Here is a 548,039-nt window from a genome sequence, read left to right as displayed (position 1 = left end):
ACTTCTCCCCAGACTTGGGAAGTTCTCAGCCATTATTTCTTTAAATAAGCACTCTGCCCCTTTCTCCTTCTCTTCTCCTTCTGGGACTCCAATCACGTGTAAATTGTTTCTTTTAATGGTATCTCATAATTCACATAGACTTTCTTCACTGATTTTCGTTCTTTTTTTTTTTTTGTGATCCTCTGACTGGATAATTTCACATGATGTATCTTCAACTTCACAGATTCTTTCTTTTGCTTGACCAAGTCTTTTGTTGATGTTATCTATTGCATTTTCCATTTTATTTATTATATTCTTCAGCTCAAGAATTTCTTTTTTTATGTTAACTTTCTCATTTTTTGTGTGTATTGTTTTCCTGATGTTGTTGAATTGTCTTTCTGTGTTTTCTTGTAGTTCACCAAGCTTCCTTAAAACAACTATTTTGAATTCTTTATTGGGCAAGTCACAGATCTCCATTTCTTTGGGTTTGCTTCCAGGAAAATTTTGTTCCTTTAGTGGTGTCATCTTTCCTTGATTTTCATGTTCCTTGATGTCTTCTGTTGCTGTCTTCACATTTGAAGCAGTTACCTCCTCCCATCTTTAGTGACTGGCTTCAGGAGACAAGTACCTTCTGTCAGCCCTGCTAGCGATTCTGAGGCTTTCTCAGATCTTTTCTATGGATACACCTGCTCCATACTTCTTGTTCCCTCTTGGGGGCAAGTTCTTAAGACTGTATGCCTTTTCTCAATCCTACAATGTCACGCCAGGTGCTGACAGCCCACCGTTTGCTTTCCCTAGGGCAGTTGTGAATGCTCAAGTCTGTGTGCTTTCTCACAATCCCACGGAGTTGGCTTTCTGCTTGTACTTACTAGCCATTTGCAAAGACTTGCACTTACCACCCTTAGGGGTGCAAACAGGGAGAAGGCAAAAGTGTGGGGTGTGTGTGGATAAGGCACATAGAGCATTGGGGATGTCTGTGGGCCATTTGGGATCCACAGGTGAGGCATCCCCAGCAGCTCATGAACAGGCTTCCTGATGGTGTCTGCGAAGCAGTTAGCAGGATCTGCATCCCTTTGATGGCCTCCAAGAGCCCTGGCTTCTGTTCTCCCAGCCCTTCAATGTCCCCAGTTGTACAGCACATCTCAATATTCTCCGTGGGATGAAAAAGAAGTGGGCAGCATCCCACACAGCTAGGGAAGCCGTGTGCTCATTTACACATTCTCATTTTCCCTTGTGGGAGAAATTGTGTCTTTCTTGACACTGAACTTGCTGCCTTGGGGAGAGGTGGCACAGGCAAAGTGAAACTGCTGCTCTTACCCTCTTCAATGCATCTGGTCTCAGATGTTTTTCGCTCCAACACTGTGCTGGAAACTCTCTGCTTGACTCCCAGACTTCCACAAAGGCATTCTCATCCATGGGTGATTGTCAAAATTGGTGTTCTTTGGGAGGGAAGATGATAGGAAACTACTACCATTTTGATGATGTCACTTCTCCTTGGAAATCTTAAAGGACCATTTGAATGCTACTGAGAGAAGATAAAGCCCAGAGCCTCCCTGAGACTAGAAATCCTAAAGGAGACTCCTACATAAAGCAGGAACCAGGGACTCCAAAAGGCTACATCCTCAGCCTAAAGGTGAAGAAGGAATAAACCTATTACGCAGTAGGGAAGAACAAGGAACTGGCTTGTCTTCATCTTGGTACCCTTTGAAAGGAAAAAATTTTCTCCTGGTATTTATAAGTGCAAACTAGCTATCACATGGTTTGAGACCTGAATTCATTGTCTCTAATATGCTGAGATGAAGTAACAGTCAACCCGGAATTCTATACCCAATGATGCCTACAGGGTAAGATTCCACTGAGAACCACATGCTAGTCAACTCCAAGACTTCCAGAACTTAGACAACCCAGAGAAGAGACAGGCCCAAAATTAACAGATTAAGCTTCTGCTCTCACGGTAGAATAGGAGCTTTGTATAGACATTAGGTTGGGGCTGGCCGAGTGGTGTAGCAGTTAAGGTCGCACACTCTGCTTCGGTAGCCTGGTATTCGCCAATTCGGATCCTGGGTGTGGACCTACACACCATTCATCAAGCCATGCGAGTTGGTGTCCCACATAGAGCAACTAGAAGGATGTACAACTATGACATACAACTATCCACTGAGGCTTTGGGGAAAAAAAGGAAACAACGAGGAAGATTGGCAACAGATGTTAGTTCACGGTTGATCTTCCTCAAAACAAACAAACAAACAAAAAAACCCCTTCCTTTAAAAAAGAGAAATTAGGCTGACTCATTTTAAAAATAGTTATATTTCTTACATGCCTGAGTTGTAGACTCAGATTTATATCTGCTGCTTTATAAAAGAATGCTAAAATTAAGTTAATTAAAAATAAGTTAAGTATGCCCCTGGAGAAAATTGGGGGAAAAAATCTGAAAATAAACATTAAGACAGTAACTGTAGGCAATTAAAAATATAAAAGCTTAAAATAATTAAAAATAAAGAAAACAAAAATAGTAGAAGGGACAATAGAATCAAGATCTCTATTATCTGCATAAATAGAAAACTCCCATAAAGACTGATGGATGAAAAAAGAGTAAAAGCAAATACAAACATATCAACATCAAGAGAGAGAAAAGATATCCTCACAGATACAAATAAGATAACAAAAATTATGAGAAACTGTTACATATAAACAGAAACCTAGAGGAAATGGAAGATTTTATAGGAACATATGAATTAATGAAATTGACTCCAGAAGACATAGAAAACTTAAACAAAAAATTCCCCCCAAATTGGAGGCACCTGATTCAGTTGGTTTTGCAATAATAATTCCAACATTGTTCAAACTATTTCAGTTCTTACAAAAGAAAGCTCCCAATTCATTTTAAAAGGCAAAAATTAGGGCCGGCTCCGTGGCTTAGTGGTTAAGTGCGTGCGCTCCGCTGCTGGCGGCCCGGGTTCGGATCCCGGGCGCGCACTGATGCACCGCTTCTCCGGCCATGCTGAGGCCGCTTCCTGCATACAACAACTAGAAGGATGTGCAACTATGACATACAACTATCTACTGGGGCTTTGGGGGAAAATAAATAAATAAATAAAATTATAAAGAAAAAAAGGCAAAAATTATCTTAATGCCAAAACCTAATAAAAAGAGTAAAAATAAGAAGACTATAATTTAAATTGACTTAAGGATGTAGATACAAAAATTATAAATAAAATATTGGACAAATACAATACTATATTAAACTAATTTAAAAATTATGACCAGGAAAGGTTTATTCAAGAATGCCAAGATTAGGAAATTATCAACATGGAAATTATTTCATCAGCAAATTAGAGGAAAAAAACCATATTAACATATTCTAAAAAGGCACATTATAAAATTCAGTGGCTATTTCAAATAACGACTCTAAGTAAAATAGGAACAGAAGAAAAATATATAAAAGTGATATAGATTACCAAAACCCAAGAGCAAGCATTCTATTAAAGGAGGAAATATGAAAGCCATTATAATTAAAATAAAGAAAGACTTTCTTCACTTTGCCACCAGGAAGAGCTGTCTTTCTACCTTTCTTGTGATGTCATTGGCCTTTCCTTTCCAGTCTTCTTTGCTGGCTCCTTCATTTATCCCTGAGTTTCTTAACATTCAAGTCTCATTTGGGCTCAGCCCTTGACCTCTTTTCTACTCTCCCTGTACATTTATTTGATCTTCACAGCAGTCTCTAGCTTTAAACACCATCAGCATATTCTTTACTTCCACATTTGTATCTCTAGACTAGAACTCACCTCTCAACTCCAAACTCTTGTGTGCAACCTATGGACATTTCTACTTGGATGCCTAATATAGACACATTTCACATGTAACACGTCAAAAACTAGACTCCTGATCTTTTCCTCCTCCCCAACATCTGCTTCCCATGGTCTTTCCCTTTCAGTTAATGGCAACTCCATCTGTCCAGTTGCTCTCGCTAAAAGCCTTAGGGTCATCTTTGACTCCTTCCTTTCTCTCACACCCTTGTAACCAATATTCTGCAAATCCTGTCACCTCTGCCTTCACTTAGAATCTGACCACTTCTGACTACTCCGACTATTGTCACCCTGGTTCCAGTTCAAGCCACCAACATAGTGGGCCTAGATAATTGCAACAACCTCCAAACCGATCTTGCTTCCACTCTTTGCCTCTTATAGCCTAGTATCAACATAGCAGCCAAAGTGACCCATGCCAGATATAAGTCAAAAAACTTCAATGGCTACACATTCCACTCAGAGTAAAAGCCATATTCTTATAGTGGTCTATGCCCTTCTGCACATGGAAGATCTGGTCCTCCACAGACTGAGCCCTCTTACCTCTTTGACTTCATCTCCTATGACCTTCTCCATTGCACACTCTGCTCCAAACCACACTGGCCTTCTTCAGTTCATTAAACACATACCTGCCTCACGGCCTTTGAACTGATTCTTCTTTCTGTCTGAAATGCTCTTCCTCCAGATATCGCCATGGTTCACCCCTCATTTCCTTCAACTCTGCTCACTTTAACAGAAAGGCCAACACCAACTATCCTGTTTAGAATTGCACACCCTCCGTCCAACTCTTGGCATCCCTGCTTTATTATTTTCTATAACTTCCTTTCCTTTTAATATCAAGGGTATATAATTTACTCATTTATTTTAATTATAATCCCCCTCAACCCCTCATTATAAGTTTCATGATGGTAGGACTTTTTTCCTATTTGGTTCACTGATGATCCCTAATACAAAACAATGCATGGCACACCATTGACGCTCTGTAAATATGCCCTGAATTAAAGAATTATGCCTTCTCTCACAACAACAATTAAACATTTTTTGATAGTAATAAGACAAAAAAAAAGAAGAAATAAGTGGCATAATATTTAAAATAAAGATTCAAAATTATTCTCAATCATAGATGATATGATTATTGTGGTGTATATTTTTCATATTGTGCCCATTCAGCATCTTTAGAATACCCATGTTATGTTGAGTCCTGTCTCCTCAAGATAGAAGGTAGAACTTAATTTCTTAGCCTCTGTCTTGACATGAGTGCAGCCATGTTTGGCCGTTCCATTAACCTACAGCCACCAGCACACACAAAAAATATAAAGCTGCTTTCTGTGTGGTGGGAACTGGCCCTTCTCCCACGGAGATAGTTGCAATTTGTAAGAATTTCAAGGTCCTTTGGGTGTCATGGCCTGGGGCAGACTGGCCATCTGCACTGGGCTGTGACGATAACTAGGGAAAACAACGAACATACACAACTGCTGGGCTGGGACAATAGCCAGGAGGCTCAGTGCACGTATGCCACTGATAACCATTTGTTCATGGGAACACTGAATGCTTGCTCTGTGAAAACTCCGTAACTGCTTACTCTGGAAATTATTGATGTCATAAAAAACTGCTGGAGACTGAGGCTCGGTGAGAGTTCCACCTGTGGAAGAGACAGCTTGCCCGGGACGTGTGATTCCCGCCCAGCTGTGTCATTGAAAGCACTCTCCCGGCAGTGGGGCGTGGATGTTGTGAGTAATTGATTTGTTGTGAATAATTGATCTGATGTGTTCTCTTTTCGGTCAACCTGGTGTTTCTCTTTCAGTTGATTTGTGTCATTTCCCTTCAGTTGATGTGGATGTTTTCCCTTTCCAGTCAATCTGATGTTTTTTCCTCTCATTATATGATCTATTCGAATCTGCTGCTATCTCAGTTGATGTGAATGTTTTCCCTTTCCAGTCGAGCTGATGTTTTTCCCTCTTAATATTTGACCTATTCGGATCTGTTTGTGGACTATCGCCTTTACTCTCCTCTATATAATAAAATATACCATCAGTCCATTTGTTTGGAGTGAAAGGTTTCTTTTATGTCTCCAGTCGAATCCCGGAACCTCTCATAACAGCCTCCCTTGCAGCATAATACAGGCATGTGACTCAGATTCTACCTTCAGATGAACCTGTGTGAGACTTCTATTTGAAACAGAGGTATGCAAGGAAGCAGGCATAGCACGGAAGTGCTATCTGGCAAGAGCATCAGACTATGGTGAAATGATATACAGATTTCAGAGGAATAAGTTGCCAAGGTTTTGGTAGCAGCATCCTATGGTCTGCACTGATAGTGTCAGTGTTGAGAGGCTGTGGAGTTGTGCTTATAAACAGTCCAGTACTATTTCTAGCTAAATATCCTCCAAGCCTGAGTCTCTGGCCCACTTGGCAGCTGTGACAGCTATGCAACATGTTTTAATAAATTTCTTTTTTTGCTAGAAAGTGTGAGCTTTGTTGTTTGCAGCTTGAAAACCTGATTGATACAAACATACATCTAGAAAACTCAAGATGTTACCCTAAAACACTATTCAAATTAATATAAGAATTAGGTAAGGTGTAAGAAGAGAAGATAAATATATAAAAACCAATAACTTTCATTTGTACTGCACATGTTGCATTAGAAAGGGAAAGAGAAACATATAGTCCACTAGGTCCATCCTGGAGAAGTTCTCAGGAGCAGTTTGGGAAGGATTTGAGCAGTGAACAAAGTGTGCGATCACAGGGGTTGGCCTTGAATTGTAACTAAAGGAGATAGTCTTGTCTGTGAGCTCAGGAACTTCTAGGATACATCCCCTCTTTGTATTCTCTACTGATATGGTCTTACTTGGTGCAAAAAAGCTAAATGTTTGTGAGTCTCCAATGCCTCCCCTTTCTACCTGTGGTTATCATGGCATGGAAGGAAAGCTCAAGACTGGAGGGTAAAGTCTGCTTCTAGCGTGATTGTTTTCATGAATAGGCTTGAGTTACCAACAACAGCAACAACCAGCTGCCTCGTTCGCTTGTGTAGACCTCAGTGTTACTGAGAGGGTCAAGCTCACTCCAAAGGGTCAGGATACATATGGGGGAGGGGTTCGTCACACATTTCTTTTTTATTTTTGATGTGTCATTTTAAGTAAATTTTCCTGAAACTAAATTACATTTTTTCAAAATGTCTGTTCCTAAATCCTTAGGGTAAAAATTATTATAAAATATAAAAGAAAATTCTAGAATAAAAGAAAAATGTTTGATGAGTAAGGCAAGTTTCACTCCCAAACTAGATATGCAAAATAATAGTCGGGAAGTTCATTTTTTTTGACTCAAATAACTGTGAAAATTTTAAATTTGTAAATTTAATGGAATGTTTGACCAACAAAGTGTTCTGGGGGCTTTTAAAAGAAAAATATACATCTCATACCCATTAGGATGGCTCCTATTTAAAAAAAAGAAGAAGATAACAAATATTGGCAAGTATGTGGAGAAATTGGAAGCCTGGTGCAATGTTGGGAATGTAAAATGGTGCAGCTGCTATGGAAAATGGTATGGTAGTTCCTCAAAAATTTCAAAATAGAATTACTATATGACCCAGCAGCCTACTTCTGGGTATATATCAAAAATAATTGAAAGCAGGGTCTCAAAGAGATATTTTCACGCTCATATTCACAATAGCAAAAAGGTAGAAGCAACCCAAGTGTCCATTGGGGGATAAACGGATAAACAAAATATGGTATATACAGGCAATTAAATATTATTCAGTCTTAAGAAGGAAGGAAATTCTGACAAATGCTACAACATGGATAGACCTTGAGGACATAATGCTGAGTGAAATAAACCAGTCAGAAAAAGATAAATACCATATGATTTCACTTATATGAGGTAGCTAGAGTAGTCAAATTCACAGAGATAAAGAGCAGAATGGTTTTTGTCAGGGGCTGGGGGTAGAGTCGGGGAGCAGGGAGAAGGAGTTGTTGTTTAATGGGTGTAGAGTTTCACTTTTTCAAGACAAAAAAATACTGTGGAGGTTGGTTAAACAGCAATGTGAATAAACTTAACACTACTGAACCATACACTTAAAAATGGTTAAGATGTAAATTTCATGTTACGGGTATTTTATGACAATTTTTTTTAAAGTATTCCTCAGGAAAAAAATTGTAGTGTTCAAAAAAAGAAAGAAAGGAAAATTAACAGTATTTTATTCACTTCATTGACTATAGTGGCCAATTCTAGGGATTGCTAGTTTATCAACTTTGGAGCAACATGTAGCTTTTCAGCTTTATAACCAGTCTCTGAAAAAAAATAAATTAAATAAGTAGCTAATTTTTAAAAGCATTAATATTATTCACAGAAGAGAAACTGGATTAGACAATGAAATTCACAGAATACTAATGTAAATACGTCACTTCTATTTTACGTAATAAATGGACTAGATAGAGATAATTTAGATGTTACATTGAAATTATTTTAATTGGTTTCATTAATTCTTAATTCTAGCAATGGCAAAATCATTGTATGAGTCCAACAAAAACAAACAAAAAGAATACAAACTTCTGGAGTGACGTCATGAAGAAGGCGACATAGGTCATTCCTACTTCACTCCCCTTCACAAAAAAGAACAGCTAACAACTATTCATGGACAAGACACCACTGAGAGAATCCTAGAACTTGGGAGTGAGGCTGAAGCACCCCCCGCACCACAGAGACCAAGATGGATTGCATTAGGAGGGTAAGAGGAGTGGCTACACGCTGACCGCATTGCCCCATGAAGAGGTCTCTCCTGAAACTACTGTTCCTCCAGTGGGAAAAGAGAGCCCAGGGGTGACATTCAGCAACACCCCCAGCATTGTGTGTTGCTTTGTGGGAGCCTCTCCTCTGGTTTTACTCCACAGGGATCACAGGGGAATCTTCAGGGATCAACCACTGGGAATTTGATTGTGACAGAGAAGTAGGGAGGGGCTTCCAACAACCAGCACTCAAATCTTGGCAGACTGAGTTCTTACCTGCAGAGCCCAAGTAGTAGTCCCAACCAGAGGCTTTGCTCATCTGCAGAATCAAGTTGTGGTGGTTTAAAAGCAGCAAAAGAAAATAGAGAAGTTGAATACAAGGGAACCTCCATAAGATTATCAGTGGATTTCTCAACTGAAAATTTTTAGGTCAGAAGAGATGAGATGACATATTCAAAATATTGAAAGAAAAACACTGCCAACCAAGAATACTGTACCTAGAGAAGCTGTCCTTCAGAAACGAAAGAAGGATAAAAACTTTCCCAAACAAACAAAAGCTGAGGGACTTCATCACCACTAGACTTGCCTTACAAGAAATGCTAAAGGGAGTTTTTTGAGTGGAAATAAAAGGACTCTAATTAACATCATAAAAACATAACATGGCAGTGTAAAACTCACTAGTAATGGTAAATATGTAGTCAAAGTTAGATTCTGTAACATGGTAATGGTGGTGCATAATTCAATTACAACTCTAGTTTAAAAGTTAAAAAACAAATGTAGTAAAAATAATCATAACCATAACAATATGTTACTAGTTACACAATATGAAAATATGTATTTTGTAACATCAATAAACTAAAACGTGAGGGGGAGGAGAAGCAAAAGTGTAAAGTGTAGGAATTCTATTGAAATTAAGTTGTTACTAGTTTAAAATAGGGTATTATAATTTTAAGATATTTTATGTAAGTCTCATGGTAACTACAGGAAAAAACCTGTAGTAATTAAACAAAAGAAAATGATAAAGAAGTCAAAGCATACTGATTCCACAAGACAACAAAACACACAGGAAGACAGCGAGTAAGAAACAAAGAACAACGGATCTACAAAACAACCAGAAAACAATTAACAAAATGGCACCAGTAAGTCCCTATTTATAATAATTACTTTAAATGGAAATGGATTAAATTCTTCAATCAAAAGACATAGAATGGCTGGAAGGATAAAGAAAAAATCAAGATCCAATGATATGCTACCTACAGGAGACTCATTTTAGCCTTAAAGATACACATAGACTGAGATTGAAGGGAAGGAAAAAGATATTTCAAGCAAATGGTAACAAAAAAAAAAGCAGAAGTAGCTATATCAGACAAAATAAAATTTAAAACTAAAAATGGTGAAAAGAGGGGCCAGCCCCGTGGTGCAGCAGTTAAGTACACGTGCTCTGCTGCAGCGGCCCAGGGTGCCCAGGTTCAGATCCCGGGCGCGCACCGATGCACTGCTTGTCAGGCCATGCTGTGGCAGCGTCCCATATAAAGTAGAGGAAGATGGGCATGGATGTTAGCCCAGGGCCAATCTTCCTCAGCAAAAAGAGGAAGATTGGCATCGGATGTTAGCTCAGGGCTAATCTTCCTCACTAAATAAATAAATAAATAAATAAATAAATAAATATGCTGAAAAGAGACAAACAAGGTCATTATATAATGATAAAAGGGTCAATACATCAAGAAGATATAAAAATTGTAAATATTTATGCACTCAACATTGGAGCACCTAAATACATGAAGCAAAAACTAAGAGAGCTAAAAAGAGAAATAAAAAGCAACACAATAATGACTTGGAACTGTATTATCCCATTCTCAATAGTGGCTAGATCATCCAGAGACTCAATAAAGAAACAGCAGATTTGAACAACACTATAGACCAAGTGGACCTAAGAAATATACAGGACATTCTATCTGACAACAGCAGAATACACATTCTTCTCAAGTGCCCACAGAATACCTTCTAGGATAGACCATATCTTAGGCCACAAAACAAGTCTTAGCAAATTCAAGGAGATTGAAATCATACCAAGTATCTTCTCTGACCACAATGGTATGAAACTAGAAACCAATAACAAGAAGAAAACTGGAAAATTCATAAATACATGGGAATTAAACAACACTATCCTGGACAACGAATGGTTCAAAAAAGAAATGAAAGAGGAAATAAAAGAGAATCTTGAGGCAAATGAAAATGGAAACACAACACACAAAAACTTATGGGATGCAGCAAAAGCAATGTAAGAGGGAAGTTCATGGTAACAAATGCCCACAATGAGAAGCTAGAAAGATTCCAAACAAACAATCGAACTCTACACCTTAAGGAACTGAAGAAAAGAAGAACAAACTGACCCCAAAGTCAGCAGAAGGAAGGAAATAATAAAGATTAGAGCAGAAATAAATGAAATACAGAATAGGAAAACAATAGAAAAGATAAGCCAAACTAAGAGTTGCTTCTTGGAAAAGATAAACAAAATTGACAAACTTTTAATTAGACTAACCAAGGATAAAAGAGAGAAGACCCAAATCAACAAAATTATGAATGAAAAAGGAGACACTACAAAGGACACCAAAGAAATATACAAGATCAAAAGAGGCTACTATTAACAACTGTATGCCAACAAACTAGACACTCTAGAAGAAATGGAAAAAGTCCTAGGAACATACAAACTGCCAAGACTGAATCAGGAAAAAATAGAAAGTCTATTACTAGTAAGGAGATGGAATCAGTAATCAAAAATCTACCAATGAAGAAAAGCCCAGGACCAGATGGCTTCTGGTGAATTTTACCAAATATTTAAAGAAGAATTAATCCCAATCCTTCTCAAACTCTTCCAAAAAAATCAAAGAGGAGAGAACACTCTCAAACTCATTTTACAAGGCCAGCATCACCATGATACCAAAGCCAGAAAAGGACACTACCAGAGAATAAAACTACAGACCAATACCCCTGATGAATACAGATGCAAAAATTCTCAAAAAAACACTAGCAAACTAAATTCAGCAGCACATTAAAAGTATTATTCACCATGATCAAGTGGAATTTATACCTGGGGTGCAAGGATGGTTCAACATACACAAATCAGTTGATGTGATATATCACATTAACAGAATGAAAGGAAAAAACCATATGATCATCATAATAGACGCAGAAAAAGCACCTGACAAAATTCAACATTCATTCACAATAAAAACTCTTAACAAATTAGATATAGAAGGAATGTACCTCAACATAATAAAGGTCATATATGATAAGACCACCCCTAACATCCTACTCAACAGTGAAAGGTTTGAAAGCTTGTCCTCTATCAACAGAAACAAGACAAGGGTGACCGCTCTCACCACGCCTATTCAACACAGTACTGGAAGTCCTTGTCCGAGCAAGAAAAAGAAATAAAAGGCATCAGAATTGGAAAAGAAGTAAAATTGTCTCTATTTGCAGATGACATAATTTTATGTATGGAAAATCCTAAAGACTCCACCAAAAAACTGTTAGATCTAATCAATGAATTCAGTAAAGTTGAAGGATACAAAATTAACATGCAAGAATGAGTAGCATTTTTATACACTAACAATAAATTATCTAAAAAGGAAATAAAAAGTCCACCTTGGGGGCGTAGTGGTTAAGTTCATGCACTCTGCTTTGGTGGCCCAGAGTTCATGGGTTCAGATCCCAGGCACAGACCTACACACCGCTCATCAAGCCATGTGGTGGCGGCATCCCACATACAAAATAGAGGAAGATTGGCACAGATGTTAGCTCAGGGCCAATCTTCCTCAAGCAAAAAGAGGAAGATTGGCAACAGATGCTAGCTCAGGGCCAGTCTTCCTCACCAAAAAAAAAAAAAGTGTATATATATGTGTATATATATATATATAAAAGAAATAAAGAAATCTATGCCATCTATAATAGCATCAAAAACAATAAAATACTTGGGAATAAATCTAACTAAGGACGTGAAAGATCTCTACTCTGAAAACTACAAGACATTGATGAAAGAAATCAAAGAAGACACATATAAATGGAAAGGTATTCTGTGTTCATGGATTGGAAGAATTAATATGGTTAAAATGTCCATACTACCAGTCATCTATAGATTCAGTGCAATTTCTGTCAAATTCCAATGGCATTTGATACAGAAATAGAAAAAACACTCCTAAAATTTATGTGGAACCACAAAAGACCCCGAGTAGTCAAAGCAATCCTGAGAAAGAAGAACAAAGCAGGAGGCATCACATCTCTTGATTTCAAGCTGTACTATACAGCTATGGTAATCAAAACAGTATAGCACTGGCATAAAAACAGACAACTAGATCAATGAAACAGTGTTGACAGCCCAGAAATAAACCCAAGCATATGCAGTCAACTAATATTTGACAAGGGAGCCAGGAATACTCAACGGATAAAAGACAGTCTCTTCAATAAATCGTGCTCGGGAAAATTGGATATTCACATGTAAAAGAATGAAATTAGACCCCTATCTTACACTACTTGCAAAAATTAACTCAAAATTATTAAAGACTTAAAAATAAGACCTGGAACCATGAAACTCCTAAAAGAAAATATAGGAAAAAAGCTCTTTGACATGAGTCTTGGCAATGATTTTTTGGATATGACACCTAAAGCACAAGAAACAAAATAAAAAATAAACAATTGGGACAACATCAAACTAAAAAGTTTCTGCACAGCAAAAGAAACAATCAAGAAAGTGAAAAGATAATGTATGGAATGGGAGAAAATATTTGCAAATCATATGTCCCATAAGGGGTTAATAGCCAAACTATATAAAGAACTCATATCACTCTATAGCAAAAAAGATAATAAATCCAGTTATAAAATGGGCAAAAGCCCCAAATAGACGTTTCTCCAAAGAAGGTATACAGAAGGCCAACAGGTACATGAAAAGATGCTAAACATCCCTAGTCATAAGGGAAATGCAAATCAAAACCACAATGAGCTATCACCTCACACCTGTTAGAATGGCTATCATCAAAAAGACAAGAGACAACAAATGTTGGTGAGGATGTGGAGAAAAGGGAACTTTTGTGCACTGTTGGTGGGATTATAAGCTGGCAGAGCCACTGTGGAAAACTGTATGGAGGATCCTCAAAAAATTAAAAATAGAACTACCATATGATCCAGCAATTCCACTTCTGGGAATATATCGAAAGGAAATGAAAACGCTAACTCAAAAAGATATCTGCACTGCCATGTTCATAGCAGCACTATCTACAATAGCCAAGACATAGAAACAACCTGTGTCTATCAATGGATGAATGGATAAAGAAGTTGTGGTGTATACATATATATATATACAATGGAATATTATTCAGTCACAAAAAACAAGGAAATACTGCTATTTGCAACAACATGGATGGACCTTGAGGGCATTATGCTAAGTGACATAAGTCAGACAGAGAAAGACAAATACTGTATGATCTCACTTATATGTGGAATCTAAAAGAAACAAAACAAAGAAACCAAACTCAAAAGAAGAGAGATCAGATTTGTGGTTACCAGAAGCGGGGGTTTAGAGGGGAGGGGGAATTGGAGGAATGAGTCAAAAGGCACAAACTTCCGGTTACGAGATAGATAAGTACTAGGGATGTAATGTAAACATGATGACTATAGCTAACACTGCTCTATGATGTATAGGAAAGTTGTTAAGAGAGTAAACCCCAAGAGTTCTCATCACAAGAAAAAAAAAAGAATATGAACTTCTTAGAATTGAATATATTAGTAATATACTTCCTGTTTCCAGGTTACACCATCCAGTAGAAATTAAAGTCCAGATTCCCCTCAACACTTGGCACTTGAAGTCACCCCAACGCTCAGAGTGATTTTTCCATCTAGTCAGGTTGGCCTAGTTGATCCACAGAAGTTGTATTCATTTCTCCTGGCCTGGAAGCCTCTTTCTTGAGGTATTGTAGGCACACCCACCTTAATGCCAAATGTTGCAGTTAAAATAGCTGTCCTACCAGATATTACAATGATTTATAAATTTTAAAAATAGTGATTGCTCACTGATTGCAGCTGAGAACAGAAGAAAAGAAATAATTGAAAAAGTCTTTAGAATATATTATAGTCACTACTTCATCTCTCTTCTCCTTCCCATCCAAACTTTTTTTTATGGAGAAGTTCTTTTTTTTTTTTTTGTGAGGAAGATCAGCCCTGAGCTAACATCCATGCTAATCCTCCTCTTTCTGCTGAGGAAGACTGACTCTGAGCTAACATCTATTGCCAGTCCTCCTCCTTTTTTTCCCCAAAGCCCCAGTAGATAGTTGTATGTCATAGTTGCACATCCTTCTAGTTGCTGTACGTGGGACACGGCCTCAGCATGGCTGGGGAAGTGGTGCGTCGGTGCGCGCCCAGGATCCAAACCCAGGCCGCCAGTAGCAGAGCACGCGCACTTAACCACTAAGCCACAGGGTGGCCCCATCCAAACTTTTTTAATGACTATTCTCTATCCTGTTCCCACTTCTTCATCTTAGAGCCTCTCCTCAGACCACTGAATCCGGCTTCCACCTTATTCACCACTATGTTCCACAAGTATTTTGCTGCTTCCTCTGCACCTACACCAGGGCCTGGCACGTGGTGTGCTTCAAATAAAATATTTATTGAAGAAAGGAATTATTCTCGCCACGGTCATCAGTGACTTTGTGAAATCAAATAGATATGGGGGAGGGTCCTTATTTTAATGGACCCTACGCCACTGTGGACACTACTGATCGCTCTGCTTCTTGAGATCTCTACTCCACCAGCCCCTTCATGGAGAGAATTCCCTGGGTTCTGTGCTCAGCCAACATTTTTTTTACTCTTCGTATGCTCTGTCTTTCTACTATCATATAAATAATAAATCTCCCAAATTGAACTCTGTGCCTTCAGTCCTCACTGCTCACCTGAGCTTCATACTCATATATCCAATTCTCTCTTCAAAGAGGCATCCCCCGTGGCCCCTCAAATCCAATATGTCCAAAACTGAACTCATCATTTTCTCCTACTCAAGCTTTATAGTCTCCTTTATTTTATCAATTTATTCAAAATATTTTTTTGAGAAATTACTAAATGCCAAGTCCTGGGTTAGGGTGCTTGAACACAGTGGTAAAAAGATAGTTCCTGGCCTCGTAGATTGTCAGTCTAGCAGGAAAGATGGGTAATTAAATAAGAGATTACAATATAGTATGATTAAGTGCTATGAAATGAAAATTACGGGATCTGTGCAAGTGCATTGCAAGGTTACTTACGTAGTCTGGTAGAGGTGTCTGACAAGGCTTCTTGGATGAGGTGATATTTAGGCCAAAAATCAGCTTAGATGGGGATTGTTTGTAGCAAGAAACAGAAATTCATCCAAATAATGGCAAGAAAAAAAGAGAGATGATTGGAAGTCCAGAGGAGTATCTTAAGGAAATTATTTTAGATTGGGTTATTCCAAAGGCAGACCCTCAGACCAGGATATGAATATAAATAACTAATCTGGGAGGTGATCACAGGAAGTACTAGGAGGGGGGAAGTGAAAGAGGGAAGGAAACGAAGTTAATAGAAAGTGTGCTATCAAGCAGGTCACTGTTGTGGGAAACGGGGGCTCGTTCCTCCAAACTCGCTTCAGTTAACCCAACAATGGGGCAAGGACTCTTCATACTCCTGTATCCACTAACTCCCATCAGTCATTGGTTCAGGGCTGATCCCTGAACCAACATTTAGGCCTAACCTCATGCAGATCAACTGTGCTCCAGAAGCCAGAGAAGTCCCCCAGACAAACAGTCACAAGTGCTTGCTGTCGAAGCAATTGAGTCACGGAGTATCAGGATGATAAATGCCCAGAAGATATGGATGAAGCACCCACAGTGTCTATTAACAGTGTACCCATTGCACCACTCAGATCCTCTTGTGCCCCACATTAAGTTCACTTTGTTCTGTCATTGATTCTTCAAGGTGGTGGCCAGTCACAATATTTAAATATATAAATAGATTTTCTTCAAAGTACAATAGGAGAGTTAGTGGGGCATGCTACAGACCCTGCCGTTCAGTTGGTGCTAAGGCAATAATTTAAATTCAACTCTTTCTTCTAATACCCTCTCTAGCGTCCTCTCATCCTTGCCAGCAGTTCCTCTAGTCTAGGTGGCTTGTCCAATAAAATAATCCAGACTTTCATCCCTGAGGAGTCTAAAAGCCTCATTACCATGTCTTTGCTATGGTATGGCTGCTGCATTTATCCATTTATTTCTTTATTTAGAGCACAAGACATACAGGGATCAAGATGCAATCAACAAGTGCTTGAGTTTCAAACGTACTTCTTCCTGCACCATTACATAGCAGCCATTCTATCTCCCCACGAAAACCATCGTAAATTACACCTGCTTCTATAGTAATTCCTTTCTTTGCCAGATGGCCTACTGGCATGAGGAATCTGAAATGATTAAGTTTAGGTTATAGTTTAGGTTTACTTCTAAATGTCCCACGTTAGAAGTATCTCACCACCTTTCACCCCTTTTCAGGCTGCAAGGACCCGTAGCCCATCAGAGGTAAAAGTTTTAGGGACAGGATGCACAAATTCCCCAAGCCGGTCAGCCCGACTGATGGCGAGAGGGGCTATGTCTGCTTCCACCTCTTGGGTCTCAGATCCGTGCACTCTAGCTAACTATGAAGAAATAGCACTTTAGAATGGCCTTTGGTTCAAAATATACACCTTATCTAGGAGGACAGCTCCCCAAACCCAAGCTGGTGGCTTAGCTATACCTTTAAGAGGACATCTAACACGCTATCAGGCCAGCAGCTTCTAAGTGGTGAGGTATATAACAGGTCCAGTGTATTCCATAGTCATGTCTACACTGTCACAACTAATTTGCTGTAAAGTGGGTCCCTTGGTCTAAGGCAATGTCAAGTGGGACGTATTATATTAAATCAGACCTCTGTGAGGCCTCAGATAGCGGTGCTGGCCAAGATACTGATCTATTTCTGTTTTGCTCTTGTTTCTAAGGGATCACTCCTTTTCTTAGAGTGTGTAGTCATGCATTGCTTAACAACAGGGATGCATTTTGAGAAATGCATCATTGGGTGATTTCATCATTGTGTGAACATTGTAGAGTGTACTTACACAAACTTAGGTGGTATAGCTTATTACATACCTAGGCTATATGGTACTAATTATACGGGACCACTGTCGTATATACAGTCCGTTGTTGACTGAAATGTTGTTATGCGGCACATGATTGTATTCCTTACTCCAGGAAAGGGAAACTCATAGATGGAAAATGTGTCAAGGACAATAAGGATGAATTAAGAAGGAGAAAATAATCCAATGCAATCACCTACCCTCAAATGACCGACTGGTCCCCTTGAGGGATGAAACTATACTGTGGGCACCGTGGGATCAGCATGTTGAATACGTAACTGGCGTATCAGACTTTTAGCAGCAGTGGTAGCTAGATCAGCCTCGGTGAGAGGGAGTCCATGCTATTGGTCTCATGCATAGCCTTCCTCTCTGCAACAATGGTTCTTACTCTTATGGGTCCAGTGTATAAGCACTGGGATGGCCAAAGACAGATAGTGGCTGACACCCACAGACTGAGTCACCCTAAGCCCTGGTTGTTCAGTTCTTCCTCTGTGATGGATGCTCCCTGCCAGGCATCGACATGAGAAAACAAAGGCTCACGTGGGCTCAGTGCTCAGAAATATTAGAAACAGGAGGACAAGGGTCAGATTTAGAGCTAAATAAAGAGGAATTCAGTTAACTTCTGCATACTGATTGGTTGGAACACCATCCTCCCTGCCAAGATCTGACTCAAAAACTCTAGAAGCCAGGCATTTGTTCCTCAGGCAGGAGATGCTAAGAGGACTCTTCTCTAAAGAAACTAAACATCCCAGAGAAAAAGACTCCAGATATTGATATCTGGGAGAAGGTCTCCCAGTGAAACAGCTGGTTCAGACATAATTACTCTACAATGAAGGCAGAGAGCTTCATCTCTGGACACAGAATTTCCAGAGTTCAGTGCTTATTCTTAAATATGAATGGGAAGCAAGATATTCAAGAAAATCCTCCAACCTGGATGAAAAAGACAAAACAAATTAACCAAAGAAAAGAATCTGGAGAAAAAGACTCAGTGCAGAGAATAAAAAGCATTAAAAAATAAAATCAAACTTAATATCCCCAGAAATAGAGAAAATGCCGTATCCATGAAATAAGAACTGGATGCCATGAGGGAAGGAGGGACAAGGAGCACTCATAGGTGACTCCAATCTTTATGGCAGGGTGAGAAGAAGGAGGAGGGGCTACTTGCTGACAGAGAGCTCACAGAAGGTAGATCTAGCTGTATAGGGAGTGTTGGACTATGAGGAGATCAATTAGAGAGATAATGAGTTTGAGATGTCTGTGGAACATCCAAGTAAAAGGTGAATGTCTAGGATCTGGAGCTTATAAGAGAGGTCCAGGGTAAAAATTTGGATGCCATCACCATATAAATGTAATGGAAGCCATAGGAATGGATGAGGTTGCCCAGGGAAAGGGTGCAGAGTGGGAAGAAAAGATGGTGAGCTAAGGACAAACTCCTGAGGAGCATCAGCATTTAAAATACAGTCAGGGGATCCTGAAAAGGAACAGCTGGGCAGACACGAGATCAAGCAGGAGAGGGTTGTGGTACAGGAGAAAGTATTTCAAGAAGGAGGAGGTGGTCAACAGGATTACACACTGCTGAGAGCTCAATGAGATAAACACTGAAAAAATAATGCCATTGAACTTAACAACAAATCTGTCATTGATGGCCTTGGGAAGAACACGTTCAGACGCCAGAGTGTAGTGGGATGAAGACAGAGCAGGAGGAGGGAAAGTGAAGGCAACTCAAGAAATGTGGCTGTGTAGACCACTTCACGATTGGGCAAAGTGGAGTTAGAGATAGGAGTTTGTTTTTTACGATGGGAGGGGCAGGAGTATGTTCTAAATCTTTCCACTCAACACAATGTACCGTGCTTGTTTCTTTGTTCAATTGCAGATGGCAAGCACCATAAGGTTAGTCTAGACTCACATATTTTTGTATCTGCTACACAGTAGTCTCTCAAGAAGGCTTTTGAACTGAAACTGAACCTAGTCCAAGCTACAAGAGAAGCTCCTATCACTGTCATTCTCCATTTAGTCAGGATAGGCTAGGTACTGCTGTGACAACAAAGAACCCTAATATCTCAGTGGCTTACAACCACAGGGTTTTGTTTCTTGCTTATGCTATGTGCTCATCTTGGGTCAGCTGGGAGCTCTGCACCATGTTATCTCCAGTCAGGTACGCAGGGTGACAGAGCTTCTACCACCTGGAATGTCGTCAGTCACCATGGTGGGCAAAGGGCCCACAGAAAATCAGGTACTTCCACTCATTGGACAGAGCCACATGGCAACACCTACCTTCAAGAGGGCCAGGAAGTATAACCCTCTCTTGTGGCCAGAAGAAGGAGATTCAGAATATTAGTGACAGTTCTAAGGACTTCCATATTCCTATAGTCTTGAAGGTGGTCCAAAGAGTTGCATTTCATGTTTCCTGTAGTCTTGTATGGGGTCCAGGCAAGTGTACTTGCCAACACCTAGCACAAACTCTCACCTTTTTGGTCTCCTCCGTTCCCCAGCTCTCCCCAGTCAGCATACCCATCTTTGTGATGCCACTTGGAAGCTGTCTGTTAGATTTCATTGGATGGATCCTCCATTTTTGCCACAATCCAAATATTCTCCACACAGCAGCAAGACGGATCTTTATAAAGCATGAATCAGACTGTGCCATACCCCCTTTTTTTTTTTCCTGAGGAAAATTCACCCTGTACTAACATCCATTGCCAATCTTCCTCTTTTTTTGCTTGAGGAAGATTAGCCTTGAGCTAACATCTCTGCCAATCTTCCTCTATTTTGTATGTGGAATGCTTCCACAGCATGGCTGATGAGTGATGTAGGTGCATGGCTGATGAGTGATGTAGGTCCACGCCCGAGATCCGAAGCCGTGAACCCGGGCCGCTGAAGCGGAGTTTGTGAAACTTCAACCACTCAGTCATGGAGCCGGCCCCACCATGCCCCCTCTTAAAACTCTTTACTTCTAATCACTGGAAAAATCCAAACTCCTTACCGTGGCTTACAAGTATCTACAAATCTCCCAGTTTTGTCTCATAACCTCATTCACTGGGACCCTGCTACATTTGCCTCCTCTGTGTTCCTCACACACACCAAGCTCTTTCCTACCTGCTCTTCCTCCAGTCTAGAAAGCTTTCCCCTCAAGATTATCTCATGCCTGGCTCTTTCGTATCATTTTCTCAAACCATATGTCATCTTCCTGGAGAGAACTTTCCTGAATATTCTAGTTAAGGTAGCCCCATCCCTGTCCAGTCACTGTTTATCCCATTACCCAGTGTTATATATATTTAGCATTTATCAGTATCTGCAATTATTTTATTCATATATTTTTAATGTATTTATTGTCTGTCTGTCCTTACTGGAATATAAGATCCATACATTTAGGAATTTTTATCTATATTGTTCACTATTGTATCCCCAGAAAGATTCTCAATTTATTAAACAATAAATTATTTAATCAACATCTTTTGGACATGGATAATGCTAGGAAGGAAATTTATTGCCAGACTGAGGCCAGATTTGAGTACCAGGCTTTACTAAGTGTCAGATTGTGAAAGTAGGGCAGGGAAGACGAGCAGCTAGAGGAGTGGGACAGGGCTGCGTCAAAAAGGAGGCCCTGCATGCATTTTGATAGCTCGTGCTTGCTGGAGGCAAGAGTCAGGCTTGTGTCCTCCCACATGTGAGATGGGGTCAGAAAGCTATACCTGGAGACATTCATCCCTAAAGGGCAACACCCTCAGCAGGTAAACTAGAAAACAAAATAAAAAATAATAGGAACGATAACAACAATCTATCATGCAGAGGGAAATGTAAAGTATTTGTCTGGGTAAGCCTTAGCTCTGAGTGGAAGAAGAAAATAAGAAAAAGAAAACAATTCTCTTCTCAGAGTGCCTCCTAACCACAGACAGCTCACACCTGGATCTGGGGCCAGAAGTCACACTACTCTTGGAGGGAAAAGTTAAAATTCAGTATAAAGAAATCTTAGTCGGACGGATGCCTGTCAAACTCTTTGAAGGAAAGCATTTTCAAATCCTCGTCTTTTAGAATTTTCACAAATATACTTCTAAGGAATATGAACTCACAATCATAAATCACAAACACACAAGGAAATAAGCCACCTTGAATGATATCAGCAACAAAATGCAAAATTACAACTTCAAAAACTATAGGCCTCGGAGTAGTAACGGCCACCTGAGACTATAAGCTTCAAAGCATTTCACCAAACCCTGGGGCTTCCCTCCACCCCACTCCAACCTCGATAAATAATCATCTTATTAATCTCTTCTCTAATTATCAAATTTGGGTGTATCATCCGTTTTCTACTGGGACATTGTCCTAGCAGAAAACCAATCCCTGGGTTTGTTCCTAGACACTTGACACATCCTGGCTACTATGTGAGCGACACTCATTCTCACTCTATGCGCCTAGTTTTGTACGGATGGTGTACAGAGTGCTGTTGTTGCACATGGATGTTTACTTGCAATTTTGCTGAACTCTCTTATGAGTTCTATTAATTTGTATGTTGATTCAGCTGGTTTTTCTAGGTAAATGGATAATTATACTATCTTCAAATAGTAACAATTTTCTTTCACAATTTATATTTCCTCTTTTTTTCCCCTTTTACTATTGGCCAGAGCTATACTGGGGATTGTGGACTTTATCTTAAAGGAAATTCTTTCAAAGGTTTTTCATTAAGTATAATGCTTGCTGTAGGTTTTGGACATAACCTTTACCAAGGTAAGGAAGTTCTGCTGTATTCATAAGTTACTGGGGGAAAAAATTGAATTATAAATAGGTATTGACATTTATGAAATAAATTGGACCTATAAATTTTTAAAAATTTAGCTCTACATTAAAAAAAATAAAAAGGCAAACCACAGGCTGAGAGAAAATATACATATACAAAGGACTTATGACCAGGATATTTAAAGAACTCATAAATCAATAATAAAAAGATAACAACCCAAATTTAAAACATGGGAAGAGGACTTGAAATTAACTTCACATAGAAAGACCTATGGATGGCAAAAAAGCACATGAAAAGATACTAAATATCATTTGTCACTAGGGAAATGCAAAGTGTAACCACAATGAGATACCACTTCATATCCACTATAGTGGCTAAAATTTAAAAGACCGGCAACGCCAAATGTTGGTGGTGCTGTGGAACAACAAATCTCTCCTACTTTACTGGGTGAAATAAAATGGTTCCACCACTTTGGAAAACTGATAATGTTGGCAGTTTTTTACAAAGTTAAATAGACACCTACCATGTAACCCAGCAATTCCACTCTTAGGAATTTATCCAAGAGAAATGAAAACATATGTCTAGAAAAAGACTTGGACAAGAATGTTAACAGCAGCTTTATTCATCATCACCAAAATTTGAAAACAATGCAAATGTGCATCCAAAGGCAATTGGATAAAGAAATTGTTTGGAATAGAGCAATAAAAAACAATAAACTACTTACACACACAACAACACGGCTTAATCTTTTTTTTTTGAAGTTTCATTTTATTATGGTTGAAGCAATATTTGAAAAATTCTTTATAGTTAATAAGCATTTCACATTTTAAAAATTTTACTATTATATTGCTTTTTAATTTCAGATATAAATCAAGAACTGGAAAATTCAAACAATACAGAAATATCAATTGCAGACATTGCAAGCTCTCCACGTTCTGCCACCTCCTCACCTGCACCCTCGCCTCATCACTGGTTTGGCACAGATTCTCTCAATTCTTTTCTATATTTTTGGGGGAAGGAGGAGAGAAGAATAAAACAACAGTGATATTAAAAGAAAAATAAAGCTATCATTGGTCAGGCTTTGACTAATTTCTAGGCAATTTCCATATATTAGCACTGATTCTTACAAAACAACACAGCAAGGGAGTTACCAGTATCCATTTTTGCCAATGAGGAAGCAGGCTAAGAGTGAGTAAAAAACTTCCCTAAAGTGACAGTAAAGGAGCAGAGGCAGGATTTGAATTTAGGTCTGCCTGATTCAGAACCGGTGCTCTTTCCACCGTGATAAGAGGAATGCGCACCATTTAATGAACCCCCATTATTTGCCCAGCACTTTAAAAAATTATTTCTATTTTTTACAAAAACTCAGTAAGATAACAATAATCATTCCTCTTTTGAAGAAGAGCTGTGGTTTGCCAAAGCCACGGGGTAAATTAAATAAAGGAGCAAGGATACTTACCCAGGGCTCTTAGACTCCAAAGTCCCTGCTTTTTCTTCTACACTCTTACACTATAATATTTTAATAAAGTAGCATTCTGTATCTCCACACATTACTGTGAATAGCATGTTCTTTAAGAAATCATTTGAATAATTGTTCAATAGATTTTGACTCCTGTGCCAACTCCAATAGATGGTGCTGGCTGCTTGGAGCACGTGGTTGAGAAGGATTCCCAGGCAGCTCCGGCCCAGAGCCGTGGAGTGGTGTGGTGGATCAGCAATGTCTGTCTTGTGTATGGAAGGGGACGACTTGTGGCCTCAGTGCCTAGAATTCACCATCCTTGGCATGATTATTTCATGATAACATAAAATTACTAACTGTTAATTAATTACATTTCTACAATGATCAGTGGTCCACCCCACACAATGATCTACTAAAAAAAAAAACTCGGGGGCCGGCCCAGTGATGTAGTGGTTAAGTTCACGTGCTCTGCTTTGGCGGCCCAGGGTTCGCAGGTTTGGATCCTGGGCATGGATCTACGCACTGCTCATCAAGCCATGCTGTGGTGGCATCCCATATACAGAATAGAGGAAGATGGGCACAGATGTTAGCTCAGAGCTAATCTTCCTCAGCAAAAAGAGGAGGATTGGCAATGAATGTTAGCTCAGAGCCAGTCTTCCTCACACACACAAAAAAAAAACCTCAGGCCAGCCTCAGCAGCCTAGTGGTTAAGTTCAGCTCGCTCCACTTCTGCAGCCTGGGTTTGGTTCCCAGGCACAGACCTACACCACTCATCAGTGGCCATGCTGTGGTGGCAGCTCACATACAAAATAGAGGAAGACTGGCACAGATTTTAGTTCAGGGGGAATCTTCCTCAGCAAAAAAAAACAAAAAAAAAACCCACCCTAGTTATAAAAAATGAAAGAACAATCTACAGGGTGTATACACATTCATATAATAATTCTCAGATTAAAATCTATATATAGATAAGCTATTTTAAATATATACCAAAGGGAAAATGACTCCGTACAATTTGACCAGCAGACTTATTCACACAGCCTACTTTATTTCATGATTGTGTTATGATCTACAGAAAGAGAAAATTATAACCTTCTGCTCTAATAATTTCCTGCCCCTCAGCCTGATTTTATGGTACCAGATTATCTTGACTCTTTGTACATCTTTAATGTAGTCATTAATCTGTAGTTAAAAGACCAACTTTCATCAGTTTTTCAATTGGGTAGAACATCTTATCTTGTTTTAATATGGTACTTCTGCTCTGTGCGTATAGATGGGTCCGGGAAATAGAAGGAAGCTGGCATTAACATAGGAGAGGGGAGTACATGGCTTAATCTTAAAAACATATTGAGTAAAATAAGACAGGCAAAAAGAGTACATGTCTATATGATTCCATTTGAAGAACAGCCAAAAATAACCTATGGTAACAGAAATCAGAATACTGATTGCCCATGAGAAGAGAGAGCGACTGGACCAGGCATGGGGGAGCTCTCAGGGTAATGGACACGTTCCGTCTTGATTGGGATATTGGGTACACAGGAGCATGCACCTGTCAGCACTCTAATCGTACACTTAGATCTGTGCATGTCTGCATTCCATTTTATCATCATCATCATGATGATCATAACAAAATGATGATGCTAACCTCACAAATGGACTGGGCAGTTTCCTTCTTTATTTTTTGGAACAACTTTTATAAGACAGGAAATAAATACTCATTGAAAGTTGGTTGAATTCACCAGTAAAATCAGTTGGGTTTTGTGTGTATGTATCAGTTATTTCTTGCCATGTAACAAACTACCTCGAACTTCGTGACTTAAAACAACACAAAACACAGGGCTCTCTGCAGGCCTCAGAAAGCCGCTTCCCAGCACAACCACATGTCTGTTCACAGGTCACGGGCCCTCGCTGACTGTTGGCCGGAGACATCAGCTCCTTGCCTAGGAGCTACTGCACCCTGACTCTCACAATGTGGGCTCGTGCTGAGAGACACAAGGAGAGGGAGAGAACAAGTGGGAGTCAGACTTTCTGTAACCCAAACACGGAAGTGACATCCATCACTTTGTCATATTCTGTTAGAAGAGACTTACTAAGGCCAGCCCACACTCCTCATGGGTGGAGGGTTACACAGGGCATGAATCCCAGGAGACAGAGAGACCATGGAGAGCCATTTCAGAGGCTGCCACCACAGCGTGTGTGTGTGTGATGTTTTGAGAGGGACGGTTTGTTAATTCCATTTAAAAATCTTGTGTACTTAGTGGTCTATTTAATTTTTAAATTTCTCTTTGTGCCAATTTTTACACATTTTACGTTTTCTAGGAATTTATCTGATTCAGGCAGGATTTCAAATTCATTCATTCAAATTCATTAGTATATATTCATTCATAACAACCTTTAACATTTTTTTAAGTGTCTGTAGTTATTTCCCGTTTTCATTATGTACTTTGTATACCTGCATTTTCTCCCTCTCTCCCTTCATATACCTTTCCTACTAATCTTTTTCACAAACCAGCTGCTGGTGGTGTTGGCCTCTCGGTGTTTCTCCTCTTCTGTCTCAGTAATTTCTATCCTTATTTTTGTTTCCTTTCCTGAAGCTTCTTTGTGTTTGTTCCATTGCTCTTTTCCAAAACTCTTGAGTTGAACAGTTAGCTTGCAATTTTTAATCCTTTCTATTTCCTGTTGAACATATTTAACATTATAATTTCACCTAAAAGTACTTCTTTAGCTGTTCCATGCATTTTAACATGTAGTATTTTCATTATCCTTTAGTTATAAGCATTTATTAATTTTCTTTATTTCCTCTTAAAACCAAGGCTTACTTAGTACTGTGTTACTAAATTTCCAAACATAGAGGAGTTTTGAATAAGATATACCTTTGCTACTAATTTCTAATTCTACTGAATAAACTACAATTTCTACTTGAGTAAATCACAAGTTGCAAGTTCTCAGGGAGATTTGTCCCACCCTGAGCCTCAGCAGAAGCAGCAGCATTTCCTGTTCTCCTCCTGGTGGGTGCTGCCCTCCAGGCCTGGCTCATGGGAGGAGCTCACTCACACCTCTGCACATTGTGGGTCCAGAAGCTTCGTCTCCCGTCTCAGGCCGCCTGTCCCCCACCAGCCCCCCGAGGGCAGCTGTGGCATCAGGCAAAGCCGCCCTGGTTTTCAGCACACCTTTTATTCTTAGCACCTGAGCATTTCCCTTTCTTTTCTGCAAATTCAGCTCTGTGTTGAAAGAGCTGTTTGCTGTTTGCAGTACAACACTGTCAAGTGTTTGAAGCAGGAGGATTTTCAGGTAGTTTAGTCTGTGCTGCTTATAACTGGAACAAACTCAAACAACACAGACAGGTATACAAGAAGGTCCACGTCAGTGATCTCAGCCTCTGCGGCTCACCCGGGTGATTGGTGTGGTCTCTTTCCCACAAGACTTTGTCTAAGCTGATACAGTCCTGTGTGTTTGCAGGTGGGACAGAGGTGGTGTTTGCAGTCGTGACAGAGGGACTAGATTCCTAGGCCCAGCTCTGTCACAAACCACCTGTGTGACTTTGAGAAGAATCATTAACTTCTGTAGATCTGGTTTTCTCCTTTGGGAAATGAAGGGGCCCAGGAGACACTAAGGTGTAGCATTAGTAAGCTTATTTTTGCTCTGACTTCTTACCTAGTCTGTCCTGTTTTGGTTTCTGTATGTTTTTTAGGGAAGTAGACTGTAGTTAGTAATGTATAACTTTTCTGTAATTAAAAGGAAAAAAATAAGAGGATTTGTGCTATGTGTAAGGTCCTTTTAAGCACTAAAAACCCTCTATGCTTATCTATATGAACAGTCCTGATAACCCAAACAGGTGGTCCCAAGCCTGTGGTGCCTCAGAGTCACCTGGGGGCACTGGTTAAAAATGCAGATTCATGTTAAAAAGATAAAAAGAGCCCTGGAGGATGCCAATGAGCAGCAGGGAAGGTGGAGCAGTGTTCTGGCATTGGGAGTTTGGCCTTGCCAGGGCACCAGGGACTGCCAAGGGCATCGCTCAGTCACTAGTAAGACGGTTTTGCACGTGGGCTGTGAAGTCCCCACGCCGACCTTGGGCAGATCCTCCCTCTCCCGGGGCCTCAGCTGCTCCTTCCATGAAACTCAGGTTTGGATTCTCGCCCAGCGTGGACCTTCTGCTCTTCATAACCCAGCTGCAGTGCTCCCCTGTACCAAAACCTGTGTGTCGCCATAATAGGACATCCCTTTACCCAGAGCTGGTCCTCTGCAGAATCCTGAGGTGACACTTGTCTTTCAAATCCTGCGCCCCTGAGGTCTGGTCCAAGGAGCCATCCGGACCCCTTCCTTCTGCCTGAGAGGAAAAGATCTGTTAATCACACTTATTCCGAGGTGGGGTCCGTCCTTCCTAGGGATGTTTATATCTTCAAAGAGGCCCTCAGGCATGGGCAGTGTTTAATCCAAATAAATAAATTATTGGTAAAATGAAATACATGCTTGGCTGATAGACGAATACTGGGAGGTGGGGGTGTTGCCTGTTCACTTTATTTCAGACACACCCCTTAAACGACACGGTATTCCCTGCAGATAAGGAAAACCCTATTTGTCGATTAATCTTGCATCATTAATTCATTCATTCCACTTTGAATGAGTCAGAGAAGGAGCTCGCAGACTGCACTGACTGCGGGAGAGACCTATTTACAACACAAATGGCCGGAAGAGGTGGGACCAGAACGTTGAGGGGAGGCAGGAGGCGCTACTGGAAGCTGACCTTTGACTCCCTCTTGAAGGGTGTGGGGGGGGGGGAGGAAGGGGGAGGGGGAGGAAGGGGGGAGGGGGGGAGGGGGAGCAAGGGGGAGGGGGAGGAAGTGGGGGGAGGGTGGGAACTGGCCCAGTTTCACAAGGTGACCAGTCTCAGTGAGGGGCTGGCTGCTGTTTTAGCAGATGTCAGCTGGAGGTGCCCAGGGAGACTGTCTGCCCCACTGTTCAGGTTCCGTGTCTTCTCAGGGAGTCTTTCTCCTAGTCTCTTCTTTTAATAAGAGTAAACGAAATCATTAATGTCTATATATTACTTTCCATCTACTGTGAACAGATTTAATTATTCCTTTGAGGAGTTTCTGAGTCCCAAACCATTAAATAATTAGTGACCTGAATAAGCACTGTTTTAAGACTCATTTGCCACTTTAGACTATAAAATGAAAGAGGCTCAATTTCTTCACACTTACCGGCCTTGGGGGAAGGACCAAGTTAACCCTGTTAAGGACATCACTATATTGTAACTGTTCACTGAGGAAGGCCAGGACCTCAACAGTGACGTCTCTCCACTCAGCGTGTCCCAGTGCTTTCTTTCAGAGGCGGGGGGGATGCGAAGAGGTCTGGGCCCCTGCATAGCTCAGGTCTGGACTCTGGGTTTGGGGAACTAATCCATCTCTGCAACTTGGCCCATTTTACAGATGAGCAAACTGACTCAGAAAAGTGAAAGCTCACTAGATGTGACCTGTTCTTCCCATTATATCACACTAACTGGAGGGTCAAAAATAATGCAAATGACTCTGTAGCATTGCACTAGACGCTAGGAGTACGCATTGGAATTATCTATGGAACTTAAGAAAACACGGACGCCCAGATCACACCCAGACTTATCCAATCAGAGCATTCAGCTCTGGGATCAGGAATGTTTATTTTGTTTTAAGCTCTAGGGTGATTCTGATGAGTACCTCTGATTAAGAACCACTGCATTATCATACGCCCTTTTTATACTTATTTGCTTTGCTTGATTCGTTTGCTTGTTTCCCCTTTTAGTCAGTCCAGTTTCTGTTAACACAGCATATCTGAAGCCAACCTTCTGGCGCTTCACCAATGCATATTTTGGCTAACTCACCTCTCTTTCTTCAGGACTGCAGTACTTAGGAAGGCTGTGTGCACCGATTTCCCGCGTGGCCTCTACTGACTGCCTTGTCTGTAAATGCTCACATGACGCACTGTTGGACTCCGGGATGAAATCCTGAGCATGCGGCTCTGTCCTTGAACAAACCAGATAGTAAGGGTTCTTTTCTGATTGTAGGACGGGCACCTGGTCCTGGAGCCAGCAGCTTCCAGAGCCTCTGGAAGCCTATAGTGCCGCCTGCTGGAAGAACTTTTTATTTCATGCAACTTTAGTAAGCTGAACGCAGTGAACCCGGAAAAACACAAAAATACAAAAGCCGTCAGCCAGCTCCATTCGTGCCCACATATGCTAGGCAAATAGAGAGCCAGCCTATAAAGAGGGAGTCTGCCAAAAGGAGAGAAGGATGAGAGGAGTGGAGAGAGGCAGGCGGGAAGGAAGAAACATGGATTATTGCACTTAGGTAGGCAGTCACTGTGTTAACTGTCCTACATACGCTACTTCCGAAGCCAGCGTACAGCCAGATGGCTTTACGAGGTGCCTAGGAGCAGCAGTACCAATATTATATGGAAAATATATGCCCGTTAACAAAAACAGCAAAACCAAGGTGTTAGAACCCATGGACCTGCTCCACAATGAATAAATACTACATTTTATGCCAACAAGAGGCACTAAGCCAATTGAAACAGCTCTCTGCTCAATGTCTTCCTTAAAATAACTACAAGGAAATTATACAGCCCTAGAAACCACTCCAGCTAGAAGTAAAAATGATGGGTTCTGACAGGTTTTGAGGAGGGAAAAAGAAAGGCACTCTTTCAGAGGGTGATTGGGCAAGCAATGACACAGCTATTTTACATCCAGGAAAATTTTAATCTTGGGATAAGCCAGAAACCTTAAATAAAACACAAATCAAGATCCTTGGAATTTTAACCTAGGATTTTTCAGTTCTACGAATGAAAGTGGTTGACGCAGCCCCTGGTGTGGGGTGCCATCGTCACCACCATTGTCACCTACTGCAGTGATTTTTGACAGTGATGATGCTGTGTCTGGGTGTGGGTATAGGAGTGTATGACCTAACTTTAAAAAGCGAAAATGTTTTACTTCCTCATTCCACACCTAGTAAAGTCACTCATTCTGTTTATTCTTTTCAGTAGCGTAGATTTCCTAAGTATAACAATAACAAAACCACAACTAAAGACAAGGCCGATAATACTGGTGAGAACAGAGTGGGTGGGGAGGGAAAAATGTTAGAATTTTTCAAAATGAAGGATCTTTGGCTCTCACGTGCTCTTTAGACCAGCCTAGTCTCAAGTCCTTCAGTGGTTATTTAACGTTTCCACAGAGACTGAGATTCCTGTAAAGGCCTTATTGTCTCTGTGGCTTCCCCGGCCTCCCAGACTGGGCCACTTCATTTGTTGAGAAGGATCTGGAACCTCCTCAGGTTCTTCAGCATGACTTATAACTTAGGATGTGTCCTATTGCTGGTGGCCTAGCAATTCTAGCTTTGAAAGAAAAGGCGAAGGCAGGCTACTGGGAGTAACTTGAAAGGTTGAATCAACGTGTAATTGTATTTCTTTTCTTCCTCTGGCGCGCTCAGCCTGAATGGTTCTAAATGTCAGTGTGGGGTAATAAAAAGGACGTGAGCTTTGAGGTCCGGGAGACTTGCTCTGCCATTTGTCAGCTGGGTGACTTAGGCAAATGTAGTTAATCTTTCTAAACATGATCGTTCCTCATATGTAAAATGGGAATAATATGGTGTCTACCTCATGAGGTCTTCCTAACAAGTTGTGGAAACATGCTTAGTCTAGCATCAGGTTCCTAGAAGGAGCCCGAAGAATGAAGATGACAGTGGTCCTGAAGACAAGGGGTTAATGCAGGAAAGGGGAAGAAACTGGCAATGCTCTTCTCCTACTTGTCAGGGCAGATGTGACCAAGGAACCAAGAGAGGTCAAAAGGTCATGCTGGGACAGTGCACCCGAAGCACCCTTCGCTGTGAAAACTGTTCTCAAAGAGGGAGAGCAGGCAGGGAGGCTGTTCTGGCATTCCATTGTCCCTCTCCAGTTCTCCCCCTGAGCCTCCTGGGCGTGCCTCATGGGAGGCAACAGCTCTGCACCTTGCCCAGAAGTCTGGCCCTTACCCTGCATGGGCTTACTGGCCCAATGGCTAAGGAGGTGGAAGGAAAGACCAGGGTTCCAACAGTGAAAGGGTTAAAAGGCTCAGGAGGAGGGTGAAGGGTGGGGCCTTGGCAAGCCGCCCTGGACCACCTGCTTCCTCACCCCCCTTTCAGGCAACTCACACAATGCAGGGACACAGGAGACAGTCAGTGCATGTTCGTAAGATAGATTCTCTGGTCCAGGGCACAGGGGCGAGCAGAGAGAGCCAGGTTCTGGGAAACTCTGATGCTTCCATTTTGTCTGGCCACTCAGGATGGTGACTCAGGGTGGCAACGGCTTCTGAGGCAGACAGTCTATACCCTGGCTCAGCCGCTTACCATCCCTGGGACCCTGGGCAGATTACTTACCCCTCCGGGGCTCAGTTTGCTCATCTGTAAGGTAGGAATAAGGACTTCACAGAGCTGTTGACATGAATAAATTAAGTAATATGGATTTAGTACAGCACAGTGCCTAGCACACAGTGAAAACTAAATAAATGCCAGCATTTTAGTTGTCATCTTCATTATTATAATATTATTGCTATCATTATTATTCTGGCTTCATGCTGAGTATGTTGTTCTACACCAGTGGTTCCCCCATCCCAGGCCACTCCCTGTAAGCATGGTAATCAATCTTGAGGGTAGAAACATTCGAATCACTGTTTAAAGCTTCCTCCATCATCTAATGAGCTGTCCCATTATGGATGCCCTGTGTGCAGCCTGGAAAGGAGAATCCTGTGGTTAGAAAGCGCCCTCTTCAGGTAATGACCCTCCTCCCACAACACTGTGTTTGTTCAAGTTGCTTCTTCCTGTTCTTCCGTCTGTGGTATGTATCTTAGCGGGTCTGGGTCTTTGAGGGGTGCAATTGTGTGCCAGCTACTACCTGTGCAATCAGGGGTGGCTGTGAGGGGCTGGAATTTAAATATACCCTCTGGAAAGAGTTTCCCACACACTGAAATTTTTTATCACGCCTAAAATTCAGTCCTCAGAGAGTCCTGCGTCTTGAGGACATGGTCTTCAATAATGCACTATTACATAGCACTACTCAAATAAATCACACCTTCAGCTATTAGAATAGCAGCAGCATAAAGAGTAGTTAAAGGACCAGCCGCAGTGGCCTAGTCGTTAAGTTCGGCACGCTCCGCTTCAGCGTCCTGGGCACGGGCCTACACCACTCATCCATCAGTGGCCATGTTGTGGCGGCAGCTCACATACAAAAAGAGGGAGATTGGCAGTGGTTGTTAGCTCAGGGTGAATCTTCCTCAGCAAAGAAGAAAAGTAGTTAATATTATTTGTGTTCTTATTTTATGCCATGCTCCGTGTGAGCCCTTCAGGTGCATTATCTCATTTAATCCTAACAACTGTTCAGGTAGGTATTGGTAGCTCATTGTACACATAAGGAAACTGTGCTTCAGGGAGATCAGGAAACTTAACAAAGTCACACAATTAGGAGACGGTGGAACTGGGCACAGGTGTGTACACAGCACGTTTGACACTCATGGGGTCGTTTTTAATACTCTCCTCCTCTATGTGCCAAAATTGGGTTTAGTAATAATTCTGAAATGAAACAAACAATTATGAAAACCAGAAAAGACATACAGACAGTGAAAATTGTCTCTTATTAAACCCCATATACAGGTATGTCAGTAGAACAGTTTTTAAATAAATAAAAAATGAAATAAATATTACAGTACAAAAAAGAAAAAATAGATTAATGCTAATTATATTAATGGATGTTTAAAGTAACAAACATATGATAAATAATAATATTGAAGTTTAATAATGACAAATTAGAAAAAATTACAATTTTTAAAGAGAGGAAAAAATTTTAACTTGAAAGACCTTATTCACCTTCAGTGTACTAGCTTCCTAGGGCTGCCATAACAAAGTACCAGAAATTGGGTGGATTAAAACAATAGAGATTTATTCCCTCGCAGTTCTGGAGGCTAGAAGTCCAAAATCAACGTGTGGGTGAGGCCGTGCTCCCTCTGGAGGCTGTCAGGGAGAGTCCTTCCGTGCCTCTCCCTGGCTTCCGGTGGAGTAGGAAATCCCTGGTGCTCCTTGCCTTGCAATTTCATGGCTCCACTCTCTGCCTCTGTTGTCACGTGGTGTTCTCTTTGTGGGTCTGTGTCTCCACACCACACTCTCCTCCCTGTGTCTCACCCCTTCTTATAAGAACAACTGGCATATGGGGTTAAGGGCCCACCCCTACTCCAGTACAATCTCATCTTAACTAATTACATCTGCAACGACTCTATTTCCAAACTCACATTCTAAAATACTGGGGGTAGGGCTTCAACATATCTTTTTGAGGGACACAATTCAACCTATAACATTGTGTAAAATATTTCATGTGTCATGTGAACTAAAATTTGCACTTACCAAACAAAATATTATACCTTGCAGTTCACATGCTGTTTTACTCCTAAATTTTAAAAAACATATAAAAACTGCAAGTGGTCACATAGAATGACGGAATTGAAGGACTCACATTCTGTTTCTTTGTCTTTACCATTCCTGTGCTCTCTTTGTTTGAAACCTACTGTTTAAATGAAGTATGTGCTTAACTATCAGGACTGGAGACACAAACTGTGCCCCAAGTGAGTTCAAATCCTTCTAAACGATTACGAACTGATTTCTCTGGACAGAGCACGTACCTGTATCCTCATGTACAACTGGTAGGGTTGCCAGACAAAATACAGGACAACCAGTTAAATTTGAATTTCAAGTGAACAGTAATTTTTTTTTTAGTATAAGTCTGTCCCAAACAAGCATGAGACGTAGCTATACTAAAAAATTATTCATTGTTATTTGAAATTCAAATTTAAGTGGCCCCCTGTATTTTATTTAATAAATCTAGCAATTCTAACCAGGAGATCTCTGAATTAACTTTCATATAGAATACAAGGTTTATTAAAGGATGAGAAACAAAAATGTGGTAAGTTGGGGCCAGCCCAGTGGTATAGTGGTTAAGTTCGTGCACTCCACTTCGGCAGCCCAGGGTTCCCAGGTTTGGCTCCCAGGTGTGGACCTATGCACCACTCCTCAAGCCAGCTGTGGCAGCGCCGCACGTACAAAATAGAGGAAGACTGGCACAGATGTTAGCTCAGAGCCACTCTTCCTCAAACAGAGGAGGCTTGGTGACAAATGTTAGCTCAGGGCCAATCCTCCTCACAAAAAAGAAAAAAAATGTGGTAAGTTGAAGCTTTCATATATATTATCAAAATTCAATAGTAACCACAACAATTATTTGTAATTCAGACCTACAAAAGAATTTTTCAGGACAGAGTATTTTACCACTGACATTATTTAGAATTGCCAAACACAGTGATAACAGAAAGCAACCTAACTTTTAGTCAGTTTTATAATTGTTTTTAAATTCTCTACAGACAATGCACCTTTTTCTTTTCTCAAGTATTTTATTGAGGTCATATTGGTTTATAACATTGTGTAATTTGAAGTGTACATTATTATATACCGGTTTCGTAAAGACTGCATCATGCTCACCACCAATAGTCTAGTTTTTATCTGTCACCATACATATGTGCCCCTTTACCCCTTTCCCCCACCCCCGCTTCCCCTTATCTGTTCTCTTTATCCATGTGTTAGTTTATCTTCCACATATGAGTGAAATCATGCAGTGTTTGTCTTTTTCTGTCTGGCTTATTTCACTTAACATCATACCCTCAAAGGTCCATCCATGTTGTTGCAAATGGGACGATTTTCAGACAATGCACCTTCTTAATGTCTCCACACAAGGCTGACCTTAGTATACCACTGACTGGGCATGGTAAAAATCATACATTGATAGGATGCTTTACAGTTTCTAAAGCCCTCTGTCAAATCCATTATTCAATTAGGTCTTTGCAGTGACTCTTTGGATAGGCGAGGTGGTTAGAACAGTTATGGAAACGAGCAAGTGCGTGTGGCTGACTCACCCATAGCCACGCACTACAAGGCAGACTAGGACCTCGCCCTGTCTCTTGACCCCTTATCTCAAGCCCTTTCTCCCTGGACACCTTGGTTCCAGTGCTGGTTTTGCCGCAGACTAAGCTGAGTCTACTCACTTTACTTCTCTTGGGCTTAGTTTTCTCATCTATCCAAAAGGAAAAGGCTGGCCCAGGTGATTTTTGAGATGCCTTTTAGCTCTGAGAGTCTACCACTCAGACTTGGGACGGGGCCACAGGCAGGCATTCATTCACCATGGGCTGGGAGCAAGAGAGAAGAGTCAGAACGCAGCAAAGGGGAAGTAAGGGCAGGTGTGGAAGCATCACAAACATCACCTCTTTTGTCATTTGGCCTGGAGCAGCAAAGTGCCACCCTGCAAACAGAACACAGTTTGCCCCTAAGACTAGAGAATAGTGCTAAGGAAGCATGCTGAGAACTCACCTTCATCAGTTCACACAAACGCACGTGGGCACATGTACATACACACACATACACACACAGCAAGAGGACCAAGATCCTTTTCGGATACTACGTGACACCCTCATCTTGGACACTGCACAGTTCTCACCATCAGACAGTGTGCTGTGAATCTGAAGCTCCCCACCATCTAATTCCAGGTGGGTGTGACCTAATCAACACTCATGATCCATCTACCTGGCCTCTAGCATAGAGCGTTGCCATGCCTGGATGCGATAGGGTCATTGGGTTTTAATTTTGGTGAAGTGTTAGGACACTATGCTGGTGTGCATGCAGAGCAGGTATGGAGGGGGTGCTGGGCAGAAAGAACAGGAGGATAGTAAGGGAGCACACAAAAGGCAAGGAAACAAAAAATGGTGCTTGGTCCAAGGCATTCTCGTATTGCCTGCATCTGATTATTCATTTATGTCCAGGTGGGAGAGCCCCGGCCCCATCAAACGGGCCAAGAGGGACTGTAGCCAGAGGACAGGTGCTTGAGAGCAAACTCCACAAGAATGTGCAGTGCAGATGAGCACACAGTCTCCCTGGGATCTGGCCCTGAGTCTGGGATGGGTAGACATAGGCCAGATGACAGGCAAGGACTTCTGGGGAACACAGAATGCTGCCAAAGTAGAGACTGCTCCAAACTAGAGGTGCCAGTTCCCATAAATGCATATTTCACGGGGTCTCAGGAGCCATGCTGTGCCAGCAAACCAGAAGAGTCAGCACATGAGGCACCGGGGGGCTTGATTACTAGCACGACCCCTGTTCCCAGACAGTTAGCAGGACCATAAGAGGCCTGGCTGTGAGGACCTTTCCATGACCCACATCAGGTGTTCAGTGCAGGGAACACTGGACCCAGAAACACATCCCATTAGGTGGGGGCCACCCTTGTGCAGGTAGGCCTAGAGGTCCAGGATACTGAGGGGAGGTGCATGGGGAGGGAACTGTGCCTGCCCAAGTCGCTGTGACTCAGCATCTAGGCTACCTGTTACCAGTCCCCCAGTCAGGGCCATGTAGGAATAGTCCAGGCCATAGGCGGGGACTTGTGGGGAAAACACCTGGCTACCAGGGTCCACCATTGCTCCAAAGCAGAGTACCTAATGCCCCAGATGCCAGATCTTGTGAGATCTCAGAGCCGGATCTTGGAGGATCTCAGAAGCCACTCAGGGCCTGACCAGGGCTATGTGGAATGGGAGACACCTAGGAATCATGATTGCCAGACAGGCCTCTAGTCCCATAAGAACAGTAGGACCATAGGGGGTCAGACGGTAAACGAACTCATCAGTGGTGTGGTGCAGGAAAGGTTGCCCCAGGAAGATGGCCTGGTAGGCGAGGGCAGACCCTATCCAACAGGCCAAGAGGGCCTGACGCCTGCGTGCAGGTGCGCGGGAGCACGGCCCATGCGCCAGCCACTCTGACAGCATCCAAGGCACCCTGGGACTGGTTTCTGGGTCCCACACTTGTGAGGATGGATCAGGCCCCTGGTAAGGACTTCTGGAGGACTCATAGCAATGCCAAGGTCCACCCTGCTCCAAAACACAGTTGCCTATTCCCCTGAAGCCACATCTCAAGGAAATCCTTAGCCTTGCTGTCCCAGGCACGGCCGGGAAGCCTGTTGAGAGACATCTGGGAGACCTGACTCGCACACAGGCCTTGTGCATCCTCCCAGCACAGGTCCATACACAGTCTGATGCAAACAACCTGCACCTCTCCACATCAGGAGTGCGATGCTGGGAACCCCTATCTCCAGGAGGATGGCCTGCAGGGCTGGGGCCGCCCCTGTACACACAGGCCTAGAAGTCCTGGATGCCTGAGGGCAGGAGGTGCCAGGGGACCAAAGTGCTCATGCACATGCTGCTCTGATCCAGCAGCGAAGGTCCCTGGGTCACAGCAGTTTAGGGATTCTCAGGGCCACAGGTGGAAACTTGTGGAGTACACACAGCTGTCAGGGACTCCTCACCCTCCCCCCATCCCGCTCCAAAAGGATAGCTACTTGCCCTGCTGCCAAATCTCGCGAGATCTCAGAGCCAGCTCTCAGGGGATCTCAGAAGCCGTCCTGGGCCCGACCAGGGCTACCCTGGGATGGGAGACACCTGGGAATCATGATTGCCATAGAGGTTCCCAGTTCCATAAGGACAGCAGGACAGGACCATATGGGCTCTGACGGTAACCCCCATTCAAACGTTTTCATCAATGGAGCATTGCGGTGTAAGCCTTCTCCAAGTAGATGGCCAAGTGGGTGAGGGCAGGTCTTATACAACAGACCAAGAAGGCCTGGTGTCTGGAGGTAGGTGCGTGGGGCACCAACTCCGCATGCGTGGGGCAGTTTGAGTCAGCATCCACGGTGCCTGATATCAGTCTCCGGGCCCTGGTTATAGGGACAGAATGGGACCACTGCAGGGTACTTCTGGGTGACACACAGCACTGCCGGGGTCCAGCCTGTGCCAGAAAATAGATGCCTGTTCTCCTAGAGCTGTATTTCACGGGATTATAACCTTGCCGTCCTGAGCAGTGCTGCGGAGGCAGCTCCTGAGAAGCACTTGGGAGACCTCACTCCCACGGAAAATGCACCTTACAGGCACGGGGGCATAAAGGGTTTGGCTCAAACAACCTTCCTTGCTCCATATCAGCAGTGCAGTGGGGGTTACTGCTGGCCCCAGGACATTGGCCCACTGTGCTGGGACGGCCTCTGTTTCACAGGCCCAGGAGCCCTAGATGCCTGAGTGCAGATGCTGCAAAAGCCAATTTCACATGAGCACGCCACGCTGACCAGGCGTCCAGCTCCCTGGTTTTGGTCATGGGGTCTGGGCACTGTGAAGATATCCGGGGCTGCAGGCAGGAACTTCTGGGGAGTGATCCAGGCTGCCAAGGTCCCTCGGACTCCAACAGAAGTTACTACTTCCAGTGATGCCAGATCTCACAGGATCAGGGAGGCGGATTTCTCAGGATCTCATAAGCAACAGAGAGTTACCAAGTCTCCTGATTCCAGATCTCGTGGGATCGGGGAGGCAGATATCAAGAGATCTCGGAAGCAAAAGAGAGTTACTAATTCCCCTGATGCTGGATCAGGCGGGATCTCGGAGCCGGATCTCATGTGATCTTGGGAGCCATTTTGCTCTGATAGGCCTGCAAGGGATGGGAGATAACTCAGAATCGTGATTGCCAGATAGGCCCCAGGGAAAACGGCCAGCAGGGCACATGGAGTCTGAGGGTAACCACAGTTCAAATGTGGGCAAGTATTCCTTCGGGACACCCTGGGCTGCCAGAGTCCACCAGCTCTAAAAAGACTACTAATTCCCCTGGGGCCAGATCTTGAGGGCTCTCAGAGCCGGATCTCACAGGACCTTAGAATCTATTCCAGGCACGACAAGGGCTCCAAGTGACTGGAGACAGCCAGAAAACATAATTGCTGACAGACTCCAGGGAAAAAAACCCATCAGGACCTTATGGGGTCTGAGGGTGACCACAATTCAAATGCTGGCCATAGATGAGTGCTTTTGTGGGACACTCGGGCTGCCAGGGTTCATCAGGCTCCAAAACAGAGTTACTAATTCCTCTGAAGCCACATCTCACACCATCTCAGAGGCTAGTCCAGGCATGAACAGGCACGTAGGGATGAGACAGCTGGGAATCATGACTGCCAGACGGGTCTCAGGCACAAAGGAGAGCAGGACTCGAGAGGTCTGAAAAGTAACACATTTCAACTGCAGGCTGAAGGCACGTCTTTCTGTGGGATGTCTTGGGCTGCCAGGGTCCATCCAGCTCCACAACACATTACTAATTCCCCTGAAGCCAGGTCTTGCATGATCTTGGAGCCAGTATTCCCATGATCTCAGAAGCCACCTTGGCCTGATAGGACTACGAGGAATTGGAAACAGCTGGGAGTCGTGACTGCCAGACAGGCCCCAGGGACAAAGGACAGCAGGGCCTTGTGTGGTCTGAGGGAACCACAACACAAACGCAAGCCACAAGTCAGTGCTTCTGTGGACACCCTGGGATGTCTGGGCCCATTTGGATCCAAACAATATTACTAATTCCCCTGAAGCCGGATCTCACGCCATATCAGAAGCTGTAACAGGCAGAACCAGCGCTTCAAGGGATGGGAAACAGCTGCGAATCATGATTGCCAGACAGGCCCGGGACAGAGGGCAGCAGAGCCCTGCAGAGTCTGAGGGTAACCACGATTCAAACATGCCAAAGTCGGGTCCTACTGAGGAGAACCCGGGGCTGCCAGGGTCCATCCAGCTCCAAACAGAGGTATCAATTCCCCTGAAACTAGATCTCGAGGAGTCTCAGAACCAGAACTCACCTAATTTCAGAGGCCATTCCAGGCCTGACCAGGGATCCAAAGGATGGGAGCCAGCTGGGAATCATGATTGACAGACAAGCTGCAAAGAAGAAGAACAGCAAGGCTTTACGGGGTCTGAGGGTAACCACAATTCAAACACGAGCTACAGGTGAATGTTTCTATGGGACACCCTGAGCTGTCGGGGTCCCTCCAGCTCCAAAAACAGAGACACAAATTCCCCTAAAATCATATCTTGCAGGAACTCTGTTCCAGATCTCACAGCCATTTTTGGCCTGTAAAACTCAAAGGGTTTGGAAACACCTGGGAAACGTGACTGGCACACAGGCCACAGGGAAAAAGGACAGAAGGACTTTATGGGGTCTGAAGGTAACCATGATTCAAATGTGAGCCACAGTGAATGCTTTTGTAAGACACTCTGACCTGCCAGGTCCACCCTACTCCTAAACAGAGTTACGGCTTCCCCTGAAGCCACATCAGCTGGGATCTCGGAGCCAGATCTTGGGAGGTCTCTGAAGCTATTCTAGGGTTGACCGGGGCTCTGAGGCTTGGGAGACTACTGGGAATCATCATTGCCAGACAGGCCACAGAGGGAAATGACAGAAGGTTCTTATGGGGTCTGACAGTAACCACAATTCAAACGGGGACCACAGGCGAGTGCTTCTGTAGGACACTCTAGACTGCTAGCATCCAGCCTGCTCAAAATCAGAATTACTAATTCCCCTGAAGCCTGATCTCAAAATCTGGGGCCAGATCTCCCCAGATCTAGGAAGCTATTTTGGTTGTTAGGGCTCCAAGAGATTGGAGACACTGGGGAATGATGATATCCAGAGAATCCCCATGGAAAATGATAGCAGGGCTTTATGGGGTCTGAGGGTAAACACATTTCAAATGTGGGCCACAGCGAAAGCTGGAGGACTCCCTGGATTGCCAGGGTCCATCCGACTACAAAACAGAATTGCCAGTTCCTGTGAAGCCTGATGTCCCACAATCTCAGAAGTCATTTTGCTCTGATAGGGCTCTAAGGTATTGGAGATACCTGAGAGTTCTGATTGCCAGACAGGCCCCAGGGAAAAAGGAGAGCGGGGCCTTATGGGGTCTGAGGGACAACGACCAAAACACAGGCCGTGGGCAAGTGCTTCTGTGAAAGTCTCTGGGCTGCCAGGTCCATCTGGCTACAGAACAGAGCTACGAATTCCCCGAAAGCCAGGTTCATGGGTTCTCGGAGCCAAGTCTCCCACGATCTTGGAAGCCTTTTTGGTCCAACAGGTCTCCAAGGGATTGGGGCAGTACTGGGAATCATGATTGCCTGACAAACTCCAGGGAAAAGGCAGCAGGACCTTCAAGTGTCTGAGGGGAACCACAAATCAAACGCTGGCCACAGATGAGGGCTTGGTGGAACACCCTGGGCTGTCAGGGTCCATGTGACTCCAAAACAGTTACAAGATCCCCTGAAGCCATACCTAGCAAAAACTCGAAGCTATTCTTACGTGATCTCGAAAGCCTTTCCAGACCTGATAAGGGCTCCAAGAGATGGGAGACAGCTGGGAATCAAGATTGCCCAACAGGATCCAGGGAAAAAGGACAGCAGGGCCTTATGGTGTGAAGGTGACCACAATTCAAATGCGAGTCCCAAGCAAATGCTTCTGTGGCACACCCTGGCCTGCCAGGGTCCATACAGCTCCAAAACAGGGATACAAGTTCCCCTAAGCCAGATTTCATGGCAGCTCAGAGCCAGATATCCCACAATCTTGGAAGCCATTCCAGACCTGACCAGTGCTCCAAAGAATGAGAGAGCTTGGAATCATGGTTGCCATCCAGGCACCGAAGAAAGAAGACGGCAGGGCCTTAAGGGTTCTGAAGGAAACCATAACCCAAACGCAGTCCACAGGGGAGTACTTCCAAGGGACACCCTAGGCGATCAGGGTCCACCCCCTCCAAGCAGAGTTACAAATACCCATGAAAGGATCTGAGAAACCATTCAGGACTGAGGAGGGATCCAAGACACAGGAGATAGCTTGGAATAAAGATTGCCAGACAGGCCCCGTGAAAAAAGACAACAGGGCCTTATGGGGTCGGAGGGCAACCACAATTCAAATGTGGGCCATAGGTGAGCGCTTCTGTGGGACACCCTCGGCTGCCAGGGTCCATCTGGCCACAAAACAGAGTTGTGAATTCCACAGAAGCCAAATCTCTCAGGATCTCAGAGTCAGATCTCACAGAATCACGGAAACCATTTTGACTTTTTCGGACTTCAAGGGATTGGAGACACCTGGGAATCAGGATTGCCAGACAGGCTCCAGGGAAAAAACACAACAGGGCCTTATGGAGTCTGAGGGTAACCAGTCAAATGCAGCCACAGGCAAGGGCTTCTGTGGGATATTCTGGGCTGCCAGGGTCTATCCTTCTCCAAAACAGAGTTACAAGGTTTTCTGAAGCCAGATTTTTCCAGATCTCGCATCCAGATGTCGTGACCAAGCTCTTCCAGACATGACCACGGCTGCAAGTGATGGGAGAGAGCTAGAAATCATGACTGCCACAAAGCGCCCAGGAAGGGCCCAGGAAAAAAGGACATCAGGGCCTTATGGCATCTGAGGGCAACCACAATTCAAACACGAGCTACAGATGAGTGCTTCTATGGGGCACCCTGGGCTGTCAGGTTCCATCCAGCTCCAAAAACAGAGTTATGAATTCCCCTAAAGCCAGGTCTTGTGGGATCTCAGTGCCAGATGTCTCACGATCTCAGAAGCCATTTTAACCTGATAGGACTCCAAGGGTTTGGAAACACCTGGGAAACAAGACAGGCCCCAGCTAAAAAGGCAGCGAGGCCATATGGGGTCTGATGGTAATCACCATTTAAACGTCTTCACCACTGGTGCAGTGGGGGTAAAGTTTCCTTCAGGGAGATGGCCTGGTGGGTGAAGGCTGTCCCTATTCAACAGGCCAACAGGGCCTTGTGTCTGGAGGCAGGTGTGGGCATGTGAACTGCGCATTGCCAAGCCGCTGTGACTCAGCATCCAGGCCCCAGAGATCTGTCCCAGAGACCAGGACTTATAGGGACAGACAGAGCCCCCGGTACAGATTTCTGGGGGACTCACAGTGATGTAACCACAAGCCCCTTTAGAGCCAGTTCAAACAGACCCCATCTCTTACCAACAGAGCAATTAAGAATTGTCTTTCAGAAAATTTGCAGTCACGTAGCCAGAGCATGTACAGAAGAAGAAATCTTAACCTGAAATGATCACGGAACCAGAGATTCTCCTTCCCACGGAACCAAAGGACTGGGACACATGACTGGAACTTAAAAGCTGGACTCTTATCAGGAGTGAGGGGGACCGGCCCCGTGGCGTAGCGGTTAAGTGTGCACTCTCCGCTGTTGGCAGCCTGGGTTTGGATCCTGGGCACGCACTGAGGCACCACTTGTCAGGCCATGCTGTGGCAGTGTCCCATATAAAGTGGAGGAAGATAGGCACAGATGTTAGCCCAGAGTCAGTCTTCCTCAGCAGAAAGAGGAAGATTGGCATGGATGTTAGCTCAGGGCTAATCTTCTTCACAAAAAAAATAAATAAATAAGTGAGGGGTCTGTCATTCGGGACGATCCGGTGTTAAAATTCCTTCTCCACCTCATCATAAATGTTTAGAACCTTACCAAAAATGTTTAGAACCTTACCAAAAATGCTTGAAGCCTACCAATCAAAACCTATCCTGCCAGCATTTCTGTGTGCCGGCCTGTTCTCCCTAACCTCTTAAATTTCACCCCAAATCCTGAACTGGGGAGACAGATCTGAGGGCATATGCCCCCTGTCTCCCTGTAGATTGATCTCACAGAATAAAGCTGATTTCTTTTCCCCAAAGCTGATGCTGTAATAATTGGGGTTTTTTTATGCACATAGTGCAAGAGAACCCCAGTTTTGTGTGGTAACAGTGATGCCAAGATCTGCCTCACTGCAAAACACACGGCTGGGAAGCCTGGTCATGAAACACACCTGGGCCACCTGACCCGCACAGAGGCCCTGTGCATCCTCCCGGCACAGGTCCATAAGGGTCTGACTCAAACAACCTGCACCTCTCTGCATCAGGAGCACAGTTTGGGGAACACTTAGCCCCAGGAAAATGGCCCACAGGGTTGGGCAGGCCCAGTTCACACAGGCCTAAAGATTCTGGATGTCTGAGGGCAGAAGGTGCTTGGGGAGTGAAGTGCTCCTGCGCCAGCAGCTCTGACCAGGCAGCCAGGCTCTCTGGGACGGGTTCCTGGGTCTGGACTGTGTAGGGATAGTCCAGGCCACAGGCAGGGACTTGTGGGGGACACACAGGGCTGGCCAAGTTCATTCTGCCCCAAAACAGAGTTGCCAATTCTCCTGAAGCCAGATGTATGTAAAATACATATATACCACATATGCATATACATATCAAAATAAGAACTGCACAATAATGAATATAGCAATAGATTTACTTGTTAATTGCAAGACTGAACTTAGCAACAGTTTTTCTTCCCTAGTTAATCTGCAGATCTAATAAATTTCCATAGCTAGCAGGGCACTGTGAATCAGACACCTTCTAGATCAATGGCGGCTTTGTAAAGCTGTACAATCCTTTGGAAAGCAAGTTGGCAAGATATGTAAAGAATCATAAAAATATTAAAGCCCTTTGGCCCATAATTCTACCTCTGGAAATCTATCCTAAGGAAATAATCCAAACTATAAGAAAAACCATATGCTCATAGATGCTCACTGCAGTACTTATAATGATGCAAAATGGAAGCAATTTAAATGCTAACTAATGGGAATGATTATGGTGCATCATAGAAAGAATTTTATGCAGATATTAAAATTACTGCACAGGAAATAACGTTAAGGAACAAAGAACAATACGAGCCTCTATTTTTACAACTAGTAAAAAGCTTAGAAGCAAATGTTTAAAAAATTACATTTTATGAGTTAGGGTAGTAAACGACTTTCTCCTTACTAAATGTTCTACAATTTTTTTGCTATAATAAAAGAAAAGTAAAATCAGAGCATAACTGAGTTAGTAAAGTGTACTTTGTTCTTTGTGATTGAACTAACCAGATCAAAAGGAAAGGCGAGAAGTTGGGCCTGCCAGATATCACTATTTACTTGTTAGTTTTTTCCCTTAATCGCAGACACAGTGCCAAAGAAGAAAAAAATGTTTCTTGAATCTTTTTGGAATGTCTTGGAAGCGAAACTGATTAAATGACAGCAAACATTCTGTCTCAAATTGTCCACTGCATAGAGCAGGCCAGGGCACACACCCACGCCATGGAAGTCAAGCCATGGGGCTTGGATTCAGGGGAGGGCAGGGTTCACGAGGAGACCTGTCTCATGGGATCTGAGGCTTTGTTGTATCACAAGAGGACACTATGTGGGAAGGACCCAAAGAAGAATCACAAATGGGATAAAAACCAGTGTTTTCAATCTTTCACTACAATGTCCCGATCAAAAATATCCTCCTGAACTGTGTGTATTTCTATAAGCCATCTCAAATTCCTACTGGAACAAGATGATTATCTACATAAATAAAACATCTAGATTTAAAAAACAACAACAAAAATTTACTCTATGTCCAAGCACTACCAAAGGCATTCTGGTGGGGGTTGGCTGATAGAACTCTTAAACAAGGTGCCTCGTGAGGTGCCATCACAGGGGCCTAACATCTGGTAGGGGAGACAAGGGGCAACGGGCAGGGTGTATGAAAGTGGGGATGTGAAGGTAAACCAAGAGATGAACAAAGGAAGACCAGCGTTCTGCAGACAAAGGAGAAGAAAATGATCAGAGAAGAGAAGGGACAGGGAAAAAGGACATAGTGGGGAAGACGGGCAGCCTGTGGACCATAGAACACGTGAGACATAATAGTACCACTATAAAATAAATGGAATTTTTGTTTGGCTTCATATTTTTGCTTTCTATTTGAGGTACTAGGAAACCCCATTTTGACTCAAGTGCAAACACATATTGTGGTTTTGATTTATCTGCGAAATCTCAGTCCAGTCTCTTAGCACAGCGCAGTACTCGGGCTGTCGTTGCTGTGACAGGGACAGGTGGCATATGAGCCCAGCTGACTCAGGGTCTTCTGCGAGCCGAGCTATGTGGCTACCCGGCCAGCCTGTGAGCCCACCAATCTTGGCCCTTGGCTGGCACATTCAGCATCTATTGTGAGGTTGCTGAATATGGCCTTAGTCCCTGTCAAAAGATTATTTGAAAGCTTAAACAGACACTGAAATTATTGTTTTTTAATTGCTTGAATGATGAATTAAAATATTATTCCTGAAGGATAAGGCCTGGGTTTTTATTACTATGCAGATAAGCTGAGGTTACTTCACTCTGCTGTCAAATTAAAAAGCTGTGCTATCTTTTCCAAGAGTTCATGTGACTCTGGGATAGGGACATCACTGAATATCTTTGCAGCAACTAAAGACCACACGGGCATTTCTGCATCCATCAGTCAGCGTCCACTAGACATCAACTTGATGCGAGGCAGGATGCTGGACAAGGCAAGTTAAATATATATGTTTACGACAGGAGTCCTGCTTTCAGAGTGCTCAGAATGAGCATCTTAGAGAGACAGGACAGAACACTAAGTAAAAACAGAAGAGTTCAATAGCAATGTGAAAGGACAGTGTGAGCAATGTGAGGCTGCAGAGTAGGAAAGTCGCTAACACAGATGGATTGCACAGCCCACATGACCCTAAACCCAGCTCCCTCCATCGGCTCTGACCTCGTCTCCCCAGTTCTCCCTTCCCCTCCCTTTGCTCCATTCTGGCCACCTCCCTGTTCCCTGAGCATGTCAGGGGCCTCCCAACAAGGGCCTCTGTGCAGGCTCTCTCCACTGTCTGAAATGCTCTACGTGGCTTGCTACTTCACACTCTTGAGGCTTTTACCCACATTTCATGCTCTGAGGAAGGCTTTCCCTGGTCACGATATCTATATTTGCAACCCTCCCTTCTTACATCCCCACCCCCTGCTTTATTTTTGTCCTCAGCGCTTACTACTAACATAATATATGGTTTATTTATCTATATCGCTGATTATCCTTCTCCCCCACTAAAATGTAAGCCCCATGAGGGTAGGACATTTTGTCTGTTTTGTTACTGCTCCATTCCCAGAGCCTAGAATAGTGCCCAATACATGGCAGGCTCCATAAATATGTATCAAAGCGATGAACAAATGGCCTCTTGTGTTCCTTGCTCTGTGCTGGGTGCTTTATGTAAGTCATGTACTGGAACCCTCTCAGCAACTCCATGAGGCAGATATTATTTGTAGGAATTAAAATGTTTGTCCTTAAGCCCATGGCAATGTTTTGGAGTCCTCAATAGGGCAAGGCCAGCTGGACGTTTCCCAAAAGGTATCACAGGGTAATGCTCTTCACCTTGGTAAGTTTACTCTGGTCCAAGGCCTCTGGCTTGGTCAAGTTTTCTGAATATACTGCCAATATATCCATTTACACCAAAAGAGAAAGTGGCTCCATGAACAGGCGTGTGTGGCTGAACAGAGCACCACATGTGGCGGCTATTCTCTCCTCTGTAAACACGGGGAGCCAAACTGACTGCCGGTAGCATCACTACAAGCCTCCAGCATCCATCTCTCCATTGGGATTGCCCCACCTGAAGCTCACGCCACCCTCAGCCCCGTCAAATCTCCCTCTGTCCTGGAGAGCACTTGGAGGGAGGCCTGACCCCTCTCCCTCGCCCCTCTGTTTCCGTTCTCCTCCTTCTCTGTCCTGCTCTGCACCCCAGGAGGCCGCTCTGGGGTTTCAGTTGGATGTTAACAAGACATCTGAAGGGCAGGAAGAGGAAGGGTCAGGGTATTTCCCAAACTGCCCACTGCAGGGCCATCACTTTGGCATTAGGTCCAGCGATGTCATTCCTCCCTCAGGCCTCCCATCACCAGGATGGGAGGTGGTGATAGCTCCCCCCTGTGCAAAGTCTCCAGATGCTTCACCGTCTCTGGTTGGTTTGCTTAGTCCCATTCACACCTTTGTAAATAATCTGTTTATTAAACTCTCTTCAATTAGCCCTTTAAGTGTGCTATCTGTTTTCTCCCAGGACCCAGACGGATGCAACCTCACTGCAAGGTTTGACTAAAGGACTCTCCTTTGGTTGTACTTCAAAGGCTAATCAACTGACCAACTCTTTAATGGGAGCCTTTCTAGATCAGTGCTGTCCAATAGAGCTTCCTATGACAATGGAAATGTCCTTGACCTGCACTGTCCAACAGGACAGCCACATCGGCTATTGAGCACTTGAAGTGTTACTAGTGAGACTGGGGAACTAAACATTTAGTGCTATTTAATTTTAATTAATATAAATTAAATAGCCATATGTGCCCACCATTTTGGACAGCCCAGGTCTAGCCACCTACTCAGTCAAGTACTGCTGGCCTGGTGGTTATTTATTTGTCCTTCAAATGACATATCTGTGTCTCATCTTTTATGGTAGCAGTCTAATTTCCAAGTTTTTGGTGTAAAACTCACCATAGCGCCAGGACGTAGAACAACATTATCCAAAAAGGTTAGACAACTTGCCAAAGTGGACTGTTTAATAGTAATTACGAGAGTGTTAAACAAGGGAACCCTGGACTTTCTGTGGTCAGGGGGAAGTATGATAGTGTCACACAGGAATTGTTTCATGTGGTACCTGTGTCTACCCTGTTTCTACTGGGGAAATGGAACAAAATTTTCCCACTTTATCCAGATAGAAAAGAATTCAGCAAATAATAATAGAACAGTAGCGAGTAAGTTCGTGGAGGAGGAGTGATGTACCGACTGTGAACTGAGGAGAGGAACTGCATACGCACAGGCGGGGCCTTCTCCCCCTCTTAGGAGCCGGCTCCCTGTAGGAGGCACGCACTCTGCTCTCTCCTCCACAGGAAAGCACAGAACTGGAGGTCCTGAGCAGACCCAATGGGTCTGTGTGTCTAATTTTGGAGCTCAGTGTCAGAAAGCCTTTTTCACAGCAGACATAAACTGTGCCCTAGCATCTGTCAGTAAGTAAGGAATCATTTAGGTCTCCCATCTGCCTTCTGTTGTCTTATTTCTTAAATCGTTCAGAACTTGGAAAAGAAAGAGTGCTGTTGTTACTGGGACCGTTCAAGCATCCAGTTTAAGAGTCTTGTTGCAGCGCCATCTGATGTGGCAGGGAGAGCTGGCAAAGGAATGATGGACCCTCAGGAAGGGGCTCTGTGTACAGGAAATGCAGGAGCAAGAAAACAAGGAAGACATATTATGTATCTGAATCAAACATTGTTTTGCTTGTTACTGTATCAATTAGATATGTAGCTCCACGAGGAAGGCACTTTGTTCATGGCTGAATCTTCAGCACTTAGATTCTGCCTAGCACAGAGTAGTTGCTCAATAAATACTTTTTGAATGAATAAATAAAACACACTTGTGAGTGGTAGAATCATAGACTTCTTTTACAGGTGAATCCACTAAGGCCAAGGGAACACGGTTACCCAAAGAGAAAGGGCTAATTCAGGGCAGAACCCAGGCTCCCTGGCTCCCACTCTAATGCTCTTTCCATGACAATGTGCTGCCTTCCTCTCCCCCAGACTACCTCCCATCTCCAGGCTCTTGACGAATTATCTCATCTTTAACCTAATTTACCTTAACACTCTTTAATCTCTGATTTTAATTTTTTAGACTAGTCAAGCAAAGCAGTTCCTCTCCCCAAAACATAACTTGTTTCCTCTTGTCTCTGAGCCTCTGTGCATGCTCTTCTCACTGTCTGAATTAGGCAGTGCCTGCCCAAACCAAGTCCCTTTAAATCCCCATTCAAACCTTCTCCCCTCTAAGAACTCCTTCCTGATCACTGTTCTCAGCTTTAATTATATCATTAAAGCATTTATTTTACCTATATAAATATTCTTGTGTGCTACGCTAGTTTAAGTAGATCTTTAGATGGAACTGAAAGATATCATCATAGGCACCCAGCTCTCATCTGTTTGCCTTTCTCTGGAAATTTCCTCCCTTTACCTCCATTCCCACCCAAGACACAGGGTGGAACCCAGCAGCTGTGTTTGTACTAAGATCCTATCTCCCTGGTCAGAGATGATTAATCCAGGCGTGGACAGCTGACCCAACCTGGGCTAATCACATGTTTCTCCCAGAAATTGGAAATTTTGAGTTGAGAGACCCAGAGCTTTTTTGGGGGGTGGGGTTGTGGTTTGAGGAGAGGGTCCTTGCTGCTGAATCTTGTGCATAGCAACATTCTAGAGAGAAAATTCACAAATCCAGCTGCTAAGCTTCCTGGTCCCTGTTGTGTCCAAGGCCTGGATTTTCAACCCTTCTTTGGATTCTACACACCCTGTCATCTTTCCAGTACATTCTTGCTTTTGCATTAGCCAGCCAGAGTTAGTTTTTATGAATTGCTTTCAAACTAAGACATAGTCCAGTCTCCTCATTTTGAAGAAGACTTGAGGCCCAGAGATAGCTTCCTTTAGGCCTTTTGGGGCACGTCTGTCCTTTTCTCTTCCACTAGCTTGCCATTTGCCTCTTTTCTGTCTCCCTCATCAGCCACGTCCCACCTCCTGTCCCTGTCCCGTGCTGCACACAGGCGAGAGTGCCGTCCTTACCCTCAAGCCTGGAATCTGCCCCATCCCACTCCCCCCACCTGCATGGCCCTGTCTCAAGGGAGGCATTTTATAAAACACGAGGTGCCTTTATGGCCTTTTTGCCCTGTTCTCCCACAGCTATCCATCACTGGTCATCTGTCAAGGCCATTTGCTCACAAGCTTCCAAGCGGAGACCCAGTGATGTGAAAAGCACTCTTTAAGAACAAGACTCCATTGACAATCTGCATGAGTTTTGCCAGCCCCACGAATTAAAACTCAACTTCTGGGTTCCATAACAACAGGTGGTGATAGCTGACGCTTCCAGCTCAAAGATTTAGATTTTATTAGCAGCTCCGCTTCTTTGTAGGACTGTGGACAAGGAACTGCACTGCGTTGAGACAGCTCTCCTTTAAATGTCTCTGTCACTTCTTCCAACTTGACCGAGGTTGAGAAGCGAGGGTGCAACATGGATGGGAATAGAAACTGCCCTCTTTGTAAAAAATAATAAATTAAAATATAAACCCTATTTTATAATTTATTTTAAATTCTGCTGTGAGAAACACTAGTGTATTTGTTTAAGGATTTAATATCTTTCAGAAACTCACATTGTTCTTTGATTTTTTTTAAAGATACCTTTTTATAATAACTACTCCATTATATTCACAAAGATGGGCCATTTAATTCTAACTTGAAAACAGAAATAAAAAAGGAGACTTGCAGTCCCTTTGGGAGTAAAGGAGAATATTTGTTTTTAATTTAATTCTGAAGTTTTGTTTATCATGTAAGCGTTGATTTTTAGTACCTAATGATGATTTCGTACCTGTGTATTTTCTAATCAGTTTTGCAATGATATTTTGTTAGGTATCACACTGACTGTGTCCCCAGCTGTCTTGATATGTCCTTAAGGAGTTAAAAATCTGGATGTCGAGACAAGACTTACACATCTGAAGCGATCAGACAACAACCTACGGCAGAACAGACCTGCATCCCATGGGGGTCAGGAAGCAGGGATGAGCATAGAACCATGTGCACGATTTTCAGACAGTGGTTTCCTTCTCAAAGGCATTAATAAGTACATCTTTAAGTATTTAAATCAAAGAGAATAATGTTCAAGCCATGCTTCCCAACCACTTCAACACCATTATTCAAGGAAGTTAGAAAAGTATATGCCTTAAAGAATTGCTTCCCCGTGTGACTTCAGCTGAAAGGCCCGTTGGACAGCTTCACTTCCAGGCAGGCGCGCTGGCTCGGAAGGAGTAAGCTCCAGCCAGATGCTCACACCTGAGTGACTCAGGGACATGCTGCTGTTTCGTGGCAGGGGAGGCCAGCACTCTAGATAGATTAGCTTCCGTGGATGCCAAGCATACTTTGGGATAGCAACTTGCTTGGTGCAAATTCAAGAGGAATGTGAAATGTGACAAAGAAGACTCTCAATCTATTTCTCACTCCAGGATGGCAGAGTGGGCAGTGGTTAAGGACACAACCTTGGGAGTCCAACTGTTTGAATTGGTATCCTAGCTTTACTACTCTTTAGCTGTGTAATCTTGGGCAAGTAACTTCTCTGCCTCAGTTTCCTCATCTGTAACATGGAGATAACAAAGTATTTACTATGATGGTTAAATGAATTAAAACATGTAAGACACGTGGTGCTTGGCACACAGTCAACACTCAACCAATGTAAGCTATTTTTTCACTTGAAGGCTATTTGAATTGTTTCTGAAAGGATACGCCAGTCCCCACAGGGCAGTGGTCTCTGGACCCTTTTCCTCAGGACCACATCCAGTTGTATAAATCAGCTGGAAAAAAAGAAAGGTGAGGAATGGCAAAGTCCATGTGAATATGTGCTGCATCCACTTGACTATCTTTTCTACCTGCATGTGTACATACATTCTGTTGTGTATCCATGCTAGGTGATCTAGAACCATGCAACTCTCAAGGTAGATGACCTCCAGGAAGGAAGTGATAAACTGCGGTAATTTAGTCAATTTTTTCTGTGTCAAAGTATACTGTAAGCAGGGGACAAAAATAGAGCCAGGTAAAGAGAGAAGAGGGGGGCATAGGAGCCTGAGGGAGATGAGCTTCCTAGAGAGATGAGGAAAGATGTTATCTCATCAGTATTTTAAGTACTTAAATAAATCCTACGACATTTCTGTGGCCAATGGGCCTTTTGGGAAAGTAGGTGGTGATCAGGACATTTAAAGTTTGAGTGATCTCTTTGCCCAAATAATCCTGAGCCTGGTAGAAATCTACTTGAAATCTTTGCTACATCAATCTGAATAATGCTGTCCTTTCCCGGTGGACTGAAAACCTGAGGGCAGAAGCCCTGTCTTTCCTGCTTTTTCACATAGTCCCCTACCTAGTACTGTGCTTAGAACACACTAACACCATATTTTTTGACTGCTGGATCAAATCCTGGAAACACAACTGAGAATAATTCAAATAGTTCAGTTCCACCTGGGTGCCCAGGTATTTGTAACATTCCCTTTGGAAGTGCTGGGGGACCAGCTGGGGAACGTGTAATGGATTTGGAAAGGCTATCCAAGTGTTGGAAACCCATCAATGGTTCTAAACTCATACATCACCAGCCTCTCGCTAGTCACCACTGTACGATGGGACCTGGATCCGACACCATTTGACTTTTGGCAGATGGCAGAGTAGTTACGAAATTTATCTAAATGCATCACCATGAGAAACACCAGAAGGACCTTTATATCTTCCCAGACCCTTGTTCTTAGTGAGGCTTTAGCCCACTGCTATTGCTGATCAATGTTTTTGTGACACGTCAATGCTAAATATAACTGTCCTGCCTTTGGATTTCAGATTGATCTTAAAGAATGAAAAAAAAGAAGTTAAAGGATTGTAGGAACACAATTCTGGCTCTACTGACACAACCAGAATTTCTAGTCTTGAATCATTCCACACTTAAACCTCAAACCATTTGGTGCCTGATTTATGAAAGGAAAAAGAAGTAGATTGACAACTGGATAAATCCTGTCATGGGCTGGAAAAACCAGTCTATTGGCATTTTCAAAATCTTCCCCATTTATTCTTTATTATAGATATGTATAAAATATTTGTTGGAACTTGGAAATTTATTGTATATGCTTTCAATTACATTTAACTCAGATTCTCAGGCTAATTAGTTGTCTACTTCTCAAGATTAATGAAACTGTAGTATTTTAAACTTTTAGACTCTTTTCTTTGTAAATCTTTCATTATGTAGAGGAGGACACTGGGACTAGAGAGAGGAATGACTGAGCCCTGGTCCCCCCATTTGTTCTGTTACAGCCAAGATAAGCCTCCAGTACCCCATTCCTCTTTCCATTCTTCAATTGGTCTTTATTCTGCTCCAAACTGTTATCTCCCATTCAATCATGGGCCATTTCTACAAGAGAATAGTGTTCAGCTTGTAGGGACTCATTTCCAGGAACAGAGGTATTTTAGTTAATGACTAACTTGCTACTTCCAAAAGTGGAATTGCAAAAAGGTGCTTTTGTCCTCTAATGAAATTAGTTCCAACAACCACACCAGATGTGGGAAAACAGAAACCAGTCCCCGTGCTGCCTACTGTCACACTGAGATCCACTTGGGGAAGAAGGGGAGACTCCTAGCAGCGATGAATACAGCTTCCACCATGCCAGGCAGAGGGTAGCACATGGTGACAGTGCAGGAGGGAGGAGACAGTGGCCTCAGGCCAACAGCTGGCATGTCTCCAGGGAGGGGAAGGAAGCAGTTCCATTGGGGGTTCCAACAATTTTAACAGAACAGTAGGAACCAGAGGGTATGTCATTCCCAGGCTGAGAACCAAAGGAATCCTGTAATCATGGGGCTAATGACCACGGCTTTTATTGAGAGTGGCCAGTTAGTCGTGAGCTACACAACTCATAATAAAAATGACCACCAACCCTTTCAAGTTACCTTAGTAAAAGCCAATTATATGCCTGCTATTCAAACATAACATTTGTACCTAAAAAACTTTATATTACTGCATTGTAACACATTTTTGTCATCTTCATTATATGGTAATATTTACAAGCTATAGTCTATAGAAAAGGACAGTCTATGAAGTAAAGATAAAAAGTCTTACATTTTCTAATTTACATTTACATTTCTGACGCACATTTCATGATTATATTTGCTCTGAGAGCATAGATTCCACCAATAGAGGGGTTTCCTTTAGGGACTCATACCAAAATGATTAATAAAAATAGAGAACTCAACATTTTCTTTAATTAAAATAAATAAATAACTTTTAAAATTTCTCTTTCTGGCTATTTGGCCATATCAGGGGTCCAACAGCATTTTGCACAGTGGCAAGTGACATGGTTTTCATCATTCCATTTTCACAGAGAAGGATGGAGCATTTGGGCCCTGTGAATCCTGCTTGTAGACTGGCATACTAGCAACTTATGTAGTGGTCTTTAGCTCTGTTTAGTGATTGCCCTCAAGATGATTTCAAAATAGTCCCCCAACTAAGGCTTGGACCATTTAAGGATTCAGCATGTCAATTGAAGGAACCTAAAAACCTTTGAAAGTCGAGCTATTGTCATTGCATGTGATAAGAACTCCTTTCTTTCTTGAGTGTCTAAAGGAAATGTATTTACCACACTGTACTATGTATTCTGCATCCCTTCCTAATGAGTCGTCTTTCTTGTAGTTGAACAACTGATCTTTTAAACTCTCACCTGCTCTAATTTCAGACCAAAGATTGTAAAACATTGGATATTTGACTTTCCTGTGGCATCGTCCTTCTTATTTTATGTTCCAACCTTGGACATTCTCTAATGATCCAGGGATCCCACCAGTCAGTGTTAGAGTTGCTTTTTAATTTTAGACAAAGGGTAGTCTCTATTTTGCCATGCTTCTGATACTGATGGTGCAACTGTGTAAACTTAGCTTTTAAAGTGCTCTTAGAAATGGGTTTTCATAGCATTGTAAGTCTTAACCATGAGATTGTTAAGCCATTTTTCACATGCTATCATGGTGGTGATAGGGGATGATGAGAGGATTAGCATTTTGGCATCAAAACCTAACTCCAGGGTTTTTTTTTTTTTAAGGTAATCTGTTATTTCATTCATTTCTCAGACATTAATGAAGTATCTACTAGCTGCCAGGATCTTCACCAGGTTCTGAGGTTACAACAAGGAATGAGACCAATTATTCCCTTAAGAAAGTTACAGTCCCATAGGGCAAAAGACCTACTATAACTTGATGTTATCAAATATTAAGTGCTTTGAGGAATACTTAACAGGCATCATGGGAGCACTCAAAAGGGGTACCTAACTCTGCAGGGGAGGAGAAAAGAGGTCAGGAAAGGCTTTGTGGAGGAGCTGGTGCCTGGGCTGAGTATGAAGGAATGAGGAAGAGTTAGTCATTTTGTTTTGTTTCATTTTGGTTTTGGTGGGGGGGTGGCAGTGTAGAGAGGAGAAAGAGAAGAGCATTACAGGCAAAAGAGATGGCACATACAAAGATGGAGAAGCCAAAAAAAGCAATGGATATGCAAGAAACTAGATAAATTATTAGTGTTGTTGAAGCCAAAATTGTGAGACAGATAGTGTAAGGGATGAAGCTGGAGAGGAAGGCAGGAACTTACCTTGGGACAGAGAGCTTTGACTTTACCCTCCCAGTGATGGGTTTTGAGATGTAATAACAGAGTTGGTTTAAAATTTTTAATATATCCTTTTTCTGCGGCTACATAGAAAATGGATTTGGAGAGGATAAGATGGGAAGAAAGCAGACCAGTTAAGAGACCAGACCAGTTAGAAATTCAGAAAGAGATGATGAGCCCCTGGACCAATGCTAGAAGGGCTGTGATGAGTTGAGAAATATTTAGGCATTAGAATTGATGTGGCGAGATTAGAATTAACATGGGATGAGGGATAGTAAAGAAAAAGGAAATGTCAAGAATAACTTGAGGGACTGGTTGATATAACCAAATAAAAGAGATAAGAATAAAGGAGAAAATATTAATTCTGTTTGTGCTAGATTGAGTTGACATTCAGGTGTGATGTTCAACATATCAATTCAGGTGATATGTCCATCAGGCATTTTATTATCCAAGTTTAAAGTTCAGGGAAAAGGTTTGGACTAGAGGTACAGATTCAGGAGGCATCCACATACATGTGGGTTCACAAAACGCAAGTAGATGAAATCACTCAAGCAGAGTTCATTAGAGTTGTCATGGACTTAGAAACCTCAACTTTTACAGGGAAAGTGGAAGATGAACAGCCCATGAAGAAGCAGAGAACTGATTAGAAAGGTAAGGAAGACCAGGAGAGTGGGCATTCACGAAGCTAAAGGAGAAGCAAGTGTCAAGAAGGAAGAGACATCACCAGGGCCAAAGCAGCAGCTAGACGCTGTGAGTTAGGGATTAATCTGTGTTCACTGGATTTGACAAATTGGTGGACATTTGTTTGCCATAATAAGAGCAGTTGCACTGGAGGACAGGGTTGGGGGCATTGAGGAGTGGGCCAGAGCCTGAAAGCTATAGCTCAGGGGTGAATAGTTGATGAAGAAATGGAAATGATTAGTTTAACTTATTTTTTCAAGAAGTTAGCTTGAGAAGCAAAAGAGAGCAAATTGAGGGAGTCTAGGGAGCAATTTTTAGGATGGGGGAAGCTTGAATATATTCATTGACTGAGGATAATTGTCAAAATAGAGAAAGATTCAGAATATAGAAAGAAGAAGATATGATAGAGGACATGGAAGAAGCAGAAAGGGCTGGAGTTAAGAGTAGAAATAAAGAGGATGACCTTCAAAAGTAGAAGGCACTGTGATTGGAAGAAAGAAGACATGTTTTGGCATAGAGGTAGATAAATTTTTAGGTAGGGGGATGAGAAGCTGAAAGAGATAATAGGGGATGTTTATCATGTTTGTAGCTGCCAAGCGCCTTTTGATCATCCTTCCTATATTTGGAGAATTTCCCACATGATGAATCCTGCCTGTGCAAGATAGAAACCAGAGCTCATTGTCCTGGCATCCCTTGCTGATAATGTGCTGGCAATGTGATCTGGCTTCTACCAGTCAGATGCTTCTGCATGAGAAGTTGACCTGGAAGGGAGCAACATGAGGAGGTAGGTACATGCAGACTCCATATTTTGGCAAGTGAGGTGAAGTGTTGATCTCTTCAAATGCAATAGGAACAGCAATTCTGACTTCCAGTTCTGAGCACCATCACTGCGTGGTGCAAGCTAAGGTTTGGATTCCAACCGTGGTGTTGACTACAACAGACCCATTGGCATGGTTGGGGCTGGGTAGCTTCTGAGCTGACTCTCTGGTCCTTCCGGAGACTCTCTGAACTACAAAATAACTTTTAAAGTGGCATTCAACTAGTAGATTTAATTCTGTTGTTTGTAACAAAGAACCCTGACTGATACAGCCATCATGTCTAAAAGCATCAATTTTCTCAAGAGAGAGTGCAATAATGGTTTATAGTAGTTGATGAGAAAACCAAGAGAAGTGATCCAAGACTAGCAGAAGAATTGATGGGAAGGCTGAGGGTCCAGCTAAAGTTAGAGCCATGACTCTTATCTTAGTCGCCCTATCTTGGTGATTGTGTGATTTTTCTTTCTCCAGCAGAATAGGGTAAGGAGTAAGGGAGCTGAAAGTGGTGGTAAGAAACAAACCAAGGGGGCCTATGCTGAAGAGGGACGAAAGAAAGGACAGAGGTGGCTGATAAGCCAGTAAAATTGGAGGAATCAAGGGAATAAAAGTTTCTTTGAGTTAAAAGAGCAGTATAGTGTAAGTGAATTCACAAGAAAATTGGGAGAATAGTAGGTTGTGGCCAGAAGCTGCAGTGTTCAAATACTAGATTTGTGAAAAAATGACATAAGTGGAGCCGTTTTAAAACAGAGCGGGAGCAGCCATTCCAGAGGAACTGCCTTGCTTGTCTTGTTCCTTGAATCTTGAACTGGGCCAAACCTTTGGATTGGGTCCCAATGGCAATTGTTTTGTGAGCAATTTTCTAAGAAATCAGCAGGAGAGTGGACATCCTGACCACAAAGACTGAGGGTTGTGGACTTGCTGAAGACAGAATCAACAGTCAGTCAACGTTTAGCCAAGACTAGCTCTCTGCCTCCAACTCCAATTAAAATTCTCTGAAATACAACCTCCCTTCTTTGCCTTTAAAAGCTCCTGACTTTTCTCCTTAGCAGGACACTATTCAGGGTTCTACCTAAATCTGTGCTCCCTAAATTGCAATTCTTTGATCCTAAATAAATGCTTTGCCTCTTAGACTAGTTTCTGTTTTTGTAGGCTGACAGATTTTAGAGGTAGAGAAGATCCAGGTCATGAACAGATACAAAGGAGTAGAGGATGTCTGGAATTAAAGAGACCCAGGAGTGTGTGAGCTATTCTGTAGGATGGATCACCCATCTACACAGATGGTGAAATTTCCTAGGACGATGGTAGGAATGGCAGTGGAGAGGAAAACTTTGTATCAGGTCTCAAATTCTATGAATGAGGGGCAGTAGTTGGGAGCTGATTAGGGGACAGTGGTGAAGGGATGAAATGGTAAAGCCTAATGTAATAGCCTTAAACTGTGGAATGAGTTTTAATACAAGAAATGTAATAGATTAGAAACAGCAGTTGTGGGTAAAAATATTTAGAAAGGAGACACAGCCAGACCTAAGGATTATGAAATAAATAAGTAGCAATAAATAAGGAAATAGACCGGGAGAGGGTGAAGGTGGTGTGGTGGTAAGGTTCTGGTTGTCCTTCATTTGGTGAATGATGATTACCAGAAGAAGAGATGAGACATCTGGTGAGCAAAAACTGATCTCAAATTTCAAATACCCTAATTTTGTCCAAGGTACTTCTGGTACCAGAACTAACTACCACACCTGAGACCACAGGAGACTCCTTCATATATCTGAAGATGTTCCCACATACCCCTGATGCTTCTTTTGTTCAGGCTAACCATCTCTAATTCCTTTAACTATCCTTCACTCAACTTATTCATTCTTCTCTGGAAAAACTGCACTTGGTTGTGATTGATGTCATCTTAAGATGTGGCACACAAAATCAAACAAAATTTTCAAAAGGCAATCTGACCAAAGGAGAATATGGTGGAACTGTCTAACCTTTCCTTCCTACAGCCTGAGATTGCCTCATTGAGCCAAAAGGAAGACCCTGACACCATTTTCTGTGATGCTCCCCTTCTTCTCTTCATTCCCTTCAAATGTATTTGTGCCAGAACAAAAATTTGCTCATTGATGATAAGTGAGGAGAACAACATGAATAATGATGATGAAGCTCAAAGCCATCCATGGGTGACAGGTGTCTCACAAAATGAGCATTAGCACTCATGAGGTAGGTCACGAAGAGGCTTTGTTTGTTTGTTTAGCCTGAACCTCATACATAAAATAAAGAATATGTGACTTGCTCAGGTACCTGCTATCTTAATACCGAAGTCACTTCCTGGTTTAAATCAGGTACTGCAAGCTGAGAGCATTAATGTGGCTTCCAGAGATGCCTAACTTATCCCCACAAAATGGCTTACATACTGGGAAATTCTGACTCATAAAAAGGCACAACAGAAAGAAGTACTCAACATCCTGCTCCTATTTGGCACTCAATTATTTGTCAAATTATACCCTTAGGCTTAATGGAAAACAAAATCTATAAAAAACGTACATTGAGTACACTTATAGTTACAAGTTGAGGTTTGTTTGATGTGGAATGATCACCTCTTTTCTGAAAAACAACCCAAGTTATCATATATCAGACCATAGTCTCATAGTCAGAATACCAGCTAAGCAAGGTAAATCAAAGTTAATAATAAATAGGGGGAAACATAGTTTGGGGAATGTAAGGTTCAGTGCGGCAAGATCTGGTTTGGGGCCATTCCTCGTTAGTGTCTCTGCTAGTTAATGTTAAACATGGCAGAAATGAAATTAATGAGAAATTATGAAGTAATGAGGGGTCATTCATAGCATTGAAAAGTAAAGGAAATATCAAATAAATTAATTAGAAACATTGAAAATCACAAAAAAGTCAGACAGGAAGTCCTCAAATGTATAGTTTCAAGTAAATGAAACTGGAGACAACATAACCTCAGGGGATGGAGAGGGAGGGAGGATGTTTGTGCAAAGATCATTAGATTGATCTAGTCTTAATGATCCCTAAGTTAGCACTGGCAAGTCACTGCCCCTCTTGGAAGGAAGGAAGGAAGAGAGGGAGGGAGAAAGAGAGAAAGAAAGAAGGAAAGATCCTTGTAGGAAGTACCACAGTGGTTTACTCTAATTTTATGAGTTGTCCAGACACTCCACGTCAGACATCTGCAGAAACAAGCCATCCCGGGACACAGGGGAATAAATTCTTACACAACTCTGAGCTTTCCTGAGCATACTGTTCATATTGTGGAGAGTTCTGTATTGGACTGTGTGGTAGACTATTACACTAATGGTTCCCAGTGAGTCACATCTCCCAGTACCCATGCCATCATGTGGTCCCTCCTACATTGACTCTGGGCTTGGCCACGTGGCTTGCATCAGCCAACAGGACATCACACATGTGCTGCGACACATGGGGACTTGTCCTCTTGGAATGCTGCCACTGCCATGTGAAGAAATCAGTCTAGACTCCTTGAGAGTGAAAGGCCATGAGCAGGGAGAGGCCCAGCTGTTCCAGCCTGTCCCAGCTGACCCACATGAGTGAGCCTAGCAAAGACCAGCAGAATAACCATCCAGCTGACCCACAGACCCATGAGAAATATTAAAGTGTTATTGTTTAAAGTCACTAAGTTTGGGATGTTTGTTATGCAGCAAAAGATAACTGACACAAGCTGGAAAGTTCCAACCACAGGACTAAAAATTTCTAATTAAGAAAATGTTCCTAAAATCCTAGAGCCTTAAAATCCCAGTATGTATTTAGCTTCACTGACAACACCAACTGCCTCTGTGATTGCCCCACGAATTTCCACCATTCCCTTACCAAGAAGCTATAGGAAGAAGGAGGGAATGTAAAATAAATTTTATGATAACCATTGGAGTTTGCCACACACAGGATGCAGATGCCTCCAAATTGATATAAACATCTTCTTCTGAATGCTCATAGCTTTGTTTCTGTGGCCTTTGTAGTATTTATACTTTCTACCCTTTTATTAAAATTATTATAATTGATTTTATTCATGACTTTTCCCTCTTTTAGATATTATGCTCACTGCCATCAGGGACTATTTCTTTTCATTATCCACCCCCCCACCCCCAGCAATAACAGGCATTCACTACGTGATTGACAAACAAGCAGAAGCACTCATTCATTTCCCTTTCACTTGAGCAATGGGAACTACACACCTATACATTGTAAACATGTTATTTGAGCAGGAAGAGAAGAGCCACATGTGGCTTCTCTTTGTTAGCTCAAATGTCCTAGAAGCAGCTCTCTGAATTCTGTCTATATTTTTTGCCCTACCAACAACATTTTCATCACAAAAACATATAACTCTTAGGAAATACTATGAGGAGTTTAATAAAACAGAATTCCATTCCAACTACAGTATCGAAGTTGGATCAAGATGAAAATTCAAAAAACGAATATCCTCTCACGAGCATTTTCAGACCACACTGAGAGGTCCATTGAAAGAATGCTCCGTTCTTTACCTTGATGTATGTACACAGAAATCCATTTTTGTGCAGTCTGTCCTTCATTGGGCATGAGGGGGATATAAAATAAATAAAATTCATGAGTCCATCTGAAGGAATTCATAATCTAGTTGGAGAACCAAGAACAATAAAACTGTTGAATAATAATTCAAGATGGTACATTACTAAAATGGCAAGACCAATCATGTAAATAATAATCCTTCTGGGTCAGAGTTCTAGAAATGCTATGTATTTCAAAACAATAGTTACTCAAACATGTGTCACTCACATGCTAGGGATAAAAGATTTATCTCATTGCATATAATGAATGATAATTTGAAAAATAATAAAACTTCAAAAGAAAATAAAAATAGAGGCATGTGATTCTGTGGCAGGACAATAATATAATCCCCATGAGATTATCCCCTCCTTTCATACAGAACAGCATCTCATCTCAGAATATTCAAGTTACTTGAGCCATTCCTGGGTAAAGATAATTCCACAATACATATTGATAATTTCTTAGGCTACAAAGCTACTTAACCTTAATTTCCAAAGATGAGCTTACCCAGACTATTCAGGGAAGCACTGATCTCCCTGGGCAAGCCTGGATTTAGATTCATGCATTTCCTCAACAAATATGTATTAAGTACCTACTTGATATCACACACTGGGCGAGGCTCTGGGGATACAAATACAATGCCACAAAGTTCCAGCCTTCCTATGAGGGCAGGGGAAACAACAGAGTGCCAGAGGCAGGAGGGTAGAGAGGAAAGGGCCTTGGCCTGGATGTTAGAGTGCTGAGTCCCAGCCCTGGCCCCCCCACTACCCAAGCTACTGTGTAAACAAGGCAAATCATCGACTTGGCCTGTAACTGTGTCCTCATTTGTCAATTGAGATCAGAAGGCCTATCTCACCAAACATGTTGTGAGGACTGAATGAAATAATAGCTTGAAAGTGCTCTGAAATGTTAATCTGTACAGAGTTATGGTATCATCATCATTTATGGCACACGCAGAGGACTAGAAACTATTTCTATCTTATCGTTAAGTGTCACTTCTTTATTGACATATGTTACTTCTTTGGAGTCTAACTAGGAAATATTTTTTTAAAAAACCACAATATTTTAGTCTTTTTTTCCTGGATATTTAATTAGCCTTTTTTTTTTTTCAGCCACTTTAGGAGGGCTGCTCACCCTGTAGCAAAACTAACAATAAAATTCATGCTTTTAAGTCCAGCATTGAGCAGAAATTCCCTTTCTTCCACTAAAGACTCTCAAAATCATTTCTGGATGCCAGGTGCTTTCTTTCTTCCTCTCTGGGTGAACCAGAAAGGAATGTGGGTTTGAGGCTCCACGGAAAGCACCAAAGGAAAGTTAAGCTCACTTAAGAAATCAACTGAGTTTGTCTTCATTTTTAAAAACTGCCTCCATTCTCTTTACTCTTCAGGTGTTGATTCCTCTGTCTCTTCTCGTTTTTCCCTTCCTTTTCCTTGTGCTTCCTCCTTTGGTCAGAACCTTAGGAAACACTCGGAATTGATTGGTTGTTCCACCAATACCTGTTTATTATACATAAGAGGGTCAGAGCCTCAGCTTTGTTTTCTCCAGAAGGGGCTCGACAGCTTAACGTGGTGCCTGCAGATGTTCTTCTGTGAGCCAGTGCTGCGAGTTGAGTCTGGAGTGGAGTCCTGGACACCACACGGCTGCTTCCATCTAGGGCAGCCCCAAAGGTGGCTCCTGTCTGCCTCTTTCTTCAAGAGACAGACAGAGATGCTTTACGTTAGGAGAGAAACACAGGTGATGGTTCTCTTCACTCTTACTGCTGAATTCAGTAAGGTAAATGAGCTAGCTAATTTAGCGCAGTACAATAACTGTGTAAAGATCATGTGTCAGAAACTCTGTTTTAATTCTGGATATGCCACTAACTAGCTCTGTGATGGTTAACCTTGCTTCCCCCCATTTTTTTGGCTGCAAAATGAGGTCCAGATATTGACGCAAATAATCCATGACCAATCTACAAATCAAAATTGGAGTGAGTTTATTATGAGCCATATCTGAGGACTAGCCTGGGGCCTTCCTTCCCCAAGGAATGAAAGGCACCAAAGAAGTGGGGTGTACAGAGTGGTTATATACCATCAAAGAGCATGTATCACGTATGACTGCAATGTCCCTTTTACAATAGTCATGAGATTGCCCTGTCAGATCAGTGATTGGTGGACACGGCAGGTAGCAGCTTTGCTGTCTTGAGTTGGATGGTCACAGGATGAGTGCAGCAATCAAATCTTAGCCTAAGGAGAAATGCTTATCCTTAAGGAAATGCCAATGTGGGGGAAGTTACACCCTTACCTTAAGGGCATTTGTTCTTGTCTTTGGGACATGGTAAAAGCAGATACACAATGCATGTTCAACGGCCATGTCAGGCCCTTTTGGAAAAACAAGGTCAGGCCAAATTAGTTTTACACCAAATGGCTTCCTCATATACTCCAATATGTCCTATTGCTTGCCATTTATTTATCACAGATAATATCCAGATTCCTTCTAGCCCTAAACATTGTATGATTTATTGTCCTTTAATGAGATCATGTAAAGATACAGTGTTCATTCCCAGTGAGGATTGGCAAGTGTGGCTATGTAAATTCTATATGGATATAAACTCCTTTCTCCAAAGGGAGCCCGCCCTCTTTCATATTTCTCTATTTGTATAGCATGATCTGTCATTTATTGGCCATAACCTTCCAGTATACTGCCCTACAAATTTCCTTGTCATTAAAATACTAACATGTTGGGCCGGCCCCGTGGCTTAGCGGTTAAGTGCTTGCGCTCCGCTGCTGGCGGCCCGGGTTCGGATCCCGGGCGCGCACCGATGCACCGCTTCTCCGGCCATGCTGAGGCTGAGTCCCACATACAGCAACTAGAAGGATGTGCAACTATGACGTACAACTATCCACTGGGGCTTTGGGGGAAAAATGAATAAATAAATAAAATTATAAAAAAAAAAAAAATACTAACATGCCAATAAAAACCAACTCCCTGTCTCCAATTTAAACATTGGCACTCACCATTGAGGCCATCAGCTGGCTCTTATTTAAACATACACTTAGAGGAAGAGGCAGTGTCTTTACTTTACCCAAGGGTAGAATGAACTTTAAATTCCAGTTAGAGGAGAGTCTTTAGGCAAACAGACTGAGGAAAATGGTCCAGTGGGGAGGGCAGGAGAGCAAGAGTTCTAGGGGGCATAACTAATCTACCTCCAGGAAAGACAAAGAAGTGACTGAGAACACCTGAAGCCATGGGGTGTGCGTGGGGAGTCTTTGGGCCAGAGAAGGAGGTGCTTTCCTCAACTAAAAGGCCAGAGGGAACATCTGGGTTTCATAACCAGGAAGCAGTGAAAGGAAGGAAAGAAATATTAGAAATGTTGGGCACCACAATGAGCCAGACACTGTCATCTCCTGCACTGCATTTAATTCCCACCCTATTAAATGATAGGCTGGGTTTGGTGGAACATCCATCCCCAGACAAGGTTGTGGGACTTACTTCAAGACCAGAACCAGGAAGATGAACATCTAGCTTCACGTTTATTTTAATAAGCCTGGGCCTGCCATTACTACTCCTTGAAAGTCTCCCATAACCCATTAACTTCGTTTCCCTATATTTTAGTGGTTCTCGACCTTGGCCACACATTAGGATCTCCTGGAATGCTTTGAAAAAATGTTGATGTCTATGCTCCATCTCATTCCAATCAAATAAGAACCCCTTGGTCAAGGGGAAAAAGGGACAAACATTAAATCTCCCTAGGTTATTTTAATATGTGCTTCAGAATTACTTCTGTGCTCACTAGCAGTAAACCCTTATAAAACCAAAATGGATTTGTGTACTTTTTACAAAGATAGCACATAAGAGAGAAGTTAGGAAATCAAAACCTGATTCTGAATCTGGTCCAAGGAAGAGATGAGACTTTGGTTTTATTAGCATTGGGAGCCCTGCTGAAAGCTGCCTGGGAAGATCCGAGGAATGCCAGAATACTAGCAAGGGCTTGACCGTAAAGCTCTGGTTACCACAGCCTCTTCACAGACGTCCCACACCACTTGGGGCAGGGGATGTCCAATTCCACCCACAAGCCTCAAGTCAACAGTTCCTTTGGGCCACAGGCTGCTTCCCGCTGCATTACAGAAACACAGGAAAGGAGGAATGTCTTATCAGCAACCCAGAGCACGGATTTTGAGGAAACAATTCCATAAAGGTAATTCAGGGGAAAACATCAAAAATTATAGTCTAATTAATTCAAAGATTCATGTAAAGACCAATAATTTATCTTGATATTTATGAAGATGAAAAAATGAAAGCCCACATAGAGTCATAAAGGCATGAAAATAGTTCAAAATCAAATCTAACTGTTGGCAGAAAACCAAAACGTAATAGATCTTCAATACATTTTTCTATGATTAATAACTTGACAGAAATTTATTTTGAGATTTGATCAATTTTTAGTAAAGCTGAAATGTTTTAGTCCTTTTCTTTCACATCTACTTCATTCACTATGGAACAAACGTAGAACTTCTTTAAGAATTAAAAAAGTGGTTGGGGTTTCTGATGCTGACTATAAAATATGACAGGAAAAATATTATTGGTGTTTATCCTATTTTCTTTTATAAAGAAAAAGTCTGAAGGTAACTTTCATTTTCTGGAGAATTTAAACACAAATTGACCTTTACTTATGAAAAGTGAAAAGTGGCTTGTTAGACTTTCTGGTAGCAATCAGCTGCTGTGTACATAGCTCCCGGGGGTGCCTTACACTCTGTGATCTCTGCCTGGTGCACCTCCAGTTGTGCAGTGCCATGGCTGCACATGACAGCCCTGGGCAGCACCGTTCTTAAGCAACATTCTAAAAGGAATATCAGCGAACATGTCCCTTAAAATGTAGTCTATTTGTTTTGTGGTGTCCATTACTACAAATAAACGACAAATTTAAAAAATTAGTTAATTTACTAATTTACTATTATTACTGTTAGATATTAATAGTAAATAGCTAGTTAGCTTTTCTCTTGGAACACTGGCCCTGGATGGGCATCAGGGCAGCCCTGAACACATGTTCTGGTGACACCTATTGTACATGTCTCTGACTTGCCAGCGGTAGATGCCCAGCTCCCGTCCCCTGCCAAGGCCTGGTTGCCCAGACCTGACCTTCCATTTGGAGTGTTGCTAGCATATGAAAGCAGCAATCTTCTCCACAATGCATCCTGGATCATGGAGTGGAGAAATGCTTTCTTCTGAAAGCACTGGCCCAAAAGGAGGGAAAGTAATTGAGGGCCTCATAAGTAAGTAACGGAGGCAACTGGTGTTTTTTAGAGCAATATAAAACGTTCTAATTGTCTACTTTTGAAATTAAGGAAAAATATATACTTTTTCTTCCCCAGATTATGCCAACTGAAAGAGGAAATACTGGGAGACAGGAGAGAGGGAACAAAAAAGAAAGGTGGAAGAGGAGAGGAGAGACAAAGTGAAGAGGATGGAGAAAGAACCACAGAAAGAGGAGGAGGAGGAGAGAGAGATTTACATATCCAGGAAAGAGGCACACGACAAGACGACGGACAGGAGACAAGGAGAGAAAAGGGAAGAGATACTGGGCCCCAAGCTGAGGGAATGATTGCACTACTTGGGTACAGGCTGTGTTCATTTGGGCTGTTAACATCCATTCAGCTAACGTGCTCCGCACATGACTAGTCTTGCTGTCAAGACGTTTACAATCGCAAAGAGGCAGAAAATATACACACAGCTACTATACAAGGCAGTGCTGCATAGAAGACGGCAGCAGGGGCCCTGGCTGTCTGCTCTTTGTCACCCGCCCCCCCCGCCCCCCTCTGTCACCACACAGCCTGGCACCTAGCGGGTGTTCATTAGATGGTTCTTGGATGTGTTAAGTGCTAACCTGTGATACAAGTGCTCTGAACATGGAAGAGGCCAGGACTGTTTCCAGCTGGGGGGAGGATAGGCAGGAAAAGGTTCCTAAAGACTGATGCTTGAAGACTAGGTGGGATTTTCATAAGCCAAGTTGTGGGTCAAGACATTTTAGACAGAGGCCAGTGTGGAGCCCCAGAGCCTGTGTAGGTTTAGGGCCTGGAAAATGCCAGATTATCTGAACAGAGGATTGTATTAGGAAGATGATAAAGCTGAGGGAGATTAGTGTTAGATTGTCCTGGTCCTTGAAAGTTGGCAAGAGGTTTAGTCTTACCTTGGACAAAAAGGAGGGGTGAGCATCAAAGATCTTTTAGCAAGTAAATGAAGGATCAGAGTTAACGTTTAAAAAGATGAATTTGACAACTGCATTCAGAAACGTCTGACCTGGAGAGCCTGGAGCAGAGTTGCTGAAAGCACAATCTATAACCCCTCTTGGATCCAATCATTTGGAGTGCTTGTTCAAAAGGAAGATATTCTACTGCTTTGCTCTGAGGTGAGACCCCGGATCCATGTTTAAATAAGCTATCCAATACATGAAATTTCCTGCATATGAAAGCTAGCTAAAACTGGCTTAGAAACAAGACCAGTGTGGAGGTATATCAGTTATCTACAACTGTGTAACAAATTTCCCCAAACAGTGGCTTAATATAACACAAATTTACTCACTTCCAGTTGTGGGTCAGGAATTTGAGAGTGGCTCAGCCAGGTGGCCTCATGAATTTGCAATGATGCTGTAGACCAACGCTGCACCCCTGAGTGGGGCTGGAGGGTCCACTTCCAAGTTCATTCTGTGGCTGTTGGCAGGAGTGCTCAGTTCTGTCCTCGGGGCCTCTCCATAGGGTTGCTCATGACAGAGCCGTTGGCTTCCCTCAGAGGGAATGATCCAAGAGAGGGAGATACACACCTAAGACAAGCTACAAGATCCTTTATAACCTAATCTCAGAAGTGACATAGTAGGAGATGGGGATCATTGAGGCTAACTTGGGAGTCCAGGTACCACAGGAGGCAAAATTCATAGCCTGGGTGTGAGGTGGTAACTTGAAACTACAGTATGTTTTGTGAAATATTATGAGGTAATGTGTTTGAACACTTACCACATCCAGGAGCTGTTCTAAGCACTTTACATGTATTATCTCACTTAACCCCCAGAACAACTTAATCAGGTAGGCACTGCTGTTATCCAGAGGGGGAAACTGAAGGATAGAGAGCTTAGTAGCAAAGTGGGATCGCTGTTATAAAGAAGGACTTGTTAGGACATAGAGATAGGTTGAGTGTGGAGGAAGGTAAGTGGCTGTTACCAGTGTCCTGTGGAATTTTTACTGGCTGATGAAGGACCCTTTATAGTTCTTCAACTGTTCAATCCATCAAGTTTTAGGATTCATTTTGAGCTGGCCACAGCAGCTAACCAGGGGCGAACGACACTCCAGCCAAAAGCACCCCACATGCCATTTATTTAAAAAGCAGTGGGAACCAAAGCTAAGCCAGAAATCCTCCCCTGATAGGATCTCTAGGGTGGTTCCCAAATAGTTAGGTCTCTCAAGGACTGATCTCTGCTCCAAGGCTCTTTCTAACTTTGAGTTTCTTCTGCAGTCTGGAGAGGCTAGGAATGAGAAAGTTTCATTTCCCAACAGAGCAAGTCAGCTCCTGAATTTATCAGGGAGGCTGTAGAGAAGGACAATGAACGCTCACTGTTTATTACTCCTCTCCCCAACACCAGTCTGTGGTTCACTAAAGCAGGCCGTTTTTCTCTACACATTCTGAATGTTCCCCCTCAATGGAAAACGCCCTGCAACCTGTCTACTCCGCTACTGCTGGACTTCCCTCCAGGATTTCCTTTTCCTGTCTTCAGTCAGCTCCTCCCTTCATGCACCCCTCGACCTGTTCCTGCTACAATTCACAAGATTCCTTTACCTTCTTGCCTTTTTCCAGACTTCTTTCATTTTTCTCTCCCTGTCTCTTGTTTTCAGTCTCCATCATTCCAGCCTTTCTCCTCCTTGATCCTGTCCTACAAAGCCACACCTGTACTGACAAGTGCCCCCGAGTTTGAGTTGACTTAATGTCAACAAAAGAAAAAAAAAAGTAAGCTCCAGAGACGCAGGAGCACAACCTGAGAGCTGAGCCGACTTGACCTGCGGGACTCGGTGTAACTGAGACCTGCCCGCCGCCGCAGGCTCCACCTCGCTCGAAACCCCGGCTTCGGAGCGGGAAGGGGCCGGCCGCCGATGTTGATAAGTGACGCAGGACCCGAGATGGCGCGACAGGCCGTCACAGATGCAACTGGGGCCGGTGGCCTTGCCGTCCGGAGCACCGCGTCTGCGGCCTGGCGGGCGACGGGCCCGGGAGCGCCTCCGGCGCGGGCGGGGCCGCGACCCAGTCAGTCCCCGGCACGTGGGCGCGGTGGGGCGGCGCGGGCGGGCGGGGGCTGGGGACGCGTTTGCCCACAGCCCGGCCGAGTGTTTGTGCAGCCGGCCTGGGCCGCCCGCGGGCGCCTCTGCCTTCCCCTCCCCGGCCGCTCCCGGCGGCCCAGCCGGACGTGCGGGGCTCGGCGCCCTGCTAGGCGGGCCGGCGCCGCGCACAGGTAGGTGCCGGGCGGGGACGGGAGGCCGGACGGCGGAGGCGGGGCAGCCCGCGTGTGGGGGGTGTTCTGGGGGGAGAGGCGCGGGGCGGGAAGCCCGGGCGCGGCCGGCACGCACCCCCCACGGCCCCTCCGGCCGCGGGCTCAGGTGTGGGGCTGGGCGGGCGGGCGGCCGGCGTCGGGTGTCGGGTGTCCGGAGCCGGCGCGGGGGAGAGGCGGCGCCGAGGGCCGGGGCTGAGCTCGCGGGGCGGGGGCGGCGGGGGCGGGCGCGGGGCCCTGGGAGGCGCGCCGCGTCCCGGAGGGGGTGTGCCGCGCGCCACGCGGGGCGCCGGGGGCGCGGGGCGGCCGCGGGAGGGTCTGGGCCGGAGTTCCGGCGCCGGGAGGAGCGCGGCCCGCCGTCCCGCGGAGCGCCGGGGAGCTCCTCGCCGCGACCGTGCAGGCGAGTCCCCGCGCCGGTCCGGGGGCGCCGGTCCGGGGGCGCCGGGGCAGGGCCTGCGGCGGGCGGGCGCCGCTGGAGTCAGGGCGCGCCGGGCTCGGCCCTCAGCCCAGGGGCGCCGAAGGCGGTGGGCGCGGAGGCGCAGGGACGAGTCCCCCTCGCAGGTTTTCTCGGGGTCGTCCTTCCCTCCCCGAGGGTCCGAGGGAAGAAGCCAGCGTGGCGCCTCTCTCTTTCTAAACTTAGAGTCTCCTCACCTCCTAAAAGACTTATTTGATTGCCTGTTTACTGGCAATAACGACTTGGATACAATTATTTTTTTAAAGTGAATAAGTGGAAAGCATATGTGGGCAGAGTTGGCATGACTAGAATTTTCTGGATAAATCTGTGGGTACAGTAATTTCCAATTTTTGAGGAATGGTGTACATTTACAAAACTTACCAAGTGTGGTGTCACCTCTAGTAATTCCTTTTTATCCTCAAAAATAGCCCCTTTGCAGAGAGATTAATAAGGTAAAGTCGAATAAGGTAACAAAGTCTGAAAACGGAGCTGGGCTGTTTTAAAAGAATTAGAATTCAAACTATATTCTTAACATTAAAGTTATACTGTCCGTATTACAGTATTTTAATGATTTAGGCTGTATTTCAGGCTTTTTTTTTTAGGTCTCAGAGTCATTAAAAACACAATTATTCTTTCATAGAACAGGGCAGTGGAAATTGTGAGAGTCAGGCCAAATCTATAGGTATCTTGGAAAACAACTGATCCTATGATCCTTTAGAGATTTATTTTTGGAATAACCAGCAGATGTAGGCTTGTTGCTTGTCATTTCTCTCTTTTAAGAAAAGTGCTGTACAAGAAGAAAACCAAGTTAGCCAAGCTTCTCTTTTTTTACTGGATCTTGAAAAACTGGAAGTTTGCTGCACTCAATATGTTACACAGGGCCAAGTCATTGAGTTTGAATCAGCAATGATTGTCCTGCCTGGAGTGAAAGTGGGAAGAATCCTGCTTAGTTAATTTCCTTATGTCCATTTCCTTGATGCTGGCTCCACTTGTCTTTGTAACTTCTGGTTGGATTTTATGGTATAGTCCTCAAATTACAAAGATTCACAGTTCAGGCCCTCCTTCACAGATGAGGAAACTGAGTCCAGAGAAGTGACAGCGTGAAGTTACACAGCTCATGAGAGACAGAACTAGGAGCCCAGGCTGGGGTCCCTGCTGGCTGTCCTGGGAGTGCCCTGGGCTGTGTTTGAGTTTCTGTCTGAAAGCATACGGAGGAAAGAGTTCATTCACACCAGTGGGAATCAGCAGCCTTAGAGTGGCATGCGTATTATTCAGCATCCTGACCACAAGATGGTTGTTAGCTGGGTCCCCAAGTAATCTCTGAGGACACAGGAAAGCCAGTGTCTTTTAAGATCCTCTAGTTAACTTTGACGCTGAAAATCCGTGTTTGCCACAAAGGGCAAAACAAAACAGAATTAAACCCGTGGAGGAGCTTGAGCATCTCCTCACAGGGGCTGTGGAGCTCTTCCCATTGTGAGAGGCTGGGCCGTTGGTGCTGTCCCGGGGGGTCGTGTGTGAGGGGCAGCTGGGGAGATGAGTGCCCAGTGAATCCAGTGGGCAGACAGCGTCCACACCTGGGCCAGCAGGACAGTAAGTTCCCTGCTGTCCTTCCTGAGGTGGGGCCTTTTCAATTTTGGCCTCCCCTAAGCTTATCTGCAATCCCCGGGATGAGGCTTCTACCCCTGGGAGGCTCTCCGTCGGTTCAGCATGTCTGTCGCTGCAAGAATTTGCTGGTTTTCATTCCGAAATTTCACATATGGTACCTCATCCTGATGGTGTTCTGATTCTGGGCTCACAAAGAAACTCCACTGTCCTGGTGGAGTACACTAGAGCCAACTTAGAGCCAGACTGCCCAGCTCTGCCACTTGCCGTCATCTTCATCTGTAAAATGGGGTGATGGGGACTGAACTTGAAGGATTATTGTGAAGGTTAAATGAGTGACTGCACGTCAAGTGCTAGGGTAGTGGCAGCACAGTCACGTCACTCTTGTATCGAGAGTACTCTGGGTGGGGTGAGGGGAGGAATGAGCTTTGGCACTGGCAGGGTTTTGGTTTTTAGGCTCTACCCACAGGGTCACTGTTGCTAGGATTCACCCCATTCAAAATGGGGTGAGAGTGGAAGCCTCAAGCTTCAGTGGGCTGCTGCTTTTCTACCATGTTTATTTCTCTGAAAGTGAACTGCTGGAGTCAAGGAATGTGCCGACATAAGGACATTTACTGGAATGTCGAGGAGCTATTCACTTGGGTTTCTTACCACTTCATCTCAGAGCTTTGGAGTCAAGTGTGCCAAGGAACTCGGTTTTTCCTGTGGTTCCTGTCATCGGCAGATAAGAGCTCAGCCTCTTGAAACCTCTCTTTGGTGTGGATTTAGTTGGCCTCACTGCTGGAGATGCTATTAGAACCCAAAAGTCAAGAAAGCGTTACAGGACATCAGTTCTGTGGCTGTTATAGCCTTTGAGAGTCACCTCAAAGCAAAATACAAAGCTCTCAAGGGAGCCTGGGATGGGTATGCCTGACTGAGTTAGAGTCAGACACTGCTTTTAATTCTTTTTTAATTTTCTCTTAATGTTGGGTTCCATTTGCGTTCCAGCAGTTGAATGCTGCAGATTATAGGATGCAGTCAGCAAGAATAATAGTAGCCTCAGTAAAGGTCCCTGCTACACAATGAACACTTAGTGAATCTGACCACTGTGGGCTGCCCCCGCTGTTGAGCATGCTTGTCTCAAAAGACTGGTGTGAGTCAAGAAACAGCTTGGTGAGGAAGAGGAAGAGGGGGAGCTGAAGGAGACTCTAAGCGGGAGTGGGGAGCGTCGTAACCTGGCTGTGTGAGTGAGAAGGTGAAAGAACGCGGAGGACCGTGGTATCGCTGACGGGTCTGAAGGTTAAGAGCATTTGAACTTAGTGGGGAGAAGCAAGATAGCTGAGAGGGCATGGCTAGATGGTGAGATTATTGAGGCATTGTAAGCACCAAATTATTAATCAATTTCTTAGAACAAAGGTGATTCTGAAAAGTCGCTTTTGGGTAAGCTTTTGTGTATCCTATTTATTAAAGCAAATTAAAAGTCTTTTTTTTCCAGAATGGAAATGTAGACATAATTTCCTTCTTATTACAAAAGTATGAGGGTTTTCTGTTTTTTAAAAAAATCAACCAATAGAAATGTATAAAGTAGAAACCTCAGTAGAATTGCCACGCCACTCTTCCAGCAGAACCACTGTGAAACCACTTGTGCATGCATGAGTCGGTGGTTTCTTTTTCAAGGAGCCCTCTAGTAAACTCTTTCATAAAGCAAGGATCCTTTGTGAGGAACCTAGTCACCTCTTCATTCCTCCAGTTTATCTGGTCTGTAAATTTATTTCATTTTTTTGTGAGGAAGATCAGCCCTAAGCTAACAAATGCCAATCCTCCTCTTTTTTTTTTTTGCCGAGGAAGACTGGCCCTGGGCTAACATCCGTGCCCGTCTTCCTCCACTTTATATGGGACGCCACCACAGCATGGCTTGACAAGCAGTGCATCGGTGCATGCCCGGGATCCGAACCGGTGAACCCCGGGCCGCCGCAGTGGAGTGCACGCACTTAACCACTTGCGCCACCGGGCCGGCCCCAGTCTGGTTTGTAAATTTAGATTTCATTAAATTAGGTTATCTGGAAGAGGTGCACCTAAAACCTGGTGACCTTCTAGAACGTATATGAATGTTCTCTCTTGCACCTGCAGTGTTTTCATGGTTCTGGTAGGTCGTTTGGAAATTGCGTTGTCCTTTTGTGAAGATGAAAGTACATAATTTTGTTTATTTAGTGCTACTTTTAAGGGGAAATGGGAAAATTGCATTGTGGTCTAATTTTTATTTCTTTTTTTTTTTTCCCTGAGCATCGCTCTGGTTTGGTTTGGTTTGGAGTAATTCTGAAATCTCAAAAATGGTATTTTCTTTTGAAATAAGTTGTTTGGAGGGAGCCTTTTCATTTCTTCCTGTGGCTTTTTTTTTCTTTAATTCTTTTCTCAGCCGTACACTTGGTTTGTTAGACCCTGAGGTAATAATATGTTTGTTTAGTTGGGAGAAGACCAAACCTCTGTTAATTTTTTTGTCTCCCTGAGATTGACCTGTAAAAAGTTAGGGTTTGTTTTGCTTTTTGATAAAGTATCTTTGGAAATTATGGGGTGGAGGTTACACAAACTCTTAACAAAGCATGCCTCAGCTTTTCTTCTCTTTTCCTGAAATGAAAGGCGATACTGTATTTCCTCCAAGCTTATAAACCTGTCCTTGCCCAGCGTCTACACATGTAATACTGCCTGCTCTTTGGCTGTTGCTCTTTGCAGGTTCATGAACGACATTTTGAACTGGATGTTTGGTGCCAGGAACCAAGAGCCAGTTTGCTGAATTGCTGTCCCTGTCATTCTGGATTGCTGAGAGTCTCCAGGAAGGTCTGTGGGTGCGTCCCAGGGCCCGCCCAGGTGGAGGCACAGCTGGAAGCCATTTTTGAGAACTTTTGCCACAGGTGTAAAAGGCGCCAGCCCTGCAAAGATGCTGAAACAGATACTGTCGGAGATGTACATAGATCCTGATCTGCTGGCAGAGCTCAGCGAAGAACAGAAACAGATCCTGTTCTTCAAGATGCGGGAGGAACAGATCCGCCGATGGAAAGAAAGAGAAGCAGCAATGGAAAAAAAGGAGTCCTTGCCAGTGAAATCCAGACCAAAGAAAGGTAAACTTAGCTGTGTCTCTGCTGTGAAGGTGTTAGTGGAACGGCTGCTGGCTTGTAACATTTCACACTAGCCAGAATCAAGCCAGATGTGAGTTCCAGTGTGGTAGCTGGACCTTAAACGTTGTTGAGATTCTAATAGTGCAGTTTACCAACTTGCAGTCTACACGCACAGCCATTACCATGGAGTTGTGTAGCCGTGAGCAGATCTCGTACTTGAAACCAGACTGACCTTAAGCTGAAGTGAGAAGTCACCTGTGAAGTTGGATTTCAGAGTATTAAGGAAGGTTTCCACCCCCTTATCGTCCCAGGTGCCTAGTATTGTGCTACAAGCATTTAAAGTCCTTGTATCAGCATCTTGATAACAATTGTGTTTGTATTTCCTTAGACTTTAAGAGACTTTTCTTTGAGTTAGCTTTTTTAGGGAAACTCCCTCTTAAGATGCAAATACTGCTGTAAGGAAAAGGTCATAATACTAATTTTTTAGTGTGAGTTAATTTTTCAGATGTACTTCTTCCTGATCCAAGGAATCCTTTGGATTCCTAATCCCAAGGAGTAGCTTGAGAGGGGCTTTTGAGACCATGGGAGAGGAATTCTTTGTACATCAAGATTTAAAGCATATGCACACACATGGAGAAGCACACATTAACCACCCCTGTCTTCCCCCCACGCACAGGTTCTGTCATAGATGAATACCTGAGTTGTTTAAAAAAAGAAAAAAAAACAGTTTTCAAGGTCACTTACAGAGGCATTCAAGACCAATTTCTCCTTGTTTTTCGTTAAGCCAGGAAAAATAAAATTTGATAAAACCATTCAGGGTTTTAAAGATTAAGAAAATGAATCTCACTTGCAGGCTGGTGGATACACAGTCTCAAAAGGGAAGTCAGAGGGCCTTCCCAGTGGCGTAGTGGGTTAAGTTCGCCCTCTCTGCTTCGTGGCTTAGCATTCACAGGTTTGGATCCTGGGCGTGGACCTACGCACTGCTCCTCAAGCGGTGCTGTGGCGGCATCGCATATACATAATAGAGGAAGATGGGCATGAATGTTAGCTTAGGGCTAATCTTCCTCAGCAAAAAGAGAAGGATTGACAATGAATGTTAGCTCAGAGCCAGTCTTCCTCTAAAAGAAAAAGAAAAGGGGAGTCAGTTTAGTGATCTTTACCTTATGCTGCCTTTTATTAAAACCTTTTTCCAATTAAGCCTTTATAATGATGTCAATAAATATGAATATCTCCTTTATTATTATTATTATTATTATCAATAGCAGCTATTTATTAAATACCTGTTTTGTCAGACTCTATGCAAAGCACTTTTATATACATCATCTCCGTAAAACTTCCATCAAATTGGTATTAATTGTCCTATTTTACAGATGAAGAAACTTAGAATCAGAGAAGTTAAGTAATATATGCAAGGTCACACCACCAGTAGGTGCCCAGATCCATTGGATTTCACAGTATTCTGCACTATCCCATATAGAATTTTTCCTTCAACAAATAACATGTCCAAACTGACACAGGACCCTTTTATCTTTCTGAACTGGTTAATGCATCTCCTTGCGTTCTTTAGTCAGAGTTTATCAGATATAATGGTCCTCTTTGGGCCCCATGTTCATTGTGACATAACATACTGATGTGGTGGGTGACTTTGGGGACTGGTGAGAGCTGAGGGGTTCTTGCCCCTAGAGTCAATGGCCCAGACTCTTTGTAAGACTTTTTGCTTCTTGTTTGCTGAATTGGTCTCTTTGTCATGACTTAAGACAGTAATTTCTGTTTCTTTGCTTAAATTCTTCCTTTGCAGAGTTTTGAATCTAGTTCTCAGAAAACCTATATTACTTTATTAATTAAATGATCATGAAAAAAGTATGTAAATATACACAGTGAAAGTTCTATCAGTGTTTCATGTCAGAACTTTATTACTCCCTTAAATTTAACACTTGGAAAAACATATTTTGCACTAACGTAGTTCCTCTTCTAACTACAGAAAAGGAAAAGGTTTGAGATTCTTTACCTATTTCCCCTAAAAAGACAGCGCTAATCTGTCTTTCACCTAGTTCTGTCTTTGATGATAAAGCCACAGAGAGTACAAAGCAGCGTCATCATGGCTGGTGCTCCCCAGAGGTGTGTCTGGACTGCAGACCTACTAAGCTCCTGGCTACTGTTTGTTGAGACCTCACTGTGTGTTTCTGCTCCTTTCAGGTCTGTGCCCTGCCTCTTCAACTCCTGCCGCCCCTGTCCCCACCACCCCGACCCCCACCCCTACCCGTACCCAGCTTGTACCAGGCTTACTCAAGGGCCGCTTTTTCTTAGCAGTTCTTAGCCAGGCTGCGGCTTTGGAGATTGTCCTTTTCGTGGCTCATTAAATATGTCTGTGCTCATCCCCCATTCCTTTACACCATTCCAGCTCATCACTTAGCAGTTCTTTTGTTGTCGTCTGGTCACCTTTTTCTCTCTACAGTCCACTGTGGTGAGTTTTCAGAGCATCACTAAAATGTTTGTATCTCGTGTATCCCAGGAACCTGTCTACCTTTTAGTAATCTTAAGGCTGAAGTAGGAGGGGCTGAAAAACAATCAGAAGTATGGATTTAACTCAGTAATAGATCAGATAATCATGTCAAAATGTAGCGGGAAAATGTGATTCTCAGAGGGTCAGGGAATTTGGGACGTCCTCTGCCTGCTGGGGTACCTGTAACTAGAGCTCTGGCACTGCGTTGTCCGCGTGGCAGCCACCAGCTCCATGTGGCTGCCGAGCGCGTGAACTGAGGCTGGCCTGCACTGAGGTGTGCTAGAAGTGTAAATTACCCGATTTCAAGGACTCAGTAGAAAGAAAATCATGTAAAATACCACGTTAATAATTTTATATTCATTATATATTAACATGATAATTTGGATAACTTGGGTAAAATAAAATATATTAAAATTAATTTCATCTGCTTCTTTTGATGTTTTATGGGGCTACTAGAACATGTATAAAACAGATGGCACTCACATTTGGACAGCGCTGCTGTAGACAAAAAAGTAGCACCAGCCAGCGTTTATTGAGCTGATGGTGTATCAGACCCTGAGTTCAGGGCTTAAGTATGTTATCTCATTAAGTAATCACAGCCAATCCTGAAGCTGGATTGCTGTTCCCGTTTTGCAGATGAGGAAAGTGAGGCTGAGGGACGTTAACTGACTTGCCCAGGGCAACAGCTAGGAAGTGATGGAGCTGGACTAGACCCTGAGCCCGACTCTCCCACAGCTGGAGCGGTGGACAAATACGCTACCTGTCGGGCTTACGTGGAGCGTGATAACAGTTGCTGTTGTGTGCAGCTGCCTTGCATACATCTAAAACGTATGCTTCCTTCCAGGCTCTGCCGTGGAGCCTTTATTCTGTATGATTTTTTCCGGTAACACAAACAGAGCAGGCCTTCACTAGTAGAGGGTTGCCCAGCTCTTGTTTCACTGGGTTTCTCTCAAGCCGATGGAAACCTCATGCACCAAGTTGGGATCTGGTTGCTCTGGGAGGTGCGGGAGGGGCTCCACAGGTGCCCTTGAAACAGACTTAGACTCGCAAAACCTCATTTGCGGGATTCTCATTGTTAACCAAGTGGGCAGGTTCCTTTATGCAAAGCCTTCCCTTTCATGAAATGATGGTAAAGCAGTTGGTTTGTGCCGCGGTGTCTCCTGCTCCCCTCTCTTCACCCTCGGCCCACTGTGGTGCCTCCGTTGCTGGATTCAGTTCTCGTCTCAGTGAGTTCCTCAGCTGGGTCTCACTCTGTTGAGTTGCCTCCCAGAGTCTCTCTTTTTCTTGGGGTCGTGGGTCTCTTGCTCTCTCCTTGATTGTTTCTTTTTCACGTCTGCCTGAACCCTGAATATCCGTGTCCCCCGGGGCATGCCTCACTCTGCATTGGTGGTTTGTGACCTTGAGATGGGGTTGAGGGGCTCGTGGACTCCTTTGAAAATGCACTGAAAGCTTGGACCTAGGAAAATGCACACAGACGACATTTTGTGTGTAGTTTCACAATGTTCACTGACTCCCAGGTTCATAGATCCTAGGCTGAGGTTAAGGTCTCTGTGTCATCTCCCTGGAGCACCCCTTCTGCCTTTTAGGGTTAAACACCACCTGTGTGCCAGTGACTCTCAAACCCATATTGCCGAGCCAGATCTCTCACATGAGAGTCAGTCTCAGTGTCACTTACCTAATGAGCATCTCTGCTCAGAAGACCCATAAGCCCTGCAAACCGAGTTCATCAGCATCCCCCAATTCTCCCCACCACCCCAGGCCTGATCCTGCCCCTCATTCTCTATCCTGGTCGGTGGCACTGCTCCCTCCCTGTCACCAAAGCCAGAAAACCTGGGAGCCACTCTCGCTACTCCCTGACCTCAACCCTGCAGATTTTACTTCGTCTGCTCCGTTCCATGGAGCTTCCCCTCACCAAGGTACTGGTCTATTAGTATGTGCCAACCATAATAAGCATTGTATTGATGTTATTTCATTTAATCCTCACAAGAATCCAGTGAGGTAAACGTTGTCCCCTTATTCTTACAAATAAGGAAACAAACTTAGAGAAAATAATTTGTATGAGTCACTGGTGGAGTCAGGATTTGAACTCGGTCTATTCCAAACCACTGGTCCTGGCCCCATCTCCTGCCTTAGCATCTGTGTCCCTAACTCAGAGCTTGGTAATTAACTGGGCTTGGTTTCTTCGTGGCGAGTACGCATATGTGAGTAACAGCTGAGCTCCTCTTCCCTTTCGCCTTCTTGAGCCCACGGATTCAGCGGGTCCGCTCTCCTAACTCGAGTTCTCACTTATCTAGACCCCCACGTGCTTCCTCAGACCTTAGCGCCTGCTGCGCGGGTTCTCCAATGTCCTTTCTGTCCTTTCGTCTCTAAAATAAGCGTGAAGATTTACTGAAGTTTTACAAGACGGCTGTCAGTGTTAGTAACTATAGGATTATTACCCAGGTTAACAAATCGAGCAAACAATGGAAAAAGCAACAAAGTAATTTCAGGAAGTCCCGATAGGACTGGTCTTTATTAAAATGCACATGGGGCTGAATCCTGCTTCTCCTGGCCCGTCCTGCTCTGTAGCCGGGAAGGAACACGATGGCAACCCTACACCCAGCTCGCCCAGCAGAGCCCTGCTCTGTGTTCGTTGTCCCGACATCCCTCTGGGTGAGTTCCCTTTGCACTCTTGAAAGTTTCAGTTTGGACAATGCATCATGAGGCTGCCCTAGATGCAGGCTCTGCAGCCACGCAGACTGGTTTTGAATTCTGGTTCCAGTTTCACTAGCTCTGTGATCTTAGGCAAGTTACCCTCTCCGAGCCTCAATTTCCTCATCGTCATCAAATAGGGTTAGTAATAGCCTTGGGTGATACACTAAATATTTAACGGCAAACATGGCACGGGCATCAGTCAGAAGGGACATGGCCAGGGGCTGGCCCCCGTGGCATAGAGGTTGAGTTTGGGGCGCTCTGCTTTGGCTGCCCGGGTTCACAGGTTTAGATCCCAGGCACGGACCTACACCACTCATCAAGTGACACTGTGGCAGTGACCCCCATACAAAATAGAAGAAGATTGGCACAGATGTTAGCTCAGGGCTAGTCTTCCCCAAGCAAAAAAAGAGGAAGATTGGCAACACACGTTAGCTCAGGGTAAATCTTCAGCAAAAAAAAAAAAAAGGGACATGGGCGTAGCACTCCAGCCCTGGATGCCCCGCTGGCCAGGCTCCATCTTTAAGTTTCTGGAGCCGGGAGGAGGGTATCCTAGAGCAGAGGCCAGGGTGGGGGAAGATACTTGGGGTGTTGGGAGTTTAGGGAAATATTTCCATGTTTTAACAACCTGTATTGGTAGGTGCCCTGTGTCCGTCAGCCCTGATGATTCCCCTACTGTATTTACCACGTAACTTTGTTAGGAGGCCCCTGGTTTTGATGCTCTTCTGGCTGCTCACTGGGTCTGTGGTCTTCTCTTTGTGGGATGGAGTATATGATTCATCTCTTGCCCTCACCTGTCTCTGTGATTGTCCTTCTGAGTTAGATGCAGTCGGCTGGAGACCAGGTGCTGACTCTGAAGGCAGGCTGAGCCCCAGGAGAGCCTGGGAGTTGCACTGACCTGGCCCTGAGGAAATGATCCACACTGACTCCTCCAGTGGCTCCCTCCTGCTCCCTGCTGGGCCTGCCCACTGCAGGGGAGAAATCAGACACAGTGACGATATGAGAGCGTCTTGCTCTGATATAAGACTGGAATGAGCCTGGCCGTTTCCTTGCCAAGGACGTGTGTCACCCATTTTTATGAGATATTTTACAACACTGCCAAGTGAAGGTTTCATAAGGGGAGTGAGGTGTGAATATGAGTCTCTGCCAGTGGTTCTGTGTGGTGTGGACCGAGCAGGACTGACCCACTGTTCTAGAAAAGGTGGTTTTAGAAGTTCTTAAGAATCCCGAAGATAGCAAACATGAAGAGCACTGTAGTACATAACCATCATTCAAGGACTGGAGAAGAAAGTTATAATCAAATGGAAGTGCTATAAAAAGGTCCCTCTCTCACAGTCCTCTGATTAAAGAGAGCATATAATTTCCAGGTGAAGTAGACAGAAAATCCAGAATGCATGCGTTGCATTAAATTACCAGGTGTGGTGCCTGCCCCCTTAGGATCCCTCAGGTTTATACCTTTATCTTAAGGATGTACATTAGGGGTGGAAGTAGGGTTCTGTGCATGTCGGTTTTCATCTCTTGCCAGGCTGGAGCTTCTCTCCTGTCCTTGGCAGCACTTTCTTCTTTACTGATTCTCTGCACATCGCGCTATCCATCGTTCCCCTGGCCTAGTCCTTGGCAGCCTTACTCTCTCCCCTTCCAACAACACAAGTGTAAGACCTGTCCATGTTTCCCTTGTTTCAAGACACTTCTCGACCGGTTCTGCTCCTGGGCTGCTCTTCCCTCTCGCAGGCCTGTCTGCGGGGCCTGGGACCCAGCGGCTGCTCCGTCAGGGTCTGCTGAACCAGTGGCTGGCTCCTCGTCTCCCTCGTCACTGAGAAACTTCTCAGAGCCCTCCTTGACAGCCTCCACCAGTTCTTACCATCCTTTCTGTTCTGATTTTGTAGGCTGTCGCCTGCCTGTCACCCTAAAATTACTCTCTCCGAGGTCAGAGATGCTGCCGATCTTTTTCCGTCCCCATCATCCCCTCCCCCCACCCCCCATCTCAGCAGCATGGAGCACCATCGTGCCCCTTTTCCTCTCGTGGCTTCGTGGCAGTGCGTCCTCCCCAGTCTCCTTCATTATTTAGTTATTAGGAATCAGAATTCTCTCTTTTTTTTTTCCTTTCGAATCAGGACTTTTTTCCTTCCCTTTTCTTCTGCATCCTTAATGAAGCCCAGGCTTTTCCAAAGTTCTCTTCTAGGCTTCGTCCTCTTTGTGAATTCATCTGTGCAGAGGCTTCAACGATGACATCTCTGACGTAATCCCGAATTCACATCGTCAATCTCAACCTCACTTCTGAACTCCAATTCCGTGTTTCAGATATCTACTAAACCTTTCCATGTGGATTTCTAGTAAAATTAAAAATAATTGATTCTACATTTCCAAAATAGCTCAATATCTTACTCTTCAAGCAAATTTATTCTCTTGATGTCACTGTTTCCGCTTGTCCCCCACTCTCCTCTCTGTCAGTAAGTGTCAGAATGTTGGCATCATCTTTGAGTCCTTCCTTGACTCGGGGCCTGAACCTGAGTGTCCTGTGTAACCTGGCCTTTCCCTCATTCGGGTCCTGGTTATTTCACTCCTGGTCTTTTCACCCTCGTCTTCCCCAATTCTCTCCCTGGACGCTCACTGAACACCCACCTCATACGACCCTGACCCGCCCTGCTTGCTGACACGCCACAGCGCTTCCTGAGCACGTCTCTGATCCCACACCGCCTGCACAGACACGGTCACGGGCTCTTGGTGGGTTGCTCGATCAAGAACACAGAACTGATACTTTTTGAGCACTTATCACGTGACAAGCCTGTGAGGTCAGACTCACTACCTCTATTTTATCAGAGGGAACTCAGGCTCAGAGAGAGAAAGTGGCGTGTACATGGTCACATGAAGAGTTGGTAGAAAACTGGGATTTTAATGCCCCTCTCGGGCTGTATGCAGTACATGCAGGGCCTGCGTTTGCCTTTAGCCAGGGGGCTGGGACTGTCCATGTGGCCGGCCCCCTGCCCCCTGCGTCCTCCGCCCACGGCCGTGACTGAGACCCTGACTCCCGCACCCCCCGGGATCCCCTCCTCTGGTCTTGGGTCGTGCTGATCTATGTGTCCGGCACCGAGCCCACCCACACTCTAATTCCATACCCGTCCTCTAGAACTCAGTGCAGGGGACTGCTCCTCTTACTTCTCTGTCCTTCCAAAGCAGTCTTTCCATCCTCTGAATCCTCACTGGACTTACAATCTGTTGTGGTTATAATATATGTCCCCCTGGCCCTCCAAACTGGTTAGTGCCTCTTGTTGAGCCTTCCCATAGCACGCTTTAACACCCCCCCAAGTGGTAGTACTTTGATAATTAATTGCTCAGTGTCTGCCTCCTCCAGCTGGAATGTAAGTTCCCTGAGGGCAGAGATGGTCTGTCTGGTTCATGAGTGTTTACACAGGTCTCCCTCAGTACCTGGCACATAGTAGATATGCAATAAAATTCATTACCTGAGGGACCTAATGCCTTGCTCTTTCTCTCACGGGCTCTAGGTGACTTGCAGGAGAATAGCCCCATCCGTTTTATCCCTGTGTCCCCTGCAGCTTCGGGCTCTGCACCGTGCTCAGAGTTAGAAACTCAATAAGTTTTTGTGGAATGAACTAAACAGAGGCCTTGATAGTCTTCCCTAATCTTAGTGTGAAGCTGAGGGTATCAGAGCTAATGCTCATTTTACTAGAATGACTTACGCACACCCCCCGGCCCCCCGGCCTAAGGTATTAGGGAGTTAGTTGTATGCAACCACTTGAAGCCCCTCCAGTCTCTTTGCCTTCAGGCCCCATTTAAGAGCTCCTGAAGGGGCTGGCCCCATGGGCTAGTGGTTAAGTTGTGTGTTCCACTTTGGCGGCCTGGGTTCAGTTCCTGGGTGCGGACCAACACCACTCATCAGCCATGCTGTGGTGGCGTCCCACATGCAAAATAGAGGAAGATTGGCACAGATGTTAGCTCAGGGCTAATCTTCCTCAGCAAAAAAAAAAAAAAAAAGAGGAAGATTGGCCTCAGATGTTAGCTCAGGGCGAATGTTCCTCAGCAAAAAAAAAAAAAAAAAGAGCTCCTGAAGGTGAGAAGCAGTCAGAACCGAGATCATTGGCAGTGCCGCTCTCTCAAGAGTCCGTTTTTTGGCATCTGGCTAAATCTAACATTTTGCATCATAATTCTCTTTCTTCTTGCCCAAAGCCACTATTTCTTTTTCTTCACCATACTCTCACCACCCCGTCCTTTTGAAATTTCTAGACTCTGCTCCTCTCCTTTGGCTCTCTTCTCTACTTTTAGTTTCTAAGCACCCTCCTCTGTTCACAGGCAGTTCTGGGATTTCGCCTCCTCCACCCAAGAGCAGCGCCCTCTCCCCTGAGTTACCGCTGCCAGCCTGCAGCCTGCGGGTCTCTGGAGACGGCGTTTGGGGAAGCGTCTGTCGTGCTGCACTGAACAGAGTGCTGGAACCTCTGGGCTCTTCCTCTGTGCCTCCCCGGCTCTCTGCCACTCTCCTTTCAGGCGTCTCCCTCTGCTGTCAAAAATATTAGTAGAGAGTCACACAGGTGAAGGTTGAGCGATGGATGTGGTAAAAGGTATTGTTAGTTGCCCCGAGAGAGTGTGATAGACGGAGCTGGATGGGGTATGACAACTTTCTAGAGTTACTGAACCATTGGCGTTTCCTCACATGGAGCCGGAGGTGCCAGGCCATCCCCACTGGGGCGCGCTGGGCTTGATCTTCCCTCATGCCTGGCGCTGCTTTCACTGCTTCTCCACTTGTGAAACTGTGAGGTCGGCTTCCTTCCGGGTGATACATCTGACTTCTTTTATAGTGAAGACGATGATTCTGTCTTCTCCCCCAGCCCGGGATCTCTGTTTAGAACCTTATTATACTGCAGGAAGTCTCCATTGCACTGAGAAGAGTGGAAGGTGCCAAAATAACAAGTCTGGCTTTGAGGAGCTTGCTTTTTTAATGTTTCCTGAGGCAACAGTAGGACGTAGGTCAACAATACATTGGACAGAAGACGCTTTAATGGAAACCTTCCCCTATTTAATGTGAGACGACAAGACACGATCCCAGTGTGGATTTCTAACCTGTAAGCACGGCCGAGCTGTGTTCCAGTTAGGTGGCCTGTTTCACATACTCAACACCACTGGCTAGTTTGGGTCCTCAGGGCCCAGGGAGCTTGACTGGAGCCAACTGGGGACCATAATGGCCCTGGGTATGTCTGCTCTGGGGCCTTTAGATTTAGGGTCTGCACCTCTTGGCCTCTCCTGTGTATGTGCCACCTTCTCCAGGTGTCAGGGGGCATGACCTGTGTGGTCGCGTCTCACGAGTACAGAACTAGGATGTAATACAACCCTGGCAACCAGTTGTAAACAACAGTTATTTGAGTAGCTTCACCAAGTATCGCACTGACAGTCACAGGCTGGTGTGAAGCTCTGAGCAGCCACATCAGTAAACAGTAGGAGAGTGATGATAGCAGGGAGCCTCTCAGGGACTCCTGTGACATGGCAGGCACTGAGAAAGGACCTGGCCACCTCGGCAGCCTGCTCCCCCAGCAGTCCTACGCAGCAGATGTCAGTATTCCCATTTTGCAGATGAGGAAATTGAGGCTTAGAGAGATCCAATAATTTGCCCAAGTCACCCAGCTAGTAAGTGGCAGGGTTAGGATTTGAATTCAAACCAGTCTAACTCTAAAATGCATGGTTTTACCCAGCAATGAAGCCTGTAAAGATAGGGGAAGCACCACACCCTGGAGCAGCTGTGTAATTGTGAGTTACAAGGAGATTCTTAGACTTAAGAGGTTCTGGTGTCTGATGCCAGCTCCGTTACCCAAGGGATAATGCAAACAATGCCTGCTCCCCTCCCATCTTGACTTGTTCGTTTATAAAATGGGCACAGGCAAAAGCCATATTCATCATATTTTAAAACAAGCATTACTGCAGCTGCCACCACCCACTGCCACTGCTTCCATTCTCCCTGGGCATGCTGCTTGTTCCTGAGCAGGTTGCAAGTGCTTTGCCTCATCTAATTTTTTTTCCCCAAAGTTCCTAAATAGCTTAATGATGGGAAACATAATAACCCATGACTAAAGATTTTGTTCAATCCGAATTTTGTTTTGCTTGCAGAGAATGGCAAATCTGTTCATTGGAAACTGGGAGCTGATAAGGAAGTCTGGGTCTGGGTGATGGGCGAACACCGTCTAGATAAACCCTACGATGTGCTCTGTAATGAAGTGATCGCTGAGAGGGCCCGGCTGAAAGCGCAGCGGGAAGCAGAAGAGCTCAGGTAGGAGACCTGCAAACCAGCGAGAGGCTGGCCAGACCTTGTAAAGCAATGCAGAGATGCTCCTGCTCACGGCATCTGGGAAAGAGGGGTTGGGGTCTGAGGGTCACAAAATAACTTTAGATCTCTCTGGAAACTTTCTCTGGACTTTTGGCGATTCCCCTCATTCCCACACTGCTATCAGGTCAGCTGTTTCACTTCTCCACTTGTCATTCCAGTTTCGATCTGGATGCAGTTCCCTCGTGGTCATTGGCTTCACTAGAATCACGCCAGAGCAGTGCAGACCTCCACAGCTGAGCATCAGGACTATAACTGAGAAATGCAGCCGCTGTTCAGGCTCAGGCCTTCAGAGGAGATTGCTGAGATCTGGGCGGCGGCACAAGCCGGCCCTGTAGGTGCTTACACTGTGCCAGGCCCTGGGAATTCAACGATGAACAAGGAGCTTCCAGTGTAGGAGGAGAAACAGGCAGATACATGACTAACTGCAGCTGATACAGGCTGTGATATGTGCTATAATTAACTTATGAACAGAGTGTTAACTGAGCCTGTCGTTCTGATCCACAGAAGAGGTGAAATCTGAATTGAACCTTGAAAGATAAGTAGAGTTTTCTAGCTATGGAAGATCAGGAAGGAAATTGCAGGCAGAGGGCATAATCAAGACCCCTAGACTCGAATATGTATGGTTCTGTGGGTAATGAGTTCTTCTGAGTGTTTGGGGTGTATGTGGGCAAGTGGTAGGAGACCTGGACCATGCTCTAAACAGCCTCGAAGGCCAGATTTAGGAGTTTGGACCTTATTCTGTGAGCAGTGAGGAGGTTATGAATAAGGAAGTGACACGATCAACTGGAGATACAGAAAGGTAACTTGTGGGGTAGCAGTGAGGCGGGTGATGGCCCCTCTGCTGGATGCCCAGAGGGGCCTCCTCAAAGCCTGCTGCCCCTTGAGTGCTGACAGCCTAGCTGAGCTGGCAAAGTAGAAACAGACACGTGGACCTCGATTCAGTTCCCGGGGGCTAGTGATGCTGCCCACCAACTCCTGTAACTTTAAAATTGTAAATGGCCACACAGAGATAAAGGAATTATTTGCTGCTGATCATAGGAAGGCAGTGTGTTCTAGAAGTTTAGCCTCTGAACCAGGAGTTGGGCAGACTGGTGTTCAAATCCTGGCAGTGCCGCTATGTGGCCTTGATAAATTATATATAATTATTTTGAGCCTCTTACAACACAGCAAGGATAACAGGGTCTTCCTCATAGGGTTGTTATGGGGATTAAGGTAATGTCTTTAAAATACCCAGCAGATAGGGGCCGGCCTCGTGGTGTAGCAGTTAAGTGGGTACGCTCCACTGCTGGCAGCCCGGGTTTGGATCCCCGGCGCGCACCAATGCACTGCTTGTCCAGCCATGCCGTGGTGGCGTCCCACATAAAGTGGAGGAAGATGGGCACGGATGTTAGCTCAGGGCCAGCTTTCCTCTGCAAAAAGAGGAGGATTGGCATGAATGTTAGCTCAGGGCTGATCTTCCTCACACGCACACACAAAAATACCCAGCAGGGGACTTGGTGTATTATAAGCACGCTGTAAATGGTTTCTGTTACTATTTTTCACATAATTTGAGTGTAAACATCTGCTTTGGAAAAGCTGTCCATGTTAAAGAACGTTTTTGATAATTTCACATTTGTTTCTCTTCAGAAAAACTCAGTCCAAAGAATTCACCAATAGCTTGAAAACAAAGTCACAGCACTGTGATCTGCCAGCACCGGCTAACAGGGAGACGGAGAGCATCTGTGGGAAGGCGGCAGGAGAGGAGGAGGTGGGGCGCGGCTCTGGAGCAGCACCACCCCGCGAAGAAGAGAAAATCCCAGTGAGTCTTCTGTACCTGTGAACGTGCGGGAGTTCATGACTGGGGGAGACAAGGATGCTGGGGCCGCTGAGATGAGTGTAGCTGAGCACCGGGATCTTACACTTGCTTTTCTGGGAAAAATCCCTCCCCCTTTGAAGGCCCTGCTGTTCATTTCATTTGGGGAATTTGGCTCACCTGGTACTTCACAAAAAAGGTAAAGCACCCCTTCTTCGTGGGACTGACAGGGCTAATAAAGAACTCGAGGAATAAAATTTTTCATTTTAAGATATTTTCAGGGTTTATTTTTCCCTGTTTTATGTCTTCTATAACAGAGGTCGGCAGACTTTCTCTGTGAAGGGCTAGGTAAAAACACTTGAGGCTTGGTGGACCGTGTGGTCTCTGTTGCACTGTCCACAAACGAATGGGCATGGCTGCGATCCAGTAAAACTTGGCTGACTGACGCAGGCCCTGGGAATTCAGCGACGACCAAGGAGCTTCCAGTCTGGGAGGAGAAACAGGCCTGTGGGCTGCAGCTGCCGACCCTGTCCTGTGTCACTGGTGCCTGCGTGATCTGGACTGGGTTCTGTGGAGTCTCCCCCTTTTGGTTGAGACTAAACGTCCATGCCTCTCTGGCTTCTGAGGTTCTGCCTGTGATCATGGAGACAGTTACTTCTTCAACACCACAGAATTTTACACTCAGAACTGGTGTGAATTATCTTACGTTTCAGGTGGTTTTAAAAGCTCAAACGTAATTTGCTGCTTGGATTATAGCTTGAAAGAACAGTAACACTGTATTATGAAGTATCTTCTTCCACCAGGAATTTCGCTATGCTAAGAATTAACAGGGGATCTGTGGTTGCTTGACTTCCATTCGGGTCCTGGCTCTATGACGCGAGTGGTGTGTGCTCTTGACTCTGCGAGGCTGTCGGTGGGGCTACAGTTACCTGTCCTGCCTACGTCACGGGCGTGGTGATACTCAAATAACTGACAGGGGTGGAGGGTTACTCTGTGGCAGAGTGCACTGCTAAGGGCCTCATTAATCCTCAGGACAACATTAGGAACTAGGGGCTGTTTGTATTTGTCCATTTTACAGGTGAGGAAACTGAGGTTGGGTATGGTTACTCAGTCTGCCCGAGGTCTTAGAGTTGATAAAAGACTGAACCAGGCTTCAAACCGAGGTCTGCAGGACCCCTAGGTCACTCCTTAACTGTTGTATTTGATCGCCTCATTGGTATGAGGAATGTGAAGAAGTTTTATGAGAGCTACAACTATGAGGCTCAAATATTTAGAGGTATAAAATTGTGAAATTTGGTTTGTGTCCCGGGTCAGCCCCGCATGCTTCCCTCACATCTACCGTGAGGCACCCGCGCTTTCCCAGGCCTGTGCTGCACTCAGCATGTTGAATACCAGACTCCCTGCAAACAGCTCCCTCCCTTCCTCACACCCCTAAGGTGAAGAGCAGCAACCACAATACCTCCTGCAGGAGCATGAAACACGCGTGCTTGTCTTTGTGCTTCAATTACAGTACTTTCCTAGAAAAAAAATCTTTCAAAAGTAGGACGAAAGATTAAAATAGAAATTAAAATAGATACTATGCTTATTATTCTTTTACTATATAATAAATATTATAGGGAGAGTGGCACTCTTCCATTTCTTAGATGTTTGCCAAACTGTCATATGGAAAGAGATTGGGGCGAGGTATAAGGAAACATTTAGGTGCAAGAAATATGGAGAAAATAGGTGAAAGGTTTTTACATTTCTGCTTTTCATCTTACCCTGCGTCAGAGAAAATGCTTTCAGGGTCTTAAATATATGTATGTAGATAATGATGAGAAGATCCCAAGATTGATTGATTTACTCATTCATTTAAAAAGTACCCATTATGTGCTAGGCGTTGAGATTACAACGTTGGAGTAAAAATGGAATCACTACTCTCATGAACTTTATAGTTGAGGAAGCAGAGAGAGACGTCACATAACATATTTAAACGATACTCAGTGCCCCAGGATGGGCTGTGTCTCTCTGCACCCCCATTACAGCAGAGCCTGAGCACTGGAGGGCGTGCAGGATGGCTTTGCAGAGGACGTGGAGCTGGAGGTGATGACAGATGGTTCCAGCGAAGGGATGGTGTGGGAAAGGCTATGTAGCGGAGGGACAGGCTTTGGAGGAATTGAAGAAGGCTGTGTGGCTGGAGTGCAGACAGGAAAGAGGAGAGATGATGGAGTGAGGGGTGGGCAGGACCATACAGGACCGCGTCCTGGGGTCGACTTTTGAAGCTTTTGTCAAGAACAGTTGGAAATTGTCAGTGATTTTTGAGTAAGAGGTTGACCTGATCAGGTTTATATTTTGAAAGGGACTCATCATTCTTGGATCAGGGTGGGTGGGAGTGAGGTTTCTAGGAGTTTCTAAGCTTGGATGCCTGGGAGAATGGAGGTGTCATCAGCGTAAATAGGAACATCTGGAGAAGGAGCTGGTTGTAGAGAAGATGAACCTACTTTAGAAACATCAAGGATTCCTCATGCTACTCCAGGTGGTAGTGGTAGATAGAAGCTGGTTTGATACATAATAATGAAGTATATACAATTTGATTTAAAGTTCAGAAGCTTTTTCTCATATGGTTATTTCACAACCTCCTGTGAAGTAGTGCAGCTATTTCTTTTGTACAGTTGAAGGAACTAATGCTCACAGAGATTAAGTGATTTGCCCCCAAATCACAGAAAGTCCTCATTTTTGTATATCTACTTTAATTCCTACTCGCATCGTAACTTTGACATATTTAAAACAGAATTCATCTTCCCCAGATCTACTGCTTCAGACGAGAACTCTGGTGAGAAACTAAGGCCAGCACTTTGGGAGTCATCCAGTATGTTTCCAAAATGCAATTCAGGTTTGCACAGTCGAGACTTCCGTGTTTCAGCCATTAATTTTAACTATCTAGGAGGATATTGTCATGACTTTAAAATTTCTTTGTCTATACAAAGCCTAAAATTTATTATAAAAAGAGAAATCTTTAAGCACTTTTTATTGAAATTAGTGATCATAATGCTTGTCTGAATAACTGTGGAAGGATTTAAAGAGCAATCAATCTTCTAGAATTATAAATACTGTTCAAGGAAAATCAGCTATAGATGTACTACAGTAAAATGGTCTTGTTAGATTTGTAATAAATTTCCCAGGACAGATTCTCACCAGAAAATGGGCCCCATTTGGAAAGCACCCGTACTGTGTGATCTGAAATCTCTGAAGGGCTGTGGAGAGTTGGTGAAAGTTTAATTCAACCTGAATATGGATGTGCATTCAGCACTGGAGAAGCTCGTGTCTAAGTCAGTTACTTGCAGGAGGCAGTGCCTGGAGTTACTAAAGACGCTTTGTGTCTGCACTGAGGAAGACAAGGAGACTGGATTTCTGCATTTGTGACGGCCAGGGCTTTTTCAGCTCTGCTGTGCTCGTCTTCTGAAAGGATTGAGGCAGATGTAGTGAGGGACCCTTTGGGCCTGTGTGGGACTTGGGGTAAATCTCGCAATTACTTCTTCATCATCCTCCCTCTTTGCCCACTAATATTTTGAATAAGATGAAATCGGGTTAAAAGAATGCCAAAGCCAGCTTAAAGGGAAGAAAACAGTACATCCTCAGAGCATAGCCAGGAGCCTGGGATGTTCTTAGGTTTGCCTGAGTGCTGGTAATTGGAGTGAGAGTGGTTGGGGTGAGGAATTTGACGTTTTACATATGTGTAGCCCTGACCAGAAGCCTGAGATTCATTACGTCTCTTGATCCTCACGACAACCGTAGGAGATGTAAAACAGGTTCTTGCTCTCCAAGTGAAGGAATGAAGGGCAGTGGTTTGTGCAAAGCCAGAGTCAGAGGCGGAGCTGGGGCTGCGACCAGGCCCTCTAGCTCAGGCCGGCGCTCTGGCCGTCTGGTCATCTGCTCCACTCACGTCTGCAGCTCAGTGATCACACTGTTGGGATTCGAGTTTTTGCTTTTTTTCCCCCCTAAAGCAGGAGTGCTTTAGACCCAGACATTGTTGGCTTTAAAATTAAATAGAAGAACTTTTTCTTGAAGAAAACGTGGAGAAAGAGCGAGAGGAGGGGTGGGGAGGTGGTGGAGAAACAGACACGATGAAGTCTGACTGCCTGGAAGCCCGCAACAGTCTGAGTCACGTCGTGGTGCTGCCTGGAGTGCGCAGCTCTGCTGTGCTGCTCTCACTCTTTCTCAGGTTTCCCAAGTGGTGTCTCTGCCCTGCGCTGTGAAAGCACGGAGTCTGGGGGGCAGGGTCATCACGTGGGCTAGCTGGGCAAACCTTTTGGAGCTTCTGTTTTCTCGTCTATAAAAACTGGGAATTAAAAATACCTGCCCTGTTTATCTAATGGTTTTTTGTAAAGATTACCTGAGATAATTTATTTGGAAATGCCTGGAAAACTGCAAGTCCTGGTACAAATCCCAGGGGTTAGTTTAGCTAGAAACACTCAAAGCCTCGTCTCCTGTGTGTGACAGTGAGAGCCTTGCACAGTGGGCTGGTTGGGTTGAATCAGTCCTTCCCTGAGCAAATATTTACCAAGGGTTCAGTACATGTAATGATAGGTATTATGGAGCCACAAGGGAGGCACACAACAAAGTCTTCATCTTTTAGGAGTTAGAAGAAAGAAGAGACGTCCTTAGAAATCATGGGTAAGGCAGGACATGATCAAGTTCCAGGTGGGGTGTGGCCACTTGGCTGGTTTGAGCATGGCAGGGATGGGGGTGAGCATGAGGCCGGGGGGAAGAAGAATCTACAGTCCTGGTGAGGAAAATATGGGTGGTAAGAAAGTGACAAGCATCATGTGTGGGGACACGGGGAGGAGAGCAGCCTGACTGGGATGAACTGCTTTGGCCGGGACTCAGGGCAGGTTCATTTGAGAAGGGGCTGAGAGGCCACGTTATGAAGAGGAATCAGACTTGGCCTGTGTATCCATTTTCTGTTGCTGCCACAGCAAATTACTGTAAACTTAATGGCTTAAAATATACTCATCTGTTGTCTCTCGGCTCCTTAGGTCAGAATTCTGACATGGCTTGGCTAGGTCCTCTATTTAGGGTCTTGCAAGGCAGAAATCACAGTGTCAACTTAGACGGATTCTTATCTGGAAGCTTTGGGAAAGAATCGCTTCCTAGCTTTTTCAGATTATTGGCCAGATGAGCCACGCGAGGGGCCTGTTTCCCTCCTGGCTGTCAGCCTGGGGGCAGTCAGCTCCTGCAGGCTGCCTGCATTGCTTCTCATGTTTCCCACATGCCCCCCTCCAGCAAAAGCCGGTTGAGTGTCTCTCCTGCTTAGAATTTAGACTCCACCTGGAGAAAGTCCTCTACTTTTAAGGGCTTCATGTGATTAGATGGGGCTGACAGGATAGTCTCCCTATTTTAAGGTGCGCAGATTATACAGGACATCTGCAGAGTTCCTTTTGCTGTGTCACGTAACATATTCACAAGTTCCAGGATTAGGCTATGTTCATTTGGGGGGCCGTTCTGCCAAGCTCACTTCTGTAGGCGATGGGCTCAGTTGTACAGGCCTGCTACCTCTTATCCAAAACCTCTGGGCCAGATATGTTTCAGGTTTCAGATTTTATAAAAGAAATGCTGTGCATGTGCTATGTAATATACAATGTTCCCAGCAAGGTTTGGGGCAGGACTCTGTAATCAGTTGCTATAAATACTGTAAATAGCCTCATCTTCATTCAAATCAGGTTTCCCCTCAATATGAGTTATATACGTTCAGAGCTTTTGGATTTCAGAATTGTTGATAAGGGATTGTGGACTTGTGGTGGGTTTTTGAGCTATGGTAGTATAATGAGAGTGAATATGGTAAAATGTAGTCGAAAGAACTGAGTTTTCATTCTGACCCTGTCTCTAGGACTTCATTTTCCTTATCTCTAAAAGGATTAATTGATAAAAGTATCGTTTATATTTTTAAAAGGTTTAGTAGCCACAGAGCACATGCAGATAATTCCCACGCCCGCCCCTGGGGCAGACATCACTAATCAATGACAGCACTCCTTCCTGCTGAGCCAGGGTGTGCCCTCCGCCCTGTGCACAGGTGTCCCCGGCAGCCATTCTCAGTCATGGGAGTTAGCTGTGGAGGTGGAATCTGTTTGCTGAGATGATTCCTTGTAAGTTTCCTTCCAGCTGTAAACACTCATGATCCTAAATAACACGGGCACCTGCACAACCCAAAGTGGAACGTTTCCTCTCTTCCCTATGACTGTTAAGCAGGGTTTCCACATGGTTTCAGCCGAGAAGCCACCCCACAAGGTCTGGACTTTTGCATATTGAAGCGCAAGTAGGCAAGTGTGTGAGGTCCAAGCGCAGTAGCACAGGGTCGAGGTGAAACCCAGACTCATTTCTGGAAATAAAGTACAAATTATGTCTTCCTCAGTCCCCTGGCAATCCTGTCCTGAGCTGTTCACCACAGCCTTCCACCCCCAGACTCAAACTGTATCTCTTGGCCCACCTGGCAAACAGCTAATCTTCTCATACAGAAAATGTAGAGAGCTGTACCCTTCCCTCCATGGAACCAGAACACTGAACAGCCCAATCTGTAGGTCTGCATTTGGATTATTTTATGCCAGCATAACAATGATTATTTTATCTCCTTGTTAGCAGATGGCTTCTTCCAAGGAGATCTCTTCGAGAACAATGAAAGATTTGCTCCAACTCTTAGGGTGAAGAATTCTGCTTCGCCCTTAGAGCCACAAGAAGCAAATCTGGGGGTTTTGAGAAGAATTGTTTGATCCCTGATTCAGGGTTTAGAAAACTTGGGGTCCAGTCTCAAAGCATCTTTCTACACACTCCAGATAATCTTTACAAAAGATTTTTCTAAAGAATATATTTATGTTGATTTAAATTTTCATTTTACCAAATAGATAGCCAAAAGTAAGGCTACCCAATTAAGTACCTGATACCTTGAAACCAGTAGAAGACCTCTAGTCTGGGAATGGAGGTCTCAGTCCTTAGAGGCAGCTCGGTGACTTGGGGCATTATCCTGTAATAAATCAATTCCCTCTATAAAACGGGGATTAAACTAGCAAATTTCCCTTGTTTCTTTACAAGGGAAGCTGAGAAAGCTTATGAACGTGAGGATGCTTGCTCATCATCATCGATGGAAACAGCAAGAATTGTCCCCTAAAGTCCTTTAATTATGAGATGTTCTTCTTATCACGAGCCCAGCCTTGGTCCTTTCCATTTTTCTGATGAAGAGGTGGAGGCGAAGGGAGGCTCAGTGGTTTGTGCAGTCTGAGGAGGAGGCTGAAGTAATGCCTAGACTGGAGCTGAGTGTGTGGTTTTTATTCTGAAAAGCAGTTGCCCTCTGCAGAATACCTGCCCTGTCCTTGTTTTTGGCAGGGGTGGCAGCTTTTGGGAAACTCAGAAGTGATGCTCTGCTTAATATTTAGTGAGAGTGTGGTTCTCAGTGGATCACAGCAGACACTCAGGGTTGCTGGGTGCCTGTCACTGAACTGGAGGTGATGGTAAGTGTATCAGGGTTTAGTTGTCACCCAGCCAGGTCGAGACATGCAGGTCGGGAAGCAAGTGCCATTCCCAGGCCAAGACAAGTCTGATAGGGAGTCAAGAGGAGCCGGAGAAAATGACAGTGATGCGCCGTGTGAGCAGACTCACCCTCCCTGGGGGAGTCTGGCTTAGCATTGCGAGTCCCCCGTGGCTGAGCGGAGATCCTTAGGGACCCCCGTGTGGACAGCCCTCTGGGTGCAGTCACTTGTCCCCCATCTCTTGCAAGAGAACCTGGGAGAGAACAGAACAGTCCTGAGTGTGGTGGGAGAATGCCAGAGTGTGCTAATTCAGAGATAAGCCTCTTTGTGTTTCTCTACTTATATGTAATTTGTAGATTGGGAACTCATTAATCAGTGGACTGACTGTCCTTGCCCCAGAGGGGACTTTGAATAAAACTAGATCTGCTCACTTTTAGATTTTATCTCTGGAGAATTACTAGTTATTTCTACAGAAATGGCCTTAAGAGTGGATCACACTGAAAAACAGGAGATTAAAAAAATTAGAATGCAAACATCTGGATTCAAACTTTCCCCCAAAAAAAGAGGCCTTGAGACTAGCAGATTAAAAAGCCTTAAGCAAGATCTTTCCCCTTCATATCTCCCTTAACCAAATGGAGTTAGAGATGAGACCTCTTGCCTCTCCACCACTACCGTGCATATGTGCGCACACACACACAACTCACACACACATTTTCCACACTGCCTCAAGGCCCTGATACCTGCTTTTAAATCTGTCATTTCACCAAAGCGGCTGATAACAAAAACACGCCACCAAAATGTACATTTTGATTGTAAACTTGACATTGAAACTATGGTGGTTTCCAGTTGTATTTTTCAGTGTTATTCTAACTCATAGCATTGTGTTCCCATTAGTAGATAGCAGTGAAGGAGCAACCTGTAAATGATTTTCAGACATAGTGAAAGACTCCACTTAGGCTTTCCTTTTTCGTATATCCCTTCCAAACCAAAGGTAAGCTTGTGTCTGCTCGGAAATCAGCAGTCCTCTAAAACCAGATTTTGGTTGTTTGCCTCTATAAAGGAGGGATTCAGAAGCAGGATACTAAGGTCAGACCACTTCTTTGAAAGAATAGAAAAGAATACGCTGGATTGTTTTTCTGGACCCTTGTTCATCCAGGTGCTACAGCATAGCAACCAAATTTGGGGGGTTTTGTGGCTTGAGCTTTCTGTAAAGTGTGGAAAGCAGCATTTGAGAAAAGCTCCTTACGTGGTTGAATCAGCAGTGAGTACTGATGCCTTGTGAGCGGGCAGGTGGAGAAGTCTGCACCCCACCCGCGTGGACGCCCTGTGCCAGGCCTGGTGGGACCATCTTGGGGTTGCCTGGCCCTTGTCTGCAGACAGCCATATTGCCAACCCCTGAAAGAGAGCCGGGTTCACCTTGTAATAAGGAGCCCTGCTGTAAACAGAATGGGAAAATGTATTCCTGAAATGCAAGCTAGAATTTTGAGGACTGATATGGGTATGAAGAAAAAAGAGGAATAACCCCATGCCAGTAATTATATCCTTTGATGTATATTCCTTTCTAGTATACATGAAGGAAGCATTTCAATATTATTTTTGTGAGAAATACAGTATTGGGTATACCAGGTAAAAATAGACGAGGAATTAATTGTGCTCATCTTATTAATTCAAGAGTAGAGCCATAATGAGAGAGTTACACAATTACCGAAGTAGTTTCCATGTAACTGTAGTAGAATTTCATGGTACTTTGTAGAATAAAATTTTATATAAGATGGGATCACAGAATTCTAGGGGCCTTAAAAACCATTTAAGCTAAAAACAATGTTATATAAAAAGCTTAATATAAAGTAAATTACAACAGAAACATATTTCTAGTCTCGAGGGTTGTACATTATGCAGTTGGTAACGCAGTTTAATTTTGCATGATGGCAAGTGACGTTTTGCAGTAATTCACTTATCCAACTCACTAGAAGTCGTGTGCTGGGAAGAAAAACACAGACTCGGGAGTCAGGAGACGGGGGTCCTGTCACCACGGAGAGTCAGTCACTTAACCTCTGGGGCTCAGTTTCCTCATCTTAAAAATGAAGGTCACAGTAGCCACATACCACTGGCTGGGATGTGAGAATCAAGCGAAATAATATACATAAAAGTCTTTTGTAAAGTATTATGTATGGTATAAATATGATTTTCTGTCATTATTTATGGTTAGATTCCTGTTTTCTGTTGCATCAGGACTTCCCAAATCAATCGTATTTTTAAGACTCTTTGAATATTTTCTTAATGATCCTTTATTACTTTATACTTGCACTTTATATTTAACAATTACTTGATTTCCCTTGCTTGTCTTTTTCTTTTTCGTGGATCATGTGTCTCCCTGGTGAGAACGTAAGAGCGGACTTGGAAACTCTTTCATGTCTGAAGTGCTTTCCCCTAACAGCCCTTACCAGTGCTGCGTTATTGCACTTTCTGAGGAGGTTACTGCCCAGTTCTGCTGTTTGCACCTCGCTTTGAGGGCTTGTAGAGGGAAGGTGCTATGAAAGTGGACAGATGTTCCCAGTGTGACAGTTCAGTGCTCTAGTATGCTCAAAATAAACTCAGACACTAAAGACAATGTACTATTTAAAGATGTGCCGTAAAATTACACACCCTGTTAGAGTCTGCTGTTCTGTTAAGTCAGGATATCCAGTAGTCTCTGTGCATAGATTTTGCTAGGAACAATGTTAGAGAAATGGGGAAAAGATTCCCTAGGGTCTCCGTTGTCCTAACTCATGTTCCAGGAAAATCACTCCACAGGGACCATGGACCATATTTTCAGCAGTAAAATTGGTTGTCCTGTTTTTCATCTTGTTAGTCTAGTTTGCCTTAGGAAAATATCTCCACTCTCTCTATATTATTATTCTTTGTAACTTTATCAAAGCACCGTTCCATTCTGCCTCTCCTCTTATTTTAGAAAGAAAAGCTAAATCCAAGTATGCTCAAAAGCTTAATGGTATGAAATTCCCTTTTTATTTAAAATGGCTGGGAATAGGATGATCTGATTATTCCAGAGACCTGGTTAGCAAAATGAGTGAGTTACAGGCCATCAATTTACAGAGAATTTGAATCCAGTGTATCCTGATTAGTATTAAAACTAGACTGAACATCTTTTAATGAGTGAGAACGTGAGGACTGGCAAGTGTGTTCATGCATTCTCCAGGTATGTCCTGAGGCCTCATTAGGTGCAGCCACTGTTCTGTGTGCCGAGGCTCCAGTGTCGGTACATAAGCTGGCCTGCTCTTTGCCCTCATGGAGGTTATCGTTCTGACTGCCAGTCTGGTAAGGAATACCATGGACTTAAGTGGTGTGAGAGCTGGATGAGTAAATACTTAACCTAGTAGTTTGTTTTCAAAAGTAAACTCTTGATTTTAGCCCATTAATTCATCATTTTCATCTTCACCATAAAAATTGAGTGTTAGAAATGTTCTGTTTATTGGAGCTTTTATTTTGTTTGTTTATTTTGGTTTATTTGGAGGTTTATTTGGAATTAAATGTGCTTGGCATTTGATTACATAGTCCTACTTTTAAACAGAGTGAATATTAAGTTAGAAGCCAGAATGAACCATTTTTCATAAAAGTGAATATAATTAGAGTAATCCTCATATGACACATAGTCTCTAGGGGAAATATAATTTGAATCATGTAATATCAATATTGCTAGCAGCATCTTTTGGTAACCCAATTGCTTATGTAGATTTGACTTGCCCTACTTCTGAGTTTAACAGTAATCATACATACAGGCATACCTTGTTTTATTGTGCTTCACTTTATTGTGCTTCACAGATACTGTCTTTTTCACAAATTGAAAGTTTGTGGCCACTGTATGTTGAGCAAGTCTGTTGGAGCCATTGTTCCAACAGCATTTGCTTACTTTGTGTCTCTGTGTCACATTTTGGTAGTTCTCACAATGTTTCAAATGTTTTCATTAGTATTATGTTTTTTATGGTGATCTGTGGTCAGTGATCTCTGATGTTACTATTGTAATTGATTTGGGGCACCAAGAACTGCACACCCATAAGATGGCAAACTTAATGGATAAATGTTGCGTGTGTTCTGACTGTTCCACCACCGGCTGTTTCCCCACCTCTCTCCCTCTCCTCAGGCCTCCCTATTCCCGGAGACACAACAATATTGAAATTAGGCCAATTTATAACCCTACAGTGGCCTCTAAGTATTCAAGTGAAAGAATCTCATGTCTCTCACTTTAATCAAAAGCTAGAAATGATTAAGCTTAGTGAGGAAGGTGTGTCGAAAGACAAGAGAGGCCCAAAGCTAGGCCTCCTGTGCCAAACAGGTAGCCAAGCTGTGAATGCAAAGGAAAAGTTCTTGAAGGAAATTAAAAGTGCTACTCCAGGGAACACACGAATGATAAGAAAGTGAAACAGCCTTATTGCTGATGTGGAGAAATGTTTAGTGGTCTGGATAGAAGAACAAATCAGCCACAACATTCCCTTAAGCCAAAGTCTAATCTAGAGCAGGGCCCTAACTCTCCTCAATTCTGTAAAGGCTGAGAAAGGTGAGGAAGCTGCAGAAGAAAAGTTTGAAGCTAGCAGAGGCTGGTTCATGAGGTTTAAGGAAGGAAGCCGTCTCCATAACATAAAAGGGCGAGGTGAAGCAGCAAGTGCTGATGTGGACGCTGCACATGTTATCCAAATCTAACTAAGATAATTAATGAAGGTGGCTACACTAAACAACAGATTTTCAATGTGGGCAAAACAGCCTTCTATTGGAAGAAGATGCCATCTAGGACTTTCGTAGCTAGAGAGAAGTCCATGTCTGGCTTCAAAGCTTCAAAGGACAGGCTGACTCTCTCGTAGGGGCTAATGCAGTTGGTGACTTTAAGTTGAAGCCAGTGCTCATTTACCATTCTGAAGATCCTAGGGCCCTTAAAATTATGCTAAATCTACTCTGCCTGTGCTCTGCAAATGGAATAACAAAGCCTGGGGGACAGCACATCTGTTTATAACATGGTTTACTGAATATTTTAAGCCCGCTGTTGAGACCTACTGCTCAGAAAAAGATTCCTTTCAAAATATTACTGCCCATTGACAATGCACCTGGTCACCTGGAGCTCTGATGCAGATATACAGTGAGATTAATGTTGTTTTCATACCTGCTAAGACAACATCCGAAGAAATCTGGAAAGGATTCTCCATTCTAGATGCTGTTAAGAACATTCGTGATTCGTGGAAAGAAGTCAAAATATCAGCAATAACAGGAGTTTGGAAGAAGTTGATTCCAGCCCTCATGGATGACTTTGAGGGGTTCAGGACTTCCATGGAGGGAGTAACTGCAGGTGTGGTGGAGACAGCGAGAGAACTAGAATTAGACGTGGAGCCTGAAGATGTGACTGAACTGCTGCAATCTCATGATGAATCTTTAACAGATGAGGAATTGCTTCTTATGGATGAGCAAAGGAAGTGGTTTCAGCAAAGAAAGTGGTTTCTTGAGATGGAAGCTGCTCCTGGTGAAGCTGCTGTGAAGACTGTTGAAATGACAACAAAGGATTTAGAATATGACATAACCTTAGTGCATAAAGCAGCGGCAGGGTTTGAGAAGACTGACTCCAGTTTTGAAAGAAGTTCTGTCAGTAAAACGCTACCAGACAGCATCCCATGCTACAGAGAAATCGTTCGTGAAAGGAAGAGTCAGTCGATGAGGCAAACCTCATTGTTGTCTCATTTTAAGCAATTGCCAGGGCCCCCCCCTGCCTTCAGCAGCCACCACCCTGATCAGTCAGCAGCCATCAACATCAAGGCAAGACCCTCCACCAGCAAAAAGATTACAGGTCACTGAAGGCTCAGTGATGGTTAGCATTTTTTTATTATTGACGTATGTACACTGTTTTTTTAGACATAATGCTGTTGCACACTTAATAGACTACAATATAGTATAAACATAATTTTTATATGCTCTGGGAAACCAAAACATTCATGTGACTGGCTTTATTGTTTTGGTCAATAAATATTTCGAGGCAGTTTGTATTTTTAAATAGAGTAAATATGAAGCAGATAAGATTGCTTGTACTCTGCCTGTAACGTTGCAGCAGAAGTCTCTGCAAGGTAGCAGGTGGGAGGTGACTGCATGTCTTCCACGCGTGAGAGCAGACGTGTGTTCTCTCCGGGTCCCCCACAGAAAGAGCAAGCTGTAGAAACAGAGAGCACATGGGTTCCAGTCCCTGCTTTCCTGCCTATTAACAGGTCACTTTACCTCTTTGGTAAACAGATGGTAGCTGCTTTGGCACCCTTATGGGGTTGATAAGAAGGTAAATGATGTGTTGGACTTGAAAGTGCTTTGTAAGCAAAAATTGTGCAGGTAGGTGGGTAGTTTCCCTCCCTTTCTTGTGTCACACTTAGGAATAACTAGAGAGTGTGTTCCCTGGAACACAGCACTGTGTGGGAGCTTCGGAGAGGGCATGGTACCCTCTCCAGGAAGCTCTTCCTCCTCACTCTGGGATGCTCCGAGTGGCAACAGTGTTCCTTAGGTCATCTCCCTCTGGTATTGGAGTCATGAATGATCACTTTTGAGCCACTAATCTGGCTGTGTTTTGATAAAGGAAATCTCTTTGGATCACACTGTTTTCATTCTGTTACCTTGTACATTGTGTATTTCATGCATTTGTAGAATATGTAAGTGTATCTGAATGAGCCTGCTTTATACAAGTCTTAATTAAGCTCTTGTTATTTTAACACTTCGGAATAATGGCAAATCTTGGTTCACCTTGAAAATTAGAATTTTTATAAATGTGGTTCTTAGTATTTGTTAATGGTTTTAGAGTTTACAATATGTTTTAGACATAAGAAGTACTTGAATAGAAGTATTGATCTTTGGGGTGGTTGTTAAACTAATCAATTATTTATGCTAACTCTTCCACTTAAGACCAACTTGTGAGCTTTGCTATACTAAAAACAAAACCTAAAACTTCAAAGAAAGGATGTCAGCTCTGACTGACACCAGTTGATGGTGCTGATGGTCACAGTGGTCCCTTTGGTCCCCGGCCTCATGTCCTTTTCATTGTCTGGTTCACGTGTCAGTGGTTGGTTTTGAGTTATTTCAAGAATATTAATAACCCCATCATATCTGATAAGTGAAAAAGCAGTGAGCATGTTGAAAGTACTAGTAAGAAAAAGCATATGACAATGATAGAAAAAAAATTAAGATAAAAAAAGCAAGTTGTGAGAAAGCAGTGTTGTATGTGTGTATGAGATGAATACTTCAGCTGAAGGAATAATTCTAAGGGACAAAGAATAACTCATGCACTATATTTCAAGTGTTGTACCCATGCAGTTGACAGTAATAGGCAAGTGATGGGGGAAAAACATTTGACAAAGTAGACGACACTTTGGAATCTGTGGGTTGGCAGAGCAGTGTCAGATGCCTATTAATTCAGGTGCTAATGGAGGAGACAACTAACAGTTTGCTCAGGAGCTTAGAGGCTGAGCATGGTGCAGGGGCTGCTGACAAATCCCTCTCAAAGCCCTCTGGCTGCACAGGTCCAGGTCCTGCTGAGACAGGCGGGCGGAGAGGCTGGGAGGGGGTGAGTGTCTCTAGAGCATTATCTGCAGTGCCTGAGGAGGTATCTGGGAGGAGGGTTCCCTGCCTCCTAATTTTCAACATAGAAGAAACTGATCCTTCGTGCAAAATGATGCCCCACAGATCTTCTATCAGTGAGGAAAGGAGAGTGAGCCTGGTTTTAAAGCTCACATTGCTAATAGTGGAAATGTATTCAGAGTCTGCAAGCCTGAGCCCTTCAAAGTCATCTTGGACTTTTGAACAGACAGACGTATGCAAAACCTGTTGGAACAGTTCTAACGTAAATAGAGGACCTGGTTACCATACTATTCTCTTTTAGATTCAGAGCAGCTACATATCCTTTTATATTAAAATTTAAAAAATGAGCAGAGTATGGTAAGTAGCAATTGTGAAACCTACAGTATTCATTACTTTGCCAAGTAATAAGCATAAGAAATCTGTTGACCTACAACTCCTTTCCCTATCGTTACAATGTTGCCGTAGTGGAAACAGCATAAACTTGAGCACAAGCCAGCTGGGTGTAAGCTACACAATGCCTCTGAAATTCACTTTCTTCATCTGAAAATTGGGCATTATGTTGCCTATCTCTCAGAGATGTTGCAAGGAGTAAAAATAATACTCAGTCGCTAACACTGTGCCTGGTCATAATAGGCCTTCAGTGACTAGTAACCATTAGTGGACTTAGCGTTAATAGCACTCCCCATGATTAGTAAAAAATCTTGGCAGAGAGCTTGAAGTGTGGCCAAGTTTTATTAGCTGAGATAGACTAAACTTTTGGAATACAGTCATGCGCTGCATAATGACGTTTCGGTCAATGATGGACTGCAAATACGACGGTGGTCCCATAAGGTTATAATGGAGCTGAAAAATTCTTATTGCCTAGTGCCGTCGTAACCATCATAACATCATAATGCAACACATTACTCACGAGTTTGTAGTGATGCTTGTGTAAACAAACCTACTGCGCTGCTATCATGTAAAAGTATAGCACATACAATTATGTACACTACATGATACTTGCTAATGATGATAAATGACTCTGTTACTGGTTTATGTATTTACTATACTTTTTACTGTTATTTTAGAGTGTACTCTTTCAAAAACTTTCAAAAAAGTCTACTGTAAAACAGTATGCCGTGTCATGCTGGCAGCAGCCTCATACACATCTTGTGTTTATCGCATCTCTTGATTGCATCATTTTCTCTTGTGCTTGATTTAATCTCACGTTGTTTTGTTCATCATGGCCCCTTATTGTACAAAATCCACTGCTAATGTTGCCAGTAAGAGGCCATATCGAGTGATTGATCTGGAAACAAAATTAAAAGTGATTAAGGACTATGAAGGTGGAAATCAGTGTTAGTTATTCCTCACCAGTCAGGCATGTCCCATTCCACCACAGCTATGATCTTGAAGGACAAGAACAAAGCGACAGAAGCTGTTGAAGGATCTGCTTCATTGAAGGCCACAAGACTAACAAGGGCCCATATTAGACATGGAGAAATTTCTAATGACCTGCATTGAAGACCAGACACAGAAGCATATGCCTCTCAGCACCATGGCAATCATAGCCAAAGCAAAAGTTTGTTTGCAATGTTGAAAGAAAAGGCTGGACCCGACTACAATGTTGAATTTACTGCTAGCTCTGGGTAGTTTAAACAGTTCAAGAATTGTTATTCATCCGTTGAAACGGATGCTTGAAAGGACTTTCATCCATAAAGATATCAAGTCAATGCCAGGTTTCAAGGCTTTTAAGGACAGGATAACAGTCCTGCTTGGGGGCAGTGTTGCAGGCTACAAATTGAAACCCTTTGTGATCTGGCACAGTGAGACCCCAGGGCCTTCAAGCATATCAGTAAGCACACACTGCCAGTTACTACAGGAGCAATAAGAAGTCATGGATGACCCAGCTCCTCTTCCAAGACGCCCTCCTGAATTGCTCTGCCAGCAACCTGGAGAAGTACTCTTTGGAGAATAACATACCTTTCAAGATTTTGCTTATTGTTGATAATGCTCCTGGACATCCTTCTTTTATTGGTGATCTTCATCCCAATATCAAAGTGGTGTTTCTCCCTTCAAACACCACTTCTTTGATCCAACCAATGGATCAAAGAGTTATGGCTGCTTTTAAGGCCTACTACCTGAGGAGGACCTTTGCCCAGGCTATTGCTACAACTGAGGAAGACACTGAAGCAATTCTGGAAGGATTACAACATCTATGACTGCATCAAGAACTTTGCTTGGGCTTGGGGTGATGTCACCAAGGAGTGTATGAATGGCATCTGGAAGAAGACACTCAAGAGGTTCACCTATGACTTCAAAGGATTTGCCAAGGATAAGGAGGTGGCAAAAATCAACAAGGCTGTGGTTGAGGTGGTAAACAACTTTACCTGGGTGTGGATGAGGATGACGTTGAGGAGCTCCTAGAGGTGCTTCCTGAGGAATTGACTTACGAGGAGCTGTTGGAACTGGAGCAGGAATGCACAGCTGAAGAAGAGGCAAGAGAGAAGGAAACTGTAGGAGAAGGAAAAGAAGAACCCCCAAGAAAATTCACAGTGAAGGGTTTAGCAGAAGCTTTTGCAGACCTCAACAAGCTCCTTAAAACATTTGAAAACATGGACCCGAACACCAAAAGGTTTTCATTATCTGCTTACAAGCAAATCTGTGATGACAAAAGAAACAGACCAAACAAACTACCATGGACATATTTCTGAAAAGAGTGACACCTCGTCAAGGAGAGCCTCAGGCAGGTCCTTCAGGAGGCGTTCCAGAAGAAGGCCTTGTTATCATAGGAGATGACAGCTCCATACGTGTTATTGCCCCTGAAGACCTTCCAGTGGGATAAGATATGAAGATAGAAGACAGTGATACTGACGATCCTGACCCTGTGTAAGCCTGGGCTAGTGTGTGTGTTTGTGTCTTAGTTTTTAAGGAAAAAGTTTAAAAAGTAAAAACAAAATTAAAAAATTTTAAAATAACTTATAGAATAAAGATATGAAGAAAGAAAAGATTTTTGTACAGCTATACAATGTGTTGGTGTTTTAAGCTAAGTGTTATCACAAGAGTCAAAAAGTTTAAAAAGTGTCTAAAATAAAAAAGTTACAGTAATTAATTTTTTTTTGAGGAAGATCAGCCCTGAGGTAACATCCACCAATCCTCCTCCATTTTTTTTTTTTTTTATTGATGTTTTAATGGTTTCTAACATTGTGAAATTTTGGGTTGTACATTTTTGTTTGTCCATCACCACATATATGACTCCCTTCACCCCTTGTGCCCACCCCCCACCCCCCACCCCCACTGCCCTGGTAACCACAGTCCAGTTTTCTCTGTCCATGTGTTGGTTTATATTCCACATATGAGTGAGATCATACAGTGTTTGTCTTTCTCTTTCTGGCTTATTTCACTTAACATAATACACTCCAGGCCCATCCATGTTGTTGCAAATGGGACGATTTTGTCTTTTTTTATGGCTGAGTAGTATTCCATTGTATATATAACCACATTTTCTTAATCCAATCGTCAGTCAAGGGACACTTAGGTTGCTTCCACTTCTTGGCTATGGTGAATAATGCTGCAATGAACATAGGGGTGCATAAGCCTCTTTGGATTGTTGATTTCAGGTGCGTTGGATAGATTCCCAGTAGTGGGATGGCTGGATCATAGGGCATCTCTATTTTTAAGTCTTTGAGGAATCTCCATACCGTTTTCCATAGAGGCTGCACCAATTTGCATTCCCACCAGCTGTGTATGAGGGTTCCTGTTTCTCCACATCCTCTCCAACATTTGTTGTTTTTTGTCTTGGTGATTATAGCCATTCTAACGGGCGTGAGGTGGTATCTTAGTGTTGTTTTGATTTGCATTTCCCTGATGATTAGTGATGTTGAGCATCTTTTCATGTGCCTATTGGCCATCTGTATATCTTCCTTGGAGAAGTGTCTGTTCATTTCCTCTGCCCATTTTTTGATCGGGTTGTTTGTTTTTTTGTTGTTCAATTGTGTGAGTTCTTTATATATTATGGAGATCAACCCCTTGTCAGATGTATGTTTTCCAAATATTCTCTCCCAGCTGGTTGGTTGTTTGTTCATCTTGATTCTGGTTTCATTTGTCTTATAAAAGCTCTTTAATCTGATAAAGTCCCACTTGTTTATTTTTTCTTTAGTTTCCCTAGTCTGGGTAGGCATGTCATCTGAAAAGATTCCTTTAAAACCAATGTCAAATAGTGTGTTGCCTATATTTTCTTCTATGAGTTTTATAGTTTCAGGTCTCACCTTCAGGTCTTTGATCCATTTTGAGTTAATTTTTGTGAATGGAGATAGCACATGGTCCACTTTCATTCTTTTGCATGTGGCTGTCCAGTTTTCCCAACACCATTTATTGAAGAGACTTTCCTTTCTCCATTGCATGTTCTTAGCACCTTTGTCGAAAATTAGCTGTCCGTATATGTGTGGTTTTATTTCTGGGCTTTCAATTCTGTTCCATTGATCTGTGTGTCTGTTTTTGTACCAGTACCATGCTGTTTTGATTACTATTGCTTTGTAGTATGTTTTGAAGTCAGGAATTGTGATGCCTCCTGCTTTGTTCTTTTTCTTTAGGATTTCTTTAGCTATTCGGGGTCTTTTGTTGCCCCATATAAATTTTAGTATTCTTTTTTCTATTTCTGTGAAGAATGTCATTGGGATTCTGATTGGGATTGCATTGAATATGTAGATTGCTTTAGGTAATATAGACATTTTAACTATGTTTATTCTTGCAATCCACGTGCATGGGATATCTTTCCATTTCTTTATGTCGTCGTGGATTTCTCTCAATAATGTCTTGTAGTTCTCATTGTATAGGTCCTTCACCTCCTTGGTAGGATTTATTCCTAGGTATTTTATTCTTTTTGATGCAATTGTAAATGGTATTATCTTTTTGAGCTCTCTTTCTGTTAGTTCATTATTAGCATATAGAAATGCAACTGATTTTTGTAGGTTGATTTTGTACCCTGCAACTTTGCTGTAGTTGTTGATTGTTTCTAATAGTTTTCCAACAGATTCTTTAGGGTTTTCTATATATACAATCATGTCATCTGCAAATAGTGAGAGTTTCACTTCTTCGTTACCTATTCGGATTCCTTTTATTCCTTTTTCTTGCCTAATTGCTCTGGCCAAAACCTCCAGTACTATGTTGAACAGGAGTGGTGAGAGTGGGCAGCCCTGCCTCGTTCCTGTTCTCAGAGGAATGGCTTTCAGTCTTTCCCCGTTGAGTATGATTTTAGCTGTGGGTTTGTCATATATGGCTTTTATTATGTTGAGGTACTTTCCTTCTATTCCCATTTTATTGAGAGTTTTTATCATAAATGGATGTTGTATCTTGTCAAATGCCTTCTCTGCGTCTATTGAGACGATCATGTGGTTTTTATTCTTTGTTTTGTTGATGTGATGTATCACGTTGATTGATTTGCGGATGTTGAACCATTCCTGCGTCTCTGGTATAAATCCCACTTGATCATGGTGTATGATCTTTTTAATATATTGTTGTATTCGGTTTGCCAATATTTTGTTGAGGATTTTTGCATCAATGTTCATCAGCGATATTGGCCTGTAATTTTCTTTCTTTGTATTGTCTTTGTCTGGTTTTGGTATAAGGGTGATGTTGGCCTCATAGAATGATTCAGGAAGTGTTCCATCTTCCTCTATTTTTTGGAATAGTTTGAGGAGGATGGGTATTAAATCTTCTTTGAATGTTTGGTAAAATTCACTGGAGAAGCCATCTGGTCCTGGACTTTTATTTTTTGGGAGGTTTTTGATTACTATTTCAATCTCTTTACTTGTTATTGGTCTATTCAGATTCTCCATTTCTTCTTGGTTCAATTTTGGGAGGTTGTATAAGTCTAAGAATTTATCCATTTCTTCTAGATTGTCCAATTTATTGGCATATAATTTCTCATAGTATTCTCTTATAGTCCTCTGTATTTCCATGGTATCCGTTGTAATTTCTCCTCTTTCATTTCTAATTTTATTTACTTGAGCCTTTTCTCTTTTTTTCTTAGTAAGCCTGGCTAAGGGTTTGTCGATTTTGTTTATCTTCTCGAAGAACCAACTCTTTGTTTCATTAATCCTTTCTACTGTTTTTTTGGTCTCAATATCATTTATTTCTGCTCTGATTTTTATTATTTCTCTCCTTCTGCTGGCTTTGGGCTTTGTTTGTTCTTCTTTTTCTAGTTCTGTTAGGTGTAATTTAAGGTTGCCTATTAGGGCTTTTTCTTGTTTGTTAAGGTGGGCTTGTATCGCTATGAGTTTCCCTCTCAGGACCGCTTTTGCTGCATCCCATATGGTTTGATATGGCATGTTATCATTTTCGTTTGTTTCCAGATAGTTTTTGATTTCTCCTTTAATTTCATCAATGATCCATTGGTTGTTCAGTAGCATGTTGTTTAATCTCCACATTTTTGTCACTTTCCCAGTTTTTTTTTCCTGGTTCATTTCCAGTTTCATAGCCTTATGGTCTGAAAAGATGCTTGTTATGATTTCAATCTTCTTAAATTTATTGAGGCTTGCTTTGTTTCCCAACATATGGTCTATCCTAGAGAATGTTCCATGCGCGCTTGAGAAGAATGTGTAATCAGCTGTTTTTGGGTGGAGTGCTCTGTATATGTCTACTAGGTCCATCTCGTCCAGTTTTTCATTTAAGTCTAATATTTCTTTATTAACTTTTTGTCTGGATGATCTATCCATTGCTGTAAGTGCGGTGTTAAGATCCCCTACTATTATTGTGTTGTTGTTGATTTCTCCTTTTAGGTTTGTTAATAGTTGCTTTATGTACATTGGTGCTCCTATGTTGGGTGCATATATATTTATAAGTGAAATGTCTTCTTGGTGGAGTGTCCCTTTTATCATTATATATTTCCCTTCTTTGTCTTTCTTAACCTGTTTTATCTTGAAGTCTACTTTGTCTGATATGAGTATGGCAACACTTGCTTTCTTTTGTTTGCCATTAGCTTGGAGTATTGTCTTCCATCCTTTCACTCTGAGCCTGTGCTTGTCTTTAGTGCTAAGATGTGTTTCCTGAAGGCAGCATATTGTTGGGTCTTGCTTTTTAATCCATCCTGCCACTCTGTATCTTTTGATTGGAGAGTTCAATGCATTTACATTTAGGGTAATTATTGAAATATGAGGGTTTAATGTTGCTATTTTGTCACTTATTTTCTGGTTCTTTTGCATTTCCTTTGTTTCTTGTCCCATTTGTTTTGGACTGCCAATTCAGTTTGGTTGTTCTGTCTTATGATTCTTCTAGTTTTCTCTTTGTTTATCATATGTGGTTTTGCTTTGATTATTTGTTTAGTGGTTACCTTGAGGTTTGGGCAAAAAATCTTGTGTATGAGATAGTCCATTATCTGATAGCCTCCTATTTCCTTATACTAAGTCAATTCAGTCACTTTCCTCTTCCCCTTCTAAGTTGCTCTTGTTATACCTTATTCTATCTTGTGTTGTGGCTGTGTGTTTACAGTGATGAGGTTAAATTTATTTTTGGTGAATTTCTTCCTTTGATCTTTGAGTTTAGTATTTAAGTGGTTGCTAACCTATTCCGGTAAAGATCTACTATTTCTCTGATTTTGTCTACCTACTTTTCTCCTTCCTCCAAGCTTTGTGTTCCCTTTCTCTTCTTTTTTTCAGGCCTGAGGGCCTTCTTGAGTATTTCTTGTAGTGGGTGTCTCGTGGCCATGAACTCCCTTAGCTTTTGTTTATCTGGGAGAGTTACTATTTCTCCATCATATTTGAAGGATATTTTTGCTGGATAGAGTATTCTTGGCTGAAAGTTTTTGTCTTTTAGTATTTTGAATATATCATTCCAGTCTCTTCTAGCCTGAAAAGTTTCTGTTGAGAAATCCGCTGAGAGCCTGATGGGAGTTCCTTTGTACGTTATTTTTTGTTTTTGTCTAGCTGCCCTTAATATTGTTTCTTTGTCGTTGACCCTGGCTAGCCTTACCACTAGGTGTCGTGGTGAAGGCCTTTGTCTGTTAATATATATAGGCGTCCTGTTGGCTTCGCTTACTGGTATTTCCTGCTCCTTCCCCAGATTTGGGAAATTTTCAGCTATTATTTCCTTGAATAGGCTCTCTGTTCCTCTTTCCCTCTCCTCTCCCTCAGGAATACCTATAATTCTTATGTTACATTTTCTAATAGAGTCAGATATTTCTCGGAGTCTTTCTTCATTTCTTTTTAGTCTTAGTTCTCTCTCTTCTTCCATCTGGAGTATATCTGTATTCCTATCCTCTAAAGTACTAATTCTTTCCTCCATATTGTCAGCTCTGTTCTTTAAAGATTCCAGATTCTCCTTTATCTCCTCCATTGTGTTCTTCATCTCCATCAGCCCTGATAGGTTTTTCTTTATGATTTCAATCTCTTTTGTGAAGAAACTCCTAATCTCATTGAATTGTTTGTCTGTGTTGTCTCGTATTTCATTGAGTGTTTTTATGATAGCTATTTTGAAATCTCTGTCATTTAGTTTATGGATTTCTGTGTCTTCGGGGTTGATTTCTGGGTGTTTGTCATTTTGTTTCTGGTCTGGTGATTTCATATATTTTTGCATTGTGGTTCCTGTGTTGGTTTTGTTTTTCCTCATTCTGGAAGTCTCTGGTTGCAATCTCCACCTGCCGCCACTGTCTGGTGGTAAAGGGCTGTGTAGTCTAAGCCCCTTGCGCTCTGCCCCGGTTTTTCTGTTGCGATCCGCAGTTTTGTTTTGTTTTGTTTTTTTTCCCCCGCTGCGATCCACGGGTCCAGTCCAGTTTGATCAGGTCTGCCTCAGATCGCTAGATCTGGTCTGGTCGAGCTGCAGGGTCTGGTTTGCAGGGAGGGGGGAGCTCTCTCTTTTGCCCTCTGGGTCCCTGACATGGGAGGCTTCTTGTTTGCCCCTCTTTATCCGCTCTCTGGGGAGCTCAGATGTTGATGGTAGCCCTGTGGCTCCTCTGAGTCCTCTGTGCGGGAGTTTCCCACTGGCTGAGAGAGTCCGAAGAGCCACGGTTTCCCCAACGAGGGCCGCTCCTCCCCCCTCTCTGGGAGCCGCGCGAACCGGGATCGCTGATCTGATGGGGAGGGAGCGGAGTTCTCCTTACCTCTCCCCACTTCCTCCGGGGGCCCAGCACGTTCAGCTCTCAGATGTGCGGCAGTGTGGATCCCTCCGCTCTAGGTTTTCACTGTCTGGGATTCCGTTGTTGGTCTGTGGCTGTTGCTTTTGTTGTATCTTGTGGGGGAAGAATTCACGGGAAAGCTCACTCCACCATGATGCTGACGTCACTCTCTCCTTTTTTTTTTTTTTTTTTTTGCTGAGGAAGACTGGCCCTGGGCTAACATCTGTGCCCATCTTCCTCCACTTTATATAGGACGCTGCCACAGCATGGCTGGACAAGCGGTGCGTCGGTGCGCACCCAGGATCCGAACCCCGGGCTGCTGCAGCGGAGCACGTGCCCTTAATCGCTGCACCACTGGGCCAGCCCCTAGTTAAGGTTAATTTATTATTGAAGAAAAATTTTTTAATAAATTTAGTGTAGCCTCAGTGTCCAGTGATATAAAGTCTACAGTAGTGTACAGTGATGTGCTAGGTCTTCACATCACTCACCACTCACTCACTGACTCACCAGAGCAACTTCCAGTCCTGCGAGCTCCAGTCATGGTGAGTGCCCTATACAGGTGTGCCATTTTTCATCTTTAACACTGTATTTCTACTGCATGTTTTCTATGTTTAGACATGTTTAGATACACAAATACTTACCATTGTGTTACAATTGCCTACAATATTCAGTACAGTAACATGCTATACAGGTTGGAGCCTAGGAGCAATAGGCTATACTATGTAGCGTAGGTGTGTGGTAGGCTACACTATCTAGGTTTGTGTAAGTACACTCTGTGATGTTCACACAAGGACAAAATTGCCTAACGACGCATTCTCAGAATGTATCCCCGTTGTTAAGTGATATGTGACCGTAGACCAAAAAGGCAATGGTCAAAATACAATAGAAGTTCATCTTTCTCCCTTATAACATCCAGGATGGGTGCTCTGGTCCATGCAGTCATTCAGGGACTCGGGCCTTTGGTGGCTCAGCTGTCTTTAGTAGTAGCATGACTGCTGTCACCATTCCAGCCCAAAGGAAGGGAGAAGTGGCCTGGAGGCATGTGTGAAGGAGTTTTTAAGGGCTGGATAGCAATACCGGTTATCACCTGCATTATACTGGAGCTAAAGTATTCACATGGGCACACCTGGGAGATGCAATGTAGCCTGGAGCCACACGCCCAGCTACTGTGAAAAAAAGGGCAAAATTGAGGTAACCATCCTGGTTTATTACATGGCGTAGTACTGACCCTAAAAGTTTTGCTGAAAATTTGCAGCCAATTTCTAAGCCATGCCAAAATTCAGGAATGAGTCCTCAGGCACAAGGCACGTAAGTCATGACAATGTGGGTTGTGGGTGGCTTTTCGGGCCATCCAGGGCACGTGGCGACCCATGCTGGGACTTGGCCCAGACTCTGCACTCAGGCTGGGGACAGGGTGACAGGGACCTGTGTAATGGACCTGGTCTTAAGAGGCGCCTGGTGTGATGTGCCAGCTCAGTCACAGTGCCAGAGGGGTTGGCACGTGGTAGGCAGGAATGACACCATGCATCAGGCAGGAATGACACCATGCATCAGGCAGTGGATCTGGGAACCCCACTGGCAGGAGTTGCCTCCTGGGAAACCCATCTAGAGCAGCAGAAACCTAGATGCTGGGCTGGGTGACAGGGCTGGGGGGACAGGGGGTGTCAGGCAGGGAAAGTGGGCAGGGCTCCCAGGCACCTAACTGTACTCCAGGCCTGCCTCCAGTGCTGGACACGGGGCAAGCAGAACGCAGTTATATGCCAGAAACTAAGTATTCTTCTGGTCTGACCTAAAACAGGGGATGGAAAGAGCAGGCATTAGAGAGGAGGAAGAGAGTTTAAATTATGGAGTAATGTTGATGTCTAGAAGTCACCCCAGGGGCCCAGGGCAAGCTGGGAGCAAGAAAGAGACCTGCTCGTCATGAGCAAACCATGAGCTCCAGGCTCTTGGGCAGGAATTCATTTCTAAGCCCTGCCAAGTGGGAGGCTGAGGCTTCCCGTACCTGCTGCCCCGGTCAGGACTGGCCCAGGAACTCAGGTGCTGGTGGATCCAGTTGTGAGGGTGGGGCAGCATTAGGGAATGTGGAAACAAGGGACACATTTACAGATTATCTTCTGAAATTGCCTTGCAGCTCTAAATGGTATAAAAATGTATTTCATTTAATTTTTAGTCACCCCCCAGTTCCTCAAGAAATATTCAACAAATGTTGGCAGATTCTATCAATCGTATGAAGGCATATGGATTTCACCAGGGAAAAGACTTAATTCTGTCTTCAGGGGGCTAAATGCATAGCCATTTCTACTAATGTTTCACAAATTGGTATATTAGTCTCACGCAGAAATGAAATTAAGCAGCAGAATGTGAAATCTGTTGTTAAAAGCTTGTGAACATAGCCATTCATCTTTACCTGTTTATCTGGAGTTGGAAAAGTCTTGAGTGTCATGGAAGGAACAGACGCCAAGACATATCTGCAACACAACTCACGGAAGATCTGAAACAGAGACAGTATCTGGGGCTGCTGCGGACACGGAGGGAAGACTGTTTTCAGAGTGACAAATGACGCATTAAACTTGGCAGAAATAGTGAATTCAGATAAAGTTCCTTGTGTGTCCATTCTTTCTGTGAGCCTGTCCCTTTACGATGAGCAGCCTCTTGTGCCATCCGTGTCCGCTGTGCAGGAGCTCCTTTGGGCACCCAGATATCCCTCACGTCCATCCAGATGTGAAAGTCTCCCTACAGGCCCAGTCCGCTTCCTCCATCATCTAGACTTACCATACGTTGCTCACGATAAATGAGGCATAGACTGGTGCTTGGAAACTGTAGTAGGATTTGACCCTCAGAAAGTCTGAAAAAGTAGGTGTAAGATACGAGACTGTAAGAAAATGTTTCTGAGTGACCACAGGCCTGAGATCGGGGCTGTGGTAGAGGTCGGCCCCAAGGCCTGCGTTCCTGTGGACTGCGCGAACAGCTCCCTGACTCCTCTATAGGGACTCGCACGAACAGGATAGTTCGCATGTTTGAGACTTAAAAGAAATTGTGGTGAATTTTTGGAGCTGTAGTCCTGGTGTGCGAACTGCTGACATAATACGTACCTCTTTCTAAAATAGCAGCAATGGAGCAGCTAAAGGAAATTTTCAGTAAGACTGCCTGGATTACATTATATCGGTTTTTTTTTTGTTTTGTTTTGTTTTGTTTTTGTGAGGAAGATCAGCCCTGAGCTAACGTCCATGCTAATCCTCTTTTTGCTGAGGAAGACCGGCTCTGAGCTAACATCTATTGCCAATCCTCCTCCTTTTTTTTAACCCCCCAAAGCCTCAGTAATAGTTGTATGTCATAGTTGCACATCCTTCCAGTTGCTGTGTGTGGGACGCGGCCTCAGCATGGCCAGAGGAGCGGTGCGTCAGTGCCCGGGATCCCAACCTGGGCCGCCAGCCGTGGAGCGCGCGCACTTAACCGCTAAGGCACAGGGCCGGCCCCATTATATCGTTTTAAATGAGGACAGATGAGAAAGAGGAAGGATGTGTGTGTTCATTCAGCCAACTTGTATTGTTTCTCCTACGTGCTGAGCACTGTTATGGGCATTGGGGACACAGTGAACAGGACAGACGAAGTCCCTGTCCTCAGGAAGCTTGTGTTCCAGATGGGGAGACAGATGATAACCGTTTTTATGAATTGTTACAAGTGCTATGGAGGAAAATAATGCAGGATAAGGGAGCTGAGGAATGCTGGAGGCTGGAAACTGGCTTCTTGGACAGGTAGTCAGAGAAGGCGATACTGGAGTAGACCCAAAAGAATGCGGGCAGGAGCGTGTGGACGGCTGGGCGAGAGTGTGTTGCAGGCAGAGGGAACAGCAAGTGTAGAGGCACAGAGGCAAGAGCCCACTTGACATGGTCGAGAAGCAGCAGAGCAGTCAGTGAATGAGAAGGCAGATGAGGGCAGAGAAATCCTGTAGACCCAGGTGAGGAATTTGGTATCTAGGTGTGATTTTAAGCCAGGAGATAGATGAGATCATCTGGAGAGTGAGTTTAGAAGGAGAAGAGAGGTGGTCTCCTGTCTCTGAAATGAGAGGTGGACTAGGCAGGTGGTTCTCAAACATTTGTAGAGGTGAGACAGCCAGACTTCTACCATTTTCACTCCCTCTCACGAGAATGCCCGGGGCCGTGTACCATTTCATTCCTTCTCCAACTTAAGAAGTTATATCAGAATTCAGGAGAATGAATGAGAGATCGCTTACCAAGCTTCTCTGTAGAACAATGGTGATAAAACAGAGCTGTCCTGCTCTGGGGGCAGTGGTGACGGGCCTTTGAGGAAACTGGTGGGAAGTGTTTCCATCAACTGGCCTGGACGAGAGGCTTTCTCTAGGAGACGTTTTGACAGCTCGAACTGCCCCTCTCGTCTCCACAGCTCATCCCCTGGGCGTCTGGCCCAGTGTCCAGCTTCAGCCCTGCGGCGCCTTCACTTCTCCCGCTTGGCTCGCAGTCCCCCTCTGAACCTGCATGCTTCCAGCAAACACTTCTAAAGAGGGAATGACAGTTTTCTAAACAAAGATCAACTTGTAAAGAGTTTGCTAAAAGTAAATTTTCTGGAGGAATTCTTAGAGAAACTTCAGGACAAGTTCTAAAATTTTCTAGCTGCTTTGAATAAATACAATGATTAGGGCCAGCTCTCATCTGCTATTATTCTGTGAAACTCATTAATTTTGTCTCCTTTCCCACTGTGCCCATCCATAATTACACTGCAGATTAAAAAGGAATACAATGTACTAAATATAGCACTCTCCCATATTTGAGCATCATCTTAACAAAGTGCCACCTGCATTGTTATTTACTTAATAGTCTCCCTTACACTGACTCACTTTGTAAACTTCTTGCTTTTCCTAAGCAACAACATCCATGATATCGTAGTTTAATGTTACAACTATATTTTTTCCAGTCATTTTAAAATATGCGTGTGGAAGACAAACAAAACTCCACTTTTAAGTTTTTTTCTGTTTAAGGTTAGAAATTACTAGCAGCATTTTCTATGTATTTCAGGCTTGTAAACAGCTTCACTAAGGGGATGGCAAATTTTAACAGTCATCTGAAACTCTGAAAGCTGTTCTTTGGTTTTTATAATATTTGCAAACAAAGGGGCTCAGTTCTAGAATGTGAGAAAAAAAGATGAAAACAGTAAATACACAAAGTTTAGTTGCATCTAAAGTAAAGTACAATTTATGAATTACCACCTTCTTCTACATGAACTGTGATTTATGACTTCCCACGATGATTAAAAACAAGTTTCACAGCAACAAGGTTTATATTTTAGTTGTGGTGATATAATTTAACAGCAAGAAAGTCTATCTTCTATAGGAAAACACAAAAGAGAAAACCTGGCATTTTTGTGATGCAGAGTGAAGCATGCTCAGTCTTTTCTGACGCTCCAGCTTGTTTCATTCCTTAGCCAACCAAGGCCTCTATTTAGTTCACCAAGTGGTAAATTCAGTTTTCTCACGAGCACTCAGAAGGCCATAGCCAAATAAACAAAGAAGTTTTTAGGTCTAAGTGATTTGGTGTCTTGGTTTCGCTGTAGTTAAAAACTAATTCCCTCGAATGTAGTTACTGCCACAGAACTGTACACTTAAAAATGGTTAAGATGGTAAATTTTATCTTATGTGTATTTTACCACACACAAAAAAATGAATTCGTTTTTAAACGATGACTCATGTTTCTTATTTTCTATTTTCCCTTCTCAAAGAGGATGCATTTTAAGCCACTTTTTTGAGCCCCTAAAATCACGTGTAAGAACCGCATTTTCAGACCCGTGGTTCAGGGGCACGTGCAGCTGAGATTGTTCTAGGAACGTGCCGTTATTCTGTAGAACCCGACAGGTACCATGGTGTTTACCCTGGTGTCAGGAACCAGTGTTTACACACTACTTCAGGGGGCTGAGTTGAAGCAGATAAGTGCTATGTCTGAGGAAAATGAATATTTATTGAGTTCTTACTATGTGCTATACACTGTGCTCAGCACTTTTTAAAAATTTTTTAACCCTCATTTATTATTTAACCCCACAAAGTATTTTTAATTTTCTAATTTTCCTTGGAAGGAACCAGCCTGAGAGAGGTTTAGTAACCAGCTGTGGAGTTGTGCACCCAGGTAGTGGTAGAGCCAGCTTCAGGTATTGCTGGCTCCATGCTTTTCCCACAACACCACACTGCCTCCTCAGGGGCCACAGGGAGTTAAAGAGAAATCGGGTGTGCTGAGAGCCCTCCTCCTCACAGAAAACTGCCCGAGTCACTCACTGGGGTTTGTTTCTGTTTTTTCAAACAGAAGAAAGAATCTATGAAGAAAACACAAGATGAGGAAATAAAACAAATAGATGAAGAGAGAACCAAGCAGATTTATAAGAACTGGAAAGAAGATTCGGAGTGGCAGGCGTCCTGTGAGTACCCAGAGGCCTCCATAGCACCTTCGCCTCTCTAAAGCGAGTCGTTCACGTAGTGAAATAATCTAGGAAGCACTTAAAGTCATTGAGAGATGTTTTAACACTAAATTATTACCCAAAGGCTTACGAGCCACTTGTTGAATAGCAGAAAGATTCTCAATTCATCTTTGTACCTTCAAAATTATGATGTATCTGTATGATGGAATGGTATATAGCTATGAAAAAACATGCTTTGGAAGAGTGTTTTATGACTTTGGAATATGTTTTTAGCTTGGAGAAGAAAAAACATTATAAAAGAGTATAACAAATCCCTATTTAAAAGTGTCTATATAAAGGAAAAGAACTGGAAGGTTATTAACACGTTAACATTAGTTTTCTTGGGAAGTGGGATTCGAGATTAGTTATTCGAATTCTTCTTGTTGTTATTCTGTATTTTTCTAAATTTCAAACAGTGAACACATCTTAACTTTGTGATCAGAAGAACACAGGAATAAGAGGCTGGATGTTTCAGCATCCTTCCCATGCTCTGACCCAGCCCTGACGCTTGAGTTATCAGCGCCAGAGATAAACCTCCTGGGAAGGAGGTCAGTGCAGATGAAGGCAGGGCAGAACGTGCCCAAGGATGCCAGGCCAGGCGACTTCAGGGTTGAAATAGGATTAGGGTTTCCATCCGGCTTGGACAAAAATCATCCTTGAGGCAGCTTGAGGAGGAGAATAGGAGTAGCGATGTTTGCAGGATGTTGAGAATCCTAAATTGATCTTTAGTTCCATTACAATGAACACCATTAAAATGAGAGTTTTGTGAAATGAAAATATTTGCAAGATCCAATCACTTCTATGCAGGGAACCCTAGTGTAATGGAGCAATTTTGGCATCTCTTTGAAGTCAAACATGACAGGATTTGACCAATATGCCTGAAGTGTAAATACACCCAATAGAAATTATTCTTACCTCCTGCACTGCAGTTCTTTAACACTGTTGCTAAAACAAAAACAAAACAAAACAATAAACCCTCTGTTTTATGAAGCAATGTTAAAAGGCAGCCTTGGAGTACTTTTATGTGTACTGATATGTTCTATGATTGTCTGTGCTAAGAATCACTATTTTTTTGGCCTGGCAGGCTGATTCACTCTTGGATCAGCTCATGGTGGGCTCTGAGTGTGGCCCATGGCGAGCCTCGCTGCTCCTTCACTGTCCACAGCCACAAGCCACTGAGGGGTTCCTGGCAGCCTAATCTTTGCCAGTGACTCAGGGCACATGACATCCTGAACTCAAGTGTGTGAGGGATGTGACATCACCTCTAGTTATTCAAAGACGCCCTGCCACCTGGAATCCTCTTTCAGGCTGTGACTCATCACTTAGTCTTGCCATCTGCAAGAAATTCTCGAACATGTGGTTCTCCATTTCTATCTGTTCCCTTCCTCCTCCTCTTCATTCCCTCTCAGAAAGTCCCCAAACTCCCTTATGAGAGAGGAATCTGCAGGGAACGCCGGGCAGTGGTGGATGTGCAGGCCCTAACTGTCTGAGGAATGGGCACTGATGGTGACTGTTCATTATTATCAGCAGGTGACAGCATGGGCCGAGAGCCTGCTCTGTCCCCCCTCCACAGTGCTGATTCTTGTAACCATCTCTAGAGACTGACGAGGGCCTTTCCCAAACTCCTTGTTTTTCTAGTGCGAAAATCAAAAGCAGCGGATGAGAAGAGACGCTCCTTGGCTAAACAAGCTCGGGAAGACTACAAGAGGTTATCCTTAGGGGCCCAAAGAGGAAGAGGCAGTGAGGGACCGCAGAGGCCCTCAGGTCTTCCACAGAAACCCAAGAGACCCCCGCTTCCACCCAAGCCTCGGTTCCTAAGCCCAGCAGGATACCCTCAGAAACATCTTAGGTAAGAAGCTGCACAGATGGCTTTTAGCATAAGGGTTGAAATGGGCTGATTAAAGACAAATTGCATGACAGGCTATGGGGAGTGGAGGACCAGCTGGCTGCCTGTGTAATTACAGGCATGCGTCGCTTAACGATGGAGATATGCTCTGAGAATTGTGTCATTGGGCGATTTCGTCGTTGTGTGAACATCATAGAGTGTACTTACACAAACCTAGATGGTATAGCCTACTACACACCTAGGTTATATGGTACTAATCTTATGGGACCACCGCTGTATATGTGGTCCGTCATTGACCGAAATGTCATTATGTGGCACGTGACTGTAAATTCAGCCTCACCTCTAAGCCTGTCTTCCTGCGATCCCTGGTCTGGCATCCCCCTTCTTATCTGTAAAATATCCACAGCTGTTATAATTAATGCACCCACTAGCTCCCTGTGCCACTAGCCCACCCCCACCCCCACCTCGTGCAATGGGCGAGCCAGCGAGGGGGAGAAGAGGAGACAACTGGGCTGTCATTAGCACCCAGTGTCGCTCTCAGTAGTAAGAGAATGTCAGAAAAGGAACCTGAGGGCATGCTGACTTTCCCACTGTCAGTAGGGCTACATTTCCATTGCTCGGGATCAAAGGTTTGATGGTAGTTCTCATTCTGGGATACATAGCCAACTTCTGTGTTGAGAATTTGGAAATGTTCCTTTTATGTATTTATTTGGTTTTTTTTTCCTGAGGAAGATTCACGCTGAGCTAACATCTGTGCCCGTCCTCCTGTATTTTCCATGTGGGTCGCTGCCACAGCATGGCTTGACAAGTGGTGTAGGTCTGCACCCAGGATCCAGACCCGTGAACCTGGGCCACTGAAGTGGAGTGCACAGAACTTTAACCACCTGGCCATGGGGCCGCCCCCAAATGTTCCTTTTTTGAATGAACTCTCTACTTGGTGATGGTGGTACCTTTGCCTCCTAGGTTGTGGGGAAATTAGGCAGAACAGAATTAGAATTGTGGAAAATTCCTAAGGAAAAGTACAGTGATATCACAGCAGAAACCTCCATCCCTTATGTTAACTGGTTATAAAATTATTTTCTGCTGGTTATTGATATTATATAATTTTATCATATTCTAAAATGTAGAAAGATAATATTTAAAATAACCAGGAGAAATCAAATATTGATTGAATGAAACAGCCTTGCCTTCTGAAATAAAAACTAAAAATGCTTCTCTGTTAGAAGTATGGAGAAATGAAAAACAAACAAAAGTCTCCCTTTGCTGGGAGTCAATATTTATCCTCAAGGCTTTTTCCTAACGGAGATGATGACCTCAGAGGAAATGTGAGGTGGACTTTTTCGTCTGCTGTAATTATTTCTACTTACTCAGCTGAAAGGGTCCATTTTGGGACTGGAGACCCACACTAAATGACCGTGTTCTACAAAGTGACAGTGCGGGGAATGATTTTTTTCTTATGGACAACAAAACAAGAAAGGTGATCAGGAAACGAGTGTCCCCTCAGTTTTCTGACCGGGTCACAAAGGTGTGAGTTCCCGCACAGGGCCTCTGCAGGGCTCGTCTGCCCGCATGCTGGCCACAGATCCTGGCAGGGCTGCTGACATAGCTGCTCCTGGTCTCCAGGCTCTTCCGAGGGTGGAACTACGAGCTGTAATAGGTTCTCGCCTGCGTATTTTTAGGCGCAGTGTATGTGACTGACAACAGTGAAGGTGGCCTCTAATAAGGGCGATTCTTGTTAAGCTGTGCTCCATTAGCTCATTTTTGCCAACTTAAGACACTCACATGAAGTGCTTCTTATGAGGCAGCCAGACTGGATGGTTTTAGGGCTGGGATTTTAAACAGTGATGACCAAGGTCAGCTAGGAGCCAGCCTGGAAAAACGCAGAGACTCTCTGTCCTTGGAGATTTTGCTTGATGTCCAAAGAATCCCCAAGGGGAAAAAACCTCCTTTGAAAATTAGTAAGAGAACTTATCACGTGATCTCACACATGTGTATTGTCTGCTCCCCAGGAAAGTCAAGTAGTCTAAGCTGTTTTCTCCAAAATGCTATGTATGTATGTGTATGCACATGTGCATGTGTATATGTACATCTGACATGTATGTCACATGTAACTCGTGGTAGCATATGTTGCCATAGTAAGCATAAGGAGCCATGAGTTAATTTACGCGACAGGACATTCCAGTCGCTCATCCAAACTCCTTGTTGTTTTCACATTGAATTCTGCTCAAAATTAGTGGGCTGTGGTGTGGGACTTGGAAATACATTTATTACATTGAATGTTACTTTTTGTAATGGAAACTGACATCCCAGAGCTTAGGTTGTGCTACTGAATTCATTTCGAAACAGTTCTGCTGCCTGTCTTTTTCTTACCAATCTTCAAACACTCTTCTTTCTTTTACTTTATGTTTCTGAGACTGTCTTTTAGCAGAAGTAAACCTCTTCAAAGTGTGGGAGAGAAGAAAGCAAATCAGGGAGGTTAGTAGAAACAGAAAAAAGAGAAAATCAAATAATGAAAATGTTAGGAAAGAAGTTAATTTTATTGCACTTGATTTCTTTTGTTTACAAGTGCATGCTTTCTAGGAAAATAGTGCTGGGGTGCATTTCACTTTTTAATGCTTATTTTCTCAAATTTTAATTGGGAGTTAATGGAGCATCTAATTCATATTAAAAATGAATTTAAATCTCGGTGTTAACACAGCAGTAGCTCATACCCATGACTAGCCCTGTAGGACGGGAAGGACAAGTGACAGATTTATATTCCTTCCTTCCTCCTTTCTGCCCTTGAGGAGTTGTATGATGGCAGCATGTGGGCACAACCTCCCATTAGCTCAGCCCATGCGGTTAGATCTGCAAATGTATATAATTCTCTCTCTCTCTCACTCTCTGTCTATATGTAAGATTTTGGAAGGCATTATTTTCAAATTAATTAAATCTAACTTGGTGACCTGTTTTATAACTAATAGAAACCAAGGAGTGACGAGGACAGCATCTGGCTCTGCCCTGGAGGACATCATCCGATGGTTTAGAGAAGAGCAGCTCCCACTGCGAGCAGGCTACCAGAAAACCGCAGACACCATAGCTCCCTGGTTCCATGGTGAGTGCAGAGGTGTCCTCAATGGAACCTCATCTGATGGTGGCTGAAGCCGTGCTAATCCACCAGGAAGGCAGAAAGAATAAAGGCTTACTTTTATTTGTGCTGCCCAAGAAGAATCTTTGAAGTTATTTTCACAAAGTAGTTTTTCAAAGGTTTCTCAGTGAGCTGCATTCCCATGACATTTCGAAAGCAGTCAGCGTCATGGTCACTGCGTGTACCATGGATTAGTTATCACCACAAATGAAACCCCAGTGGGTGGGTGGGGAAAGCAGCACCTCCTGTTCACCTACACTAGGGGACTTGATTGTGACTTCCATCAAATGGCAACGCCGTGCATCCACGACCCACCGAGGGAGAGTCAGAGACAGCCACTGGGGGTGGTGGGCCGGGCGTCAGTTTAGCTTAGTCGAAAGGTCAGTTCTCCATTAACTAGTTGAGCGACCTTGAGCAAATCGTCTTTCTCTGTAGTAAATCAGTTTATCTGAGCCTCATTTTCCTCATCTATTAAATGAAGGAGTTGAACTTCGTGATCTTTAACTTAAAAGTTCTGTGGTTTTGATCCTTGTTTCTGGTACGTGATTAAGGTTGCAAGGCAGGTTTGTTGGAGCCTGAGCAGATGTTAGCTAATAAACCATTTCTTTGTTTGACCCTAGAAACTTGATTAATTCAAGCGCTCTGTTGACACAGCTCACATTTCACTGACCTCTCAGTTTCTGGGACTTCAAGAAAAGGAGGTGGCTTCTTGCCTCCGCTGGCTTCCACGGGGTCTGCGGTCGAATTGGACTAATTGGCTCTGTGTACAGTAAAAGTGCCTTAAAACAAAAATGAAGTTCTCTCACAGAGCACGCCTGTCCGAAGCCTCCTTCCTTTCCATTCTGCTCTGAAGACATGGGGAGAAAGAGTGATAAGTCTCAAAAGACGAATAGAAAGAACACGGGGCGATTACACAGTAGTCGTGGCTATCTCCACTGTCTCCTATTGCCTGCTTTTCTTTCATTTTTAAGATAAGCAGTGAGGAAATCAGCCAGTTCATAGTTTCTGTGGCACTGGGCAGAAGATGCTGTCCTCTCTGGTTACAAGGATGGTAGTTTTTATTTTAACAGCAGGAAGTAAGAAATTGAAAATGTTGATTAATGTTATTAAAAATGCTGGTACCTTGACAGTTCTATTTGAAACAGTTGCTAAAAGCTAGGAAGACATAGTTGCACTAAAAATCTAGTTGGAGCTTTGGTTAAAAAATAAGACTTTTGACTTTTACATATAATAACATATTAATTGCATCATTATTGATTTTTTATTTTCATTTATACAAATATTTATCATGGTCATAAGCAAAATAAATAATACAATATGATACAATATAATAATGTAATAATAAATAACTACCCAGCCATTTAGTTAATATAAATCATTATCTTCAGCTTTAAGAAGACAAAATTTCACGTTTCTATGATAAAGAGAAGATGGGTTGCACCTTATCTTTTTGAAATATAATTGTTTATTTATCAGGAACCCTGTTTTGAAATAATGGGATGGTAGTTCCTCTTTATGTATTTACCACCTTCCTTTCATTGTCATACACTCCATAAATTCCCCTTCTTAAGTTCCTCTTTTGGTCACCTAATCTTTCACCCCACAGAAGTTCATACTTTCATCCTTTGCTCTGAATTAGCTTTCGATAAGGATGGGAGTGGGCAGGAGAGGACAAGGGAAGTGAAGACTGTGGATCTCTGGCTTGTGGGCCAGGTGGAAGGTGGCATACTATCCGTTGAAAGAAGGAACATGGGAAGGTGCGGAGATTTAGAGAAGGGGAGGAGAGAAGAAGGGAGACAGTGAGTTTATTTAGGATACGATGAGTTTGAAATGTCCCTGGAGGAGTCGTGAAAATATCCATTTGGCAATCGGATTACTGGGGCAGTGTCGAAATAACAGATTGGGGCCATCAGCACGTAAGTGACAGTGTGGGAGGGGACGAAATTTCCCGGGAGTGAGTTGGGAAGAATGATGAGAGCAGGAGACCAAGGACAAAACCCTGGGAGCACCAGCGTTCAGTGCGCCGGCAGACGAGAGCGGAGACCCCAGATATTTGTCTCAGGTCTCCTTTCCCACTCAGGTCTTGATGAGGCAAAATAATGCACAGCTTTGAAATATGCTGCTGTGGGTGCGTGCTCTGTGGATGCCGGTTCTATAATCAGTGAAATAGGATGTTCCCTCTGAACTCCCTGATATAGGAAGTTGACAGAAAGTCCCGAGTGCAGGAGAGACCCTGCGATGAAGTGCTGAACTCTGCTTCCTGAGCCTCTTCTGATGATCTGAAGCAAATCTAGATATGCACAGTCTCCACACATCTACCCCTCTCTCGGCCAGAATTTAAAGGTTTTTTCAGAGACCATGGGTCTCAACTTTCACTGGACGTTTGGTCCCACTGGTATGTGGGACTGTGGGAGAACCCACTGAAAAGATTCTCAAGTTCTTTTTCACTTTTTGTTAGTTTTCCTTAGAGCCAAAGCACATTGCTAGCTTTCACTTGGATGACTTTGTGTTAGAACCCAGATGGAATGATAAGAGACTTGCTGGCCATTTCTTGGCTGCTTCCTGTATTCCTAGTGGGTTGGAGAACAGAGACCTGATTCCAGGTCATGTGCATTGGCTCCTTCCCAGGACACTTTTCCCCCTGCCCCCTGGGAAGGAACTCCCTGCAAATTTGTAGCCCAGCCTACTATACTGTGCAGCCACAGAATCAGGAAGAATACGTGGAAGCCCCAACAGCTTTGGCAGAGGGCCTTGTGAAGGAATTTTGTAGTTGGTATTTTTCTGATTTTTTAATATTCTGAAAATGTAATTAATGTTAGTTAATGTGGAAATTTTATACTCACAGTTTAAATAGAGGAGGACAGTGGAAAATACTGCAGTGTATGTCATAGAGCACCGTGTCTTGCTGAGACCCTTCAATGGGAAAAAGTTCTGGACTTCATCATCATGTGAAGAACCAGCGTCATTTATGTCAGTCTCTCACCTGGCCTCCTGGATCAGCCTCCTAACTGGTCTCAGTCTTTCCTCTGCTGTCCCCTGTCCTCAACATAATCAAACTGCAGTGAGAGTGAAACCCAGACTCCTCCCTGGGGCCCACAAGAGCCTCTTTGACCTGCCCCTGCCTGTTGCTCCAGACCTGTCTCAGACCACGTTCCTGGTCTCGTTCACTGCTCCCCGCCGCTCATCTCCCTTCTGTCCTGCACACACCACACTTGTCCCTTCCTTATTTCTTTCCCATGACTCTTATGGGTCCACGGTGGAATTGCCTTATTTTCATGTGCTCTGATTTGCAGTGAGGTTGAGCCTTTCATGGTTCCTGGCAAGGTGGGTGTCTTCTATAATTTCTTGTCATCTTTTGACCATTTTCCCAGTGTATTGAGTTTTTAATAATGATTCATAGATTTTATATATTCTGGATACTAGTGCTTTGTCAATTTTATGGGTTGCATATATCTTCTCCTAGTCTGTGATTTGTCTTTTAGCTTTTTGGCACATTTCAAGGCATAGAAGTTTTTCATTTCAATGAGGTTGAGTTTAGCTATTTTTCCTTTATGGTTTTTGCTTGCTGTATGATACACAGTCCACCTGTAGTTTATTTTTGTATACAATATGCATTCCTATATGTTTAGAATAAGTCTTTATATCTAGTAGGGCAAGTTCTCCCTTCTCTTACTTCTTTGAAATTGTCTTAACTCTTCTTGGCCCCTTTATATGCTCACATGGCTTCTAGGGGCAACATGTCAAGTTTTAAAAACCTTTTTTGGATTTTGAATGGAATTGCATTGAATTTGTAGATTAATTTGGAGAGATAATTGCCATCTTTATGTTATTGTATCTTTCCATCCATGAACATGGCAATTCTCTCCTTATATTTCTTTTTAAATCATTAAATAAATTCCCCATACAGGACGTGCACCTTTTAAAAAAAAAAGCAAACTAGATTTAGTCCTATGTACTTATAAATTTTTTGCTTCTATTTTGAAAGGGATTTTTAAAAATTACATAATTGGTTGTTATTGGTCTAGAGAAATTATGTTTTCATGTATTGATCTTGAATCCAGTAACACTGCTGAACTCTCTTATTAATTCTAATTGTTTATCAGAAGATTCTGTTGAGCCTTAATTTTTTGAGGGCCTAATACACGCCAGGCTTTGTATTGAGCACTTTGAAGTGGTAACTTTTATTCCCACTTTCTAGAACAAGAACCGAGCACTAAGACGTTCAGTTCTTTTCCAGGCTTCTCCCACTAGTGGCAGAGTCGATATTCAGACCCAGATCTACTTAACTTCAAAGCCATAGCGTATCTGACCACTGACAGAAGTGGGAACACCACATCATGCTTTTTATTTAACTTGTGGAATTTAAATCAGTGAACACTAATACCACAGAGATTTGTTTTTCCAATCAATGGAGCCCACTAAATCTCAGTCAGTGTGAAGTAGAAGTGTCAGGGAGACTCCACTCAGCATAACTTTTGCCCCATCCCCACCTATGAGAATAAGGAAAAAGCACGTTTTTGTTTGAACGTTGTTCTGCTCACTCCCCAGTAGAATTCCAAGAAGCAGGTATTTAACATTCAAATCTTTAATAAAATGCCCCAAAGCCACAAGGGTTTGGGGTAATAGAAATGCAATCTATATTGTGATTGTGGTAGTGGCTACTCAACTAGATACATTATACCGATCAAATTGCACACTTAAAACTGGTGAATTTTATTGTATGGAAATTATATCTCAAGCTGATTTTTTAAAAATTTAATTCCTGAAAGCAGGGCGGAGTTTCTTAGCTCCTGGCATGGAAAGTGGTATGCAGGCGCAGCATAAGACTCCAGGGCCAGATCACCTGGGTTTGAGTTGGCTTTTCTCCTCTGTGGGATGGGGGTAATAATATCTACACCGTAGAGCCATGTTTTTACACTAAATCAGCTAACGTATGTAAAGTGCTCAGGACGGTGCCTGGCACGTCGTGTTCTGTTACTGTGGCTCACCGGAACCAGAACAGCCTAGGAGTAAGTTCACCCTTCCTGTTCTCTCTGCCTTTCTCTTCCTTATAATCCTAACCCTGCCACCAAATACTGTCTTGAGTAAACAGCATCACATACAAGGAAGAAGCAGCGCTTCAATAAGATAGGTCTTAATTATGGCAAAAACTGTCCTTTGCTATTTCTACATGTATTTATTTAGGGCTCATCCTTAAAAAGCCCAGAACCCACGAGGTCACCCCAGAAGGCAGCAGTGATTTGGAAGGACAAAAGGACAACAGCCCTCCAAACAGGGAATAACGCTGTTTGAAGAGTTTGGCAGGACATTTTCCGTTACAGTTGAGTGTGGGGCTGGGAGGGATGGCGCAGTGAGATGACAGTGGGCCCTGGAATTGCTCAAGTAACGTCTCCTGTTTTCTAGATGTATAGTCTTCTGAAAACCGTCACTGATTGAGTCTCTTTGGTTTTGTTTTCTTCTCTTTGTCACCCTTTATCTCCTCTCATCCTGTTCTCCTGAACTCCGTTTCTTGGTTCAGGACTACCTTCACCCTGGAACACATTCCTTTTATTCGTTTTTTTCTTGCATCTAGTCGCCATATTTCAGCAGTCTTTAAGACAGACCTTATGGTCTAGAATGTTTGCAAAGTTGGTGGTAAGTGTTGGAGAGTCCTCCTGGCTAAGTTTAGCGTCCTGCTAAGCAAAATCATTTTACTTATTCTGGCCCCTGATTATGAGTCTCCAAAGTATGTAGATATGTAATTAACTATACTCACTCACATGCTTTTTTTTTTTTTTTTTTTGGTGAGGAAGATTAGCCCTGAGCTAATGTCTGTTGCCAACCTCCCTCTTTGTGCTGATGAAGATTGGCCCTGGGCTAATGTCCGTGACCGTCTTCCTCTACTCTATGTTTGGGACGTCTGCCATAGCATGGCTTGATAAGTGGTGTGTGGGTCCGCACCCAGGATCCAAACCTGCGAACCGTGGGCCACCGAAGCGGAGTGCGCGAACTTAACCACTATGCCACTCGGCCTGCCCCTCTCACATATTGTTTTTCCCTTCTTGGAGAAAAGGGCCAAAGAATAAATAAAATTGCAGTTTGAAGGTCTGTCCAGAAACCCACAACTCATTTCTTCCTTCTGTCCATCAGCATTTTCCTATTCCTGTTAAATCTACAACAGTGTCAGGAGCTTAGAAATCAGCAGGGACTGGGAGTGGGAAGGTGGGAAAAAGACAGAAATAAACGTATAAACAAATTTCTGATTGAGGAATTTTCTAATTGCTTCTGTTGTCATTAGAGAATTCACATATTTGCTTTATGCATCACTAGTTGATCATTATTCCTCTGAAATGTAATGAGCACGTTTTTATTCAAATAGGATATAATTAGACTGTTGATGAAATATTTCCATTCTGATTTGTTCCTTGTGGATGTCTTGTGCTGTCATGGCATGTGATTGAACCCGCCCTCCAAATGCTTTAGTCCCCTGTTATGAGAGGTTCGGGGATTCGATCGGAGATGTAAAAGAAACTTTGCACTCCAAACAAATGGACTGAAGGTATATTTTATCATATAGAGGATAGTAAAGGCGATAGTCCGCAAACAGATCCGAATAGATCAAATAATAAGAGGGAAAAAACACCAGCTCGACTGGAAAGGGAAAACATCCACATCGGCTGAGATAGCAGCAGATCCGAATAGGTCATATAATGAGAGGGAAAAACATCAGATCGATCGGAAAGGGAAACACCAGATCGACTGAAGGGAAATGACACAAATCAACCGGAAAGAGAAACACCAGGTTGATCGAAAAGAGAACACATCAGATCAATTACTTCCCAATAAATCAATTACTCACAACATCCACGCCCCACTGCCGGGAGAGTCCTGTCAATCGACACGGCTGGGCAAGGATCACACATCCTGGGCAAGGCGTCCCTTCCACAGCTGGAACTCTCACCGGGTCTCAGTCTCCCGCAGTTTATATAAGCAGTTACAGAGTTTACAGAGCAAGCATCCAGTGTTCCCATGCACAAATGGTTATCAGTGGCGTACGTGCACTGAGCCCCCCACCAGCTGTCGTCCCAGCCCAGTAGTTGTGTACGTGCATTGTTTACCTTGCTTATCGTCCCAGCCCAGCACAGATGGCCAGTCTGCCCCAGGTTGTGGTGCCCGAAAGGCCTTGAAATTTTTACACATTGCAACTATCTCCATGGGAGAAGGGCCAGTTCCCACCACGCAGAAAGCAGCTTTTATATTTCTTTTTGTGCTGGTGGCTGTAGGTCAATGGAGTGGCCAAACATGGCTGTACTCATGTCAAGACATCCCCATACTTTATATTTTAAGCTACGTAAGAAGCAAATCCCTTGAACATCTGTGGGATGCCAACATAGTTCATACTGCAGCTGTTTTGATTGCTTCCGTTTTTGACACATCCTTCCAAATTTTCATTCTCCGTGGAGGGTAGATCCTCTCCATTTCTGTGGAGGCCGTTACTCCCTGGAACTTGAGTTCCCTGGAGACGTCTGTCCAGGTGGAGTCCTCTGTCCCTCTCCTCCCCGCAGGGTGCCATCCCACACTCTTCAAGACTGAGCATATGTAACTGGAGAGATTGCATTAAGAAGGTCTCACAGAGGCCGCCCAAGATTTCTTTCAGGCTAAAATTTTAATGAACCTGGGAATTGGCACCCATAAGTGATAATCTGTCCAATTGTTTTGCTGAGAAGTGGAGATTTCTTAATTGTGGGGCCATCAAAATTCTGCCAGCCTCTCACAAAGAGATTTTCAAGCTTCTGTCTTTACTAAGCACAAATTACTGATTTGTGTGACTTCTTCAAGTCACACGAATGTATGCATCTGCCTAATTTACACGTGTGATTCATACGCTTCATGGAGTGGGATAGGCTGTGGCCGGCAGCGAGAAGACGTTACTGCTTGTGTGCGGCAGGAAAGGGCAACTGGAAGTCCCTTCCCTGGCCATCGCTGTCCTGCCCTCAAGAGGGACCAGCAGGGCAAGCCCTGGGAATCCACCTACATTTTAGCAGGAAGGCTGCGTCTACATTAATGGCATCAAAGCACTTTGTTCAAATTAATCTCCGTAATTCTCCCATGTGACCTCCTAGTCTTAGTTCAGACTTCTGACATAACTGAAGATGAAGCATGGAGAGGCTAAAGCTACACATATTCTTCAGATTGGAGAAGAGCTAGCTTTTCTGGGGCAAATACTATGCATGGGTGGTTTTTTTCTGATAGACTCGGACTTTTCTCATCAATTACCCAGTGCAGCAAAACTGCTGCAAAAATGTTGGTGTGTTTTTCCACTGCAGTCCTGAGCCGCATAACGACGTTTCAGTCAACAATGGACCGCATACACGACGATGGTCCTGTAAGATTAGTACCATGTAGCCTAGATGTGTGGTAGGCTCTACTATCTAGGTTTGTATAAGGACACTCGATGATATTTGCACAATGACGGTATCGCCTAACAACGCATTTCTCAGAACATATCCCTGTCGTTAAGCAACACGTGGCTGGAATGTTGAGAATAGTCCATGAAGCTCAAAGCCCTCTCTAACTTGAGTTTTTCAGATGATGCATTTGAGCCCTCCCTTTGATGCGCCAGCCACAGGGCGCCACAGCCTGCTGCGCTGGGAGCCCCACGCTTCCCATTGCAGATGCCCAGGGCTCCGGTCTCGTAGTTTCCCACTGTATTCTTGGAGGGACCCAGAGGGACCTCAGAGGCCAGGGAGAGGTGGAGTGGGGGGGGCGGGGGGCAAAGGAGAGCGACTCTGATTTGGGTGTTCTACTTCTGGCTTTTTATGGAAGGGGAGATTCTACTTTTGAGAGAAGCATTTTTAAATCCATGCTTTGTTTACTGGGTTTCTACTGCCACAGCTGAGGATGTTGGACACAGTTTCTTTATGCCAGGGGAAGGAGGCAGTAGGGTGTGGTGGTTAGGAGCACATCTCTGGGACTACACTACCTGGGTTCAAATACTAGTCCCCCACTACCCAGCTGGGTGGCCTTCTGCAAGTCACTTGACTTCTGTGCTTCTGTCTCTCGGCTGTATAATGCAGATAATGATATTACCTGCCACGCAGGGCTGTTCTGAAGACTCAGTGAGTTAATGTGCGTCAAGTACTTAGAACCCTGCGTGGGACATAATGAGCCCTAGTTGATAAGTGTTAGCCATTAAGGTAATGAAACGAGAACAAATGATGTAATTCTAATCCTTGAATTATTAAGGAAACATTATGAATAATATTTTAAGAACTCTGGCCATTTTTCCTTATCCCTGAGGTACCTGAGACCTCAAGGGTGAGAGCTCGGCATCACGGTGCATCTGCTCCCATGCAGAGGACCCAGGGCAGATCCCAGAGCCTCTCTAAAAATGCTTCCTTCAAATACTGAAGGGATTAAAGAAAGCACACACTAGAAGGGAGCTAACGTGGGGCAATGGCGCTCTCCTCCAAGGTTAAGACTCCCAGTCGGTGACGTGTACACCTTGAGTCTGTTGGGGTGGCTACCTGGACATGAGGCCTTCTAATAGTCCGTTTTTCTTTTGTTCACCCCCTTCTCCAGGCTGGTTGCAGGGTGGGACTTGGAGGTCACCCTAACAGCAGAGATATGTTCCTTCATGAACATTGTCTCAGTGCCCCTCAGCCCCCCACTGTATTCTGGGCAGAGAATAGAGGACCGATGACAAAGGAGTAAGCTGCCTGGCAGGGCTTCTGAAGGGCGGCCCCGCGGCTCTCCAGCAGCTCTGAGGGGCGGCCAGGGACCCCGGAGCCTGACGTGCGCGGGAGCTCCTCAGTCCTCAGCAGCACGGACCCTGAGCTTAGGGGAGGCGCAGAGGTCATGGGTGCCTCCACCCCCGTGACTGCACTAGATAATCACTGATAATCCACGTTCTTTAAGCTGCCCAGGTGAGAAATGAACAGCTCTCTGGACAATAAGTGCTCGTATTTTATTTTCAGCCAATTCCAGAAAAATTTCATGAGCCCTGTGGGTTACTAAACAAAACACTAGGAAAAAAAAAACAAAACACTAGAGTGGGAGACAAGAGAGCTGAAACCATCACTAACTAATCCTATAACCCTGGGCATGTATATTTTCTACCTCAGTTTTCCCATCTGTAAAATGGCAATGATAATGATATCAGTTCTGCTTATTTTAGGGTTGTTTGAGGATTAAATGAATTGGTAAGTGGAAGCCTGTTGAGCAGTGTGATGTGCTGGCACAGGGGCAGGTGTCCTGGTGGAGTGACTGGAAGCCTGGGGTCAGACCACCTGGGTTGAAGCTCAGTGCTGCTCCTGGCTGCCTGAGCGACCCTGGGCACGTTGTGCGCTGTCTGTGACGCAGGTTTTCTGGTCTGCTATTTGAGGGTAGTAACAGCACCTCTTTGTCAGGCCACTTGGAGGATTAAATGAGGTAACGCACACGTTGGGGAGTGTTAGACAGACATTAAGAATTCTAAGTGCTATTATTATTTGGTTATCTTTCATTTGGTTTTTAAACACATATTTTCTAGATACTGGAAGTAGGTCATACAGATGTACACCTATAAACAAAGTGAGGCCTGGTGGTGCTTCAGAGAAACATGAGGTGCATCCTTTGTCCCTATGATAACAAGTCTCAGACTACAGGCGGTGGCTGTGTACAAGTGTCCTGGAGAAGGAAGTTTCTGACTTGATTTTAAGACAAAATTATTTGTTAGACCTTTTCTGGGTGTCTCCTAAGTGGCAGGTGCTGAGGGGGTGAGAATAAATAAGATGCAGTAGTTGTCCTCTGGGAGCCCACAAGGAGGTGGGGCAGGGAGAGACAGGAGAACGTGCTGTGAGCACTCTGACAGAGCGGTGAGTGGTGCATGCCAAGATGGAGGTGGGAGCCAGGTGAGACCTCAGATAGACCAGGTGAGCGCTCAGATGGAGGTGGGAGCCAGGTGAGACCTCGGATAGACCAGGTGAGCGCTCAGATGGAGGTGGGAGCCAGGTGAGACCTCGGATAGACCAGGTGAGCGCTCAGATGGAGGTGGGAGCCAGGTGAGACCTCGGATAGACCAGGTGAGCGCTCAGATGGAGGTGGGAGCCAGGTGAGACCCCGGATAGACCAGGTGAGCGCTCAGATGGAGGTGGGAGCCAGGTGAGACCCCGGATAGACCAGGTGAGCGCTCAGATGGAGGTCAGAACCAGGTGAGACCTCGGCTAGACCAGCTGAGTGCTCAGATGGAGGTGGGAACCAGGTGCTCAGCAGGCCTAGAGGAACCTGAGATGAACTGCTCAGAGAGAAATCAGAAAGCTCCATGCTAAGTGAGCTGAATCTTGGAGAACGAGTAGGCATTTCCAGAAGGAAGCTGTGGAGAAGGAAATCCCATTGACCTCCATCCTTCTTTGTCTAACCAGGGCCCTGCTAGGGTTTCTGAGTTATTCTAGGTCTCTTGGTGTCTGCTTACCCTCTCTTGTGCAAAAAAAGTAGATCTTCTGGGCTGTCTTGGAGCTCTAAACCTACACTCCAGAGGTGTTTAGAGCTGTGCTGTCCAGTATGGTAACCACTAGCCAAATGTGGCCCTTTACATCAAAATTAAATAAAATTAAAAGTCGAGTCCCTCAGTCACACTAGCCACATTTCAGGTGCTCGGTAGCCACCACGGTTAGTGGCTGCCACGTGGCCAGCACCGACGTGTCCATCATCACAGAGAATTCTGTTGAATAGTACTATTGTAGAGGGTACCCGGGAGTCCTGCAGAGAGAAGTAGGGCATTCTTCTCTGTGCCCTCTCAACTCCAGCTGTTCTGAACCTCCAGGCTGGCTGTTCAGGCTCTAGGAGCTGTAGCCCAGCTCTGCCCCAGGCTCTTCAGAACCACGAGCTGTTCAGGAAGACCTCGTGGAGTGACATCGGCTGTCTTCTGCACTGCTGTGGTCCTGCCACAGCCTGCCCGGATTCAGCTCTAACAGAGACACACTGTTGCTGGGTGAAGACCTGGTTCATTTAAGAAACTGATGAAGTAAAAGAAAGCTTTTTTTTTTAGAAGCAAGCATTGCTTTTTTTTTTTTTTTGAGGAAGATTGGCCCTACGCTAACATCTGTTGCCAATCTTCCTCTTTTTCCTCCCCAAAGCCCCAGTACATACTTGTGTATCATAGTTGTAGAATTGTAGCTCTTCTATGTGGGATGCCGCCTCAGCATGGCTTGATAAGCAGTGAGTAGGTCCACGCCCAGGATCTGAACCCGTGAACCCTGGGCCGCCGAAGCCAAACACACGAACGTAAGTGCTGTGCCACGGGGCCGGCCCCAAAAGAAAGCTTTTTATTTATCCTTTACACTAGATTTCACAGAAATCCTCCTGTGACCTCCGTTAGGTTTGGTTCTTGAAATATGTGTGAAGAGAGCTGGCCAGAGGGAGGCGGCCTGCAGGTGTCATGGCCTTTAGAGGGGCCAGAGTCCACTGCTTCAGAATTCTTAGAGTTGTGCACAGGCAAACAGGGGATGATAAATACTGTAAGGAGTTTGTGCGAGTACACAGTGATTAATATCTGACACTGGATTTTGGCTTTGTGTTCAAGAACTCCCTTCGTGGGCAGACAAAGCTCACTTGGCCATGATCACCGGCAGGCCTCCCTGGATGCACCCCTGGCCCGTGACGGGATCATGACAAATTGTACATCAACCTGTGTTGTCAGATGCTCCAGGAGAGCGTCTCTTCGGGAGCGATCATCCTGCTGTAAAGCACGAAGAACAAAGCCTGGGCTCCACAGCACTCACCCCTCAGTGTGCTGTTAGTACCGTTGTGTTCAGGCAGTCTCCGTGATGACCTGGGATTTGCCACAAAACCATTTCATTGTGTCTGGTGTCTCCAGAGATTAGAGGGTGCCAAGATCTTTGTGTGATGGGTAATAATAACCGACTGAGAAGCTCTCAGGCAGTTTGATTTACAGCTATGCATGACCTGACTTTAGGAGGAATTTGAGCTTAACCTAGGTTTGGTTATAATTTTCCAAAACAGCTTTCACTTTAGGAATCCAAATCCATCTGGATAACATCCAGATGTCAAAATTTATAACATGTGCCCCATTTGTGGAAGTAACTTGGAATTTCAGAGTTAGCCTGTCAGTAAGTCTGAGAGAGACCTTTTTCCAGAATGCTGCTTCCCCTCCACTCGTGGTTTCCCAGCGCCCCAGCTCGGAGGGGGTTCTCAGTGTCAGTGAGAAATATCCCTGGCATCATAGACAGTCAGGTACAGAGTCTTCAGATGGTGGGCATGTGCAGTCCCTGTAGGCTGGGTACCTGGTTGTTATCTGTAATTCATCAGTGGGACCAGGTGTGTTCAGAAAGGTGAAACAAGCAGACGGAAGCAGCAGTCCGTCTCTGTTAGAGCTTATAAGGGCATCATTTGAGTACCTGAAGTGGGCAGTGCAGCAGCCGACCCAAGAGGCTGGCTCAGGAGCAGTGGTGCCTGCAGTTTCCGGGGGCATCGTTTCATCAGGGAAAGGGTGGGAAGGCAACTGGGTGGGACAGAGATAACGCACAGGCATCAGTGACCCTGCCGGGCATTAATACAGGAGAGCCAGAGGCCCCAGAAGAGAGCCCAGGATTCTTCCTGCGTGTCAGGGACATTTCCCACCTGTGCATGGGGGACTGCAGGCCTTTCCTCACCCCCGGTTCTTACCCAGCGTCTCACAGGGCTGGAGCCTGAGGCACTGCGACTTTGAGGTGAGGCCCTGGGCCTCCTGAATGGTGCGTGGAGAGAAGGCAGGAGAAGGGTTTGTTGGTTGGTGTTGGCCAGAGGAGAATAGATGATTTTTTTAATTCTCCCTTTATCAAAGTCTTCTTACAAACAAGAAAATAGAAATGGCTTTACTTTATGTTTTACTCTGGATAATTAGGGTTAAATTCTCAATTAACTTTACTAACACCAAGACTAAAGGGCTATGATAATCCACTCCCTTTTCACCAGGAGGTTGTTTTTTCCTAATAAGAAGATACTGAGCTCATGGTGGAACAGGAGAAGGGAGAAGGCAAGAGTTTTGGAAAAGAACACTAGGAGAAGGCCGCCCCTCCCTCCCAGATCAGAGCTTGCTGGATAACTCAGTGACTTCACCGTCTTTCCAAGATGTGTTTGTATATGTTTTAGAACATTATTTCCAAGATGTGTTTGTATATGTTTTAGAACATTATTGACTCATCTGCAGAATTACAATAGAAATAAGAAGGGAAATCTGGAATATGAGTCGAACCTCATGAGTTTGGACTACCTAGAGAAAAGGCTGGTCTGAATTAGTGTGAACTCATGAGGCATCTAACTATATACATATGTATGTATATATATAAAATTTCATATATATATCTGAAGTTTCATTCTTTTGAATATATATGAAGACAAACATGAAGACATAAATATATAAGCATACACATATATATACACATATGTACACATATACTTTTATTCCTTTAAATGCCAGTGAAGCATCATTTATGAGTGGCTACAGCAGAGGGCACTTTGTAGACCTGGGTCCATCCTGGTTCTGTCACTAACTTGCTGACTCCTAGACAAGGATTCTCAGCTTCAGCACTATGGACATGTTGGGGTTGGATAACTCTTTGTAGTATGAGGCTGTCCTGTGCACTGTAGGATGTTTAGCAGCATCCCTGGTCTCCACTCGCTAGATGCCAGTAGCACCCCTGGCCCATGACAACCCAAAATGTCCCTCAGACATTTCCAGACGTTGTCCTGGTTGAGAACCACCATTCAAGACCAAGCGGGATCATTCCCCAGGCCGTGGAGTCCTCCTCAGTAAACTGAGGAGAGCATCTTGGAGTCCCTTCCGGATCTAACACTCCTGGGATGACTGTCAAGTTTCTCCAGACTCAGAAGCCATCTGACAGCTGTGTTGTTATAACTAGGTGTATAAGTGGAAATGTATTCTGAAGGTTAAACATTTAAGCTTTCGTTTATACTGTCCATTTGCTTTTGTAACCTACCCTTGCCCAGTTACCAAACACCAGAAGATGAGTGATATTATACTGTATTCCTAAGAAGCCCAAAATGGACTTAGAGTTGCTCTTATTCTTTACTGAACTTGATCCACACAGCTATATTTAACAGAAGAGAGTTTTGGAAATGATTTGGCTGAAATACCTGCTTTTCTTTCCCTCAGGAATTCTCACACTGAAGAGAGCAAATGAACTCCTGAGCCCGTGTGTGCCAGGCAGTTTTCTGATCCGAGTCAGTGAGAGGATCAAGGGCTACGCCCTGTCCTATCGGTGTGAGGACGGCTGTAAGCATTTCCTCATAGACGCCTCCACGGACTCCTACAGCTTCCTGGGCGTGGACCAGCTGCAGCACGGCACCCTGGCGGAGCTGGTGGAGTACCATAAGGTGCCCCGATGTGCACACTGCATTTGCTCTGTGCATTGTCCTGCAGCCACTCTGACAGTGAATGGCAATGACAGGAAAAAAGACCGAGACAAGTAATGGGGGAGTAGGCTTTGATAATTCCTCCTGATAATCAGGATTCTTAATTGCATTTACTATATCGTTGAACCTAGTTCTTCCTCAAATACTCGGGGGGACCCCACTGGGGCAGAGAATATAGAAGATGCTGAAAAATCTGTGCACACAGTGATCGCATCTGAGAACGCTCTTCAGTTAGAACTAGAGCCTGGGAGGGAAAGAGAGAACATGGCAGTTTGTGAGTGAGAAAAATCTCTTTTAAGATGGTCATAAACCAATAAAGCTTTGTGTGTATCAAAGTAGGCAGGCAGTTACATACTCCAAGGAGGTGGGAAGGGCAGGACATTATTATTTATACTGTCTCAACAGTCTTCCCAGCCTCACTTGTGCCTTCTGATTCACAGGATGAGCCCATAACTTCCCTGGGGAGAGAGCTCCTTCTCTACCCCTGTGGTCAGCAGGACCAGCCGCCCGACTACCTGGAGCTCTTTGAGTGACAGCTCCCGTCACATCACCCTGCAACCTCCGGCTGCTTTCCTCGGGACAAACACTGCTGAAATGTGAGTGTGCAGAATCAGCCTGCAGCAGAGCCAGTACTGGTCACCTCAATATCCATGGAGTGCTAAGGAATCGCTCTGCTGCACAGACGCTGGAGCTTAATGTTAAGAGAAATTACCCCTGAGTCCTCGGCGCTCCACAAGTGAAGGGAGAAGATGCCCAGTTTCAGCAACTTCCTGATATGATGCCTACAACCTTAGTGGTGTATATAGGATAAAATGCACAAAGAAGAAATGGAAACCTTTTAGGAATTAAGGTGTACTTCAGAAACCAGTAGCTTGTGTGAACTGTGTCATGACCTCCACACTCCCTCTTAGCATCACCTCAGACGGTCTCCGAGTCCTGTGTATGTGAGATTCCATGTGGGCTTTGGGGAGCTGGCGGCTGAGACGACTCTCCAAACACACGTCACTTACTGAGCCTGTTGGAGCCAGGATGTAAGAGACATAAAAAGACAGAGATGGAAGTGTGAATTGAATGAGGAGTTTTAAAATGCAGGATGAGAGGCTTGCCTTGTACAAAAGTGCTATGGCCTGTAGGAGAGTGAGCAGACATCTCTGAGCACATATCCTCGTCCTGGAGAAGCGGGACAGCACTGCCCTGCTGCTGTGCTCTCTCCAAGAGCGCACCGAGAAGGGTGAAGTGTGTGCGTGCGCACCTGAGGGGCTGTTTCTTAGGCTGTTTGGATACTACTTGTTATGGGTTCAATTGTGTCCACAAAATGATATGTTGAAGTCCTAACCCCCATACCTGTGAATGTGACCTTATCTGGGAATAGGGTCTTTGCCAATGTCATTAGGATGAGGTCGTACTGGAATAGAGTGGGCCTTAAATCCATGGACTGGCATCCCTGTAAGGAGAGAGAGATCTGGAGACGGACGCACGCAGAGGGACAAAGGCCGTGGGATGAGAGGTGCAGAGGTGGGAGTGCTGGCGGCCACCAGAGGCCGGGAGCGCGGTACGGAGCAGACTCCACAGAGCCTCAGAAGGGAACACGCCCTGCTGACTCCTGGATTTCAGACTTCTGGCCTCCAGAATAGCAGAGAATACATTCCTGTTGTCTTAAGCCACTGAGTTTATGGTCGTTTGTTATGGCAGCGCTGGGAAACTAATACAGAAGTTTATGTAATTACGGAACCTCACGTGCATCATCTACCAGTTGTTGCTGTACAGTCTGTCCCCTCATAATGAAGGAAAAAGGAGAGATGAGAGGAACCCCCAACGGGCTCTGTTCAGCTCTGGGACGCAGCTTGCTCAGGCAGGAGTCTGATGCCCCACTGCATCCCCGCCCCAGCCGCCACCCAGTAAGGGGGGCGCCCTCTGGGCAGCGAGGAGGAGGCTCTGACCACTGAGATGATTCTTCTGGGAAGGTGTAGATGTACTCGTGCTTCAGGCCCAACTCCCTGTGTCAGCATTCTTTTAAAGGAAACACATTGTAGCAGTTTATTCATGAGGTTGTTGGTTGGTTGTGTAAAACACTCTCTGGTAGTGTAAAATGTAACCAGAGAAGAGGGCAGGGTGTGTGCGTGTAGATGTGAGCGTGAATGGGTGTGTATGTGTGCTTTAATGAGAAAGTTTTTAAACATAGATCATTGTTAAGTGTTTCTTGAAATGTTCCATGTGGTTTCTATTGTCTAAGAGAACTGCGTCAGCTTTCCTTTTTTTTTTTTTGGTGAGAGTGATCAGCCCTGTACTAACATCTGCCAATCCTCCTCTTTTTTTTTGCTGAGCAAGACTGGCCCTGGGCTAACATCCGTGCCCATCTTCCTCCACTTTATATGGGACGCCGCCACAGCATGGCCTGACAAGCAGTGCGTCGGTGGGCGCCCAGGATCCGAACCGGCGAACCCCGGGCCGCCGCAGCGGAGCACACGCACTTAACCACTTGCACCACGGGGCCGGCCCTCAGCTTGCATTTCTAAGTGTAATTCAACAGTCACAACATTATAGAATTGCAGAGACAGCACAGGGCTGGAAGGCAGAAACTTCTGCTCTGTTCCATCTCTTCCTTCACTAGCTGTGTGATCTGGGACAGGTCCCTCTCCCTCTCTGATCCTCAGTTTTCACTTCTAATTAAAAAAAGCTGTTTTAAGTAGGTGATTGTTGTTATTTTCATCTGGCTCTGAAATCTTAAGTTGCTGGAATGAATAGAAAAGTACCCTTATAGATACTAATAATTATGAATACATGAAAGAGTCCCCCCTTTATTATCACCCTCTGCCCAAAATTATTTTGGAGGAAATAAGTACAGTCATATCCACATATAACTGTATTAGATGCCATCCCACTGGAGGCAGATTTAGAACACAGGAAATGACCCGACTGATTTAACCTACTCTTACAAGGGGGAGCAGATTTGAGTTCTGTATGATTTTATCCTGAGGATTATTGATAGAGGAATAAACTGTCCAGTGTTTGAGGATATGATGGCTATGATAATACCTGAAATTCTTGGGGAAGAAGAATGGTTGGCGGAATTCAGAAATGGATTACAGCTAGATGGTGAGGAGGCCTGAACTACCCTCGTCGCTCTGTTAGACCCAGTCTCCTGTGTCTGACCCTAGCTATGGCCTGAGGCGGGGATGGCCAAAGCCTGGCCCTGGTCCTCTCCCGTGGCCTCAGCAAGCCCGGCTCCCTGACCTGCCTGCCCAAGCTTTCTTGGTCTGGGATGTTCCCCTCGTGTTGGAAACTGTCCAGGTGCCCAGTCCCAGGCGCTCCAACCCGCCTGCCTCTTGGGGACCGTGCGCAAATGCCAGTCCCGACCGTGCTCATTCTTCTCTCCCTCTGCTCCCTCAGTAGGATCCTGGAGTCATGCCTGACTCTCCGGCTGCCACCTCCCTACTGCCAGACCCTCACATGCCGGTCAGTCACCTGGAAGGCCCTGGTCCGGTGCCCTGCTCTATCCTGCTGCAGTAGGATCCACAAGGGAGCTACTGTGTCCCTCAGTGTCACCAGCAATGCTAAGCAATGTCAAGAAGTGTTAGTAGGCTCAAACCTTATGCCAAGAAGAGGAAAAACACGGTCAGTTAAGAAGAAAAAGGATCAAGAGAATGGAGAAAAAGTGAAAATGGGGCATGGACAAGTCACAATATCTCGGGGGCATTTATACCACAAATTGCCTATCCAAGCTAATGCGTTGGAATTAACCATCCTTTTAGTGTAAAGTAATGGCATGTGCTAATGTGGCATGACATCTGTTTTTAGGTTTAAAAAAAGAAAAATCGATGGCCTCAATTTTTGCAGGGGCCCCTTTCTGTAGATGCAGCCTTCTCCATGCACTCGAGTCCACACGTGTCCTGGCCCTTGGGGCCTCACACATACACACCTTGGGACTCCTGCCATTTGGTGCACAAAGACACAAAGATGATTTCTAGGGTGTGCTTGGGTGTGTCTCCTTGGGGCCTCTCTGCTTTCATTTTTGTCAAGAACATGGCAAATGCTTTCATTTCAGATGCATTGCATGGGTCTTTTTTTAAGAACATAAGTTTTTTACAATTAGATCTTTAAATAATTGTTTGCATTGTCCTTTTCCTTCCTCAGGAGTACCTGTAAATCTTATTTCGATTTCTCTTCTTTACCTTCCATTTTTGTAATCTCATCCTCATGGTTTTAATCTCGCCATCCTTCTCTGTTGTGTTTAGGAATGCTCCTCATCCCTGTCCTTCCACACCACAGATTAAATTTCTGCGATGTTAGTTCTGCTCTTGTGCCTGCAGTGCAGATTTCAGGGCATCTGTTTTGGTGTACTTGCTCTGCTCCCTTGTCTGCCCACACAGGCTCTTTAGACTGCTCACTGCTGCCCCAGATTGACACTGTCAGGAGGCGAGAGTGATAAAAGTGTCCTCTTGTTATTGTGTGGTAACAACACATGATTTGTAACGAGGTAGCTTGATATGGTAGAGGAAGAGCCCAGCGGGTTTGGGTTTAGATCCTGGCTACACCATCAACCAGCTGTGTGGCATCTTAAAGAAGATACTAGGCCTGTCTGAGCTTCACCTTCTTCATCTTGGAAACAGGAGTTACTGAAGTCACTCACTGGGTTCTGAGGCTTAGAAAAGAAATATGGGAAGTGCCTGGCAGAGATCAGGTTCTCCTCAAGGGGCAGTTATTCCTGGTGAATCACTGGTCCAACAAGGCGAGGACCCACGTGCTCCCTGCTTCTTCGCCAGCCCAGCTGATGTAACCAGTGGGCTGTGCGTCCTAACGGCCCATTTGCTAGAGTTTCTGGGATGACTTTTAAGGGGGAAAGGGAAACTTTTAAAGAGTAAGGGATATAATGATGAATCACACAGTATATTAGCCAGTTGACTTGCAGAGAAATGGCTCGCTTAGTTTGGATTTGAAAGGGCATGGAAAAGGCATTCTCCATTGTCTGATTTTGACGACCCCCAAGTCAGCAGTGACCAGTCTTTACCCCAGATTGGCCTCTGACACATTGATGCAGTTGTCCTGGGCTTCCTGATCACAAATCCCCACATATTTGCCTCCCTTTTTGACCAGAAGACTTATTACAAACCCAGACCCTTTTGGGATTAACTCTGCCTTGTCTCCTGAACAGGTCAGGCAGTGCTGATGCTAAGCCAGATTGCCAGGGAGGGGGCAAGCCCCCCACCACCCTCTCAGTCTAAATCAGCTTGTACTGTCCTTCAATTGAAAGGCCATTCCTTCACGAAGCCTTCTACCGACTGGGTCAAGATCGTGGTAACCCTCCAGCGCTCTGTGCCTCGACAACCAAACAGTGCAGGCGCCTCATCTTTGGAGGTGCTCCGGGTCGTGTGGCGGAGCTCTAGAAAAGGCTCCTCAGCCGCGCCACGCCTACCATCCTGACAGCCCCACATGCCATGGGCGCGATTGTTACACAGCTCCGTTTGAGGCTAATAACTGGAAGAAAGAACAAGTAGTTAAATGCATTTTTCCTTCAGCCTTTCTTTAAATTTAACTTGAGATTTACTGTTTGCTTTTAATTTTTATTTTTAATTTGTGTTTACTTTTCTTAACCTTTTCAAATGGGGTTTAACTCCCTGGCAGGCCCAGTGATATTTACTGTTGGAGTTCAGACACAGGAGCTGGAGGGTGGTTTGGCCGTGGGCTGGCGGAGGGGTTAGAGCCCGCGGGAGTAACGACTGAGGTGGAGGGAGTGGCCGGCAGTACTGTACTCGCCTCATTTCCAGCTAAAGCATCGGGCTCTCGGGCTGAGGCAGAGTAGGTCCGGTTCACCAAGCGTCCCACTGTGGCAAGCCAGCTGCCAGGCTGAAGGACATTTGGTGAGTCTTGGGCAGAGGCCGCTGACGGCCCCCTGGCCCCCCCACTGAACCTCTGGGTGGCTGTGGGGCGGAGGGGGCCCTGAGGGCACGCAGCGCCTGCCTCTCTCCCCAGGCTGCCGCCTGCATCACACAGCCCAGGTGCACTGGGGCTGACTTCTCCAGAGGGTGTGTCCAAAGGAGCAGGATTGCAGAGACAGTCTGAAGGCACCTCTGCCAACTGGGAGGACAGTCTCTGTGTGTTGGAAAAAACCACCACCCAAACCCCCAACCAGCTGGCACTGCCCCCATAGATTTTGGCAGCAACAGCAAAGCACTGCTTCCTGCCAGGAGAAACAGCTTCGAATTCAAATATAAAGCTAATCAGAATATGGATCACACAAAGCTGCCAGTTATCTGATGGGTGTTGGGAGTAAAACACACCCGCCCTTCTGAAGGGACCACTCAAGGGTGTTATCTCTGACCAGCAATTCTCAGAAACAATGTCGGATCTTTTTCAAAAAGCAAGTATTCCCACCTGCTCCCCCTCCTGCTGAAGGCAGTCTTTAAGTCTAGCACCTGGGGATCCTGCAGGAGTGCCCTAACTGCCCATCATCACACTGCAGCAGAGGGAGGCGGGGCCAGCCCGTGTCAGTGTTCCTGGATCGCTGTTAACAAGTTTTCCTTCATGTCGGGGCTCTCTCAGGTGGGGCTGGAGAGCAGCGAGATGGTGGGAACCAAGGCACAAGAGGACAGTCCCTGGACTCGCCCCAGGTCAAAGCTCCCACCCCTATCCCAACCTTCAAGCCCCCTGGAGCTGGCCGTGGGACCATGACGCAGGAGCCTGGAGCCAGCCACTTTCTGGCCAGGCCTCTGGGTGAGTTCCTTACCGTTCCTGAGCCTTGGTTTTCTGTACCTGGAAGACGGAAGCAACGGTATGACCTGCCTTAGAAGGTTGGCACTCGACATAGGGGCCTGGCTACACTCCCTACTTCAGAAACCTCTAACGCCTCTCAACTGCCTCCAAATTACTGAGCACGCAATTCAAGGGAGAAAGCATCCATTGCTGTATATTTCACACTTGTGGTAACCCTTCTTCAGACAGATTGAAATTGTTTTCAGGCTGGCAGAAATAAAGGACAACAGTGCACACATGAGGGGTCATGACCTCTAACGGTGACCCATAATGGCCCTCTGAGTACTCCCAGAAGGGGCTGGCTGGGCCTGGGAGCACAGCAGACACAGCTGTGGCACAGGCATGCCTGAGCTGGTACTGAGTAGTACCAGCTGCACCTGAGGGCCTGCCACGGGCCTGACGTGTCCTAAGGCCTTCACACCTATCAACCTACTTCGTCTTCACGGCAGTCACGCAATCTGGATGTGCCTGCACTCGCTCCTCGAGGGAGGACTGGGTGCAGAGATGCTGAGTGACTGGCTCAAGACCATACCGGCTGCAAGTGCAAGAACTGGAATTTGAACCCGGTGCTTGCTGGGAAGCCGTGATATTAACACCACACTGAACTGAACCTGCTAAGCTGAGATAAGGCTAGAGAACATCAGAAGACTCTCCCTGAAACTAAAGTTATTAAAATTAGGTCCTAGGTAGCTGTTTTCTTACCTTTCAGGGTTATGTATTATGTCTACCTGGCTTAGGCAAAATTTTAAACACAGGGGTGTGTGAAGTTCCGTTTGCCTGTTAAAATTCCTAGGCCTGATTTTCTCACCACTGACATGTGGAGAGAAGCAAGTTGGCCAGATTTATGAATACAAACGAGGGGTAGAAAGTGGAAGACTGGAGGGAAAACTGGCACAAGAGGTGTGCCACTGGGAGGCAGTGGTGTGCTGGTAAAAGCTAACTGGCGGGGGGGGGGGGGGCCAGGGCGATGGGAGGGGAGTCCTGGTGTGTAGCCTTGGCCAATTGCCAATTCCCATGGTGTAAATACTGCCACCAGGGTTGACTCCAACCCACCCGCCTGCATTACTGAATGGGGAGCGGGAAGAGGTGCTACTGTTGGCTCTCCTGAGGCTGTGTTAGTACGCCGCTGCCCAGAGGAGTTCCCAGCCTTATAGTCAAGACCCAGCTCCAGGGAGATGACTGGGGCAGTACCAGGCCATCCATAAACAGTACTAACGGGGACGATGCAGAGGGTTGGAAGGGGCCTTAAACAAGCCCAAGACTCAGTGCTTCCCTGGCAGCCTCCTTCTTTAGCAGACATAATGTGACTGAGTCCTTCAAGCCACAGGTTAAGGACTGCTTTCCTCTGCTGTCTGAGGTTAAATTCTAAGCCCCTATTTGTAATGTTTCAGTGGGGCCTTCCTCAACCCTCCTTCTGTGTATGTCTTGGGCAGGGAATGGGGATAGGTCCTGCTGTGGCCTGAAGGTTTGTGCCCCCCCAAAAATGCATATTTTGAAGCCCTAATATGATGGTATTTGGAGGTGGGGCCTTGGGTGGGTAATTAGGTCATGAGGGTGGAGCCCCCATGACAGGATTAGTGCCCTTTTAAGAACAGAGGAGAGTGAGCCCTCAGTCTGCTCTCAGCCACGTGAGACAGAGCGAGAAGGGGTTCTCACCAGACACCGGGCCTGCCGGTGCCTGTATCATCTCGGACTCCCCAGCCTCTAGGCCATGAGAATCCATGTCTGCTGTTCAGCCCGTCTGTGGTGTTCTGTTCTTACAGCAGCCTGAGCTGGGACAGATCCACTCTTGCGCATGCTCTGAGAGGCTCCTACATTTTGACAAGACTGTTTTACCTAAGCTTTCAAAAGAGAGAAATAGTTTAATTTATGCTGTTTCCTCTTCTCTTCAGCTACCCTCAGCAACTTTTAAAACCCCATTCCTAGCCACTGTCTTGGACATCTCCGATATGCAATTTACACAAGCACAAATGGCCAGTTAGTCCACAGAGGGCAGCCTGGGACTGCACCACCTGCTGGACATGGAGCCTCATTCCCTGGCCAAAACATTTGCTCCCCGGTGCCAGCCCTGCTGGAAATGCATCCGCCTGACACTGGGAGAACACGGGCAGGAGTGTGCAGGGCAGACCCACAAAGCCATCGGAACCACTAGAGAAACAGGCAGACATGTGCCCTGAATCTCTAGTATCACCACGGTAGGTGAAAATCTGAAAAACAGACTTGAATGGGCCTTGGAAATCATTGCTCAATTTCTTCTAATTAAAAAGGACAAGTAAAATGTAGGAATGACCAGGTTTTTCACTATGGTTCTCCTCCCTCTCGACCAGTGGTTCTCAACCAGTGGTTCTCAACCAAGGGTGGTTTTGCCCCCCAGGGAACATTTGGCAATGACTAGAGACATGTTGGTTGTCAACCTGGGTGGGAGATGCTCTTGGAATCTAGAGGGTAGAGGCCAGGGATGCTGCTAAACATCCTACATTGCACAGGGACAGCCCCACCACAAACAGTGATCTTACCCAATATGTCCATAGTGCCAAGGTTGAGAAACCCTGGCCTATGCACAAAATATTGTTTTCCCAAAACTAATTATTTGGTATTCTTACTGCAAGAAGAAATCATATCAACAAATTAATTATATTTTATTAGCTGTCCAATGCCACCTTCCATTCATGTCCTGTGTTTTAATTAATTCAATTTTATGAACTACCATTACAAATCAATACAATGCATTTTTTTTTCTTTTTTTACACACCAACAGCTTGAATGTTCTTGAGGCTTTTAAACAATGAGTTGACTGTGGGCAAACAGAAGACAAGGAATCAGACAATTAGCTCATGCATCTGGTGCTGGCTAATAAATTTTCATATGCATGTAGAAACCACTCAATGTTAATTGTATTTATTTTTTAAAAATAGTTGGAAACTGGGGCCGGCCCGGTGGCGCAAGCGGTTAAGTGCGCGCGCTCCGCTGCGGCGGCCTGGGGTTCGCTGGTTCGGATCCCGGGCGCGCACCGACGCACTGCTTGGCAAGCCATGCTGTGGCGGCGTCCCATATAAAGTGGAGGAAGATGGGCACAGATGTTAGCCCAGGGCCGTCTTCCTCAGCAAAAAAAAAAAAAAAAGAGGAGGATTGGCGGATGTTAGCACAGGGCTGATCTCCTCACAAAAAAAAAAAAAAAAAAAAAAAAATAGTTGGAAACTGTAATCAAATGCAATTTGCAGAAGCATCTTGGTGACTGAGTAGAACTGCTTAATTTAAAAAATAATTAAGTTCTTTCCCCCGAGACTGGGGTGAGTGAACACGTAGCAAAATCTTCCATCCTACTCGGCTCTGGCAGATGGAGGGATCTCTTACAAAATACTTTTTTCTGCATTTCTTCTCATGGAAGCCAGAAGCCAGGAAGAGCACCCTGCTTTGAAAGGAGATTGTTTGGTTCACACAGTATACTTTGGTTTATTTAAACAGGTAAGAAAGTGGTCTCCAGTTCTCCCGAGAAGAAAATGTGTCTTTTTAACTTGTGAATAAATCACGGTTCTAGTCTGAAGAGTTTTCTTTTCTGTGAAGGTAAAAAGCTTATTTTCGTTCCCTCCAGTGTTCAGCTGCTCCTCTTCAGGTGCAGTCTCTGTGTCTTGACCTGTCAGCAGCCCCATGCTACGCCTTCCATGCGACTGCAGGTGGGGCCGGCAGCGCTGACAGGACAGCACTGGCACGTCCTTGCACCCGGGTATCAATCTGATACTCTGAACTGAAAGATCTCATAATGCATCTAAAAGTATCTTCTTAAATAATATAAAAATGTAGGCTAATTTGTGCTCTCTTAGTAAGGCTTGCAAATTGGTAATTAAATAAGCAGAATATAACTCACAAGCCAAAAAAAAAGTGCATTTTTAAATAAAATTAACAAATGGAGATAGTTACAACTACAACCAAAAAGATGAGCAGATTATTTTTGGTTAATCTTGGGGGGAAACAACACAGTCGTTATGGTTTCTTTTCTTTTTCAGTCCATTTGCTTTTGCTTAATCTACTCAAGGGTGGCGAGGAGCGTATCTTCAAACGTCACAGTCTCCTCGCCTGCCTTCTGATACTTACTTCAGTATTCCTACCCACTAGGCCCCACTGCAATCATCATCCGTGTGGGGGAAATGTGCTCGCCTTTCATTCTAATCAACTTCTTACAAAACTGGTCTTAATGCTCATTTCAATGAGCACAGAAAACAGACAGATCGCACTTTGCTGTAAACACAGTCAAAACCCCCAGGCCATTAGGCTCATCATCTCACAGTCCTTCTACCTTTGTCAGACACTGCATGGGGCATCTGGGCTACTTCTGCAGGCAAAGTGGCAGATTTTTACTCCTGTTGCATTAAGCCAAATAGGCAGAGAGAAATCGGAGGCTCTCCCCGCTTGTCTCTTTTACTATCAATCAGTCGAATTCTTTTTTTTGCCCTTTATGGAAATCTTTTCCTTGTTGCAGCCACTTGTTCAGTAATTGCAAAAGGAAAAAAATAAAACCTCTCCCCAAGTCTGTCCCGGGAGTTCAAGTTTTCTTGCTGCTCGTCTTCTGTTTCTGCTTGCGAAGGTGGGCCTCTATCTCATGTCTGAAGACCAGCATGCCCAGCTGCCCGTGCGAGGCCTCGTTCATGGCCTTGGACTGCATGCACATCTTGTACTGCTCGGGGGTCAGCTCGTCCACACAGCGCTTCTCGTGCCAGAGGTGGAAGAGGCCCCGCACAGGCGTGCGCACCACAATGAGGCTGCTGTGCAGGTACTTGCGGTAAAGGTGCACGTCCTCGCCGCCCCAGCCCTTGATGTCCAAGTCAAAGCCACCTGTCAGGAGGGAACACACTGCTGAGTCACGCTGCGCGGCCATCTCCTGACCCGTATTTGCTTTCTCGCTCTGCCCATGCACAGAACTGTGCATGGAGGGAATCAGCAGTTAGGGGACATGAGTTTCACCACCCTTCAAATTATGCAAGTGTCCACCTGGGTCAGAGAACTCAGAAATCCCCAACAGAGAGCGCCTTCCTGGCAGCCAGCACCCACTCCTTGAGATAAGACTGCAAACAGACCGCCCCGCCTTCGCCTGCTCTCAAGAGCTCCCAGCAGCGCTAGGAATAGCCCTCGCCTCAGATGGGGAGCTGCAGCGGCCCCCACTTGTCAACTCGAAACCTGTGGATGAAAATTCTTGTATTTCTGTTTGACTGTGGCCTCGTCCTGCCACCGCAGAGACTAAACCAGGGGCCTGCAGTGTGAAAGATGAAACAGGGTCTCAGGGTGAAAAAATCACGTCGCCCAAAAGCACTCTTCCTTTCAGAGACTAAAGTGGCCCCCAAAGCTGTTTCCCCCCACAGGCTGGAGAGATCAGTCAGTTTCCAGGGGTTGGCCTCACAGTCAGTCCTGAAGTTCTCCTTTCACGGACTCCTTCACGGAGTGATGGGCCCCTGAAGTCTCACCTTTGCAAACTTGCCCCACGTCTTTTCTTAACCTAAAGCCCACCAAGTCTCAAAGAGAACCAAAGAAGCAGTGGCCTCTTTCTCTCACTGTGCCCTTCTCTCCCCAGGGGGTTTACTCGACCCTTACAAGAAACAGTGATGGGACTCTTGGCGTCATCATGCAGCCCCCGGCTGCCCTGCCTGATCCAGACCATCCCTGGGGCTGGAGAGGGGGGCTCACACACAGGGAAACTCACAACCTCCCACCCCTGGCCAGTATACGAGTGGCTGATGGCCCCAGGCAAAGAAAGGTGTATGATTCTGAGTCAGGGCCTGGAATTTGAGTCTTCGTTCTCGTATCAGCTGCCACCTCACCTCTCCTGAGTTTTGGTTTCTTTATCCCAAAATGAAGTTGGTGTCATAACCAAATGAGATAGTGATGTGAGGGGCAGTCCTCAGTTAGCTGTAATTGACTTATCATTATCTTATAATATCTAAAATTATCTTATAATGATACTTATCGGTATCATTACAACTTATTAAATAAAGGTGTGCAAGTCAGACACTTGCAGATACATCAAGACGGCAAAGAATGACTGGGGTCTGGATGTGACCCCAAGATTCCAAAGTCATGGCAATTACCCAGCCTGCCACTCCCATGTTTTTCAGTTAGCACTATGCTCCATCTTTAGGAAATCCTATATGTTGTAAATCCAAATTTGATAAACATACATTATCACAAAATTATCTTCCTTGCACAAAGAGCAAGGAAACAAGAGTTTTTGAAATGGAACTTTCCTTTAGAAAATTTAAAAAATGTGTCATTTTTGGAAATTTGATTTGCACAGACTCATTTAAGACTCTTTCTTGGAGACATCCAAGTGGTTAGTGCTGGGTGTCTGAGCGCACCCACCACCTGGAGCACGACGGCCTGGGTGCTCTGCGGCTGCTGTGGGCTTTCACTTCAAGTTGGTTGGTTGGTTGTTTTTGGTTTTTAACCTGGTGATTTCTGTGAGGGTTCTAGAGTCCTATAGCCCACCTCACCTCTGGACAAAAGAAACTTGGAGCTACTCGGACCGACTCACTGACCTTAAAAGGAGAAGCTTTAGGCCTTGGTCCCGAGGGGAGCAGACGGGGAGAGAGCAAGATAAGTAGGCCCTGGGGGCCGCAGGGAGGCCGTAGGGATGGGAATCTCCACGATGTGTGAGGGCAGGGCCTCCCTGACTCCATCCCGGCTTGGGGTCCACCCTGAGCCCAAGACCAACATTTGGGGCCTGTTCATTCATACCCTAGTCATGTATAAGTCACAGTCATACTCCCTTCACAGGCCCATGAGTAAGTACCAGGATGGGGAGGGGGTGGTATTTCCAAGGGGGCGGGAGACCCTCTCCCCTCAGCATATGTCCCTCACTTGCTGTGAGGTCCCTTTGCCTCTAAGACAGTTGGTCCCCTCATCTGCAACCTCAGGGCCTTTCCCCTCTCTGCTCTGGGGACCTGCGGGCGTGTATGTGTGTGTGACATGTGCATGTGTATGCATGTGCACGTGTATGTGCATGTTGACAGTGACTGCACACTTAGGGCTTGAAGTGACATCTAGAATTTTCGAAGTTCAGCAGAGAGATGCGGATCTTTTCTGGCATGTGATATGACAAAGTTCTCCACGTTGCCCTTGTTTTTCTCACGGCTCCTCTCACTGGGGAGGCCCAGGACGTGCCACATGACAGGGTGCAGGAGCTGGAACCCGGCTGGAGGGGGACCTGGGGACTTGCTTCAGAGCTGCCTCATGTAACCATTTGCCTTCCCCCTTGGACTGCGCGCCTGTGCCCTACTGGGGGTGACTGAGAGGTGCCGGGGAGACGACAGGGGTAAAGGACCGCAGACCCCCAGCCCCCTTGGTCCAGCCCCTGAGTCCACGACAGGAGGAACGGCCTTTTCTTAGGAAATGGCACCTCCTTTGCCACCGGCTCCTGGGAACCTGAGCGACGCCGTCAGGCCCACGCAGGCCGGCGGCCTCTGGGTGGCAGCAGAGGTGCAGGCTTGCTGCAGCCGGGCTCTCTCACCGATGTTGATGAAGTCGGACCGGTACTGGCACGTCATCCCAAACCCAAAGTCTCTCCAAAATCCAGTTTCCTTCTTGATGACCTGCAGGGAGAGCACCATCATGTGAGGGGGCAGGACAGAGGGAGAGAAATAAACGAGAGTATTCATAAACTCGTGTGAGCACCGTGCAACGGGGAGCCCGCCCGGCCCCTGGTGGGGAGGCGGCCACAGCCCTGTGGGAACCGCGATGGATCTGCGTCCTCTCAGACAGTCAGGAGTACAGTAAGCTCACCAGTCCCAAAACGGCGCCTTGTGATTTTTGGCTGGAATGTTTCTAGGGTGTAGGCATGAACACACACACACACACTCTCATACACACACACTCACATACTCTCTCAAAAACAAAGCGGGAGAGCAAGTTTTTGCGCAGCGCCATGGAAAAGCCACCTACGTGTCCGGCCCAACACCAGTGCCAGCGAGAGATGGAGGCCTCGCCTCACAGGGCCGGGCAGGGAGCCAGCTAAGGGCTCAGGAAGTTGAGAAATGGGATCGAGAACAACTCAAAATTCAGCCGCCCGGGGAACAGCACACAAACAGGACTCCCTCAGGGAACAAAAAGAAAGCCCGAGACTTGAGCGTGTTGCTCCGGCCCTGCTGACTCGCTCACTGAGCAAAGAGGCACAAAGAGTCCAGGCTCGAAAGCAAGACTCTGTCCATTCCTCTTTCAACGATTTTAGAACCAAACTGCTCCACAAAGCAGCTCAACAGTGCCAGGCTGCCTCGCTGCGAGGGGCCCGCCCTGGCCCTGCTCCGTCTCTCACTTGCAAGCAAATTTCCAATGTATCTGCTGAAGCAGCAAGACTTAAAAAAAAATTGTGTATATATTTTTGGCTGAGGTAATTCTGGGAATGGTTTTGAGAACTTACTAGTTATTTTTCGTGATTCTTTCTTGTAGTTAACATAGGTGCTTAGAGGAAAGGAAGTCCCCTCCCAGGGGAAGGGGCCGGAGGCTGCAGCAGGCCCCCATCCACTGGGATTTCTGAACGTTCCCTCTAGGACTCCTGTCGGCTCATCAGAAGCAGGGTGCGCTGGGGAGGAGCACCAGTGTCCTGGCCCCCCAGACACGGGCTGGCTTTTTTGCCTCAGGCAGGTCCCTCACTTCTTCCAGCCTCTATCCCCTTTCCTATAAATGAGGAGGTTGAGTAACTCGCCCCTAAGGTCTCTCCCAGCTCCGACATCCGAACGTTCATCCTATTACTGCTATTCCCTCTTCCTGAAGTTGCACTTTATCCACACCACAGGCCACAGGATACTCCACAAATGGCTGGCAGGAGGGATGATGAACTTAAATTTCATTTACTGTGTAACCTGTGAAGCCATCTCATTTTCATTATGACCTACACGCAGATGTCGCTGCACTCCTGTTCGCCATGTCAGGACCGGCACAGAAAAGTAAGGACCAAGAGAGGTTGTGTCAATTAGTGCTGGCCCCAGCAGATGCTCTCAATTCTTCAGAACAAAGCCCTGTTATACATCTCCCAAGTGACAAGACAATTTCATTAGTAGCAACTGGAGAGATTTTGCAGGGCAGGCAAGTCTGGAAAAACCTCCACTGAGTCATTTTTTAAAAATGGTTTCTGCATCCCAGTCCTACCAGGTTCACTGTTAGTGTGCAGCTAACAGTGTATACCCTTTCTGCCAGCCAGGACACGACAAGGCCTCTGAGCTTCTGGATGAAAATGGAGTCAAAGAGAGATGCCAGTATCCAAACTTCAAATATCTGGCTGAGGTCTACATGGAATCTAAAAGAGAAAGCTCCAAACAGGACAAACCATGGGCCAGGGTTTGGGAAGGAAGAGGGCCTGCAGGAGATAGCCATCCCAGGACCCGGGCTGAGTGGACCCAGTGCCTGGGGAGGTTGAACGAGGTGAAGAATGACCCTCGCCTGGAGCCAGTGTGACAGACAAACTGATGTGTGAACTGGGGAACGTGCTAGATACACACTTATTAGCGTCGGCTTTAAAGCCGGCAAGCCATGAAGAGCCGCCATCTGAAGAGCTCAGAGAAATTCAGCCGCTGGTGGGAACTGACGTGGTCGGGCCACAGCACGTAGTATCAGGGCAAGATGCAGTGCAGTCCTCAGAGGCTCGCCGACTGGAGCGGGCCCTCCACAGGCAGCCCAGCTGGGAGTGAGTGCTCTCCAGCGCACAGCAGACCACAGCACGTTCCCACGTAAAACTCTGCAGTGGTTTTAACTGCATTCTCCCTAATGCAATTAGGATAAAATCTGCAAGGAAACTTCTAGCCTGCAGAGGCCCTGCGTGCCCTGGTGCCTGCCTGCCTCACCCATCTCATGTCCCCCTTATATTCTGCCCCTCAAAAGCACCAGGTTCACGGGGCTCCAAGGCTGGACACCTGCAGTCCCCTGCCTGGGTCACCACTGGGTTCTTGCTCAGAGTGGTCATCGTGACCCTCCCAGCCAGCATCAGTCTCCCCATCATGTCATTCTCTATAGTCACCTGGTTTACTTTCTCTATAAACCAGGCTCCCTGAGATCATCCTGCGGAAGCATTTGTTTCTCTGACTTTGCCCCTACTCCTGGTGAACACAAGCTCAGATCTGGTCTGGTTCACGGCTGTACCTCCGGCACCCGGATCACTGTCCAGCACACAGCAGGCACTCAATAAATGCTTCTCCAATGAAGGAATGGGGAGCAGACCTAGGGCAGAGGCAGCGCCAAGCCAGTGGAAACAGACGTGGTTCAAGTAGGGAATTTTTCTCATTGAGTGGTTCCGCGGAGGCCTAGGAACTCCAGTGGCGAAGCTCAGACTGGGGAGGCTCCTGGGCTCTGACACGGAGGCCTGACTTCTCAGAACTTGGCCCCAGGCCTAAGGAGCCCCACTGCTCTGTCCAAGTACGGAAAAGAGACACACCGACGTCCACCACAGCCAAGGAGGAAGAACCTAAGATCAAGACTACACTTGAAAAGAAAAACACCTCCTCCTCCTGTCCTGAATCTCGCCCATCTGTTTTCAAGCGCTGTCCTCACTTTTACAAACGTCTTTCAAAGGCTGGCCTCCTCTCAACTCTCCGCAGCTCCCTTTCTCCGCCCACTTCAGATCTCAGCAGAGCACTGCAGAGCAGGAAAACACCACAAAAGGACAGAGTCAAGCCTGCTCTGCCACAGGAAGTTTCCAGAACTGCAGCTCTGTGGACGATTCACGTGAGGGGGTGAGGACAAAGCACAAAGCACAAATCCGCACCTGTCCCCAAAGCCACGGGAAGGCGGCCGCCCACAGCTGCCGGGGAGCCAGGGGGCGGGCAGCGCCTGTTTGGGTTAAGGGTGCTGACTCGGACAGCTGCCGGTGAACCAATCTGGGCCCTAAAATAAAATCAGTAACAAACACTCAGGCCGAGTATTTCCTCTAAATCAAGAGAGTCTCCCAAGAACCGAGCTTGTGTTTGACGAGCCTCACGTTCACCAGAAACGCCAGCGGTATGCGACCCGTGCAGGCCCCAGCCCCGCGCTTGGAAGACTTCGTGCCTGGTTTAGTGCTCGGCTGCTGCCATCTCGAAATCCTGAACAACTTCTGAACACGGGCCCTGCATTTTCGTCACGCACTGAGCCATGCCAGTCAGGCAGCCCGTCCTGTCCGTGAGCACAGACACCTGAGCTCCAGGGCTTCTGTGACTGGGATGGGTGCCCCTTGGCCCCACACTGTATGTTCCTTATTACTTGGGCCCTGAGGGTTTGGTGACCACACCGCACAGGGTTCTGGGGGGGCTGCACACGGTATGCGCATGCTCGTGATATGGCGGTAGAGGACTTACCCAAGATCACTCAGCCAGTTGTGGCCAGCCCAGCCAACACCAGGATTGCTGTGACAGTTTCCATTTCTTGAGAAATAAAGTATTTTAGAGCCAGAGCTTTCAAAGAATTGGTTTAGGAATGGACTCAAATGCCACCTCCTCCAAGATTGGTGCTAACCCACATTTTTCTGTAAGTCTCCTTTCATTGGTAACTGCATTAAAAAAATGAAGTGTCTTCTGAAGGGTGTTGTGCTGTACAATGAATTGTCTAGGTTCCGTCTGTTCTAGGAATCTGTAACCTAACACTAGACTCTATGCCCTCCTGGCAGCACTGTGAGGCCAGAGGACGTGTCCCCTGTCCTCGGCATCCTCAGCCCCGTCTCCGTCACACGAGGTGGCACTTGAGTTCCTGACCCTGCCACTCAGCAGCTGTGGGAGTCTGGCAGGTGACACATGCCGCTGAGCTTCAAGTTTCTCCTCTGGGAAATGAGCATTAATGCCTCTCTACCTCACTGAGTATCACAGGAAACAATGAGGGCACAGAGCTGGCTTATGAAAGGCTGCATAGATGGCATCTGTTAATATTGCTTTTGGTACTCAGTGAGTGTCTGCTTCTGGAATAAATAAAAACAGACTAAAAGGATGGGCTATGCCAAGTCAGCAATTTTTACAAGTTTAAAGTGAAATGCAGGTCAGTGGTAACATACTTTTTGGAAGGGGTAGAGAGGTAAAGGTATAATCAGAGAGGGGTGAGGACAGGAGCCAGCATGCCCTTCCTTGGCCGCACCGAGTGGCACAAAGTCACCCAATTTAAATGAAGGGCGGGACCCCACAGCAGACTGAGGTGTTGGGCAGTAAAAATGGTGAGCAGAAGGCCCAGAGGTAGAGGGACAGCACGGGGAGATGCTGGGCGGGTGTGCTTCCTGCCTGGCCTGGGTGTCTGCTGAGCTGGTGCCACGTGCCAGGTGCTGGGGTTTGCCAATGTTTCTTCTGTAATCAGTGTGGGCCAGTCTGTGGCAGGCAGGTAACCCCAACGAGGGACCAGGGCCGCAGTGCTGTGCGGGAGCTGGCTGGGACCAGCTCACCAGAAGGTGCGAGTCTCTGCCAACTCCGTGTCCTGTGACGTCACACGGCAGCCCGAAATCGGCCACGGCGGGAGCACTGACACCACGGAACACAGCAAACACTGTGAATCTGGGCTTATTGTTTCCCTTTCAGAGAGTGGGTTGTTAAGCATTTATCAGCACACCACTGACTTTATGCCGTAAAAGGTTTTTTTTTAATGGAATTAACCTGTGTTTTAGAAGTGCATCTCTGCAGAGAGTGAAGGAAAGGCAGGAGTACAGGGCAATGAAGGAGCCTGAAGACAGAAGTGAGAAGAGGCTCCTGCAGTGGCCGCAGCGAGAACTGGCCAGGCTTGAACCAGGAAAGGGACTGTCTGAAGTTAATAATGATGGAAATTGGAGTCATTCCTTTCTCAGAGAGCTGTCTCGACATTAAAGCATCAGCAAGTTTCATCTCAGGTTTAAACCTCAAAAAATTAAATATTAGTATAACATCTCATAATTTCACTTATTACTTACTACTAGTGGTCTGTACTCAAAAGTAAAAAAACAAGTAGCCTGAATACAAAAAAAAAAAATCATAAATTTGGTTTCTTGCTTTTGCCTGCAGGCAAAATGTTATCAAATGACAGTGGCAATAGGCAGAAGTAAGAGCTGGCACGCTGACCACCGAGGTCGTGTTTGCAGGGCTGCTGGAAAAGGCTGTCCTGTGTTTGCCTGAGGACCTGCCGTCACAGCCACACCCGGATCTGGGTTCTCCCTTTACCTTTGGTTCTGGTGCATTCCAGGGAGGACCATCAGGAAGTTACTAATATATAGGCATCATATCTTCAAGACTGAGCCCAAATGAACCCTAGGCAGGAAGGCTTTCCTAATTTACCCATCTCCTATCAAGACTTTTTATTTCACACCTTCTCAGCACCTACACCTTCTATCTCCATTATATTTAACGTCTGCAGTTTGATGTTCTCCTTTGGACTTTCTGTCAGGTCATTTCCTTTATATTTCAGCTCTCATCTAGATCCTAAGCAAATCTATTTCTGTTGCACTAGAGCAAGGAAATGCTGGTTGGGGCCTGAGCTCTGCTGTCAGCTGGCTGTGTGATCTCGGGCAAGTAGGGGGCACAGGATCCGGCGAATCACTTCCGAGTGTCCGACGCTGTTTCAGTGCTTCTGACTCCTCCACTCACACGGAGACTCGGTCTCTGCAGGAGGCAAGTGCTCAGAAATGGCTCATCCTGGGAAGCACATAATCAATACTTTTTTTTCTGGATGGAGAGCCGTTCATCTCAAAGACAACTGCTGCGTTGCTCTGGACTAAATAGTCATAAATACTGAACCCTAAAATATCAGACTTAGGTGCTCTAGGAAAGGTCTAAGGTGTATTTAGAAGTAAATGTCAAAGGTTGCAGGATAATTCAGAGGCTCGAGCTGTGGACACAGCAATCTGAGTTCCATTTCTGGCTTGACCACTAATTCTGAGGGTCTGAGAAACTGGCTTACCTGCGCCATCCCTCTGGCCTCCCTGCCTCCCTGCAGGAATGATAATAAAAGGATAAAACTTTAAAACTGTGAAATGAAAAGAATTCCTCACAAGCAAATAAGGTCTTTATGAGTTTGAAGTCGAAACATTAATCACATTTGATTTCAAATACAAAGCAGCACTTTATTTAAAATCAAAGGAACTTTTATTCTGATTGGTTGAAAGAAAATAAATCCTGTATCCCATTTCCCCCTCAAACCCTATAAGAAGCTTAGAACTCCTACGGAAAGGAAACAAGAAGTTTTTCTGTCTCAGTGGGGATGTCATGGCCTCAAAATAGAAAAAAATTGGTTCTTGGGGACTGAAAAACTCTTCCCGTGTTTATGTATAAAGCACATATCTAGACATACAGTACATAAACAGATATGCAGCATCTCCGTGGTATATTTCACTGGTGGAAGAGGGAACTCTATTATTGCTGTACAAGTGAAACCAGGCTAAGACATGGGTGAGGAATGAACCTTGTCCAACCTGAAGGAACCCAAGCTGAAACTTTCTGGAAAAGATCATTACATCAGCTGCCAGAGGTTAACTGGAGGGGGGTGCAGGATGGGGCTGGAGAAAATAGATTTTGCCACTTCCGAAGCTTAGACACAGAATCAGCCCTCCGAAAGAATTTCAGAGAACACATGATTTCAATGAAAATCAGTTACTTTCCCATCACACAGAAGCTTGAGGGACTTGGTCCTCTCACATCTCCACATTCACATGGCACATTTCCTTTCTCACCCTAAGAGGTGCTCAGTGGGAAGAAACACGGCTTTGCCGCACCGAGAGACAGGGCTGCCGGAGGCAATGAAGAACACACAGCCCCCAGGTCAGATGCCCCCCGAGATTCAGCCTGAGCTAGACTAACCCAGCTGATCTCTCTGTAGGAAAAGATCGCAGCCTAGCCAGGGTGTGACAGCAATCCTGGGAAATTTTGTCCAGAAGGGGCATGCCTACATACAGCACAGAGACCCTCCTCTGCCTTTTCCTCATCTGTGGCCTGCACTGCTCCTCCGCTGAATGGACTAACTGCCACCACCAACGGAGACATCTCTGCTAACAGAGATCCTTGGAGCTGTGTGGTGCCACCATCCATCACCTGTGCAGCCAAGCTCTCAGCAGAGGAGTCCCTCCTATATTCCTTTGAAAGCCACCTTGGCGGTGACCCCTCTGATGCTAACGTCCACCCCGAGGCACTGTGACACATGGGAGTGGTGGCCTGATGGGAAGGGCACTGGATTTGGTCCCTGCTCCCCCAGTGACTCAGTCACTGTGTGCCCTGGGGCAAGCCACCCCCTTCTGTCAAACAAGAACATAAATCTCACCCTTCTTACCTTGTAGGATTTCATAATAATAAAGAGAAAATGTGCTGCATCCATAATGCAATAAGACTAGTTTCCAAAACCCACAGAAGAAAACTATGAAGGAGTGAAATTACCTTTCTGTAAGGCACGGTTCCTATTTATTGTCCACATTTAAATATTGCAAGCACTTTTAATCAAGAAGGCTCTGGGAGCAAAGGCCAGAACGCCTGCCCAACTTAGAAATTACCACAGGAATCAATCCACAGACTCCACTCACCTGGCCTCATGGTCAGGCGCCCCTGGAATGCAAGATGTGAAATAGAGCCACAACAGGTGCCTGCGGGTAATTACTCACCAGCTGCTGCTCTAAGTGGGGGACAGCATCATGGTGGCCGTATATTATGGCAGGATTGTACTGACTGAAAAGGACCGGATAAAATACCTTCTTCCCTGCAAACCAGAAAACAAACATTCGCTTAAAGCAACAGCTGAAACTATTAGGCTTATTCATGTATTTTTAACCCCCTGAAACACCCCAGATATTTGCACCCACTTTTCCTTTCCCCTTCACTGGACTGTAACACAGATCCTAGACATGCTGCACCAGGTACAGCAGATGCACAGACTTGCAAACACTGCTGACCTGCTAGCACAGGAGTGACATTCACAATATTGACAGTCAGTGGCTCTGGCACTGGGCATCAGCCAATGGGAGTGCATGTGAAAGAGAGTCCTCGTGCCCCCTGCCCTGCCAGATGTTGCCCCTTTAATTGCTGGCTCATGTGGCAGTCTGAAGGGTTGCCAGAGGGACTGGGGTGACTGTGCACAGCAGGGCGAGACTCAGGAAGCCCAGGGCGGTTGCTCTTTACCAATTTACACAGAAGAGTTTCAATTATTTTAACAGCTGACACGGCCATCCCAGTAGTTATCAGCTGAATATCAGTCTTGCCTATGAGTCAAAATCCATGAAAATAACTTTCGTGCTGTGCACTATTTCTGCTCAGAGCCCTCCCCCGGTGACCCCACAGCTACTCCTTTCCTTTAGTTTCAGGCAGCTTTTCCAGGTCTGCGTCCTCCCCACCACACTCTCTCCTGTGGATGTCCGCGAACGCCCACCTCCCAGAGGGAACGGAAGAGGTTATAAACAGGAACTTGCACTAAGAGTCCAGAATTACGGCCGCTGACAGGCCACACTGTGAGCCCAAAGGAGAAATGAGACCAGATGATTCTCCTCTGGAGTAAAACATGGCTGATGCAGAAGCAGGACGTGAGAGTGACCCGTGAGGAGAAGGAGGCGTGAGTGTGGCAGAGTGTCACCCCGAGGGAAAGAGAGAAAGGCCGCCTCCACGACCCCTACCTGGCTGCGTATTCAGCCTACATGTATTGAGGAATTCCGAGGTGAAGTAGATGTCAACGTCACAGAAAAAGAGCAAGACGTTGCTTCCCTTCCAGAAGCGGGCTCCAACATCGAGCCCCCTTCCCCGAGAAAATTCTCCGCTCAGCGGGATGAAGGTGAAGTTCCTGAAGTTGGCGGCTCTACAAGGGAAGGGCAGACAGAGTCAGCGATGCGCCCCCGACCCCAGGCCAACGGATCCCTGGAAAAGACATGGCCAAGGCCCACGTACTTCTCGCCATGTTTCTTTTATAACCTGAGGGCACTGAGGTTACCCATGCAGCCACAGAGCGACCCAGACTCACTGGAAAATCATTGGGATTAAAGGTTCCAGGAACACCTAGTGAAATTTTTAAAATTTATTTACCAATTTATTTCTTCTTTCTCGAGTAATTTCCCCATATTAAAAACTGTACTGTCATGATTAATGAATATGTTTTGTGATGGAAGAAACTTGAACCAGAGAAGACCAGGTCAACAGAACTCAGGAAAATCTCCATATGCCTCCTGAGCCACCTGAATGAAACCACTGGGCCAGGAAATAAAACCACAGGAAACGGCCCCACCCAGCATCTGCTTATCTGTATTCACTCCAGAGGCCAGGCATGATGGTCTTGCCAAACAGGTTAAAACCTGGATTCCTTCCCCACCCTCAGGTAAAGCAGGAGAACATGGAAGGAAAAATGTCAGACTTGGATTCAGAAGCCCAAGACCGTCTCAGCCCTGGCTCTCCTGTAGATTACCTCTGTGACCTAGGCAAGCCCATTCATCTCCCAGAACCTCAGTTGCCTCATCTGCAAAATAGGAATAATAACACCTTCCTTAAGTACCTCACAGAGTTATTAGTTGGATAAATGCTGCCAAGAGTATAAAGCACTATGTAAGCATCAGCTATGGCTGTTATTAGCACAGGTGAGGATTCCAGGCTGTGGCTGTGAAGCCAAGAGGTTTCTTCACTTGGCTGTTCTTTCCCAGGAGCAGCAGAACCTTCTGAATGGGGAGTGTCTCGAGCAGAAGTTTGAGGAATTCACTCAGTACTTGGTGGCACAGGGACTGTCTTCTGCCAGACAGAACTAGAGGACCCACTTTTAGTCCTATTCTAGCCTCCAATTCCACTTGTGCAGGGGCCTGGCATTTGGCAAACCCCCCTTTTCACGCTAAAACCACCCTTCTTCTCAGAATGGCTTCCTCTCCTCCTACATCTGAGCCCTCCCCCACCCGGCCTGTCCCCATCCCCCAACTTCTCTCTCATCCTGATGTATTTAAAACAAATACAAAAACCCATTTCCACTTTTTAAAGTTTATATTCCAAGTGCCTATCTTGGGTAAAGGTCAACACACACACAGAGTCACAGACTTCTCAAATGCTAAGTCGTCCTGTACCTGGTAATTTAATCCGTGGAACTAGTTCTGCTACCCCTTCCTTGATTTATCAGCTTCTTTCAGATCTGGGGGTGAGCTTGGTTTTTTATCTTGGCACTCTGTGGGCTCAACTTTGTCTGAGTCTGATGCCAGATATGCTTTTCAGATTGAGATGAAGGCAAGAGGCCTGGGGATTGGAGGAGCCCTGTGTGCGAGTCAGAAAACCCGGATCCAGGGCCTAGAACAGGCCCAGCCCCTGCGAGTGCTCAGCACATGTCTGTGAACAAACATGGGAGTGGGTGAAGGACTCCACTCCTGGCTCTGCTTCTGATTTATTTGGGGTGAGTCACTTCACCTCTGTGGTCTCAGCTCCTCACTGCAAAGTCTGATGGTAGGGAGCTCCAAGGCCCTTGACGCTCTAAAACGGTGTTTTCCTGTGATTCTGCATCCAGGCCAGCACTGCTCCACGTGAGGGCGTCTCCCCCTCTTTCAGAACTTTCTCTTGACTCTTTTCTCGGGCTCCTGCTTTCTGGGAGTGGCACTGAGGTGTGCTCCAAAGCCTTGTCAGGCCTGCTCTGGCCCTCGTGAGGGACAGTGCCGCTCCCGTCTCCAGAGACGTACAGCTGGGCTGACGCCCTTCCAGTCATGCTCGTGTCTTCTGGAGATGTCTACCAGCCGGGTTTACCCCGGCTCCTAAAAGTCCAGCTCAACCCACTTCTCCCTGCCCTGTCTGGTCAGTTTGCAGGAAAGCTGTCCCCTCGGGAGATGCCTGGATTTTTACCTGTTTAGCTAAGGGAGTCCCGAGCCCGGGACTTACCCACCACCCTGGGGCCTTCTCCTCACAGCCAACAGCGTGTCCCTCTTTGGGACCCCCAGACTGCAGGAGCATTTGTTGGCTAGTCTGCAGAGCAGGGGGGCCTGACACGCCCCAACACCATGAACGAGCAAGGCCTTCCTCACTCAGGTTATATGTGACTCACAATTCAGGTACCTCCTCCAAGAGGGCTTCCAGGATCTATCCCTAGAGAGTTCAAATATAACAATGCTTTATATCTGAACAACAGCAAGCAGCTTTTGCCAAGGGAAGGAGAATGCAGTTCCTTAATACGCTGCATTAAAGGAACTGCTGGGTTTTCCTCCTTGAAAAGCCTACAGTCCATTTGTGTAGATGTACCAAACATTTACAAAAGGTAAGTCACATTGAATACTCAAATAAGAATACAAGGCAGCATTAGAAACTAAGGTGACAGTGTTACAGATACGACAAGCCTGGTGATTGATGGTTGAGCAAATGGAAGACAGACAGCTGAGTGCTACAGATTCAGAGGGCAGGGTGGGAACTGTGTGTATACCCTTACCCAATACATGAGTGGATCTAGTCTGTTCTGTCCCCAGATTCCCAAAGCCTGGCTGGAGCTGTTCTTCTCTGGGCTTGCCTGTCAGGAACAGTCACTGGGAAAGGGGTGGGGAGAACATTGTGCCTAGTGTGTGAGTAACCTTAATTTGGAAGAACTTTTTAAAAAAGTCTTAAAAACATCAGCCTCTGTCCTTCCAGATGTTACCTCTAGAGAAAGAGAATTCAGGAAAACGGATGCTGGGGGACTCTCCATATGGCCTAACGCAGAAGGCAATCTGCTTCCTTTCTCTTCATCCAACCTCTCTACAAGGATGAGACAACTCAAGTTACATCCGTGGCACTACTCAATCTGAATATGCCTTTCAAACCCACTCTCCAGTGTGTCACAGGCCACATAGAAAGCTGCAGGGTATGGCACTCAGCTCTGTCCACTCACAGTCCACACAGCAGCCCCTCTGCCCCACGAGGGCCAGTGCACACGTGGCACCAGAAGCCTCTGCTTCTGCGTCCCCCTCATGCCCCAGCTCTGCCTGGCTTCCTCATCCACCCTGACTGACGCTGGCCAGCAGGAGACAGGGGTCATTACAGTTGACCTGGCAGCATGCACATGGGATGGCTCTGCACTGAAGGCCTGATGAGGCAGCCGGACATGAGGGCACACCGAGGCAGGGTGGGGACAGAGTCATCGCTGGCCTAGGAAGCACAGTTAGCCAGTCACAGGCACTGAGGAAGGCCCGGTGCTGTCACCCATCTGTGGTTCCCAGTGTGGCCGCCAGGTCACTGTGGTCAGCTATGAGTCCGTCTGCAGAGGGATAATGGTACTGCCCTCCCTCCTGATCACCCACCCCAGCACTTCTTATAATTAACCAGCATCTGGAGGAACCCCTCCTTCTCCTCTCTTGCGTCAGGAAGAGCCTCTGATAATTAACAAATGTTCTCTGCTAAGAAAGAGAGCTGAGCTGGAAACACTAGAAAAATAATGGGAACAATTTCACTTCCCCTCTTTTCCAGAACAGGGAGATTAACACATTGTCAAACATCTGGGCCTGGCAGTGGGATGCCTCCTCTCATCTCAAACTCGTCGCACCAATTCCAGAACACAGGATGCAACAGGATGAAGAGAAATTGGCTTCTGCAAGATAGTCAGGCCCCTTCCCTCAACATATCCCTTAGCTTCACTCAGAAATGCTGCTCGTTGGGCAGGGGGACTCAATAGTGTATGAAACAGTATATTAAGAGGTAGTGAAGCCACCCAAAAAAAGGACACATTTCAATGCAAAACACTGATCTGCCCCAACGGGGTCTGGCAGTTGTGGGTTTGGGAATGAACACAACATGACCATGAGGCCACAACCCCAAAATGCAGACCACACAGGTGACAGACAGGGACGCTGTTTTGTTCTCTGTCCATCCCCTTCCCCAGAGTGATCAGCCAGATGATAGTCACTGATGGTGTGGACATGGCTGGGGCCTCCTGTCTCTGCTCAGTGGTCCCTTCCTGGAATATGCTTTCTCCATCCACTTCAGTGAAAATCCCACTCAATCTTCAAGGCCCATGTCAAGTGTCACCGCCTCCCATGCCCTGCTGCAAACTGAAGTGCCCTCTCTGGGCTCCCAGGTGTTGGCCCAGTCCTCCCTCTGTCCTCCTGAGCCCAGTGCCACCTTGGGCCTTTGCTTGTAGAGGCATATACTTGATGACCAGGCAGGCTCTATACCCTTGGAGGACAGAAAATGACTGCTGCTTTTTCTATCTTCAGAGATTACCTGGCACTGTGCAGTAAGTGCCTCACACATGCACACAGCGGATGACCAATCAACACTGGATGAATCAAGAGATGAATCAGACATCATCATCATGGTGGCATGAGACAATCCCTTTACATCTACAGCAAGTGACACACCCATAAACTCAACAAAGGCTATTTTGCCCAACACACCAGGATGCCAGAGATCCACACATCAATACATACAAAGGTGGGTGGACTGGAGGACACAAAGGAGGCAATCTAGGGAAACAGCGGAGGCGGTGCCCAGGATCCTGGCCCCCAGGGCCACAGCAACTGAGCCAGCCGCCCCCACCCCAGAGAACGTAGTGAGCAGCAGCAGAGACGCATGCGCAAGTCCAGCCTCTCAGCCACGGTGGTGCCTGTGGCCACAGGGAGCAGAGCAGCAGCAGAGGTGGAGTCCTGTGATCCTGGTCCCCGGCCATGGCTCAGAGCCTGGTAGCAGCAGCAGAGGCACACACAGGGCCCTGGCCTCCCAAATGAGGCAGTGCCTGTGGCCACAAGCAAACAGGCCACCGTGGAGGCAGTCCCCTACTAACCTGGCTTCCTCCCTACCCTCCCCCTCCCCCTGCCACAGCAGCGGTCGGTGTGCTTCTGACCCAGGTGATTCCAGATTTGGCCATCCCTGTTCCCCCATGGTCTGCAGCAACACCGGCAACAGCAAAGCACCAGTGCTGGCGGTGATGACAAGAGCACTGGCAGCACCCTAACAGAGGCAGTGGAGGGTGGGAAGTGCCAACCCTCAAATATGGCCAGAGGCAGCTCAGGTAAGAGAAACCAAAAACTGGTGCTATAGCGCCACCTACTGAAAAACAAAAGAAAGGCCTCTAATCTCCAACTACTTGAATAGTTAGAATCAAAACCAACAAAGCCATACCTAAATAAGAAAAGTGTTCACCATGACAATTTGCTGGCGGAGGAACAACTCATCAAGCACCACGAAAAGCCACAGTAACATGGCAACACACAAAAAAATAACAATTCTCCAGAAACTAAACATAGAGTCATGGAAGATTGTGATCTAACTGACAAAGAATTCAAAACAGCTGTCATTTAGAAACTCTACGAGCTACAAGAAAACTAAGAAAGGCAGTTCAATGAGCACAGGAATAAAGTTAACGAACAGAAGGAGTACTTTAACAAAGAGACTGAAACTTTAAAAAAGAACCAAACAGAAATTCTGGAGCTGAAGAACTAAATAAATGAGATGAAGAATGCATTAGAAAGCATTGGAAAGAGAGCAGACCACATGGAAGAGAAAATTAGCAAGCTCGAAGACAGAAACCTAGCAATGATGCAGGTAGAAGAGAAGAGAGAACTGAGACTTTTTAAAAAACGTATAAATTCTACGAGAATTATCCAACCCCCTTAGAAAGGGCAACATAAGTATAATGGGTATCCCAGAAGGAGAAGAGAGAAAGAAGGGAGCAGAGAGTTGTTTAAAGAAATAATAGCTGAGAACTTCCCAAACCTGGGGAAGGAACTGAATATACAAATCCATGAAGCTACTAGAACACCTAATTATCTCAATGCAAAAAGACCTTCTCCAAGACACATGATGATAATACTGTCAAAAATCAATGACAAAGAAAGAATATTAAAGGCAGCCAGGGGAAAAAAACAATAACCTACAAGGAACCCCCCATTAGGCTACAGCAGATTTCTCAGCAGAAACTCTAAAGACCAGGAGAGAGTGAAATGATATATTCAAAATATTGAAAGATAAAAACTGTCAGCCAAGAATACTCTATCCAGCAAAGTTATCCTCAGATACAAAGGAGAAGCAAAGGCTTTCCCAGACAAACAAAACCTGAGGGAGTTCATTGCCACTAGACCTGCCTTACAAGAAATGTTGAAAAGAACTCTCTTAAATGAAATGAAAAGGCACAGGTACACAAAACTTTGAACAGGTGATAAATAGAATCAAAAAACTGTAACTCTATATCAGATGAAGTTGGTAAACACTTAATTAAAACAAAATTTAAAAGGAAAGGAAGAATTAAAAATAACTATAACCACTTCAATTTGGTAACAAACTCACAACATAAAAAGAGATAATTGGTGACAACAAAAATATAGACGAGGAAGAGGAAAAGGACAGAACCTGCATAGGCAAATGAAGATAAGATGCTATAAGGGGCTGGCCCAGTGATGTGGTGGTTAAGTTTGCACATTCTGCTTCAGTGGCCCAGGGTTCGCCGGTCTGCATCCTGGGCACAGACCTACTCACTGCTCATCAAGCCATGCTGAGGCAGTGTCTCACATAGAGGAACCAGCAAATGTACAACTATGACATATAACTATCTACTGGGGCTTTGGGGAGAAAAAAGGAAGAAGATTGGCCACAGATGTTAGCTCAGGGCCAATCTTCCTCAAAAAAGGAAAAACATTAAAAAAATATGCTGTCAGCTGAAGAAAGATTATCTTATCTATAAGGTTTTTTATACAAACCATACGATAACCACAAAACAAAAATTCACAGCAGAGACACAAAACATAAATAAAAGAGGAAACGAGAAAAAAATCACAGAAAACCACTAAACTGAAATGACAGAGAGAAATATGAGGAAAAAGAAATAATGGAAATATAGAAAAACCAGAAAACAAAAGATAAAATGGCAGTATTAAGTCCTCTTTTATCAATAAACATTCTAAATGTAAATAGACTGAATTCATGAATCAAAAGAAGAATTAAAAAACAGGACTCAACAATACGCTGCCTCCAGGAGCATCTATCTCAGCTCTAAAGACAAACACAGGCTCAGAGTGAAGGAACAGAAGACAATTCTCCAACCAAACGGCAACCAAAAATAGCGGGTATAACCATACTTATACCAGACAAAACAGACTTCAAGCCAAAAAAGATAACAAGAAACAATCCATCAAGAAGACGTAACATTTTTTAACATATATGCACCTAACATAGGAGCACCAAAATATATAAACAATTATTAAGAGACTTAAAGAAAGAAACTGAGGGGCCGGCCCGGTGGCATAGCGGTTAAGTTTGCACGTTCCACATCGGCAGCCCAGGGTTCATTAGTTCGGATCCTCAGCACGGACCTACTTACCTCTTGTCAAGCCATGCTGAGGCAGCATCCCACACAGAGCAACTAGAAGGATGTACAACTATGACATACAACTATCTACCAGCGCTTTGAGGAGAAAAGGAAAAAAGGAGTAAGATTGGCACCCAATGTTAGTTCAGGGCCAATCTTCCTCAAAAAAAAAGAAAGAAAGAAATTGACAGCAACACAATAATAGTAGGGGACTTGAATACTTTTCTTACACCAATGGATAGATCATCCAGACAGAAAGTCAACAAGGAAACATCAGCCTTAAATGACACGTTAGACTAAATGGACTTAATAGATATATATAGAACATTCCATCCAAAAACAGCAGAAAACACATTCTTCTCAAGTGCACATGGAACATTCTCAAGGATAGACCATATGTTGGAAAACAAAACAAGTCTCAATAAATTTAAGAAGACTGAAATCATATCAAGCATCTTTTCTGACCACAATAGTATGAAACTAGAAATCAACTACAAGAATAAAGCTGGAAAAGTAAAAAATATGCAGAGACTAAAGAACATGCTACAGAACAACTACTGGATCAATGAAGAAATCAAAGGATAAATAAAAAAACACCTAGAGACAAATGAAAATGAAAACACAACATAACAAAATCTATGGGATGCAGCAAAAGTAGTACTAAGTGGGAAATTTACAGCAATACAGGCCTACCTCAACAAACAAGAAGAATCTCAAACAATCTAACATTACACCTAAAGGAACTAGAAAAAAGAAGAACAAATGAAGTCAGTAGAAGGAAGGAAATAATAAAAATCAGAGTGGAAATAAATGAAATAGAGACTAAAAAAAAATATAAAATATTAATGAAACTAAGAACTGGTTCTTTGAAACAATAAACAAATTGACAAACCTTTAGTTACATTCACTAAGAAAAAAAGAAGGCTCAAATAAATAAAATCAGAAACAAAAGTGGAGAAATTAAAATGGATACCACAGAAATACAAAAAATTATAAGAGAATACCATGAAAAGCTATACACCAACAAATAGGATAACTTAGAGGAAATGGATAAATTCTAAGAATTATACAACCTTCCAAAACTGAATCAAGAAGAAATAGAGAATCTGAATAAAGTGATCACTAGTAAGGAGACTGAAACACTAATTTAAAACCCCCCTAAAAAACAAAAGTTCAAGACCAGACAGCTTCTCTGGTGAACTCTACCAAACATTCAAAAAAGATTTAATATCTATCCTTCTTAAACTCTCCCAAAAAACTGAAGAGAAGGGGATGCTTCCTAATTCATTTTACAAGGCCAACATTACCCTGATACCAAAACAAGACAAGGACAACGCACACACAAAAAACTACAGGCCAATACTGCTGATGAATATAGATGCAAAAATCCTCAACAAAATATTAGCAAACTGAATACAATAATACATTTAAAAGATCATACACCACACAATCAAATGGGTTTTATTCCAGAAATGCAAGGATACTTTAACATCCACAAATCAATCAACGAGATACACCACATTAACAAAATGAAGAATAAAAATCATATGATCATCTCAATAGATGCCGAGAAATTATTTGACAAGATTCAGCATCCATTTATAATAAAAACTCTCAATAAAATGGGTATAGAAGGAAAGTACCTCAACATAATAAAGGCCATATACAACAAATCCACAGCTAACATCATACTCAACAGTGAAAACTAAAAGGTATCCCCCTAAGAACAGGAACAAGACAAGGATGCCCACTCTTGCCACTCTTATTCAACATAGTATTGGAAGTCCTATCCAGGGCAATTAGGCAAGAAAAAGAAATAAAAGCAATCCAGATTGGAAAGGAAGCAGTAAAACTGTCACTATTTGCAAAAACCATGATTTGTATACAGAAAACCCTAAAGAATCCACCAAAAAACTATCAGAAGTAATAAACAAATACATTAAAGTTGCAGGGTACAAAATCAACATACAAAAATCACTTGTGTTTCTATACACTGAAAATGAACTAGCAAAAGAGAAATCAAAAAAACAATCCCATTTACAATTGCAACAAAAAGAATAAAATATCTGGGAATAAATTTAACCAAGGAGGTAAAAGACCTGTATACTGAAAACTATAAGACATTGTTGAAAGAAATCAAAGAAGATATAAAGAAATGGAAAGATATTCCATGCTCATGGATTGGAACAATTAATATAGTTAAAATGTCTATATTACCTAAAGCAATCTACAGATTCAATGCAATCCTTATCAAAATCCCAATGACATTTTTTATGGAAATAGAACAAAGAATCCTAAAATGTATATGGAACAACAAAAGACCCCTGAATAGCCAAAGCAATCCTGAGAAAAAAGAATAAAACTGGAGATATCACAATCCCTGATTTCAGAGTATACTACAAAACTATAGTAATCAAAACAGCAGGGTATTGGCAAAAAAACAGACACACAAATCAATGGAACAGAACTGAAAGCCCAGAAATAAACCCACACATCTATAGACAGCTAATTTTCAACAAAGGAACCAAGAACATACGATAGAGAAAGGCAAGTCTCTCCAATAAATGGCGTTGGGAAAACTGGACAGCCACGTGCAAAAGAATGAAAGTAAACCATTGTCTTACACCATACACAAAAATTAACTGAAAACGGATTAAAGACTTAAATGTAAGACCTGAAACCATAAAACTCTTAGAAGAAAATATAGGTAGTACACTCTTTGACATTGGTCTCAGCATCATCTTTTTGAAGATGCCTTCTCAGGCAAGGGCAACAAAGGCAAAAATAAATATATGGGACTATATCAAACTAAAAAGTATGGCAAAGGAAACCATCAACAAAATGAAAGGATAACCTACCAATTGGGAGAATATATTTGCAAATTATATATCTCATAAGGGGTTAATATCCAAAATATGTAAAGAACTCATACAGTTTAACAACAACAAAACAAACAACCTGATTAAAAAATGGGCAGAGAATCTGAACAGACATTTTTCCAAAGAAGATATGCAGAGGGCCAACAGGCACATGAAAAATGTTCAACAGCACTAATCATCAGGGAAATGCAAATCAAAACCACAGTGAGATAGCACCTCACACCCATCAAAATGGCTATTATTAAAAAGACAAGAAATAATAAGTGTTGGAGAGGATGAAGAGAAAAGGAAACCCTCAGACACTGCTGGTGGGAAGGTAAACTAGTGCAGCCACTATGGAAAACAGCATGAATATTCCTCAAAAAATTAAGAACAGAACTACCATATGATCCAGCTATCCATTTCTAGGTATTTACCCCAAAAATACAAAAATACTAATTTGAAAAGATATATGCACCCCTATGTTCACTGTAGCATTATTCACAATAGCCAAGAATTGGAAAACAACCTAAGTGCCCATCAACGAATGAATGGATAAAGATGTGGTATATAAACACAATGGAATACTACTCAGCCATAAAAAAGACAAAATCTTGCCATTTGTGACAACATGGGTGGACCTTGAGGGTATTATGCTAAGCGAAATAAGTCAGATGGAGAAAGACAAATGCCATATGATTTCATTCATATGTGGAAGACAAAAAATAAACACACAGATACAGAGAACAGATTGGTGGTTACCAGAGGGCAAGGGGGGGTGGGGGAAGGGCTGAACGGGTAAAGGGGACTTTTGTATGATGACAAATGGAAACTAGACTTTTGTTGGTGAACACAATGTAGTATATACAGAAGTCATATTATAATCACATACATCTGAAATCTATATAACGTTATAAATCATTGTTACCTCAATTTAAAAAATGCTGTTTCAAATAAAAACAAAAAAAAAATAAAGATATAAAAATAAAGAAATAAGTCAATGGAAAACACTGAGGTGCATCTCAGATCTGTTACTGTTTGATGGCACTGCCCTGAGATGCCTCCTTCTTCCCTCAGGTGGGCCCTGGAGGAGCCCCCACACATCATAAGTGCACCTCCCACATGAGAAAGAGTCTCCAACCAACAGATCCCGAAGGACAGGTGCAAACTCAATCTTTTACGAAGATGACAAATATGTAAATAATGGAAAAAAAGAGAGTTGAGGAAAATAAGATGCAATTTGGTTTGAAATATTTAATTTACCCATACAACAAAATGTAATACATAGTGGCATGCCTAAAGTAGCAGGCTAGTAAAGAACAATCATCTTCATGGTAGAATGAGGGCACTGCATTCTATACCATGTAACTTCCTATTATAAATCAGAGTACACAGTTCCAAAAGGCCACACAATTTCTTAGGATTATTTCTTCTTCTTTTCTGCTTCAATTGTATTATTGACTGATGCAACTATTGCGTTTCTCATTCAATTCTTTTCTTGCATATAGTAAGCCTGGTGCATGGGGACTCCTCCAAGTTATATATAATCATTCTGATAGAGGTTATAATGACCTGAGAAAGTTTAATTTCTCTGACTTGCGTCTCCCAGAACTGCTGGATTAAAAATGACAAAAGATCTTGCTGTCCAATGTGATTTCCTCTAACACAGACTTCTTCCCACTATTGCAAGGAAATTCCCTTAATGTGACACTTTCCACAATAGCCCGTAATTAAAAAAACAAAAACAAAAAATTTACAGTATTATATTCAATGTATAATTAAAAAATTAAAATCTAGCAGCCCTAAATATTGAAATTGTAAGTTCTACTTACTAAAGACATTTGAATACAGTAAAGAATTAAAAACTAAACATATTGTCAGCCAGTTTTTCATAACAGGCACTTGAAACAATTAATTTAGAATTTTCTAGATTCTGAGCGTATACAAGCTTGCTTGTACAACTCTGTTTTCTTAAGTTTCCTCTGAAAGATAAACAAAATCGACAAACTTTTAGATAGACTACCTAAGAAAATGAGATGACTCAAATTAATAAAATTACAAGCAAAAGAGGAGACATTAGAACTGATACCATGGAAATGCAAAGTATCATAAGAGACTAGTATGAACAATCATATGACAATAAATTAGATAACTTAGAAGAAATGGATAAATTCCTAGAAACATACAGCTTATCAAGATTGAATCATGAAGTAACAGAAAATCTGAACAGACCAATAATGAGCAAGGAGATTGAATCAGTAATCAAATATGTCCCAAAAAATAAAAGCCCAGGACCAGATGGCTTCTCAGGTGAATTCTACCAAACATTCAAAGAAAATTAATACCAAGCCTTCATAAACTCTTCCAAAATATTGACGAGAAAGGAACACTTTCAAACTCATTTTGTGTGGCCAGCACTACCCTGATACCAAAGCCAGACAAGGACACTACAAGAAAAGAAAATTACAGGCCAATATCCCTGAGGAACACTGATGCAAAAATCCTCAACAAAATACAGCAAACGGAATTCAAGAGCACATTAAAAGGATCATACACCATGAACAAGTGGGATTCATCCCTGGGATGCAAGGATGGTTCAACATCTGCAAATTAACAAACATGATATAAATAAACATGATCACACTAACAGAATGAAGAATAAAAATCATATGATCATTTCAGTAGATGTAGAAAAAGCATTTGACAAAATTCAACATCCTTTCATGATAAAAACTCTCAACAAATTAGGTATAGAAGGAATGTACCTCAACATAATAAAGACCATATATGACAAATCTACAGCTAACATCATACTCAATGGTAAAAAGTTAAAAGCCTTTCCTCGAAGATCAGGAAAAAGACAAGCGTGCCCACTCTCACACCACTCCTATGCAACATGGTACTGGAAGTGCTAGCCATAGTAATTAAGCAAGAGAAAGAAAGAAAAGGCATCCAAATCAGAAAGGATGAAGTAAAATTATCTCTGTTTGGAGATAACATGATCTTATCCCTAAAGACTTCACCAAAAAACTATTACAACTAGTAAATGAATTCAGTAAAGTTGCAGGATATAAAATAACGTATAAAAATCAGTTGTGGGGCCGGCCTGGTGGCGCAAGCAGTTAAGTGCATGCGCTCCGCTGTGGCAGCCTGGGGTTCGCCAGTTCGGGTCCTGGGCATGCACTGACGCACCGCTTGGAAAGCCATGCTGTGGCGGCGTCCCATATACAGTGGAAGAAGATGGGCACAGATGTTTTCCCAGGGCCAGTCTTCCTCAGCAAAAAAAGAGGAGGATTGGCAGATGTTAGCACAGGGCTGATCTTCCTCACACACAAAAAAAATCAGTTGTGCTTCTATACACAAACAACAAACTATCTAAAAGAGAAATTAAGGAAGCCATCTCATTTACAATAGCATCAAAAATAAAGTAAAAAGGAGTGAAGTACTGATACATGCTACAATGTGGATGAACCTCAAAAACATTCTGCTAAGTGAAGAAGCCAGACACAAAAGGTCAGATATTGTATGATTTCATTTATATGAAACATTCAGAATAGGTAAATCCATATATTTTCAAATGTTTTTTCTGTGTGTATGGAGTTGATCATGTGGTTTTGTGTATTAAATTGATTGACTTTTGTATATTCAGCCAACCATGCATTCCTAGGATAAATCTCACTTGGTCATGGTGTATAATCCTTTTGATACGTCGCTCGATTCAGTTTGCTAGTATTTGGTTGATATTTTTGCATCTATATTCATAACGGATATTGGTCTGTAGTTTCTTTTCTTGTGACGTCTCTATCTGCTTAGGGTGTCAGGGTAATACTGGCCTCACAGAATGAGCTGGGAAGTGTTCCCTCCTACATTTTGAAAGTTTGTGAAGCATTGGTATTAATTTGTCTTTAATAACTGGTAGAAATCAGCAGTGAAGCCATCTGGTCCTGGGCTTTTCTGTGTGGGAAGCTTTTTGATTACTATTTCAATCTATTTACTTGTTATAGGTCTAGTCAGATTTTCTATTTCTTCTGGAAGAAACACTTAATTTCAACAGTGTACAAAAATCTGTTCCTCCATGCCCTGTCCCCTTCTTTGTGCTGTTATTGTATTAAAATGATATCTTTATGTACTGTGTCTATCAATACAGATTTATAATTATTGCTTTATCCAGTTATCTTTTAAATCAGAAGAAAAAAAGAGTTATAAACAAAAAATACACTTATCCTGTATTTTATACTTCCTACGTAAGTACTTCTACTGGCACTCTATTTCTTCACATGGATTTGAGTTTGTGTCTAGTGTCCTTTCATTTCAGCCCCAAGGGCTCCTTTTCATACTTCTTGTAGGGCAGGTTTGCTAGTAATGAGACCTCTCAGTTCTTGTTTTCCTTGGGATGTCTTAATTTCTCCTTTATTTTTGATGGATGGTTTTGCTGAATATAGAGTTCTGGGTTGAGTGATTTCCTTTCAGCACCCTGAATACGCCATCCTGCTTTCTGGCCTCCATTGTTTCTGATGAGAAGTCAGCTGTTGATCTTATTAAGGACCCCTTGGACCTGACGAGTTGCTTCGCTCTTGCTGCTTACAAGATTCTTTCTCTCTTTGTCTTTGTCTTTCAACCATTTGATTATGATATGCCCAGTGTGGATTTCTTTGAGTTTTACTATTCGGAATTTGTTGAACTTCTTGGATGTGTAGATTAATGTTTTACATCAAATTTGGGGGGTTTTGGACCATTATTTCTTCAAATATTTTTTCTGCCCCTTTCCCTCTCTCCTCTCCTTCTGAGACTCCCATTATGTCTATGTAGGCATGCTTTCTGGTATCCTACAAGTCTCTGAGGTTTGTTCATTTTCTTCATTATTTTTTATTTTTGTTTCTCAAACTGGATCATATCAATTGACCTATCTTAAAGTTCATTGATTCTTTCTTCTGCCTGTTCAAGTCTGATGTTGAGCCTCCTCTAGTGAATTTTTCATTTTAGTTATTGTACTTTTCAACTAGAGAATTTCTATTTGGTTCTTTTTTATAGCTTCTATCTCTTTATTTGGTGAGATACTTTTCACCAAACTTTTTTTTGGTTCTTTAAACATGGTTTCTTTTAATTCTTTGAAAATATTTAATACAGCTGATTTAAAGTCTGTGTCTAGTAAGTTCAACACCTGGGCTTCCTCAGGGACAATTTTTAATGAGTGGGGTTTTTTCCTGAACCTGAGCCATACATTTTTTTTCTTCGCATGCCTCATAATTTTTTGTTTAAAACTGAACATTTTAAATAATGTAATGCGGCAACCCTGGAAATCAGAATCTCCATCGTCCCCAGGTTTATTGTTGTTGCTGTTTTCTATTGCTGTTTGTTTGTTTAGTGACTTCCCTGAACTAATTCTGTAGTCTGTATTCTTTGTTGTGTGTGACCACTTAGTGATAAGCTACTGATTAGACAGAGACTTCCTTAAATCTTCCTGGAACCAATAAGTCTCCAGTTCTTTGCCAAGGGACCTTGTGTGCATGTTGGGGCATGCCATCAACCCTCAACCAGGCAGTTAACAACTTAGCTTAGCTTTTACTTCCTTCTTGCACAGCCTCAAGGTCAGCTAGAGGTGAAAGGTTAGGGCTTGCTCAGGTCTTTCCTAAGTATGAGCACAGCCACGGACATGTGCATGGCCTTCTAGGTCCCCAGGAATGTACCGGAGCTTTTCAAAGCCCCTATGGAGCCTGCACGCCCCAGCTTCACCTTGTAAGCTTTCTAGCTAGTCTATCATTTGCCCTGACTTATTTACCACCTCAGGCAGCCACAATATGACAGGCTTCCTATAATTGTTTTTTGACAAATGCTCCCCTAGAAAGGGGGGTATTTTCCACTGGGAGAGCTCTGAGTCAGGTCAGCTAAAGACAATCTGTGAGTGCAGTCTTCCAGTGAAACCCCAGAAAGCTCCAATACTGACAGTCCTCTGGGAATGAAGACCGAGAGGAGTTCCAGCCATTCTGGCCTCTGGTGGCTGCCAGGCTGTAGTTCTTGCTGTGCTTGTGGGCTGCTGGATTTCAAGGCTACTAACAAGCTGATGATGGGGGTGGAAAGAGAGCAAGTTAAAGCTCCTGTTCACACCAAAATTCAGTCATTTTTCTGGGATAAACACTTTTCAGATTGTTGCTAGCTTTGCTTAATTTCCAGAGTTCTTAAAAATTTGATTCTGGACCATTTTTTAACAATTTTCTCATTCCTTTTATGGAGAAGAGTGTTTCTAGAGGTCTTTATTTCATCATTCTCACTGACATCACCTTTCTTTTGTTTAACTGTTGCATTATATTTCATTGTATGAACTTAATGTCATTTAATTTCTTTCATAATACATTTTCTCAATATTTTTATTTGGAAAAATTTTAAGCCTTCAGAAATGTAAGAATAATATGAGTACTCACAGACCCTTCACTTAGATGCACCAAGTGTTAACACTGTGCCTGTCTTCCTTCCTTGCTTCCTCCCTCCCTCCCTCCCTGCCTTCCTTCCTCTGAATCATCTGCGAGTTAGTTTCAGACATCATGACAACTTTAGCCTCCAAGATAAGTATTTCCCAAGAACCAGGACACTCTCCTTTATAACATTATAATAATTTCATAATCTTACTCAGGAAATTTAACATTGTCACAACACTATAATCTATATGCCATGTTTGAATCCCCCAAGGAACAATTTAGAATGCCTAAAAATACAGGCACATCTCCCTAAAGAGCTGGTACACCAAGCAGAATCATGCCTGGCCCCTTCTCTGGCCATGCTGGGTGAGACAGCCACGGGTCTGAGATGCCGCCTTAATCAGTGAGGGGCTTCCCAGGGCCCAAGACTCCTCATCTGCTTAGGAGGGATTCACTATGTTGCTTTTTTCATTTTAGCAGATGAGATTATCTAAAAGTTCCTTGTTTAAGAAAAAATTAAAACAAATTCTGCTGAAATTTCAGAAACAGAACAAAACCTTTCCCCTAAAGTTTCTTCTGGGATGCCCTGATAAAATCTTCACGAGGGTACATGTCAAACAAATCCCTTCCCAGAGGCATGAAATTCTGACACATACCACGGCAAGGCGCATCCCTGACAACACACACGCGCGCGTGCGCTCACACACACACACCTCTCTTACATCACACACTTGCAATGGCAGGGCATTGTCTCACTTCTAGTACTTCTAGTAATTCCTCTAAAAGATGCCTTTGCATCCTCAGGACTGGACAAAGATGAAGTTGCAATGTAGTAGATGTCAACTCATGCCAATTCATCTACCAATTACAATTTTTTTTATTTTTTCTTATACATAGCTCCAAGCAAATGTCTACCGAGGCCAGTACTTCTCAAAGTGTGGGCCAGGGACCACCCGCACCAGCATCATATGAGGAACTCATTCTCAGTGCTGGTTCCCAAACTTCATCTCAGGCCTACTGACTCAGAATTTCTTGGGCTGGATCCCAGGAATCTGCATTTTAAAAAGCACCCCAGGTTATTTTAAAGCACTTTATATTTGAGAACCACTGAGCTAGGCTTTAATCTGAAATTAACTGAAGCTTAATACAGAAAACCTTGAGGAAGAACAATCAGATATTGAGAACTGATTTTACGGTTATCTATGGCAGTGGCTTTTGAATATTTTGACCACATCCCTGACAGAGGAATATATTATACATCACGACACAGTACACACACACACACACGTGAACACACACACTGAAATTAAAGTTTCGTGAAACAATACTTATCCTTACTACTTGTGATACACTCTGGTATTTTCTATCCTATTCTATTTCAATTTTTTGAAAACACTGGACATAACCACTACACCTATTTCACAGCCCTCTAATGAGTCACAAACTACAGTTTGCAAAACGCTGATCCATAGCAGTCGACTGAAATGTACAGCCCAGCTGAGTAAGCATAAACCTAGAGAGAGAGAAAAACACCACACACTAGTCATTAAACTAGATTTTTAAAAGATATTCTTAAAATATATACATTTAGCTAGATTTAGAACAGTTTAATAACAATACCGATATCCAAATAAATTTTATTTAGACTGATATCAAATCCTATTACTTTCAACTAATAATTAGTTCATTGGAGGGAAAATTTGGTGGAATGTTAAGATCAGGAGTCCTAGAAACAAACCGACGAGGTTCAGATCCTGGCTCTCTCATGTGTCAGGGATGGCAGCCTGAGGAACAACCTCTCTAAACCCGTTTCTTCATCTATGAAATGAGGCTCATAACAGCATCTATCTCATAAGGTTGCTGTGAATGTTAAATAAGATAATTCATGTAAATAATCATAATGGTTATTATTATTATTCCAAGATAAGATGTGTTTCAATAAAAGTTTTATCATCTTAAAAGGATGATAAAAATGATATTTAGATAAAGCTCTTATATAAGTGTACAGATTTACTCTATACCTGGCATCACCCTTGTCTTGAGGAGCAAACACTGCACATTTTCTGAGTAACGCCAACGCTAAGTGCTGGAGTTACAGAGGCAAGGGATATGGTAGTGCTTATTAAGCAGCTTAGAATCTACTTAGGATGACAGAAAGAAAGGTAAACAGCCAAATGATATGGCAAGTGCCAGATATAAGAGCTGTTGAAAGACAATACAGTCAGAGGTCAGAGAGGGGAGGAGTGGAGATCAGGTGGGCATGGAAGGGTGTGGGATTTGAGTACGCAGAAAGGACGGTGGAGGGAATGCCAAGCAGAAGAAACACAGGAGAGAAGACAAAGGGGCAAACTATGCCCCCATTTGGCTGCGGGCAGTAAGTTGTCAAGACAAGGTTAGAAGTAACAGCCCCTCTGGGTACCAGGCTGGGCAACAGGCGATTAGGAAGATTCATAGAGGGGGAGTGGCCGTGTGGCATCAACTCAGGCTGGTGGCAGAGGGCGGGCATCCCTGGCAGAGGCAGTCTGATCAAAGCAACACCATGGAGGGGTAGGACACGAATCAGTGTGTCAGTGACATCAACCCCGCAGATACCACCAGTTCACAGAATGAGGACATCAACACAGAAAAATGGTGTCCAATTAATTTCACCAGTTTCTGCAGCCCTGCTTAAAGCACTGATCGACTGTGTCTCTAGCACAAAGTTCTCAGTTATGGGTGGATTAATCTCTGGAAATTTTCCAAAATTTTAAGTAAACCATCCCTATCACTCAAATGATTTTACTTGTCTTAATCAGATTCAATTCATTCTTTGTTCACCAAGTAACCTTCTGATTGAGAATCCAGCTTGCCAGGTAATTTGATACGGAGAAGGCTGCCTTGGTAATAAGGTCCTTAAGCATTCCAGTCACTAAAAAGTGTATTTCCCATAATAATGGCTAACCTGGCCCTCCACTCATCCATCAGACTTGTGTGAATTTGGTTGTACGTACTATCAGCAAATGTCTGGTCATCCTTTGATGTGCTCGGAAGGTGCCAGACTCAATAGGACTGAGGTTCTCAATCTTGACTGCACTGCAGAGTCACCTGGATAGCTACTTAAAAATACCTTGGAATGGGGCAGCTGGCTGCAACCAAGGCCTCTCAATGGGCAGCCCTGGGGTGGACTGCCACTTTCCCAGACAATGGTTCTCAATGCTGGCTGCAAGTTACAAGTTAGAATCATCTGGGAAACTTTAAAAAGATCCACGCCCAGGGATGGATACTTTCAGAGAAGTTAAAACCTATCCACTGAGCAGAGGACATCAATTCTGATAATTCACACTCCTCATTCCTAAGCAGAGATGAAAAGGATATTGCAATGCATTGGAGTCAAGAGATTTCTATTTCACTTACATTTAGGATATTCAATTATTTTATTCTCTTTGATCTCCTTTCAACAGGGGCCATAGCTTTAAGCAGTTACTAGTTTTAAACTCTTAACTCCTTATTGCTTTAGAGCAGGGGTCAGCAAAAAACTTTTTCTGTGAAGGAGCAGACAGTAAAGAGCCTAGGCTTTATGAGTCATACAGTCGCTGTCCCAACTACTCAACCCTGCGGTTGTAGCAGGAAGCGAGCATAAATAATATGTCAGCAAATGAGCCTGCCTGTATCCCAATGAAACTTTATTTACAAAAACAAGCAGGGGGCAAAATTTGGCCAGTGGGCTGCTTCAGAATGTTTGAATAACTATAATTAACATTCTGATCCTGTGCCCATTGATGGAAAATTAGTAACAAAGCATGAAAATAAACACAAGAAGTGCACTCAATCTTGGAATCTTATCCTCTGACTATCATCCGACTACCATTTAGAAACTCAAAGCAGAGGGCCCTGTTTACATGTAGACCATATGGACATATCCAGATGATTTCTGCCACTAGTACTACTGACCACCCTCCAAGCTTCACTTATGGAGAAACTAGCCACCCGAGTACTCATCTGAGGCCCTGCCAACCTCCGTGGCAAACCAGAGGCAGCGTGGCAGTACCTTTCTGGCTTCCTCACTAGTAGAAAATGCCACAGATATTTATTTATTAAATAAATACTTGTTTATTTGTTTTGGTAGGGAAAAATCCATCTCTGCTGCTTTTAAATACATTTTTCCTCCATGCAACTGATTAACGAGGTATAAATATACAACCCTAAGTCTCAAGTTTTCGGTTAAATAATTTCCGATCAACCAAGCAGGTTTAATTAAGGATCCTGTCCCAGCCATCACTCTGGCTTCTCTCTAATCTCTCAAAATACATAATGAACGAAAGTCAAAAGGCTGAGACCACGTGCTGAGCGGATGAGATGGGAGCATGGAGACCACTGTTAGCCTCACAAGCCATGGCTGAGACGGAGCTCACTGCACAGCAGTGCCCCTCTGCCTCCCACTCTGCCACGTCAGGTCCCCACACCTGCAGCCCTCAGAGTGATGACATCCAGTCACGTGGAAGCCCTAGGAAGCCTGTGCTCCACACCTGGCTGCTCAGGGCAGTTTATCTCAACTGTCAAAGTCAACAGCCTGCCCAGCGAGGACCGGCGTTAGGCGGGTGGTCTCAGGGGAAGGAGGGCGCAGAACTTCCCGACACACATCCAGCAACCAATCCGTCTCCCAGTTTGCCCAGAGCGTCAGGAAAACAGAGCTACAGAGAAGTGTCAGCTTCGGCTGTGCTCCCATGCCCGTGCCACCTCATCACAGCTCCACGTCACACTTACTTGGAAGTGTTTTCAAGTATTCCTTTGACCTCATTCATTTCTTCTTTCCCAAAGTAAACAACAGTGAGATGAATTCTCCCATCCTGTTGGATGCACATCTCCCTAGAAAACAAAACACACACACGTCTGGTCCTGTTTCCACAATAGCAGGCAAGGGCCAAACACACACCTATTTTGTAAAGTACAAAAGAATCTTGCTGTAAACTAAGTGAACTGCCAGGAGAGCAGAGATGGGAGTTTCTGGCTAGCCATCACAATTACCTGTATTCATACTTATTTTACCATGAAAACGACGAATTTTAAATGTGCAGATCTGGTAAATGAAAACTCAGCCGCGAGAGGCCACAGGTCCACTCTGCACAGGCCTAGCCCATCAGGGCATCGGTGTCATGGAAAGGGCACTGGGTCCTTACCTTCTTTGCCACAGAAAGCCTATAGAGCACAGAAGACACAGACTCCATTTTACAGATGAGAAAGCCAAAGTCCACGGAGGGTAAGACTAGAATCCTGTCTATGACTTTTCTCGTGTGGGCCAAACACAGATGGTTTTCAAGACTGAAGAGCAAAGGTCAAAAGGCATTCTTCCATTTAGGACTCTAGAAACCCTTGGTGACACCCAGTGTCACGACTGTCAGAGGGAACGACAAGGCAGAAGCACAGTTGCTGTAGCTCACCCTTCCCTCCTCCCCCATTTCTCCTCCTTGCCCATGTCCTGTTCTCTCCACGCTAGCACCTAGCTCACTGGCAAGATCCGCTGCTGGGGGTTTGCTTCACATACACACATGTGATACATGTGTCAATGTGTGTGCAGATATGTGTATGTGAAAGTACTTGTATATATACGTGTGTATGTAAATATGCGTTTATGTGTACATGTATGTATATACATACATGTACGTGTGTGTACATAATTTTAACAGAAGTTTTCTGGAAGCAAGTTAATGGAAAGATTCTATTGGTGGGATGATATTTCGTAGTGTTTTGTTATTTTGCATGTCCCTCTCTTTTATTCCTTTTGTCTCCATGTTGGCTACTCCCCTTAACCCCCAAACAACAATCACATCACAGCTTTCCAGAAATCCCTGAGCTCTAACTGCAGAGGCCAATTTATTCAATTCTTTTTATAATGACATCAAAAAGGAATGACTGCCTAGCTAGAGTTCTGGGAGAAATTCAAAGAAACAGAAGACATGGTTCCCGCTCTCAAAAAACTGAGAAATAAAATGAGCTCAAATTAAATGACACCTCGTGGCACTGATAAAAAGCATACAAATTCAGAAAGCACAGCAAATCCTGAGGGCTGGAATGGCTGGGGCCTTGAAGGATGGACAGGGTTTAAAAGATAGAGGGGAGGAAGAAAATTCCAGAGGGAAGAAATAACAGGGAAGATTATCTTGACCCTGGGCAAGAGGCATGCAGGGCTCACCTGGTCACAGATGTGGTTCTGAGAATTCTGTCTCTCCTCTGTGGAAGAAAGGTAAGAGCTGCCTCTGGAACCCAGACTGACGGCGGAGCTCTTGGAGGCAGACGAGGGACCAGGAACAGAGGCCTGGGCTGGAACAACGTGCTTCAAGACTGAGAGCCCCGGTCCCTGCAGACTGAGGCATCACCTACTGACAACAAATGCTCTGCACATAAAAGATCCCTTTTGCAAACCTGCCAGCTACTGCTTTAACTTCCTGCCAGGGCAGAATAAAAGCACACACACAGTGCCAAGCGCCCGAAAAACCGTGCTTTACAATTGTGTGTGCAGTGGGAAAAAATCCATCCCAGAATCAGGAGAGGCCCCCTGCTGGGCCAGAATAAAACGCACTCTCGTTTTCTAGTAACAACTTTGCTGGCATTTTAAAATCCATTCAAAGCACTTCCTGTTTTCAAGAATAAAACAGAAATGCACTGGACCTTCACTCTTCATTCACCAGCTGAGGTTTCCCCAAAAGGCAGAGCAGAACTGCTTCTGAGGTCCACCTCCAGGGTTCCACTCCATTTATTCATTTATTCCTTCCTTCTTTCATTCTACAAACAATAACCAACCAAACAAACTACATACCATGTGTCAGATACTCTACCAGGGATCTTAAAAAATGAATAAGACATTTCTGCCCTTGAGAAGTTCTCGTCTACTGTGCATGACTCAAGCTACAATGCAGTAAACACATGTTCTATGAGAGTACGAGCACAGCACTATAGAAACACCACTGCTGTCTGTCTGTTCGCAACTACATATTGTTCAAAACAGTTCTCACTAGACTCCCTCCCCTGGAAAGACGTGTGTGAGAAAGAGCACGTATGTGGGTGACTGTGTGCACAGAGATATCTGTGCTTTGGTGTAATTATTTGTCCCTGGACACATGCTGCCTGGCTCCCTTGAACTAACTCAGGTGCCCCAGACAGCACCTCTCTATAACAACCATGGTAGTGTTGTCCCAAAACCTTTGGAACGAATCTCAGGGAACCCCAACTTCTGAAGAACCCTTTGGGGAAGCTCTTCATGGCTACTTTGCATTAGTTCCACAATCCTACTTGATCACGATTCCATCTTAACCCGGAAGTCTGAAAATTCTGTTTCTATTTCACAAAGACCTTGTCTTTTCAGGATATTTTTTCTCTGGAAAATGACAGTTCCTTCTCTATTGTAACACAGAGTACAGAGACTAATTAAGACATATTTTCAGTCAGAAAACCTGTATCACAGTCACTTCTACACCTATATTTTATTTCCCAAGGGCTGAAAGCACATCCCGGTCTTGGAGTTCTGTTCCTAGTCTGTACAAGTGCACTGTGGAGAGGTACCCGACCACCCAGGTTTCCTAAAGCCCAGGCTGGTATCCGTGTACCTCAGCAGGATGATGGGGGTACCTATGAAATCTCACGGCTTTGGCCTTACTGTCTAGGACTCCACCACAAAGCTGCATGGTTTGTACAGCCAGGTGGAAGACAGAGGAAGTCTCCACAAAACTTCAAATGTAAACTGGACACGGGGAGGATGGTTCAACGTGAGTTCCTGATGGGAACCAGTCAGACGTGACTGGGCAGTCTGGTGGACTTGAGGGCAGGCCGATCCAAGGCCTGTTTGGAGGGGGTGCTATACCCTCCAGGAGAGAACTCGTCCTAAGGTAGAACTCAGCCTCAGCACTACTGACATTTTGAAATAGATAATTCCCCATTGTGAGAGGAGCTGTTCTCTGCATCGCAGGATGTGTAGCAGCATCCCTGGCCTCTACCCACTGGACACCAGTAGCACTCCCAACCCCCAGCCCAGTTGTGACAACCAAAAATGCCTCCAGGCCTTACCCAGTGTCCCAGCGTAGAAGACGCAGAATTGCCCCCCGGTTCAGAACCACTGTCTTAAGGAGGAATCAGGTTCATTAACAACATCTGAGTTCTCAGAGGGGCACCTGACTGTGAAACAATGCACATCCTTGGGGTGCGTCCTGCTTTCCAGCCAGCTCCTGTGGACCCACAGGTGAGCCCTGGGCAGAGATGGAGCTGCAAGAAACACTGAAAGGCTTTCTTTGCAGAAAACACAATTATGAGGGGGTGTCGGGAGCTCAAGCCAGGACTTCTGAGGAATTAATGTGGCAGTGCTGGCAGAGGGGCGGCACCGGTGGCGGGGATGGCAGCACCAGCGGCCTCTGTGGCATTAGTGAGTGCCGACGACTTTTGCTGTTGTCAGAAGCAGTGAGTTTGCATCATCCAGCTGACGCAGTTAGGGGAGCCTGAACTTGTATTTGAGCATATGTGAGACAGCTCTGAGGACTCCTGGAAAGACTGGGAGGGTCCAGGACATTGGGCACCTTGCCATAGAAGGTGAGAGAGAGAGAGCAGAAAAATTGTGTTTTTTATATAATTAGAGGTACTTGTTTTTATACCTCAGACTAAGGGGCCTACAGAAACATGGATTCAATAACAAGTATTTACTGAGTAACTCTGTTGTGCAATGCATTATTCTCATTGGAGGAAGATTTAAAAAGAATAATCATTTATGGTCCCTGTAGGGGGACCAACCATCCAGGTTTGCCTGGGATTCTCCAGGTTTTAGCACTGCAAGTCCACATCCCAGGAAACTCCTCAGCCCCAAGCAAACTGGGACAACCGGTCACCCTACCTGCCTCAGGGAGTCTACCACGCACTGGAAGGAAGGGACCGCTGAAGAGCCATAACACAAGGCAGGATGGAGCAACTGCAAGAACAGCTGGGGGTCTAACGAGCCACGAGGGTGAGGAGGAGAGTGTGAATAACTTCCAATGGGTGACGGAGAAGAGGGTGAGGAGGAGAGTGTGAATAACTTCCAATGGGTGACGGAGAAGTGACAGCAAGGAAGAGAGGGCATCCAGGCTGAGCCTTGACAGGTGAGGAGGCTCCACACAGGTGGAGGGGAGCAGAGAAAGGGCGTTCACGGCTGAGAGGCACAGATGCAAGGAAATCACATCACTATTCTTTTCTAAGTCAATTTTCTACTCAAATATATCCGGTATGAGAAGAAAATCTATTTAGGCTTTAATTATGTCCCATGCAAATGAAATAACACATAACAGCCCATCAGTCTCCAAACTTGACCTACGGTCTACATGACAACAGGAAAGAAACTGCTTAGCCACAAAGGGATTAGCAATGAAGACTAGGTACTATCCTGAAGAGGGAAGAGAGAGTGATTGGGGGCCTTTTGAAATCTGGCTTTAATAAATAATATTCTTCGTTTGGTTTGGTGGGTCCTCTCCCCTCCCCTCACTCAAGCTGAATTAATACACCATTCCTCTATACCATTATTTCGGTTGTCTGATCATGTTAAGAAATGAGACTGATTTTGACTCTCAACCAAGCAATTGGGACCTACTTCCCCTGGATGCCCATTTCAGAACAACAAATGAGGTCATTTTCCAACTGACCATTTTATCCAAATAAGGTGAATGATGTAGATTAGTGCTTCTCAAACATAGTAACCATACAACTTTCCTGGGTGCAACAGTGGTATATGACTAGAGGAAGGGCCCATGGGAGAGGCAGAGAGGTAGAATAAAGTGGGAGGATGATACTGTGAAAACCATATCAGTTTTCCTTCTGAGAAACCCAAAGAAGAGCAGGGGTCTATCTCGATCACAATCCTACATCTGATGACCTGCGGCCTATGTGTTACACCAGATCATACCAGCCTAGCCCCACATTCAAGGCTCACGTCAATCTCGGAGAGTCTACAGTCGTTGTTTTAAAAAAAATCCAGAAATGTCCAGAAACATCTTAATGGTTCTAGGGAGAAAAAGGATCAAAAAGAATTGCTAAAGAAAATTCAAGTACAAGATGTCCCCGACACTGCCTTAAACGGGTGCTCAGGGTTCTTATTGCTCCTCGGGGATGTGACAATAATTTCTTGTAAATCCTAGGAACATCATTCATTTAATATCCACTGCCTCTTAAATAAAGGCCCTTAGGGTCTAGCGCTAGGAAAACGTTTCTCTTACCCAACAAAAGCAGCCTTCTTCTCATGAACCGAGGGCCGAAGTAAACCAGCCTTTGTTTTGCCCTTTTCCCCTCATCTGCCAGGAAGTTCAGAACTGGCGTCTTGGATGAGCTGTAACTGCTTCCCTAGTCTGGCCTCCAGGTACAGGCCTCATCCACCTTGTTACTGAGTCCTTGTCTGTTGACCTTTATGAAAATGGTTTTATTAAATTTGTATTTTTTTATAAACACAAATAATTTTTAGGATTAGTTGATTATAATGAGAAGAAGAATGGAATACTAATGATAAATATCTTAGTCCACGTACTTCATGCACCCAGGAATCAACTTTGTCACCAGGGCCCACTCCCGACACAGTTCTGGAGGATGAAAACTTGGTCTTTGGTTTCTTACAGAGAGCACTCCAGGCCCGGCCATCACCCCAAGGGAGCCGATTTCTCAGACCCAGCCCTCCGGAGGGGCCACTTTCTGACTTGTGAGCAGGCCTGCTCTTTCTGGGGAATTCCAGGTTCTACATCTATTTCTTCTGTCCAAGAAGGCATATTTGTTATAATTCTTAGCCATTTGGGTCTTTTCTAGGTAAATAATTAGCAAACTGATGCTGAAGTGAAAAAAAAACCCAACCAAACCTAAAACTATCTGTAATAACCAGTGTCAGAGCTGCAAGGGGACCCATCCAGACCAGTATGTCAATTTTACAGACGATAATAAAGCCCAGATACATGAAGCAACTTGTAAAAGATTCCTCAGCCAAATGGAGTCAGAGCAAAAGGAGTTTACATTTTAAAGGAGATGCAGTGGAAAGATAATGTTTTAAATACATTAATCTCAAATAGTGATAATCACAAACCACGTACCAAAAATAGTGGAAAATGGTAAAAATCTTGCCACCAATAAATGACCAATGAAAGGGGCGTAATCTTCTGCCTTAAGCTTCACAAAGAGGAGGTCAAGGAAGGAAACGGAAAATTCTATTTTAGCGTCCTGTGGTCCCAGCTCCAGGAACAAACAGCTGGAGACGCAAGCAGGGCAGGAAGCAGGGGGCCGGGGGCGCGAGTCCGGGGAGAGACGTGAGCCCCAGGGCCACTTCAGGATCTTGGTGCAAGAAAAGCCACCCGGAATACCTGGTCTCCCCACATCACACGGCGAGTGGAGAAGGAAGGTAGGACTATCTTGATGCTTTGTGAACTAACCCCTGCAAAGAAGGTGGATTTGGCAGAACCAAAGGAAAAGAGACAATCACATTTAGTCAAGATCCTTCATAAGAGCAGGAGGAGGAGAAGGGATGAGAGACACCGATGGCCAGATGAAATATCTTATATGTATCTTCCCCCTCCCCTCAAGCTTAAACAGAGGGCAAAGCCATATCTTTTCTCCTCTTTGTGACCTGTGGCAGTGGAAGGAGCTGCTGAAGACAACAGGTGAGTGAGACAAGTAAACAAATGGGGCTGATTGTCTCTGATGTTCCAGGCCTCAGCCCTTAATTGAAGGCCCATTTTGAGAGCCAATTCATCCACCCCTCAGGAAAAGAATCCATGTACAAAGACGGAGAGTGAGGCTGTGCACTGTGCAACAACCCTATCCATCCCAGGGCTCAGAGGAGCCACGAGAACTGGGAACTCCAACAAAGGCTGCACGAAGCCTCAGGCGAGTTCTTTCTCTGCTCCACCCACTCCTTCAGACTGCAGATAAAGTGACTAGAACAATAAATACCCTGTCCTCAAAATACAGCTGGGAGTGGGACACAAATAGTTCTCAGTCAAGGTGGGGAGGTCACCGAGGAGAACCCACCCCTATGCGTCAGAGCAAACAGTCTGAGTGGCCCTCTGCACGCCACGCAGGAGAAAGATGAGGAAAAACATCATAGCAACCACATTTCAAGAATAACAACAAAATTAAAGGAAGAAAGAAAGAGAGAATTAAGAAAGCAATAGCATTCAAAAAGCAAATGAAAATCCTAGTCTGAAAGAAAATATAATGCAAACAGAAGAAAATGTCTTACAAATGTTTCACACTTTCTTAATAACAATGTGAATTCAACAAAGAAAGTTCAAAGAGGAAATGATAAAAACAGATTAACATGCACATTCTGTGCTCAGAAAATAAATTGATAGCCCAACAAACAGAAGTGATAAATTAGAAATAGAAATAGTAAGGTACATAATAGATATGTCTGAAAATCAAATTACTCACATCAAGGAAAGGCTGAAGTGAATCCAGATAAAAGACCAAGGCATTAAACAATAGAGACGCTAATAAGTGGGAAAGACCTGTGAAATATACAATTGTGTCTGTGAAGCAGAAAATCCAACAAATGGAGCAGAAGTATTCAAAAACAGAACACCAAAAAAATCTCCCTGAAATAAAAGAATCCACAAAACAAAAAACCAAACTGAATTACAGGAAAATCTGATAGAGAACAATAGACACTGAGATGAGACATATCCTGATTAAGTTGTTATGATTCAAGACTAAAGAAGGAATTCTTCAGGCATTCGGGCAAAAGGAAGTCAATTTCAGGAGAGCCAAAATAAAGCTGTCCTGACCCCCTCCGTGGTATCATTAGATGCCGGAAAAGTGTCTACAAAGTCTGAGGAAAGAAAGTATGTCCCAAGAAGTGTAAGCCTGGCCAAGCTATCATTAAACCAAAGATAATGCAGGAAGTAGACATTCTAGTCTCAAGCTCTTAGGACTCAACGAAGACCTAAGGAGTGGAGAAGCAATCATAAGAGGACTGCTGATGAACATACTAAATCCACTGAAATATAGGAATTGTGGTCACAAAACAGAATGGAAAGGTTGTAAACCCTGACAAGGTAAAAAGAATAGATAGCTAACGAAAACTGTAAGATGGGACACAGGAGAGGAGGGAGAAGTGTAACTGTGCTAATTTCCTCTTCTTGTAATTTTTCAATCGGCCCAGTCTAAAACTTAAATACTTAGTAAAAATTATGTAATAATTCCAATCTTTGTTGTTTTGCAAAATCACTTTCTTAAATTTAGAGGGATCTCTTAGGAACTAATATCTCTTAAAGCAAAGAAACATTTTCTTAAAGTTCAGCAATTTCTTCTGTTATATTTCAGATTCTCTTCTATAAATTTAAGAAAAAATTTAATTCTTCAATTAAAAATAGAGTGACTAGTGTATCTCTTGTTGTATTAAACTATTCCTAGCTAGCAAGTTATTCTTCTATCTGTATATATGCAAAGAAAGGTGCCTAGAATGGTGTTCAGTTAATGTTAAAAATGGTTAATTTGGGGAGGCAGGGCCAGGAGTGAATTTTTAAGTAATTTATTTCTTGTTGTGTCTATATGTTTAAACATTTTATAATAGCCATTTCTCACTTTTACAACTAAAAAGTCATGTTTAAATTATAAAAGCCAAAAAAAAATCTTTCATTGAATTTTTCACCAAAACCTAAAACATATGGTAACTATATAAAAATTTACAAAAAGAGAGAATCCAAAAGGAGGAAATAAAAATCACTCAGCATCATCTTCAGTGCCAACAACAGTTAACAGTTTTCAATCTGGGGACGGAAAGGGACTTCATAAAGACAGCATCAAATATGTAATAAATAGCACCTTATGTTTTCTCTCAATGCTTTTATGGGCGTATTAATTGCACTTAAATCTTTAATTGACCAGAGTTTACTTTGGGTTTTGGTGTGAAATAAGAATTAAATTTTTTCTGCTATGTTTGGTTACATGTCCTAGAACCAAGCACTGAACGATCCCTTCCGTGTGGGCTGATGCGAAATGCCACCTTTACTAAGTTCTGACATAGCATTAAATACCCTCAAGTTTGAGGACCCTCTCTCATCCCATTTTCTCAGAGACCTCAACACACTCAGAAGCCCCGAGGCTACAGAGCAAACTCCACCCTCAGCCCTCTGCGCTGCATCCTCTGTCCTGGGTAGCCTTTCCGCTTCCCACTGTGCCTTGTCTAGAGTTTTGCTGCAGCTTCTAGCTCTGTCTGAGGAGATTCTTCTCTCCAGCAGGGCGGGAACTGCATCTCGAACTTGGCTTCTTATTCCAACATCTGGTCAAGTGTCTGGCACACACACAGACCTCCAGATATCCCACCCAAGAAACAAGTCTTCCCAACCCTCCTCTCCTGCCAACGTGCAATGACAGGCATCTGAATAGTGAGGGTCAAGAGAAAAGCCCCTAGGACTGTTTGTTTTTAAAACATTAACTAGAATTACATTTCATTTCACCATCTCAATTTTGGAGACTCATAAGCTACTAATTTTACTTTTGTCAACAATATTTCCCTTCAAGTTTTATTCCTACTGTTAATTACTTGCAGTCCTCGTGACAAGGCAACAGCCGGTCATATATACCCAAGAGAATCCTGCCATTCCAGGCCCCAGAGTCCTACGCAGAGGACTCGGCCCTTCACTGAGAAGACATTCCTTTAGTGCCTGCACTATCTTATCAAGCCCAGCATGCTCAGGGCCTGGCCTACGTGCTGAAGCAGATCTCAGGGCCCTTCATCGGGCAAGCTCTAGGCAGCTTCCCAGCCAAAGGACCTTCCTATAAACTAGTCCTAGAAATGAGCACACCAGCTGCTGAGAGTAACGATTTGACTTAATGTCTGGTGCCAACCACAGATTCAGTCCTTCTCAGGGTGTAGTGCTTAATAGGCCAGCTGCACTCTGCCATGCCAAAGAGAAGAGAGAGAGAACACAGAAGCACTGAAGAAAGGCTGAAAGAAGCCAAAGCCACAGGGACACTTGAGCACTGCAGCCCGAGCAACACTGTGCCCAAAGGGCATTCTACAACCTGGGACAGCTGGAAAGTTCAGCGCCCGTACTCGGCACGATACCAACCCAAGGCCCCTCCTGAACCTGGAGAAGACAAGAGGAAGGAAGCTGTGACCGCTTTCTTCAAACACGTGGAAGGTGATGGTGTTTAAGAGGAAATGCATCTGTTCAGTCATTTTGTCCAAGGCTAGAATTAGACCCACCAGGTAGAAATTACAGGGAGGCAACTTCAGGTTCAAACAATAGTGAGCTTTCCCCCCAGAGCTGGTCAACAAAGCAGCAGCCCACCTTGTGGAGTAGGTGTCCCCTGGTCCACCACACACTGCAGAGAGAACCAGAGGTCAGGAAGGCCACAGAGGGGAGGACTAGATCAGACAACCTCCAAAGGTCTCGTCTATGACTACTGGATTCTGACCTTAACATTTAATTAGAAAGGATTAGTCTTCAAATGTAAAAATAAAAAAAGGAGTGCATTCATTATCCAGAATTTAGAGCAGTATCAACCACACCATTATACTGAGCATTACTGGCTGTTAATAATGTGAATTTAATGTAAAAGATTAAAAGTAAGTTTGATCTTTAAGATTTATAATTAGACACATACGACTTTCTAACTTTAATATAAGCTGGCTAAGTAAGTTTGCTGATTAACCTCAACCAATATGTGGATGTAGCCATAATAGCTTATAAGATCCAACACCGCACAATAAAGAGCTTAAAGAGACGTGTGTAAAAACTTGATCACTGCATCTGAAAACAAGACCCCACTTAGTCTTCTTGAGCAGCTACAAAAATGAGTGCCTGGAAACATCTTGGCGTAATTCTAAACTTAATCTCTGAGGAGACGTAGGTTAGACTAAAAAATAGATTCTGATTGAATGCATCCCGGCTGCGCTGGAGAAGGACAGCAGAGGAAGCCAGCCGCAGCGGAGTGGGCGCATCCTCCAGCGGGGCCCGGGCCTCGGTCACTCGCCCTGGAGGGTCTGGGTGGGGCCAGCTCCACTGCTGAAACAGCCTGGCCCTGCCGTCCCCAGACCTGAGTGCAGACCCAAGCTAGAGCTGAACACAGCAGGCACTGTGCCATCTTTGTGGATCCCAAGGAAACCCAGTCCCTCCTAATTTGCACTTCTGAAGGTCAATCTGCTTATCTGGCAGTTTTCTAATTACTTTAGGGAAAGGCAAACACCAGTGATAAACTTTATATGAAGAACACAGAGCTGAACAAGAAGAGAAAGGGGCCTTTGTACTTCGCAGGAGAAATGAGGGAGCTGATGGGCAACGATATCAGAGCTTCACACACACCACACGGAGGAAGATAACCTCGTACAAACCAACCAACCTGAAATTCTGCATGAACTGCCGGAACTTGTCCACCCTCCTCGCCAGGGGGACGATAATGTTGATCAGCGTGTTGGCCATGTTGAGTTTTTCTTTTTTTACTTTCATGATAGGGCCAAATGGTCGAAACAAGACAAGTCGTCTGAATTCGTGCCTGTGGTCCCCTTTGAACGTTAGCTCATACAAAGTGCCTTTATCCCTTTCTGTGCGGTAGATCCCTGTTGACAGAAACACAAGGAAAGATAGTTTTAAAAATTAACCCCTGCTACTGAGTGTTTTTTTATAGTTGAGATCTAGCACAAGATGCCATTTAAAAGAAAATTAAATTAAGATTAAATCTGTACATCTAATAATTAGAAAACTCAACAGGCTCCCACTTAAAAAATCTCAAAAGAAATCAAAATGCCATCAATTTAAAAATCACAGTCATGAAGACTTCATAAAAACATGGGAAAAGGTTTGTAATCCTGGATACAAAACTATATTTCTACTATTTAGAGGCATTAAGAAAAGGACTATAAGGAAATATGCCAAAATAAGACTAGCTGTGATATGGAGTGGGGTTATGAGTTTTTCCTTTTCTGCTATTATCCACATGTTCTGCAATATGATTAAATAAATATTTTAATTATTATATTTATTTCATTCTAAAAGTGTGTTGAAATTCTCGCTTAGAAATTATAGCCATTTCAGATAGACTGACCACAGTGATCTATTGGGGGCAACTCCGAGTGCTCAGGGCCAGCCACCTGGGTCACGTGGCCCTCTGGAAGCGTTAAAGCAGACAACACAGAAAGCACACCCAGCACAGTGGCAGACACACATCTGATTTCACATCGTCCTTCTGACCTCTGAGAAGCAGCACCGCTCAGTGCTTCAGAGCCAGACTAGTTGGGCAGTCTACTTACGGACCCCCCCAGACTGTGCTCTACGCTGTTACTGAAACCCCACACAGTCTCACTAGTGAGGCTGAAGATGTGACCAGCATCTCAGCTCCACTCTCGGGACGAGCCTGCCAAGGGCCTGATCCCAGAACTGCCCCTATCTAATGAGCAAATGATTCCCTGATGCGTAAGTTCCCCGCCTTCCCCATATCACTGATACTGTGGGTGTTTCTGCTACATTCAGGAAAAAAAGATAAATTCAACAAATCACTAGATAAGTTTCCTCGTCTTTTATCTGTGATTTGCAATGTTTTCTGTTCCACGTCTCTTCCTTCCTCTTACTCCCCATTAGCTAGAATGCGCCTCCCAGCCTTTGACCAGCTACACAAGCCAGTCTCCAGGGAAACGTCTGCCTACAGTCGGTTACAGCTCTCAAGGCCTCTCACCAGCCACTTCTCTTCTCCTCACTCTCCGCTTCTTTTCTCTTGTGGGACCTACAGGTCTTCCTCACAAACACTGCCAAGTTCTCTTCTCTGTTCTTGGCCTTATAGGACCTTTTCATCCCATGGCCCTGGGTTTTACAGCCTCTTTGATCCTGTTCAAAGTCTGGATCTCCTTCAGGTCACACAGAGGAGTCTGGGACTGCGAATTTTCAGCGTAGTCTCATTTCTCATAGCCGTCCCACGGGCCTCCCTCAGATTCAAAATGCACATCCACTGGCAGTGAGCATGGGTGATTTAAGGCCCTGGGCACAGAGTGACAAGGACTGAGTTCTCTTCTGAAGGCTCCACCAATTTCTTGGGTAACAGGGCACACTGCTCAACAGCCCTCAAAGTCAGGGCAGCTGAGGGAAGTTTTGCTGAGCTCATGCTGGAAGAGAATGAGAGTCCCTGCAGGGGCCCTTCATGGAAGAAAGAAGAAGGTTCGTTTCTTATTAGGAAACTCAAAGGACTTCTGTGAAAATGTGAAGTGGTTCTCTTCAAAATCTGTTAATTCTTTCAGGCAATTGGTACTCATTGAGGAAAGAGGCTCTCCCCCACCCCGGATGCTGTCTACAGCAGGAGGGGAATCCACCTGCTCCCAGGGCCCAAATAAGGGTGGGTGCAGTCAGGAAGGAGGCGCATTCGCTAACAATCGTATCTGCACACTGAACCGGGCCTGCCAGGGTCGGTGGCTCCGCCTCGTCATGCTTCTGTTATCTGGTGTCAGTAAGCACACCTTCTCACACAGCAATAAACGTGGAAAAGGCTGCTGACAGTTTAACGTGCAGATAAAAATGTACGTGGGCTGGGGAATGTTTTTTTTAACTGAGTCATTTTCTTTCTCAACACTAGGATAAGAATCATTAACGTTTTAAAATCTAAATCCACAGAGTTGAAAATACAGGTAGAAATATATACAAACCCATCTCAAGAGATGTACATCTACTTATAAAGAACCAGAGAGTGTAAGAATTCTCATTAACAACGATTCCTATAACCATGTAAGAGCCGCCACCTTTGTGGAGCACATGTCACGAGCTGGGTGTGACAGGCGGCAGCCTTTGTCGCTGGTTTCCAGGTGTGGCTCTCCTTAGCATCAGTAAGTCCAGGACACCCAGGCTAATCTTAATACCACTATTTCAGCTGCTTTCTCATTGTCGTCCACATCCTACGCCTTGAAACAGTTATTACATCAACTGACAGCATATTTCCACATACTCTGCCTAATAAAATTAATTATGTCTTATAAATCTGCTTTTAGATCCCTTAATTCTTCTATTTTAAATAAGTTATTTAAAACTCTCTTGCAACCTAGGTCCACTAAAACCCACACCTAGCCATCCGCCCCCCACACCCACAGGCACGCCCTCCCACACTGCACTCAGTCTTCTTGTAACACAGAGGACACCACCTATGGATCCTTGTGTCTCCTGGAAATCTTCAGGGGTGGAAGCACAAAGGGACTGAGAGAAAGGGAGGCAGGAGCATTTGGAGGCAGGAATGGTTTTTTAACCAATAACCTGGCCGAACAATGGCAACTGCAAAGCAAATTGGCCACACAAACACCTTCCTAGTAAAATTTAACAGGATAATATCCTTTTTATGCACTATGCAAATTAAAGATCAAAATAAGAACTTGGGAACTAGCTTAGATTTTGGTTTAGACACCCAACTGGCACCCTCTTTCCCCTTCTTTCTCTCTGTAGGTGCTAGGCTTACTTTGAGTTTGGTGTTTCTGCTCCCTATGAGCATCCTAATGCTCATCTTATCCTATTCAAGAGGGCCAGGCCCTAGGACAACCAAACAGGTGGGGATACCTCCACGTATCCACAAAACAGCTCCACGGTCTGCTACAAATGTCTATTCCTTCAGTAGACAAGGAGCTAACCAGATGCAGGCCCCCTCTCTACATCCTGTCTTCAACTTAGGACCTTAGAAATCATGATGTTGAAGGTCAAGGAGGCACCACTCACTCCTTACCCTCACATCCTCACCCTCCCTCAATACGAGTGCACACAGGTTGTGGCCAGTGCTGCACTGCTGAGCCCAGAAGTGACTTCTCCACTTTCATCCCTGCCTTTCTACCTTCCTACACAGAGCCTAGTCTCTCCGCTGGGTAACCACAATCTTAAGCTGACCCATGTCTTGCCCCAGGACCCAATCTATCCAGCACCTATCCTTTGGCCCTTAGCCTTCCTCCAGCACCACTCTCACCCTGCTTCTCCCCTGGTTCAGAAGCCCTCACCAGCTTCCCACAGCCTACAGAATAAAGTACCAATACCACGGCCAGGCTTTCAAGACCCTCCATAACCTGGCCTCAGTCTACTGTCCTAATTGTAGGTCTTCCTCCTGCCTCATGTGAAATCTGGCTCCAGTCAAGCAGGTTTATATTGAGCAAATACAACTACTCTTCCCCCTTGGAGAAATCGGAATGCTCCTGCAATGCTGGTAGGAATGTCAAAAGGGGCAGCTGCTGTGGAAAACAGTTTGACAGTTCCTCAAAAAGTTAAACATAGAATTATCTTATGATCCAGCAATTCCACTACTGGGTATATACCCAAAAGAAATGAAAACAGAGACTTCAACAGATACTTGTACACACATGTTCATAGCAGCATCATTAATAACAGCCAAAAGATAGAAACAACCCAAACGTCCATCCACAGATGAATGGATAAACAAAACATGGTCCATACACACAGTGGAATATTACTCAGCCTTAAAAAGGAATGAAATTCTGACATATGCTGCAACATGGATGAATCCTGAAAACATGCGCTAAGCGAAATAAGCCAGACACAAAAGGACAAATCTTATATGATTCCCCTTACATGAGGTACCTAGAGCAGTCCAATTCACAGAGACAGAAAGTAGAATGCTGGTGGCCAGGGGCTGGGTGTGGGGGATAGGGGAGTTAGTGTTTAATGGGTACAGAGTTTCTGTCTGACATTGTGAAAAAGTTCTAGAAATGGGTAGTGGTGAGGGTTACACAACAAAGTGAATACACTTAATGCCTCTGAACAGTACACTTAAAAATGGTTAATATGGCAAATTGTTATGTACGTATATTTTACCACAATAACTGCTCTCCTCTGAAAGGGTCTTGCACTTTCTCACCAGTCGAGCTTCCTCCCTTTCACCCTTCTAACTCTGACCCTCCTCCTCCAGGAAGATACCCCTAACACTGTCAATGCAAAGTGACTGTTCACTCCTCCAGACACTTCGGTCTCAGGGCTTTTAAACTCTTTGCTGAACTACTTTTTTGGCACTTGAGAACATGAAAAGACCTGGGAGACCATCTAGTCCAGCCTTCCCCTTTTACAGATGAGCAAACTGAGACCAAGAGAGGCTGCAATTTGTCTGCGTTCACCAAACTTGTTAACGACTGATTGGAACACACCGCCCAAGGGCTTCTTCCCTGGAGGGCACTTTCCAGAGGCAATATTAACGACTCAGCACATAGAAGAGAAGCAGGAACATGAAGAACAGCTTCTGAGAAGTCAGAAGAAACAATACAAAGACTGTAGTAAAAATCAGTGCTTAGCTCATTTACCCACAGATAATCCTCACATCTACCCTTAGAGTTTTTATTTTACTTTAACATACGATTGTAATGGCTGTTAAATAACAATTATCTGAATTCAGAGGCTACAACGTGTTGAAAGTAGTAAATTTTGAAATGGAGGAGTATCATGAAAAAAGAAATTCCCACCAAGAAAAAGAAGAACACGTGGGAAAAGAAAATCTGTAACAGCAGAAATTCTGACAGTAGTAAACAGTGGCAGGTCACGTCGTGACAGCAGGGGAAGAGGCAGACCAGCATTATTTCTAAAATGTAAATGCCTGGGATCATTTACCATAAAGAACAAAACACTCCACCCATGTAAATGGCCTTTGAAGACATCACTGTAAGCATACTCTCCTTATTCTGTTCAATAAGAGAAACAGGGAAATACCTGAGCAAGATTTTACTCCAAAATAGTAATTTTTTACTATTTTGGTACTTCAGTTATCTAGAAAATTCTGCTTAGATGGAATATCTCATTCCCAGACCACATGAGCTAAATGAGACATCACTATGGTGCCATCTGTTGTCGGGTCTATTTTCTTAGGGAAAGTAGTAGCTACACATTTGACATTTGCAGAAGAGATATCCTAAGACTGCCATGAATCCCCAAATGCTCAGATACTATAACATAAATAATTCTCTCCATAAAAACAATAAACAGTAACCTCTTGAAAGCTTTTCCTCATCTGCCGGGTTATGGGCATACCTGTGCACACCTTGCTTTCTCCTGCATCACAGAGCGTCGGCTCATAGCAGCCTCTCGTCACAGCCTGACTCCAGTTTACCACCAGCTCAAGTTTCACTAAACGTTTCTTCTATTTGATAAGAAACAGTTACACTGACTGATATGCTTGCTGAAACAATTCATGAATCGCCTTTTCTTATTTCTCTTCACGGCATTTGGGGTGCGTCTGTTTATGTCATAGATCCATGCAAACTCAACACTTGGTTCTTAATCTACCAGGAATTTCTAAGAACCTCACCCACTCAGAGCTCCTCCTTACTTCATCACTGGTACTAGCAGTCGACTTCTTTTCACAGCCATTTTCCCCCACAAAATGACAACCTCCCACTCACTTCACGAAGGCTGTCGGGTGTGTGACAGTAGGAAGGGAGGCTTGTTAGGACCCAGTGCAGCACAGGGCTGGGCTCCTCGCCAGTTGACCCACCAGCCCCATATGATTCATATTCAAATGACATGTTATTTTTATCCTTATTGATCTTTCTTAGGGCTATCATTACCATGGATTATGTTCTATATTTGAGATATAAAGATGAACATGATAACATAACTGTGCTTTCAGAATTCACAGTCTAGAGAGGAAGGCGGAGAGGTGGACCAAACAGGCATAACCAGATGATAAGCGCCTAAGAGAATCTGCCTAAGGTGGAAGGGAACAGGAGGGAGTCACCACCTGCTGGAGGGTGTGGACAGTGGACAGAAGCTATTTCACCACAGCCGAAGCCTGAGTGCGTGTTTGCCAAGACTACAAAATCAGAGGGGGCTTTCTACTGAGAGGTAACAGATAAGTAAAAATATCAAAAAAAACAAAACAAAGCAAAACCAACTTGTTATGTGTGGCGAGCTTGAGGCAGTTCAGCAAGGCTGGAGTGCAAAAGGCTGGCGTGGGAGAGAGGTGGGAGATGAAGCTGGAAAGTGAGGTAGGGCCATGCCACGCCAGCCCACTAAGTCAGCTCACAGGTGCAGACTCCACCCGGGAGCGCAGGGAGCATGGCTGGTCTTGAGCAGGGGGAGACTAGACCACTTCAGTACTATCCCCCACCAGCAGTGTGGAGAGTGGACGGACAGGGCATGAGATCAGAGGGCAGGGAGGAAAGAACACCATGACTCAGCAGAAATGACCATGGCCTAAACCAAGACAGTGGAGTGGAGACGATGAGAAGGGGAAAGAGCTCGAGAGAACTTGGTTAGAAGACAGGATGGCAGGGGAGGGAGAACTGCAGAGAGACTGTATTCTGGGGGGTAAAGGGATGAGCTGAGCTGTGATAGGCTCATTAAGGAGCTGTATGGGGAGGTCTGAAGCACAGCAGACGGGCCTTTTTTTTTTTTTTTTTTTTGCTGAGGAAGATTAGCTCTGAGCTAACATCTGTGCCAATCTTCCTCTATTTTGCATGTGGGTCGCCACCACAGCATGGCCACCGACAAGTGGTGTAGGTCCCAGGAACTGAACCTGCGAACCCGGGCCGCCAAAGCAGAGTGTGCTGAACTTAACCACTAGGCCACAGGGCCGGCCCCAGGCCTTTTTTAAACATACAGAGTTAGGTGTCCCAAGCATATAAGCTGAAGCTGTTGGTGTGGGTCAGATCAGTCAGGAAGTGTGTGGAACGAGACGGGGGAGCCCAGGATGTGGGCCTGGGGCATCCCAACCCTGCAGGTGCAGAGTGCGTGGATCCGCAAAGGAGACTGAGAGGTCAGGCACAGTGAGAGAAGTGCACAGAGGGGCAGGAGAGAGCAGCAGGGGCCCACCCGGTGAACAAGGGACCACTCAACAGAGCCAGCTGTCACACCAAGGCTGACCGAGAAGAGGACGGAGGTGTCCTACTGGAGGGCAAGCAGATCACTGGCGATCTTCCCAATAACAGTTTCAGAGAAGCGACAGGTTTGGAAGATGAGGAGGGATGAAGCGGCAGGAGTTGAGTGAGTTGAGTGCTTTTCTTTCGTTTCCTTGAAGTGGTCAAGTTTCTTCCTGCCCCAGGACCTTTGCCCTTTCTTTCCCCTCCACCTGGGATGCTTCCCCCAGCTCCTGGCAAGGCTAGATCCTTCTCACCTTTTAGGTCTCAACCCAAATGCCACCTCCTCAAGAGGCCTTCTCTAGTCTCACTCTCTGAAGCCACTCCCACTCCCACCCCACCCCGTCACTCTCTGTCACCTCTTTCACTTTACCCTGTCTTAGTGTTTTCATTGCACATTATCTGAATTATTTATTACTAATTATTTATCAATTATTATTACCCATCTATTTATTACTGTTCCCTCCACTAGAAGGTAAGCTCCATGAACACCAGGACTCTGTTTGTGCAGCCCTAGTGAATGTCTGTTGCACAGAAGGAAGGGCAGGAGGGAGGGAAGGAAGGCGCTTGGCTAAGAAGGGAATGAATGTGATAGAGAGTAGCTAGAGGAACTTACAGAGTTGACAGTGTTTTCTTTTTTTAAAAACAGTAAAAAGAAACAATTCCTTCACATACTGAGAGGAAGGAGCAAGCAGAAACAGATAACGAGGATACATGGATAGACTGAGAAAGTGAGAGGTGGGTGGGATCTACAACCAGGGAAGGACTTGGTCTTGGATAGAGAAGAGTTACCTACTCCCCAGAACAGGACAGACAGAAGGGAGCAGGGGTACAGATGGTGCAGGTTTGGGGCAAGGAGCCAAAGGACACGTGAGAACTAACATCATTAATTTCGCAAGGAAGCAAGAGGAAGGCAACGCTGAGAGTGAGGGGCTTAGGGTGGGACCTTTGAGAGGATGCTGAAGGGCTGGGAGGGTGAGTGGAGAAGGAGGGGTGGAGCTGAGCAAGGAGGCGTAAAGGAGTTACAGAACAGACAAAGGTGCAGCTGGGCTGGAGACCATAAATTTGTACTGACATCAGCACATACATTCAGTGACTTTCCTCCAGCTGCACGAAGAACAGAGAAAGGAGGAAAAAAGATGGTGACTCACTGATCTAGGACTGGGCTCTGAAGGACAGGTGTGGAGGGCAAGGAAGCCGGGGCACTGGGAAGAAAGTGGCTGAAGAACTACATTATGGGGTCCTGGCTGAGAGGAAGGAGGAAAGCCCAAAGAAAGGCAGGGTCAAAGGACACGAAATGGGTCAAAGTGAGAATGAACGATGAAGAGACTGAAGTCAGAAGTAATAACAGAAGGCATGGGGAAAATGGATTTCTCAGGATGTTGAGGTTTAACGAAAAAGTGGCACTCTTCCAGGAGATAAACAGGCCCGGGATGTGGCTGCCCTGGAAATCGGGCCTCTGCACTTTCTCTCCCTCAATGCTCTTGAATTGGCCAGACCAGAGAATGTGCTGCTCAAGACCCCAACCACACACATCTCTTTTTCACTCTGAGTTCTTATTCTTCAAGAATTGTGGGTTTCTTATGAAGAAACGGCAGATCCATCTCTTTCCAAAACCTTGTTTTAAGAAACCAATGGTGAAAAATTACAGACTAGAAGCCTACCTGGACTAAATGGAGTTCAAGAGGCTAGACAGCGGTGGTGGAGACTATGACAGTGGGGGGTTCTGCAGGGATTCCAGAACAGACATCCACAGAAGGGAAGTCAGAGCAGCCATCATCAGGGGACGTTTCCGAACAGCTGCAGGACTTCCTCTCAAAACACAGCAGGACAGTATATCCAGGATGTTGTGGAAAAGCAGAAACCTTAAGATACAGGCAGCAGCAACGAGCAGGAGTTAGAAGGTCAAAGATCAAGGAATGTATGACCAGGCTATTGTCTCTGGCTAACCACTGAGCATGTCTGTGCATAATACTTAAGCAACTTACTGCCGACATAGAGGACAGACGGCCTCGCTGTGTTTACATTACCCCGACTCATGTCCGCTTCTCAAACCACGGTCACAAATATCATCTTGATTCTAAAAAGTCTTCCCAAGAGGTGAGCCATTTACCCATTTCCTTTTACAGATGGGTGAACTGAGGCCTTTATAGAAGTTTAAGAAGTAACTTGTTCAAGATTACAAATGATATGCTCTCAGAGGGATGGGCAATGACTGTGAATTTAAGAGCACGTCATGGTAAAGCTCTTCAAAGGTAAATTAACTTTACCATCAAAAGAATGTTTATAACACTTCTTTCTTTTCTATTCTTCCTTTCTTTTTGAGATTGACTTTTGAGGATAGAAAAACATCAATAAAGATCTTTCAGAAAGCTAATCAACTTTCTAAAGTATATGAATAAGTCAAGTCAGTCTTAAATCTCACCTTTGAAGAGTATGATAATACATTATTGAGTGATTCACTGACATCAATTTCCTCATCTTTAATAAACAGGATTAATAATAAACCTGTTTCTTCATAGGGCTGTTGTGAAGATTAAATAAATTAATACCTGTAAACATGCATGCCTGCCACTGGGAAGCACTCAATGATGTCAGCAATAGCAATAACGATAACAAAGGTCATTACTTTTATTAATGTTATGTCATCCCACTTTGCTCCATGAGCCACTTAATGCTCTCAGTCAGACAGGTCAGGGCTCCACGGCAAGCCCTCCTCTTTTTTGTGCTGTACACTGGCCTTAAATATGCTTGGAAGTGAATCCAATCACTCATTTTTAAAGTCGTCGCTGTGGATCCAGAGATGTGGGAATTCTTGATACTCCAGTAAAAAGCCTGATGGTATACAAATTAGCATACATAATATCTGAGTCAAGGTAACTTTTTAGCAACATCGCAATAGGATTTTTTTAGCTGTTGCTTGAGAAACCCATTTCTAATGTATAATATTAATTGGAATTTTCAAATCATTGACCCCACAGCCCTTTATCAGATACCATGAACTTTTATCTGATTACTACCCCCCCCATACTGGTTAGCAAAACCCTGCACCATACCACACCTACACAGCCCCAATCATTAACAAAATCAGAACAGCCTCCTTCTCGCTGCAGACACACCCAGTCTCCTGGCTGTTTCTGAGCCTCTGTGCTGGGCCAACATCCATGCCTGAGACTCACAGGCTAACCCTGGCTTTACCGCTCACTCTGTAACACCTTAAACAAGATATTTACTTAATGACATGGGGGTTCCTACTTCCTGGTCTTAAAAATGGAATCTCCGTGTACATTCAAAGCGTCAACCTAAACTGCTTTGTGCTTCAAGGAAAATCATAAGTTAAATATCTTACAGGCATTTATTTTATTTGACTAACATCTAACTAGTCAGTGGTAAGAATTCATTTTAGCTTTACAAATAGGCTATAAGGTTGAATCGCTGGACATCTAGAGAAAAATATGTATATTTCTGTAGAACCTCTGCACTACAGATAAACCACAGCAAGCTGAGGAGTAAGAGAAGAACCGGAGGCCTAGAGCATAGTCACGGTTTTCCACCACAATAGACATTATTGACCTGTGTTTGTCTATGCCAATAGAAACTGGTTAGATTCAGAAAATACAGATGCTTGGGCCTCACACCAGACCTATTAAATTGGGTCTGAGGACTAGCTTTTGGGAACTATTGGTTTTCCCCAAACTGCCACAGATATTAGACAGTAAAAATGAAGAACTAGCCATTGTACTAAATAATAATGGTCCAAGCAACGGGATTTCTGATGAGAGATAAGCTTTGACCAAATGCCCACTAAACATCTACCGTAATAAGGCTGGACCTGCCCCCTGTCGCATCTATGTTGGTCACAAAAAGGGAGAGGAACTGACGCCATATCAGCCTAGAAAATCAACATGATTTTCAGACCCAATCCTCTTCTTTGCTTGTCTTTGAACATCTTCATAATATAGAGAAAGTCTGGAGCAACGGCCCAAACTTGGGCAGTATTTTAATGAAATCTAAATAATGTATCATTTCTTGCAAACGTTCTAGGGCCACAGGGCAGTAGGTAAAGGTGAGAGGGAATGATGGGATACACATTAACCCATTAATCCCGTCACTCCTTCACTCAATAATCCCTCAATGAGCACCTTCCATTACTAGTACTAGACTAGAGCACATAAAGATGAATAAAACATGGACCTCCCTGGAGGGCACAGAAACAGAAACGAGCAACCACAGCACTGTGGCCAGGGCGGGGGCTGCCGGTGAGAAACCCCTAACTCTGCTTGGGAGACTCAGAGAGGGCCATGCAGAGAGGCGAATATCTGAGTGAAGCCGAGAAGGAGGAGCTGTGTAGCAGGGACACTTCACGTGGGGCAGGCAAGAGGGACTCTCTGGGCAGCCTGACCAGCACACACGTTAGCAACAACAGCATGGAGGAAGAATATGGAACATTCAGAAAACTACAGAAGTTCAGTAAGGATGGGAGAGGGACCACAGCCAGACAGGGAGCTGAAGGACTAGGCAGATCACCGAAGGCCTGGCGAGTCACACCAAGGAGGTCTCTCGCCATACGCTGCCACATAGGTTTTTGTTTTCGTTTGAATAGTGGTTTGTGGATTTTCTTTTATTTTTTGGACAATCACTATAGCTAAAATATAACAATCTGAATCTTAAACTGTAACAAAGTATGTTCTAACCACCATAAAGTTTTGAAGAGAAACCCCTGGAGATGAGCTTTCAACCGGAAGAAAGAACCCTATGCCACACTTTCCTCCACATCCTTAGAAACACAGACCAGAAATGGACACGCCCTCAACTCAATCACCATGGGGAAACATGACACATACTGAGGAAGTAAAGAGCGTCTTTCTTTGGGGTGAAAAGCACACTAAGAAACCACTTTAATACTGACTACTGGAAGCTAAAGGCTTGTCAACGCAACAGGCACAGCCTTTTGAATGTAACAATCTGCCCAGAATGCCACGCTATGTTTCGGTCACGTAAACTCCTGTGAGGTAGCAAGTCATAAAGTGACATCTTAGATAACAAAGCCAGGGAAAGTTCTGACAGAGACAATCTGGCCCAAGAGAAAGAGAGACCCAAATTTTAATTCCATTTAACCATTAACTTACTCTATGACTCTGGACAGTCATTCTCAAAGCTTCAGTTTCCCCAGCTGTCTAACACAGGCACTAAACAATAAACAATTCGCTGTGTCCACAGAATGATGATAAACCAGAAGAAACACACTTGTAATCTTAGGATTATGAGAGCCACCGCCTCTACAAAATTCCTGCAGTAACTTCAGTAACTTCTCATGAGACTGATGTACTATTCAAGCATATAAATCATTCCATAGGATATCAAACAATATGGTCTATTAGATATGCAGTTTTCAGACAGTAGTTTAAGATAAGGAATTTTTTTTAAACTTAGAGAATCTTTAAGAATAGATCATATTTAACCGATTTAGGTAGTACTCTCTAAGTGTTTTTTCTCAAGTAAATCATGACCCCCAAATTATTTAACAATGTTCTCATGACGGGAAGGGATCTATGCCCCCTTCCCTCAAATCTGAGCGGGTTGTGGCTGCTTCGCCTAAGGGAGGACACAAAGTGATGCAACTTCCCCTTGGTTTGCTGGAACATTTTCTCTTGGATCCCAGACAACCATGTAAGAATTTCAACTATCCCGAGGTTGCCATGCTGTGAAGAAGCCACGCTCCAGGGACAGGCCATGTGCAGGCGCTCCAGGTAGCAGTCCTGGCCTCACGTCATCCCAGCCCAGCTGCCAGATCTGTGAGTCAATGACCATTCAGATGACTCTAGCCCCTAGCTGTTGAGTCCCCGCCAGCCTTCCAGCCTTCCCAGATGAGGCCCCAGACACGCTGGCACAGGGAAAAGCCATCCCCACTGTGTCCTTTCTGAACTCCTGACCCACAGAATCCGTCAGCATATGACAACGGTGATCCCAAGCCACTAAATTCTGGGATAATTTATAACGGAGCAATAATACCTGGAACATGAGTAACTGATAACGGCAGGTAAATATGTAAATATGCAACACTGATCACTAAGAGCAGATGCAAACATTATCAGTTACTGTGCTCGTGGTATTCTTTACATCCTCTTCTGACACATTAAGTATGTGCCAGAACCTAAGGCTACTCAACCTCAGTATGGAGCTGGGCAGAGGGAGTTCCAAGATAGAACTAAAATTTTCCTCAGAAAAAAGTTCTGGGTCCACTAAACCCATGGACAAATGGGCAATTGAGATCCCAAAGCCCATGCAATTGAGCATGGCTACAATAAATTTAGCCTAGAAAACTACTCAAGTGGATGACATCAAACTCCTACTTAGGCTATAAAATCACACAAATAAACAAAGACCCCTTGGTCAAGTACCCACTGATAGCTATTATTAATTTAACCTCTTGGTGAAACTCTCTAAAAGAAAAATGTACCCTGGTTACATAAATAGTTAACTTGGGAGACATAAGCTCTAAAATAACAATAATTACCTTAAATCTAAATGGTCTAAATATACCAATTAAAAGGAAGAGATTGGCAGAGTGGATTAAAAAAAAGCACAACTATAGGCTGTTTACAAAAAACTCACTTCAAATTCAACGAATGACATAGGTAAGTTGAAAGAAAAAGGATGGAGAAAGATCTATGATACAAACTAATTAAAAAAGGAGTGGCTATATAAGATAAACTAGACTTTAGAACAGAGAAAATTACTAGAGATAAAGAGGGACATATAAAATGATAAAAGGATCAATGCACCAGGAAGACATAATGATCCTAAATGTCTATGCACCAAACAACAGAGCCTCAAAATACACAGAACAAAAACTGATAAAGCTAAAAAGAGAAATGCCAATTCCACAATTATAGTTAGGAACTTCAATCCCTTGTCAGCAACTGACAGAACTAACTAACTAACTAGACATTTGGTTTCATAGGACATCTACTAAGAATGATTATTTTGAAAGAATCAATGTGAAGTCATTTTTCTGACAGTGGCACACAGGTGTGTCATCTGTAAGCCCTCCCTAACTCAGAACAATAAACGAATGAGTGAGTGCGCCTGACCTCCCTGGAGCAGCGCCTGGCATGTTACAGGTGAATATTTGTTGAATGAATCAATGCTTGTGTGGACTGAGAGGCAGGAGATCAGAGCACAGACTCCAGACCAAGGGGGCCTGGGTTCAAGTTCGAGCTGTGTAATCTTGTGCAAGTGACTCAACCTTTCTTTGCCTCTGTGTCCTCACTTGTAAAATAAGAAGGATCATAATAAAAGACCTATCTCATGGGGTTGTCGTAAAGACTGAAGGACATATACAGCACCTATACAAACTATTTTAAGCACTCAGTAAGTGTTAGCTAGCATATTATTTGGGGAAGAAAGACTTCAGTTCCCCTCAAAATGAAGGTCACATACCAGTTAAAGAGAGAAGGTCGAATAGGTTTGACATTCCACACAGAGCATCACAATTTCCAGGGACCAGCCCCTGAACAGGCACAGGCTTGAGAACTATTACCTGTAAGGCTGTTCCAGCTCTGGATCTGGCAACTCCTTTAAAGCAGTGGTTTGCAACTGTGGATGCACACTGGAATCACCTGGGGAGCTTTAAAAACACTGATGTCCCAGGCCCACCCCCCGAGATAGATTTAATTAGTCTGTAGTTCGCCCAGACGCCCCAAGAGGTTGTAATGTGCAGCCAGGTTAGAGAGCATGGCTTTAGGGAAAGTGATTTCAATGCTTCCACAACCTAGTGATTCCCAAATGGAGGCAAAGTCATTCCCGGGCAGTCCTGGGGCACTGGGACTCTTCGGAATGATTCTAGGAGTTAAGTAACGAGAAAAATAATGCGTCCCCTTTCTCCACCCCTGAATTACTCTATTACTCTAAATTGCATCAGTAAAGGAGCGTTAATGTTGAGGAGGCCTAATGTGACAGAGGCGTTTATCCCCCAAAGGCCTAATATTCAGAGGAAACTGGAGTGAATAACACTGAACTCAAGAAGAGCTTCCAGCCCTCGTTATTCTCCTTAAAAGGACCTTGAAGCACATGACGCATCTTTGCCATGTGTGTAACAGCAACGATCTTGATAAGCCCTGATTTCCAGTTATATAAAATCCATTTTAGGTTGTTAGTGTCTGGACGGTGGACATTTCTACGAGAGGAAGACACTGGGAGCAAAGGGAAATAGTGACTGCCTGGAGGATGGCTTATTCGATGGTGTCACAGACGTGGAATGCAAAGTGAAAACCCCAAAGTGTAAATGGTCTTAGAAATGACTGCCCTTGTGAGATGTGGGTGTTACGACGTGAGGAGATGGCACTGGGAGGAGACATGAGAAAATATTATACTTTGGGATGAGGACTCATCTGTAAAAGTCGTCTTCCGGGTCCAGGGCGCCATCCGTTCCAATAAAGCTGGCAGTCATCAGAGCTGTCACTGACACAGAATAAGATACCTCAAGGGCCACAGCTATCAAGAAAAAGACTCCACACTCTGTCCTCCTTTGTAGGAGAGTCTATTCTCCAGGTAGACCATGAGGAAAGGTCTCTAATGACTGGAAGACTCAACCGGGGTTCTCAAAGTGCCATTTGTGGGCCAGTAGTCCAGGTGCCCTGCGGGCTGGCCTTTGGTTTTAGCAATGTTAATAATTTGATACAGCTGAATTTCTTCTTTTTCTTTCATTGTTATTGTATGGTAAAATCTGGATACTTCATGCTTCATTTTTCTCATTAATTCTGTCTTACTCTCCTTCACATGCTTATGACATCTTAACCACAGTAGGTGAGGCCTATAAAGCAATCTGGTGCCACACAAGAGGAATACAGTTCAACAGGTGTAAGAAGTGCTGTTATAACCAGGCAAATATCCAGAATTAAGGGACGTTCGTGCAGAGGCAGATACAGAAAACCAGGACGTTTAGGATTCCTCGTTAAGGACCCTCTGAAGCTGTGAGATTTAACAAGGACCTGAGGGGAGAGCCACATTTCCTGACTAAGGTCAAAAAGATTCCTGCCCGTGAACCACACTAACGTCTCTCTTTGGGAAAGAACTTTTCCCTGCACCCTGGGACTCGCAAAGAAGCAGATGTGATATAAACGATAGGATGACCGTTACCTCTTTGTAGCAGAGCCCTCAAAGAATAATTCTCAAAATGGTAGGCTTATATTCTTGTTTGAATTATAAATAACTCAATGCATATTTCAGTTGCCTCCTTCTTAAATTCCGATTAGGAAACAAGTAGTATATTTTATACAAACCTAGCAAAGAGCAAAGACGCTGAAGCATCACTGGGAATCTCTAATTCTCTGAGTAATTTAGGGATCTAGAGTGTCTAGCGCTGAGGAGTAAAATGTGTATTTATAAACAGTTTCCCTTCTTGTTTCACATCCCCACCAAGCTTACCCCAGCAAGGAGTTACTTGTGAGGTTAGAGCAACCCTGACAACCTTGGGAGGACAAAGGAGGCGTCTTCATTCCTCTTAGTTACACTGGAGTGTTCACACAGCGTCAAGGCAGGCAAGACCAGTGCATCCACCCCGGCTCTCAGCTATCCTGGTCTTGCACATTAGGGAGGTACGCTAGGTCCGTGCTCTTAGCAAGTTCCACTCTCGTCAGGTCATTTCCCTGCACAAGTACCTAGAATGTTCCCCATTGCTGGAAACATCAAGTCAAAATTCTTTTTTCAAATTTTAAAGGCTGTCATTAATCAGACACTAGCCTTATAATGAGACCGATTCTGATGTGTGGCCTTTATTAGCCACAATCACTCCTTACAATCACACTTACTCCTACCAGCCTTGTTGACCACCGCTCCAGCCTGCTGAGCCCCTTCTGTGCCCTGGATGCTGGCCCTCGAGGTCTGCCCCACACGCCCAGTCAGCACCTTACTAATCACTGTTCTATCTTCATGTGTTTACAATGTCTCGTTTTCCCAACTAGAGTAGGGATTTTACCTTATTTTAAAATCTTTGCTACACCCTAGGGCTTAACAAATGGGAAGGCACTTAGCAGGGGCTCAGTAAACACCTGTGGACAGGTGTGACCTTAGGAGATATAACGTTGCAGGTCTCTAGTGAACTCCTTGCCCAAAAACTTCAGCAAGGCTGCAAACTCCCCTTCATGCCAAATCACAGCACAGGCAGCAACCAAGTGGACCTTAGAATCACCCTGGGGAAAGAGAGTACAAAACCGGGGACACAAATACATTCTTATAGTCAAAATTCATGTCTATATCCTCAACGTCCAGCACTGTAGCTGGAGCACAGAGAGCACTCGGCACATGACTGCAAAGTGATTATGCAAGGTACTACATCACTAGAACATGGATGCCCCAATACTAACTCAGAGTTGACTTCAAAAAACACGTATCAACCCCATTTTACGTGCAAAGCTAAAAATTATGGAGATGCAGGGATAAAACAATCCTTTATCTTCCCAGGTAAACTTTTTAACACACCTAGAAGTATTCAAAATAATTTTTTAAGGGTATCAAAACGCTGGAAGGAATGGAGGGGATCTTTTTTCTATACACTCCAGCTACCTGATTGGACAGAGGCAAACACACGCATTCACACATGAGCTGTTTCCCACCAACTCTAAATACCTCATGTCTCTCTCATTAACACACACACACACACACACACACAACTACCCTCAGACACATACTAAACAGAGCTCAGAATAGCTTCCACTCCACGTCTTCCCCCTCCTTCACTGCTCAGCTTCTAGATCAGCACTGTCAAACAGAATTGTCTGCAGTGATGGAAACATTCGCAATCTGTGCTGTCAAACGACTACTGTGTGCTTGAAATGTGGCTAGTGACAGTGAGGGACTGAATTTTTAATTTTATATAATTTTAATCAACTTTCATTTTAAATAGCCACATATGATGAGTGGCTACTGTGTTGGACAGAGCAGTTCTGGATATGTAGTCTATATCTCAGGACTCCACTTCCTTTCCTTCCTTTCCTCAACCCATTGCAATCTTTTTTCTGCCCTGCCATACCAATAAAAATGTTCTCACCACCCCAGGTCGTCAATGACTTCTTGCGGCTAAATCCAATAGACACTAAGTTCTTATCTTGCTCTGCATCTCACCAGCATTCGATGTGAATGCCCACTCTCTCCATCAAAAACTGCTTTCTCTCCTTGGCTTTTTTTTTTTTAATAATTTTATTTATTTTTTCCCCCAAAGCCCCAGTAGATAGTTGTATGTCATAGCTGCACATCCTTCTAGTTGCTGTATGTGGGACGTGGCCTCAGCATGGCCGGAGAAGCGGTGCATCAGTGCGATCCCGGGATCCGAACCCGGGCCGCCAGCAGCGAAGCGCGCGCACTTAACCACTAAGCCACTCTCTCCTTGGCTTTCTGCCTACTTCCCTGGCTGTTACTTTTTAGTCTCCTGCACAGATGCCCCTTCCTCAGCCTATCACTCAATTGTGGTGGTCCCCAGAGTTCTGATCTCAGGTCTCTTTTCACTCTAAACATTACCACCAGAGAATCTCATCCATCTCTACAGTTTAAATTTGTATCAACACCCTAATAAGTCTGTTATGAGAGGTTTGGGGATTTGATCGGAGATGTAAAAGACATTTTCCACTCCAAACAAATGGACCGAAGGTATATTTTATTATATAGAGGATAGTAAAGGCGATAGTCCGTAAACAGATCTGAATAGGTCAAATAATAAGAGGGAAAAAATACCAGCTCGACTGCAAAGGGAAAACATCCACATCGGCTGAGATAGCAACAGATCCGAATAGGTCATTGAGGGAAAAACATCAGATCGATCGGAAAGGGAAACACCAGATCGACTGAAGGGAAATGACACAAATCAACCGGAAAGAGAAACCCCAGGTTGACCGAAAAGAGAACACATCAAATCAGTTACTTCACAGTAAATCAATTACTCACAACATCCACGCCCCACTGCCGGGAGAGTCCTGTCAATTGACACGGCTGGGCAAGGATCACACGTCCTGGGCAAGGAGTCCCTTCCACAGGTGGAACTCTCACCGGGTCTCAGTCTCCAGCAGTTTATATAAGCAGTTACAGAGTTTAGAGCGCAAGCATTCAGTGTTCCCATGCACAAATGGTTATCAGTGGTGTACGTGCACTGAGCCCCTTGGCTAAGGTCCCAGCCCAGTAGTTGTGTACGTGCATTGTTTTCTTTGGTTATCGTCTTAGCCCGGCACAGATGGCCAGTCCATCCCGAGCTACGACGCTCCAAGAGCCTTGAAATGTTACAACTTGCAACTCTCTCCGTGGGAGAAGGGCCAGTTCCCACCACGCAGAAAGCAGCTTTTATATTTCTTTTTGTGCTGGTGGCTGTAGGTCAACGGAGCGGCCAAACATGGCTGTACTCATGTCAAAACATATTCAGCCGTGGCCGTCTCCATTAACCATAAGACACCATATGTACAGACAATAAACTTCGTACACAAGTAAATAAGGCATATCCAAGAATCCAAAATCCAATGATTATAATAATTATAAAACTATTTTACAATACCAATCAAATAACTCCTTAGAATATGAAATGTTATTAACTTGATCCTGTAAACCATGTACAGCATCAAAGATAACATTAGATAAGGTAACACTTAGGCCTAACAAACTAGCTTGTAGAAGTCCAGACCAGCCCCCATCACAGAGGGTAGCAGAAGGCAGGGTAATAAAAAAATTATCTTATATTGAGAAGTTGCTTGATGTTTCTGAGACCAAATTTCTCGGCCATTCATAGTCCAGGTTATAGGTCCCACTGGTGTAGAGCAGTTGGTCTAACAATACAGGGTCAAAGGTTGTCCTACGGAGACATTAGTTGGTGTGTAGGTCTGCAGCAGACATGGAGGTGCAGCACAGCATAGTGAACATACCAGGAATATCTATTCATGCAAAAAAACAGAATTTTTAAAAACATGATATAACTCTTTATTTCCTGGATACATAACTATGAGTGTTGCAGTGGGCCCTTGGGCCACTACTTCTGCGGCACGGGGAGTCGCATTGGGTGGATGTGTCACCCATACTTTTGCTCCAGGTTTTTATCCATCTGTAGACCCAAATCCTTGCATTCCTCTTTTAGTTAATTTACTGGCAGGCTGTCCTTGTGACACATTTGGAGTCAAGAGGGGAAGCACCAATAATTGTCCCATTTGTTTCCCAGACTCTCCAGTTAGTACTGTGTCACTACCGTTATATAATATAAATTTTATTTTTCCTTGGTAATTTGAATTAATAACTCCTCCTAGTACATCAATATCTTTTGTTGCCAGTCCAGAGCGTTTTTTTAATAAACCAAAGGTGTTTTTGGGAAATTGTATCCTTATCCCAGTAGGGACTGTAGACTGCTTCTTAGGGGGCAATTGAATAGAATAAACAGTAGATAAATCTAATCCAGCCGCTTCAGCCGTGGCACAAAAAGGCAGTTTAGCAGACTGCGTCAAGGGCCAATAGGTTAAGGTCATAAACTCATGGGTGGCAGTTGTCACTTCTGTAATTTTTGCTGGTAATAACCTTGACAGAGGAGCAGTACTTAGATGGTTGTGCCACCCCTTTAATGAGCCATGACTGAGTTTTCTCAATTGTTGTTTAAGCAAACCATTCATTCGTTTTATGAGGGCTGCAGCTTGGGGGTAATAAGGTATATGATAAATCCATTCTATATAATTTTCCTTGGTATAAGTTTGAATCAACTTACCTGTAAAGTGGGAACCGCTGTCACTCTGAATTTGCCTTGGTGTTTTATAATATAACTTAATTGTATCTAATAATTTTATGGCACTCTGTTGGGTGGCCACTTTAGTTGGCATAGCCAATAAATAACCAGAAGATGTATCAACAGCAGTGCAGGCATAAGTATATCCACAAGAATTTGGCAATGGTCTAATAAAATCTATTTGCCAGGTATGGGTGGGAAATAATCCCTTTTGGATATGACCTTGGTAGGGGTGTGGAACTCCCCGTTTATTTAACTGTTGGCATAACTGACATTGTTTTACTGCAGTGGCAATATCATCACGGGTGACAAGGATTCCCCCTTGTTGTGCCCACCTGTATGAAGTTTGTTTTCCCAAGTGTCCACTCTTTTCGTGGACCCATTGTGCTAAGCCTGGGTTGTGCGTTGCATGACTTTGCACCAGCTGATCAGCATAAGAGTTATACTTTTGTTTTGTAGAAATTAAAGAACTGTGAGCATTAACATGAAATACAGTAACAATTGTATTTTAGTATCATAATCATATGTCTTTTTATAATTTCTTTTTAAGTTAAAAAAACTTTAATTTTGGCAGAAGTTTATCAAAAATATCAAAGATTTTAAAACACTTGGTCAAATAGGAAACAATGCCTAGTTATTTATTTAATCAAGTTGACAAGAGAAACCGTTAAAGGCAAACAGAGAGTTAAAACAGTCAAAAAAACAAAAACAGAAACCTTAAGGGAGAGACTTCAGTCCTTTTGAACATAGGAAATTACTTTAACAAAATATAGGTGTTTTGTCTTTTATATAGACTTACTCAAAAGAACATCTTTTAATCTCTATATAAAGAGCAGACTAAAAGTTTAAGAAAATTACCTTTATAAGAGAGAAAGTCAAATTTTAATTTTTTATCAGCTTACTTGAGCCAACTTGACCATGTGCAAAACTCCTCAGGGTTTTACTTTTATAAACCTTTTGTCACTTATTTTTTACATTTAGAATTTGTCCCATGTCTTTTTTCTTTTTTTAGAACTTTAGGACAAATTTATCTTTTTTAATAAAATAAATAAAAATATCTTTATTTTCTATATCTTTTTTATGGACAAGGTTTTGCTTTTTGTATACAGACTTTCCAGAAATGTGTACTTTCTCCCAGAAAATTTCTTAACATACATAGAACATGTTTATCAATAAACGTAAGCATCTTTTAGTTTTTTTGAGATAAGAAACCAAAGGCAGACAAATCTATGCTTAGTAACCAATTTTTAATGTTTTATCTTATGTGGGAATGACCCAGAGACTCAATAAATTTTTATCAATTTAATTTAGCAAAACTCTAAAGCTTCAAGTTACCAAAAAGATTTTGGAAGCTGTTTTTGAAATAACTTTGTCATTTAGAAGTCTCTGTGTATTAATTAAAGATTGCATTTCATCGTGAGAGGTTTTGAATCCTCTCTTTTAAGGGTGTCCCTTAAGGTGAACTCATCTGAAACAGATTTTCCAGAATAGCCATCCCAATTTCAAATTACTTCAAAAGTTTACTTATTTTTATTTGCTTAATTTTAGATCAGGAATTCCGGGGGAGTTGAAGCAGGGAAATTCAGCAAGAGAGGGGAGAGGAGCAGCAGATTCAGCTTAGGCTGCTGGCATGTTTAATTACTGAATTATTTTCTCTTAAAGAGGCAATACAGTATTCCTGATTTTGTTTAAAAACCTCAAAGGATTAAAATAGGCTTCCCACTAGTGTTTTAACTTTTTAGCTGGCTTTTTCCAATTGCATAAGCAAATACATCAGTTTTGGTAAATTGAAATTGCCCCATTTTGGCCACTTTTCCTCTATGGAGTCTATGGAATATTGTGGCCATGTGGTGTTACAAGAAAAAATTATCTTCTTGGATATGGGCTCCTAGCTGAATATAGCCCATTTAGCCAAGAGGTGGCCCAGAGGGCTCTCCTTGGGGACAGATGGAACTTCCCCCCTTCAAAATTACAAACATACAGAACAGAGAGTCAAATGGGATCCCAAACAGAACAGATAGATGCATCTAACAGATTCCGGGTAAAAGTTTTACAATTATTCCCACTCCAGTAGGGATAGCCCTGCCTCTTAAAGAGACAGGACTCCAGATGGAGGGGAAGGGAGTTGGTGTAAGCAAAAACAAACAAACAAATAGACAAACAAACAAATAATTCTAGAGGCTGTTTCCCTGTCATAAGAAAAATGTGCCCAGGGTCAGCGGTGCCAGGTCAGATGGAAAGCACTGGGAGCAGTCCCTAGGGCAAATCACCTAGGCAGCTGCTGGACTGTTTCCCAGGACATCCCACCCGGCCCAGGGCCACGGAGCCACGGACAAAGAGCCTCCCGGCTGGCTCGCCAAATTATTATTGGATACACATTTAGGCTCACTATTTGTCACTTAAGAGGGCCAAATAAAACTAGAATGCCAGGCTCATGGCAAGGAACGAGTTTTTATTTTGGGTGACATCAGCCGGGACTGTAAATCTGAAACTTCTTTTTTCAAAAGTAGCTTCTCCCTTGTATTTTATCCCTATCTTCCATAGCCCGACAATAAGCAGTCAATAAACACCAACCTCGCCGTGTCAGAAAAGAAACATCATCTCTCTTTTTTTTACTGTCTGTAAAGTTTTGGTCACATCCAATGACTCATATCTCGCAGACGAACATCCCAAGATTCACATAATCCTGACCTATGAGCGCACTCTCCAGCCAGAGTGCAAGAGGGAGGGTCCTCCCATCCTGGGATCTCTTCCACCTTGGCTTTAGTTACCTTTTGTTTGAACAGGAAAGCCATCTCCTTAATCGAACCCTTCTCGCTGTGCCAATTATGTTATGAGAGGTTCGGGGATTCAATCGGAGATGTAAAAGACACTTTCCACTCCAAACAAATGGACCGAAGGTATATTTTATTATATAGAGGATAGTAAAGGCGATAGTCCGCAAACAGATCCAAATAGGTCAAATAATAAGAGGGAAAAAACACCAGCTCGACTGGAAAGGGAAAACATCCACATCGGCTGAGATAGCAGCAGATCCGAACAGGTCATATAACAAGAGGGAAAAACATCAGATCGATCGGAAAGGGAAACACCAGATCGACTGAAGGGAAATGACACAAATCAACCGGAAAGAGAAACCCCAGGTTGACCGAAAAGAGAACACATCAAATCAGTTACTTCACAGTAAATCAATTACTCACAACATCCACGCCCCACTGCCGGGAGAGTCCTGTCAATCGATACGGCTGGGCAAGGATCACACGTCCTGGGCAAGGAGTCCCTTCCACAGGTGGAACTCTCACCGGGTCTCAGTCTCCAGCAGTTTATATAAGCAGTTACAGAGTTTAGAGAGCAAGCATCCAGTGTTCCCATGCACAAATGGTTATCAGTGGCGTACGTGCACTGAGCCCCTTGGCTAACGTCCCAGCCCAGTAGTTGTGTACATGTATTGTTTTCTTTGGTTATCGTCTTAGCCCGGCACAGATGGCCAGTCCATCCTGTGCTACGACGCTCCAAGAGCCTTGAAATGTTACAACTTGCAACTCTCTCCGTGGGAGAAGGGCCAGTTCCCACCACGCAGAAAGCAGCTTTTATATTTCTTTTTGTGCTGGTGGCTGTAGGTCAATGGAGCGGCCAAACATGGCTGTACTCATGTCAAGACAAAGTCCCAACTCTACAGCTCCAAACTTGATTTCTCTCTTGAGCTCCAAACCCATATTCCAACTGTCTTGGCCAGCTCCCCTTATGTGTCCCAGAGGCACCTCAAAATCAGCCACCAAAACTGGGCTGACCACCTCCCCTTGTCCTGCTCTTCTCCTCACAGCAGCAGTGAACGGCACCAGCATCTGCCCAAACCTGAGACTCATCCGGAACTGCTCCCTCTCCACACCACGCCCGGCGCACAGGGAGCTCTATATACATGTAAGCTATTATTATTCTCTAACCAATCATCACCTCTGGAATTGCATGCTTCTCTTATACCTAATTCTGCTGCTGCAGATCGGGCCAGCATCACCTCAGTCCTGAGTCACTACAATAGATCTCTGGCCCTCGAGGCTGAGTCCCTCTAATTCATTCTCCATAGAGCAGCCAAGGCAATATTTCTAATTTCTGACAGTATCACCCTTCTGTTTAGCCCCCTTCAGTGGCTCCCTGGTGTCCTCAAGGCAAAGCCCGACAGCACGTAAAGCTAAAGCATTTCGTCATCTGGTTCTCAGTGACATGCCCAGCCTCATCTCAACACACCCTGACCCCAAACTCAAAGCTCCAGTCAAAATGGATTCCAGCCCCATCAACTCACCAAGCTCTGCCTTATCTCTAGGGCTTTGAATATTGCTGTGACTGGCCCCCGCTGCCATCCTATCCAGCTCCCGTTCATCCCTCAAGAGTCAGTGCAGAATATCTTCCTCTGGGAACCAATCCTTCCCACACTCTACAAGAGTGGGCTTGACGCCCTTCCTTGCTATGGGCTCCCATGTAATCTGTACGTGATCTCTGTCATCTAAAACAGCACCTTCTCAGTCTCTGATCACTTGATGACTCGGCTGCCCACCTAGAGTAGGGAAACTCTTTTATCCATCTTTGTTTCAGTGCCTAACTCTCCTAAGTACTTAACAAATTACTGAGTAAATGAAATGAATATACACAGCAACAGCATTTATTTCAGTACACTGTCCTTTAATAGACTTGTACTTTAATCTGATATGAGGAACACTACTAACATTCTCATTTCAGGAGTCATTTCCCCTGACTGCAAGACAGTCTAATAAGACAACGCCTCCAGATTCCCAGATACCAAAGATGTTATGGGCTGAATTGTGTCCCCCGCAAATTCATACGCTAACCCCTAGTACCTCAGAATGTGACTGTAGTTGGAAATAGGACCTGTAAAGAGCTAAGTTAAAATGAGGCAGATAGGGTGGGCCCTAATCCAATCTGACTGATGTCCTTATAAGAAGAGAAGATCAGGACACACAGAGGCAACACGGATGCGCGTGCACCGAGACCCTGTGAGGACACAGCAAGTAGGTGGGCATTTGCAAGGAGAAAGGCTTCAGGAGAAACCAAACCTGGTGTCACCTTGATCTTGGACTTCTAGTCTCCAGAACTGTGAGAAAATAAATCTCTGTGGTTTAAGCCACCCAGTCTATGGTACTTTGTTATGGCAGCCCTAGAAACCAATGACGACCACCATCAGTTACACAGGGGTCTACCTTCCCAGGACAAATCTTGCGTGTGTGTCTGCGTATGGATTTTTTTTAGAAAATCTACTATTAGAGTATGTTTCTTATGATTTCCTCAAAAAACAAGCTTCATGTAGTTTAGACATCAGAAAGACACCTGCAATTTGCAAAACAGACCTCTGTTCTTCCCAAAACACACACACACATACATATAATAACAGTCTTCCACCTCTGTTAATAGCAGCATACCCTTCTAGCTGCTCTAAAATCCCCAGAGTCATCTCTGACTTGTCTCTTTCCCTCATCCATCCACTAGCAAACCATGCTGATTCCACCCTCACACTAGGCCCAAGATCTGACCACTGCTAACCACCTCCACTGTCACCACCCTGATCCAAGCCACTGCCATCTCCTGCCTGGTTACTGTGACAGCCACCTAATGGCCCCCTGCTTCCACCCTGTCTGCCACAGCTGACTCTCAACACAGCACCCAAAATAATCCTTTCAAAATTTAAGTCAGATCATGTTACCCTTCTGCTTAAATCCAGCCAGGGTCTTCCCGCTTCACTGAGGGTAAAAGCCAGAGTCCCCAGAATGGTCACACATGTGCCCCTCCCCTCTCTGCATCCTCTCCTCTCCGCCTCACCCCCTGCCCCGGCACACTGGCCTCTCACATGATTCTCCAGCATGCCAGGCAGGCTCCTGCCCAGAGCCAGGGCACCAGCTGCTCCTGCTCTCTGGAACCTTCTTCCTCCAGATGCATGAATGACTTGCTTCCTCACCTTCTTCAAGTCTCTGTTCAGATGTCACCCTCTCAACCAGGCCTAGTCTGACTGTCTTATTTTAAGATTATAATATTCTCCCAGCAGCCTCTACTCCCCTTCAATTCCTTAATTTTTCTCCAATAAAGGGAATCACCTTTTCTCTTACTACATAATTTGCTCATTTAGGTTTATGTTTATTCTCTTCCCCAACTAGAACACAAACTCCACGAACTGGGCTTCTTGTGTAGGTTTTCACTTCTAGGCCCCCAACACCTGGAACAGTGCCTGGCACATTGTGGATGCTCAAGAATGTTGTTGAATGAATGGGAATGAAAAAGCTATCTACTAGTTAATGCCTGTGTGCCTGGGTCTCAGGATCGACTACACGTCCTCTTAGGAAGCCAAGGCAAAGAGAAATCCTTTAACCATTATTTTGGGAGAAGAAAGTTAACCCACAGTCAGATGCAAACTCACACTTTTATATGATGCTTCTCTTCTGAAGGATTACCTCAATTTCTTCTCAAGCTGACAACTCTAAAGATCTTAAATTTTATTCCTGAAAGCTTGTGCTTTAATACTTACTCATGATCTTCTCCAGAGACTCATCTATCATGTTAATATTTGAAAAGTACTATAAAATACACTATATCCTAAAACACTGTATTGCGTTAAAAAGACAAAGAATTTCACTCCCACCCACACCCAAAAGAGATCATCATTTCACCTCCCAACAGTAGCTGTGGTGTCTGGAGAGAAAAAGATGAGCTTCTTTTACTGCTGCTCTTGCTTAGTCAAACCGGTTACAAAGAGCACTGGACACCTTGTCCCCACGACAGGGAGGTCTCAGACCCTGCCCACAGTGGAGGAAGGGGTCACCACGTGTCAAGACCACAGCAGAGTCTGCACTGAGTGGAAAGGGCAAAACAAAGGAGCCCTGGGTCAGAGAAACAAGCATCTAATAGCAATTAACATGATGAATGGAAAGTCAATAAGAATAAAGAGTAAAATTCCAGACAAGAAAAATGGTCAGGCTTTGAAAGGCTCAGCTGTTCATAAACTCCAACAGATGAGAACAAATTTGCCTGCAGCTTCAGCTAAGTGGCCTGGAACATGTCTGCTGTTCACAGTAGCTCTCAGCACAGAAGTGTCTTTTCACATGCCAACTGCCATATCCTCCCTATGCTATCCATCTCTTAACAGGACTCTAATTAGGAAGATACTGTAGGGATTATGAAATCATCCAGCTCTCTGGCCAAAGAAGGCTTGGAGTTTTAGAATCAAACACAGCAGCCCAAAGAAAGAAATGAGAAAGGAAGAAAACTCACATTCCAAGATATGCTGAAATAAATGTGAATGAATACTGATACTCATCCTAGATCCAAAATTCTCCATATCAACCACTTCCCAGAAGATACTTGCTCACCTCAACAGATACTGAATGCACAAAAACTATGATCAATCGACTATAGACATTTTCAATATGACCACTGATAACCACAATATTAACACTGGGTTAGACCAGAAGGCTAACTTTGTGAAGAAAACTTCTCAAAACTTCTCCACTGAAAAACTTTTAGTTATGCTTATATTAAACAATATTTTGGAGATGAGTCAATAGTGTCTTAGAGAAAATCAACTATAATTCAGGAGGGTATGAGGAGCCAGGGAAGGAGTCTAAAGAATTTCTGGGGCTCTAAAAATGCTTTCCCCAGGCCTGCCAACAAATAACAAAAACAGTAATAATAATTATCAACATTTATTGTGCCACACACTGCTATAAAAGCGTTATGTGCACTAACCTATACATTCCTTGCAACAACCCCATGAGCTATCAATAATGTCCATTTTACAGCTCGAGAATCTGAGGAGCAGAGGGGTTAAGCACCCTGTATACATGACACAATTAGTTATATGGCTCAGCTTAGATTTAAATCCAGGCAGTCTGACTCCAAAGCCAAACTTATGAGAGAAGAAGGCACAGGGATGGGATCATCTAATAAATGTTCCCCACTGTGAGATAATAAAAAACATACTGGTCTCTGTCCCTGTTTCCTGGCACAGAGCTCCTGAAACCCTTGTTATTTCCTAGTAAGAAGAACACTAGGAGCATCTTTGGTTCTAACATTTGGTCTTTGACCCCTGGTTCCTGACACAGGGCTCCTAAAACCCTTGTAATTTCCTGGGTGACAGGAGTGTGTTTTTTCTTAATGAGGTGACTCAGGGTGGCTCCTGGATGGGGCTGGTCACCAAAAAAAACCAAGCCTTGATTAGAAGCTTGCAATTTTCTGCTCCACTCCCCATTCTCCTGAGAAGGGAGAAGGACTGAAAATGGAGTTAATGATCAATTATGCCTATGTGATGAAATCTCCACAAAAATCCCAAAAGTACAGGGTTCAGGAAACTTCCAGGTTGGTGACCAGGTGGAGGTGCTGGGAGAATGCCGTGCCCACAGAGGCCATTGAAGCTCCACATCTTTTCTCACGTACCTTGCCCTATGCATCTCTTCCATCTGGATGTTCATCTGTATCCTTTATCACATCCTTCTACAATAAACTGGTAATCTAGTAAGTAAAATGTTTCCCTGAGTTATGTGAGCTGCTCTAGCAAATTAACCGAACCCAAGGAGGGTGTTACTGGAACCTCCAATCTTTAGCAGGTTGCTGAGAAGCACCGGTGATAACTTGGGCTTGTGACTAGTGTCTGAAGTGGGGTGGGGTAGTCTTGTGGGACTGAGCCCTTACTGTGGTATCTGACGCTGTCTCCAGAAAGATAGCATCAGAATTGAGTTGAATTGTAGGACACCCCGCTGGTGTCAGAGAACTGCTTGTTGGATGTGTACGGAAACCACTGGAATTGAGTGTAGGACCCTTTTACCTGCCCACAAGTCACAGAATTGGAGGGTTTTCATTTTACACGGAGCCAAGATTGTTGAAATTAATTATATGCAGTTATGATCGTGTGTATATGTCCAAGAAGAAACAATGGCCCCCACTGGAAGGGCAGAAGATGTATCTCCTACAGGTAGAGCATGGAGATGAGAGATGGGGAGGCCAGGTCACCTAAGACAGGTTAATAGCAAAAAGAGTGGTGTGAATCGCAGTGGGAAGAGGGTGTCCTCAGGAGAGAGGTAAGACGGACCAAGTGAGAGAACCAGGATGATTACTGAAATAGAAATGCCAAACAACTAAATTAGTTTTCTACCTTAAAGACTCTTATCAAAATATACAGAGATACGGAGGAATAAAAGTGTCATATGAAATCATCACTGTCAAACATTTAGTGAATAATACAGTGCTTATTTTTATGTGTTCAGACTCTAAATTCCAAGTCTCTCTCTTAGAATAAAAATCAAGTAAGCAAAAATTGACTCATCACTCTGCAGAGCCATCCTTTTCCCCAGTCTCAAAGGAAGTGTTCTCCCTTCTCCTGGGCAAGGCCAATCCCTCTACCCGTGCTCTTGTTCCTACACCCTCTGTGAGTTCATTTATTCATTCAACAAACATTTATCAGTGTCTATGTACTGGGCACTCTGCTTAGTGTTAGGGCTATAAAGTGCCATGGGAAATGGTCCCCCATCTCAGTCTAGTGGGGGACTCAGAAAGCTTAGCAATCACAGGACATAAATGCTATGAAAGAGGAGTGTGTAGGATCTGCACCACCAAGTGTCTCGTCTCGTATTTTCACTGGCTCCCTTGATGACATCTTTCCCTAGCCCTATTAAACAGAGTTGAATATCTCCAATCTTAAATTAAAAACAACCACAAAACTCTCCTTCCATCTTCCTGCTACGAACCTTTTACTTGGAAATCCAAGTTGAGCTGCTCTCTCTCAGCTGTGATGATTCATTTACACACGTTTCCCCACCTTACGAGTTCTAACTGAAGCCTCTGTCCACAACTTGAGTGGCAGAAACAGACGCGAAATTCTGCTCCAAGCTCAGAAAATGACCAATTGCCTCTGTGGACTAATTACTACATGGGCCAGCTGCCTTCGCAGACCATCTGTTCTTTTGATGTCCCCGAAACATCTCTAACTTCTGGGATTCGAGGATGAGAGCCAACACCACTCAGAAGCCAATCCTGATCAACAGCCTTGGTCTTCCATCTGACTTTGCAGCTCCTCTGTAAACAGCACACGGAACACTACTAATGTAGGCATTCTAAACATACGGCACAGAGTGCAGACCAGCTACAGATGGAAGGCCACGTATGCGAGGCTGCTGCAGCTCACACCAGTTTTCACAAACCAACTGCGAAACATATTTTTGGGAGAGAAGGGAAAAGGGAGAGACATGCTAAAAAAACAAAAGGGACTGTAGCCAGCAGGGTTTTTCTTGAAGAGAAGGAAGAAGAGCTGTTTCGTTCTCTTTCCTCCTGCCATTTAAAATGCTTATTCCTCTCACAGGAGTACTAGGAGGGCTTACAAAAGAAGTTAGACAGCAGCGTAAGATGCCACGAGGAAAAGGCCTCGGAGAGCACACCAGGGTGTGGGCGATGTCAGTGGAAACCAGGGTCTGCCAAGCTGCCGGTTAGGGGCCACGAGGACCCACAGCTGCCTTCACAGCTGACTGACAAGGGCAGACCTGCCTCAGCTGGAGCTGTACAGGGCGTGTTCCCTCCAGATGGGCACCTGCAAGTGATCATGACGAAGGCAGAATGGAACTCAGGGCACAAAGAAGCTGCGTTCAAACTTCTTCCAAGAGGCTGACAATCACCCTCCTAAAAACAACCCTCACCCGTGTAGACAGGCTGCCTCCTCCAGTCTGCATATTTTGGGTAAGGACTGGTCAAGACCGAGAAGGTGACCCACAGTCTTGTTGTTCTCTTCCTGGTTCCCCAGATGGACTAAAACGCTGGAAGGAAGCGCACTACCACCACCACCTCGCATTCTGTCTGTTCCAACCACCAGATTTTGTCACTTTTAGGAGGCCAAACACTATTTTCCTTTTCAGTCATGTAAACATGATTCAAGCACTGTTACTTCTTTTTGCAAAGTATAAGAGTAACAGATTTTCAAAATAGAATGTCCGGAAAACACAGCATCGCCCATAATTCTACCACTTAGGAACAAAACCATAACACCTTGATAGAGTATTTTCATCCCTTCAATCTTTTCTCTTTACACAGATAGACAGATGGAAACTTTACAGTTATTTTCACCATTAAAATTATAGTTTTTCTCATGGCATACGCTTTGCCCAGTTTTACTTAACAGTTACTGAATACATGGTTTTCAGCTGCTGCACAACACTCCACTGTATAGATCCTGCATGACTTTACCAGTCTCCTCTTGTCAGAGATTTGGGTTGTTTCTATTTTTTCATATTTTAAATGCTTCTATGATGAACATTCTTTTTTTTTTTTTTTTGTGAGTAAGATCAGCCCTGAGCTAACACCCGTGCTAATCCTCCTGTTTTTGCTGAGGAAGACCGGCTCTGAGCTAACATCTATTGCCAATCCTCCTCCTTTTTATTTTCCCCCAAAGCCCCAGTAGATAGTTGTGTCGTTGCACATCCTTCTAGTTGCTGTATGTGGGACGCAGCCTCAGCATGGCAGGAGAAGCAGTGCGTCGGTGCGTGCCCGGGATCCGAACCCAGGCCGCCAGTAGCAGAGTGCGTGCACTTAACCGCTAAGCCATGGGGCCGGCCCTGAACATTCTTGATATAAACATTCATGGCCATTTCTGAGAATAAGTTTTCAGAAATGAAAATACTGGGAAAAGGTATGAACATTCTAAAGGCTCTTGATACAAATTACCTTACAGAATGGTTGTACCCATTAATACTCTCATTACTCAGTATAAATGTTCACTTCACCTCACCCTCACCAATGCCGTGTACTGTCATTTTTTAAATTATGGCAATCTAATATTCTACTTTTGTTTTCATTTTTATCTCTTTATCACTTTTTCATGTGTCTATCAGACACTTATATCTCTTCTTCTGTGCTCTTTTCATATCTTTTGCCCATTTATCTTTCATGGTATTTGTCTGGATTTAATTTTAAGCGAGAACTTAGATCATGCCCTGTGTATCTTTAACCAAATAAAATATGGTCTTTTTATAATTTTTTTTTTTAATTTATTTATTTTTTCCCCCAAAGCCCCAGCAGATAGTTGTATGTCATAGTTGCACATTCTTCCACTTGCTGTATGTGGGACACGGCCTCAGCATGGCCGGGGAAGCAATGCGTCGGTGCGCGCCCGGGATCCGAACCCGGGCCGCCAGCATCGGAGCACACGCACTTAACCACCAAGCCATGGGGCCGGCCCAAGTATGGTCTTTTTAGATTCCACTCTTAGCACTTCATGGGTGTCTCTCTGTTGTCCAACAATCCACAAAGAGCATGACTGATTCTGAATACATTTGGTACCTAATTGAAGGGTATTAAGACATGCTTTCATATCCATACCCTTTACATGAGGCCATACAGTCGGCTCTTCACGAATTCCAGGGCAGTTTAGCTTGTGGGTAGAGGTCACAGAGATTAATGATGTCATTAAACATGGAGGGAAGGCCAAAGTACACTCTGTACTATTAATAAACTCTCTTTGCTTACTGACCATAAACATATTCATAATTCGAGAAGGTTCAGCCATGAACTTGAAAATGAGTAACGTACTTAAACTACAGCCTTATAGGAACACTGGTAACTAGGGAGAATCCTTTAGGAAATGTCTAGAAATTTATAGGATTCAAGTAACAAAACATTAAGTACATGAGAACCATGAAGGCTCCTTTTCAGAGTACACAGCCCTCATCCTGAGATCAACAACACACCCTTGGGCTACGCCTGACACTCAATACATATTCAACAAATGTGTGTGGAATAAATAACCAACCAGGGTAGTCAACTCACCAGGCTCTTCAGGTTCCAGCACACTGCTCCTGATCTCCTGATTCAGATTCCATCTCCTGCCTGTTTCCTGGTGTCTACTTAACCCCAAACCTCTATCCATGTCCAGCCCCTTGAATTCTGTGCCATCTACCCTGCTCGGGCCGGCCTGCCAACTGGTGCCAAGTCTTGCCTGTGCCAGGCCTGATGCCCCAGTCTGACTTAGTTTTGCCCTAAAGGCTTTCATAATAATGGCATATTCCACTTGAACACCAGCTAGAGGCCCAGCTGTGTTTTGGTCTCACAGCTGTTTCCTCCTGCCAGCCCAGCTCCTGGGCCTCGGCACTGACAGACCCCCACCCAGCAATGGCATACATGCTTTCAGTTACTATGCTCAAACGTTTAGCCTCAAACTAATGATAGCATGTTTGCAAGATTATTTCAAAATTGGAAATTCATTTTTAAGGCAATCAGTCGACTATGGTTAGAAACATGTAAACACAGATTTTTCATATTTCTATCTGTTGAATTAATCTTATAGTAAAAATAAGATTTGGGTCTTCCTTCTTTCAGCCTCTGCCCCACCCCTCCCCTGCCCAGTGTCTGCCCATAGTTGTGTCTTATAAAAAGGATATGATTTAGCACTTACATACGTGGGAAAGAGATTTGACATCAATAATTACCATAGTGGCCTTAAATTCTTTTTTGAAAAAGCCATGATATAAATAAATACAGTCACACACTGCATAACAACTTTTCAGTCAACGGTGGATTGCATATATGACAGTGGTCCCATAAGATTAATATCATATAGCCCAGGTGTGTAGTAGGCTATACCACCTGGTTTTGTCTAAGTACACTCTACGATGTTCTCACAATGATGAAATCACCCAATAACATATTTCTCAGAATATATCCCCGTTATTAAATGACACATGACTATATGTTCATAGTAGCTTATTCATTAAACACTCTTGAGAAATGTCTATGGAAAAGCCTAGGATTCTATGGTTAGACCTAAAGAATTACTATCTCCTGACCATACTGAGCATCACTCCTACCCTCCTATACCATCGCCGCAGCCTCAGTTCAGTAGCCTTCATCACCTCAACTATTTTTAAAGCCTTTTCACTAGTCTCCCACCCTTCATTCTTTTTTTTTTCTTTGAGGACAGAGAATCATATTTATTTTTATTTATTTATAAGTGGCTTTACTGAAATATAATTCATATACCAAATAATTCACCATTTAAAGTGTAAAAGTCAACTTTTTTACTATATTTACAGAGTTGTGCAACCATCACCACAATCTAATTTTAGAGAATTTCATTTAACTAACAAAGAAACCCCGTACCTGTTAGCAGTCACTCCTCACCCCACCCACCCACCCGGACTCCTAGGCAACCAATAATCTACTTTCTGTCTCTATAGGTTTGTCTGTTCTGGACATTTCATATGAATGGAATCACACAATATGTGATTTTTTGTACGGATTTTTTCACTCAGCAAAATGTTTTCAAGGGACATCCCCATTGTAGCATGTGTCAGTACCTCATTTCTTTCTGCAGCAAATAACTTTGTATTGGATGGATATGTCACATTTTGTTTATCAATCCATCCATTGACAAGCATTTGGGTTGTTTCCACCATTTGGCTATTATGAACAATGCTACTATAAACATTTGTGTACAAGTTTTTGTGTGAATGTGTGTTCTCATTTCTCTTAGGAGCAGAATTGTTGGGTCATATGGCAACTCTATGTTTAACATTTTGAGGAACTGCCAAACTATTTTCCAAACCTGCCTCTATTCTTAACCCACTCAAATATACTCTCTACTTTGCTATCATAGTAACCCAGCTAGAAAGCAAATGTAACCACTATTTGAAACCGTCAGGAGTGCCATATGCCCTGTGGGATAAACTATAAACCCTAAGATAGCTTATAAAACACTTGATAATCTTGGCCCTGCCTAATTTTTCAGGATCGTCATCTTGCCATGCCTTCTCCTCCCACCCAGACCTATCATGCTCCAAATCAATAGTCCAGCATTATCTGATTACCTGTAGTTCCCTGAATACACCAAGCTTTTACACCCCTCCACGGTTTGCCCATGTTACTCCTGCTGCCTAAAACACTCCCCTCCCCAAAGCACACACACCCTTTGCCTAAACCAACTCCTATTCACCTTTTAAAACCCTGCTCAAGGGTAGCCTTCCCTGTAACGCCCTTTCTGACCATGCCACCCTAAGGCTAATCCTCTCTCCCCTGTACCACTTGTTTAAGGTGTGACTTTGTGCTGTCATGGCCTGTGTACGTGGGTGTCCCTCCCACAGCTCTGGGGCTTGTGAGGGGGCAGGGACTACATGTGTAACTTGTCCATCCCTAGCACCGACAATGCCTGGTACATAGGGCACGCCCAACAAATGACTAGACCACTGAGTAACCAAGTCTTGAACAATCTCAAACCATAAATCTCACTGTCTCCCATTACCCATCTATTCCTACATTTTATAAGCTACAAAGTTTCAAGTAGTGATTAACCTAATTACCTCCTCCTGCAATTTAATTTCCTCTTGGCTCTGTTCTCAACCATCAGCATGCTACCTACAAAAACCTTCAGATGAAGTCACCTCTCAGAATTGTATTTTCCATACCAATTGAGAAACCAAATGGAACCCTCCAAGGTTGGAAAAGTCTATTCCTTCTCTTCATCTATGTCTACAGTAAAAACAGGAGGCTGAGGGCAGGAGAAGAGTGAGCAGGATTTAGGCAAGCATTTCCATGATGGAGCCTTTCTTCTCGGTGTTTACCCCTCTCCCACCTGAGCTTCTCCAGGTCCTATAATGAGAATAAAGTCATCTGGGCAAAAGGCTCAGCAGAGCTTTCCCTCTGAGGAAGAACAAGCCCCTGTCTCCCTGGGGATGTCAACTTCTCATCAGCAACCTCAACGGAAACAGATGGAGACAGAGGAAAGACGCTTTATAGACCATCTTCATGCTTACAGTCAAAATAATCTCATCACTGCCACCCCTATGCTCCCTTTCCCTGCATAAATTAGACAGATTCTGACTTGTTCAGAGAAACATTGGCCGCTGCTGACAGTGACATTTACAAAGCAAAGGAAATACAGAGGGGTAGTCCTCTATTTACAAATGGGTTGTGTTTAAAAGTTTATGTGTAAGTCACTCAGAAGGCACAGAAACAATATGATCTGCATGGTGAAGCCCTCAGACCAGCCCACAGAAACCTGTCTAACCCATTACGCGCCTGCGGTACAGCATTTATAGTGCTATAGAAATCGACCCAAGCACATAACTGTGAAATCCATTCACAGTTACAACTTCACAAGTCAGAATGACATTTTGAATGGGAGAAGAGACTATCCCTCCCCGACAGGTCAGGCAGGGAACTGGGGACGAGGGAGCTCTAAGTCACTGGTGATGGCTCCTCAGGGTACAGGCTCCTGACCCTGGGGATGGGCGCAGGGAAGGAAGGAGGCAGGGGTGCCTGCCTGGGACAGAGCCCCAGCGGAGGGAGCATGACAGGATTCATAAGGGAGTCGTAGCCTCCTGGGGTTTTGAAGTCTTGGCTTTATTTCCTAATGAGTGGCTTGTGTGTAGGGTGGTGATAAAGAGACGGGGCAGCAGGTGTCAACACTTCTGCCACCAATGTGTCTCCAGGCCTGTGGGGGAGGGGAAATACAGGAAAAAGGTGGATATTTGAGGTGGGAACAAGATATCCCCTTTTCCCTTCCCTCTACTACCTTCTAACTCCCCTCATCCAGCTAACAGGAGACTTGAATGGACAGTGGCACGATGGCCATAAGGATTCTAGGGAGACTAAAGTGAAAGGAAGAAAGGGATGGAAAATAACAACCCCAAATTCTGGCAGGGGTGGCTCAATACCACCAGTTTGGGGAATTGTGTTTGTAAACTATAAATCATCACAATAAAAATAATTTTACTTTTGAGTGATGTCAGCATCATGGTGGAGTGAGCTTTCCCGTAAACTCTTCCTCCAATAAGATACAACAAAAGGGACATTCATAGACCAACAAGGGACTCTCACATAGCAGAAAGGGACATCAGAAAGACCTACACTGCCATACGTCTGAGAGTGGATGTGCTGGGGCCCCCGGAGGAAGTGGGGAGAGGTAAGGAGAAATCCTCTCCCTCCCCATCAGATGGTGATTCCGGTCCACATGGCTCCCAGAGAGGGGGGAGGGGCGGCCCTCTGCGGGGAAATCGTAGTTCTTCAGGCTCTCTCAGCCAGTGGGAAACTCCCACACAGAGAACTCAGCACTGCTGCAGGGGTGCCATCAACATTTGAGCACCCCAGGAGAGCAGATAATGAGGGGCGAGCAAGAAGCATCCCCCCCAGGGACCCAGTGGCCAAAAGAGAGAGCCCCCACTGGATGCCCGACACTGCAGCTCAGCCGACCAGTCAGAGCAGCCACGGCGGAGCGCAGGCAGCGGCAGCAGAGCAGCCGCGGTGGCCGCAGCGGAGTGCAAGGGGCTCAGATTACACATCCCTTGATCCCCACACCATGGCGGAAGGTGGAAACTGCAACCAGATATTTCCAGGATGAGGAAAAACAAAGCAAATACAGCAAGCACGATGCAAAAGTACATTAAATCACCAGACCAGAAGAAAAATGACAAGCACTCAGAAATCAACCCTGAAGGCATAGAAATCCATAACCTAAATGACAGAGAATTCAAAATAGCTATCATAAAAACGCTCAATGAAATACAAGAAAACAGATAAACAATTCAATGAGATAAGGAGTTTCTTCACAAAAGAGATTGAAATCATAAAGAAAAACCATATTGATAGAGATGAAGAACACAATGGAGGAGATAAAGGAGAATATGGAATCTTTAAAAAACAGAGCTGACAATATGGAGGAAAGAATTAGCATTATAGAGGATAGGAATACAGATATGCTCCAGATGAAGAAGGAGAGAGAACTAAGACTAAACACAAATGAAGAAAGTCTCCAAGAAATATCCGACTCAATTAGGAAATGTAACATAAGAATTATAGGTATTCCTGAGGGAGAAGAGAGGGAAAGAGGAACAGAGAGCCTATTCAAGGAAATAATAGCTGAGAACTTCCCAAATTTGGGGAAGGAGCAGGAAATACCAGTAAGTGAAGCCAATAAGTTGCCTAAATATGTCAACAGGCAAAGGCTCACTCCAAGGCATACAGTAGTAAAGCTGGCAAAAGTCAATGACAAAGAAACAATATTAAGGGCAGCTAGACAAAAACAAAAAATAACACACAAAGGAACTCCCATCAGGCTCTCAGCAGAATTCTCAACAGAAACTTTACAGGCTAGGAGAGACTGGAATGATATATTCAAAATACTGAAAGACAAAAATTTTCAGCCAAGAATACTCTATCAAGCGAAAATATCCTTCAAATATGATGGAGAAATAATAACTTTCCCAGATAAACAAAAGTTCATGGCCACGAGACACCTCCCCCCCCCACTACAACAAATGCTCGGCCCTCAGGCCTGAAGAAAGAAGAGAAAGAGAATACAAAGCTTGGAGCAAGGAGAAAAATAGGTAGACAAAATCAGAAAAATAGTAGATCTTTACTGGACTAGGTTAGCAACCACTTAAATATCAAAATCAAAGAACAAAGGAAGGAAAACACCAAAAATAAATACAACCTCATCACTTTACACACATACCCACAACACAAGATAGAATAAGTTGTGACAAGAATAACTTAGAAGGGGAAGAAGAAAGAGATCGAATTGACTTAGTATAAGGAAATAAGAGGCCATCAGATAATGGACTATCTCATACACAAGATATTTTATACAAACCTCAAGGTAACCACTAAACAAATAATCAGAACAAAATCACATATGATAAATAAAGAGAAAACAAAAAGAGTCATAAGACAGAACAAACTGAATTGGCAGTCCGAAACACACGGGACAAGAAACAAAGGAAATGCAAAAGAACTGAAAAATAAGCGATAAAACAGCAACATTAAGCCCCCATATATCAATAATTACTCTAAATGTAAATGGATTGAACTCTCCAATCAAAAGACACAGAGTGGCAGGATGGATTAAAAAGCAAGATTCAACATATGCTGCCTCTAGAAAACACATCTCAGCTCTAAAGACAAGCACAGGCTCAAGAGTGAAAGGATGGAAGACAATACTCCAAGCTAACGGCAAACAAAAGAAAGCAGGTGTTGCCATACTCATATCAGACAAAGTAGACTTCAAGATGAAATGAGTTGACACAGCGGCCAGGGAGTCAAGATGGCAGCATAGGCAGACTTGGAACTCACCTCCTCCCGTGGACACGGCCAATATACAACTACTTGTGGAAAAATTACCCCTGAGACAGAACTGAAAACTGGATAAGAGGAACTCCTGCAACAACGGACAATCCTAACTGAGGTGGAAGAGGCAGAGACTCCCTTCTGGAGAGGAAAAATGCCACCTTCACAAGCCGGCAGCAACACGGCCTCCGGGAGCAGCGCACAGGTACGCAGCCTCCCTGGAGGCGCGGGGCCCTGAGCCGGGGAGCGCCCCCGCTGTGGGCATTTTGTGGACCCAGCACAATCGAGACCAGCGGCATAATATCTGACTTTGCCTGCTACTAAAGCATTGGGGAGTACCCCCAGAAAATCCGGTTCACAAAGAAACTAAAACTGGCTCTTAAAGGGCCCACGTGCAAACTCACTCATTTGAGAAAGCATCCTAAAATGACCAGAAAGAAAGGTGCACAGTGCTTTGGTGACAAGAGACTCACCTAATAGGCCCTGAGTGCATCTCAGTGAGGGGTGAGACCTCTCCAGGGACTGGGACATTGGCGGCGGCCATTGTTGTGGCCTAGTGTGGGCGTGCTGACACAGACGCCATTGGAGTTCTCCCCTGCTAGCCCAGGGTCTGCCCCACCCGCTACAAAGAAATGAAAGATATAAAAAAGAACCAATCAGAAATGAAGAATACAATACTGGAAATGAAAAATTCATTAGAGGGACTCAAAAGCAGAGTAGAGGATACAGAAGAACGGATCTGTGAGCTGGACGAAAGACTAGAAGAAATTACCCAAGGTGAACAGGTAAGAGAGAAAAGAATTAAAAAGAGTGAGGACAGTCTAAGGGACCTCTGGGACAACATCAAGCGCACTAAAATCCGTTATGGGTGTTACGGAAGGAGAAGAGCGAGACAAGGGGGCAGAGAATCTATTTCAAGAAATAATAGATGAAAACTTCCCTAACCTAAGGAAGGAAACAGAGATCCAGGTACAGGAATCACAGAGAGCCCCAAACAAGATAAACCCAAAGAGGCCCACATCAAGACACATCATAATCAAAATGTCCAGAATTAAAGATAAAGAGAGAATCCTAAAAGCCGCAAGAGAATGTCAAGTTACATACAAAGGAAACCCCATGAGGCTATCAGCTGACTTCTCAGCAGAAACCTTACAGGCTAGAAGAGAATGGCACGATATATTTAAAGTGCTAAAAGGAAAAAACTTACAGCCAAGAATACTCTACCCAGCAAGGTTATCATTCAGAATGGAAGGAGAGATCAAAATTTTCCCAGATAAGCAAAAATTAAAGGAGTTTGTCACCAAGAAACCAGTGCTACAAGAAATGTTAAAGGGACTGATTTAAGGGGAAAAGAGAAGACCACAAATAGGAAAAATTATCTATTTCCATGATTAGAACATAATGGATACAAATGCACAAAAAAGAGGTTAGATATATATCAAAAACATAAAAGGAGGGAGGAGGGGAGTTAAAGAGTACAGCTTTCAGACAGAAGTCAAACTAAAGTGACCATCAATTCTGTATAGAAGAAGAAAGGAACAGAGAAGGACTACTAAAACACTGAGAAAAAAAAAAAGTTAAAAAATGGCAGTAAGTACATACTTATCAATAGCTACTTTAAATGTCAATGGACTAAATGCTCCAATTAAAAGGCATAGGGTGGCTGACTGGATAAAACAACAAGACCCATATATATGCTGCATACAAGAGACACACTTCAGACCTAAAGACACTCACAAACTGAAAGTGAAGGGATGGAAAAAGATACTCCACGCAAATGGCAATGAAAAGAAAGCTGGGGTAGCAGTACTCATATCAGACAAAATAGACTTTAAAACAAAAAATGTAAAAGGAGACAAAGAAGGGCATTACATAATGATCATGGGAACAATCCAACAAGAAGATATAACACTTGTAAATATCTACTCACCCAATGTAGGTGCACCTAAATATATAAAGCAATTATTAACAGACATAAAAACAGAAATAGACAGCAACACAATAATAGTAGGGGACTTTAACACTCCACTTACACCAACGGATAGATCATCCAAACAGAAGATCAATAAGGAAACACTGGCCTTAAACGACACGCTAGAATAGATGGACCTAGTAGATATATACAGAGCATTCCATCCAAAAACCGAAGAATACATGTTCTTTTCAAATGCACATGGAACATTCTCCAGGATGGATCACATATTAGGCCACAAAACAAGTCTCCATAAATTTAAGAAGATTGAAATAATACCAAGCATCTTTTCTGACCACAACGGTATGAAACTAGAAATCAACTATAGGAAGAAAATCAGAAAAGCCACAAACACGTGGAGATTAAACAAAATGCTACTGAACAACGACTGGGTTAACAAAGAAATCAAAGAAGAAATCAAAAAATACCTGGAGACAAATGAAAATGAAAATACGACATGCCAGAATTTATGGGATACAGCAAAAGCGGTTCTAAGAGGGAAGTTTATAGCGATACAGGCCTATCTCAACAAACAAGAAAAATCTCAAATAAACAATCTAACAATGCACCTAAAGGAACTGGAAAAAGAAGAACAAACAAAGCCCAAAATCAGTAGAAGAAGGGAAATAATAAAAATCAGAGCAGAAATAAATGAAATAGAGACCAAAAAAACAATAGAAAAAATTAATAAAACCAAGAGCTGGTTCTTTGAAAACATCAACAAAATTGACAAACCTTTAGCTAGACTCACCAAGAAAAAAAGAGAGAAGGCACAAATAAGTAAAATCAGAAATGAAAGAGGAGAAATTACAACAGACACCTCAGAAATACAAAAGATTTTAAGAGAATACTATGAAAAGCTATATGCCAACCAATTCGACAATCTGCAAGAAATGGATAAATTCTTAGAATCATACAACCTTCCAAAACTGGATCAAGAAGAAGTAGAGAATTTGAATAGACCAATCACCAGTAAGGAGATCGAAACAGTAATCACAAACCTCCCCAAAAATAAAAGTCCAGGACCAGACGGCTTCCCTGGTGAATTCTACCAAACATTCAAAGAAGACTTAATACCTATCCTTCTCAAACTCTTCCAAAAAATTGAGGAGGGGGGGAAGCTCCCTAACTCATTCTACGAAGCTGACATTACCCTGATACCAAAACCAGACAAGGACAACACAAAAAAAAGAAAATTACAGGCCAATATCATTGATGAACATCGATGCAAAAATACTAGCAAATCGCATACAACAATACGTTAAAAATATTATACACCATGATCAAGTGGGATTTATTCCAGGGATGCAGGGATGGTTTAACATTCACAAATCAATCAACATAATACACCACATTAATAAAATGAAGAATAAAAATCACATGATCATCTCAATAGATGCAGAAAAAGCATTTGACAAGATACAGCATCCATTTATGATAAAAACTCTGAATAAAATGGGTATAGAAGGAAAGTACCTCAACATAATAAAGACCATATATGAGAAACCCACAGCTAATATCATCCTCAATGGTGAAAAACTGAAAGCTATCCCTCTAAGAACAGGAACCAGACAAGGATGCCCACTGTCACCACTCCTATTTAACATAGTACTGGAAGTCCTAGCCAGAGCAATCAGGCAAGAGTAAGAAAGAAAAGCGATCCAAATTGGAAAGGAAGAAGTGAAACTGTCACTATTTGCAGATGACGTGATTTTATATATAGAAAACCCTAAAGAATCCACCAGAAAACTTTTAGAAGTAATAAACGAATATGGTAAAGTTGCAGGATACAAAATCAACATACAAAAATCAGTTGCATTTCTGTACACTAACAACGAAGTAGCAGCAAGAGAAATTAAGAATACCATCCCATTTACAATTGCAACAAAAAGAATAAAATACCTAGGAATAAACTTAACCAAAGAGGTGAAAGAGCTGTACACCGAAAACTATAAAACATTTCTGAAAGAAATTGAAGAAGACACAAAGAAATGGAAAGATATTCCATGCTCTTGGATTGCAAGAATTAACATAGTTAAGATGTCCATACTTCCTAAAGCCATCTATAGATTCAATGCAATCCCTATCAAAGTTCCAACAACATTTTTCACAGAAATAGAACAAAGAATCCTAAAATTTATATGGAACAACAAAAGACCCCGAATAGCTAAAGGAATCCTGAGAAAAAAGAACAAAGCTGGAGGTATCACACTCCCTGATTTCAAAATATACTACAAAGCTATCGTAACCAAAACAGCATGGTACTGACACAAAAACAGACACACAGATCAATGGAATAGAATCGAAAGCCCAGAAATAAACCCACACATCTATGGACAGCTAATCTTTGACAAAGGAGCCAAGAACATACAATGGGGAAAAGAAAGTCTCTTCAACAAATGGTGTTGGGAAAATTGGATAGCCATATGCAAAAAAATGAAAGTAAACCCTTACCTTACACCATACACAAAAATTAACTCAAAATGGATTAAAGACTTGAATGTAAGACCTGAAACTGTGAAACTTCTAGAAGAAAACATAGGCAGTACACTCTTCGACATTGGTCGTAGCAACATCTTTTCAAACACCACGTCTGACCAGGCAAGAGAAACAATAGAAAAAATAAACAAATGGGACTACATCAAACTAAAAAGCTTCTGCACAGCAAAGGAAACCATCAACAAAATGAAAAGACAACCTAACAATTGGGAGAAGATATTTGCAAACCATACTCCTGATAAGGGCTTAATCTCCAAAATATATAAAGAACTCATGCATCTCACCAAAAAAAAACTATCAACCCTATTAAAAAATGGGCAAAAGACCTGAACAGACATTTCTCCAAAGAAGATATACAGATGGCCAACAGACACATGAAAAGATGTTCAAAATCACTAACTATCAGGGAAATGCAAATCAAAACTACAATGAGATATCACCTCACGCCCATCAGAATGGCTATAATTAACAAGACAGGAAACAACATGCGTTGGAGAGGATGTGGAGAGAAGGGAACTCTCATACACTGCTGGTGGGAGTGCAAACTGGTGCAGCCACTATGGAAAACAGTATGGAGATTCCTCAAAAAATCAAGGCTAGAACTACCATATGATCCAGCTATTCCACTGTTGGGTATTTATCCAAAGAACTTGAAAACACCAATTTGTAAAGGTACATGCACCCCTGTGTTCATTGCAGCGTTATTCACAATAGCCAAGACTTGGAAGCAACCTAAGTGCCCATCAAGGGACGAATGGATAAAGAAGATGTGGTATATATACACAATGGAATACTACTCAGCCATAAGAAACGATGAAATCCAGCCATTTGTGACAACATGGATGGACATTGAGGGTATAATGCAAAGTGAAATAAGTCAGAGGGAGAAGGTCAAATACCGTATGATTTCCTTCATTAAGTAGTAGATAATAACAACAATAAACAAACACATAGGGACAGAGATTGGAATGGTGGTTACCAGAGGGGAAGGGGGGAGGGAGGAGGGTGAAAGGGATAATTCGGTACATGTGTGTGGTGATGGGTTGTAATTAGTATTTTGGTGGTGAACATGATGTAATCTATGCAGAAATAGAAGTACAATGATGTACACCTGAAATTTTTACAATGTTATAAACCAATGTTACTGCAATAAACAAAAAATTAAAAAAAAAAAAAGATGAAATGGCTTAAGAGAGACAAAGAGGGGCAACATATAATGATAAAATGGACACTCCACCAAGAAAACATATCAATTATAAATATATATGTACCCAACATAGGAGCACCAAAGTACATAAAGCAACTATTAACAAACCTAAAGGGAGATATTAATAACAACACAATAATAGTAGGGGATCTTAACACCCCACTTATATCAATGGATAGATCATCCAGACAAAAAGTCAATAAAGAAACCACGGACTTAAATGAAAAACTGGACGAGATGGACCTAGTAGACATACACAGAGCACTCCATCCAAAAACAGCTGACTATACATTCTTCTGAAGCGCGCATGGAACATTCTCAAGGATAGACCATATGTTGGGAAACAAGGCAAGCCTCAATAAATTTAAGAAGATTGAAATCATAACAAGCATCTTTTCAGAGCATAAGGCTATGAAACTGGCAATCAACTACAAGAAAAAAACTGGGAAAGTGACAAAGATGTGAAGATTAAACAACATGCTATTGAACTACCAATGGATCACTGATGAAATTAAAGGAGAAATCAAAAAATATCTGGAAACAAACGAAAATGAAAATATGTCATACCAATTCATATGGGATGCAGCAAAAGCGGTCCTGAGAGGGAAATTCATAGCAATACAGGACCACCTTAACAAACAAGGAAAAGCCCAAATGAACAACCTTAAATTATACCTAACAGAACTAGAAAAAGAAGAACAAACAAAGCCCAAAGTCAGCAGAAGGAGAGAAATAATAAAAATTAGAGCAGAAATAAATGAAATTGAGACCAAAAAAGCAGTAGAAAGGATTAATGAAACAAACAGTTGGTTCTTTGAGAAGATAAACAAAATTGACAAACCCTTAGCCAGACTTACCAAGAAAAAAAGAGAAAAGGCTCAAATAAATAAAATTAGAAATGAAAGACGAGAAATTACAATGGATACCATGTAAATACAAAGGATTATAGGAGAATACTATGAGAAACTATATGCCAACAAATTGGACAATCTAGAAGAAATGGATAAATTCTTAGACTCATACAACCTCCCAAAACTGAATCAAGAAAAAATAGAGAATCTGAATAGACCAATCACAAGTAAAGAGATTGAAATAGTAATCAAAAACCTCCCAAAAAATAAAAGTCCAGGACCAGATGGCTTGTCTGGTGAATTTTACCAAACATTTAAAGAAGATTTAATACCCATCCTTCTCAAACTATTCCAGAAAATAGAGGAAGATGTAACACTTCCTAACTCATTCTACAAGGCCTATATTACCCTGACACCAAAGCCAGACAAAGACAATACAAAGAAGGAAAATTACAGGCCAATATCGCTGATGAACATAGATGCAAAAATGCTCAACAAATATTGGCAAACCAAACACAGCACTACATTAAAAAGATCATACACCATGATCAAGTGATATTTTTATACCAGGGATGCAGGGATGGTTCAACATTCGCAAATCAATCAACGTGATACACTACATCAACAAAATGAGGAATAAAAACCACTTTCAATAGATGCAGAGAAGGCATTTGACAAGATCCAACATCCATTTATGATAAAAACTCTCAACAAAAGGGGTACAGAAGGAAGGCACCTCAACATAATACAGGCTATTTATAACAAACCCATAGCCAACATCATACTCAACAAGGAAAGTCTGAAAGCCAATTCCTCTGAGAACAGGAATGAGACAAGGCTGCCCACTCTCGCCACTCTTATTCAACATAGTGCTGGATGGTTTTGGCCAGAGCAATTAGGCAAGAAAAGGGAATAAAATGAATTCAAATAGGCAACAAAGTGAAACTCTCACTATTGGCAGATGACATGATTTTATATATAGAAAACCCTAAAGAATCCATTGGAAAACTATTAGAAATAATCAACAACTACAGCAATGTCACAGGGTAAAAAAATCAACCTACAAAAATCAGTTTCATTTCTGTACACTAATAACAAAGTAACAGAAAGAGAGCTCAAAAAGATAATGCCGTTTACAATTGCATCAAAAAGAATAAAATATCTAAGAATAAATCTTACCAAGGAGGTGAAAGACCTATACAATGAAAACTACAAGACATTATTGAAAGAAATCGATGATGACATAAAGAAAGGGAAAGATATCCCATGCGCACAGATTGGAAGAATAAACATAGTTAAAATGTCTATATTACCTAAAGCAATCTATAGATTCAATGCAATCCCAACCAGAATCCCAATGACATTCTTCACGGAAATAGAAAAAAGAATACTAAAACTCATATGGGGCAACAAAAGACCCCGAATAGCTAAAGCAATCCTAAGAAAAAAGAACAAAGCTGGAGGCATCACAATCCCTGACTTCAAAACATACTACAAAGCAATAGTAATCAAAACAGCATGGTACTGGTACAAAAACAGACACACAGATCAAGGGAACAGAATTAGCTAATTTTCGACAAAGGAGCTAAGAACATACAATGGAGAAAGGAAAGTCTCTTTAATAAATGGTGTTGGGAAAACTGCACAGCCACATGCAAAAGAATGAAAGTGGACCATCTGCTATCGCCATTCACAAAAATTAACTCAAAATGGATCAAAGACCTGAAGGTGAGACCTGAAACTATAAAACTCATAGAAGAAAATATAGGTAACACACTATTTGACGTTGGTCATAAAGGAATCTTTTCAGATGCTATACCTACTTGGACTAGGGAAACTAAAGAAAAAATTAGCAAGTGGGACTGTATCAGATTAAAGAGTTTCTACAAGACAAATGAAACCAGGATCAAAATGAATAGGCAACCCACCAGCTGAGAGAAAATATTTGCAAAACATACATCTGACAAGGGGTTAATCTCCATAATATATAAAGAACTCACACAACTGAACAACAACAAAGAAAACAACCCGATCAAAAAGTAGGCAGAGGAAATGAACAGACACTTCTCTAAAGAAGATATACAGATGGCCAATAGGCATATGAAAAGATGTTCAACATCACTAATCATCAGGGAAATGCAAATCAAAACAACACTAAGATATCACCTCATGCCCATTAGAATTGCTGTAATCACCAAGACAAAAAACAACGAATGTTGCAGAGAATATGGAGAAACAGGAACCCTCATACACAGCTGGTGGGAATGCAAACTGGTGCAGCCTCTATGGAAAACAGCACGGAGATTCCTCAAAAAATTAAAAATAGAAATACTCTATGATCCAGCTATCCCACTACTGGGAATCTATCCAACGAACCTGAAATCAACAATCCAAAGAGGCTTATGCACCCCTATGTTCATTGCAGCATTATTCACTATAGCCAAGAAGTGGAAGCAACCCAAGTGTCCCTCGACTGGTGACTGGATCTAGAAGATGTGGTATATATATACAATGGAACACTACTCAGCCATAAAAAAAGACAAAATCGCCCCATTTGCAAGAACATGGATGGACCTAGAAGGTATTATGTTAAGTGAAATAAGCCAGAAAGAGAAAGACAAACACCATATGATCTCACTCATATGTGGAATACAAACCAACACACGGACAGACAAAACTGTATAGTGGTTACCAGGGGCAATGGGGGTGGGGGTGTGCACAAAGGGTGAAGGCAGACATGTATATGGTGATTGACAAACAAAAACGTACAACCAAAGTTTCACAATGTTATAAACTATTAAGATAGCAATAAAAAAAATAACTCAAGTAGAAGTCAAGGAAAAAATAAATAATTTTACTTTTCATGATAATACAGCATTTGAGAGAAGAAATCCAAGTGCCCCCCACTTAAACATTAAAACTCAAAGAAAGAATAGAGATATGGTACAAGAAAGGGTTTGAAGCAACAATGCCATTTCTTTGACTCATGGCCATGGAAAAGAGACCACGGTATCTGAGGTTTTCACTCAAAGTGAATTTTCTAACAATGGACCTCCAGGTCTGGGGTATTCCACGACATTCCCACTCATGAGTAAAATCAATGCAATTCACTTCTTTCACACTGTCAGATTGTGCATGATGGTTGCAACTGGATTGTGAGAAAAAATTATTGATCTCTAGAGAAATGGAAGCAGACAAAGTAATCAATAGGTTTTAAATGATTCTTTTAAAAAGTGGTTTCAGGGGCCTGGCCCGGTGGCGCAGCGGTTAAGTGCGTACACTCTGCTGCGGCGGCCCGGGGTTCGCAGGTTCAGATCCCGGACGTGCACTGATGCACTGCTTATCAAGCCATGCTGTGGCGGCGTCCCATATAAAGTAGAGGAAGATGGGCATGGATGTTAGCCCAGGGCCAGTCTTCCTCAGCAAAAAGAGGAGGATTGGCAGATGTTAGCTCAGGGCTGATCTTCCTCACACACACACAAAAAAGTGGTTTCACACTTTTGCTTCCATTCCAGGATATGATGAGCTTGAAGAAGCATCACTTACAACGAAAAAGAGCCAGACCAATTTCAAATGCAAGACTGTTTTGAACTTAGTGGAAAGCTGAGGTCATAGAACAAACAACTGGCCCCAAATCTGAGGAGACACAGGAGCCTGCAGGGAGAGAAGAAACACGAGCACTTGCTTACTGGGGTAGATGTAACAGGACACTGGTAAGAAGAAATTAGCAAAATGATGGAGGCCAAGCATAGACTGGCAGGACAGGGAAGTCCTGGGGGTTCCACAAGGTGGAGGAGGCTGCATTCTCCGGCAGGCTGTTTCTCCAGGAATGGCTCTGGGTACTCACAGAAAAATCAGAAAGAGCCTTAAGAAAGTGTCTGCGCGGTGCAGGCACAGAGGAGGGGGACAGCAGCCATGCGAGAGGGGACAAGAAACTCCCCCGGACCCTTCTCTCCTGGAGAGGAACAAAAACCCTATGGTGAAGAACAAAAACCTCATTAGTGGGGAAAGGGCAACAAAGATTCACTCAGGGAACTGGTGAAAACTCATTGCAGCTGGGGGAAGAGAGGAGTGAAAGAGCCTTTTTTCTGGGGTGGGAGAGGAGAAAACCCCAAGACCCAGTAATATGGAGCTTGCACAGGACTGAGATTTAATCAGGACATCAGAGACCGCCCCTCTCTCCACTGCCCTGCACAGCTATGCCAACAAGTTTGAAAGACAAGTAACAGCAGACTTGCTGGGCTGGGACAGGAGAGAAGTACAAGAAGATCTTCTCTGAGGGGCAGTGCAAAGGGAAGACCTAAATTATAGGGCTGGCGGGCAGCGCTCAGGCAAAACCACCTCCACCCTGAACACAGGCATCACTAAAAGAATTTGAAGCCTGTGGGGCACTGATGGTAACCACGGCAACAACAAACCTCCAACCCAGCCCAACTCTGACCAGACTAACTCACCCACCCACCCACCCACACCCACACACACACCCACACACACCCACTAATGGCCTAGGAGAAGGAAAAGTGTGCCATTTGCAGGCATAAACACTATTTATCTCAGTCACTACTAGCTACACAAGATGTCCAACTTTCAATGAAAATTATGAGGCATAGGAAAAGGCAAGAAAAAAATCCAAGACACAAAGTAATTATCAGAACCCGAGTCAGATATGACACAGATGCTGGAATTATCTAACAGGGAATTTAAAATAATTATGATTAATATGTTAAAGGCTCTAGTGGGAAAAGTGCACAACGTGTGATTAGATGGGTAACTTCAGCAGAGAGATGGAAATTACAAGAATCAAATGGAAATGCTAGAAATTAAAAATAGAGTAATAGAGATAAAGAATGCCTTGGATGGATCAGTAGCCTTCTCTCTGCTGAGGAAAGCATTAGTTAATTTGAGGTAGGTCAATAAAAGTTACCCAAACCAAAACACAAAGAGAAAAAAAGTGAAAACAAAGAAACAGAACATCAGAGAGCTGTGAGACAAGGTCAAGCAGCGTGACACACACATAATTGGAATTCCAGAAGAAGAGAGAGGGAACAGGGTAAAGAAATATTTGAAGAAATACTGGCTCAGAATTTCCTGAAATGAACGACAGACATCAAATCACAGATCTAAGAAGTTCAGAGAACACCAAGCAGGAGAAATACAAAAACAAAACAAAACAAAGCCGAGGCATAATTTAGTTAACATATTGCACCAAGGTTATCTTCCTCCTTTTGATAACTAAACACGGTTATGTAAAATGTTGACAAGGGAAGATGGGTGAAGCGGATACAGGACTCTCTGTGCTATCTTTGCAACTCTTCTGTAATTCTAAAATTATTTCAAAATTAAAAGGTTTTAGAAAGTGGTTTTAGTGTTAGGTATTACATTGAGAAAGTGCTGATAATACCTAGGATAGAAAATGAAAATAACTTTCTAAAGAAGCTACTCTCATTCGTTTATCCCTAACCCCTGGTACTTACATTCTTGAGTTTGGAGTTTAAATCAGATCTGTGGTCTGTCCCAGGAACTCAAGTACTACATATAGTATTATTTCTATGGAAAATATCCTCCAATCAAAACAACTAATTTACAATAGAACTTTAAGAGCACAGTAGACTTGTAAGGTGAGAATTGTGTATACCTCAGATTTATATAAATTTTTCTTCCAAAAAGATTCAAGCAATGTCTTTTATACACATTGATTGTGCAGTGTATACAACGGGTATGGGAGCTAACAGCTGAATGACATGTGGACCCAGCATTCTGGGAGTGCACTGCATACAAGTGAAGAGTCAGGCAGCCAGACCCCTCCACAGGCTGGCCTGAGGACCCTGGTGGGGTTAGACTTCTCTGAGGCTCACTTAGCTGGCTCCCAAATGGGGAAGATTGCAATGAAGGCTATGTTATTAATGAACAGGAAACCCTACTGCGTACCAATTACTATTGCTAGAAGTTGTCAGTCAAGACTGGCCAAATCTAAAGGCAGAGCTATAAAACTAGACAGAGGATGAGAAGGGCCCTCAAGCACAATACGCTACTTTGGGAAGAACGAGAGAGGACTTCTAGCCGGAAGAATCAGAAAAGGTTTCAGAGAGGAGACAGGACGTAGGACATTGGCTAGAGAGGCTGGGAGCCGGGCTCTTCCAGTGGACTGGGCACAGGGAAGGAGGAATGTCCGGGCAGGCACAAGAGAGTGAGGACTCAGCGGCAGGAGAGGAAGTGCAGGACGGAGCAGTAGGAAATGAAGTTGCAAGGTAAGTTGGGATCAGATGGTGGAGACCTCCAGGACTGCCCACACCGTGAGTTTATACAAAATCCAAAACTTACGTAAAGTAGTATATTTGGAGAAAATAACAGAAATGCAAACTCTGTCTCTTCCGTTAGGGAAGGGACAAGTATGCCGAACAGCTCCTTAATGGTTCTCAACTAGCTGTTTTGAATTCAGTATCAACTCCCTGCCCGTTTTCCATAATGCTGTAATAGTTCTGAGAAGAAACGCAAGGCTGAGCAGTCTGAATAAAGCTTTTCATGCTGAAGACTCCTAGATGCTGCGTGTTCTTCTCTAGGTTAAGTGAATGATTTGTCTTCACAGCTCCTTCCTGTGTCTCTTTCTGCTTGTCTCCTCCAGGATCTCATGTTTTTCTTTCTCCTCCTATCAAAACTTCTTTTTCCCAAGAAAATGTATACAATTCACCAGTGTAGGACCTCTCCCAAGGGAGTCTGCATGCCTTTGGTGTGTTTTTTAAAGATTTCCCCACATTATTCTGGGCCCAGAGAAGCGTATGTATTGGGTCAGAGACCCCCGGAGGTGAGAGGTGGCACGGCGCGGAGCTAAGATCTAGGGTGTGGAGCAGAGCCGGGCTCTGGAATCCCGGCCCTGTCACTCGCCAGCTGGGTGACGTTGAGGATGTTATTTAACCTCTTTGTTTCAGATTCCACACTGACAACACGGGAGATAATGAGAGTGTTCACCTCACAGGCGGAAGAGGGGATTAAATAAGCTAGTGTTTGTGAAATGTTAGAAGTAGTGCCTGGTGCACAGACACAAGATCAGCTTGTGTGAGCTGGGCACACAAGCTGAGGTGGGCACTCCCCACCTCAGACCACTGGGACCTCCAGACACCGCAACTGGCTGAGCACTTGTGAACCACAGCACGCAGGCGGAGAGGGCAACGCGGGACCCATTAGCTGAGCTCACCGCCTCCTGGGAAGGAAGGATCTTCTAACTTGAGACCCAGATGAACCCTGTGAGCTAAACTCCTAGGCCCGGTGCTCAGGGTCCTTGTGAGCCACATTCTTAGCGACTCTTAGCGACTCAGGTCCTGCTCACTGGCTGGGCTGGTCTCCTCCCTAACCCTACACTCTGATCCTATTCCTAAGTCAGTCTCTTTCTGGAATCCCTCCCTCTGCTGCCACTGTGTTCCCCACCTCACTCCCTCTCCAGTAACCCTTCTCACTCTTCAAAAGTGGCTGAGGTCCCACCTCCTCTGATGTCTTCCCTGACCAGCCAGCTCACATCCAGCCACCAATTCTGAAGTCCACGGCACCGAGAATCAGTTCCCCCCACTGGACCCTCAATCACTCAGAGTTTTGTCTCCCCACATAAGTAGTCAGGTCCTTCAGGCCTGAGACCTGGCTTTACCCTCCTTTCCCAGCCCCCAGAACAGCTCTGCACATATAACAGCTGTCCCATCCATGCATGTGGATTAAGCCCTGGTGCAGGACCTCATCCATGACCCCAACAGAGGACAAACGAGGGGTCTGGTTAAAAAACTACAGATCCTTTCTGTAAACACCACTCCCTCCCCGACGTGGCTGGGCAGGCTGAAGTCTGAGCAGCAGCCCCCACCCCACCATCGGGGCTGCGCCATTCGTGTGAAGGTGGCCCCTTGCCTGCCTCTCTCTCCCACCCCCGACTCCCACAGCGCACACCTTCCAATTGGAGTGAGGTCCCAGTTCAGGCCGTCTCCCCATCAAGCCTTTGCTCCCTACTCCCGCTAAAGCCAAGTTCCTCCATGTGGGCCATCCCATGGCCTCAGGAGAGCTCTCTTACAGCCTATTCTGAATAGGAAACGTAAGGCAGAAAGAACAGTGATACCCCAAGTTTTTAAAATACCCTCTGAGAACTAAATTGCTTTGAATGAGCACAACAAAAATACCAACAACTGGAGCCGGCACAGCGGCGCAGTGGTTAAGTGCGCGCGCTCCACAGCAGCGGCACAGGGCTCGCCGGTTCGGATCCTGGGCGCGCACCAACACACTGCTCGGCAAGCCATGCTGTGGTGGCGTCCCATATAAAGTGGAGGAAGATGGGCGTGAATGTTAGCCCAGGACCAGTCTTCCTCAGCGAAAAAGAGGAGGATTGGCAGATGTCAGCTCAGGGCCGATCTTCCTCACTCACACACACAAAAATACCAACAACAAAATCATCATAACACAAACTCAGACTTGCCAGTTTCTACAGTCTCGTGACAAAATACTTCATACACATAGAATGTATGTCAAACACCGGTTGCATCTGCCCCAGCCCAGTGAAGGTCAACAGCGCTGACCCTCAGCAAAGGTGTCAGGACCACACAGTTCATCTCCTAATTCCATCTTCCTCTTTCTTTACCTTTCTCTCCTGTCTTCTCCACCTTGGAGGTAGGACTGGCTGCCTAGCATGCAGAGCCCAGAGCAAAATGAAAATGTGGGGTCCCCTCTTCAAAAATTATTAAGAATTTCCAAATATTCTGCAACCGCAGAACATTTACTCTAGCATGGGGCTCTTTTGCTTGCCCTGATGAAGGGTTGGATTCCTGCCCCCTGGCAGAAGCTCAGGCTGAGCTACTTTCTTTCTCACCATCACCACTGGAAGAATTCACTCTACAAAGTGTAGCCTCTAACCATTTATTTGCACTTAAACCTCTCATCTCGATTTCAGAATAAAAGGCATTTCTCTCCCCTTAAAGGAACTTAAAGCATCAGCAAACGAGGAGATCTGAGGGAGGTAGTGGGACAGAGGGGACAGGGTGAGGTGACAGAGGGACCTAATACCCCGCAGGCCTGCTCAGAATTTACCAGTAAACCCATGGGGTCGGTTCAGCACACAGGGAAGTGAGGGACGTCAAAGGGCTGTCCTGAGTCCCAATGCCCCTGCTTCCCTGCAGAGGCCGGCTGGGAACTGAGGCCGAATTCAGGACCTGATCCTTCCGCTGTCCTGTCTGCCAGCAAGTCTCCCCCACTCTCTCTTCCCTCCACACCCCAAACCCCAGTGAGAGCCCCCACTGTGCAGAATCCCGGCTCTCCCTTATTTCTTCACCAAGATCCCCAGATGCCCCCAAATGCCCAGAAATGCACCTGAATGCCTGCCCTACCTTTTCTACCCCAAGTCGCAAAGTTGTGAACAAAGAAGCATATCACTGAAATGCATGCGGAGGAAAGAGCCCATTTCCTGTCCTCATAGTCCCAAGCACCTTGCTCTCCGAGCACCCAGGACCTGGAACTTGTCTAAAAACGCTTTAGCAAAGTGGTCACCAGGTGTCTGTTGGGGGTTATGGTGAGACAAAAACAGTAGTCAAACACTCAGTCTCTTCACCCCTTGCCTCAGCTTCCCAGAAAGCACGAGGCCTTGGCTGTAGAGGCGGGAGGCTGGGATTCGCTGTGCAGGCAGCTACTAATGTTTTAGAGCTATTTCTGTGTCTCTTTGTTTTAAAATGTATCTTAAGGTGCCCTTAAAATCTTCACTTTCTTGTGGATCATGGCGTGGCTCCATCTCACCCCAAAATCAAGCCTTTTAGTATCTGACCCACTCTTGCCACCTCTAACCCGGCAAAAGCTGGAGGAGGGTTAGCTGCCCAGGCTGGAGAGCAGCCCCTGGAGACAGCAGACACAAGCACCTCACACAGGATCCACGTCATCAGACGTATGGAGTGAAAAAAGGAATAATTCGGAAAGCTAAATTGTTTTACAGAATGATGTCAAATTTATGCCCAAAAGCTCTATTTAAAAATACAAAATCGAAGCCATAAGTTGTGTCACTCAGATAGGAGTCTGTATATCCCATACTGAAGGAACAACTAAATCACAAATGTGAAGAAAGATTTTCTGTTTACTTGAGGAGATAGACAGGCATCCTAAGGCACAGAATCTGATCACATTTTTCTACTTTAACTTCTTTTCCCAGATGGTTGTAAAAAAGTTCGTGCTATTATGTGAGAATCCAACGCAAAAATCAGTGCCAATGAAACATCTGGGGAAAGAGAAAGGAGGCAAATGTTGTTCCCTCTGTGTTTTAGAGACAGACAGATAAGGAAATCAACATAGATAATAAATTAGATAGTCATCAATGTGGTACTCGCCCTCTGCACGCTTCACAGAAGTGTAGAAAGTGGCCACAGTCAGACCAGACTTATAAATAATCTATCGAATTCCTCCTTCTATAGTGGAGGATCCTAAAGGGTGAGTGGCATGTCCTGGGTCACCTAGCAGAGCGGGTGGCAGAGCATCCCTCAGGGACGGTTTCTTGGCAAAGATAAGAAGAAAAGAAGTCGAACCAGCACTTTGTATTTTGCAGAAGGCTGGGGCTGGGGAGGGCCCTGGAGCACATCTAAGTCAAGTCTCTCGTTGACAGATGAGGAAACCAAGTCTCAAGGAGCTCACACAGCTCCGCAGGCTCGTGTCCTCATGCCACCTGCCTCCCAGGCAGCTCTAAGTTTTACATAACTATTATCAACTGGAAGCATTCCACAGGCTTTTATTATTATTTCTTTCTTTTTCCTTTTTCTTTGGTGAGTAAGATTGGCTCTGAGCTAACATCTGCTGCCAATCCTCCTCTTTTTCCTTGAGGGAGATTGTCCCTGAGCTAACATCTGTGCCCATCTTCTTCTATTTTCTATGTGAGACACCACCGCAGCCTGGCTTGATGAGCAGTGTGTAGGTCTGTACCCAGGATCCGAATCTGCGAACCCCGGGCAACCAAAGTGGAGCAAGCAAACTTAACCACTGTGCCACCAGGCCAGCTCCTATTATTATTTCTTTAAACACAAAGAATCCCCATCTTTCTCACACTAGTTCAGGGTTCACCAAATCTGTCACCTTCGTTTAGAACTCTCTGAGAGTGTGGAACTGCCCGCTTGTAACCTAAAACTTCCCCACGGACTTCTACTAAATTGCTCCAACTTTCAGACTACTGACACCTCAAACACAAAATCAGTCTCTCTAAGGTTGTGTCTAGAAACCCAGGTAAGTTATTTTAAAGATATATTTCACCCTTATAAGGTCCCATCACTTGCTCTCATGATAGAAAACAGACTTCAAATCAGACTCTTTCTATTTCCTTCTTTCTCCTCAACTAGGTGTAGATCAAAGAATCGTGAGCCAGGACTGAAAAGGTCCTCTGTCATTCAGTCCAACCACCTCTCTGATGCTGGAATCATGGATTATAACCTCCTGCCCAAGTGGCCATCCAGTCGATGACAGAACTCTTACAGTGGCAGGAATCCCACTTTGTTCTGAAACATCCTGATTAAAAAGTTACTCCTTATGTTGACTTTAACTCCACCTTCCTGCAGCCTCCTCTGACTAGTGGAATCTTTGAGAATGCCCCGTTTCCTGAGAAAAGAAAGGACTGCCTCCATAACCTTTTGTGATAAGTAAGAAAAAATGAAACGAACTATGCTTCTTATAACAGTCAATATGTACGAACATATTTAAAGTGTTTGTGTCTATTTATTCATCATATGAAAACAGCTGATTAGACTTTCACCAAATTTGGAAAGTATGTGTGGATTGATCTGCTTTAAAACACAGGCTGTGTGCCGCAGGTGAAAGCAGCACTGGGCAGCTATGATAACGTAGCTCCAGTAGAAAGTCAGCTGTATCTCAGAGCCAATCAACTCAGGGACAAGAGGCCTGTGTCAACGCTGATTGAGACGACAGGCCTATGTATTAAGATACTGCACACAGAAAAGCAGACAAAGATTTCAAATACGAATGCAGATTAAAAATCACAAGGGCAAACATTCCAGATTGCAGGCATTGAACTGTAATCAAGTTCTTTTCAAACTGTTTTGTATGTGGGCAGCTCTTGTAGCATACACCAGGGTAGGTGGCAACGGGATTTGTGTTTTAAGGATGTTGAATGATTTTCCCGGGGGTCAGTTAGTAAGATAATAGATGTGGAAACATTTCCTAACCGCTAAAGCACTATAAAGTGCAATGTCGCATCATCGTGATATTTCAAACTGAGTGCTCACCATGTGCTTATACTTGCTAGCTGCCCAATGTGCTAGGCATTTTTAATACCTCATATAAATGAGCAAAAAAATATCCTGACACCAAAAACTTGACCTTGTAAAAGATTTCTATACCTGGCTCTAAGTATATGAAAAAGGATAACTATACCAAAACTGCATGCATCTGTGGTTCACATATAAAGGGGAAAAATGATAAGACAGGAAAGCGTCCCAAGAGAACGGGCACACACAGCAGTGGGCGAGTTTCACGACTAGAGAGGGTCTGTCTTGCCTGCAGGCTGATGAGAGGGTGGTCACATAACCTGAGTACGGACTGGGTGATCTGTACACAGCCACACGTCTGGGAAGTTGAAGGAGATTCCATCTAGAAACAGAGGCAAGAGCTGCACAGCCTTGAAGGCACTTCTTCTCCCAAATTATTAGCTGATTCTTGAACCAGTAACAATGGGAAAACTTGAAATTAATAATAAGATACTAATGAGTCTTCCAAGAAACTAGACAATGTTGCTTTCTTCTGAAATTAGACACAATCAAACACAAATTCATACTAGGTTGTCTGTGCACATGTAAAAATCAGAGCCATTCATCTCACTGGTTTCCATGTGCTCTAACAATCTGGACAAGATGACCTACTGGTTAAGGACCTGGACCCTGGAATCAGACTTCCCAGATTCAAATCCTGGCTCTGTCACTTGGTAACTGAGCAACCTTAGATAATTTACTTAATTAACTCAAATCTCCATTTCTTCATCCCCTAACGGAGTCATTATGAGGAGAGTGAATTCATAACTGTAAAGTTCCTAGAACAGCTGGCAAATATAAGTGCCATATAGTACATGTTTGCTATTATCCTCTTGTTCCTGATCTGGTAACCAATCTCTAGAAGAGCCTGTGAAAACAGATAAATTAAAATTGCCTGTCATACTCTACTTTGGGTTTCAAAGTTTTGTTTATATTTTATTTTACTTCATTTTTTTTAAACGAAAGCAAGAAGTTCCACCTTCTTCTGCCAAGGAACAATGAACCTGTCCACTCAATGACTGTGGTTTCCGCGAGAAACTAAGAGGAAACAGATGTTTCTGAAAAACAAAAACCCATGCTATGTACCTGAGGCGTGGCTCACATAAAGCTTTCTACCAGCCATCCCCAGAGCCAACTGCCAGCCTCCCGCAGCTGTGGCCGCCTGGGTGCCTGGACCGGATGCCCCGTCCACCCCAGTCCACGCACTTGCCGACCTTCTATGAAATCCGAGGCCGTATAAGGACGCTGATTCGGGCTGCTCTCCGCAGGACTGTTCAGGGTCTCCAAGGCCAAGTCGATGGTTTCCACCAGCTCGTCCCGCTTGTCCTTCCTCACGGGTTTCTCCTCAGGGTGGCGGGTCAGGCCCGTCTCCAGCTGGTACACCTTGTGCAGCGTGAAACTGTCGAAAGGCACCGCGGCGTACTCGGTGGCCAGCTTGATGCCGGCGTGCACCTCCGCCTTGTCCACCTGCGAGCGCAGGAAGGCCAGCAGGTCGGCCTGGGACTTCTCGGGGGGCCCCGGGGCCGGGCCCAGGCCCGCGGCCTCGCTGGCGTGATACCGCGCCTGCCTGAGCTGCTCGCTCCGCTGCTGCAGCTCCTCCTTGAGCTGCGCCAGCTGCCTCTTGAGGCTGCTGATGTAGTTGTGGTGCTGCTCCTCCCAGTCCTGCAGGACGGCCTGGGACCCCTCCTTCCCTGTGGGGCCGCTGGCCCGGGGCAGCCCCAGCCGCTCCTCGTCGCCTTTTGGAGTGCAGGCCAGCATGTAGAGGACGGAGATGGCACAGCAGAGGAGCACGAGCAACACCCCCACCCGAGAGAGCCACGCCAGCAGCCCCCGGCGGACCATCCTCACTCCGGAGTCAGCCCCGCGTCCAGAACTGGCGGCATCCCAGATGCCAGCGCCCCACGGAAGGGCTGCCCTGGACTAGACCACAGGGAGCATGCGTCGGAAGCCCCTGGAGCTGCTTTCATCCATCTCTTTCTACAATGCCTCCTGTCCCTTGGAGTCAACCACCACGTGGAGCAGTCTTCCCACTTCTAAAAGATGATCTTCAGGGCAGAAGCAACGGGTTAGGTGAAACTTCCAAGTTTTCACATTCATTCCCGTCATAGCTTTCCAGACATGCAGCAGACAAGAGGGGGCCTGGGAAGAGACCAAATGACAAAACACTTAATCAAGATGATAACACCTTACGTTCACTACGGCAATCAATATTCAGCAGATCTCCCCTGAGGTTTACGGAAAATGCTTGACAGGTGATTAAATATTGTGAAATGTTTGTAAATCAGAACACAAATATGCATTTGCAGAGCAATGCATATAAAGAACAAAGGATGCAGAAAAACGACTGGAAGGAAATATGGCAAAATGTGAATCTCTCTAGGTGGAATTCTCTCTGGGTGATTTTTCTGCTTTTCTATATTTTTCTGTATCTTGTAAATTTTCCATAATGGCACATTATTTTGATGACTAAAAGGGAAAAAGCAAAACTTCAATGACATTGAAATGGCAGGCAGGGACTTCTCTGGCCAGGGCCTGCCCAGCGTTGGTGGAAGCAAAAGGTGAGGCCTACAGTACAGGGCAGGGCTGCACACTGGCTCAAAATGGTCTTCAAGCTTTCCGATAAGAAGGCGAGGAAGCACCTGGAGGGTCAAATATGCAAATAATAAATGTGGATGCTAACATATTCAGAAGGAATCAGGGGACAGTTGTTCCAGCTAACTCCAATTCTGCTTGCAGACAGGTGAGTTCACCATAGAAAGGGCTGGGGTTGGGAGAAGAACAGAGACCAGAATCCTGTCTTGTCAGGACTCCAATCCCAGGCCTGTCTCTGCTCCAGCTTCTAGGAGGAATTCTGTGTCCCGGCTGCCCATCAGGAACACCCAGACTGATCGCATGCCCTTTCACTCAAATAATGCTCTGCCTCTCAACCCCCAACCCCCTGTAACAAATGAGGAGCCAAGCTGACTCGCCTTCTCCATTCTCCTGGGCACCCTTCCTCATCCTCCCCCGAGCACAGACACCTCCACAGCACACTCCCTCTCAGTGTTCTCCCTTCCTTAATCCTCTTTCCTCATCTCGCCTACCAATTTGAGCCAGAAAAAATAATGATAAATGGAAAAATAGATCAAATAAAATTTCTTGTTTAGGGAGATTTTTATAAAACCTTCCTGGATGCATCTTTTTATATCACTTCTCTTAGAAACAAGCTCCTTAAGGGTACTGTGTCCTGGCCAGTTTATTAAAAATTTGACATTTTTAATAATCCCCACTATAACTAAATTATTCTGTACATAGTCTTCACCTGACCCAGAAACCCAGATCCTGGGCCAATAATCATCCCCTTTACTGGTGGTCTGTCCCATTTATTGACTGGAAGGGGCACTCCAGTTAATCAGCAACTTCAGGACCCCTGGGAGAAGAAAGAGATGTTCCTTCTAGCATTGTCTATATGCTGGGAATACAGTAACAGGGGCAGGCTCACTGACTTTATCCGAGTGTCACCTGCTGTGCACCATGGCCACACCTGAGGGTTCCTCTTCTATTACCAGGTCATGTGACTCTTACAGATACCATTATGTTATCAAAATAGTTTATTCTTAATTTTCCTTAAAGATTCAACACATAACATTCTCTCCAATATTTCTCTTGGCCTGCAGACTCTCTATCCTATAATTTGGAACAATATGCAGTTATTAGTGCTAAGTTTAAAGTGTATGTTTAGCCCTGGAAGCCTTTTCTGTCTGATGAAAATCTTGGGATTTGTATAATTACTACAATTCTGTGATTAAAAACATCTCAGCTTTGGTGTTCAGGCACCTTGCTGTTTTTAATCAAGTCTCTCAGATGAACTCATTATATCCAAGTATTAAATTACCAGTGAAGACATGTTATCACGTTGTTCTGCCACTTTAAAGGCTTTTACTTTAAATGGATTGTCATTAAAGACAAAATAAGCAAATCAAAAAAAAAAAGGAACACAACACAATTCAATGTGCTGGGGAAACAAAGTATGCAATCTTTCTAACAGATTTTTTTTAATGGAATAATTGTTACATTTGCATAATAAATTGAAATCATGTTGGTTAACTGAAGCAACGTATTGAAGCTATGGCTAAAAACATTTATAACTGTACAACACTATTTTGTTCTGTTCCGTAAGTCGCTTTAAAGTCTAGTCTGGCTTTTGAAATCCACTGGTATAAATCTCAAAATTATTTGGTATTCCATTCTTTGGGATGTAAAAGGAGAAAAAAACAGATTTTAGGAAGAAATGACTTTTTAAAAGAAATAACAAAATGCCATAAAAATTATTGCCAAAGAAGCAGTAATGAGTTTCTCCTTTTAAAGGTCAGATAATGTACGTTACAAACAAAATTCTATTGTTTTTCTTTATTTAAAAACAAAACAAGGGGCCGGCCTGGTGGCGCAAGCAGTTAAGTGCGTGCGCTCCGCTGCGGTGGCGGGGGGTTTGCCAGTTCGGATCCCGGTGCACACCGACGCACTGCTTGTCAAGCCATGCTGTGGCAGCGTCCCATACAAAGTAGAGGAAGATGAGCATGGATGTTAGTCCAGGGCCAGTCTTCCTCAGCAAAAAGAGAAGGATTGGCAGATGTTAGCTCAGGGCCGATCATCCTCACAAAAAAAAAAAAAAAATTTAAAAAGTTGTGCCTCTGCATCTTTTAACAGACAAAATGTTTTCTAACAATTCTAGCAGTCTAATCTGTAATCGAAATAGTAACAACTGGCTAAACCACAGAGGCCAAGAGCATCTGTTCGCTGAAGTCAGGAGACTTATCCTTCAGATTCTTGCTTCTATGGAGACTTCAGGTTTCTCCCTGGGCAGCACCGAACATCACCCTCAAGAACAGATGCTACTTTACCAGCTCTACCACAGACAGGAGCCAACACCTCGACGAGATGTTACCACATCAAACTACAGCTAAGCCTCAATCTCCCTCTGCACAGGTGTTGGGAGAATTAAAGAGTTAACATTTATAACGTGTATACCGACTTGCAGATGGAAAGCACCGTGTAATTACCAAGCACTATTACACGCTAGGGATGACAGTGAAAATACAGCTTTGTGTGATCACAGCAGCATTGTGCTACTATTTTAAAACTTAGAAAAGGCACCCATAGACTAGCTAGTCTTTGGGGGTGGCTGGGGACAGGGAAGGCGTGGAGAGCAAGATGCAGCCCCTGTCAACAACCAGTTTTAGGTTGGAGAAGGAGACTTTTGGGAGAAGAGAGATGTACTTCCTATTTTTTTAATTATAGTAAATCCTTTGTGCTCACCAGGTTTCTTGCCACTTACATTTTTAAATGTCCATCCTTACTAAGGCTTTTCTGTCCCTAGCCAGATCCCCAAGGATGGTTCTGTGACACACCTTGTCCAAACAGTGGATTTATTGATTAGATTGAAGAGAACATCCAAGCACAATGGCTTTGCTGTCATTCTTACAATTTATCAGGAACAAAACAGCTGGGAGAAGCCTTCCTCACAGTCCACTGTGAAGACAAAACAGTGTTGCAGAGCAATCCTTTCTAGTACCACCCAGGTCTGAGCCCACCTAAGGCAAGGTTATTTCAAAAGCTCTCAGCCTGGAAGAGGGTTCTCAGTGCAGACTGACGTTCCATCATCCTCAGGCCAGAATAACCCTAAGAGCTTTCTTCCCGGGGTATATAGGCAGAGGGTTGCTTAAGGAGTTTATAGCATTTTCTGAACATTTAAGGCAGAGAGTGTGAAAGACACAGTGGGCCTATGCCAAGGGGTCCAGCAATGAAGTCAGTTTCTCAGACTCCAGGTGCAAGTTTTCCAACAGCCCTGACCTCCTGCCCAGACCAAGAAGCATCCTGGACATTCCCCAGATCTCCAAATAACACAGCAACAACCCAACAATGGGTCAGAGTCACAGTCCACTCCATCTAGGATACTGTCGTAATCCATCATTTTAACAAATAGTGATTAAGTAGGTACTACATTCAATGCATGGCCTAAGAAGTTACAGGGGACAAAAAGATGGACCAAGCACAAATTCCAGCATCAGCAATTTATAAGTTTGTAGAGGAATCCAGGTCTTCTCAAATAACCATAAATGAGCCCCAATAGATAAATGCCATTAAAATAGATATAAAGTGTTAATGCCATGCTCCCACCTACCAAGTGTACGTGTGGGGGGGGGGGTGGAGGGGCGGTAGGGTTTGAGAAGAGAAGTATTAATAAATTTTTAAATGACAAAAGCTTAAAATAAATGTTAGGAATCAACACCATTTATTAAGATATGCAAGTGGCTACAGGTACTGCTTATCATTTCAGCTTAGAGTGGAGCCATGTGAGAGTGAAGCCAAGACAGGGCTAAGTTTGTTCCAGAGTTGAACACTTACCAAAACAGGGACAGTGGAAATCAGGATTTCTATGGCTAGGAGAGAAGCAGCTATTAGGATGGGTGTATGGGTGAATATTTTGGTCCAAGAGCTGGGTATTATGACAGAGAGCCTGCCAAGACGTGTCTATTAATGTCCACAAGAAGCTCATAAATCAGGAAGGACTTTAGACAAGCCCCACTGATGAAATGCCATCGGGGTCAGCAGCAGGCAGAAGGGACGGTGGCTTCACAGGAGACCAGGTCCAGCAGCCCTACACACTACAATGACAGGCCTTGTGAGTGACAAAGGAAACTATTCAAGGAGTGGCAATAAATTCTCCGAGACATCTCCACCCTGTGTGCAGGCACAGCCAAAGCGCTGATGGGAGAAAGAAACAAGCAGTGTCTCCTGGGCCAGGAAGTGGCAGACCAAAGCCCCAGAGCCGCCGTGTGCGTCTCTTCCACTCTGGCGCATACAATCAGCTCTTTGATGGCGACCCCACAAGCCCACCTTCAGTCAAAGGACTACCTGTACTAACAGAACATAAATTGAGGTCATATCTCTTGGACAAACATACCGTCCTGAATGTGTGTGGAAAAGGCAGCGTGCAAGGACTCTTATTCAAAGAGTTTTCAACTGCTCTCAAAAATATATAAAAAGCCAACACTGTAAACGTTACCCAAACACACGGCTTCATTTAGAATGCCTCCAGCTCAGTTTAGCTCCTGTATGGAGGGTGTGGTAGCCAGCTTCCAAGATGGCCCTCCACGCTCCCTGCCCCCGGTTTCCTACTCTGTGTGTTTGCCTCCCACGCTGGACTAGGGGGTGAAGTGAGTGACCAATAAACACACAGCAGAAGTGGAGGAAAATTCCACAGGAGGCAGACAACAGCCACTACAAGAGCTGAGAGACCCTCCAGCTCCCAGCCCCTACTCCCTGTACACTCTGTTGACTGACTTCTCTAATTTTTTTTAGGTCTGCCTTCTCTTACAGGAAATGAGGACATACAACCACCTCCTGTAACTGCTCTGTTGAGTCCACAAGAACCTGCCTCTTGTACACACTTAATTAGTTAGGGCTGAGGTGCTTGCAAAGCAGTTAAAATGGGCTGAAAATGAGTATAAGGAGAGCTCATAATCTCCCCAAACCCCAACCACCTGGAAGCCTTAGAGCAGGGTTCTCAGGTGTCACAGATCTTTCTGGAACGTGGGTTTCTTTTTTCCCTCGAGCCTTTAGTCAGCATCTATCCATGTGCCAAGTGCTTTATCAGGTGTGTTCCTGACAGCAACTGAAGAGCTGAGGCGATGAGGGAGCAGGTGGGTGTCACCGTCGATGCTAGGAGAGGCGCTGACGCCACAGCCCAGAGAGGGACAGGGCTTCCACGCCAAGTCAACAACCAAGTCAAGTGTCGGAACTGGCCGTGAAGAGCGTGAGGCCTTCCTCCCTGACCTCCTCAGCCCGACATCCAGCTACCCCACCAACCCGCAGACAGGGATCCACGTGGTGGCACCTCGGTCCATCCCAGCGGCTTCCTGCTCTCCTCCTCTGACCTTGGCACTCAAGATCAGCTGTCTCCAAACTTAGTAAACAGAAACAGCACATTCTAGGCAGTAAACAGCTTTTGAACAAGTACCATATATGTAAATATATTCATTTATAAGTTATATACAAGTTTTACAGTATGGTTGTATTATGTATTCACAAAAAAATACCCCTAAAATAGTGACACGTAAAATTTTTTGAATGTTTTCTCACCCTGATGGACCATGCCGGGCACCCACGTTAACTGACCTCCTGACTGTACTTCTGTTTCCATGGGACAGAGCCCCAGCGAGGGCTGACTCCAGGGCCCCGGTGCCAGGCTCCTGCCTCGCTGCTCCACTCCTTGGGGTGACTTTCCCACCTCTGGACCCCACTGACTCCACCCCTAGGTCCCCAACACCTGCTGCAGGGCCTCTGCCAGGAGCGCGCTTCCCGCCCTTCCTAACCTGAGGACTTGGGCTTGGACCCTCGAGCACCACTCTATGAGGTCCTCCCTACAGCCCACTCCAAGAGCATCTCCTCCAGAGACCAGCACGGAGCGACCCAAAGGAGCGGGCTGGTCACTTCTCAGTCAGAAACGCCCTAATTGGAGGTGCCCCTCCAGCCCTCAACTCCACACTGGTCTCCTGCAAGAATCATTCTGATTCCTCTTTCCCTACTTTGAAGCAGGAAAAGGGAAATGTGGCAATCAAGGCCGGCGGAGGGTTGGGGGAAGATCTGCTACTCAGACAATGAAGGCATGAAGGCATGGGAGATTAATTACATCTCCACACGCCAAAAGCCAGGAAATAGGTCCAAACCCTTTTTGCTATTCTCTTATGTTTTGATTTTGTTTTTTAATTTGCTGGTGAACCTTTGTAGAGAAGACATGATAGAGAGGGTCTTCCTGAACATGCAGAGATTTTCCATTGCCCCCACTTCCGCCACCTTCAGCCTTGTTTCAGGAAGGATCTAGGACAGTTAGTCGGCATAGGTCATGGCCGTGGAGCCTGGAGAGTGAAAAGAGAAGGCACCCACTCAAGCGCCATAGAATAAGTAGAATAAAGAACCTTTTCCTGGCAGGAAGCTGTCTCAAGCATACATGCAGGGCTGAGTCAGCTGCCAAACCCTGCAGAGAGGTCTGCCTGGTCTCCGTCTGCCCCTCGGTCTGCCCCTCAGTCCCGTGGGGCTCCAGAGGATGGTGGAGCCGCCCCGCACCGCACAGGGAGAGGCCCGAGAAACCAGGCTTCCAACACCCTCCTCCTGCTCATAGTCGCAGCCACTTAGTGAGCAACTACTTTGGGCCAGACATCAGACTAGGCACTTTACAAACATGATCTCATTTAATCCTCAGAACAATCCTATGAGCTAAGTCTTATGATCCCCATTAAAGATAAGGAAACTGAGGCTTAGCACAGTGAAGTCACTTGCCCAAGGTGCACAGCTGGCAAGTGGCCAAGCCCAGTTTCAAATCCAGCCAGTCTGACGCCAAAACCCTGCTCTCATCCACGCGGCCACACTGTGCATCACCCCGAACAATCCTGAACTGCTTGCTGAGACCCGTTCCTCACTCTGCACCCAACGTGTCTCATTTTCCTTGCTTCTAAACTCATCATGAGTCTCCCTATTTACGAGCTCACCCGACCCCTCAGATGTGGCATTCAGCACTGTCTCTCTATATTATACATAAATGCCTCCCCATTTAGCTGTGATTCCCATTTCCATATCCCTCACCAGCTATGCAAACGCCCACTACCCCTACAAATAATGCCGATCTCTGCCATGCCCAGTGCAAGCCATGCTCTGGCCCCACAGTTGGGGCCGGGACAGGATACCTCTGTCACAGTCAAGTGCTGCTGAGCAGATTCCAGGAGCATATACCCACATATCAGGTTTAAGATAGCTCAACTAGAAATCATCCTGGAAAGTGAAATTTTTAATCAACTGAGAGATGTTCTTTGAAAGGAGAAAAAGAGAACATCTCCTGGTTGGTAAGATGCTGGCTGGAATCACGATGGAATTCTCTCCTGCCAAACACTGAGTTCTCGCTTCTCTCCTCCAGACAGGGCAAAAGGAGATGCCCATGCAATGGCCATGCACCATGTGTCAACTAACATGCTCATGTGCAGGCAGAAGGCAGCCCTGACCTGGGTGGAGACTCAGGGAAGTGCATCCCCAGGGAGAACAGGTTCCAAGGTGGTGCAGCACAGCTTCCAGGGAAATGTGTGCTGTTAATTAACAAGGAGGGACTAATTAAAAGTGAGTGACGCTCCACAGCCAAGTACCTTCTAGCTAAGCAATAAGCACACAGCCCTGGGCAGATGCCAGGCGGAGTTGCTGAGCGGCACATATCGGCTTCAAGGTGAGGTCAGAGGTGTGACTCACACCACACTGTGCGGCGAAGGCTGCGGTGGCTCCAGGCTGAGATGGGCTCAACTTTATTTACAGCGAAGGCAACACAGAGAGGAGACTGGAGTTCCCCTTCCTGAGACAATGATCCATGCCCTTATTAGCAGACAGTAGGAGGGAACAGGAGGACGAGAAACACGGTTGATCCAATGCCTCTACCATGTACCAGCCAGGGGCTCTGAAGCATTTCCAGACACAGAGCTCCCAAAGCAAGGTCAAAGTGCTCACCCTGAGTCATGGCAGGGCCCTGGGGTCCTCTCTGGCAGCCCTAGAGGGGGCTCTGCTGAGGACCGTGGACAATCACTGGACCTCGTGAATTACCTGTCTCCTAAACCTCAGGTGAGTCCTTGATGCCTATTCTCTGAGACTAGGACACTGGGGTACGAGGAGGCTGGTGATGTGCCCACGTGGCTAGTGGGCTCTGCATCCCACAACACCACTACAGCCATCTACTTCCGTCAGCCGGACAGTCCAGAGCATAGATGGAGTACGCAACATGTACGAAATTAGACAAAACCAGCAAAGGGGACACAACGCCCACAAGCAGGGCCACAGACGAGGAGCAGGAAGGTTGAGAACACAGGCAGCAAGGAAAGCCCTAGAAATAGGATAAAACACAGCCTCTAAAGAGAACTACAACGCAGATCCAGTCCCTACAAGAGCAACACGGGGCTCTGACCCAAAGGCAAGAGTTAGGGGATGCACATGACACTCTCGCCCCCATCTGGGGCTCCCCTAGTGAGGCTCCCTGCATCAGTGCAAACACTGATGACCTGAGGAGCTGGCCAAGCCTGTTTTCTCTGGCACTTGTCACCTCATGCCCTCTCCCAGGGGTGTCATTCTGCCCTCTTCATCCCCAAGCCCGGGCCTCAGTCAGCATGATGCTCGAGTGTGGTCCGCCCCAGGCAGATGCCAGAAGTGGGTGAGCAGACCCGGGCTCTCCATCCCCACAGCACAGCCCAAAGGAACACCCCTGGAAACACCCTGAATCGAAAGGTGCTCACACTCACTCTCGTGAGTCCTGGTATGAGAAGTTAAGAAGGAAACTGCTCCTTTTAGTCAAGACAAAATAAACCACCTAACTCCTCTGGGTCCCCTCTTCCTTCCCCACCTCCAAGGAAGACATCAGCACACAAACAAGGGGCTTTCTTTTAGAAGTGGTTATTACATAACAGGACTCGAGAAAGTACGGATTACACAGAATTATTTTAGAAACCCCATGAAGCTGCAACAGCAAAGCCTTCTCTCTTTGTGCCATCTATCTGAGTAGGAAACAGAACCAACGATACAGAAATAATTAACAGGGGGATACCCAATATTACATAAACACAAGACATATTATTATTTTTCACAAAAATACAACCCAGAGCTGATAGCAGACAATGTTTTATGGTCCTGGTTCCAGCCCACCAGGCCCACGGGCGCCTCCTCTGCGTCCTTACCACCCTCCAGCTTCCAGTCCCAACACCCAGCACCAGCTCCATCCCGTCGTCCACTACCCTGTGGGGGCAACTGCTTCTTAAGGGAGGAGCTAGAAACACTTCAAGATATTGCTCCTACAAAGAAATTTCTCTGCAATAGAAATTGTCCTATTTCTACATAAGATAGATGGCACAGAGCGCTTATTTAATCCAAGTTTGGTTTACAGTTTAACACTATTTAATATTGCACTAACACGGGCCCTCTGCATCATTCTTAAAATGTTCCGCGCATGTTCTGTAAATGTTCACCTCCCCATCTATGACCCCACGCTATCTGCGTCTCTTCCTACTTCTCTGATGTCTCCTCTGAGGCAGGTTCTAGTAATATCATACCCATTTTGCAGAGAAGGACATTGAGGCAGAGGTTAGCTGCCCAAGTCACCCAGCAACAAAATGGCAAACCTGGGCTTCTAACCCAGGCAGTGTGCCTCTGTTGTCTGTGCTCCTGAGCACTAGCCGTACTGCCTCTCTGTATGACGTGCTCTACCAGAGGTGTGTTCATCGTAAACGGAAAGCACAGAGAGAGAAAAGGCTGACCGGGGAACGCACAGAGCTTGTTCAGGGACCAGCTGGGGCAAGAGAGGAGCTGGGAGATGTTTACAGCAAAGTGCCCCCAGCTGGAGAGTCCTCACCAGAATCCGACCATGCTGGCACCCTGATCTCAGACTTGAAACTTCCAGAACTGGGAGAAATAAATGCTTGTTGTTGAAGCCACCAGTCTATGGTAATTTGTAATAGCAGTCTGTGCTAAGACAGGCCTTATAGCATGACAGGGGATTTAAACTTTAACCTATATGCAATGGTTAGCCAGCCATCTAAGTCTTTAAACAAGAGAGTCACCTGATCAGAATTGGATTTAGCAAATGGGCAGTGTTGAGATGGACTGGAGAGGGAAAGAGGCATTCAGGAGATCAGGTGTGAGGTCACCACACCACTACACTGTTCTCAATAAGGGACATGGAGGCAACAGCACGAAACGCGGGGGAAGGGTGGATTCAAGAACTATTTCTTGGGTACCATCTCCAGGACTTGGAGACCAATCAGATGAGAGTGAGGGAAAGAGAGCACCCATCAAGAATGAGGCCCAGGGTTTAGCCAGTGTGATTCCGAGGATGGAGCTACCAATGAAAAAGAACACACATGAGAGAGGACTTAGCAGGAAGACAGGTTTGGTTTTGCACATGCCGACTTGGCACTGCGCGGGACTGACAGTGCCAGGAGGACTGGGCAAGGGGGGCTCGGCCTGCTCACGTCTCACCGGCAGCACCTGCTCCGCCCGCTCCTGCGCCCTGACAGCACTCCACATTCACACCTGTCCTGCCTCTCTCCAGCGCTTCCCCGGCTGCTGTCTCCTCTCATCCTATTGGTGGAGTTCAGGGGTTGAGAGCACAGGCTCTGGGGTTCAGACCGTTCGAGTCCTGCTTTTATTCAGCTTCTCTCAGCCTTTGTTTCCTGCACCCGGGGGGCACAGAGGGCCCACCTCACAGAGTCCTTGTGAAGGGTAAATGAGAGAGCGCACCCCAAGTGCTCAGCACAGCGCCTGGCCCGAAGGTCATCTTCCAAAGGGAGGCAGCACAAGGCCAAAACCACGGCAGAGAGACAAGCCCGGCCCTGACATCGTTGTATTGATGAGAAAAACTAACGACAGAGAAATAGCTGATGATACAAAGTTACAAAGCTGGTTTAAAGCACAGTCAGAACCAGAACCCAGAACTCCAGACCCCCAGGCTCTTGCCTCTAAATCACACTCCCAAAGTTTAAATCAAAGTAACTCTCTCACATCCTTATCATCCCCCAAAGCCCAGTTTATTTTTAAAAAGAAAATAAAACTATAGCATGACTGAAAAGTTCTCCCCAAACTGCACTTGAAAGAAAGCAGTGCGGAGCTCACTGGAAGAGCCTGATAAGGCAACTGCACTGACAGGCTCAGCTCAGCGTCTGGGCGCCGTGCCAGGGCACAGGGCTGGTTTCCTTTCTGTCTCTTCGACACCATTTGGGGCTCAGGACAATATATATCACGGCTGTAGACATGAGACTGCAAGCAGCGACAACTCTTCTGACCAGAGGACTGACCACTCAGACCACGGGCAAAGCTCGGCGAAGTTGAGACCCGCCAAGTCCCCATGAAAAGGACGGCAGGTACCCTTTGCGAGAAATCTCAGAACCTCCTCAGATATTTTTGAAATGCAATTTTCCAGTAGCTCAAAGTGATACGATTCAATACACCAGTGTTCTAATTTCAGCTGCCGGTACTAGAGATATTCCTAGAGTTCAAAAAGTTTTTTAAAACACTAAAAGCTGCTTCTCAAAATAAGTCTTCAAGACGTCTCTGTGAGAGGAGCTCCTTGGTCCTCTCTTTTGACTGCACTTTGTTATCCTGATATATGACAGCTCTCAGTTCAAAGCTGCCCAGGACAGGCGTAAAATACTTCTTCCTGAAAGATAAACTGGACGATTACCCTTCTGATTACGCATGTGAATCTGCAACAACTGCTAAAATTACTACAACTGCACTACACAGTCTCAAAGGAGCAAGACAGACGCAGCGTTTCACCCTGTGCTGGACGACCTGCGCTGCAGCCGGCGCCTGTGGAAGGGGAGCGGCGGTCCTGGACCACCCCACGGTCGCCCCGCCCCTCCTGCTTACTGGAGAGGCGGGAAATGGGATTCCAGGCAGCAGCACACCCTCCACAGGAACATGAACACAGACAGTCACTGTTCTGAAATTCAGCAGTGATGTTATAATTAACATGAATTTTCCCCACCCAGTCATCAAATATGAGGTGAATGCTTACTGTGTGAAAGGGACCATGCCAACAACAGTGGGGATAAAGAGAAGGGCCTGTTGAGATCCCTGTCCTCGCAAGGGCAATGGCAGTGGGAGAGACAGGTATAAAACTACCGCTATACCAGAGGAATGTGATCATCATTAGTAAAGTAAACAAATGTGCTGTAGTTCAGAGGAGAAAACTACTGTTCTGGCTGGGAACGATCAGAGAAGTTGCAGATGAACCTTTCGAGGTGGGTACTATTCCTTAGCTAGAGATGGGGACACTTGGGAGAATCCCTAGATGATCATGGACACAAAACAGACAGCCAGTCTAACTAAGGCTTTCCCACTCCCACTCCAATCGCACGATTAAGGATGCATATCGTCTTAATAAAAAAGGGAAAAAGATAAGAACTCTAAAAATTCACCATTTTCTTCACAGTGTCTGAGGTTTTTCTAGATTTTCCTTCTAGTCTGATTGTGTTTCTCAGTGTTGAAACCTTTTCCATATGCCCCAGGGCAAGCCGAAAATACAATGGGCTTTGTCACAGTCCTTATTTATTTTTTTAGTATTATCTCCTTCGATGTAGAAAGAAGAGTTAGAATTTTTTTTCTTGAAACCAAGCTAATGGGTCTCAAGATTGATATAAATGCAATTATCCTGTGGAGTAGTGAGTCTAAGGAGGGTCTAGCTTTTAATGAACATTGCTTTATCTCTATTAAAAGCCTATAATGAGATAAGATGTTCAAGGAGTTTCTTTAGCTACAGAGGGCTAACACTGTTGCTTGCCAACGCTTGGCAGATTGTTTATTTCCAACTTTCTGGCTCAGTGACAGACTGACCTAAGGAAAAAACATAACAAAACGAAGGGTACCTTTGTTATACATTCCACAACCTCAGCTTAAGAATCAGACAAAAGATGCTGAAAAGAAAAAAAGGAGACCATCTTCACTGCAGACACTTGCAACCCAGCACTCGAGCTCTAAGAAGCAACCAAGGAAATCTACAGACTGACCACAGCTTCGGGCCTCAGTGTTGCATATAATTTACTGTCTATCTCCAGCAATTCAGAAAGGCACATCTGCCCCTTCAGTATGGAAACTTTCTGTTCTTTGTCCAATTTATTTGCCAGGCCAAGGTCTCCTTCCAGGGCACACAATCCCAGTTGCCAAGTTGATGAAAAAGGAATGTCAGTTTTCTTTAAACAAATGTGAAAAAGCTTTGCAGAGTACAAACTAAAACACTCACGATGGGTGGTATCATTATTGCTTTTATCTTCATTATGACTGGCACTAGGAACTTGCAGAAATTTCAAAGGAATATAGCTTGAGAAAACCAAATTAGAAGGTGATAATCAGGAAAAATAAATCCTTGTTTACATAGGAATTGCAGTTCAAGCCTGAGTCTGTTCTCAGATCACAGGCACCTGTCTCTCCCTCCCAGCTCCTTTCTCCTGCTGCCCGCTCCCCCTCAGCTCCCTACCCACACTGCCCATCCCTTACCTGGCACCAGGTGTATTCAGGGGGGTCTTCCCACAGAGCCTGCCCAGACAGCGCACACAGCCTTCCCTCCCCTCAGAGGCAGGATTGGCAGCTGGTAGAGACTGCTCAGTGTGTGGTCCAGCTCAAAAAGATGAGCCGAGACCACCATAAGCCTTGCTCAGAAAGTCACAGTAAAAGACCCAGAGGGAAGCTGCCAACCGGGAGCAGGGCGAGAGCAGCCTCCCTGGGAGGGTGGCTGAGTCACAGGAATGCCAGAGCCTCAGGGCCACAACCTGAGTGCCCTGTAAGCGCCAGCTGATAGCCAGTGAGGCCAGAGGCAGCTCCTCTCTGCTGCCCACAGAGGGATTCCTGTCAGGGCCACTAAGGCTGACCGTTGTCAAATCCCACCCCCGCCCGCCTGTGCCCTGAAACCCGCCGGGCTCTTGGGAAAAGAACACAGGACGGAGAGGCAGGAGCCCCCGTTTCCACCCCAGAGGCTTGCATTCCCTCAACTAGGAGGGTAGGAGAGCCATTATTCAAGGGACTTTAAATAATAATAAAAATAATAAAGATATTACTCAACTATTATAAGTCCTAACTCGACGGCAATTGATAAGAAATGAAAATAAACCATTTCTGAAATATCACGTAATTTAATAGGAAAAAGTTGTATACTTTATAAACTTCAAGCTAAATATTACTTTTCTTAAAAAGTAATCGAGTAAAGTAAAATACAGCCAGATAAGAAAATACTTGGCTTACTCTTTTCAATACTAAAATTACCAAAGCTCTGGTCATTCCAGGACTGGACAAAATGCTAACAAAGTTGTCAGACAAAAAGCAGTTTAACGAGCAATTACTGAATACCCATGATGCGCCAAGTCTAGTTCAAGATATTATATATCTGTATCTATCTGTATATAGATAGATCTATACCTATATGTCTATACTTAGATATAAATATAGATATATAAGTATAGACTAAGTACAGATATATAGATATAGATACATCTCAAGACATAAAGATGAATACGACAGAGTTTCTGACCCCAAGGAGTTTAAAGTATAGTGAAAGAGACAGACGTGAACAAATAAATCAATGAGCTAGTTGCTATGACAGAGGAGCAAAAGGCAAGAAGGGATTGACGTAGAGGAGAGGATTCAATCCAACCTTAAGGGTTCAGAAAAGGCTTTCTGCAGGAGACAATACCTGAGCTAGGTCTTGCGGGAGGAGTTCAGCAAGGCAGAGAAAGGATGAGAGAGTATTCCTGGCAGAAATAACCGAATGGCAGAGCTTGAAGCCGTGAGGCAACACCGTGCCTGTGGAACACACAGGCAGGTCAGGGTAGCTGGAGCGTGGGGTGGAGCTGCGGGATCAGGCTGCGGAGAACCTGGGACACTGAATTTAGGGAGGAGATTCTGAATTTGGTCTTGGACACGGTAAGTTGAAGTGCCTCTGAAACATCCAGGAGCAGACGGTGAATACGCATGTCACAGAGGAAGTCTGGCCTGGAGACAGACTCAGCGTCATCACACATAGATGGTAATCAAACCAGGAGACTGAATGAGAGAACTCAGGGAGAGTACAGAGTGAGAAGAAAATCTGGTTCTCAGTCTGTAGGAACTCCAACACGGAAGGCCAGGAAAAGGAGATGGGCCTGCAAAGGAGACTGAGAAGGAACTTCCAAAGAATTCCCAGTCCACTATACTGTTATGAACTTGGAGACAAAGGCATTGTCTGAGTGGGTTCGGCTTAAGCGTTTCCAGTGGAATCCATGAAGGAGTAGGGAAGTTGGCCTATTCTAGGTTCAATATTAGGAAGCCCATTTTTGCCACATACCCAAACCACGTTCTCCAAACTAACCTGGGAACAAAACTGATATTTTGGTCTCCATCTGCCTGAATATTTTCTCAACTTGTTCAGAACTGAGAAAGAAAAACAAAGAAAGCAGCCCCTGACATTCAGAAGCTGCCCTAACCCTCACAGCAAGGCCATGTATTCTCCTAGCAGACACAAACCATCTCAGAAGACCAGCCTCTGACAAGGTTACTCTGAGACCATCATAAAAAGAAACAAAATAAGGCTACAACATAATTTTGTCTAATCACAGACAAAAACAAAGTCAATGTGTCACCCACAAAATACAAAACACCCCCTTTCTTGGACAAAATGACTGACTACTACTTCTTTACCAGTTGCAACTTTATCCTCATTCAACCCCCCTAAGAGAGAAGATACACTGAGAAACCTAGTCCTTGCTTTCTGACAGCATCCAATCCGGAGCAGATCTCCCCTTCCTTAGACCCTCCTGCAGATCATCCAACTGAACCCAAATCCACGGAATAGGTTGTCTCTAACACCCTCTGACTGAGACACAGGATTCTCCATGGTGTGTGCTCTCCCTCGAAGCAATGAGTAATAAACCCAGCATGTCCAAATACTGTGTTCCCGATGGTCGTTGGCTGGAGGGAACTGACAGAACTCAGATGTGGAAGATAAATATATTGAGCCTCTAAGACCCCACAAACATCAAGGTCAAGACAGTAGTTACTCTTAGGAGGGGAGAAGTTGAATGTGATGGGGAGGGGTATAGAGCCTTCGGAAGCTATATAAGTAAATAGGTGCTAATGTCGTTAAGATTTTATTTCTTAAACTGGGCGGTGAGTATATGAAGTTGTCATATTCGTAATAAAATGTTTAAGTTTGAAATTTTTAACAATATACTTTTAAGAAGGATGCAAAATGAACAGCAATTTCAGATGCTGCTGAGAAATCGAGTAAGCTAAGAACTGAAAAAAGGCCACTGAGTTGACAACATGGAGGTCATTGGTAACTTAGTGAAAAACTCTTCTAGTGGATCGATGGGTGTGAGTAACAGATCAGAGTGGATTAAAGAGTGGGAAAGAAATTGAGACAATGAGTGTAGAAAATTTTTTCAAGAAGTTTAGTTGCGAGGTGTGTTGGAAAGGTGTGTGATGGGGATGTGGTTTAGTTGGAAAGGTGTGTGATGGGGAGAAGCCCACAGCATCCATGGACACGATGAGACCTATGGGCCTCCGCTCCAGACAGGTGGCAAGTGGGCGGGAGCTAAATCAAGAAGAGGACCCTGTCTCCTCCTGCTTCATTTGACCTTAGGATCCAGGTTCTGAATAACATTTAACTGATCAACACCATGACCCCCGCTCCCCATCACTGACTAATAAGTATCAAGAACAGGAGTGAATGAAAAGATGATAGTGAAAATAGCGCTAATGCACTCAAAACTCAAATATATAATTTCATAATGTCTGAAACTCTTTCCATCATTAACATAAATAAGTAGTAGACCTTGCATTTATAGTTTAGTCTCTACATTTATAATTATAATCACAATATATAAACTTGACTATAATTCACATGCTAAACTCTTGCTTCCAAGAGTCCGTGGAAAAACTGTGGAACCAATAGCAAAGCAAAAAAAGGGCGATTATCCACAAAGTTTGCAAGACTACATCTTACCTCACAGATATTCTAATGGGAAAGGGATTGGTGAAAAGAAGGGTCACAGAAGATGAGCAATAGGATGGTTTTGTTCAATGCAAACATCTCACTGCACTCTGGCATCTGTGAAACCACTGCTTCCAGGACAGCTGGACTGAGGCTGTCCCTAGGATCTCTGCCACTCTCCAGAGCAGCTCACTTCACGCAACTGAGGCTAGCTGGGCTCAAGTCCAAGCCTCGAACTTGAGATGTGCTCTGGGTTCTAAGAAACTAAATCAGTGGTTATTTGGTAAAGCTGCCATTCCCTATTAAATGAAAACATGAGGATGATCAATTAAAAACCTTAGGCTAATTCTAGGGAGCTCCGAACTCTTCACAGACAAGATTATTTTCTAAATCCTCATGACATACTACTAACAGATCAGATATCTATCATCCTTATTTGCAAGATGGAAATACTTGTAAACCCCAAAAGCACAAGTTTTCTAGATGACTGTAAAATAATTCATTAATCAGCCAGAATGTGCACTCATATCTGCACATGATTAAGAAAGGAAATGTATGCCAAATGGAATAGATACTAATTGTGCCATGCCAAAGCCAGTATCCAGGATCCTGGCCTGGTGAAGAAACTCCAGAATGCTTAACTCAGCCCTGACTACACAGATGGTTTTGAGTGGATCACTTCATTTATTGCAATTGCCTTATTTGGAAAAATTCTAGAATTGGAGTAGATAATTTCTGATGTTCCTTTGGTTATCAATCAAAATTCGTAAGTCAATGGCACATCCACACGCCATCTCCACCGCCGCTCACCAACTAAACAACTTTGGCAAATCACTGAGCTCGGGGTCCACCTTTCTTGAGTGTAAAATGGAGGTAACACCTTACCCAGCTCAAAGCAGCAGTCCTGAACGTCTCAGCTCTCCACAGTGCAGCCAAGGTGGAATTTTACATCAACTGTGACTTCTTTGGAAGAAAAGAACTTGATTTTCTACAACTGAACTCAACTTTGCTTTCACGCCCCCAGTCCGCGTGGAACAGACCGCTGATCCTATCCCGCTGTGGTGGACTCACTGCAATCCAATGATTCTTTTCGGGCCAATCAAGGATTACTGTACCAGTCACCGTCCAGTCCAATGCCCAATGCCTTTCCAGCGGAGAGTGCCCCATGGTTTCTCCTCCCTGCCCCCTCCCTTCTCCCTCCACACAGGGGCTCCTGGAAGGGAGCAGAGGAGTCTGTCTCCTCGGAATCTCGCGACTTCCTTCCTGCTGCCTGAGTTTTTCTTTTCCATTCTCAAGAAAACAGTCCTGATGCCACATCCTGCATCAATACCATGGCTGACGGTAAACTCTCTGCTTAGACTGTCAGCTTGGCTTGTAGAGAAGCAACAGACCTTTTTTGCTGTTGTTTCTTTCTTTCTCTCAACAAAGCCTAGCTTTTGGAAATATAAAATGCTTGCTTTCAGATTCTTGTCTCACTATGAACCTTAAAATAAACTCTCATTTCGATCCGGGAAGCCCAGCCATGGCTGCTTTACCCAGGCAGCATCCACCCTCCTCCAGAAACAACAAGGATCCCAGTTTCAATGGATGGAAAGCTGCAGGGCAACGAGGAATACTTAGGGATTACTGGGAACAGGAACGCTCAGTTTGATATTTCCAAAAACATCACCCATGTTACAAAGCCTTTTGTACATGTCCTCTCTTTCCTATTCCTTAACCATCTCTCTTCTTTGGGTTCTGATCACTACAGAAGCGCTCCCTAACCGGTGTTTCCACTCCACGTCCTCCTGCACAGCTGCCATTACAGTTTTACCAAACTCGCAACTTCAATCATGATTTAAAAAATAAGTAACTGGAAACTCCTCACGCTGACCCTCAAAGTCCCACTAATTTGGACCTCTCCCGCCTTCCAGCCTTGCCTCCTACCACAGTCCAATGGCAGGAGTGCTCAGATGGCAGAGGTGCCTAAAGAGGTGGTGAGCTCTCTCCCTGGAGGCACATGTGCCGGCTGGGTCACCCCAGACAGAGATAGCTAGAGAGTTAGGTATCAGCTAACGTGCCTAGATTCGGAACTACCAGCCTGGGGGCAACGTGTGCACAGACCCCCCGCCCTCTGTACGACAGCTAAACTAGAAAACAAGCTGCCTGTCAGTCGTACTCAGTACTTCCCTACCGCCAAACCTTCTTTTGTGTTGTAACCTTTGTCTAAAACGGCCTCCTCTTGTTTTTCGTTCCCTCTTTTTAACTTATCCCTTTCCAAATCCTACTCCTTCTTCGAGGCTTACCATTTCCAAACTGTCCATGAAGCTTTTCTTTACTGTTCTATGTTCTATCCTGCTTAGTCGTCAAGCACTTTGATTTCATCTTTCTCATGGCTCATATCAAACTCTGTCTCCAACCATACATTTTTATGTACTTCACATCCTCCTAACAGACAGTAAGCCCTCTGAAAGCAAGGACCGGATCCTGTCCATTCTGACATCAGCAGTACAGAGGGCACAGAATAACACTCCGTTTCCATTTGTTGAGCATCTACAACATATTGACAATGTTCCTTGCTGCGGAAGTATAGAGGAAATTTATAAAGATCTTTTTCTTCAAACAATATGCAATCCCATTAGGGAGAAAAAAATTAGATATATGAAAAACAAAGCTCTTAAATAGGAGAAAATGATAAGATGTTCAAAACCATGAGGGAAGGAAAACAAGCACCTTTACTATTAACCAAAATACGGCCTCCAACATTTTCTGGCAAGTCTCCCCTTGCCCTCCCTCCACACCAAATCAATTGTTTTGAGGTACTCAGATCCAGCATTTGGTCTTCTTTCCTTTCAAAGGTCTAAATTTAAAATAAGTATAATAATGAAAATATAACTATTCAGTGATGTGTGAAAAACAGAATAAAGTTTGGAAAAAAACACACTTGGTATTAGTGAGCTCATAGTTGGATGTAATATTCAGCTGCATAAGACTAGTTATATAATAAAGAAGCAAATACCAGAGGAATCAAATGTCGATCCCTGGCATTGCTGTAGGTGGTGGTACGTAAGGAGGAAACACAGCGATCGCGACCCTGCAGAAGCTGGGGCCGGAGAAGATTGAATGAAATCCACCCAGAACTATTTCTTGGCAGAACTAAAGGCCGAGGAATAGAAAACTGAATCAGTAATGGAAGGGCCCAAGTGACCTCAGCTCTCTCACACACACCTAGGGTGCACAGGGAGTGACAGCTTAAAGAGGCAAGAAAACATGCTTGGAAGAAATCAAATAGTCATGATATGCAGTTTATTAGGACTAATCTTGTACTGGGCAATATTTCTTCCTCTTCATGTCGAGTGGGGAGTTTGTAATCCAAACAGTTTTGGTGATTACAATATATTTTGCGTACATCCATTGCACTCCACAATATTTCCTCTCAGAATAAGCTTCAAATCCCAGACAGCTGCCAAAATATACACTGTGGCTGACACGGCCAAAAGATGCTGCCAGGTTAAAGAGGTGACAACACCAAGTTAGCAGTGAGGACCAGAGGAGTGGTCAGGAAGGAGAACAGCCAAGGTTTCAAGGGAAAGAATGCGTAAAGAGAGGTTTAAACCTATTTCCACATTATAAGCCCTGTGCCTATTACCCACATCATACAATAAATAAGAAAAGAAACATTCTCTCCCATGTTTAATTTTATGGAATAATTAATACAGCTTTCCAGCTCTCTAAAGGCCTGCAAAAAAATTTTCATGGTGTGCTCCCAGCACGTCAAAGAAGGATTCATCCTCCAAGCTGCTCCTTAAACTACTTCCAAAACTGATGGTCTAGGTAACTTAGTAATTTACAACTTCTGTTCCAATGACAGCAGTAAAAAATGGGATAAAGGTTGATTACTATGTAAAATAGACCTCCTTGCAATAGGTGATTCATCAACTGAACTCTCCTGATTAGAAAGTTTAGAAAAAATATACACTCAATCTCAAAATCACTAGTTCAATTAAATGTTCATTAATAATAACAACAATATTTTAAACATTTACAATCATTTAAACAATGATTAATAGACTCAGATTAACAACTGAAATGTAAGATTTTGTTTCTTATAACTGAAGTAAACATAATCCTCCAATTCAATTTCTGGAAATTTAAAATCTAAACATGATTCCAACTGCAAGATGGTAAATTGAACCCACGCATTTAATAGCTAATGTAATACAACCTATTAACAGGCTATAGAAGAAAAATCACATGATGTTATCAATTAATGCAAAAAAGCTTTTGACAAAATTCAACATCCAGTCATGACAAAAGCTCTCAGAAAACTAAGACGAGAGAGAAATGGTGAAATACTGAATTGAGAACAAAGCAAGGATGTCCATTTTAACAACTTTTATTAGATCTGGTATTGGAAGTTCTAGCTAGTGCAATAGTCAAGAAAAGGAAATAAAAAGCATACAGATTGGAAGTGAAGAAATATCTACCTATATTTGCAGATGACATGACTGTCTACATAGAAAATACAAAAATCAATTGTATTTCCACATATTATCAATGAACATGTAGACACTAAAATTAAAAATACAATAGTGTTTACAATCATTCAAAAAATTGAAATAGTTAGCTATAAATCTAACAAAACATAAATATGACCTATGTGCTGAAAACTACAAAACACTGATAAAAGAATTCAAAGATCTAAATAAATGGATTCATGGACTGGAAGACTCAACATAGGAAAGATATACATTCTCCCCAAATTTTGATATACAGATTTAACACAACTCCTATAAAAATCTCAGCAAAATTGTTTATACATAGATGATATTATTCTAAAATTTATATGAGAAAGCAAAGGAACTAGAATAGCCAAAATAATTTGAAAAAGAGGAATAAAATGAGAGAAATCAGTCTACTCATTTCCAGAATTATCATATAGCTACAGTAATCAAGATTGTGTGATAGAGGCAGAGGGACAGACACACAGACCAATGAAAGAAAAGAAAGAATCTAAAATAGGCCCAACTGATAAGCCCAACTGATTTTTCATAAAGGTGCAAAAGTAACTCAATGGAGGACAAACAGCCTTTTCAACAAATGGTGCTGGAGCAATGGAACATTTACAGCCACCTCCTCCCCAAACAATCACAACCTAAGTCTCACACCTTACACAAAAGTTAACTCAAAATGGATCACAGATTTAAAGGCAAGGCATTAAACTATAGAGCTTTTAGAAAAATTTGGAGAAAATCTTTGGGATCTAAGACTAGACAAAGAGTTCTTTGACTTGGCACCAAAAATATGATGAATAAAAGGAAAAACTGATAAATTAGACTTCATCAAAATTAAAAACTCGGCCTCTGCAAAAGATTTTGTTAAGAGGATGAAAAGATAAGCTACAGCCAGGGGGAAATATTCGCAAACCACATATCCGATAAAGGACTAGTATGTAGAATATATAAAGAACTCGCAAAACTCAACAGTAAAAACCACAAATAATCCAATTAGAAAATGGGCAAAATGACATGAACAGACATAATTGCCCTGGTGGGGAAATCAGCCAGGAGGCCCAGGCAATGATCCAAGCAAAAGATAACGCTAGTTTAAATTAGGATGAGGGCAATGGACACGGGCAGAAGTGAATGAACTTGAGGCCTCTGTTGAACGCAGGATTGAAGGACTGTGCAATTTGGATGGGGAAGTGAGAAGAAGGAGGTGTTAAGGGTGACATGAGCCACTGGATGGTTTACTTTCCTGAGCTGAAGGAGAATGGAAGAAGTAGAGACTATGATGAAAAATCAATGAGTTGTGCTTTGGTCAGGGCCAGTTGGAGATGACTGTGAGGAGGTTAGCGGAAACGGCAGGGTTTGTATAATTCGCTCTGTACACTTGGGTCAAGGCTATAAAGTAGGTCTTCTACCCTGTCCCCTTGCTCCCATAACGCCCCCACACTGACTCGCTGTCTCTTTTCTGAGGCCACCAAGCTCACCCTTGCCCCCAGGCTGTACATGTCTCTTCTCTCTGCCTGGAAATGCTCTTCCTGAGACCTCGGCCCTTCTGGCTCCTTCTCATCTGTCAGGTCTCAGCTGAGATAGTTTCTCCTTAAAGATCCCGTGCTGGTCATACACCAGAAAGTAGTATTTGATCGCTAGGCACTCCCTATCATCTTTTGTTTCATTTTCTTCATAGAAGAAACTATCTGAAATGATCTCATTATTAATTTTCTTATTTATTGTCTGCCTTTCCCCCAGAAAGTTAAGTCCATTAGAACAGGGATCCTCAGTGTCTTATTCTCTGCTGTAATCCTAGTGCTAGGGACAGGGCATGGCATATAGAAGGCACTGAGTAAGTACTTTTTGACTGGAAGGAAGGGAGGGAAATCAGACCAAAGTGTCTACAAATCATGAATATCAGGAGGAGCGGTAAGTAAAAAAAAAGTCCTCTTAAAAAAAATGCCAAGCACCATAATGCGACTAAGACTGTCCTGACAAATATACGCTTTCCAGATTAAAAGACGTGTTAGTCCTACTAAACAGTGCACGAGCCAGACCATACCGGGAATACAGATAGAGATGTGCAACACAGCAATATTTATCCCTGAGAAAAAATCTGAATCGACTAATACTAGAAACATTAGCCATGGTGACTGTGATTCCCCCAACCCATTCTATGATGTGATGCTCCTCCTACACCTCCTGCTGAGGGCATGGTCTTGGGCTGTTGAACACAGATGGCCAGTGAGATGGCCTTGGGGGAAGGGAGAGAGGAGAGAAGACACCTATGAGGTAGCCTGGAACGAAAGCTCTGTGTAAGAGTGGTAGTGAGTAGTTGGGCCCATCAGATTCCTCTCTCTTGAATAAAGAAATATTGAGAGAATTAGACAACTGGTTGGTGGAAGTTACAGAGAGACACAGAGCGCGTAGCAGAGCCACAAAACACCAGATTAAAGATCACAAATTCCTGAGGCTAAACAGGTAATAAGACAACATCTCTACAATTGCCCCAGATCCTAAAAAACGGACATTCCTGGTTCCCATGAGACTGCTGCCTCCTTCATGTATTGCTTTACATTTCCCAGCTCCATGTGTTATTTGGGAGTTTGTTCCTTGTTACCAAAATAGTCTAACAACCTAAATATGCAACTAGACAATCATGTAAATGATGGTCCTTCCATCTATTGGATTATTATATGGATGCTTAAAATGATTGTTGAAAAGGCTGTGTGGTCAACATGGAAAAAAGGACTTATGCTCTCAGGTCACCTGGGTCAGGATTAGAAAGTAGGTCTTCTACCCTCTCCCCTTGCTCCCTGGGTTCCTGCCACACTGGCTCACTGTGCAGACACAAAAATGACTAAATTCGAGTTCCAAGTTTCTGCCACATAGTAAATGCTTATGAATACCAGTTACTGAATAACTGCACCGTGGTGGAGAGACCATTATGCATAAGTAAGAGACTGGAAGGAAAAACACCAACACGAACATTTTCAAACTTAACATGGTGAGCCAGGTTCTTTGTGATCTGATCTCCACTCACCTCTCCTGCCTCCACTCTCAGCCTTACTTCCTGGATTCTATGTTTCAGACATAACTGACTTACATTGCGGATTTCTCCATGTTACGCTTTCTTCTTGCCTATAGAACTCTGTCCCGTTCCCTTTGCTTGGAAAGTCTTTCCTCTCCCTCCACCACCTTTGCCTGAATAATTCCCATGCATCCTTCAGCATCAGCTTAAATACCACATTCCAGAAGCCTTGCATAATGCCAGGCTAAATGCCCCACCTATGCGCTCACCTCAACTAGCCCTCCTCACGTGGTGCTGTATTTGCCTGTTCACTCAACTCTCTCTGCCTTAACAGTATAGATGGCACAATCAGACATATCTTCTCTGGTTGTAGAGTAATAAAGAATTTTTACTGTTTCTACTTTGGCTCTTATAGGTTTTCAATATTTTCATAAAAATGTATTTTATATTAGAAAATAAATATAATTCTTGAATGTTTCCATGTTCCCATTCCTTACAATGGGTGTCTGGAATGGAAGAACAGAAGGTTACTTTTAAACGAAGTCCCTTTAGGCTCATGTCAAATATTGCTGTTGGCAGTTCTCATTTGAATCTCATAGCATTTGACAGAAAAGGTCTTCAGTTATCAACAAATACTGGAATGGAGACAAGACATGTTTATACAAAAGAAGAGGAAACTCTGGCACGGGCAGATTTTATTACGGAAAATATTTCCTATCCAAGGAGATTGTCTAGTTTTTGATGGAAGGAAAAGGAGTATTTAAAATGACAAGGCATCATTTTCTGAATGCTGTCTTTTGTGAGCCACTTGGTCTTGACAAGAATTTCATTCCAAGTACCCAAGAAAGAAGAGAGAAAACACACACACACACACACACACACACACACACACACACACACACACAGTTATTGTTCACTGAAGCCTATTAGGTAAACCCAAAGGAAAGCCATTTAAATTCCCGATAAAGAAAACACTGTCAGTCAAATCAGAGCAGTGTCACTTAAGCCATAACAAGAAGGGAACAATGTTCATTTCACAGAAGACTGACACTGTGTCCGTGGCAAAGGGATCATTAAATACTTTAAACAATAGGCTCAATGATTTGGTTCGTTATGACAGTCTCCCAAGTCCCGGCTTTCTCAACCTATTTCTCTCCTTTCCTCCACAATTGCTTGCTGCCCTCCTTCTTTTCAACCTCCTCAGGTTCTGAAAGACACCTTGTGAAATCCTAATGGAGTTACAGAGACAAGAGACGATGATTAATTTGTATGGGGGAGTTTTAAGAATCTGTGCGGAGGAGCAAAACACATTTATGTCATTTAGTATGAAGGCAAATAGGCAGCCTTTCTGCTAGCCATTTCTTCACCATTCCATCATCTTTAGTTATTTACTTACCTAAAACCTCAATTCACTTTATTTCTTAGAATAGCAGTTATTTAAACCAAAACCAAAAAAGAAGAAAACAATTTCTAAATTGTTTTAATTGCCTAAATGGTTCTGAAACTGTTGGGTGACTTTTATAAAAGTAACATTTAAGCACTTTATGAAGCTATTCCTAGACTATTCACCCACAGGTGTCATCGTTCAGGAACAAGCAGACAGCATAGTCTAGGCCTGGCCACCAGCAACAACGCCAATTTACACTGTCTGATGCCCACGTCTGAGAATCTCAGAAGCAGTCACCTGCACATGCTAAGTGTCACCCAGATTACGACTGAATTGTCATTTAAAAATATTAGGCTCATGAGACTTCTAAAAATAGAAGTGTATCACACAGAGAATCCTCATGCTTTCTCATCTTTGGCTCCAGACACCTCTATAAACGCAAAGTCTGCTCTTGATGACAGTGCAGAGAAACAATCACCTTGTCCTTCCTCATCACTAGCACCTAAAGTTCAGTGTATTTTGGCAAACCGTCTACAAACATGAAATGCAGGCCTGTGTGGGAAAGCGCTAACACAGCAGGCCTGAGGCTGCTGTCCTTAGAAAGGCCTGCTGGCAAGCGTGGCCCTTGGCTGGTGTCTGGGAACTCAGCTTGTAAAGAGTTCCCTAACTGATAAGGTTGTTTTGCTGTGCCTGGGCTGTTTGTACAAACAACGTGATTTGTGGTGAACACCTGCTTGCTCTCTGAGAGCCTGGAATTTTAGCAGGGGTTGCTAGGCGGAGAATGCCTACATGACCATTCCCCAAATAAAAACCCTACACTCAGTCTCAAACAGGCTTCTCTGGGCAGAAACAGCACAGGCAGGAAGCTGCATTTTTCTCTGTTAGATGTGTGCGCTGTGTGACCCCTCACATAGACAGCACGGGAAGACTGCACACGGCGTCCCCCAGACTCCACCATGTCTTCCCCTTACATCTGGCGGTGCATCCCTGCTGTGTCCCTGTAACCCATCTTAGCCCTGAGTGTGACTACACGCTGATCCTGTGAGTCCTTTCAGGAAACCACAAAACACGGAATGGTTTGGGGGACCCCCAAAACAAGCCTTAAAACAAAATATTAGCTCTTACTGGGTAAATATTTTGTATTTGTTAATTTTTCTACTACGGAAAATAGATTGCTATCATTAAATCCAGCCTGTGATATAACCTGATGCTGCTAATGTAACAAGTTTCTATTACAGAGACACAACTGCAACTTTTTACAGGTTATTTGCTGCTATTCAGTTTACGGAAAAAGAACAGTTTGGTGTCCACAAGGACATGGCTGTCAAAATACCGGTTTAGACAAAGCCCAAATAATAAATCTGCTCCTTGCCAGAGGCAACAAAACAAAGCAGAGCAGACAGCTGGAATATGTGCTACCACCACGAAGACTAAGCTTTCATTTCTCTAATTCAATCTTAAGAAAAATATAATTGAATAGGACTCATTTCCACTACTTCTTAAAAGACACTGGAAACAAATTATCACTGAGTAACTTTTATTACTGAAATACTGAACAAAATAAACATGAAAACTCAGCTGTTTAAATAAAGAATACCGGGGCCGGCCCCGTGGCTTAGTGGTTAAGTGCGCGCGCTCCGCTGCTGGTGGCCCGGGTTCGGATCCCGGGCGCACACAGACGCACCGCTTCTCCGGCCATGCTGAGGCCGCGTCCCACATACAGCAACTAAAAGGATGTGCAGCTATGACATACGACTACCTACTGGGGCTTTGAGGAAAAAGAAAGAAATAAATAAAAACTAAATAAATAAATAAATAAAATAAAGAATACGGAATTTTACATTTTTTCTCCAATGGTGAAGAAAAACACTATAGAGTTTCCTGATAACTCTGAAAGAAGAAAACTCTGTTTTAATAATTTAGAAATACATAAAACTAAACTAACGCTGATCCCAAATAAATATGCACCTGCTTGAATGACCTTCTCTTTTTAAACACTCTGATGTTACAAACTCTAGAGGGGATCTGAAACTGGCTTATCCAAATATTTCATTATATTTCTAAAGAAACATGGAATTTCTCCCTATCTATGGAATATGCTGGAAGAATTCCAGATTAATAAATCTCTAACAGCCAAAAGTTCAAACAATTCTTGCATAGAGTTTTAACTATACAGGAGGTCTGATCTTCATCCATCCTGATGGAAAACTATGGACACACCACCTCATCCTCCAATGGAGGCTGTGTATCTAAGAAACAAGAAAAGCCCTCTGAGAAGACAACAAAGAAATAGACTATAGTTTATAAAAGGGATTTAGGTCTCTTTCCTTTCCAAAACAGAAGCTTTCAAAGACAAAGAGTGGGAACCATGGGAGAAACCAGCCCACTCCTTCAGACACTTTCTATTTTCAATAACTTAGCTCCTAGGATGAAGGTGAAGCCACGCCTACTCAGGGACTCCTGTGGGTGGGCCTGCAGCACAGCGAGGCGGCTCCCATATCATCCCTGAGGCTAGAAATACATTGTCTTCCAATGAAACTGTTAAAATCGGATTTCCAGCCTTGACTGGCCCGCCTGTCCAGAGGCGCCTGCTCGCAGAAGTTAAATGGCCGCCACACGATGTCTCCTCTGCTGTAGCACCATATGGGATAGCCTCCTGGTTGAGCGGAGATGAAATGGATGAAATCCCCCCCAAATTTTTTCTATAGAACAATTAACATTTAATCGAAGATTTAAATTCATAGATAAGCTTTTCATGGAAAATGAGATTGTGAGAATTTTCTCTCAGACTTATCCTGGAAAAGCAGTCCTTTGCCTATGACTCTTTTTTTCTTTGATGATAACTGATGCTGAGAACATATAAAATGCCATCACTGATTTTTGCCAGATGAATTACTGGACAGCAAGTCTGCTGGCAGCAAGGACTCTGCCTTTTGTTATTCCTTCCCAATGCCTAGTACAGGGCTTCACACATCACAGGCACTCAATAAATATTTCTGGATGAATGAAATGAGTATATGAAAGAGATAAGGTGGTAAAACAATAGAGAAGAGAAAATTCTGAAGAAGTAAATGAGTCAAATTATCAAACTAAACCACAACACGCTTTTCCTCCCAAAGTCTCCAGGCAGCCAAGGATGGAGGATTCTATGAGGAGCTGGCGAGGAACAGATACGCCAACCCCTTTTTTCTACAACAACAACACACAACACAGAAAAAGGAAACAAGGCAGGCACACAGTATGTAAACTGCAAGTGTAGTTATGGGGTGTGACAGAGTTTGAAATCCAGATAAGCCAGAAAAACTCAGGACATGTAGTTTCCATAGGATGGGATCAAATCACTATAGTATTTTTCTCTTCATTTTAACACAAGGAAAAAAAAGTTTTACAAGGAAACAAAAAAGGCTCAATATGTTTTACATATTTAATTCAATTACAAATAGATGTAAGTAGATAGATTCAGTAGAGTAGAATACTTACTTTTTAGTATTTTTACCCAATTTCTATATTCACTGATATTTATATATCACACATATCAATATATTAAAAATATTTCCTTAAGCAATTTTGATAAAGAGTTAAACATGGCTTTAATGTCTGCCTACGGGGTTGTGTTTTCATATTAGGGTTTTCATTTTTCCCTTCCGAAAAATGGCAACAAAATGCTCACATGTCCATCTTATTCCTGCTACAACAATCAGTTTTTGTGGAAGTTACTGACCACACACAAATTATTAGACACCATCCTTTCTCATGATAGCTCTGCCTTTACCTCTGTTGAATGTTAAGAAATCTGTGAACACAAACTTCAATAGAACTGTTAGAACAGCTGTGCCTCATCACTCTCCATTGAACCAGGAAAGTATTAAGAGTAGGTCATAAAGCCAACTAGAATTTTCTTAACCAAATGTGCCATCAAATCATGTAGAAAATAAATACTTGGAATATCCTCTGACAATGCACAGCAACATAAATTCTGCCAGGTCAGTAGTTTCATGAATATTATTCCTTCCCCCACCCAATCATTCTTGGGAATATCTAGAAGGTAGGACAAGTACTCTTGCTACAGAGTTCCTGGAACAGAAATGTAATGAACAAAAGCTAGCCTATATGAAACTCCTAGCTCTTCATGCTTCCAAAACCCCAATCGGCTCAAGTCCTCCACTGGCCCCTAAATCAGCTAGGATTTGGGCTATCTTATGGGGTATGGTCATGGGCATCGACTGTGGACATCTAGAAACTATGGGTCAGGGTGACTATTATCTAAGCCTGAGCCTGACTTCCTGCTCAAACTTCATCCTTTTAGCAAAGGGGAAAAATAAGAAATAACAGCTCCGTTTCTCTTTGTGATGCTCTTTTCTCTGCCTGTCACTGTTGTGAAATCACTTTTTCCTTGCAGGACAGAGTTCTTCCCTCCCTCTCTCCCTTATGAACCACGTACATTCCTGAATAATCCTCTGACAATGCACAGCAACATAATTCTTCCAGAATGTAAGTGATATTCTTTTTTATTTATTTACGTATTTATTGTGTGAGGAAGATCAGCCCTGAGCTAACATCAATGCCAATCCTCCTGTTTTGCTGAGGAAGATTGACCCTGGGCTAACCTCTGTGCCCATCTTCCTCTACTTTACATGGGACATGGCGACCACAGCATGGCTTGACAAGCAGTGCGTCAGTCCGCGCCAGGGATCCGAACCTGCGACCCCGGGCCACCAAAGTGGAGTGCGCAAACTTAACCACTATGCCACTGGGCTGGCCCCAAGTGATATTCTTTTTCAGTCTATGTTGGGTTATAGGGACCTTAAAGAACAGATCAGATGAACAGATAATTGGACACCAATGTTAATAGCAGCATTATTCACAATAGCCAAAAGAGAGAAACAACTCAAATGTCCATCAACAGATAAATGGATAAACAAAATGTGGTATATACACACAATAGGATATTATTTGGTCTTAAAAAGGAAGGAAATTCTGACATGTGATACCACATGGATGAACCTCGAAGATATTATGCTAAGTGAAGTAAGCCAAGCACAAAAAGACAAATAGTGGATGCTTCCACTTGTATGAGGTACTTAAGAGTCTCTCTCAATTCAACTGTATCACAAGTTTTGCTTACAAAATGCTCAGTATTTGCATTATATTATTACATCTGTTTAAATATTGTTCATACTGAGCCCAACAGTATACTATATTTCATTTCCTGAACAACTTATTGTTTTTCCTGATGTTAATAATTACCTCAATGTTTCATTTGCATGGTTTCTGCTTTGTTTTGTTTTATGTGTCTAACATTAATTTTCTCCATCTCTAGGACAGAACTAGAAAACTCATCTCATCACAGAGAAACACGTTAGGTGATCTTTCTAATTTGTTGTTGTTTCCTTCTCTCTTGGCCTCTCCACCCTCCTGTCAATCTGGAAGGGTTGCTCTCCAGGCCTGACACAGGTGATATCCAGGTGTCACCCTGAAATTTCTCTTCACTTCCCAGCAGGGAACTTCCTTCACTTCTCCCTATTCCTGCATAATTTTTAGCCTATTCTCTCATCTTGGTAGAGTACCTCCTCCAGGAACTACCCCAGAAAGCTTGCAAGAGAGGCCAATTTTTTTGTGTGTGTGTGAGGAAGATCAGCCCTGAGCTAACACCCATGCCAATCCTCCTTCTTTTTTGCTGAGGAAGATTGGCCCTGGGCTAACATCCGTGCCCATCTTCCTCCACTTTATATGGGACGCTGCCACAGCATGGCTTGCCAAGCAGTGCATCGGTGTGTGCCTGGGATCCGAACCGGCGAACCCCGGGCCACCGCAGCAGAGTGTGCGCACTTAACCAGTTGCGCCACCGGGCCCGCCCCTAGAGAGGCCAATTTTTGAGACCTTGCATGTCTGTCTGAATAGCCTTCCTTATTCTACCCTTGCATTTGGTTGACAGTTTGGCCAGATACAGGACTCCAGATTGGAGATCATTTTCCCTCAGATTGGGGAGGTTTCACTCTATTTCTTCTAGGTTCCTCTATTGCAGCTGAGAAGTCAGCTACCAGCCTGCTTCCTGAGCCTTTGTATGTTACCTACTTTTTTCTCCGTTAAAACTTTTAGGAATTTTTTTTTTTTTTATTCACAGACTTTATCAGATGTGTCTTAGAATTGGTCTTTTTTTCATTCATTGTGTTGGGCACTCAATGTGCCCTTTCTCTATGGAAATTTATGTCCTTCAATTTTGGAAAGTATTCTATGGCATTCTTCTATAATTTTCTCCTCTGCATTTCCTTTGTTTTCTTTCTAAAATTCTTATTAACCAAATTTTGGATTTCCTAATAGAAGCCTCTTATTTCTTCCTCTTTTATCTCATGTCTTGCATCTCTATCTTTTCATTCTATTTTCTGGGCAGTGTCACCAACATTCCAACTCTTCACTGGAATTTTTAATTTCTGCTACCATAGTTTAATTTTCCAAGCCCTCTTTCATAGATGCAATATCTTCTCTAATTTCTCAAAGAATATTCAATTATAATTTTTTAAGTTTTTTCCTCCCTTCTTTTCCCTGTTTCCTCTGAGCCTCCTTTCCTGTTTATTTGTTTTGATCCTATTCATTCACGTTAGAGACGATCCTCACATATGTGGTGATCCTTGGCTATCCACTGTGAGACCTAAAAAGCTGAACATGTGTGGTATGATTGAGTGGGGACCTAGTCATTTTATGAGATGCCTCCAAATGCCTTTTCTCCTCAATTGGTCAGTTTCTGAGAGAAGAAACTTCTAATCCTCTAATCCTGGCTTGGAGGAAAGTAAGCCTGGTTGTCAGAGTTCTTGGTGCCCAGAAGGGAGACAGCACTTTCGTATACGTAGATTTCTGTGTAATACTCGTGTTTTCTCTAAGGTGTCTTACACATACTCTCAACTGTACCTGTTGTTTCCAAGTCCATAGCTTCTCTGGTCTAATTTCTCTAGAAAATACTTCTACCAGGGGTATTTGTCCAGCCACCCAGGATGGAAGGAGGTCTAACCACCCCTTCCTTGTGCTTTCCACCCATCGCCAGCCTTCAGCCTCGCCCTTCACACCTGTCTCCCGGCATAGCTTGTGGTTCCAAGGGCACAGCCTTTCTGGTCCTGACCACAAATTGATCTCCCCAGGTTGGGTTCCCTCTCCGTGGGCCCTTGGCTTTTGGTTTTCTCCCCTCTGCTAATTCAATTCTCATTCATCCAGTTGCTTTCCATCTTCCCAAAATTTGCGGACATCCTTTATCCACCAAGCTTCTTCTCCCATTTTCTTTATCCATGTGGATTTATACCTTTGCTTTGCAATAAGTTGTACTTTAAAAAAGTATTAGTTTCTTCATGTAAAAAAAACCTATCATTTTGGGTAGTCTTAAGAAGCAGAGATAAACAAGTGTGTTCAAACTGCCGTGTGTAGCCATAAGTCCAAAAATATTTTTACCATAAAAAAAAATTCAGGATAGAAGTCTTGGTTAGAGAACTCTCTAAAATGGAGTATCATCCTGATAGGTCATACCTTGGCAAAAGTATTATGTTCAATTTCTGAGTCTATAAATCATAATTTATAGACGACATGGAGAGAATTCAGATGGGATTACAAAAACAGTAACTAGAGGATTTGTAAACTGGCTTAAAAGAAAGAGCTAAACAAACATATTAGATTATACCATGAAGAGAAGCTGATGAGGGATTTAGTAATGGCCATCAAGTAGATGAAGGATTATTATTGACACAACATGGTTGGCCCAATTCCTCAGTTTCTATTTGAAATAGAAAATGGACTTAAGACATAGATAGTATAAGAAAAACTCACTGACAGTGAAGTATATTAAATATTCTGGAATTATACTAAAAGTGAGAATGGTCCTCTTCTTAGAGGTAAAATCCTGAACTAGATGACATCTTAAATTCCTTCCAGCTGTATGCTTCTATTCCTTCCAACAGACCTGTATGCAGAAAATAATCACTGCTATTCCAAGCTTCTTTTTTTTGCTAATAGAAACATTCTTCTGGGAACAAGAAAGATTATTTCTAAAGCAAGTTCAGTTCAATTTCAAGATTCACACTCACAAGTTCCAATAATTTTTTTACCAAAATTAAAGATTAACTTTCTACACATTAAAAGCATGACTACATTCAAAATGTGGGTGGCACTTCAATATTGAGACAAAAATTAGCATTGCTGAAGTTTTAGATTTTGCTTTGCAATAAGTTGTACTTTAAAAAAGTATTAGTTTCTTCATGTAAAAAAAAACTTCATGAAAATGAAGTCAAACTACAACCAAACAGAATGCTTATAAGATCAGAAGGTAGCGTACGTTTCCTTTCCCATTCACCTTTGAGAATGCACTGACCAAGAGCAGGAAGGGGGCCAATCAGTGGGCCACTGGGAGGGACAGAGGCAGAAGAGGATGTACTTAGGATGGATGGAAGACACGTTGGGAGGACATGAGGAAGGCTCCAGCACGTGAGGCCCTGCCTCCACTGCATGCTTGATTTTTATGTTGTTAAAGAAATATAAATTTGTGATTATATTTAGTACAGAAATTTGAGCCTGACCTCACACCACAGATAAGAATCAATTCCAGGTAGAATGAAGATCTAAATGTGAGACACAAAACAAAGCTTTTAGAAAAAAAGTACGTAACATGATACAGCAGAGCTTCTGTGGGACTGGCAGTGTCATTTTCTTGATCTGGACAGTGGTTATATAGGTGTTTGCTTTAAATAATTCTTTCAGCTGTACATTTACGTTTTTATGTACTTCTCTTTACTAGGCTTTATTTCAAAATTTAAATAGTTAAGGAAACAAATACAGCATTACATAAATTAGATACTCTGGCTCCTCACCCCACGCTGACAAAGTAACTACTGTTAACAATTTGGTTGTATCCTTCCAGATGTGCCTACATGCTTTTTTTATAACTTAAAGAAAAAACTAGTGAGAAGGAATCCAAAATGGAATCACGCAATACCAAATTCAGTGCAGAAGTGCTACAGAAGTATTACAGTGAGATGTAAGTAGCTCCTTCTCATCTGAGTGAATCAAAATTTCACTGACTCCTAGAACTCACAAGCAATTATAGCAAGTTTGCAGGATACAAGGTTAGTATACAAAAGTCAATCATTTTCCTATCTATATACAGTCATGCGCCACATAAAGATGTTTCGGTCAACGATGGATCACATATACAACAGTGGTCCCATAAGATTAGTACCATATAGCCCAGGTGTGTAGTAGGCTATATCATCTAGGTTTGTGTAAGTACACTCTATGACGTTTGCAGAATGACGAAATCATCTAACAATGCATTTCTCAGAACGTATCCCCGTTGTTAAGCGATGCATAACTGTACAAACAATGAACAAGTGGAATTTGAAATTGAAAACATAATACCATTTACTTTAGCACCCAAAAATATGAAATAGGTATAAATCTAACAAAATATGTAAAAGATCTATGTGCAGAAAACTACAAAACGCTGAAGAATGAAATCAAAGAACTAAATAAATGGAGAGATATTCCATGTTCACAGACGGAAGACTCAATTTGTCAAGATGTCAATTCTTCCCAACTTGATCTATAGATTTAATACAATCCCAATCAAAATCCCAGCAAGTTATTTTGTGGATATCGACAAACTGATTCTAAAGTTTACAGAGAGAGGCAAAAGACTCAGAATAGCCAACACAATATTGAAGGAGAAGAACAGAGTTGGAAGACTGATGCTACTCGACTCCAAGACTTACAATAAAGCTACAGTAATCAAGACAGAGTGGTATTGGCAAAAGAATAAACAAACAGATCAACGAAACAGAAGAGGGAGCCCAGAAATAGACTCAAATATAGTCAACTGATCTTTGACAAAGGAGCAAAGGCAATACAATGGAGCAAAGACAGTCTTTTCAACAAATGGTGCTGGAACAACTGGACATCTACAAAATGCAAAAAAGGAATCTAGACACACCTTTCATAGAAATTAACTCAAAATGTATTACAGACCTAAATGAAAATGCAAAATTATAAAACTCCTAGAAGATAACATAGGAGAAAACCTAGATGACCTTGGATTTGGCGATGACTTTTTAGATATAACACCAACACCAAAAGCACAATCCGTAAAAGAAATAATTGATGAGCTGGACTTCATTAAAATTAAAAACTTGTGCTATGCTAAAGACAATGTCAAGAGAATGAGAAGACAAGCCACGGACTGAGAAAAAATATTTGCAAAAGACACATCTGATAAAGGACTGTTATCCAAAATATACAAAGAACTCTTAAAACTCAACAAGAAGAAAACAAAAAATTCAATTAAAAAATGGACCAAAGACCTAAACAGACACTTCACCAAAGAAGATATATTGATGGCAAATAAGCACATGAAAAGATGCTCTGCATCATATATCATCAGGGAAATGCAAAATAAAACAATGAGATAACATTACACATCTATCAGAACTGCCAAAATCCCAAACACTGACAACATCAAATGCTGGTGAGGATGTGCAATAACAAGAATTCTCATTCTTCATTAGTAGGAATGCAAAATGGTACAGCCATTTTAGAAGACAGTTTGGCAGTTTCTCACAAAACTAAACATACTCTTACCATATAATCCAACAACTGCACTCCTTGGTATTTACCCAAAGGAGATGGAAACTTACGTCTACACAAAAACCTGCACATGGATGTTTATAGAAACCTTATTCATAATTGCCAAAACAATGAAGATATCCTTCAGTAGGTGAATAGATAAACTATGGTACATCCAGACAATGGAACATTATTCAGCACTAAAAAGAAATGCGCTATCAAGCCATGAAAAGACATGGAGAAACCTTAAATACATATTACTAAGTGAAAGAGCCAATCTGAAAAGGCTACATACTGTATGATTCCAACAATATGACACCCCAGTAAAGAATAAACTATGGAGATAGTTAAAAAATCAGTGGTTACTGGGGCCGGCACAGTGGTTAAGTTCGCACACTCCGCTTCAGCAGACCGGCATAGGTTCCGATCCCTGGCGCGGACCTATGCACTGCTTATCAAGCCATCCTGTGGCAGGTGTCCCATATATAAAGTGGAGGAAGATGGGCACGGATGTTAGCCCAGGGCCAGTCTTCCTCAGCAGAAAGAGGAGGATTGGCAACAGATGTTAGCTCAGGGCTGATCTCCCTCCCCACCCCCCCAAAAAAAAAAAATTGGTGATTACTGGGGTGGAGTGGGGGATGGACACCAAGGGATGAATAGGTGGAGCACAAAGGATTTTTAGGGCAGTATGAATACTCTGTATGATACTATAAAGGGGGATACATGTCATTATACATTTATCCAAACCCACAGAATGTACAGCACCAAGAGTGAACCCTACTGTAAACTATGGAGTTTGGGTGATTATAATGTGTCAGCATAGGTTCATCAATTGTACCATATGTACCTCTCTGGTGGGGGATGTTGAAAATGGGGAAGACTATGCATGTGTGGGGACAGAGGGTATATGGGAAATCTCTGTACCTTTAAAAGAAGTTTTTAAAATGTAATTATTCTCAGAGACCTGAAAAAATATTGCATCCATAAAATAAGTACATGATATTATAGAAAAAACAATCACAGAACAATAAAGGAATATACAGACATAAAATTTTTAATCAATAAAAGGTTGAAAGATAAAACAGAGAAAACCTTCCAGAACATAAAAAAATAAAGGCATCTAAAAGAAAATTTCCAGTTTATCCAATTTCCATCACCTAATAGGAGTCCTAGAAAAAGAGAACAGAGAAAGTGGGAGAAAATTAGTAAGGGAATAATAGAAAATGAATAAAATTTTTTAAATTTCACACACGTGAATATCACATGGGGAAATTTCAGAACCCCAAAGTGAAAGAGAAAATCTTAAGGGTTTCCAAAGAGAAAGCAGAGATCACCTGCAGAGGAAGGAGAAACAGACTGACATCAGACTGAGCAGCAACACTGGATACCAAAACGGAGCCATGGCTCAAAGCTCTGAGGGAAAATCAATTCATCAACTTATCAGATAAACAGTATTCACTCTGATCATTGGCACGTCAGTGCACACGACATAGGAGCTGGGGAGAAGCGGGCAGAGGAGCTGCAGGGAAGGAGGGAGGTGCTAAGATCCTCGGGGACCAGGCGATTCCATCTGAAGGTGATGAAGCAAGGTATAAATATACCTATATTGTTTAGATTACTTAAATAGAGAAAATAAAAATTGTGACATAACTACGTTGGGTAAAGGTGGGGGAGGAGATGGAAAAGTGTGGCAGGAAACCAGTAGACACAGTCCAAAATTGATAAATGAGGAAATAACAGTGTAAGCACAGAACCTAGAAATATGATGACAACTACCAGAAAAAGCAGTTACAGGAGTTACAAGAGGTTCCTTTTGGCAAGAAGGAAAGGGGATAGAGGGAGCGATGAGGAAAGGAAACAATTTTTTTTTTTATTCTAAGCCTATTTGCACTGTTTGCCTTCTTAATCACGGGCATGAATTACTTTGATAAAAAATTTAAAAGAAGTTTTATTGTAAAACATATTTAGAAGGAAAAATGAGTAGGATAGGACTTGGTTATTGATTTGCTGTTGCTGGGAAAGTTGTGAGTGGCTGATGGATGGATGGTGGAGCCACCAACCAAAACCACACTCAGAGAGAAGACCAGACCGTGGGGCAAAACAAGTCTTGCTGAGAACCTGTAGAGTTTGAGGTGCCTATGGCACTCTCAGGAAGAAATGAATTAACTGCACTTGGATACACAGATCAAAAGCTTAAGGGAGAGATGTGGACTGGAGATGAAAGTTTGACAGTCATCTCTCTATAGGTTAGTTAAAGCCAAGATTATAAGTCAGACTGTCTGGAAGAATACGTGGTGGCATTAAAGGAGTGGGCCAAGGATGAAATCCTAGAGAACATCAATGTCAAATGGAAGGAGGATTGTGCAAAAGGGAACCAGGAATGTTTGGTGTTATGGAAGCCAAAGGGGTAGAGTTTGAAGAAGGAAAGTGACAAACTATCAGATGCAATAGAGGGTCCACCTTAAAGAGCCGTAACCCCCAACCTTTTCAAGATTTCATATGCTGCCCATAACTTCTCTCTGACCTAAGGATTTGAAGTCTATCCAATGGACTGAAGCATAATTCTCATATATCTAATAAAGAACTAAAACAAGACCTTGACATTGCCTCAACTGGAAACATATGTGAGCAGTCAAATGCATCTCTGCAGTTAAGAGGCTGTTTGGTGCTCCAAACTATACACTTTTAGACTTCACTTGGCATGTTACAGATGGTTAGGTTCCAGGGAAATTAAGAACATCCTTCTCTACTCACATTTGCTTACAAAATGAAATTTATTGTCACCCATAAGCTCTACCTAAAAATATGGTATGTCTGTTTTGTGGGAAATATTCAACCTGGTGTGCAATCTACTGAAAATTCAACTTTGTGGAAACACACCGACTCCACACACTCCTCCCTGGATAACTTAGCAGTCGGGGAGAGTCACAGAAATTGAAAAAGCAAAAGGCTCATCTTCATTTTGCCTCTGGAGTCCCATCTCAAAAACACCCATCTGGAATGTGTATTCTGTGGTGTATTTTTCCCTCAAAGAACAATAACACTGAAAGTTGTGATGATAAGCATGAGCAACATCTGCATTAACAAGCTACATGAAAAGGCATATTTCATTAGTGAATGAAATACTGATTTAACAGGGGTCCTTTTATTTTAGAAAGGGAGAAAAAACAGATGACAATCAGTATTCACAAAATCCAATGGATCTGCCTTTGGCACCAATTCAGAGTCAGGATTCAGTGTCACTGCAGCACAGCAAAGGAGCCTGCTCTCCAATAGTGTTGTTCTCCAGTCCATTTAATGAGCTGGCACAAAAAGAACTCCACATTATTGGGACTGTTCTGTATGCAAGCTCCTATCTGCCACAAGCAGGCACAAACTAATAGACTCTCTTTTTCTTCCTGGATAATTTCTTTAGTGCCAACGTGCAGAGCGACAATAGTCATATTAATGCACCATCTATCTTGAAGCAAATATAACCTCAAAAAGACTTAGCAGTTTTCAGGTCAATGCAGAGATTAAAGTAAAACATTATGAAGTTTCCAGATGCAAACTAAAATTGAACCAGGTGCAGACATTTAAAGTAAGTCAGATACAAAGTTAGTGACACCTGTGGGCAGGTGCGCTGTAAACAAATCTTCCACCACTGCAGATGAGAAGGATCATCTGCCCAGCAGTCTTAAACCTTGACTTGAACATCCTTCAGAAAAGAAAAGCAAAATTAAATCCTGGGAAAGCATTCTAATATGGTCTAGTCAGGTGGAAGAGATCAGACACAACTGCTGAGGTGCCTGGAATTTCCCTTACATCCCATATCCAGTTCTTCTGCAAATCTTGTGGCTCAACCTTTGAAATATATCAAGAAGCCATCAAGCTGTCGTTAAGTTGCTCATTCCTAATTCCCCGCCTCCTTGGTCTCTCACCACAGAACCGCAATAGCCTCCTCACACCATCCTGCTTCCATTCTCGTCTCTCCAGACTATTCTACAGCAGCCAGAGTGTACCTTTCAAAACCGAAGTCAGATTGGGTTATTTGCCTGCTCAAAACTCGCCAATGTCTTCCCACACACTTAGAAGAAATCCCAGAGGCCTGACCGGGGCCCCAGGCCCCGAGGTGATCTGGCGCCCAGCCTCATCTTGCTGCTCGTGGCCCACCACTCTCCCCTCGCTCACCTACTTCAGCCACGCTGACCTCCTTGCTGTTCTGGAGACACAGCAAGCATTTGCACTTTCTGTTCTCTCTCCTAGAACATTCTTCCTCAAGATATTCACAGGGCTTACTCCTTCACTTCATTCAGGTTTAGCTCGGTCAGATTTCCCTTGGCCATCCCACCCAAAACAGCATTCCCCGTCACCTCTAGTCCCTTCCCTTGCTTCACCTTCCTTCTTGCCACCTCTCAACGCCTGTCACTTCATCACATAGCTTTGCTCACAGCCAATGTCCTTCTCTGGAATACAAACCCCAGGAGGGAAGGACTTTTGTCCATCACTATATCCCCAGTATGTAGAACTGTATCTCACACATAACAGGTTCTCAATAAATCTGTGTTGAATAAAGGAATGAATAAAGAAAGAAAAAAATCTAGTCCCAACTCTAATAATAAATGCCATTGTGATCTTAGGCAAATCACTGGTCTCATCTCTGGGACAAAGAAACCAGACTGCATGGTTGCTAACGTCTCATCTGACTCTAAAACTCTAACATTTCCTTAATCAGTTTATCACAACCACAAACAGTGGGAAGCTACCATGCAATTAGCGGATATCACGATTAGTCTATATCACACATGCCTATAAACAATATCAATAGCTTAGGTGTTCATTAAAACTACCTCTTAGGGCCAGCCCCGTGGCTTAGCGGTTAAGTGCGCGCGCTCCGCTACTGGCGGCCCGGGTTCGGATCCCGGGCGCGCACCGACGCACCGCTTCTCCGGCCATGCTGAGGCCGCATCCCACATACAGCAACTAGAAAGATGTGCAACTATGACATACAACTATCTACTGGGGCTTTGGGGAGAAAAAAAAAGGAGGAGGATTGGCAATAGATGTTAGCTCAGAGCCGGTCTTCCTCAGCAAAAAGAGGAGGATTAGCATGGATGTTAGCGCAGGGCTGATCTTCCTCACACACAAAAATAAATAAATAAATAAATAACACACTCTTAACACACTTTAACTTTCCTTTTTTATGGATTCGTGGTTCTTTAACACAACCAATTTGTTTCAACTGTCAGTAGTATCATTTTATAGATATATACACTCAACTGCACAGCCACTCCTGTGAGGCAGGAACCCCTTCTCAGGCTAGCCACTCGACTCTTTGTCCTTCCCAACACTCTCTCAGAAATTTGGGGTTTTTAAATTAGGTATCCAAGGGTCTGTATAGCTGAGCAAGTTATACCATTAGGGTTTCCAAGTGGTTTCTGAACACTCTTGAGAAGAATATGTTAATACAGAATGAGAAATATATATGATCTGGAAAATTAATTAATATCAATTACGATTATACCATATATTTTACATCATGTGGCTTTTATCTAGATTACTTTTTTATCTTTTGTCTTTTGCTTCCCAAAATAAAAACTATTTTTAGAAAATACACTATTCAGTACTGAAATTATTAGTGTCAAGCATTATGCAAGACAAGAAAAATTCTTTCCACACTGACTTTTAGAGATTGAAATGGAATAATGAAAAAGTCTTAAATCCAATTATCTTTAAAAAAATTGTTTTATCAAAGGATGAGGCCAATACATACATGTCACCAACATTCTTGTGAAGATACTTTGAAACTTGTTTTTCCGTGAAATAATTATATAAAAGAATTTTCTCATTATTAGCAAAACTGAAACATTCTGAACATGATTTGAAATTTTCCAAAGGAAACCAGTTCCCAAATGTTTGATATTCCTTGAACTACATGCATGAGTAAATAGTTATATTTCAATGCAACTGAGCCTTTCACATCAAAAAAACTTAATTTTTATTCCTCAGGGAACTTCAGAATGAAGAAAAATATTTCACTGCCTTATTTTAACAACAAAGATGGTATGAGAAAGGAAAAATCACAAACTAATCTCTCTCATGAACACAGATACAAAACCCCCACTCAAAATTTTAGCAAACTGAATCTAGTAACAAATAAAATATTAAGTTGGTTTAGTCCCAGGTACTAAGTTGGTTTAATATGCTGAAATCAGGAACTTAATTTCTCATGTTAATAGTATAAAACACAAAAATCATATAATCGTCTCAATAAATGCAAAAAATGTATTTAATAAAATTCAATATTCATGATGTAAAACCCTGAGAAAAGCAGGAATAGAAGGTCACTTTTTTCCCTTTTAGTAGATTATCTACTCCCTCTCTCCCAAAAAATGCTATACGAAATATCATACTTAATGGTTAAATGCAGAAAATTTCCCTTTGAAACTAGAAGCAAGACAAGGATATCCACCATCAGGACTTCTAGTCAACAGGTAAACTGGGGCCTCACCAGTGTGGTAGGAATAAGTAAGTAAATGGTATAAGGATTGGAAAGGAAGACACAAAACTGTCATTATTCACAAATGATTATGTTCGTAGAATATCCAAAGGTATTTACAGATAAGCTATTAGAATATGAGAGTTTAGCAATGTAGAAAAATCAATTAGTGATGTAGAAAAACCAACTGAATTTCTATATAACAGCAAACAGCAAATTAAATCCTAAGAAAGACAACATTTGCAACAGTATAAAAAATGATGAAGTGCCTGGCAATAAATCTAACAAAAGATATGTAAGACCTCTGAGGAAAAGCTATAAAACTTCATTAAGACACTTTAAAAGACTTAAAGACTCAATATTGTAAAAATACTATTTTTTTCCAAATATATTCATAGATTCAATGCAACTCCAATTGAAATCCCAAAACTTTACTTGAGGTCCGTTAATCTTAAGTAAATTGACGCTAAAATTTTATAAGGAAATGTAAAGGGCCAAGACAAGTCAAGACTCCTGAAGAACAAAAATGCCCTCTCAGATATCAAGACTTATTAAAAAAGACACAGTAATAAAACCAGTATGGTATAGGCATAGAATAGACCAACAGAACAGACTTTAATGCTCAGAAACGCTTAACTTATAAGGATATGTGATACATCACAGAGGGAGAAAGGATAGTCTTTTCAATAAGTGGAACTGGGACAATTGTATATCCATAGAAAAGAAATTAATTTGGATCTTTACCTGATACTACACATAAAAATTAATTTCAGATGAACTTCAGACCTAAACATGAAAGGCTAAACTCCAAAGCTTTTAGAATTTAATACAGAAAATATCTTCCTGACTTTGGGTTAGGGAAGGATGTCTCAAACAAGGCACAAAAACCACAAATCATAAAGGAAATGATTTATACATCTGACTACACCAAAATATAAATTTTCTGTTTATCAAGAAACACCATAAGGAGAATTAAAAGATTAACAAGCCACAGAGTGGGAGAAGAGATTAGCTATACATATAACTAACAGAAGACTAGGATCCAGAATGTATAGGGAATTCTGAAAACAATTCAAAAATGGTAGACAACACAACAGAAAAATGATCTGCTTCACAAAAGAGGAAATCCATATGGCCATACATATATGAAAAAGTGATCAACCTCATAGTAAACAGAGAAAAGCAAAATAAAACCACAAAGAGATATGAATACACACCCTCGTTTAGCAAATCCAAAAAAAAATTATGACAATACTAAGTGTTGTCAAGGACATATGACCATTTTGGAACACAGCAGAGGTGAAGAGAGGCATATCTCCTGAGCCAGCAATCCCCCTTCTCGGCTGATAGAGAAACTCATGCTGGCATGCACTGGGATGCAGGCCTTAAGAATACTGACAGCTGCCTCGTCTGTATTCCCCAAACTGTTAACAACCCTAAGAGGTGGAGAAGCACCATGTCATGTTTTCATTCAGTGTCATACTACATGGTGGCGAAATTTAACAAACTACAGCTACAGATAACAAAATAAATACATCTTACCAACCTAATTTAGAAGAAGCAAGACACAAAAGAACATGTACAGTCTGACTCACACATAATTCAAAAAGAGGCAAAACCAAATGATGTTATTTTTATAATTTACTTTTTTTTCCCCCAAAGCCCCAGTAGATAGTTGCATAGTGTCATAGTGTCATAGTTGCACATCCTTCTAGTTGCTGTATGTGGGACGCGGCCTCAGCATGGCGGGAGAAGTGGCACATCGATGCGTGCCCGGGAACTGAACCCGGGCTGCCAGCAGCGGAGCGCACGCACTTAACCGCTAAGCCACGGGGACGGCCCTAAATGATGTTATTTAAAGAGCAGTGAGATCATTTTTTAAAGCCACAAAATTATTATCATAAAAATGAGAAGAGCAGTCACCTGTGGGAGGAGGAAGGGAACACAGAAGGCTTTGGGCAGGCTGGCAATGTCCTGTTTACACAAGTGTTTACTTCCTAATTATTCACGAACCTAACGTTTATGGTCTATGGACTTCTTTGTACGTCTGCTATATTTTACAATGAAAATAAATAAGTAAATTCTAGACCTTGATTTGGGGATATATTGGATAAATGTTTCATTATCAAAAACAAGCACAGTAAGATAGGAGAACGATAACAAACAGTGAAAATAAGAGTGGGCGCTACTCACTGTATACGAGTCCCTCCTCGCACCCCACAGGGATCTCACCTGCCCGCCTCCCCTACCTCAAAGCCCGTGAGAAATTCAGGTCCACTGCTGCTTCCGCCTGCTGCCCACGTTCACTTAGTCGGCTGTGCTGTGGCCCAGTCATCCGGATGTGTGTCAGGCCTGTGCTCCTTCACACGGGCAAAGAGAGGGGTGGGCGAGGGGCAGGCAGCACGAAAGAGCAGGACTCCCTGAGCCCACCGCCTGGGGACCAGGAACCATCACGGGGCCAAGAGCGAAAAGAATAAGCTGTGAAGCTAATCCTACTTGCAGCGAACCAATGGCGTGAGGAGGGCCAGTGGAAGCAACAGACGGCTGCAGGGAGAGGAGAGGCCAGCAGGGGCGAGGAGCCGAGGAGGACCTGGGCCCCACAGGAACAAGGGTACCCCAGCACAAGGCCCCTAATTCCCACATTTCTCACTGCTGAGCCCCAGAGAGTCTTTGACCTTCCCTCGGCCACCGCCCCAAGGCCTCCGCTCTCCTCATCCCTCTTGCTGAGCACCCCCAGGGCACGCACTAGGCCTCACCTGACAAAAGAGGGCTGGGGGCTGGGGGGACACCACCTCGGCCTCGCTGAGCGCTGCCGTCTGCCACAGCCCTCAGTCTTCCCACAGCCCAAAGAGAAGCTGAGACCTTGTGAGCTGTGCCAAACGGAACTCAGGCTTTCAGACAGTTCATTCAGTCTTCAACTGTGAAAGGGCGTTCATGGTCATTTAAAGTATGTTTTCTAATTAGGTTGACTTGCTCATTTCATACAAATTCTTTACGCTCACACAAAAAAATTATTTCAAAGTTCCCTTTTACACAGAACAGTAAGGACTTAGAAACAAAAGAAAAAACTCATTTTCAGTATACAGAAGCAACTAGCAAGACATAGATGTCCCGGAGCCACCTTTCACTGCTCCCACTCTGTGAAAGCCCATCCTCCACGCCATCATCCAAAATGCCCAGTCCAAATGCCACCATCATCTTCTCAATCCATCTGCTCTCTGCTCTTCCCACAGCCCTGCCCCACCTCAGGTCCTCATTGGTGGCTCTACCATGACTGACCACAGTAGCCACCTGCGCGCTCTCCCTCCCTCCACTGGTGTCTTTAATCTCCTCTTCAGGATCACTGGACCACACCTCCTAACCAGACCCCTCAGACCCCTCTGTGAGCCTCAGATATATTCACTAACTCCCCATGGCTCCTAGAGACTGTTGGGTCTCCTGCAGAACACCCAAAGGCCCGCATCCTACCCTCTCACCTCCTCCCCACACACTGCTCCCACACCCAGACCTCCACCCTGCCGCCCTCCCCTCCCACACGACTCCACACCGCACGCCTGGAAGGTGCGTCTGCGCTGCTCTACTACCACACACCCACTCCTTCAAACCATACTCCTTCCACTGGGAACACCCCCATCCTGATTTGATCCTTCTGTATTCTGTGTGTCCACAAGACTTTGCCTAAACCTCAGTTGAAGCATTTATCTCACTTAACATGTCTACAGCCAGTCTCTTAACTTTCCTCCCCAAACCTGCTCCTCCCTTGGGCTTCCCTGCGTCAGCACGCAGAGCTACCATCCACCGGCCGCTCAGACTGAGAAGCTAGGACTCATCGGGGACGGCTTTCCTTCTCTCCGCCCATATGCAAGCCACCAGCAGTGCTGTCAGCACCACCTCCAGAATCTGGCCCAACCGCTGGCCTCTCTCCAGCCCCACCGCCGCAGCCGCTCCTGGGACCACAGCCTCCTGACAGCTCCCTGCTTCCACTCTGCGCCCCTCTAACCCCTTCTCCACAAAGGAGGAGGAAAGACCTTTTAAAAGCATAAAGCCGATCACATCATTCCCTTTGTTAAAGGACTCCACTGACATTCCATTGATTTTAAAAATAAAATTCCTTACCTTTTCAAAACCCTGAATTACCACACTGGTTTCATATTAGGTTAGGATTCCCTTGGGAACAAAACAAAAACATAACAGCAACAAAAATGGATAACAGGTTCCACTCTCAGAGATTCGGATTTAATTTGTCTAAGCTAAGATCCAGGTAAGTTTTTAAAGTCCCTATGGACATTTCCAACGTGAAGCCTGGCTGAGAACCACAGAACTAGGGGACCGGCCCTAACTCCTCTCCAAGCTCATTTCCCCCACAGACCCTTCACCCACTATGCTTCATTATTTGCTTCCTCAAAAACGTCAAGCTCATTCTTGCCTCGGGGGCTTTGCAAAAGCTGTTCCCACTCCTTGTATGTTTCTGCACCCTATCTAGCCCACCCATAAGGCTGTTGCCTTCATGTCTGATCCAACTCATCTTAAATATCACCTCCTTAAAGAGGGCTTCCTGGATCACCTACTCAAAAGAAGCCACTGGTCCCTCTGCAGCACGTCTTATTCTAATTCTCTGCACAGCACTTATCACTCTCTAATATTTCTCCTGTCCACTTACTGTCTATCCTTCCCACTAGAACACAAATTCCACGAAAGTAAAATTCTTATCTGTACTGTTCATCAGTTTCCCCAGCTCCTAGAACCATGCCTGGCACACAGCAGGGATTCAGTAAATATTTGTTGAATAAATGAGTGATAAGCAAGTGAACACATCCAAGTCACCTCCACCATCACACCACGCTGTGCTTTGCACAGAGAAGAACCTCAATGCGTCCGTCCCATTTCTGGAACTGCAAATAACCATTACATTACAAATATGGCCAAACTTTAAAGGTTATAGTCACCCTCACTGAAAAATATCCTTTTCCTAGCTTATATAGAGAGAATAGAATTAAGTATTACTTTAAAGGCTAAAATCCAACTTTCAGAAAAGTTCTAAAACTAATAAACATCATACAAAAATATTACCAGTCTATCTGATCCCTAGAGTGAGTAAATTTAAAATAAAGTATCCCTTCATTTCCTCTGGCATAGACTGTCACCTCTCTAGGCAACATAGCATGACTGTCTACTTGCCAGGATACAACTACTACACTCTTCAACATCATGAAAAAAAATTTTTTTTAAAGGGTTTTTTCCCGCCCCCCCCCCCAAGCCCCAGTAGATAGTTGTATGTCATAGCTGCACATCCTTCTAGTTGCTGTATGTGGGACATGGCCTCAGCACGGCTGGAGAAGCGGTGCGTCGGTGCACGCCCGGGATCTGAACCCAGGCCGCCAGTAGCGGAGCGTGCGCACTTAACCGCTAAGCCACGGGGCCGGTCCGAAAATTTTTTTAATTAAATCTTTTAACCTATATTTATGACATTCATTCATATAATCAGGTTGTTACAGATATCTTACAAATTCCAGGTCCTCTAATAATCAACTTTAGTGAAAATAAACAGGAAGTCCAAAGGATAAATGAGAGAGAGATTCAAATATTATTTTCTTTAGCTCCACATTTTGGGTACTAAAAGTAGAGGCACTTCTATTCATAATTAAAGAAATTCAAGGCTGATCTAGTCTTTAATTGCCCATTTCCAATTATATTAAGAAAACTGTCATCATCAAAAAAAGCTTATACTTTTTAGCAGGCTAAATGGTGGTCTCCAAAACGATACATCCATGTCCTAATCCCTAGAACCTGTGAATATTATCTTACATGGCAAAAGAGTGACTATTACCTTATATGGTAAAAGATGTGACTAAGTTAATCAGCTTGAGAGGAGGAGTTTATCCTGGATTATCCGGGTGGGCCCTAAATGCAATCCTGTGTATCCTTGTAAGAGAGAGGCAGAGGGAGCTCTGACACAGAAGAGGAGGAGCCAGTGTGATCACGGAAGCAGACACTGGAGTGATGTGGCCAAAATCCAACAAATGCCTGGAATGTCCAGAAGCTACAATAGGCAAGGGTTGAATTCTCTCCTAGAGCCTTTAAAGGGAGCACAGCCCTACCGACACCTTGATTTTAGATTTCTAGCCTCCAGAACTGTGAGAGAATAAATTTCTATTGTTTTAAGCCTCCCAGTTTGTGGTTATTTGTTACAACAGCCACAGGAAACTAATACACACTTAATTGATCATTAATATGTGCTAGACATTATGAAAATCATGGTACAAGAAATTTGACAGCTATCAAGAACAATTTTTGTTTCATAGTAAATAAATTTCTTTAACATTTATGTTTTAAATAAGTATAATTTAAATATATTCAATTTCCATCTTGCGGGACAGACCTAGAATATGGTGCTCCATCCTCGTCACGATCTGAAGCCACTCACCTGATGTCTCTGTAAGGTAGTTTCCCATCTGAAAATGTAAAATTAAAGTTCCCAACTCCATCAGGGTTGTAGGAATAATGTGGAAAAGGATGACAATGGGCTACCCTTCAAAGATTCACAGAGTCTTAGAGCTAAAATAGCCCTTGAAGAGTATTTAATACTAACCTTCATTCTAGGGACTGGAACACAAAGGCTCATGAGCGTGAGACCCTTGCCATGAGAACCAGGAAGACTCCAGATATCTCGATTCTGGCTCAGAGCCCTTTGCACAGCAATGTGCTGCCTATAGAAGCATGAGGACAATATTCTCAATTCACTCCTACTCTACTTTCTTCCTCCGATAACAAGGTCTGGTTCAATACAAACACTTGGTCACCATTAGGGCTACTGGCAAAATATGAGGCTGATGTACAGATTGTTTCAACTGAGAAGACTCAAGCCTAGGTTTGATGGGGGAAAAAATGACAAAACAAAAATGTACTGTGATGATAATGAGACCGCCCTTGCTCAGAACCAGATTTCCACCAGCACAAAAAGGAAGTCTTAGGCAAGCATAAACATCAATTCTTCCAGCATCAATTAGCAAAGAAAGAGAGTGAAAAGATCTGCTTGGAACCCATCTCAGGTAACATCAAACAATCTAAAAGATCACATCTCAGTGAGCAGCAGTATTGCCATCTTCCCCTTAAAGAGAGAGTGTGATAGACCAAGACAAAGTGTGTGATAAAATTCATCATTTAATCATAAAAACTCTTAACAATTGGAAATAGAAGGCAATTTTCTTAATCTGATGAAGGGTATTTAGAAAAACCCTCCAACAGGTTTCACATTTATTGGTGAAATGTTAAAAGTTTTCCCTTTGGGATCAGGAATAAGATAAGGATGCCCACCACCACCACTTCCCTTCAACACTGTACTCAAGATTCGAGCCTAGGCAATAAGGCAAGAAAAAGAAATAAAAATGATACGGAATGGAAAAGAAGAAATAAGACTGTCATTATTTACTAATGTGTGATTATATACATAGGAAATCCAAAAGAAAGCACATATAAAGTATTAGAATAAGAGAATTTAATAAGGTTGCTAGGTATAAAATTCAATATGGAAAAATCAATTGTATTTCAAAGTACTAGCACAAAGAGTTAGAAGTTGAAATGTTAAAAAAAAGATACTACTGACTACATCATCAAGAATATAAAGTATCTAGGGGCCGGCCTGGTGGCATAGTGGTTAAGTGCGTGTGTTCCACCTCGGCGGCCCGGGATTCGCAGGTTCAGATCCTGGGAGCGCACCAACGCACTGCTTGTCAAGCCATGCTGTGACGGCGTCCCATATAAAGTAGAGGAAGATGAGCACAGATGTTAGCCCAGGGCCAATCTTCCTCAGCAAAAAGAGGAGGATTGGCATCGGATGTTAGCTCAGGGCTAATCTTCCTCACAAAAAAAAAAAAAAAAAGAATAGAAAGTATCTAAAAATGGATTTAACTAAAAGATGTGCAAAACCTATACTAGGAAAACGATACAACTTTACTGAGTTTTCTAAAAGTAACTCTGGTGTTTGCATAGGTTTTAGTCACAACAAATGAAAGAAAAATAAACTGGACATAATTATTACCATATCTTCTCATTCAAACAATGGCTTTTGAAATCTAGAGGTATCCTCATGTGCTATATAAAAATTCTTATCAGACAGGTACAATGTAGGTTCTGATGGTGGACCAGAATTCTTATCATTATCTCATGTTTTAACAAAACACTGAAGAAACATTTGAATTTCCATATTAAATACTATATTAACTGTGAAAAACAACAAGACTTAAGTCCTTTAATTTTATAATGAGTATACAGAAAAGTCTGTTGGAATATAAGACCTAAAATGGCATTTTATGGATGCCATTATGGATGAAGATAAAACTTCAACACATCTGAGATTCTATTCAGGCAATGCATTGAGAATTAAGTGATCCAAACCAATGGATATATTTTGGGATCAATTCATCCTTGCATTGAAATGATTTGAAATTTTTGCCTTATTTTTTAATCATGCCACTGTTAAAGCTACCTTTAAGTGTAGATAGAACAGACAGCTTCCCTTAATGTGATGTTTATAAAGTTAACTTCTAAAAATTCTCGATTAGCCTGAAAACATCAAAACTCCAAGCATCAATAGTTAATTCCTTTGAGCTAAGACACTATGTCTCCCGGAATCCATTTCTAAAAGGAAAATACATCTTGGAGGAGATAACATAAATGAGCCACTATCCAAATTTAACACCACACTTAATTTACCTGACTCATAAGCAAGATTTTGGGGACTCAATTCTGAAAATGTAGAGGAGAAAGGCAAGTATTTCAGGGAGACAGATCTGGAGCACATAGTGCTACCATCAGCCAGATGGGTTGGCACAGTGAGGCATCCTGGAAAGTACAAAGTTAATGACAATACAGTGCTAAAGGAAAAGTGAAAAGATGCTAGAGACAAGCATAATGCACTTGACAGTTTAGCTGAGGACTCAGTCCTGCTGTCAAGACATGTTTGAGAGACTACTGATTACGGCCCTTTATAATATCCGGACTTGCACTGCTGATGGCCTGCTCTCCATAGCACCCTAGTGAAATATGGTAGACCCATGAAAGCAGGGGGTGCGTTTATTCTCTTATAGACCCCACAGCACAGTAAAGCACTGTGAACTAAGTAGGTACCCAATAATACCACTTGGTGAATTAAAAATTTGTTTAAAAACAAGTAACTGATTCCTGGGGATATAAAAATTGTATTTTAAAATTAGAAGTAGCATTTTTGTTTAATGTGAAAAGTTGGTTGTTGATAATACCAAGTATCAACAAAGATGTGGAGCAACTGGAACTCACATACATTGCTGGTGGGAGTCTAAAGTGACACAACCAATTTGGAAAACTGTTTATTAGTGTGTTCTAAAGATAAACATAGGCTTACTCTATGACCCAGTAATTCAAGAATGGACATGTCCACCAGAAAACATGTACAAGGATCTCAGAGAAGCTTTATTCATAACAGCCAAAAATTAGAAAATACAAATTGTCCGTCAACAGTAAAATGGATAAATAAATTGTAGTATATTCACCCAATGGAATACTATACAGCAACAAAAAAGAAGAAACCACTGCTATATGCAGCACCATAGATCAATCTCACAGCACAGTGAAAGGAGCCATACACAAAGGAGTACTCACCTTATGATGCCATTTATATAAACTCCAAAACAGACAAAACTAATCCAAGATGTTAGATTAGATTAGAGATCAGAATAGTAGTTATCTTTGGGGGAGAAAGTATTAAATGCGAGAGAGGTGGAGAGGGAGACTTTTCTGGTGCTAGATGTGTTCCAAATCTCGATCTGTGTGGCAATTACACGGGTATGTTCATATGTAAAACTTCACTGAGCGTACACTTAAGACTTGTGTACTGTGTGGGGCTGGCCCCCTGGCATGGCGGTTAAGTGCTCGCACTCCCCTGCTGGCGCCCCAGGTTCAGATCCCAGGCACGCACCGACACACCACTTGTCAAGCCATGCTGTGGCGGCATCCCATATAAAGTAGAGGAAGATGGGCATGGATGTTAGCCCATGGCCAGTCTTCCTCAGCAAAAAGAGGAGGATTGGCATCAGACGTTAGCTCAGGGCTAATCTTCCTCACAAAAAAAAAAAAAGATTTGTGTACCGTATATAAATTATACCTCATTAAAAAGGTAAATGAGAAAAAAATGTTGGCTGTTTTCCAATGCTTAATATTTGTTTTAATTATGGGAAGCCAATTTTCTTTAAACGTATTTACACTGTTGGCTATAATTTGAATGTGTGAACACCTGAAATGACCACTGAGCCAATCAAATAAGAAAAGTACCCTCTCCCCTTACACAGACATACAAGCCATCCTAACTGTCTCAACAGTTTGCTCCTCATTAACATCTAAAGGAGCCCCAACCAAACCCAGACATAAGTGGAAAGCGAGAGGTAACGAGGAGAGACAAAGAAATGAGGTGTACCTCCAGCTTGACGACTGAGGTGCCATGGGCTTCAGGCTCACACTATCCCTGAGGGATCTACAATTGAGGAGGACACGTACAGAGACATCTCTGATTATTGAAACTCTACATTTGATACACATAAGACACTCATCAGCTAAACCCGCTGTCTTACATGAGCGAGTCCCTACCTAAGACCTGTTATTCAGGGAGCCACAGAAATCTACCGTGGGAGGCACTTGAGAACTACCACTGACCTAAGTCTGGTGTCTATATAGTGGAAGGACAAAAGGCAATGGAGAGCAGTCAGAAACCAGAACCAGAAAAGTCACCGTCAGCGGCCACCTCTCCCTCCACTGACTCATGCGGCTAATGTGGCATCTGCACCAGAAAGGTGCTAAACATACTTTAAGTTAATGATTAAAACAGAAAGGAGCTTTTTTTTAAGTAACTCCAGATGAAAATTACCAATATTCTTCAAAATCCTATTGAAAAACCACAGAGAAAGGCATTAACTTCAGCTTTCTCAGCCAAAGCCCATGGAAAATGGTCTCAGCTATTTCAGACACTGACTTAGAGAGCTTTAAAGCAAGCCTACAGTCCATCAGCAAAATGGGAATAGAAACCTTCACCCTTTTCACTACCAGACAATGACTACCTGAAAAGCTAATGTCTGATATATCTGAATTTCTTAGAAGATACTGTAAGTTTTCTATGGGGCCTAGATAGGTAAGTTGGATTCATTTCAAAATATTTAGATTAAAACTGCCTGCTTTATTTTCACCAACAAACAATTCATTACATTATTTTTTCCCTATAGCCAATTTACCACATGAATGGGAACACACTCATCATATGTCACATCATAATTTCACATTTTAAATGGCTAGATAAACCAATCCACCATCATGCGTTTTTCTCATATTGAAAACAGTAAAATCTGCCAGTCAACTGGAAAAATATCAGCAGCAACTACAAAAAAATGTAAATCCTTCCCCTTAATGATCACGTTTTCATATGCTTTTTAAATTTTAGAGCCCATCTCCCCACTCTCATAGCATGCCAGAGCCACTTCCCCAGAAGACCTAAACGTTTATCTATCTATAAAATTCCATCTCCCTGATGAAATGGATGAAAACTTTAAATTCACGCTATTAATTTTCCTCCCTTTCTTGACATTCTTCATGGAGATGATGCAGTGAAAGAAGAGTAGTATTTCAGGCTTAACACTGATTCTAAGAGAAAAATCAGAGTAATTTTCAGAACAGGTTAACACGGGAAGTTAAGAAAGCAGAAAGCAACAAGATTCAAGGGTCCCTTCTGAGACACTAGCCTCACTGATGATTAAGGTCCACATGTCAAATAGACAAAATCTTCTTTGGCCAGCAAAAGAATCACTTTATGTGTGCATATTACACAAAGAAAAAGTTTCAACTCAGCAAATACAATAAATTATTCCAAGAGTTCAAACTAATTCTATTTACCCACGTACAAATAAATTGTTTTACCCTTTGGGTAGATAATGTTGCAAGGCATACTTCCTATGCAAAAAGGAGGAAACTGACAGCAAATGCTGAAAATGGCAGTTCATAAGGACTATTAAACACTTACACAACATTTTATTATTCGGGGTCACTTATGACAATTCACATGGTAGTCCATAAAAGACAAAAGATATTATTTTTCATTCTGTCCCAGTTAAGATAAAAAACCTGAAATGAGATATGGTTGAATAATTCTCAAATAAACTGCCATGGTTCTTAAAATCATATTTAGAAAGCAAGAAGACAATACAAGGGATTCAGAGTCAAAGTTCTACTTGTTCCAACCTGTGGAAATGACACTAAATGAGAAATACATAGAGGATAAAGGACGAAATGAACAAAAAGCGGGTTTGCACCTCTCACTAGCAGACCGTTTAAAAGGATACACTCCTGGCTGCAGTATTCTGAGGTTTCAGTGTGATTTCAAGACATGAAAAAGATGAAGTCAGCTTGGTTCATGCTCTGCTCCCCTAGCCTTACCCAGCAAATTAGCCCTTATCCATTCCCTCCTTCAAACATCGACTGTCTGAGGAAGCAGGATGTCGCACAAGCACAACTACAGAATGTGATCAGAACAACACAACTTCTCCCTCCGCCCTTGGAAACCTCTGTGGGTGGGAGGTGGCCTTCCCTTGCTTGGGATAAAAACCTGAGCAGGTGCCAGGTCCTTTCCTTTCACTCCTAGGTAAGTGAGAGTCACTTCAAGTCTTAAAACAATCCTACGGAGATTAGACTTCCCAGTCCCTTTCAATAATCAATACTCCAAATCTGATTGGAGTTCTACCCCGCTTCCAGGGCTACCCTGCTTTCAGACCCACAGTCTTGGCGAGGGGGTGGCTCAGGCTCTCCTCTTCACAGACGCTGATCCCCTCAGGTGTTGGGATGCAAGGAAGGAGGAGGAAAAGGGAATATGAAAGTTCTCACGAAGCGGCCTCCATCTCAAGCTGGCATCCCGTTCTCTGGGCCTGGCAGACGTCTAAAGCTCATTCTTCCTTGTATAAGCTGCTTTAGTGGGTTCTTGGGAGATCTTATTGCTGGAAACCTCTCTCCTCCAGGTCCCTTGAGCTGGGCGAATGTATCTCAGTGCCCTTAACCTCCACCACCCCTTGGAATCGGGCATCCATTTCCAGCCTCTTGCTCCAGGGGGCCCTCTGTGCGGCCCAACTTATCAGACAGAACCCAGGAAGACACGCTGCTCTCGTGTGCGGCTCACCTCTGGCGCAGACAACAACCACTGAGCCTCTATTGGCTCAACTAACGCTGCCAGGGCAGGCAGATCACAGTGTCAAAGCCCAAGGCCACAGCCAATCCATCTCTGGCCACCTGAGGTTCAGGAGCCCCACCACATGGTGCCCTCCCGCCATCTAGCCACACAATTGTGGCTCTGAGGAGCCCCGCCCCAGGCCACGATTTGCGGGTTAAGAAGGCCAGCTGTGTCCAAAATCCTCTCTCCTCTCCATAGTCTAACCAGTTTAGAGCAGTGGGGCTGGTTTTCAAAACTGCCTTGTCTGCCAACTCACATGCCTATTGAATTTGGATGCCTAGTGGAAAATGCAATTTTAAAATTCCATTACACCTCTCCTCTGTAATCAGAGTGGCCAAAGGGGCTCAATTGATTAATAAACACAGTGGTTTTATTTTTCCCAGTGACTGCTACCGCCAGCTGCACACTGTGTGCCTCCTTTCCCCCTTTTCCCTCTTCTCTGCACCCCATTAGCACTGGGGCAGGAGAGCAAGTCCTACAGCACAGTAGACATCCAGTAAGAAAACACACAAGTAGTTCTTCACTTCTTGTGGACCCCGAGAATTACATGCGCAATCCTCTTGCCTCCCTCCTCCACCTCAGCTCAGAAGCACGGTAACCTCCAAACCTCCTGAGCTTCTCTGATCTCCGCTGGGAAGGAGAGAGAAGGAGCAGCTTTATTCACAAAGACTGCACTCAGAAGCCCCCCTCCTTCTCCATCCCATGTCTCCTCTTATCTTTCACTGGTAAAAGTTTGACAAACTAGTGCCCTTTCTTGCACCTGGAAATCGACCATGGATTGTACTGGGCCTTGGAGAACTCATGATTTTGTTCTCAACAGGATCCTAGCTTGACTGTTGGGGCTGGGGCAGAGGCATAAAGGATCTCAATTAGCCTGGCCCACCACTCTATTGCATCTATTACCATGCCAGGCAATGAAAATATGAAGGCAGATAAGACACACTCCCACTGGCTTTGAAATCACAGGAATGAACTTGGGCACAGAATCTGCCACTTTCCAGCTAGCTGTCTGACTTAAGTAAGAAACTGCAGCCGACGTTGGAGTTAAGACTGTGTCTGTAACTAGAAAATGAGAGAGGTGGCTGAGACGACTCCCAGATCCTGGAGCACTCTCAGCCAACGACTGAACAAAACTACTGGCATCATATGAGTCCAGCCCCCTGCCACAGTTAACTCGAAAGTAAAATAAAGAGCTAGTTGGCATGCAAGATAAGTGGATCCTGGAGGTGTGGCTGCACTGAATAAAGCGGTGGGAAAAAAATCATGCCGCGGCCACGGCCTGCTTTCACTCAGCTGACGGGCTGGTGCAGGTTCCAGATCAGCCACAGCCTTCCCGGATCAGGGGCAGGTGGTGAGCACGGGTCACCTCTGAGGCATAAGCCGGCAGGCGGGCTACAGATGCCGTCGTTAGATTCTACTCCTCCACCTAGTCACTCTGCCACTGGCATTTAGAATAACAATTTATCGTAATTTCTAATGTTCTCTCTCTTAAAACCTCAGCCCTATTATGTAAGCGAGGCCAGCACGCAGCCAGCTGAGAGGATTCTGGATAACCCACCACAGTGGGCATTTGTCATGCTCTGGCATTTGTCATTTGTGTACACCATTCCTATTCTTAGGAATCAACCACCTATGATCCTGCTGCCCCAAGGAAGAAGACTTTATTTTCCCAGCGTCTCTTGCATTTAGGGTGAACCATCACCTCTGGACTTTAAGTGAAAAAAAATAACTTTTATTTAAGTCATTGCATTTGGGAGTAGCTTAGCTAGTGCTCTAATATACAAGCAAAATGAAGAGATTCTGTTCTACAGAACTGCAGACCCTACCATCTCTGCATTATCTATGAACTTACATTTGTGTGTGTGTGTGCGTCAGTGAGATACTGACTCAAAACTGTGCTACACATTTCCCTCCAGTCCTGCACAGTCAAGTTTCTCAAAACAGTGTCAGCCCTGGCTGTCTCCATTTTCTTATCTCTCAATTCTTCAGTCTGACTTCTGCCTCCACCACTCCACTCAACTGTTCTTCCTGAGGTCACCCCTGATTTCCTTTCCAAAGCCCTGATTGCCAAATGCCTTAGGAGTCAGGTAAACAGAAAAACACCAGCCTGAAACTCCACCCCAATCATCATAATTGTTGACTGTATCTAGATGAACAGCTTTATTCTACTACCTGCCAGAAAAAAATGAAATCTTCTCTGGAGGAAGATAACAGCATCCAGAGACCCTACAAATTTTCATACACAATGTCAGGTACTGAAAAAAAAATTACAAAAACATGACAAGAAATAGGAACAAATGACCATAAACTAAGAGAAAAAAATGGTTAATATATAGACTCTAGGTGTAGTATCTAGGTGATCTAGATATCACAATTATCAAAAAGAAATTTTAGGGCCAGCCCAGGGGCATAGTGGTTAAGTTCATATACTCTGCTTCGGCAGCCCAGGGTTCACAGGTTCCGATCCCGGGTGCGGACCCACACACCGCTTGTCAAGCCATGCTGTGGCAGGCGTCCCACATATAAAATAGAGGAAGATGGGCACGGATGTTAGCCCAGGGCCAATCGTCCTCAGCAAAAAGAGGAGGATTGGCAACAGACGTTAGCTCAGGGCTAATCTTCCTCACACACACACAAAATTTCAATATAACTAAAACTACTATGCTCGACAAAATAGATTAGAGATGGAGAATTTTATCAGATACCTGAAATCTATGCAAAAGAATCAAATGGAAATATAACAATTAAAATTAAAAACCCAATAGATGAGTTTAACAACAGATTAGACACAGCACAAGAGGGGTTTTCCAAAGTGAAAGCAATGTCAGTAGAAAATATCCAAACAGAAGCACAGAGACAAAGAAAAAGAATTGAAAACACAGAAAAGAGCTTAAGTGGCACATGAAAAACAGATAAAAGAACTAACATACATATAACTGGAATCCCAAAAGGAGAAAAGAGGAGAAAGAGTCTGCACCAATAGTTTTCCAAAACTGATTAAAGATATCAAGCCACAGATGCATGAAGCTCCATGAACCACAATTAGGGGAAATATAAAGAAAACACACCCAAAGCCCATCGCAGCAAAATTGCTAAAAACAAAATATAAAGAGAAAGTCTTAGAAGCATCTAGGATTTGGGGGAGGGGAGAGTAGTAATGGCAGATATAAATAGTATATTTAGGCCTGATTCATAGTTTCATGCTCAATTATGGAATTTTGATAGCCTTTCTCACCCACTTTGCTATTAAGTGAAACTAAGGATAAAAAGTCAGATAATGCTGTCTTAAAGTCCCAAAGTTAAAATTTTTTATTAATTTGGGGCAGAATTCTGCAAGATATCAATTGTGGCATTGAAATGCTTTTCTTTTTCTTTTCCTTTTTTTTTAGTTTTAAAAATCTGTCACTCTACAAAGAGAAAAGATTTTTATTGAAGTCTGATGCTTCTCCAACTCCTAAAATGAATATAAAAATACACCAGCTACTGAGTATCAATAATTTCACATTCCAGGAACCCAAGTCCCATAAAGTAGAGAATAAAAATGAGTTATTAGTCTGGTGTGATGAGATTGACCTCTTAACACATAGACAGAAACCTGCTACTGTAGATATTTAAGAGTGGTGAGCTCATCATAATTTCAAAGGATTCAGAAATTTATTCTGATTTTTCCAACAACTTAGAAAATTATTCATCTTGGTTAACAGGAAAAGAAATCAGATGCAAAAGCTTAAAGATAAATTTGTGATAATAATCTATACCAGCCCATGCTCTTTTGAGCTATCTTACCCAAATGAGTCCTGGAAATACTGGGACGGAAAAACGAGGCTTGAAAACACACGTGTCCTGTCACTTAGCCTTTCCTCAAAAGGCCATGGCTGTTACTAGGCACTACAGCTGACTATATGTCCCCATTTAATGGGATTTTATACACTGTCCTGGTGAATGACGGTATAATAGAAGAATATGATTAAAGTTTTCACAGATGATTCAGAGAAACCAACAGAAGAAGCTTACGGGGGAAAAACAACACTTCCATTGAAAGACTGACTACTTAGACCATTCAACACCTATAATGCATGTTACCAACACTGTAGTGTGTGGGTTAAGGAAGGAAACCCCTGTTGCTTATTTCCCCTCAAAGTCCTGGCATTTTAATTTAATGAGCCTGAGAGCATCTACTAAAACCAGTATCTTCTCTAGCTCATGTGTAAAGGAAATTGCCCGGCTTCAGGAGTGATACACACAACCAAGACCTGGCCAAGTGAGTAACTCAATCCCCAGCACAGCCACTGGTTCACAGCTGGACACACGACCCCATCACAGCCAAGGAGAGTCAGCTTGGGGATTTGCTGGGAAGATTGAGAGAGAAGCATGCTCACTATTCAGTGAGAGTTACATCTGGAGATACTGTATTCTTTTTCCACCACCTAAAAATGAAGTCAACATAAATCCTTGGTTCCCTGAATCAAGGAATCCCAGAAGCCAGCTGCCTTGTGTATTTATATAAGCTAATAAGTTCCCTTTTTTGCTTGAGCCAGTATGAGCTGGGTTTTCTATATCTTCTAGTACAAAGAGTCTCAACTAATACGCTCACTCTGGAGAGAAGCAGCCACTTTACCAGGTCCTGCAGTGAGACGCCTCAACAGATGGCTCAGCGGGAGTGGCCACAGCCAGGTCAGACCACAGAGGGCTGACACGGACACAGACACACACACTCTGGAGTAAAAATTCTAAGTTGCACTGAACCCAATGCAAAACTATGGAGTATATATGGTTTCGGATCAGCCTTTAACATTTAAGTCCATTCTAAATGACCTTTTCCCAAAACTTATCAGGCTACCAAATTTCTCTGTCCTTTCTGATAATCATAAGCAAGTATAATTCAGAACAACATAACAGCAGAGAACTACATCTGATTGTCACTCAAGTTATCAATCACTATAAATCCAATGGCTTTGATGATAGGCCTTGTTTGGGATTATGCTTGCTTGCAGGCATTCAGTTTCAGCTTATCAAAACTCTCCAGCCACCTTCCTGCTCCCCGCACTAGACAAACCACACAGCCTCCACATTTGGGTTGAAGCTGAGAACAAAGAACCTATGATTGCCCTACAGTAACTGAGTAACTGGAATAAAATTTCAAAGCCTTCCAAATTCTGTTGGCCACCTGCTCTTACTCTGGGTTTGAAACAACTCAAACCAATGAGGCCGAACACTGACAACTGTCCCTCTACACAGCCCGCAGCTTTTGGGGTATGTTTACGTTGCTCGGTTATGATTAAATGACACATAAGAAACACAAAATGGGCCAAGCCTAATAGTCTGCTACATTAATAGGCTTAGCTAAAGAGTTTCTTTAGCTAAAGAACTCCAGCTAAAGCAACACTGTCTATCATGACAAAATAAGAAGCCGTGTTTTTTTGTGACTTTTCCAAGATCACTCACCTCTGCACTTTTTTCATCCGTAAAATATAAGAGTCAAACTAAATGATCACCATGCAGAGCTAACATTGGAGAAATCTGTGTTCCCTAAATCTGGAAGCTTACAGTCACGTGCCTCCCAGGCAACAATATTTGGTATTCTATAATTAAGTTATGGAGCCAGTTAATATTACTCATACTGCACTTCTGCAAGTCTATGGTGATTTTCGCATTAGAATTTCAAACTGAGCTGAAATAAAGTAACTTTTTTTGACAAAGTAAGGCTTAGCTTGGATTTTGAATTAAGAGAAAGCTTAGGCTAACAGTTAACCTTGGATAAAAATTTATTTTACTAATGTTAGCTGTATATCACACATTGATATTCTATTTCCTCCAGGAAATTTTTTATGCCATTATAAAATTCTAGCTAATGTCACTAAATTCTAGACATAAGATACACTACTGGTGAGTACTAGTAATTGCTTATTCAAAAACCAATTACCTATTTATAAAATCAAAAGAGGTATAATCTAAATATACTCGGTGGAGAAAAATGAATGGATTCTCTTCTGCCATAGTCCTGTCTTTTCTCTAAGTCTGCCTCAGAATGCAGGTGACAGAAAGCATTCAGCTCCATGGCTAGAGCAGCATATACTAAGCAATAATGCATTATAAGGCACTTCCATATTTTTTAAGAGCTTGTTATCCAGCTCAACTGCAAGGAAGATATTCAGAAGCAAGAGCGATGGCGACACTGACGTGGGTATAGCAGGATGGGGCTGGGGAACATCAAAGTGGACTTTGGAATCAACCAGGTTTAAATCTGAACTCTAGCTCCATCACTCTCTAGCCATGTTCCCCTGGAGAAGTTATTTTGTCACTCTGAGCCTCCATGTCTCATCTTCATTTAAAGAACTAATAAGAAGTACTTCCCAGCGGTGCCGTAGGGAACAAATGAGGAGATTCTAGGTGTAAAATAGATTACAAAGCGCTTCCAATGCTATGCAGAAATTGGTTCTCTTGTCTTTTCTTCAGGCCACCCTCAGGCGAATCACCTCAGAGCACCACAGAGAGAAGGCAAACAGGTGAAGGCTCTCCTCCAGCCATAAATTCACAGGACAGGGGCTGCTTTCCATTTGAATTTACACTCTCCAGTCACTGCTGGCAGGATTTCTGTGGCAAGGCTAGTGACCACATGTGACTGAAGAAGAAAAGGCACAACCGATCCTCATCAGAGCACCTTGTTGACACATGAAGACAGCCTTCATTCCCTCACCTCTGATTAAACACTCAGCTACTGGGGCCTTTTCCACAAGCTACAATACCGCCTTTGCAGCAAAGGTAGACTTGGTAGACTCTGACTTGGTTTCAGTGCCCCATGTTCTCCCCTGGGCCCTTTCTTGGAAGAATCCGCTAGAGCAGCCTGTGGCTGCACCACACCCCTTCATCATCCCTGTATTAACTCCCTGACTGGTTACTATAAAAACCTACCAATCTTACTGAGCTATTCCTGCCTGGATTTTCATGGCATGACGCAGAGGAGCAGAGATGCTAGAGGGTGTTAGGCCGTGAGGTAGAAGATGAGAAGAACCATAACAGAGAACATTGCTCTGAGAGAACGTCACACCAACCTCCACATTATCAAATTATCCACTTACTGACAAAGCAGAGTTCCAGGTCTGGGCAGCACCCACGTTCAGGAGCTCAGGAACAGGACCCTCGACAGTGCTCCCTCTCTTTATAACTTCCTTAGGCCCTTCCAGCAACCTCCAGGACCACACCTGCAATGGAGCAGTGCCAGTGCCCACGCACGAAACAGCAGGGAGAGCCCCAGAGGCTGAGGACCTCTGAGCCATAATGTCACATCAGTTTTCTTTCAACAAGAAACCAATTCCCTTTACGAAACATGCCAACATCAAAAAGCACTGTGAAGTGGAGGCACCTACTGCAGCCTGAGAGAAAAGGAACAGAACTTAGAAACCTCTTCCAAGCAGAGTGATTCTCAACCTCTAGAACATATAAGACCAGCTGTAGAGCTTGTAAAAGTGTAGGTAACTGGCACCACCCCAGACACACAGAATCTGAAACTCTGGGAGGGGCTTGGGCATCTATAATTTTTTAAAGCTCCAAATCAAAGGTTGAGAAACACTGGCTGAGTCTACAACTACTAGGTGAGGTGCAAGTCAAACTTGGAAGCCGAGTTTCCCATCATGGGCAGCGCTTCTCAAAGGCTAGTTGGCAGTACAGTATTCTTAAAAAGGTTAAGAAATATCGAGCCAGCCCTGATGGCGTAGTGGTTAAAGTATGGTGCACTCCACTTTGGCAGTCCGGGTTCAGTTCCCTGGCGCAGAACCACACCGCTCGTCTGTCAGTAGCCATGCTGTGGCAGCAACTCACATAGTAAAACTAGAAGAACTTACAGCTATACACAACCATATACTGGGGCTTTGAGGGGGGGTGGGGAAGGAAGGGAAAAAAGGAAGAAGACTGGCAACAGATGTTAGCTTCTGTCAAATCTTCCCCTGGGAAAAAAAAAAAGGATTGTCATGCTGGAAAAGGGCTCTGTGGAGAAGAAAGCTGGGAACCATGAGGTTAAACCAAACATTTGTCTTTACTTTGGAACTCCCAGAACCTTTAACAGGCCAAGGTGCATTGTACCCTACAAGACACGTATACAGTATATGGTATTCTCCAGACTTATTTGATCACAAAAATCTCCTTTTTTGGAAAAGCATCCCGTAGTACTAGTACTCTCTGAAAAACACTTTGGGAAATACTGGTCTGACATAATTGTCCTCCATTAATTGCCTCTAGTTTCCTCTAGAGTTCCTCTAGGTTCCTCTGGAAGTTTCCTTAAAGGACAGTCAGGTGAAAATATTCATTTCAAAAGTTGTCTGTGTTCCTGCCCTCGGGGCTGGAGCACAAAGAGGACAGTCTTTGAACACTGACTCCACCTGGAGATCAGTCTAGAATTGGGAGATGAGGAACCTGCTTCCCATCTCTCTCCACTTGGCCTGCTACTCTAAACAACTCAACACTTTTCTAACTTGGTCCCAACATAAACAAACATAAGTAATAAAAAAAAGGAATAGCTACCAAGTTGTGAATAAAAATGAAACTGTGCACATATCGCCAAATTTCCTGGGATACAGTTGCCAGGGTATCCACTGTCTTTGCCTTCCTCTGTCAAGATGATGCTGTAGAAGCCCCATACGCTGTTATTCGAGGAGCCAGTGGCAAGGGCATACACACCCCTGCATTACAAGAGACATCCTTACAAGGAAGGTACCTTCCAACCTCGGGTCAGATGATGCAACAGCCATCAAGATGCACAGCTCTCTTCTCTGTGTTTTCCTTTTGGGGAATCAGAATTTTAAACTCTCAACACAAGCGGTAGACTTCCAGCTATGATCAGTTTCTTACTTGCACTCCCCTTGTGACCAGCATTACACACATGCAACAATAAAAAGCCATAGGCAGGTACTCAGTCGGTGAAGACAAAGATGTTAATATCACAATACTACCCTCAACATCATACTGTAGCCAGGGAGAACTCATCACAGACATTATTATTATTCCTGTAGATTATTATTTGATTCTGAGTAAAGTGAAATAAAGTTCATCCAAGCAAACTTAAAAAGAATCTAGTCACTCATGTCCTACCAGAATACTGATCACCTAAGTATAAATATTACCCATACACACTACCCACAAACACAGTGTGCCCACGCACTCAGTCTACAAGTTGGCTGGGGTCTCCTACTTACCAGGCAGTAATCCAGGGGTTGGAAATACAGCAGTGAATAAGAGATCAAAATCCTTGCCCCCATGAAGTTTTTATTCTAGATCGAAGAATCCCAATATTTAGCAAATTAACTGGATTTTTGTCATTTCCATTTTCTTCCAAGGTTTATTCACTGTTATAACTCCTATCTGCCTTTGATCACACAGATCTTGAAATGTTAGACCTCAAAGAAATGACTTTGGCAGCTCTGTATGTGGCATGAATCCCAAACGAGTGGGATCCTAGCTGCACTTGTACATATGACCTTAGATGATCCCTTTACTTCTCTGGGCTTCAGTTTCCTCGACTCAAGCACAGCAGTGGAGGGGTGTTTAGAGACGTTGGGGGTGGACACAGTGACTGAGCGGTCCCGGGAATACTAAATATCCTGTGGGTCACAGGACGAGCCCAGCCCAGGTCACGCAGCTTGTGGACGCTGAGCTGGCAGCAGGACCAAGATTTGCTACACACGGTTTAGGGCCCTTTTTGAGACACTATGCCAGTCCATTCTTTTAAGGAGTGTCTAGGATGATACACTCTCTGATTTCCGTTCACTTGGAATATTCCAGGAAGGGCAGTGGAGGTGCCTTTCGTGGGAAAGCCGTCTGCCAAGATCCTCTACTGGGAAGTTCTCAGACTGGGTAGCCTCTGACTATCATTCTAAAGCTACCTAGATTTTCGAAATATCCCAATTCCCGCCAGGAAAGTCTTTTCATAGCTGAAGCCCAAATATATAAAATTAAAATTATGTCAACTAGATTTAATTTCCACTAGTATCTAGCTAATTTTCACAGCTATTGTATCTTATTACGCAAAGATATAAATCTTATTACAACCCTGGTTTTGAGAAGATTTATAGCATTCTTCCACAGCCTGAAGTGGATAATGCTAATTATTTTACAAGCAAATCATTAATCCATAGAAAATAAGCAGCTTGTAGGGAGAATAACGTGAACCAAACCAAAAAGGTTAAGTAAGAAAATTTTATCAAACAATGTAATTAAACAGCTATTCTTTCATTCACTGGCAAGCGGGGTATAATGCAATACTGTCCAAGAGGTAAAAATCAGGCCTCTCTACGTGACACATATCATATGAAAGAAGGAATTTTCATCTTTTGCCAATTAGGTTGAAATGTCATCCTGCCTCCTGTCCGTGTGTGGTAAAATTATAATCTTGCTCCTTACAGTTATTTAACCCTTAATTTGCCCTTAAGACACATATTTGGGTAGCTAAAAGCTACCAGAAAGATTACAAAACATCCCCAGAAAGATTATCTTATACCTAAATTGAAGGTTCCCAAACCGTGCACTGAGGCATCCCAGGGTTCTGAAGGGAATTCACAGCTGTGATTCGGAATATTTGAAATTTTCAAGCCAATTGCAATACTAAACATTTGTTGGACATCACGCAAACTCCTAGCTCAAGGTAGTTCATGCTTGCAACATCAGATTGAGCCACATTCCTTTTGATGATTATCATATCTTTGGGAAACTACACTTTTAGCAGTTTCCGTGACAAAAAGCAACTGCCACAGGGGCCAGCCCTGTGGTGTAGCCATTAAGTGTGCACGCCCCGCTGCTGGAGGCCCGGGATGGGATCCCGGGCGCGCACTGATGCGCCGCTTGTCAAGCCATGCTGGGGCGGCGTCCCATATAAAGTGGAGGAAGGTGGGCACAGATGTTAGCCCAGGGCCAGTCTTCCTCAGCAAAAAGAGGAGGATTGGCATGGATGTTAGCTCAGGGCTGCTCCTCCTCGCAAAAAAAAAAAAAAAAAAAAAAAAAAGCAACTGCTACACAAAATGAAGTGGCAGTGTCCAATCTGATTCCAAAGTTTGAGAAGATCTGCAGCACCCAAGAGATGCACACATCCCATTATTAAGTAACTGTGGTTAAGAATGAGATAAAACTATTATTTTTCTTTCAATTTACTGTATTATTTTTTCAAACAGCTACTAAGTTGTTAGGACATAAATACTCACTAGCTAGGGGACCTAACTACTTAAGGAAAAAAACTGTTAGCCATTTGTTTTAGTCAAGGGGTGTTGGAAAAATTCATGAGACACTAATGGCACCACCAGAAAGTCAAACCTCTGACCTAAACTTCTTGGTCAGTCTCCAAAACAGGGCAGAGAATCGGAAAGGTTCTTTTTCAAAGAGCAGATATGTGGATCAGCTCCTGGGCCACCTCCTCGAGCAACCACCGTGACAGCAACAGCTGCAGGGGCCCCTGCAGAAGGGTCAGGACCACCAGGTCATCAGCTCCCCACATTGTATGGCCACTGCCACCTTTGTTTCTGGAGGGTTCAAATATGGGAGGAAGAATGGATACATATAGTAAACACAGCCCATAACCTGAAGGCACATGTGTGTGTTGTCACTGGGCTGTAGCTCTTCAGTATGAACTTAGGAGTGTGGGCTCTGCAGAACAGTTCGTCATGCTGCCAAACATAAGCATTCTGCAAAAAATCTATGCGTTACTTCAGTTCCCTTTCAGGCCTTATACCCATCAATCTTCAATCCATCCAACTGAGGCTCGCCACAAAATAAAGATCAGGTGGCAGCCTCAGCATTAGCCAAACACCTGAACTGTAAAGAGCAGGCTTTACAAAAGCCAATTTCATTAGAGGCAAATAATTGACTGATAGGTATCAAAACAAAAGGGATAAAAGTAACGTATTTCTTATTAGTTGCCAGGAGAAAAATAGTGACCGTACAGTGAAGAAATGGAACATCACATTGCCTGGGTCATCAAAATCAGTCTCGCCAATGAGAAGCAGGGGGAAACCTTGTGCCTCCTGACAGCATACTTGATGGGGACGCAGAGCCCGAATCCAATCATGAGATCACTCGTCTAATCCAAAATGAGGAATAGTCTTTAAAAGAAAAAAGATTGTATTTTCCAAAAAGACAAAGAAAGGCTATCAAAACGGTTCAGATTAAAGGAACCTAGAGACATAACTACCACACGCAGAACGGATCCCTGTACTGGAGGGGAGAAGTTATAAAAGACACCAGTAGGTCCATTTACAAAACTGGAACACAGACAGTACATTAGATAAATTTAAATAAACCTTAAATTTACTGACTGATACCTGCACTGTTGTTACTTTAGAGAATATCCTTATTCTTCGAAAATACACACTGAACTATTTAGGAGTAAAGGGCTGTGATGTATAAACTTATTCTCAAATGGCTCACAAAAAATGAGGTATATTAATTTTTATTTATGTACACTATATATAGAGAGAGAGAGAGAGAAAGGGCACAAATAAAAAGCAAATGGTGCAAAATATTAACAAAAGGTCAATCTGGGTCAAGGGTATATGAGTGTTCTCTGTATTATTCTTATTTTTGTGACTTTTCCATAATTTGAAATTATTTCCAAATCAATTATTTTCCAAAAGGCAAGTACTGTGCCACATTTAGGCACAAGAAAACAACTGTTTAAGTAACTAAACAGGATACCTGCCCCACAGCTAAAGAATATATGTACCATTACGTTGTATACTTCAAATATCTTATGACTTTATTTGTCAATTATACCTCAATAAAGCTGAAGAAAAAGAATGCATATATATCAAAAATACGTGGTCTTATGTGTGTGGTGATCGATTGTAATTAGTCTTGGGTGGTGAACATGATGTAATCTATACAGAAATCAAAATATAATGATGTATACCTGAAATTTATATAATGTTATAAACCAATGTTACTGCAATAAAAAAGAACAAAAAGAAAAAGAATGGGTCTTAATGACATGAAGTTCACTACAAATCAATAGACTGATGATACGAAAGCACACAAAAAGAAGGTCTCTAGTCATCAGCCTACTGAAGGTTGCAGAATGCACGACGTGCAAGAACAGTGAAAAGAACTGAAGACGCCCAGCCCAGAACGAAGAAGACTACATCTCCTTCAGGGGCCCCGGCTGCTGAGGTTCACCAACGTGGAGGTGCAGTCAGCGTTACTCTGTGGTACTCCTGTGGGCAGAGCCACAACAACTGAATCCCCCAAATGATTCTGATCCTGTAGGTCTGAGTGGAGCCTACGGATCTGGATTGTTCTCAAGATCCCAGAAGACTTGACTGCAATGGCCCAAGGACCACACTGTTGGCTTCAAATTCCAACAGACCCTTCCCATGCTGGTAACCCCCAGCCCCAGAGCCAGACTTAAAGGACTACAGTTTGTTGTTGTAAGAGTCCATGGATTTCTTTACAGGATATGAATAACGCCAGGGAGGATGGTTCTCCTCTTCATTAAACAAGCACAAGGCCCAGGACAGAGAAAAGGACACAGGGGCTGCTGTAGATCTGCTGAGTCTGCCTAGCTAATGCTTAAACATCTGCTCAAGCATCACTTTTTGGGACTGATTCTTATAGTCTATCCTCCCAGGCTGGGTGAGAGGTCCCTCTTCCTGCTCCCCAAGCCCATCTGTCTCATGACCTTTCTCAACCTTGTGCTGAAACTGTTCATTCCTTACCTGTCCCTCCCTCTAGGCTGCTCCTCGAGGGCAAGGACTGTCCAACATTCCTCCCTAAATCTCCAGCATCTAGCAATGGCTGACATCTAAGCTAACGTCTATTTAATTCATTAATTGAATTCTTTCAATTATGTAAGTTAGAAAAGGAAAAGAGAAAAAGCACTGATCAGAGATTTTTTTTTCCATTTTAGAATAATGTAAAAGTTTATATCATGTTAGTTAATATTGAAAATGATTTATTGTATACCTACTATGTGCCAGGTACTTCACAAACAGTAATCTCAATCCTTACAACAACTCTAACAGGTACTATTCGTTCCATTTTCCAGATGAAGAAAGCGAAGTGCAGATGGGTTAAGTAACACCAGCTTCCACTGCTCATGAGGAATGGCGCTGGGGTTCCAATCCTCATTCCAGAGCCCTTGTGAAGACAACTGCCTCTCATCTAGAAACAGCCCAGCAATGGTCCCAACATCAAACTGCCCAACAACAGGAGGGGAGCGAGGCCGTGGTCATAACCACGTGTGCCCTAAACTAAAGAAGACATTCAGCGGAAACGGAATGCCTACGTAACTCCTTTACTCTGCTTCTACACGGAAGAAAATAATCTGAATACGTTTTAGGAAGACACCAACGTGCAGACTGCAAGTTACCACATTGGTGGCTGTGGATTTCTGTTTTTGGTCCCCAAATCAAAATGAAACAAGTGGTAACAAGAAATCCAAAGTGTAGTAAATAGGATAACCAAGAGGTTTTTTTCTGATGCACCTCTGACTCTTTCTCCAAGTTAATTATTTTCTTTCATTCATATACTTTTTTGTCCTAAGTTTCTGCCATGATTTAATTTAGGAAAAAATGAGAGACCTTCCTTGAGGGGGAAGGTATAGAAAGCCAAAGAGGTGAGAAGAAAGATACCGTTTAAATTAATTGAAGGCTCAGATCCTGTGCCATACATTTCACCACCTTCCTCATCAGAACAGCAGGAGGTCCACTCACTCACACTCACACTCACTTATCCAGTAAACGTCTGTCAGCACCTATGTGCCAGGCATGGTGCTAGGTACCGAGGCTGAGACGTTGTCCCAGTAGGGCCAGGAGCCTCAAGAAACCACAGGCTAGTTAACAGGAAAGAAAGGCAAGAAACTCGAATGGCAGTCACACCATTTAGTAAGTGCCATAAGTGGAGAGTTAACCTGCAAGTCAGCCTAGGGGAAAGGGGCCTGGAAGAAGGGACCACCGAATCGAGATGGTGGAGAAGGAGTAGGAACTTGCCCAGCCAATGAGCCTGGGATGACATCCCAGGGAGAGGAAACAGCAAAGGCCCTGGCCCCCAGGGAGGGAGGGTCATGCCAGGGAGCCACATGGGGTTCGGTATGGTTGGCACACCAGAACACGGGTTACCCTGGAGGTGCTGGAATTTCCCTAGTAAATTCTGAACCAGGAGCAACACGAGCAAAGACGCATTTTAGAAAGGCCACTGTGACGGCAGGGTGGCGGGTAGTGGGGCAAGGAGACAAATTAAGGAGAGCAGTAGGCTGAGCTGACACCAAGACGGTGGAGAAGAGGGAGGCGGGCAAACTGGAGAAGAAGGGGTGGGCAAGATGATGGCACTCAGTGAATGAAAGTAAGAAAGTCAGGGATGCCTTCTGGATTTCTGGCTTGGGTAACTGGGTGGAAGGAGGTGAGAGCTCAGCTGGGGCCATGATGAGTGGGGGTGCTGGTGGCATATGCGGTAGAGATGGCTGGGGGTCTGCGGTGCTGGACAGTGCTGGGCAGTGGAGTGGGCAGGGGGAGCAAATTTGGGAGTCAGCTGCAAATGGATGCAAGTTCGCCATTTAGACCAGAAGAAACTACACAGATGATAGAGGGTGAGAGCATGGAATGCTAAGGGAACATCAGTACATAAGGGATGGGAAAGAGGACTATGCAGGCACAGCCCAGGAAGTAAGGAAAAAACTAGAAGAGCTTATTATCATGTTATATAAGCCAAGCGAAGTGAGTCTCAAGGACGGTGGTCAAAGTGCCAAGTACTGGAGAGAAGTCAGGCCACATCTGATGTCCATAACCTGCCTTTCTAAGTACTAGAAAGAAGAGTTAAAACGCCCTGTATCATGTTACAGAGAGATGAACAATGACAAAGAGATCGAAACACACAATGAGGACTTCAGGGGATGAAAAGTTAGGTGATCACACAACACAAACAACCAGCCCACAGGCAATCAGCTGAGCCACACCCAGGGACAGTTCTCATCCCAACTTCAGGGCGTGACTCCAACCAAGACAATTTCGAGGCTACAGGTAAGCATTTTATTTCACTTTGCTGAAAAAAAATCATAAAAGTCAAATGTTATAAATCACATTATAGTATTTAATTTAATCTTTTTCCCCCTATCAAGACCTCTATTCCTTGACGTATCCCACAGACTTGGGACAAGGTTGGCTATTCACATGTTTTCTAAACTTTGAAAACACATCTAATGATACAAGTAGCCCTGGCTGCAAGCGTTTGTTATAAAGGAGATTTGGATTCTCCTATCAATTCTGTGGGCACTCCTTCCAATAGGTCCCCTTCCTGTTTAAGTTAGCCTAGTTGATTTCTTTTCTTGAAACCAAGAATCCTAAATAATATCCAACATTTTACTTTGCCAAGAAATAGAATTTTAAATATTAACTATCATTATATTCTAAAAGAATAGATACTTTAAACTTTATTACATAATTAAAAAGACCAGAACCTCAAAGTAAAAGTTATTCCTTTAAAGTGAATACTAGCTCTTTGCAAATATCACCTCACTTTTCTCATTTCTCTGCAGACGACTGACACCTTCACCAGAGACTGGATTCCAATCCAAGAATTGGCACTTGGTAACCACAAAGTGCATTTAAAGTCTAACATCTAGTAAGTCTCATTATGCCTGTTGAGTTGAAAATATGCAACTCTTTATTAAGACATTTAGGTGTAAACACTAATATTTCTAACTGCCATATGTTTGTGAAGACTTTCAGAAAAAAAATTTAAGTATCAACTTGGATTAGATAGTTTCCCAGTAGTGGAGATGAATTTTGTTTTTTCTGGTGGCCTTGACTGTAGGATCATGTTTGTAATGTTAAAAAAATCTAAGTAACAATTGAGCTGGAAGTTTCTAGAAGGTTACAATTCTTTCTTTTGCCCACTCTCCATATCTAATTTTCATCCCCACTTTTCCTTCAAACCTCTACCCACAGCTCCATCAGATCCTCATCTTCCCTTCTCAGCACACATGTCCCTAAGGCTGATGGAATTCAAGGTTCGTTTAAAATTCTTCAGGACAGACATTACATAGTGGGTCGGAACTTTTGAGTAAAAAGAGAACTGCTTCCTAAGTGTCAGCTGAACCTTTTGAAATTGTGCTCTTTCAAGCACCAGTGTTATTTACAGTTGTAGACTCACGACTTTCCACATGAAAGGTCCACTAGTGTGATGGGAAAAAAAAAAACGAACGAAGGAGCTGGCTCCTTATGAGCAATCAGATCAAACCCTGGAGACTGCCACGCCCTCTGGGTGACAGAACAAACATTTCTGCTCTTAATCATAGAAGGAACTGTTTAAGTGTCATACAAGTATTTCTGGATGAGCAATAAAATCCTATTATCTTTATTGAAGAAAAACAGGTGAGGAAGTGGGTAATTTTGAATCAGATTTTAACTGCAAATATAGGCAACAGTAAGAAAAGGAATAAGAAGGTCTAAAATTAAATGCCAAAGGTCTTATCAATGTAAATACAGTTTGTTTTTATTACATGATATATTTTTAAATAAAAAGTGATTTAAAAATCCGAGTAAATGAAAAATAAAGTTCAACGAAGGAAAAGTCCCCAAATCAAAATAAATTTCTTTTGTTTTTTTTTTACTTTTAAAGGATTATCTTTTTTAAATTAAGGTCTTTGACTTACTTTTTGTTATTTTTAATTATGATAAAATACACATAACATAAAATTTACCATCTTAACTATTTTTAAGTAGACAGTTCAGTGGTATTAAAAACATTCACACTGTTGTGCAACCAATCTCCAGAAATTTTTCATCTTGCTAATTGAAACTCTACACCAATTGTTTTTTTTTTTTTTAATTCTAGGGAATGTCCAGGAGAAGTCTTACTCTACACCAATTAAACTACACTCCATTCTCTCCTCCCCTCTGCCCCTGGCAACCACCATGCTACTTTCTGTCTTTATGAATATGACTACTCTAGATACCTCATATAAGTGGAAGCATACAGTATTTTGTCCTTTTGTGACTGGCTTTATTTCACTTAGTATAATGTCCTCAAGGTTCACCTATGTTGTAGCATGTGTCAGAATTTCCTTCCTTTTTAAGGTAAAATAATATTTCATTCCATGTATATACCACGTTTCGTTTATCCATTCATCTGTCGATGGACACTTGGGTTGCTTCCAACCTTCACTGACTTACTTTTTAAAATTTCTTTAACTAGGCAGGCACTGGTGCTGGAGTCAGACCACCTGGGTTCAACTCCCTCACCTCCATGGTAGCAGCACAGAAAATACACGATAGAAAGAAAGAAGAAGGTAGAGGAAAGATAGGTACCTCAGGAAGCGCTCAGCAAATTACAACAGACATCGCTAGGTCGTCATGAGGGTTTTTAGATACGAGAAATTCACTCAAACATTTGCTTGTGAATATGAATATGAACAGACATGTGTTAGATGCTGAAAAGGCAGAGACAGTGCCTCCTCTGAGGGCAGTGATGGCCAAAGGGCAGACATCTAACAGATCACAACTGTAGACAAAGGGGAACACAAGGCGAGAGAGAGAGGTACAATGGCCCAGCCCCACCTAGGCCGGGGGTCTGGAAAGGCTTTCCAGAGCTGAGTCCTGGAGCAGGAAGAGTCAGGAGAGCACAGAGGGAGGAGAAGGCACTGCAGAGCGGGGACAGCAGAACAAGAGGTGAGAGGCCGAAGTGCAGGCTCGGAGGTGAGAAACTAACTCGAGGAAAAGGGAATCTCAATAAGCAGAGCCCCAAAACAGAATAGAAAAGACAAAAAAACAAGGCCTAATTAAGTGTCAATCAATAGGAAGAAATGAAAACCCCCTAGGAGGCAGGCACCACTGGATACCCATTCCAGTGCCCGTGTGAATCTCCTGGCGCATGCCTGGCACAGCCTCATCTGCTGAAAACAAACTGTTGCTCAGGAGTATAAAGTAAAACTGTAGCAGCAAAACCTGACACTCATTAAAAGCTTACAGTCTTTATGTCACACTTCATTGCATTAAATGGAAATATTTTAAAAGTCTAAAACATGTCCAAAAGGCCACTTTATAAAATGCAAACTGCTCTACTCAGTTCTCTGGTTTTTCAAATATGAGCAATTTGACGAGTTACTACATTATAGTTTTATATCAGTATTTACTTCCAAAACAAGATTGAATCAGTTACCATTTTATGTTAGCTGGTACCCGCATTTCATGGGCTCGTAGAACTGCAAACGACCTAAAGGTTATTTGTCTACAAACAGTTTCTGTTGCCCAGACACTACACAAGGAACTAACCAGACCTGAGAAACGAGAACAGAAAGGTCTGGCTCTGCTCAGGAGACCCTCGTGCAAACAGGAACGATAACGCAATGACATGTGCAGTACAGAGAATGTGGGAGGGGCCAGGGGGGTAAGAGGTGGCACCTTTGGGTCGGGGACATCCCTCTACCCACTTCTCCATCCACTCACTCACCCACTCATTCCTTTCTTCAGTGCCTCACGGGTGCCAGGAGCTGTCTCTAAGTGTTGGAGAGGCCTGTACAGGAATGCCCCACGGCAGGGACTGCTGCTGAAGGACGAGTACAAGTTCCCTGGACGGGGGGTCGGGGCTGGGGGAGGAAGAAAGTATGCAGGTAGAAGGAAGAGTGTGGAGAGCAATCCAGCTTCAAGCAGTCACATGAGTTGGGGAGGGACAGGCAGGAGAGGGGCAGGAGGTGGGAGAACAGAGAGGGTGTGACCAGGAGCACGGTTGGAGGAGGGGGGTGCTGCAAGACAGCAACACACCTTTCCCTGGACAGGAAGAAAGGAATAAAGGATGTGTGGAAATGTGTAGTGAGAGACAGGAAATACATCAACAGGGCCCAGGGTGGGGGTAAAAACATGGTGAGCAGCAATTCACTGAGAAGGAACGGAGGGGAACGGGCTCTATGAAGGACGTGTGTAGGACACCAGGCTAGCCCCACTGCAAACCTTTTACAGCCTAATGCTATTAAATACTTGAATCAAACCATTAACTGTCCTTGCTTGCACTCCATGATCACCACGCTCTAGTGTGGCGTATCTGCCTACCACAGGGAGAAAACAACCCAGTCACTCTTTTCCCAATTTATATGTTTGTTTCTTGCAGGTCTGGTGAAGGTCGGCTGCTGAAGGTCCACACCCTGAGTCTACAAAGGACTCTGTCCATAAGGAGAGGCTCCTGGAAAACTGGCTTTCCCAAGCTAGTCCTGCCAGGCGGAGCTCAGCTCCCTGGCAACATCCCGTGTCACTGCACAGGGATCCACAGCACTGTGACTGCCACTGAAACCCAGCCCGAGAGGTGCGGCTCCGCCCTTCTGCTACTCTAACAGCTTCATATTACAGTAGTAACGTCCCACAACTTTGCATTTGCCCAAGTGGATCATACCAGATTTTGATGGCTTCTCTATTTTGTAAAGTTTACTCTGGCCTCTTTTCTATTATTATCTCAAGGTTTTAGTAATTATGGTCTACATGGTGTTCTAATAACATTGTTCTCTTCTACATCATCCAAGTCATTCTGAAAAACATTAAACATCACAAGACCTAAGATAAGAACAATTCCAAATGCCCCTCAAGTTGGCCCTGAATCACTTAGGCCTCTTAGCCACTTGACTTTCTACTCAGAAAAGAATTTGTGAAGAATTATTCTTTGATTATTTTTGTTTGTATTACTAACTTTTGGTCAAGGTTGTTTTTATTTTTCTGTTATTAGTAACTCAGATACAATCCCTTTTTTTTTTTTTTGTGAGGAGGATCAGCCCTGAGCTAACATCCATGCTAATCCTCCTCTTTTTTTGCTGAGGAAGACTGGCTCTGAGCTAACATCTATTGCCAATCCTCCTCCTTTTTTCCCCCCCGCCAAAGCCCCAGTAGATAGTCGTACATCATAGTTGCACGTCCTTCTAGTTGCTGTATGTGGGACACGGCCTCAGCACGGCCAGAGAAGCGGTGCCTCGGTGCGCGCCCGGGATCCGAACCCAGGCCGCCAGCAGCGGAGCGCGCGCCCTTAACCGCTAAGCCACCGGGCCGGCCCAATCCCTTTTAAACTCCTCATACTCTATTGTTTTAGTAGAAAGCAGTTCATTAATGCAAAATCAAATGTTTTGACTCCCACTCTTTTATCTTAATCAGTATTACGAAAGTAAAAACAAAAAATACAAAATCACGAACAAAACCTCTATAGAAATTTGTTACATGAAGAGGAAGGGCGAAGGGAGCTTCTTGAAGATATGTAAATACGGAGTACAGCTTACCTATTTTCACTTTTATGTCTACCGAATCATTTCTAGGGAAAACTAAAAAAGGTTTGCTCCGTTAAAGATAGAAACCATACATACAACTTCCCATTACATACTGTTGCATTTCAATATTAATGATGTCCCTAAGGTTCTTGGTTTTTTTAAAAGTTTAGTCTTGCCAGATGTAACAAAATATCTTACTGCAGAGAAAATCAAAATTAGTGGTTATAAGAGCAGAACTAAATCAACCTTCCAGAGATTTACTTTGGTTCCCAGACTAAAACCAACCATCTAATCCATTAGGGTACTATTCTCCAGGAGTTCTAGAAAGTACACCCCTAAGATGTTATAAGTCAGAAAGGAAGGCCATTCTTCAATTTCCTAAGCCTTTTTATTTAAATAATGATTTTACAGCATGGTCAAAATTAAGGTGCCCATTTGATTATGGGTTAAATATTTGAGAAAGCTTAACATTCTGTTACAAAAAGAGAACAAATGTTCCTATTCAAGTGAACATTTTTTAAGAAAGAATTATGAGTTCTAACTACATTATCGGTTTAAGTCATTTGCCACTTCGAGAAGAGAGAAATTCTGAAGAAGATGGCCAAGTTAAATGTAGATAGCAGGCTTTACAAAGTGAATAAAGGGTTCAAAGCAGCCAAGTAACTGTGTTACTTTGAAAAAGTACTCTTATCTTAAACTAATAATTTGTTATTAATCAAACTATTGAAAGTAAAATGAAATTTAACACATTCCAGACATAGCCAGGATAAGGAATACAACTCAGACCATACCAAGTCCTTTTCTTAAGTAATTTACGATTAACAGACTCACTTACCTGGAAGTATAAGAAAAGAAGGTTAGGATGGAGCTACATCATTCCTCCGCTGGGCAAAAATACCTGGTCTTCTCTCTTCAAAACGGAAACGAATCTAAAATATAAAAAAATAAAACAGGAGGCCCCTGTGAATTTCCACATCTTAAATGTACGTATTACAAAATGGTAGAATTTTAAATCATTTAGGATATGAAACACAATCCATCCAAAGTACTGCCCCAAAAAGCAGGATATTTTCTCCTCCCTATTTTAACGGGTAAAATACAAAATATTTGTTACACAATCAAGGTTAAAACAACTGGTGAAAGCCATGTAGAAGTGTGTGTAAAAGCAAAAGCAGGGTCACATTCACTTGAAAAAGAACCAAAAAGAAGCAAACCTCACAGGAGAACCGCGCCCGCTGCCCACGCGCCGCTTCCTAACTCGCTCCTCGCCTCGGACGCTCCCTCTGCTGTGGAGTCGCCGCGCTTCCAGGAGGGACAGTGCCGCCCCCCTCTGAGAGGGCTGTGCTCAGAGCCACCAGTCCCCCCCCGGCCCCCCCACCCCCGCAATGGTTGCGTGCAAGAAATGTTAAGAAACAGCAAATCCTCCTGGAAGTTTTCCCCGAGGGAAGGAAAGGGTCCACACGCCTGGAAGGGGCGGAGGCCGCCAGGAAAGCCCGGCTCTGCCGCGTCCCCGGCCCGCAGCGCCGCCGGCCGGGCTCGCAGGGCGCGGGGCTGGGCGCACGAGGCTGCTGGGGCGCCCGCCGGCGCGGCCGGGGAGGTGGGCGAGCGTGCGCGCCCCGGGACACCGCCCAGCCCCGCGCCCGCCGCGCTCGCCCCTGCCTTCCGAGCGAGCCGAGGGAGGCACGGCGGGCACAGCCACGGCCCCGCGCCCTCCCTGCCCTTAAGGAATGCCGCTGGAGGACACGGAGGTGTCGGCGAAGATGAAGCAGATGGAAAGGAGGTCCAAGCACAACACTCGGGAAGCAAAGGCAGGGAAAATATTGTGGAAAGGGATCAAGCCCTCCTGTAAAGTGTTAATAATGCTGTCTTCAGTTAACGCAGTTGTCATGATTTCATCTCCTCTGTCTTTATAATTCAAGTAATAACAAAAAATAAAAATTACTATTCTTGGGGCCGGCCCCATGGCCTAGTGGTTAAGTGGGCGCGCTCCGCTGCTGGCTGCCTGGGTTCGCACCCGGATCCGGATGCTCACCGATGCACCACCTGTCAGGCCATGCTGTGGCGGCGTCCCACATAAAGTGGAGGAAGTTAGCTCCTCCGCAGATGTTAGCACAGGGCCAGTCTTCCTCAGCAAAAAGAGGAGGATTAGCATGGATGTTAGCTCAGGGCTGATCTTCCTCACAAAAAAAAATAATAATTACTATTCTTTCCGTTTTCATGCAAGAATAAAAAACGTCCAGAACGGTTAGACCAGGTCAAAGGAAAGACTGATGAGCCACCCAGGTCTGCAGGCCCCAAGTCCCTTCTCCATGGGGACAGCCTCCTGGAGACTGAAGCTGAGGTCACATTTTTGTCTCTTTCTTCACTGAGTTTGAAGGTTTCCTCTGAGGCGCTGACATTACCAAAGTCGATGGAATTGTGAGGTGTGTTACCATAGAAGTCTGGAGCCCATCTGCACCCGCTCATTCTCCCAGTTCACTGCAGGGCCGGCTTGGGCCAACCCCCAGGCCCACCGCGGTGCCCTCCACTGCAATCTGGACCGCGGCTCCTCTCTTGGCTCTGCGCTCACAACCCACTTCCTCTCTGCCTGGCTAATTAATCTATGTCTAAATGGAATTGCAGTTGGCAGAAAGGCAGCAACGCCAAAGTGGAATAATCACTTGGACCTGAATCTGAGCTGTTTTCCATCCTTGACAACAAATAACGTTACTCCAGAGCCTGCAGGCCGAGCGCTGAAATGAGTTTATAATTTGGCTACCAACCTCACATTCTCATTCTCAACCACTTAAATTTCCTTTTCCGTCTGTTAGCATGCAGGGGGCAGCTTTGGAAGCTAAATCACTGACATGGTCTTTATTGATATCCTTAACAGATATTCTTTGCCATCTAAATAAAAAGGGGAAAAATCCACATCATTCAAAACCACACTTGTTTTAATAATGAAATAATAAATAGACCATCAGTTCATATCTCCACACGATCATAAATAATCTCATTTGTACTTCTCACTCCAGCAACTTGAAGAGAAATGTTCACAGTTTTTCCATCTACACACAGTAGGCCACATTCATCCAGCCTCAAAGTGCCAATTGCAGGTGAAGAGTCACAAGACGGCTGGGCTCCTTCCTCTCTTCCTAGTAAGGAACTCATTAAAACTCTGGTCCTTGGCTCTGTGAAGTATATTGTCTCGTTAGCAGTTCCAAATATCATGTTCCCCAAGAACGTAGTCATCTCAAGCTAGTAATGAAAAAGGAAAGAGACAGGAAGGCAGAACCACTGACAAGACTCCCTTAGAGGTCAGGGTAGAAGGAGAATTAGCACCATGGAAAATTACTGAAGGTGAACACAGGTATGCTAGGGAGACGTGGGTGCATTCAACTGGGCACATCCCCTATGAGAAGAAAGAGAAGGAACGTAACTGACACCCACCTCGTGCCGCACAGTGTGCCAGCTGCATCACAGATGAACTTACTCAACACCCACGACAATGCTACGAATATATACATTAAGAGTCTCACTTTACAAATGGGGACAAGGAGGCTCAAAGGTGCTAAGAAACTTCCCCAACTAGTACATGGTAAAGCCAGGACTTTTCCACCTTCAAAACTGAAGCTCTAAAAAAATAAAGGAAAGCAAGCCTTTACTTTTTCTATTATGCAACACTGTCTTAACCGCACATACTAGCCCTCATGTATGGTTCCCTAACAGAGTATGGGGCTTACAGGGCTGATACTGCATTCAAGTGGTACCCTGGCAGATATGCTGCCAGCATCCCAAGGCTGCCATTGAGGCCTTGAGAACGTAGTCCCTCCCCAATCTCCCGAATCCCTCGTCCTTCCTAAGAAATCATAGTGACAAACGCACACTCTTGACCAAGACTTCCTGAGTATCAAAGAAACAATAACAATGTGCTAAAAATAAAAGTTAAATCCAGGAAAGCAATGACAGGTATATAGAGTAGATATAGTACCTTGCTTTGTCCAATTCAGAAAATAGTTCTCAACGACATCCCTCCATCTAAATACTTGTATCCAGGTCTGAGGGCCCCTCTCCTGGCATCTGATGCCCCAGGTGTTCTCAGTAGTTTGGCATAGAGAGTGAGGATTATGGAGGAGCTTCTGTGGCTTCACGAGTTTTAGTTACAGTGAAAAGTGGGCAAGAGACAGCAGGATGCGCATGAGAGTGGCTGGGAGAATATTCCACGGAAAAATCACATACTTGGGTTTTGGAAATTTCCCAGTTGGGATTCTAATGGTTGGGAAGTCTGCCCTGCCCCACCCCCCTAGTCAGAGAGTTTGTATGTCAGAGAGTTTGACATACATCCATTAGCAGTACTCCATAAATAAGTCAGCTTTTAATCATGCTAAATGAAGACTACCAAAAATTAACTATTGAAAAGAGCAGTTGAAAATGAATACACTGAGATCAATACTATTTTAACAACGTAGGAACTCATTCTATTCAATGTACAACTAATAAGTAAAAGTTCCTAGCATTTTCATTTCCAAAGAACTTCAAAAACACAATTGGTTCCAGTGGTGGGACCATACTCATCCATGTGCCTTAAGTCCCAAGGCTTCTTCATCTTCGTAAATGTCAATCTCTAAATCTATAGTCCATCTAAACCATGTATGTGTCAGACACATTGATCCTGAAATGTGAAAAAGAAGGGAAGACTAACAAACCCTTTCATCATTGGCATGCCTAAAATAACAAATGGAAAGCACCAAGATATGGCAGAGACTAGATATGTGTCTGCCAACTAAAGCTGCCTGGTGGGGATCCAGCCCGGTGGCATAGTGGGTAAGTGCTCACGCTCCGCTGCGGCGGCCCAGGGTTCGGATCCCGGGCGTGCACTGACGCACGGCTTGTCAAGCTATGCTGTGGCGGCGTCCCACAAAAAGTGGAGGAAGATGAGCAGGGATGTTAGCCCAGGGCCAGTCTGCCTCAGCAAAAAGAGGAGGATTGGCAGATGTCAGCTCAGGGCTGATCTTCCTCACAAAAAACATAAATAAATAAAAAGTAAAGCTGCCTGGTGAGATCTTCATTGTGCATATGTGGATAATAACATACATGTTTTTCCATCTTAATGATAAGGCTTTTATTTGTATAAACCAAGAGTCCTCGACGTTATGGTACTGGAAGACAGAGCAGGGGTAGGGTCAGGAACTGTGCAGCCAAATTCTAAAATTATCTTTCTCAAGATTATGTTTCAGAAAAGAAAATGCCCTTGGATGCTACACATTACAAATCGCTTGTTACTATATTCTTGACCACATTCCTTCCACATGAAATAATTTTACTGAAAATAGTATGTGTTAGGGCCCAACTGACTTAAAAGTCATGAGTTCTTCCCCTAAAATGTTGCTCTTTGTTACTCTGTGAAATGAAAAACAGGATCTCTGTGTCCTGGTCTAGTGTGTACAGAAGCAGACTACATGAGAAGATATCTCTTTCTTATAGGTCACTCATTTTCTTCACGTCAATTTCTCACTCTGATAAATGGGGATAATCTCAGATACTATGAGCAGAATTACCAAGACTATGAACAAAATTATGTTGCTAAATTATTTGAAGCCTCTTTTAAAATGTATGGGTCTATTAACACCTTACAGGGTATAAAGTAATATTTTCCTTATATTCCAAAGATTTCCTAAGTGTCTCCCAAGCTAGGCAGTGGGGTCCCTGTGAGTTCCCTGTTTAAGCCATCTTCACATTATCAACTACTAACATGATGCAGAAGGAAATGACTCACATGCTAAATAGAGATACAAATAATATGCTGTTAGAGCATAAAGAAAGATGGACTAATTGGACTGGAGAGAATCAGAGTTATAGCAAGTATCTTGGAAAGAAACTAAATTGCTCACTTTGCCCTTGGTTGTGAGGCCAGTAACACAATCTTTCTCCTAAATCAGTTAAGATAGAGACAGACGCTTGATGTACCTTCATAAAAGAGAGCTATTTTCCAGCACACTGCAGTGCCACAGTTACACTCACATGCAACTGTTCATTTTATTAGACACTCTCTCCCAGTACATTCTTCTGGACCAGCCCTGCTCCTGTCAGATATTGCAGCTGCTTGGCACGTGCTAGATACCATCACAGATGCTAGTGAGGCATGAACAGTGTTTCAGAAAGATCTGCTACACTTAATCCTGTGCAGAACCAGAGATTTGGGTTTTCATCTGTTGTGGACTGAATGCTTGTGTCCCCCAAAATTCCTATGTTGAAATTCTAATCCCAACGTGATAGTATTTGGAGGTGGGGCCTATGGGAGGTGATTAGGCCATGAGGGTGGAGCCCTCAAGAGTGGGATTAGTGCCCTTATAAGAAGAGGCCAGAGAGCTAGCTAGCTCTTTTTTCGCCATGTGAGGACATGAGAAGTCAGCTGTCTGCAACCCGACAGAGGGTCCTCACCAGAACCCAACCATGCTGACACCATGATCTTCTTGAACTTTCAGCCTCCAGAACTGTGAGAAATAAATGCCTGTTGTTGACAAGCCATCCAGTTTATGGTATTTTGTTATAGCAGCCCAGGCTGACTAAGACATCGTCTTAAATGCGTTACTGTGAGACTTTAGACAAGTCCATAACTTCCTAGTCTCTGTTTCCAGATCTGTAGAATAAAGGTATTGGACTAAGTCAGTGATTCTCAGTGAAGGAGGATGATCTTCATCTGTTGCCTCCCCATCCCCATTAAGAACCCCTATCTCTAAGAAGGTATGTTACAGATGGCAGCTGCACAGACAAATGACAAAGATGCAGGACAGCATTTAGACTTAGATGCTAAGACTAGGAAAGAGGAGCTTTAAAAAGTATGAGCTCCTCCAGAAATAAACCCACACATATAAGGTCAATTAATCTACAACAAAGGAACCAAGAACATATAATGGAGAAAGGAAAGTCTCTTCAATAAATGGTGTTGGGAAAACTGGATAGCCACATGCAAAAGAATGGAACTAGACCACTATCTTACACCATACACAAAAATTAACTCAAAATGGATTAAAGACTTGAATGTAAGACCTGAAACCATAAAACTCCTAGAAGAAAATATAGGCTGTAAGCTCCTTGACATTTGTCTTGGCGATGTCTTTGTGGATCAGACTCTCAAAGCAAGGGAAACAAAAACAAAAATAAACAAATGGGATTATATCAAATTAAAATGCTTCTGGGGGCCAGCCCAGTGGCATAGCGGTTGGGTTCGCATGTTCTGCTTCGGCGGCCTGGGGTTTGCCAGTTCGGATCCTGGTCGCAGACCTACTCACCACTCATCAAGCCATGCTGAGGCAGTGTCCCACATAGAAGAACTAGAAGAACCTACAGCTGGGATATAAACCATCTACTGGGGCTCTGGGGAGAAAAAAGAAAAAGAGGAAAATTGGCAGCAGATGTTAGTTCAGGGCCAATCTTCCAAATTAATTAATTAATTAATTAAAATGCTTCTGCACAGCAAAGGAAACCATCATCAAAACGAAAAGGCAACTTCCTGAATGGGAGGAGATATTTGCAAATCATACATCCAGCAAAGGGTTAATACCCAAAATATGTAAAGAACTCATACAACTCACCAACAAAACAACAAACAACCTGATTTAAAAATGGGCAGAAGTTCTGAATAGACATTTTCCCAAAAAAGACATTCAGATGGCCAATAGGCACATGAAAAGATGCTCAACGTCAATAATTATTAGGGAAATGCAAATCAAATGAAATACCATCTCACATCTGTCAGAATGGCTATTATCAAAAAAACAAAAAATAACAAGTGTTGGAGAAGATGTGGAGAAAAGGGACACCTCATACACTGCTGGTGGGAATGTAAAGTAGTGCAACCACTGTGGAAAACAGCATGGAGATTCCTCAAAAAACTAAGAATAGAACTACCAAAAATCCAGCAATTCCACTTCTGAGTATCTATCTGAAGAACACCAAAACACTATTTCAAAAAGATATATGCACCCCTAAGTTCACTGCAGCATTATTTACAATAGCCAAGACTTGGAAACAACCTAAGTGTCCACTGATGGATTAATAGATAAAGAAGATGTGGTATATATACACAATGGAATACTACTCAGCCATAAAAAAGAATGAAATCTTGCCATTTGCAACAACATGGATGGACCTTGAGGGTATTAGGCTAAGTGAAATAAGTCAGACAGAGAAAGATAAATACTGTATGATTTCACTCATATGTACAATCTAAAAAAACAAAATAAAACAAAAACAAACTCATAGATAGAGAACAGATTAGTGTTTACCAGAGGGGAAAGGGGTTGGGAAGTGGGCAAAATGAGTGAAGGGGTCAACTGTATGGTGATAGACGGTAACCAGACTTGTGGTGGTGAGTACTTTGTAGTGTATACAGATGTCAAATTATAATATAGCTGTATAACTGCAACTTAGATAATAAAAAATAAATAAATGAAATAACACTGCAAAAAAAATTCAAGCTCTTGTAAGACTTAAAGTTGTGGCCTTCCTGAGTATAAATAAATATTTTACCAGACTAGTTGATAATGGGTAATTTGACAATCAAAACCATGGGTTTGTCCATTAACCAAATGTCACCTCTCACATAGTTGGCTAGTAAAGTCAGGCAAGCACAACTCTCCATTCAACAAAGGAAACTCACCCCCAAAGAAGACAATGCTCAAGAAGAACAGCTCATCAAGGATGCAATGTCCCAGGCAACAGGGCCTCCCACATGCGGCAGCTCAACGAGAACAAATCATACATGCCAACACCTTACACACCAAGGAACCAGCCCCGGCAGAACAGAAGCAGCAACACTGACAGGGCATGAGCTTATGGTTCAGAAACCCCAGGGCTAGTCCCAGTTCTGCCATTCAGTTATTGTGTGACCCTGAGCTAGTCACCTCAAAATAAAAGTTTGAGCCAGATAATCTCCAAGTCACCTTCCAGTACAGAAACCGCACTGACTTTTTATCGTTCTACATAAAAATCTAGCTGCTACTGGAATCCTTGTAGCATCTTTAAGCTCAGTACATACATCTCCATTCTGGGCTCAGTGTTTAAATTGCTGCATTCCCAGCCTTCTCAGGCAAGGAGAGCAGTCAGGACAACCGCCCAGCACACAAGTTTGAGATGCAGAATGGGTAAGGTTTGTTTTCTCTGGCTTCTTTACCATTCCCTCTGGCTAAATTCTACCCTCTGCACTGCCAAGTCTCTGCACTTCTGGTGCTGAGGCTTGATCTATAGTATTCATAGGGCTCACGACACTGTGACAGATGAAGAAATTAAATCTTTCACCAAACTTGAAAGGGAGTTTTGAATGGTAATTTTTATCTTCTTCCTTCCCAGATGCAGGAATGTGAATGGTTGAGAGATATTATGATGTTGGTGAAAAGTCATTACAAAAAATGGACTTGCTCCCAAAGGATCTCGTATTGTCTTGCAAATGTATTACTTTTGCTTTACCAATTTTTTAGTTTATTTCATGTTATGCTCCAGCTGCAAGGAAATTGAGAACATACTGTCCACATTTTCAAAAAACGACTATAACATTAACAGAATAAATATTTCACCATGAAAATGAAAACTATGTGTAAATATTTATATAATTGAATTTATTCAATCAATTCATTGGGTTAGGCCGATGGAAGGATGCTTTTTTAATATTGAGAGCCAAGGAGATAGGAGAAAATTTTAATCTCAATGTTCAAATAAATAAATAGTAATATTGCTTATAGACATTCATTTTTTAAAATATGTATACAGAATGTAAATGGGTGTTACTCTCAGGGAACCTACAACTGCTGTATGCTATTTACTATGTATACTGGATAACAATGAAATGGAGTATAAGAACATGAAGCACAGGTATTTAATCAATAAATATTTTAAAATCATTAAAATTTGTTTTCATTCCATACCATGGCCAGTTAAGCAAGACAGGGGTAAAGAGTGAACAAAGAAAAAACAATTGGAGTACTCAGAAATAACAAGGAATTAACTATTGGTACACATACTAACATAAATGATAATGATGCTGAGTGAAAGAAGCCAGACAAAAAGAAAACATATTATATGATTCCATTTGTATAAAATTCTAGCAGATCAGTGTTTGCCTGGGGATGGCAGTGAGGGATTGAGAGGGGCCAGAAGGGACCAGAAGGGATAGGATTGTGGGATTACCAAGGGCACATAAAAACTTTCCTGGTAATGTATATGTTCAGTCTTGATTATGGTGATGGTTTCATCTGTATATCAAAACTAATCAAACTGTATACTTTAAATACGTGAGCTTATTGTACATCAGTTATACTTCAATAAAGCTATAAAAGTTATTGAGTAGAGAAACAAAACTAGGGAAAAAAAATTAAAGATAAGGAGTAGTCAAATTTTGGGGTAATTAAGATGGTTGCTGGATTAAAAGCTACAGAAAAAATAAGCTCACTAGACCCAAAAAAGACTACCAGAAAAAGATATCTGATTGTTGGAAGTTCAGATTTTATAATCCCAGAAAAATCTTTCTGAGCACCTAAGGATGATGCCTAGACAACACCCATCCCTCCCTCAAAAACAAAAAAAGTTCTCATTTCCTTAATATTTTTGACAGAAATAGTTCTAACTACCCTCAGAATAGCAATAACAATAGCTAGCATTTATTGAGCATTTACTATAAACCAGGCCCCAATCTAATGGATTATCCCATTTAATCCTCACCTAAGGAACCTAAGAGATGGGTACTACTATGATCTCCATTTCACAGACGAGGATACCGAAGTTCAAAGAGGTTAAATAACCTGCTTAATGTCGTCCACTACCCCAGTGGTAGAGCTGGGACATGAACCCAGGGGGTCTGATTCTAGAGTCAAGTTCTTGAAATTAAACTTCTCTCCCTCCGCTAAGCAAACAGGATCCTGGAAGGATGGTGTAGATCCTGATTCGCTGACTCACACCTCTGATGGCTTAAAGGAACTCTGTGCATTAAAGGGCTCCATTTTTAAGTCTGAAGGCTAATCCTCTGCATGGTGGATGCAGGAGAGCTCTGCAGTGAAGCGACGGTGGAAGCTAACAGGAACTGCAGCAAGGCCAGAAATCGACAGACGGCTTTCTGCCATGTCCTCACTGGTGGCTGTCAACTTGGGCAAGCCATGTCTCCTCCTGGGGTCTGTTTCCTCTTTGGTAAAATTAAGGGTTTGGACTAATCGATTTCTAAGACTCGTTCCAGTTCTGTGATTCTGCCAGTTTTCTTTTGGGGAATACTTCTTGCATTTTGTAACTTGGGTCAAAATTTTGCCATGACACCAAACACATTTCAGATACCAAGCTTCCTCTATCTCCCAAAACACCTGGGTGCCCCCTACACCTAGCAAATTCCTTCATTATTTCCACAAGGTATCTGTTCCCAAGGGGCAGTCCTAAAGGAAGGCCCAAGGAAAGGAGGGTCCCTCAACCAGGGCCCGCCATGTTCTCCCGGGCACGCTAACAATCCTTTTCACTTCAAAAACACTAAAGAGTTGATTTGGGCTTTCAGGTGGCAAAAGGGAGGCGCCTCACCAGCCCGCAGCTCATTGCATTTTCCCCGTGAAGCCTCTGACATCTGAGATGATCCAAAGTCCTTCCTGTATTGTGGCTACAGGTGCCCCGTTCCATTTATTTCCATTCCTGTTGGTTCCTGAAAGTGGCTATTCTCTCTTTGCACTAAAAACACATCATTTTCTCTTTTTAAATGATGGATTTTGTGACCCTTTGGAGAGACATAAAAAATAAGAGCAACTAAATAAGGCAATTGTAAACCATTTCAGCATCTATAAAACCTCCTTTATCACAAAAGAAAAGAAAGAAGGAAAAGTAGTTGAAAAAAAATGCAGCTGACAGGGAACTTGAAGCTTTGAGAACAACTTCTCTCATGAGTTTTCATCTCTGTATTTTGGAGTTTTAGCTGACTTAAAATTATTTCTGGGAAAAGCATTTCTCAAGTGCGGTAACAACTTTCCAAATGCACTGGTGAGGCAAACTCGTAAAAATCACAAGGAATATAATGTCTTATTTTTCTATAACTCTACCTATATGTCTGCTCCACATTTTGATTCTGTATTCCATAAACTCTATTTTCATAGATATCTCAGAACATATAATTTATGTTTTCACTTTATTTTTATTGAATCATTTTGCAATCATTATACTATAATAAACCAAAAATTAAAATACAGATGACCCCTCTCCCACACAAAACCATAGATTTACAAAGCTCACTTCCAGCCTTTATCATTGCGCAGACATAGGTTTTATGTGGTTGTATTCACTACATGCACACTACTTTCTAATTTTTTGGCTCAAATTCTCCATATATCTACTCAGTCCATATACCTGTCATTTTAAATGGAGCAATCTTCCACTGTATTGCTAAAACGGTTTAATTAGCCATCTTTCAGCTAGTTGTTCCCACCCATTATTATAACCCAGTCAAGCATTTTTAAATAAATAAATTTTGTTTTTCCTTTTTGAGCTGTTTCCTCAGGCTATAATCTGAAAAGTGGGATTAACAGTTTAAAGACCATAATCAGCTGGGTGATTTTTATTATAAATTGCCAGATGGCTCTCCAAAAGAGGTATTACCAATTTGCAATGTCACCAGAAAAATATGAGCCTAGCTTTTTCTTCATAGTCTCTTTAACACTGGGCTTTCTGGGTTTTGTTTATTTGGGGGTGATTTCAAAAGAATGATGTAAAACCTTTATTTCTTTGAATCTGTCTTATACTTGTTTAATACTCTTACTGCCTCTCTTCAAAAATATGTATTGATTGCTGGCTATACGCCCAGTGCTTCATGCGCTTATAACTCACCCCTGACTGCCTCATAAAGTGGAAACCACACAGTTTATTTTTACTAAGGAAACTGAGTCTCAAAAGGTTAAATAATGTACACAAGACTCCAAGGCCAATATTTGGATTATTATAGGATTCAAACTCACTATCTTATATAGCATATAATATTACAGGATAATATAGGATTCAAATCCACTATCTACTTCCTGTGGATTTTCCATTACGCCATCCTGCCTCATAATCACAACCTTTAAACATCTGCCAGTTTTTCTTTTCATTTCTCTTCTTTCCTTTCTTTCTATGTTTTCTTTGGGGGAGGGGGGTGGGGTTAGTTTTCCTACTTATTGAGGCATAAAATACACAAGTAAAGTGATTGTAGGGCCCTCATCTTAAAGGTACAGTTCAATGAACTTTTTACATAGGTATACACAACGTAACCACCACGCGGATCAAAACAGAACCTTTTATCAGCTTAGGATCTTTGGTTTTCTTTACTTTTTCAACATAGATTGGTTTTGTGCTTCTCATTCTCTACAGGGCCTGGTACTGAAGCTATGCAAATAGGTGTTCAATAAACTCTGTTTAATCATCGAAGGTTGAAAACTAGAAGTGACCTGAGAGATTATGTGTTTGAACATCTTCAACTTCCAGATGTGGAAACTGAAGCCCAGAAGGAAAGTGACTTATGTGGTATCTAATAATTCAGAGATATTTCTGCCACACCCTGATGCTCTCACAGGCCACTTGGTTGCTTTCCACTCATTACATAAAAGACATGGTGAGGAATGACAAAGAGAACAGGTGCACAACAGAGAAATAGGGCCTAGATAAAGACTTTTTTTATCATTATCTTTATTTTAAATGAGACTTGAAGTAACCAAAGGATCAAATTGGTGGAGAAATGCTCATTAAGCTGACTTTATTATAAAACACTAATTTTTCTACATAAAAGTATCAACACTTGAAATCAAATGAGTTTTGCCCTTCAGAATAGTCTACTCCCAGTACAGACACTTATTCCAATAATTCTCCATTGCTTGTGACTTCTTTTGAATGCGCCCTTTTCGATGAACTTTCAGAGCTAATTTGAGTCAAGCAAATAAACCAATTTTATTTTTAAAAGCTATAAAATTAGCAACAATGGAATAAAAACTGAATGTGTGCGCTTCAAATCACTAGAAAGAAAACAAAAATATAATACATATAACAAAAGCACAGAGAAGAAAAAGACGCATACAAAGTAGAAATTGTTTTTTTTAATTGTTTTTTATTGGTTTATAACGTATAAATTTCAGGTGTACATCATTATACTTCTATTTCTGCATGGATTACATCATGTTCTCATGATCACCACCCAAATACTAATTACAATCCATCACCACATACCTGCCCAATTATCCCTTTTGCCCTCCTCCCCCCCACCTTTCCCCTCTGGTAACCACCAATCCAATCTCTGTCTCTATGTGTTTGTTTGTTGTTGTTATTATCTACTCCTTAATAAGTGAGATCATATGGTATTTGACATTCTCCCTCTGACTTATTTCACTTTGCATAACACCCTGAATGTCGTCACAAATGGCTGGGTTTCATCATTTCTTATGGCTGAGTAGTATTCCATTGTGTATATATACCACATCTTCTTTATCCATTCGTCCCTTGATGGGCACTTAGGTTGCTTCCAAGTCTTGGCTATTGTGAATAACGCTGCAATGAACACAGGGGTGCATGTATCTTTACGCATTGGTGTTTTCATGTTCTTTGGGTAAATACCCAGCAGTGGAATAGTTGGATCGTACGGTAGTTCTATCCTTAATTTTTTGGAATCTCCATACTGTTTTCCATAGTGGCTGCACCAGTTTGCACTCCCACCAGCAGTGTATGAGAGTTCCCTTCTCTCCACATCCTCTCCAACACTTGCGGTTTCCTGTCTTGTTAATTATAGCCATTCTGATGGGCGTGAGGTGATATCTCATTGTAGTTTTGATTTGCATTTCCCTGAGAGTTAATGATGTTGAACTCTTTTCATGTGCCTGTTGGCCATCTGTATATCTTCTTTGGAGAAATGTCTGTTCAGGTTTTGTTTTTTTTCTTTAATTTTTTTTTTTATTTATTTTTCCCCCAAAGCCCCAGTAGATAGTTGCATGTCATAGCTGCACATCCCTCCAGTCGCCGTACGTGGGACGCAGCCTCAGCAAGGCCGGAGAAGCGGAGCGTCAGTGCGCGCCTGGGATGCGAACCCGGGCCACCAGCAGCAGAGCTCGCGCACTCAACCACCAAGCCACGGGGCCGGCCCTCTGTTCAGGTCTTTTGCCCATTTCTTAATTGGGTTGTTAGTTTCTTTGTTGTTGAGATGCATGTGTTCTTTATATATTTTGGAGATTAGCCCCTTATCAGATGTACGGTTTGCAAATATCTTCTCCCAATTGTCAAGCTGTCTTTTCGTTTTGTTGATGGTTTCCTTTGCTGTGCAGAAGCTTTTTAGTTTGATGTAGTCCCATTTGTTTATTTTCTCTATTGTTTCTCTTGCCCGGTCAGACATGGTGCTTGAAAATATGTTGCTAAGACTAATGTCGCAGAGTGTACTGCCTATGTTTTCTTCTAGAAGTTTCATGGTTTCAGGTCTTACATTCAAGTCTTTAATCCATTTGGAGTTAATTTTTGTGTATGGTATAAGGCAATGGTCTACTTTCATTCTTTTCCGTGTGGCTATCCAGTTTTCCAAACACCATTTGTTGAAGAGACTTTCCTTTCTCCATTGTATGTTCGTGGCTCCTTTGTCAAAGATTAGCTATCCATAGATGTGTGGGTTTATTTCTGTTGCATTGATCTGTGTGTCTGTTTTTGTGCCAGTACCATGCTGTTTTGGTTACTACAGCTTTGTAGTATATTTTGAAATCAGGGAGTGTAATACCTCCAGCTTTGTTCTTTTTCTTTGTTCAGGATTCATTTAGCTATTCAGGGTCTGTTGTTGTTCCATATAAATTTTAGGATTCTTTGTTCTATTTCTATGAAAAATATTGTTGGAACTTTGATAGGGATTGCATTGAATCTATAGATTGCTTTAGGAAGTATGGACAGCTTAACTATGTTAATTCTTCCAATCCAAGAGCAAGGACTATCTTTCCATTTCTTTGTGTCTTCTTCAATTTCTTTCACCAATGTTTTATAGTTTTTGGTGTACAGATCTTTCACCTCTTTGGTTAAGTTTATTCCTAGATATTTTATTCTTTTTGTTGCAATTGTAAATGGGATTGTATTCTTAATTTCTCTTTCTGCTACTTCGTTGTTAGTGTATAGAATGCAACTGATTTTTATACGTTGATTTTGTATCCTGCAACTTTACCATATTCATTTATTACTTCTAAAAGATTTTGGTGGATTCTTTAGGGTTTTCTATATATAAAATCATGTCATCTGCAAATAGTGACAGTTTCACTTCTTCCTTTCCAATTTGGATCCCTTTTCTTTCTTTTTCTTGTCTGATTGCTCTGGCTAGGACTTCCAATACTATGTTAAATAAGAGTGGTGACAGTGGGCATCCTTGTCTGGTTCCTGTTCTTAGAGGGATAGCTTTCAGTTTTTCACCATTGAGGATGATACTACCTCTGGGTTTGTCATATATGGCCTTTATTATGTTGAGGTACTTTCCTTCTATACCCATTTTATTCAGAGTTTTTATCATAAATGGATGCTGTATCTTGTCAAATGTTTTCTCTGCATCTATTGAAATGATCATGTGATTTTTATTCTTCATTTTATTAATGTGGTCTATCACGTTCATTGATTTGCGGATGTTGAACCATCCCTGCATCCCTGGAATAAATCCCACCTGATCATGGTGTATAATATTTTTAATGTATTGTTGTATGTGATTTGCTAGTATTTTGTTGAGGATTTTTGCATCGATGTTCATCAGTGATATTGGTCTGTAATTTTCTTTTTCTGTGTTGTCCTTGTCTGGTTTTGGTATCAGGGTAATGTCGGCTTCATAGAATGAGTGAGGGAGCTTCCCCCCCTCCTCAATTTTTTGGAAGAGTTTGAGAAGGATAGGTATTAAGTCTTCTTTGAATGTTTGGTAGAATTCACCAGGGAAGCCATCTGGTCCTGGACTTATATTTTTGGGGAGGTTTTTGATTACTGTTTCAATCTCCTTACTGGTGATTGGTCTATTCAAATTCTCTACTTCTTCTTGATCCAGTTGTGGAAGGTTGTATGATTCTAAGAATTTATCCATTTCTTCCAGATTCTCCAATTTGTTGGCATATAGCTTTTCATAGTATTCTCTTATAATCTTTTGTATTTCTGAGGTGTCCGTTGTAATTTCTCCTCTTTCATTTCTGATTTTACTTATTTGAGCCTTCTCTCTTTTTTCTTGGTGAGTCTAGCTAAAGGTTTGTCAATTTTGTTGATCTTTTCAAAGAACCAGCTCTTGGTTTTATTAATTTTTTCTATTGTTGTTTTAGTCTCTATTTCATTTATTTCTGCTCTGATTTTTATTATTTCCCTTCTTCTACTGATTTGGGGCTTTGTTTGTTCTTCTTTTTCCAGTTCCTTTAGGTGCATTGTTAGAGTGTTTATTTGAGATTTTTCTTGTTTGTTGAGATAGGTCTATATTGCTATGAACTTCCCTCTTAGAACCACTTTTGTTGTATCCCATGAATTCTGGCATGTCGTATTTTCATTTTCATTTGTCTCCAGGTATTTTTTGATTTCTCCTTTGATTTCTTCATTGAGCCAATCGTTGTTCAGTACCATTTTGTTTAATCTCCACATATTTTGGCTTTTCTGATTTTCTTCCTATAGTTGATTTCTAGTTTCATACTGTTGTGGTCAGAAAAGATGCTTGGTATTATTTTAATCTTCTTAAATTTATGTAGACTTGTTTTGTGGCCTAATATGTGATCAATCCTGGAGAATGTTCCATGTGCATTTTGAAAAGAATGTGTGTTCTTCTGTTTTCGGATGGAACGTTCTCAATATATCTACTAGGTCCATCTGTTCTAGTGTGTCATTTAAGGCCAATGTTTCCTTATTAATCTTCTGTTTAGATGATCCATCTGTTGGTGTTAAGTGGCATGTTAAAGTCCCCTACTATTATTGTGTTACTATTTCTCTTTTTATGTCTGTTAATAATTGCTTTATATATTTAGGTGCTCCTACATTGGGTGCATAGATATTTACAAGTGTTATATCCTCTTGTTGGATTGTTCCCTTGATCATTATGTAGTGCCCTTCTTTGTCTCTTGTGATAGTTTTTGTTTTAAAGTCTATTTTGTCTGATATGAATATTGCTACCCCAGCTTTCTTTTCATTGCCATTTGTGTGGAGTATCTTCTTCCATCCCTTCACTTTCAGTTTGTGAGTGTCTTTAGGTCTGAAGTGTGTTTTTTGTATGCAGCATATATATGGGTCTTGTTTTTTTTATCCAATCAGCCACGCTATGCCTTTCAACTGGAGCATTTAGTCCAATGACATTTAAAGTAGCTATTGATAAGTATGTACTTATTGCCATTTTTTAACTTTTTTTCCTCAGTGTTTTAGTAGTTCTCTTCTGTTCCTTTCTTCATTGCTCTCTTCCTTTGTGGTTTCTTGGCTTTCTTTAGTATTATGTTTGTGTTCCTTTCTCTTAGTTTTTTGCATTTATTATAGGTTTCTGCGATTACCACGGGGTTCATATACAGTAACCTATGTATATAGCAATCTATATGAAGTTGATGGTCTCTTTAGTTTGCCCTCTGTCTGAAAGCTCTACTCTTTAACTCCCCTCCTCCCACATTTTATGTTTTTGATATCATATCTAACCTCTTTTTTGTGCGTTTGTATCCATTACTCTCTTATCATGGAAATAGATAATTTTTCCTATTTGTGGTCTTCTCTTTTCCCCTTAAATAAGTCCCTTTAACATTTCTTGTCGTATTGGTTTCTTGGTGACAGACTCCTTTAACTTATGCTTGTCTGGGAAACTTTTTATCTCTCCTTCCATTTTGAATGATAACCTTGCCAGGTAGAGTATTCTTGGCTTTTTCTAGGTATTCTAGATTTTTTATTCTAGTATTCTAGTATTATTCTAGTATTCTAGGTTTTTTCCTTTTAACACTAAATATATTTTGCCACTCTCTTCTAGCCGGTAAGGTTTCTGCTGAAAAGTCATCTGATAGCCTTATGGGGTTTCCTTTGTATGTAACTTGTCTTTCTCTTGCAGCTTTTAGGATTCTCTCCTTATCTTTAATTCTGGACATTTTGATTACGATGTGTCTTAGTGTGGGCCTCTTTAGGTTTATCTTGTTTGGTGCTCTCTGTGCTTCCTGTACCTGGATGTCTGTTTCCTTCCTTAGGTTAGGGAAGTTTTCAACTATTATTTCTTCAAATAGATTCTACGCCCCTTTGTCTCGTTCTTCTCCTTCTGGGACACCTATGACATGGATGTTAGTGTGCTTGATGTTGTCCCAGAGGTCCCTTAGACTGTCCTCACTCTTTTTAATTCTTTTTTCTTTTATCTGTTCAGCTTGGGTGATTTCTTCTAGTCTTCCATCCAGCTCACAGATCCGTTCTTCTGTATCCTCTACTCTGCTTTTGAGTCCCTCGAGTGAATTTTTCATTTCCAGTATTGTATTCTTCATTTCTGATTGGTTCCTTTTTGTATCTTCCATTTCTTTGTTGACGTTCTCACTGAGTTCATCTATTCTTCTCCCCAGATCAGTGAGCATCCTTAACACTCTTTGTTTGAACTCTCTGTCGGGTAGGTTGCTCATTTCTGTTTCACTTAGTTCCTTTTCTGGGGTTTTGTCCTGTTCTCTTACTTGGAATGTATTCCTTTGCCTCTTCATTTTGCCTCTTTCCCTGTGCTTGTGTCTACATATTAGGTAGGTCAGCTACGTCTCCGGCTCTTGGAGAAGTGACCTTATATAAGTGATGTCTTAGGAGGCCTGCCGTGTGCTTCCCTCAGTTCCGAATGTTCCAGGAGTGACCCCTATGTGGGTTACGTGTGTCCTTTGGTTGTGGCCTGTTTGCTCTCCCTGTAGGCACCCAGGGATGCTGAGCTATGCCCCTGGCCAGCTGTTGTAACGCTCAGCTGCTTGTAGTTGTTGTAGGCCCTTCACTCTCTTTATCAGGTTTGGGGATCCCCGGCACAGTTGGCTGCAAGTTCTAATAGCACATTCCTATTGCAGTATTTCTGTTAAGTGAGTAGGCCCCCAGCGTGGCAGGTTGTTAGGTTCAGGGGCTTACAATTGCTATAAGCCTCCCACCTTTAGATCTCTTGTCAGCTCTCTGAGGATTACAGCTGGGTGGAGCTGACCTGAGGCACAGGGGCACCCAATTGTTTCAGGCTTTGGAAGGTAGGCCTGATCCCCTATGTGGCTGCTTGAGAAGCACAAGTCTTCTGCAGCTGGCAAGCCCCACCGCTCACAGGTCCACACACACAGTCAACACATTCCTGCCCCGTGTGCATCCCCCGACCTCCTGATATGGACCCAGTTTCTCCATGGCGGGAGCCCCACACACTCCACCACCACCCCACACTCTCCACCAGCTCCTTGCGCATGCCACACCCCACAGAGAGGTGGACCCAGTCGCCAGGCTGCAGAGAATCCAGTCACCAATCTATGCAAGCCCACAAGTTGCCTATGGGCTTGTTGTTGGGTGGGGCCAGTCCCTAGGGTGGGCTGCCCCCGCTGGCTAAGCTGGATTAAATCGGTGCTCTAGTGGGTGGAGCAGGTCCTGGGCTAGCAGGCCCCAGGGCGAACTCCAATGGCGTCTGCCAGAGTCTGTGTCAGCACGCCCACACCAGGCCACAAACTGGCTGCCGCCAATGTCCCAGTCCCTGGAGAGGTCTCACCTCTCACCAAGATGCACTCAGAGCCTATCAGGTGAGTCTCTTTTCACCAAAGGACTGTCCACCTTTCTTTCTGGTGATTTTCAGTTGCTTTCTGAAAACGGGTGAGTTTGTGCGTGAGCCCTTTAACAGCCAGTTTTAATTTCTTTGCGAAGCAGCTTTTCTGGGGGTACTCCCCAATGTTTTAGTAGCAGGCAAAGTCAGATATTATGCCACTTGTCTCGATTGTGCTGGGTCCAAAAAATGCCCACAGCGGGAGCGCTCTCTGACTCAGGGGCCCCCTCCTCCAGGGAGGCTGCGTACCTGTGGGCTGCTCCCGGGTGGCCGTGAAGCACTGTGGCTTGTGAAGGTGGCGTTTTTTCTCTCCAGAAGGGAATTTCTGTCTCTTCCACCTCAATTAGGATTGTTGTTTGTTGCAGGAGTTCCTCTTATCCAGTTTTCAGTTCTGTCTTAGGGGTAATTTTTCCAAGAGTAGTTGTAAATTGGCTGTGTCCGCGGGAGGAGGTGAGTTCCGAGTCCACCCACGCTGCCATCTTGACTTCTCCCTAGAAATTGTTTTTTAATTGACAAAAGATCAAACCTATCAAATATGACAACAAATGTGAATGGGTTAAACATCCCCAACAAAGACAAAGATTCTCAACATCCAATTATATGCTGTTTATAAGACAAGCCTAAAACCAAATGACCCAGAAATCTAAAATAAAAGGAAAGGCAAAATGTTTCTAGAAAACACAAACAAAAAGAAAGTTTAGATGGCAATGTGTATATCAAATGAAGCAGATTTTGAGGCAAAATAAAATTTAACAAGATAGAGAATGTGTGAAAAATTTCAACCTCACTAATAATAAAAATTCCACTTTTAAGAAACAGTTTAACTTATCAAACTGGCAAATATATTTTAATTATAATACCTTTATCATTGAGGGTACAGACAAATAGTCACATCCACACACTGCTATTAAGACAATAGAAAAATGGTCAATACAGTATGGGTGCTTACGATGGAAAAAAATGTAACCAGTAAAAATCATGTTTTAAAAAACATTTAATGAATGGCAATGTACCCATAATATAAGTGAAAGAGGCAAGACACAGGCACATTCAGTAGAATCTCAATTTGTCTTACATAAAATATACATGTGAGATATTTTTAAAATTAGAAAAAATATACCAAAATAATGCTCTGGTTAAATTAAGGAGAGCTTTAGTTAATTCTTTATGCTATTTTTCCCTATTGAAAAAAAAGGGGGGGTGGGGCTGGTCCAGTGGTGTAGTGGTTAAGTTTGCACACTTCGCTTCGGTGGCCTGGGGTTCACAAGTTCGGTTCCTGCGTACAGACCTACACACCGCTCATCAAACCATGCTGTGGTGGCATCCCACATACAAAATAGAGGAAGACTGGCACATATTTTAGCTCAGGGACAATCTTCCTCATCAAAAAAAGAAAATAAAGAGGGGAGGGGCCTGAAGTCCAAAATAAATGAAAAGATAGCATGAGAGACTGCTTCCTTAAATGAATTCAGGCATCCAGACTTCCTGACACAGACAAACTCCATCCCAGGGCACTGACAAGGGAGTCAGAGAGAAAAATTTTTGTACTGGATGAGAATTCTGAACCTCACATCACCTTCAGGCTCTAAAACCCCATGACTTTCAATGTTTTCTTCCAAGGATTGATTAATGTCTAACTGGAATATAGATGGTGTTAATTTGTTTTATTCTGTGCTCTCCAAAAGAACAGATATTACTTTCCTAAGCAGAGTAAGTAAACCAATAAATAAGTAAACAAAATAATAATACAGTTCAATCACCCACTTTGTTCACAGATCTGTCCTACAAAGATGCAGATTTGCCAACTGTAGAAAGAAGAATGTGAAGTGCTCAAGGATAATTCTGAACACAAAGTTCCAAAAATATTTTAAGCGAAGGCAGTCTCATGGGAATAGTCTCCCAAGGTACCTTCGTTGAATTACTTTGCATTCATTTTGATGTGTATATTTTGACATGTTAGGGTATATTAAAATAAAATGGTACTGATTTATGTTAACATGTCATTTATTTAACCATTTGAAGGAAGACTAGACAAGCTTTTAAAAGAGGGACCCAGTAAAAGTCATTATATTTCTATAAGCTTAAAATGAGATTTGTACTCGCTATCATGACTAGGAAATAACCAGATTTCAGATCTTTCAGGAAGTTCTGTATCTTTGCACAATATATACCAAAAAAATTATAATACAAAGGCTATCAAGTGTGACTGTGAGGTTGGTTGGTATTTAAAGATCTAAAAGAACCTTAGCAGCCATGGTGGCCAACTTCCCATTCTCCTAGAAACCACAGTCCAGAGGTGAAATGACTTGCCCAGGTTCTTAGCTAGCACTTTTTCCTAGCACATCTGCATCTGTAATCTCTTCTGAATTTTTCCTTCCCGCTGGATATACATAATGTAATTATCACCACCGTCCATTTTCTTCCACACTGAACTCTTTACCTCTAAAGGAGAAGACAAATTTTTAATGGAGTGGAGAGCCAGCGATTGAACAGGCAAATCTCTCATCTCTCATTCACCCAACGGAAATGTACCGAGCACCTCCAAAGTGTCAAGTTCTATGACGAGGCTATAGGCCCCGACCTCGGGGAGCTCACAGATTATCTGTTCCTCCACTATCCACAATTCAGAAGGCCATGGGTGTGAGGAGGCATGCACAGGGTGCTAGGGGAGCAAAGGGAAACAGCATCTAACCAGATTAGGCTAATCAGAGTCACACCTGAGTCATGGAAGGCAGATGGGAGGCAGATGACGTAAGAAATGGGAGATAGAAGAACAGCATTCTAGGCAGGGGAACCCATGGAAACAGCACAGCCACGAGAGAGTACGGCAGAGTCTGGGGCCTGCAAGGAGCTCAACATGGCTGGAATCTCAGATGCCTATGGGAAAGGGGAAGCAGGTGAGGCGGTAGGGAAGGCTGAGAACCTCCGCTGAGTGCAGGAACCATGTCCTAAAGGCAACGGAGCCACTAAAAGAATTTAAGTGAGAAATTGAAATGGTCATATTTATGTTTTAGAATGTTCATTGTCGGGCCGTGAGAAGGCTGGGCTGGAGAGGTGAAGACCCAAGGTGTGGAACCAACCAGAAGGCTGCAGCATTTACCCAACTGAGAAGGACTGGGAGCCTGCACCAAGGAGGGCTGGTGCCAGACAAGGGACAGGTTTGAGAGATATCTAGGCATGCAATGGGGACTTGATAATTTTCACGTGGGGTGAGGGAAAGGAGGAGTCTATTCAAAGTTTTAACTTTCTTCTTTTTCAAAAAACATTTTTGAATCATTTACACACTCATGTCACAATAACAAAATGGCCCTGTCCTCAGACTTTAAATTTCAAGGAATACTGAGTAAATTCTGACAATCAAAAGGGAAGCAGAAGTTAGTGTAGTTACTTCATAGACAAAGGAAAAACAGCACAGATCTTGCCACGTCACAGATTAATACAGTGATTCTCGTGCCAGAGGTGCTGCTTGGGTACAAATCCTAGTCTGGCCACTTGAAACCTTGGGCAAATTATCCTTTTTAAATCTCAGTTTTCTCATTTCTAAAATGAGGATAATGAAGGGATGAGGAGGTTAATCAGAAGGTTGATATAAGGAGAAAGTGCAAAATGCAGCATCTGATCCACAGTGAGCACTCGTTAAATGATCACTATTATTATATAGTACAGAGGATTTTCTAAGGTGGGGAAAGAATAATTTTTCTTTAAATATTAGCTGTTATTGTTAAGATATCCAGAGTTCTGGGTATTGAGCAAGAAAGAGAGCATCAACACTCTGGTAGAGAGCAATGGACTTAAAGCTATTGTCAGATGCTCCTTCTCAGTTTCCAGCAGAGTAATCAGAAGAGGCAAAGGTCCCCACATGGGGACAGTGAGATGCTCCCACACCCAAAATCTGTCAGAAGAACTCCGGGAAGTAAAAGCTTAAAAGCTGATGACATAGTAACAGAAAAATCTTTTAGGCAAAAGGAGAGGAATTATCTATTTTGTATCCTGAATAGATAAGCAGAGAAACTCAATACTGTAAAAAAAAAAAAGTCGTAAAAATATTGTGAAAACCTTGAGGTCCTGGTAGTTTTCCCAGAGGAGAGAAGAGGACCACTAGTCCAAGTGCTAGGAAGCCGCAGTAGGATAAAGAAATGTACAAAGAAGCAACTGCTGTTCTTAAGTCCGTAACATCGTTAACTTTCACCCTAGGATTCTTAAGGGACTCAGTAGATACAATAACAACACTTTTAACTGCAGTTTTGGAGGAATGAGGTCAGTGGTGCGCTGCCAAATGTTTAATAATCAACTCTCCAGGAAAAAAAATTGCATGCATATCTATATTTATGGACATGAGTTAATTAAAAATTTTACTGATACAAAGTATTAGTACACAATTTACAAATAATAATAAAATAGACAATGTTCTTTATCACAAATTCCATATAACCATTTCATGCATGCATTTTTGCCAAATCCTCGAATCTGTACAAAACCTATGGTTGCAACCGACAAATGAGTGTAGTTTCAACATGAATGCTCGTTGATATTTTATCTTACATTGAGAGTAAGACAACACATCACTTGCTTATCAATGGCAAGAGTGATTTTTTTGCCCAGAGCGCTGGTTTTTTTTGGTTTTTGTTTTTTTCTGAGGAAGAGTCGCTCTGAGCTAACATCCATTGCTAATCCTCCTCTTTTTTTGCTTGAGGAAGATGAGCCCTGAGCTAAAGTCCGTGCCAATCCTCCTCTATTTTTCTGTATGTGGAACACCTCCACAGCATGGCTGGTGAGTGGAGTAGGTCTGCGCCCAGGATCTGAACCTGTGAACCCAGGCCGCCGAAGCAGAGCACGGGGAACTTGAACCACTCAGCCACAGGGCTGGGCCCAGATCACTGTTTTTGAATATGAAAAGAATGTTTTCACAATTTTTGGTGCCATTCATGATATAATGCTACAGACAAGAGAAACTATTAATTTTAATCTGCAATTTTCTTCGTCATTTTCCTAAGTCTAGAAAACAAAACAATAAATCTTGCCCTAATATATAGTCACTACTCCCATGAAGTAAATAGTCCAATGTGGCCTTTTCCAGCTACAACGTGACCGCCACTGAATACAGAATTTGAAAGAAACGCACAGTAGCTCACGTCATATCCTTCCTCCATACAAGTAGGCCACTGCTGCACATGTGCAAACTCCTTCTCAATTCCTGCATCCAGGTCAGCAGCAAAAAGGTGCCCCTATTTCCTGAACTTGACAACACATGTTGTTGTTTTATTGTTTAGGGATCATAAATATCCACGTTGGGATGCTATTTGTAATGCCAAGGATTATCTTTATTAAACTTGGCTACCATTCTAGGAAATGTCCTCACTCAGTGGTGTCCTTCAGCCAGATCATATTGGCACAAGAGATGATTATTAAATTTTCAGGAAGTTTGCAAGCTGGTTGTTAAATACAACCATTATTAAAAATAAACTATATAAACTTATAATTAAATAAATTGAACTTAAAATTTAAAAAGTATTAAGTATTCAAGATTCATCACTTCCTATTTATTTTACTATTATCTATTATCTTGGAGTTATTCAAAATACATGAAAATAGTAGCATATAAGTTTGGGAGGGGTATAAACGGAATTAAAGTATTCTAATGTCCTTGTATTGTCCAGGAAGTGGTAAAAGTACTAATTTGTATTAGCCTTTAATAAATCAAAGGTGACTGTTTTACCCTCTCTAAGGTAACCACTAAAGGAATATAAAAGAGCATGTAACTAACAAACCAAGAGAAGAGAGAGAAAAAATTAAAAAGTAAAAAATACTTAATTGAAAATAAGGCAATAGGAAAGAAAAATGAACAAGAACAGGTGGGACAAATAGAAATCAAATAGTAAGGTGGCAGATCTAGTGCCAAATAGATTTCATTAAAGGCAAACAGACTAAACAGTCTAATTAAAAGACAAAGACTGACAAACTAGATACACAATAAAATTTAACTATTCTGCTTTAAAGAGACATACTTTAGACATAAGGATACAGAATGTTTGACAGTAATAGGACAAAACACAAATGAAAGTGATGTACCATGAAAACCCTAACCAGAGGACAGCTGAAGAGCTATGTTAGTCAAGGTAGACTTTAAGGGAAAACCGTCATCATCAGACCAACATAACAATTCCGTACTTTGTATGCATGCAGTAATACGGCTTCAAAATATATAACGCAAAAAGTGAGAGCACTAAAAGGAGAAATAATCATAAGCAGTAATCCATACTCACAGTGAGATATTTTAACAGGCCTCTCTCAGGAGCTAATAGAATAAAGAGGAAAAATATCAATTTTTCTACCCTTTTACTTTTAACTTCTCCATATCCTTAATTTAAGAAGTGTCTACTATAAGCAGCATAATGCTGGTCTGACACATTTTTTTAATTGAACAATACTATTAATACTCATGAACGCTATACCCAACAACTATAGACTAAACATCATTTTCAAGAGTAAACAGACTGTTTACAACAATTGACTACTTGCTGGGCCAGAAAGCATGTCTCAACAGATCTCTAAAGATTGAAATGACATAGAGTGGGTTCACTGATCACATTAAAATTAAGCCAAAAATCAATAAGAGAAAGAACTGGAAAATCCCCAGGTGTTTGGACATTAACTGATAAACCTTCAAATAATTCATGAATCAAAAACTACTCAGAACGGAATGATCATTAAAATATAAATCCTTCCAGAGGAAAAACCTCTTCGCCAAGAAGGGTCTTCTGATCCATCCACTGAAAGTGGTAAAGATATCTGCTCCCCCTCAATGATGTGCTGACCTGAGATATCTGTCATTTTTATTAATGGATATATACTGAGCCTGTGTGTAAGAAGGGGCCTCCACCCAATCCTAAGTCCAGGAGGCCACTTTAGGCAAATGGTTAAATACCTTGGATCTGGACCCTGGGCAGCTACCCCATGAAACACAAGAATCTTCTCTCTTACAGTGAGAGATGGGGTCATTAACTATACGCCAAAGACCCTTGTCTTTCCTTCCAGTGCCCAGCATTACCCTCCCAACGGTAGAATGCCCATCTAGACTATTTGGACCACCTCCTCAACAGTGGAGATACTCTGAGATTCTGTACTTCTGCCACCCTGGTTCCTGATGGCCCCTATCTTTAAGGGACTACTATCTCAACTTTCACCTAGATAAGTGACCTGCCTTCAGATGCTTGAGAATTACATCTATTTATGTATGGATACATAAAATATCCATAAAAACCACAAATACATAAAACCCAAAGAAATATTCTAGTTTGAAAAAAAATTTTTTTATTCTTCACAAATGAAACTCTCCTCATGCTATAGCCTCCTACTGAATTGCTTGCTTGCTTTATATGTCCTATACCGCATGTAAATCATAAAATATTTAGAATATTATAACAAACATAATATTCAAAAGATAATTTTAAGTTTTTAAACATCCAACAGTATATAATTGGAGTAATTAACACTAAGTGCTGTAAAATCCCAAAATCTCATCCCTCAAAATCTCAGTGGTTTAAAACAGCAAAGGTTTAGCTTTTGAATCACCATCTAATGTAGTTAACAGGGCACTCTCCTCCAAATGGTGACTCAGGGATTCAGGCTGCTACCGTTTTCTTGCTTTAGTGTTATCTGGGTACCATCCAGCTAGCAGAAGCAGAGGGGCACACACAGAGGTCAAATCAGATCGTTAACCACCCAGCCTGGAAGTCACAGACATCGGTCATGCTCAGATTCCATTGGCCAGAACTAGTCATGTGACCCTACCTAGCTGTAAAGGGACTGACAAGCATAGTCTTCCCAGTGATCAGGAGGAATGTGAAAATGGCTAAACACATAACACCACCTCTGTCTCAAACAGATGTCAAACCTCACAGTCTATTAAGGAGGAAGGAGGTAGCACTCACTGACTTGGGGTACCAAGTTTAATACTAAGAACTTTACACACATTGTATTTAAACCAAAGAAAACTTGCGAACCAGACGCCATTATCCCCATTTTACACATGAAGAAACTGAAGCGTAGAGTTATTGGACAAGGAAGTGAGGAGTTGAACCCGGGTCTATGACTCCAAGGCCCGCGTTTCATTCTTGATGGTCTCTGGTTCCTCCAAGTGTGGCCCACAGCCCAAGTGCATCAGAGTGACTTGAGGTGCCTCTGCAGATTGTGGGCCCTGAGCCCCACACCACACTTACTGAAGAAGAATCTCCAGGGTACAGGAAACTGCACTTTTAACAAGTTTCCAAGGGGACTCTATACTACTGATCATGCTATCTCTGGGATGCAACAGTGAAATGCTAAATAATCCCTTTCAAAAAAGTACAAAAACGTATGGAAATGAGATAAGATTCAGTAGGTTTAAGAGTGGAGGCCTTATGGCAAATTGAAAATCCTACGGGGGCCAGCCCCGTGGCTTAGCAGTTAAGTGCACGTGCTCTGCTACTGGCGGCCCAGGTTGGGATCCCAGGCACACATCCATCCACGCACCGCTTGTCTGGCCATGCTGAGGCGGCGTCCCACATAAGGCAACTAGAAGGATGTGCAACTATGACACAACTATCTACTGGGGCTTTGGGGAAAAAAAGGAGGAGGACTGGCAATAGATGTTAGCTCAGGGCCGGTCTTCCTCAGCAAAAAGAGGAGGATTGGCATGGATGTTAGCTCAGGGCTGATCTTCCTCACAAAAAAAAAAAAAAGAAAGAAAATCCTATAGACCAAGGAGTCAGAGGCCATGGACACTGGTCCTAGACCAATTAACCTCCAAGTGACTTAGGAAGTCACTTACCCTCACTGAATCTGTTACAAAAAAGATTTTTCTCCACCAAAAAATGCTGGAATCAGGCTAATGATCTCTAAAGTCCCCTCTGGCTCTCCAGTGATGTGAGAACTGTAAAGCAAAATAATAAAACAAATACAGAATGAAGAAAGTAATAATAACATTTAAAATAATAGCTAATCCCAGCAAAGTTCTTTGTAGATATAGACAAGCTTCTTCTAAAATTTATATAGAAAAGCAAAAGAAGTAAAATAGCTAAAAACAATTTTGAAAAAGAAGGATAAAATTAGAGGATTCACAATACCCAATTTTAAGACTTACTCTATAACTACAGTCATCAAGACAGTGTGGTATTGGCAGAAGGTCAGATGCACAGATCAATAGAAAAGATTTAAGAACCCAGAAATAGCTACAGAAGTATGGCCAATGGATTTTTTACAAAGACACAAAAGCAACTGAATGGAGAAAGGATAGTGTTTTCAGCAAATGGTGTTGGAATAACTGGATATCCATATACAAAAAAAAGAAAGAATTTCAATATAAACTTCATACCTTAAACAAAAATTAAATCAAAATGAATTCTAGATCTCAATATAAAATGTAAAAATATAAAACATTTAGGAAAAAACAAAGGAGAAAATCTTTCTGATTTAGGGTTAGGCAAAGAAATCTTAGACAAAACACCAAAAGCATGATTAATTTAAAAAAAATCACTAAATTAAAAACTTCTGCTCTGCAAAAGATCCTGTGAATAGGACGAAAAGATAAGCCATGAAAAGGGAGAAAATATCTGCAAGTCATATATCTGACAAAGGATTTGTATTCTAAATATATAAAGAACTTGCTAAACTCAATAGAAAGAAAACAAAGAATCCAATTTAAATTAACACGGACAAAAGACTTGAACAGATCTTCAACAGATTCTCTTCACCAAAGAGAATCTATGGAGGCAAATGAGTACATGAAGAGATGTTCAACATCATTAACCACTAGGAAAAAACAAATTAAAGCCACAGTGAGACATCACATCATATTTATTAGAATGGCAAAAATAAAAAATAGTGATAACAGCAAATTCTGGCAAGGATGCAGAGAAACTGGATCTCAGACACTGCTGAGGAAGTGTAAAATGGTCTAGCCACTAGAGAAAACAGTTTGACAGTTTTTTAAAAAGTTAAACATACACTTAACATACAACTCAGCAATCACAATTTTAGGTTTTTACCCTTTGAGAAATGAAAACATGCTCACACAAAATGTACATGAATTTTCAAAACAGCTTTATTTGTAATAGCCAAAAAATTGACAACAACCCAAACGTCTTTCAGGAGTAAATGGATCAACAAACTGTGGTACATCTATACAATGGAATACTAACCGGTAATGAAAAGGAAGGCACTATTGAGACACAAACAACTTGGATGGACCTCAAGGTCATGCTATTGAGTGAAAAGATCAATCTCAAAAGATATGATTCTACTTGCATGACACTCGCAAAAAGCGATGGAGAACAGGTCAGTGGTTGCCAGGGGGTAGGGCTGCAGGACGGGTGTGACTATAAAGGGACAGACAGCCTTTGTGGAAATGGAACAATTCTGTATCCTGACTGCAGGTGTTTACACGAATCCAGGTGTGTAACGAAATCTCACAGAACTATACACACATACACATGGATACACAAAAGAAAGCATGACAAACTGGTGAAATCTCAAAGAAGATATGTAGTTCAGTTAATAGTGTTATACCAATGTTAATTTCCTGGTTTTGATAAAGCATTATAATTATGGAAGCTATTATCATTGGATAAAGCTGGGGGAAGGGTACATGGGGACTTTCTGTACTATTTTTTCAACTTCTTGTGAGTCTACATAATTTCAAAATAAAAAGTTAAAAAATAGCTAATGTTTGTTGAGTACTCTCTATGTGGCCATTTTATTCTGAGAACTTACATATATTTCAACATAGTAAATACTTAAATCTTTCCAGTAGAGACTACATTCATCACATTTTACAGATGAGGAAACTGAGCTTCAGAAAAGTTAAGTAATTTGGGCAGTTGGTAAGTCAAGGAGGTGGGACAAACCCAGAAAGTCCAGCTCCAGAGCCCTCAGTCTTAGCCAGTAAGCAATATTTCTTAAGAAAAAAAAAGCAGGACAAAGAAAAGGTCCAAATAGGAGTCAATAATATGGAGGAAAAGAAAGAGACCAAGTGAACAGGGCCTGCAAAGGCCTGGGAGCGACCTTTCTGGCCCACACACGCCACGTGCGCCAGGCCCCGGGAGAGCACGCCTCCCATTTTGATCTGCAGGTCTCTACAAGACTGAGGAGAAGTGGGAGCCAGGTCAGGAACATTCTCAAAGGAAAAGTAAACAGCTCCTCTTAGAACAGGTCAGAGGGATTGGGGTTATTTACTCTAGAGGAAGTCAAGAAGGTGGTTTAATTCCCACCTTTATGAAGGTGTGAGAGAGTGTCCAGGGCACATAGGACAGAGGAGAGGAGACTTAAACCGAAAAAATAGAGGGTTTAGTTTGACATTAAAGAATGTTTTCCTGACCATTTGAGAAGGAATAAAACTAGGACAGGTCAGAGGGCAGTGGACTCTCCTGAGATCTTCAAGAAGGAAAGAACCAAACTTCATTCCACTCAAAATGACACCTGTGCAGACGGGCAGCCTGCCCTAGGCCAGTCCCCTAGAGGGCACCTTATACACGTTGTCTGTTTTAATCGGCTCTTTATGAAGCAGGTGTGGCCACTCCCATTTTACAGAGAAGGAAACTGAGCTTTCGAGCAGCTAAGTACCTGCCTGAAGCCCTTCAGGTGTCCAGGGGCAGACACGTGAGACTCAACCCAGGTTTCTCTGTCTTCACAGCCCAGACCTTTCCACTATGGTACACACACTGCTAAGCTTGGAGACGTAAGGACTCAGAGAGGCCCCTGCCTGCTGGCATAAAACAGGATCAAATCATCAATTATGGTCCTTTCCAGTTGCAAAAATATCTGTCCCTCAAAATGCTACTAACCTGATTTTACACCAGCTCCATCTCCTCTCATCTCTATCAGGCTCTTCCTTTAGGAACTCAATTTTGTCCAGTAAGTTATGTTTGTAGTTATCACTCTCTTTACAACATCCCTGTGGGGTATGACAAATTGAATTAGAAGAAACGAAAGAGAAAGAGTAAGCTCAATGCCTCCCATTTCACAGACGAGAAACTGAGCTGCCCAGTAAGTCAGGCATGGAATCAAAGTGGTGTATAGGTGGACAGAGACTCAGGAGGCTGGGGAGCGCAAGCTCCTGAAGATGTCAAAATAGAACTAGTGCAGCCCAGTGGAAGCCACCACAGAGCAAATGCCCCACTGGGAGGTCTCTTCCCATCCAGCCAACAGGGGCCCAATGGCGGTCACTGGCTCCCCAGCCTCTGCCCTGTGCAGACGCTTACAGCCATGGTAAAGAAAAGATATGCCACCAAAGTTCCCCAGGTGTGAATTCGTGGGTGTGTGTTCCAATAAAATTTTATTTATGGACACTGAAATTTGAATTTCATATAATATTTTGCTGATTTTTAAAAAATTAATAGACAATTTTTCAGAGAAGTTTTAGGTTTACAGAAAAATTGAGCAGAAAGTACAGAGAGTTCCCATATACTCCCAACCACCCCCCCGTTTCCCCTATTATTAACATCCTGCATTGGTGTGGTACATTCACTACAACTGATGAACCAATATGGATACATTATTATTATTATTTTTTATAATTTTATTTATTTGTTTTTCCCCCAAAGCCCCAGCAGACAGCTGCATGTCATAGTTGCACATCCCTCCAGCTGCTGCATGTGGGACACATCCCTCCAGCTGCTGCATGTGGGACGCGGCCCCAGCATGGCCGGAAAAGCGGTGCATCGGTGCGAGCCCGGGATCCGAACCCGGGTCGCCAGCAGCGGCGCGCGCGCACCCAATCGCCAAGCCACAGGGCCGGCCCTGGATACATTATTATTAACCAAAGACCATCCTTTACATTAGGATTCACTCTGTGGTGTACAGTTCTATGGGTTCTGTCAAATGCATAATCACATGTATCCACCATTACAGTATCATACAAAATAGCTTCACTGCCCTAAAAATCCTGTGTGCTCTGCCTATTCATCCCTGTCCACCCCAACGCCTGGCAACCATTAATCTTTTTACTGTCTCCAGAGTTTTGCTTTTTCCAGAATGACATATAATTAGAATCACACAGCATGTAGCTTTTTCCGACTGGCTTCTTTCACTTAGCAATATGCATTTAAGGTTCCTCCATGTCTTTTCATGGCTCGATATTTTCTTTTTTTTAATTAACAGATTTTTTTTAAGAGCAGTTTTAGAGTTACAGAAAAATGGATCAGAAAGTTACAGAGAGTTCCCATATACTCCCTCTCCCCCACCACACACACACACACTTTCCCCTACTACTTACAACTTGTATTGGTGTGGTACATTTGTTACAATTGATGAACCAATATTGATACATTATCATTAACTCAAGTCCATACTTGGACATTAGAGTTCACTGGGTTTTGACAAATGTATAATCACATGAATCCACCATTAGCCCATTTCTTTTTATCACTGAGTAATATTCCATTGTATGGATGTACCACGGTTTGTTTATCTACTGAAGGACATTTTGGTTGCTTCCAATTTTTGGCAATGATGAATAAAAGTGCTATAAACACTTGTGTGCAGGTTTTTATGGGGATATAGTTTTCAATTCATTGAGGTAAACACCTAGGAGCACAACTGCGGGAATCATATGGTGAGAATAGGTTTAGTTTTGTAGGAAACTGCCAACTGTCTTCCCAAGTGGCTGCACCATTTTGCATTCCCACCAGCAATGAATGAGAATTCCTGGCGCTCCACTTCCTCGCCAGCACTGGATGTTGTCAGTGTTCTGGATTTCATCCATTCTAATCGGTAGGTAGTGGTATCTGTTGTTTTAACCCAAGTGTATATTTTTTAAAGCACATTGTTCAACTCTTTAAAGTAAAAAGCAAGTCCTAATAAACTGCCAGGATTGAGCCCATAATTGGCCTTCTCAGAAATTCCAATCAAACGAGAAGGCTCTGTTGAGAGAAAAAAAATTCTTCGATATAATTAATTCCTATTGCTGAAGGCACGGCTGGTATTACTTCGTACCTGAAATATACTGAGCTTGAAAATTCAAGCAAAATTTGTCTCTTCATCACTAATATACTAAAATGAGCTTTCAAAGGCATCAGGACATCTGCAGTATAGAGATAAAAATTGTCCTCTATTGACCACTAGCTACATAAAGGCATTTTCTTTGATACTGCTGGATTTGGCACTCTTTAACAAAGTTCTTCTCAGATCTAAGCTCACACTGTGCAGACCTAAATTGCTTTGTACTATTTCTAAGACGGTGAAAGCTCTGCATAGGGGATGGGAGGGAGATTTTTTACCTTTTTCTATAGCTTATCCAGATGTTCTCTAACACTTTTTTTGGAAACTGGAGCAACAGAATAATGGGAAGAAAGTTTTTGCTGCATATTATTGCACCCGCTATGGCTTGAATTTTCAAATAATGAAAGATTTTTTTTATTATATGTATTTCGAAGCAGCATTTCGCACCTGCATGTTTATATAATCATTTTGCTGCTCATTAATTCTACAAAGTTTCAGGGAATAATGTGAAAAAAAAATTCTTGAAGAAAGAGAAGTCATTCAATTTCATATTTTTTGCAAACACGTGACCTTGCCATAGTTATGACTTTTTTTTTTTAATTCTTTTTTTTTTTTTTGTGAGGAAGATCAGCCCTGAGCTAACATCTATGCTAATCCTCCTCTTTTTGCTGAGGAAGACCGGCTCTGAGCTAACATCTATTGCCAATCCTCCTCCTTTTTTTTTTTTCCCCCCAAAGCCGCAGTAGATAGTTGTATGTCATAGTTGCACATCCTTCTAGTTGCTGTATGTGGGACGCGGCCTCAGCATGGCTGGAGAAGCGGTGCGTCGGTGCACGCCCGAGATCCGAACCCGGGCCGCCAGTAGCAGAGCGTGAGCACTTAACCGCTAAGCCACCGGGCCGGCCCAGTTATGACTTTATGATCATGAAACTTAACACAATCAAAAGTCACATAAGGGGCCGGCCCGGTGGCGCAAGCGGTTAAGTGCGCGCGCTCAGCTGCGGCGGCCCGGGGTTCGCTGGTTCGGATCCCGGGCGCGCACCGACGCACTGCTTGGTAAGCCATGCTGTGGCGGCGTCCCATATAAAGTGGAGGAAGATGGGCACCGATGTTAGCCCAGGGCCGTCTTCCTCAGCAAAAAAAAAAGAGGAGGATTGGCGGATGTTAGCTCAGGGCTGATCTCCTCACAAAAAAAAAAAAAAAAAAAAAGTCACATAACACATCTAACTTGAAAAATTATTGGCAAGCAACTTAAATTTTTAAATGGCTCATTTTATGTTCCCATTCTTAACAAGTAAGCTATAACCATACAAAACAAGTGCTTTCTCCTCAACTATGGATTGAGGATTGTGGCAGCACCTCAAAAGCTTTGGAAACAGTCCTTAATTAGGTGGCAAAGAGGCCTGAAAACTTTTCCAAACCAAATGGCTAAGCATTCAAGAGAAGCATCAAAACAGCATTTGCCAGGAATAAGCATAACATTTGGAATACCTTTTCTTTGTGTTTTTATCACTGCATTTTAGAGGGTACATTCAAATACCTCTGTTCTTAACCACAGGCTACATACAAGAATTGATGCTAGATGTCCAGTATTTTATATGGCAACATCCTCTAGTGTAAGAAACTTCAATTAAAAAGCTGAAACATCCAGGCCCCGTGGCTTAGCGGTTAAGTGAGCGCGCTCCGCTACTGGCAGCCCGGGTTGGGATCCCGGGCGCACACCGATACACCGCTTGTCCGGCCATGCTGAGTCGGCGTCCCACATACAGCAACTAGAAGGATGTGCAACTATGACATACAACTATCTACTGGGGCTTTGGGGAGAAAAAGGGAAAAAAAGGAGGAGGATTGGCAATAGATGTTAGCTCAGGGCTGGTCTTCCTCAGCAAAGAGAGGAGGATTAGCATGGATGTTAGCTCAGGGCTGATCTTCCTCCCAAAAAAAAAAAAAAGCTGAAACATCCATACTTCAGTAGTGCTAAGAAAATTATCTCCATTATTTTGCTGTCAAACTTAGCAGAGTGACTATGTATTCTGCTGAGAGGTTTTTTTAAAGGGAGTTTGGGGGGTAGTAAAAGTAAAATATAGCATAACTTCGAAAAAATTTCCAGTGGGGGACTTCTGGCCCAGTGGATACCTGATTACCATTGCTGTATTAAAGGTGTCTTCACCTGGTCAACCATAGGTCCTTGCTAATCCTGTTGGAGAGTCTCCAGGACAGGAGAGGTGCAGATGTCTAATACAGCACGAGTAACTAGAAGATTTTTGTAACCCATTTCTTTCCTTTTTCACTCTACAGCTTGATAAACGTACTACTCCTACCCACACCGAAGACAGAAAATCTTCTAGCATACTGTTATGGGTTGAACTGTGTCCCCACAAATAGCTACATTGAAGTCCTAACCCTCAGTGCCTCAGAATGTGATCTTATTTGGAAATAGAGTCTCTGCAGATGCAAAGAGGTCACAGTGGAGTAGGGTGGGTCTCTAAGTCAATATGGCCGGAGTCCTTATAAGAAGACCATGTGAAGACACAGGGAGAGAACGTGAACAGACACAGACATGGAGAGATGCAGCCTCAAGCCAAGGTTTAGCAGCCACCACCAGAAGCCAGGACGAGGGAAGGAAGAGCTCTCCCCTACAGGTCTCAGAGGGAGGATGGTCCTGCTGACATCTTTCAGACTTATAGATTTCAGACTTCTAACCTCCAGACGTGTGAGACAACACATTTCTGCTGTTTTAAGCCACTCAGTTTGTGGTAATTTGTTGTGGCAGCCTTAGGAAACTAATACACACCATGATCAAGCGGGAGTTATCCCTGGGATGCAAGGATGGTTCAACACACACAAAACAATCAATGTGATACACCACATTAACAGAACGAAAGATAAAAATCATGTTAATCTCAATAGACGCAGAAAAAGCATTGTCAAAATACAACATCCTTTCATGATAAAAATGCCTAACAAACTGCATACAGAAGGAACATACCTCAATACAATAAAGGCTATATATGGCAAACCCACAGCCAACATTATACTCAATGGTGAAAGGTTGAAAGCTTTTCCTCTAAGATCAGGAACAAGACAAGGGTACCCACTCTTGCCACTTCTATTCAACATAGTACTGGAAGTCCTAGCCAGAGCAATCAGACAAGAAAAAGAAATAAAAGGCATACAAATAAGAAAAGAAGAGAGGCCGGCCCCATGGCTTAGCGGTTAAGTACGTGCGCTCCGCTACTGGCGGCCCGGGTTTGGATCCCGGGCGCACACCGATACACCACTTGTCCAGCCATGCTGAGGCGGCGTCCCACATACAGCAACTAGAAGGATGTGCAACTACGACAACTATCTTCTGGGGCTTTGGGGAGAAAAAGGAGGAAGACTGGCAATAGATGTTAGCTCAGGGTCAGTCTTCCTCAGCTAAAAAAGAGGAGGATTGGTATGGATGTTAGCTCAGGGCTGATCTTCCTCAAAAATAAAGGAAGAAAGGAAGGGAGGGAGGGAGAGAGAGAGAAAGAGGGAAGGAAGGAAGGGAGGGAGGGAGGGAGGGAGGGAGGAAGGAAGGAAGGAAGGAAGGAAGAAAGAGAGAAAGAAAGAAAGAAAAAAAGAAGAAAAGAAGTAAAATTGTCTTTGTTTGCAGATGACGTGATCTTATATATACAAAATCCTAAAGACACCACCTAAAAACTGCTAGAACTAATCAGTGAAGTCAGTAAAGTTGCACAATGCAAAGCCAACATATAGAAAACAGTTGTTTTTCTCAGTACTAACAGCAAAACATCTGAAAAAGAAATAAAGAAAACAATCCCATTCATAAGCATCAAAAACAATAAAATACTTAGGAATAAATTTAACCAAGGAGGTGAAAGATCTGTACACTAAAAACTACATTACTTTGATGAAAAAAACTGAAGACACAAACAAATGGAAAGATATCTATCCCATGTTCATGGATCAGAAGAATTAATATTGTTAAAATGTCCCTATTACCCAAAGCCATCTATAGATTCAATGCAATATGTATCAAAATTCCAACAACATTTTTCACAGAAATAGCAAAAACTACCCCAAAATTTGTCTGGCACCACAAAAGACCTCGAATGGCCAGAGCAATCCTGAGAAAGAAGAACAAAGCTGGAAGCATCACACTTCCTGACTTCAAACTACACTACAAAGCTATAGTAATCAAAACAGTAGGGTACTGGCATAAAAAGACACACAGACCAATGGAACAGAATCGAGAGCCCAGAGATAAACCCACACATATACAGTCCACTAAAACTGAACAAAGGCACCAAGTATACACAATGGGGAAAGGACAGTCTCTTCAATAAATGGTGTTGGGAAAACTGGATATCCATATGCAAAAGAATGAAATTAGACCCCTATCTTACACCACTCACAAAGGTGAACTCAAAATGAATTAAAGACTTAAATTTAAGACATGAAACCATAAAACTCCTAGAACAAAACATAGAGGAGAAAGCTCTTGACAGTGGTCTTGGCAGTGATTTCCTGGATATGACACCAAAAGCACAAGCAGCAAAAGCATAAATAAACAAGTGGGACTACATCAAACTAAAAAGCTTCTGCACAGCAAAGGAAACCATGAACAAAACAAAGAGGCCACCTACTGAATGGGAGAAAATATTTACAAATCATATACCTGAGAAGGGGCTAATATCCAAAATATATGAAGAACTCATACAACTCAACAGCAAAAAAACAAATAACCCACTTAAAAAATGGGCAGAGGAGGCTGGGCCAGTGGCAGAACGGTTAAGTTCGCACGTTCTGCTTTGGCGGCCCAGGGTTTGCCAGATTGGATCCTGGGCGTGGACTTACTCACTGCTCATCAAGCCACACTGAGGCAGTGTCCCACATAGAAGAACTAGAAGGATCTACAACTAGGATATACAACTACGTACTGGGACTTTGGGGAGAGAAACAGAAAAAAAGAGGAAGATTGGCAACAGATGTTAGCTCAGGGCCAATCTTCCTCAAAAAAAAAAAAAAAGGGCAGAGGAACTGAATAGACATTTTTCCAAAGAAGACATACAGAGGGCCAACAGGCACATGAAAAGGTGCTCAGCATCACTAATCATCAGGGAAATGCAAATCAAACCCACAGTGAGATAGCACCTCACACCTGCTAGAATGGCTGTCATCAAAAAGACCAGAGATAATGAGTGTTGGCGAGGATGTGGAGAAAAGGGAACCCTTGTACACTTGGTGGGAATGCAAGTTGATACAGCCACATGGAAAACAGTACAGAGGTTCCTCAAAAAATTAAAAATAGAACCACCATATGATCCAGCAATCCCAGTTCTTAGTATATATACAAAGGAATTGAAATCAGGATCTTGTAGAGATATCTGCACTCCCATGTTCATTGCAGCATTACACACAATAGCCAAGATGTGAAAACAACCTAAACGTCTGTCAACGGATGAGTGGATAAAGAAAATGTACTCTGTGTGTGTGTGTATATATATGTGTGTGTATATATACATATATATAATGTATATTGTATATATGTATAATGGAATATTATTTAGCCATGAGAAATAAAGAAATTCTGCCATTTGCAACGACTTGGATGGACCTTGAGGGCATTATGCTAAGTCAAATGAGTCAGACAGAGAAAGACAAATACTGTATGATATCACTTATATGTGGAATCCAAAAAAGCCAAACAGAGAAACAGAGAGTAGAGTGGTGGTGACCAGGGGGTGGGGTGTGGGGGCAGGTGGAGAGATACTGGTCAAAGGATACAAACTTCTAGTTGTAAGATTAACAAGTTCTGGGGATCTAATGCACAGCATGGTGATTATAGCTAATAATACTGTATCATATGTGTGAATGTTGCAAAAAGAGTAGATCTTAAATAGTCTCACCACAAAAAAGAAATAGTAATTATGTAATGAGATGGAGGTGCTAGCTAATGCTATGGTAGTAATTATTCTGCAATATGTAAATATATCAAATCAACATATATACCTTAAACTTACATAATGTTCTATGTCAATTACATTTCAATAAAGTTGGGGGGGAAAAATGAAAATAAAATTAACCACCAAGAAAAGAAAAGAAAACTAATACCCATACCTGGTGAAAAATGGGTTCTGGAGTGAGATAGGGATTGAAACCCTGCTGTCTGGACAAACTCTCAAAGCTCCTCTGGGACTGCCTTGCTGCAGGAATCCCTCCCCAGGGGTCAGAATCCTGCCCAGATCCAGAGCTGGTGCCTGGCTACTTGTCCCCATACTTCTTTAGCAGGACACACCCTCCAGGGATACTGCCTAAAGGTCCACATGTAGAGCCCACGGGGGACCTCCAGGGACTCGTGAGTTTGCTGTTTGTTTGTTTGATATTTAATAAACACAAAATAAGCTGGGAAATTCAAAAATTCATCTTAAAATTAAAATGTACGTAGGATATTTTATGTCTTATTAATCCTAAAAATACATTTTATTATTTTTATACATATAAAATAGTTTCAGCTTAAAAGTTGTTGGTATGAATTGAATTGTGCTCACCAAAAATTCACATGTTGAAGCCTAACCCCCAGTGTGATGGTTATCTGGAGATGGAGCCTTTGGGAGGTAATTAGGGTTAGATGAGGTCATGAGGGTGGGGCCTTCATGATGGGATTAGGGTCCTTATAAAAAGAGACACCAGAGAGCTTTCTCTCTCTCTCCCCCACTGCCCCACCTTACTCCCCCACCATGTGAGGACACAGCAAGAAGGTGGCAGTGTACAAGCCAGGAAGAGAGTCCTCACCAGAAACCCACTGGGCTGGCACTTAGACTTCTAGCCTCCAGAACTGTGAGAAGGTAAATTTTTGCTGTTTAAGCCTCGTAGTCTATGGTATTTTGTTACAGTAGCCCGAGTTGATGAAGACAGTTGTCATATATAAATGAGAACACAGTTTAATGAAATGATGAAAACACCTCAAACTCAGGAGTGGAGACTAGATATCAACTGGGTCAGAACTCCCTCATTGGAAATTTTAGGTGCTTTAAGTATGTACAACAAATGTCTAAACGATTGTGTTTAAGTTAAGTTTCTGTGCTCCTTTGCTTTCAATAACAAATAAGGTCTGTTTATTTCAGGTTTCACAGCACTGCCCTCTGCCCTGAGGCTGACAGCAGGGCAACGCAGAGCGAGGGTGGGGAGGGAGAAGAGCGCTCTCCTGCCTTCTCTACACACACTGGTGGGAAAGCTCTGGGCACCTGCCTGAACCTCACAGTCAGATGCCTGTGCAAGGCCATGGCATGTGATGAATAAATGACAAGCAATAGGATACACTGGAGCACAGGAGGAAGCCATTTGGTTTAAAACTAATTCAGCCTGACCTTGTTTTTGCAAAAGGGCCTGACGTGGCCTGCTGAGCATGTACTAGACATCTGCTTTAAACATTTATAATGTCCCAAAGACAAGAATGATGCCCTTAAAGGTAGGGATGTGGCTTCCCCCATATTGGCATTTCCTTAAGGATAAGTATTTCTCCCTAGAAACTAAAGATTAATTACCGACCTCCTGTGTTCACCTTGTGAACACTGACCTGCTGACAACCTACCTGCTGTGCTCACCTTCTGACCACTGACCTGCTGTGCCAGCTAAGCAACTCATGACAGTAGTAAAAGAGACATTCCTGTCATATGTGAGGTATGCTCTTTGTTCCAAGACGGTGTATAATCACTCCGTACACCCTACTTGTTTGGTGCCCTTCCTTCCTTGGGAAAGGAAGGCCCTGGGCTATAGTCCTCAGACCTGGCTCATAATAAACTCACCCCAAATTTTGATTATAGATTGATTATGGATTATTTGTGCCCATACATGTTAGAGTCAAGGGCTTGGCGAATGGAGGTTGCTTCGCTGTCCAGCTCCCCTGATGCCCACCCATTGTCTACGGCAGCCAGACGTCTACTGCTCCTCCCCTCACCACCCCCATGCATCTCTGAAATCAGCTCCACTTCCTCAGCTTAGTGGGGTCACTTCATAAAGGGATGGGCAGGAGGGAACAGATGTGAGGCATCCAGATGGCATTTAGGAAGTCTTCCCACTTTCCTCTTCATCTTTTCACTCCCCTGTTCCTTTCAAGCTTTTTAGAAGGCTTCACACACAATTTCTCAAATTTCAGGGTAGTCTTCCCAGAAACGATATATAAGAGATGCCAGACCCCCACACAAAACAATACTCTGAAATCAGCACCACTTTTGCATAGTTGAGGTCCCTTCATGGAGAAGGGCTGGCTTTTTTAATATTCTGTGTTTCGTTGTCTCTGAAAAGTATTCACAGGTCCCACAAAGGCACAATTGGTTTATTATTTTTTTATACACCTGGACAATACAACCTTTCTGGCCAAAATCAGCATTCACAGCAGTTGAGGTTCACTGGCACCACATACGCACTGCCAATAGCACTTCTCCAAATTTAGATCTTTGTAACATCCTTCTAGAATTCTCTATTCAACATGAATAGCTTGAGAGTCTTTCTTCTAAGAGGTTTTATGAAGTCTTTTACCTTGATTATGTAATGCACCATTTTACACTATTTGAATGTGGATGCTTTCATGGGCTAATCAGCATCCTTGAGACAATGGTTTCAAATGTATCATATATTAAGGAAAGAAATGACATGTTGTGTCATCTATTTTCATTAAAATGTCTTAAAGAAATTGCTCTGTCTTAAAAGCTCTCTCTCGCCTAGTTGACAGGCAACCAAACCACCCCCTTCTTTTCCATGAGAAACCTTTATTGTCTCAAGTGAGAGTTGGTGATTTTAGTATTTAGTAATAGCAGCAATCATTCTTTTTTATTTACCATATGCAGTTGGTAAGATTTTTATTTTACTGTTTTTCTTTCCAGTTTACGATAATGTTCTCTTTTTTGTATGATAATGTCATAAGCCTAATTTTCCCTTCTGTTAGGTCTTGATTATTCCCCCCAAAGGCTGATATTTAAAATAAAAGCATTTAAAACTTAATGTTAGGAGAACAGTTATGTGGTCACATGCATACATGGGAAAATAAGCCTACAGATACCATTAATCCTCTTCCCTGCAAATTAAATCCTATGCAGCACATGTAGTAAGCAGCTCACCTTCAGGGCTGATCTAATTGTAAAACTGAGGCTAAAGTTTTAAAAAGGTAATAAGTAAGAGGGAGGGCAAATAACGAGGATTCAGTTTGTCTCTGGTGTGGCAGGACTGACTTCTGAGGATCATTTGCAACTGACAAGGAAAATTACAACCTAAGAATTATACCCATTGTATGAGAGTCTACTCTAAAGTAACCTGACCCGTTTTTTGTTGCTATTCTTTTTAATTGAGGTAACACTGGTTTATAACATTATATAGGTTTCTGGTGTACAGACACACCAGAACTGGTGCCTCCTACAGACATTAGCTGAGGCTGGCCAGAGGAATCAGTTAAATGGCTCCCTTCAAGGTTATCTGGAGACAAACTGCAGGTTGAAAAGAGACAACCAGTTTAACTGAAGCCAGAGATGGGCTTACAGGAAGTGTTAGTTCCAGGAAGGCAGGAAGTGGCAGTGGATCAAGCTCAGCGGCTTGACAAGCAGTCTAAACTGTCAGTTTTTTGAGACCAGGCACTCAGTAAGATTTCTCCCTAGCTTCCCAGGCCCTGGCATATGCTGAAACACTCTCCACTCCTGAAATTCCCTTCCCGTCTCTCAGCACATCTGGGTCCACCTCGCCCTGCAGGTGTCAGCTCGAACGTCAGCTCCTGAGAGAGGCCCACACTGACCAGCCTGCCCCAGCTGCGTCCCCTGCTACAGAAGGCAGAGCAGAGAAGGAGAAACAGACAGGAGAAACAGACAGGGACAACTTGAAGGGAAGCAATGGACATGAGGCTTCCCAGAGTGGCAGCCACATCCACCAACGCCTACTTGTCTCTGGGCTCCACCTGACTCCCAACCTACCCCCTTCTTTCTGCCCTGTAAAATTTTTAATCTCACTTGGTTCCTTGTTCGAACTAATTATGGTTCTCAGCAGCAACAAAATGCTATCCCAAAGTAAAGTAAAAGAAATTGAAAGAATTGGAAATGGAAAAATAGAAAAAAGAATAATAAAGGGCAAAGAAGTATTTGAAATGTATTATAACTGAATGAAACCTAAATGCACAAAAGACTGACCCACCTGGAATTTTAACGGGCTTCGGAGACCTTTGCAAGAAGTCATTATGTAAGTGCACTGAAAAGAACAGGAGTAGAAAGGAGGGGCAGCGAGTGGTTACTTCCCCAAACTGAGAGACACTGTGTCAGTTCAGCGTTCCCACCAGGAGAGAGCTGGACTAGGCCTCTGGGAAGATATTCTGTAAATTCAATAGATTATCACCGCTTTTATAGACCACATTCTGATATAAAAGCACATACAAAAACTTATATAACTTCCAAGTTCAGTTAAAACCACCACATATATAATTTGCCAAAGGCTTTTACTATATAGGCTATACTATACTATAGATGTTATAAATGCCTACTTTCTGTGTTCTTCTATCTTTTATGGCTCATCAATAAAGAGATGTGTCATGATGATCTATTCACTAATGAATCCTCCCTGTCTCTTCAGGACTCTGAAAAGGGAAAATCAGGAGTACATGTAAATGTTTCTGAGGCCTCTAAAAGTACAAAATTAAAGAGGCCCATCATCCTGTAATGAAAATGTTCTACTTAAACGAAATCTCATTTTCAAGTTATCCAACTGCAGAACAATCAACAATAACAGGCTTTATGTCCAAATGGGAGAGGAGGAGAAAGGCTTAGCAGGCTTGCCCTTGGTTAAGAAGGGTTATACTTAAACAATGAGGGAGAAACATGGCTATAAGATGGGGTCTGAGAAAAATATGCTGGGTATTTTTTTTTTTTTAATTAGTGGGAATTTTGCTCCCAAATTTCCACAGAAACCTTTTTCTTTTCCAATCTGATTATTCACTGCACTATTAACCACTGCCAGCAAGAAGTCAAAGGATTGTAAAAATCTATGATATCATATCTGAAGCAATGTGGGGCAGGACTGACATAAAGTCAGGGCACCTCCAGCGGGCCCCACGTTCAGACATGATTAAAGTGTTAGGAGGGACTGGGGAGCAGAGAAGCATATAAAACAAGCGTGGGAGACACTCAAAATAGAAAAATATGGGGAACTACAACATCATGCCAAGTTTTAGGAGACAGGAAATGGGGCCAGTAATTTCACACACTTGACAAAAAAGTGTCCCTCTCCTCCCGCACCTACAAAGGGACAGGGCTGCTCTTTTTTTTTTTTTTGTGAGGAAGATCAGCCCTGAGCTAACATCTGTGCTAATCCTCCTCTTTTCGCTGAGGAAGACCGGCCCTGAGCTAACATCTATTGCCAATCCTCCTCCTTTTTTTTTTCCCCTTTTTCTCCCCAAAGCCCCAGTGGATAGTTGTATGTCATAGCTGCACATCCTTCTAGTTGCTGTATGTGGGACGCCGACTCAGCATGGCCGGACAAGCGATGCGTCGGTGCGTGCCCAGGATCCGAACCCGGGCCGCCAGTAGCAGAGCGCACACACTTAACCACTAAGCCAAGGGGCTGGCCCCAGGGCTGCTGTTCTTAATCAGGCCTCAGACAACGTGCAGCTGCTCTGACCCGCTCCCCACCACCATAGACAAATGGCAAAATGTAAAGCGTTTCCTGAATTTACAGTGACATGTCCATTTGTACTATCTAGAAACGCCCTTTGGGACAGTCACTTGTAAAAGAATAGTTTTTGAAAATTTATATAATAAAAAGATGGGGCAAAGGAGATTAGAAGGTAAAAGCTAATAAATTTAGTTGAAACTTAACATCATTCCAGTCTAATAAAAAGCCTGAAAGATTATACCAATGAAGTTAAGCTTTGGACTGTAACATACAGCATATTCTTTTATGAGGAAAACAACTACATGTACCAAGATTACTTAAAAGGTTTACTTGCTTTCTTGTAAGAATCTTGAAGCTTGGTACACGTGAAGAACCTGCACAAGACCAACGCATACAGCGGTGTCAGCAGTAACACCACCACGTCTCTACACAGCACTTCACGCCTCTGCGGGTGCTATTACATGCATCACTTGATATTACCGCCATAGTAACTACCACTCCCACGCGAGGAACTCAGCCCAGAGAAGTGGCTCAGCTACATGTAAAAGAGAGTTAGTGGTGGAATCAGTCCTATAAAACCAGGCTCCCAAACCCCGCATCCAACACTTTCATTATTCTCCCCCTCATTAAGGTCACGTTTTCTCTAGAAGAAAATTAATTTCCTTAATAAAGGTCGTATTGCATGGTGGTTAAGAGGATGGGCTTTGAAAACAAACAAACCTAAGTTCCAGGCCTTGCTGTGCCATATATCAACTGTGTAACTTTGGACAAGTAACCTATCCTCTCTGGGCCTCAGTTTTATTGTCTGTAAAATGCGGATAATTGAATAATGGACCTACGATAGCCATTATCATTATACATCAATTTCTAGTTTTCCTCCCCTTCCCAGCATCCCAAAGACGGCACTTCTCAGCACCCCTGCAGTTGAATGGTGCCATCTAACTAGTTCTGACCAATGAAATGTGAACAGATACATGGCATGTTGCTTGCAAGTTTGGACAATGAAAAGTCCATTCATGATGCTGCAGCCTCTCTTACCCAGCCTCGGGTTGCGACAGCAGAGTTGTGCTGAGACTGAAGCAGCCTGGATCACCAAGTCACCTCGTGGAATGCTCATGTCTAGACTACAGTGGACGGTGCTCTGTTGAGTGAAGCCACTGAAACGGTGGGGTTGTGACCACCTCATAACCTAGCAGATGCTGACTAATGCATTCCTCATGGGCTGTCGTGAAGATCAAATGACATTACAGAGGAAGTTCTCGATACAGTGCCTTGTACAGTCACCAATTAACAACAGTCAGCCCCCATTATTAGAACTGTACAGTGGCTAAAGGTGAGAACTAGGATCGTAATCTCAAGACACCTAATTTATAGTCCATTTATTCCCTCAGCAAACATGTACTGACTATCTACAATGTGCAAGGCATTATGCAGGAGCTGAACAGGTAGTGATGAACATGATAGGCACCATAGCTCATACAGCCCCAAGAAAAAAATGTGACTTTAAAAATTGTCTAGATACCCCTTTCTGAGGGAGTTTAGGTACAATTCTTCATGAATATATATGGATATGTTCTAGCGACTTGGAAAGGAATGAAGTCTGCCCTGGCAAGGATTTGAGGTATGACACACCCATCTAGGAAGCTCCCAAGCCCTCACTGGGCCCACACACAGGACTCACTGAGCCGTCCTGCCTGCTGGTGAGAGCTCTCGATGTCCATGCACCTGGTAGAAAAGACAAAGACACAAAGGAGAAAGACCTTGGACTTCCATCAAGGATATTCCAGTGAACACATATCTTATTAGTATTAACATCTCATATCACATCCTATAGCACTTCCCAGGCATGGCATCAGTGTAATAAATATTTGTATATCCAAACTCACTTTATGAAAAATATATATTTATATTTACATGTAAATATAAATACACATGTAAATCGCTCAATATTTTAATCTTATTTTCTCTTTGATTCTTGAAACAATACTTTTTCGGAGCAGGAAATCCTCTAAGACTTCTTGGAGTTCAGCTGCTAGAATATTCTTGACTGAAACCCAAACTGCTCCTAGACACGGTCTCAGTGTTATAGCTTTGGGTCCCTGACACAGCCATATTTTCATTACTTGGGTAAAATGATTACATCTGGAAAATGTATATACTTGGACTCAAAACTCAAAATCAGTGCCCCACTGCATCAGAAAAACAACACTATGAATTTTGGGCAGATTCCGGTAGAATTTAACAGTGAGGCACTACAGCATGTCTTAGTAGTCGATCTGTCACACTCGAATCTAATTTAAATTTCCAGCAACTTTCCTTTAGAAGTTTTTCCGTGAAATTTGGTCTTTGCCTGACTTGCCTGCTGTAAATTCTATTAACCAAACTCTGCAGGGCCTTACACTACTCTTCAATAATTCTACACTTGGGGGAAAAAAAAGAGTATGAAACCTCTAGCAAACACCTTCTACATTTCAGCAAGTCAACTTATGAGCGTAGACTTAAACTTTGGTCGTTTTTCCTTTCAGATTCCAAAAGGCTGGATTCAATGTCTGGGAAATCATATTTTCCAAGACACAGGAGAAAAACCCTAATGAAACCCATCAGAGTTTGGACCCACCCCGTGAGACTCCAGCTGCTTAAACATGAGAACAGGTCCACTTGGGGCTCTCCCACCCTTTCTTCGGCAACAACAGACACATCTGGAGCAGTGGCAGAATCAGTGTCATTTTCTGGCTCATCTCTCTTAAGTCTCTCCTGCCTCGAGTGTTCAGCACCCCTACCCCCAGATATGGAATCTACCTGAGCTGCCAGTAACAGTGACCTCAGAGCCTGTCTCTTTTTCCACCTTCTCTCTCTTCCTCCCATCTCCTCTCAAGACCTGGCAGAAGTCTTCAAGCCCGTTCAGGACACCCAGGAGACTTCACTGGCCACTTCCTCACCTGAACCGGCTAGACCCACACTCGGTGTCCCGACCCAGGGGTCTGGGCTTTCTCCAGTTGATAGTAGATGGGAGTTAATCAGATAATAGACCAGATCACATCAGGTTAACACAATGCCTTACTCTAGTTAAGAAAATGTCTACGACTGGGCACTGCGGGTAGGGTCTGGAGCATCAGGGCAGACCTGGGGACTCCTGACCTCACAGCCCTCCTTCAGGGGATGGGTCATTAAAACGAGATGTTCCCACCAGCAGGGACAGGATCTTTCAAAAAGAAGTATACTTTTTAAAATGTTTCACAACACACACTCAAGGCACTTTTTAAAATGTGTAACATTTTGAAATGTAAGGAGAAAACAAAGGAAGAACCAAAGCTGTAGGCATTCCCTCAGACCCTCACCTAAGATGACCTTAAATGCCCTAAACAAACAAGCACCTTCCGGACCAGGCAGAAGGGGCCGAAGGGGCACGGACGCCGCCTCCGCGCTGGCCGTGAACTCCAGGGCCCTCAGCACACCCTCTCTGCGAAGGGCCAGACACGAAATATTTCAGGCTCCCTGGGCCACATAAGGGCCCTGCGGCATATTCTTCTGTGTTTTAGTTGACAACCCTTTAGAAGCGTCCACACCATGCCAGCGTGAGGGCGGCTGGCGGGCAGCAGGGGCTCGGCCCTCGGGCGCCACCGCCGCGCGATGCCCGGCTCTGATCGGACAAAATTATTAACTGAGCAAAGCACAGACAACTAAGGAGCTTTTATTAAAAAGGAGAGTGCCTTTCTAGATAGGCAATACAAGAGTGCAGTTCTGCCTAAACCATTTTGTTGGTTTTACACAATTCCAACAGAAATCCCAGAGCTGCTTGCGTTTCCCGTAGGTTTGATGTTGTTTCTTTCTGCTTTAGGGCAGAAGGGCAGAGGTCAGGGGAGATAGAGGATAAAGAAATTGGCAAACGAGTCTACAACTTATATAACGAAAAATTAAAAAGTTAAAATAAGTAAGTTCTGGAAAATAAGTGTAAGAAGCAGAAATACAACCTCTTAAATAACAAAACATTATAAAACTACAATAATTAAGAGTGTAATTCTAGGGTAAATAAGAAACAGATCAATAAAACAAAATAGCAGAGAAACAGACCCTAAGATATATAAAACATGAATACAAGATGGAGTGATGACAAAAATTGGGATGATACAACGGTTTATTCAACAAAAATATTGATGGGTCAACTGATCATCTATGGGGGAAAATCAGATTTTTTTATCTCAAAAAATACTCCAAAATCATTTCCAAGTAAATCATAAAGCTAAAGTTTAAAAATTCCATTAGAGGAGCTAGAAAAAATATATAGATAAATATATTTATCTTCTTCCTGTATGAGGAAAGACTTTCTACAACTATGGCAGAAATCACACACACACAAAAGATATAAATGACTACTGAAAAATTAAAATTAATAAATTAAATTAGTAACTTTACTCCGACACAGTAAATTATATGTTCTATAGTATATTATAAATTATATAGTAAATTAAAATTCTAAATAAAAATTAGTAAATTAAACACATCTAAACATCAAAAACATAAAAGCCTACAACTAATTAGGAAAATATTTTCAAAAAGGGTCCATATTCTTAAAATATAAGATACCTTATAAACTATAAGGAATAGACTAGACTTCAATAGATAAAAAATAGAGGTTTTTTGGGGGGCCGGCCCAGTGGCGCTAGCAGTTAAGTGCACGCGATCCGCTGCAGCGGCCCGGGGTTCACCGGTTCAGATCCCGGGCGCGCACCAACGCACTGCTTGTTAAGCCATGCTGTGGCAGCGTCCCATATAAAGTAGAGGAAGATGGGCACAGATGTTAGCCCAGGGCCAGTCTTGCTCAGCAAAAAAGAGGAGGATTGGCATTGGATGTTAGCTCAGGGCTGGTCTTCCTCACAAAAAAAAAAAAAAATAGAGGTTTTTTTTTTTTTTAAAAGGAGTAAAAAAGTTAACATACAGATTAAAAAATGTTTAACTTCATTGGTAATCAAAAAAAGACAAATTGAAACATCATCATTAGCTTTTGCTTACGAAATTAGCCATGCTAGCACACAATGCCTATTGAGGGTAATGAGTCCCAGGCTCCCACTCACTGCTAGCTGGAATGCAAATTCACTCTGGAAAATAATTTGGGAAGCACTATGTGTCAAGTACCTTTAAAGTGGTCATACTTTTTGACCTATTAATTTCACTTCAAGGAATCAATTTAAATGAAGCAATCATAAATCTGGACAAAGATGGGTGCACTAAGATGTGCATGGGAGCATTCTTCATAAAACTGGAAACAATTTAAATGCCTAACACTGGGGAATGGTTAGTAAGTTATGGCATATACATACTATGAAATATTATATTGCCATTAAAATTATGCTCATGAAGAGTTTCTAAGGATGGAGAATTTATTATGACCTATGTTAAATGAGAAAGGAGAATACAAAATTGTGTACGTGTTGGGATCTCAGGTATGATAAGATGGCACATGCATGCATACAAGAGGATTGGAAAAAAAATGCCAAAATGGTCAATAGTGGTTAACACTAAAAAGTGAGATTATAGGTGGTAAATGTTTTATTCTTTATATATTTCTGCATTTTCTACAATTAATATATATTAATTTCCTAATCAGAAAGAAATAAACCTTAAAGACTGCCCTTGACCCCTCGAAAAAAAGACAATAAGAAAGGAAATATTGATAGTCATCAAGCCAAAACCTATTCTAGACCAGAATTACAGAACTGAAAATCACCTCAGGCGTCCAATCTAAGACTGTTGTAAGCATTTTATGAAACTGAGACATATCCTAAATTTATCAAGGTCTTATCCCAACCTGCAGTCAGCCTGATATTAATAATATTCCTGCGTAAACATCAGCAGAATGTTCTGTAGAGGCAAGACACAGGTCTAAGAGTAAAAACACCAGTGTCAATAAAAGGAAACGACCCACGTAAAAACCCTGTAAGCAGCAAAGTTTAAAAGGAAAATAATCAATAACCTTGACTTTGATAATACTAGGTTGTCAGAGCAACACATTATAATTAATTTAGGCCTGCTCTTACTGTGGCAGGAAGCCGGGAAACAGGCTTTACCAGTTACTTGATTCTGACACAATAAACAAGGGAAACAATGTACTGGGACTATTAATCAATCAAATAGGGAGAAATGAATAACTCTAGGGAGGATGACACAATAGTATTAAGGTACAACAGTAGGGAATACCTAAGACACCCTGTAATTAGGACACAAAGGCTCTAATCCAAATGAAGATAACAAAAAGTGTAAAAAGTACTCAAGTTCCAAGCTCATTTTGACAGAGAAGGATTTGCTGTGGTGGAAAAAACGCAGACTGTGGAGTCACACAGACAGGGGTTGAGTCCCAGAGCATCCACTTACAAGCTGTGTGCTCCCCAGCAAGATTCCTAACCTCTCGGAGCATCAGTTTCCTGGGCTGTCAAACACAGATAGTAATTAACCCTGCAGGGTGGGTGTAAGGTGTGAGGTAGGGGACACTGGACACCTGGCTCAAAGCCCAGTATGCCTAACAATGAACGGAATCCACGACTCTGTTATGAAAGACCAGGGGCCGCAGAAGCCAGCCAGGGGCCTGATGCTGTGGGCACTGCTTTTCCTTTACCAGCCGACTTGCAGGCACTGGGGAAAAGCCTTGCTTGGTGCTGGCAGGGGGCTGGGTCGGGTAGGAAGAGCCAGACAGGGCAGCACCCGAGCGATTACATGAAGCCCAGCCCTGACTGACCCAGGTTCCCCCCTGCGGTGCTGGCCTGGGCTCTGCTCCACATACTCCAACCCAGACTCCAAACAGCCTGGAAGAGAACTGGGGAAAAAGAGGCGGAAAAACAGCAAAAAGAATCCCCAGAGAAAGAACAAAATAATCACAGAAAGGGGGGAAATGCATGGTATAGAAAATACAGTAAGACTTATAAAAAAGAAAAATAACAAGAAATAAATTAAGAATGACAAATAAACAAATGTAGAATAAGCCTATTGAACAACACTTTAAAAGAGATGTTGCATCCAAAGGATGAAGAAAATTGGCAGTGATGGGAAGAACTCATGAAGACAAAAATCAATATCACTCAGTACAAAGACAAAGAGAAAATACTAAAAACACAAGGTAAACATGTGTAAAAGTAAGAATGCTGGGGGCCGGCCCCATGGCTTAGCGGTTAAGTGTGCGCGCTCCGCTACTGGCGGCCGGCGTTCGGATCCCGGGCACGCACTGAGGCACTGCTTGTCTGGCCATGCTGGGGCGGCGTCCCACATGCAGCAACTGGAACGATGTGCAGCTATGACATACAACTATCTACTGGGGCTTTGGGGGGGGAAAAAAAAAGGAGGAGAACTGGCAATAGATGTTAGCCCAGGGCCAGTCTTCCTCAGCAAAAAGACGAGGACTGGCAGATGTTAGCTCAGGGCTGATCTTCCTCACAAAAAAAATAAAATAAAAAATAAGAATGCTGCCTGATGCGCATCAGGATCCTAAGAAAATTAGACAATGACCTCGCTGAGAGAGTGAGAGAGGGAGACAGCATGCTTGCAAAGCCCCAGCCATCACCAGAAGCTGATGGAAGATCCTGAGTAGTATTGCTGATCACTGAAAAGTTAAAGGGCAATTCTGACAACCTGTCAATGAATTAAGGTCTCAGTTTTCAGAGAAGTAATAAAGATAGTTTGAGGAGATATTGAAAATCATTAGCAGCATTAAACTGATCATAATTACATTATGAGTAGTTGAACTAGGAGTAATAATGAGCCCTTATTTAGGAAAACAAATTGTGTCAGACGAGCGGGATGGCTCCTTACCTTGCTATGGGCACTTCTATTTTTAGCTGGCAGAAGAACACAGCGGATAAGGAAGCACCACCTTCCATGTGAGAAAGACCTAGGTGTGAATCTCAGTTCTGCCCCCACACTAGTCTGCACATGTTACTTAAACTCCCTAAGCCTTAATTTTTCATGTATCTCATTGGTGTAAATTGACAATTTACAATTAATTGGCAAAAAGACCTAGCACACAGTATGAGCTACATAAATGCTACCTACTGTGAAGCTTAACGGCATCAATTGTGTTGAGCTAGATTCTAAAGAGGGGAGAAAAAGACAGACTTCCTCAAAGTCAAGATCTTGTCAAGTTGTTAAGAAGAAAGAATGACAGTCGTGTTGACAAACAGTCTGGTTCAAGTCCTCCAAGAATGCATGCGTTACCTCCTTTGCTCCTAGCAACAAGGCGAACACTGGATGGCTGAGTGATTCAGCTTGCCACAGAGCGCCTGTGAACCCTACCTGTCCATTGGTCCCCTAAAAAAGAGCAAACCTTCTGTGGTCCCCTGGCACCCCCCACAGTGGGCCTCACGAACACACAGCAGCCAGCTGGGGATCACAGGCCGCCCTGAGGTCATTTCCTGGAGTCCCGCAGCAGCAAGGGCCTTCTTACCTAGCGGGGAGAGGTCAGCGGACAGCCTGCTGAGTGTCACCTCGACCCGGCGCCACTTTCAACACACGTGACATCCGGCAAGTAGTTCCTGATTGATGCCAGGGACTAAAAATGGCCGTGTATTTACGTGCCTCTTGGAATGCAGTTGTCTTTCCTTTCCTTTCCATTCCTCAGCTCACGTGAATATTCAAAAAGAACCTAGCGATTATCTGCTAATGGATTAAAAATGTGTATCTCAGTGCTAATCATAATTCTCACCACAGACTAGAGTTGTGTTTCAGGAGAGCAGTGTATTATGTACTCGATAAGATTCAATGGTTGAATTATTTACAAAATGTAAAATAGATAAGAAGAGGATTGCAAATATTTTGGATTGCTCAAAAATTACTAAGCGAAGGTCGAATGTTACAGGATACTAAATTCTGGTCTTATTTACTTCAGAGATTATATTAGTTTTTAAAAGTATTTAGAAGAAACTGTTCCACCTACATCCTAAATAAAAGCTGTATGGTCAGCTCGTCTGGCAGCAAGAATTTGTATAATGAGACGTTTGAGTAAAAGAAAGAGACTCTCTATGTTGTGCTAATCGCAGAAAATGAATGCACTAGACAGCACTGCTCGGCCAACACACTTCAAGGAGCATTCGAGAGGCCAGGCTCTGATGCAAACTAAAACATGAAATACACTGTTGTTTGGGGATTCTCCAAACTCTTTGTTTTGTTTCAATATCTCAAGAATACTTTAGGAGTTGTGAATATAATGACAGTTTGTTGCATATTATACAGTTCCTCTTTAAAAACAGCTCACTATACCACTTTATTGCTCCTTTGAACACTTATGAACAGAGTATTATCTTCCTACTCCTACCCACCAATCTGTTCCAAAGACTCCAGCACTCTTAATCAAATTTCCAAACACGTATGGGTATTTTTATTATATATTAATGAACAAAATTGTTTTTTTTGGAGGAGGAGGGGAGGTGGTGAGGAAGATGGTCCCTGAGCTAACATTGTGCCCATCTTCCTCTATTTTGAATATGGGACGCCATAGCACGGCTGGATGAGTGGTGTGTAGGTCCACACCCAGGATCCGAACCCGTGAACCCCCAGCTGCCAAAGTGGAGCGTGTGAACACAAGCAGTACGCCACCAGCCTGGCTCCAACAAAATTGTATTTTTAAAAATTAAAGTTAAAATCTGACTGTCAAAACAAGGGTGAAAATACTTTGCTGGTAGAGTCTATGGAGGGCAACTCATCAATATCTAGGCAAAACTAAAACCTACACTGTGACCATTTCTAGATTCCATTTCTAGGTATTTACCCTACAGACAACCATCACATGTACATGGGCCGTTTCACAAAAGCTTTTTATAATATCACAAGAACGGAAACAATCTAAATCAGGTTCACCAATAGGAGGCTGGATAAGTAAATTATCTACATAAAACAGGATACTGTGGAGCCACTAAAAGGAAGGAGGCAGTTCTATACATAACAAAGTGAACCAGCCTCCACAGTGATGGGTGAAAACCTCACGTGATTAAGTAAAAAACAAAACAAAGGGCAAGACGTGGAAGTGCACAGAGTCTGCGCCTGTTTAGGTAGAGAGATGATAAAGACAGAGAGAAATGCTTACGTATAATATTAACAGTTCATATTTGTTGAGTGTATTCTGCACGCCCAGAATTGTTCTTAGCACTTTATATGAATTATCTCATTAGTTCTTCTCAGCAACTCTAAGGGATACTATTAATATACCCATTTACAGGTGAGCAAACTGAGGCAGTGACACTCAGTAACTTGCCCAAGGTCACAAAGCTAGTGGCCCAGGTTCAAACTCCGTCTGGCCTCAGAGCTCACCCTCTTAGTCACGACTGTATTGAACTTCCCAGTCCACAGATCCTCTCTGACAGTCTTCATAAGGAACTGGAGTGAAGAGATGCCGCCAAGGAGGAGACTGCGGTGGGGACGAGAAGGACATGGACTTTTCACTGCACCTTTTGAATTGAGTACATGTGCACGACCCGTCCAAAAATAAACAAACAGATGCAATCATCTTTTACTCTGCCTGCTTGGATTAATTGGCAAGAAGGACAATATGGATTAGTGTTATGAGTGAATTATGTATTTTTAAAGAAATGCAGTTTTATTCCCATATTTACTTGTTCCTATATTTAATTAGTACCTTACTTTTTTTCAAGGCCTTGAAAAAATGAGAAATACAACTTTATCCAGTACAGAATTTATAGTCATGTGTACAAGCAACTCCCAAGATAATCAAAGGGGAGTGATAAAATATGCATACAAAAAAACAGCATTAGGCCTAATGCTGCAGGTGAGGGTTAAGGTTGTTCACGTACTACCAATTACCCCAGACTCCCGTCCAACACAGTAGAAGCTTTAGACTTTGTTAATTCCACATAAAGGGAGAAACTAAGAGCCAGCCCTGATGGCCTAGTGGTTAAAGTTTGGCGCTCTCACTGCTTCGGGGTCCTGGGTTTGTTTCCCAGTTGCAGAACCACACCACCTGCCTGTCAGCTGCCATGATGTGGGGGCGGCTCACATAGAAGAACTAGAAGGACTCACAACTAGAATATACAACCATGCAACCATGCAATGGGGCTTTGGGGAGAAGAAAAAAAAAAAAAGAGGAAGATTGGCAACAGATGTTAGCTCAGGGCAAATCTTACCCTGCCAAAAAAAAAAAGAGAGAGAGAGATTAAATGTATTCCAAGTAGCAGAAAGAATAAAAGCATACTCAGTCTCTTAATTATGACCTATCTCCAGCTATAACAGAGAAATACTGAAAAATTTTTCTGACAGGGAAAACATTCATCATAAATATAAACACACATTATCATAACATATAAAAGGTATAAAAGGTCTGTGAGGCAGAGCCCTATGTTTGTGTGTTTGTCTGAAACACAAGGCCAACAGCCCAGAGCAGTGCTTCTCAAACTTTATGTGTCTATGCAGCACAGGGATTAAAATTCATATTCCGATTCAGGAAGTCTGAGGTGGGACCTAAGACTCTGCATTTCTAATGAGTTCCCAAATGATGCCTTACTGCCTGTGGGCAGACCACATTTTGAATACAAGGTGCTAGACGATACGTGTAAGTACATACAACTACAATCTAGTAAATTAAGTTCTAGAACTAAATTGCAACTATTAAAATCTTAGCCCCTTCAGAAACGTTTGAAAATTCAGCAAAGAAGTAGATTTATATTTTCTCTTGAAAAACTGAGCAGTGTGACATAGAGAGAGAAAATGTACCTCTAAATACGTGGCTTTCAAATCTGGTCTATAATTCAAAGTGGATTTCAACAGATACAGGAGAGGATCTGGTTTCAAGAATGGTTGAGAAGGACTAGTAATTAGCACAACATTTTATGCATAAGTGAGCAATTTTGAAGCACTTAAATTTTTCAACTTTCAAAATTCATCTGATGAGTACCAGTAACAAACTCAGCAACTGTGGAACGCTAGGTGCTGATGACAGGGTCAATATGGTCCTTGTCCTCCAGGAAGTTAGCTGCAGAGACCATACAGGAGCCCCCATCACAGCAGGGGTCTCTCAGGAGACAGACTATACTCGAAAATGTGTGTAGTTAAGTGCTGAGGAAATTCAAAGCAAAGATACAAAACTACTGGGATAAGGAATACGTGGGGGTTTTGGTAATGATTTCAGAGAGGAAGTAAGTCTCAGCTTCTTAAAAAAGATGAAGAAAAGCAATCCAAGTAACGCAGAAAAACCAGCGCATCCTGGGTCATGGAAAGAGCAGGGCCTGGGGAAAGAGTCACGAGGTACTCCTGTTTTTAGCACTTATCTCCTTAAGAAGCGCTGCGACAAAGCTGTTATTTCTAGAGTGGGGCCAGGATAGTTTAAATTTGATCTAATTTACAACCGTAACTGTTGCAAGTTCCTGAGAGAGGAGTCACCAGATAACTCTAAGAGTATGCAGCATCAGGAGAACGCCAAGTAACACAGAAGAAAGTGTGTTACATACTCAGAGATGGATGAGGGAGGGAGGGCTCCTCTGACGTCAGCATTCTCTCTGGGCCTCGGTTTTATCAACTGTACAGAGGTCGGCAAAGTTTTCTGCAAAGGACCAGGCAGTGAATATTTTAGGCTTTGCCGTTGTTGTGAACAAGCAGCCACAGACAACATGTAAGGGAATGAATTGGAACGTGGCCACATTTCAATACAACTTTATTTTACAAAACAGGCAGCAGGCGGGCTTGTAAAAAGGGAGTGGTAATAACTTTTCTAATGTTAAATATTTTTATATCAAGATCTAGGAAGGGTAGCTGATATAAGTGATACCACATATCAATTCAAATCTTCACTGACTGTAACCATCTATGTACATTTCGAAACACTTGCATCCCCTCTCATCTCTACCTCCATCCCTCCTACTTCACAAATTGAAGTCGCTCTCCTCCCATCCACCGCCTACTTCCTCTGGGACCTCACTCCTTAAATTTTCTCCTCTCCACTATCTTCAACCTCCCTATCTCTATTGCTTCTTTCCATTAGCATACAAACAACACAAATCTATCCTACCCCCCAAAATAATAACCACCATCTCTTTGACCATATGCCTCTGTATCTATCACTCCAATCACAGTCAACTTCAGGAAACAGCAATCTGTACCAACTTTCCTCACTTCTCGGTTCTTCCACTTAAAATCCTTGTGTTAATTGGATTTTGACCCCACTATTCTTCTGTAATAGTCTTGGCCAAAATCAATAGACACTTCTCAGTTGTTAGCTTACTTGACCCCTCTCTAAGCAATAGAAACTGCTGAGGGTCATCTCTTCCTTCAAACTCTCTCCCCACTTGGCTTACCAGATGACACCAGCTTCTATGTCTGTGGCCTCTCTGGCCTCAGGCCTTCTTCACATGTTCCTCCTCCTCCTCCCTCAAAAGTTTCCATTCACCAGGTTTCTACTTTGAACCTCCTCTCTGTATATGTAATGATTTATATAATACAGGGTTGCAAGTCATAAACTTATCATTTTAATTAAAACCCTGGAAGTGAACGATGAACAGATGAAAACTGAATTCATAAACTTATCATTTTAATTAAAACCCTGGAAGCGAACGATGAACGGATGAAAACTGAATCCATCCCTTTCTCTTCAGACCTGCTCCACTGTCCCCAGATTCACTGTCCCCCTCAATGGAACCAGCATCCACCTAGTTACCCAAACCAGAATACTTCTGTCATCCTCTATTTCTCTTCTCCTTCAACCCTCATTTCCAACTGATGGTCATCGCCTGTCAGTTTTAATTTTTCATAGTTCTCATATTTGCCAAATGAATCCAGTAAAGACTTTTCAATTTGACTACGCCCTGAGCTCTCAGCAGTGTTGACACTGTTGAGTAGGCTCTCAGATGGCAACCCTCCCTTTCTGATGTTAGAGGTCCCATATTTCCACCGTTTCAGGCACTTGTTCCCACTACCACCTGGAGGCTCCTTTTCTATGGCCTGTTGTATGCCTCAAAGTCCTGCCCTTGGCCCTAGCCCAGACTCATGGCTTCAAGTCCCACCTATATGCCTTCAGTACAAATCAGAATCTTTAGCTGTACACTTCTCCTGCAAGTCAGACCCCTACATCCAACTACTCACCCACGTGTCCATTTAGTTATCATGAAGTGCACGTAGTGGTTGCAGTTTTTGACTGCCTGGCATGCCTCCACGCCCCTCCTCCTCTGTAACGGGACTCCTCTTCCTCATGAGGAAGCCATCCTAGGTGGCTCAAACCCCAGTATCCCATTACAGGCAGGGTCCAAGCCTGGCCAGTCAGAGCCCTGCACTCCTCTCAGTGCGTCCACTGCACAAAAAGTGCCTTGTTCAACAGTCACTGAAAGTACACCCACTGACTACTTTTAGAGTGCTGTAGGACCTCCACACCAGGACATAAACATTGGTCATGAAGTCAGTAATAGTCATTGAACATAATATTTTCCAGCTCTTTCTCCAAATACAAAATAAACAACAGGAACTAGAAATGCTCAGTCACTTTCCTACAAGGTCATTTCCTGTTACTATCATAATGAGCTTTAAATTTCAAATGGGAGGGGAAAGAGTTTAAACATGTTTAATGTTTAGCATTTAAAATCTGACCACTTCATCCTACGAAGCTGCATCTGTGACTGTGTGTGTGCACACAGAGCTTTATGTGTGTGCTGGAGAGAAGAGGGAGCTTTGCAGGCAGCCAGACCAGGTCTGAGTCACAGCAGTCCCATCCCTTAATGCTGAGTGGCCAGGACAAGTTATTTTCCCTCAGTTTCCCCATCTTCAAAATGAGCATCTTGTGGGATCTTTAAAGACTTAGATCAGGTACTTTAAAAAAGTGCCCAATACAAAGTAAATTTTCCAGAAGTACCAGATAAAGCAAATTTGAGATTTTTAAAAAAGCATTTTTCTTGGGGCCAGCCCCGTGGCTTAGTGGTTAAGTGCGCACGCTCCGCTATTGGCGGCCTGGGTGTGGACCCCAAGTGCGCACTGACACACCGCTTCTCCGGCCACGCTGAGGCCGCGTCCCACATACAGCAACTAGAAGGATGTGCAGCTATGACATACAACTATCTACTGGGGCTTTGGGGAAAAAAAGGAGGAGGATTGGCAATAGATGTTAGCTCAGAGCCGGTCTTCCTCAGCAAAAAGAGGAGGATTAGCATGGATGTTAGCTCAGGGCTGATCTTCCTCACAAAAATAAAGCATTTTTCCAGTTCTACTAAAAAATAATTTTTAAAAAGTTCAAAAATCATCTGATTATGGAAAAGAATTGAAAGGGAAGAAAAATTGATGTGCATTCACCCACTTAACAAATTCAGTAAAATATATTAAGTAATAATCAAACAAATTTTAGGGCAGTAATTTTTGTAGAACAGTGTGGCCTAATCTCTCTTGAAAAAACAATGATTGGTAGAAATTATGTACCTGGAATGACACAAAGAGTTTCCTCTGTAAAAGACATCTCTGACTCTGCTATGAACACACAGAAGTTTCGCCAAACCACTCTAAACTTCAGACACTGAGATAATGCAGAAAAATCCAAGCTCTTTACAACATGGGACACCATCACTTAGAGAAGGCTTTTACCCACTTTGACACCCTCTCTGAACTATACACGTGAGCTGTAAAGAATCTTTATTCACCATCCAAATTGCTAGCCTTCTGTAATCTTTTGTTAGCAGGCTCACATCCTGTTGTTCAATTAAATTCTTTCCTTTAATTATTGAACAAAAATATTCCAACTATCTGCTGCAGGCTTTCCACTGACTGCTATGGAACATAGAAATATAAATAAAACATGCAGCACTCTGTCTGGTAATGGAGATAAGATTTTAAAAGAATAACTAACAAAAAGGAGTAAATTTGTGAAAAATGCACCACTGGTATTATGGTAATTCAGAAGAGGGTATGCCATTTGGGGTTAGGGTGGGGAGTTAGGGATGCCTTCTCAGAGGATGGAGTACTAAGCAAAGCACTGAAGGTTAAACAGGACCTGACAGGGCAGAATGGGGTGGAGGGTACACTCCAGGCAGAAGTGAGGACAACTTGTGTGTTACACAACTTGAGGTTACCATTCACTTTATAGACATCTTGGATTTTAATGTTATTATGAAATTTTTCTGACTAATAGCAATAGAGTATCTTGAGAAAGGAGTGCTTTTTTTTTAATTTGCACAACATCATCATGTAACAAGCTGTATGGCTGCCTCCCAAACACTTCAAGAAAATCTGACTGTCTTAAACCTTGCAAATATGTAGAGGAAAAAAAAACTCCCCTAAAAATCTGTCATCAAAATCTAGTCCTCACACAGGACCTCCAATCCAAATTCAGGGTGCCTGGGTGGCCTGGAAAATCTGAAACCAAAAATTTGTTTTAAGGTGGTCCCAGGTTGGTAGTACCCCCAAGAAATCTGGCAGCAGCAAACATAAATCCGCTAGAAGAACCCACCTTCAATCTAGACCTCCGAGAAGCCCCACAGATAAATATTCAAAAAACTGAATTCACACTTAAAAGTCACAAATATACAGGAGCAAGAACCAGCAGAAACCACACACACACATACAAACAGATCAGCAAAGATTTCAGATATTAAAATCATCAAATATAAAACAATTATGTTTAAAGAAATAATAGTAGCAACTGATAAAATGAGTATGAAACAAGAAACTATTAAAAATAAGCAGATTTTTAAAATAACTAAATAGAACTTTTAGAAATAAAAGCATGTAAGACAAGCAACATTTAAAACACAAAGGATATCTTTATTAGCAGACCAGACACTGACGAAGAGACAACTTGTGAACTTGAAGACAGAGGTGAAGAAATTATCAAGAATAAAGCAGAGTAAGACACAGATGGAAAATTGAAAGAGAAGTTAAAAAACATGAGGATGTTGAAGATGTCTAACAGATCCAATTGGATTTCCATGAGAAAAGAAAGAGAATGGACCAGAGGCAGCACATAAAGAGATAATGGCTGGGTATTATCTAGGATTGATGAAAGACACCAATCCACAGATGCAGAAGATCAACAAATCCAGAACAGACTCATTAAAATAGACCTCCACAAGTAACATATCACAGGGAAACTATACAACACCAAAGACAAAGAGATCTTAAAAGCAGCCAGAAGGAAAAGACAGATTTCCTTCAACCAACCAACCATTAGCTGATTTCTCAAGAGCTACAATGTAAGTCAAAAACCAGTGGAATAATACTTTCAGTGTGATGAGACAAAATAGATGTCAATGCAGCATTAGTACAGGCTGAGGAAACATCTTAAAAATAAAGGCAAGGGGCCCGGCCCGGTGGCGTAGCAGATGGGTAAGTGCACAAGTTCTGCTTCGGCGGCCCAGGGTTCGAAGGTTTGGATCCCGGGCACGCACCAATGCACTGCTTGTCAAGCCATGCTGTGGTAGCATCCCATATAAAACAGAGGAGGATGTGCATGGATGTTAGCCCAGGGCCAGTCCTCCTCAGCAAAAAGAGGAGGATTGGCAACAGATGTTAGCTCAGGGCTAATCTTCCTGACCCCAAAAAAAAAAAAGGCGCAAAATCAATAGACCATGGAAAGAGTATTGGGAACAGAAGGTACAAAGTACAAACATCTGGAGATGAGCACATGTTTGGGAGGTTTGGGAAAGAAGGCCAGTGTCACGGAGCAGAGGAAATGAACAGGACTGCTACTGGGATGGGGACACAGAGGTACCATGGGGGTGGATTATATGGCCTTTAAAGTTAATTTTAAGGACCTGAGTTTCTCCACTGGGAAAGTCAGTGGAGGGTCCAATAGGCCACATTGGTTGAGCTCCACATTGCTGAGGGTCCAGACATCTGTTAGATGGCCTGATGCACAGAACACTCAGAGATCAGCTTTGAGGTCAAACTAGCTGATCTTTAAGGCTCGTTTCAGCCTTGAAATCTTATTCGGGCAGAACAATGACAAAGGAATTATGGTTAATTATTATTCAATCAACCACATTTTATGAAGATATGTTTCAAGATAGCAACTACCAAGAAAAGTCAAGAAGAGGAATTCCAAAATCCAGCAAGATCTATGTTCCACCAGATTTTCATCAGTGTGGCATTTAGCAAGCTTCAATTCCTTTAAGGGAATTTTGAGGCTAAAAAGCAATACATAGTGTTCACTTTCTAATCTGTAAAACTTTCTTCGTGTTGAATAGGTCCTTGGGGTGTAATATTCAAAAGCCAGTTCCTGATGGCTAGTTTCATTTGTTGAAGTTGTGAATAACCAGCTTCATAAATGGTTTTTCCATTAATCTTTCCACTAATATATTTCCACTAATCTAATCATGTGCCAAGTAACATTCCAGTCAATGATGGACCACAAATACAACAGTGGTCCCATAAGATTAGTACCATATATCCTAGGTGTGTAGTAGGCTGCACCATCTAGGTTTGTGTAAGTACACGCTATGATATGTTCGCATAATGACGAAATCGCCTAATGATGCATTTCTCAGAACATATCCCTATCGTTAAGCAATGCATGACTGTAATAGAATCACTTGTTCAATTCTCACTGAGAAGGCAAAGGGTTTTTTTCAACTTACATGTTTTTGTCATGTACATTTTCTGCAGGACAGCTTTGGTATTTTAATGTCCAGTGTACCTTTAGAGAGAGAGATATATTCTGGGCAAATTTATCAAGGTATCTCCCAGAAGGAGAGTGTGCAATGGTATTTCTTTGCCCATCATCTTAAATTCACACTAAAAAACAGAACTCTATAAGCCAGTCCCACTTTGCCTATGTTTTCCATTATTTCCCATCTGTAACTCTCAACTCTAAGCCACTCTTTCTTGGCCCAACTACGTCATACTCCTTTACTAGGGCTCTTCCCTTTGTCCTAGATGCTCCCACACTCTCTGCATCAACCCAAAACATTAATTCTCATCACCAATTCAAATACTTCCACAAAGCCTTCTGCAAGAAATTGTGTGTTTCCAACAAAACTGAATGTGCTTCAGGAGTAGACAATTAGTCAAATGAATCCCCCAGAACTTGCCTGCATCTCTGCACTGGTAGTGGCGTCAAAAATAGTTCAAAAGAATCTGCCCAGACCTTATAAATTTCTATGAACGTATTTTTCAACAAAATTAGATATCAGCTTAAATCCTCACTTTGTTTTTTACATAAGAGTAGAGAAGGCACACTCTGTTAATCTCTGCCTAGACTGTAGGCTAAAGACTGGCAGATCATCTAATGTTGCTTAATATGCTGCCTAGAACATAGTCTGCCAGGACCCTGACCAGCAAGGCTCCTGCAGAGGGACAAAGCTGTGCCTCCTGCCAACACAAAGTGCCCACCTTGTCTCCTGCCTGAAGAGACGGCAGCAAATTATGGCAAAATAATAATGGCTCACATTTATTAAATGCTTATCGTATGCTAGACTCTGCTCTTAGGTTACTCTTTCTAGGTATTACTAGTTATTACTTACTAGTCTTACTAGTTATTACTCTTTCTAGGTAGTAACTCATTTAATACTCTAACAACTACAAGGTAGGTACTATTATTGTCCCTGGCTTGTAAATAGGGAAATTGAAGCACAGAGAGGTTAAGTAACTTGCCCAGTCTCACAGCTAGGATGTGGCTGGGCTATGATTTAAACCTGGTCAATCTGTTAGGCTCTAGAGTTCAGTTCTTAACGATAACTTCATATACACTTCTCTATAGGGCATACTGTACTATCCCATACATTCTACCATGAGATCAGAGAGCACAGAATGTCTGCTCCACACACACACACACAAAGATGAGAGGGTGAAGCAGATTTAAGAGTGTAGTCTAGGGGCCAGACAAGCCCGAGTTACAGTCCCAGCTCTTTTAACCCTGAGACCTCAGGCAAATTACTTAATGTCCCTACGCCTCCATTTCCTCATCTGTAAATTGGGGATAATTATACCTTCCATCACTGCTGATGAGTGGCAGAAGTAGGATTCAACCCCATAATCTTTCCATAACACCAGGGTGCCACATCCTCCAGAAGATTACAACCTTTCAAAATTGCGGAGAACACCAATGCGTCACTGCTGCCAGCTGGTTTGGAGGCAACTGTACCTCCAACCAGAATCTCCTGTCCCACTACACCTAAACAGTCTGGGGCTCTGGGCTAATCGGTGCCATCACTCAGGACACACTAGATAGCAGAGAAAGGCGATCTTCTTCCTCATGAACAGGGCCATTTAGCTACAGGAGTGTGCTCAGAGCCTACTCCACGTACCCCCCCATATCAAAGGCGCTGGCGTTGCAGACGAAAATTACCAGCACCTGGAGCACTAATGTCTCCTTTGCCCAGAACAACACACTCCCTCCTACATGCAGCAGATCACAAGGTTGTTAAACAGGGTGTGCGTCCCCAAAATCTCCTAGAGGGACCTCATTCTATGGCGATAGGATCATCAATCCTACCACCCAGAGCTGCAGATCACTCGGAGCCTCACTTCCTGAGCCCTGCGAGGCCCCTGGAAACCGGCAAAGGCTGCACTCAGAGCATATGAAGGTGAGTCACCGGCTGGGAAGCACCTCACGCTGTCCTCACCCAGCCCAGCTCCTCGGTGGAATGCTGCAAATTCCTTTTACCTCCTCACTATGCTGCACCGAGCAAAGTTCTTTATAAAAGGAAGGTAAAAAATCAAAATGAAAAACTATCCAGAATCTAAGGAATGCACCAAACTGGTTGTGTCTATGTGAGAGTTCTGGTATCATGACTCAGATTTTTTTTGAGACTTTTCAAATATTCTGTAATATAGTATTATTATTGCCAAATAGATTTTTTTTAAGTAACACAGGCAACATGCAGCCTGGATTGGAAGAGACATAAGGATCTTCATCTCAGATCTATTTCATGATCATCTGTGTTATGCTCCCTACAAAAATAATGGAACAGACACCTAGAAAATTCTGTTATTGTGGGAAGACATGGTCATCCTTTTCATGAACCCTAAAGGTCAGGTATAGCTCCACTTCTAATAGAAGTTGTTTACGGATCTGTCACTGACACATAAAGTCATGGATGAGTCCTGCCTTTCCACCTCCTCAGTAATAAATTTTGTGTGTGAATAATGTCTTCTCTTATGAAACAAACTTATTTTGACCAAAGAGTGCCCTTCATCCTAATATTTCATGATTTGGTGAACAAGCCCATATTCCCTATCAACCATTCCCCTTCCTAATTTTCACTATTCTGGAATTAAGAGGTTAGATATTTTTAGATTCTCCTCACTAACAGCAACTCGTTTTCCACCTATCATTTAAAATTGCCCCTCTCTGCATTTTCACAGATCCTGCTCTTTACTGAAATGCAGTAACTAAAACAATTGCAACATAAATTTATGTTACCAACACTTACTGATTTAAAATATCAAAGTTAAAATGTTAAGGTGACATTTTGGTTAAAAAGGTTTGCATCATCCAATAACTGTATGCAATCTAATAGTTAACAACTGTGTATTAACAATAAACAGTACTTCCTCTTCAGGGGAAAGCCTATTATTCTATCATTTCCTCTTCCGGATAGGAAATCTTTAAGTCCTGAAGTGAAACACAGCAGCTGGCCCAAGCACTGAAAAACAGTCAGCTAACTGGACGCTGAGGTCTGTGTAGTAAACACATCAGAAAGAGGTTATACTTGTTTGATTCCACCCCTTGAGTAACAGCAGCCAGCAGTGGTGATACCCTCATTTGGCTCTGTCGCTACCATCCGCTGTGAGTGATGGGAGGACAGAAGACCATCTGCTGTGGCATCAGCAGAGCTGCCATCTTCTCCCCCCATTCAGGAGGCTACACCGCACATCCAGCCACTCTGAGCCTTCAGCCACCCCCCAGAGAGAAAACACCATGGACACCCCCAAAGACCAAAACTCAAACATTATCTGTGCCAAGTGCAAAGCACATCTGTAATAACAAAAGGACAAGAAAAAATATTGCTAGCACTACACGTGCCTGGAAGAGGACGCAAAGAACAACGCACGATGCTCTCTGTCCATGTATCTGTTATGTTTCTCATCAATCATGATCGCTCTGCCTCTACAACGCCACAAAGCTCCCAAACAGTTGGGAAAACGTTTCCCTGGAACATCAACATTAATTTAAAGATAACCACAGTCCTGAGGATGAATTTTTCCATCTTTCATGACTTAAGGTCAGGTCTGCAGTTAACTAAACGTTTTTTATCTCCTACCATGGTTTAAGGCTAAAATACTATGAAAACACTATGTTTTCTTTGGGTGGTTATTTTTCTTTCAAACCTCTCTTCCAACCCTAGAAAATCCAAAAGCTAAACATACTGGAAATCACTCACTACAATGAAAGATATCCAGAGCAAATCTTAAATTTAAAACAACCAATGACCTAACACCCCAATTTGCTTTTCCTCCTAGGATGGGGGGGTTCCTACAATGGGCTCCCTTCCAAATGGCACAGCATTCATGCTTTCATGAGCTGGGAACAGACATCCTGGAGCCTGCAAAGAAGGCCTCATTGACATGCCAGGCACGCGTGGCCCGGGATGCAGCATTTCCTTTAAGCTTCAACAACTCAAACCTTGGATGAAGGTGTAGAGAATGATTACCAATTGGGGATGTGGGAGGGGGGACTACGGGAAAGTGTACATATGATACTTGAAGAGAAACGTATTATCTGAAACAACCTGGGGAAAATGTAATATTACATTTCTTTCCGTTGTGCATAAAGTTTCAATGTATCAAGAAAGACTCTTAAGTATGAGAACAGAGAAGAGCCAAAGAGATGAACCAGCCCTCCTCTTCCCCAACGACAATTCTTAACATTTGCTATGACCCTGAAATTGACTTCAGATCAGGCTTTGAGCAGACACTGGCAATTTTAAAACAATAGAGAAATGTGACTTTCTATGCAAAACTAAAAATGACATTCTCCTTATAGCAAAGACTTTTCCAACTACCAGCAGAGGGACTCCCAGCTGGAGAGAGCTCGTCCACCACCAGGACACTCTCCCATGCCCTTGGAGGTGCCAGTGCGGTGGCTAGGGCGAGGCCCTTAGAAATAGGGCAGTTGTGTTCTCAGTACCTCTTGGTATTGATATACTCTCCCCGAATGTTCCTCAGATTCAGATTTTATGTTGAAAACATTTTGAAACTGTAAATTTAGGAGTGGAATGAAGACATTACTGGTTTTACAGGGATGCTGGATAAAGAAACGGCATTCTTACTCAGCTTCAAAATATCCTGATCAATAAATTTGGGGACTTATAAAAATAAAAGACAAATTTCTTTGTAAAAGTATTCACTACTAAACTGTGTTAAATACCTTGGTTCCTTCAGGCTTTTAACATAGTGTTTAAAATAGTTACAAAATATCTGTTTATAACCAACTTGCCTCCTAAGATAACACATAGGAGCCAGAACTCAGAAGGAAGGATCAAGAAAAGGCAACGGTCTCAAAGGTACTCAGGCTACGAGTTGACTTTTGATGGAATAAATGCTCTTATTCACAGCCTGCGTCGAAATCTCCCTGCACAGTGATGACTCACCACACCTCTTCCCAACATCAAGTCTGGGACGCCACAGACCTCAGCACCGTCAGCGCTGACCTGCAACCCTGGGGCAGAACTACAGTCCACCTAGCACAGAATTTGCTTCTGCCACCAGAACCAAAGTAGACTTGTAGCCTAGGAAGACACGGTCCTCTCCTCTGTTAACCTCCCAAAGGACAAAAATTTTCCCCCATACTTTGTCTTAATACATTATGTAAGGGTGGGGTTAGCTCCATTTGGGATGACGAATAACTAAAAATGTATTGTCCCCTTGGTAAAAGAGCACATCCTCTATCCATTTACACCTAACATTTCAACTTCCAAGAGGTGACCTCTTGGTTTCACCTCCCTGGGTGAGGTCAAGGACCAGCTTCATCTAACCACATTTCTGACGGTGTTCCAGACATCTTCTCTCCATCTTTCATCTTTCCAAAGCTTCCTCATCGTTTTACATTTTCTTCATGACAGCTTTCACATGGCAGTCCAGATTTAGGTGATTTTAATTCCTTTCGGAGTCACTTCCAACTGTTTGTCTAGTTTAAATCCAGGCAACCTTCAAGACACTTCCTTCTATTTGTGTGAAACGTTAAGTAACAGTGAGTGTTCAATGCCCTCCTGAATCTCACGAAACCTAGATAGACATGCCGGAAGGGCAACAGGATATTCTACAGGTGTTCTTCCCATAGCTCCAACACCCAAGATACCGGCCTTTTGCAGTCAGACAGTAAAATGTTAGTGCTGGAGGGGAATTAAAAGCACCCAATCAATTGCCCTCACTTTACAACCAAGGGAATGGAGCCCAGAGAAACTCAACTGCTTGCCCCAGGTGCTATGAAGAAAACCCATCTCTTTTACTTCTTCCTATTCTAGTAAGCTACTTTACCCAAGTCACTTATTAACATTTTCTCCTCAAAAGACATAATTTCTCTTTCACCTAAGTACTTAAAGCATAAAGTGATTCAAGTGTTCCTTCACACAATGCGAGAACTGGGTAAGCACCGTTACATGCCCTTTGAACAAAGTACTACTGGAGAAGGGACAGGTCATGACCCTAAATCCAAAATGACCACAAAATGACAGAAAGGAAAAGATATTTGCAGCTCAAAACCTAATGTCTCTCCCTCAAATGAGGAGCACTTTCAAAAAGCTGAGAAGATCATTTGCTGCTTTGTGAGAGAGAATGTGAAAATCACAGGCCGTAAATCACTGTAAGTTACACCACAGAGAATGGAATGTAAGATCATTCCATGCACATATTTTCATTATAAGAGTATTAAATATTGGTAAGAATTCAAGAATTTGATAAAGCATATGAAAAAAGTATTAAACTATGAATGACCATGGAATTTCCTTCAACTAAATATTTTTAAAGGAAATATAATTAAAGTACAGATTACAACTCCTCTGAAAATGAGGATAGTAAAGTTGAACAGAAGGAACCATAAAAATTCAAATATTAGAAGAAGAAGCTGGAAGCGCATTAAGAAAGTAAAAACCTGAGCAGCATATATTGTACCTTTAACTTTTCCAATGGGAGAGAAAAAACTGGCTCCAAAATGTAAAACACAGTAATCTATACAGTGAAAAATAGTTTTGACAAGTAGTTTTTCTATTTTTTATTCAAAAATGCCAAAAAGGAAAGGTAAAAATCACACGTCACCTCCCTATTTCTTTTAAAAGTATATAAAGCAACCTGAGGTTTGCTCAGGTTGCTGGAAGTGACCATCCTTCCTCCCTTCCTTTAATCCTACCCTCATCCCTGGAGCCACCTCAGGGATGCGGTCTGGGGACAGATGCCCCTCAGCCTGTTTCTCCACTCACACAGACACAGAATTTTACAAAAATAGGAACGCATTCCACATATGTCTTCAGTTTGCTTTCTTTCTGAATATATTTGAGAATTTGAAAACTAAAAAAAGTAACAAGTTGAATCTTTTTTAAGTAATAGCAAAAAAAGGATTCCTAAGTAATTGATTAATTACTTCACGAGTAAACTCAAACCCAAAGATTCTTAGCTGTATACTTCTAAACTGTTGATCTATTTTAGATGAGAAAACGATTTAAATCATGTGGGGTTAGGAATACAGACTTGCTAAACCTTCTGAAACACTATGAAAAATAATTTACGAAGTTCCAGTGATCATGGTTTGGAGTCCTCCTCAAAACGCTTTAAAAAAAAGAAAAACCTGTCATAAATGACTATTGACTCAGAAACAAATTCTTCACAGAGCAACAGACAGAAATAGCATTAATATCAGAACACTCACTGCACAGACATGGTATCAATTAGACTGACAACATTCGGAAAATCATCACCAGGTTTCTGACACAGCAGGCTTCTTAGAGCCCAGACACATGGACTCTATTCAGAAATATTTTAATAATTTGCTATATGGCTTTGAGAAAATAATTTAACCATGTAAAATTTACCCCCATTTCCCCAATAGTAGTTTGAGTAAATTTGCAAATTCAAGCACTAGTCCAATCTAGTGGCTATGCAAGCACAGGGGAAAAAGAAAAACAAAAAACCTATATTTCTGGGAACAAACTACTTTCTCTTTGATTTTATGTATCCTCAATTAATAAATTTCATTATGAGATGAAAGGCACTACCATAAATACTACAAATATCAACAGCATATGGTTACTCTTCTATTTATCAAGCCAAATAAAAACTGCAAACTTTTCTTTCAAAACCCATTTCTAATGTTGTAGAATATCCAAAGGTCCCTTGGGAGGCTCAAAACAGAGCTTCCCACTGCAGCATGAAGGCTTTCCATATGCTCCCCAAACTTTCCTCTTGGCCCCATCTCCCACCCCCTCACCTGCACGTTCCCTGTAGGTCTGCCCAGGAACAGCCCACTATTCGTCCAATGTCTCCTCCCCCGCCCCGCTTCAATTTTGCTACCCCCACCTGGAATCCTTTTTTCCCCATGTCTACAGTCTCCCACCTAACAAAATTCATAATTCTGGTCTCATCACAATATCCTGTCCCCAGATCACATGTAATCTCTCCTTCCTTTCACCCCCCAATCATATGTCTTTCCTTCTTCTCTTGGACATTGTTTACGCACTTACAACCCCACCTCTAAGAGTTCACAGACTATTTTCAGCTGACCTCTACAATTCCCTTCAGGGCCTACCACAGTACCTTATGAATAGTAGAATCTCAATAAACATTTACTGAATTGAATAATCTGTTATCTAATACCCTGCTTCCTAAAAATCAATGTGTATTCCCCGAATAAAAATTGTACAATTTTAACACCAGAAAGTTACTGCAGCCAAGTTATATCCTGAACATTTCACTTTACTTTATTAGCTTTTTAAATTATTAATAATAAAATGTCATTAAATATATATATGCATACATATCTAATGCCTTCTAAGGCGCTCGAATCATTGGCCCAATATTATATTTATGCCATCTCTGAAGGATCAAAAATGACATTTATTTTATCTATATAGGAAACCAAGGATCAACCAACAAGTATGTGATATCATCTTTGAGACCAGAACTGTTTATGTGCTACTGAAGACCAGAAAAGTAAGAAATAGAAACCTTTTCTTCAAGCAGCTTGTCATTTAGTCGCAGAAAAGAGATAACACATGAGCCAAGTGGCGCATATGTACTTACAGTATTTCTATGGTTTCTTCTTAAAATAGATCCCACTTGGCTCCCCACAGTGGCAGCTTTGGCCTCTGTGGTTAATGTCCATTGCAAACAGGCCCCCAGAGGCCAGCAGGAGGGCTGTGAACTATGAGCGTCAGGTAGGGCCTCCTTGAGCGCGGTATGCGTGGCACACCCTGCAAGTGCCCTGGGCATTCAAGGGACAGGGGGCCAGAGTGGGCACACAGGCCGTAAAAAGAAAGCAGGACTCGAGCTGGCACAGAAGAAAACCAGAATTTGAAACGGCGACGAGGAAAAATACAGCCTACAAAAGAGCAAGCAGGAGCGAGGCGTGGAGGCAGCCGTGGGCATGGGGTACAACAGAGAGAACGGCTCAGCACCCAGCTGACAGTCAAGCACAGAAAGCAGACCAGGGCCAGAAGCCCTAAGATCCCCCTAGACAGTGCTCTCTACACAAGCCGGAAAGCTTGATTCTGCCTCCTCAATCGTCCCTTCAGCCATCTCCCCCAGATAAACTAGTTAGGTCTACATGAGACATTCACATGCAACAGTCTCTTTTGTAAGCTTTTTTTCTAATTATAGAAGTAATCCATGTTTATTATAGAAAACATGGAAAATTCAGAAAATTAAAAAGAAAAAATTAACAACCACCTGTGTTATACTCCAACCACATTTCCTTCAACATGTATTCAATAATTACAGTATTTATTAGGATCTGCCATGTGCCAGACACTGTTCTGGGCTTTCCACACACATCAGGGAGCAAAAAGACAAACAATCCCTGCCGGCTACAACGTATATGCCATCAGGAGAGAAAGACATAAGCAGTGATGCAGACAAGTGGGCTGTGCAGCACGTCAGCAGGAGGTAGGGAGAGAAAGGCAGTGAGCAGTGCAGGACAGGGCCCCGGGAGCTCGCAACTGGGCGAGGATGGCAGGTCAGCTGCAAGTTCAATGGGGCAGCCGAGGCCGGCGGATGAGAATGTGGCAAAACCAAATTGAGATCAGCCTGCTTTACAGGCTTCTTTCCCACTTATTAGATGGTGAGAATTCCCCCATGCCATTCAGTATTTTTTGTAATATGATTTTTAATGGAGTCATGAGACTCCATCTCATGAATGTACCATAATTAATTTCACCACTCTGCTCTATGGAGCAATTACCTTGTCTCCTTTTTTTCTTTTTTTAACTATTATAAATAATGCTTCTATTTCCTCAAGAGAAATGTAAAGAAGTGGAATTACATAGAAGTGGGGACAAACAAGGTTAAGGCTCATGGTATACCTTACCTGCACAGGGCAGCAATATCTTGAAGCCACATGCTCAGACTCTTCTTCCTCTTTCTGTCAAGGTTCCTGCCACCCACACCTGACAACGTTTTCATCAGGCTCACAGAGGTGCTCTGGCTTCCCCATCTCCCCACATCCGCTATTCTGTATGTCACAGAGGAGCTCTTCCCCAGCCTCCTACCTGGCACAGTGACTGGTACAGAGCAGAACATGCACTAAGTATCTATTGGATTGATAAATGAATGAGTACTCCAAAACACTCTGGCTTTCAGACAGCTGGGAGATGCTTAGAATTTTCCCTCCCACTAAGGCTTCCTTCCACCAAGAGGAGTGAGTCATATCTCAGACATCTTCAGCATCTTCCTAACAGGGCTGCAAAGTATCTCCCTTAATGGCTTTAGGATGCTGGAAACTGCCAAATGACCTGAACAGCTAGAGAACACTATTAACTGTCTAAATTAAATGCTGAATAGCACACAGAGACTATCCAGAAAACACTGCAGTTATTTTCCCTCTTTCTAGTTACTTAAACGTGACAATGATCTAATACCTTATTCTCGAACCATAAATGAGAAGTATATCGTTTAATAGTTCATAAACCACTGTTCATCCTAAATTCCAACCATGGCATTATTAAACTGCTACTCTCATCAAAAAACACAAAACGATACTGTCACATATATAGAGAAGAAGGAAAAAGCTTTAAATGATGTGTATAAAACTTAGCAGACAAGAAAATACGGCACCCAAAAAGGCAAAAAAAAAGAACAACAGGACACATCAGTTATATACCACCTAAACTGGTTCATTATGGGGTCATGCTCCTGAGAAATAGGAGTTTCACTGCTAAGGCAATGGGATACTCTGAGTTTTACACGCTATATTTCACTGTTAGAATAACATCCTGAAAATCCTCCTTCCTAAATCCCCTTTCAGAAATTAGAAGTAAATCCAGAAAGCCATCTCAAAAGATTTCCTCATGTATAATGTAGCATTAGAAAGAACAAGAGGCAAACGTCCTCTATACTCACCAGCAGTGAGAACACACACCGTGGGTGACAACTGTCCTTTCTGTGAATAACCCACATGGCCATTCAACCACTGCAGTGAAAATGGACTCGGATGCAAAGAACAAAGGTGATGTGGATTTGAGAGTCTTCACTGGATCTCTGAGTTTAAGTATCTGAGCTACATAACTACTGCATCTTCACCACCAACCTGGCTGTGCTTCAGAGGCACTGAAAATGGAGGAGGTGAGGATTCTAGCCACAGCAAATGATCATTGGAAGTCACTCACATTTGGAGTTGTACATATGCATAACAGCCCTTCACTCTGTCATTCCTCATCACAGCACCTGGTCACAGTAGAACAAGAAGGCAGGGAAGATGAGGCCAAAGTGACTATGTACAAAGTGGTCCGTGCTGGCTTTCACGCTGCTATGCCCCACTCTTGTCAGTCTTCAAGATGTGCCATGGGATACAAGAGCGAAAGCTAAGTATTTCATCTTTCACTCTAGTAGCTACCCTTAGAAAAATGGCGCATTAGGAACCAAGCACCCAGTCCAAGTATGTAAGAGTCAGAAATCAATTCCACCTGGGCTTCCAGCAGGGCACTCCTGTTCTGTACTCCAAAGGTGGGCCATAGATGCCAACATCTTAGAACACTTATCACCATAAGAATTTCTGCATCCTTCTCTTAATATAGTGTTCTTGGAAAAGATTGGAAAGTAACTCTACCAAATTCCTTTTGTGAAGAAATACTCTGAACATATTGTCTTTTGGTTTATTCATTCAACACATATTTATCGAGTACCTGTCACGTGCTAGGCACTGTTCTAGGCACCTAAGATACAACACTGGAAAGATAAATACAAAGAACTCGTCATCAAAGAGCTTATGCTAATGAGAAGAGACACACCAATATATAGCATGTCAGGTTTGATGAGTGCTCTGACTAATGCAGGGTAAGAGAGATACAGAGTCATGGTGGGGGAGGGCTCTCTGAGACGGTGATATTTGAGCAGAGATTAGAGAAAGAGAGAACCCTGCATATATCTGGGGGAGGAGCATTCCAGGTGAGGAATAGCAAGTACAAAGGCCTTGGGGCAGGAGTACATGTTGAAGAACAGCCACGAGCTCTGTGACTGGAGCCAAATGAGTCGGGAAAGCAATAGGAAAAAGCTGGAATGGGGGATGGTTTAGAGATCACCTAGGACCTTAGAAGTCACTGTGCAGACTTTAGCTTTTATAGAGAGGTAAGTAGTCATTGATGGGGGAGGGGGTTGAACAAAAGCTTGGCATGCTCTGACTTACTACAGGGTGAAGAACAGACTGAGGGGGAAAGAGTGGAAGCAGGGAGAACAGTTATGAGGCTATTACAGTTTTGTAGGTAAGAGATGATGACAGCATGGAAATGGTAAGAAGTTGTCTGATTTTAGACATAATCTGAAAAATGCTGTCCAGATTAGCTAATAGTTTGGATGTGGGGTGTGAGCAAAGGAGAGAAGACATGGAGGACTCCAAGGTATCAGACCTGAGCAATGGAAAGATGGTAGTCTCGTCGTTGGGGTGAGGAAGACTGTAAGAGAAGGGGTAGGTTGGGAGATCAAAAATTCAGCTTTAGACTCATTAAGTTGAGACACCTGTTTGACATCCAAAAGAAGAAGCTGAGTTCAGGGGAGAGGTGCAGGCAGGAGATATAAATCTGGGTGATGCCAATAAGGCATTTAAAACCATGGAATTATCGTAGTGGTGAACGCCCATGATAGTCCTCCTCCCTCTGACTGCAGCTAGAAACTCTGGACAAAATACAAAAAGCAACTACCTGAGAACTACGAAAAGGAAACAAAAGCAGGAAGATTGCGGCTACAGCAACTAAAAGAGTGTGGTATTGGCATAAAGACAGACATACAGACCAATGGAATAGAACAAAGAGCCCAGAAATAAACCCTCGCATACATGGTCAAATGATTTTTGAAAAGAGTGCCAAGACTGTTCAATGGGGGAAAGGACAGTCTTTTTTTTTTTAAGATTTGATTTATTTATTTTCCCCCCAAAGCCCCAGTAGATAGCTGTATGTCATAGCTGCACATCCTTCTAGTTGCTGTATGTGGGACTCGGCCCCAGCATGGCCGGAGAAGCGGTGCGTAGGCGCGCACCCGGGATCCGAACCTGGGCCGCCAGCAGCGGAGCGCATGCACTTAACCGCTAAGCCACTGGGCCGGCCCAGGACAGTCTTTTCAACAAATGGTACTGGGAACACTGGATATCCACATGCAAAAGAATAAAGATGGACCCTTACCTAACACTATATACAAAAATTAACTTAAAAATGGATCAAAGACCTAAATGTAAGTCCTAAAACTATAAAACTCTCAGAAGAAAACATAGGGCAAAAGCTTCATGACATTGGATTTGGCAATGATTTCTTGGATATGATACCAACGGCATAGGCAACCGAAGAAAAAATAGACAAATTGGACTTCATGAAAAATTTTAAATTTTGTGCATCAAAAGACAATATCAACAGAATTAAAAGGCAACCCACAGAATGGGAGAAAATATTTGCAAATCATATATCTGATAAGGAGTTAATATCCAGAACATATAGAAAACTCCTCAAATTTAACAACCAAAAAAACCAAACAATCTGATCCAAAAATTGGCAAAGGACTTGAATAGATATTTCTCCAAAACAGATGTACAAATGGCCGATAAGCACATGAAAAGATGCTCAACATCACTGATCATTAGGAAAATGCAAATCAAAACTACAATGAGATACCACACCTCACACCTATTAGCATGGTTACTATCAAAAAAAGGAAAACAGAAAAAAACAAGTGTTGGTGAGGATGTGGAGAAATTGGAACCTTCATGCACTGTTGGTGGGAATGTAAAAATGGTATAGTCACTCTGGAAAACAGTATGTCAGTTCCTCAAAGATTAAAAATAGAATTACCATATGATCCAGCAATTCCACTTCTGAGTATATATACAAAAGAACTGAAATTAAGGTCTCAAAGAGGTATTTTTACATCCACAAAATAGCAACATTTTCACAATGGCTAAAATGCGGAAGCAACCCAAGTCTCCACTGACAGATGAATGGACAAGCAAAATGTAGTATATGCCTACAATGGAATATTATTCAGCCTTAAAAGAGAAGGAAATTCTGATACATGCTACAACATGGATGAGCCTTGAGGACATTATCCAAAGTGAAATAAACCAGTCACCGAAAAAACAAATACTGTATGATTCCACTTATATGACATACTTGGAATAGTCAAAAGCATAGAGAGAGAAAGTAGAATGGTGGTTTCCAGGGGTGGAGGGGAGGGAAGAAAGGGGAGTCACCATCTAATGGGCACAGAGTTCCAGTTTTACAAGATGAAAAGAGCTATGGAAATGGATGGGGGTGATGGCTGCACAACATTATGATGTATTTAACACCACTGAATTGTACACTTGAGAATGGTTAAGACGGTAAATTATATGTTATGTGTATTTTGCAACTATAAAAAAATTTGGGGAAAAAAAAAGCAGGCAGATTGTACAAAGGAATCGAAAGTTGAAAAAGTGACCTGCAAAGACTTAATCACCCCATCAATCCCTCTCTAAGTCTGGCTCTCTCTTTTCTGTTGAGGCTTTTCCCCAAGGGTGGGCCCCAGTCACAGAGGTCCATAGTCATATAAGTCTCAGGTAGAAAACCCATCTGTCTGGCTCCTGTGAACCAAAAAGTGTGAGTGGAACCACAGAGAGAAGAGAGCTAGAGAAGGGGATCCCCTAATTCTGTATGTGAACCCATCCAAGTCTGAGGTTCACCCCTGAGTTGCACATGTGCAAGACTGCCCCAAAACAGAAAGCAGAAGCTTCGGAAAACTAAACTACGTTGGAACCACCATTCAGAGAGGGTGCAACAGAACTTGTGGCCTAAACCTAACCACGTTGATTGCCTGATAAAAAAAAATTCTCCAGATTACAAAAGGACATACAACGTCCCCAAGTTCATACAACGTAACATTCATAACGTTCAGGATAATGCAAATTTACTCGACAAAGAAAGAACCAGGGAAATGCGACCAGTTCCCAAGGGGAAAGATAATCAACAGATGTTAACTCAATATGACGCAGATGTTTGAGTTATCAAGCACAGGATTTAGAGCAGCCACTATAGCTATGTTCCATGATGTAAATGCTCTTGAAATCAACAGAAAGCTAGGCGTTCCCAGCGGAGAAACAGAACTATAAAAAAGAACCAAATGAAAATTATAGAACTGAAAACTAGAATGCCTAATGGAATTCATGGGATCAGTACATAGCAGAATGGAGATGAGAGAAGAAAAGTCAGTAAATTTGAAGATCCACAGAAATTACCCCAACTGAAGAACAGAGAGAATATCAAAAAATAATTAAACACACAGACTCAGGAACATGTGAAATAATATTAAAAGATCTAATACATGTCATTGTGGTACAAGAAGGAACAGATAATGAAATTAAGACCAAAAATAAACATTTGAAGAAATAAAGTCATGGAACTAGCTAAGAACTTCTGTAAAGTAAGTGAAGAGAGAAAAGGAGAGATCCAACAATGGAGCCCCGGGAGGTCCCGTGTTGAGACGTCGGCAGGAAGAAGAGAGCCCATCCACACAGACGGTGAAGGAGTGAAAAGAGAGGGAGAGAGCGAGACGCTGGGACTGGACCCAAGGGAAGAACATCAAGAAGAAAGGAATGAAGGATGTGTCAAATGCTGCTGATGAATCGAGTAAAATTAGGATTGAGAACCAAGCACTGGATTTGACAACGTAAGAGGTACTAGTGACCTCCATGAGACCTGTTTGGCAAAGTGGTGGGGACAAAAGCCAAAATAATGAGGATGCAAGAAAGAAAGGAGACAGAGTATAGATAATTCTTTTGAAAAGTTTTGCAGTAAAGGAGAGGAGAAAACAAAGTGGTAGCTACCAACAGAAGTGGGTTCAAGAGTGGGTTTTTTAAGATGGAAGCTATTTCTGTACGCTGCTGGGGCTGATCCAGTAAAGAAGAAAAATTAACGATGCAGGGAGAGAAGGATCAACTTTAGAGTAACGTCCTTGAGTAAGTGAGCGGTGCAGGAAGGGCAGGCCTTTGAAAGGCAAATGGATGAGAGTATGGATGCTTTAGCAGGAAGGACATCAGAGTCTAGAAGTACAGATGTGGTGGGTTTCTAGTTTCAGCACTGAAAGGATATATTCACTGTCTTCGAAGTGTTTTTACTTCACCAGTGAAATAAGCAAGGTCGCCAGCTGATACCAAGGAAGCGTGAGCAGATGCTGGAGGTTTGAAGAGAAAAGAAAAGGTGTACAAAGTCCTTGTGAAGTGAGAGAGTGTCTGGAGTAGGGAAGAGCGTAGTGCAGCAATTCAGCAGGCTGCACGGAGATTCCTCTGCCGGGATGTTGAAGTCACAGATGACCGGAATTGTCAAATTGTCAGGAAAACATTACACCCCACTAAACGCTGCTCAGCCACATTATAAACACGTTTCCTAAGTCGTTTTCTCAGAGATGAATCCCAAATGTTAGGCAATCACTTCAACCTTAACAGCCAGCATTCTGGGGCAAAGGGAGGGACAGGAACTACAAGCTCTCTGTGTATTTGCTTTGTGGCCTAAAGGAGATCGGATTGTGCAAATTAGTGTGAAATACTGAAACCTAGCTAACAGACAAAGGTCAGGAATTCCAGACTGGGAATTCTTCAAATCACCACTGACAGAACACAACTATTGCAGGAGAAGCCGCGAAAAAGGGTAGCTCGACTTGAGAAAGTTTTGTCTCATTCTGTCCTCATAGCTGAGCAGTTACTGACTGTGTTTGACATAAATGCAAATCAGGCACCCAACAGAAAAGGTAAACAGGCTTTAGGAATATTCCTGTGCCCCCAGCTTATAAAGAAAAAAAGTCCAAGACAAATGGTGTACAGGACAATGTCAAGAAAAAAGTCACAACTGAAAGGACTCAGAGGCAGCCGAGAGGAATCAAAACCAGTTCCTGGAACGTAACAAATCAAAAATCTTAAAAACATTAAAAAAAGACAAAATTCTGTACCTCTTGACCCAGAAAGAGAGCTCTTCAGAACATGAAACAGATTCCTCTGGAGTGATAGAAAATATCCCCGAATTAAGGAGGAGGAGCTAGAAAAGCACGGGAAATCTCTTAAGGAGCAGCAGTGATAGGGAGCCCCTGACACAGTGACAACAACAAGAACAGAAAGCACACAATTAGTGATCGGTTACTCCAGGCAGGCACGGTGCGAGGCGCTCTACCCGTCTACTGTCATGTCATCCTGACGTATCATTATCTCTATTTCACAGATGAGGATACAGCCTCACAGATGTCATGCACCAATACCATAGAAAACAAATTTCATAAAGTTCTGAAAAACAGTACTTACTATTCTATGTACTGGAACTCTAAAGGTAAGGAAATTCAAGACTGCTGCAAAGTCATAAAAAAAAAAATCCCACAATTTAACTCCACATGCAGCTCAATCTCATTTTAAAGAATGGACAGGGGCACTGTTGGAGAATGTTGATCAAACTGTAGCTGCCTTTAAACTTTCAAGAGCTATGATTCTTGCTGCTTCTCTTCAAGTATCTCCTCATTTGAAGGTGGTCACACATCCGAAATCTCACAAGCACTCATGGCGCCGAGGCCCCTGGGCACACAGGTGGGCTCCGGCAGCACCGCCGTGTTCCGAGGCTGTCACGCTCCCCTACATGCCCCCATGAGCTCCCTACCCCCAAACACGCTGCTGCTCAATCCTCACATCCTGGCAGTAACAGAAGGGGGCAGCAAGGTGGGATCAGAGGCCTGGTCCAGACGAGGCTTTGTGTCGGTCTTTATAGAAATCACCTCACATTCTCCCAGCACAGTCTCCTCACCTATTAAATGAGGGAGGTGGACTAAACATAGACCTTCGGAGCCAGAAGAAGCCCCACACATCAGGTTAGATTTGATTCGATTCATTTACTGATGTACGCAGAGCACCTTTCAAATCCAAAATTCTAAAAATAACAGCCACAATGACAAACACATTTTGTCCTGAAAGTTCATCTGTAAATCAGTTATTTGAAACTGGGAATATACTTCTCCATAGAAATAATGTCATTAGAGATAGACATTTCCACGTCAACTCAAAAAAGCCTATTTAACCTGTAAAATACCGGAATTTAGTATGACTATAATAACACCCCAGAAGCCCCCTGGGATGCAAGGGCAGTCTCTCCCACCGCCCTGTAAAGCCCCCACTGCCCCTGCCAAGCACCCACACCAAGCATGAGGAAGAAAGAAACTCTCAGGCACAAAAAGGAACAAAAAGTGAGAATGAAAACAGAATGGAAAGACAGGCATGGGCTGGGCATGGGGGTGTTGAGGCAGAGTGAGGACCAGAGCAGCAGATCTGTAAGAGCAGAGGGAGGGGAGAGGAGCAGAGAGAGAAGCCATTTGCCCTCTGTTCCTCCCAACCCCACTCCTGGCTCCTTTCATCACCACCAACACCAAAGCTATGTTAGAAGGAAGAACTGGGGACTGGGAAGGAGAGGGGTCTGAGACAGGGAGGACATGTCCCCTGGGTCTACATCAGATGAGTGGAGAATCTGTACATGTATTGCCCCAAATCCAGAAGTTATAAAAGGGCATTTCTAAGAGTATAATTTGACATATTTCAGGGCCCTCATGCTTGGGGTGCCTGATCTCACCCCTTACAGCACCTCCTCTGCCCTGGGGTGCCAAGCTCCCACCTGCTCCATCACTCCTCCCATCTCCACTACTGCCCTGTGAATCTGAGGCTGGGCCCATGCCCTGGGCACCCTGCCTAGAGGGACCTGCTCACACCTCCTCCAGCCCCCCAGGTCCATGGAGCAAGGAGTTCACAGAGCCCCTGGGATGCACCTACCCAGACCCCGCCCTATCTTCTAGACCATACTATAGGTCCTGCCTGGGTCTATTCTCTCAAGGGTGGACCACTCCTCCAGTTTGTACAAGGGAGGCTGTCTGCAGAGGGTGCAGACAGGCCTGGGATCTGTAGCCAGAGAGGTCTACATGAACCGCAGGGAGATGCTGGACCAGAAACTTGAGGAGTCTGAGAATTCTAAATTTGAATCTGACTGTCCCAGTCATTATGAAGGTATATTTATCAAGACAGAGGAATAGAGCTTGATCTCCAGATGGGTTGACTTATAACTATGAAATATTTATTTAGACACAGGGTGTGTGAGCCTCCACTTGCACTCCTGCCCCAGGCCCAGCAAATGTTAGGGGTGGGCTGTCTCTCCTCTCCCTGCTTCTGCCACCAGGCGATGAGCCCTGAGGTCTAACCGCATTGTCTGCTAATGAGCTGGCAAGCTACCTTACTTCCCTTCGGAGGGGCTCTTCTTAATTAGAAATAAAATGGCTCCCAGTACTCCCCAAACAGAAGGTTCCCCAAACTTCACTCCCACTGGGAACACTTCCCTCTGCCACACGCCAACCACGTGGTATCACAAGGATGACCCCTGTCATTGCCACGCCCCTGGGACTTGTGGTCTTGTCCCTTCTGGTTCTCCTGAAGCAGAACATGCACTAACACACACCCAGGTTTAGAGCACACAAATTATGTTGCTCCAACAAGAAACAAAGTTGAAGTAAAATCAGTCTAAACCACAGGTAAGTCACGGGTACAGGTCTCAAGGTACTCACCTCCGTGCAACTCAGAGCCAGGTCACAGGACAGCCTGGGCAAGGCTGTGGATCATGGACAGGGCTGTCTGCCCACGGTGAGATCCGGCTCTAGGCAGCCTTTCCGGCCAGCACAGATAAGGGATGCCACAGTATAGCTGTGGATTTGGAGGCAGGGCGCTGCAGCAGGGGGCCCCACAAGTCCAGCAGCAGATCGCCCTCAGACAAACACACAAACGTCCAGAAAATCCCTATTATCAGTGCTTATCTACGGCTAGTTCAGGCTGGTGCAGTCCTTTATACAGTGAAGAGCAGACAGAACAAGTTCACCCTGAACACAGCATCCCTTTAAATGACCTGGGAAACTGATGTCATCATCAGACAGGACAGACAGGGTAACCCATAATGGCTGTGACCGATTTCAGGCTACACTCGAGGGAAATGTCAGATGAGGAAATGTGATTTGATCTGGGCTACACTTGACTCTATGCTGCTATGTGACTGACACTTGATAGGCTTCCCATGATTTATAATAAAGTCCACAAGTTCTGTGCGCCATAACCTTTACCCAACTCTGCCCAATCACAATTATTACCATCAGTAACTCTGCCTGATCACCTTCCACAGGCTGTAGCCAGTCACCATAGCATTTTATCAGGATTCTATTCATCAGAAACCACTCCAAAATTGGATTTCAAAAAGTGAAAACAAGGTAAAAACGCCTGACAATTGAAAAACTATTAGAATTACTAAAAGTTTGATAAGAAGTCAAATTCTTTTTTAAAAAGCCTTTCTATATACCAGCAACAGCCAGTTAGGAAAGATTATGAGAGAGAAATATAAGATCCTTTCGTAACAAAAATAAAAAATAACCAGCTAGAACCAAACATTAAAAATTTGTCAAAAAGGCAAAAAAAAAAAAAAAAACCATCAAGCATATAAAAGAAAAATGGAATAAAGAGAAATACCACGTCTGGAAAACATAATTTAGTATTATACAGATTTCAAGTCTTTAGAAATTAATCTAAAATTAATACTAATCCAATATAATCCCAACAAAATTTTTTTCTGGAGCTTTGTAAAAATGATTTCTAAACAACACCTGGAAAATAAATATGTGAGAAAAGTCAAGAAATTTTTTTAAAAGAAACATTATTGAGGGGAGAGAGCAAGACCCCACCTTACCAAATATAAAAATATACACTAAAGTTCAATGAGTGAGTAATGGTCCAGCAATGAACAGGTCGATCAATGCAGCAGAACAGAAAATCGAGGAGCAGATCCAAGAATAAATAATAATTTAATATACAGTAAAGATGGCATTGCAAACCAATGGGGCAAGGTGGATTACTCAACAAATAGTATTGAAGCAACTGGTTAAGATTTGGAAAAAATAATAAATTAGATCCCTACTCCAAAACATTCACTAAATTAAACTATAGATCTAACAAAAACAAAACATGAAACCATAAAATTATGAGAAGAAAATGCCAACAAATATTTACATCATCTTGGAGCCCGGCAGGAATTTTGCTTCTCTCCTGCTGGGGTGACTCACACCCACGGTTCTCGGCGCAGAGGAGGTGCCTCCTCCCTCCCACACCCCTGGATAAGGGTCTTCCCCTGCGCCGTCTCCCACTCGCCTGGGAGGCCAACGAAGCTGAAGCCACAGGGCCCTCTCCACGCCCCCCCCCACCGGCCCCCACCCCCCACCGGCCCCCACCCCCCACCGGCCCCTGGAGGGTGGAGCGTTTTGGGCGGGGAGGAAAAGCCAGGTTCAATCAGGACGGCTGTTTATGTAAGCTTTTGTGGTCAACTGCCTGCGGAGAGCTCAGAGGGAAAAAAGGCCCCGAATCTCCAAAGCTACAGCGATTTGTTGTGATTCCTTTTCCCGTTTTAAGTAAATATTCACTTTTGTATCTAATTCTGTATTCAAAATTTTATATTCTTTTTCTCAGAGAGAAACCAAAACTGCATAAGCGTCAGGCCCCACAAAACCTGGATCCATCCTGCTCCCACACCTTCTCCTGCAGCCCAGCACCCACGAGTTGTGCACAATCCACCTCGCTGCAGCATGAACACGTCTGGAAGAGGCGCTCGGTGAGTGTTCACTAAAGGACTGTACTTGTATAACACGTAGGGTTACGGAACCTCTGAAGTTAGGCCGACTCCTTAGAGCTTCAGTTCCCCTTTCTCTAAAATGGGAATGATAATACCCCGCAAGTTGGGAAGACCTGAAGAGATCAAGTATATAAAAATGCTAAGAACAGTACCTAATACATGGTAATAAAAATTTAACAGAAAGAAGGTCTGGAAAAATATATGTCAAGGTGGTTATTTCCAGGTGGCAAGATAGCGTTTTTTCTTTATTTCCTTTTATTTGTATTTGCTAATTTTTTCTCTATTTCTGTTTATTTGTGTTTTCTAATCTATCAGCAATAAGCACATACTATTTTTGAAAAAAAGAAAAGTTATTTTGAGATGATCCTAATTAGGATTAACTAGCTCTTAAATGGCTCCGTAAAATGAGCAGTTTCAAAGTCATCCACCCAGACGTGGTAGCTGACCTGTCATGTGGCATGTGGGCCTGGAGGAGCTGCTGATGGATTCGAACTAGAGGGAAGGACCACCCTCCCGCCAGCCCGCCCCCACGTATATGTATAGAGCCTGCTCCTTGGCCATCACCATGACAGGGCCCGGTGCCGTCTCAGATGGAGAAGTGAGACAAGGGTGTTCAGCCTACCAGTCCCTGAGCTTCCCCGGTTTGGGACTGAACATGGGCCACATGTCTCCAGGGAACTCAGAACAGAACTGCTTATGGCACGAACACCAGCTGGTAACTGCCCTTGCATCAAATGTTCCTCATCTGCAACTCCTCGTCGCTGAGATTTTCTGAACCTGGTAGGCATGGTATTTCAGTGAAGGATGTTTCATTACAAGGCTAACTTTGACGTATCAGAATGAGCGGGAAGAGGTGGCTTGGGAGTCGGGAGGCCTGGGTTAAAGTTCTATTTCTGCCAGTTAACAGCCATACCGCCTTGGGCAAATCACTTAACTTCACTGAGGCCATTTGATCACCTGGACAACCTGGAAAATAGTATCTGCCTATACACAGACATGACAATAATCAGGTACGTACGTGCTCTAGTGAACTGTCAAGAGTCCATAAAGGTAGAATTTACCTTTAGCCATACACAAGAAAAACAAGAGGACAACTAGTTCTTCTCATCCAGTAAACCAACCTTGGCGACCCGAGGAGGGGAAATGTCAGCACTCTGCTTCGCACTCCACCCAAGGAGGGAGGAGACTGACAAGGATGCCCCCAAAATGGAGGGCTTTTCAAAAAGAGTGCGAAACCAATGGCAACACCGAGGCAGCTGCCTAGGGGGTCAGTCAGAACTCTTGATAACAGGGATGAAACTAACACCTGCCAGCTCAGGAAAAAATGGGAAGACTAGGGAAAGCTCCCTCTCGCTTCATCCGCACAAGGCGCCCTCTGAGGGTCAAGGTGGCCCACAGGAGAGCTGCAGCCGTAGCACAAAAATGTCTAACCATCTTCCCTCTTTGCACTGCCCACTCAGGATCCAGAGTTCCAGGAAGGAGCATCTAGTTGGCTGTGCTAGAGGGATGCCTGTGCCCAGACAGAGCAAATGCCTGCCTCCCACCAAGACCACACACAGAAGGGGAGTCCCAGAAACGGAAACGACAGCAAAACCAAAACAAATGCGCCCTCAGGTCCAAACGCCACTGTGGGTCCAGGTGTAAATATCAGCCACATGGAACTCAGGCTCCTCCACAAAAACGTGGGGTTTTTCACCATGTCTCCCTCACCCCACGTTAGTACAAAAGCAGACAAGCTGGCCAGGGTAAGAGCATTCGGGAGGCAGCAAGCCCAGAGAGGGACAGCATCAGCTCCGTAACCAGCCAGTGAAAACAACAGGGAAGGGAGTCATCGTGCTGCGGGACTAGAGATGCGGCCCATGGTCAGTCACGTCTCTGCCTTCTCTGACTCCACGTCCAACTCGGTCACAGGTGTCTACCTCTCACACTTGGCACAGCAATTTCCTTCAGGGACAAAATGGAATAGAACACAGAAGCACACACACCGGGAAATGCAAACAACAAAGATAGGTTTTTCAAATGCCCTCTCTACTATTTAAATGTTGTTTACTATCACGGTTTAGATATATTCACAGTCTCAGGGCCTCTGTTTGCATTAAGAACTGCAAAAATGTGCACAGCATGATAGTATTTGCAACTTTTGCTCTAGCAGAATGAAGCAGACATCACTGAGGCCTTGAAGCCACCAGTGAGCTTCTTCCTGTTGGCATCCTAGACAACAAATTCCTCAGCAAAACATTTAAGCATCAACTCTATGTAGATCATTTAAACACACACGCTTCCCCAGAAGCAGAAAGACAGGAAATAAAGGCACAACTCCTGTCTCATCCTTTGTCCCCGCTAGAAGTTTTGGTTTAGAAGAGAGTGTAGTTGCTCTGAAAGAGATGCCTTACTAAAAATACTATATATGTGTGTATCACAGCAATAATCTAAATGTACAGTGCTGCACAGATGTGGTGCAAATTGTAAAAAATGAAGTTAACTAAAGCTGAAATTCTTTTCATACAGCTGTTAATTATCACAAATTATAAATTGGCTTATATTACTCTTTCCATGTTGTATGTCTCAGACCATTACCACACTAATATGAGTAATTCCTGAAATGTCTTCAACCACTTCTTATGTGTCAGAGAAAATGTGGCTTCTAAAGACATGTGGTTCCAGAGAGGAGACGCCACTCGCCCACTATTCAGCCTAGCAGTGGTTTTTACTCCTTAGGAAGAAAGAAATTAAGTCTACATACAGAGATCACTGTTATTACTGTGTCCATTACAACTGTGGATCATGAAGCAAAAAGTCATTGCGATGTTTGTCACTGACACTTCCAGCAAATTCTTTTTTTTTTGTGAGGAAGATCAGCCCTGAGCCAACATTCGTGCTAATCCTCCTCTTTTTGCTGAGGAAGACCGGCTCTGAGCAAACATCTATTGCCAATCATCCTCCTTTTTTTTCCCCAAAGCCCCAGTAGATAGTTGTATGTCATCGTTGCACATCCTTCTAGTTGCTGTATGTGGGACGCGGCCTCACCATGGCCGGACAAGCGCTGCCTCGGTGCGCGCCCGGGATCCGAACCCGGGCCCCCGGTAGTGGAGCGCATGCACTTAACCGCTAAGCCACGGGGCTGGCCCAGCCAATTCTTATATAAGATGGAAAAGTGACTGAAGCAGATACTATATGACCCTCAGAGAAAAAAATCAGGTTTCTAATAAAACGTAAACACCCACACCGGCCTACGGCACTACAAATAATCAGCTCCTTACATTTGTATGGTGCTCTGCAGTTTATGATTTTGACAGTTTAGACAGTGCTTTCCCAGGCATGGTCAGTCCACAGCCCTCATGCACAGCATCCCTCAGAAGTAGGCCTTCATACCCCATTTTATAGATGCCCAGCTGACTCTCCCGGGAGAAGACTCTCTGACCAGATGAGTATCTGGGCCCTGGGGCCGTCTGCAGGGCTTCTGGAAGCCCTCCAAGCCTCAGGTCTTCCTATGGGCCGTTTTGCTTCAATGTGTAACTTGGGAAAACAGGCAATTTGTTGGTGCGGTCTTTGAGGTGAGGGCGAGGAGAAGAAGTCGTTAGGACTTGCAGGGGAGGCCCCTGGGCTGGCCACAGCATCCACCACCGTGGGAGACTGATTTTGCTCTATTGTGAAGCAAAATGGCAGGCCAAGGGCCACACCCTGAAGGGGAAGAGGTCACCGCAGGTGGTGAGCAATCCCAGAAACAACGTTTTTCTGCAGGTGGAATTCCTTTGTTCTACAGTAAATGTTTATCAAGCGTCTATTGTGTCTGGCCCTGCGCCAGGATCCCTGCCCTGAAGAAAATCTGGAAGAGAAATTGTCACATAGGTGAATGGGAACAATACCATACCACCTTACACTTTGTATTGGCGCCTTCCTTTTACCCTACAAATTCTCCCACCCCTGAAAAAAGAAAAATCACCCTCTTGGGACTGCCTTTTCCTCTTCTTGTCTCAGCTAAGCATTCTGACAGCACCGTCCACACCGGCTGTCTCCACAGCCTCATCATCTCCCAGTTGTTCCCGGTAGCCCTGCAGTTTGACTTCCGGCCCGGACACTGCAGCGAGCCTGCCCTCGCCCAGCTCCCCCCGGCCCCCCGGCGCCAAGCTGGATTCCAGAAGCCCAGGGAGCAAGGAGCAGCGCGGCCTCCCGGCAACAAGCCGTCAAGACTTTCACGCAGAAGCCACAGGGAAGCGTTCCTCTGAGGCTCCTGATAGGGTGTGGCAGTGTTAAAACGTCGTCGCACTCTCTGGCACTCCTCTCAGCAACACATCGAGTCCGTGGTCCCCAGCCCTTCAACCCGGGCCGCCCAACAGAGCGGGGCAGACGTCAGGCCACGAGCCCTGCAAGGCCGTCCTGAAGACTACATCCCAGCTCGCCACCGGGTGCTCTCGGGAGGATCGCTCTGAGAACCCAGCCCCGCGGTGTGAGCAAGCCCAGGCGGCCACGGAGCGGCTTCCACGAAGGCAACCGAGGCCCCGGCCTCCGCGCAGCCGCGCCCCCAGACTACAGCCAGCGCCCACTCGCCGGCCACGCGAGCGGCCTGGGGGACGGGGATTCTCGCTCCGCCCCTGCTGAGCCCAGCCGCTGCGCACGACGTGAGGCCTTCCGCGCAGGCGCCGCGGCACGGCCCGCCGGCCGGCTGGGGTGGGGGGTGCTGCGCGGCTCGGCGCCGCCGTGCGGGACGTGTGCCGGGCGGCGGAGAGCGGACACACAGCATCTGGAAGACCCGCCGCTACCTAAATTCTAAAAGGAGGACGGGGAGAATTTTCTGTGTATGAAACCTATTATATAAAGTACAATACTATATTTTAGAGTTAACTGCAGGCACAGATTTACCAGAATCTGAATAAAACTGCTTCAAAGAAAAGGTCACAGCAGTTACTTTCGGATAGATTGCCTAATATTGAGCAATTAATACATGAACACTTTTGGAATCGATTTCTGAAGTAACAGAAAATATAATTTTACATCTTTTCTTTCCAGAAGGCAGCATTCACTGCATTTATAGCCAAGTAAAGCTCTTTTTGACTCTCTATTATCCAGATTAATTACCTATATTGTTGTAAATTCATCAATTTTTCTAGTCTAATCCAGGTCCCGGGACCTAGATTTCTCTACTTTGGGTCTCAACTCCCTATTTCTGCAAAGGAAACTGGACGAAAGCCACTGCCCGTGCAACATACAGAGCTATGAACTAGTAAAGAGCGCACACTTCTCCTAACTCAGAATTTAGCTACTGTTTACCAAAATGAAAAAATAGAAACCATATATAAAACAGCTTTTTCCTTTATAAGCAAAGCCCACTTGCAATAAACTACATGAGACATTCAAATTTGCTTGAACGTAATAGAGCTGTTTAAAAATACGTGGCTGGAATTCACATTTGCAGTTTGCAGATGGAACAATAAAGATTCTCCAAATTAATAATTAATATGTGATTTAAATCCAGGAGGGAGGAGGCGGTGTGTTAGGCACTCTCTCTCCCTTTTTATTCAGCAAGGCTGCAGTCTCCCCACTAGCTGTTTTGTTCCGTGGGTGACCTGGGAAATCAGGCCGAGCTGGTTGGGGAGGCGATCAGGGAGCAGGTGAATTCATGACTCTGTGGAGGTCACTGGGGATGGCCGCAGCATCCAGCAACATAAGAGACTGACTTTATTAAAAATATCCTTGGTTCATTGTGAACCAAAATGCCAGGCAACAGACCACACCCTGAGGCAGAAGGAAAGAGGTCTGAGCGTGGTGGCAAATGCCCCCCACTGCAGGCCCGGGGTCCACGGGGCCCCTGCGACGTCCCAGCACAGAGGGTCATGCAGAGCGTCCCCCCCAATGCCATGGAGTGGGGCTTCCAGGTCTCACAGCCTCAGACAACCCAGCCAGTCTCAGCCAGCAGGAGCATTAGTACCAAAAGGTAAAAGTCCACTAACCAATCCAAACAGGACCCAAATTTTTAAAAAAATGTAACCCACCAATTCCCTTTCATCACAGAATAAAATTTAAGAAAGAAATTCACTAGGGCTGTAAGACCAAACTACAAATTCCATGGTGGTCAGTGGCCCGGCTCACTGAGGCAGCAGCCATCCTTGAACTAGTGACATGACCTCTCTAAGCCTCAGTTCCTCTGCTGTCGGATGGAGATAACACCCACCCGTAACTTTGTGAAGGACTGAGGCACTAACGCGGTGGTACTCAAAGCACGTCCCAGGACCAGCAGTATCAGCACCATCTGGAAACTAGTCAGAAATGCAAATTCTCAGGCCCCACCTCAGTTTCTGCTGAATCAGAAACTGGGTGGGAGGCCGTAAGGGGGGACCCATTTGCCTTTTAACAAGCCCTGTAGTGAATCTGATTCACACTCAAGTTGAGAGTCACTGTGTGACTGTTCTTACAGCACTGTGCACAAGGCCTGCTATATATCAATAGTTCAATAAATGACAATTATCACTGTTACAAATAGCTAAACTCAGTTTACCTCAGCCCTTCTCTGCAATGCAGATAACACGACACTCTACTTATAATGTGTTCAGTGTCTGTGATGATGACAATGGAGATAGTGATGATTAAAATGGCAATTTTTCTATATAGAGTGACTGGAAGGGGACAGAGACCAGAAGACATCCTAATTCATGGCTGAGAATTCATATGACTAATTCAGAAAAGTGTGCTTCAGTAGCTGTCCAGGATTATAAAGGCATGAAAGAAGCCTTTTTATACAGAACTTTTCTTTATTTTAGTACTCATTGTCATGGAATTCTCCATCACTCACACAGAGAGCTCCAACCACTTAAAGGGAGGTTTTTGGGAGCCCTGGTCCAAGGCCAGCTGCAGAGCCTTCCCATGGCCATAGGACTCTAACAAAGAAGGCCTGCATCCTGAAGAGGCGCCACCTCCCCTGACTCGGGCTGAGCTTCCAGCAGGTTGGAGAAGCAGCACAGCCGCCTGACACAAGGAGGGCTCTCAGGCACAAGCCTTGGAAAATTGGATGAGTCCGACGCTCCAGGCTCTTTAACCCTTCATGGAAGTCTTGCTCTGCTGCTCCAGTAGGATCCATTCAGCTACAGCCCCCCGACAGCACAACGTGCCAGGAGTCCCTCCAACCCTGCCCCAGCCTTGTGCCTGTGTGCTGGTCATTTGCCTGCTCGCAATTTGATCCATTCCCTACCCTTCCCCCGAAAACTACCTTTTCCAGACTCACTTGCCAGCTGGCTCCAGCTAGGTTTAGGTGGAAGACTGGAGGATGGGAAAGAGGAAAAAGCCAGAATATTTTTTCCCTTTTCTCTCTCTGCTCTGGATGGTATCTCCAGCCAGTGGCTTTGTCTTCTCCATGGTTCCAGTCCCCACCAGACAGGCCTCCCCTCCATGGTCCCAGCTGCTTCTGTGAGCCTCCATGTGGATCCAGCTCTTGGCCTCTGGTAACAACACCCCCCGACCCCCGTTCCACCAGCCTCAGGAGTGGCAGTGGTTTCCTGCTATTGCTAATCTCTGGGTGACCTCATCGTCCTCTATTTAGCTTTCAGATCTTCCAAAGACCTTTGTAACTAAATCCTTGCATCAAAGGGCTTCTATTTGACGGCATGGGCCATACATAACTAAAGTGACCTCCTCTCACATCTTCAGTCTTGATCATGCCTTACCCGATGCCTGCCCAACTGACTCAATTCCCCATCCAAGACTTTCCTTGGGGCTATCTTCTCCTATGGGGAGCGCCTGTTCACATCTAGGTCTTTAGTTCTAACCTGTCTGTGATTAACCAGTTTTGATACCAGCCCATGCAACTGTCCCTGATGCCAGCCCCAGCCCTGATCACCCAGACTTGATACTCATCTAACTCCAGCTCTATCAGGGACCGGCCAGTCTCTACTGGCATTTGCCACATGTCCCTCCTAGAACTCAGTAACTAAGTCAATACACGCACTGAGGTTCTCAATAAGTATTTTACATTGTAAATTTTTTTCCAGGGACAACCATACACCATTCAGTGAGTAGGTTCATTAGGCAAAAGTAAATTTGTGACTTGAAATAACTACCGAACTGGTTCCCAACTCACCTAATATTTTCACAACGTTTCACTTCCTTTTGGCTAGAAAGATACAATGGATGTACAAACTAGTCAGAACACAGTGTTCCAGAAAATGATGATGCTTTTGGCAACTACCCACATAAGTGCAGTAAGTACAGTATTAATGACTATCTTTGCTTGATGCTTCTTGTTTTGTAGACAGATCTGCCCCCATTTCAAGTCTTGCATTCCAAAAAAGAAATCACTAAATTATCCTTAATGACCAACCCGAGAAAGCTTGACTCTCTTAATTAATTTTTCATAAAGTTAAAAAAACAAAACAGAGACAACTGTGTATCAGGAAGATCTCGGTGGTGCTCGCCGGGCACTGGAGCCAGGACTGCCAGGCGCAGTGATTTCCTGGGCAGACAAGCCCTGTGTTTATACATGTTGCATGCTGCACTATGGCTTTTGGAAATATTCGGTCACTGTCCATGAGACCTTCTAGAATGGGGAAGGGTATGGGTTTCCTTAAATGTTAAGTAAACTGCTAGAAGTGGTCGACTACCTTACCATGTGCTTCTGAGCCCTTCTGTAGTCACTCAGCTACTCCCAGTCAGCCCTTAGGCAAATGCGGGCAGCTGTCTTAAGAAAAAGCATATTAATAAAAAGAAGGAAAAGAAACAGGCACAGATCGGCAGGTATTTTCTAAAACAATCCACTGCACAAGTGCACAAGGTCCCGGACAGTGTGTGCTGTGTTGCAGGTGCAGCAGAGATGGCAGAGAGGCACTGTGTCCGAAGAAGAGCCACGGCCCCTCCTGTCTGACAAGCCTGGGAGAGCAGCCACTGAGGAGCCCGAGGGCCGACACAGGCCCCCACCTCGTTTGTATTCGGGTGCTGAGAGTCTAGTATTTGAACATCACCCAACACTGCAAACGCTAATGCAAAATCTCGAGAAGATCTGTCTACAGAAACATCGGTGTGAAATTCAGTGCATTTTTAAAGTACACTCTTACTATTTTCCTAAAACCTGACTTAATTTCAACTTTCTACAGAATTGGAAATCATTTAAATCATAATAACTTAACTTAAAAAAATAAGAAGTTAGACTTTTATTATTTCTTCCTACTCGAGTTTCTGGACAATTTCATCCCTGAAAATTTATAAAAGAGAAAAAATTCAACCAGGAAATTTCAGCCTGTAGGTCTTGTCCGGTTCTCATCTTTGCTCTGCCACTGTCTAGTCTTATGACCAGGAGTGTGTTTCATAACCTCTCTCCTGGCCTCACTTTCTCCTTGTAAACAAGGTGGTTGGCACCTTCTAGGCCTAAAATGTTCTAATTAAAATGACTGTACAGTTGGCTCCAGAATAACAACTAAGAAATGCAGATTTTAATTCAGAGTAAATTTGAAGCATGATGAAATAACAACACTGGCTCTTAGATGTTTAAAATTATTTTGGAGGCTGCATTGCAGCTCAGGGCAGAGACTGTGAATATAGAGAAACAACAATGTAAAGACAAAGGAACATGTATGATTTAGAATAACCTCCCAAAGTCACTAAGCTTTCACATGATGTAATGCACATGTTTTTTTTGGAATCAAAAGCTTTTTCTTTCAGTACAGAAGATTTTGTAACATTTCTAAATGATCTAGCCCGACAGCATCTGAGGAAGAAAACACCAAACACTGTACTACATGAGCTTTCACCCTACCAAAGGGCCATTAGAGCTAACGGAAACGATGGCATTGTTAAGTTTTACTTATAGTTTCTTCTTAACAAAATGAAAAATGAACAGAAAAACACTCTGAATATAAATTTTTAAAGATTTTAAAGATCCAAGACCAGTAGCAAAATATACACGTAGACATAAGCATATAGTTTTTTTTTGGTTTTTTTAATGTGTAGAAGAGACTGCTTACAGCTCCTGTTGGGTTTTGCCTTTCTCTAAGCCGCCACGAATAATTAGATATCCTGCAGTCCCAGGTCACTGTCATCAGGAACTTGGGGACCTAACAACGCGAAAAAGATTCTGTCTCCAACCTAAAACTTATACAATCCATCCTAAACACGGCTGACTCGTCCCCAGGGTAACCCAGTGAAGCGAGATACCCTGCACCGTATTTATTAAGTCACGCACCCTCAAACCAACCACCTGCTCGTTACCCTAAATTAGGTCTAGGAACAGGGAAGAGAAAAACAACATCTGTTTAGCACTCAATGCTTCACAAAGTTCATCCCATTGAATCAGACAAGTATGCCCAAAACATTTTACATTTTTTAACACCCCGTCATAATACATGATAACAATAACAGTAACACTGTTATTTAAACAGCACTTTGAGCAGGGGTCAGCAAACTTTTCTAGTAAAAGGCTAGAGAGTAAATAACTTAGGGTTTGCAGGCCAAGAGGCAAAACTGTTATTACATGGGTACTTATATAACAAGAGAGCACACAAATTTCCCCGATTTGTTACTGATGACATCCAAAAGATACTAACAACAACTGAATATAACATGGATCTACTAACGAGGAAGGAGAAAATTCTCTGGGGAGGGTCAACGTTTCCCATCACTGGGTTTTAGCAGTAGCGTTCCCTATCATCAGATCGATCGCAAATATTCATCTGCACAAACCACTCAGCTCGCGGGCAGTGCAGAAACAGACAGCAGGCCAGATCTGCCTGCAGTCGGTCGACCCCTGCTCTACACCTTACAAAATGCCTTCACCAATCATTCATTCAACCAATATTCATTATATTCCTTCAGTCGTTCTTTCAAAAAAATATTTGGGGCCGGCCCGGTGGCGCAAGCGGTTAAGTGCGCGCGCTCCGCTGCGGCGGCCCGGGGTTCGCTGGTTCGATCCCGGGCGCGCACCGACGCACTGCTTGGTAAGCCATGCTGTGGCGGCGTCCCATATAAAGTGGAGGAAGATAGGCACCGATGTGAGCCCAGGGCCGTCTTCCTCAGCAAAAAAAGAGGAGGATTGGCGGATGTTAGCTCAGGGCTGATCTCCTCACAAAAAAAAAAAAAAAAAAAAAAAATATTTGATGAGTATGTACCGTGTGCCAGGTGCTTCACGGGACCACTGGGATGTGGAAATGGGCGAGCTGGGTCCCTGCACTGGGGATATGAGCACGACTTAAAAGCAGGCTTGCCTACAAGGGGCACACTGAGTACTTGGAAGAGAGTACACTAAACGCCATGGCGGAGACCTGTGGGTCAGGTGGGGGGAGTCAGGAAGTGGCCACCTCTGTCTGACACAGACAGGGCTGCTCCAGTGGTTAAGAGCCCAAAATTTAGAATGAGACTGCCCACCCTCAGATCTCAGCTAGCCACCTGCTAGCTGTGTGACTCTGAGCAAGACATTTAACCTCTCTGTGCCTCCATTTCCCAACTGTAAAATGAGAGTGATGATAATGGTGCCTATGCTACAGGCACCACAAGAGGGTTGTTGTGAAGACTCTCCAAATTAATTCATATAGAGCATTCTGAAGAGTGACCGGCACACAGGAAGCACATGCAGTGTGAGCTGCTCTCATTATGACCGAGAAGGCTATGATGGAACTGAATCTTAAATGATGAGTGGGAATTTCCCAGGAAGACAAGGTAGAGAGAGAGCCTTCCAGGCAGAAAACAGTGCACGCAAAAAAACACAAGCATGAAAAGCAACCCAAGTGGTTTGGTGTAGCTTGAAAGTGAAGGGGGTTGAGAAGCAGGAGATGAAGATGGCAAGAACAGACCACAGAGGGCTTGTGTGTGCCATTCTCAGGAACCGGTCCTTGATCCCACAGTAGGGGGACCCGCGGGTTTTAAGCAGCTGAGAGCATCAGCATCATAGGATCTAGCAGAAGGCGGGGGGGGGGGGGGGTGAGCAGGAGGAGAAAAGGATGGGGACAAAGCAACTAGATAAGTGGCTAAGGCAACAGTGACGAGGAGAAATGACCACGGCCTGAAAAAGACAAGTGGTGGAGAAGATACAGAGGTGAGGACTTGTAGAAGCAGTTTCACAGCCGTGGGGACCCCTAGCTGTGGGTCAAAAGGGAAAGGGATGAGGAGGAATCTGGAATGCCCCTCAGATCTCCGGCCTCGGTAAAGATGAATGGTGGGACATATCACGATGACTTTAGGCAGGAATTTAGGTGGAGGAATACTATGGGGCAGCGAGGGCATCCAGACAGAACAGTGAACCAGATTAGCACTGGGGGAGGTCGGCCACATCCCTGCAAGATAGCCAGGCGTGAAACCCCAGGCAGGTTAGAAATAACACCTAACTCAGGGATTCCCACTTCTCATTTTAAAATAAGAAATAAGGCACAAAGAGGGTAAGTTCTTTTTTTTAGCTAAATAAATCATTCACTGCAGATCTGGGCCTAGAACCGAAACCTCCTACTCCCAGGTGTGTGATCTTATTAGATGGTGCTCATGGGTTTCTTTCAACTTTGACTCTGACTTGAGTTTAATAACTAGTTGGCATGTATAAACCATGCCAACTTATGTATAAACCTTGCCTGATAATCTTTCTTATCTACAGAATCAGGCTAATTACCTTCCTCCTCTGCATCTCAGGATGATATGCATAGTGTTTTTATATTACTGTCAACCTGTCTGTAGATAGAAATATGATAGACAGAACATGGAGCATATGACAAAGCCTTCCTCACCATTAATCAGGGAGGACCTATTATGTGACCCACAGAGTGTATCTTTAAATATAGACGACTCCCCACATACACACCTAGACTGACAATTAATTGAGCTTAAAACACCCTATGTTCCCATCTCTTTCTGTAATTGTCTTTTCTTTCTTGAACAAACTTCTTATAGGCAAAAACTTAACATATGCTAAAAACTTAAATGATTAGACTACCAGAAGCTGTGAACCTGGGAGAAGGCGATCAATTGCTAACTTAAAAACAGACAAAGTTCTTTGAAGCCCATGAGATAGCTTTCCTGCAGTGAGGTCCCACTGTGATGAGACTGCTAGCTGCCCATACAAGATCCATCCTTCCCTTTTTCCTTAGTAATGGAACATCTGTATTTCTGAGGGGGGCAAAATGCCTGAAAAAAATTACCTTTCCCAACATCCCTTGAAAATAAAGATAGCCAATAAGATATTAATTAAAGGCTTTAGGTAGGGTTTCTAGAAAGGAATTTTAAAGAGAGCTTATTCAACTTAGAGGTACCCTTTTGACCTTCCACTCCTTATTCTTCTTCCTTCAGTGAGACAGATATGATGGCTGGAGCTGCAGCAGCCATCTTAAGCCCATGAAGGAAGGAAACCAAGAGAATCTCAGTTACCCTGACATCCTTAAGACACCAAAGCAGTGCCAGCAACTGTCTACCTCCAGCCTTCTTGTTGTGTTAAGAAAATAAACCCTTAGGAGTTTAAAACTATGTGCTGGGGAAGGGAGGCGGGGGTGTCTGTTACTCTCAGCCAAATGCAATTCCTAAGGGGGTATACTTAGGATATTGAAAAGATCTTGTTATCACTTGTTATAATTAAATATTACTGGATGATGATGATGATGATGATGACGACATTAACCTTTATGAAGCACATCCTAAGTGGCAGGCACTGAGCACAGAAAGGTTAAGTAATTAACCCAAGGTCTCCAGGCTAATAAGTGGTGAGGCTGGGCTTTGAATCCAGGTAGCCTGGCTCGAGAGTCCATGCTTCTAACAAGAAGCATGTCTCTACAAGACAACAGCACAAAACACAACAGATGAATACTCACTGCACAGACTAATCTCCACAGATACAGTTTATCTTACGGAAGCTTTGTTGGTTCATTCATGAAAATTCTGATTATATGTCATCCCTAAATTGCTCTCTATTTAAGAAATTATTTCCTGTAGGAACTAAAATTCTTGTAGGTCTGGCAAAACATTTGACTGGTTTCACAGATGCCGTAAGTGTCACGTTAAATACTGCTTGGACCATTACCACAGTCCCTGAGAGAAGTCCCTCCTCACCGCCCTCCACCACTGCAAGATTAGTCTCCCGAAAATGGAGCTTTGATCACATCACCGCCCGTCACGGAAGTCTTCAGTGGATCCCTGCTGCCTGAATAAAGGCCATACTCTTTAACCTGCAGCTGTTCCCGGCCCCCGGCCCACCTTCCCCATCCCCCTTCACACTGCACGCTCTCCAGCCAAACTAAGCCACAGGTTGTGCCCTGTATCCAGCCAGATTTCCCATCTTGGACCTCGGCTCACACTGCCCTGTCCACCTGGATGTGCGTCCTCTCCCGTCGCTCCCCCAGCTTCACGTGTCCACACCAGACCTCATCCTCAAGACCCAAGGCAAATGCCTCGCATGCCGCGTTAATGGCTCCTTCTGGACAAGGGCTGAGCTGCCATGGATCTGGTTTCTCCTAAACTAGGGTTCCAGGGTCTCCCCTACAGAGGGTAAGTGTAGCCCAGCAACCCCACCTAGGACTGGATCCCTCTCCTCCTTCATCCACCCTCCGCAGCCCCTCTCCTGTCTGCTTTCACTTCCCTCCATGTTTCACCTGATCAAAGTCAACCCAGGGACAGTCCTCCAGCTAAAAATACTTCACAAAAGGGAAACTTGTAACCCTAAGGATGTGTGAGAGAGGGGCAGGAGGGAGGCCAAGGAGAAGCTCTTACCAGCACCGAGGGGTCCAGCCAACATAAGGCCCTGCCTTTCTCATCTATTGACCAAAATCATCCAAGTTAGGGAAACCCAGAAGGTAGCTGGCTCAAGGTTCTTACATCATAAGAAGGGGCTTACTTCTCCTGAGACCATCGGGTAACCGGAGGATTGACTACTATCCACCACATGGCCCCCTGCACAGGAAAACAGAGGTCAACCAAAACAGAGAATCCTCTTACGGCTTACACTGACGGATGCAGAGTTACCAGATTCATTTACTCCAAACAACATATTCTAAACTGAGCCCTGCACAATGTCCAAACCTGGAGCTATTCATTGTGACTAACTGAGCTCTCCCCGAGCTAAGCTCCTCCCAACAGTGTTCTCGAGGAAACGGCCCCTTCACAGGAGGATACTCCTTTCCTCCCTCAGCTCACCGGCCTCTCGGAAGCCTCATCTGCGGTGTGGGGGCCTCTGGCGGCTCCATCTTTCCCTACCAGCTATCAGCTCCTTGAGGGTGGCATCCGTGTCTGATTTGCTCTTCTAGCCCCAGGAAGACTAACACACTGCACTGCACGTGGGAGAGTTTGTTAAAGTTTCAAATGAATGAAAGAATGAGAATGCTCTGAATTAGCCATATTTAATGGTCAATTAGGCAATTCAGTTGGTCATTCTCACTGTCTCTCTCCCTCGTGCCTCCCTCCCCCTCCCCAACCCCAGGAAAAGAGGGCGATAAATGGATGTGCCGCCAAAGAGGAGGGAAGAAAAGGAATAGGGCATTTGAGTCACAGCCCTTCTGGAGCCCTGTTATGGTGGGGGTTAGATGGACCTTTCCAAAGCACCACTAATACTGATTTTTTTAAATTTAAAAATAGATTTCTAATCTCTCTCCACCCTCAATCACACATGGCCCTTACAAAGTAAACCACAGCATGGGGGAGAGTTGTTTATGCCCCTCTTTCTTCGTGTGTCAATGAACCCACCAACCCCTCCTAATTTAACATTTAATTCATTTAAATTAGGGAGAATTCTGTTTCTGGCTCTAAAGGGATTTCACAAAAGAGCAGAGAGTCATTGTCCCTGGGGTGTGTGAACCAAAGCCTGGCTCAATTGTATCTGTGTTGTGAGAACAGAATTTCCTCAACATCCTCACAGGAAAGGTTACTTCCTAAAAGGAAAACCTTGATGGAGGCCAATGGTCACCCCTGGGAGGAGTCAGGAATGTGGCCGTCAGGAATGTGCTCAAATCAGACAATGGAATACATTGACTCAGGTTGAAGGAGGGCCTATCCCTAGCCTCAAGTCCACAAAACACCCAGAAGAAGCTCTTTTTAGTTTCCACCACGAGGAAAGAACAGGAACCACTGTAATGGGGGAAGAGTCAATAGTGATGATAAATGTCTGCTGTGACCACACCCCAGGGCATCTGTGGGTCAGGGTCCCCCCAGGGTGCGATGCCAAGCACAGGCCTTGTGTGGTGGCCCTCACTTCCCTCCGCATCTTATCTCAGCAAAATCAACACCACGGACAGTCCTCCAGCTAAAAATACTTCACAAGAAGGAAACTTGTAACCCTAAGGATGTATGAGAAAGGGGCAGGAGGGAGCCCTGGGGAAGCTCTTACCAGCACCCAGGGGACCAGCCACTACCTTTCTGATCTACCTACCGAAATCATCCAAGCCAGGGAAATCCAGAATGTGGCTCAAGAGAAAAGCAGTATGAGGTTAAACAGGATTTGAGAACACCAACAGTGTCGGTGGAAATACTGGTACCACAGCCAGGAAAGTCTTGGTGGGTGAACAGATCAAGTAGTGCTGTGTCCAAAAGCACTTATAATTAAGCATAACCAACTACAGCTTTTAAATCCCAATTAACAGCTCTGTGAACTAAGGGACCCAATAACACTGCAGTCAGCAACCTATTTTCCAGTTATTCCTTTGAAGCTGCCCAATTTAAGATAACAACCTCCATGTGGGACAGGTCACAGTGGGAAGGAGTCCTCTACAAGCACTGCAGATAAGTGATACAGGACCAGAGACGGGGACGGTTTTTATTCAGAGTCACTGAGCGAAAATGGGAAGTTGGAGAGAACAGCATCCTGGAGTAGGCAACCTCTGTAATTTATCATCAAAACTGGTACACTTCCAAGAGTGAGGGTGTCACTATTAATAACTGTGCTGGGACAACAGATGCCAAATGGGACTGTCCCAGGCAAACCAGGGTGTAAAGTCACCCTTCTCGGGGGCCACAAATAAAACCAATAACAAGGACTAACGTTTAACTAACGTGCTTCTTAAAATCCACCCAAAAACACCTTTAAAACTTAGATTAGATGCAAACAACAAAAATACACTGAGGAAAGATAAGGAGCTAAGCAGAGACGAGGACAAAGCTAGGTACCGAGGCGCGGAGAAGTGAGGGGGAACCAGAGGTAAGCAGTTTAGTCTGGTTCTGAGGTCAAGGTAACGGACCACATTCCCCTGTTTTATTTCGTATGTTTTGTCTGAAGGATGCAATATTTCCTACCTGCAAAGGAACATAGACACCACGTACATCTAAGTCTTGAAGCACACTAGTAAATTCAGCCCCAGGAACCCGCTGCCCTTCTCAGCACCAGAGCAGCAGTGACCCCCTGGCAGCACGTGGGAGGCCCGTGACGGTGATGTATTTTAAACTCTATTAGTCGGGCACTATGAAACTGGTCCACTGATTGACAACTACTCCCGATTTTAGGATCTTTTCTGGAAACTTATGGTCTACCATGATTGGGCATTCCCAGCAGTACACTGAGGAGGGGAGGCTTCCTTCACAAGCCAACCAAGGGAAACAGAGCCACACCGCCCCACATCCTCACCTAGGAATCCTGCTACCAGTGCACACAGTGAGTGAGGAAGGTCACGTCCACAAGGTGTGCACGAGCCATTTCACGAGCCAAAGACTCGGGCTGTACCCACAGAGAGGGCGGCATGGGAGAGGCAAGGGGTGTCTCCCCCTCACCTCCCCACCTTTCTCCCGTCCCACTCACCATCCTACCCACTCCCTGTGAGCTTTTAAACCAAGAGAGCACAGAAGTTCAGGGGGAAAGGGCATAGCTGTCAGCACTGAGTGAGGGGCAGTGCCCCCTAATCCTGGAGAGGTCTGATGCCCTCTCTTCCCTCTGAAGTTTTCCCCAAATAGGTATACAGTCATGGGCTGCATAAGGACGTTTCAGTCAACAACTGACCACGAATACGACAGTGGTCCCATGAGATTAGTACCATACAGCCCAGGCATGCAGTAGGCTATACCATCCAGGTTTGTGAGAGTAAACTCTATGATGTTCGCACAATGACGAAATCACCTAACAATGCATTTCTCAGAACACATCCCCGTCATTAAGTGACGCATGACTTGACATCCCAGTTCTATCACTTACCACGTACATGGTCTTGAACATGTTACTTTACTGCTCTGAGACTGTTTCATCATCTGTGCATGATCACTCCCATCCCACAGGGAAGGATCAAATCAGATAAAGTATGTGAATGCTCCCTAAAGCTGATTATTATTGCATACACGTTTGTGTCTGTATTTTTGGTTTTATTACTATTATTATTATCATTATTCATTAGGAGATATTGAGAGCAAGATCAGGAAACAGGGCCAGGCTGGATTCAAGGATATGTTGCCCTACATTCTAATTAAATACCTACAAAGAGACAGGTACGTCTTTTCAGGAAGGAAGTTAACCCTTCCTTAGGTCTTAGAAAAAAGACTTAAACTTACGCTCAGTGGCCCTTCGATGCCTCTTGATATTAGAAATCATTCTGATTTAACAAATATTTTATACATATGTATTATGCCAGGTACCGTGCTGAGCACCAGGAATACAGTAATAAACAAGAAAGCAGGGGCCAGCCTGGTGGCGCAGCGGTTAAGTGCACGCACTCCGCTGCTGCGGAGGCCTGGGGTTCAGATCCAGGCACACAGCGACACACCGCTTGTCAGGCCATGCTGTGGCGGCATCCCATATAAAGTGGAGAAAGATGGACATGGATGTTAGCCCAGGGCCAATCTTCCTCGGCAAAAAAGAGGAGGACTGGCAACAGATGTTAGCTCAGGGCTGATCTTCTTCACAAAAACAAAACAAAAAAACAAGAAAGCAAGACCCCGCCCTCAGGGGCTTATATCTGGTGGGGGGATGGGAGACAATAGGCAAGTGAACAAATTAACAGGCAAGATCAAGTGCATCTAGCGCTGGGAAGGACATAAACAGGGTGCGATGTTTCAGTCCAGCTGCTGAGGGGGGCACTGTTTTAGATAGGCTGGTCAAGGAAGGCCCCAGTGAAGAGGCACAATCTGAACTAAGAGAATAAAGTGGCTCCAGTAGAGGAAGCACTTGGCCAGGCCGAGAGCTAGAAGAGAGCCAGGACGGCTGCATGCTTTAGAGCAGCACTCCTCAACCTGGGAGGGGTGGAACCCCAGGAGACCCTTAGGAGCCCACCCCTAGACATAGGATGGCCTGGACACCGGGAGTTCGCCAGGCTCCCAAGTGTTTCTGAGACATAGCCCAGCTGAAAACCACACAGGTAGGGCTGTAAGGAGGCCCGGGCACTGGGGAATTGAGACCTTCCTCTTTTAAAGGCCCCTTGGGGGTCCGGCCTAGTGGTGCAAGCGGTTAAGTGCGCGCTCCGCTGCGGCAGCCCAGGGTTTGCAGGTTGGGATCCCGGGCGCGCACCAACGCACCGCTTGGCAAGCCATGCTGTGGCAGCGTCCCAGATAAAGTGGAGGAAGATGGACATGGATGTTAGCCCAGGGCCAGGCTTCCTCAGCAAAAAGAGGAGGATTGGCAGATGTTAGCTCAGGGCCAATCTTCCTCACAAAAAAAAAAAAAAGGAAAGAAAGGAAAAAAAAAAAGGCCCCTTCGGACCATTTGCTCAGCTCAGCAACTCCACCAGATGCGGAGTGAAGGCCAGTTAGAGGGGCATAATTACTTATTTTCACTTCACAGCCTGCAAGGAGGCAAAATGATGTGGGTGAAATATTTATTCTCTAGAGGCTTCATTTCTCCTCCGTAAGGAATACTTCTAGGAAAACACTGCAACTAATCAGCTTAATTCATATCCCTGGAAATTTTCTGCGACTTCTGATTTAAAGTGTTAAAAAAAATACCAAAAAAGAAGCTGTAAATTAATTATAATTGTCTCTGTCATTCCATAAAATGCATAATTAAAAATTAGCACAGCATGACTATGTATGGGGAATGGAGAGGGTTTATAATCCGTATGTCAAGAAATAATGACCAGTTGCGCGTGAGCTGGGCAGGGCTGCTGCAGTCATCGGAGTTAGTTCATGGTGCCTACCATAAAACAGTAAGATCATCTGTAAGAGGGATGGTTCCTATAACAGAAGTAGACCACCTTAACGACATGCGCTTGGTGACAGGAAGCACACCAGTTCACCACAGTGGGTTCCTCTAGGCCGGGGCGGGGGGGGGACAAAGAGTACGTTCATCAGAAGCATTTTATTTCTTTCATTTAAAAAAATCTGAGGGGCCGGCCCCGTGGCTTGGCAGTTGAGTGCGCGCGCTCCGCTGCTGGCGGCCCAGGTTCGGATCCCGGGCGCGCACAGACGCACCACTTCTCCGGCCACGCTGGGGCCGCATCCCACATACAGCAACTAGAAGGCTGTACAACTATGACATACGACTATCTACTGGGGCTTTGGGGGGAAAATAAATAAATAAATAAATAAAAATCTTTAAAAAAATCTGAGGCTGACACGGCACCGTCTTAACATGTCAATTCTAGGGAGGGCCCATGAGTGCTGGTTGTATTACTCTCTATACTTTTCCGTATGAAAAAAAAAGAAAAGAGAACATGTTTGAAGGGTAAAAATTCTTCACTTAACACTTCTTGCATAATGTGTTAAATTGGGCTGAAACTCTGTCATTATTTCTTACCATCACTGTTTGCCAGTTTCGGAGGCAACGCCCCTGCATTCATCATTAGCATTTGTGCTCCTGTTAGATTTACACACAAGGGCTGAGGAGAACGCTGTTAAATACTGTGGAGATTGTCTATTTCACGTTCTCCTCTTTTATTCGACTGAATCACTACCATAAGCTCCTCTCCGGTGTTTTTCCTCAAAGCACTGCAGAGAGAAGAATTAACAAGACCGTCTCCATATTCTCTGAGGAAGACTGACTCTGTGGCTCACAGCTCCACCAGAACCCTGCCACTGCCTTAGAGATTTTTGGTCAATCTTTACATATTCTTTTTTTCTTAATTTATGCTTTCAATATAAATATATTGCAGAGGGCAATATAACTTAAGAGCAATATAACTTTCACTTGTGCTAAGTCAATCCCAAGAAAAAGTAAGTAATCATCAAAGGTGATAGTTGAGTAGTGCTCAGGGGAAAAAAAGAGAGAAACTGAAAGTTTTAAAACTGATATTTTCATCCTGAAATGTTTATCAATTTTACAGCAGTTGAAAACACTTCCCTCCTGCAGGAAGGTGGGGTGGGAAGGAAGTAGAAAAAGAGAGAGAGGAAGAGATTCTAACAAGTCCAACAAGAAATTTTAAGAGGATTCACTTTGGTGATGAAATATAGTAGATCAAATCCTGTGTCGGAATGGCAGGAAGTAACGTGTTCCAGCACTGTGGTTGGTGTCTGTTTAAAGGGACATCACAAATAAATCAAACTTACAGGGAAGCTTTTACAGTATAAACTCCTAAATCAACATTATTACATTTAAAAATTAATATTTTTCAGATGCTTAATTGCCAAATGTATCTTAGGCTATAAAAAGAAAGAACATTGAGGGGCCAGCTGGTGGAGCAAAGGTTAAGGGCGCAAATTCCGCTGGCAGCCCGGGGACCCCCGGTTGGGATCCTGGCGTGGACCTACTCACCGCTCATCAAGCCATGCTGAGGCAGCGTCCCACATAGAGCAACTAGAAGGACCTACAACTAGGATATACAACTATGTACTCGGGGCTTTGGAGAGAGGAAAAAAAAGAAAAAAGAGGAAGATCGGCAACAGATGTTAGCTCAGGGCCAATCTTCCTCAAAAAAAGAAAAGAAAACGAAAGAACATTGAGTAGAAAAAACCCTAACACTCTGCAGACACCCATGGGTGAAGAACGTAATCCTGACCTGGCATCTCCCAGCTCACTGGAGCTGGGAGCAAATGGTCACCCAAACAACTTACTTCTACTCCAGGCTGACGTGGGGCATGCCCACAGGTGGCCACTTCCCTCCTCTTCGCCGTGGTGTCCTATACTCTTCAAGACTAGGAAAGGATAACCTAACAGTGTGTGGGATCTTCGACACGGCAGGCACTACTGGACTGGTCACTTTTCAAATACTATACCTCACTGACTCTTCCCAAGACCCAAAGGTGGTACCATCTCCTTTTTACAGGTGAGGAAGCTGCAGGCCCAAGACCACAGAAGGAATAAAGCACCGAGGCAAGGGTTAGAACTCAGAGCTCTTCAAGACCAAGACTCATGCTCCTTCCTTTATACTCCACCCAGCATCACAGGCACAGTCAGAGGACAGACACGCCGAGGACGATTTTAGCTGCCTGCCGTGGGGGACCAAGGAAAGGCCATAATGGCAGCCTTGTCAACTCCGGGTGCCCACCTCTCGTCACTGAGCACTCTCTGTTTCTGAAAGTTCACTCGGCTTACTCTCCAAGGCGCCTTCTACCAAGCTACCAAACTCAGGACATCCTGAAGACATTCCACAAAGCTCCTCCTTATCTCCACCGCGTCTCTGCACTCCAGCCACCACCATCGAAGAACAGAAGTGCCAACCACTGCCTTTTTAAAACTGCCTTTCTGGCCAAAACAGCACCAAAAAAAAAAAAACTGCATGGACAGACAATTTCTGTTACCTTACTAAACACAGGTGACCATCTCACTGAGGTGCCAAATGCACAGACAGTAACACAGACGGGATTATCCAAAACTGTGCAGAGGGCAAGGCTTGGCAGGAAGCATACGAGGTGTTAACTGTAAACAGTGAACCTGACGACCTTCACTGACTGCTCTAAGACCTACGGATTGACCCTGTGCAACATTCAGAAACGTCACTGTAAGGAAGCACAGTCACGATCTTACCCTCCAAAGCAAACAAATAATATTTTCAAAAACAGCCTAGAATGTTCTCTTTGCCTCCCATCTCCCAACGCCCTATTCCACTTCTTTCAGGAAAGCTTCCCTGATGAGTCTCCATCTACTCTGACAGCTCCTTTATCCTGAATTCCCAAATAATGGTTTGTGCTGGTCTGTGAGACCCTAAGCCATCTCACGAGGAAGTGCCTCTGGACATGTGAAGGGTACACAGGGCCGTTAGACAATTTCTGCCCTCAGAAAGGTGAGCTGCACTGAACAGACAGGAGTAATGAGCCACATAAGAGATATAATTTATTTGAGGAGTATGAAAGAGAGCAGCGGGGAGGGAAGTTCCTACCTGAAAGGTCTCAGGTAGGATGCAGCTTTAGACATTGAGTTGGATTTCCCTAGAAGAAAATTCTGTAAAGAAGGATGAAGACTTAGTAGTTATATGAGTTGAACTGTGTCCCCCCAAGAAAGACATGTTGAAGCCCTCACCCCCAGGAGCTCGGAATGTGGCCATATTTGGGAATAGGGTCACTGCAGATGTCATTAGTTAAGATGAGTCATACTGGAGCAGGGTGGGCCCACAGTTCAATATGACCGGTGTCCTTATAAGACGACCACGTGAAGACAGGGACAGACAGGGAGAACACCACGTGGCAACAGTCAGAGATGGAAGTGCTGCTGCTACAAGCCAAGGAATGCCAAGGAGGGCTGGCAAACCACCAGAAGCCAGGGAGAGGCAAGGAAGATTCTCCCCACAGGGAGCATGGCCATCAGAAGGAGCATGGCCCTGCCCACACCCTGATTTTGGGCTTCTAGCCTCCAGAAGTGAGACAATAAATTTCTGTTTTCTTAGGCGACCCAGCACATGGTACTTTGTGACGGCAGCCCTGAGAAACTAATACTGTAAGGGAGTGGAAGCAAGAGAAACAAGACGTGGTGAGAGGAAACCACAGAACATACTCAGAGCATGCCCTTCTCTAACTTGCAGAAGCCTTGTGCCCCACTTTAATCAGAATGAGCTTACCTCAACATCCTCCTCTCTGCATCCAAAGGGCTCTCTACCTTCCTTCTAGCCTATCTTTAAACAATGAGCTGTTTCTCCTTTCAAAGGCTAGCTCCTCCACCTACAAACTTTACCCAGTTACTTCCCACTCATTTCAATATCCTGCTCCAATAATTTCACACTCCTGTTGTCTGTTGGGTAAACCACAGATACTCCCTGCAATTCCACTTCCTCTCCGCCAAGTCCCGGCCTGCAGCCCTCATCTTTTTCTTTTAAAAGTAGCCTTTGTTGCCAACTGGGAGAAAATATTTGCAAATCATATATCCAACAAGGGATTAATCTCCAAAATATATAAAGAACTCACATAACACAACAACAAAAAAACAAACAACCCGATCAAAAAATGGGCAGAGAATATGAACAGACATTTCTCCAAAGAAGATATACAGATGGCCAATAGGCACATGAAAAGCTGTTCAACATCACTAATCATCAGGGAAATGCAAAGCAAAACTACAATGAGATATCACCTTATACCCATTAGAATGGCTATAGTCACCAAGACAAAAAATAACAAGTGTTCAAGAGGATGTGGAGAAGAGGGAACCCTCATACACAGCTGATGGGAATGCAAACTAGTGCAGCCTCTATGGAAAACGGTATGGAGACTTCTCAAAAAATTAAAAATAGAAATATCATATGACCCAGCTATCCCACTACTGGGTATTTACCCAAAGAACTTGAAATCAACAATTCAAAGAGATTTATGCACCCCTGTGTTCATTGCAGCATTATTCACAATAGCCAAGAAGTGGAAGCAACCCACATGCCCACTGACTGATGAATGGATAAAGAAGATGTGGTGTATATATACAATGGAATACTACTCCGCCATAAAAAAGACAAAATTGTCCCATTTGCAACAACATGGATGGACCTTGAGGGTATTATGTTAAGCAAAATAAGCCAGACAGAGAAAGACAAACAGCGCATTATTTTACTCGTATGTGGGAGATAAACACATAGATAAAGAGAACAGATTAGTGGTTATCAGAGGAAGGGGGCTGGGGGGTGGGCATAAGGGGTAAAGGGGCACATACATATGGTGACTGACAAATAATAATGTACAACTGAAATTTCACAATGTTATAAACTACTATGACCTCAATAAAAAAAAAAAAAAAAACAGGTGTTGGATTCCTCTACTTTCTTACCACCCATTCTTGACCCAACCCTTTGTGAAGATGACCTCTCCTGACCCCTCTACTGAAACCATTCTGGAAGGGTGCTAATTGGACCACCTGATCACTGATGCTCATGGACATTTTCATTTTCATTCTCCACAAATTCCCTGCATTGCTTAACACTAACATCCGCCTTCCAACTTGAAATGCTTTCTTCTGGCTCCTGGAGGAACACCTTACCCTAGGTTCTCCACTCACCTCCCTTACGGGTCCTCTTCTGCTTCCTTCATTGGCTCAAGATAATTTAGGTGCTCCTTTCCTAGGTGACCACTGCACTTCGTACAGACCTGTTTTATAGCAGCTATTCTTAGTGTTTGCCCTAAGGTTTACAATATACATCTTCACTTACTCAGAATCTACCCTTGAATACCATTATCCTGCTCCACATGTAGCATAAGGACCTTACCGTGGTATGTTCCTAACTCCTTACTCCCATTATTTGGGCTGTCGTTGTCATACATTTTAAAAGGTAGGTTAGAAATATACAATGCATTGCAGCTATTTTTTCTTTGGACAATGATCTCTTTTAGAGCAATTAAAAATAGGAAAAAATTGAATTATATTTTACCTTCATTTATTCCATTTCCAGTGCTCTTCATTTCTTTGTACAGATCCAAGATTCTATCTGGTATCATAATTCTTCTGCTTCACAACCTTTCTTTAACATTTCTTGTAGAGTAGGTATGCTGGCAATAAATCTCCACAGTTTTTGTTTGTCTGAGAAAATCTTTCTTCCTCTTTCATTTCTGAAAAAGATTTTCACTAGGCATAGAATTCTGGGTTGACAACTCTTTCCTAAATTTTAGCACTTTAAAAATGTCACTCCATTGTATTCTAAGTGGCATAGTTTCTGAAGAGGGATCTACTGTAATTCTTATTTTTGCTCCTCTGTAATGTGTCTTTTTTTCTCAGGCTGCCTTTAAGATTTCCCCTTTTTCTTTTGTGTATAAGTGTTTGAACGGTTTTGTTTATAACTGTTTGAATGGCCAAGTTGGTTTTGTTTTGTCCTATTTATCCTGCTCGGTATTCTCTGAGCTTCTTGGATCTGTGATTTGGTGTCATTAATTTTGGGAATTTCTCAGCCATTATTTCTTGAAATATTTTTTTTCTTTCCTCTTCTCTCTCTCTCACATCTCCTGGCATTCCAATAAAGTCTAAGTTAGACTGTCTGATATTATCCCACAGCTCTTGGACGTTCCGTTCTTTTTTTATTTTGTTCTGTTCTTGTTGATTTTATTTTTTTCCCCTTTTTGTTTCAGTTTGGGTAATTTCTATTGACCCATCAGATCTTACACATTGTCCACCTTTTTCCTATTTAATCATAGTTATTTTAAACTCCTTGTCAGATAGTTCTAACATCTGTGACATATGTGGGTCTGGTTCTAATGACTGCTTTGTCCCCTGGGGGGTTATTTTTTTCTTGCCTTTTCATATGCCTAGTAATTTTTTATTGAAAGTTTGACATCTTGTGTAGGAGAGTAGACTGAGGTAAATATTTTTTTAATTCCCAGAAACGGGCACACCTTTACTTCGCTAGGCCTTAGTGTGAGGGTCTGGGCTAATCTAATCAGGAGTTGGGCTGGCTTTCTTGCTGTGGTTATGCTCAGTACCCAGGGTGAGGGTTGAATGCCAGAGTCTATTTGTCTTCTGTTGACTGCTGCACCCTCAGCTGTTAAGTCTTTCCTTTGCACCATGCCTCAGAGAAGGTCTGCCTCTTGCAAACTACTTGTAACTCCATGCTTGTTAGCCTGGTGGGGGGTGTCCTCTACTGTCCTAAGCCTCAGTCCTAAGCAGGTACCGTATCCCTGGATCTCAGGGGGATGGCCTACTCAGGGACCTTTCCCATCCTTCAGTGATCTGCCCTCTCCTGAATCCATAGTCCTGAGTCCAGCTTGTAATTTTGCCCCTCCCCCAGGGGTTGAGATTTTCTTTCCTGTTTTCTTCCCCCAGCTACAGTGAGATTTCACCAGTGCCCTAAAGTGTTTGGTGCCCTTCTTCCAAAGTAAAGCTTTTGTTCTGGAGGGAAGACACAGGGGAAGAGTTTAGGCAGAGTTTCTTGCCCTTCCCACAGCAGCTCCTGTTTCCTCCCTCAGTTCTGCCCACAAGGAAGACTTTCTCAATCTCTCCTGTAACTGACTGGTGGTGTGATTCATGGAGAAAACTTGCCAGAGGGTGCAGATACCCCCATATTTGCATCCCCCAGGGGCCTCACTCACTTTCCCCAGGGCACACTCAGACAGCCTTCGCCAATTCTCCAGTCATCCCAGCTGAATCCCTCTCCCCAGTGCCCAGCGGGTCTCTGCCCAGGTAAGTTAGTGCTCGTGTCTCGTCACTCCCACCTCCCAGGCCTTGCACCCTTAGCATTCCCGTGGGTGCAAGGGCATTGTTAACTCACTGTGTGTCCAGATTTTACTCATTGCAAGGTTGAGAGTGAAGCTCTTTCCACATCTTTCCATCCTCCTGCATCTCCAACCAGAAACTGAAATGCCTCTTTGCATTTTCATCATATTCCCTCCACAGAATGACCTTCCTACTTATCTCCAAATACCAAAATCCATCTCACATATTACACATCCATCAAAAACATTCCTCATTTCCCCCATCCACAAGTCAGCTCTCCTTCCTCCATGCTCCAGAGCACCACATGTGTGCCTCTTTTTGCACTTAGCACATGCTGTCTGGTAGGTAGTATATTTCTAACTATATTTTACCTCATGTAATAGGATATAAGGTTTTCCTACGGTGTCAGTCTTGTCTTATTACTATATAATTATTCCATACATGCTTATCCTGTATCTTAAGCAAAACCAATTGTTCTTTGATAATACAGTACAAACGTTTTCCTTTTTTTAATTTTATTCATTCATTTATTTATTTTTTGCTGATGAAAATTCACCCTGAGCTAACATCTGTGCCAGTCTTCCTCTGTTTTGTATGTGGGTCACCACAACAGCATGGCTGCTGAGGAGTGGCGTAGGTCCGCGCCCAGGAACCGAACCCGGGCCACTGAAGCGGAACACGCCAAACTTAACCACTAGGCCACAGGGCTGGCCCCCCTATTTTTAAAATTAATATTTCCCCTTTACACTACCTTGTACTCTCCTTCAACCTCCAAATACACAGAGCACAGAAGGTACGGTTCACCTGATCTTTTTCCGCTAGTTATCAGAATACAGTAGTAATTATGCATGATTAGGGGTCAGCGGTGGTGTATCAGAGTCGCTGTTCTCTCGGTGGCCATGTGGCCTTAGGCAAAGGACAAGCTTCTAATCCTCAGCGAGGATAAATAGGGAAAAGTTAATACTTAATTCACAGGGTTGTTGTGAAGATTCAACGAGATAATGCAAGTGATAAGCACTATAAAGATGTTAGTTTTTGTGTGTAATTATCACTTTAAGAACGCATCGCTTTTGGCGGAGGAGCTTTTGGCAATGGAAGAACTTACTGAGTCCCAGCACGGTGCTCACTGCTTCTGCATCTCCCTCTCATTTAAGCCTCACCACTTAACAGGCATGTGTATTACCAGCCACATTTTGACTTGAGGACACTGAAGCTCAGTAACTTGCTGAAGGTCACAGAACTGACAAGCGGCAGAGTCGAGATCCAAGTCCAGCCTCTAAAGGCTGTTCCCCCAGCCGGCACTGCCCCACTGCTCCACTGGCCTGGCAACTTGGGCAGAGATTTCACAGAGGTTCCGTTCACTGTGACCCCAGGCCTCAGAGAACCACACAGCACTGGCCGCTTGACAAAGACTCCTGTGGCCACAAAGATGGAGCCTCATGAGACACTGGGGTGGGGCGTGGGGGCTGCCTGGTGAAATGCCCACATCCCTTCAGGAAAGGCCATCACAGAAACAGAGCATGTAACCCAAACCCTCAGGATCCATCATCACGGCCTGGCCTCGGCGCAGGTGGCCGCACAGACAGCGGGGAGGGAGAGGACGCCTGCTGAGCGGCCACCGAGCGCCACCGGCCACACAGCCACAGAGGAGGACCGTGTAGCCTGATCTGCCCTTTACCTTCTCTCGTGTCACCCTGCCAGGCTCACTGAGTAGCTGAGGAGCAACTCGAATTTCCTGGAGGAAGCCACCATCACCGTGTCTCACTCAATACAAGTTCAAGAGACTAGTTCGTGTGACTGAAGTAAGGTACAAACAAATTTGCTGTGTCGCTGTTGACATGGCCCACATAACGATGGATCGTCACTTTCTTCTTAGGGCTGCAGACAACCTCTTCTGGGGGCTCACGGAGACACTGGGGTCATACCCGAGGAAGTTACTGATGAGGCGGCAGCACAGTGACCTCTCAGGCGTCAAGGCCGTGAGTTCACTGCCAGGCCTCCAGACTCTGTTGTACGGTTACATGGGGTTTGACAGACGCAACGAGTCAGGTAACCACCACCACGGTACCACAAAAACAGTTCCCCTAGGCCAAAACTTCCCTCAAGCCGCCCCTCTGTGTGGTTTTGAGATTAGGATAACACCAAACAACTAGCACCCCCGATTCAGGTCCCTGGTTCTCAGGACCCCGTTCCCCGAACTCCTGACAGGGACCAAGTTAGCAACGACCCCAGCTTGGTCGTCCAGGGACCATGAACCCATACCTTATTTCTGTAGGCTATTTTCTTCAAGGCTGGAGATGGAGATCATTCCCAGTTTCTCACACTTTAAACCCAAAAGTGTTCCCTAACGTAGCCTCAGGCACTGCTGCGTGGCAGGCACCATGCACCCCTGTGGCCAAGAAGCTCTACTATGGCCCCTGCCCTGTCCACGCAGCCGCAGGCTGGTGCACGACGGGCATACGGTGTCCCTGGAGTTCCAGAGTTCAGGGCCAACAGTCCCCATTCACGACGTCTGAAAGGTCTGAAACACAACAGGCTTTCTATTTCTTATCCATTTTCCTGTTTACACAGTGGAAGCCAAAGATGGAAGTTGAACCAAATTTGCACAATTCCTATGCTATATCAACAGAAATGCACAGTCACAGGAAAGGCATTTTGTTTTTAAAACGATCTAATGGAACACATTCTCCTTTCTGTTTGTTGCCATCAGTGTCCTGTTTTATTCAACATGAGCTAGTAATTACTGTGTGCACTGTGTCCCATCAGGAGCACCTAGTAATGTTCAAACCACTGCTTTGATTATGTCACTTCCCTGCCCCCAAACATCTCACAGTTCGCAGCTGTTTACCTGATAGAGTCCAAACCATTTAGCCAGCCCTAAATTTGCCCACATTGCCTCCCATGACACCTCCACACAAAGCTCTGCTCTGGCCAAACAGGACGATTTCCACCCACTCTACCCCTGCCCCTTCTGCAAGTGTCACCACCCCTATGAAGCCCTCCCAGACCACCACGAACAGGAATGAATCTCCTCCTTCACCTGGATTGCTATGACCCAAACTCCTCATTCTCCTAAGCTGCGCTGAGGTGTTAAAGCTGTGGACAGGTCTCTCTGCCCTGCAAGATCTCTCAGAATAGGAAGAAGTTGAGCTTCTCCTGGTAACTGTTTGTCTGTCTTTACTTTATGGACACTGCGAACTGGGTGAGGGACTCTTTCCCTCTTACTTGCTGACTGCTAAAAAGCTGAGAGGGAAATTTGTATCCTACTTTTAGCAAGTATCCAAGACCTTATGGCATACATTTTGTACAGTAACTTCAACCTCAGCCCGGTCTCAAATCATAGGTCCCAACTCTTATTTTCTCTCTGACTCATTTGTTTTTCTGACTTGTAATTTATTTTATCTTGCTCTGTGCATGTATTGCTTTGGAGGGAGGATGAGAATGTGTGAGAGAGAGTGAGACTTGTTCCTGACCATGCCTAGCACAGACATCCCACACTCTCCACAATGCAAAGTTGGCAAGAGGGGTCTTAACACGCTGATATTTGTCATTATATAAAGACGTGTCTGGTAGGAAGCACAAGTTCTTCAGGCTGCCGCTGTTGTGACCAACCAGGACTCATGAGGTACTTAACCCTGTCACAGTAAATACCACCAAGGCCCTGAACTGGCCTGAAGTCAGAAATGTACCGCTCCTTTAAGGTGTTTTCAGAAAAACTACGAGAATGTCCACACTACCTAAAGCTATCTCTATATTCAATGCAATCCCTATCAAAATTCCAACGGCATTTTCTACTGAAGTAGAAAAAACAACCCTAAAATTCATACGGAACCACAAAAGACCCCAAATAGCTAAAGCAATATTGAGAAGAAGAACAAGGCTGGAGGCATCACATTTCCTGATTTCAAACTGTATCACAGAGCTATACTAAACAAAGCAGTATGAGACTGGCATAAAACAGACATGTAGACAAATGGAACAGAACTGAGAGCCCAGAAATAAACCCACTCGTATACAGTCAACTAATTTTCGAGAAAGGTGCCAAGAATACACAACAGGAAAAGGACAGTCTCTTCAATAAATGGTGTTGGGAAAACTGGACAGCCACATGCAGAAGAATGGAACTAGACCCCTCTCTTACACCACTCACAAAGTCAACTCAAAATGGATTAAAGACTAAACTGTAAGCCCTGAAGCCATAAACTCCCAGAGGAACACAGGGGAAGAGCTCCTTGACATCGGCCTTGGCGTTGAGTGTTTGGATCTAAAGACAACAAAAGCAAAAATAAACAAGTGGGACTACATCAAACTAAAAAGTTTCTGCACAGCAAAGGAAACCATCAACAAAATGAAAACCCAACCTATGGAACGGGAGAAAATATCTGCAAAACCAAATACGTGATAAGCGGTTAATCTCCAAAACAAATAAGGAACTCATAATTCAATAGCAAAAAAGCAAATAACCCAATTAAAAAATGGGCAAAAGACTTGAATACACATTTTTCCAGAGAAGACATACAAATGGCCAAGAGGCATATGAAAAGATGCTCAATATCACCAATCATCAGGGAAATGCAAATCAAAACCACAATGAGATATCATCTCACACCTGTTAGAATGGCTATCACCAAAAAGACAAGAAATAACAAGTGTTGGTGAGGATGTGGAGAAAAGGGAACACTTGTATACTGTTGGTGTGAATGTAAATTGGTGCAGCTGCTATGGAAAACAGTACGGAGGTTCTTCAAAAATTTAAAATCAGAAATACCATATGATCTAGGCAATCCTACCTCTGGGTATATGTCCAAAGGAAATGAAAACACTATCTACACCCCCATGTTCATTGAGGCATTATCACAATAACCAAGACATGTACACATCCTAAGCGTCCATTGATGAATGAATGGATGAAGAAAATGTGGTGTGTGTATGTGTATGTGCATGTGTGGGGGGGGTACACACATACATAATGGAATATTTTTCAGCCATAAAAAAGAAGGAAACAATGCCAATTGCCAGGGCATTATACCAAGTGAAATAACCCAGACAGAGAAAGACAAACACTGTATGATATCACCTTTACGGAATCTAAAAAAAGAAAAAACCCTCAAACTCATAGAAACAGAGAGTAGAATGGTAGCTGCCAGGGAGGATGAGGAGATGAAATAGTAAGTTCTGAGGATACAGCATGGTGACTATAGTTAATAATACTGTACTGTATACTTGAAATCTGCTAAGAGAGTAGATATTAAGCATTCTCACCAAAAATAAAAGGTAACTATGTGAGATGAAATATGTGTTAATTGTGGTAATCATTTCACAATGTATATATATATATCAAATCATCACATTGTACACTTTAAATGTATTAAAATTTTATGTGTCAATTATACCTCAGTAAAACTGGAAAAAAAAAAGGAAAAACTACAAGACGACAATGAATGCCAAGAGTTCAACACTCAAAACAGTCTTCTGATGACGGCAGGAGCTGCCTCCAGCAAGAATCCCTGTGTGTTACTGGGTCGAGACCTTGATCTTCCCTCTAGCTACTTGGCTTCTTGTCCACAGTTAAAGCTACTCATTTGGCAAGTGTCTATGCGACTCATCAATGCTAGCTGCCTACCTTCTCCTTTCTCCTTTATCCATAGAACCCCAATGATGCACCAAGAAGCAATGTACCTTCCTTAAAAAACAAAACTCTTCATTTCTCCGGTTCCTTTGCAGCTAAGGATGGCCTCCTTCTGGCCAGTGAGATGTGAGCAGAAGCCTAATGGTTGGGCCTTCCAGGAAAGCTATCATTTTCCTAACAATGAAAGGAGCACACTCAGCTGGCCCATAACCCTGATCTCACCATTTCCCCTTCTTACTATTTGGAGGGCGGATGTAATGACCAAGGTCCAACAGCCATTCTCTAAACCTGAGAATGACAGAAAAGCAGAGCAGAAAGCTAAAGGATCCCGAGACACAGTGACATCAAGGGGCAGCCACACCAGTCCTGGACCACTACCTTGCACTTCTGCTGCATGAGAAAAACAAACCCCTACGTTTCAAGCTAGAGTTTTAGGTTTTCTATTACATGCAGCAAAACTCAACCCCTGAGCGATGCGGGGAAGAGATGTGCTTAATAATAAGAGATAAATAAGACATGATCCCAGCCTTCAAATGGTTATACTCTGTCAGGGGAGATAAGAAACTCCGAGGAGTAATCATAGTACCAGATGGAATGCGACAAGCACATGAGCCAGAGCTGGGGTGCTAAAGAGAGTTCAGAAGAGGGAGAGACGGCTTCTAGCTAAGAGCATTTAAATTGGGCCACTTCACACTGAAGTATTACATTTAGCCCACCTGGAGCACCACTGTTCAATCCAAGGGAAGAGAGCTCTACTGGTGGAACTGTGCACATCTAAGCAGCTCAGGGGGTATTTCCAGCAGCAGCTCTCCTTCCAGAGACAGGGTTAAGGCATGTGGCTATGCCAGACATGGGCATGGGGAGACATCCCTCTGATTCTCTCTCTCCACTCTCCTCCCTTTCTCCCTTCCATCTACCCACTTGTCTCAGAGAGTCCTAAATATGTGTTCTCAAGGCCCAAAGTAGGTAACACTTTCCCCCGTCCCTCTCTAGATGATTCTGGTACAGCAGGCTCATGCCCAAGAATGCTCTGGCAGAGCAGCACTCTAGAGAACGGTTTTGATTGCACATTTTAAACCACCACAACAAAAGCCTTGATGAGGAATTTGAGTCTGACACCTGCACTGAAGGTGGCCCTGCTGTGGTGGTGACAACAGCTGGGTGCAGAGGCCTTGAGACTCTCTGAGCCCATCTCCTGTGGGAGCTGCACGGCCAGGACATCCAGGAAAACAAGGTGTTTGCAGCACTGCATTCCCAGACCACACAAGGCCTGGGCAATAAATACAGGGTCTCAAGAAACAGTAACCACACTGTGCAGCTGGCCCTCTCCCTCCCTGCCAGAACTCGGCCACCCAGAAATGGTCCCTATTAGGTTCTCTATTCACAGCTGGCACCCATGAACTACGTGGGAGATATCTGCCATGTCTTCCTCTCGGACTCACTGGGTGAGTCCTCTGTCACCAGCAATCTCCACAACCTGCTGCTGAGGCTGCCCCCCGCGCCAGAGCATGCTGGCCTGTCTGTCCCTCTTCCACACCAAGCCCTTGACTCACCTGTAGCCAGACGAGTCGCCCCCCTTCATCCTCCCCTGCACCCATGCAGCTCATAAGCAGGGCTGCCCTGTGCTTTCAGCACCCCCCAAGATTCTGGTTAGTGCTCACACACTCTGTTTTGTAAAGCACCACTGCCCTCTGGGACTCAGGCAGGAGTTTTCCCAGCCAGGCCAGACAGAGGGCAATGTACAGGGCGTAAATCCCACATTCCCCACAAAAGCTGACCACTGCCACTGACCTCTAGGGCCATCTTCCCTGGGCGGCACTCTATCTCCAGAGGCCCCAGTCCCCCTCATAAACAACACCCTGGAGACCACGAAACTGGTCCTCCAGACACACCAAACAAGCCTGAGTTCCCCAGCCAAAACCTCAGCCCTCTGCCTCTGCCTACCCCACCCCACACACATGGGAGGGCTCTGATCCAAAAGTACAGAAAGCACTGTTTCCACTGTGAAATCAGTAACTACAAAAATATTTTACCTAAAACACATAGGCTCTAAGAAGTCAACAGAATTCTGTTTGTCATCTAAAAGGTTAAATTTGAAGAGTCATTCTTCTCACCGCATCACATGGTCAAAAAATATCATGCATTACATTGAAAACATATTTATGTCTAAAGAGCTGGACTACATATGGAAATTAATACATGCTAATTGGGCTGTTTCTTTTACATAAAGTCAATATTTTTACAGATCATTAAATGTATCCCTTAGCATATTAATTTCAAAAGAAAAATTAATGGCTACAAAAACAAATTCCCTGGTGCAACCAATATAAAGATTTAAAATTGAAATGTTGCTACAGTTGAGCGTCTAAACATGTCGCCTACCAACATTTAGTAAGTCTTCAATCCAAGAAAAAAATAAATTTTGTATTGAATTCTTTTCCTCTGTGATTTAAAGCGGACTAATTGAGTCTGGTTTAAATGCTTACATTTCAAATGGTTTAAAATAAGTATTTATCATTTTTTTTCCTAATTAGATGAGAAAAAGAACATAAAAACTAAGAAGGCAGCAAAAGGAATCAGGCCTCGAGGCGATACTGCCTGCCTATCGACTGCTCCTTCCCAGGAATCCACACAGCGTAGTGTCTGGCACAGAGAGAGCGCAACCAATATTTTTACATAGAGGAATGAACGAACAGGCTGTTTAGTGTCTTATGATGCCTTTAGCTAATTAAAATAATACTAATAGCTAAAATTTCTTGGATGTTTACTATGGTCCAGGGACCCTAAAGTGTAGGTACTGTCCTCAATTTACAGATAAGAAAACTGAGGCCCAGCAAGGTTAAGTAATGTGCCCAAGGTCAAGTAGCTATTAAGTGGCAGAGCCAAGATACAAATGCAGGTGTGGCCACAAAACTCCCAACACCACCTGCAAACAATTTCCCTATCCTGCTGCCCGTGGTGGTTACTGGGGAAGTGTGCAGACAGGCACATGTGGCCACCAGAAACAGTCTGGCCAGCCGCCCTGCAGGAGGCCTCACAGCCCCGGTGATCTGCCACAGTCCAGAGTCACGGTGGGGCATGGGCCTTGCACATCCAGAAACGTGATTTAACCAGTAAGTGCGGAGTCAGCACTCAGAGAGACTCCAGTTAACCAAGCCCACAGCACTGGGCACGACGGGAGCACTGACTCTTCTGCAAAGAGAAGCAGCATCACAAGGACCAGCATACCCTCCTGAGCAGCAAGATCCATGACAGGGGAAGCCACGCGCTCATCAGAATGTTGCTGGGGAAACGGAACACAGCAGGTGCAGCCATTTCACAAGTCTTTTCAGAGCAATTAGACTATTTGGATTTCACTGGCTGTCACTACCTGCCACCAACCTCTGCTCCAGGGACAAAGTGCAGAGCAGCATTCCAATGTCTGTCTCTAGATTTTTCCTTTTCATGACTCCACATTAGAGCAAGCCTCCTCTATTTACATACGCTAATTCACTTAGGTTATCCTCCAGCTGAAGTCCTGGGAACTCTTCACCTCTTTAAAGAGACAGGTGTTCTGGGCTCTGAAACAAACACCCAAAGGATTGATATCAAAATTCAAGGTCAATTCTTATTTCCCTTATTTTCACGTTCTTGTATTTGGGAGGACTTTTGGCATAAGCCTGAAGAACTGAAAACAATATCATATGTGTGTGTGTTCAATATTTTTAACATTCTAATAAAAGACAAGTGTGCCAATAACAAAAAAATCTGACCATCAGCACTGTATGTTAACATTATATATTAGCACTAAAATTAGCATTATATCAGTGGAAACATCACACCATTTTCACGCTATCCAAATACCAGGTACTATACTGAAAAAGGATAAATGTTTATCTCAAACCTCACGGGGAGCTGACTTTGTTGGTTCTCAGGTTAGCAAGAGTGAAAAAAGGAAACGGAATTTATGAAACTGCCCACCAGCAAGTAGATGCTGCTGGGACAAAAAGAGAAGATGAGGCAGGGGCGGCAGCTAAGTCAGCAGGTTTATGTTCTAGTTCAAGGGGCTAGAGGTCATGGTTAGCTCCTCCCACACTGGGCAACGTTTTTTGGAAAAAGTGCCTCCTTTGAGAAGCTCATAATTAAGCTTAATGATACAGCTTCACGTTTTAATGGTACCGTACATGAGAAAATGCTATAAACACTTTGGAAAATTCAGGTGGCTATATTATGATCTGTAAACAGTCCTGGTCTCAAATTTAAGTGAAAATAAAAGCAATTGGTTTGAAATAGAGCTCTGACCTATAGTTCCACTCTTAACCAAACAGTCTATCTTTAAAGGGTAGAAGACTCTTTTCCATCAATAGAAGTGGTAATATATTACCATTTATTCTGAGGGGGGAGGGCTTCAAATACCCCATTTCTAAAACCCTAGGATTTTCTGGCTCTTGGGTGTCTTGTGCCTAAATTCCCCCCATAAAGTGGAGTTTCTGCATAAAACCTCCCTGCTGGCTTCCCCGTTTCCAATCACCTCAGCAAGGCTTACAAGACCCGTCCAGAGGCATGCATGTACTCATTTCCTGGGGCTGCTGGGACAAATTACCACCAACTTGGTGGCTTAAAACAACAGTTGATTCCCTTATAGTTGATTCCCTTAGAGTTCCAGAGGTCAGAAGTCCAAAATGGGTCTCACTGGGCTAAAACAAGGTGTCAGCAGGGCTGCGTTCCTTCCGGAGCCCAGGGAAGAATTTTCTAAGGGAGAATCCATTTCTTTACTTTTCCAGTTTCCAGAAGCCAGTCATTCTTTGGTTGGTGGCTCCCTCACCCATCTTCCAAGCCAGCAATGGCTGGCTGAGTTTTTCTCACATTGCTGCAATCTGGTTCTCTGTTTTCTTCATCACATCTCCTTCTCTGACTCTTCTAAGACTTGTGATTACATTGGGCCCACCAAGATAATCCAGAATAACCTCCCCATCTCAAGGTCCTTAATCCTAATCATATCTGCAAAGCCCTTCTGCCACGTTAAGTAACATACTCACAGATTCCAAGGGTTAGCATGTGACCATCTTTGGGAGACCATTATTCTGCCTACCATAACACTCTCAACTAATAAACAAGGATTGACAAAATTCGAAGAAGGCGCAGGGAGTGCAAAACAAGGCACAAATATCAGTCTACTCTGCTCAGATGTCCCAGGTTCCACAGCCTCATGGGCTGCACGTGCAGACACGTTACGTACCCTTGTGTCATGCCTACGTGTCATGAGCTTTCAGGGAGGTTAGAGGGCTAGCATGGGGGGTCAGGTGTGGGGGAAAGAGCACCACGTGCACTTGGTGCCCCCACATTCCCTTCTTCAGCTGATGATGGACAGCTCTCCAAGCCCACCCTGGGTGAGCATGGAGCTTGACCCACAGCCCCTCCCTGACCCCTGCTGCCTCTGATGGGGCTTCACCATGGTGGTCTGACACATGAACTCCAAACTTGCTTTAGCCCATGCCTCTAACTATGCATGACCGTTGCTGTTCAACTTGACCCTGATTTCATCCTTACCCAATAGGCTACATCAGATCTGGATTAAGCAGAGTCTTCCTTTGACAATGTGGGTATATGCCCATTTTCAGACAGATAGAGAATTCCAAGGCACTAATCTTTGGCAAGCATCTCGCCAGTGCAGCCTACCCTCCATACTAGTTAAAAGAGCTGGGTGAGTTCTGGAATGCACGGCTATCAGAATCATTGCCCCACACACTGGGGAGCATCCAGCATGGCTCTGGAAGGCAGCTTGACAAATAAGATGGAGCCCAAAACAATGCACTGATAGACCTGAATTTTGGCAAAGACTCTGTGGCCATTAGGAAAAGTCATGGGGCCTCGAATTTCCTAACAAAATATTGGTAATTCTGCCTAAATCGCCTATATGTTAAAAAGTACATAGGCTCCACCTATTTGAATAAAAAAAGGTATTGTAAATAGTTACAAACTTTAAGATAAATGAAAATAAATTTTAATGCAACAGTATTCAGGACATTTAATAAGTGAAATAGTCCTATGGTCCTTAAATGATACGTAACAAAGAAAAAGATGTTTATTTAAGATAGAAAAAATTGTTAACTCTCTTAATAAATAGGAACATCCACGCAATCTAATATTATACAGCTACTCTGGTGAAAGGAAAAAAACATTTTTAGAATGGGTACCAAATTGTATGAACAATATAATATCAACTATGTAAAAATATGTTAAGGGAAAATACATGAAATGTTGGCAGAGATTTCCTCTGAATAGCAAGTGCCTCAGTTAGACAAGGTCAGTTGCAGACAACAGGGACCAATTCTGACTAACTTGAAGAAAAGGGGTGTTCTCACAGTACTGGGAGCTCAGGAGACTGGAAGCTGGGAAACCAAGCTTGTAAGTGAGTGAGAACTAAGGGGGCTGGAGACTTCCAGGTGGAACTTCGGGAATGTCCTCACTTGGGAAAGCTGCTCAGGGGGCCACGACCAGGAATAAAGGAGCTCCAGCATTTTCAATCTCTGTCATGCTCCTGAAATCATTGGGAAGGAACATTCTATTTACCTAGCCTGGGTCACACACCCACGCCCCAGGCTAGGGGAGGGCAAGGCACATGCTTTTCAATCCCCCCAGACTCTATCCTGTGGGGAGAGTTGTAATCCCCCAGAGGGAAATCAGAGTTTAAGGGAAGGAGTGCATGATGGACAGTTTAAAATAAAAAATCCACTTCAGTGGACTTAGGAGTGACTTTTTCTCTTTTTTAAATATTTTCTTTACTTGCCCGATTTCTTATAGTGATGATATATTATTTTTATCAAGATAATTATGTTCTCCTTTTTGACACATACGGTGGAGACTGCTGGTTGCCCATCAAAATCTGCTCTCACCTTTTCCTAAAACCATGGCTAGATTATATTTCCCATCTTTCCTTGCAGATAGGTGTGGTCATGTGACCAAGGTAGGTGTGACCAAGTTCTCTCCAATGGAAGGTGAGCAAAAGTATGGCACACCCCACCTGGACCTAGAAGGCCTTAGGGCAGAAGGCATGAATCTCTACACCTCCCCTTCCCAACAAGTAGGATCAGAGCAAGGCTGCCACCCGGTTCCCAGCACACAGATGACAAGAGTTCCCTGAAGATGATGGAGCAATGACTTGGAAGAAACCTGGGTCCTTGAAAGACTCCGTGCAGCAATACTCCCCAGCTCATTTGGAATGCTTCCCTCAGATCATATGAGAAGAAAACAAAAACTTCTATTTCCTTAAGCCACTAAGATGATTGTTGAGTTTCTCTGTAGTAACCTCTTGGCTTTAACCTAATTAACACAACAGAAGCAATTACAAGGGTGACAGTAGTTCTACTCGCTACACTCTGCGAGGCTGTGCCACACAGGGATGAAGAGTCCACACTCACGGACCAGACCGCCAGGGCTTAAACCTGGACTCCACCACTTACTTGCCACATGGCCTGGGTGAGTTATTTACCATTCAGTGCCTCAGTTTCCTCATCTGTAAAATGGGGCTAATGGTAGTATCTATCTCACAGAGTTGTCATGAGGATTAAGAGAATTAGTCTATGTAAAACATAATGTGACTACACAAAGGAAGCTATTATAATTTCTACATTATTTCAAAAAAGTACTCATTTTGGGGCCAGCCTCATGGCTTAGCAGTTAATTGTGCGCGTTCCACTACTGGCGGCCCAGGTTCAGATCCCGGGCGCGCACCGACGCACCACTTATCCGGCCATGCTGAGGCAGCGTCCCATCTACAGCAACTAGAAGGATGTGCAACTATGACATACAACTATCTACTGGGGCTTTGGGGAGAAAAAGGGAAAAAAAGGAGGAGGATTGGCAATAGATGTTAGCTCAGGGCGGTCTTCCTCAGCAAAAAGAGGAGGATTGCCATGGATGTTAGCTCAGGGCTGATCTTCCTCCCCCCCCCAAAAAAAGTACTCATTTTTTACAATCATATTTCAGCTATTTAACTTGGAAAAAATTAACACATCTACGGATCAGCTCTAAAAATAAAAAATGACCAAGGATGAAAGCTAAAATACTGAGCATTCTTTGCATAGCAGGAATTATTAATGCTACAGTAAGAATGCTCTGTTTGAGAAACCCAAAGAAATGCTTAAACTCCTTGGTGTGAGCTGCAGACAGAGTTTTATTCTCAGTTCTTCTGTTTCAGGGTTCTGTGAGTTTAGGTCAGACTTTTAATCTCATGTGCACAGACTCGTTCTAACCTGAGCACACGCACACACCCTCGTTGATTTAGAGGCCACATGCTTGCTCTACACTTCAGCCCACGACTTATGCAGTTGTGGAATAAAGTGCTATTCATTCAAGGAAGACGCACGTTGCTGCTGCATAAAAAGGTGGCTTGTTAATTCATTTCTAAAGTTTTAATACTTTCTTACAATTTCTACCAAAAATTCTGGAATGTTTTTAGGTGTGTATTACTGCACTGTGGGGAAAAAAATTAACTCTTTCCTCAACCTCAAGAGATTTAACTCATCTTTAGCCTGGGCCTTTCAGGAAGGTAAAATTAAAGAAGATTAAAATAAAATTATCCTTCAGGCAAGCAGCCTGATTTCTAAGGACCTGTGGGTTACAAATGTCCCCTTACTAAGTGAGCTTACCAAGGGAAACATTCTAACTGTTCCCTTTCTTTTTTAAGCTGAATATATTTCCCCGAGGCAATTAACACAAATTTCCTCTTACTTCTTCTCAGAAAATATCCCATGGATATTTCCATAACAGTATAAACCAGTTAAATATGACCTACCAGATTCCACTAGGTGCAAGCTGAAATGCACCACTGCTGCAAGGAGGAAAAGTTATATCTTTTAAAAATTAACTCAAAAGCCTCTGGGCGTGTTCAGCCAAGGGAGTTAAATAACTGGAAGGAACACGCAGAGGTAAGGAGTCTCCACTCACTCTGATACTAACTTATTCACGTGTTTGTTTGCTCGCTTGCTTGTTCCGTGATTGGGTGCATATTTCCAGGCAGCGCTCATATGCACGCTGGTACCCGTTCCTATCCAATGATTCTTCATGCCTCTAAGAGCAGAATCTAAGACCAATGGGTAGAAACTGTAGAAGACACATGAAAAACGTTCAAATTGAGCCATCCAGATTCAGAACGGACTGCCTTGTAAAGCAGCGAGGTTGCTGTCCCCAGAAGTACTCAAAGACAGACTGAACAACCCGAGATGTTGTAGAGAGGCTTCAGTATCAGAGGGCTAGCTAGACTAGATACAGGTTCCCTTCAACTCGGAGAGCCCGGGACCTTCCCCAGGCAAATGGAAAGGCTTTCATTCCTTTCACTTCAATCTAACAGTTTTTCCTCTGAACTGCCCAGCCCAGGAAGAGCGGGCTGCAGGAGATACAGGGCTCATAACTAAGAATGTGACAAGACTGCCCTGCCCCTTCCTTGCACTCCACCTTGACCACACAGAGGAGGAAATGCCACACGACCCAGCACCCAGAGGGACTCCTGGGCTCCCTTCCAACGGACACCCCACAGCAGCTAAGAGGAGGAGCTGAACAGCGTCCCCCAAAGAAGTGCCCAACCATTTCGGGAGGAGGCATCGTTTTCCATCTCCCCACAACACCTACAGATGAGCTCTCAGGGGAGAAATCAGGACACGAGCAGGACCTGGGTGCTGACGGCACCTGCCACCCCCTGTGTGCAGAGGGCGAGTCTCAGGGTAGGTGTGGTGGACCCACCAGACTGGAGACCTCCTAGGTAAATCTTTCTGATGGCGCCCATGAAATATTTAGAGGTCCCCAATCTACACTCACAACTCTCACCTGCATCACTTATAGAAAAGCAGAAAGCTCATTCGTTGAGAAATGCAAAGCCAAAATCACATTAAAAGTCATCACACTCCCTTCTTTAGACTCTCAGTGTCACCATCCCCAAATCCAAATGCTCCAAACCAACCAAAGGACTGTGAAGGCAGAGCAAGAACAACTCCTGCAAACGTGACTCGTGGCTCTCGCACGGCCCAGCTGGCTGTGGAGGGACTTGAAAACGCAGTTGCTAAGAGAATTTCTACACTGAAGGGCTTCCAATCAGGCTGCTAATAGAGAAACTGCTTATGCTAGATGACTAAAAATATTCTGCATTGTTAAACCTGTATTACGTATATGTCGAGGTCGGAATTACAATGTTTAAGTGGGTTGCAATTCTGAATGGGCTTCATCAAAAAAAAAAAAGGATGGGCAAAAAAATAAAATGCATAAGGTGGACCCAGAGCAGGGAATAAGTAGGTCATTGCTCTGAGCCGACTGCTGTCTGTCCTTGTGCAGAGCAGCAGACTTGCCTCCACCTGGCAGCTGTACCTCCCAGGCCCGTCCAGCGACTGCAGTAGACTGCAGTAGCCCAGACTCCTGAGAAGGAGTGACAGCCCACAGGGCTGCAGAGCGTCCAGACAGTCCCTGCCCATCCCTCCGTATTCCTAGAGCAGTGTGTCCTTTAAGTTGCTGCTAATTATCTGTCAGTAACACCGAACTAACTCTCTTGTGTTCCATCATCCTAATCCCCTTGCAAACCGGGCTCTAACTGCCCCTGGCCAGAACTTCCTCGCTAACCCTGAACAGCAGCTCCCAGGCAGGCTGAAACCAGCTCTCCCCACCCCACCCTTGGCAGACCAGGACCTGGCCTCCTGTGTTCTTTCTGGCACCAGGACACGTTCTAAAGCTCTCAGAGACTTAGAACAGGTACCCCTGGGAGGAAGGGTGGGAGAACTCACCAAAGCATCAGGGAGAACTGACCTTGACAGGGACCCCGCTGGGTTTAGGAAGTTCGGGGAAGTGAAAGGACTCCTTAAAGAAAGGGAATCATAAGCCCACTAAAGGTGAGTGTTTCCTGACACATCATCTTACCACTTAGAGACCTGAGCAACTCGTGAGGCCAGCTTTCCATAACAAAATCCCACCAGACTAGCTAGAACACCGTGCCTCACAACAACTAGGGATAGAAACAAGCTCCTGAAAGGCTGAAGGTGGATGGTGGTGACGGCTGCACAACAGTGTGAATGTGCTGAATGCCACTAAACTGGAAAGAGGTAAGATGGTAAATGTTATGTTACGTATATTTTACCAAAAGAAAAAAAGCTCTTGGGGCCAGCCCAGTGGCGTAGCGGTTAAGTGCACGCTCCGCTGCGGTGGCCCGGGTTCGGATCCCAGGTGCGTACCTATGCGCCGCTTGTCAGGCCATGCTGAGGCGGCGTCCCATATAAAGTAGAGGAAGATGGGCACAGATGTTAGCCCAGGGCCAGTCTTCCTCAGCAAAAAGAGGAGGATTGTCAGACGTTAGCTCAGGGCTGATCTTCCTCACACACACACACACACACACAAAAGCTCTTGCTTAGGCTTTAATTCTTGATCAACAAACGGCAGATACTTACTTGTCACCATTCTCTAGAATTTTACATTAAGAACCTCTTAAACTGTTGTCATGGTTAATAATTTAGAAAATAATTAAAATGTTGAGTCAAATAACCAAGCTGTCAGACCACACTGCAGCTGCCTCTGGACTTTCAATTACGCATGGCCTTAGAGCTCTGTTGACAGTGCACAGAAAACAAGACAATTTCTTTTTTTTTTTTTTTTTGTGAGGAAGATCAGCCCTGAGCTAACATCCATGCCAATCCTCCTCTTTTTGCTGAGGAAGACCAGCCCTGAGCTAACATCTATTGCCAGTCCTCCTCCCTTTTTTCCCCAAGGCCCCAGTAGATAGTTGTGTGTCATAGTTGCACATCCTTCTAGTCTCTGTATATGGGACGCAGCCTCAGCATGGCCGGACAAGCGGTGCGTCGGTGCACGCCGGGGATCCGAACCCGGGCCGCCAGCAGCGGAGCGCGTGCATCCAACCGCCAAGTCACGGTGCCGGCCCCAAGACCATTTCTAACAAAAGTGTTGTTTGCCAAACCCTTTCTTACAATCAATTCTAAATATTCCAGGTTAAGAGAATTAGGCAGTGATCAATCTAGCTTTAATCAGATCCCCTTTTCCTAGAAATTAGTGTGCTAAAAATGGCATGTTTTCAAATAAACTAACATAATGGTTAATTGTATTCCTCCTACTGTCTTTGATGGATATTAACTAACAAGAAAAATCTGCACTCAAAACATTATTTTTTAATTTCCTGAAATACAGAAGTTGAAGAGTTTTTAACAGTATTTCTACAAGACACACCAATTTAAGATCAATAAATATCTACTATGGTTAACCCTATTTATCAGCTGCCATAAAACACATACTGGAATTAGTTGCTGTGCTCAAGGACCATCTCTTAGAAATAAGAACACGAAAACAAATTCTGACTCTCCAGTAGCTGACCCTTCACTTAGACACTCAATTTCCCCAGCCCTGGAATTAGAATGAAAAGCAGCTGTGTCTTCACATGGAGTTCCCTGGCACCAGCACATGGCCAGGCACACAGCAGGGGCTCAACGAACACATGCTAAAAGGGATAAACAAGAAAATAACACCAAGGTTCAAGAGTTTATCATATAAACCAAAAGTAAGAAGTATTCACAGACACTTTGCTTTTGGCAGTAGATCAAGTTGCAAAAAAGTTCCACATGTGGATCTTTATAAATTATGTCATTTCCAAATATGTTACGTCACTGTATCAACTGCTCTCTGCATTATCTCGCACTACTGCAGCCTCTGAAGCAAAGTTTGGTGGTGATTGTTTCTTAGAATGTGAGTAACTTTGATGATACTTGATTTGTTGTTGTTGTTGATTTGTTCTTTTTAAAAGTAGAACATGTAGATATCTCAAATGAATTTGGAAGTAGGAAGAGGATAAAATATAAATAACTAAACAGTGGAGTACCTGTACTTACAGACGATCACACTTCTCAACCAGTCCTTTATCCTGGCACGTTGGGGAACGATATAGCACGGAAGGAGGATTTCTGAGGATTAATAACACAACTTGATAAAGAGTGGGACATGTGGACAGACATGAGGAGAATAGGCAGAATCAACCTAATGAAACCCATTGTTTTCTATTTCTTTTGTTTGACAGCAGTGCTTTATGTGGAAGGTATCCAGTAAATTCAGGTTAAATAAAAATAAAATCCTTTCTACACATTCTAAATACACAGTTTTATAGAGCACTCATCAATTTGGAACATGCTCCTCGTGGTAGGTCACTACTACGAGATCACATCCAAAGCCCACCCTCTACAATCATCCACACGAAATTCTATTTAAGAGTAAAATAGGTTCCATTATTTCCCACTTCAAAGACCTATACTTTCCATTAGTAAGAATAAATCAATTCCCTGTCCAGGACAGCCACCAAGTCACCCTCCACTGTCTCAGACTTTCTGATTCAGGAGTCAGTGGCTGTGTGACACGTGGAGTTTCATGTGATATGGATTATCGCTAAGCTCCTCCACAATTCCTACAACAGAATTTTAACCTAAGGGTAACAGAGGCAATGCACACGGCACTCCGTGCTGATGACAGAGGAAGACCGCGTGCTAACCCACGCCCGCGTTCCCCACACGCCTGACACACGCCCACACACGCTGGCCTTTCCCAAGTGAGATTCAAACAAAAGAGGGAACTGTTGAGATAACTGAGGAAAATTTAAACATGGCCTGAGTATTAGCTGATTCTTAAAGGATGACAATTTTTTGATGTGAAAATGGCATGATGATTTTATATAATATAGATCTTATGAAGTTGAAACATATATAACATTCAGGGGGTAAGTTTTCTCCCCGCTATTCAAGCGAAACTTGAAGTAGGCCCCATAATTCTCTGGCCATTTGTAGGTAACAAAGTCCTAAACTTACTTTAAGTCACAAAACACAATTGTGGTTCAGAAGATAGAATGTTCAGGTCACTACATTAACCAAGCCTTCAGTAAGGTCAAAACAGTAAGACTTCTTGCTCCACCCCATTTGCCCAGCTAGGATCTGTATAGACAGGCCCTAGGCTTCTTCTGTCTTTTCAACCCCCCTCCTTCCCCACTTGCCAGCTGCTGTTACCATGACCCCTCCAGGGTTGGAACATGTGGATAAAGAAAGGCCACTTGACTGCCACTGCCACAAAAATGGAGTGACAGAGACTGCTGGCTGCCTCCCAATACCCATCAGCCCCTTCCTTTTTAAAAAAGAATTCCAATTTTAAGCTGGGCCCATTGCTACCCAGCAACAAGCTTATATTTCCTAGCCTCTCTTAGAGCTAGGCGTGACCCTACGACTGAACTCCAGCTAATGAGATATAAGCAAAAACGCTGAGTGGTATATCCTGAAAGCATTCTTAAAAGGGAGGGGGCAGACCCTCCCTCTGCCCTTCCCTTCCTCCTATGCCTGGAACATAATGTGATGGTTGGAGCTTTAGCAACTACCTCTGACCATGAACAGGAGGACCACATTCATGGGCCACAGGAGCAGTGAACTAGGAGGCTTGTTCCTGTGTGGAGCCACCATTCCATCCCTGAACTGACTACTTCCTGACTTATTCTATCTAAGAGGGAATAAACTCCTATATTGTGTTACCATTGTTCTTTCATTTATATGCAGACAAACTTACTCCTTACTAGTACAGATGGCTTCACACATTCTGGACCAGCAGATTCTTAAACCCAACTCTGTCTCTCATGGGTATTTTTGTGGGTTCTCCAGGGGCTCCCCTCAAAATCTTTGTGATACGGGTGATGCATTCCAGTTCTCTCCTGTTTGCCACACCCCACCCCACCCCAGTCCCTGAAATTCACTCCACAGCTCTCTGCTGGCTGTGCCTCTTGGGCAGAGGTCAGATGGTTCCAGGCTGGCTCTCCATCCCTGCATGAGTCACATCTGGTCCATGGGAAGCACACACAATCACTCCAACAAACGTGGCAGTGGGGGGAGCTCTATCCCAGCTGCTCTCCACTCCCCACGCCACCAAAACATCTTACCAGAGTCAGAGCCAGCCCACTGCGCTCCCAGGAGGACAGGAGCATGCTTTCCAGATGGCGTCTCTGCAGGCCTGAGGCAAGGGGCAGCACCCCCACCTCACGCCTCCTCCAGGAGGAGACGAAGATGCAGACTCACCACAGAGCTTCTCCAGATGAATCCCCTTACAAATTCCGTATCGATGCTCCTTATACCCTCAGAGCGAGGAGGATTTTCAAGATCTGTGACCCTGGTGTTGCAGATATTTCCTTTGAAAATCCCCATTTTGATCTTTCTCACGAGTTATTTTACTAACTGCTATCTAGTGTATCTTGAGGCGTTAGTCAAAGTTTCCAATTCAACACCCTGTCACAAAAACAATAAATTATGTGGTGATGCACGTATTTGGAAGAGCAGTTACCCCTGGGGTATGGGTGGGGCGGGAGGAGGAAGGAAACATGACCAGTAAGCACATATGAGAGGCTTCAAAGGGAATGTTCTAGATGCTCATCTGGATAGTTATTCACTTTATTATTATAAGTTGAAATGTACACACATGTTACATATACATATATTTATTCATAACTTATGAATTTAAAAGTAAACAAAAGAACAGACACAAGATAATATATAAATTCCATAGCAAAACAATTTGGAAATAAAACTGCACTCTGAGAATTATGGGGCTGGCCCGGTGGCATAGTGGTTAAGTTCATGCACTCCACTTTGGTGGCCTGGGGTTCGCAGGGTCGGATCCTGGGTGCGGACCTATGCACTGCTTATCAAGCCATGCTGTGGCAGGCATCCCACATATAAAGTAGAGGAAGATGGGCATAGATGCTAGCCCGGGGCCAATCTTCCTCAGCAGAAAGAGGAGGATTGGCAACAGATGTTGTTAGCTCAGGGCTAATGTTCCTCACCAAAAGGAAAAAAAAAAAAAAACTGCACTTTGAGAATTAGGCTATGAACTCATCGCAGAACAGAGGAACCTGGCCAAAAAATGATGCTACTGTGGTTGAAGGATTTCCTCAAAGGATCGGTGTTGTTCTTAGGGACTTCTGTAGTGGTGGTTAGCTCTGTGGCATAGACAATGCCGTTAGCATATCTAATCCACTCAATCGTCTAGATGACAGATTAGGGGCAATCGTACAGAGACGGTCAAGGCACCTCAGAGCTATCTGTAATAGAAGTCTGCAAGCCCTCCGAGCGAGCTGACCCTGCTGTCTGGCTCTACCTTGGCCATCCCAAGGCCATCTGAGCAGCAGGGACATTTTACAGTCTTCTGAATTCTCTCTGCATGACTTTTATAATTGCCAGAGCAATGTTCCGATTGTGATCTGGCCTCTAGGGAGCTTGTCTATAGGAAGAGAAGGTGCTGACCATGTAGATTTTGTTGTTGTTATTAAAGCAATGTTAGCTTTATTATAATAATGAAGACAGCTAATATTTCTTGTGTGCTTATACCACTTGAACCTCACAATAATCTTAATCCTACTGAAAAGTAGCATAAGAAAGTGATAAAGAGCAACAGACTGCCAAGATTCAAACCCTGGCTCTAACCCTTTTTTTTTTATTGACGCATAATTGACATACAATATCCTATTAGTTTCAGGTGTATATCACAGTGATCCAGCATTTATATACATCACTAAATGATCACCACGGTAAGTCTAGTTACCATGTGTCACTACACAAAGTTATTACAATATTATTGACTGTATTTCCTATGCTGTACATTACATCCCCAAGCCACAGCATGGCTTGATAAGCAGTGTGTAGGTCCACACCAGGGACCTGAACCTGCAAACCCCAGGCTGCCGAAGCAGAGCATGCGAATTTAACCGCTACACCACCAGGCCGGCCCCACTTATTTATTTTATAACTGGAAGTTTGTACCTCTTAATCCCCTTCACCTATTTCGTCCACTGCCCAACCCCTCCTCCCCTCTGGTAACTACCAGTTTGTTTCCTGTATCTATGAGTCTGTTTCTGCTTTGTTTTGTTTGTTCGTTTGTTTTGTTTTTTAGATTCCACATATAAGCGAAATTATATGGTATTTGTCTTTGTCTGACTTATTTCACTTAACATAATAATCTCTAGGACCATCCATGTTGTTGCAAATGGCAAGATTCCATTCTTTTTTATGGCTGAATAATATTCCATATATACACACAGCACATCTTCTTTATCCATTCACCTATTGATGGACACTTAGGTTGTTTCCGTATCTTGGCTATCGTAAATAATGCTGCAATGAACATAGGGGTGCATATATCTCTTTGAATTAGTGTTTTTGTCTTCTTTGGATAAATATCTAGAAGTGGAATTGCTGTATTGTACTGTAGTTCTACTTTTAATTTTTTGAGGAACCTCCATACTATCTTCCATAGTCACTGTACCAATTTACATTCCCACAGTGTAGGAGGGTTCCCTTTTCTCTACATCCTTGCCAACACTTGTTATTTTTTGTCTTTTTGATGAAAGCAATTCTGACAGGCGTGAGGTGATATCTCATTGTGGTTTTGATTTGCATTTCCCTGATTATTAGTGATGTTGAGCACCTTTTCATGTGCCTGTTGGGCATCTGTATGTCTTTTTCAGAAAAATGTCTATTCAATTCCTCTGCCCATTTTTTAATCGGTTTGTTTGTTTGTTTGATATTAAGTTGTATAAGTTCCTTATATATTTTAGATATTAACCTCTTATCAGATGTATGTCTTGCAAATATCATCTTCCATTCAGTAGATTGCCTTTTCACTTAGTTGATGGTTTCCTTTGCTGTGCAAAAGTTTTTTAGTTTGATGTAGTCCCATTTATTTATTTTTGCTTTTGTTGCCCTTGCCTGAGGAGAGAGATCCAAAAAATATTGCTAAGATCGATATCAAAGAGCTGACTGTTTTCTTCTAGGAGTTTTATGGTTTCAGGTCTTACGTTCAAGTCTTTAATCCATTTTGAATTTATTTTTTGTATGGTGTAAAATAGTGGTACAGTTTCATTCTTTTGCACGTAGCTGTCCAGTTTTCCCAACACCATTTATTGAAGAGACCGTCTTTTCCCCATTATATATTCTTGCTTCCTTTGTTGCAGATTAATTGACCATGTAAGTGTGGGTTTGTTTCTGGGCTCTCTCTTCTGTTCCAGGGCTCTCTATTCTGTTCCATTGATCTATGTGTCTGTTTTTGTGCCAATACCATACTGTTTTGATTACAATTGCTTTGTAGTACAGTTTCAAATCAGGGAGCATGATACTCACAGCTTTGTTCTTCTTTCTCAAAATTGCGTTGGCTATTCCAGATCTTCTGTGGTTCCATACAAATTCTAGGATTCTTTGTTCTAGTTCTGTGAAAAATGCCATTGGTATTTTGATGGGTATTGCATTGAATCTGTAGATTGCTTTGGGTAGTATGAACATTTCAACAATATTAATTCTTCCAATCCATGAGCAAGGTATATCTTTCCATTTATTTGAGTCATCTTCAATTTCTTTCATCAATATCTTAAAGTTTTCAGAGTACAGATTTTCACCTCCTTGGTTAAATTTATTCCTAGGTATTTTATTCTTTATGATGCAATTGTAAATGGGACTGTTTTCTTAATTTCTCTTTCTGATAGTTCATTACTAGTGTACAGAAACACAATCAATTTCTGTATATTAATTTTGTATCCTGACACTTTACTGAATTCATTTATTAGTTCTAATAGTTTTTGGTGAAGTCTTCAGGATTTCTATATATAGCATCATGTCATCTACAAATAGTGACAGTTTTAATTCTTCCTTTTCAGTTTGGATGCCTTTTATTTCTTTTCTTGCCTAATTGCTGTGGGTAGGACTTCCATTACTACGTTGAATAAAAGTGGCAGGAGTGGGCATCTTTGTCTTGTTCCTGATCTCCGAGAAAAAGCTTTCAGCTTTTCACCATTGAATATGATGTTAGCTGTGGCTTTGTCATCTATAACCTTTATTATGTTGAGTTACATTCCTTCTATACCCACTATGTTGAGAGTTTTTATCATAAATGGATTTGGAATTTTGTAAAATGCTTTTTCTGCACCTATTGAGATGATCATATGATTTGTATCCTTCGTTTCGTTAATGTGGTGTATCATGTTGACTGATGTGCGGATGTTAAACCATCCTTGCGCCTCTGGTATAAATCCCACTTGATCGTGGTGTATGATCCTTTTACTGTATTGTTGAATTTGGTTTGCTAATATTTTGTTGATGATTTTTGCATCCATGTTCATCAGGGATATTGGTCTGTAATTTTCTTTTTTTGTGATGTCTTTGTCTGCTTTTGGTATGATAATGCTGGCCTCATAAAATGAGTTTGGAAGCATTCTTTCCTCTTCAATTTTTTGGAATAAATTAAGAAAGACAGGTGTTAATTCTTCTTTAACTGCTTGGTAGCCATCTGGTCCTGGACTTTTGATTTTGGGGAGTTTTTTAATTACTGAATCAATTTCCTTACTTGTAACTGGTCTATTCATATTTTCTATTCATGATTCAGTCTTGGAAGGTTGTGTGTTTGTAGGAATTTATCCATTTCTTCTGGTTTTCCAATTTGTTGGTGTATAATTGTTCATAGTAGTCTCTTATAATCCTTTATATTTCTGTGACGTCAGTTGTAACTTTTCCTCTTTCACTTCTCATTTTATTTATTTGGGCCCTCTCTCTTTTTTTCTTGATGAGGTTGGCTAAAGGCTTATCAATTTTGTTAATTTTTTCAAAGAACTAGTTTTTAGGTTCATTGATCTTTTCTATTGTTTTTTTTAGTCTTTATTTCATTTATTTCTGCTCTGATCTTTATTATTCTCTTCCTTCTACTAACTTTGGGCTTTGTTCTTCTTTTTCTAATTCCTTTAGGTGTAAGGTTAGATTGTCTATTTGAGATTTTTCTTGTTTCCTGAGGTAGGCCTGTATCACTATGAACTTCCCTCTTAGAATTGCTTTTGCTGTGTCTCATAGATTTATAGATTTTACCAAGTTGTGTTTCCATTTTCATTTGCCTCAAGGCATTTTTTGATTTCCTCTTTGATTTCTTCATTGACCCATTGGTTGTTTAGCCTCCATGTGTTTGTGGTTTTTTCCAGTTTTTTTTTTTTTATTGATATTTTAATGGTTTCTAACATTGTGAAATTTTGGGTTGTACATTTTTGTTTGTCCATCACCCCATATATGACTCCCTTCACCCCTTGTGCCCACCCCCCACCCCCACTTCCCGGGTAACCACAGTCCAGTTTTCTCTGTCCATGTGTTGGTTTATATTCCACATATGAGTGAGATCATACAGTGTTTGTCTTTCTCTTTCTGGCTTATTTCACTTAACATAATACGCTCCAGGCCCATCCATGTTGTTGCAAATGGGACGATTTTGTCTTTTTTTATGGCTGAGTAGTATTCCATTGTATATATATACCACATTTTCTTAATCCAATCGTCAGTCGAGGGACACTTAGGTTGCTTCCACTTCTTGGCTATGGTGAATAATGCTGCAATGAACATAGGGGTGCATAAGCCTCTTTGGATTGTTGATTTCAGGTGCGTTGGATAGATTCCCAGTAGTGGGATGGCTGGATCATAGGGCATGTCTATTTTTAATTCTTTGAGGAATCTCCATACCGTTTTCCATAGAGGCTGCACCAATTTGCATTCCCACCAGCTGTGTATGAGGGTTCCTGTTTCTCCACATCCTCTCCAACATTTGTTGTTTTTTGTCTTGGTGATTATAGCCATTCTAACGGGCGTGAGGTGGTATCTTAGTGTTGTTTTGATTTGCATTTCCCTGATGATTAGTGATGTTGAGCATCTTTTCATGTGCCTATTGGCCATCTGTATATCTTCCTTGGAGAAGTGTCTGTTCATTTCCTCTGCCCATTTTTTGATCGGGTTGTTTGTTTTTTTGTTGTTCAATTGTGTGAGTTCTTTATATATTATGGAGATCAACCCCTTGTCAGATGTATGTTTTCCAAATATTCTCTCCCAGCTGGTTGGTTGTTTGTTCATCTTGATTCTGGTTTCATTTGTCTTATAAAAGCTCTTTAGTCTGATAAAGTCCCACTTGTTTATTTTTTCTTTAGTTTCCCTAGTCTGGGTAGGCATGTCATCCGAAAAGATTCCTTTAAACCCAATGTCAAATAGTGTGTTGCCTATATTTTCTTCTATGAGTTTTATAGTTTCAGGTCTCACCTTCAGGTCTTTGATCCATTTTGAGTTAATTTTTGTGAATGGCGATAGCACATGGTCCACTTTCATTCTTTTGCATGTGGCTGTCCAGTTTTCCCAACACCATTTATTGAAGAGACTTTCCTTTCTCCATTGCATGTCCTTAGCACCTTTGTCGAAAATTAGCTGTCCGTATATGTGTGGTTTTATTTCTGGGCTTTCAATTCTGTTCCATTGATCTGTGTGTCTGTTTCTGTACCAGTACCATGCTGTTTTGATTACTATTGCTTTGTAGTATGTTTTGAAGTCAGGAATTGTGATGCCTCCTGCTTTGTTCTTTTTCTTTAGGATTTCTTTAGCTATTCGGGGTCTTTTGTTGCCCCATATAAATTTTAGTATTCTTTTTTCTATTTCTGTGAAGAATGTCATTGGGATTCTGATTGGGATTGCATTGAATCTGTAGATTGCTTTAGGTAATATAGACATTTTAACTATGTTTATTCTTCCAATCCACGTGCATGGGATATCTTTCCATTTCTTTATGTCATCGTAGATTTCCCTCAATAATGTCTTGTAGTTCTCATTGTATAGGTCCTTCACCTCCTTGGTAAGATTTATTCCTAGGTATTTTATTCTTTTTGATGCAATTGTAAATGGTATTATCTTTTTGAGCTCTCTTTCTGTTAGTTCATTATTAGCATATAGAAATGCAACTGATTTTTGTAGATTGATTTTGTACCCTGCAACTTTGCTGTAGTTGTTGATTGTTTCTAACAGTTTTCCAACAGATTCTTTAGGGTTTTCTATATATACAATCATGTCATCTGCAAATAGTGAGAGTTTCACTTCTTCGTTACCTATTTGGATTCCTTTTATTCCTTTTTCTTGCCTAATTGCTCTGGCCAAAACCTCCAGTACTATGTTGAACAGGAGTGGTGAGAGTGGGCAGCCCTGCCTCGTTCCTGTTCTCAGAGGAATGGCTTTCAGTCTTTCCCCGTTGAGTATGATGTTAGCTGTGGGTTTGTCATATATGGCCTTTATTATGTTGAGGTACTTTCCTTCTATTCCCATTTTATTGAGAGTTTTTATCATAAATGGATGTTGTATCTTGTCAAATGCCTTCTCTGCGTCTATTGAGACGATCATGTGGTTTTTATTCTTTGTTTTGTTGATGTGATGTATCACGTTGATTGATTTGCGGATGTTGAACCATCCCTGCGTCTCTGGTATAAATCCCACTTGATCATGGTGTATGATCTTTTTAATATATTGTTGTATTCGGTTTGCCAATATTTTGTTGAGGATTTTTGCATCAATGTTCATCAGCGATATTGGCCTGTAATTTTCTTTCTTTGTATTGTCTTTGTCTGGTTTTGGTATCAGGGTGATGTTGGCCTCATAGAATGATTCAGGAAGTGTTCCATCTTCCTCTATTTTTTGGAATAGTTTGAGGAGGATGGGTATTAAATCTTCTTTGAATGTTTGGTAAAATTCACTGGAGAAGCCATCTGGTCCTGGACTTTTATTTTTTGGGAGGATTTTGATTACTATTTCAATCTCTTTACTTGTGATTGGTCTATTCAGATTCTCCATTTCTTCTTGGTTCAATTTTGGGAGGTTGTATAAGTCTAAGAATTTATCCATTTCTTCTAGATTGTCCAATTTGTTGGCATATAATTTCTCATAGTATTCTCTTATAATCCTCTGTATTTCCATGGTATCCGTTGTAATTTCTCCTCTTTCATTTCTAATTTTATTTACTTGAGCCTTTTCTCTTTTTTTCTTAGTTAGCCTGGCTAAGGGTTTGTCTATTTTGTTTATCTTCTCCAAGAACCAACTCTTTGTTTCATTAATCCTTTCTACTGTTTTTTTGGTCTCAATATCATTTATTTCTGCTCTGATTTTTATTATTTATCTCCTTCTGCTGGCTTTGGGCTTTGTTTGTTCTTCTTTTTCTAGTTCTGTTAGGTATAATTTAAGGTTGCCTATTAGGGCTTTTTCTTGTTTGTTAAGGTGGGCTTGTATCGCTATGAGTTTCCCTCTCAGGACCGCTTTTGCTGCGTCCCATATGGTTTGATATGGCATGTTATCATTTTCGTTTGTTTCCAGATAGTTTTTGATTTCTCCTTTAATTTCATCAATGATCCATTGGTTGTTCAGTAGCATGTTGTTTAATCTCCACATTTTTGTCACTTTCCCAGTTTTTTTTTTCCTGGTTCATTTCCAGTTTCATAGCCTTATGGTCTGAAAAGATGCTTGTTATGATTTCAATCTTCTTAAATTTATTGAGGCTTGCTTTGTTTCCCAACATATGGTCTATCCTAGAGAATGTTTCATGGGCGCTTGAGAAGAATGTGTAGTCAGCTGTTTTTGGGTGGAGTGCTCTGTATATGTCTACTAGGTCCATCTCGTCCAGTTTTTCATTTAAGTCTAATATTTCTTTATTAACTTTTTGTCTGGATGATCTATCCATTGCTGTAAGTGCGGTGTTAAGATCCCCTACTATTATTGTGTTGTTGTTGATTTCTCCTTTTAGGTTTGTTAATAGTTGTTTTATGTACATTGGTGCTCCTATGTTGGGTGCATATATATTTATAAGTGATATGTCTTCTTGATGGAGTGTCCCTTTTATCATTATATATTTCCCTTCTTTGTCTTTCTTAACCTGTTTTATCTTGAAGTCTACTTTGTCTGATATGAGTATGGCAACACCTGCTTTCTTTTGTTTGCCATTAGCTTGGAGTATTGTCTTCCATCCTTTCACTCTGAGCCTGTGCTTGTCTTTAGTGCTAAGATGTGTTTCCTGAAGGCAGCATATTGTTGGGTCTTGCTTTTTAATCCATCCTGCCACTCTGTATCTTTTGATTGGAGAGTTCAATTACCCTTTACATTTAGGGTAATTATTGAAATATGAGGGTTGAATGTTGCTGTTTTGTCACTTATTTTCTGGTTCTTTTGCATTTCCTTTGTTTCTTGTCCCATTTGTTTTGGACTGCCAATTCAGTTTGGTTGTTCTGTCTTATGATTCTTCTAGTTTTCTCTTTGTTTATCATATGTGGTTTTAATTTGATTATTTGTTTAGTGGTTACCTTGAGGTTTGGGCGAAAAATCTTCTGTATGAGATAGTCCATTATCTGATAGCCTCCTATTTCCTTATACTAAGTCAATTCAGTCACTTTCCTCTTCCCCTTCTAAGTTGCTCTTGTTATACCTTATTCTATCTTGTGTTGTGGCTGTATGTTTACAGTGATGAGGTTAAATTTATTTTTGGTGAATTTCTTCCTTTGATCTTTGAGTTTAGTATTTAAGTGGTTGCTAACCTATTCCGGTAAAGATCTACTATTTCTCTGATTTTGTCTACCTACTTTTCTCCTTACTCCAAGCTTTGTGTTCCCTTTCTCTTCTTGTTTTCAGGCCTGAGGGCCTTCTTGAGTATTTCTTGTAGTGGCGGTCTTGTGGCCATGAACTCCCTTAGCTTTTGTTTATCTGGGAGAGTTACTATTTCTCCATCATATTTGAAGGATATTTTTGCTGGATAGAGTATTCTTGGCTGAAAGTTTTTGTCTTTTAGTATTTTGAATATATCATTCCAGTCTCTTCTAGCCTGAAAAGTTTCTGTTGAGAAATCCGCTGAGAGCCTGATGGGAGTTCCTTTGTACGTTATTTTTTGTTTTTGTCTAGCCGCCCTTAATATTGTTTCTTTGTCGTTGACCCTGGCTAGCCTTACCACTAGGTGTCGTGGTGAAGGCCTTTGTCTGTTAATATATATAGGCGTCCTGTTGGCTTCGCTTACTGGTATTTCCTGCTCCTTCCCCAGATTTGGGAAATTTTCAGCTATTATTTCCTTGAATAGGCTCTCTGTTCCTCTTTCCCTCTCCTCTCCCTCAGGAATACCTATAATTCTTATGTTACATTCTCTAATAGAGTCCGATATTTCTCGGAGTCTTTCTTCATTTCTTTTTAGTCTTAGTTCTCTCTCTTCTTCCATCTGGAGTATATCTGTATTCCTATCCTCTAAAGTACTAATTCTTTCCTCCATATTGTCAGCTCTGTTCTTTAAAGATTCCAGATTCTCCTTTATCTCCTCCATTGTGTTCTTCATCTCCATCAGCACTGATAGGTTTTTCTTTATGATTTCAATCTCTTTTGTGAAGAAACTCCTAATCTCATTTAATTGTTTGTCTGTGTTGTCTCGTATTTCGTTGAGTGTTTTTATGATAGCTATTTTGAAATCTCTGTCATTTAGTTTATGGATTTCTGTGTCTTCGGGGTTGATTTCTGGGTGCTTGTCATTTTGTTTCTGGTCTGGTGATTTCATATATTTTTGCATTGTGGTTCCTGTGTTGGTTTTGATTTTCCTCATCCTGGAAGTCTCTGGTTGCAATTTCCACCTGCCGCCACTGTCTGGTGGTAAAGGGCTGTGTAGTCTAAGCCCCCTGCGCTCTGCCCCGGTTTTTCTGCTGCGATCCGCAGTTTTGTTTTGTTTTGTTTTGTTTTGTTTCCCCACTGCGATCCACGGGTCCAGTCCAGTTTATTCAGGTCTGCCTCGGACCGCTAGATCTGGCCGAGCTGCAGACTCCGGGTTGCGGGGAGGGGGTAGCTCTCTCTTTTGCCCTCTGGGTCCCTGACGTGGGAGGCTTCTCGTTTGCCCCTCTTTATCCGCTCTCTGGGTTGCTCAGATGTTGATGGTAGCCCTGTGGCTCCTCTGAGCCCTCTGTGCGGGAGTTTCCCACTGGCTGAGAGAGCCCGAAGAGCTACAGTTTCCCGCCGAGGGCCGCCCCTCCCCCCTCTCTGGGAGCCGCGCGGACCGGATCGCTGATCTGATGGGGAGGGAGCGGAGTTCTCCTTACCTCTCCCCACTTCCTCCGGGGGCCCAGCACGTTCCGCTCTCAGATATGCGGCAGTGTGGATCCCTCCGCTCTAGCTTTTCACTGTCTGGGATTCCGTTGTTGGTCTGTGGCTGTTGCTTTTGTTGTATCTTGTGGGGGAAGAATTCACGGGAAAGCTCACTCCGCCATGATGCTGACGTCACTCCCTGTCGGTTTTTTCCAGTTTTCTTCTTGTAATTGATTTCTAGTTTCATACTGTTGTGGTTTGAAAAGATGTTTGATATGATTTCAATCTTCTTAAATTTATTGAGACTTGTTTTGTGGCCTAACATGTAATCTATCCTGGAGAATGTTCCATTTGCACTTGAAAAGATGTGTATTCTGCAGTTTTAGGATGAAATGAATATCTTTAAGTACATCTGATCTAACATGTCATTTAAAGCCAATGTTTCTTTATTGATTTTCTGTCTGGATGATCTATCCATTGCTGTAAGAGGGTATTAAAGTCCTCTACTATTATTGTATTACTGTCAATTTCTCCCTTTATGTCTGTTAATATTTTCTTTATGTATTTAGGTGTCCCTATGTTGGGTACACAAATACTTACAAGTGTTATATCCTCTTGTTGGATTGACCCCTTTATCATTATGTAATGCCCTTCTTTCTCTTTTGTTACAGTCTTTGTTTTAAAGTCTATTTCGTCTGCTATGAGTATTGCCACCTCAGCTTTCTTTTCACTTCCATTTGCATGGAATATTTTTCCACCCCTTCACTTTTAGTCTGTGTGTGTCTTTGGATCTGAAGTGACCCGCCTGAAGGCAGCATGTAGTTGGGTCTTAAATTTTTATCCATTCAGCCACCTTATGGCTTTTTATTGGAGCATTTAGCCTGTTTATATTTAAAGTAACTATTGATAGGTATGTACTTATTGCCATTTTGTTAGTTGTTTTCTGGTGGTATTTTGTAGTTCTTCTCTGTTCCCTTCTTTCTCTCTTGGTCTCTTCTCTTGTGGTTTGATAGTTTTCTTTAGTGTTATGTTTGGGTTCCTTTCTCTTTATTTTTTTGTGTATCTATTGTAGGCTTTTGGTTTGTGGTTACCATGAGGTTCATATATCAACCTCTATTTATAACAGTCTATTTTAAGGGGATGTTGCTTACATTCGAATGCATTCTAAAAGCACTACATTTTTACGTTCCCCCATTTTATGGTTTTGACATCATATTTTATATCTTTTTATTTTGTGTATTCCTTAACTACTTATTGTAGTTATACTTGATTTTACTACTTTTGTCTTTTAACCTTCATAGTAGCTTTTTAAGTGGCTGTTTCATTGCCTTTACTAAATATTTGCCTTTAACAGTGAGATTTTTTCTTTCATATACTTTCTTGTTTCTAATTATGGCCTCTTCTTTCCCACTTAAAGACGACTCTCTAACATATCTTGTAAGGCCAGTTTAGTGGTGATGAACTCCTTTAGTTTTTGCTTGTCTGGGAGACTTGTTGTCTCTCCTTCAATTCTGAATGATAACCTTGCTGGATAGAGTATTCTTGATGGTAAGTTTTTTCCTTCCAGCATTTTAAATATGTCATGCCACTCCCTTCTGACCTGCAAAGTTTCTGCTGAAAAATCAGCTGATAGTCTTAGAGGGGTTCTCTTGTATGTGACTTGTTTTCTCTTGCTGCCTTAAAGATTCTCTCTCTTTAACTTTTGCCATATTTTAAATATTTATTTATTTATTTATTTTGTGTGTGTGTGTGTGTGTGTGTGTGTGTGTGTGTGTGTGTGAGGAAGATCAGCCCTGAGCTAACATCCATGCCAATCCTCCTCTTTTAACTTTTGCCATATTAATTATAATATGTTTTGGTGTGGATCTCTTTGGGCTCATCTTGTTTGGGACTCTCAGATTCCTGGACCTAGATATCTGTTTCCTTCCCCAGGTTAGGGAAGTTTTCAGCCATTATTTCTTCAAATAAGTTTTTGGCCCCTTTATTTCTCTCTCTTTTCCTTCTGGGACACCTATAATGCAAATGTTAGTATGCTTGATGTTGCCCCAGCGGTCCCTTGAATTATCCTCATTTTTTTAAATTCTTTTTTCTTTTTGCTGTCCTGATTTGGTGATTTCCACTATTTTGTCTTCTAGATTATCGATCTATTCTTCTGTATCATTTAATCTGCTACTGATTCCCTCTAGTGTATTTTTCATTTCAGTTATTGTATTTTTCAGCTCTGATTGGTTCTTTCTTATATTTTCTAACTCTTTGTTGAACTTCTGTGCCCCTCCATTCTTCTCCCAAGTTCAGTGAGCATCTGTATGACCATCACTTTGAACTCTTTATCAGGTACATTATTTATCTCCATTTCATTAGCGTTTTCTCTCTCGGGATTTATCTTGTTCTTTTGTTTGGAATATATTCCTCTGTCTTCTCATTTTGTTTGACTTTCTGTATATGTTTCTATGAATCAGGTAAAACAGCTATCTCTCCTGGTTCTGAAGGAGAGACTTTGTGTAGGAGCATCCCCTGTGTAGACTATGCGTGCCACAGGGCTTTGAGAAGCTAGCTGGAGCTGGAGCAGGCATGAACCATAAAGTCGTGGGGCCACCCTGGCAGGATGGCTGGAGTTGGTGTGAGCGCAAGCCAGGTGGTCCTGGGGCGCACCATGCCAGAGCTGCCTTGGGGGGACACCTGGAGCAGGTGTGGACCAGGGGCCTGGGGCATACTGGGTGGCTTTAGCAAGCCCACGAGAGCATCTAGACAGTGCTCCCACCCGCGCTATCACGGTGGAGGGGGAATGCAAAAAATGGCGCTGGCACCTCTAACCCCAGAGAGAGTTCCAGCAGTTCCCCGCCCATTTGGCAGATGCTCTAGGGTTAGTAAATAGATTTCCTTCCTATATTGTCTAGGTGGTCTTTAAACTGCTGTTTTTTCACTGCGCCCCAGGGTGGGCAAGCCTGCACACAGGCCCCTCAGTGATATCCCTCCCCGCTGTACGTCACTGTGTCAGGGGTGGGGTTCTGGTCGATACCGTACCTCTATCTCTCCTACTCATCTCCACAGGTCCCTCTATCGTTTGTAGTGTAGAGGCTATTCAATCAGCACTCAGTTCTTCTTCATGAGGAATTGCTTTATATGTAGATGTAGATTCAGTGTGTCTGTAAAAGGAGATGAGTTCAGGGTCTTCCTATGCTGCCATCTTGGACCCTCCTCCCTCTAAACCATGACAAGTGTGTAACTTTGAGCAATACACTGAACCTCTTTGGGCCTCCGTTTCCCCATGTGTAAAGTGGGAATAACGGCAGTACCTACCTCACAGCGATGTTGTGAAGATTCAATGAGCTAATATTCCTAAAGCACTGAGACTGCAGCTGTCACATAGTGAGTACAATATAAATGTTTGCTATTATTCCCATTGTACTCACAATGGTAAAGTAACTTGCCTAAGTTCCATAGCTAGTACATGGCAGCTAGTCTAACCCAAAGACGTTAGGTTTCAGACCCCATGTGCTTAACCACCATGCTTGTTTTTAACCATCATTATAGTTATTTGTCAAGGTAAATTACTCCCTGTGCCTTCTGGATCCTCCTCAACCTTGGGGCATGTTGGTGAGATAACTTAGTCAGGGCCTGATGATGGCCACCGCAGGCTGAAAAAAGCCAGACTCTGGGCCTTAGAAACAGAGGACCCAACTGTCCAGCTGAGTGCTGGTCTGGCCCAGCAGTAGTCAACCTTCTCTTGGATAATCCCAGCTGTCTGCTGCCCTGCCTGACTCCCCACTGAACTCGGAGATTCTCAAAGGCAGGCACTGGCTTTGAGTTCTCAGTTTCTAGCAATATGTCAAGTAGCAAAAATAAAATATGAATTCTTGTGTAACCCCAGATAGATTCAGATTATACCAACTCTGCCTTCAGCTGGTTGTAAGGCAGCGATCTTTCCTTCAAAGCCTTTCTAACCTACCCAGGCCAAGGTACACTATACATGTGAAGGGCCCAGGAAATGGGAATTGGTCCAAATGTCATCATTTGCCAAGGGTCTCCACTGTCCTGAAGAAACAGTGCAGTGGAACGAGCAGAGCTCCAGTTCCATTTCTGCCCCCAACATCCACATGAACTTGGCTGAGCCACTTTGCCTCTTTGAGCTTCAGCCTCCTCACTTGGGAGGCAGAAAAATTAGACCAGATGATCTATAAATTCCCTTCCATTCTTTGATCTTCATATCCAAAGTTTAATTCAGAGACAAATCTCATTTTGATTTGACCATATTCAAAAACAACTCAAAATAAACTCTCACTTTAAGAAGATATACAGGCTGCTTTCCATAATGCATAAATGGAAAGCAATGCTGTTGCTATTTGCAATTATGAAGGGATAAAGACACTTTGAAAAACCTCAACATGAGCTGCTGGGACCAGCGAGAGGGAAAAACCTATTAGCCTGATAACCATACATTACAGGAAACTTATGGCTTAAAAGCTTTTCTCCCTGAGAATAATATGCAATAAACTGGGCCTATTCCTAATCTGGTTCATGCCAATCAGCCCCAGTTTACACGTGTGAGCATGCGTGTGCCTGTGTGTTTGTGCATGCTCACAGCAGATTGAAGACTTTTTTATAAATTTAAATAATAAATGAGGGCCCGCCCGGTGGCTTAGCGGTTAAGTGCGCGCGCTCCGCTACTGGCGGCCCGGGGTTCGGATCCCGGGCGCGCACCGCTTCTCCGGCCATGCTGAGGCCGCATCCCACATACAGCAACTAGAAGGATGTGCAACTACGACATACAACTATCCACTGGGGCTTTGGGGAAAAAAATAAAAGAGGAGGATTGGCAATAGATGTTAGCTCAGAGCCGGTCTTCCTCAGCAAAAAGAGGAGGATTAGCATAGATGTTAGCTCAGGCTGATCTTCCTCACACACACAAAAAAATAATAAAATAAATAAATAAATAATAAATGAGAGAGTACCATGAACACCTCAAAAAAAGACAACATTCATTACAGTGGTCATCTCAAAATGATGCTAAATAACTTATCAAAGATACTAGAGTGATTCATAACCTTATTTTTGGCCCTGTACTAATAAAATGCTTGCCATGAAATCAACGATGCACATAAATTTTTGAATTAGATTGTACAGAAGAAATAAGTTGAAAAAGTAAGTATGGAGTTTCAGGTGATAGTGGTTCAATATCTAAAATTATTCTTTTTATCAGCAGCACATATAAAATGTAACTACTTACTGATTGGTTTTCTCTTCTTTCCAACATCATTGTAACATGTATTTTTATCCTTTAAAACTATTCTAAGATGCTTTAATTTAGTAAAATTAATTTCATCAGCTATATCTGTTCAAAAGCCTGATTCATAAAAAATGCAAACTATAGATAATAAATTTCTCCATTCATTTTTAAAAGGTTTCATAATCTTTGTAGCATGACCTTCTTAATGGCCCAATAGTGCTGAACCCTTCATCAAACTTTCATGCACTGTATTTGGTACGTTGGACTCTGATAGGAGGCGGGGGAAAAAGACAAATGATCCAGGAAACTGAGGTATGTCATAGGTAATGACCAGGCTATTATTCTGAACGATAATGCCAGGCTTGCACTGAACACTTTGCCTAATTAGACTTCACACAAGGGGAAAAAATGCTTTAATATTTAACAAGTATAATGTTGTAATCAATGTACACAAATCAGATCTGATAAGGAATATTGCTTATTAAAGAGAGAGACAGATGGCTATGGGAAAGGTACAATCATTAAATGTGAAATCTCACAGGCTCCGACTGTGAACACCAGCCACGTACTTTCAAATTACCACTCCAACCCCAGACGTTCAATGCATTATTTAGTCCCATCCTCTTGCTCAGGAGACCGTAGATACATGCACTCCATAGATCTAATAAAATAACTCGGTTCAAATGGATCATCTTTGGTGTTTCTCAAAGCTGTCTTTTGTTAACCACTTTTGCTGCCGTCAAAATGCTAGTGAGTCAAGATGGCCAACATCTCTCTTATAATCATTTCAGCTAGATAATTAGTCCTCCTTTTTATTACCTTCAAGAACACTTAACGTGTTGGAAGCCTTCCTGACTCTATTAAATCCACCCAGCCTGCCACAAGATTATGAATACATAATTTGTTTATAGGTAGCTTTTAGGAAAACACAAAGTAAGAAAACAGTACGCATGAATATAGTTAAAACCAGGCGTGCTTATGAACTGCAAATGATAGCGAACGAGATTTCTAAGGGTGGGTTATCTGTTTCGTTTCTCCAAGGTCAGCTTTATACTCAAATACAGGGCTCCTAGAAGGCAATTTGCCCATTCGTGAACACAGTTTCTTACCAACCCCGGTGACTATTAAATTTCTGCATTCATTCATCCCACACGTATTTATAGAGAACCTGTTGTGTCTACACACTGTGCTACATTTCTTGGAATATATCAAAAAACTGGGTAAACTATGCTCCCCATTCTCCAGGAGTCTACAGTCTTGTCCAAGTACGACATAAAAGCCACTACAATGCCTGCCGCCATATAATGCTTGATTACGCTTGGTACCCATGGAGGCGCTACAGCAGTGTTGGGAGTAGGAGCTTTAATGGCAAACAGACCTATGTTCAAATGCGGGTTCTGCCTGTCATAATCACCTGACCCAGCCACGGTATGTCATCTACATGAATCTCAGTTCTTCAAACACGTTTGTATGGGTTTAAAAAAAAATTCCACAAATAAAGTGCTTCAAATAGTGTTTAGCACATAAATTTCTTCCTAATCTTCTGCTATTTCTGCACTCCCTAGAGAAAAAAATGGGCCTCATTTTAATTGAAAAACCAATTATTCAACTTCTGACTTAGCTGCAATGATACCCGTATCCACATCTTATCTCTCTTTGGGCACAAACAATCCCTTTTTTGACTTATGTCCCTAAACAAACTCCTCCAGAACTATTCTGAGCAAGTGTTTCCAGAAAGATCATGGATTTGAAATGCAGAGAACAAAGGATTTCAAATTTTAATCCACTAGCTGGATGTGTAACAGATGAAGCTGAGACCATTTACAGTCAATTTGATTCATGAAGCTTACTGCCATTATGTCCACTCCTGATGCTGTCAAATCAACAAGAAATAGAAACCAATGCCCTTGGCCTTGAAGTAGGCACTGAGAGCTTACCAGCCCCAGGGAAGATGTTCCACGTGTCATTAAGCCATAGCTTGATAATACATTCCCTTCTTTGTATGTCACTTTACTGTGAGCTCCTTGAGATGAGAAACCCGTCTTTTCATCTATGTATCTCCAGCACCGATCACAGTGCCAAGCACATGGTAGGAGCTCCACAACCAGATTCTAAACAACTTGGGAGCAGGCAGTTGTGTAGGCAGCATCGCTGTAGGGGCACGTAAAATTACCTGCCAGTCGGCCATGGTATCTAAGGACGTTTCATGGCCTATCAAGAGCAGCATGACGGAAACAAGGGACCTGGGTTCCATTCCTAACAATGTCTTTCCACTAAGTAGCCGGGTCATCTTAAATAAGTCACTTCACCTCTCTGGGCCTTTTTCTGTTCATCTTCAAAATAAGGAGATAGTCCAAATGATCTCAAACATACTATTATTTCTTCTGCAAAATACTAATGTTAGACTAAATTATCTCAGAGAAAGCATTGTTTTTGTTGATGTATTCTTGCTAACCAATGGTCCTCCTATTACTTCTAACTCCAGCAAGTCATTGACAAGACTATTAAATGCAGTCTACGAATCCTCCAGGACTTAAGTGTCCCTTTCAAAGCATGATTTTGCCATTTCAAAGATTTCTAGTTTGTATACGTAAATGAACAGAGTCAGCTTTATTCAAAGCCTCTCTGACCCTCATTCCTAAGCCATTAAGAGCAACAGTAATACCTGTCCATTTCACACAGGCATGACATTTGCCCCCAAAATAATCAGTCCTTTATGGAGACCAGGGAAAGAAGTCTACAGAAGCCGGTGCCTCCCATGCGCCTTCACCCCGGGCTGGACCATCTCCACGAGGGGAACAAGCACCTCCTCACACTTGCAGGCAACCAGATGGTTCTATAAAGGACTCTCACACACCTCCCACCTGTCCCACCCTGGTGAAAAGTACAAACACTCACTGTACATCCTGTGGCCACCAATAAAATTTGCCACCTTGAGAGGATGGGAAAGAAATCACAGTCCTGGTAGTCAATGAGCAAATCATTCCTACTGGTGGTTCCTGAGGCCACCGTCTTGAGTAGGAAAGAAACCAAAAGGCTTATAGTTCCCACATCTCCTCCTACCTCATTTCCATGAGAACATGAACATGAAGTCACCCACTCTGCATAAGAGTCTAAGGAGGTGTTCTCATCGCCTCTGTTATCCACACTAATAATGGCCCAGGTACTAGTCCAGACTCATTCTCAGAGGAAGACAAAAAGGTAATTCCAGTGAAGCTAGATAAATTTTCCTGTATACCCAAGGATACTCATGGAAAAGTGAATAATATACTCTCTACAAAGGAAAATGATTTTTGAGACAACCTGAGACCTGAGATGCTGAATCACCTTACTTGATCCAACAGCGTGACTGTTTTATACTCGGATTTTGGCTCCAGCCACCATTTGGACTGATGAATCCCTTCACAATCCACAAATTTCACTGCTTCACATTTGAACGGCCCTCAAGTCTCAATGATTAAATCCCTACTTTAGGGATTAAGGATTTGCTCATGGCCACGGAGTGAGTTGGCTCTGGAATCCCTTCTCCACCAGCTCCTAGTCTCCTTCTATAGCAACTTATCTACACCTCCATCTGGAGGAGAGAGAGAGAAAAAAACTCCTCAAACTCAGCTCTTTCCTATTATTCAGGCCCAGAAATCTACAGGCAATGAGTTTACTGGAAAAGCAAAAGGAACCTCTCCACCAAAGAACACGCTTTAGATAGAAGCCAGAACTTGCAGGTCATAGTACATCCAAAGAAATATCCCCCAAAACACAGGTCTCCTCCCTTGGTCCCCATTCTGTACTTAAAGTACAAATGTACTTAAATAAATCTTAGTTCTATGCAAATAACATATGTAAAGGTACTCTGGCTATTTTGAGTTACTTATGTCTACAGAGGCCCAAGAAGATGTACTTATTTCCTATCCATGTGTATAGAGAGTCGATAGGAAATAAGAAAAAGAAATCCTTTGGACAGCTAATTAAACTAGCCATAGGACATTAGGAATCCATCTTTTAACAGCAAGTCCCAGTCACTGTCTCGCTCCTCTCAGTCTAAGAGGATACGGAGGGCAGTTTTCTGGGGTTACTTTCCATACTCAAGCACCTAATCATAGTGACATGTACACTGTGGGTGCTCAAGACATATCTGATTATAATGATCGAGAATTTATAGAAGAGTAGAATGTGAAGATTCAAGATCCAGGGCAAATACAGACTGCTCCCCTGGTCTCCCAAAGGCTCCTTGACCCTTGTTTCTCTCCCACGCTTCCTTCCTGTGTGGCCCTGTAATGATAACAGCCAGTATGTACTATTTACCACGTGCTAAGCAGTCCATGTACATTATCTAAACCAATCAGCAAACCACCCAGTAAGATAGGCACTATTATCCTCCCTTGACAGATGAGGAAACCGGATCTAAAGAACTAAGTAGCATCCAGATCGCAGTTAAGGACAAGCAGAGCTGTGAAGCGGGTGACCCGACTCCACCGCCCAAGCCCCTTCTGCGCGGTGCTCTTCCTCACTCAGCCCATCGTCTCCCGTATTTCCTCACTTATGAGAGTGCTCAGCACACACTCATTCCACTAATCTTCCCAAGAACCACGTGAACTAACTTGGATTTCATTTCAAGAACTACTTCTTTTCCCACAAAGCTATCCTTCTGTTGTTTTTTTTAAAGTTTGCTTATTCATTTCATTTTAACACACTCCATTAATTCTATAAAATGGGCTTTTGAAAATGACAGTAACTTGCTTTAAACAAACTGTTCTTCCTCAATTCAATATTGTTTTTAATTTTTTGGCTTTTTTTTAAAAAAAACAAAACCCTGAATCAAGCTTCTCTTGCACCTGGGCAGGTGCTGCTCGCTTCTTCATGGGAGGGCCGGTTTGCACCTACGTGCCGATGCATAATCAATAATGAGTCAAGGCCTCCTGCTTCTTGGCTGAGGTAGACGTTCCTGAAATGTAATGATCTTGTAAAACCTGCATTCCCTCCCTGCCACACATAGCACCTACCCTGGACATGGAACAGGGCGGCTCATTATCATAAAACCACTAGGACCATCTCTCTAACAACACTAAGCCCACGCTACAGAAATGCCAGCAGGACCCTATGCGGGGCCCACGGACCTGGCTCCCTGCCTCACCGTGAAACACATCCGGGTGTATTTAACCAAACCTCCAACTGAGGAAAAGAAAAAAAAGGCTTATCTTACTGTGCTACCAGCTACCCTTGAAGATCTAGAATGGAAACTGACAACAAGTAATAATTTTGACTTAGCTCCTTGCTGAGAGAGCATGCACTGCCTTTGGAAACTCTGCAGTAAGAGACCAGGGAGCCAGCAGCATATAACAGGCCACGCACCAACTCGGGAATGCAGAAGGGCTGCAGGCTCTCTCAGGCTCTCCAGCAGGTCCACCCAGCCGAGAGCCGTGCACTAGAGCCACGCGACCCAAGCTCGTGCCCCTCCAGAACAAGTTGCTCATGTTCTTGCCTTGCTCTCCACCTAGATCCCAAACCCCTCCCACTCAGTCCACCTCAAACTTCATTTCTGGCTTGTTCCAATTTCCATGAGACCTCAGTTCTTGTTTACTCCTCAAAATAGCCTCACCTTCACCCCCTTGGACCCAAACCTTTTTCTACACCATAGGCACCTATCCTGGCCTCCAAGCTGCCACTGCCTCCTGGAATTCATCCTCTTCTGGCCAGCCTGGCTCACAACCTAGGCTGATAGGAACCCTACAGTGGCACCAGCTCACACATCACCCAACACCTCTGCCAGGTCTGTCCCAGCCCCCAAGAGGGAAAACCAGAAAGTAACCTTTTAAATGAATTCCTCACAGTATATCTTGGATTTGAGATATCTTTATCTCTACCACTCCCACCCCTAAGTGTAGAGGGGGAGGGGGAGGGGGAGGGACCAAGTGAGAGGAGACAAGTAAGAAGAAAAGGAAGGGCCCCTACTGGTTAGTACCTCCTGCCTCTAGTAGTTTGGTGCTTTCCCTATACATCTCACTTAATTCTTGCAACAGCCTATAAGGTATTATTATCCCCATTATATGGACAAGGAAACTAAGCCTCAGAGATGTTCAAAGATGGGACCAGGACCCCCAGTCACTAAGTGGTAGAGCTGGGACTCAAACTCCAGAATTGCTCCAAAGGCTCAAATGCTTTCCCCTGTGCTACAGTCTTCCACATCTTTGTAATCTCTGTAGCGTCTAGCAAAGTGTCTTAATATGAGGTGAATAATAATTATTGGTTGCATGAATGGTTGACTCCAGCCTTCACATCTTAATATTCTGCACCCCACACCCTTGATGTTATTCATATATTCTGCTTATAACAGGCCTGCAAAGTGCCTTGATGAGAAGTTAAATCTTGTACAGAAATAAGTTGTACTACTTGTATTGTATTTTGAGCTACTAAAAAAAGCTACATATAAAAAACCTATAAATAAAAAGTGCTGAAGCAGACCCACTGATAAAAATTCATTAGTCATCTTGCTCCATCACGTCCAGAAATGGATACAAATACAATAATCTAAGGACAATCAATGTTTTCATGTTTTGTTAACCCTTAGAACTCTAAGATATTTAGAGTCTACAGGGCTGCCAACTCAACCAGTATTTATGCTGGAAAAGACAGGACAGAGCTTATGAGCTCAAATTCTGGAGCCAGGCAGACATGGACTCAAGGCCCGGGGCCACCACCTATGAGCTGACCCGGGGCATGTAACTCACCTCTCCAAACCTTGGTTTTCTCATCTGTAAAATGCAGATAATAGTGCATGCTTCCTAACGTGGCTGTGCTGATTAAATGAATAACTCACGGCCCACACTTAGCAGAGCAGCTGCTACATGGTGAAGTGCTGCCTAAGTGTTGGCCGTTTTATCACAGCAAGAGAAGGACTGTAATGGAAGTGCAGCAAGAAACCTGAAATGAATCGCTTGTCTTTGCAAACACCATAGTAAACACTAAGCTCACCTGAATCTTCTCTTCCAGATTATTGTGACTGCTAGAATGATTTACCCTGAAAGCAATGCCATCACTAATAATAATAACATCCAGTGGTGATACATCTCTCATCCAGTATGTGCCAGGCACTGTTCTAACCACTTTTACAGACAAAAGCATCACACACAGTTGTGCAGACTGTGCCACAGAGGAGTGGCCAGCGGGAGGTGAGTGGGGCTTTAGTCCAGTTCATTCTCTGCTTCCCACACCACGTACCCTGGTACAAGGCAATCCACCACAAAGGGGCACCTCGTGGGCCAGCAGCAGCCCTGTTTACATACGTTAACTGATAGATTAACTTTAGCAAGTTTCTAAGGAATGGGTGACGAAGTCACTTTTGAGAGTACCCAGGACCTAAACTGAGGACTACCATTTTAGTAATTTTATTAACAGAGTAGATGAGTAGACCCCAAAATCACCAGCGAACAACACCTACTTAAGCTGCACAGCACATGCCCATGTGCCTTAGGAAGGCGAAAATAAGGCGAGCCCTGGCGCTCCGTGTAAATAGACAACTGCCATCCACCTCCTCCTTGTTTCCTGCTTCCCTCTTCCTCCATCAACCCAAATGTCCCTGTGTGTGAAAATAAAACAAAGTATCAGACATGACCCCAGGATAACCAAATGTTATGTTTTGCATGGTCTAAGAACAACAACAAAAACTGTGCAGCAAAGCAATGTCTCACTAAGTGATAGGTTCAAAACATTCCATTGCAAATTCTAGCGAACAGTTGCCATTCCTGCCGTCCAGGAGGCTCCTCCCAAGTGCAGGTTCCTAAAAGCGACTCCCAGGTGTGAAGACTCACCCATTTCCTCCCACCTCCAGCATCCATAATCTCGGCCAGCTCAGGGGCTCTTGCCCGAACTAAAACGCCTCCTTCTGCATCAAGCTCTAGACGCTCCTTCTGGCGTAGGCTCAGCTTCATTCTGGGCAGAAGGAGGAGAGGCAGGGAGACCACGGCCTTCACTAGCTGGGTGTTTGGGCGAAAGCAACAATCTTCCAGTTCTAGAGAAGCGTTTGTTTGTGCAAACAGGATCCGTGTAACTTTGCTATGCTCAGAATCCTAAAAATAACCCCAAAACTTAGCTTAATCAGAGAGAAGTGATGATAAAAATTATCTACGACCTTCACACAAAAGTTCCCTAAAGAGTACTGGTCTAAACCTTGATAGAAAAACAGGTAAAATCAGATGGCCTTGTTTTAAAATCCCACCATATGAAAATCAGAATTGGATGTCTAGTAATTTTCCAAACTCAGAGATGTTCCTGTAACTAAGAGAAGAAAACACCTTGGTAAGACTGAGGGCCTGCAGTGCACGGAACTCTTCTCTGCTAATTTTACTTTGCAGATTAATGGTGTTTAGTTTGTCACTGTAATTAAATTTCTCTGAAAATCTGAAAATATAATATTCTCTTATTCACTTGCAAACAATATGGCAATATTTTCAGTAATAATGTTGGCTTACATACATTGTATTTTTTCTATCCAATAGCAAATTATATCTGACAAATAAAAACACCAACACGCCTTTGAGTTGTTCAATAGTCTCAAGTCTGACTAACTTCATTCAAATTAGAATTTAGAAATAAGTTTTTTCAAAAATTCACAGAAGAAAAATGCCTTTCAATGATGCATCTTGAAATGTAATCAAACATATTTTTTAAAGGCAAAATTTAATGTGGCCCTTTTTAAAAAGAAAAGACACCAACAGCTTCCACTGGCCGGATAAAGTTCCTTGAGAAACGACCAGTATTGTTGTTAGTGCTACAAGGATCTATTTTAGGAAATAAAGCAACTTTAAATACATGATATGATAAAAATAAGCTCCACCAAAGACACACCTAAAAACACAAACTTGAAAATACTAGACCAAAATAATATATTTGATTTTTTAGAAAGTTTTAAAAAATCATATATTTAAATATAACGATGTGCAAAGTAAAAAACCCAATTCTTAAATCTCCTTTAAGCCTTTAACTCTAAAGTTATTCTAAAATGGTACCAAATCCATCATTTAAGACCACTTTCATTGCTTTTTAGGCCTTGGGTAATGCTTTTCACACAAGCTTGTCCTTTTCTAATAAAGTATTCCACGTCCAGAACCCAGGAAGTTAAATTCCTCTGCTACCTTAAGGACAGAATAATGTGATAACTGACAGCCTGGGTGATACACTATGCAGAGGCGGCCCCTAGTGGTGAAGCCGCTGCCCCAGGGGCTTTACACGTTTTATAAGACTGTTCATCACCAGGGCAAAATCAATAGGTAATAAAGTCTACCTGAGCTACCTTCTTTAATAACGTCTATTAGCCCTAATATATAGTAGAGCTATCATTTAGAATCCCAAGGTCCTTTCACCAGGAATATTAAAGAAAAAAAAGGGACCTGAAGAATAACTTCATTACATTCTGTATTTCAAATCAGCAATATATTGAGCCCTCCCACCCTGCCAGGCAGTGGGCTGCTAAACAGGAGAGACGAGCAACTCACAGAGCTTCCTGTTCTTTCTTTCCAACATAACAACACGACAGTAAGGACAGCGCTAGAGCAGTATGAAGACTGGGAAGTACAATTCACCATCATATGACCTGATGATGGATTCTCACCAACAGGAAAAATCTGAAGGACTGTCCGCCCCCACCCCAGAAGTGTCAGCTCCTCGTTTCCAAACACCCACATAGTGCAGCATCTGAGGTTCTTCAATAACCGGTTGTTGAATGAATGAGTGAATGGAAAGTAAGATTGCACAGAGGAAGGAATTTTAAATTAAAAAAAAAATGTTGAAACATGCCAGAGTTGGGGATTCCTAAAAGTAAAGGAAGACAAAAGACAAGAGACAACATTTATGAAGCACTCATTGTGCTCCAGGCACTGGGGTTAAGTTCCTAAATGTTATTTCATTCTGCCTAACATCTCCAGAAGGTGAGGAATATTACTGGCATTTTACAAAGTGCAAACCAAGGCTGGGAAAGGATAGGTGACTTGCCCAAGGTCATACAGATAATAGATGGGAGAGGCTGCTGGGAGCCCAGGTATCCCGGATGGCAAAGCAAATGCTCCCTTCACTATAGTGCAAACTTGTGAATCCAAATTCTGAGATTTTACTTTGAACCCCATTAATACAGTTTGCAAACAGACGTAAGAGATTTGGAACACAAAGATGAACAGAATTAAAGCATTTCAGTATTGTATAATTTATAGTACATATAGTACGGGGTACGGCAGTTTAACATAGAGGAATTATTAAATATTGACTGGGTTCCTACAGGAGGTATGGCCCATCTCTTGCTTTCCAGAAACTGACACTCCCCGGGGAACACAACACAGGATCCCATCCCCTATTATGCACTATTACACGTGTTCAAGTCACTTTCTACGACTAAGGCTTTATGTGTTTGCTTTATGCTTCTATTTCCAAGTTTGAAAGACTTCTTCCAATTAGCAACATGACAGCACCATACAGGACTCATTAATGCTCACTGTTGCAAGTAACACCACGACAATCATGACTTTCTTGTATAAACAATGTTAACAAAATCCAAGAAATCCAGTAGAAGTAAATTTAAATTTCTAGTAAAAAGATGTGAAAGAACAGTTCATTATCCTTATTATCTAGACCTCTGTAATGATATTTAAGTAAAAACTACTCCTGGCTTTGAAATCAAAATAAACGTGGAGTTTGCCAAATAACCACTCTATCATTCGTCAGTATCTCCCAAGGCTCCTGTCGCAGCATGTGCAGTGCTGCTAAAATCCTCTCCTCTCCCACCACTCTCTCTTTGCTCATCGATGAAAACGTAACTTCAACATCACTGACCGGAGTGCAGGTGCAGGAAGCGTCGCGGAAGCGACAACTTTGCCTCCTCTTTGTACAGCCTTCCTCCTCCTCCCCGCCCTTCAACCCCCACCCCAGACCGTGCCCTCCAACAGCTTCTCCCCACTGACCGCAAGAAGCACTTCCTCGGGGCGTCCTCCGATCGCGGTGACCCTCGGACACATTCCCCACCGCCCAGGTCCAAGGCAGGAGAGCGCTGCCCGCCGCGCCAGCCGCGGCACCCTCTCCATCACAGCAAAAATAATACCCCGACACCAGCCAAGTCGTCACGCGGGCGCGTGTAAAGGCTACTTTTTAGGCGCTGTTCGGGAAAGTAATTAAACAGCTAAAGGCCACGAGAAAGGGTGCTGAAGCCAAAGTGACCCGGCGCGCCAGCGGCCCCCGACCCTCCCTGGAAGCCTCCTCCGCGTCCTCGCGCGCCCACCTGAAGGCGCCGCGCCCTCCGCGGGGCCCAGCCGCCCCCCGCCCCGCGGCGCCCGCAGCCCCCCGCGACAGGACGCAGAGGCCGGGCGGGGCACCTACCTCCCGGGCTGCACGCGCCTCCCCCAGGTCGCGGGCTGGGGAGCGCGAGGAGGCGGCGCGGGGCTGCGCGATCTGCCAGCCGCACCGACGCCCCCGCGCGGCGCACCGGCCCCGGCCGACCCCGGAGGGGACCCGACTCACCCCGAGGCGCCCCGGGCTGCCCGGCCGCCTCCGGCTGCTCCCGCCGCCGCCGAACTTTGCCTCCTGCGCGGCCGCGGCGGGCTCGGCTCCACCTCCCGCTCCGGCGGCGCGGGGCCTCCAGGGACCCGGGGGGCGGGGAGCGGCGGCGGGCGGGCTGAACCGCGGCCAACCCCCGGCGCCCGCGGCCGGGTGGGAGCCGGCGGGGCCGCGAGCCCGTGCTGCGGAGCTGCGCCCACCCGCTCCCCCGCCGCCCCTCCGCAGTGCGTCCCGCGGCCCGGTCGGAGAGGGGCGCCCTGGCGCAGCCTGGCCGCTCCCTGACGGGGACACGCCCGAGAGCAGGGGTCTCCGCAGGTGGGCGAGTTTGTGCATGACTGGCCGCTGAGATCCGGAGCAGTTGAGGGAAGGGGCTAGGACACTGCGTGGCCGGTGCCCCCGGAGAGGGGGTCAAGTGTCTGTTATTCCACAAGTATGTGGTCCTTCCTCTTTCAGGACAGAGTTCCCCAGGCCCGCTCCCTCCCACCCTCTCTGCTTCCTTTACCCGCACGGGGCTGCCCTCTCCTCCTTGGGCCGACTGACTTACCAAAACTTTTGTCAATTGCTCTTCGGAGAATTAATTCTGTAGTCGGCGTCTTCGCTGCCCTGGTCAGTTATACCGCCTTCATGGAGAGCTGTTACTCACAGCGAAGGTCAGAGACCCCCCACTGTGGGAAGTGATGTCTGCAAGAACTACTGGCGGCCACTGGGAGGCCTAGGAGAGGAAGGGGGAAGGACGGACAGCAGGCAAATGGGGTATTGAGTGGTAATAAAAGCCCCCCGCCCACACGCACACACCCCCGGGGCCACAGGTCGCCTTTTATTTGTAAGTGCTCCAGCTCTTCTCTGAGGCAGAGGGAGTTTGGGGGTGTTGTGAGCCCCAGTTCTCAGTGGGGGAGGAATCAGTGTTAGACTGGAAGAGGCCGTCTCTCCACCTACGGATGCAGAGGCTCATCGGCTGAGCCACAGCAGAAGCAGAGCTGACAAGCAGTTCTGTGACGCCCGGTGCGGTGCTCCTTCTGCCTGGCCATCTGAACGCTCAAAGACCCCACATAAAGTCTCCCCGAGACTTTACGTGGCCACACGATAGTAGTCCTGGAGGCCACAGGCAGTCCTGAAGCAGCCGATACGCACCTGCTTACGTGCGGGAAGCACTCCTGAAGCAAGCCTTGCTTCCTACTACGACTCCCCAGCCCACCCGGGCCCATCCTCCTTCCACCCAGGCTGCCCAGGGGCCTCACGTGGCTCTGTCCTCACCCCACAACCCTGAGTGAGTTACTTACCCTTGTGACATGAGGTGCCCACGGCAACTCACTTGGGATTTGGGAAAGAGGGAAGAAGCAGGTCTTGAGCAAATGAATGAAAAATACAATGTCTGTTCTGTTACTGCCCCAATATGTTGGATGGCGATGGAGGTCATAAATAAGTAGTTAACCCAGCATCCACACAGATGTAGGTAGAAGTCATTGGTCAAGCCTGCTCCATACATTAAATCATACCGCAGTCCCCTTTGTGCAAATGAAGGGGCCACATGGAGGTGGCATTAGTGATGGTTTGTGTAAACGTTAAAGCCTGCATAATCAAGCACTCTTCAGGTAACCGGGTAGGCTCTTCAGAGCCTTCCAGCTGTCAGCAAAAGGTTCACACCTCCGTACATTGATAGGTGGGTTGTTAAAGCATTGATTTTCTTTCCTCCCCTGAGGTATATCCCGTCTCTCTGTTCAGTGATGTCTCCAGCAAGTCTATATAGTAGGGTTTAAGCATGGAATCTGGTTTGGAAGGTGGGCCAAGGACTTGAGTAGGAGCTGCCATGCTCGCACACCAGTGGACTCAGATACTAGGTTCATGTGGACTGGCTTGGGGAATGTGGAGGAGGAACCCTCAATGTTGCAATTGTCTCAATTCCTGTCATCTAGAAGAAAAGGGCGATCACTTCAGCACTGATTACATGTCCCTTAGGGGCTCATAACACACTTATAAAAGTACCTGAAGTTATCATTTTCCAAACTTTTTCAGTTAGGATACTAAGATATCAGCATAGCAATGTACATATCAATATGTATCTCATCAGTGTACATCAATATATATCAAGAGTCATAAAGCCAATGCTAGCTAAGGATTTGGTGCCTCTAGGTACATTTGGACAATAATTAGTACATGAAAATATAAGGGAGTTGAAAAAGTTATGAAACTAAGTACTATCATAATGTGAGAAAAGATACATTTCTCTTGATGTACTACCCAGAAAGAAAGTGGATAGGATTTCAATTATTATTTAGTAGCTGGTATTTGGATTACCCTTTTGCGGACCGCTGTTGTGAAGCAGTGTCCCTCACGCTTAGTTTCCCTCTTTAGCAGAAACAGCAGTGGATGACGGGAACTGACCAACCAGCCTCCCTCTGTGGCTCCCGTTCCACAATGATGCCTCGTGGAATCGCGACTGTGAAACCAGCACAGGATGGGTTCCTTTCGACTTCAGAGACCAAACGACCAGAATGACTAGGTTGAATGCCAAATCCAGATGTTAAAAACCAGTTTTTAAGACTTACTACAAAAAAAAATTAAAGTTTTCTACATGGATTTTAGCTTTTAGCTACAGTATTCTTATGCAGTTAAACACTTTTCATAAACATAATTATTTAAGAATCAGAATATGTTATTTGAATTTCCAAGCACATTATAAAGGTACCTTAATATAATGCTGGTAATGTGGTAACAATGAGGAATATATAGAAAGTTCTGGAAATAAGCAAAGTCACGATGCCAGAGTGATTTTATCCCCTTGCGTGAAAAAGTTAGTCTATATAAAAATATATTCTAAAACAATACATAGATGTTGGCCTGGTGGTGCAACAGTTCTGTCAAGCCATGCTGTGGCAGCGTCCCATATAAAGTAGAGGAAGATGGGCACAGATGTTAGCCCAGGGCCAATCTTCCTCAGCAAAAAAAAAAGAGGAGGATTGGCAACAGATGTTAGCTCAGGGCTCATCTTCCTCACAAAAAATAAATAAATAAAACAATATATAAAGTGTCAAACTTTTACATTTATAAAATGCGAAATGTGTACATTATAATATGTAATTTGTTTAATAACTTGCTTACGTGTATACTGCATAGGTATTAAATTTCAATATTAATGTTTCTGAAATATTTCACACAGTTCAGGGTCAGACTTCTCGATCTCAGGAGCCTTGAGAACCTTGACTCAGAGCCATCCAGGAGCCAAAAGAGCTCATTCATTAAAATTCAACTACTTACTTTCTAAGAGACAACCTCAGGTGGTCAGTGGACTGGAGTTGACTCTTACCTTAAATAGCGCTAATGAGCAGGGTTATCTGATTTCTTAGATCACAGCAAATGTGCTGTGTTGTAAAGATAGCTCATTAGATGGGAGAGGTCTGTTGTACTGAAGCGTCAAGATGGGCTAGACAGTACTACCGCAAGTGGTGAGTGCTGAGATAGGATGTAGTTACATTGTATAGTCTACTTCAGAAATCTTGAAACTATGCAATATATTTCCAAATGGGTTTTCATTTAAAATGAATAAAATAAATAATGTTTGACCCAAAAAGGCAAGGTTTGTTTTTTCAAATACAAACATCACATGCCTGCCTGCCCAGTGGCGTAGAGGTTAAGTTCCGGTGCTTGGCTTGGACAGCCAGGTTGGGGGCAAGGATCCTGGCGGGGACCTACTTACTGCTCATCAAGCCATGCTGAGGCGGCGTCCCACACAGAGCAACTAGAAGGATGTATAACTATGGCATACAACTATCTATTGGGGCTTTGGGGAGAAAAAAGGAAAAAAGAAGGAAGATTGGCACCAGATGTTAGCTCAGGGCCAATCTTCCCCCCCTCCCAAAAAAATCACATGCATTCAAGACCTCATTCCATAAGTACTGTAACTCAAACATTATAGGGGCTCAGTTAATATTTGTTGACTGAATAAGGGATGATTTTAACTTCTGGATGTTCTACATTAACATCTTTAAATACTCACATCAAAATCAATGAGTTGGTGCATAGTATTTTCACATACTCGCTGTCGTCCATGCCATTTCTCTCTGGGTCAGTCCAGGAGGACTAGAAGGAGCAGATGTGCTTCCCTCACAGGGCTCCTAGCAAGCTCTCTTCAAAGGACAGGGGACTGGAGCTGTCTACTGCGCAGCTGAGGTCTCCCATAGAAGCCATCCAGTACACCCAGGGCTTCACAGGTCGGCATGTCCGTTCCACACCTGTGCACTCAACATCACCACCCTGTCCATAGAAGAAAACAAAAGGGTTACAGAGGGAGCTACAGAAAAACAAGAGAGGGGAAGCACCACATCTGGTCTGCATCAGCCTGACATAAAACCCAGAGATCTAAACACAGATGGGCTCTGGACGTCGGTGTCTTTTCTTTCTCCAGCAGTTCCGCTAATTCACCCACGTGCAGATCCAGCTCAGCTTTTCTTCAGGAGAAGGATCACTGGTTTCCAGACATTTCCCTTGGACAACTCAAGTCTCTATGGGTTGCAGAGAAGAGTCCTTTAACTTTCACTCTAGATGTAATTTTTTAATTCTGATGGATAGAGTATTTTAAAGTGTTGTTGTTTCTTTCCAAACATTATTAGCATCTTTTTAAAAACTAGATCATTTATCATTTAAGTTACTATCTGCAAAGTCCTGTTCCACTGACAGGCCTCACTCTGTGCCCTTGCATGGCTGTAAATATACATGATGGTAAGATCTCTATTAGTAAAAGAATATTTTCGACAACACACATTATTTTAAGAATCTTTATTACCAGCAGTAGAAATAGGATGTATAAAGGTATATTCACAGATGTTAGAGTAGGAGGGCTACCGTATAAAATATTAACACTAAACAGGGGAAATGGCCCGGGGATGGGAAGGGTGAGGAGAGTTAAAATCAGTAGGTCCAAACATAAGAAATGCCTAAAGAAGAAGAGACAAGTGGGACACCCACCCAAAATGAAAACAACACAGAAAGGCAAAGATGATGATGTGGAAAACAAGCTTCACCAATTTCAGAAGCGAGAGTATTTCCTTTTGTCATATGTATCTAAAACCTGTGCATGCAGGGATTCATTCTGTACAACCACACATGTGCATCTGAGGGGGAACGAGGTCTTCAAGCAAGATGATGCAGTATTGCTTCCCTTGTTATATGAGACATATTTGGCTTTTTTGTAAACACAACCAGAAAATGTTTTAGCTAAATCATTATTCAACAACAGTAAGTTAGGCAGTTAGTGTGTGCCAGGCTTCTGGAAACTACAGAAATGACTAAGCACAGTCCTTAACCTCAAGAAGCCTAAAATCTAGTAGGAAAGATGGAACACAATATTATAGGAATTCAAAGGAGAAAAAAGAAAGAGAGATTCCTGAGGGGCCCATGGACAGCTTCATGATAGAAGTGGCTTTTCAGATAGATCTTGAAAGGTGAATACGATTTTGATGGGCAGAGAAAATAGGAGGGTGGGACCTGAGAAGTAACGCCTGACCAGTGGTGCAGACAAGGGAAAGTGCTGTGCGCATCCTGAAAATGGTGATCCACAATGGCCAGAACAGGAGGGACATTTAGGGAAAAAGTAAGAGTCTAAAAGTGGCCTGAGTCTAGATTATGGGGGACTTTGAATGCCGGATAAGGAACTTACTATATGAATTGTAGTGGGATGTGTATGTGAGCAGACAGCATTAGCTGCCTAATCAATAGCCTTTCTTACTTGCGGGAAGAACCCTAATTTTGTTCAGAGCCCACCTCTGAGAGGCCTTCCATGAGGCCCTAAAAGGGAAGTCAACACACCCCCAGCTCTGGGTGGGGATGTGGGGATGAATTATGGTTGGTTTGAGGCAACAAGAAAATCAATGTGAAAAATGGCTGAGCTTACGGGTATCTTGAGATCTAGAACTAAGGGTAGGCTGGGGCCAGAGATATAGAGAGAATGGGGAGTCCTCCATGTAAAAAAATATAATCACTTACATGAGAATGAAAAGATCTGCTAGTGAAAATATATAAAGTGAAAGACGGTGGCTCAGAGCACAATCTTGGGAACGTTAAAATTGACAGGACAAGAAAAGAGGTTCTATAAAGGAAACTGGGAAGGAATGGTGAGAAAGACAGGGGAGCCAGGAGGTGTCTTAGGAGCCATGCAGCTTCACAAGGTGGGTGATGGTTAAGAGCATAAAGTTCTAAAAACACAAACAAAACATAACAAAGCATATGGAGAAAAAGTTCCCTGAAAAAAAAAGAGCATAAAGTTCCGTAGCATCCGTTGGTTTGTCAAGAAGTTACTTTAGCTGTGGATGAGCCATTATCATCGTTTCAAAAACCCAACAGAAAAGATATATTTATCCACAAAGGGACAGCATCGGCTAACAATATAAAAAAATTTCCCTGTTTTTTTACTAGAATCAAATAAAATCTGTGCGTTTACACTGACATTTCACAATGGGTCCAAGCTGACTTGCTGTTGATGACATTGTAGGACTTTCTGGGATGTGAATGGTGACCCTGTCACTGTGCACAGAGCATCCAGCGTGTCATCAATCTTGGCCTGGAAGACAACAGCCAGAAGCCGTGGACAGTGCATAAGTGCCTACAGGTTTACTTATCCTGATGGATTTGTAGCATGACAACCATATCAGTAATTCAAGGAAAAAGGTAAATTTATTGTATTCCTTTGATAATGGTGAATCTGTGTTAAAAATCTGGATGGATTAGAGATGAAATAGAAAAATAATGTGACCACAAATGGAAAAAGTCATTTTTGTTGTAGGATCTCAAGGCCTTTAATCTGAAGACCCAGCCGTGTTCGAGCCCTGAGTTTGTCCTAAACAAATACGGTCATCTTTTAGGATCCACAGCCCCACCATGGGGCAGGGAGGAGGCCACTGGTCTTACTGCCCTCAGTCTGTGTCCACCGTGAGCATCTGCCTGCCGCCATCTGCACCCTTTCCCTTAGCACCTCCTTTTTACAGCAGCTTTAAGTATCGGGCTTGGTTTTCTGGAGGTATGAGCTCTCTGAGGACAACCTCTGCTTTGAAGCCTGGCTGTCTGACCTGGGCCCTGATCCCTTCTTGTTTTGTTTTTTAGTCTGGTTTCACCTCCTCCATCTGCAATACTATCCCCTAACTGAACCCTGCTCCAACCTTGACAACCCAAGCAAAATTAACTTAGATCTCTGCACCCAAACTCCTCTTGCCCACTCCCAAATCCCCTTAAAGGTACAGCAACATCACTCAGATCAAAGTCGGCTGCATCCATTTGGGCATTGTGGGTGGGAGTGCTAGCCAACTCTCAGAAGAGCCACCCTTTCTATCTGGTCAGTTCAATGTTGTTATTATTGTGGTCGTTAAGGTTTTGGCTTTTACCACGTTCCAGGCACTGCCCTACGTCATATATACATTTATGTATTTGCCATACCCTGTGAGGAAACTGAGTCTCAGAGAGGTTATACAGTTTTCCCAAGGTCTTAGAGCTAGTGTGCCGTGGGGCCTGGATTCACACCAGACCAGCTTCCTTTCAGATGGACACACCCCGGGGGATCCTGTGTCTTAGCCTGAGATAAAGGAGTTTAGAGAACTAATAAAATCTCTCAAACCATTATGCCTACAGGGAAAAAATAATAAAATAGGTTCTTTGTGGGGGAAAAGTTGGGAACCACTGACCTCTCCAATACTGCCCTCTGAGAACAAGGTGAATCCAAAACTGGGATCTGGCCCACCTGACTCGTGATCCAGTGCTCTTGCGCTCTGCCACATGTTCTTCTGCCATTCTAAATACAGCTGATTAGAGGTTTTAGGAAGTGAAGCCAAGTATTGCAATGGAAAGTTAAACAAGGCTTTAATTAATGGAGCTCCTTCTTCTGTCACTTGCTTTATTCATTAGTCACATGACACCATGTTTTGTTCTCTAATTGAGGTGAAAATCGAGGTAGTTTATGTATTCTCAATTTATTAAGCCAGCAACTAGAGTCACACTAACAGTGTTTCCCTAATGAAATAGGGAAACTTTTCTGTTTCTTTTCCTCTTCACAGAGCAGATACTTCTCATTCCTAATTTTTTTTTACTAAGGTCTTGGAAGACTCCCAGTCCCAGGATATATAAACAGCACTTCCCTCCAGATAGAGCTTTTATCTTGACTGGGCAGAGGGAGATAGATTGCTCTCTTACTGATGAAGGAGCACCTTTACATAACTTCTGCCATGTATTTGAGAATAATGCCCAGGCAAAGGGGGGAAAATATTGCTTATTGCTGTATATACACATCTATTCTTTTTCAGAGTAATATGATGTTAGCAATAGCGTAAGAAAATAACTAATTTAACAATAGCAGTTGAATTTCATCAAAAGAGCACTGGGTGTTCGTCCAATAACGCTGGGGTAATTTGCACATGTTGCCTCTCTCCCAAGGGAAGGAAGAGGCCGCGGGAGCCAGCTCTTCCTGGTAGATCTATCTGAAGCTCAAGCTGGTGTCAGCATGGGCGAGGCCCACCCTCTTCCAATCCTGCTATTCGGCAGCCCACTCTGAGAAAAACTGGGAAATACCACTGTTTTGAAGTGATTAAGATGCTGTCATACTCACACAGGAAAATGTTTCCTAGTCTGGGTTCCCTGTGGTCATCCCCTTGCAGAAGCCCTGATGTAGCTCTGAATTGCTAGTTACCATAACTGGAGATTAACTGTGGCTATGCTGTTTTAGATTGGGGGTTTTGCAAAGTCTATTTATATCATAATAGCATACCTAGTCTTGGCTTTTAGACTGTCTTTCTTTAATGGGACCCCTCAGAGCCAGATAAATTGAGAGGCCAGCCAGCAGGTCCTTCGAGTAACAATCTGTAAGAGGAGACTAACATATCACTAAAATAAATCAGAACTATGGCCCCAGGTAGCCTGAGTAAATGGAATTGGTCTCTCCACTCTTGAAATAGACGACATTCTGGAGTGAGAAAACAAACACACACACACACACACACACCCTGAGCTCTGTTGAGTATGTTGTCAACATATACGTGCTAAATAGTAATTAGTTGCCTTCAGCCAAAATTCTGAAATAAAATCATGTATGGCATAATGTTTACTGAAGTGAATGAGTTGTTGATTATCCAAAATTTAAAACCCTTTTATATACCTCCTAAGATGTTGTCTGGTGAGACACTCTCAAAAGGAAGTGGAAGTGCAAACAAGAACTGCAGAAAAATGGAAAACAAATTCAAACAAATGGATCATCAGCCAATGAAGTAAATTAAACAAGCGACTCTAACGCTGTACAGTGCTCATTACCATAAACTAGTTTCTTCCCACTCCCACTAAATAAAGGCAAAGTAATTATTTAAAGACCATAATTTGAGTGGTGTTGCATTATGAGTTTGCTGGAAGTGCTCACATGAAAATCTTGAGCCAATGTCAGAACCACCCATACTTTTTTCACCACCAAAAACAAGAAAAAAAATGGGCCTCTGCCACTTTGGAAAACAGTTTGGTAGTTTCTTAAAAAGTGACACACCTATCAATCATATGATCCAGCCATTTCACTCCTAGATATTTACCCAAAAGGGAAGGAAATATATGTCCAAAGATTTATGCACAAGTGTTCACACTAGTGTTATTTGGAAACAACCCAAATGTCCATCAACAGTTGAATGAATAAAGAAATTATGTTGAATCCATACAATGGAATACTACTCACAATAAAAAGGAATGAACTGTTCAGATACTTAACAACATGGATGAATCTCAAAACAATTATGCTGAGTGAATGAAGCCAGACCAAAAAGAGCAGATACTATATGATTTCATTTAAATAAAATTCTATAAAATGCAAACTAATCTATAGTGACAGAAAGAAGATCAGTGGTTTCTTCGGTATGGGATGGACAGGAAGGGGTAAAAGGGAAGAATTATAAAAGGGCGGGAGAAAACTTTTGGGGCTGATGGATGTGTTCACAATCCTGAGTATAGTGATGGTTTTGCCGAAACTTAGTGATATCAAAACTTGGTAAATTGTATACTCCAAAAATGTATCATTTATTGTATATTAATTATACCTCTACAAAACTATTTTTTAATTAATTTGAAAATTTTTAAAATAAGCATCTGCATTTGAAAGAACACATTCTGCGTCTTGCTTTCCGTAAGAATCAGGAAGAAACTTTGGAGATTAAGTTAAATGATCCTAACCGCTTTGTTCAATGGCTAAAACAGTGGTTCTCCAATTTTAGTAGGCAAAGGAATGCCTGAGACGCTCATTTGAAATGCAAATTCCTATGTTTCACCCAGAGATATGCTAGAAAATGTTTAACAACCAGCTCTCCAAAAAAACCAAAAGAACAAAACAATGTAGGCATTCTATACATACATAAATATATTATATATTTTGCTGATAAAAAGGATGTGTAGTACACAATCTACACAATAAGACAACAATGTTTTTTATTGCAAATTTCATGAAGCTAATTGATTCTTATAGAATGCATTTTTTATTTTTGCCAAACTCTTGTATCTATAGCCAACCTATGGTTGCAATTGACGAGCAAGTGTACTTCTGACATGAATGTTGGTTGATATTTTCATTTACATTAATGAGTAAACCAAAAGTGAAACATAATTTATTAATGATGTGAGAGACTTCTTTGCTGAATTGTATAATAGTTTTGAATATTGGAAGAATATTTTCTCATATTTCATACTATTCAAAATGTGATGGCTATAGACGTGACATACTTTTAAGTTTAATCTGCATTATTAACATTTTCTCCACCACTTTCTTAAGTCTAGACAATCAACAAAACATAAACCCAGCCTGGTTTGTATGTGCTGATTCCCAGCCACCCCTGACCGTGCAGCTGGGATGGGATGTGCAGCAGCACCCATCGTACAGGGTCTCCACCAGGACACAATGGACGGAACCTCAGGAGCACGGGTCATCATGACGTCCACAGGAAGTAACGAGTTTTGAATACTTGTTACCTTTGTTTTTAATATAATTTATTTAATTGTAAGCATATATAATTTAATTTTTAATGATCTTGAATAATTGGCTCATAAAATTCCTCAAAATTTAATAGTTGGCTCTCAAGAGCCAGTATAAGCTGGCTCCAGCAAACTACTAGCTCCACCTCAGCAAGGAATTAGATTCTCTGGAGTTGGGGGTCAAGAATTTACTTTTTTTTTTTTTTTTTGAGGAAGATTGGCCCTGTGCTAACACCTGTTGCCAATCTTCCTCTTTTTTTTTCTTTTTTTTCTCCCTGAAACCCTGGTACACAGTTGTGTATTGTAGTTGTGGAGTTGTAGCTCTTCTATATGGGATGCCCCCTCAGCATGGCTTGATGAGCAGTGAGTAGGTCCGCACTCAGGATCCTAACTAGCAAACCCCAGGCTGCTGAAGTGAAACTCGCAAACTTAACTGCTACACCACCCGACCAGCTCCAGCAATTTACATTTTTAATATCTCCCAAGACGATTTCCATGTAAGACACCAGCAGAGAATCTACTTGCGGGTTGTCTTTCCTTTAGCTAGTAAGTAGGTAATCTTCAGAGGCAGCATGTTCTGGGGAAAGAATACAGGATTCAGTACTAGGAGCTCCAAGGTTCTCCCTCCAGTGCTCACACTAATCGTGGGGCTTTAGGCAAATCACTCACCCTCTCAGGTTCCTAATCTAGTAAGGTGGGAGTGGGACTAAGAAAGGATTAGTAGATGTAATTTTTAAAAGATTTACTTACAAACCGAAGTATTTATGAGTTTAATGATCTGATATCTATGATTTGCTTTAAAAGGCTTCAGAAAACAAAGAAGGAAAAAAGTTGGGCTGGGAGGTAGGTAAAATAAGATTGGCAAACTGTTTTGGTGATGAGAACATGAGGATTTATTATACTATTCTCTCTACTTTTGAGTATGCTTGAAATTTTCCATAATAAAAATTTCTTGGAAAGTCGCTAATAATTTTCTAATGGGATCTAAAGATAGATCCTTTCTATCTTTAAATATGTTTCACATCCTCCTTAAGTTTCTAAATTCTGTAATGGGACAGGGGTCAGGAATTAGCATCTACTATGTATTTGGTACTTAGGACTCTGAATCTACTTAGAAGCCTCAGAGTGAAGCAGTGGCCAAGGTGGGATCGAACTCGGTCTTCTGGGTGCCAAAGCCCGTGAGGCCATTTCAGTTACACCCAGCCTTGAGGGTGCTGCTGGCCCTCTGCAGCATCAAATGAGAATTCAGAGATGAGACAGAATGGGAATATCGACTCAGATCTTCCAGTCAAGCTCCAACATTCTGTTCAAAATACATCCTGCTTCCCATTACATGCAAAATCAGGGGCAAACATACCACGGGCAATTAAAAAGCCAGTCACAAACAATCCTCTAAGCAGGTTCTGGGCTGTTGAGAAACTGCTCTGATCACTCCCATTTCCATCTGTCACTTCAGAATGAAAATAAGAAAGAAAGAGGGAAAGAAGGCAAGTCAACAGAGTATGTTCTTTGTTTCAACTAGGCTGGCACCTGATACAGAGCTTAGCAAAGAGTAAACATTCAATAAATGTATTTGGCAGAATCTTGGTAACCTTAAACATTTTTAGCTATTTGTGCTAAATAATACTAGGCAACATTTAGAACTTTTATACTGTGGATTAAGTTATTCATTTTTATTCATCTAATTATTAATGAATTATTATATCAATAATGCTTTAATAAAGTATATCAATAATTTTACTGACAACGTTCAGTTTGGGGATTTTTAGGCCTCTCTTGTATAAACGCCATACAATAAAATTAACTCTATAAGCATCAATTAAAATAAAAATTGTTAAATTAGAATAATTTTTTTAAAAAGCAAGACAACTGGGGCCGGCCCAGTGGTATAGTGGTTGAGTTCACAAGCTCCGCTTCAGCGGCCTGGGGTTCACAGGTTTGGAACCCTGGGCATGCACCGACGCACCACTTATCAAGCCATGCTGTGGCGGTGTCCCACATATAAAGTAGAGGAAGATTGGCATGGATGTTAGCCCAGGGCCAATCTTCCTCAGCAAAAAGAGGAGGATTGGCAACAGATGTTAGCTCAGGGCTGATCTTCCTCACCGAAAAAAAAAAAAAAGGCAAGACAATTACATGCTATCTACAAGAACCAACTTTAAATATAAAGACATAGATAGATTAACAGTAAAAAGGTGGGGAAAAGATACACCATGCAAACTCTAACCAAAAGAAAGTTGGAGTGGCCATATTGATATCAGACAAAGTAGGCTTCAGAACAAGAACCATTACTTGGGATACAGAGGGGCATTACATAATGATAAAGGGGCAGTTCACCAAGAAGCCATAACAATCCTAGATGTGCATACACTTAACAACAGAGGTTCAAAGTACATGAGACAAAAACTGATAGAACTGAAAGGTGAAATAGGAAAACCCACAATCCTTGAGCTCACCACAGTTCTGAAGGCTAAACCTCAGAGATTCACATTAAGCTGGGGATTCTGAAGGGGACCAAATAGTCCCCCATTAGTATCACCCCCTAGCACACACCAGAAGGTAAAACAATTTTTTTCTGAAGGAAAGCTGCCTGGATTTAGGTCCTCAGAATTCCACTGATTAAAATCAACCAAATCTTCACTCACAGTGCAAGATCACCAAACACACAAGGAAATAAGCCACCATGACCAAAAGTTCAGAAACAACAAACAATAAACTCAGAACTCCGAAAACTTTAGCATCAAAATTATCAGATACAGGATACAAATTAAATTTGTATGAAGAGGGAAAAAATTTGTATAAAAAAGAGACAAAAATAAGCAATGAAGAAGCCACAAAACATAGAATGAGCCAACAATTTTTACAAAAGAAGGGAATAGATCTGTAAAATAGAATCATTGATACTAAAGGCTCAATGGATGGGTAAAATGGCAGATTAGATGTAGTTAAAAAGAGAACTAGCGAAGGAGGATAGGTTAGGAGAGAGAGCACAGATTGCTGCAAAGAGAGACAGGAAAGTAAAGAATGTGCCATGTACCAAGTGGCATGAAAGAAAGAAATCTAATTCTAGACAAATTTTGTGAAACTAAAGAACATGAAAGAGAAAAAGAAAGTCTGGAATGCTATGGTAACCATATTATTTATTGTCCAAACTGGGCCACTTTTTTGGCATTAAAGAGGGCATTCTTAATCATTACCCTAAGACAACAGACTTAAACTGGGCTGTCTGGGCAAACCTGGGGGCAAGGTCATCCTATTAAAGCAGCCAGTGAGGCCAGATCACCTCCACAGAATGATAATTAGATGGACGGCAGACCTCTCACCTGCAACAATGGAAGCCAGAGGACTAAATAATATCTAAAAATGCTGACGGCAAAGTACTACCGACCTCAAATTATGAACTCAGAAAAACTATATTTCAAGAATAAAGTTGAAATAAGGACATTTTCAGATAAACAAAAACTGAGAGTTTATTTTCAGTGCATCTTCACTCAAGGAACTTCTAAAAGAACTTCAGAAAGGAAGGAAAACGAAAACAAAAGCCTGCTACAGGAGCAAGTTGTAAGATGTAAGAAGGAATGAATGAACAAAGAAACAAAGAAATTGGTAAACGTGTGTATGTGTATCTTAAGCAGATATTATCTATATAAAATAATAATGTCTATTTGATGCATTAAAAAAAAAAGAAAGACGGGCCGGCCCTGTGGCTTAGCGGTTAAGTGCACAAGCTCTGCTGCTGGCAGCCCGGGTTCGGATCCCAGGCGCGCACCGACGCACCGCTTCTCCGGCCATGCTGAGGCCGTGTCCCACATACAGCAACTAAGAAAATGAGCAGCTATGACATACAACTATCTACTGGGGCTTTGGGGGAAAAAAATAAATAAATAAAAATTATAAAAAAAAAAAAAGAAAGATGATATGCTGGACAACAGTAGCATATAAATTGGGAAAGAGTGATCACAAGCAAGTGTTCTAAAACTCTTCTGTGACCCTGGGAGACAAAAGATGCTGATTAACTTTAGTTTAAATAAGTATGGTAAGATACTAAAGATAACCATTAAATAAAACAAATAAAGTATATAACTTCCAAACCATTGGAAGAGGTAAAATGGAATAATAAAAGCATTCACTCAAAATTTTTTAAAAAGAAGAAGAGCAATAATTAAGAAGTCTGATCCTACCAAGTATTGTCAAGATTGTGGAGTTATGGGCATTTTTATACATACTTTGGAAAACTATTTGGCATTATCTTCGTAAAGTGAGAAATGTATGCTCTACAACCCAGCAGTTCCACTCTGGTATGTATGTAAAAATAACTCGTGTACGTATGCATAGAAACAAGAATGTTTTTAGCAACAATGTTCATAATATTAAAAACTAGAAACAACCCTATATTAGTTTGCTAGGGCTGTCATAACAAAATACCACTGGATGACTCAAACAGCAGAAATTTATTTTCTTACAGTTTTGGAGGCTAGCAGTCAGAGATCAAGGTGTCTGCAGGTTTGGCTTCTGCTGATGCCTCTTTCCCCTCGGCTTGCAGATGGCTGCCTTCTCGCTGTGTCCTCACATGGTCTTTCCTCTGTACGTGCACATCCCAGGTGTCTTTTTGTGTGTCCAAATTTCCTCTTCTTATAAGGACAGCAGTCAGATTGTTTGGGGCCCACCCTAAGGGCCTCATTTTAACTTAGTCACCTCTTGAAAGACCCTGTCTCCAAATCCAGTCACATTCTGAGGTACTGGGGGTTAGAGCTTCAACATATGAGTTGGGGGAACACAGTCCAACCCCTAACAAACCCAAAAGTATCTCAACAGGAGGCTAGATAAATTTTGGAATAATTACTCAAAAAATTATTATACAGCAATAACACGACTGAATTACAACTAATGTGATAAGATGAATAATGTTGAGTGGAAAAAGCAGGTCGCAAAGGATTGTGATACCATTTTCATATAGGAAAAGAAAAGCAAAACTAAGAGTAAATTTAGGGATACATGCACAAGATATCACTATTTTTTTTTTTTAAAGATTTTATTTATTTTATTTTTTCCCCCCAAAGCCCCAGTGGATAGTTGTATGTCGTAGCTGCACATCCTTCTAGTTGCTGTATGTGGGACTCGGCCTCAGGATGAACGGAGAAGTGGTGCCTCGATGCGCACCCGGGATCCGAACCCGGGCCACCAGCATCGCAGCGCGCGCACTTAACCACCAAGCCACAGGGCCGGCCCGATATCACTATTTTTAAAAGGCAAAAGAATGAGAAAGATAAGATTCAAGGTAGTGAATTCTGGAACTCTTCCTGGGGAGAAGCAGGGGGAGGAACTCCAGAGGAGCCCGCAGCATCGATGACGTTCTAATTCATAAGTCGGGCGGTGGGCTTACGGGTACTCATTCAATGCATCATTACTTATATATATTTATATCATCATATACATAGTATTCATATATATAAAATATAAATGTATGTAATTACTTACACATATTCTTTTGTATGTATCAAATATTACCTAATAATATTAGATATTAAAAACATTTCTTATGGTAACATATTTTCATGTAGATCCATTGGGGAATGGATGCTAACTCATTTATACTATTTCATAGTTGTCCTCATTTCTTGTTATAGTCTTAGAATAATTTAGTGGAAGAATTTGAATTGTAAGAAGTCTTTGTAGAGAATAGAATGTGTCTCTGGTACATGATTATCCATGGATCGGACTCTCGTCCCTTCTTTGCAATTCAAATATAACACATTTGTGATTTTACCTCATGCATATCCACAGCAGAGTCAGAATCTACCTATTTCTTTTCATCTCCTTATCCTTGTAAATTCATGATTGTGATAGTATAACCGTACTGACTATTTTCTTTAGAGCTGGTTTCTCAACCTCAGCACTATTGACAATTTGGGCCAGATGATTCTTTGTGGGGCCGCTGACCTATGCCAGTGCTGGAAGTTTAGCTGCATCCCTGGCCTTTACCACTAGATGTCAGTAGCACCCCTAACCCCTACCCTGAGTCATGACAGTAAAACCACCATGTCTCCAACATTGCCAAATTCTTGGGACAAAAATCTCCCCTGGCTCAGAACCACTGTTTAAAGCATTCCTGATGCAAATGACACTTAGATTCCCTACACTGGAATTAATTTTTTCATATCTTACTCCACTTTCCTATCTTGCCAAATAAATCCGTTTTAGTCCTTAATGTAAGATCTTAGTTAGCCACCAAAACAATGTTGACCACATTATCACATTGAAATACTAGCGATAATTGCTCCCCACCCCCCGAAGCCCCAGTAGATAGTTGTACATCATAGTTGCACATCCTTCTAGTTGCTGTATGTGTGACGCGGCCTCAGCATGGCTGGAGAAGCGGTGCGTCGGTGCGCACCTGGGACCCGAACCCCGGCCACCAGTAGCAGGGCATGCGCACTTAACTGCTAAGCCACAGGGCTGGCCTGCGATAATTGTTTTGATTTTTTTTAAATATTTCACTTCACAAAAGAGCTGTGGATATAGAATGGAGAGAAGGCACCTGAATTTTTCTGTATTGTCCTAGTAACAAACCTCCAACTTTAATCTTCTATAACTGTGGACAAATCCATGTTTTTACTTAAACTTTCCCAATTATGTCATAGGACTGTAAAATACTATGCAGAAACTTTTCTTTCTACTTTTTCACATAAAGCTCTTTATATATTTAAGATAAATCTATTTCTTAGAATGGATTCATCAGAAATGAAATTATTGGCTCAAGGTTATGAATAGCTTTAGAGCTCTTGAATGTATTGCCAAATTGCTTTACCAAACAGTTATACAAATTTGTACCACCATCATCTCTGGTTTGAAATAATGCCACAGACTAGAGAAGTCTACTAAAACAATAAGACTTTTTCCATCCTCCTTGAGGATATTGGCTTTCTCGGTTCTTAGGAATGCTCTCCAATTTCTAGAAACTTAATTCTAGAAACCCAAGTTCCACAAGGAAATTTCTTCAACATGATAAAGGCGATATACAGAAAACTCACAAATAACATCACACTCAATGATGAAATATGGAAAGCTTTTCCCCTAATCAGGAACAAGACAAGCATGCCAAGTTTGGCACGTTCTATTCAACATAGTACTCGAACTCTTCACCAGAGCAATTAGGCAAGAGAAAGAAATAAAGGAAATCCAAATTGGAAAGGAAGAAGTAAAATTATCTGTTCGCAGATGACATAATCTTACGTGTAGAAAACTCTAAAGGTTCCACACACAAAAACTGTTAGAATAAGTGAATTCAACAAAGTTGCAGAATACAAAATCGACACACGAAATTCAGTTCAATTTCTATACGTGAGCAATGAACAACCTGAAAAGGAAATTAAGAAAATAATTCCGTTTACAATAGCATCAAAAAGAACAAACACTTAGGAATAAACTTAACTACAGAGGCAAAAGACTTGTACTCTGAAACTCCAAAACATTCCTGAAAGAAATTAAAGAAGACATAAATAAATAAAAGACATCCTGTGTTAGCGGAATGGAAAATTTAACATTGTTAAGATGACAATACTATCCAAAGTGATCTACAGATTTAATGTAATTCCTATCAAAATCCCAATGATTTTTTTTGCAGAAATACAAAAATCCAACTTAAAATTCATATGGAATCTCAAGGGACCTCAAATAGCCAAAATAATCTTTAAGAACAATGTTGGAAGTTCTCACACTTCCTGATTTCTAAACTTACTACGAAACTTCAGTAATCAAAACAGTGGGGTACTGGCACAAGGACGAACATATAAACCAATGTAATAGAACACAGAGACCAGAAATAAACTCTCATATATTTGGTCAATCAATTTTTGACAAGTGTGCCAAGACCATTCAATGAGGAAAGGACAGTCTTTTCAACAAATGGTGCTGGTAAAACTGGATATCCTCATACCATAAACAAAAATTAACTCAAATGTTAACAAAAATTTAATCAAAGACCTAAACTTAAGAGTTAAAACTATAAAACTTTTAGAAGAAAGCATAGGGAAAATCTTCATGACATTGGATCTGGTGATGATTTCTTGGCTATGACACCAAAAGCACAGGCAACAAAAGAAAAAAATAGATAAATTGGACTTCATCAAAATTTAAAACTTTTAGGGGCCGACCCCATGGCATAGTGGTTAAGTCCAGCGCACTCCATTTTGGTGGCCTAGGTTCACGGGTTTGGATTTTGGGCACAGACCTACACCACTCGTCAAGTCATGCTGTGGCAGCAACCCACATACAAAAAAAGAGGAAGATTGGCACAGATGTTAGCTCAGAGTGAATGTTCCTCACCAAACAAAAATAATAATAATAATTTAAAACTTTTGTGCATCAAAGGACACTATTGAAAGTAAAAAGACAACCTACAGAATGGGAGAAAATATTTGTAACTCATACATCTGATAAGAGATTAATATCCAGAATATATAAAGAACACCTGCAATTCAATAAGAACAAAAACCAACAACTCAATTCACAAATGGGCAAAGGACTTGAATAGACATTCCTCCAAAGAAGATATACAATGGCCAATGAATACATGCAAAGGTGGTCAACATTGTTAGTCATTAGGGAAATGCAAATCAAAGTCACATTGAGTTTGCGCCCTCCACTTCAGCGGCCCAGGGTTTGGATTCCGGGCAAGGACCTAAGCACCGCTTATCAAGCCATGCTGTGGCAGGTGTCCCACATATAAAGTAGAGGAAGATGGGCACGGATGTTAGCCCAGGGCCAATCTTCCTCAGCAAAAAGGGGATTGGCAACAAGTGTTAACTCAGGGCTAATCTTCCTCACCAAAAAAAAAAAAAGAAAATCACAATGAGATACCACTTCATACCATTAGGACGGCTATTATTAAAAAAGGAAAATAACAAGTATCAGCCAGGATATGGAGAAATTGGAACACTTGTGCATTTTTGGTAGGAATTTAAAATGGTACAGCTGCTGTGGAAAACATTTTAGCAGTTCCTCAAAAGGTTAAACGTTGAATTATCATATGATCTAGCAATTGCACTCATAAGTATATACCTAAAAGAATTGAAAGCAGAAGCTCAAACTGATACAGAAAACTGTACACCAATGTTCATTGTAACTTTATTCACATTAGCCAAAAGGTGGAAACATCCTTTGTGTCCATCAACAGATGAATGGATAAACAAAATGTGGTCTATACATAACAATCATGTATTATTCAGCCATAAAAAGAATGAAATTGTGATACGTGCTACTACACAGATGAACCTTGAAAACTTTATGCTAAGTGAAATAAGCCAGACACTAAGGCTAGGGACGAAGTGGGAGGAGGGGGAATTACTGTTTAATTGGTATAGAGTTCTGTTTGGGATGATGAAAAAGTTCTGGAAATAAATATGGTAATGGTTGCACAACATTGTGAATATACTTAATGACACTGAATTGTACACTAAAAAAATGGTTTAAATGGTAAATTTTATACTATGTATATTTACAAAATAAAAAAATGAACAGATCGTTTGAGATGTCAACTGCACAATTAGACAAAATTGAAATCAAGGCGAAACATTGAAATCAAGTTTTTAATTGATAAACCAAAATTTGAAAATCTATTCACCCATGGTTCAGTTGACTATAGTAAAACCCGGATCTTACATGATTTAGCTAGATACGCCATCACACCACATTCTTTTAAAACCTTTAGATGGCAAAATTTAGGCATTTACCAATTTTTAAAAGGAAAAGTTGTGGGGGCTGGCCTGGTGGCTTAGTGGTTAAGATAGCACAACTCTGCTTTGGTGGCCTGGGGTTCTTGGGTTCGGATCCCCGGCGCAGACCTATGCACTGCTTATCAAGCTATATAAAGTGGAGGAAGATGGGCACGGATGTTAGCCCAGGGCCGATCTTCCTTAGCAAAAAAAGGAGGATTGGCAACAGATGTTAGCTCAGGGCTAATCTTTCTCACACACACACACACACAAAAATAAATAATTAATAAATAAAAAAAAAAAGAAAAAGATGTGGTTCTTAATTAGGAAACAAAAGAGCCTAACTCTTGTACTTTAAAAGAGGCATTTACAAGAGTAAAGGGGAAAAAGAAGGTACAATTTTATTTATTATTTTTTTTAAACTCAAGATTCTCTTTATTTCATTTTATTTTTTGTGTGTGAGGAAGATCAGCCCTGAGCTAATATCTGATGCTGATCCTCCTCTTTTTGCTGAGGAAGATTGGCCCTGAGCTAACATCCGTGCCCATCGTCTCTACTTTATATGGGACACCGCCACAGCATGGTTCTACAAGCGATGCGTTGGTGCGCGCCCAGGATCCAAACTGGCGAACCCGGTGGCGCCTAAGCAAAGCGCATGCACTTAATCGCTTGCGCCACTGGGCCGGCCCCAACAATTTTCTTTAATAGTAGCACTCAGCCATGTATGTGAAAGACTCCAGGCAAGGCTCTAGTTTCTTCATCTGCAGAATGGGGTTAGCATTACCTGTTCTGTGCCACTTCCTCTGCCCTGCCCCTCCCCCACCATTACTAAACGGTAAACACTTGAGCAGAACTCAGTCTCTAAGCTGAAAACAAGAAAATGGATAATCGTATTTTTTAAAATTTTAATTCATGTTTAATATACATCTTAAAAGATATATAGTACTTTTATTCTAATAAGGCAAATTCTGGCATTGGGGGAGCTTTTCCCAGTGATGCACACACAAATTTTTCTGTGTTTTGTATGCAGGGAAATTTAATCTTATTGAAGTATAACACCTATTTTTATGTCACCCTTTTTAAAAATAACATTAAATGACGCAAAATCAATAGAACAGACACCAGAGAACATAAGAGGTTCCCTTACGCTTCAGAGTTTAAAACATGATCACAGAGGTGCTACAAGTCACTGGGGAAGACCAGGCCTGTGCAGCCCCTGGTTTGGGAACACCTGGCTCAGAATTTGGGGAAAATTGCATTTAGATCATCATCTCACAATATATGGTACCAAAGGTAATTTCTTGAAAAACCAAATTACATTTAGATCATCACCTTACAATATATACCAAAATTAAAACCATAATAAAAACTAGCAGAAAAAAAAACTTGGTATTTACCCAGCCTTTAAATGAAAAGTCCTTTTTATTTTATTTTTTTTAAAGATTTTATTTATTTACTTTTTTTCCCCACAAAGCCCCAGTAGATAGTTGTCTGTCATAGCTGCACATCCTTCTAGTTGATGTATGTGGGACGCAGCCTCAGCATGGCCGGAGAAGCGGTGTGTCAGTGCGCGCCCGGGATCCGAACCCGGGCCGCCAGCAGTGGAGCATGCGCACTTAACCGCTAAGCCACGGGGCGGCCCGAAAAGTCCTTTTTAACATGAAAAAAATTTTTAAGAAAAGCACAAAGGAAAAGATCAACAAATTTGACTGCAACAGCAACAAAGGCAAAATTAAGGGATAATAAGCAGAATATATATATATATCTCCAGTAAGTACAAAAAACAAAGATGAATATCTTTGCTTCATAAAGAGCTCATATCACACCCATCTCCTCTTACTACCACAAGCACCAAAAAAAAAAAAGCTTAACTCCTAAATCGTAAAGGAAATTCTGGAGATGAACACACCAAACCAGCCTGGAAGGAGGGAGATTAAGGCGCTGCAGTGAGAGAGAGGAGTTTCTGTTTTTATGTGCATTTTATATTGTTTTAATTCTACAACGAGCATATATTACTCTTGTGATTTTAAAAAGACATACATTTTTGAGGATAAAATGCAACATCACAACAGATAAACAATTTGTAAAAAAAGGAAATAATACTAGTAAACATGAGTAAATGATTAAACTTAGTCATAATCAAAGAGAAACTAATTAAATACACACAATCATTTTTTTAAAAATATTATTTATTTATTTATTTTCCCCCCAAAGCCCCAGTAGATAGTTGTATGTCATAGCTGCACATCCTTCTAGTTGCTGTATGTGGGACGTGGCCTCAGCATGGCCGGAGAAACGGTGCGTCAGCGCGCGCCCGGGATCCAAACCCGGGCTGCCAGCAGCGGAGCACGCGCACTTAACCACTAAGCCACGGGCCAGCCCATACACACAATCATTTTGCTTCTATCAAATTAGAAAAGAGTAGGAAACATAATTTCCAGTGCTGTTACATAATGCTGATGGCAATGTGAATTGGCACAACCCTTGGGTAAAGCAATTTGAAAATACATTCAAGAGCTTTAAAACTATTCATTATCTTGAGCCAATAATTTCATTTCTGATAGATCCATTCTAAGAAATAATCCATTCTAAGAAATAATATATAAACAGCTTTATATGAAAAAGTAGAAATAATAAATGTCCAACAATATCGAAATGGTTAAATGAATTACATACACTCACTCAATGAAATGTGAGCCAGTAAAGGCATATTTTAAAAAGACTATGGGATAACATACTATAAAAGTGACACCAAAGAATATATAGCATCAAAAATTTTTATGAAACACCAGAATTAAACACTGTTTATACACTACAGTTATAACTACAGACTTTTTAAAATGCCTATACACAGAAGGAAAAAAAGGATCAGAAATTAATATGCCAAATGTTACCCAAAAAACGGTTGTGTTTTCATGCATGTAAGCTCTTACCACAGGTCTGGCACATAGGGAGTGTTGAATCAAGAGCAGTCATTATTATTGTTCTTATTATCGTTATTAACAAGACTGAGTTTTTTTAATCTAACGAACATATATTACCTTAAAATAAAAACGAATCCTTTTGAAAAGCATTAAAAACTAAATATTAGTGGTGGTGACTGCTGGGTAGCGGAATTGTGGGTAATTTATATTCTTTATTGCTTGTCTGTTTTTTCTGAATTTCATACAAGAAACACACATTGCTCATATAAATTTTAAAGGATTTTAAAATTTTTTTATTTTTAACATATATATTTAACATGTGGTTTTTACTGATCTGAATACATTGCTGTTCTTAAATTCACTCTCAGCCGATTTACTGAGTCATATTCACTACAATATGTTGATATTGGCTGAGATAAGTGTCCCGGAAAGCGAGATTTACACTTTTTATACTACATACTTCTATAAAGTTTTACATTCTTATACTGAATATGTGTAAGTGTATTACCTGTATAATTTTTTAAATAATTTAAAAGAAAACTTGAAAAAAAAGAAAAACTGCTTTGTTCTTAAACTATAATCAGGGCACATAATACTCTTGCTAAAAAATTAATTCAGTAACTGCTCAACTAGGGATGTCAAACTAGTCATCTCAAACAGACGAATAGATTTTAGGATGGAGATTACTGTATTTGGAAGGTAGTGCAGAAAAAAGAGAAAAAAAAAATGCCAGTTATTTCTTCGTTGTGTTGTCTTGGTAACTGAGGCAGCTGTTTGAACTGTTTTCTCTTATTTTCCAATTCTGTCACAGAAAGAAAATTTTGAAATGGGAAAGCAGATGTGCCAAGGGTATAATTAATCTCCCTGAAAATGGCCCATTAAAAAAATGTCAGTGGACACAAGGATGAAAATGAGTCCAAACAAAAGAACCAGAAAAATATAAGTCTAGAGCCAAAGCATGTTACACATTTGGTTCCCTTTACACAGTAATCTGAAAGGTTTTGCGACAGGCCAAAACTCTCTACAGCGGGAACCTAAGGAGGCCCAGGCAAGCTTACTCAGAAACCAGTTGGAGTGGGAAAAACCTTCCTGGGGCCAAAGTAGCTAATACAAAGGAATAAAACTCTCACTGGTGAAAGCTCCAAAGAGCAGAGTATGACTTCATGGGATAAATCCTGCTCCATGGAGTCTGTTTTCCACAGCTCGTGTCAAATGAGAAATTCTACCAGAAGTAACTCAATCAAGAAAACAAACCCTCGGACAACTCTATGCAACTCACACTAGAGGGCTGTATGAGTGTGAGGACACATCACAAAGCATTTACATGTATGTGGCTTCCTAAAACAGGTCAATTACAGTCAGGTGAAGTGGAAGTTCACATCGAGAGATTGCTATTAGCTGGGTTCAGTTTGGGGCTAGTTTCCAGTAAGCCGAACTTGATGCAATTGGAAATGTTAACAATTTTTTATTAGACTTTGAGTGTGTACAAAAGAGCAGGGATCTTGTTTTCCCTTTTTTCCCTCCACTCTCCACAATGCCCAGCACAAATGAGTGATTTTTCTTTCAATGAATCAAGAAACCAGCTGGGAACTGTCAGAGATATCAGTTAGCATTTGAAAGAGAGATATGGTCAGCTTCAAGCAATTAGCACATAAAATAGCAGTATTAGTATCCGGATCGGCTAGCTTCAAAAAAATTTTTTTAAGTTAAAAAAATAACCTCAGGTCATCCTAAGAACCATACTTTTTGAGTTGCCCTCTACACAGAAAGAAAAAATTTTGAGTTTAATTATAGGACTTTTTTAATATTTAAAAATATAGTTTCCAGTTATTTCTCTTATTACAAAAATAAATTACCATCGGCCTTCCATATCCACGAGTTCTGCATCCGGGTTGGGTGAACCCGCAGATGTGGCGGGCTGACTGAGCATTTGTGGATTTTGGTATCCGCAGGGATCCTGGAATCAATCCCCCGTGGATACTGAAGGACGACTGTCTGTTCACTGCCCTCCCCTCCAAAAGAAGGAGGAGGAAGACTTGGAGGAAGAGGAGGAGGGGAAAGACAATTGAGACAGGTGGAAAGAGGCCCAGAGACACAAGGCCCAGAGACAGGGTGTGAATCATCTCGACATGTGCCGGTCTGGAGTCTTTCTTCATATGTAGAAACTTCCCCCCAAACAGATTATTTTATAACTTTTCTTTCACTTAAAAATGTATATTGTGTTTTCTCCTTCTCCTTTCCTCTATTGAACAATTGGGTCCGTGAGTCATTAGTTCATTACGTGGAGCAGAACAAGACAGCCATGGGTGTGGTTGGGCGGGGGGGGGGGGGGGGGCGCCCCTGCAGAATGTCAGAGTCAGAGTCTGACAGGGTGAGGAGGGGTTGGGGGCCTGGGAGCGACACTGGCAGCCGGGTGGGAAGTGTCAGAAGCCAAGTGGGTGAGGAGGAGTCAGCGTGAGGGACAGCCTGATGCACAGGGCTCCTCACAGGGAGGTGGACCCTAAGAAGGGTGAGGAGGGCATTTGCGAGGGGCCGCAGGCCTGATGGGAGATTGTCTGCATACACGCAGGGGATTAACGAATCAGTATACTGAGGACAGTGGGCACCAGGTTCTCACTGCTGGAGAAGAGAGGTACTGACATGGAAAGGGAGAAGGGTAGAGTGAACCTTGTGGTTACGGATTGAAATTGGAGCTATGGGTGTGAATGCCTGGTTTTAATATATATATTTATTGAAGACTGTGTGTGTGTGTGAATTTGTATATTCCTAGCTCTGGGAACAGGGACCTCGAAATCATAATGAGCACACCTAGCACTGGGATCTTGATTTCTAAATCCATTCTACACTAAAAGGAACCAGGGCTCCTTAAGAAATGGCTAATTCTAAAACCAGAGCCAGGCAAGGACATTGTGTTCGTTTCTGACACTGCTGTAACACATGACCACAAACTTGGTGGCTTGAAACAACAGAACTTTATTCTCTCACAGTGCTGGAGGCCGGAAGTCTGAAAACAAGGTGTTGGTAGGGCTCTCCCTCTGGAGGCTTGAGGAGAGAATCCTTCCCTGCCTCCCCCAGCTCTGGCGGCTCCAGGCATTCCTCGTGGCTGCGTCACTCCAGTCTCTGCCTCTGTCTTCACACGGCCTTCTCTGTGTCCCTCTTTTCTCCTCTTCTGTCTTCTATAAGGACACCTGTTCTTGGATTCAGGACCCACCAGATAATCCAGGATGATCTCCTTGTCTCAAGATCTTTAACTTAATTGCATCCACAAAGATCCTTTGTCCCAATAAGTTAATATTCACTGGTTCTGGGGATTTGGACGTGGACATGTCTTTTGGGGGGCTACCATTCAACTCACTATAGATACAATGATTCTGGAATACCTTGTTGTGCCAGAAAGTAAGGAAGAGCTCAAAGAATGATAGGGACATGTCAAAGGGACATAGAAAATAGCTTGAAAACGTTCCCACTGGCCAAATATAGGACAAATTGAACATCAATAAATAATGACAGTAACAGATTACAACCCAAGGAATAAAATAGGAATCCATGTGTTCATCTAGATATAAATATATAAATAAATAAATAAATAAATTGAGAGTTTAATGAAGAGTGAAAATTTACATAGTCTCAATGTACCTTTCCACAAATTACTTGTTAATTACAAAGTGAATAAAGAGTAACTTTGCAGTGGAGAAGGCTGGCAGACTCCACCTTAACTAAGTGACCCACTAATCAGACAAATGGAGTTGTGTGCTATACCACCTGATATGGAATGCAATGAGAAACCTCACATCTGAGATCTTCTTGCCAAAGATGCATTACTTGAATCTAATCATGCAAACCCAAACTGAGGAACATTCTACAAAACATCTGCAAAAGTATCATGAGTTCAAAGAAAGACTTAGGAACTATCCCAGATTGAAGGAGACTAAAGAGATATCATAACTAAATGCAACACATTGTTCTGACTGGATCCTTTTGCCAGAAAGGACCGTTATTGGGGCAATCATAAAAACTTGATTGAGGGCTGGCCCCGTGGCTTAGTGGTTAAGTGCATGAGCTCCACTGCTGGCGGCCCGGGTTCAGATCCCGGGCGCGCACCGACACACCGCTTCTCCGGCCATGCTGAGGCCACGTCCCACACACAGCAACTAGAAGGATGTGCAGCTATGACATACAACTATCTACTGGGGCTTTGGGGGAAAATATATAAATAAATAAAATTATAAAAAAAAACCTTGATTGACATCTGAAGATTAGATGGTAGTAAGATATTGTGGTGTGTCAACTTGGCTGGGCCAAGTGCCCAAATATTTGGTCAAACATTATTCTTGCTGTTTCTGTGAAGGTGTTTTTTGGATGAGATTAATATTTAAATCAGTGGACTTTGAGTAAAGCTGCTTACCCTCCATAATGTAGGTGGGCCTCATTCAATCAGTTGAAGGCCTTCATAGAACAAAGACTGACCTTCCCTGAGCAAAAAGGAATTCTGCGAGCAGATGGCTTTTGGACTCGAATTGCCACTTTCCCTGAGTCTCCAGCCCCAGGCCTACACCACACAATTGCATGAGCCAATTCCTTAAAATAAATCTCTGTCTATCTATACATATCCTGTTGGTTCTGTTTCTCTGGAGAACCCTAACACAGATGTCAATGTTAATTTTTTGATTTTGATGGTTATATTGTGATTATATAGGAGAATGACTTATACTCAACCACAGTAAAAGGTATGCAGGGGTAAGGGGACATTATATTGGCAACTTACTTTAAAATGGTTAAGGAAAAAAATATTTACCATTCCTGTAACTTTTCTGTAAGTTTGAGATTATTTCAAAATGAAACATTTTTTTTAAATTCAACAGTGCAGTTTTTAAAAAGTATATTGTAAACACGTCTCACATCAGCAGATGCATTCATACAACATCATTTTAAATGGTTTTATACACTGTATGTACATATCATTACTTATTTAACCAAATCTTCTATTGTTAAACAGTTACATTTTTTCCAACTTTGCATTATTTCAAATAGTGGTTCATTGAACATTATTGTAGTAATATACCTGAGCATATTCTTAATTATTTTCTTAACACAAATTTCTAGAAGTGGAATTTCTGGATCAAAGGCGTTCATTGGAAACTCGTGCATACATAAATTCCTAGACTGCCTTCTAGAACACCCAATTCCCTTGCCACCAACAAACCTAGACCATTACTTTTAGTAAAATGCTGGGCCACTGCTTAGCCGAAACTCATAACTCCTTAAATGTCCTGGCCTAGCAGATTCCAGCCCTCACTTCTCTTTCCCACCTTAAATACATCTGCTTGTTAACATGGAGGCACCACAACAGCCAAATGGTACCAATATTCAATGCCCTTTAAGCGTAAACTGCACCTGTGGGCTGAGAATGGGCCTGGAGTCAGATCTGTATTTGAACACCAGTCAGCCACTCATTAGAACCAGCTTTGCTGCTGGGAAAACTACTTACCTGGTACATAGTTTTAACCATATTGCATGCTTTTTTCAAAATTCTAAGATCAAAATAATTTAAAAATATGAGACTACAGTGTTCTCTGTGTTAGTCCAGGTCCTTTGAGAAGTAGACACAAAAATTGTGTAGACACAAAATTAAATAGGCAAGGACTGTGTTAAGGAAAACACCTGTGGGAGAAAATGGAGAGGGAGACAGGTAGCCTGGGCGAGCTGTCAGACTGGGATGAAGGAAAGAGGACCCAAGCCAAGGAAAATTGGGTGGAAACATCTTAGACCATGATGGCTGTGTAGTCCAAGGAAAGTTCAGCGAGGCCTTCAAGGGGTCCTCAAGCCAGAGTCACCAGGCACAGGAGACTGTGTCTCCCAGGAACTGGCTGCCTCAGCATCCCGTTGCCACGTTGTGATTTATAAGAAATATATATTTGGCCATTCAGATGCTCAGAATATCTTTCTCATATATATTTGTTCTCCTTCCACGCTTCCTGTCTCACAGTTCCCAAAACCCTTGGAATTTCCAGAGTGATAAGAGAAATGGGAGCATATTTTGTTGTAATATTTGGTCTCTTGTCCTCAGTTCCTGAAAAACACTTCAGAACCAAATGGGTGTCTAATTCTTAACAGCCCCGTTCCACCACAACTGACTTCATGGTAATGAGGTGACTTGCGGAAATGCCTTAAAGATGTGGACTTGTTGCCAGGGGAACCAACCGTGAATAGAGGATTGGAACTTTCAGTCCCACCCCCGCCCCGACCTTTGGAGATGGGAGAGGGGTTGGAGGTTGAATCAGTCGCAATGGCCAATGATTTAATCAATCTTGCCTATGTAATGAAGCCTCCATAAAAACCTAAAGAAAGCACTGGGTGCTGAGAGCTTCCAGGTTGGTGAACCAGAACGCTTCCATGTGCCACTGGGCTGGTCTTCAAATTCCAAGAAGACAAAAAGTCCTTTTTTTGGGACCTCCCTCTATATATCTCTTCAACTGGCTGTTGATTTGTGTCCTTTAATATCCTTTGTAATAAACCGGTAATCTAGTGGGTAAACAGGTTTCCTGAGCCTCTCAGTTCTGCGAGCCACTCTAGCAAATTAATCGAGCCCCAATAAGGGGTCGTGGGAACCTCTGATTTATAGCCAATTGGTCAGAAGCACAGGTAAGAACTTGGGCTTGCAATTGGCATCTGAAGTGGAGGGCAGTCTTGCAGGACTGAGCCCTTAACCTGTGGGATCTGATGCTATCTCCAAGTAGATATTATCAGAATTGAGTTGAATTGTAGGACACCCAGTTGGTGTCGGAGAATTGGTGGTTGGTGTGGAGAGCCCCCAGCCCCCATGTTGGAACTGGGCGCAGAACCCTTTGGCTTGGAGCAGGGGTGGATGTCAGAGCACAGCTCCAGCCCTTGTGCAGTCATGCTGCCTGAAGGTAGAGGGTGACAAGGCATGTGCTCATGGCCACACACCTCACTCACTCCTTGTCCCTGCAGTCTTCCTGCTGGGGAGCAGGGCAACATTCAACCCCAGTTGGGGAGTCCGTACTCTGGAACCAATTGTGCCTCTTGGAAGAAAGAGATAAGGGATTATATTTTTCTAATCAGGAAGAGGTTTGGAGGACCTATAGGAAGATATTGACAGAACTTTACTGAGGACCACAAGAGAAAACTATAATAGACAAAGGAATATACTTTTTCCTGAATAGAAAAGTTCCTAGAATATGAAAATATTACTTCTTCCAAATTATTTGCCGTTCCAGTCAAAACACCCATGGGATTGATGCAATTGTCGTAATATTCATCTTAAAGAATAAATGGGAGGGGATAGTTAAGAAATGTTGAAAAGGATAAATAACAAAGAAGGTTTTTGCACTTACCAGACGTGGAAAATTCTGAGTTTTGGTCATTAAGGCAGTGTGATGCCGTCACAGAAATAGACAGACACGTGGAAATTATTAGAGAGCTGAGCGATAGACCTAAGTACAAAGAATATATAGTCTCTGAGGCCTTTTAAATCAGCACTGAGATAAGTGAGTAAATGATTTTGGAAATGGCTATTTGGAAAAACAAAAGCAGGTCCCTAAATTTCACCAAACACCAAAATAAGTTACAGAGGGATTATATTTTTTAAAGTACAAAAAAAAAGAAACAATAAAGTTCTAAAAAATATACGAGAGGTTATTTATCTGAGTTCACAATGGAGAAAGCTCTTGTAAGCACACAACAGAACCTTAAACCGTAACATTAAAGATTGATGAATTTGAGTACATTAAAATTTAAGACTTCTGTTAAGTCAAAAAATATCATAAAAGATTCTGGAAGATGGTGGTGCAGAGATGACAGTTTTGGACACTTCCTGAATCTCCATGTAATGATAGACTGAGAAACTAGGCAGCCAAGGCAAAATCCGTGGCCAACATTGACAACAAATCTCGGTGACAAGGTGTTCCCACAGACCCCAAATACAAGCGGACAGAGACAAGCCGCAAGACCTGCATGGTATTAACATCTCTGCGGAAGGGAGCACAGGAAGAAAAGAGACATCAAACAGATCTGAGAACAGTAACATCATAAAGTAACCAACAGATATTCACTATGAAACACAGCAGGTCACCTTGAAAGCAAAAGCTACAACTGGAAGGATTAAAGGGCTGGAGCGTCCAGACACATTACACTCTCAAAACTGACCAGCCAGGGGCCGGCCCGGTGGCGCAAGTGGTTAAGTGTGCGCGCTCCGCTGCGGCGGCCCGGGGTTCACCGGTTCGGATCCCGGGCATGCACTGATGCACTGCTTGTCGAGCCGTGCTGTGGCGGCGTCCCATATAAAGTAGAGGAAGATGGGCACAGATGTTAGCTCAGGGCCGGTCTTCCTCAGAAAAAAAGAGGAGGATTGGCATCAAATGTTAGCTCAGGGCTGATCTTCCTCATTAAAAAAAAAAAAAAAAAACAAACCTGACCAGCCGGTACTCTCTTCCCGAACTGGACTACACACTCAAAAGAAATTACCGGAAATGGAATAAAAATTGAGCAGGATAGGGACAATAGAGGCAAAGGAAAAACAAGGCACAAATAAAAATCAGAGGGAGAAAAGAGCCAGGAAATTTCAGGAGGCAAGCTGCCATGTTTTTCAACCCTAGACAAAAACAACAGAGAGGGAGCCCTGTGAAGTTAGAGAAGCTTGACTGAACCACTCCTCCTTCAAAACGTTCAGGAAACCAAATTTCACATAAAAACGAGAAGCTGACAATGATTAAGGTTAAATCCTATACAAGATCCTGTGGGAGATCAAGATTTGGCCACCCTGAAATCTCTCTCTTTACCTAGGTTACAATAGGAAAGGCACCAACAAGCCCATCTTATCGGAAGTTCTGTCTCTCTGGCCACATTCTCTGGATGGCCCTGCGAGGAGTTGCCAGACAATCATTTACGTTTATAAGGGAAATCTCCATTTGTAAAGGTATCTCCCTCTCTGTTTTGGGAAGAGGGGGGGATGGCCTCATTTCTAGAGGCTTATCAATGTGGAAGGTGAGGCCTTAAATCTGCATAATAACCTTACTCTTGTTTACTGTGCTTTAGTGGTAATCTCCTGTAACTGACTTCTTCTCCCACCCCCAACATCTCCTTTGTCGTTGGCTGAACATGGTATTTAAGACGAGAATTTCTGCTATTGTGTTGAGAAACGCAGTGTCCCTGCTTTCTCCCATGTATACATGTTATTAAACTTGGTATTATTTTCTCCTGCTAACCTGTCTTGTTAATTATTTGGCCAGCCAAGTTGAACCTTAAGGGAAAGGGCAGAGGGAGATTCTCCCTCTTCCCCCACAATCCCAAATGAAAACAAGAAGCAGAATAACATCCCTACAATCACTGCAAGTACTCTGGAAAGACACGCCCACAAAACATATCAAAACTTTGACCTGTTATTTCATAAGGAGCTAAAAATTTAAAAACCTTTTGGAAATCTAGGCAATTGAGCAGTTGATTTATGAGGGTAAGGAGGTTAGGTTAGATTAGGTTAGATTAGATTATCATTATACTTTTGAAAGCAACACTTTGTACTAGAAGTAAATTTAAGATACTCTAGGAAAGAAAACGTGAGCCAAGGATTTTAAACCTAGCAAACTAACTTTTAAGTATAAAAGGTTAGAAGGACTATTGTCAAAACATACAAGAACTTAAGGAATAATTTTCTCATGAGCCTTTCTGGAAATATCTTCTAGAAAAGAAGCTTCAGACAACCAAAATTACTGGAGAGACATTGACATAAGGATTGGTCATGAGCATTAAATATATAGTTACTTTAAAACTAAATCTAAATGAGAGTAAAAAGTAAGGTTCTAGTGTTTAATGGCTACATACTCTAACAAGGTAGGTAACATACAATCATTAAAACATAGCGAAAGATTGGGGAGCACAGGCAAATATGTTTAATTATATTTACAGTAATCTTTTTAGTGTTAGTATTAGTGTTGTTATTCTCAGATTGTTGTGGGATAAAGCAAATGTGTAAATATGAGATATTCTAATTCCATCATCCCCTGTGTCCTTGAGAATCAGGACACTCGGCATGAAAGACAGGAATACAGTGATATAAAGACATTAAGTAAAAATTCTAATTTTATAAAATTTCAAATGTAACGTAGCTAGATAGATAGACAGATAGATAGATAGATGATAGATAGATAGATAGATAGATAGACAGACAGATAGACAGATAGATAGATAGATAGATAGACGTGATTTCCAGATCTGTCTGCTGAAAAGGCTTATAAACAGTAACCATCCAAGTAGCAACGGGCACCCATCAAACCCAGATTGTGATCTTGAAACAACATTTCCCACTAAAACACAAAATGAAACACAACAAATTAATGAAAAACAAGTCTTCTTGAAGTGATGGCTGATAACAGGTCTAAAGCAAAAGTTGTAGCAGATGAGCCTAAAGCATCCTGTCAAACCAGGTAAAGAGGGCTGGTCCCGTGGCTTAGTGGTTAAGTGCGCGCGCTCCGCTGCTGGCAGCCCGGGTTCGGATCCCGGGCGCGCACCGACGCACCGCTTCTCTGGCCATGCTGAGGCCGCGTCCCACATACAACAACTAGAAGGATATGCAACTATGACATACAACTATCTACTGGGGCTTTGGGGGAAAAAATAAATAAATAAAAATTAAAAAAAAAAAAAAAAAAAACGGGTAAAGAGGAAGCGGCCACAACACAGGAAAGATTGTGCAGAAAGATTCCAGTTCAAGAGGGAGACATAGGGAGATCCTGAACTCATCTCCTTCCATGGACACACGAGATCCACAGCTGCATATGGACAATTCCCTCTGAAAGAAATCCAGAGAGACTTCTACACATCAGGTGAACGAGAAAAAAAATCCACATTGAAATAAGTAGGAGAGGCTGAGACACAGTCTTGCAGTAAATCCCATCCCCTGCACAGCGACATGCCACTGAGAGGAAACACAACTCTCAGCTTCTCCTGAGGAGCGAAGGGTTTGAACCCAACACCTAGTGCTCCGACTTTTAAGACTTCTCCAAAACACCTAGCTCTGAAAGCCAATGGGGCTTGCATCCCTGAGACCCACAAGACTACCACAAACAAAGAAGCAGTTCTTAAAGGGTTCACAAGGACTCACAGTGGCTGTACCCTCAGGCCTCAGGGCAGAGGCAGCAAACTAAAATGCTTCTAATTTAGCACATAACTAGAGGCTGACTGCAATTCTCTTCAGAGACCAAGGAGACAGGCAGTTGCCATCTTCCTGCTCTCCCTCTGCCCCGCTCCAGGTCACCAGTGACGTATCTCCCTGAAAGGAGCTTGTGCACACATCTAGTGTCCTGGCTTCTGTGACACCCCTTACAAAATGGTCACCACAATATGTTTAGTTAACATCCATCACCACTCATAGTTACAATTTTTTTTTCTTGTGATGAGATCTTTTAAGATGTACTCTTTTAGCAACTTTCAATTATACAATACAGTATTGTTAACTATAGTCACTGTGCTGTACATTACACCCCCAAGTAGAATCAGTTTCATGCTCTCCCTCTGCCCCACTCCAAGTTGCCAGTGTCTCAGTGAAAGAAGCTCATGCACACATGTGGTACCCCAGCCATGGTGGCTGCCACACAGAGGACAAATCCCTTGATAGCCTGGCTCTGCTGGGCAGCCAGGCTTGTGTTCATGGGTTCAATGGGGCTGTAGCAAACAAAGAACAGTTCTTAACTGGCTATGCCTCCAGAGCTCAGTGCAGAAGGAATAGACAGCAACGCCCATCTCCCAGCATCTCCCTGAAAGAAGTCTATTTGCATACTTTAAAAGCTGTTGCCTGAAGGTCCTGCTTCCAATCAGCCTGAATCTAGGTGCTGACTGAGATCCTCCCCTTTGGGACACTGACATGTTGAGCCACACCCTTAACTACTGGAAGTCACTAACAACAAAGGAGTTTGCTTAGATAACCACAACAATTTGGGAGATAACCAAGAGCTCAGGCCAAGCTGAACAATAAGATTCAACTCCTACAGAAGACCACTCCTTCAAGACTGGGAGAGGTGGCTGTTTTATCTAATGCACAAAAAAACAATTCAAGGAATCAAGGAAAATGAAGAAACAAAGGAATATGTTCCAAACAAATGAACAAGGTAAAACGTCAGGAAAAAACTTTAATGCAATGGATAAAAGTGACTTACCTGATAAAGAGTTCAAAGTAGTGGTCATAAAGACACTCACTGAGGTCAGGAGAACAATGCATGAGCAAAGTGAGAATTTCAACAAAGAGATAGAAAATATAACAAAGCACTAAACAGAAATCACAGAGTTGAAGAATACAATAACTGACTGAAAAATTCAACAGAGGGGCTCAATAGCAGACTAGATGAAGTGGGAAAAACAGATCAGTGAACTGAAAAAGAGAGCAGTGGAATCCATCCAATCAGAGGAACAAAAAGACAGAAGAATGAAAAAGTGAAAGATAGCTTAAGGGACTTAAGGGACACCATCAAGTGGACCAACATTTGCATTATAGGTGTCCCAGAAGGAGAAGAGAAAAAGAAAGAGGCAGAAAGCTTATTTGAAGAAATAATATCTGAAAACTTCCCTAACCTGGAGAAGGAAACAGACATCCAGATCCAGGAAGCCAAGAGAGCACCAAATAAGATGAAAGAAGAGAGGTCCAAAGGGACCCACACCAAGACCATTACAATTAAGTCACCAAAAGTTAAAGATAAGGAGAGAATCTTAAAAGCAGCAAGAGAAAAACAACTTGTTATGTACAGGGAACCCTCATAAGACTATGAGCAGATTTTTCAGCAGAAACTTTGCAGGCCAGAAAGGCGTGCCATGACATATTCAAAGTATTGAAAGACAAAAACTGCCAACCCAGATTACTCTACTCAACAAAGTTGTCTTTCAGAATTGATGGAGAGATAAAGAGTTTTTCAGACAAGCGAAAGCTAAACACTTTGTCACCACTAGACCAGCCTTACAAGAAATGTTAAGGGGACTTCTTCAGGCTGAAGTAAAAGAACACTAATTAGTAACAGGAAAATATATGAAAGTATAAATCTCACTGGTAAAGGTTAAATATATAGTTAAATTCATAATACTTTAACGTTGTAACGGTGGTGGGCAAATCACTTATAAATTTAGTATGAAGGTTAAAAGACAAAAATACTAAAAATAACTGTAACTACAAACTGTAAGACATTATTGAAAGAAATTGCAGAAGATATAAAGAAATGGAGAGATATCCCATGCTCATAGATTGGAAGAATAAATATAGTTAAAATGTCCATATTATCTAAATCAATCTACAGATTTAATGCAATCCCAATCAGAATCCCAATGACATTCTTCATGGAAATAGAACAAAGAAGCCTAAAATTTATATGGGACAACAAAAGATCCCAAATAGCCAAAGCAATCCTGAGAAAAAGAACAAAGTTGGAGGCACCACAATCCCTGACTTCAAAATATACAAAGTTATAGTAATTAAAACAGCATGTACTGGCACAAAAACAGACAGGCAAATCAATGGAACAGAACTAAAAGCCCAGAAATAAAACCACACATCTATGGACAGCTAATCTTCAACAAAGGAGCCAAGAACATACAATGGAGAAAGGAAAATCTCCTCAATAAATGGTGTTGGGAAAACTGGACAGCCACATGCAAAAGAATGAAAGTAGACCATTATCTCACACCATATGCAAAAATTGACTCAAAATGGATTAAAGACTTGAAATCACAAAACTCCTAGAAGCAACTCTTCCTCAGCCATTACAGCCTGGCAGCAAAGAGACAACAAATTCCTTGGAGGCATCATAGATGCTTTCTGATTTCAACTCATGCCGTGAGATGAAAGTTCAAGACACCAAGCTTGTCTTTTCATAGCTGCCAATCTAGTTATTATTGCCACAGTTATCAAGTGGTTGTCCAAGTCTTTTCTCCCCGCTATACTCCATCCCATGCCATGGCAGGCCATAATTGGAATAATCCTGATGTCAATGGCATGCTATGGATTTCCAGTGTTCCATTTCCCTCTGGTGGATCCATGTCTGGGAATCCCAGAATTCCACCTTGAGAGTGTTTTCTGAGACTACTCTTCACACCATTTACTCTGTCACGTAGGGTCCCAAGAGAAGAAAAAGGTACACTCAGTGGCTTGCTGGAGCCAGCATGGGCAATAAGGACTTTGTCCTCTAAATATTGTGGATCTGTGTACTGATCGCTAATTGCTGCTTTTGATCATGGGAGTGCAGACAGAGAGGCAGGAAGCCATTGTTGCTGTTTCATGTACCTCCAACTGAAGCAGCTTCCAGGAGATTTAAAGAGACAGCGCTATTTTATTCCATTCATTTCTCCCTTTTTTTGGGAGCCAGACATTTAAGGATTAGTTACATATACGGGGAAAGTTAGAAAGCCGCCACACATGCCCGAGAAGCAGGCTCAGAAAAGCCCTGAGAAGACCTTAAGATTACCCCTCAGGCTGATCGCTGAGGCAGAGACACCCCACAAAAAATTCAAGAAAACAAACGAACCAAAACAGCAAACCCCAGGGAAGGAGGAAAATCTGATTTCCAGAGTTACCGTATTATAAGATTAAAATGTCCAGTTTTCAACCAAAAATCACAAACAAACAAGAAAGTATGGCACATTCAAAGGAAAAAATAGACAGAAACTATCCCTGAGGAAAACCTGATATAAGAGGTGTCAAATCCAAAAAATCATTGCCAAGACTGATGTCAAGGAGCTCACCCCTATGTTTTCTTCTAAGAGTTTTATGGGTTCAAGTTTTACATTCAGTCTCCTTAGTATGATTAGTCTGTTCAGATTTTATATTTCTTCATGCTTCAGTCTCAGTAGGTTGTATGTTTCTAGGAATTTATCCATTTCTTCTAGGTTATCCAATTTATTGGCATATAACTGTTTATAGTAATCTCTTTTATCCTTTGTATTTCTGTGGTATCGGTTGTAACGTCTCCTCTTTCATTTCTGATTTCACTTATTTAAGTCTTCTCTCTTTTTTTCTTGGTAAGTCTAGCTAAAGATTTGTCTATTTTGCTTATCTTTTCCAAAAAACTCCACAGGTATTAGTTTCATTGATCTATTCTATTGTTTTTGTAGTCTCTATTTCATTTATTTCCATTCTGATCTTTATTATTTCCTTCCTTCTACTAACTTTGAGCTTACTTTGTTCTTCTTTTCTAGTTCCTTGAGGTGTAAAGTTAGGTTGTTTATTTGAGATCTTTCTTTTTTCTTAACGTAAGTGTTTATCACTACTCCTAGAAGAGTTGCTTATTCTGCAAGACTCATCCCATTCTCCCTCACTGTCTCCAGGCATACAAAGAGAGTTAAATCCCAGAATGGCAGAGTAGTTGAATGGCCTTAAAGTGTCTCCCTGCAGTTTGCTTATTGTTGCAGGGGGAAAAATAATTACAGTAGAGAAATCAGACAACACTTTGAATGAGTGATCAAAATAAACATCACCAATGATGGGCAGATGGATGTTGTGTGCCTCTAGCTGTGATACCTAGAGAAGGATGTAGCACGTATATAGTATTCGACCTGGAAATGCATAACTGAATCTAATAATGAGGAAGGAGCCAATGAGCTCAGAATGAGGAACTTTCTATTTGAAAGAAAATGGAGCTGAGCTATGTTCTGGAAAAACGTCAATGTCGTAAAAGACAAAGAAAGGCCGTGGAAATATTCCAGACTCAAGAACACTAAACAAAAAGTAAATGCAATACCTGGTCCAAGACTGGATTCTTTACTAGAGGGGCAATGCTGTGAAAGACATTACTGGGTCAACTAAAAAGACTGGAATAGAGATGGTAGATTGGATAAAACTATTTGTTAAGGTTAAATTTACTGAAGTTGATAACTGTACCGTGACTATGTAAGAGAATATCCATATTCTTAGAAAACACTTACTGAGATATTTAGGAGTAAAGGGCTATGACGTATGCAATCTACTCTCAAATTGTTCAGTAAAAATATATATTATAATGTATATAGACATATGTAGAGAGAAAATCTGTGCAAATGATAAAGCAAATGAAATAAAATGTTAACAATAAGTAAATCTGGGTAAAGGGAATGTATTAGTTTGCTAAGGCTGCCATAACAAAGTACCACACACCGGCTAGTACTACTACAACTACTACTGTCTTAAACAACAGAAACGTCTCGTCTCCCAGATCAGGAGGCTGGAAGTTCGAGATCAAGGTGTCGGCAGGGTCAGTTCCTTCTGAAGGCTGTGAGGGAGAATCTGTTCCAGGCCTCTCTCCTGGCTTCTGGTGGTTTGCCGGCCATCTTTGGCATTCCTTGGATGGTAGATGTGTCACCCTGATCTCTGCCTTCGCGTTCACATGAAGTTCTCCCTCTGTGCATTTCTGTCTCTGCGTCCACATTTCCCCCTTGCATAAGGACATCAGTCATATAAGCTAATGACCTCAAGTTAAAAACTTGATTACCTCTGTAAACACCCTATTTCCAAATAAGGTTACATTTTGTGATACTGAGGGTTAGGACTTCAACATATCTGTTTTTGGGGGACACAATTCAACCCATAACAGGTATATGGATAATTTTATACTATTTTTATTCTTATAACTTTTCTATAAGTTTGAAATTATTTCCCAGTGAAACAATTTCTTAAAGGAAAAGAAATTCCCATATGACCCAGAGAGTGAATTACAAAATCTACTCTGGGAAGAGATAAAGTGTATCCCAAAGGAGTTGCTGGATTCTACCAATTCACACGCACAAGACCATTGGAATGGATAATAAGGGCATTGACCAAATAGACAAATTGTAAAATTAGGGGATAGGACCAACTTATCAACATGAGTGCACTTGCTGGGAATTCAGAATTCAATATGCCCAGTAGCAATCTAAGGACTGCTTTTCAAATGGGCATGCTTTTGCTCCAATAGGCCTTGTCAGAGGCTCCGTACAGCATCCCTATCTGTCACAGACATTTTCAGTTTTATTGGATGTATTACAGTAGTTGCAGATCCCTCTTTTGCTTTGGCCTGAAATGGCTTTTAGAGCACCAAACGGCTCCAACAGTTTCCTTGTATAACTGACTGAAACCTAGTTCAAAGATGGCCTAGGTTGAAATGCTGGAATTTTCCCAGCATACTTCAGAGAAAGGAGTATGATGGCTTAATAAGATGAGAACGTTGGAGTGAATTCATTATGTGCAGCCTGCTCAGCCAACCTCTACTAGGAGGGCCCGGAATCGCACTAGTGAGGGGAGCGCCAGCATCCGTGAAAGTCTTTGTGTTGACCATGCTCTGTAGGCCAGAGATGCTGGTGGAAGACACCACCACAGAACTGGACTTTCTGATTACAATGGGAATAATGGGATCCCTGTGTAGTAGAGGTCAGGTGGCAGCACTTGACCATCAGAGACAAAGTGGGCACAATTACCATAATAAGCCACACGGACAGAGTGGCAGTCAGAGCATTTTGGCTCTCAGGGGTCTGTGGCAGTAGCTAATTGATCATGAGGTTTCCATAAAAGAATAAAATAGATGGGCAGCCTACTGAGGTATAGCTTGATCTATAAAATCAAAAACAGTCTAAACCAGGTGAGCAGAAATCTGACTTGAGTAACCATAGTGGAAAGTACCCAATTCCCAGACTTCAGTCAGTTCATAGATCCAGAGTTCCTTGACTGAGGTGGAGGCCAGATCCCTTTGAAAAAGCACTCTGTAACTCAGCCATAATTTCATATCATAAATCTTCCTGAAAGCCTTCTCCAGAGGGAGCTGCAACCATTTACCAGGGTGATGGGGCACTGTGGAAAGGGAAAACCTGGGCTTCCCAGGGTTATTAGATACTGACCCTGAATCAGTGTTGACTCTTGAGGGCCCACGGCACTACACTGGTCTGCTGGTCAGGTGATAGGTGATGTTTTGGTCCGAGGCCATCCCACAGCACGTCCAACAAAGCTCACAGGAAATGATCTTGTGCTTATTTCCCCACAGACATGCTTAGCAACTAATAGAAAGAATCCTCACATTGGTTTCCTGACTAATGGAGTAGGAGCCACTGTGTAGGAAGGGTAGAGTGAAAGTCTCTGGAGCTACTCCATCTTGTCAAAATAGTAAACCAAAACAAAGCTGTAGCCACAAGGGGCAATTGCAGAGATTAATGTCCCCTCAGATACTTGAAAGATGCATGGTAGGTGATTCCCATTACATCTCATTTAACTCACCTGATGGATTGTCCTTGAAAAAGCCAAATGGATCTTGGAGAATGACTCTGGATTGTCATGAACTTAATCAGGAGGTGGTGCCAACTGCAGCTGCCATTTCAGGTAGATATCTTCATTTTATACTAAAGCAAATTAACACAGCTCCTGATACTTGGTATGCAACTATTTCCCTAGTGAATGCCAGTTGAGTGGGGCCCAATGCATAAGAGATTCTGATAGAATTCAAAATGTCTGTGACATAGGGATATGTCTGACAATGGCTAACAGGAGAATCACAGTGCAAGCCCAAAGCACGCCCATTTGGAAAGCAGTTCCCAAATTGCTCCTGGAGCCTGGTAGGGACTGACCCCTGACCATAGGATATCAACTGACCTGTGAGCTGAGATGCCCCTCACAAATTTGGCGTTGTCTGAAACGTCATTTATGTTCCCATCATAAAGTTGGGAGTGTGTACAAGCATTCTGCCATTTAATGGAAATGACATAGATAAGAGACAGCCTGGGCAGGTCTGAAAACTCACAGGATATTTTCATGAGCATGGCTCAGAGTCCCATGTAGTTACACCTACTGCTTCACCAGCTTTCCCTGAACTCAACTGTGTGGCTTCTGGGGAATACCAGATGTACAGAAGGGTGTGCATGGTATGCTGGCATCTGGAACTGGGTGACCCGCGAACAACAGATATACTTAGGGGTAGTCCTAAAACACAATGAAGGGAAATATCTTCAGTACACAGAACTTTGGGCAGTTCATCTGATCGTCCACTCCAGAAAGATAGCCTGAGGTATGAATCTCTACTGACATGGGAAGTGGCTGACAGATTGACAGAACAGGGACTTGGAAAGAAAAAAATTGGAAGATTGGTGACAAAGAAGTCTAGGAGAGAAGTATGTGGACTCTCAGAACGGGCGCAAGGTATGAAGGCAGCTGTGTTCTATGTAAACTCTCCCCAGAGGACATCCACAGCAAAGAAGACTCACTAATCAGGTAGAAACAAGATGACTCATCCTGTGGATGTCAGCCAGTCTCTTTCCTCAGCCATCTGGTATTTGCTCAATGGATCCATGGAAAAAGTAGCCATGGCAGCAGGCATGCTATGTGTGGGCTCAACAGGAACTTCTCTTCACCGAGGATGATGTGACTAGAGCTACCACAGGGTGCCCAAATGGCCAAGAGCAGAAACCAAAACAAGACCCCCAATTTGGCACCAGTCCCCTGGGACTAGCTAGCTACCTAGTAGAAGCTGATTATATTGGACCTTTTCACATCATGGAGAAGGGAGTGACTTGTCTTCATGGGATTTCATACTATTACAGACTCATACAATTACAGAGTTCATACTATTACAGATTTGCCTCTGTAACACTTCTGCCTGTTCCACCGTTCAGACAGTTACAGAACACTTTATTCATTACCATTGTATCTCATATCACTTCAGACCCAAGAACTCATTTTATGACAAAAGAAATACAACAGAGAGAAAAGGTCTGATGCATTCATAGGTCTTACCCTGTTCCTATCACCCAGAAGTCCGTGGCCTGACAGAATGGAGGAATATGGTCTACGGGAGGCTTAATAAGGACGTCAGCTAAAGCTAAACTGCATCCTCTGAGGTTGGGGAACGGTCCTATAGGCACAGAATATGCTTTAAACCAACCAAGGGTGGGAGGAGGGAGTGGCCCCTCAGAATACACCTAATAATCCACTAACAGAATTTTTCCTAATGTTACTGCACAAAGAGCATGATCTGCTCACTGCGAGACAAAAGCCAATCGTCAAGAGACAAGATGGTAGAAAAGAAAGAGCAGTTTATTACAGCTTGCTAGCAAGGGGGAAGATGGCCATCTAACTCCTCAAAGAACCGTCTTACGGGGGCACGAAATCTTACAGCAGTTGTATAGGCTAGTGGGTTATAGGGGAGGGGTTAGGAAGGTTGACCCTCGGGTGTTACAGACTGGGAGTCGCCACACCAGACCTTTCAGTTTTCATTGAAGATGGCAATCAGCATAGACTCTCTGTTCGGGGGTCATCACATTCCCAAGGAACTCAAAAGAACAAAGTCATTCTCATCGCAGCTGGGAGGTATGTGCCCAAGCAGGGGCTGTAAAATCTACAGAGCAGTTAGATCTCCTGGAGGGTGCGTATCCAGCTGGGTTAGTTTGTCAGAGGTCATTCAGAGTTACAATATGGTTTCTTTTCTACAATGGCTTCCCTCATGTCAACCTTGTCTTGAGACGGTATTGTCGGGGGAAGAGGGAGAATCTCCCTCTGCCTTTTCTCTTAAGGTTTTTCTGGCTGGCCAAATAATCAACAAGACAGGTTAGCAGGAGAAAATAATACCAAGTGTAGTAACATGTGTACATGGGAGAAAGCAGGGACACTGCGTTTTTTAACACAATAGCAGAAATTCTCGTCTTAAATATCATTTTTAGCCAATGACAAAGGAGGATTTTGGGGGTGGGGGAGTCAATTATAGGAGATTACCATTAAAGTACAGTAAACAAGAGTAAGGTTTATTATATAGATTTAAGTCATCACCTTCCACATTGATAAGTCACTAGAAATGAGCTCATCTCCCTCTCTTCTCCAAACAGAGAGGGAGATACTTTTACAAATGGAGATTTCCCTTATAAATGTAAATGTCTGTCTGGCAACTCTTTGCAGGGCCATCCAAAGAATGTGGCCAGAGACAGGACTCCCGATAAGATGGGCTTGTTGGTGTCTTTTCTATTGTAACCTCTATCCTAAATTATCTTTTATAGCAGTCATGATAATAACCCCTTCCTAAAACAGATTTTTTTTGGTTTTAAATTTTTTAGGCAGTTTGGGAGGGGAAACTCAAATATTTTTTCTGAGCTCTCTGAGTCTTTATTGTCTTCAGCTTGAAATAATCCGCATACCAGAGTGGTGCTTTCTGGGGCAGCTTGCCCTGAGCACCATCAGTTCCCTCTTCTGAAACTTCCCTAGAAGTTTCACATATTAAAAGCTGAGCTGGTGACTGTGGAGAGAGAAATCGTGTTAGTACCCGGGTGATAAGAAGTCTGTAAAGAGAGAAAAGAACATAGATTAGAATGAGGATGAACAAGCAAAAAAGAACAAATCGGAGCACATTTCCCCACACTCCATTAAACTAGTCCCCCAATCCTGGAAATAAGTCAGTCTAATAAAATGTGTGAGCTTCGTTTATCTGATGAAAAATGTCAATCTTTTCTTTTAATAGATTTAAGTTAGATATTACTTGACCTGTTTGATTCACATAAAAACAACATTTTTTTCTAATGACTGTGCATGTTCTTCTTTGCTGGGCAGTGAGTACGTCCAGAGCGCGCCGATTTTGGAGCACCACAGATGCTAGGCTGTTAATCTCTGACTGGAGTATGTTTAAGGTTTGCATGGTGGTGTTGAACTCTTGTTTTATTACCATAGAGAGATTTAATATTGTTTTCTCTAACTCATAATCTCTAAAGCCGGGGAATAGGACTCTCAAGGCTGAAAAGAATTTGGAGTTGTGATACACAAGTGGATTTTCCACGATTTCTCGACTGGCACGTTTATGTGGCACAATCTTATGAACAAACGAACCCAAGTTTGTAATTTGGCTAGCATTTAAGGTGGAGTGTTTGGTGACAGAAGGAGCCAGGTATCTAAGTCCGCATCGTCCTGACCAATTAGGTGGGAATCCTTTATACACTTTGTTGCCGCATAAAATGAAAAGACCAGTGTAGTTTAAAGACAAGGTTAGAATTGAGTCTGTAGTTCCCAGGATCTGGACTATTTCATGATCTGTGCCACTTGCACTGTTACTACCTAAACATCTCTATTTCCCATGAACTCTAGTCAGTCTGCGAGAATAGAACAGATTGCGGAATAGCTGGTACAGGAGGCCTGCAGTCTGATTCTGACAGCTATAAAGCCTGGTCTTGTCACCTGACCAGGTGAGTCCAGATTTTTGATCTACCCATATATAGTCTGTGGCATTGGGCAGCTTAACCATGCGGATAGCTGCTATACCCCAAGTTGCACACGGGTGGCTCGTAAGCCATCCAGAGCACTTGGTGATTTGGCAAATGTTTGTGCCAGAGGGAGTAGTGATAGAGTCACTTACAATTCCCTTGAGAGTTCTGAAGATGTCACCTGCGGAATCAAACCACAGAGTTTGACGGCAATATTGTCTCGGTATATCACCCAGGAAAGGTCCAGTGCCATGTTTATTTTCAATGCAGAGGGAAAAACTTTTACTTATTGTTTGTGCTTGGGCAAGGGACAGTCCTTGACCTTTTAAGTAATCTTTCTGGGGCCCAAGTGACTCACCAGGAGAAGAAGCAGAGTGAAGTTTCCCTTTTTGCGGATACCATATTCTGTTACTCGTCCATTTTCCGTATTTAGTCCACCAGGTGTTCATATCAGCAGGAACAAAGACTAGTTCGGGTTCTTTTGCACTATCTAGCTGTTGACATAACCAACAGTCAGATTGATTAGTTAGCGTGGCTAGGGCTTGGTAAACTGGCATAAGGGGGTGTTTGGTCTGTGCCCGACCTGTTGAAAAGGAGAGGGTTAGTAAAAGCAAGACACAGATCGGAAAAGAGCCCATAGCGGAGACTTAGAGAGGGGAAGAGGGACAGATAGAGACCAGCACTCTCCAGTCAGCTTTCTAATAAATGAAAAAAAAAAAAAATATATATATATATATATCTACTAATAGTTTGTGTGTGTGAGTGTGTATATATATAGGGAGTTTTGAAGCAAGGGGGAGGAAATGGGTCAAAGTAGGTTTTTTTGATCCGTGATCTTGGGAAAAGCTGTCTACTTCGTGATGTCGGCTGCTTCTGGGGCCTGGGTTTTGGCCCTCGAAATCTTTAGTTTAAGGTCTCCTGTGGGGATTATCTCCCAGTTGTCCTGAGAGCGATGTTCTGGGTCTATTTTGGCGTGGCTCGCATGGATCCAGGAAGATTTTTCTTTTATTTTGATGGCAGTGCAGGTCGTCAGTAAGACTTCATAAGGTCCTTTCCAGCGAGGTGACAGTGCGTGTTTTCTTCTAAAGACCTTGATGTACACCCGGTCTCCTGGTCGAAAGGGATGGCAAGGCTTGTCAGAAGGTGGTGGCCATGCCTCTTTTACCTGTTGACGATATGCTTCAAGTATACTAGTTAATTTTTGTATATAACAAGTCATAGCATCAAATTGTTCACTTAAGTTCCCATAATATTCATTTAATCCAGGAATTGAAGGTTTAGAGACACCAGTAGGCATTGGACGTCTAAAAACTATTTCAAAAGGAGTCAGTCCATGCCTTCTATTTGGAGTATTTTGAATCTTCATAAGGGCCAAGGGCAGAGCTTCTGGCCATTTAAGTCCAGTTTCTTGACAGATTTTTCTTAGAGTTCTTTTTATATCTAGATTTTTACGTTCTACTTGCCCTGATGACTGAGGGTGATATGGGGTATGAAATTTTAATGAATACCCCAGAGTTTTTGTAAGCAAGTGGTTTATCTCTGCTGTAAAATGAGTTCCTTGGTCTGATTCAATCCATAAAGGAATGCCAAAACGAGGAATAACTTCAGTTATTAATTTTTTTACCACCGTTGTGGCATCTGCATGTCTGGTCGGATAGCATTCAGTCCATCCACTAAACATGCAGACAATAACCAAACAGTGAGAGTAACCTAAAGCTGAAGGCAAGTCTATAAAATCTATTTGGAGTGCCGCAAAAGGCAATGTGGGCCTGGGAGGACTTCCTGGATCACACTGATTTCTCCCAGAGACTTGGTAAGATTTGCAAGTTGTGCACTGGGAGGTGATTTGGTCAGAAATTTTATGGATGCCAGGGCAAAACCAATTGTCTTTCAGTTCCTTAACTATCCCCCGTTTGCACATATGTCCCATTTGGTGGGAGATAAGTGTAAGCCAAAAAGTCAAAAGAAAAGGAGCTATTGGAAGTCCATTTGGTCTAATGTATAATCTATTTGATAATTGTTTGGCACCCTTTTGTATCCAATTGTCTTTTTTAGATTGTGGGGCATTTGCCTGATAGTTAATAACATCAGTCAGGGATAAAGGCAGGTTTAAAAGTTGGGTGGAAAACGGATAAGGGGGTCTATAGTGAGCTGCATGTTTAGCAGCTCTGTCAGCCCTGTCATTCCCTAAAGATATGACATCAGTCTCCTTAGTATGGGCTGAACAATGAACAATGGCAATTTTTGAAGGAAGGTGAATAGCTTGTAATAAGGCTGCAATTAAGTGTCCATTAGCAATAGGAGTTCCTGCAGAAGTTAAGAAACCACGGGATTTCCAGATTGTGCCAACAGCATGGCAGACTCCAAAAGCATATTTGGAGTCTGTGTAAATAGTGGCAGTTTTTTTTTTTGTTAATGTGCAGGCCCTAGTAAGAGTTATGAGTTTAGCAGCTTGGGCTGATTTTATGGTGGGCAAAGAATAAGCTTTAAGAGTTTCATGTGGGGAAACTATGGCATAACCAGTTATTATGTTTCCCCGGGAATTTCGTTTATAGGAGCCGTCACAAAACAGAAGTAAGTCTGGATTGTCTAAAGGGATATCTGAAAGATCCTCTCGTGGCTTTGATACCATTTCTATAGTTGCAAGGCAATCATGTGGAATGGAGTGGGGCTCTCCATCATCAGGAAGGGGCAGTAAAGTAGCTGGATTTAAAGTGTTGTAACGATGTAAGATGATGGAAGGGTTAGTTAAAAGAGCCTGTTCATAGGTGGTCTGTCGCCGTGTAGAGAGATGTTGCGTCCTATGAACTTGTAAAATAGCTGATACCGAATGTGGGACATAGAGGTGAATGGGAGAGCCTAATGTAAGAGTACTGGCCTTATCAATCAGAGTGGCAGCTGCAGCCACCGCACGTAAGCATGGGGGCATGCCTGATGCCACAGGGTCCAGTTGGCATGAGAAATATGCTATAGGACGTATTTGAGAGGCAAAAGGTTGCCCTAGAATGCCTGCAGCAATTTCATTATTTTCATGACAGTATAGATGAAAAGGCTTGTCAAAATTAGGTAAGCCAAGAGCCGGAGGCATGGACAAAGCTATTTTTAAGGCCTCAAAGGAGTTTAATGACTCTGAGGGCCAGGAAATAGGCTCTGGGACAATATCTGGGAGAAGAGAATACAGAGGTTTAGCAAGGGCTGTAAAATTAGGAATCCATTGGCGGCAGTAACCAGCAGCTCCTAGAAATTTACGTAGCTGTTTCTTTGTTTTGGGGAGAGGGATGGATAGAATTGACTCAAGGCGTTTGGGGGTTAGCTTTTGAATGCCTTGAGATATCTCATGTCTTAAGTAGGTAACAGTCATTTGAACCCACTGAAGTTTAGACCTGGAGGTTTATGGCCTCGTTCAGCTAGGGCTTTTAAGAGAATGAGAGAATCTGTAAGAGCCCCCTGCTTAGTTGGATTACAGAGTAAAAGGTCATCAACATATTGAACAAGAGTGGAGCCTTGAGTAAAGACTACAGAATCCAAGTCAGCTTTAAGGACCTGGGAAAATATTGAGGGGGACTCACAATATCTCTGAGGTATTCGAGTCCATGTTAATTGTCTCTCTTTAAATGTAAATGTGAAAAGAAATTGTGAGTCAGGGTGTAATGGGATTGAAAAGAAAGCTGAGCAGAGGTCAACTACTGTAAACCAGGCTGCATCAGCAGGTATTGAGGTCAGGATGACAGCTGGATTAGGGACCACAGGATGTCGAGGAATTACAAAAGAGTTTATGGCTCTGAGGTCTTGTACAAATCTATAGATTTGGTTTCCGTCTGAGTCAAATTTGCCTTTTTTTTTTACTGGCAAGATTGGCATGTTACAGGGGGAGGAAGTAAAAACTAGTACACCCTGTTGTAAAAGGGAATCTATTATGGGT

General features: G+C 43.1%; 2 protein-coding genes across 11 annotated transcripts; one reads left to right on the top strand and one right to left on the bottom strand.

The window, feature by feature from the left end:
• The first annotated feature begins 70,759 nt into the window (after positions 1-70,759).
• On the top strand, positions 70,760-142,987 carry SH2D4A (SH2 domain containing 4A). The gene is made up of 9 exons (XM_058525348.1): positions 70,760-71,244; positions 76,046-76,431; positions 87,734-87,893; positions 89,577-89,748; positions 120,222-120,333; positions 122,011-122,221; positions 125,182-125,312; positions 140,479-140,699; positions 141,179-142,987. The coding sequence occupies exons 2-9, from the start codon at positions 76,251-76,253 to the stop codon at positions 141,269-141,271; spliced, it is 1,281 nt and encodes a 426-aa protein (XP_058381331.1). The 5' UTR covers positions 70,760-71,244; positions 76,046-76,250; the 3' UTR covers positions 141,272-142,987.
• A 7,682-nt stretch (positions 142,988-150,669) lies between these two features.
• On the bottom strand, positions 150,670-499,007 carry CSGALNACT1 (chondroitin sulfate N-acetylgalactosaminyltransferase 1). 10 transcript variants are annotated; one of them, XM_058525338.1, is made up of 10 exons: positions 422,113-422,240; positions 343,477-343,561; positions 337,041-337,134; positions 257,501-258,425; positions 197,206-197,422; positions 185,641-185,742; positions 164,029-164,207; positions 163,027-163,121; positions 154,984-155,065; positions 150,670-152,318 (listed from the first exon to the last, which is right to left on the bottom strand). In XM_058525338.1, exons 4-10 carry the CDS (start codon positions 258,126-258,128, stop codon positions 152,029-152,031), a joined length of 1,593 nt encoding a protein of 530 aa, XP_058381321.1. In that variant the 5' UTR covers positions 258,129-258,425; positions 337,041-337,134; positions 343,477-343,561; positions 422,113-422,240; the 3' UTR covers positions 150,670-152,028. The 10 variants fall into 10 exon arrangements, with proteins under 10 accessions (XP_058381321.1, XP_058381323.1, XP_058381328.1 ...); XM_058525340.1 differs by lacking the exons at positions 343,477-343,561; positions 422,113-422,240 and adding an exon at positions 498,896-499,007; XM_058525345.1 differs by lacking the exons at positions 343,477-343,561; positions 422,113-422,240 and adding an exon at positions 498,175-498,194.
• Positions 499,008-548,039: the final 49,032 nt, after the last annotated feature.

Source organism: Diceros bicornis, chromosome 29 (genome assembly GCF_020826845.1).
Source record: "Diceros bicornis minor isolate mBicDic1 chromosome 29, mDicBic1.mat.cur, whole genome shotgun sequence".
In the NCBI taxonomy this organism is placed as follows: domain Eukaryota; kingdom Metazoa; phylum Chordata; class Mammalia; order Perissodactyla; family Rhinocerotidae; genus Diceros; species Diceros bicornis.
Note: the sequence above shows the minus strand (reverse complement) of the source record. Positions and strands in the feature narration are given on the sequence as shown.

Bases quoted from the DNA above. Each gene is read 5' to 3' on its own strand.
- CSGALNACT1 (XM_058525340.1), bottom strand. From the start codon at position 258,128: ATGGTCCGCCGGGGGCTGCTGGCGTGGCTCTCTCGGGTGGGGGTGTTG. The intron at 197,423-257,500 runs GTCGGCAAGTGC...TTCTGTCAACAG, and splicing joins GGCCTCGGATTTCATAGAAG to GGATCTACCGCACAGAAAGG. The intron at 164,208-185,640 runs GTAAGTGTGACG...CTTCCCTTGTAG, and splicing joins ATACTTGAAAACACTTCCAA to AGCCGCCAACTTCAGGAACT.
- SH2D4A (XM_058525348.1), top strand. From the start codon at position 76,251: ATGCTGAAACAGATACTGTCGGAGATGTACATAGATCCTGATCTGCTG. The intron at 87,894-89,576 runs GTAGGAGACCTG...GTTTCTCTTCAG, and splicing joins CGGGAAGCAGAAGAGCTCAG to AAAAACTCAGTCCAAAGAAT. The intron at 140,700-141,178 runs GTGCCCCGATGT...TCTGATTCACAG, and splicing joins AGCTGGTGGAGTACCATAAG to GATGAGCCCATAACTTCCCT.